Source organism: Myotis myotis, unplaced genomic scaffold (genome assembly GCF_014108235.1).
Source record: "Myotis myotis isolate mMyoMyo1 unplaced genomic scaffold, mMyoMyo1.p scaffold_m19_p_2, whole genome shotgun sequence".
Taxonomy (NCBI): Eukaryota; Metazoa; Chordata; class Mammalia; order Chiroptera; family Vespertilionidae; genus Myotis; species Myotis myotis.
In genome coordinates this window covers 33,568,463-34,119,073 of record NW_023416324.1, presented here as the reverse complement: position 1 = coordinate 34,119,073, position 550,611 = coordinate 33,568,463, and the positions used below count along the sequence as shown (strand labels likewise).

Genomic DNA, 550,611 nt, shown 5'->3' with positions numbered 1-550,611 from the left:
TTAATATATCTTTTTTGATGTAAGCTTTTTAAATAACCAAAACAAATTTATATAACAATAAAAATTTGTTCATTCTTACACAAATGATTCTGACTTGTGCATACTTTTCTTTATGCTAATTTATCAAACCCTGAGTGTTATTTCTCCATCTGTGGTTAAATACACATCACTCAAATAAAAAAATTTAAAATAAGGATCTTACATCTTGGTGTTTATTAATTTGAAATCAGGTGTTTTTTTTTTTCATTCTGAATAGTTTCAGTAAAATGTATGTTACGGTAGAATGTCTCTTTATGTGCTTTAACTTGGTCTTGTTAAATTGCTAAAATACAACCTTACTCCTGCTTAAGAGTACATCTTCATTATACAAGTTAGCAAATAGCTTATATCAATACAAATGTCCAACAATGTAATGAAATCATTGCTACTTGAAATACTTCCTGCACAAATAATTTAACTCTTTACCATGTTGAAGCCTTACTTTTCAGTATGTTCTATAACTTCTGTATCTTCACAAGCAGGCATTGAAGACACTTCAGCTGTTACAATACTTTTTAATTCCCAAGTTTGATAGGCCACCTCTGATTAAGCCACATGTAAATGTTAAATACTTAGATGTGTGTTCTAAGTTGTTTTCCTGCAGACATCTGAGTAAGCAGACAAATTTTGTTGTCCTGAAGTACATAGATGCCCTGATGATTTGTCCTTAGACTGTTGATTTGTTTCTTGAATGCTGTAGTCCAGAAATCTTTACAAATGAATTTCATATCTAACTCATCCTTGAACCTTGCTATATCTTTTGTAACCCCATCAATCCTTGTCCACTCCAAACCCTCTGTTTTCCAACTTAGCATCCATTTTTCACAGCCCCCTCTCCTTTCAGCCCCGTGGACAGTACACGCATGACACCACTTCCTTATGGAGAAGCAAAAACAAGACCTCCTTGGCCATTTCCTGCTTATTCTTAAAAGCTCTGGTTTTCCGCTTCCCATTGGGCCAGGCTCGTGGGTGCTGGCTAGCGCCAGAGCGCTTTGGACTGTGCAGCTGCTCCCTCAGTCCCCAGCCTGTCCCTGGTTGCTAGGAGACGGAGGAATTCACTTGGTTTCCTAAAGGCTGGTACTGGAGTGAGCCTGATATCAGGCGAGGCCACCCCAGGGAGGCCAAGTTCTCTGGCCGAATCCTAATATTATGTCTTTATAGCAAGGATATAATTTAAAAAATGATTGCATAAGGAATAATCATCTAAACATTCATTATATTATCCATCATATTATTCTAAGTGTCCCTGATATAAGGAGTCTGTGACAAACTTCTTTTAGAATTCAGTATCAAGAAACATTCTTTTCAGAGCAACTGGCAATGTGTTCATTTGTCAGATAATAAGGTTTAGATACCCAGTATTTCATTGCCTTGAATACTAGAAAGTTTAGACTAAAATTCATGCTTGATTATGGAAATTATGTTAGCTCAAACATTCAAATTTTAAATTTATGGCATTCCCATTTTTCCTTCTAGTTTATATTTTTTAATATCTTTATCAGTTCTATTTATGTGACTTTTACTGAAAACTACTTTAAATCCTTTCTGCAAATAAGAAAGATACACATTTAAAAAATTCTCTGGAGCTTAGTACTTTAAAGAAAAGGGCCATATATTATTCACCCTTGTATCCCTTGATACTTCTTTTAAATCTATACTTAGATATTGCTTGTAGCTTTTAAATTTATACTTAGATATTGCTTGTAGCACACAGTAGGAATTTAACTGTGAATGGTTCATACTACCTTTGAAGAACTTCCACACAATGGGAGTAGGATTCATTAATTCAACGATTATTTACTGAGCACTTACTATGTGCCAGACACTATTCTGAAGCCAGTCATACTGTGATGAACAAGAAGAGTGTCCTGGGCCCCGGACAGTGTTGCTGAATGGTAGAGTGTCAGCCCTCAGGCCAAAGAGTCTCAGGTTCAATTCCAGTCATAGGCACATACCTGGGTTGCAGGTTAGATCCCTGGTCCCAGTTGGGGCGCAACCAATCGATGTTTCTCTCTCACATCTATGTTTCTCTCTCTCTCTTTCTCTCTCTCTCTCTCTCTCTTTCCCTCCTCACCCTCTCCCTTCGACTCTCTCTAAAAATCAATGGGAAAAAAAATCCTTGGGTGAGGATTGACAAAAAAAAAAAAAAGAGCCTCCTGGGACTCATATTTTAGTGGGAGGGGACAAATGATAAACACATAAGTAAATAAGATGCACATAAGCAAATAAGAATGAGATAAGCAAATAATCTACACTAATAAAAGACAAACATGCAGCCCTGGCCGGTTTGGCTCAGTGGATGTAGCGTCGGCCTGCGAACTGAAGGGTCCCGGGTTCAGTTCCAGTCAGGGGCACATGCCCAGGTTGTGGGCTCCATCCCCAGTGGGGAACTTGCAGGGGGCAGCCATCCATGATTCTCTCTCATTGTGGACCTTTCTATCTCTCTCTCTCTCTTCCTTCCTCTCTGAAATCAATAAAAATATAAAAATATTAAAAAAAAATACAAACATGCAAATTGACCATATCTTCTCTATGCCTTAAGCCACGCCCACCAGCCAATCAGAGCGACTATATGCAAATTAACCCAACCAAGATGGCGGCTGGCAGCCACTGAGCTGGAGAAAGCAGGAGGCTTGGTTGCCCCAATGATGGAAGAAGCCAAGCTTCCCTGCTGCTGCAGTGGCTCTGAGCTCCACTCAAAGCAACAAAGTTTCAATTATAGAAGATAAATAAACCCCAGATACCTGCTTTCAGCTGGCTGTGGCCACGGAGCTGGAGCAAGCAGGAGGCTTCCCTCCCACCCACCCTGGCTCGCTCTGAGCTCCTCTCAAAGCTACAAAGTTTCAATTATAGAAGGTAAATAAATCCCAGAATAAAATTTAAAAAAAAGAAAAAAAGGAGAGGCAGGGAGCTTCCGTTGCAGGGCTTTGCCAGCCTGAAAACGGCCCTCAGCCTCTCACCCAGGCTGGCCAAACCTCCATGGGGTGAGGGTCCCCACTGGGGGGTGCTTGACCAGCCTGCAAACAGTCATCAGCCCCTCACCAAGGCTGTCCAGGCACCCCAGTGGGGATCCCCACCCTGAAGGGGGTGTGACCAGCTGCAAACAGCCATCAGTCCCTCACTCAGGCTGGCCAGGCACCCCAGTGGGGACCCCCACCCTGAAGGGGGTGTGACCAGCTGCAAACAGCCATCAGCCCCTCACCCAGGCTGGCCAAGCACCCCAGCAGGACTCCCACCCTGAGCTGGGACACCCTTCAGGGCAAACCATGCACCTGCCCCCACCATGCACCAGGCCTCTATCCTATATAATAAAAGGGTAATATGCAAACTGACCCTAACAGCAGAACAACTGGGAATGACTGGTCACTATGACACACACTGACCACCAGGGGACAGACGCTCAATGCAGGAGCTGCCCCCTGGTGGTCAGTGCACTCGCACAGGGGGAGCTCTGCTCAACCACAAGTCAGGCTGATGGCTGCCAGTACAGCGGTGGTGGTGGGAGCCTCCCCCGTCTCCTCAGCAGCGCTAAGGATGTCCGACTGCAGCTTAGGCCTGCTCCCCGCTCGCAAATGGACATCCCCCGAGAGCTGCCGGGCTGCCAGAGGGATGTCTGACTGCCAGCTTGGGCCTGATCCCCCAGGGAGCGGGCCTAAGCCAGCAGGTGGACATCCTCCGAGGGGTCCCAGACTGCAAGAGGGCATAGGCCAGGCTGAGGGACCACCCGAGTGCACAAATTTTTGTGCACTGGGCCTCTTGTCCTATCTAATAATAGACAAACATGGTAATTGACCATACCTTTGCTACACCTCCCATCGTCTAATCAGAGTGATATGCAAATTAACCGTCAACAAAGATGGCGGTTAATTTCCATACTGCAGGCAGGGCAGGACAGTGCAGCCACCAGTGCGAGAGCCACCATCCAGGCCCCTGGGTACGACCCCAGAAGCCGCCTGCCTGCTGTCCGTCGGGCTGCAGGCCAGCCCCAGAAGCCCCAGAAGCCTCCCAGAAGCCGGTGATGGGGGAGAGATGGGGATCCCCTGCCCAAGCCTGAAGCCTGGGCCAGAGGCGTCAGGCCTGGGTGGGGGGTAGAGCCGGCAATCAGAGGGGTCTGGGGGTCCCCTGCCCAGGCCTGACACCTGGGCCAGAGGCGTCAGGCCTGAATGGGGGGGGCGGAGCCATGATGGGTGGGAGATGGGGGTCCCCTGCCCAGGCCTGAAGCCTGGGCCAGTGGCGTCAGGCCTAGGCAGTGGGAGGAGAGGGGGAGGCAAGCCAGAGATTGGTGTGAACTATAGAGGAAACACCTTTTCTGACCGCTCATTGGCTAAGCTCCCTGTATGCCACTGGTAATATTCTTAGTAACTTGGGTAATAAGAATCCAAAAAGGTGATCTAGGGTTTTTCACCACACTCCTGGTGAAAAAAACGAAGGTCCACTGCTGGAAGGCTAAGAAATGTCATATCCTGCCCTAGCCAGTTTGGCTCAGTGGATAATGCCTTGGCCTGCCGATGGCAGGGTCTGGGTTCAATTCTGACCAAGGGCATGTACCTAGGTTGCAGGATCCTCCCTAGCCTGGGCCAGGTCAGGGCTCATGCAGGAGGCAACCAATCAAAGTGTTCTTCTCACTTTGATGTTTCTCTCTGTCCTTCCCTTTCTCTTCCACATTCTCTAAAAATCAATGGAAACATACCCTCAGGTGAGGATAAAAAAAGTAATAAAGAAATTATTATTATATGAATGACACATCTTGAAAATGCCTAAAGAAAGTTGTCATTTTTTCATGGTGAAGGGACTGGAGTCTGTGTTGATGAAAAAACCTTGCTGGCTACGGTGACTGGCAGTGGCTAGAGCAGTGGGGTGATGGGGCTGGTGCCTTCCCCTGATCAGCCCAGTTACCTCCCACAAAGGGAGGCCAGACTGTGGCTTAGGCCCGCTCCCCAAGGGGAGCAGGGAGCGGGCCTAAGCTGTCACTAGGCCATCCCTTAAGGGCTCCCAGTATGTGAGAGGGGGCAGGCTGGGCTGAGGGAGACTCCCCCCAGTGCATGAATTTCGTGCACTGGGCCCCTAGTCCTATATAATAAAAGGGTAAATGCAAATTGACCCTACTGGCGGAATGACCAGTCACTATGACATGCACTGATCACCAGGGGGCAGATGCTCAATGCAGGAGTGTTGGGAGCCATTAAAGATATTGGCTTAGACAAAGCCAATTTAAGAACTATAAGTTTCTGGTTCCTTCAGAAACTCCTAATTACCAGAAACCACCTGTGTCTTGCAATTTGGCCAGCAGTTAAAAGATAAACTACCCTCACACAGCCGCTAAATCACATATCTCCACTGATAAGCACACAGCCATCCAGAGCCTGCTAAATCACACATCTCCGCTAATAAGCACAGCCATCCTAAATCACTAGTAATAGGTTACTGCCCATAGACCCCTTTACCCACCCCCCTTCCCCAAAACAGTATATATCCTGCCGCTGTGAGAATAAAGTTTGAGGCTTGATCAGAACTTGTCTTGCCTCCATTCTTTCGTGTCCCTTGCTTGTTTCATTCTCCTAGGGTGTCTCCTCGTTTCCCCGTTGTTGTCCCGCGGGTCGGGACACAGGAGCTGCCCCCTGGTGGTCAGTATGCTTCCACAGGGAGAGCGCCACTCAGTTAGAAGCTGGCTCATGGCTGGCCAGCGCAGCAGCGATGGCAGGAGCCTCTCTTGCCTCCGTGGCAGTGCTAAGGATGTCCAACTGACGGCTTAGGCCCATTCTCTGGGGAGCCGGCCTAAGCAGTTAGTCAGACATCCCCCAAGGGGTCCTGGACTGTGAGAGGGCGCAGGCCAGGCTGAGAGATGCCCCCCCTCCGAGTGAATGAATTTTCATGCACCAGGCCTCTAGTAAAAATATAAGCAAACAAGAGTGATAAAGGTCTTGAGGAAATCACCTAATAACCAGGTGGAAGTTGAAAAGGCTACATCAAAATATTGTGTATTTTCCAGCTGGTATGGCTCAGTGGTTGAGTGTCGACCTATGAACCAAGAGGTTGCTGGTTCGATTCCCACTCAGGGCACATGCCTGGGTTTCAGACTCGATCCCCAGTAGGAGGCAGCTGATCTATGATGTTTCTCTCTTATCATTGATGTTTCTATCTCTCCCGTTCCCTTCCTCTCGCTAAAAAATCAATTAAAAATATTTTTTAAAAGAAAAAAATAATGTATATTTTCATACTATCATCCATAAAAAGATATGAATTGTCAACAAAATTATATTGTGTATATTTGTCACCAATTCAATCACTGGGGGCATTGTTGTTTTTATAGTACTAAGGGAGTCTTGCTTAACAATGTAGAAGCAGATGATGTTGAACATTATATTAGTAGAGCATCATAGTAACATAGGCAGTTATGTTATTAAATTCATTACACAAACAACAGAACAGTTTGTTGACTTGCACTAAGGTAGTCTTATAGTTCTATCCCTTAAGTTTCCTCTGCATTTTCTAAGATTCTTTTCACTGCAACCTTTCTTCCAAAAGGTAATTGGATCATAGGCCAAAAAAATATGTGCATACCAGCCAGGATAAGTAAGCATCAGTTTCCCTGGCTTGAATTTGACAGGTGTGATATCTTGAGACCACTGTTTGCTTTCTCATGCAGTGGCAGCATCCTCTGCTGGGCATTAATTTATTTAATAGCTTTTGAGAAAAACTTTTATAGTTTTTGAGAAATGGATTTTAAAGCGTGTAGCACAGGAATAAAATATGTAGTGCTTTCTTATTTACATTAAATTTTCAACTCCTCAAAGCATTATGTTAGTGCTTATCATCAAATTTAAATAAACATCTGAGAGATATGCAATTAAAAAAGTACAAGTAATACTGACACTACTACTAATAAATGGTAATACAGTGTTCTGGAAAGTCTTCAATTTGAATTTCAAGAGGAAAACAGAAATTTCTCATGCAATTTAAATTCTCTAATTGTGGCTATCCATTTGTATATTTTGACTTCTCTTCCACATACATTTATTATTCATTCAAAAAATTAAAAGGCCGACTGGAAAAAGTTAAATGAATTATTTAAGTATAATTTTTTTATCCAAAGAGAAAAAAAGTATTTGGTTCTAATGAGTAATACAAAATTGATAAAATACAATACTGTAATTTAGAAAACAAATAGAAAAGATCCTTAGTTATTACAGGACGCCTTAGAGCTCAAGCACATAAATAGGTATTGATAACGTATAATAGAATATATTAGAAAAAGCTGGCGATTTGCATTCTTTCTGAAATCTACTCCTTTCCAATTACAGATGTTTCTGCTTCCCAAGGACACCTGTACTAAGTGAAAGGGTCTCAAGAGAATAAAGACAAAGTTATGACAATGGGATTAATTGGAAAACTGAAAGCCATGAGATTCCAATATCAGAGATAGGGAATGTTTGTCAGGAGAGTAAATTACACATAGCTGTCACATTGAGAATGCTTATTACTAGTATATCAAAGAACTGAAGAGGAAGTGGGACTTAAGTCAGAACTTAATTACTAGTATATCAAAGAACTGACGAGGAAGTGGGACTTAAGTCAGAACTTAATTACTAGTATATCAAAGAACTGACGAGGAAGTGGGACTTAAGTCAGAACTTAATGGATTCATAACCTAAGAGTAACATATTATCTAAGAGTAAGTATAAAGAAGGACAAAATCATATGCTTATGAACCAAGAAGGGGACTCTGGAGTTACCAACTTCCTACCAGAGGAGCAATTACAACTGCTGTTTGGGCACAGAGAATAAAGCTTCAAGCATAAGATAAGTGCTTAGCCAGTCTAGAATAGAGTCACCAGGGCATTTTTACTCCACTTTAATCTTGAATAGCTACTATTACTTGGCAATTTCAAGTTTGTAAATCTCTCCTACCCTAAATTAACACTTTAAGATTGGTGTTCTGATTGCCACCTAAAATGTTACTTTCTACTTTCCTAAAGTTTCCACGGTAAACTGTTTACTTAATTGACTGAACTCTACTTTTACAACCCCATAAAATATTATCATTCTTTAACTACTGCTACCATTTTTCTACCATTACTTTCTTATCGTGATCAGAAACTCTGAAATGAAAGAGCAATTATACATTCTGAAGTGATCAAATATGACTATAAATTAACCTCTTAAAAATTGGCAAAAGAATAAAAGGGAAAAATAGACTAATCTGTTATACAACAATCTGAAACGTCTGTGCCTTAGAGAATCAGATCAATTAGCACACCTTATTATAAACTACTTTATAGGTACGTCTGTATACATTATGTTTTATATAATTCCATTCATGAAACTACATATGACTAAGATTTCCGTATATTCAGTATTGTGATATAGTTTTTATAAATCCTGTCTTGACTCACTTTTGAGGCCCTGGCTAGAGGCCAGTCTGGTTTTCCTTTCTTGACCAATTAAGTTCAACACCTCCCTTATAGGGTTCTCACACTACATTCACTCTGATTGCCCCAGTGCTAGGTACCAACTAAGAACAGTCTTATGTTACAAAGCCTGCTGAAATGATTCACACCAGCTCATTTGAAGCCTGTTTACCCTGACCCATCCCGTTCCTTCCCGCAGAAACCAAAATAAAGGCACTTGCCCATTGTTCCTCTGTCTGTCTCTGCCTTTTGTCCAACCCTGGTGCTTGGCCTGAGTGGGCCTGTGTGGTATGCTGTTTCTCTCTAGGGAGCTGTGAGTATAACAAACTGTAAAACCCTTTCTGGTTTCTCTCTTTTGATCTATATCTGGCCTCATTCAAGTTAATATGGTTAAAACAAGCATTAATAGACCCTGGCCAGGTAGCTCAGCTGGTTAGAGCATCATCCCAATACACCAAGGTTGCAGGTTCCATCCTCAGTCAGGGCACATACAAGAGTCAACCAATGAATGTATAAATAAGTCGAACAACAAATTGACTGTTCTCTCTCTAAAAATCAATAAATAACATTAAAAAAAACCCCAAGCATCAATAATAGTTGTCAATAGGTCTATAATTTTATCATGGACAACTATTTTCTGTTACTTTGGAGCTGCCACAAGTCAGCAAAAGCAACTGGTATGTTACCCCAAGTACATTTTTATTACTGCACAGTTCCAATGAGGCATTTATTCAGCTAATAATAATGCTGAACTTGAAACTTTTATTACCAACAAAATTCTATTTTAAGGTTGATTTTTTAAATGATAGCATTAATAAAGAAAAAACTTTAAAATAATGTAAGCTATCTTTTGAAGAAATTATTACAAAGGAGTAACCATGTTGGATAAGCAAGCAACGAGGTACAGGACTAACTGAAATAAAAAATAAAAGTATGCGCAAATGAAAAAACAAACAAACACTTTCCTTGCTTGCGACCATCCCTTGCAATGTACCACAAAACTTTTGGCATTGAGAGATGACTATATGGAGATTATGCAAAAATTGACCTATATGCAAGGAAACTTGACACATTATGTTTGTGTAATGCAAGCCAGGAAATGTTAAACAATTTAATAAATGGACTGCCAGCAGAGTTGTAATACTTTATTTTTATTTTTTTGATTATCCTGTGATTCCCATCAGGAAGTGTTATAGTTAATTAGCTGGGCTAGTGTTGGGGTTGCTTTTTAAATATACTATTTTCACAAGTATCCTATTATCCAATCTAGGGATAGAATAGAAAAAAAACAGTCTGAGAAACACTAAGTAGAGTTGGTGACATACTAACCTAATGCATTCCACTTTGCCTTCGTTGATGTTCCCCGTCTTATCCCCGCAAAAGAGCTCCAAAATAATTACAAATTGAAAGGGAAGAGGTTTTAGCCATTATCTTTTTAATGTTTATATTAATAATATTCCAATGCCATCCTACCTTATGTTAGAGATAAAAAATACAAGCTTGACAGTAAATTGGGGTTTTCTTCCTACTAAGAGTAGAAGTGTCTACAACTAGACTAAATTTTCATCATAAAAATAGTTTAGGCTAAGAAAAAGCTTCTGTTTGCTGCACATATTTCTTTTTTCCCTCCCTTCACCATTTTTTCAGTTGTAGGTTAATTTTTGTCTAATTTGAGCTATAAAGCCTTCAGTGTCAGTCCTTCCATTCTGCTAGTTTTTTGTCACCTACCACTTACTGTGAAATAGTACATTTGTGTTGTTTTAAGATGCTAAGTTTGTAGCAGTTAAAAACTCATATGAAATTGTTGCATATGAAACAAAATAATTTAAGAAAAATTTTCTTCAGAATTCTAATTTACTTTGAAGGTATATCACACTCAAACTACCCACCAGCTCATCTCATTTTAAACTTTAGAGAGTGAAGAGCTGAGGTGGACAGCTTATCTCTGCTTCAAGGTGTCAACTGATGGTCATTGGTGCTAATTCAGTGCCAACAGGAATCCCCAATGTGGGGTGTAGTGAAGAAGGAAACTATTCAGTACAAAACAGTTAGATTGTGTTGCAGCACTGGTTGTGAAAACAGCGCAGCTGTGAGGCAGCCCTGGGCCAGGCCCCTCTCCAGCTGCGCAGCTCTGTTCTGCTTCTCACTAGTCTGTGCTGCTGTGCTCCAAGCAGGTTGGCTTTGTGGCTCAGCTCTGCTGTATTCTGCTCCACTCTGGCGAGACACCGGCCAGAGAAAGGCATTCTTCAGTCCAAGTCAGAGGGAAGCTGGCTTATATAGGCAGAAGTCCCCAACTCTGGTTCAGGATTGCTCTGTCCTCATGCAAATTAGGACTCCAAATCTTAACAGTTTGATTAGTCCAAAAGGCACTCTCCTGATTGGTCAGAATATAGTCACTCTGGATGGTTGAAGCTGCTCAGCTCTGATTGGATGGGGAAAGCCACAGTCCTATTGGTTGAAATAGGAATCCAGGAACTCTGTTATAAGGAATGGCTCTGATGGCAGGGAAGCAGTGCATGCAGACGGTTCAGTACAAGAGGCAGGCAACTTGGTGCAGGGTTCTCCCTGAAGTGCAATTTGTGTAAGTGGTCCCCATGTAGAGATGGTTGCTAGGCTGTTTTTGTTTTTTTAATTTGAGCCCAGTTAGCCATCAGGAACTCTGCTTAGTAGGTACTTCTTTTTCAGGGTCCACAAAGGGAATAATGAAAATATCACATACGGAGAGAAAATAACCCACAATTGTTAAATTCATAGTAGAAAGAGATTGCTGAAGCAGACTGAGATACATGATGCCAGCAAGAAAGAAAAAAAAAAAGTCCTGCTCAAATAGTTTCAGTGTCTCCTTAGAGTTCAAATTTTAACATAGGATTCCAGACCTTTCTATGAATAAAGAAAGCACACAATGTGTCAAGATATTACCAATTCCTTATTTTCAGGCAGGCAACATTGTCTAAGGAATGAATGCAGGATTTGGAGAAACAGGATTTGGAGTCAAGTCTGTGCTTCAATAGTTAGCAGCATTGCTGCCTTAATTACTAAATTAGATTTCCCCTCAACTATCTCCCAATGCATCTGCTTGAGGTATATAAATGCTTTTAACACCAGAATACTTATCACTTCCTGAATATGACCAGGTTTTCCAACTTTGGTCATCATTTAACTAGTTCCACTCTTCTGGAATGCTTTTCACTCACTGTTTTGCCTGTTGAGAGCTTGCCTATTTTTAAAGATTTAGTAAAAATGCCACCTTCTTTATGAAACTATCACAGATTTAGCCAGTTGGAATTAATTCTGCTTCCCCTCTCCTACCTTGGTTGTTTTTAGTTTATCTATAGGATGAGGCCCAGAAATCAGGATTTTAAAAAGATCCCCAGGTGATTCTAATGTGCAGCCAAGGTTGAGAACCACTGATCCATAGCATCATCAGTCTACTCCTCGAGTATCAAGCTCATAAAATCACATACAGTCAACACTGGAACCTAAAAGATATTGTTAGCTTCAGAGGACATTTGGTCACTTTAATCCTCTCTTAATTTCAATTCCCCTCTACCCAAGCCATCACAAATAAACACACCATCTAAAACTTGCGGTTTTGCTATGTGGGCTCAACTTCAACACAAGTCCCCTAGGTGTCACTTCTAATCAGAATGCCTATTCGTGAGCTCCTTTTCTTTAAGGAAATACAGGAGCTCCCACTGCTGGAAGATGCTCTTTTCTATGCTTTATTCTTTTGTGAGGTTCAGCAAAGCTTAATTTTGTAATAAGTTAGCCATAGATGTCACTTCGTAACCCCAAAGTGTTTACACTTCATCGCCATTACAGCCCCTGCAAAAGTAAAGTAAGAGGAGAGGCTCCTGACCTGAATTAGCACGTAGTACGAAAATAGCTCCCTCCCCAGAAAGTGTTCAGATGTAAGGAAGTGGGGAAAAGGGTTGTCTCATTATTCCAAAGGCCATTCTGGCAGGACAGACTAGAGCAGCCGTGGGCAAACTACGGCCCGCGGGCTGAATCCGGCCCGTTTGAAATGAATAAAACTAAAAAAAAAAAAAAGACCCGTACCCTTTTATGTAATGATGCTTACTTTGAATTTATATTAGTTCACACAAACACTCCATCCATGCTTTTGTTCCGGCCCTCCGGTCCAGTTTAAGAACCCATTGTGGCCCTCGAGTCAAAACGTTTGCCCACCCCTGGACTAGAGCAACTTTTTCAATCTAGAGTTAGCACTTTCTTCATTCTTTAACAAAAAAGACAGAAGATCTGCCAAAGGCAAGTGAGTAGCAGGAGGACCAACAAGACCATCTGCCGCAGTGTCACTGCTCTCCTGACAGCTTGGATGGAGGTGAGGCCGCCCGCCGTGGTCGGCAAACTGCGGCTCGTGAGCCACATGCGGCTTTTTGGCCGCTTGAGTGCGGCTCTTCCACAAAATACCACGTGCGGGCACGCGTACAGTGCGATCGAAACTTCGTGGCCCATGCGCAGAAGTCGGTTTTCGGCCTGGGCGAGTCTATTTGGAAGAAGTACTGTTGCTATTTGGCTCTGTTGACTAATGAGTTTGCCCACCACTGCATGGCTCTCACAAGCCACCAGGAGCTGGAGCCTCACTTCCGGTTCCGGAAAGCCTTCCCCGCCCACCCCGCCTTGCAGGTGGTGCGAAGCCAGCCAGGAGGAGGGCGCTGGACTCGCCGAGGGGAGGTCTGAAGGTAGGTGGGTCCTCATTAGGAATGGTGGTTCCAGTTGGCACCAGCTGTGGGTTGACGTAATCTGAGGGAAGGACACTAAGTATGCACTGTGCTTCCAGCGGCTCCTGGGAGTCCTTTCCCGCAGTTCCTGTACTGGCCCCGGTTCCTCTGAGGTAACCCACTTCCGCAGGCCGGCAGCCCCACGGTGTGCCAAGCCCTCCAAATCCCTGTCCTGGGGAGCCTTGGCCTTTGTCCTCCACTCCCAGGTACACCCGCTTCCCCATGGCGAGAATGAAGAGCCATAAGCAGTCTCCCCCAGAGCACACAGTGTACTTTAGTCACTTACGATTAGCGTTTAATTCCGCAGCATATAGTACATTTATTATTTATGCATCCGAGTCCTGAAAGAAGGTAAAGGTCAAAAGTTTGATTTTGGGTTTTTTTTTTTGCCAACGTTGGCATACTAATTTCAATAATTTTGTTAAAGAGACACGTGGCAATGAGCATTTGTATGTCAAATCCCATGGAAAAGAAACATTTTTTTGCTCTCAAGGAGCATCCAAGATAAAAATACTCAACTCAAGCATATCAATACTGCACATATATTAAATTCAATGATTATTTATTAAATGTCTATTATGTATGAGACTCTGTACTAGGTATTGGGCATAGGAAGTTGGATCAATCTTTGTCTTAGAGATCTGAACTTACAGTCTTGGTAGAGGAAAGAGACAGTGCATACAACAATTACTAGTCTCTTTAAAGGTATAAGATGAACACTGGTAAGTGCTGCTACTCAGATTCAGAACAAGTGGGAGTACAGGAGACATAGAGAACTGAGTATATGTTTAAAGGAAATTGGAAAAGCTTGGTAGAAGAGGTAGTATGTGAAGCACCCCTTGGAAGAAAGGGGCTTATGTTTATAAGTGGAATTCTGGCTTAAGGCTTGTACTTTCCAACAGATCTCACTTGAGGGCTTTGTTCCATTTTCCCCTGGCTTTCCAGTCCCTTTGTCTTCAATCCACCCACCCAGCTCTTGTTCTGTTTTCTTGGAAGTAGCCTAGGTCAGGATATAACACAAAAATGATAATTACCTCTTATTAAAGTACTTGTTTATGCATGGACAGTACTTGTAAAGAAATAATTTTCATTTTTTTACAAATTTGTTTTAGTCAAGTCAACACAGCACAGTCCCTGTGGCCCATCTGCTAGGACACAAAAATAGCCTCACTATGTAGAAACAGATGTTTAAAATGGTATTAATTAAAATGAGATTCCACCTGTAATAGAAAACAGAAAGTGGATGCAGAAGGAATGCTGTAAGCTGGCAGTGCTTGCTATTGCCTTCCATTCCCGTAGGAATGTATATTTGTGGGTAAAATCTTGCTAATAGGAATATGCTTCTGGTTTTGGTCTCTAGTGATATGACTTATTATATCACTATTATATGACTTAATATATTGAAACACCATCACCCTAGACTGCCGGGGTCCAACCCCAGCGGGTCCAGGGGTCCCCAAAGGTGTGGACGGAGTCGGCGAAGAAGGAAGGGCACGGAGACAGTGTTCAGTTGATCATCATAGCGAGGTTCTCTAGCCAGGTTCTAGCCAGGTTCTCCAGGCAGGTTCTGTTACCAGGTTCTAGTCAGGTTCTCTTGCCAATTTCTGTAGTCAGGTTCAGTCCAGGATCTTTTGCCATATTCTCTCCAGCGAAGTTCTTCAGTCTGTAGGTTCTGTGTAGGTTCTGTCTTCTCTTGGTTCTGTCTTCTTCTGGTTCTGTATTCTAAGTTCTGTCTTTTGCTGTCTTATTGCATCTGTATTTATACCAGTTGATTCAATCCTATCAATCTCTATTACAAAGGTTAGGGCGTTTCTTATCTCCATTCCAGGGAGTAAAGATTATGTAGCTTAAGCATGATTGTTCGTAGTTAAAGTGATTAATTACCCACCTGGCACTAGTTAAGAGGTTTTATTCCCTCCCTAACTTCAGGGGAAAATCCCTACCTGGGAAAACAACCTTTCTCAGAGACCTTGGTTAAAACATATAGTGCCAAGAAGGTGAGCAAACATATTAAGAACAGTATGCTATATATGCCAGGTCCCTTGAAACAGCAAGCATGGACCGGCTCCCGGCACTAGACTTGTTAGGAAAATGGCAGTCATAAAAATAACCACTGTAGGATGGATACCTTCTTACCAATGAACAAAGTTATCTTGGGCAGAAAATTAATAACCATCCTATATTAGTAATAGAAATAAACATTTACTAGTTACCCTATTTATCGGGTGCTTTACTGTACATTTTTATAAGAATGCTATAAAGGAAGTATTTTCCTCACTTTATAGATGAAATTGAGACTGAGCAAAATATTAAACTAGAGGCCCGATGCATGAAATTCGTGCACGAGTAGGCCTTCGTAGCCCCTGCTGCCTTGGTCCTCGCAGTCCCAGCTTCGTCCTGAAGGTCATCCAGAAGGTCGTCCAGACTGTTCACTATTCTGCCGTTTGAACAATTTGCATATTACACTTTTATTATTATAGATAACTTGCCCAAAGTTGCAACTACATTGAAATCCAAGACTCTCATATTCCTAAGGTAGCATACTTTTCCCACTATTTAGCACTGTCTTTACAACAATGGATGCACATAGAGGTTAAAAACCTTACACTATCAAGTGGAGTATGTAAATCCAGGTCTGTCTGAATCTAAAGCCCATGTGCTGCTATATATTTTGGGCCTTTGCCTCTAACTTCAGTTAGCCTCATTTATGGTATGGAGGAGAAGAAAAGAACATCTAGTGAAGTAAGCAGAGTTCTCAGTTATAATTAGCAAGTCCAGGCTAGCATTTAAGAAACTGTAAACAGTTCAGAAAAACATTATACAGATTGGTGAAAACAGATGAATCATTTTTTAATATATGTAAAAATGTGGATTAACTAACTTCTTAAACCATATCCTTTTACTAATCCAACAAATATTCGTTTATTATTTTATGTGAATCATAAGATAAATCAGACAAAAGTCCCTGTCTTCATGGAATTTGCATTCTGTTTGGAGATGTAGTCAATAAAAAGATAAATATATATCAGCAAAATATGTTGCACAAAAGATTATAAATTTTAAGTAGAAAGGTAAAGTAGAAAATGGAGATAGGAAGTGTGTGGTAGAGGTTGTTGCAATTTTAGGTAGAGCGGCCAAGGATGACCTTACCTGAAGAAGATAAAAGAAAGGAGCCAATCCAATATCTGTGGGGAGTGCATTCCAATAGGTGGAATATCAAGTGCAGAGGCCTGAGGCCAATGAGGCAGGAACAGAAGGTGGAAAGGTAGATAGTAAGATGAAGTTGGAGTGATAAAGAGAGGAAGTTCAAATCATAAAGGGCCTTATGGGTCATAATAAGGACTTTGACTTTTATTCTGATGAGATGGAAACTATTGAAGGATATTGAACTGATGAGTAACCTAATCTGACTTAATGGTGTTTGTTGTTTTTAAAATTGTGGTAAAAGACACATAAAATTTACCATCTTAACCACTTCTAAGTGTACAGTTTAGTAGCATTAAATACATTCACATTGTTGTGCAGCTGTCACCACCCTCCACTCCCATAATGCTTTTCATCTTGTAAAACTGAAACTCTATACCTAACTCCCCAGTCTCAACCCCCTTAACCTCTGGCAACCACCACTATACTTTCGAAGTTTCTCATATAAGTGGAATCATGTAGTATTTTCTCTTTTTGTACCTGTTATTTCATTTAGCATAACACCGCCAATTGTAATCACATTTTGGCTATGCTTTTTCCTGTTTTATATTTTTTTCCTGTTGTTGTTTGAAGTGTTGGTAATTATACTAAACCAATGACACATTTGTGACAAGACTCTTATTATTTGTCACTCATATAGAAATGAGGTTATTATATTTGCCACATGATGTTTCATGGGAAGAATCTGATGAGAAGGTGAGGAGACTATAATGTTACTCTTTACTTACCTTGCGATTTAAAATTAGGAGACAATGGTTCTACTTCTCAGTGGAGCCTTTCTTAGTTTTACTTTGCTACTCTGATGAGTGTATCAGAAGGGGAAAAATTTACCACACATTTGTAACAAGTGACTACCTGGGATAACAAGTGATAAGCTTTCTGGACAGTCTTATAATAAGACTATTTTGAATATTAGTGGCCTGGTGCACGAAATTCATGCATGGGGAAGGGGGTATTCCCTCAGCCCAGCCTGCACCCTCTCCAATCAGGGACTCCTTGGGGGATGTCTGACTGCCAGTTTAGTCCCTCTCACAATCTGGGACTACTGGCTCCTAACTGCCTCTGCCTGCCTGCCTGATTGCCCCTAACTGACCTCCCCTGCCAGCCTGATCTCACCCCCAACAGCACTTCCCTGCAGGCCTGGTTGCCCCCAACTGTCCTCCCCTGCCAGCCTGATCTCGCCCCCAACTGCCCTCCCCTGCTGGCCTGATCTCATCCCCAACGGCCTCCCCTGCTGGCCTGATCAGCCCTAACTGCCTCTGCCTCGGCCCCCGCCACCATGGCTTTGTCTGGAAGGAAGTCAGACGTCCAGAAGATGGCTGGTTGACCTGGTCTAATTAGCATATTACCCTTTTATTAGTATAGATAGATTATAGAGAATAGGATTGCTTAAATGGGGAAGGGGAAGCCTTTTTCAGCAGGAGGAGATGCTCTTGGCAGACAAAAATACATAATCCCTATATCTGGACTGATAGCCAGCCATATGCACTATATTGCCAAATCAGTCATTAAAAAATTGAACTGCTTTCTTACATCTTACACTAAATAGCCATTGTCCTTAAAACACCTCTTCAGCCCCTACCTTAGGTTCTGCCTTCCCAGTTCATCCAGATTAGGTTCTGATTGGTCAGTTTCTATGCCAGTCAGCGTCAAAAGTCCACCTCCTAGGAAGCCATTGGCTCCTCACAACTTCACCCAGATTTGGTTCTGATTGGTCAGTTTCTATGCCAGTCGGCGTCAAAAGCTTTGCCTCCTAGGCAGTCATTGGCTCCTCACAGTTCACCCAGATTTGGTTCTGATTGGTCGGTTTCTATGCCAGTCAGCATCTCTAGGCCTATTTCCGGGCTTGATCAGAGAGGCGGGGCTGATCAGCAGCCCCCGCAGAGGCCTGGAGAGAAACAGAGGTGCGGCTGCTGGCCAAGCCTGGAGAGAAAGGGAGAGGCAACGGCTGATCAACAGCTGCCATGGAGCCTACGGATCAGACCCTGCTTCACTCTCCAGGCCTCTCTCTGGGCCTGATCCGCAGTCCCCTCAGCAGTCAGTGCTGACTTCCTGCCGGTCAAGCCTTTGGTCATATTAGACATTATGGGCCTTGGGTTTTTACATATTAGGATAATTAAAGATCCTATTATGATGTGAAACAAGTAGGTTTCAAAATTTTTAATTTCATAAAATACAAGGTCATATTATTATGAGACATGCGAAATGAAATGGAGGTAAGCTTGCCTAACTAGTAGCCCACAGATAGGTCTGCTTACACAATTCACATCCATCCAGATATAGGCTGTGGTGCTGGCAGTTGTTTATTCTGGCTGAAAGTCTGACAGAAATGATTCTGGGTTCTATGTTTGGGACTTCTGGGCAGCTGCAGTGATTCCAGGAATCTTCTCTTTTGTTGGCACCCAATTTGTTGGCTGATCTAGAGAGATAGGGTCAGGAGAATATAGGACTGTAGAGACCCCACTCTTTGCCCTATTGATCTTCTGGATGGTGTTAAATGTTGTTTCATTATATGGCCCCTGCCTTCTACCCATATTTGCTTCCTATCCCTCCCACCACCACTCCTCTCGCACATACACAAAAATAAGAACTTTAGCTTATCCACCCATTTTTTTAGAACCGAGACTGAGGGAAACAATGGCCAATTGTGTTAATTCAGATAATCCAATTGTAGGGCTCATTATCATTGGATTTTACTATTTGAAACTAGGTTTCTAAGAAAAGAACTGAAATTACAAAATAGAGACATCTTTGATATGTCAAGGAATAGCAAGGAGGGCATTGCGGCTGGAGCAAAGTGGGAAAAAGGTAAAATTGTTGAGTATAAGGTTAGAGGAGTAAGGGAGTGTGGGGGAAGGTCCAGATCATGACCAATTAACTACCATGCGTCTAAAATGGAAACCATCCCCACATGCCACGATATTTTGAATTTAATGAGAAAATTCAATTTGCAATGAATATTATAAAAATAAATATTACTCACAATTTGGGTGGTCTTGAATATTTTCAGCTGAAAATTCTCACAAAAAAAAAATGATTTTAAAGTTGGTCAGGGCTGCCACTTAGGGAAAACATTTTTTTTTTTTATAGACTCAAGTGGCATGGGGAAAGGTCTTCTGCTTGCATATACAGACACTTGCGGTGTACAATGGGTGAAAGCCATCTAGGTCATACTAGGGACTTAGATTTTACTCTGAGTGTGATGGAAATTCATTGGAGTGTTTTGAAAAGAGAAATGACATTATCTGTCTAAATGCAGGTAAACAGGATTACTCTGGATGGTGTATTGAGAACAGATTCTGGGAGGTTGGGGGTGAAGGTAACACAAGCAGGGGCAAAGCTATCACTTGAGGGAGGATATTAAAATAGTTAAGATGAGAGGTGATGGCAGTTTGGACCAGGGTGGTAACATTGGAGATTGTAAGGATGATAAAAGTCTGGATATATTTTAAAGATGGAGCCATCAGAATTTGCTATCTAATTGAATATGAGATATGCGATAAAGGAGTAGGAAGATGACACCAAGCTTTTGTCTGTTTAACTGAAAGTATGGTGTTGCCAGGGGGAATTGGTTTGAGGGTGTATATCAAGCCCCGTTTTTTTATTCTGACACCACATTTTTTTATTTCCACTGTAAATTCAGCCAGCCCCCTAGTACAGCCTGTGCTGCTCTTTCTGCTCCATTGCCAAGTTTACCAGAGCACAAAGTTGTCTTGAAAATAGATTTCCATTAAACACATTTTGAAATTTCAGAGATTCAGTTGCAAAGCCCCAATTTTTTTCATTGTACCAATGGTCATACTGTGTATACAGCTGGACGGTTTATGGTTCCACTTCATTTTGAACCAGCATGGGACTGGCTTATTTTTAATACCACTTATAAGAAGTGTCAGCAGGCACCAGGACTGTAGTGTTGCATCATTGCATGAACCTGTTTTTGCCCTTCTTGAAGGCAAAGGCTGCTCTGACACTTCACCCCATCAAACCAGGCACCAGTGCATTCCCTCTGCTCTCCAAACTCCTGGCTGCTTCCAGATCTGTAATGGAAATCCAGGCTTGTTCTTACCCTCACCCCCTACTGTTTCCACCCTCTTAAATTCCACTTTACAACACACAAAGCAAGATAGCCTTTGTTAAAAAGTCTAATGGTCTTAATTAATTGAATTAGTTAGGCTAATTATAATACCAATTAGAACCAACAGATTAAACCCAGTTTTTAACATTAATTTTGAGGTACTATTAAATATGTAAGTAAACATGCCAAGGAAGCAATTAGATAATTATGTCTAGAGTTCAAGGGAGAGGTCCAGGCTGGAGCTATAAAAAAACAAATACAAAAAAACCCCACAAATAAGTGGTCTAAGAACTGAGTCTTGTCATTCTTCAACATTTAGAGATTATTTTTTTTGTTCATTCCTTCATTCATTTATTCCCAAAGGGCAAAAGTACTTAATGGGGGTCGAAGAAAAAGACCACAGTCTGGGAGTCAGGTGACATTGTTCTGGGACTGTACTGGTTGTGTGACCTTGGGCAAGCAACTACTCCACTCTGAATCCATGAAAGACTTGAATCAGCATTTTCGAACTGCAGGCTACAAGTCTGAGCCCACAGAGTAACCAGTGCTTGGAGACTGATCTTACAAATAGCGGGGCAGATGGAGGTCAGGGACCGGGATGCCCCTATGCTGAAGAGATCATCCACACCATGTTGCTAGATCTCCAGAGTGAATATATGTCACCCGACATGTCCATCTCGGGCCTGAGGTCCTTGGGGAACCAGAGTATGCAGGTGCAATGTGCTCAGGGAGCAGTAGGTTAACTATGTTTATATATATACTAGAGGCCCAGTGCGCACAAAATTGTGCATAAGTAGCTAGCTTCCGCCTGCCTCAGCTGGCCACCCCACCCACCACCACTTGTAGCTTGCTGCCCCGCCCTTTGCTACTAGTAGCTTGCGCCCTGCCCCACATGCTGCGAGAGCTGCTCTGCTCCTTTGGTTGTGATGGCATTACAGTGTGATGGCTAATAAAACTCTGCTGCAATGAATTACCTTTCACGTATTTCATTTCATATATATGCAAATAGATCTGCAGAATAAATTCCTATAAGTGAAATTGTTAATTTAAAGGATATCTACATTTGTAACTTTGATAGACTTTGCCAAACTTTCCTCTATGGAAATACCACCATATACTTCCATTAACAGTGTGTCAGGATTTCTGGTTTCCAGTCACACATGTAGGGAGTTTGGAAGTCACCATTCCATCCTAACAAGTAGAAAGCTAAACAGACTGAAAAACAAATAACTCATTTTTGTTCCATAAGAGAGGGGAGGACACAGAGCAAACTACTGCTCCCAATATTGGAAAAACAGACAAGTGATACAGGGAGTTATGGCTCATGATAGGAAACCACAGCAGGACCCAGTGCCAGGTTAGGAAAACCTGAATTGTAATTGATTAATTGCTATAGACTCAATATAGACAAGTCTGAGAGTTGAAAACTCCAGGAAAACCAATCATAGGAGAGCCCCCACAATGTTGTGATATTTCTCTTCTGGAACTCATCCAGGTTCTCACTGTAAATGCTGGAGAAAACTCTCCTTATGTTTCCTTATGTTTGCAGCTGGAGGAGAGAAGAAGGAACCATTTTGATATATACCAAACCACTCTGTTCTTGACAGGGTCTACTCTCAGGAAAAAAATAATTAACTAGAGACTAATCTGTTGGGATATTATTATTAGAGTCTACCTCTCCTAGAAGAAGGAAAATACTCAACTTGGCCCCCTTTAGCCATCCTGCCTCACCTAAGGGTTGAGAAGAAAAGTGAGAAATCCTTGTGAAGTTCTCAGTCAAGTCATAGACTTACTAAAAGACTGAGATCTTACTATGGGACTATGGAACACTTCCCCTTTCATGACACCTTACCAGCATCCTAATATATAAAAACCCAGGGTCCGTAACAACTGACCGAAGGCTCAACTGAACACCGGAAGTCAGTCCTGCAGTCAGGGTGGGTTGCTGTGGTGACCCAGCACTGACAGCCCCGGTGTGGGCGTGGCGACCCAGCACTGAATGCTGAGGGGGGCTGCAGATCAGGTCCAGAGAGAGGCCTAAAGAAAGAGGAGGGTCTGATCCCCACCCTCCATGGCAGCTGTTGATCAGCCATTGCCTCTCTCTCTCTATCTCTCTCTCTCCAGGCTTCGCCAGCAGCTGCACCCCTGTTTCTCTCCGGGCCTCCGCAGGGGCTGCTGATCAGCCCGCCTCTCTGATCAGGCCCAGAGATAGGCCCGGAGACGCTGACTGGCATAGAAACCGACCAATCAGAACCAAATTGGCCAGCAGAGGAGGGCAGTTGGGAGCAAGATCAGGTCTGCAGGGAAGGGCACTTGGGGGTGAGATTAGGTCAGCAGGGGAGGGCAGTTGGGGGCAACCAGGCTGGCAGGGGAGGGCAGTTGGGGGTGAGATCAGGCCAACAGGGGAGGGCAGTTAGGGGCAATCAGGCAGGCAGGCAGAGGGGTTAGGGACAATCAGGCAGAGTCAGTTAGGGGTGATCAGGCAGGCAGGCAGGTGAGTGGTTAGGAGCCAGTGGTCCCAGATTGCAAGAGGGATGTCTGGCAGTCTCCAAATATCGTGCACTGGGGCACTAGTCTATATATATAAAAGTCTAAGTGACTGTTATGACTGGTCGACCAACAACTGGTCGACTGAAAGCTATGACACACACTGACCACCAGGGAGCAGACACTCAAAGCAGGAGCTACTCCCTGGTGGTCAGGGCGCTCCCACAGCCAACCTCCCGTGGTCCCTCTCCCAGGCCGGATGGGCCCAATCGGCCTGATTGTTGGCCAGGCTGAGGAACCCCACCTGTGCACGAATTCATGCATCAAGCCTCTAGTATTACAATAAAGACCTATTTATAGCAGTTTCTTTTGCACAGTACATCATGTCCAGCTACAAAAAAAAAAAAAAAAAAAAAAAAAAAAAAATTTACAAGGCATACCAAAAGGCAAAACACATTTTGAAGATACAGAGCAAGCTGGGAGATGACAAAAATGTTGGAATTATCAAGAATGAGAGATGATAAGAATGTTGGAATTATCATAAAGGGAATTTAAAACAACAATGATTAATATGGCAAGAGCCCTATTGGATAGAGAACAGTTGTGCAATATAAGCAGAGAGATGTAAATCCTAAGCAATAACTAAAAATAATGCTAAAGATAAAAAACACTATAACAGAAATGAAGAATTCCTTTGGTGGACTAATTATTAGCCTGGATATGGCTGAGCAGATAATCTCTGAGCTTGAGGATTTATCAATAGAAACCTCCAGAACTGAAAAGCAAAGAGAAAAAAATACTGAAGTAAACAACAACAGAATATCTCAGGACTGTGGGATAAGTACAAAAGGTGTTAACATGTGTAATTGGAATACCAGTAGAGGGAAAAAGGGAGAAAGGAACAGAAGAAATTCCTGAAATAATAATGATTAAGAACTTCCCCAAATTAATGTCAGACATTAAATCACAGATCAAGAAACTCAGATAACATCAAGCAGAATGAATTCCAGAAAACTATACCTAGGCATATTTTTTTTCAGATTATACAAAATCAAAGATAAAGAAAAAATTCTGAAGGAAACAAGAGGGAAAACACTTTACCTATAAGAAAACAAAGATAAATTACATCTGACTTCTCCTCAGAAACCATGCAAGCAAGAAGAGAGTGGAGAGAAATAAAGTGTTAAGTAAAACCCACCAACCCAGAATTCTGTATCCTGCAAAATTATCCTTCAAAAGTGAAGGAGAAATAAAAAACTTTTTCAGACAAACAAAAACTGAGAGAATTTGTTGCTAGTAAATCTGCCTTGCAAGCAATGTTTAAAGAAGGTGTTTAGAGAGAAGGAAAATAGGATAGGTCAGAAACTCAGATCTACACAAAGAAAGGGAAAGCATCAGAGAAGGAATAAGGAAGACTTTCAGTCAAGATAGCATGTAGGTAAATGTGTTACTCAAATCCTCCCACAACCACGTTAAAATTACAACTAGAACCATCATAACCAACTGAAATGTAGCTGAATGGAAGTCCTACAACTAGGGATTTAAATAAGAAGTCACATTAAAACTAATAGGAGGGACAGAGATATGGACCATCTGGACCCACACCCATGTGTGGCAGATAAAAATTGGGAGCGATATCTTGGCTATGGAAGCTCATCCTGAGGAGCAAGGGGTCCCAGCCTCACACTAGACCTCCCAGCCCAGAGATCCAATACCAAGAGGAGAAGCTCCTATAAGTTCTGGATGTAAAAACCAGCAGGGATTGCCCAGCCTGTGTGACTCAATGGTTGAGCATCAACCTGTGACCTGAAGGTCACAGTTTGATTTCTGGTCAAGTCACATGTCCTGGTTATAGACTTGATCCCCTGTAGAGGGCATGCAAGAGGCAGCCATTTAATGATTCTCTCTCATCTTCAATGTTTCTCTCTCTCTTTCCCTCTCCCTTCTTGTCTGAAATAAAATATATATTAAAATTATATGTGTGTGTGTGTGTGTGTGTGTGTGTGTGTGTGTGTGTGTGTTAAAAACCCAGCAGGGCTTGCAACTGAGTGAGATGGAAGGCTTGCTTGCTGGAGTTCGTCTTAAAGGGCTTGTGCATAAACTTAGTTTGACTCACTCCCTCTGAGCTCCAGCACTGGGGCAGCAGCTTGAAAGGAACCAGGGACTGGGAGGAACTGAATTGTCTGGCATCAGGATGAGAGCTGGGGGGCAGCTTTCTGCCAGACAAAAATGCTGGCAGAGATCATTTTTCCTTTTCTGATACCTGCCCACTCCCCCAGAGCCAGCAGGCAGGTGCTATATCTGAGTCTCTATCAACCTGACTATTACTATTTGCCCAGCTCTGTTGACCCCCTGAGACGTTGGCCCACCCAACTTGTGGGCCCAACCCAAGCTGTTTCCAGTGGCTTTTCCATACAAATGACCTCTCTTGCCTCATGCTTATAACTTTCCAAAAATATCTCAAAAAACAGCATCTGACCTCTGTGTGCCCAGTACCTCTTGGTAAGTGGCCCCAGGCATGACACTAACAGCAACTGGCTGTGGTTCCCAGCTTGGCCTCTCCTGGGTACCTCCAAGCCTAGCGCAAGTGATAGCCATCTGCAGATTGCTCTATAGCTCATGCCTGGTGGCCCCTGGAAGGGCACAGGTGCTGGCTGACTGGCACCTCCTGGGAGGCCCCAGAGCCAGTGCATTTTCTGGATAGCTATAGACTACATCAGATTACAACCTTGACCAGCATCACACTCAGGGGGGCGATTCAGTGAGCACCAAAGACCCACAGAAGTAAGTCCTGCTCCACAGTGTCAGCCCCTGCCAACAGCTCTTCCTCTGTAGTCAGAGTTGGTCCTCACAGCTGATTGGCCTAGGGGTCAATACCTCCCACTGATGCCAAGAGCAATCAAGGCTCAACTACAACAGGACAATGCACATAGCTCACACAGAGGCACACTTGGAGCATCCAGCTTGTATGACTGGGGAGGTTGTGCCATTGGGTCTGATAGGACACTTATTACTCAAGGCCACTCTACCAATTCCATAAGACATAGCAGCTCTACCTAGTACATAGAAACAAACATGGGAAGCCAGTCAAAATGTGGAGACAGCCCTAACCAGTTTGGCTCAGTGGATAGAGAGTCAGCCTGCGAACTCAAGGGTCCCAGGTTTGATTCCAGTCAAGGGCATTTACCTTGGTTGCGGGCACATCCCCAGTAGGGAGTGTGCAGGAAGCAGCTGATCGATGTTTCTCTCTCATCGATGTTTCTAACTCTCTATCCCTCTCCCTTCCTCTCTGTAAAAAATCAATAAAATATATTTTTTTAAAAATGTGGAGACAAAGAAGCATGTCCCAAATGAAAGGACAGGGGAAATCTCCAGAAAAAGAGCTAAGTGAAATGGAGGCAAGAAAACTACCAGATACAGAGTTCAAGTCAATGGTTATAAGGATGCTCAAATAACTTAGTGGGAACTTCAAGGAACTTGGTGAGAACTTCACAGCTTACAAGAGGACATATAGACCATAAAAAAGAGCCAGTCAGAAATGAAGGATACACTAACTTAAATGAAGAATACTTTACAGTAGAGTAAATGAATCAAATCAGTGATTTGGAATATAAAGAAGCAAGAAACACCCAATCAAATAAGCAAAAAGAAAAAATAATTTTAAAAATGAAGATGCTGTAGGAAGTCTCCAGGACAACTTCAAACATTCCAACATTTGCATCATGGATGGAGAATAGGGAGAGCAAGAAATTGAAAGCCTCTCTTAAAAAATAATGACAGAAATCTTTCCTAACCTGGTGAGGAAATAGACATACAAGTTCAGAAAGCACAGAGAATCCCAAACAAGAGGAACCCAAAGAGGCCCTCACCAAGACACATCATCATTAAAATGCAAAAGATTAAAGACAAAGAGAGAGTCTTAAAAGCAGCAAGAGAAAAGCAGTTGGTTATCTACAAGGGAACTCCATAAGACTGTTAGCTGAGTTCTCAACAGAAATTTTGCTGGCCAGAGGGATTGGCAAGAAATATTCAAATTTATGAAAAGCAAGGACCTACAACCAAAATTACTCTACCAGCAAAGCTGTCATTTAGAATCAAAAGAAATATAAAGAGCATCTCAGACAAGAAAGAGCTAAAGGAGTTCATCACCACCAAATCAGTATTACATGGAATGTTAAGAAGAAGAAAAAGAAAAAAGATCAAAATTATTAACAATAAAATGGCAATCTCTATATATAAAAGCCTAAGTGACCATTACGACTGAATGGCCGGAACAACGAGACGACTGGCCATAGCTATGACATGCACTGACCCAGACCTTGCTGCTGGGGCCCTGACAGCCTGAATGTGGTTCACCTGCACCCCAAACCCAGACAGGAGGGAGGAGGGAGCCCAATTTATCGTGGAATCAGCCACTGGTTAGCTTGCTGCTGGGGCCAACCTCCCGTGGTCCCTCCCTCCAGCTAGCCAATCTCCCAGTGTCCCTCACCCCGGCTGGCCAACTTCCTGCAGTTTCTCCCCCCAGGGTGCTGGCCCCCCCGATCAGCCTCGATTGCCGGCCAGGCCAAGAGACTCCATCTGTGTACAAATTAGTGCACTGGGCCTCTAGTAACTACATATCTATCAACAATTAAATCTAAAAAGCAAAATAAACCAGCAGAACAGACTCAGATATACAGAACGTTTTGACAATTGCCAGATGAGAGCAGTGTGTGTGTGTGTGTTGGGGGGGGGGGTGAAAAGATGAAGAGATTAAGAAGTATAAATAGGATGTTACAGAATACTTATGGGGATGTAAAGTACAACATAAGGCATATAGTCAATAATATTCTAAAAACTATGTATGGTGTCAGGTGGGTATGAGAGTAATCAGGATCATCACTTAGAAAGGTATATAATGTCTAATCACTGGGGTATACACATAAAATTAATATAAGATTGTATGTCAACTGTAATTAAAAAGTTAAAAAACACTTAAAAAGTAAGGAATAAAAACTTTTACCTTTCTTATTATCAATTGATCCAACATATAACAGTTTGTTTGAAATTATACAAATGTATTCAATTTTATTTATATGTGTGTGTATGCTTATATGTAAGTAAAATAAATGACAACAGTGATATAAGGAATGGGAGGGAGTGATTAGAATTATTTTGTTATATTATATGCACACTACCCATGAAGTGTTATAGTGTTATTTGAAAGTGGACTTGAATTAGTTGTAAATGTATATTCCAAGCTTTGGGGCATGAAATTTTTGTTTGAAGCTTGAAGATCTTATTTAAGTATGTCTTTGTTATATTGAAAACTGAGCATTTTTATGACAAAAGTTTCAAGAAGAAAGTTTTCTTTCCAGTTTCACCACTGTAGCTACCAGCCCAATCCTTATTTTAATGCAGAGATGCCATGATTGGAATAATTTATATGTACAAATTATATCATAGAAAAACAATTTCTTTTTTTTTTTAGATTAGGTTTTTCTTTATTGTCTAAAGTTTTACATATATCTCCTTTTTCCCCAATTGACCCTCCACCCCCAGCCATTCCCACACTGGGCAAGCCCCAACCGCCCCAGTTTCTGTGTCCATTGGTTTTGCTAGTATGCATGCATACAAGTCCTTTGGTTGTTCTCTAACCACCCCCTCCCCTATCATTTGTCTCTGGATCTATGCTTGTTCATCAAATTATGTTAATCATTATATCCCATATATGAGTAAGATCATGTGACATTTATCTTTCTCCAACTGACTTATTTTGCTTAGCATAATGCTCTCCAGTTCTATCCATGCTGTTGCAAATGGTAAAAGTTCCTTCTTTATAGCAGCATAGTATTCCATTGATATCTGGTAATGTGATCCCTTCAACTTTGTTCTTCTTTCTCAGGATTGCTGTGGCTATTCGGGGTCTTTTTTTGCCGGGGTCCAACCTCAGCAGGTCCAGGGGTCCCCAAAGGTGTGGATGGAGTCGGCTAAGAAGGAATGACATGGAGGCAGCATTCAGTTCATCAGCAGCCTAGCCAGGATCTCTAGCCAGGATCTCCAGCCAAGTTCTGGTCTGGATCTCCAGCGAATTTCTGGTTAGGATCTCCAGCCAGGTTCTGTGTCCATGTTCTCTTGCTAGGTTCTCCAGGTTCTCCAGCCAGGTTCAGTCACCAGGTTCTAGTCAGGTTCTCTTGCCAATTTCTGTAGTCAGGTTCAGTCCAGGATCTTTTGCCATGTTCTCTCCAGCGAAGTTCTTCTGTCTGTAGGTTCTGTGTAGGTTCTGTATTCTAAGTTCTGTGTGTAGGTTCTGTCTTCTAAGTTCTGTCTTCTCAGTTCTGTGTGTTGCTGTCTTGTTACATCTGTATTTATACCAGTTGATTCAATCCTATCAATCTCTATTACAAAGGTTAGGGCGTTTCTTATCTCCATTCCAGGGAGTAAAGATTATGTAGCTTAAGCATGATTGTTCATAGTTGAAGTGATTAATTACCCGCCTGGCACTTAGTTGAGGGGTTTTATTCCCTCCCTAACTTCAGGGGAAAATCCCTACCTGGGGAAACAACCTTTCTCAGAGAGGAGACCTTGGTTAAAACACATAGTGCCAAGGTGAGCAAACATATTAAGAACAGTATGCCATATATGCCAGGTCCCTTGAAACAGCAAGGATGGATCGGCTCCCGGCATTTTTTATTTCAGATGAATTTTTGGAGAGTTTGTTCTAGATCTTTGAAATATGCTGTTGGTATTTTAATGGGGATTGCATTGAATCTGTAGATTGCTTTGGGTAGTATGGACATTTTAATGATGTTGATTCTAGCAATCCATGAACATGGTATGTTCTTCCATTTGTTTATGTCTTCCTCTATCTCTTTTTTCAATATCCTGTAGTTTTCCGAGTACAGGTCTTTTACCTCCTTAGTTAAGTTTATTCCTAGGTATCTTTTTCTTTTTTTTGGTGCAATGGTAAATGGGATTATTTTCTTCGTTTCTCTTTCTGTAAGTTCATTATTGGTGTATAATTTACCACAGTTGTAGAATTGTGTAGATTTACCACAGTTATTTTGTGTGTTTTTTAAATTTTTTTTTTCTTTTTTTCTTTATTGATTGGTATTACATATATGTACTCATTGCCTCATTGCTCCCTCACCCCCCCCCCTCATGCCCTCACCCCCCTGTTGTCTGTGTCCATTGATTAGGCCTATATGCATGCATACAAGTCCTTTGGTTGATCTCTCCTCTTTATCCCCCACCCACCCCTACCTTCCCTCTGAGGTTTGATGGTCTGATCAATGATTCTCTGTCTCTGGATCTGTTTTTGTTCATCAGTTTATGTTGTTAATTATATTCCATATAAATGAGTGAGATCATGTGATATTTATCTTTCTCTGACTGGCTGCTTTCGCTTAGCATAATGCTCTCCAGGTCCATCCAAGCTGTTGCAAATGGTAATAATTCCTTCTTTTTTACAGCAGAATAGTATTCCATTGCGTAGATATACCACAGTTTTTTAATCCACTCATCTGCTGCTGGGCACTTAGGCTATTAGCTATGATGAATTGTGCCGCTATGAACATCGGGGTGCATATATCCTTTCTGATTGGTGTTTCTGGTTTCTTGGGATATATTCCTAGAAGTGGGATCACTGGGTTAAATGGGAGTTCCATTTTTAACTTTTTGAGGAAACGCCATACTGTTTTCCACAGTGGCTGCACCAGTCTGCATTCCCACCAGTAGTGCATGAGGGTTCCTTTTTCTCCACATCCTCGCCAGCAATTGTCGTTTGTTGAAGATAGCCATTCTGACAGATGTGAGATGGTATCTCAGTGTTGTTTTGATTTGCATCTCTCGGATGATTAGTGACTTTGAGAATGTTTTCATATGTCTCTGGGCCTTCTGTATGTCCTCTTTCAGAAAGTGTCTATTTAGATCCTTTGCCCATTTTTATCTTCGTTTTGTTAAGTTGTATGAGTTCTCTGTAAATTTTGGAGATTAAACCCTTATCGGAAGTATGATTGGAAAAAATGTTCTCCCATGCAGTGGGCTTTCTTGTTGTTTTGTTGATGGTTTCTTTTGCTATACAGAAGCTTTTTATTTTGATGTAGTCCCATTTGTTTATTTTATCCGTAGTCTCCATTGCCCTGGAAGCTGTGTCTGTAAAGCTATTGCTATGACATATGTCTGCTATTTTGCTACCTATGGAGTCTTGTAAGATTTTTATGGTTTCCTGTCTTACATTCAAGTTCTTTAGCCATTTTGAGTTTGTTTTTGTGTATGGTGTAAGTTGGTGATCTAGTTTCATTTTTTTTGGTATGTATCTGTCCAAATTTCCCAGCACCATTTATTAAAGAGACTGTTTTGACTCCATTATGCTCTTGCCTCCTTTGTCAAATATTAATTGAGCATAATGGCTTGGGTCATTTCTGGGTTCTCTGTTCTGTTCCATTTCGTCTGTATGTCTGTTCTATTGCCAGTATCAGGCAGTTTTGAGAAACGTGGCTTGGTAATAGAGCTTCATATCTCGTAATGTGATCCCTTCAACTTTGTTCTTCTTTTTCAGGATTGCTGTGGCTATTCGGGGTCTTTTTTATTCCAGATGAATTTTTGGAGAGTTTTTTCTAGATCTTTGAAATATGCTGTTGGTATTTTAATGGGGATTGCATTGAATCTGTAGATTGCTTTGGGTAGTATGGACATTTTAATGATGTTGATTCTAGCAATCCATGAACATGGTATGTTCTTCCATTTGTTTATGTCTTCCTCTATCTCTTTTTTCAATATCCTGTAGTTTTCCGAGTACAGGTCTTTTACCTCCTTAGTTAAGTTTATTCCTAGGTATCTTATTATTATTATTTTTTTTGGTGCAATGGTAAATGGGATTGTTTTCTTTGTTTCTCTTTCTGTGAGTTCATTTTGGTGTATAAAAAGGCCAAAGATTTCTGGGTGTTAATTTTGTATCCTGCTACATTGCCAAATTCATTTATTAGGTCTAGTAGTTTTTTGATGGAGTCTTTGGGGGTTTTCTATGTAAAGTATCATGTCTTATGCGAATAAGGACAGTTTTACTTCTTTTCCAATTTGAATGCCTTTTATTTCTTCTTCTTGTCTGATCACTATGGCTAGCACTTCCAGTACTATATCAAACAGGGGTGGTGAAAGTGGGCATACCTGTATTATTCCCATTCTTAGGGGAAATGAGTTTAGTTTTTGCCCATTGAGTATGATGTTGGCTGTAGGTTTGTCATATAAGGCTTTTATTACATTGTCAAATTCATTTACTAAGTCTAGAATTTTTTTGATGCAGTCTATGGCGTTTTCTATGTACAATATCATGCCATCTGTAAATAATGATAGTTTTACTTCTTCTTTTCCAATTTTGATGCTTTTTATTTCTTCTTCTTGTCTGATCTCTATGGCTAGCCTCACAGTACTATGTCAAACAGAAGTGGTGAAAGTGGGCATCCCTGTCTTGTTCCTGTTCTTAGGGGAAATGGTTTTAGTTTTTGCCCATTGAGTATGATGTTGGCTGTAGGTTTGTCATATAGGGCTTTTATTATGTTGAGGTATGATCCCTCTATTCCCACTTTGCTGAGAGTTTTTATCAAGAAAAGGTGTTGGATTTTGTTAAATGCTTTTTCTCCATTGATTGATATGGTTATATGATTTTTGTCTCTCAATTTTTTTATGTGATGTATCATATTTATTGATTTGCAGATATTGTACCATCTTTGCATCCCTGGAATAAATCTCACTTGGTCATGGTGTATGGTCTTTCTAATGTAATGCTGACTTCGTTTTGCTAGAATTTTATTGAGGATTTTAGCATCTATGTTCATTAAGGATTTTTGCCTGTAGTTCTCTTTTTTTGTTGTGTCTCTATCAGGTTTTGGGATTAGGGTAATGCTGCCTTCATAGAAAGAGCTTGTAGTGTGCCTTCCTCTTGAATTTTTTGAAAATAGTCTGAAAAGGATAGGTTTTAGTTCTTTGAATGCTTGGTAGAACTCCCCTGTAAAGCCATCCGGACCAGGGCTTTTGTTTGCTGGATTGATCACTGCTTCAATTTCTTCGGTAGTTATCGGCCTATTTGGGTTTTTTGATTCTTGGTTGATTTTTGGGAGCTTGTATTTTTCTAAGAATATGTCCATTTCATCTAGTTTGTTGGAATAGAGTTGTTCATAGTATTTTTCATAATCCTTTGTATTTCTGTGGGATCAGTTGTTATTTCACCTCTTTCATTTCTGATTTTGTTCATTTGGGTCCTCTCTCTTTGCTTCTTGGTGAGCCTGGCTAGAGGTTCATCAATCTTGTTTATACTTTCAAAGAATGAGCTCTTGGTTTTGTTGATCTTGTGTGTGTGTGTGTGTGTGTGTGTGTGTGTGTGTGTGTGTGTGTATAATTTATCTCCCCTCTGATCTTATTATTTCCTTCCCTCTGCTTACGCTAGGCTTTTCTTGTTGCTCTCTTTCTAACTCTTTGAGTTGTAGGGTTAGATAATTTATTACCATTTTTTCTTTTTGCTGTTGTTTTGTTTTGTTTTTTGAGATAGGCCTGTAGAGCTAAGAAGTTCCCTCACAAGACTGCTTTCACTGTGTCCCATAGATTTTGGATTGTTGTGTTTTCATTGTCATTTGTTGCCATGATGATTTTTATTTCTTCTTTGATCTCTTTGGTAACCCAATCATTGTTTAATAACATGCTATTTAGCCTTCAGGTGTTTGATTTTTTAATTGTCTTTATTGTAGTTGATTTCTAGTTTTATTCCATTGTGATCTGAGAAGATCCTTGATATGATTTCTATCTTCTTGAATTTGAAGAGACTTTGCCTATGTCCCAATATGTGGTCTATCTTTGAAAATGACCCATGTGCACTTGAGAAGAAACTATATTCTATGGCTTTGGGGTGAATATTTTGAAGATGTCAATTAATTCCATCTGATCTAGTGAGTCATTTATGATTGATGTTTCTTTGCTGATTTTTTGTTTAGAGGATTTGTCCATTGGTGTTAGTGGGGTATTAAAGTTCCCTACTATGATTGTATTGCTGTCAATCTCTCCTTTGATATCCTCCAGAAGTTTTTTTAATGTATTTGGGTGCTCCTATATTGGGTGTATATATGTTTACCAGAATTATATCTTCTTGTTGAATTGCTCCCTTTAGTATTATGAAGTGGCATTTCTTATCTCTTGTTATGGCCTTCATTTTGAGGTCTAATTTGTCAGATATAAATATTGCTACCCCAGCTTCTTTTTCATTTTCATTTGCCTGAAAAACCTTTTTCCATCCCCTCACCATCAGTCTGTGTAAAACCTTTGCTCTGATGTGGGTTTCCTGTAGACAGAAGATATATGGGTCATGTTTTATTATCCACTCAGCTACCCTATGTCTTTTGATTGGGGCACTTAATCCATTTACATTTAAAATTATTATTGATAGGTACTTGTTTGTTGCCATTTTTATTCTTTATGCCTGTGCTCCTTCTTCCATTCCTATTGATTCTTTTTACAGCAGACTCTTTAGCATTTTTTGCATTGCTGGTTTGGTGGTAATAAACTCCTTTAGTCCTTTTTTGTCTGTGAAGCTCCTGATTTCACCCTCAATTTTGATTGATAGCCTTGCTGGGTACAGTATTCTTGGATTCAGGCTCTTCCTTTGCATGACTTTGTATATTTCCTTCAATTCCCTTCTAGCCTGATGTGTTTCTATTGAGAAATCAGTTGCTAGTCTGATGGGGGATCCTTTGTAGTTAACTTTCTGTCTCTCTCTGGCAGCCTTTAAGATTCTTACTTTGTCGTTGGTGTTTGCCAATTTAATTATAATGTGTCTTGGTGTCAGTCTTTTGGGGTTCATTTTGTTTGGGACTCTGTGAGCTTCTTGGACTTGTGTGAGTTTTTTCTTCCCTATATCAGGGAAGTTTTCTGTCATTATTTCTTCAAACAGGTTTTCTATTCCTTGCTCAGTTTCCTCTAATTCTGGAACCCCTATTATGCAGGTGTTGTTTTGTTTCATGTCCCAAGGTTCCCTTAGGCTCTCCTGTTTTTTAAGTTGTTTTTTTTTTTTTTCTAGATACTGCTCTGCTTGGATATTTTTTTCCTACCTTGTATTCTAGCTCACTGATGCGGTCCTCCGCTTCTTCTGGTCTACTGTTGATGCTATCTATTGAGTTCTTTATTGCAGCGATGTCATCTTTCATTTCTTCTTGGTTCTTACACATATTGTTGAGTTTATCTTCCATCTTTTTCAGCGACCTTACCACCATTGCTCTGAATTTTTTTCTCTGACATATTGCTTGCCTCCATTTCATTTACTTCCTTTTCTGGTGATGCCTCCTTTCGTTGTGGGCTGTTTCTTTGTCTCCCCATAATCACTCCTCTCTGGGTGTCTGGTTATGTAGCTCTCTCTCTCCTGCATTGACTTAAAGGCAGAAAATACAACACAACAAGACACAATGCACAGGGCACCAAACACAAATGTATTCACAATACTAATAACCCCAAATAAGGGTGATCACCAAAGAAAAGAGAATTAGGGGATAGAAAAGAGTGCAAAAATGATATTGAGAAAAGGAAAAAATGTAAGAGAGAAAAGAAAGAGAAGAAAAAAGAAGGGGAAAAATATATGTATATGGGGAGAAAACTCCAATAAAACAACAACTAATCCAAAAAAAGCAAATGACAAACACTCAGAGATGAATGCAAACTACAAACAACAACTAATCCAAAATATGTAAACTACAAACACCCAAACAACAAACACCCAGATGAATCTGAGGAAGCAGAGCTTATTTCCAGAAGGTAAGGTCAAGGAATTGAATGAATGGGGAAATAGCCACATTTAAGTATAGAGGAGATAGAAAGAGACTGAGTATATAAGAAGAAAAGTAAAAAACAAAATACAAAAAAAGGAAAAATCCATCTATGTATTCATTTACTATTGGAAAAGGAGAAGAGAGAGAGTAGATAGGCCTGAGTTGGTGATTGGAATTAGTTAAGCTATTAGTAGAAGAAAACTAGCAAGGAGAGGAAGAACAGAAGCAAAAAAAGAAAAAACAAAACAAAACAAAACAAAAAGACAAGCGAAAAAACCAAACTAATCAACAATTGAACAACAGACAGCAAGATAGAAAAAGGCAAAAAAAAAGGAAGAAAAAGAAAATTTGGATAGTGAAGAAAGAGAAGAGAGAAGTATGTATGGACTTGGAGCAGGGGAGCGGAAATTGGATATATGTGTAAGATCAATTTTTAACAGGGAGTAAAAAGAAAGAATAGAGAAAAACTAAAGCAGAATTGGGGTAAGAGAAACAGGACAAAAAATGTGGAAAGTGAGGAAGAGAATATTGGTATAAAGGAAAAATTGAGATAGAGTAAAATAATGCTAAAGGAAAAATAAAAATATAGAACACTAGTCCCAAAATAAAATAAAATAAAGGAAAAATAAAATAAAACTTTTAAAAAGGTAAAATAATAGTAGTAATAAAAATAATATAATAAATAAGGTAAAATCAACTGAGAAAAAATTTAGTTTCTTAAGTAAAAGATAAAAAATAAAAATGTGAAGTAATGAAGGTCATTCACATCCTCTACTGTTCTGCTTGGCAGGTCTGTTTCCTGTCAGGCAGACAGCACAGTATTGAAGCTCCCTGTGATCCACCACTCCTCTGTGTCATAAGCCACAACCCTGTTCTCAGGCAGGCAGGATCTCTTTGTTTCTCAGCCTGCCTTTAGTTGTATTTACACAAGAGTGAATTTCTGATACAACCCCTGGGTGGCAGTGTTTCTGTATTAATATCCGGGGCTAAAAGGCCCCTCTACCCAGTGTTTAGATTGCTTTCCCTGCAGCACTTAATACTGGGTTGGAGGGACAGACTGCCCCAGAGCTGGTTTTCTGTTCGCCTCTCCCCACTCTGATCCCCAGGTTCCACAAAAACAACTTTCCCCTTCAGTCTTGGTGAGTGTTTTTAATTGGAAGATCCTGTGTACTGCACTTAGCAATTAAAAGCAAGGATTTAAAAAGAAAAAAGAAAGCCAGAGGACTCCTGTCTTTTTCCCCTGGCACAGTGCAGCCGATATATTGGTAGAACTTCAGGCTGCCTTTCTGGGCCCAGCCCTACTGTGGGTTAATTTCTAGAATCCCCGTCTGCCAGCAGCCCTGTGGACCCCCTTCCACAGTTGAGGGCTATGCGGACCCCAACAACCACGGATTTTGAGGGGCGCAGCCTTCCTCTGAGACTCTAGTTCCCACTGCACGCGTTTTGCGCGCGTTTCTCCCTCCAGCCTGGATCCCAGATGTCACCTTTCTCTAGGCGATAGCTGACCTTTCGGTCCCTGGATTGCCTCGCCGGAATTAATTCGCCAGTTCCGGGTGGATGTTATTCTGTTCAGCTGTTCCTTCTGTCTGCTCTGTGAGAAGGTGCAGGGCACGTCCACGTATTCGCGCCGCTTTGTCTCCCGCTTGACAGACTTTTTAGGCACCCGCGGTCGGAGAGGCTGGAGTCCCAGTGTTCCTGGGTTTGCAGCTGAGACAGTTGGTCCCTGGACCGTGTGCTTATAGGGCCCCGAGAAGTAAGTATCCCAGGTCTCCTCGGTTGAAGGTAAGGCTGGGCTTCAGATCACAGCTATTCTCCCCTTGAAGATGGCGCAGTCTCTGTGGCAGAGCTGGCCACTCCAGGGGAGATTTCAGCAGCAGTAGAGGCTGCCCGGCCAGGGGAGCCCGGTCCGGTCTGCCAGTCCCCAACCGTCCCTTGGAACATAGCTGTCCCTCACTCCCGCACATCCACATACTCTCCTTTTGCTCTCTCACTCGCACTATCTTGGCAGCCTGACATCCTGTCGGCCGCCATCTTGGATATTTTGGGCATGAAATTTTTTTTTAAAAGTATAATTGATTGCTAAGAAAGATAAAATGAAATAATATAAAATGCTCAATTAAAACAATTTATGAGAGTGCCTCTATTTTCCCATATCCTCAAAAATATGGTATTTATTTTTTATATATTTTTATTGATTTTAGAGAGAGAGAGAGAGAAACATTGATGAGTGAAAAACATCAATCAGCTGCCTCCTGCATGCCCCTACTAGATCTCGAGCCTGAAACCTGAGCATGTGTCCTGACCTGGAATTGAACCAGAAACCTCAGATGGTACTTAACCAACTGAGCCACACCGCCAGTTGGTATTCATTTTTTTTCTTTTTGCCAATGTAAGGAAACATGATTTATATATCACACAGTAGTTCTAATTTATTTTTCTTATTATAAGGAAGTTTCTTTTTTTACTAGTGTGTTTGAAGTATTTGTATTTTCTTTCTGTGAGCGGTCTGTTGGTTAAAGACTTTTAAGGGGGGAAAAATGAGTTTCAGAATACTTTTAAAAAACATTATAGACCAGAAAATACTTTTGTGATTTAACTTTAGATTATTCCAAAAAAGAGTTGGAGAAATTTGTAAGGAACAATGTACTTACATATGATAGCTACAGTGGCCTTAATGTATATGTAACACAGAATAAAACTGAACAATTTCTGTCAACCTTCTAGTACATTTATCTTCATAATACGTGAGTCAGAGAATTTGTATCTAAAATACTTGGAGTGACATCAGCAAGGTGGCAGAATAGGAAATTTTAGCCCTTGATTCCCTACAGATACACAGATTTAACAATGATCTAAGTAACAAAATACCTTTATGAGAAATACAGAATCCAGTTAAGAAGTTGCAGTAATCCACACAAACACAAAGCTGGTCAGTTGCTGAATGGGTAAAAAGAGCAATTTCACTTTATCTGTATCACAGCTTAGCACAAATAAATTGTGACTCCTACTTTGGGGTGAGGTAGAGAGAGTGGGGCAAACTTCCAACTCCCTGGCCTTTCAGTGCACTTGCACCAGCTTCTGTCTCCTGTCATGTGAGAGCACTGAAAGTACTGGTATATGCTTTGGATAGCTAAGGAAATGGATACGTTCCTGCAACTGGTGTGTAGTTCTGGAGAAGAAAGAGCGGAGCATGCCCCCAAAGGAGCCAGTCTTTTAGTGCATCACCCAAGGGCTGGTTTCTTTCTCACTTCACACAGAGCACTGGCATAGTCAGGGACCAGTGGGTACAAGAGATTGTGGACTCTAGGGAAAAAAAGAAAAGCCTGGATGCCTGAGGAAGCTAAGAATGAAGTCCCAAAATCTCTAGCCAGGTGGAGTGATGGAGATCTTTCCCAGTCAAAGCCAGTCTGTATAGTCTAGGAGAGGGGAGTGTTTCTTAAAATGTGCAGGTATCAATATGAATCTACAAGGGATATGAAGAACTAAGAAAATACATACAATTAAAAAACAAACTAAATCCCCAGTAACAAACACTTAAAAATGGAGATGTCTGAATTATTGACAAAGAATTCAAAATAATTGTTTTAAAGAAGCTCAATTACAGAGAACACAGGCAAAAATACAAATTTAGGAAAATTAAATGAAACCAGGAAATGGTACATAAACAAAATGCAAATATTAACAAAGGCATAGGAACAATAGAGGAGAATCAAACAAAAAATCTGAAGTTAAATAATACAATAATTGAACTAAAATAAAATCAGCAGAGGTATTCACCATTATACTTGACCAAACAGAAGAAAGAATCATCAAACTCAAAGATAGACCATTTGAAATTATTCAGTTAGGGGAGCAAAAAAGAAAAAAGAATGAAAAAGAGTAGAGAAAGCCTGAGGGAATTATGGAACATGACAATGTATATCATTATGGAAGTCCAAGAATGAGAAAAAAAAAAGAGAAATAAAGGAGCAGAAAGCTTATTTAAATATATAAGTGAACACTTTCCATCTGGAGAGGGAAATTTACATCCAGATGCATGAATCCCAAGTAGAAAGAACAGTGAGAAGTCTGTTTTGAGACACATTATAATCAAACTGTCAAATTTAAGGACAAAGAATTTTGAGAGCAGCAAGTAAAAAGTGACTCATTATGTAAAAGGAAGCCCCCCTAACACTAGCACCAGATTTTTCAGTAGAAACCTTTCAGGCCAGAAGAGAGTGGGATGATATATTCAGTGCTAAAAGAACAAAACCTGTAAACCAAGAATACAGTTCTTCAGAATGAAGGAAAAATACTTTCTCAAACAAACAAAAGCTGAGGGAGTTCATCACCACTAGATCTGCCTTATAAGAAATGCTAAAGGCAATTCTACAAGTTGAAATGAAAGGATGCTAAAAATAGCACCATGAAAGTGTAAAACTCACTGTTTCAGTAAATATATAGACAAGTACAGGATACTGTAATAATATAATGGTGATGTGTAAAACATTTCTGCTTTAGTATAAAAGTTAAAAGACAAAAATCACACAAATAACTATGAATACAAAAATTTATTAATGATACACAATACAAAAATGTAAAGAGTGACATCAATAACATATAAGGGGAGAAGTAAAAGTAAAAAGTAGAGTTTTGTATATGATTGAAGTTAAGTTGTTATCAGTTTAAAATAGACTTATAATTATATGATACTGGAGGTAAGCCTCACGGTAATCACAAAGAAAATACCTATAGTACATACACAAAAGAAAAAGGAGAAAGAATCAAATCATATCACTACAAAAATCAACAAATCACAGAGGAAGACAGCAAGAAAGAAAAAGAGAGATAAAAACACCTACAAAACAGAAAACAATTAAATAATTGGCAGTAGTAAGTCCTCACTCATCAATAATGACTTTAAACCTATGGAATTAGAACTCTGGCCAAGTAGCTCTTAGAGCTCATCTCCATACACCAAGGTTACAGGTTGAATCCCCGGTAAGGGAACATACTAGTACAAGAATCAACCAAAGAATGCATAAAGAAATGGAATACCAAATCTATGTTTCTCTCTCCATCGTTGTCCCTTCCTTTCTCTCTCTCAAATCAATCAATAAATAATAAAAAGGAATCTGGGCTTTGAAGTCTTGAGTTACATTTAGGACTACTTACTAGCTGGGTGAACTTGTTGAGTTATAGAACTATTCAGAGTTTCAATTTCCTTATCTGCAAAGTAGAAATAATAGTATCCCTGAGTGATTAAACTTAAAATTTCCAAAACAGTTTTTTCTTTTTAAAAACCTACTTTGTATCAATTCCCATGTTTTAACAGATTCCAAAATTAAATCAGTATATAATTACAGCAGCATACACACCTTTATATTTATATATGTCAGCATACATATACACTATACATACTAAAATATAATATACTTGGTGTATTCAGAATCAACTGGCTAGTTTGAAATTTTACATAAGCATTAATGCAGAAATACTTTAAAAAAGAAAAAAAATAATGCTGGAGCTGGTTCAAGAATTTACTTATATAGTTGAAACCCATTGAAAGAGATTGAGGAAGATTACTTGCCAACATTTTATTTTATTTTATTAAACTCCATTTTAAAATTTGTATTTGTTTTTCCATAAATACCTTCATTTTCCATATTTCCATGTAAATGTTTGCACAGTTCAGCTGTTTGATAAAATATCCACAAGATGGTGCCATGGTTAATATGTTAACATGAGAATTTGAGAACTAGAAGGGAGAAAGTGTTTGACACACGATTACATGTGATAAAATTGCCATCAAATTTTCAATTATTTGCTATAATACTCATTTATATATTTCAAATGTTCAAATTATTACATTTTATTATCAAAATTTTCATTGTTTGGAAACATTTCTTCAAAGGAAACATTAAACAATGAAATATTCAAAGTTGCTATTAGAGATATACATTACAAATTAAAGGATATGTTTTCAATCTTTTTCTCCATTTTTACGACCAAGATTAAGAATAATATGCATATGGCATCCCATTACCTAGCATATATTAAAATTATACACAGGCAAGGTCTTTGCTATGGACTGAATTATGTCTCTCCCTACCCCCAAATTCATATGTTGAAGACTTTACCTTCAATGTGATGGTATTTAGAGATGGGGCTAATATGGGGGGGGGGCATTATTAGGGTAGATGAGATACTAAGAGTGGTGCTCCTATTGGTGCTCCTATAAGATAAGACACCAGAGATCTTTCTCTCTCACCAGAAAGGAAGAGTTTTCACAAGAAACTAATTGTACTAGCATCTTGATTTTGGACTTTAGGACTGTGAGAAAATAAATGTCTATTGTTTAAGACACCCAGCCTATGGTACTTTGTTATGGTAGCCTGAGCAGACTAAAGAAGTCTTTAACAAAGAAAATTACCCAAGTTACAGAAAACAATTATTAAAAAATAAAAATTGTTTACATAGTAGATGGAAATTAGTATAGCTAATAATAATTAACTATTATTTATAATTAACCATATATAATTGTTAATATTTAAGGCTGTTGCAATTCACCATAGCTGTAATAATAATAGTTATGTTGATGAAATATCTAATATAATCATTTTAAGGACATGATCTGAAAGAAGAATTTAGAGGAGAACTTGATGAGTGGGTAGGGACAATTTCCAAAATAGCCAAAGGAGTACAGCAGGAATACATTGTAGTTTATGAAACAGCTGAATAGGAAAGCTAGAAAATGGATAAAAGTGAAGTAAAAAACCTGACTGTGGAAAAGAGGAAGTTGAAGATGTATTTTGAGAATAAATTCTTAGGTATGGAATTGCTGATCAAAGCATAAATATATAGGGTGTCCAAATCTGTATACACAAACTTTAAATAATTATAAAGGCAGTGTTTATTCAAATACATTTCATTTTCAAAATTGAGTTATCAGCTGTTAGAGCATGTCCCATTTTGGGGGACACCCTGTATTAGATATTGCTTATTAGATATTGCTGTATTTACCTCTATAGGGAATGTACTATATTTCATTCCCATCTGCAATGTATGCAAGCATTGTTTCCTGAAAGCCTCACCAGTGCAGTGTATTGAAAAACTTGTGAAGTTTGACTAATCTGATGGTGAGAAATGGTAGCAGTGTAGTTTTTACTCAGAAGGACTCCCCTTAGTATTTCTTTTAGTGCAGGTAATGAACTTTCTCAGTGTTTGTGTATCTGGGAATGTTCTATGTTTCCCTTCAGTTTTAAAGGATGGTTTGGCTTGTTTGACAGGTTTTGGTTTGTTTTGTTTTTTAGTACTTTGAATATGACACTCCACAACTTCCAACCTCCAGATTTCAAATTAGTAATCAGGTGTTAATCTTATTTAGGACATCTTTTTACCTGAAGAGTTGCATCTCCCTTATTTTCAATGTTCTCTTTTTTTCTTTCAGCAGTTTGATTATGAAGTGTCTAGGTGTGGATCTCTTTCAGTTTATTCTACTTGGAATCTAATCTGCTACTTGGGTAAGTAGGTTAATGTTTTTAAGCAAATTTGGGAAGATTTTTAAAAATACATATTTTATTTATTTCAGGGAGGAAGGGAGAGGGAGAGAGCGATAGAAACATCAATGATAAGAGAGACTCATTGATCTGCCTCCTGCATGCCCCATACAGGGGATCAAGCCCACAACCTGGGCATGTGCCCTGATTGGGAATAGAACTGTGATCTTCTAGTTCCTAGGTCGAGGCTCAACCACTGAGCCACGCTGGCCAGGGAGATTTTTACCATTACCATTCAATATGATTTGGGGAGATTTTGACCATATGTTTTCAAATATTCTTTCTACTCTTTCTCCCCTTTTCTTCTGGGACTCCCCATTATGCATATGTTTTGTTTATGATATCCCACAGGTCTCTGGGTCTCTGTTTATTCTTCTTTCTTTTCTTTAGACTGGATAATGTCAATTATGTGGTCTCATATGCATAATGGTATATGTGTATATGCATAATGGTAGTCCAGGAAGTATAGGAGAGAGAGAAAGGAGCAGGAAAAAATGAGGAAATTATAGCTAAGACCTTCCTAAATTTGATGTAAAATTTGATTAATCTATACATCAGGAAAGCTCAACAGACTCCAAATAGGATAAATAAAAATATCCATACCTAAACACAATCACAGACTTCTACAAGCCAGGCTTATGGTTTCTTTGGCAATACAATTTCCTAAAATGTTTAATAAGTTTCTTATTTACTTCCAGACAGTTCTGTGTGCTAATAATCACATTCCAACTTGTTTTCTCAAGGCTAATTTATCCATTTATCTATTTTTAAAATATGTTTTTATTGATTTCGGAGAGGAACAGAGAGAGATGATTAGAGAGAATAATCTACCGGCTGCTTCCTGCATGCCCCCAAATGGGGCTCCATCCCACAACCTGGGCATGTGCCCTGACCAGTAATCAAACCATGACCTCCTGGTTCATGAGTGGAGGTCATGAGCCACACTGGGTGGGCTATCCACTCATCTATTGATGGGCACTTGGGTTTCTTTCATATCTTGGCTATTGCAAATAATACTGCAATGAACATAGGGGTGCATATATTCTTTTAAATGAATGTTTTTTAGTTTCTTCAGATATATATGCAGAAGTAGAATCACTGGGTCATAAGGCAGTTCCATTTTTTTAAATATATTTTATTGATTTTTTTACAGAGAGGAAGGGAGAGGGATAGAGAGTTAGAAACATCAATGAGAGAGATACATCGATCAGCTGCCTCCTGCACATTCCCTACTGGGGATGTGCCTGCAACCAAGATACATGCCCTTGACCGGAATCGAACCTGGGACCCTTGAGTCTGCAGGCTGACGCTCTATCCACTGAGCCAAATCAGTTAGGGCAGGCAGTTCCATTTTTATTTTTATTTTTTGGAACCTCCATATAGAATGTAAATTGTAATTAAAACAAAAAAGACTATTTATATTTGTCTGTTTTTGTTTTTTTGGTTTTTTTAATCCTAATCCAAGGATATTTTTCCATTGATTTTTAGAGAGAGGGGGAGAGAGAGGGGAAGACAGAGAGAAATATTGATGTGAGAGAAGCACATTGATTGGTTGCTTCCTGCAGTGCTCCAGCCCCTGCTAGGGCAATTTTGTGTGACTTTAGATACAGTGGTTCTCAACCTTCTGGCCCTTTAAATACAGTTCCTCATGTTGTGACCCAACCATAAAATTATTTTCGTTGCTACTTCATAACTGTAATGTTGCTACTGTTATGAATCGTAATGTAAATATCTGATATGCAGGATGGCTTAGGCGACCCCTGTGAAAGGGTCGTTCGACTGCAAAAGGGGTCGCAACCCACAGGTTGAGAACCGCTGCTTTAGAAGATAGGGTAGAAACAGGATAAAAGCTTAAATGAGGAAGATTTTAGAAAAATACTTAATTTCAGAAAATACAACTGTCCACTTCAATATAAGTTCCCTGTCACTGGCGGTGTTCAAGTAAAATTTCTATGATCATTTGTTGAAAAACTTCATGAGGAATTTAAGTGTTTATAGGGAGTTTTAGTAGAATGTACATAATGCCTTTAGGCTTTATATTCTTTGATATTTTGTTCAACTAAAAAATTTCAAAATATCCCTAGGTGATTTGGCTCAGCGCATAGAACGTTGGCCTGTGGACTGAAGAGTCCCAGGTTCGATTCCCATCAAAGCACATACCTTGGTTGCAGGCTCCTCCCTGATCAGGGCAGGTGCAGGAGGCAACCAACCGATGTGTTTCTCTCACATCAATATTTCTCCCTGTCTGTCCTTCTCTCTTCCACATTCTCTAAAAAGCAATGGAAAAATATCTTTGGGTGAGGATTTTTTAAAAATTTCAAAATACATTATTATTTCATTTGTTAAAAAAAACCAAACTCCACATAATGAATAAAACAAAGCAGAAAGATGAGATTATTGCAAGGTTTTTGACTTACAAACTAGAAAACTAAAAACTCTGGGAGTAATAAGTTCCAAGTTGCTCACAGACTAAGGGATTTGTATGGAATTAATACAGAAATTTTTTTGCTTTTTCAGCTAATTGGCTGCTTAATGGTCTTCTTTCTTATTTGGATCAGGGTAGCCAAGTCAGGGGAACAAAGAAATCCAAAGATGAACAGACTTGGCATTTGGTTATTGGCTGGTATCCTCTGCTGATTTCTAAGAAGAGCTGTATTCTTGTAAAGTTAGGTTAAGTTTCCTTTATGTGCCTGCATTGACCATCTCCATTTGGTCCTTGACATAAGTGACTTCATTTTAGTTTGGTTCTAATGTTGTTAATTAATCTTCTGAAGACCTAATATTAGGCATTGGTGAAGCACCATAGCATATAGCAGATATGATCATAGTTTTTGGAGCAATTATCTGAGTTCAGGTCTGGTTCTGCCATTTACTAGCATTGTCACCTTGGACAAGTTAATTAACATCAATATTTTGGAGGTTTTACCTAGCCAAGAGCAATGTGTTTTCTCATTTGTAAAATGAGAATAATAGTACCTACTCCATGAGATTATTATAAAGATTTAATGTCTTCATATTTGTAAAGTGCTTAGAACAGTAACTGACACTTTGTAAGCATTATAAAAGTAGTGTTAAAAAATATTGAGTGTTTTGCCCAGCCAGTGTGGCTTAGTGGTTGAGCGTCAACCTGTGAACCAGGAGGTCGGTCACGGTTGGATTCCTGGACAGGGTACATGCCTGGGTTGTGGGCTTGATCCCCATTGGGGGGCGTGCAGGAGGCAGCCAATAGATGATTCTCTTCATCATTGATGTTTCTGTTTCTCTCTCCCTCTCTTTTCCTCTCTAAAATCAATAAAAATAATATTGAGGGTTTTTAGTAAAAGTTTTAAGAGGCTCTAAGGTTTAGACTGAACTCTGGCCAAACCGGTTTGGCTCAGTGGATAGGGCGTCGGCCTGCGGACTGAAGGGTCTCCGGTTCGATTCCGGTCAAGGGCATGTACCTTGGTTGTGGGCACATCCCCCGTGGGGGGCGTGCAGGAGGCAGCTGACCGATTTCTCTCATTGATGTTTCTAACTATCCCTCTCCCTTCTTCTCTGTAAAAAATCAATAAAATATAAAAAAAAGAGACTGAATTCTGTATTTTATATGGTGCATTTAAATGTTAAAATACAGTGTTTCTTCTAATATAGACTTTTTGGTGCTGTTTTTATTGTTGTTGTTAATCCTCACCCAAGGATATTTTTCCATTGATTTGTAGAAAGAGTGGAAGGGATGAGGAGAGAGAGAGAGAGAGAGAGAGAGAGAGAGAGAGAGAGAGAGAGAGAAACATCAATGTGAGAGAGACACATCGATTGGTTGCCTCCCTCACACAGTCTGACCAGGGCTCGGGATGGAGCCTGCAACCGAGGTACATGTCCTTAATCTGAATCAAATCAAACCCGGGACCCTTCAGTCCTTGGGCCAACAGTCCATCCACTAAGCCAAGTCAGTTAGGGCTTGTTATAATTTTTAATGAGGGAATCTTTGCATGTCACTGCTTAAAATAATAGCTCTATTAAGATAAGTAAATTAATGATTCTCTGCTATGTAGATATTTATACATTCAAATCTTAATTACTTTGTTATCCCCCCCCCCCCATTTACTCCACATCAAGTTTAAATTCCAAAGTGTTTCTCCCCTAAGTTATTTTAAGGCCTATCTTTCATCATTTTGTTTTTACTCACCCCAAATGCAACAATACCCTTGCTTAATCAGGTTAACTTATGCATCTGGAATTGCAACATAAAGGTCCCAAAACAGCACTTGAGAAATTATGATTTATATTTAATGTGTTACAGGTGGCTTCTTAGGACAAATGCTTATTTCTTGTGTCATTAAAATGATAAATTTCTAAATCCTCAAATTGCATTTCTGTTAAAAGTTTACTATAGTTCAGTTTCTTCTTAATATGGTTTTGCATACACATTCCAAAATAATACTTTGACCTTATGTTTACAAGAGCAAAATTACCGTTAAAATCCTAGAAGCAGATGAATATTAATAAATTTCCTGCTATTAAAACATCATAAGTTATTTAGACTAAACTGTACCAGATTTTATAACATGTTCTAGAGATTGTCTGGTAAGAAATTTGCATCAGATCACTATCAAAACCAAAAGGAATGTAATGGATGAGATAGTCTCAAATATAAATTACGACAAAATAAGCAACTACAATAGTTTTTAACATGTGATCTGTTACATTAATTTTTGAGAGGTTGACTAGCAGCCAATTTATATCTCTTGAGAATATTATAATTTATTTTTAATTTCAAAAAAGGTCTACAATGAAATAAATGCAATAATCATTTCTTAAAAATACATTTGACTATACCTTTGCTAAATTAATGTTTTACAATTTAAAAGTTACTTTAAAAATGAATTTAGGGCCCTAACTGGTTTAGCTCAGTAGATAGAGCATTGTCCTGTGGACTGAAGAGTCCCGGGTTCCATTCCGCTCTCCCTCATCATTGATGTTTCTATCGCTCTCTCCCTCTCCCTTCCTGTCTGAAATCAATAAAAAAATATTTTTAAAAAATTAATTAAGGTGCCAAACACAGTTTCCAATAAGCTTTTGTGTGACTCTGAAAACATCTTTCTTTACTTACAGATTAAGAGTGTATTATACTGCAATAATACAGCTAGATTGCATATTAGACACACCTGGACATATTGTCAGTCAAGTACGCATCATTTGGTTCAGAAATATTAATTCTGTATAACTCTGTATATGACATCTTAGGAAAATACTCTTTTGTTAATTATTAAATGAAGATGTTGTTTTCAAAATTTTAAATATGACAAAGTAACTTTAAAAGTGCTATGAAATAGTAATTTCTATACTTTATAATGTTTAATGCCATTGTATTCCTGATGAATGATTATATAAACAAGCTGTGCTAGCTTGATTTGCCCACTTGTATTTCTCTTAAGGTTACTCTTAAGATAAGATTGTATATCTACTTGGGTAATATCATCTATGCCCTATTTAAATCATTTGCCTGCTAAAATTTGTTTCTGGCCTGGCTGGTGTTGCTCAGTGGTTGAGCGTTGGCCTATGAACCAGGAGGTCAAGGTTCAATTCCTGGTCAGGGTACATGTGTGGGTTGTGGGCTCGATCCCCAATAGTGGCCTGCAGGAGGCAGCCAATAAATGATTCTCTCATCATTAATGTTTCTATCTCTCTCTCCCTCTCCCTTCCTCTCTGAAATCAATAAAAATATTTTTTTAAAAGTAAAATACAAGTGTTTCTGGGAATATAAATGACTTTCAATATTTGAATGTCTACCTGAAGGCAGTAAATTTAGTGTCATCCTTGTATTAAATCAGGATTTGTAGAGTTGTGTCTTTTGAGCCTATGGACCATAGAAAAACCCTAGATTCTACTATTAAACATGTAAAAGAAACTCAATGGAGTAGCCTACCAGGGTTTTCCCCAATTCTTCTAAGTCATTTACAAAATTTTAATTGTGCCAAATTTATGTCAGACTCTATGCATGTATTAATAATACTGTTTTAAAAACAAAATACTAGTAAACAGAAATGGTTTTCTCAAGGCTACAATGTAGTGAAAGAGTCAGACAAATAACAAAAACTTGTAAGACAGTTTGAAAATGCTATGGCAGGGTGCTAAAAGAATATAGCAGGAGGTTCCTAATTGTGCCTGAGGTGGCTTTGACAAGATGCTGATTGAATTAAGACTTAGATTTTAATGTAAATTTATAGGGATATTTTGGGGTAGGATAAGAGAATGCAAAGGATATTCCAGGCAGGAAACAGTATTTGCAAAAGCAAAGAGTATCAGTGTGTGGTATATTATTTTTTAAAACCCATTAAATATTTAGGTATAGTAAGTAAACAGGAGCCTTGTCTGAAAGGCAAGGTTCAGGTCAAAAGTATCTTCAATGAAATCCTATAATTAAAAATGTTATTCTGAATAAGACACATTTCAGACAGTTTAATAGTGGCCATAGTATAACTTTTCATTGAGCTATCATATACATAGAGCAAAATGAATTAAGTGTACAACTCTATGAATTTTTAATATATGAACACCTTTTAAACTATCACCAAGATTAAGATTTAGAACATTTCCACCACCCCAGGTTCTCTCATACCCTTTCCCTCTCTATAACCACCCCTCATCCATGGAAACACTATTCTAGTTTATATTACCATAGATTAGTTGTACCTATTCTCATATTCTTCTTTGACTCTCTTTTTTAACTCAACATAATATTTGCGAGATTCAGCTGTGTTAATGTGTGTAGTACTAGTTTATCTTATAGCTGTGTAATCTCTCCTCTAATTTTATTACAGATGTTTATCCACTTACATTGTTTTCACTTTTTTGCTACAATAAAACAAAAGTACTATAGACATTTTTTTACATAGTTGATATGTTGTTTTCATTCTTTGATAGATAAATCCATTTATTTCTGTTGGGTGCATTTTCTTGGGGTAAATTTGGACGTTTAGGTTTAGTAGATACTGCCAAAAAGTTTTCTAAAGTGATTATACCAATTTACATGCTCACCAGCAATGTATAAGAGTTCTGGTTGATCCACATCTTCATCAATCAATACCCAATGTTCTTATTTTTCATTACTTGCTGTTATTATAGATGCAAAGTGGGATTTCACTGTAGCTTTAAATTACATCTCCCTGATGAGAATGATGTTGATTCTTATTGGCCATTTGGATATCTTTTTTTAGTAGTATTTGGTCAATTCTTTTGTCAATTCTTTATATTTTTTTAAAAAATTTATCTTTATTGTTGAAAATACTACAGATGTCACCTTTTCCCCCCATTACCCCCATCACCTTAATCCCCTCTCCCAGGCCTACATCATACTATTATCTGTGTCCATGAATTGTGCATATCCTATATAATAAAAGGGTAATATGCAAATTGACCCTAACGGCAAAACAGCTAGAACGACTGCTTGACCAGTTACTATGAAGCATACTGACCACCTCTTGGTCCTTTTCCATAGCTGGCAGGCTCTGATGGCAAACTGAGAACCAGGGATAGGTGGTGGGTGATGCAGACAGTGCCAGCCCAAGGTCCCTGCCCCACTGGTCACCCCACACACAGAGGGCGACCTGCGGTGGGGGTGGGGCTGGTGAGCGGATGGGAATGGCCAACCTCTTGGTCCCTTCCCCTGGCCATCAGGCTCTGATTGCCCAATGGCAAACGGGGAACTGGGGGTCGGTGGCGGTGGGGGGCAGGATGACTGCAGGCAGCCGGGGAAGATGGCCATGATTGCAGGCCAGGCCTAGGGACCGTACCCACACACGAATTTCATGCGCCAGGCCTTTAGTCTATATATATAAAAGCCAAGCGACCGGAACGATGGAACAACCAGAACAACCAGAATGACCTGAATGATCAGTTGCTATGACGTGCACTGCGGCAGCCAACCAGTCCGATCAGGGTCCCGATCAGACCCCCAAACCTCCTGCGGCCCCTCTCCCTGGCCAGCCAACCTCCCACGTCCCCTCCCCCCTGCTGACCTGGCCCCAGTTGGCCCCCATAGGGGCAGGCCAGCTGGACCCCACCTGTGCATGAATTTGTGCACCGGGCCTCTAGTATGCATGTACATTCTTTCGTTAATCTCTTCCCACTCCCCCCACCCTTTCCTCTAAGATTATTCAGTGTGTTCCATGCTTCTGTGTCTCTGAATCTATTTTGTTCATCAGTTTATTTTGTTTATTGAATTTCACATATAAGTGAGATCATGATGTGATACTTGTCTTTCTCTGACTGACTTATTTCACTTAAGCATAATACTCTCCAGGCCCCTCCAACTCAAAGGGTAAGAAATGCTTCCATTTTTACAGCTGCATAGTATTATATTGTGTAAATGTACCATAGCTTTTTATTTACTCACTAGAGGTCCAGTGCACAAAAATTTGTGCACTCGGGTGGGTCCCTCAGCACAGCCTGTGCCCTCTCACAGTCTGGGACCCCTCGTGGATGTCCACCTGCTGGCTTAGGCCCACTTCCTGGGGGATCAGGCCTCTGGCAGTCAGACATCCCTCTGGCAGCCCGGGAGCCCTCAGAGGATGTCCATTTGCCAACGGGGAGCAGGCCTAAGCTGCAGTCAGTCATCCTTAGCGCTGCTGAGGAGGCGGGAGAGGCTCCCACCACCACCGCTGTGCTGGCAGCCATCAGCCTGACTGTGGCTGAGCAGAGCTCCCCCTGTGCGAGCACACTGACCACCAGGGAGCAGCTCCTGCATTGAGCGTCTGTCCCCTGGTGGTCAGTGTATGTCATAGTGACCAGTCATTCCCAGTCTTTCTGCTGTTTGGGTCAATTTGCATATTACCCTTTTACTATATAGGATAGAGGCCTGGTGCACAGGTGGGGGTCAGCTGGTTTGCCCTGAAGGGTGTCCCGGATCAGGGTGGGGGTCCCGCTGGGGTGCCTGGCCAGCCTGGGTGAAGGCTGATGGCTGTTTGCAGGCTGGCCAAGCCCCCCAGCAGGGACCCTCACCCCATGGGGGTGTGGCCAGCCTGGGTGAGCAGCTGAGGGCAATTTTCAGGCTGTCCACAGCCCCATCAGGGTAGGGGGGTCCCACTGGGGTGCCTGGAAAGCCTGGGTGAGGGGCTGATGGTCATTTTCAGGTGAAAGAAATAGACTTACAAGTCCAGGAAGTGCAGAGAACCCCAAACAAAAGGAATCCAAAGAGGACCACACCAAGACACATCATAATTAAAATGCCAAGGGCAAAACACAAAGAGAGACTCTTAAAAGCAGCAAGAGAAAAAAAGTTACCTACAAGGGAGTACCCATACGACTATCAGCTGATTTCTCAACAGAAACTATGCAGGCCAGAAGGGAGTGGCAAGAAATATTCAAAGTGATGAATAGCAAGAACCTACAACCAAGATTACTCTACCCAGCAAAACTATCATTCAGAATTGAAGGTCAGATAAAGAGCTTCACAGATAAGAAAAAGCTAAAGGAGTTCATCACCGCCAAACGAGTATTATATGAAATGCTGAAGGGTATTCTTTAAGAGGAAGAAGAAAAAGGTAAAGATAAAAATTATGAAGAACAAAGTGACAACAAATACATATCTATCAACAGTGAATATAAAAATCAAGTGAATAAAAAAATCTGTCGAACAGAATAAACCGGTGAATAGAATAGAATCAGGGGCATAGAAAGAGAGTAGACTGGCAATTCTCGGGGGGAAGGGGGTGTGGGGGTGCGGGAAGAGTCTGGACAAAAATTGTACACCTATGGACAAAGACAGTTGTGGGGGGGCGGTAAGGGAAAGGGGTGGGGTAGGAGCTGGGTGGAGGAGAGCTATGGGAGGAAAAAGAGGAACAACTGTAATAATCTGAATAATAAAGATTTATTTAAAAATGCAAAATAATAAAATAAAATAAAATATAACTTTCATTGATTTCAGAGAGAAAAGGATAGGGAGAGAGAGGTAGAAACATCAATAATGATAGAGAATCATTGATCTGCTGTCTCTTGCACATCCCCTACTGGGGATTGAGCCTGCAACCCAAGTATGTACCCTGACCGTGACTCGAACCATGACCTCCTGGTTCATAGGTTGATGCTCAAACACTGGCCAGGTATTAGGTATGTATTTATTGCCAATTTATTCTTTCAGTTCTATTCCTTTTTTGTTGTTTTCTGTTTGTCTCCTCCTCCTCCTCCTCCTCCTCCTCCTCCTCCTCCTCCTCCTCCTCCTCCTTCTCTTCCTCCTCCTCCTTGTTCTTCTTCTTCTTCTTGCAGGCCCTTTAACATTTTTTAATCATAGTTTGGTGATAACAAATTCTTCTGAATTTTTCTTGTCTGGGAAGCTCTTTATTTCTTCAATTTTAAATGATAACATTGCTGGGTAAAGTAGTCTTGCTTGTAGGTCCTTACTTTTCATCACTTTGAATATTTCCTGCCAATCCCTTCTGTCCTCAAATGTTACTGTTGAGAGATCATCTGACAGTCTTATGGGAAATTTCTTGTAGGTAATTAATTGCTTTTCTCTTATTGCTTTTAAGGTAATCTTTGTTTTTAACCTTAACCCTTTTAATTATGATGTGTCTTGGTGTGGGCCTTTTAGGTTCATCTTGTTTGAGATTCTCTGTGATTCCTGGACTTGTGGGTCTTTTTCTTTCACCAGGTTAGGGAAGTTTTCAGTCATTATTCCTTCAAATAGGTTCTTGATTCCTTGTTTTCTTCTCCTTTGGTATGCCTATGATGCAAATGTTGTTACACTTCATGTTGTCCCAAAGTTCCCTTAAGCTATCCTCATTTTTTAAATTCTTCTTTCTGTTTGCTGCTCTGATTGGATATTTTTTCCTACCTTGTCTTCCAAATCACTAATTCAATCCTCTGCTTCATCCAACATACTTTTTATTCCTCCAGTGTATTTCTTTAAATCCTTGCCCAAGGATATGTTTTTTTTCTAATCCTCACCTGAGTATATTTTTCCATTATACTTTTAGAGAGAGTTGAACATAGAAGGAAAGACAGAGAAAAATATGGATGTGATAGAAACACATTGATTGGTTGCCTCCTGCACAAACCCCGACCAGGGCTCAGGCCAGGGAGGATCCTGCAACTGAGGTATGTGTGTTTGACTGGAATCAAACCTGGGACCCTTTGGTCCACAGACCAACATTCTTTCCACTGAATAAACCAGCCAGGGCAAGGATATGTTTTTTTAATTAATTTTTTAGAGAGGTAGAAAGGGAGATATATATACAGAGAAACATCTATGTCAGAGAAAAACATTCATCAGTCGCCTCCTGTACATGCCCTAATCAGGGATCAAACCTACAACCTAGGTATATGCCCCGACTGGGAATTGTACCCACAATCTTTTTGATATACAGGATGACACTTCAACCAACTGAGCCACCCAGCCAGGGCCACTGTATTTTTTTATTTCAGATATGATATTCTTCATTTCTGACTGGTTCTTTTTCATGGGTTCTATGTTATTTTTCATGTGGTTGTAGTTTTCACTAAATTCCTTGAGCATCCTTATAACTATTACTTTGAATTCTATATCTGATAGATTGTGTCCCTCCATTTCATTTAGCTCCTTTACTGTAGACACCCCCTGTTCTTTCATTTGGGACCTGTTTTTTTTTTTTTCCCTCCTAATTTTGGTTGTCTCTCTCTTTTTTCATCTTTACCAAGGATATTTTTTCCATTGATTTTTAGAGTGGAAGGGAGGGGGGAGATAGAGAGAGAGAGATATTGATGTGAGAGAGATTCATCAATTGGTTGCCTCCCATATGTGCCCTGACCCTGGCCAGGATGAAGCCTGCAACCGAAGTATGTGCCCTTGACTGGGAATCGAACTCATGACCCCCAGTCCTTGGGCTGACCCTGTAACCAATGAGCCAAACCAGCCAAGGCTTAGCTGTCTCTTTGTGTTTGTTTCTATGTACTAGATAGATCTGCTATGACTCTAAATTTCTGTGGGGTGGTGTTATATTGTAGATGTCCAGTGGTTTGGTCTCCTTGATCTGCTGAGATGAGTGCTCTAGGAATGTTTCTTATGTGGGTTATGTGGGCTCTCCTTTTGTAATTGAGTCTTATTTAGTCTTAATTGCTGTTGGCTCATTTGTGGGTGGGATTGACCTTAGACTGACTGACTATGAGGATCAAACCCAACCACAATGTGTGAACTGCTGTGCAGGTGCAAGCTGGCTCCCCAGCCCACTCAGTCTTACAACTCCTGCTCCCACTCCCCCCCGCCCCCTGATGCTTTCTGCTCTGCCCTGGTGCTTTCTGCTCCATCACATTACATTCCAAGAGCCTAGCTGAATTGTGGTGATGACCGCCAGTGAGAGAGTGGGGGGCACTATGGTCCACAGTTGCACCTCTGGAGCCCTTGTGCTCACTCCCCATTTTGGCCTGTTTGTTTTATATCCTGATTATTGGTGTTATTTTTAATTATAAGTAGACATTGTATAAAATAGGACCATAGAAAATACTGGCTATGATATTTTATCCCAGATATAGTTCACTCTTTCTCTAAGTAAATGGAGTAAGGTGAAATCATGTTAGAACAATCTGGAATTGAGCTGTGGGGCAGAGGAGCAGTTTTAGTAAAGCCCTCTCCACCTCTGATTTGTCCTTGTTCTTTAGAGGTGGCTCTTCTGAGCTTTTCATTGAAAGCTTCGTAGGTCTGCAGTATTGACCTTCTCTGGGAGAAGTCTGAAACACCACTGGAGTTTTAGTCAAAGGTTTGAACACCATGAAACACAAATAAATTTTACTCTATCTTTTCAGCCCAGATCCCATCCTCAAGTGCAACCATCCCAGGGTTGTTGTTTTTTAAAAATATATTTTTATTGATTTCAGAGAAGAAGGGAGAGGGAGAGAGAGATTGAAACATCAATGAGAGAGAATTACTGATTGGCTGCCTCCTGCACCCTCCCTACCCCCGCCCCCCGCCCCTGAGTGGGGATTGAACCAGCAACCCAGGCATGTGCCCTGACAGGGAATCAAACCATGACTTCCTGGTTCATAGGTCAACGCTCAACCATTGAGCCATGCCAGCTGTGCCCAGGCTTTTGATTAAAAGTCTGATTAGTCTCCTCAGCTCTAAAATTTCTATGCAATCTTTGAAGTTTTGAACTTAATTCTTTTGTTTCTCTCCTCATGTAGGTTTAAAATCTGGCAGTTTTCTTTTTGTTTTTCTTTTTTTAAAATATATTTTATTGATTTTTTTACAGAGAGGAAGGGAGAGAGATAGAAAGTTAGAAACATCGATCAGCTGCCTCCTGCACACCCCCCCCCCCCCCCCCCGCACACACACACACACACACACACACTGGGGATGTGCCTGCAACCAAGGTACATGCCCTTGACTGGAATCGAACCTGGGACCGCAGGCCGACACTCTATCCACCGAGCCAAACTGGCCAGGGCTCTGGCAGTTTTCTTGAGAGGGAAACCTGCTGTGTGTTTATTGCAGGCCCATTCACTTTAGTGAGACTCTGTATCCTAAGTACCATGAAATTTTACTCAGCCTCCCCGGCCCAGGCTCACCAACCAGCTTTCTGATCTGTTCTGTCAGAAAACCCCCCATGTGATAAACTGGTTACACATTTGAGGTACTTCTAAATTCCAATTCATTATGCCAGCCACTGTGGCTATCAAATGGTTTTTTGTTTCTTTTTCTCCCAAGAAGTCTTCTGAATAGGCTAAGCCCAATTCCCCTGTCTGTGCCTAGAATCAGCTAGTATAATGAGAAAAGAAAACAATTGGCTATTGTCAGCTTACCTGGAAAGGGCTATTCCCGCTGAAATTTTAATTCATCTAAATAAATACTGATATCTTTTAAAATATGATTTTTACAATTTATACATTTTTTTCTAGTTGTTGCAAGAGAACATTGGTCTATCCTTTCCACTATATTCTATCCACAAGTGGAATTATTATTATAATTTATAGTGAATTTTCCTGATCACTAATTAAGTTGAGCTATTTTCATGTATTTATGGGCATTGGATTTTTCTTTTCTTTTTTCTTTTTTTAGTTAATTCTCACCAGAGGATATTTTTTTCCATTGACTTTTGTTTTGTTTTTTTTTCAGAGAGAGTAGAAAAGAGGGAGAGGGGGAGATAGAGAGAGGAAGGGAGGGAGAGAGAAAGAGAAAGAAAAAAACATCTATGTGAGAGGCACATCGATTGGTTGCCTTCCGCATGCGCCCCAATCGGGGCTGGGGATTGAACCTGGAACTCCAAGACCCCTTGACTGTGAATCAAACCCATGGCCCTTTGGTGCAAAGGCCAATGCTCTAACCACTTAGAAACACTGGCCTGGGCCGAATTTTTCTTTTTGTGAAATATGTTAGTCTTTTGCCTCTTTTTTTCATCTGGGTTACCATATTTTTCCGTGTATAAGACACTATTTTTTTCTAAAATCAGACTGAAAATCGAGGGGCATCTTATACATGGTAGTCAGCCAAGGAGGGAGCTGCACAGGTATGTAGCTGCTCATACCTTGTCGAACAGGCTTCCTCCAATCATGAGCATTATTGTTACTGACATCAGCTGATGCCGTAATTGGAGGTGGAGGTGGAGAGTGTGCAGATGCAACAGGGACCAGAACATATGAGCCCATAAAGATATCAAAAAATAAAAAAGATAAGTACCGGTAAGCGATTATCTTACTCTGCAAGATTCAAACTGAATATAATCAGCTATGCAAAAGAGCATGAACATAGAGCTGCAGAGAGAGAATTTGGACCTCCTCCCACTGAATGTATGAGCAGACAGTGGAGAAAACAGGAAGAACAACTCCTTAAGATGCCAGAAAAAATGAAGGCCTTAAGAGGAAAACCAGCAAAATGGGCAAACTTGGAGCAGAGGCTTAAGACTTGGATTATGGAGCAGAGCCAGAGTGGCTTGTGTGTGTCAACCAAGCTTATTCAATGTCAGACAAGAATATTTGCAAGTGAAATGAACATTGTTGATTTTACAGGAAAGGCAAAATGGTGCTTTAATTTCATGAGGAGAGAAGGGTTGGCCATGAGACCATGAACAAAGTTAGCTCAGAAAATGCCACCAGTTTATGAGGATAATCTCACATATATAGGCAGTGGCTCAGAAGAGAGTAGTGATACAATAGAAGTTGAAGAAATATGTCTGGAACTAATAGTGATGAAGAAGAGAGTAGTGATGCAACAGAGGTTGAATAAAGTGATATGCTGCATAATATCATAGTGCTAGTATGTAAACATTACCTTGAGGTAATTACTAAATAAAAATGTGTTCTGTTTTATGTTTAAAATATTTATTTCTTAATTTTGGGTTGGAAAAGTGGGGGGCATCTTATACATGGGGCATCTTATACACAAAAAATAAGATATCTACTTTTTAATGATTTGAAGCACCTTTTTATATATTTTTCTAGAATAGGTCCTTTGTAATTTTTATGTGTTGCAAATATATTCTCTCTCCCTGTAGCTTTTTAAAAAAGTTTTCTGTGGCCCTGGCTGGTATGGCTGAGTTGGTCGGAGTGTCTTCCCATGCACTAAGAGGCTGTGGGTTTGATTTCCAGTCAGGGCATGTACCTAGGTTGCGGGTTCCATCCCCACTCAGGGGCATGCAGGAGGCAACCAATCAATGTTTCACTCTCACATTGATGTTTCTCTTTCTCTCTTTCTTTCCCTCTCTCTCTTTCTCTCTTCCTTCCTGTCTTTCTAAAATCAATAAACATACCCTTGGGTGTGGATTAAAAAACGTTTCTATGGGTATGTAATACATTGTAAGAAAAATGTTTGAAAATATTTGTCATGTTGAGCTTGAGATGCCTGTAGACCATCTAAATGGAACTGTCAAGGCCACCATTATAGATTTAGGAGTGTATTTGACACTTTTTATGCATTGCCTATGATTTTCCACTAGTCTTACAGGCCCTCAGCTGCTTGCTCAGCCCCAGCTACTGCCCCGTGACCAATTCTACAGACTCCAATGGATCCAACTGGTTTCACAACTGAATCTTGAAGTATCTGACTCCTCCCATAAAGTCCAGACTCAGATGAAGGATAATACTACAGAGTATGAGATCTTGCTTGTCCAGGAAGTACAGGAGAGGCCAAATGACTGGAAAGCATAACTCTTTAGGGGCAAACTTTGACAATGGGAGACAGGACACAGGAGTAACTAGCCAGTAAATTCTCTTTTCATTCTTTTCTAGTTTCATTCTTTTGCATGTAGCTGTACAATTTTCTCAACACCATTTATTAAAGAGACTGTCCTTTCTCCATTGTATATTTTTGGCTCCTTTGACATAAATTAATTGACCACATATGCATTGGTTGCGAATCTTCTTTTGTTGAAAATAGAACAAAGAATAAATAAATAAATATCATAGTATGGAGAGATCATTTGAAGGGCCACAAGAAGTTGTTTGTTTCTTTGAAGTATTTTCCAACAGTATAGATCTCATGAATCAGATCTGCCATGCAGATGATGCCATATTTACCAAGAGATTGAGCAATCAATGTGTTATGTGTCAGGGCAATTGCTTTTTGTTAATTTCGCGGTACCATGCTTATAGTTCAGTTCATTTACTGACTTCAGGTTTCAGTATCTCCATGTAATATATGGTTACACAATTTTCAAAAAGTTAATTGAAGCCATGTCAAGCTTAACAAAGGTTCCTCAGATATGGGTTAAATTCTCCACTCATGCCCTAGCCAATTTGGCTCAGTGGGTAGAGTATCAGCCTGCAGACTGAAGGGTCCTGGGTTTTGATTCCGGCCCAGGGCACATGCCCGGCTTGCGGGCTCGATCCCCAGTGTGGGGCATGCAGGAGGCAGCCAAGCAATGATTCTCTCATCATTGATGTTTTTATCTTTCTCTCCCTCTCCCTTCCTCTCTGAAATCAATAAAAATATATTTTAAAAAAATTCTCTGCTCATATGAGCTGCGCTTGCCAAATGGGCTGATTAAGCTCCCATTATGTCTAAAGAAGACCTTAGGGCAGAATGCAGAAATATTTGAGTAGGAGACTGGCAGTGTGAAGTGAATTGGAATGACCTAACACAAATACAGCTTAAATCAGAGATGAATTCTGGATATGTGATATGGGTGGTACCAGAGACATGTCACAGAGGTAGAGAGTACAACTGTTATAATGATTATTATTTTTAAATAAGGATGGAGTTGCCTCAGAACATGATCAGCTAAATTTGGAATCATTACATTTCAGTGCTTAACCTTCCTTCTAAAATTCAAATTTAGTTTTTGGTCAAGTTAGGATGCAGTAAGAATAGAATGTTTATTACATTTATGTTCATTGATTTTCTATTACATGGAATTTGCAGTCTATGTAGGGGAGTTAAGGTATTTTATAAGATGTACAAATTGGTGAATGATTCAGAATAAAATATAAATAAGTAAAGTGCCATAAATTTAGAGACAGGGTGTGTTCAGGAAAGGAGAACATTCTTAAGCTCATTCTTAAAATATTAAAATTTTTTCCTATGGGCAGAGGTGTACTTAGTGTATTTGATACCAGAATTGGTTCATTTTGTAAACACATTTTTCCTCTAGGTGGAAAATTATTTTTAGTAAAGAGCAGAAAATGAAATGAATAGTCATAATGTCAGAAAATAAATGCAGACAGTGAGAATTTTTTTTATTGAGATACTAGAGGCCCAGTGCACGATTAAATCAGGCGTGTGTAGGGCCCCTAGGCCTAATCTGCCATCAGGGCCATGTCTGCCACCCATGAAGCCTCGCACACTCCGCAGACACTGCTGGTGGCCTGCAATGCTCCAGAAGTCCCACCCGCCACGGCTGCCATGGGACCCATCAATGCACCTCCTGGTGAGTCCAGTAGTTGGTTGTGGTGCCGTGATGGCATCATGACCACAGGCCTTTTATGATATAGATAATTGACATACAACATTATATTAGTTTCAGGTTTACAACATAATGATTCAATATTTGTGTATATTATAAAATGACTAGAGGCCCGGTGCACAAAAATTTGTGCACTTGGGAGGGTCCCTCAGCCCGGCCTGTGCCCTCTCGCAGTCTGGGACCCCTTGGGGGATGTCCACCTGCTGGCTTAGGCCCGCTCCCTGGGGGATTGGGCCTAAGCTGGCAGTCAGACATCCCTCTGGCAGCCCGGGATCCCTCGGGGGATGTTCACTTGCCAGAGGGGAGCAGGCCTAGCTGCAGTCAGACATCCTTAGTGCTGCTGAGGAGGCGGGAGAGGCTCCCACCACCACCGCTGTACTGGCAGCTGGCAGCCTGGCTTGTGGCTGAGCAGAGCTCCCTCTGTGGGAACACACTAACCACCAAGGGGCAGCTCCTGTATTGAGCGTCTGCCCCCTGGTGGTCAGTGTGTGTCATAGTGACCAGTGATTCCTGCTATTAGGGTCAGTGTGATATTACCCTTTTATTATATAGGACAGAGGCCTGATGCATGGGTGGGGGCCTGCTGGTTTGCTCTGAAGGGCGCCCCATATCAGGGTGGGGGTCCCACTGAGGTGCCTGGCCAGCCTGGGTGAGTGGCTGATGGCTGTTTGAAGGCTGGCCACAGCCCCTTCAAGGTGGGGGTCCCCGCTGGGGTGCCTGGCCAGCCTGGGCTGGGTAAGGGACTGATGGTTGTTTGCAGGCTGGTCAAGCCCCCCAGCGGGAACCCTCACCCCATGAGGGTGTGGCCATCCTGGGTGAGGGGCTGATGGCTGTTTGCAGGCTGACCACACCCCCCAGCCACCCAAGCTCCCAGTGGAGGCTGGCTGGAAGCAGGTATCTGGGATTTATTTAGCTTCTATAATTGAAATTTTGTTGCCTTTTGCAGAGGCCACAGCTGGCCAGAGCTGGCGGGAAGCTAGGCTGCCTCCGTCACTGCAGCAACGAAGCCTCCTGCTTGCTCCAGCTCCATGGCTGCTGGCCGCCATCTTGGTTGGGTTAATTTGCATATAGTCGCTCTGATTGGCTGGTGGGCATGGCTTGGCATAGCAAAGGTACGGTCAGTTAGCATCTTTGTCTTTTATTAGTGTAGATTACCACAATATGTCTAGTTAACATTCATCACCACATGTAGTTAGAAATATATTTTTGTGTGTGATGAGAACTTTTAATATCTAGTTTCTTTAAAACTTTCAAATATACAATACAATATTATTAACTATAGTTACCATACTGCACATTACATCCCCAGGACTTATTTCTTTTCTTTTAATTGATTTTAGAGAGGAAGAAAGAGAGGGAGGGTGTGAGGGAGAGAGAGAGAAAGAGAGAGAGAGAGAGAGAGAGAGAGAGAGAGAGAGAGATCCCTTGCCTCCTATGCACGCCCTGACTGGGGATCACACCCACAACCTAGGTATGTGCCATTGATGGGGAATCAATCCACAACCTTCCGGTGCATGGAACAATGCTCCAACCAACTAAATTACACTGGCCAGGGCGGAACTTATTTATTTTATAACTGAAAGTTTATACCTTTTGACCACCTTCACCCTTTTTGCCCACCTCTTACCCCCTGCTCCTGGCTATCATCAATATGTTCTCTATAGAGCAGACCAGTGGTTCTCAGAGAGGAGGAGTATTGGGAGACTGGGTAAACAAGGTGGAGGGATTAACAAGTACAAATTGGTCATTTCAAAATAATCATGGGGATGTAAAGGACAGCATAGGGAATATAATCAATAATATTGCAATAACTATGTATGGTGCCAAGTGGGTATAGGAAATATTGGGGGAATACTTTGTAAAATATATGATTGTCTAACCACTATGCTGTACACCTGAAACCAATACATAATAATATTGAAAGTAAACTGTAATTGAAAAAGAAATGTTTTTTGTACTTATGAGTTTGGTTTTTGTTTGTTTATTTAGATTTCATATATAAGAGAAATCACCTGGCATTTGTCTTTGTCTGTCTGATTTATTTCTGTTAGCGTAATACACTTACGTTCCACCCCTTGTGTCACAAATGGTAAGATTTCCTTCTTTTTATGGCCGAATAATATTCCATTGTATATGAATGCCACATTTTCTTTATCCAATCATCTATTGATGGACATTGGGGTTGTTTTCATATCATGGCTATGGTATATAATACTGCAGTGAACATAGGGATACATATATCCTTGTGAATTAGTGTTTCATTTTATTTGGATAAATACCCAGAAGCAGAATTTCTGGATCATATGATAGTACTATTTTTAATATTTTGAGGAACCTCCATATACTGTTTTCCATAGTGGCTGCATCAATTTTCATTCCTATCAACAGTGCACCAGGGTTCCTTTTTCTCCACATCCTTGCCAACACTTGTTGCTTGTTGTTTTTTTAATAATAGCTATTCAAACAGGTGTGAAGTGATATCTCATTGTGATTTTGATTTTCATTTCCCTGATAATTATCAGCACCTTTTCATGTACCTGTTTGCCATCTGTTTGTCTTCTTTGGGAAAATGTCTATCCAGGTCCTCTGCCCATTTTTTTATTATTATTATTATTATTATTATTATTATTATCTATTTCAGAGAAGAAGCGAGAGAGAGAGAGATATATAGAGAGAGAGAGAGAGAGAGAGAGAGAGAGAGAGAGAGAATAATGATATAATGATGAGAGAGAATCATTGATTGGTTGTTTCCTACATGCTCAACACTGGAGATCGAGGCCAGAACCTGGTCATAATCGAACCCAGGAATCAACCACTGTGCCATGCCGGCCGGGCTCCTCTGCCCATTTTTAAATAAGATTATTTGTTGTTTTGATATTGAGTTGTATGAGTTGTTTATATATCTTAATTATTAGACCATTATCATATACATGATTTGAAAATATTTTTTCCCAATTGGTAGGTTTGCCTTTTCATTTTGTTGATGATTTCCCTTGCTGTGCAGAAGCTTTTTAGTTTGACATAGTCCCATTTGTTTACTTTTGCTTTTGTTTTGTTGTCTTTGCTTTTGGTGTCAGATCAAAAAAATCATCACTAAGACCAATGTAAAAGAACTTACCATCTGTGTTTTCTTCTAGGAGTTTTATGGTTTCAGGTCTTATGTTCAAGCCTTTAATCCATTTTCAGTTCATTTTTGTATATGGTGTAAGATAATGGTCCAGTTTCATTCTTTTGTATGTGACTGTGCAATTTTCTCAACACCATTTATTAAAGAGACAACCCTTCCCCCATCATATGTTCTTGGCTTCTTTGTCATATATGCATGGGTTGAGAATCTTCTTTTGTTGAAAATAGAACAAAGAATAAATAAATAAATATCACAGTATGGAAAAATAAAAAATAAAGGATTAATACTTTTTAATGAGTTTATTTTTTAAAGGGGAAAGTAATGTATATTTACATATTGTTCTGTTGCAGTAATGTATAACATTTTATTTTTTATCCTTAATTTCTGCATATTTGTCAATGACTTCATCAAAATTGATCTTAATATACCCATATTTAATAGAGAATATAGCCAGATTTGTCAATTTATCTTTACTCGCTGCTGATTGGAGAGAGAGAGAAACAGAGTGAGAGAGGGAAAAATCAATGATGAGATGGATTCATCAACCTGCTGCCTCCTACATGCCCCACACTGGGGATTGAGCCTGAAACTCGGGCATGTGTCCTGACCGGGAATTGAACCATGACCTCCTGGTTCATAGGTTGACACTCAACCACTGAGCCATGATGGCCAGGCAAGAACTTTTCCTATTGACTTTAATTTTTATAAGTTTCTTTCAAATAAAAGCAACATATCTACAAATAGTTAGAAAAAGTCTAAAACAAAAAGATACACTTGGCAAAGATTCACAAAAGTCCCATTTAACGATAAATTTTAGACATTACATATCTGTTTCTTTAAAATTGATTTTAGTAGCTTTCAAATGTCCCTGAATTTAAAATTTTAAACACAGATAGGGACTCCATTTAATCATGTAAAATGACAGAATTGAAGAAACTCAATTCTTTTTTCATCTGTTATTATTTATTATTTATATCAAAAAATTCTGTTTAAATGCAAAAATATTTAGTAGCTCAGGGGTTGGAGACCCCTGTAGTAAACTCAAGCAATTCTGAACCATTATGAACTTACTTTAAAAACAAATGTGAGCCCTAGCTGGTTTGGCTTAGTGGATAGAGCAGTGGCCTGCGGACTGAAGGGTCCCGGGTTCCATTCCAGTTAAGGGCATGTACCTCAGTTGCAGGCTCAATCCCCAGCCCTGGTTGGGGCTCATGCAGGAGGCAACCAGTTGATGTATCTCTCTCACATCAATATTTCTCTCTCTGTCTCCCCCTCCCCCTTCCACTCTCTCTAAAAATCAATGGAAAACTATCCTTGAGTGAGAATTAACGGCAACAACAAAAAAGCATCTGAGTCTGAGTGTGTTGGAGGCTGATTCCAAATTAAATTTTGTATCCATGTAGAATACAAAAATGTGCTAATTGGAAGCTTATCATTAAAACTGACAGTGTAACCACAAAATTATTTAGAAAGAGACCAAGGGCAATTTGGATATTTATAACATCATTTGCGGGCCATATGAAATTATCAACTTAAAAATTAACCTTCTATATTTGGTCAAACATTTAATTAACTCACCCCTAATGCCTTGGCAGGGCCAGACCAAATGATTCCTCAGGCCTTATATGGCCCGCCCAGATGTTCCTCACCCCTGGTTTAGAACTGAGACTAACAAAAGATTTTGGGAAGAGGAATATTTGATCACTTGACATGATTTCAAAGTGCTGGTGCATGGTGAAAATAAAAAGCAGATGTACTTTGAATTAGTTTTGTTATTGTTTTTCATTCTCTAAACTTAGTTCCCTCTTATTGTCTTCATTCAGAGAAGACCCCTCCCACTACCCCATCCTTGGTACATTACTAACTCTAGATAGGTTTCAAACTTTAACCTAAACTATATCTCTATTCCTGGGATTTAGACTTAAAAGACCAGATTGCTAGACAAACCAGGAATTTGCATGAAGTTTGGGGAGTAGAAAGAAGTCATAAAAGCAGTAGAGTGAAAAGAAAAATGGGGGACTGCCCTAAGAAATGGGTCCAGTTAATGGTGGACCCACATCCTTGCCCAAATTTGGTATTGTTAGTGTTCTAGATTTTGGCTATTTTAATAAGTATGCAATGTTGTGAGTTTGGGACATTTTTGAGGGACATTACAAACGTAAAGTGTCCTTTTCATTATATCATTTTAAGGTTACATACCGCCAACATGACTTATGACTATTGATGTTGACCCTGATCACCTGATTAAAGTAGTGTTAGTCAGACTTCTTCACTATAAAGCTATTATTTTTTACCCTTTCTATATGGTACTGTTTGGAAGAAAGCCACTATGTGCAGCCCACATGGAAGAAGTGCGAACTTGTGCTCCTCTTTCTTTAGATTGGAATATGTCCAATATTTCTTTGGAATTCTTCTGCATGGGAGATCTGTCTACTTCCCTCTACTTATTAATTTATTCAGTCATTTATTTACATCAGTATGGAGTCATGGATATTTATTTTATACTTTGGGTTATAATTAATGTATATTTATTTTTTTGCTCAAATTGTTCCAGCTTTGGCCATTAGGAGTTCTTTCAGTTGGCTCCTATGCCCTTCTTACATATCCCATTAATGTGTGTGTGTGTGTGTGTGTGTGTAATAATTCCTACCTTCTAATACCATAAGATGAGATAGGCTTATCTTGTATATTTTTTACCACAGTCCTGGAATCATCTATCTCTCCAAGGAGGCCTAGTTCCTTTTTCATGAAAAATAGCGTTAGAAGCCAAGATCTAGGTGCTAAATGTGCTCATTGTGTTTAGGGTGTAATTTCTTCTAAGCCCTCTCAGCTGACAGAACAAAGAAGTATGTGTGCATACACTAACCCAACTTACATATATACACATTGTGATACATATTTCTATATTTAATCTTCTGTATCTATATGAATTAAACATGCATTCTTACTGATGTCTCCTACTCTAATCCATTACCACATCCATCATGCTAACCTGTTCCCCTAGCTTATCTGTAACCTCCCACTCATAAGAGGATTTATATATATATAATCTTTTATAATCTTTTGAGATAGCTATTATTATCTCATTTCATAGACTGAGACTCAGAGATCATACATTTTTTTCAAAGACACAGATTAAGAGGTGGAAGTAGGACTTCTGGGGAAAAAAGAACACATGGAAATGAAAAAGTATATGGTTTGTGCAGTAGTCTCTCCTGGTGAATCAGTAAGGTGGATTAAGGCTATTTTGGTATAAAACTAAATTAAATATGGATGGATTTGAAATCATGTTAATTTTTTCAATATTGCGTACAACCTTTGAGAAGCAAACTATTATACTGAAGATCTGCTTTAATTTCATATCATCTCATGAATCGACTGCAAAACTTTAAATTTGTGTTATATCTTCAAAAAGAGGCATAACCTGCTCTTAAATAATAATAATTTGTGTTGTATATTTAAATAAATTGATTAAAGGATAATAAGTAGGAGAGGAATAAGAGAGAGGGAAATTGTACCTCTAATAAAATTTTTCCTGACCCACTTAAAAATCTAAAACAACAGCCATGCCCCCTTCTAAATATGGCCTATTTTGAAATATTTACCTTTCCTCATTGAAAAGTGGGTTCTGAACAGTATGGTGACTACCAGAAGCGAAGGGAGTGGGGGAAGTAAAAGAGGATAAAGTCGGGATAAATGGTGATGGAAGGACACTTAACTTGCAGTGGTGAACACACACTGCAATATACAGATGATGTATTATAGAATTGTAGACCTGAAACCTATATATTTTTATTAATCAATGTCACCCTAATAAATTCAACTTAATAAAGATGGGTTCTGTGATAAAAGAACTTATGAAACACTGCATATATATCGATCTCCTCCTGTGAACTCACATTTGCTTATTAAAGTAACTGATGAGACCTTCAACAAAAAAGTCAATACAACTTTTGTGTAACCGCTTCCCAAATTTACTTGTCCATAGAATTCTTTCTTCATGTAAGGGCTGTGAATAGCTCTTAGATCCATATTTGGAATATAATTATTTATTCATTTCATAAGAGAAGGGACTTGGTTTATTTTTTCTGTTTTCAGAATCTTAAACAGAGCCTGGTACATAGTAGGTACGTGTTGAATATTTGTTGAATAAGTGGCTAAGCAAATGTTTATTAAGCATCTTTTATATGCTGGTCACAAGGAATACAATAGTAAAAAAATAAACATGGTTCTTGCCCTATGTAACTTATAGTCTACTGGAGAAGATTGTAAATAAGCAAGTAAAAAAATAAATTATAGGTAAAAGCTATTAAGGAAACAAAGACAAAGTTGAGGTTGACAGTAGAGGAGGTGATGGGAATGGTACTTTAGAAGATAAGCAGCTAGCTCTTTAAAGCATTTATCAAAACAAGTCAATAGTTAAGCAAAATCTGAATATTTCTAACATCAACCTTCATTCAGAATGCATTGCATGTTCAAGAGGATTTAAATTAAGATAGTTTTATAAAGGGACTATTTCAGAGATGTGGACAAGTTTAAGGGAAGAAGAGGATATCAAGAACCAAAGATAGCCAAAGTCATTAGCACCGTTAGAACTGAAAGACAAGGGAGTGAGCTATTGGGGGTTGGATGAAAAAAAAATCTATACTAATAATAGAGGAATATGCAAATTGTCTGGTACACTGTTATGTAACAACCAATCTGGATGGGGCAGGGCCACGGTAGAGAGCTCTCAGCACACCTGTGCCAGGGTCTGAAGGTCACGGAGAGGAAGGGAGAGCAGATAGGCAGTTAGGGGGCTCAGGCCAGGAGGGGGGAGCAGTTAGGGGCATCAGGCAGGCAAGCGGTTAGGAGCCAGTGGTTCCGGATTATGAGAGGGATCCCGAATTAGAGAGGGTGCAGGCTGGGCTGAGGGACCCCCCCTCCCATGCACGAATTTCATGCACCAGGCCTCTAGTGTTTAAGAATCTAGGTCAGTGGGGCTGGTGTGGCTCAGTGGATTGAGCCTCTTCCTAAGCACCAAGAGGTCCCTGGTTTGATTCTCAGCCAGGGCACAAATCTGGGTTGCAGACTGGATCCCCAGTAGGGAGCATGCAGGAAGCAGCTGATCAATGATTCTCTCTCATCAATGTTTATATTTCTCTCTCCCTCTCCCTTCTTCTCTCTCTAAAAATCAATAAAAACTATTTCTTAAAAAGAATCTAGGTCATATGTAGACAGTACAAAGAATATCTGCATAAATAGGCCAAAACTGTGATTTCAAGTAGCAAAAAACAAGTTTGTCTTCTTAACTGTTTCAGCACCCATCACAGTCCTCAGATGTAGTGGTACTCAAATGTGTATTGAATATATAAATTGCATCTAACAGACATTAGTTTCTTGAACATTAATAATCTTATGTGTTTAAATGGAGAGTGCTTATCTCTTTTAAAGAGTTATGATTTTTCTAAAATTTTGAATATAAAATAGTTACTGCAGTTAAAAAGTCGAGTAACTTTTATAAGACTCTGAAAGTTTCAAGTTTAGAACTATGTCCTATTTGGCAGTTATATATTTCAAATGAAGAAAACTATTCTCTCATGGGACTAGTGAAGAAACCAGAGAAATCAGCAATAAACTAAAAAAGGTTTGAAAGGATACTGGCACAAAGGTGTAAAACAGGTTTTCTTTTATATTTTCTTTTAAGTGTGTGAGCAGTGAATTAAAGAGTCTTAGAAAAAGAGTATTTTTTTCCATTTAGAGGAATTTGCCATGAATTTGCATATATTATCACATTATTCCATTCTATATGAAAAAGATAGATTAAGCATTGTCTTAGATCATTAAAAATACCTTTAAAAAAAAAAAAGATTTGGTTAGGTCACATAAATTTACTCACATTTGAAAGCCTGATATACATGAAAATATTTTATAGAGCATTATAAGCACTAAATGCTGGGTTTATTTTTCTTTCCTAGTTTCCTACTTAGTCTCCTATATTATATATGTATGAAATTATTTAATATTTATAAAGTAAGTAATTAACTGATTATGCTGAAACATTATAGCCAAAATCAATTTTTACCAGAATCAATTTATCTAGGTGCTTTGGGTAGGATCCCCAGAGATGGGTATAACTCAGTCTTGGCCAAAGTCGTAGTAATTACTTTACAGGTTGGTATATCAGCTAAGTAGGACCAATGAGGTTCAGTGATGAAGAAGGTAAGTCATCAGATTCATAATATATTTTGGTGATGCAGTAAGTAGGATTTGCTAATAGTACAGATGGTATAAGAGGAAGAGAGGAGTCAAGGCTGATTATTAATACCTGAGCATTTCGATGATGGTGGGTCATTTATTGAGATAGAAAACACAGGAGAAGAAGTAAGTTTTATGGAATAAAAGCTAGGGGTTTAGTTTTGGATATAATAAATTTGACATGCCTAGTAGACACATAATAAGAGATGTCAAGTAAACAGTTGTACAGATGAATTTAAGAGAAATTTAGAATTCCTTAGGGTAGATTCCTAGTGGTAGAGTTGCTGGATCAAAGGTCATTGCATTTTAACAGAGTTGTGCTGAAGCCAGCTCCTGCTGGCTCATGAAAACTGATTGTTAAATTTTCAAGAATTTTGTGAGCCAGTTATATGAAATAGACACTTTAAAAATTAAGTTATATAAATTTACATTTAAATACATTACATTTTTTAAAAATGTCAGAGGAGGCCTAGTAGAGAGTCAGGACTTTCACCACTGCCCAGCAGTAATGAGCCTACTTCCCTCCGCCCCAGTACTGTCAGTGCAGGTCACATGGGGAGCAGGAATGAGGCTCTCCTATCTTTCCTAAGCAGGAGGTAACAGTTGAAGCACTAGTGGACAGCCAGAACTCCCATACTTGCCCAGCAGTAATGAATAGCTCCCACTCTGCATGTCAGCAGAGTCCAAATCAGAAACTTGGACTTCTAATCCAATCTGGCAGTAATGAGGTGATGTGCCACTTTTCTCCTCTGCCATAGCAGCGTCAGAGAAACCTGGCTAAAAGAGATAAAATCCAGCGTCTCATACACACAATCCCCAATACCCAAGTGTCAGTCAAAAATCATGCTTCCTACCCAGAATGAGGAAAATATCAAACTGATTTATGAAAAAAAAGGACAATCAATAGCTGGTAACCATAAATTACAGAGATGTTAGACATATTAGACCAGTGGTTGACAAACTCATTAGTCAACAGAGCCAAATATCAACAGTACAACGACTGAAATTTCTTTTGAGAGCCAAATTTTTTAAACTTAAACTATACAGGTAGGTACATTGTTATTAACTTAATTAGGGTACTCCTAAGCTAGCCTTTGCTAAAAATGTCCTCAATCTGATTGAGGTACGTTCACTGAGGTTGACCCCTTCCAACTAACCCATCCACACTTGTCTTGTATACTTGTTTTGTCTATCTCCTTTCCGAAAACTGACTTCTGCACATGGGCCACGAAGTTTCCATCGCGCTGTACGTGCGCACCCTCATGTGGTATTTTGTGGAAGAGCCACACTCAAAGGGCCAAAGAGCCTCATGTGGCTCTCGAGCCGCGGTTTGCCGACCACTGTATTAGACCTTTTAAAGCAACCATCATACAAATACTTCATTGAGCAAAATATGCTTGAAACAAATGAAAAAACAGAAAGTCTTGGCAAAAATCAGAAAATGTAAAGATGAACCAAATGGAAATTTTCAAATTGAAAAATATAATAACCAAAAGAAAAATTCAATGGATGGACTCAACAGCAGAATAGAGGGATCACAAGGAAGAATCAGTAACCTACAAATAGAACAATAGAAATAACTCAATCTGAACAACAAAGAAGAAATAGACTAAAAAGAAAAAATGAACAGATCCTCAGGAATCTGTGGACTACAACAAAAAATCTAATATTTATGTGATCTACGTCCTAAAAGGGGAAGAGAAAGAGGGCATAGCTGAAAAAGTACTTGAAGAAACAATGGCTAAAAATTTCCAAAATATGGCAAAAGACATGAACCTACATATTCAAGAATCTGAATGAATCCCAGAAAGAATAAATCCAAGGAAATTCAAATCAAAACATTATAGTCAAACTTTTGAAAACTAAAGACAAGTTAAAAATTTTGAAATCATGGAGAGAAACAATGCCTCATCTATGAGAGAAAATTCAAATGACAATGGTTTTCTCATTAAAATTCTTGGAAGCCAGAAAGAAGTGGTGCAAAACTTTTTAAATGCTGAATGACAATAACTCTTAACCCAGAATCATTGCCAGAAAAAATATCCTCTAGGAATTAAGAGGAAACCAAGACATTCTCAGATAAAGGAAAATTAAATTTGTCACTGTAGATGTACACTAACAGAATGATTAAAAGAAGTACTCAAGGAGAACCAAGATGGCGACATAGGTAAACGCTGGTACTCGCTGCCTCCCACAACCACATCAAAATTACAACTAAAATATAGAACAAACATCATTCAGAAGCACCTGAAATCTAGCTGACTAGAAGTCCTACGACTAAAGAAATAAAGAAGAAAGTGCATTGAGACTGGTAGGAGGGGTGAAGGCGCAGAAGGGGCTGATCTGACACCCACGTGTGGCATTTCTTTAATTGGGAGGGAGATCATTTCTTTTTTTTCTTTTCTTTTTTTTCTTATTTATTTATTTATTTATTTATTTATTTATTTATTTTAGCTTTTATTTATTTACTTATATTTTTTTTAGTTTTATTGCTTAAAGTATTACAAAGGGTATTACATATGTCTCCTTTTTCCCCCCACCCTTGACAATCCCCTGGCCTCCCCTACCCCCCAGGGTCTTATGTCCATTGGTTATGCTTATATGCATGCATATAAGTCCTTCAGTTGATCTCTTACCACTCCCCCCCCCAACCCCCCGCCTTCTGCCCATGGGAGATCATTTCTGCAGAGATCACCTGTGAAGAGCACTGGGTCCAAGCCCCACACCAGCCTCCCAACTCAGGGTTCCAAAGCTGGGAAGAGAAGTCCCCATAACTTCCACCTGTAAAAACCAGCAGGGATTGTGACTGAGTGACATGGAGGCTGCTGGAGTCCCAGGTGTTTCTCTGAAAGGGCCTCCACACAAACTTACACAGTCCCGGTTCCTCTGAGCTCCAGCACTGGGCGGCAGCTTTGGGAGAATCCAGGGACATATGGGGAGGAACTAGACTGTCTGGCATCAGAGCAGGAACTTGGGGCAGCTTTGTCCCAGACAGGATCTTCACAGGGGTCATTGTTCCTGTGCTGGGACCTCCCTTGTTGCAGAGCTGACTGGCAGCCATATCTGAGTTTCCATCAGCATGGCCCACACTCTTTGCTCTGCCCTGGTGATTCCCTGAGATCTAGCCCCAATTTGCAGCCCCCTCCAAGCTGTTTGCAGCTGCTTTTCCGTATGAATGGCCTGTCCTGGCTCAGGCTTCAGACTTTGCCAAAATCTCTTAAACAATCAGCATGCCTCAAACCTATCAATAAAAGACCCAAGACCCGGTACTAGTACCAGCTAGCCTTGCCTCACAGTTGGGCCTCATCTGGGCACTGCCTAGCCCAATACAAATAGCAGCCATCTGCAGATCTCTCTGTAGCTCTTGCTGGGTGGCCCCAGGCAATGACTGACAGTGCACCTGGTGGACAGCTGTAAACCATACCAGATTACAACTCTACACATCCACAAGTGACACACACAAGGGGCAGATTCAGTGAGCACCAAAGCCCCACTGAAGCAAGTCCTGCTCCATAGGGTTATCTCCTGCACTGCAGCTCTTCCATTGTAGATACAGCTGGTCCTCAGAGTCAATTGGCATGGAGGTTAATTCCTCCCAGTGATGCCACAGCAATCAAATCTCAACTACAAGACTGTACCCAGCCCACACAGGGGTGCACCTAGAGTGCCCAGCTCAGGAGGCTGGAGAGGCTGAGCCACTGGGCCTTACAGGACACCTACACAAGGCCACTCTACCAATTCCAGGACACATAGCAGCTCTACCTAATACATAAAAACAAACACAGGGCACCCCCTGGCAATGAGCAAGGAGACACCTGATTGGTGGTGGTGCTCTTATATCAATCAGGGGCAGAGCAGACATGCAGTCCTTAGTTCATCCTAGCTTGATGCCTGTCTTGGTGGCCAGAGCTGTTTCATGCCTGAGGCACATTAAAATAACACAGGGAAGTAGCCAAATGTGGAAACAAAGAAACAGGTCCCAAATGAAAGAAGTGGTCAAATGGTTTTCAATGATGGTGCCAAGTTCATTCAATGGGGGAAAGAATAGTCTTTTCAACAAATGGTGCTGGAAAAACTATATCCATATGCAAAAGAATGAAGTTGAACCCTTACCACACCTCAGACAAAAATTAACTCAAAATGGATCAAATACCTAAATGTAAAAACAAAAACCATAAAATTCTTAGTATAAAGCATAGGGGGAAAGCTTCATAACATTGGATCTGGCAATGATTTATTAGATATAACATCAAAAACACCGGCAACAAGGAAATAAAAGGAACTTTGTAAATATTAAAAATCTTCATGCATCAAAGAATACTATCAAAAGAATGAAAAAGACAACCCACAGAATAGGTGAAAATATTTGCAAATCACATTAGATGAGGAGCCAACAAAATATTTAAAGAATGTCTACAATTAGCCCAGCTGGTGTAGCTTACTGTTGAGCATCGACCTATGAACCAGGAGGTCATGGTTTGATTCCCAGTCAAGGCACATGCCCGGGTTCTGGGCTCAATTCCCAGCGGGGGCGTGCAGGAGGCAGCCAATCAGTGATTCTCTCTCATCATTGATGTTTCTATGAAATCAATAAAGATATTTTTTTTAAAAAAAGAATGTCTACAGCTCTACAAAAAAACCCAAACAACTCAATTTTAAAATGGGCACAAGAATTGAATAGATATTACTTGTAAGAAGATATACAAATGGCCAATAAGCACATGAAATGATGCTTAACATCATTGGTCATTAGGGAAATGCAAATCAAAATCATGAAATGCCACTTCACACCCCTTTCTGTTGATTGCTTGCAATGAATCAGTACATCACTTTGGGTGGCACTGTCATCTTAACAATATTAAGTTTTTCAGTACATAAACATGGGATGTCTTTCCATTTATTTATGTCTTATTTTATTTTTTATTTTTAAATTCTTTTCGGCAATATTTTGTAATTTTTATTGTACAAAACTTTCATCTCTTTGGTTAAATTTTTTCCTAATTATTTTATTCCTTTTGATGCTATTGTAAATGGAATTATCTTAATTTCCTTTTTGTGTTGTTCATTGCTAGTGTATAGGAATGCAACTTTGTGTGTGTGTGTTGATTTTGTATACTGAAACTTTGCTGAGTTTATTTATTAGCTCTAAGTTTGTGGGGTGTGTGTGTGTGTGTGTGTGTGTGTGCGCACGCGCGCGTGTGCATGTATGTGTAGAACCTTTTGGGTTTCCTACGTATAAGATCATATTATTTGTAGACAGAGGTAATTTTACTTCTTTCTTTGTAATTTGGGTTTCTGTTATTAGTGAGAGGATTATAATATTTATTAGAATTAAGTAAAGTTAGTCCTCCACCTTTATTGTTCTCTTTAAAATTATTTTGACTCTGATAGGTACCTTGCATCATAATATAAATCAGCTTGTTACTTTCTACCAAAAAATAGCCTCTAGGCCAGTGATGGCGAACCTATGACACGCGTGTCAGAGGTGACACGTGAACTCATTTTTTTGGTTGATTTTTCTTTGTTAAATGGCATTTAAATATATAAAATAAATATCAAAAATATAAGTCTTTGTTTTACTGTGGTTGAAATATCAAAAAATTTCTATATGTGACACGGCACCAGAGTTAAGTTAGGGTTTTTCAAAATGCTGACATGCTGAGCTCAAAAGGTTCGCCATCACTGCCTAGGCATTTGAATGTGATTCTGTTAAATCCATTAATCAATTTGAGATTAGTGGTACTGGGCTTTCTAATCCACAAACCTAGTATATTTCTCCACTTATTCACAGATTTTATCAGCAATATTTGTGGCTTTCCATGGGCAGGTGTGTACATGTTTTTACTAAGTTTCTCATTAAGAAATTTGTGTTATTATGAAATAATTTCCTTTCTAATGTCTATGCCTTTTATTTCTTTCTCTTGCTTATTTCACTGCCTAAGAAAGTCAATAAACACTGAATAGAAGTAGTGTGTGTGCACCCTTGTCTTGTTCCTGATCTAAGTGGGAAAATAGTCTAACAATTAAGTATGAGGTTAGTTATCATTTTTACATAAATGCTCTCCAGAGGTTGAAGAAGTTCCATTTTATTACTATTTTTAAACTTTTTATCATGCAAGGGTATTGAGTTCTGAAAATGCTTTTCTACATCTATTGAGATAATCATATGACTTTTCTCCTGAATTTTGCTAATGTAGTGAATTAAAATGATTGACCTTTGAATATTAAACTAACCTTGCACTTCTGCTCTAAAGTTTACTTGCTCAAACTGTATCCATAGTGCTGAATTCTATTTGCTAATATTTCATTAAGAAGCACTGTATCTTGTAGCAGGATACAAAATTAATGCCCAGAAATCTATGGCATTTTTATACACCAATATTTAACTTATAGAAAGAGAGATTAAGAAACAATCCTATTTACCTTGCATCAAAAAAATTTTAAGATACCTAGGAATAAACTTAACTAAGGATGTAAAAGACCTGTACTCAGAAAACTACAGGACACTGAAAAAAGAGATAGAGGAAGACATAAACAGATGGAAGAACATACCATGTTTATGGATTGGTAGAATCAACATCATTAAAATGTCCATACTACCCAAAGCAATCTATAGATTCAATGAACTCCCCATTAAAATACCAACAGCATATTTCACAGACCTAGAACGAATACTCCAAAAAACCATCTGGAATAAAGAAAAGACTCCAAATAGCTGCAGCAATCCTGAGAAAGAAGTACAAAGTAGGAGGGATCACAATACCAGATACCAAGCTATATTGCAAAGCCACTGTTCTCAAAACTGCCTGGTACTGGCACAAGAATAGACATATAGACCAATGGAATAGAATAGAGAACCCAGAAATCGACCCAAACCACTATGCTCAATATTTGACAAAGGAGGCAAGAGCATACAATGGAATCAAGACAGTCTCTTCAATAAATGGTGTTGGGAAAATTGTACAGATACATGCAAAAAAAAATGAAACTAGACCATCAACTTACACCATACACAAAAATAACCTCAAAATGGATAAAAGACTTAAACGTAAGACGGGAAACCATAAAAATCTTAGAGGAATCCACAGGCAGCAATATCTCAGACATATGCCTAAGCAATTTCTTCACAGATACAGCTCCTAGGGCAATGGAAACTAAAGAGAAAATAAACAGCCCTAGCCAGTTTGGCTCACTGGCTAGAGCGTTGGCCTGGGGACCAAAGAGTCCCGGGTTCGATTCCGGTCAAGGGCATGTACCTTGGTTGCAGGCACATCCCCAGTAGGGGGTGTGCAGGAGGCAGCTGATCAATGCTTCTCTCTCATCGATGTTTCTAACTCTCTATCCCTCTCCCTTCCTCTCTGTAAAAAAATCAATAAAATATATATTTTTTAAAATAAAGAGAAAATAAACAAATGGGGCTACATCCAAAAAAAAGCCTCTGCACAGCAAAAGAAACCATCAACAAAACAACAAGAAAGACCACCACGTGGGAGAACATATTTGCCAATGTTATCACCGATAAGGGTTTAATCTCCAACATTTACAGGGAAGTCATACAACTTAACAAAAGGAAGATAAACAACCCAATCAAAAAATGGGCAATGGACCTAAATAGATACTTTTACAAAGAAGACATACAGAAGACCAAGAGATATATGAAAACATGCTCAAAGTCACTAATCATCCGAGAGATGCAAATCAAAATGACAATGAGGTACCATCTCACACCTGTCAGAATGGCTATTATCAACAAATCAACAAATGACAAGTGCTGGGGAGGATGAGGAGAAAAAGGAACCCTCATGCACTGCTGGTGGGAATGCAGACTGGTGCAGCCACTGTGGAGAACAATATGGAGTTTCTTCAAAAAACTAAAAATGGAACTCTCATTTGACCCAGTGATCCTAATTCTAGGAATACTAGTAACCCAGTGCACGAAATTCATGCACATTAAAATGGAATTAATTAGCAGAAATATTTCAATATTGCTATTTGCCCTTTCTCTATAATAGAAGTGTGAGAGATGAAAGGAAATTAGTAAAATGTATATGAAAATAATATATAAATTTATTAATAAATAAACAGTAACAATAGGATATAACAACAGAGGCATGATATAAAAACGACAAAAACATGATATGAAAACAACAAAACCATGATATAAAAACAACAAAAACATGATATAAAAACAACAGTGATGCAAACAATGACTGATAAAGTGATTAAACTTATTCTAATATCTCCCTTTACACCACATTAAGAATGAAAACACTTTCAGAGTGCTTGACTAATTTCCCTTGTGCTGAAGTATTGAGAACTTTAATTTTAACATCACATGCTCTTCGAACTCGAGAGAAAACGGCTGACCATGTGCGAAAACAGGTTCAGGAAGGAATATGCCTACTTTATCTAGAGTTTGTCCTTGTGATTTATTAATAGTCATCACAAATGCTGGCATCACAGGAAACTGTCATTGAATCAATTTAAATGGGAGGCCAGTGTCAGATGGGGACAAATCAATTCTTGGAATCAGAACAACCTCTCCCTCTGCAGATCCTGTTAATACTTCAGCTTTGATAATATTAGGTCGTAATCTTTTGATAATAAATCTGGTACCATTACAAAGACCCCATTTACTATTAAGATTTCTCAATAGCACGATGATTGCATCCACTTTCAATTTTAATTTATGACACGGCATTCCCAAACGAGTAATACTATTAAGAAATTTGATGGGAAAATTTTCCTTTTCAGCATCTTCTGTGGAATCAATGGAATCATCACTCAAATATGTGTGAAAATTTCCATTGAGTATATCCAAAATTTCTTCATTTAATTTTTGAACGTGCTCATTTTTTGGACAAAGAATTGCACATTTAGATATATTTTTAATATTATCTATAGATATAGTATTTCCAAAGATAGCTTCAATAATAGATCCACTACAAATCATTTCATAGGGGGTTTCAATAATATCCATTCCTAAATGAAAACTGCTATCAAGTTTGCCATCTCCAAGTTTTACTAACTATTCACTATAAGCAGAATCCTCTGATCTCATGTTTGTTGTAAGAGACAACTTTCTGAAACATCCCCAAACATTGCAGTACTTTAAACTCATTTATACTATGGCCAATCATATAGCATGCGGTACAATACTGAGACATTGTCGAAAATCCCCTCCAAGAAGAACTTTCCCACCAAATACAACATTCAAATTTCTCTTAGTAATCTGTCTATGGCGTTTATAGCATGACTGGATGCCATGGTGCATTCATCAATAATGAGAAGTTGGGCCTTTTTAATAGTTTTAGCAACTTCACTGTTTATATTGAGTCTAGAAATTGAAGTTTCATTTAGTGGAATAGGTAATTTATATTGGGAATGAAGGTGCTTCGACCGAGAAGTAAATTTGCAGCAATTCCTGTAGACACTAGGGGTAAAACACTACTACCACAACCTCTAATACAATGTATTAAAACTTTATAAAGGTATGCCTCCACACTCCGAGGGCTGGTTCCTGCCTCAAACCTCGCCCTCCCAGGAAACAGCTCAGGGAGGGCACAACTGTTGCTAAGAGGACCCAGGACTCAGTGCGTCCATGCTCCGAGGGCGGGTTCCTGCCTGAAACCTCGCCGCCCTCGCGGGAAACAGCTCAGGGAGGATGCAGCCATTTCCAAGACGACCCCTGCAGGACTGATTTCCTTCTGGTTGGTTGAGCCTTGGTCATGACGTTACACCCGGGGTTTTTATATAAATAGATATCCCAAGAAACCAGAAATACCAATCAGAAAGGATGTATGCACTTCTATGTTCATAGCAGCACAATTTACAGTAGTTAAGATTTGGAAACACCCTAAGTGCCCATCAGCAGATGAGTGGATTAAAAAACTGTGGTATATTTACACAATGGAATACTACGCTGCTGTAAAGAGGAAGGAACTTCTACCATTTGCAACAGCATGGATGGATCTGGAGAGCATTGTGCTAAGTGAAATAAGTCAGTTGGAGAAAGATAAATACCACATGATCTCACTCATTTGGGCAATATAATGAACAACATAAATTGATGAACAAAAACAGATCCAGAGACAGAGAATCATCGATCAGACCGTCAAACCTCAGAGGGAAGACAGGGGAGTAATGCTGATGTCATAAAATGAGTTGGAAAGTATTTATACTTCCTCTTTTTTCTGAAAGATTTTGTATAAGGTTAGCATTGGTTCTTCCTTAAAAATTTGATAAAATTAACCAGTGAAGTCATTGGTACCAGGAGTTTCCTTTTTAAGGAGTATTTTAATTAATTAAATCCTCACCTGAGGATATTTTTTCCATTGATTTCTAGAGAGAGTGGAGGTCGAGGAGTAGGGAGAGTGAGAGAGAGAGACATTGATGTGGTGAGAGAGACACATGAATTGGCTGCCCCCTGCACACACCCCTAGGCGCACCTACCGGGGTGGGGACCTACAACTGAGGTAGGTGCCCTTGACCAGGAATCAAACCTGAGACCCTTCTGTTCACAGGCCTATGCTCTAACCACAGAGAAAACTGGCCAGGGCTGCAGGAATATTTCAAACCAGCGATTTTCAACTGGTGTGCTCCAAGAATTTTTGAAACATTTAATACCTATTTAGTCAGGGGCACTGACCTCTTTTCCTTTACATCATCAAATAAAAAAATGACAACAGTCCTGACTGGTTTGGCTCGGTGGATAGAGTGTCGGCCTGCAAACTGAAGGGTCCCGGGTTCAATTCCGGTCAAGAGCATGTACCTTTGTTGCAGGCACATCCGCAGTGGGGGGGGGGGGGGGAGGTGTGGGAGACAGCTGACCAGTGTTTCTTTCTCATTGATGTTTCTAACTCTCTATCCCTCTCCCTTCCTCTCTGTAAAAAATTAATAAAATATATTTTTTTTAAATGACAACAGCCAACACAACAAGAGCTGTCTGATGTGAATGCCCTTCTTAAACCATAAATATACAGGTCATATAATAGAGTTACATCTTATTGGTCATCTCACATAATAAGGTTGCCTCTGATTGTTTAATTCTTGGTACCAGAAATCCTTATATACAAGCACTAGAGGCCCAGTGCATGAAATTTGTGCACGGGGTGGAGGGGGGTCCCTCGGTCTGGCCTGCACCCTTGCCAATCCGGAATTCCTCAGGGGATATCCGACTGCCTCTCACAATCCAGGACCGCTGGCTTCTAACTGCTTGCCTGCCTGCCTGACTGATTGCCCCTAACTGCTCCCCTGCTGCCTCATCCTACACCTGAGACCCAGGATTCCCTCCTCTGGCCGGTCACAGGCACCCGGGACCCGGGCTTCCCTCCCTCTGGCCAGCCACAGGCACCCAGGACCCGGGCTGGTTTCACCGGGGCCAGCCGCAGCCGCAGGTGCCCCGGGCCGTGGGGCAGGCGGCTTGTCCCTCTCCTGGGCCAGGCGGCAGGCGCAGCTACTGGCACCCTGGATGGTGGGGTGGGCGGCTTGTCCCTCTCCTGGACCACAGCCTGGCTGGTCTCCATTCCTCTCTCCCCAGTGTTGAGTGAGCCGTTACAGCGTGATGGCATGAGGGCATGATGACCATTTGCATATTATCTCTTTATTATATAGGATAGACACCTGATTTTTTAAAAAGTCGCTTTGGAGCAAAAAGGGTAGATAATTACTTTTTCTTTTTGGTAAATCAATCACAATTATACTTTTTTTTTTGCCAGGAGAACAAAAAATATATTCTTTGGTGTGCCTCAGAATCTTAGTAATTATTTTATGGGTGCCATGAAGTGAAAAGGGTTAAGAGTTGTTGACCTAAGCATCGTATTTATTTATTTATTTATTTATTTATTTATTTATTTATTTATTTATTATTGCTTTTTTTAGAGAGAGAGAAACATCGATGATGGGGAATCAAACCAGCAAACTTTTGGTGTATGGGACAACGCCCAGCCAGCTGAACTGTACTGGCCAGGGGTAAGCATTGTCTTTTATCCTCCCCTTAAATCTCTTTAAAACTAAAACTTTAGGTTAACAGGTGTTATGGATTGAATTATGTCCCTCTCTATTTGCTCCCCCCACACCCAAATGTTGCAGTCCTAGCCTCCAGTACCTGTGAATGTGATCTTATTTGGAAATACGAGTCTTTGCAGATAATCAAATTAAGATTTTTAGTGGGCCCCAAATCATTATAACTGGTGTCCTTATCAAAGTGGAAATGCGTATGCAGAGGCAGACATACATAGAGGGAAGATAATGTAAAGATGCAGGGAGAACACTCTCTGCAGCTAAGAAACACCTGAGGCTACGAGGGGAAAGGAATGGAAAAGATTCTCCTTCAGCCTCAGAAGGACCCAGCTCATCTCAGGCTTCTAGCACTTAGCAGTGTGAGGCAGTGCATTCCTGTTGTTTAAGCCGCCCAGTTGTGGTACTTTGCTATGGCAGCCCCAGGAAACTAATATAGTAGGGACCAGTGGATGCTCCCCAGAGCAGCACTCACTTTCCCTCATTTTTTATCTCTGTAGATTTCCCTTTACTTTCTCACCAGTGAAACTCTGCATTCCAAAGTATGTTTTTTTAAAAAAATACTTTATCCAGCAACCTATTTGTTTTGTTTTGGAAAGGTTTATTAGGAAATCTAGTCTTCAACTTGTTAATGAAAGTCTGCTTGACTCTTCCAGAGTAACTTTCTGAAAATGGCGTTTGGTTTATCTTGGTACTTATTAATTCCCAAGTCTAATTTATTATTTCTTTTGTTCCTTTATTATGCATCATATCCTATTATGCTCTGTACATGGTATTTTCTCGTTAGTTCCTTGAAGGTTGAGAGGGTGTCTTACTCACCTTCTAATACTCAGTATGTAGAAAAATACCATACATATAATAGGTAGTTAATAAGTGTGGTTATTAAGCTGAATGTACTTGTATATTGGTCACATGCATAGGTGTGTAAGTTGGTGAAGTGATGACTTTAAATCTTAATTCAAAGTTCTTATTCTTAATCCACAAATGTCTATTACTCAAGGTTATAGTCACTTAAGAGGGATTTTCTTTCCTTTCTATTAATATAAAAATCTCAAGTGTATGGCCTTCCAAGTCTCCTAAAGTATGAAATAACTAATAAATATAATTCCTAATTATTACAACCCTATAAAGTAAATTATTGTTCCCATTTTACAAATGAGGAAATGAGGATCAGAAAGGTTAAGTGCCTGTTTCAAGATGAGACACATCGTAAGTACAAGGGTTAGAAATAAAATTTATCTGGCTCTAAGCCATTCCTTCACTATCTTGCACTGAGTACTCACTTTGGGTCCCATCGTGCAATGATTATGAAACTTCTAGGTATTTTTCGATTCCCATTTGAATCAGAGCTATAACAGTCACTTACTCCAAAATAATGAAGGCTATCTTTCAAACTACCTGCTTATGTATGTTTTTTAGAATATACTTTATGTCCATGCGGTTACTTTCCATTGTTCACCTGATATATTGGTTAGATATAGACAACCTCAAAGAGTACATGCTAGAAAAACGGTCAATTATTTTAAGGTGGCTTTTCCTTTTTTTGCTCAGTAAGGGACAGTTTTCCACTGTAGTATATTTAAATCGTATCATAAGCCTCTTAATAAGATTTTGCCTAATGAGGCTGCTTTTTTGGTGCAGTCTGTGCACATACTACCATACACTTGCTCATACCTTGCTTGCATTCCAGTTATAAACTTTATGTACCCAAATAGTTTTAAGTTCCTTGAGGTCAAGAATGAATTTTGTTCCTTTGTATTCCCCATAATAATAGATGTCATTTATTAAAGAATTACTGAGTACCAGGAAATTTATACACATTTCATTTATTATTTACAATAACATGGCAAATTAGGTATTATTACCCCCATTTACAGATGTGGAAAGTCTTGGATATAATTAGTCCCAAGGTTGTAAACCTATTAAGTGGCTATAATGATGGGTCCTTAATGTGGGAGTGTTGAATTGACTGATTATGGTAATTTCCCTGAAAGAGTTTTCCATCTGGCAATAATGAAGAAAAAAAAAGGCATAAGTTTGTATTCTTATGTTATAAGTTACCAGCCTGTGACCAAGGGCAAGTAACAAAGCATCATTAACCTGTATTTTCCAGTTTGTAAAATGGGAGACTAAAGCTCAATCCATGAGATAACTATGAATATTAAATTAAGTAATAGAGAAGGAAATAATAAATGCTGACTTAGTAACTTACTTGGTTTTGTTTCTTTTCTTTCTCCTTTTACTGAAATGTAAGCTGAATTAATATATGTATAAATTAAGAAGTACCAAAAAGAAAGACATTTATTAAAGTATCTCCTATTTTTCTTTGAATACATACAATTTAATAGCTACTAGATATTGACAAAATTCAATATAATGCAGCATTTTTATATGCTAACATGTTCATAACTATATTAAAATATCGTTGGATAGCCCTCCCAGATCAATTACTGTCACATATTCTGAATAGAGACCCACTTGTTTTTTAGGATGTTCATAATCGCTTTCCTAAATATTTAGGACTTTATTTCCTACAATATTGGATAAGAAATCAGTAATCATTTTTGTATGTTTTTTAATTGATTTTTTTCTTTATTGAGTAAGGTATCACATTTGTGTCCTTATCCCCACATTACTACCCCCCCCACACACACACACTCATGCCCCAGTGTCTGTGTCCATTGGTTAGGCTTATATGTAATCTTTTAACTTAATGGAAATAAATTTAAATATTTTGTTCTTAGCATGCCTTTTACCCAAATTAATAGGTTATTGTGTAAGTCAGTTTTTCTGTTGGTTGATTTAATGTCATTGTTGTCCTGTAACTTGAATTTTATGTCTGAATTGTATGTTTTGATCTGACTTTTCTTCAAGCTATCCTGTTCATGAATAAAGAGAAACTTGCCAATAGCCATACACAGCATTCTATAATTTAAATCTATATGTTTAAACTCAAAACAATGATATATTGCTATATTGTAGAAATGTTAAATTAATCTTACATTGATCCTAAATATTATTATGTATTTGTTCAAAAATGTGCTATTAAAAATTTCCACAATTTTATCCTGGTCATTCCAGGCAGAACATTTTCCTTAGAAGGCACTGATCTTTAAAGTTCTTTTATGTTGGTAAGCCACAAACTTTATTTGCTGATATTGGTGCATGCTCTTTCAATAGAACCAGATGAACTAAAAGGTCCCTTTGAGTATTTGGGGGGGGGTGGGGGGTGGGGTTTAAAAATTAGAATGATAATAAGTTGGTGTTGTGTGTTTTATAGATACTAGTCATATTTTGAAAAATTGCATTTTAAATCTTTAAGACATGATACACAAACCATTTTAAAGAAATTGAAAGCAATCATATATTTTCAACTGATGTTCTTATGTACTGTTCTTTTATATTTCTATATTAATATTTCCTACATGACATCTGTGAAGTCCCTCTGGATGCAAAATATATGTATTCCTTCTTTTAACAGTCTTTGTGTAAAGTCATTTGCTTTTCCAGTAGGTACATGGTGTATTTAAAAAATTATAGGCAATTTACACCAGCTCAGAGTCATTTTGACTACTCTTAAGCAAATTAGCATTTGGTCAGTATTGTGTTCTCTCCCCTGTGGCCCTACTTGGGCTTCACATTAAACAGCCCCTCAGTCGAGTCCAAATGTCCAATTACACCCACTTACCATTTTAGAATGGTGCTGAACTTGCTATTTGGGGGCAGAATGTGTATGTGTTGTATTTAAATAAAACACATGTATGTAATTAAAAAATATGACCATAAATAATAAGTGGTTATTGTCTGTCTAGCTATGTGTTTTAAAAGCATTATCCATGTGAAATGGTAAAAAATAGACAAACAAACAAAAACTTCACTGGAAATTGTAAAATTATCCATACCAAAAAAATTAATTTGTTTATATTTCCCATGATGGTGTAATGAAAAAATATTTTTTGGTCTTATTTTCCCTGTTTTTGAGTTCTTGAGCAAATATCTTTTACTGGTCTTGTTTTGTCCTTGGTTTTGGATTATTTAGCAAATCGCCCATTATGTAATTAACATGAAATTAACCTACAGGTAGGCTATCTAAAACATTTAAAATATCCATTCTTCTTGCTGCTATCACAATTCTATTTCTAATAGTTCAAATTTGTTTACATTAATTGTGAATGTTACATGGCCTTCATATACATTTGCCTCATGACAAGAATTTGAAACAAAACTTAGGTAGAACTAGGGTCTGCATCAGTGTTTTCAGTTCTAAGATTTTATTTTCTTATCCTTCCTTGAATCATTAATGAAAATGATCTCACCTATACCTTAAAAATTATCAGCTTATATTTCTGTAGCAGATCATAATTTAACATCTTAAAGTGAACTGGTAGTATTTTTCAAAATATATATTTGCTCAGTACTGAACTTTGGTAAGAAATATCTAAACATACACACATATACAGAAAATACTCATATAGGACAGGTCCACAAAGTATTATTTTGATTATCTGTCTAATACCAATTATACGCTTATAGATAAACATAGAAAAGTTAAGTCCATGTGTCAAGTGCAAAAAAAAAAACAAAAAAAACCCCTACAATTAAAATAGACCATTTACCAGTAGTTGTAATTTATTTTTAGAAAATGCTTTTGATCTGATATCATATTTTTCTCCATATTTTTCTATAAGTATCTACATTTTAACTTTTTATTGGTGAAAACAATTAGCTTTATCTTAATATGGCAAATTAAAATGTATTAAATTATTTTCCAAAGACCAGAAATTAAATTTAAGATTTTCTAAATCTTGATTGTGTGCTGAAAATCATAGCATATGTCAAAATATTAAAACATTTTAAGATTCCAACTAATTTATATTCATAACCTAAATACAAACTTGCCATAACCTAATATCTACACTTGCTTCACTGAACTTTATTTTAAATAAAATACAGGCTGAATGCTTGCACTCATAGGCCTATCATCAGTTTAAATTAATAGGAATAATTACTTTCAACATCATGAAATATTTTTAAAGTTGAAGTAATATTTGTGAATAGAGAAATAGATGGCCGAGGAAGCAGGAATAAAGGAGAATTGGAAACCTCTTTGTACATGCTTTTTTGTTCATCACCTAAAATGTGGAAGCAAAAAAAAAAAAAAAAAGATAGGACAGTCTTTTAGGTGAGAATAGTGAAGCATTTTTTTTTTTTTTAAAGAAAAAGACTGTGCTTTAACTGTATTTTACTTAACATTGAAAAAGAGACCCTGGACTGATCAATTACCTTTATATGATGATGATTATATAATGTCTTTCACAATTAAAAATAATACTACAATGCACACTATTGCTTATTTAAATATTGAGGAAGGGAATATTGTACTATTCATTATCATCAAATGCTACTCAATTTAATAAATTGATCCCATTTATTCTTCTAATATATGAGGTTTTTAAATGTTCAACTTGTATCATCACCATATTATAACTGATTTACAAATTAATTATTTTAGGCCTTTCAAATGTTAACATTTACTTATATCTGTTCTAAACTTTGACAAAAGAAGAAATGCATGCTTCTTTTAAAATGGCCTGTATAAGTTCGGTCTGAAGTTCTTGAATTAGCAGAATGGCCATCATCAGAATGCTGCTGTATCATTGAGGAGAGTCTCTTCTTAATACAAACATCTGAAAGAGAAACTGTGGAACAAGAACTATTTAGGCCCATGTGGCTTTTACAATAGTTCTAAAATGTAGGAAATGGAGATATTGTTACATTAGCTGTATGCAGAATAGCCAAATTATAGAATAGTTAGTCCTAAAGACCAGCAAGTTTTATTTTACTTTAGGAAATCATGCTTCCAAGGCACAAATTTTAAACTCAGGGCAGACCGCTTTAAGCAGCAAGTTGTGCAAACTGTACAGTTAGAAGAAACAGAGGAGTGGGATTGGACTATAGTTTAATTTGGTTGTGACATTTTGGCTGCATTTCTAAATTAAAACTTTAACATTAAAAGATGTCAGTTCTATATATGAACTTACACTATTCACATAACTAATCTAAAAAACTAAGGCATAGAACTAAAAAAAAATGGCATAATAGTGCTTTATATGGTCAAGATAAAGTACCAATTTCCTCTAAATAACTACTGTACTGATGAAATGTAAGGAAAAGCAGAAACTTCTGTTTCCAAACATCTTAATGGATATTTTTGAGCTTTTCACCTATTAATCCCAGAACTAGTCCCATTATTTTAATGTTAAGAGACAATATCACTATTATACTAATTTGAGTGCGTTTGAGGTCTTGCTAAATTATTTCTTCTTTTATACTATTGATTATATGTAGGATTTCTTTTTAGTATTCAAAAATAAATGATGGGTAGTTTGGATAAGGTTTTTAAACTTCCTCCCAAAAAGAGCTGATATTTTTAGCTGACTAGCTTTTTAGGATGGGGGTAGTGAGAGAAGAGAAAAGGGCTGTATATAGAATTATTGAATAGGCCTGCATACTGACCAATGAGGATGGGGGCGGGGAGAAAGAGAGGTGAGGTGGAATAGCTGAAGTGTAATAATATCTGTACTTTTTAAAAAAAAAAAATGTACAAATTCTCCTCCCGCCCCATCCCCTCCCCTTCCTCGTATGTGCTGGTACCTCTGGATGGTTCAGAAGCCATTTTAGAACTCAGGAAACAAAATGTGAGTTACACTTGTGCTTTTGCAGGTGCTGTGGGTAGCAAGGATAACCTTTGCTCGCTTGCCTGGTGTGTTACCATGCTGTTGTTATTTGATGTCTTTGAGGATTAAAGAAGGCACAGAAAATTCCAAACCCACATCCTAACACCTGAAGCTCGCACAATATTTCTGTAGCAGATGGTAAAACATTTCATTGGCACCTTAATTTACAAAGTCAATACCCAGATTCGGGAAAGTTTATTCTTTTGTGGCATCTTTTGAAGATCCATATTCCATTTTCGGATCTATTCTGGGTTGAAAAACCGACTCCTTCTAGGTATTTTGCGCACCCCAGCTCCACACAAAGTCCCTGCAGGCCTGCAGTTCTCGGTGTTTCACTCTGAACGTGCATTTTCAATCCAGGACGTTTAGTAATTTAGGGGGGCGATGGTAACAGCAACACCATAACGAATCTTCATGAATAGTCTATGGCTGAGAAGCCTGAGAGGTATTTGCCGCCACGCATTTGGACGGGAGGCTCGGAGCCCGGCTGTCCTCAGCTGTCAGGGGTCGGGGGAGGAGGGAGAGGAGGGAAGGCAGTGCTGGCATTGGCACTGGCCAAGGAGTTGCTCCAGAGTTCGGCAGCCAGCTCACCTCTGCAGAGAGCTGGGCACTCACCGGCCCGCTAGCCCCTGCGCCCGTGTCGCCCTCCGGCCCCAGTCCTCAGGCGCAGGTTGCCGGAACTATCCCGTGGGATGGCTGCCGCCTCCTGGGGGACAGTCGCCGGAGGGCTCAGGCCCGGGGACCTGGCCGCCCCGGTGGCCCGCAGCGCCCGGGAGGAGCCGGGCACCCTCTCCTCCTCCCCGCCCCCAACTCCCGCCTACTGCCCGCCGCGCAGCGCGCCCGCTCGCCCCAGCTGGCTGGAGCGGCCGCGCACTCACTCACTCCGAGGGCGCCTCCAAGGTTACCCGGGTTGGGGGCTGGGGAGGCTCCCGCCACTGCCTCCTCCGCTGCGCTCCTCTTGCTGCGGCCCTCCCGCGCTCCTCGGCGACTGTGTTCCAAACCCCAAGGCAGAATAGGCTCCAAAGTCCGGGCGGGGAAGCCGAGCGGCGAGGCAGACAGGCGTCAGGGCGGGGGGCGGCCTTAGTTGGTCTGAGTGCCCCGAGAGCAGGGTCAGGCGAGGTCGCGGCCAGAGGGGGCTGTGGCTCCGGCTGGCGACCTGGGCTCCGCAGGCTGGTCCGCGGGTGGCGACCAGGGGCCGCGGGGCTGCGGGTTGCGGGCTGCAGGCAGCGCGGTGGCGCCCGAGGCGCCCCGGGCGCGCTGGAGGGCAGAGACAAGCGGGCGGACAAACCTGCCGAGGAAACCAACTAAATAAAAAGAGACTGTTATTTAAGGCGCGGAAATTTGAAATATTTGGACAGGAAGAGAAAAGAAAAGAAACCTTAGCGAGGGAGGGAAAAGAAGAAAAAAAAAAACGCGAGCTAACGGTTTTGAAACTCCCCCACCCCCACCCACCCCGGGCTTTTCTGCGCGCCCTGAGGGAGCTCTGGGCTCCAGCTTCCTCACTAGCGAGCCCGGAGCTGCAGTGGGAGGCTGGACAGTTTCGAAGGGACAGAAAGGATGTCTTCGCAGCCCCTCAAAGGGGGCTTGGGTTGGCTATGGACAGAATATTTGCTGCCTCGCTCTCGGTCCCTGCGTGGACCTGTTTGCGTGCGTGTGTGTGTGTGTGTGTGTGTGTGTGTGTGTGTGTGTTCGAACTGCAGTGTAAAATCAAAAGTCTCTAGAGACCAAGAGAGGGACTCTTCCCCCGCCCCCCCCCCCCCACTCCGTCCGCCCCCGTAGGCATTTGATGAAGGTCATTTAGGGCTCAGGGCAGTCAGGAAGGCTGTAAATACCACCCTTCTCGTTCCAGCGCTGTGATCTTGCAGCGCTTCTGGGCTATTGCTTCTACTCCAGGCAAAAGCACCTTTTTGGGAACTGAGATTTCGAAACCAGTCCGGAGCCACAGATCCCACGATAAGGGGAATTTATACTATTACCAATTGAATTGCTTGTCGGGACCGAATTCTTTTATCCATCACCCAGCATTCAGTGTGTGTGTGTGTACGAGCTCATCTCACACCGTTAAGAGATGCGAAATGTTCACCAGAAAAGTATTGGTTCACTACTGAAATATGTTAAAATGCAGTTGCCGTACTGTCCCAGGAAACAGAACGTGGACTGAGGTACAGTTAGTGCCCCCTTCCTCGAGGTGTAAGTCCGGATTCAGCTTATACTGGGCAAAGGCTGAGCCTGAGTTTCCCCGATAACTTGGGTACGGACACAGTGGAGAACTGAATTTAAGAGGGCAGAGCTGTTTAGCACCCTCCATCCTTTCTATAGCGTCCTCTCCGGGGGGCTGACCCCTCCATTAATTAGCACTTGCCTCTTCATTCTGCTTCCGAATAAGTTCAGACCCTTCCCCGCCTCAGCTCACTGCAAAGTTTAGACTCTATTAAACTCAGCAACACCCTTCTTTCATCCTATACGTGTCGGCATATTCAAGAGTCTTACCGAATATTATTGAGGTTTGTGAGAGAATGAATAATGGTTTTTCATATTTCCTAGAGGGGACCACATAACTCATTTCTAAAATACTTAGATTAGCAAAGCTATTTCCTGCCAGAGAAATGTGGCGATATTTAATGACTAGCAAATTTTAGGCTGAAAAGAGATGAGCTCCTCGTCCCCTTATGCGTTCCCACCACCTATGGACAAAGCCACCGCAGAAGTACCTCCTTCTCTTTAGCTTTCTGAGTCCTATAACTTTATATTTGGTCTCCAACGAGCAATTTTAATACTGAGACTTGGTGGAAACGTAAGAGGCCATTAAACTCGACTTTAAACTCAGAAACTTCCATCTTTGCAGTTAAAACTTCTAAGAAGGGTTGTTTTATGTTTTTAGTAATCTTATGTTTAGAAAAATAGTCATCTTACTTAAGCAATGTTTTGTACATTGATTCTAGTTTTAAAATCCAAATACAACACTTTTTCCTTCAAAATCATCTCAACTTCTACTTTTTCTAAGTTTTCAAATGTGTTTTAAATTTAATTTCATGTTGCTGTCAAAAATAAAATTGTTCAGTAACTTGTGGTTGGAGGTGGCAGAAGTTGAAATCCTGTTGCACTTAACTTAGGGAAGGTGAACGTTAGCGCCAAATTAAAAGGATTAAATCTTTTGTCCTATACTCTTTTTATATTATCATGAAAAACACATTATTGAAAAACCACTTGCCTTGCAATCATTCCAATCCTTGTTAGGGCAGGCATCAGAACCATATCCTTCAATAAACCTTGAAGTATTTTGTTCTTTTTGGAGCGAGGGCAGAGAGCTTGTGAAGCAGAAGGAGGAAACTTTCACATAAAACATCTTTGTTCATATGGGAGAATATGAATAAAGTATTTATAAATTTATAAGTGGTAACTGCATTGAAATATTCTGGTTACAATCTTAATTGAAACGACAGACTAATAGATGCTGGAAAATTCTCTCAGAAATATGATATTTTTATGTCATTCAAAAATTATTTTTAGCTTAACATATTCTTAAAAATATTTCCTATGACTTTACTAATAAGCTTTGTGGGAATCAAGTACTATATGTAGGAGTGACCTATGTACTTTTTGTAAATGTTTACATATTTATTATACTGCAGCCCCTAAAATACTTATGACTCTCATGTAATTTATATTTTTTTCTTGCTGGACATTTAACCCCCTAAAAATTTATGTTTGTATTATTTTTAATACATAGACATTTTATAATTTTACATTTCTGTCATTCAGGGAGAAAAAGCCAGTGTTGCACTTAGTATACTTATGGTATTATTTTGGGGAAATTTGTTAACGAATTATTTTATTTGTGATTTTTAAAAAAATCAACTAATGGGAGGCACTTTTAAGGTGGTACTTTCTTTTAAAAGTGGCTTTCAGAGCTAACATATAATTGTTTTTAGATTGCTATTCTGAAACCTGTTTTTCTAAAGTTTGAGAAAAAGGGAAGATTAAACAGTAGGATTAATTCACACTGAAATAATTTCAGGTTTGATGTTCAAAAAAGCTGTTCTTATCCTACTTTAAAGCGAAATACAAGGCACCAAGTAAACTCTTTTGGGAGAGACATCAGGAAAGGAAGAAAAAAATAATTGAACCCTCAAGAGAATATGCCTAGTTTTCCAGTTGGTCTATGTTTTCTAATGTCAAGATATAAAACATGATCTCCTAGGAGGTGGCAAATTATATGGGGGTTATTCTAGTAGAGGAGTGGAAGTCACAGAGAAACATTGTCCTGTTTTGGAAAAGTGTTTTAATTAGGCAAAAGAAGCATCAGGACAAATCATTTTAAAAATAAAGTCATCAAGTTGGGTATTGAGACTAGCAAAGGGAGAAATAAGCCAAGAAAAAGTAAAGGGAAGATAAAATAATAAGAAGAAAGCCAAAGCTATTTGCAATTATATGTTAGAACTCACGATTCTGTAGGTGAAAAAGATATTCATAAACCTGTAGTAAGATTTCCATTTAGCAGTTTCAGAAGATTTAACAAGCTGCTTAAGATATGACAAAACTGAGTTTTAACAAATGATATTAAAATCAGACAGCCAACCATTTAACTGACAGAATAGCAGGCGGTGTGGGAGAGCCCTCCCCACATTCATTGCAGATTTTCAGCTCCCTCCGCCCCGGTTCCCTCCATCAGGCTAACGACCTCGTTCCTCCGGTAGAGCCTGGCCAAGTCGCAGGCGGTATCCCCGTTGTGGTTCCGATGCCCCACGTTGCTGGTGGTGTGCTTCACAAGGAACTCCACCACCGGGAGGTGGCCTTCTTTGGCAGCCAAGTGCAAGGGCAGGTTCCCTTCATTATCCTCGATGTTAACGTCAGCTTGAAACTCCAGCAAAGTCTGTAAAGTGTCCAGGAAACCCGCTCTGGCTGCATCATGAATGACAGCGAAACCAGTTCCGTCTTTCAAATTGGGATCAGCACCTCTAAGCAGTAGTCTCCTGGCAATCTCGGGATTTCCAAGTTTCATAACCTGGAAAAGAAGAGAGTAGAGTGCTTCTACTACAAGAATATTTTAAAATATCCACCTCTCCTATTTATGTAATTATGTTTAGTGAAGAAGTACTTGGGGAAGACCCACGTGATGGAGTTTGAAGGACTCAGTTGCAAGAAGGAAAGTACTAGTAGGTATAACTAACTAGAAGGAAACTTATAAAAATTGAGCGTATATGATGAAATATCTTAAATGGGCCCCAAAGTAGGATAAATTGATCAGTAAAATAGAACTAGTTCAAATTGTATAAAATTCACTCACAACTCAGTTCTCTATCTCCTATAAAGGGGTGTGTAACTTCGTGAATTTATTAAGAGAAAAGAAATGGAAATTGGGACTTAAATAAGAGTCTTCTGTGCTTGTTCATACTCATAAAATATACCTCGAGTATTTATTCTGGAAAATCAAAGGTGGGCAACATTTATTTTCTAAATAGCCACTGAAAAGAAATAAGGGGAGTGAGTTTCTTTAAATCCCCAAAGAAGTGTTTCTACACATCAGTCTCCATCACCTAGTGTAAAAATGATCTATTAAAAATTCAGATCTGACATTTTCTTAAATGATTAATTTTCACAAGGTCTCCCCCAATAGCTATAGTGCCAAATTCCCAAGTTGTTTTTTTTAACTTTATTTGCAAATTATTACATATTGGCTACGAGGTATGAGGTGTATTTAGCACTTATAATTCTTCACTTGAAATTTTTAAATATTACTGATTATTAGGTGTTAAGTAAATAATAGCGTTCTCCATGTTTATGATATTGACTTACCTAAAACTAAATTCAAGACATGCCGTGTATCAGATAGGAGATGATTATATGGCAAATGCTCTTGAAAAGAATGGAACAGTCTAATCCTTCTATATTACTTACTGTTTTTAAAGTTCTAATTGGCCTTCTGATTTTAAAGTGAGCAAAAGAAAATAAGATATTTAATATGTACTTTGGGACACAGACAGCGTCTGTGGTTGAGCCCATTTAGTAATCAGCTGGTGATCCCACCTTATTTCCTTTTGCAGTTATTGTCAGGAATTTAGGAATAGCTATTTGTAAACTGCCAACACTTGAAAAGCCAGAATGTAGTATTAAAATTTGCTGTCAATATTCAAATAATTCACATGATAAAGACTTATCTACTTTTGTTTGAATATACATATTTCACTCTAATAAGAGATGTCTATTAGGCTCTCATACTTATAAAATATCTTGTGGAGCAGCACGCAGTTATTTATACTATATATAATTTAGTTGTGAAAAAATATAGTCTCATTAACATGCCAAAAATTTCAGCATTTTAACTTATTTCATTTATATTTAGGTATACTCATAATAATATAAATTTATAATACATAGATTGCATAATAGACACTCAAATATTTGTGAAATTAAATATAACCCATTGGAAAATACATACAAAGTTTATCCCTTTAGAATGTTTGTTTTTTAAAAATAATCACAAATTAAGTAATATTAGAATAAATAATATTTTATAAATGCAAACTATATAGTTGTCCAAGATACTAAGCCTCCCTGTCGATAAAACCTTCCTGGCTTATAGCCCTGCCTTTGGGGCAGTGGTAAGAAGGATACATAATTTGTTTTTCAAGAACTTCAATGAAGTATACTTTTTGGTTATTAAAAATCAACACAATCTAATTTTTTGCCACAACTGCCTCTAAAGATTTAGTCACATTTAAGAACCTGGACTAGGAAAAATAAGAAACAGACAACTTGGATCTCTGTAAAGGAAATGTATGATTAAGGCCTTTGATAGTATACTGATTGAAAAGCTTACAGTAGCAAAGGAAAAAAAACTCTTACAATTGAGTTAAGTAAATATAAATGTAGAAGGAAATTTACCATCTTTCATAGTAAATAACAGTAATATTGGAAATTGTTTTAAAGGAAAGTTCTTTCTTGAATTATGACACAACTTCAGAGTCCTGATTATACATACTGAAAATAAGCCTTGAGACTCCTGTTTGTGTGTATTTCATCATATGTACAAGGACTAATTCACAATAAGTGGGTGTTAGTATCTTGATAAATGTGTTTAATGTAAACAAGGTTGCAGATTTTATTTAAAATGTTTGTCAAAACTTGTTTTCAGTATTAATTTCCCAGTCTTCCTGTTCGTCAAAAGTCCTGCAAGGTTTTATTCTTAACATGGGTTAAGAGTCTCATTGTGAGGTTTATAAAATCTTTCAGTTTTCAATAGGAAACTTTTAAATATATTAAACTTGTGGCATTGCTATCACCACACCTGTTAAAACTACTAAGTAGAAAAAGAAAAAAATCCTTTCCCCACTTAATCTATCTGAAATAACAAGATAAATTATTTAATATATATGCAGAAGCTTCCATAATAGTGAAAATTTTGCAAGGTCAGTGTATTCTGATTAAAAATGTAAGACTGTATAGGCATTATCAGTTAATAGTATATATCCTTCCACTTAAATTTTCTAATTCTTGTAATTAAAATAAATAACTTTAAAAACCCTCTCTCCAATTTTCAATGTTTCGAGTGTAGCATTTCCGAATAAGACTAGCTCACAAGAATATCATTAGAACTCTGATAAAGCAACTATTTGAGACCAATTTTCCATTTTTCTGTTTTAAGCCTTTCAACTAAGTTACAGGATAATGTCCAGAGGAGGAAAAAAATTATCAGGTACAATACTTGGCAGCTGGACTTGTTTCATTTGTTGCTTGTAAATCTAATAACTAAAAATTAGAACATACCACGGCATGACCGCAGAGACAAAAACACAAGCTGAGCTCTGATTAGAAAATTCAATTTTTTATTCCTCCTCAATCCTGAATGGGTGGATGGTATTACATTAACTGTGAAATGTACATCCTGTCCCCGTGCCCAGTCCACCCATTCCAAATGAGGAAAGGTTGTTTGTTAAAACGTGAAGCATTTGAAGAAAAACATCCCTGCCAGTAGTCAAGAAAATTAACGTTAAAGTCAATTATAGGAGCAAAGTATGAAAACCACTAATAGCAGCGTATTTACTTCAAATAATAATCATAATAATGTGTTTACAGAGCTGTCTATCCCCCCCCCCCCCAACTCGGCGCTGCTACGATGGCTTTCAAATACCCACCATCATAAAAACATTCCGAAAATTAAGACCAAACCTGGAATCTACTTGATATCATGGATGTTATTGGATTTGACGAGTTTGTTCAAAGTACGTCATTTTGGGGAGTTGGATCCACTTAAAGATATAAAATATGGCAACCAACTAGGTTTAAAAACAGTGAAATTCTGTACCCCTCAAAGCTTAAAAGCTGCTATGCTAGAAACCCGGGTCACGTAGGCAACGCTGTTGACCTGTTTTCCCCACCTCTCTGGATACCAACCTGCAGCGCAGTCCTTCCAAATCCATTTTGTGCATTGACGTTTACATTATTTTGCAACAAACTAGTAAGTTGCTCTAGGTCCCCCCTGGCAGCTGCGGACGCCAACTCGTTCCCCCAAGGTTCGGCCATTCTTTAGGGTCCTGACGATCGGGAAAAGATGAATTAGTTGTTTTTCTTTTCTCTCTTTCCTTCGCTCCTAACCAGGCTGCATGATGGCATCGGAGGCTGACAGAAGGACTGGGATGGTTAATCTGGAGTAGAGCTTGGTAGTAAATACTAGTAAGATCTGCCTGCCAAAAGCCCGCCCCTCGATTCACACGTGATTATTCAGCAAAACTGAGCCATTGGAGAGGGGCTCGCTCCTCGCTTTTTAGCTTAACCCCTAGGAAGAATTCTGGTGATTCAACCGAGAGACAGACACATTCCTGGTAAATTACTCTGGATGGAAAATGCAGGCAGAGCTGTCACAACACTAAAGGTCTCTGCGAGGAATGTGCGCGGAGGGTTAGGGAACTCGACCCGGGGGAGAAAACACAGCGGAAGAAACGACATTTGCGGGGAAGAAGAGGCATTAACCCACCCTGGTTCACGGCGGTGGCTGGAGCCGCGCGAGCCACAACGGCAGGGGCAGGTCCTCCAGGAGGCTTGTCTCCATCCGTCACGCCCGAAGGGGTAGTCGCGTCCTCCGCGGCGGGGAGAGCGCCGCTGCAGCTGGATGCTGACGTCCTCCGGGGGGTTAAAGATGATCGCCAGCAGGCAAACGGGAGTGGTAGTTCCGCAGCCCTCAAGTCACAGGTCGCAGCGACTCCTCGGTGGCCTGGGCTCCTCGGGAGGGGCCTGGCTTCGCGTCCCGGCCGAGACGAGGGCTAACGCCGCGCGGGAAGGCTCCGGAGCCCGCCCGCCGGGCCACCGCCGCCCCGCCGAGCCTCCGAGGCCGTGGGAGCCAGGCTCGGCGCGCGTCCCCGGAGACCGCCGGGCGCGCGGCGGGCCTCGGCCAAGCGGGTCATGCCGGCCCCGCCGGGTGCCGGGACTCCCAGCAGCGCGAGGACAAGGGAGAGCGATGCGGGCAGCGTCTACCCGGCCCGGGCTGCTGGGGCAGCGCGTTGCAGCATCGCGGCTGCCCGGGGCAGCCCAGCCGTCACTTCCCGCCTACGACCGAGCCAGCGCAGGCTTCCTACGGGAGACGCTCCCGGAGCGGCCGCCGCCGTCCTCTCCTTCCTGCCCTGGCTTTCCGAGGGGCCGCCGGAGAGCGGGAGGGTCCGGGGGAGCTGGAGCCGGTCTCCGAGTTTGGGGAGTCACCGCGATCCCAGGTCGCGGCCAGTCCCGCCGCCCTGTCGACCAAGAGCCCAGCCGTTCCGGCCACCGGTGCCACTTGGCCAGCCTCTCGCGGTTCCCCGACCTCTGCCCGCGGCCGGTGCCGCCAACAGGGCAGCGGCCGCCAGCCAGCTGTGCCCCGCAGCCGACCTGGGCAGCGCCGCTTCCTCCCGAGCCGCCGCGCTCCCGGTGACAGTTTCTTTTGTAGCTGGTCTCCCCCAAAATCGCCGGTCCCTGCTCCCCTCACCCGACAGACACTGGAGCGTTAGCCCCCTTCCTACTCGCCTCCTTCCCTCCCTTCTTTGCTGCTCTTTTCGCTCCAACAGTTGCTACGTCTGTGGCCGCTGCAGAGACCGTGCCGGTTTCTTTCCCCTTTTTTCCGACCTCATCAGCTTTTTTTGAAAAGAAAAAAATTGAGCGCTTTTTGAGTTGAAAAACCCGCCCCCATTTTAACGGCAGAGTTTTAAGGAGGCTCGGCGGAGTTGCCGCGCCGCGGGAGCGGGAAGGCCGGGCCCCGCCCCCGCCCCGCCCCCCGCCCGGGCGGCGCTCGCCCGCCCCGCCTCGCGCCCCGCCCCCGCCCCGCGCCCTTCCTCCCGCCTCCTCGCTCCCCCCCTCGGTCTCCGGCTCCGGCTCCCTCCCGCCAGCCCCTCGGCCTTCTCCTGCTGGCCGGTGGGAGCGGGTCGGCGACGCGGAACCCGGGGCTGCGGCGAACCCGGCGGGCGGGCAAGAGGGGACGGGGCTTGCCCAGGAGTCCGGCCGCGGAGAGCCGCAGGCCTGGAGGCCGGGCGCCGCTGGCTGCGGCCGGCGGGGGCCCCGGCGCCCTCGGCGCTCCCCGGCTCGGCGCTCGGAGTTCCGGCGGCGAGGCCTGCGCTGCAAACCCGGCCTCCTCTCCGCCAGGGCTCGCGCGGTGCAAACCTGGCCTCCTCTGGGCCTCGCACCTGCCGGATCAGCCCGGGGCCGCGGCGGGCAGAGGTGGCGGTGGGGTGGAGGGAGAGACCCGACTGACAGCAGCGGCGGTGCTCAGCAAAAGCAAAAGCCTTTTGTAAAGTGAGGTCCAAGAGTCCCAAAGACGTGGTATGTAGGTGAGAAACCATGACGAGCTCCGAAACCCTCATGTTCCAGGGGATCGAGACGGAAACAATCCATTTCTTCAGGGAAAGGGAGAAAAGCAATTAACTTTAAAGCGAAACTTAAATCCCGGGGAAGGTTTTCTAACAAGGCCATTTTATTATTATTATTGCCAAAGTTCTCACTTAGACTACATAGATGGGGGCTTGTTTTGGGGGGGGGGGAAGAGTGTTTAAATGTAAATTGTTTATTTCAAACATCCGAGACACCAGTTCTCTCTGTGCTTTTAAACTTCCTCTTTTAGCCGTGTCAGGTTAATTAACTACAGCTTTCTATATTTTTTGTTCTTAAAAATACCCAACACGGTTACAAGATGCACCCAGTGGTCAAAATGAAACCAAGCAAAAAATGACAAGTGGTGTAATTGGCACCAGCCTCTAGCAAGTATATCTCCAAGTAACATCTGTACCCAGCTCCTTGAAGTATACTGGGAATATCAGCAACAAAAACACCAGAAACATCTGGATAATTATCTAGCAATAGACTGGCTGGTAGGTGGGGTGGGGGAGGGGGGGAGGTGCCATGTAAACTGGGAAGAATCTGGCAGTATTTTCTTTGAATTGTTGAGAGAGAAAAAAAAATAACCAGAGCTCTTTTCTTAGGTGACTCAACTCCAAATGTGAACCAAGCGTGAACTACACAAGAAATTAACTCTTTTCTTGCACATATTTAGACACTTCAAATAGAACATTTTGCATTCCATTTTTACCAGTAAATACCATAAATAATACAATTTACTTTTGATTACTCTCAGAACTTACTATGTAATATGTTAGTACAGCTGGAGGGTGTGATGATATAGTAGCACTGTTGGCTGATAAGAGAAAACTGGCATTAACCCAATTTATGAGAATTGCTTTCTAGCATTATTATGGGTTTTTGCTAAGAGAAGATACTGTAATGAGGAAGAATGTTAAACTGTACTTATGTAACTCATAACATAGGTACACATGTGTTATAATTTTCATGAAATAAAATACTTTTGCTGAATAACAGTAAATAAAATTTAAGACAGTTTAAGATGCATATAGTAGAGCTGGATTAAGATTTTTGGAGGGACTAAGCACTGAAAAGATTTTGACGTCTCATCACCTCACCTCATATGTAAATAAAATAAAAATAATACAAAACAAAAAATAAGTATAAAGAAGTCCAACAAAGTTCTGCTTTCCCCCTTGATGACTATTTCCATGCTTTTGCTGAAAGATTAAATCCTTTAAGAAGGTATTTTTGTCTTTTTACTCTGGCATTGCTGGTGACCTGAAGTATACGTGTAGTCTGCTTATTGTGTAAACCAGAAGTGGCAGCACAGAGGTGTTTAGTCTTGGTTTAGAGAGTATACTTTACACTACAAAGTACCTCCAATGAAAATCTAATATTTATTGAGTGTCACTTCACTGAGGTAGATTTGAAAGTGAGTATCTCTGCCCTTAGTAAGCTTATATTCTAACACGGTGTACAGGAAAGATTCACAATTAAGTATCTATTACAGCGGTTCTCAACCTCTGGGCCTCGGAACAATGAAAATACATCCTGCATATCAGATATTTGCATTATGATTCATAACAGTAGCAAAATTACAGTTATGAAGTAGCAATGAAAATAATTTTATGGTTGGGGGTCACCACAACATGAGGAACTGTATTAAAGGGTCGCGGCATTAGGAAGGTTGAGAACCACTGAATATTGAAAGTAGTGGTTTCTCTTTTAAGTTAGTAATGAAATATCTCTCAAAACAGTGTAAATATAGGTTTATAGTTGGATATGAAATACTTGGTGTTACAATTCAATCACATTATTTTGTGACTTTCCCTCTGACAAGTGTGCAGTTTCTGAATGATTAACTTATGGAAATATGTGTATGTATTTGTAATTTCTTTACCTAGTTTCAAAATCTTCCTCTTGTATGTATAGACCCAACAGAGGTGGAAAACAGACTAGTACTCTCAGGGGACCTTTTAATCATTTCGTAATTGTGGCTTTGGCATTTTATTTCTGAGATTCAGCAGGCTTTTTCATGTGGGTACTTACATTACTTAATGAAAGTTTTTACAAAAAAATTTTTTTAACATTGATTTTTTGAGAGAGGAAAGTAGAGAGAAACCTTGATTTGTTGTTCCACTTAATTATGCATTCACTGGAGGCCTGGTGCACGAAATTTCATGCACTGGCGGGAGGGTCCCTCAGTCCGGCCTGCACCCTCCCGCAGCCTGGGACCCCTCACTCCTTATTGCCCACCTGTAGCAGAGGTGGGAGAGGCTCCCACCAGCACTGCTGTGCTCGCCAGTGTGAGCCTAGCTTCTGGCTGAGCAGTGCTCCCCCTGTGGGAGTGCACTGATTGCCAGGGGGCAGCTCTGCATTGAGCGTCTGCCCCCTGGTGGTCAATGCACATCATAGCAACCAGTCATTCTGCCATTAGGTCGATTTGCATATTAGGGTTTTATTATATAAGAGGATTGGTTGCTTCTTGTATGTGCCCTGACTGGGATCGAACCTGAAACCTAACCAACTGACCTACAAGGCCAGGGCATAAAGTTTTTTTGTAAAGTAAAAAAAAAAAAAAAAATTGTCCAATAGGCACCTCAGAAGCTTAAACATAATAGCAATAATTAATATTTGTATAGTGTTTCATGGTTATAAAAATTGATGCATGCATTAATCTTTACAACAAATCTGAGATAAAATGATTATCCTGATTTTTCAAGTCAAGGAATTGAGGCTTATAGAGATTGTGACTTAAAGCCAAAAAATTGTCAATACAGAATTTGAACTCAGATCTTGAGGCCCCAAATCCTGGACTCTTTCATTACTTAAGAGTCCAGGATTAGGCACCAATGAAATATACTTTGATTATTTTTGTTGAGTAACAGTAAATAAAATTTAAGACAGTTTAAGATGTATATAAACCGTACCTGGTTTGGCTCAATGGATAGAGTGTCAGACCACGGACTGAAGGGTCCCAGGTTCGATTCCAGTAAAGGGCACATGCCCAGGTTGCAGGCTCAATCCCCAGGAGGAGGTGTGCAGGAAGCAGCCAATTAATGATTCTCATCATTGATGTTTCTATCTCTCCCTCCCCCTTCCTCTCTGAAATCAATAAAATACATTTTTAAAAAAGATGCATATAATAGAGCTGGATTAAGTGTGGTTCTAACACTGTAGTAGCATTAGTCTTCTCAAAAATTATATCATAATCTAATAGTATTGTTACAAAGCTTAATTAACTTAACCAAAGGAGCAAGGTTAACACCACAAGTAATAAGTCATGTTGATATCATGTGATGAGGATACATATTTGTGGTGTTATTCCCCCAAATCCATAAACTCAGTATAATTCAGAGAAAACATCAGACAAATGCAAACTGAGGGACATTCTATAAAGTTCTAACTATTACTCTTCAAGATTCAGGACTGAGAAAATATCACAGATTGGAAGAGGCTAATGAAACATGACTAAATATAATGTATGTTGTTCTGGATTGCACCTGGAACAGAAAAAGAATATTAAAACAAAAACCCAAATAAGGTTTCTAGAATATAATCAATGTTAATTTCTTAGGTTGATGGCTATATCGTGATTCTGTAAGATGATAACAGAGGAAGCTGGATAAAAGATAAATAGGAACATTTTGTACCATCTTTGCAACTATTCGATAAATGTAAGATTATTTCAAATAAAAAATTAGCCTAATGACTACAGATAAATCTTACTATATATTTGAGAAAAGATAAAATAAAAGTTCCTTTAAAAAAGGTAATGATAAGCCTTAACCGGTTTTGCTCAGTGGATAGAGCGTCAGCCTGCAGACTCAAGGGTCCCAGGTTCGATTCCGGTCAAGGGCATGTACCTTGGTTGCGGGCAAATCCCCAGTAGGGGGTGTGCAGGAGGCAGCTGATCGATGTTTCTCATTGATGTTTCTAACTCTCTATCCCTCTCCCTTCCTCTCTGTAAAAAAATCAATAAAATACATTTAAAAAATAAAAATCATCATTCTCCCCTTTTAAAAAAAAAAAAGGTAATGATAAGATCAAAGAGCATGGAAATTCTAAAACAAGATCTATATGGTATTTGAATTAGGCTGTGTTCCATGTGTTAATGTAGTTGACCAACTATGAGGATGGATAGATTAAAAATATATTCTTTTGCCCTAGCCCAGTGGTCGGCAAACTCATTAGTCAACAGAGCCAAATATCAACAGTAAGTACCATGATTGAAATTTCTTTTGAGAGCCAAATTTTTAAAACTTAAACTATATAGGTGGGTACATTGTTATTAACTTAATTAGGGTACTCCTAAGCTGGCCTTTGCTAAAAATATCCTCAATCTGATTGAGGTACGTCCACTGAGGTCAACCCCTTCCAACTCTCTCATCCACACTGGTCTTGTATACTTGTTTTGTCTATCTCCTTTCGTTCATCCTCTCTATATGTCCAAACCATCTCAACATACCTTTCTCAATCCTCGACACTACATCTTCTTTCACTCCACATGTTCCCTAAAATTAACTTAATAAACTTAAAGTTTTAAGTCAACTTCACACTGTACGTGCGCGCCCGCACGTGGTATTTTGTGGAAGAGCCACACTCAAGGGGCCAAAGAGCCACATGTGGCTTGCGAGCTGCGGTTTGCCGACCACTGCCGTAGCCGGTTTGGCTCAGTGGATGGAGTGTCGGCCTGGGGACTGAAGAGTCCCGGGGTCGATTCCGGCCAAGGGCGCATGCCTGCGTTGCGGGCTTGATTCCTAGTGGAGGGCGTGTAGGAGGCAACTGATGGATGATTCTCTCTCATCATTGATGTTTCTCTCTCTCCCTCTCCCTTCCTTTCTGAAATCAATAAAAATATATTCAAAAATATTTTCTTTTGTTCATTTTTCTTTATGGAGAATATATATTTTTATTCTTTCAGTTTGTGACACTGAAGTGAAATTGTTTCTCTTAAGGAAGGAATTCTGGAGAAATAAAAAGTGATTTTTTTCCCCTCCTTAATTCAGTATTTATTTTTCTTTCATTCTTTTTCCTGTGGTGGACAATAACTGTGGGTACTGGCTATCCAACCATGAAGAGTTAGGTCATAGGGAAGAAGCAGCTTAATCAGGAACTGTACAAACTTTGCAGCATGGAGGGTGAATTACAGGGAGGCAACCTGATAAGTGGAAAGAGCACTAGTTTTGACCAAGTCTTGAATACTAGGTCTGTCACTTTGTAGCATGACTTTGGGAAATTCTTAAATGCTCAGAGCAGTTTTTTATTCTGTAAAATGGTGGTTGGAAGAATTAAATGAGATAGGTACATTATCTGTACATTCTAGACATCCAATAAAAATTAATTCAAAAATATTAGTTATTATGTACTTAAAGCTATGTGTGAACTATGATGAATATAAAAATATTATGAGATGAAATGTCTTATAATCTCAAGTAACTTTAATTTATTGGGGTGACATTTGTTAATATATAGGTTTTAGGGGTATAATTCTATAATCAAGGAATTTTCAGCCTCTTGGGAGAGATTAAAACATGCATATGTGAAACAATTAGAGAAGAAATTACAGATTTTATCAGTATTAAATTGTGTTGTAAAGATAGTAAAAGCAGTGATTATAAAGGAGAAGAATCCTGTTGGCCTACGTTCTATGAAAGAGGTGACCCTGAGGAAAGCATTTAGGAATTGGTATACGGAGTAATAGCAACTAATATTTAAAGTTTCTGGAAAAAAAAAGTTTCTGAAGAGTTTCTCAAGCATTATATTACTAAAAATTCACAATTACTCTATAAGCTTTATAAACCCCATTTTAAAGACAAAAAATTTAGACTCAAGTTTTTTGTAAGGGGAAGAGTTAGAACTCAAGCCTAGTAAATGCTGACTGAAATATATGCTCATTTTGTAAAAATATTTTATGTTTGCCATGCATTCTCATAATTGTTTCTTCATCACCTAAAATTGAAGTCATGTCAGAGATTGAAGTCAGAGAGACCAAGAGACCCATCCAAGTTTCTCCAGCTAATTGGTTGGGAAAGCAGTACTAGGACCCATATGCCTGAATGTCTAGGACCTAGACATTAGGTTATAACCTACACCAGCCGTGGGCAAACTACGGCCCGCGGGCCGGATCTGGCCTGTTTGAAATGAATAAAACTAAAAAAAAAAAAAAGACCATACCCTTTTATGTAATGATGTTTACTTTGAATTTATATTAGTTCACACAAACACTCCATCCATGCATTTGTTCCGCCCTCCGGTCCAGTTTAAGAATCCATTGTGGCCCTCGAGTCAAAAAGTTTGCCCACCCCTGACCTAGACTCTAGGTTATTCTTACCATTACATTGTTTTAATTTCCAGATGGAGAGAGAGGATGGAGAAGGGGCACAGAACTGGATTTGAATGGGCTTTCCCTGCTCTGTGATCACAGAGAAAAACTTCAACTTTTCAGGGCTGCATTAATTCTAATCCTGTAACTAGAGACAGTTATTGATCTGCCTTGTGCTGAGAGTGACATATGAATGGGAGAAATGAATTGCCACACTTAAATTGTGGTACTGTGTTTCACCTCATTTTTCACATTTTAGCTATATTTCGAAATTACGTCCTTAGGGATGGCAATTAGACAAACACATCAATTCATGGTACTGTGGAGGGTTCTATTCCTTATCTAATTAATTCTGGTCTAAATACAGATTATCACATAGAGTTATAGGCCAACCTTTTTTCACTTAAAGAACACAGAGACTAAACCTAGGTCTTTAAAACACCCTGGTGCTCTTCTTTATGGTTCAAGGAATACAAAGACCCAGGCCTTGACTTTATATGGTGATTTCACTAGTGTTTTTAACTTTACATCACAAAATCAGCAATCTTACTTCACACTTTCAGGATTTTACATGCTTTTCAAGGCAAGTAAATGCTCTATTACAGTTCAGAAGGTGGTATTTTCCCAAGTCAACGTTGAACATATTCTAGTCACTCTTCCTCCAACCCGGATGACATTACATACAAATGGTCACACTTCACTGTACATACATAGTCTTTGGCTCTTCTTGACTCAAAGCCTGTCAGTCTCTGACCATCAAGTTAAAACTTTTAGTAATCGGTAATTTCTTCACTTCTGAAAGTAATTTAAATAGACCCACTGCATTTAAAGTTGGACTCAAGTTTTCCCTGTTTGTAAGATGTTTGTCTCTGATTTAAAAAAAATAAAAGGTTTTTATTTCTCATAACTGACAAGAAAATGCTCATCTTTTTCTTGGGGCCGGTATTCTCACATCACTCAGCTTCCATGTCTCCCCCCGCTGTCTACTGCCATGGCAGTCTGGTTACCTCCCTGCTACTGAGAGCTTCAGGATGCAGGCGTCAGGGGAATTGGGATTAAGTGTGACAGTGTGTGAACTGACTTGGATAGTGAGGTTGAGCGTAATAGACTGTATATGAAGTTGTATTTTGGTGAAACTTTGTGAGCGAAAATACCTTTAAGAAATGCAGATTGTGAGACGGGCTGTCAGAGGGCGCCGAGTTGGTTTATGAGGCTGGATGCATCTGTGTGTGACTATCTAACCACGTAAAGCACAGAATCGGATCCCCGCCCCAGCCACGGGGAGGGGGTACCGCGAGGCCTTTGCTGGATTCCAAACCGGAATAACCAGTTGCGGGACTCCCGCAATGGCAGGCTGGCGTCCCCGCCGGCCGGCTGCGGATCCTCGCCCGGTAGCGGCGCTCCCCGGGCTTGACAGAAGGGCAGTCACGTGGCAGCCGCAAAGCGGCGCTTTGCGACCTCGATGACAGGCAAAATGTGCGACAGCCGCGGTGCTGGCCAACCAGGGGCGGAGGCGGCGGCCGGGACGGAAGAGGCGGAGGCGGAGGCGGCCGTGGCCGGGGTGTTCGCCCGCCTGCTTGTTCGCTCGGTTTCCCCGCCCCCCCCGCCGGTCTCACCGCGACTGAAGGGAGCTGGGTGCGTGCTGTCGCCACCTGACCTCATCCTGGCCGGACACAGGAAGACCGGACGCGCATCCCGGCGAGCCTCCCTGTGCGGGCGTCTGCGGCGCGGGCTCCGCGGGGCGCAGGCGGGCGGCCCGCGCTCCTGAAGGTTACCGAGTGCATGAGCTCCTAGCCTCCCGCGCTGCCCCGCCCGCCAGCCCGCCGGCCCGCCCGCCGGCTCGTCCGCCCGCCCCTCGGCGCCCGGCGGCGGCGGCGGCGGCGGCGACGGCCACAGGAGGCGCCGTCTTCTTCCCAGGTGCGCGCTTTGCTCCCGGAGCCGCGGAACTCGGCGGCCGCCATGGCGTCCAACATGGACCGGGAGATGATCCTGGCGGATTTTCAGGTGAAGTGTCTGGCCCTGTCCCCCTGCCACCTCCAGCCTCGTGGGTTCCCGGTGTTAGCGGGTGGCCTCTTCCTCGTGTGTGTGTGTGTGTGTGTGTGTGTGTGTGTGTGCATTGCAGTGGTTTGGGGCTTTCTGTGGGACGTGGTGTGTGAGTGTGGGGAGCCATGGGAGAACGTGTCATTCAGATGATCTGTTGGCCGTGTGTGAGATGGTTCGTGGACAGCTGGCTTGAGTGGATTTGCAGGGTGAAAGGGTGTTAGGGTAGTTGGGTTATGTATGTGGGCTGTGCCGTGTTTCCTGTATTGATGTGTAGAACTGGGGAGCATGAAGCGTGGGGATTTAAGTGTGGGGTGGGTGTTCGGGGCCAGGGGTTTGGGTTGTTCCACGAGGAGCATGTTGTATGGAGTGTGGGTGTGGACCGTGCGGTGCTGTGGGTGTGTTGTATTTAGGAGAGAGTAAAAAAGTGGCGAGGAGCAGGTGGTGAGGGTATTGGGGCATCCCGGTCGGTTTCAAGAAGCAGCAAACATTTTAGACCTTGATGCCTTATTGGAATCTTTGGAGGGTAGGAAGACAAGGAGGAGGCAAGTAGACTCTGTTTACCACAGTGTCTTTGCAGTGAATGCACAAACTTAAATTACCAGTTCATATTTGCAGATTCCCCTTTCCTTCAGATTTGAATTGCTTGGTTGGTGTCCTTTCTCCAGGAATAATTTAAAGGATATGCGGGGTGGGGACCAGGGAGGGGGGCAAAAGGGGGCATATGTAATACTTTCAACAACAAAGAGTTATTAAAAGATAAAATAAAGAATATGCAAGGGCTATCCCCTTCCTGAGCTCAAATGTAGTGACACTGGTACATCTTAGGGAGGCCTTTTGAAAGTAGTGCTGTATGCATTATGAAAGACTTGTGGAACCAATACCACCATCTTTGCCTTTTGATGTTGGCAAAAATACCGTAGTGAGATCTTTTTAACCATTCATTTTGACATTAATTTAGAAGCTGTTGTTATATAAAGGCATGCTTTCCCCTCTTTCTTAAACACTGTCACCATTGCACATGGCCTAACATTGGCAATGCAGGGTATATTTTTCCTTACTGAGATTTTGTAGGGCTTTTCTTCTCCCTCTTTGATTTTTTTTCTAAGTTCCTTTTTTCTCTCTCTCTCTCACAACTTAATATTCTGAGGGCCATTTCCAGAGTTTGCTCTTTTGATTACCCACTGGTATCTGATTATATTAGAAATATGCATCTATCTGCATTTCATTATACTGTATCTTCCAAACGCAGAAATAAGTGTTTTGGAGTTAAAAGTTAACCACAAGATGTTGGTGTTTTGTAGGCTCGGGATTGGCCTGAGGTTTTTTTTTTTTGCCTGGGAAAATCTTTTCACCTTTTTTTAATTCTCCAATTAAGTCGTTTATCTAATGTGGAATGTGGTTGTTTGAAAAATAACTCTGTATTTTTCTAGGGTCATTTTTAAAAATATATATTTTATTTGTATTTTACAGAGAGGAAGGGAGAGGGATAGAGAGTTAGAAACATCGATGAGAGAGAAACATCGATCACCTGCCTCCTGCACACCCCCCACTGGGGGTGTGCCCACAACCAAGGTACATGCCCTTGACTGGAATGGAACCTGGGACCCTTCAGTCCACAGGCTGACGCTCTATCCACTGAGCCAAACCGGTTAGGGATCTAGGGGCATTTTTATCCTATTATAAAATTGTTTTATTCTGGTAGGAATGGCTTTAGACAGCAACAAAAAGTGTAGTTTACCTTATTAAAAGCTTTAAGGTAATTATAACTTTGTTTTGATTTCACCAAACTTTTTACTTCCTCTAATAACTTGTAACTACTTGCTTTCTCTTTATTTTTTTATCTTTTTAATTTCTTTTTTGTTTTGTTTGCTTGCTCTGTCCTTACTTGTGGCAATTATTATGCTTATTGTGAACCTTATATTGATGGGCCAAGGATAGGAAATTTAGGATTCTTGTACTTAGAGGTAAAGTAAGATTTTCTGACAAGCATTTGGGACAAGCATTTTTATCACATTAATACTATATTCTAATCAATCGCTCTTTTCAACCCAATGGCAATGTTGTGAACAATTATGTATTTACAAAATGGAATAAAGCTTAGGCATCTGCAGTGAACAATTGTTTGCTAAATGGTGAGAGCTAATTTCATATTATTAAATAGGTAAGAAAACATTATTGATAGTTTAATAAAAAGTTACTTAGAAAACTACACACATCGTACACACATTAGGCTTTTTTGTGTGTTTAGGAGCCTTGTATTCCTCTTCCAAATGATGATTCCAGATAAACCTGCTCTTGTGGATTTAGTTTTAAAATTGACTATTCTTTCTATACTTTAACTATTATTTAAGGTTTTTATAGGATTAACTTTTAAAAATTAGCATTTATCCAGTTATCCGAAATCAGGTACAATAATTTGTGTTAAAGATTGCAGTTCAGGACTTGGAATGTGGATACTTGGATGTTGATTTCTTCTATAACTGGGCAGATCAGTTTCCCGCTCAAAAGTGAACATAGTAAAATTATATTCTATTTACTTCGTATGATCATGAAAATTAAAATGTTTTGAGAGCTCAGTTTTGCCTCTGTTGATAAAGACATGAATTTTAAATGTGATTAGATTTTAAAAATAAGTTTTATATTTTGATTCTTGCTGGATAATAGTTCTAATAAATTCAGTGTCTAAGTATGGAAAAGCTTTTGAGGAGGATTTTTGTACTTTCTTTAACAACCTAAATAACCTAGGTAAATAGTGGATGGAAGATGAGAGCTGAGACTTAGTTTGGGACTTTGTAGATGAGCAAACTCATTACAAAGCAAATATATATTCTAAATTTTCCTTTCAAAGATTATTCCCCCAAATAAAAACAGCTCCCAATTAAAACAAAATTTAAATTGTGGTGAAATACACATAATATAAAATTTGCCTTCTTAACCATTTTTAAATGTTCTTTTCAGTGATATTAAATTAATTCACTTTGTGCAACCATTACCACCATCCATTTCTTTATCTTGCAAAACTGTAACTCTGTACCCATTAAACAATACCCATTCTTTCTTCTCTTCATCCCCTGGCAACCACCATGTTACTATTCTGTCTCTATAAATGTGAATACTTCAGGTAACTCATATAAGTGGAATCATGTAGTATTTGTCCTTTTGTGACTGGTTTATTTCAGTTAGCAAAATGTCTCTAATGTTCATCCATGTTGTAGCATGTGTCAGGATTTCTTTTTTAAGGCTGAATAATATTATACTGTATGTATATACCACATTTTGTTTATGCATTTACCTGCTAATTTCCCATGTTTTGGCTATTGTGAATCATTAATGCTGCTAGGAACATGGTGCCTATTCCAGTCCCTGCTTTAAATTCTTTTGGGTTATACCCAGAAGTGGAATTACTGGATCATATGGTATTTTTATTTTTATTTTTATTTTTATTTGAGGAACTGTTTTTCATAGTGTCTGCACCACCAGAATTTTGAATGGAGAGTGTGACAGCATTCTGTTAAATCAATTATTTGTAAATTCAACTCTGAGCAAGTGAGTTTAGAATTTGGAATAGTCTAACACAAATCAGCTTTAAATGTAAATATGTAGTGTTAGCATAGTATGTTGCTGGTAAAGGAATGAATAGAGTAGTACACCTACAGTTTTGGCTGGCTAGAGCCAGGAGGGGGGTGTAAAGGAATTTCCTGGGTTTAGGAAACAGGCAGGCATTGATGAATCATGAGGTTTTTTTCTTAATGTCTTTTATAACAAAGAGATACATTTAAGTGAAAGTTCCAAATCTTGTTCTTTTTGTAATTGAATTCTTTAACTTATTTTATTTTATTATTATCGTTGTTGGTGGTGGTGTGGTGGAGTGGTGGTGGTGGTGGTGGTAGATGGGGGTGGATGGTGGTCTAAGATAATACTTTTAAACATAATTTTTCCGTGTGAACAAAAAGCGGTGTAGCCATTTAGATTAGTCTCATATGTTGGTGTCATATATTTTTCTATTTATGTTTCTGTATTACTGATAATATAAAGATAGATCATAACACTACTGAAATGCAGAAAAAACACACAACTCTCATTAGTAGTATTTTCTTTCAGACTTTTTCAGGAATAAAAACTTATCTGTTTGCTAAAAAGTATTCTTTTTGAACCTCGTTCCAGTGGTCACAGATTAGGAGTCCCTTTATTTTCTAATATAGCATTGATTTTTATGTTACTTTCAGTTATGTTTTCTGGTCAACACAATTGTGCCTTTGTTTTCTCCTCCTGGTCTTTCCAGCTAGAAATACCTTTGCTGCCTAAATTGCTTTATACATTTTCATATATTGGATTATCAACATGGGACTTTTAAGTTTTCATGTGCCTATCAACTCCTCTTTGAAACATGGACTTCTCCATGACACTACTGGTAACTCACTTGTAAGTAGTTTCTGCCCTTCATAATATTTTGTCTTCTAAATGAAGCTGCAAATCCCTCTTTTTTTTTTTTAGCTTGACATAAAGAGATATGTTCTACAGAAGACAATGCCAGACTATGCGAGTAGAAATAGTATCTGTTTGGATCAATAGGTATCTTTTGTGATATTGTGGATTAGGGACCAAACTAGGTATTAATGGAACATCATATACAGTATATTTACTGGGCGGTTACCTTGTGCAGAATATTGAGTATTAATGGCCAAAAGTAGGCTTGTTTACCATGCTTTCTTTCTTTTCGTCACTATCCTCTTTATTTATTAGAGGGACAAATCATGTTGTTTTAGTGTTTGGGTTGTCAGTCATTGGGAAAATAAAGTTTTGGCATGTAGAATAAAATTTAGTAGTAAGTTGTTGAGAACATGGACTTTGAGGTTAGTTCACTTGGATTTCAATCACAGCTCTGGCACTCACTCATCCTGTGATCTTTGACCAATCACTTCACACCTCTTTGCCTCAGTTTCCCCATATGAAAATTGAGTTGATTCATGTAAAGTAATTAGAACAGGTGTCTGACATAGAAAGTATTCAGTATATTTTATTTTATTTATTTATCTATTTATTTTAAATATATTCTTATTGATTTCAGAGAGGAAGAGAGAGACCAAAAACCATGATGATAGAGAATCATTTATTGGCTGCCTCCTGTATTCCTCACGCTGGGGATCTAGCCCATAATGCAGGCATGTGCCCTGATTGGGAATCGAACTGTGACACCCTGGTTCATATAGGTCTACGCTCTAATACTGAGCCATGCCGGCCGGGCTCAGTACATTTAAGCTGTTATTTTCATTTTTGATAACTTTAAGGTACATACTTATTTTCTGCAGGTGACTCCAGAGATCATTTATTGCCAGCTTCTCATTTCCTTTTGTGGAAGTTGAGACCCAGCAAAAGGAAGTGACTTGTCCAAGGTCATGGGTTGGTTTGAAACAAGTATTTTTTCCCAGGTATACTATAGGAGTGTTATTTTCTAGCTTAATTTGTCAAGTAGCTTGGAGTTTTAGAGGAAAACAAGACCCACCATTTAGAAATTTCTCCAAATGATAAAACTTATATATAAGCCCTGGCTGGGTAGCTCAGTTGGCAAAGAGGTGAAACCAGTACTTTTCTTTCTAGGTTTTAGTAACTGCAAAGTACTAGAACATTTGGATTCCTCACAGGTTGTTAAATGGCTATATATAATACCATAAACATTATCTGGTCACACCTCCATAGGAAGCATTGTACTTAGGCAGATTGGAGCTCTAGTTTTTTTCTAGTTTTTTGTTTTGGTGTGGTTCTCTGAGAAAGTCATTTATTCTTTCTGGATTTCAGTTATTCAATCTGTAAATGAGGTCTGTCTAGAGTCGTATCTACCCCAAAACAGAAGACTGGACTAGATTACGTATTCAGATAGAGTCTGAACAATCACTTGGCAGCAGTGGGGTTGAGGACTTTATAATTTAGGTAATTGATCTAGAATCTATAATTTAGGTAATTGATCTAGGGGTCAGCAAACTACATCCTGAGGGCCAAACCACCACCTGTTTTTGTCAATAAAGCCTTTTTGGAAGATAGTTATGCATATTCGTTTACATATTGTCTTGTTTACATGTATCTTTTGCCTGCAATAGCAGAATTTAGTAGTTGATTGTATTGCCTACAAAGCTTAAAATGTTTACCCTTCTCCTAACAGGAAAGTTTGCTGATCCTTGAGATCAGTTGTTTTTTTCAAATGTGGATAATTTCTTCTTCTTTTTTAAATATATTTTATTGATTTTTTACAGAGAGGAAGGGACAGGGATAGAGAGTTAGAAACATTGATGAGAGAGAAACATCGATCAGCTGCCTCCTGCACACTCCCCACCGGGGATGTGGCCGCAACCAAGGTACATACCCTTGACCGGAATCGAACCTGGAACCCCTCAGTCCGCAGGCCGACGCTCTATCCACTGAGCCAAACCGGTTAGGGCTCAAATGTGGATAATTTCTGTTCTCAGGGGCTATTTAGGCACTATCTGGGGACATTTTTGGCCCTTACAACTGAGGGGTGCTACTGGCATGTAGTGGGTAGAGGCCAGGGATGCTGCTAAACATTCTATAATGCACAAGACACTCTTCCAAACTGAAGAATTATCTGCCCCCAAATGTCAATAGTGCTGAAAACCCTAGGTTTAAATCTGTGGTTCTCAAACTTTAGCTTGTATAAGAATAACCTGGACTTGTTAAACTCCTAGTTGCTGGACCCTCACCCCAGAGTTTCTGATTCAGTGGATCTTGGATGGAGCCTGCAAATTTGCATTTCTTCTAGGACTCAGGATTATGCTGCTGCTGATCCAAGGACTACACTTGAGAACAACTGATCTAGATGACTTTGAAGAAACATCCATTCCTATGATTCTTTGCTTTTGTGATCTTAAGTACTGTTCCATTTTTATGACTGGAAAATTAAATATTCAGTATATACCTGATGGTTACAATGGAATATGCTGTTTAATCATTCCATGTCTTTGAACCCTTTTTTATTCATGTGCCTTTGGAAAATTTCTAGTTATCTTTCAAAATCCATCTCCTAACTTTTACTTATAACATCTGTGCCTAGTAGGGTTAATCATTTCTTATGTATCTTGTGCAGTTTCTCTTTTGAGTCCTATGTCAGATTGTCAATAATCATTTTACATGTTTCTTTCCCCCGTTGTCAGCTCTTTGAATAAACAACTGCCTGGTCTTAACCACCTGTTCCTGTAGTATCTAGTAAGAGGTACTCAGAGAATATATATATATATATATATATATATATTTAGTGAATATTTTTTGAAGGAATATTCTGAATATTGGTTGGTATGGTACAATAAATACAATGGAATTATAAATTTTTATCTATTTTTAAGCATCTACCCTTTGCTAACTTTGAAAAATAAAATCTGTCATTGAAAGAATAAAAATTGGACTGTGTGACTTGGAAGTGACTCATTTATAGAAGGAGTCTGGCAAAATTAACAGAATAATTATACCTCCCTTTTTATATTTATTTGTGTTTATAGAGGAACTAGAGGTCGGATGCACAAAATTTGTGCAAGCGGCTCGACCCTCGCAGCCCTGGCTTCGTCTGAACAATCGTTTTGCTGTTCGGTCTAATTAGCATATTAGCTCTTTATTATGTAGGATAATTATGATATAAAGTATGAGATGTCAAGTTATATTAAAAAACAGAAAAGTTTGCAGGTTATGTGCACCTTAATGGCTTTAGAATTAGGTTTCAGCCTCCTCTTTTATTTTGTTGTTTTCCCTCTCTGTAATTCACCCTGGTTCCCTGAAATTTTTTTTCCTTCTTACTGATTTCAGAGAGGAAGGGAGAGGGAGAGAGAGATAGAAACATCAGTGATGAGAGAGAATCATTGATTGGCTGTCCCCTGCACACCTTCTACTGGGGGTTGGGCCTGCAACCCGGGCATGTGCCCAAACTGGAATCGAACCTGGGACCCTTCAATCTGCAGGCTGACACTCCATCTACACAGTGGTTCTCAACCTGTGGGTCGCGACACTTTCACAGGGGTCGCCTAAGATCATCGGAAAACACATATATAATTACATATTGTTTTTGTGGTTAATCACTATGCTTTAATTGTGTTCAATTTGTAACAATGAAATTGGGGGTCACCACAACATGAGGAACTGTATTAAAGGGTCGCGGCATTAGGAAGGTTGAGAACCACTGTAAGCCAAATGGGCTAGGGTTCCCTGGATTCTTCAATGATTGAGATGTAATAGTGTTAATGAGAAGAAAATATTGTCTCTTGTGCCTTTAGCCTCTCTACCTTCTTTTTCATAAGGGAAAAGTAGTGGTTCACCATTTTTTTTTTAAAGTCAGTTTTAGTTGTCATCTAGTTAAAGTGAGGCAGAGACACAGTTGAGCATTCTAATTTTAGGTTTAATGGGGGAGAAATAATAACATTAGCATGTAGCCTTTTTTTAAAAAAAAAAGTGCCCTGGCTTGAAATAGCTCTGGCCACTGACACAGGTATCAAACTAGGATAAACTAAGTACTGTATGTCTGCTTCACCCCTGACTCATGGTGAACGGGGGAAAGAGCAACACCACCAATCAGGTGTCTCCTTGCCCATTGCCAGTAGTAGCATCAAGCTGATTACCTTGTATGTGCCAGGTACTGTGCTAGGCTCCTAACGTCTAAATTCTACAGTGTCCCTTTGTTGGGATTCAGTGATACAGTTCTCCATGGTTTCTGTATGTCTTGTTAGCAGAGGCATTGACTGCTTTTGTTTCTGACTGCTTTTCAAGGATGTTTATATAGTGAGCAGCCTTGGAAGATAGAGGTAGTGTCTCCCTCTGGAGCAAAGAGCAGGTATGCATAGCATCCTTTTTATTTTTCAGAGTTTAAAGTGAAAATGAGTTTATTAGTGAAGAAGTGGGACAGAGAAAAGGCTGCTCCACAGGCAAATATCCCATTTTAAAGGATTTGACTTCCCCAGTCTCTGGGTTCCTCTTCTGTAATGCAGTCCACTGCATGTGCAGGTGTCAGTTAGCCTACTTTGTGTTGCCCTCTGGGAAATAGGACTGGGGAACTGCATAAGAAAATGCTGATATTTTAACTATAGTTATTGCTATGAGTCATAAAGTTCTTTTTCTCCAATCAAGGAGTCTTAGGTCTTTTGCCAGCACCCATGAGACTGGCAAGCTAACTTGTTAGCTTGCAAGTATGATAAAATCTGAGATTCTTCACCGCTCTTAATAGTTTTGGCAACAAGGATGGAATACTGACAGACACATGACTTTTTGAAAGGAAGGGTGAGGGTCCCATGGGCTGGTTAATAGAATTTGGACAAAGTCCATGGAATTGGTAGCAGACATGTTGACCAAATTGTTAAGCGGCTCTCTACTTTATTGCCTGTTAATGAGGAAGAATTAGAAAAGTGGTTGCAGACTGAGATGTGGTTTGAAAGCTGCCTGAACATTCCTCTAGGTCAGTGGTTCTCAACCTGTGGGTCGCCAACCTGTGGGTCGCGACCCCTTTGGGGGTCGAACGACTTTTTTATAGGGGTAGCCTAAGACCATCGGAAAACACATATATAATTACATATTGTTTTTGTGATTAATCACTATGCTTTAATTATGTTCAATGTGTAACAATGAAAATACATCCTGCATATTAGATATTTACATTACGATTCATAACATTAGCAAAATTACAGTTATGAAGTAGCAACGAAAATAATTTTATGCTTGGGGGTCACCACAACATGAACTGTATTAAAGGGTCGCGGAATTAGGAAGGTTGAGAACCACTGCTCTAGGTGTTGCTAACTCTCAAACATTCTGTCTGGTAGGGGCATTTTTTTTTCCTTCACTAATTTATCTGTCAGGCTCAGGTTCAGACTCCACCCATTGTAACAACGAGTACTAATATTTGTCCAGGCTGTGCAGAAGGTTCTGCCTCTGTTCAAACAACACTTACAGGCATTTGTACACCTACAGTTATGTGAAAGGAGGCAAATTTGCAACCTCTGTGGGCAAAAAGCAAACTTGTTAGAACTTTCACTGCTTTGTTTGAGATGAGAGGATGGGGTACATAATGTGTTATTGCTCAGCCTCTACTTTAGAGGAAGCTCTATTCCCTACTTCACTGTTTGTAGCAAAGCCACTGACTGAAAGGGGTCCTCAATGCAGAGATTTTCTTCAGTGGGGGCCTGGTGCTCCAGTAGTTTAGCCATGTGTAAACTGGTTGTATCTCCTTGTCTTCTGGGGCTGTTTAGCCTCTGTACCAGCTGTGCAGACTGATAATAGATGTAGTTGCTTTTTTCAATGGATGTCAAGGCTGTTCTTATAGCTCTGGCCAGTACTCTCCTTCATGAAACTTGTATTTCTGCTGACCATTGGCCTATTTCCAATAGCTTATTTGGTCTGGCACTTGGAAACTATAGACTGGAAGATTAAAGACAGCTCTCTTTATAACTGTGGAAACAAATTATAGTTGCTGATCAAACTTCCTGAATCACTACAGTAGATGTCCACAGTAAGGGCCTGTTTTCTCATGAAGACCATTGGAATCAGGCTTCTGATTGAGCCTGCACTGCCCAAGCGCCATCATTGTTGGCTGGACCTATCATTTTATCCAGTGCGACAGTACATCAACTATCATAAATTGCATGCAAAGTAAAGGATTTTAGATTTCTGATGCAGACGGTAGTATTGCATGCCAGACTTGTGACGTCTGCCAAAAGTTGACCTGCTTGTCACATAGTGAGAGAAGTCACCTTGCATGGGATTTGGTCCATGTCTGCTTTTAACAAATTGAATATGTTGGACCTCTGAGCCCCCTCCCAGAGGTATTAGTAGTACCTCACTGCTGTTCATACTTTTTCTGGTTATGGTGTTGCTCTTCTAGTCCAGTTAGGTGACTGGACACATCATTGTGGCCCTTGAAACTGATATGTGTTATGCTTTCAGGTTTTCTGGACCATTTTCAGTCTAATGATGGTGCACTTTTTATTGCAAAAGCTACTCAACAGTGAGCTGATAGTCAAGATATTTGAGGGACCGTGCATGCTCCCCACCAGCCACAGACATCTGGTTTGTGGATCAGTGTTGGAACAGCTTCCTCTGTAGTTAAGTCAGTTTGGTCACTGAATGTGGCTATACCCAGAAAGGGATCATCTCATCTTTGTCACTTCCTGAATAATGATCAGAACTGAAGATGTATGAGGCTATATAGCCTTATTTTTAAAATTTAGGATTCTATCCTGACCAATTCTGGGCATGATACTTTTTTTCTCTCCTAGAAGCAACCCAAGGCCAACCTGTTTATACACCTTCCATGTGGCAGCACGCCAAAAGGTGGCCTAGGACATTCAAACTTAATTTTGGTTCAGTCACCTGGATTCTCTTTTTGAGTTGACATGGTCCTGGATCATAAGGATAATGACTACATGGTTGAGTACACTGCTTGCTGCATCCCGCTGTAGTGCTCTTGTGGGTCAGTGAGGACCATAAATAGGTTTCTGTAGGCTCTATAAAATTTTCTTGACCCTCTTGTCCCTGACATTTCCCAGTGAAAGGCCTGAGAGAGTAGGAGTTAATGAGTGGAAAAAAGATGAAGTTACAGCTACTGGAAGGGGACATAATGATTTTATGGTAATGGAGGGAAAGTAACATTTTCAGCACCTGGGTAAAGGAATGAATACCTTAGAACCCAGAAAATTTGAGGAAGGGAAAGATAATAATGTTCTTTGTGTTTCAGAACCACACTTGAAGCCTAATCAGTATGTACTGTCTAATCTGTGATAGCCATTGTTATTCCTATTTTGAAGATGAAAAACTGGATGTGTAAAGAGGTTAAGTAATTACTTAATGACAGGTAGTCATAACAAGGCTTTGGCTTGGCACTCAGGTCTGCTCTACTCAAAAGTCAAGTCTACGATCTTATATATTCACATTTCTCAAATGGGAGTACTCAAAGGTACCCAAAAAATAGGCACGTCATCTTATAGCACCAGTTTAAAAGAAACATAATAATTATGTGGTTTTTAAAAATTAAAACAACTATCATGAAGTAAATTTAAGTTTTGCATGAATTTTAAAAAGAAAATGAAATTTCAAAGAAATTATAGGGATGTGGCTTACTTTTCTTTGATTCATTCCTACCTTCCTCCCATGGGGGAATATGCTTCCCTTTCTCTATCATTATGACTACAGTAGTTGAAAAAGTAGAAGTACTGCACTTTACAAGATTGGCTTTCAAATCGAAGTTGCACCCAGTTTTTTTAAAATTTTATTCCTTCATCCTGTTGTAGCTTTGTGAAACATGAAAGAACAATACGGTTTTTTCTGATGTCCTTGGATTTACCAACGCTAATAGAGGGAGCAAAAGAAGAAAAAACTGGGATTTATTAGTGTAACAAAACTGTATGTGGCAGTGATTGCTACTGGGATTATTTGGTAATTCAGCAAGAGATTGTTTTGTCACTGGTATTTTTTTTTTACTTTTATCTTTATCAGTATCAATAAAGTACTTTGTTATTATAAATCTATATGCAAAGTAATTTTTTATCATTTCTCTGGGAATACTGTCAGTTTTGGGTGTATTACTAATGTCCTACTAGTGGGACTTGAAACAAAAGTAATGGTGTTGTGGCAAAATATTAGAATTGATTCCACCTAAGGCAAGCTGGATGGCCCCAACTTTTGATGCACACGGACTTTGTTTTAAACTACATTGAATTTTAGAAGAAAACATTAGTGAATACTTTGGAATGAGATAGTAAGGATTATTTTGCCAAAGCTGACTGAATTTTTTTTTTTAATATATTTTTATTGATTTTTTACAGAGAGGAAGGGAGAGAGACAAAGAGCCAGAAACATCGATGGGAGAGAAACACCGATCAGCCGCCCCCCGCACATCCCCCACCGGGGATGTGCTCGCAACCCAGGCACATGCCCCCGACCGGAACCGAACCCGGGACCCCTCAGTCCGCAGGCCGACGCTCCATCCACTGAGCCAAACTGGTTCCGGCCTGACTGAATTTTTAATGAAATTAAGTAATCATGTTTTTTAAGTGTGATAACGTATTGCTTTATGTTTTTAAAAATGGAGTCCTTTTAGAGATATATACTGATATTTATGAATGAAATGATATGATGTCTGAAATTTACTTCAGAACAATCTGGGGAGGGATTTGGGGGTGGGGTTGATGGGGAGTGAAATAAGATTGGCTATAACTTGGTAATTAGGTATATTGTATTCTTGGTTGTTTATTTTACTATATATATATATTTATATATATACTAAAGGCCCAGTGCACAAAAATTTGTGCACTTGGCCGGGGGGGGGGGGGGGATCCCTCAGCCCGGCCTGTGCCCTCTCGCAGTCTGCGACCCCTTGGGGGATGACCACCTGCTGGCTTAGGCCCACTCCCTGGAGGATTGGGCCTAAGCTGGCAATCAGACATCCCTCTGGCAGCCATGCAGCCCTTGGGGGATGTCCACTTGCCAGTGGAGAGCAGGCCTAAGCTGCAGTCTGACATCCTTAGTGTTGCTGAGGAGGTGGGAGAGGCTCCCACCACCACCGCTGTGCTGGCAGCCATCAGCCTGGCTTGTGGCTGAGCAGAGCTCCCCCTGTGGGAGCGCACTGACCACCAGGGGGCAGCTACTGCATTGAGGATCTGCCCCCTGGTGGTCAATGTGTGTCATAGTGACCAGTCATTCCCAGTTGTTCTGCTGTTAGGGTCAGTTTGCATATTACCCTTTTATTATATAGGATAGAAGCCTGGTGCACGGGTGGGGGCCGGCTGGTTTGCCCTGAAGGGTGTCTTGGATCAGGGTGGGGGTCCCCACTGGGGTGCCTGGCCAGCCTGGGTGAGGGGATGATGGCTGTTTGCAGCTGGTCACACCCCCTTCAGGGTGGGGGTCCCCACTGGGGTGCCTGGCCAGTCTCGGTGAGGGGCTGAGGGCCGTTTTCAGGCTGGCCAAGCCCCCCTGGCTACGGAAGCTCCCAGCCTCTCCTTTTTTTCTTTTTTTTTAAATTCTGGGTTTTATTTACCTTCTATAATTGAAACTCTGTAGCCTTGAGAGGAGCTCAGAGCTGGCCAGGGTGGGCGGGAGGGAAGTTTGGCTTCCTCCATCGCCAGGGGCAACCCAGCCTCCTACTCGCTCCAGCTCCGTGGCCATGGCCGGCTGAAAGCAGGTATCTGGGGTTTATTGATCTTCTGTAATTGAAACTTTGTTGCTTTGAGTGGAGCTCAGAGCCAGGCTGCGGCAGGCGGGAAGCTTGGTTTCCTCCATCATTGGGGCAATCAAGCCTCCTGCTTGCTCCAGCTCTGTGGCTGCCGGCCGCCATCTTGGTTGGGTTAATTTGCATATAGTCACTCTGATTGGCTGGTGGGCGTGGCTTAAGGTGTAGCAAAGGTATGGTCAGTTTGCATGTTTACCTTTTATTAGTGTAGATTTTAAATTTAATTTTCATCTTTTTCCTCCCTCACATCTTTTGTTGATTTTACTATTATCTCTACTCTTGTATATGCTTGAAAATGTCCATAATAAGAAGTAAAAAAAAGGTTCTGCCAAAATAAAAATGACTTAGGGGAAATTGTAAACTTTAGTATAATATCTTCATATTCTAATGGACTATAGCAGCGGTTTTCAACCTGTGGGTCGCGAACAATGAAAATACATCTGCTTATCGGATATTTACATTACGATTCATAACCGTAGCAAAATTACAGTTATGAAGTAGCAACGAAAATAATTTTATGGTTGGGGGTCACCACAACATGAGGAACTGTATTAACCCTTTTCGGTCCAACCTTGAGGCTGACTCGACAGACCAGGCACTAGGAGCAGGTCCAACGTCGAGCAATAAGAACATTAAAAAGTTCAACATTCAATCCTGTCAATTAATTTGGACCAGAATCTTTGAATTCCAAAAATAACATTGGACCGTAAAGGGTTAAAGGGTCGGGGCATTAGGAAGGTTGAGAACCACTGGACTATAGGATTAGAAGAGTGATGAGACTATTACAAGGAAGTAATAACAGCAATTATAGTAATGTTATGTAATTACAGCTTTTTACCAAAATATTTGGTCATTTTTTGTCTTTATTTATTGTCACTGAAAAGTTTAAGGTAGCTTACTAGTTAAATTTTAGCATTTGTAAAAAAGCCTTAGTTGTAGTCTTAGATATTTTTCCTAAAATTAATCGATTTTGTAACTCAGCTGATAGGTAGGACTTTGTAAAGAATTAACTTCATGTACTAAATTTGAATAACTGAAGATGTATTATTTTGGCAAAGAGGTGTTAATACCTTTTTTAAAAACCAATATTGAAACAAAATCAGAAACCTAAAAAGGTACAAAATATGTATTAAGCAAAAAGAAAGTCCAGGTAGATGATGTGTCATTTTCTCTATGTATTGTTGTAGTCTGTTTTTACAATGACTTTTTACCTTTTCCTGGCTTTATTGTCCCAATAGAGCAGCATGTGTTGGTAATGTTTAAATATGACTTTGTTATAGGAACAGAGAAATACTGCCCAAGTTATTAGTATTTCCACTTAAATGTGCATGAAGAGTATGTAAAGTTAAAATGTGGATTATACCAAAATGAAGTATATTTAAGATTAAAGAATTTGTTAAATCATCAATTTTACCAATAATTCAGGAGTAACAATTTGCTAAGGTAAAAATATTACTGTGCAAAGAAACAGCCACATTCTCTCCTGCCATGTCTCCTAGAGGATTTTAATTTCTTACCCTTAAAAAAAAATCTATGTGCTCTGGAGCGTTATCCTGTACACCAAAAAGTGTGGGTTCGATTCCCAGTCAGGGCACATAGCTAGGTTGTGGGTTTGATCCCCAGTCAGCATGTTTCTCTCTTATATTGATGTTTCTCTCTTACATTGATGTTTTTCTCTCTCTCTTCCACCTTTCTCTCTCTCTCTCAAAATCAGTAAAAACATCCATGGGTGAGGATAAAGAAAAAGATTAAAGCATATCTATGCATCCTGAGTGTGTGTATGTGTGTGTGTATGATTGTGTGTGATTATATTCAGAGCTTTGGCATTTCTAGGGATGGATCCTGAAAGTATCCTGACTTAATATGGATACAGAGTCATCCTTTGATGAAAAGGGCAGTGGTGACATGTATAGCTTGCCCTAGAACTCAGTTCCATATGCAGTCCTGCTGAGTTTTTAGGAGACCTTCATGAAGATAGCTCTTCATTAAGGAGCTCCTTGCTGGCCAGGGCACATTTCACAGTAACAGCTATTTGTTACCCATGGGGAAAGTATGAAACTGTAGAATCACTGATCTAGATTGCTTTCCCACAATTGCTTTAGTAATCTTGGGTAGGATGCTCTGAGCTTGCCCAGCAAGACATTTATTCAGAAATACCTCTTTTCTGGCTGGTATTGTGGTTAGATAAGTGTGAAAACAGAGATGGGAATATCGTGGAGTTTGGGTGGTATTAATAATAATGCTTGATAAATGAACAGCGTCTTTAATTCTTACGGCTTGTATCTGTTAATATGTACTGAGAGTATACCAGCCCTTCATTTGTTCAACAGATAATTGAGTGACTTCACATGTATTGTGATGTGAAGATGTGAGGAATACAGGGAAATATATATTACCTGACACTGTCTCCATTCATATTTTCAGTTAACAGAAATTTATTGAATACCTGCTCTGTGACAGGCATTATACTAGGTAATAGGGAGATCACTACTTCATAAGGTAGCTAATATAGCTAATGAAAATTTACCTCTTTGTAACTTATTGATTTACTGTAGACCTATATAGAATTTTATTTCGTACCACACAATGACAACTACGTCTACCATGAACTCTTATCCAGCCCTAATTTTCCAGTTCTTTCCACCACTTTTTAAAAAAATATATTTTATTGATTTTTTACAGAGAGGAAGGGAGAGGGATAGAGAGTTAGAAACATTGATGAGAGAGAAACATCAGTTCAGCTGCCTCCTGCACACTCCCTACTGGGATGTGCCCGCAACCAAGTTATATGCCCTTGACCGGAATTGAACCTGGGACCCTTCCGTCCGCAGGCTGATACTCTGTCCAGTGAGCCAAACCAGTTAGGGCTCTTTCCACCACTTTTATTGCTTGCTTTCCTCTGGATGTGTTTACATCTTTTAAAAAATGGTTAAATAGTATTTAATTATTTTAAAAGTGTTTTTTATTGATTTTAGAGAAAGGAAGGGAGAGGGAAACTGGGAGAGAGAGAGAGAGAGAGAGAGAGAGAGAGAGAGAGAGAGACAGAGACAGAGACAGAGACAGACAGACACAGGCAGACATTGATGTGAGAGAGAAGCATTGATTGGTTGCCTCCCATACGCACTCTGACCAAGGACCGAACCTGCAACCTGGGCATGTTATGTGCCTGGACTGGATGTATTTATTTTTTAATGGTGCACTATAAAGGAGAAGTTGGGTAGTAAATACAATATTTCAAAAGAAGTTTAGAGTAGGGTAGAATAGCCTCTCCGCTATTTTTTTTGCATTCTATTGCCATTAATGCAGCCACCTTGCAATTTTGATACATGTTTAATGGGTAGAAACTTAAAATGCTATATGAGCAGGTAAGGCATGTCTCCCTCACCCTACATTTAATCATTTTAATTTCTCAAGCTAAGTGGAGTACTTTATATTTATCTTCATAACTTCCATACCCCTACCTGTTCTTAATCATCCGTCTAGGAATTTGCACCACATCAAATTTTCCTTACATTTTCTTGGCTTCTGCATTTATTTTCTAATAGCTCCCACTTTTCAACCCATTTCCAGTTTAAAACCTTACCAAGCTCCTCTCAATTTAAAATACCCTTTATTGATCCCTATGTCCTATTATGAGTGCTTCATTATTTCTCTCCTTTCTCCCCATATTTCTCCTAAGTGTTATCTGTACCCTAAGGGTTTGTCCTTGTTCCACCTTTTCTTTCCACCTTATCCCATTACGTATGTTCTCTTTGGATAATCACCTTTTAAAAAATTTTAGCTATCCATTATATACGTGCTATTGACTCCCAAATCAGCAGTCTTATTCCTAACTTCTCTTGAACCCCATATTGAATTGCTTACATAGGATGGTGGTCAAGTTCATTGGCATGGCTAACAAAAGTCTTTGTGTTTGGCCATATGTAGCCTTTACTTTTCCTTATATGGGCTTATGTAGCCTATACTTGACTTTTCTTGTTCTGTAGTGATACTTTCATGCTTCTTGAAGTTATATCATTTCATGTCTCTTTGTCTTTGCCAGTTCTTCCATTGCCTGCCTCTCAGTTTTCTTTTTATCCCCCAAGACTCAGCATAGGCATTATTTCTTGTGAAGGCTTCTATGACACTTCCTCCTTTGTATTTATAATTCTTACACATACATAAGTCATTGTACCTATCACATTGCTTTGTAAATATTTATTTACTTGTTTTTCTTACTAATTTGTGAGTTCCTTATAGTTAACTATGTGTCATTCATTTTAGTATTCCTAATGCCTAAGCTTGCTCCTGGCACATAGTGTTTTCTCATTGAATATTAAGATGAACTAAACTAGATAGTTTTGAGCTTGTTGAAATAAGGTGAAGATGAGAAGGACATGATTAATTTTTGAATCCTGATTTTTGTCATCAGAATATAAGCTAGATTAGTTGTGTCATTTCCATATATAAATAAACATCAGTTTGTTAATTATTGAGTATTTGGGATGATGTTGTAATTATTTCTGTATTGCTAGTGCCTAACGCAGTGCCTGGCAAATGTCAGGCTACCATTATTTATTGAACTGAAGCAGATTAAATTGAAATTAGATGAAGGTATTCATGCTCCAAAGATACAATATGGCTAGTAGCATTCATCTTTACTACTATGTCTTTAAGAATAAATCAGAGAAATTTTGTCATTCCTTATTAAAATCCAGATTTAAGAAATAGATGTTACGTTCCTGATATGTAAGTCAAATGATCAAAATTTGCTCTGGCATTACTTCTTCATAATCACACACTTCCCTTTCTAAGGATTAATAGGTCAATATCTCTAAGAATTTGTTCTAAAAATATGCAAAGTAATCCTATATAATAAAACCCTAAAATTCAAATCCACCAAACAGCAGAACGACTGGTTGCTATGATGCACACTGACCACCAGGGGGAGTGCCGCTCAGCCAGAAGCCAGGCTTACTGCTGGTGAGTGCAGCAGCCTCCACTGCAAGTGGGCGGTAAGGAGTGAGGGGTCCTGGACTGCAAGAGCCTTGGACTGACGGATGTCTGACTGCCGGCTTAGGCCTGATCCCCAGCCGGCAGGCGGACATCCCCTAAGGGGTCCTGGACTGCGAGAAGGTGCAGGCCGGGCTGAGGGACATCCCTCCTCCCCGCCCCCCAGTGTAGAATTTCGTGCACTAGGTCTCTAGTAGGTATATAATTACCTTAATTTTTCTGTTTTTATCCTCTTTTGGAGTGCTTCTAGCATTCTTCCTATTTATCTCCAGAGATGTCCAGTTGGGTGCAGATTTAATTGGCAAGATTTTTCAGTACCTTTGCTGGTTCTTGATACTAGAGATAAATTTATAGATTCAAGAAGTTCAGTGAACACCAAGTAGGATTAATACAAGAAAGCTGCAGATAGGTGCACATTTCAAAGTGCTGAAAACCAAAGATAAAAGTCTTAAAAATATCTAGAGGAAAAAAAGGTATTCCATGAGAAGAACAATGACAAGAATTTAGTTAACTTCTCATCATAAACAATGGAATATGGGGAACAATGGAATGATCTTTTAAGTGCAGAAAGAAAAAAATTATTTAACTAGAATTTTGTACCTAGCAAAATTATCCTTCAAAAGTGAAAGTGAAGGCATTTTGAGAAAATAGAACCCGAGAGAATTTGTTTCCAACAGATCTGAACACTATAAGAAATGCTGATGGGAAAAAGAAGGAAGTAATAAGAATAAACTAGTACAGATTTAGTTTTGACCTAAATCTTAAATGTAGAATGTGAAACTATAAAACTTTTAGAATATAATATAGATGAAAATAAAGAGAAAAAAGAAATGCTAGTGAGAGTTCTTTAGGCTGAAGAGAAACGATACCAGATGGAAATGTGGATCTTTGGAAGAAGTAAAGTGCACTGAAAACGGCATATATGTGGGTAAATATAAAAAATTATACTTCTTCATAATTAAGAAAAACAGTAATTGACTAACAAAAATAATAACAATTCATAGTAAGAGTTTTATATTTTATATAGAAGTAAAATATGTGACAATAGTAGCTGAAAGAAAAGACAAATGGGCTCTCTTTTAAGGCTCTTACATTATATGGGATCTAATATTAACTCAAGATAGACTAATAAGTTATAATACATGTCATAATTTATAGAGTAGTCGGTAATAAATAGAAGAACTATAGTTAAAAAGCCAATAGACGAGATAAAATGAAATGCTAAAAATAGACTCAACCTTAAAGACTGCAGATAAGGAAAAAAAACTGAGGGAAAACAATTGGGACAGACTATAAACACAAAAGATGATAGACTTAAACTCAGTCATATCAATAGTTATGTTAAATGTAAATAGACTAAACAGTAATCAAAAGAGTAGAGACTGTCAGATTAAATAAAAAAGAAAATCTGATTTATATTGTTTACAAGAGGAGCCCATCCCATCTAATAAAAGAGAAACATGGTAATTGGCGTACGACCGCTACCCTTCCCATTGGCTAATCAGGGCGATATGCAAATTAACTGCCAGCCAAGATGGCGGCCGGCACCCAGGCAGCTTGAAACTAACATGAGACTTGCTTGCTTCAGTGACGGAGGACTCGAACGTTCCCCGCCTGCCGCTGCAGGCCTCTGAGCTGCAACTCTAAGCAACTATGTAACAAATATAGAAGCTAAGCAAAAGCCCAGAAACCTGCTTTCAGCGAGCCCGGGATCTCAGAGCTGGAGTTATACATTGTTTCGATTATAGAACTGAAACAAACCAGATACCTTCTTTCAGCAGCGGAGGCCTAAGAGCTGGAGCCTCAGAGCTAAAGCTGGCCCAGAATAAAAAAGAAAAAGAAAAAAAGGAGCAGTTGGGAGCTTCAGTCAGCCTGAAAACAGCCCTCAGCCGCTCACCCAGACTGGCCAGGCACTCCAGTGGGGACCCCCACCCTGAAGGGTGTGTGACCAGCTGCAAACAGCCATCATCCCCTTACCCAGGCTGGCCAGGCACCCAGTGGGAACCCCCACCCTGATCCAGGACACCCTTCAGGGCAAACCAGCCAGCCCCACCCATGCACCAGGCCTCTATCCTATATAGTAAAAGGATAATATGCCTCCCAGCACCGGGATCAGCGGAGCCGAGAGGCCTCCCGGCACCGGGATCAGCGTGACAGGGGCAGTGCCCAAACCCCCTGATCGCCTTGCGGCTCTGTGTGTGACAGGGGGCGGGGTCACAACCTCCCTATCCTCCCTGCTCTGTTCATGACAGGGGAAGGCGCCCCAATCCCCTGATCAGCCCTGCTCTGTGCCTGATAGGGGGGAGCTCCCCAACCCCCTGATTGCCCTGCGGCTCTGTGAGTGACAGGGTGCGGTGCCTCAATACCCTGATCGGCCCTGCTCTGTGTGTGACAGGGTGCGGTGCCCCAAACAACCCCCCCCCCCCCACGGGCCCTGCTCTGTGTGTGACGGGGTAGAGCCATAACCTCCCCATCGGCCCTGCCCTGAGTGTGAGAGTGGCGGCGCCCCAACCACCTGATCGGTCCTGCTCTGTGGGTGATAGAGGGCGGCGCCCCCCCCCCACCCCCCCACGGGCCCTGCTCTGTGTGTGATGGGGTAGAGCCATAACCTCCCCATCGGCCCTGCCCTGAGTGTGACAGTGGCGGCACCCTAACCTCCTGATCGGCTCTGCTCTGTGGGTGATAGAGGGCGGCGCCCCAACCCCCTGATCCGCCCTGCCCTGAGTGTGACAGGGCGGTGCCCCAACTCCCCTATAGGCCCTACTCTGTGAGTTACAGGGGAGAGTTACTCAACCCCCTGACCGGCCCTGCTCTGTGCATGACAGCGGGGAGCTCCCCAACCCCCTGATTGGCCCTGCTCTGTGTGTGACAGGGTACGGAGCCCCAACCCCCCTGATGGGCTCTGCTCTGTGAGTGACAGGGGGCAGTGCCCCAACCCCCTGATTGTCCCTGCTCTGTGCGTGACAGGGTACGGAGCCCCAACTCCCCTGATGGGCCCTGCTCTGTGCATGACAGAGTACGGAGCCCCAAACCCCCTGATGGGCCCTGCTCTGTGCGTGACAGGGGGTGGCGCCGCAACCTCCCCATGGACCCTGCCTTGAGTGTGACAGGGGACGGTGCCCCAACCCCCCAATCGGCCCTACCCTGAGCGTGACTGAGGGTGGCATCACAACCTACCGATCTGCCCTGCTCTGTGCATGACAGGGGGCGGCGCCCCAACTCCCCAATCGGCCCTGCTCTGAGCCCGACCAGGGGCTGCACCTAGGGATTGGGCCTGCCCTCTGCCACCCGGGAGCAGGCCTAAGCCAGCAGGGCATTATCTCCTGAGGGGTCCCAGACTGCGAGAGGGCACAGGCCAGGCTGAGGGACTCCCCCTTCACCCCCGAGTGCACAAATTTTTGTGCACCGGGCCTCTAGTTTGAAGTATAAAGACCCAGTTAGGTTAGAAATGGAAGGAGGAAAAAAGATATACCATGTAGACACCAGTCATAACAAAGCTAGTCCAATTAATTAATATTAGACCAAGTAGGCTTTAAGATAAAGAGTACTACTAGAAATAAAAACATTCTGGCCCACTGTTTTTCTACTGTCTAAAGCTGGGTAAGTCATGTGGTCTTTTGTTTTTATATCTATAACTAGCAATTAATAATTGAGCTCATATGCTAGGCACTTTATTTGCATTATCCTCGATCTTTATAATGACCTTGCAGTATGTTATTCCCTTTGTATGGCTGAGAATACTCATAACAGTGAGATTAGTAACTTTCCTAAGGTCACTGGGCTGGTAAGTGGCCAAGCATGGATTTGAAGTCAGTTCTGCTTTGATTCAAACTTGATTTTTTTTCACTGTACATTGTTTCCTGCCAACAAACCTTCCTGAAAAGTACTGTATCTTATGCCTTGTATCAATGCACGTAATTGGAAGAGCTATCCTGAAGTCACCTACCTATCATCATGCCCTTTTGAAATTCATTCCTCTTTAAGTTATATAAGAACAGCTATATTCAAATGTTAATTAATAGACTGATTGAAAAATTTCAGTGTTGACATTATGATTTTGCCATTCATCAGTACATTTCAAAGATGCTTCTTTCCTGAAATACTTTAACTATAGCCTCTAAATTCCCCTAAGTCAACGTTAATTTCCTTACATTTTGATTAAGCTAAATGAAAGAGATGAAGTGGCTTAGATAATTAGCATCCAGTTGGAAAAAGATATTGGCATCTTAAAGCATACTGTGAATTCTTTATATAATTTGCATAATGCATATTTGCTTCTTAGAGTTATAGACTCTAAGTTACTGATATTTTAGTCTTTTTCTTCATATTTATAGTTTCTGATCAGACTGAATGCTTATAAATTACTAGTGGCCCAGTGCACGAAATTTGTGCACAGGAAGGGTCCCTCCCAGCTGCTAGCCGAGGCCTTCCTTTGTTCCGCGCCACCCCCTGGTGGTCAGCGCATGTCATAGCGAGCGATTGAATTCCCGGTCGGTGGAACTCCCAAGGGGACACTTTGCATATTAGGCTTTTATATATATAGACTAGAGGTCCGGTGCACAAAAATTTGTTCACTCCGGGGAGGGGGTCCCCCTCAGCCTGGCCTGTGCCCTCTCGCAATCTGGGACCCCTCAGGGGATGACCATCTACTGGCTTAGGCCTGCTCTCCGGGGGATTGGGCCTAAGCTGGCAATCAGACATCCATCTGGCAGCCATGCAGCCCTTGGGGGATGTCCACGTGCCAGCAGGGAGCAGACCTAAGCTGTAGTCGGACATCCTTAGCGCTGCTGAGGAGGCAGGAGAGGCTCCCACCACCACCACCACCACTGTACTGGCAGCCATCAGCCTGGCTTGTGGCTGAGCAGAGCTCCCCCATGTGGGAGCGCACTGACCACCAGAGGGCAGCTCCTGCATTGAGGATCTGCCCCCTGGTGGTCAATGTGTGTCATAGTGACCAGTCATTCCCAGTCTTTCTGCTATTATGGTCAGTTTGCATATTACCCTTTTACTATATAGGATAGAGGCCTGGTGCATGGGTGGGGGCCAGCTGGTTTGCCCTGAAGGGTGTCCCGGATCAGGGTGGGGGGTCCTGCTTGGGTGCCTGGCCAGTCTGGGTGAGGGACTGATGGCTGTTTGCAGCTGGTCACACCCCCTTCAGGGTGGGGGTCCCCACTGGGGTGCCTGGCCAGCCTGGTTGAGAGGCTGATGGCTGTTTTCAGGCTGGCCACACCCCCTTTATGGTTGGGGGTCCCCACTGGGATGCCTGGCCAGTCCGGGTGAGGGACTGAGGGCCATTTTCAGGCTGGCCGGCGACTGAATCTCCCAGCCTCTCCTTTTTTTCTTCTTCTTTTTTTTAAGTCTGGGATTTATTTACCTTCTATAATTGAAACATTGTTGCTGTTATTGGTGCTCCCAGCTCTGAGGCTGCAGCCTGCCGAAAGCAGGTATCTGGGGTTTGTTTAGCTTCTATAATTGAAACGTTGTTGCTTTTGGAGCTTAGAGCAGGCCGCGGCAGGCGGGGAACCTTGGCTTCCTCCAGCACTGGAGCAAGCAAGCCACCTGCTCGCTTCAGCTGCGTGGCTGCCGGCCGCCATCTTTGTTGGCGGTTAATTTGCATATCTCGCTGATTAGCCAATGGGAAGCATAGCGAAGGTATGGTCAATTACCCTTTTTGTCTTTTATTAGATAGGATAGTTTACAGTAATGCTATAAAAAAGCCAAGTATGATTTTTTGTGCTCATTAAAAAATTTTACAAATCTCTGGATATATAGTTGCCTTACGTATTGTGATGCTTAAGAGCAGGAGTTTTGTCTTTTACCCATAGTATTTCCAGGCATTGTCTGGCACATGATAGGCACTCAGTTAAATATTTTTTGGTAATTGTTGTATTATTATTTTTTCCAAATATTGTCACTTAAAAGTCTTCTGTAAAAAAGTATTTAATGACGTTCTCATAAAAATGTTTTAAATGTTTGCTCCCTCTTGTGGATATAAAGAAGATTGTAAGCTCTTATATTGAATCTGTTCTCTAATTTTGTTATTAAAAGATATACTAGTAAAATGTACCAAATTTTATTGCTATGCTTTTTTCTTTTGATAAATAGAAGTCCACTTATTTTGTTGTTTATAACTATAAAAATCTTATGTGAAATTCACATTCAGTGAAATGCAGTTATCTTAAGCGGACAGTTTGATGAGTTTTAATAACTGTATATACACCTGTAATTATCACTGTAATAAAGATATAGAATATTTCCATTGTTATAGGAAGATTTCCTCAGATTCTATTCCAGTCAGTCCCCATGCCTCATATGAAACCACCGTTCTGATTTCTAGGACAGTAAATTAGTTTTGCCTTTATTGGACTTCATATACATGAAGTCATACAGCATGCAATCTTTTGCATTTTGCTTCTTTCCTTCAACATAATGCTTTTGCACTTTACCCATATATGAGTACATGTGTAGTTTTTTATATTGCTGAGTAGTATTCCATTACTCCAATAAGAGTATAGAACATTTTCATTGTTCCAGAAAGGTTTCCTCAAAGGTCTCTTCCAATCAATCCCCATGCCTCATAGGAAACCTGATTTCTGCCACTTAGGTTAGTTTTGCCTGTTGTTGGATTTCATACAAATGAAGTAATAAATCATGCAATGTTTTAAGTTAGATTTATTTCAAGCAAATGCTTTTGAGGGTCATCAGATACATATATGTATTATGAATATATCTCCCATTGTGTGTCTTGCTTTTTTATTATACCTTAGAGCCTGGTATAGTAAATGAGATCTGACCCATTGCTGCTCCTGGAGTCTAATTTTTGTCTTGTAAGACTGCCAAAAGCTATACTGTTTTCTTTAGAGTCTTTCTACTAAGGGTTTTAGCATTCTAACCTGTAAATACCTAAATTTTATTAAATGTTACTTCGCAGAAAACTGGCTCCCAAAATTTCATGAATACTATTATGAGGCAAATAATAGTATAAGACAGAATAGAATTAAATGCAAAGTGATATTTCAGACAGAGAATCATAAGAGAACCAGAAAAGGAAGAACTGAGTTTTGCAAGGGCTTCATACATGAGGGATTTTAAGCCTTAAAGGTGGAAAATTGAAGTTATCTTTTGGCATTTTCTCTCACATCTCAAAGTGGAATGTGATGAAATGCTAAGTAAAGTCTCTCAGATTTATTGTTTTGATACTCTAATTATAGTAGTTTTGGAAAATCAGTTTGCCAGTGGACTAAGTGGGTAGAAGAATTGATTGTGGACAATTAGAGAGTAGCATTGATTCACTGTTTATCATATGCTTATTTAGGGGAAAACACCCTTATGTTAAAAATGCTTTTTATTGGCCTATAGTATATTTTAAACTTACTTATATGCCTATGTTATCATAAGCCAAATTACCTTTGATTTATTTGAAAGTGAATGGAGAAAAGATCTAACTTTAAAATTCTGCTAAGATTGAATTATAGTTATTTATACCAGATTTTGATATTTCTGAGAAATGTGGCTTAAATAATGAAAGAGGTGGGTTGACTTATCAGGAATCCATAGTCTGGCCTTTGGCTTTACAGACTTAAATATTTGATTTTTATCTATTATCCATCAGTGTTAATGTTCTGGGAAATTTATTCAGAATGACAGATTTACAGGAGACTGATTTATTAACTAGAGTGTAAATTTATAATGGGATAGACATTTTTTAGATTGACCACAACACTTGTAATTATTAAATACTAGAGGCCTGGTGCAAAAAAATTTGTGCACTCGGGGGGGAGGGGCGTCCCTCAGCCCGGCCTGTGCCCTCTCGCAGTCTGAGACCCCTTGGGAGATAACGACCTGCTGGCTTAGGCCTGCTCCCGGGTGGCAGAGGGCAGGCCCAATCCCTAGGTGCAGCCCCTGGTCGGGCTCAGAGCAGGGCCGATTGGGAAGTTGGGGCGCCGCCCCCTGTCATGCACAGAGCAGGGCGATCGGAAGGTTGTGATGCCACCCTCAGTCACGCTCAGGGTAGGGCCGATTGGGGGGTTGGGGCACCGTCCCATGTCACACTCAAGGCAGGGTCGATGGGGAGGTTGCGGCGCCACCCCCTGTCACGCACAGAGCAGGGCCAATCAGGGGGTTGGGGCACTGCCCCCTGTCACTCACAGAGCAGGGCCCATCAGGGGGTTGGGGCGCTGCCCCGTCACGCACAGAGCAGGGCCCATCAGGGGGTGGAGGCGCCGCCCTCTATCACCCACAGAGCAGGGCCGATCAGGGGGTTGGGGCGCTGCCACTCTCACACTCAGGGCAGGGCCGATGGGGAGGTTATGGCTGTACCCCGTCACACACAGAGCAGGGCCCGTGGGGGGGGGGGTTGGGGCGCCGCACCCTGTCACACACAGAGCAGGGCCGATGAGGGGGTTGGGGCGCCGCACCCTGTCACACACAGAGCCGCAGGGCGATCAGGGGGTTGGGTCGCCTTCCCCTGTCACGAACAGAGCAGGGTGGATAGGGAGTTTGTGGCCCCGCCCCCTGTCACAAACAGAGCCGCAGGGCGATCAGGGGGTTTGGGCGCTGCCCCCTGTCACGCTGATCCCGGTGCCGGGAGGCCTCGTGGCTCCGCTGATCCCAGTGCTGGGAGGCATATTGCCCTTTTACTATTTAGGGTAAAGGCCTGGTGCATGGGTGGGTGCCGGCTGGTTTGCCCTGAAGGGTGTCCTGGATCAGGGTGGGGGTCCCCACTAGGGCGCCTGGCCAGCCTGGGTGAGGGGCTGAGGGCTGTTTGCAGCTGGTCACACACCCTTCAGGGTGGGGGTACCCACTGGGGTGCCTGGCCAGCCTGGGTGAGGGGATGATGGCTGTTTGCAGCTGGTCACACACCCTTCAGGGTGAGGGTCCCCACTGGGGTGCCTGGCCAGTCTGGGTGAGGGGCTGAGGGCTGTTTTCAGGCTGGGGGTGACTGAAGCTCCCAACCGCTCCTTTTTTTCTTTTTCTTTTTTTTTTATTCTGGGCCAGCTTTAGCTTTGAGGCTTGGCTCCAGCTCTTAGGCCTCCGCTGCTGAAAGTAGGTTTCTGGCCTTTGCTTACAATGTTGCGATCCTGCTGGCTGAAGCCCGGCGGACTAAAGGAAGTTTCTGGGGTTTTGTTTAGCTTCTATATTTGTTACATAGTTGCTTAGAGTTGCAGCTCAGAGGCCTGCAGTGGCAGGTGGGGAATGTTGGAGTCCTCCGTCACTGAAGCAAGCAAGCCTCATGTTAGTTTCAAGCTGCCTGGGTGCCGGCCGCCATCTTGGCTGGCATTTAATTTGCATATCTCGCTGATTAGCCAGTGGGAAGGGTAGCGGTCGTATGCCAATTACCATGTTTCTCTTTTATTAGATAGGATATGTATTTTTATTGATTTCAGAGGGGAAGGGAGAGGGAGAGAGAAAAACATCAATGATGAGAGAATCATCGATCGGCTGCCTCCTGTATACTCCCTACTGGGAATCAAACCGTGCCTCCTGGTTCATAGGTTGATGTTTAACCACTGAGCCATACCGGTCATGCAGTACTCGTAATTATTATTCAGAACATCCTCTTCCTGATTTAGGATACCTGAGAAACCAATTTACTCCTCAGAACACGGATTGATAAGCATGGAAGCAGAACAAAATAACTGCGTAGGTTTGGGGAATAGTTTACTCAAGCTGCAGTAAGTCTAAGGAATTATTTCTGCGTTTGGATATTCATGACATCAGTTTGAGTACTACTTTTTAGCATAAGATATCTTTAATATATTTTTTTATTGATTTTTTTTCAGAGAGGAAGGAAGAGGGATAGTGAGTTAGAAACATCAATGAGAGAGAAACATCGATCAGCTGCCTCCTTCACACCCCCTACTGGGGATGCCCCCGCAACCAAGGTACATGCCCTTGACTGGAATTGAACCCGGGACCCTTCAGTCCACAGGCCGACGCTCTATCCACTGAGCCAAACCAGTTAGGGCGATAATATATATTTATACTAAGTCTTTTGGGTGTTAATGAACAAATTTTTTTTTCCTATATTATGTGTACACATCTGTTAGAAATTTATTTAAGCCACATATTAATATGATTAGTTTGATTGATATTTATCTCTTATTGCTCACAGTTTACTCTTGAAGAAATTAGGGGACAACTTAAGCTTCCCTAAAGCTGTGCTACACTAATTCTTCCTTTTTTGATGTTAACACCTTGATGGTTGCAGGGTAACAGTAGAATGATTGAGCACTTTGGTATTCTGGCTCTAGATTAAAATTCTGGTTCTGCCACCTATTAGCTGAGCAACTTGGACATGCTGCTTAATCTCTAAGCTTAAGTTTTCTTAAAAGTGATACTTTATCTTGTAAGGATGATAAGAGGATTATGAATTAATATGTCTAAAACATCTGAACAGTGTTGTAAGAACTGTCTACACTAATAAAAGAGAAAGGTGCAAATTGACTGTACCTCCTCCGCAACACCCACCGGCCAATCAGGAGTATGCAAATTAACCCAACAAAGATGGCAGATTAATTTGCATACGCAGGCACTGAGCGGCTGGGGGTGGGGCGGGGCAGGACGCTTGCGTCATTGCCATGGCGACAACATAGGTGTTCCAGACCTCTCCAGCTGCTCCAGGCCTCTGGGCAGCATGGGAAGGCAGAAAGGTGTCTCCGGCCAGAGCGAAGGCACTGCCGGCAGCCAGGGGATGGAAGGCCCATTCTTGCATGAATCTTTGTGCATCGGGCCTCTAGTATTTGTATAAAACTCATCTAGTCATTCATCCTTTCAACAAGTATCCATTGAGTTATCTACTATGTGTCAAGCAGTCTGCTGTGCACCATGATTATATCTGACTGTAGTATTGAGTAATCTCTTCATTTATGATATTTAGAGTCTAGTGAGGAAATAGAGGCACATATAAGCAGATAAATATAATATAATAATGCTTCTATAGTTGATAAGAGCATAGTTATAAGTATTTTTAGAGGTGCCTGAAAAATGCATTGTCAAAATATGTAAGGCTTCTCAGGCTTGAGTCCCTCAACTGACTAACAGTGCCTGGTTAATTTCTGTGAATTGACTATTTCTGGTGTGGCTTCTACATTTCAAGTCTTATGTGTTTTTTTTTTTTTTTTTTTAAGGACAACCTTAATGTTTTAAGAAAAACTTTAAAAAATTAAGAAACAAACTGGGTTAGAGACTGATATCTCCTAATATCTATCTAAATGCTGTTTGACAAAATGTGTATGCACTTGCCCCGTGGCACTGTTTGGCATTTATAATAAGCAGTAGGGGCCCAGTGCACGAATTCATGCACCCTGGAAAGAACTGTGGGCTGTGAGGCTGCGATAGACACAGGGGTGGGTCTCGGCCCATCCTCTGCGCCTCTGCCTGGCTACTCCCACTGCGCCGCTACCCCCCCGCCCATTCCCTGTCTGCTGGCAGCCCCGCTCCCGCTGCTCCCATGTGCTGATGGCGCTGGTCCTGCTCTCACCCGCTGACGGCATGGAGTGATTGGGGCCAGTGCCAGCAGCAGCTGTGAGTGGGTCCAAACGCCATCAGCAGGTGCGAGGGGCGATTGGGGTTGGCAGTGGCCGCTCACAACTGCTGACGGCACCGAGCAGTTGGGGCGGGTGCTGGGTCCTGGCAGCAGGTGCAAGTAGTGGCTCCAGCGCCAGCAGCGGGTGTGAGTGCTGGGTGGGACTACGGCACGCGGGAGCAAAGAATTTTCAGCAACCACCAGAGGCTTGCCCCAATGACAGCGACTGGTGCCCCGCCTTGGTCTGGTGCCCCTGCTCACCTGCTCCACCATCTCTCCGCGGCTGACACCTGCTATGTTCTGCGCTCTGCCGCCTGCTGTCTTCGCCCACCATGTTCCACGCTCACCCCCTGGTGGTCAGTGCAAATCATAGCAACTGGTTGTTTGGGTGTTACACCATTTGGTCTATTTGCATATTAGCCTTTTATTATATAGGATTTACAAACATGAGTAGATTGCTTCAGTGTAGAATCGTATGTTAGCTTATTTTGGGAATTGGTGGAGACATGATTTATTTTTCTTAGTACATATTGCCAATGGAAGCATTTATATAGATTGTCATAACCAGACTAAGATGTTAAAAAGAACAATAACAGCACAACCATGCTTGGTAAAATTTAAAACAGTGTAATTCAGTAGTCCTTTTTAATAGCAACAAGACTTTTGCACTGAGTTAAAGTGATTTACCTGAAAATATCTAGTTGGAGGTCAAGAGGTGGGCAGGAATCTCTTTCCACTATACTGGTGGCTCTCAAATTTTAATCAGTGTAAGAATCACCTGGGATTAGTAAAATGTATATTCTAGAGACCTAATTCCAGAAATTCTGATTCAGTAGTCTCAGGCAGGATCAAAAAGCCTGTAGTTTTAATAAGCATTTCAGGCAAACCTGATTTAGGAGGGGTGAGGACAGGAACTGTAAATAACACTTAAGTCCACCAATGCTTTTTCCTGTACTCTCTGTGATAGTGACTTGTCATGTTGCTGCTCAAGCCCTTCTGTCTCCTCATCTTTCTGGAGTTAGTGATCTTGAAGTCATATTGTCCTTATCGATGCAGCAGTGACAATAATAGTCTGCTGTGTTGTCAATAGGTCCTCTCAGTGCTCTGCTTTTTTTTTTTTTTTAAATATATTTCTTTATTGATTTCAGAGAGGAAGGGAGAAGGAGAGAAACATCAGTGATGAGAATCATTGATCAGCTGCCTCCTGCATGCCCCCTACTGGGGATCAAGCTGCAACCCAGGCATGTGCCCTTGGCTGGAATTGAACCTGGGACCCTTCAGTCCGCAGGCTGATACTCTATCCACTGGGCCTAGCAGGCCAGGGCTCAGTGCTCTGCTTTTAAGTATTGCTTATATATAGCTGAATCTATAATAATAAAAGCATAATATGCTAATTAGACTGGATGTCCTCCCGGACGAAGCCAGGGCTGCGAGGGAAGTCTGGGTCCTGCGTGATTGCCAGGTGCCTGCCAGCGGCTGCAGGGAAGCCTGGGTCCCGGGTGCCAGAGGGAAGCCCGTGCCAGCAGCCAGAGGAAGGAGGGCCTACTCTTGCACGAATTTCATGCTTCGGGCCTCTAGTTTTCTCATAATGTTGAGATATTTATTTTTTTTAAAATATATTTTATTGATTTTTTACAGAGAGGAAGGGAGAGGGATAGAGAGTTAGAAACATCGATGAGAGAGAGCATTGATCAGCTGCCTCCTGCACACTCCCCACTGGGGATGAGCCTGCAACCAAGGTACATGCCCTTGACCGGAATCGAACCTGGGACCTTTGAGTCCGCAGGCTGACGCTCTATCCACTGAGCCAAACAGGTTAGGGCAATGTTGAGATATTTTATCTATCATTCTTTTCCTTCATTTTTTCCAAAAATTCATAATTTAAAATTTTTCTGTGACATAAATTTATGCTTTAGTAAAAGTGAATTAATTTTAGTTTCTTAACATGAATGCTCTTTCCCTATCTTGTCTCCTCTTTCCACTTCCCATCTTAGTCTCCACCTCTTCCTTCCTTCTATCACTCCTATGTGCTTCTTAAGTCTGGAATAGAATAGGTACTTAATAAATACAATGAATAAGTTAATAAGTCTAGGTATTCTAAATGTTAGTCAAATATAATATAGGTTTCATGACTGTTTTAACCATTCATGGGAAGACAATAAGGAAGACAAAATTTAGGGTAATAGTTAACTTAATGGAGAAAGGAAGGTAATTAGAAAGTAGCTCTCAGAAGGCTTCAGAGATACTGATAATGATGTCATTTTTCAGTTGGGTGGTGAGTATATTAGTATCAACAGGTATTTGGAAATTGGCTGTTCATCTTTGCTCAAAATAGGGAGAAGTGACATATGAAACAACTGTTACTAGGACCATTTACTATACAAATGGGAAGATCCTCAGTACTTGGGATGTACAAAATGAAATCTACTAGGAGATATTTGGAAACTTGGCTTTGGTGAGCTTGGTAGGAAATTCACAGCACAACCAAGTGTTACTAAGGACTTACATTAATTAAACAGGATTTTTTGGTAGTAAAATTATATACTAGTACATAAAATAAAATCTATCGTTTTAATACCGTTTTCTGGCATTGTTATTCACACTGCTGTGTAACTTACCACCATCCATTTCCAAAACGGAAACTCTACCGTTCCCTCTAGCCCTTGGCAACAACCATTCTACTCTTTGTCTCTATGAATTTGAATACTCTAAGTACCTCATATAAATGGAATCATACAATTTTTGTCCTTTTGTGTCTGCCTTTTTAAAAAACTTAGTATCTTCAGAGTTCATCCATATTGTGGCATGTGTTAGAATTTCCTTTTTAAGTCTAACATTTCATTGCATGGATATACCCCATTTTGTTTATCCATTCATCTGTTAATGGACACTTAGGTTGTTCATGTTTTGGCTAGTTAGTGAATTTTATTTAGTTTTAATTTTTTTATTGCTATCAGAGAGGAAGGAAGAGGGAGAGAGAGAAACATCAATGATGAGAGATGATCAGTGATAAGAGATGATCATTGATTGGCTGCCTCCTGCACGCCCCCTACTGGGGATTGAACCTGCAATCTGGGCATATGCCCTGACGGGGAATTGAACCAGACCTCCTGGTTGATGGGTCCATGCTCAACCGCTGAGTCACACCGACCAGGCATGTTTTAGTTATTTTGAATAATGCTGGTATGGACATGAGTGTACAGAGATCTGTACAAGTCCCTGCTTTCAATTCTTTGGGTATATACCCAGAATTAAAGTTGCTGGATCATATGTTAATTCTATTTAATCTATTGGTTGCCTCCTGCACCTGTGGATGTGTCTTGACCGGGAATTGAAGTCGCCACTTTTTGGTGTATGGGACAACGCTCCAACCAACTGTGCCACACTGCCCAGGGCCCTGTGTTTAATTTTTTTGAGGACTTCCATACTTCAACAGAGTTTTTATACAGTATTCATTTCATTTTGAGGTTCCAGAGAAGGAACTTGTTGGAAGTAACTTTTACCTACATCTTTTGAGAGAGCAAGCTGGAAACCAAGCCAAGTAAGAGCTTATAAAGAATGGAGTGGAGACTACCCCTTAGTCCCTAGTTCTAGGAAGCAAGGGAAAATTAAACTTTGTGGTAGTTAGTATTTGTTGGTGCTATTGGATTTGTCACCAGAGGTATATTGACACTTAACTAATATTGTTGGTTAGCAAATGGAGCCCCCTCCTCCCTTTAAATCACCCGTCACACTTATTGTTCTCTATTCATTGCAACTTCTATTAGATGTCCTAATGTTCCAATATGTTTTTTGTTATGAAACTAGATTTTTTGCTAGTGCTGCGCCATGATTTAATTTATACATCTTTAGTATTAAATAGAATTATTTAATTCCTCTGAAAAGCATTTATTACCACCAGTTATACTAGACATAGTTACAGGTGATGAGCTTCAAAAATAAGCAAGACACCATTCATATCTTTGAAGAGACAACATTAAGCAGATGATTAGGATATAGTATACTAATTATTACATTACATATGTGTTTATGTTTATCTCAGGAACTTTGAGATATATACACACACACAATATCCTAAGAAAACAGAGGTAAGTAATTTTTTTCAGGGCTTAGAGCAGGGGTGGGCAAACTTTTTGACTCGAGGGCCACAATGGGTTCTTAAACTGGACCGGAGGGCCGGAACAAAAGCATGGATGGAGTGTTTGTGTGAACTAATATAAATTCAAAGTAAACATCATTACATAAAAGGGTACACTCTTTTTTTTTTTTAGTTTTATTCATTTCAGACGGGCCGGATCCGGCCCGCGGGCCGTAGTTTGCCCACGGCTGGCTTAGAGTCTAGTGATGGCTATAGAATGAGATATCTTGAGTAGTAGAAATGTTACTAAAGGCTCTTTAAATACAGCAAATAATTTGAGCAAAGGTGAGGGTAGTTTGAAAATATATAGATACTAGTGGCCCGGTGCATGAAATTTGTGCATGGGGTGTGGGGAGGTGTTCCTCAGCCTAGCCTGCACCCTCTCTAGTTTGGGACCCCTTGGGGGATGTCCGATTGCTGGTTTAGGCCCTCTTGCAATCTGGAACCACTGGCTCCTAACCGCTCGCCTGCCTGCCTGATCGCCCCCAACTTCTCCCCACTGCCAGCCTGATCCTGCTCGCCCCCAACTGCCACCCCCTGCCAGTCTGATCGCCCCCAACTGCTCCCCCCTGGTGGTCTGCTTGCCCCCAACTGCCCCCTCCCCCCCAGCAGTCTGTTCGCCCCTAACTGCCTCTGCCTCGGACCCACCATCATGGCTTTGTTCCGGAAGTTCTCCCGGAAGGTCTCCTAGTCTAATTAGCATATTACCCTTTTGTTAGTATAGATTAGCAAACATTATTTAGTTGTGCAGTTGGGATAAAAGATGACTAACATGGTTCCTACATTTCAAGATATCAGAATTAAATAGAGATAGAAGAGAGATTTGTAAACAAATAATTATAATAAGGTCTGATAAATGCTCAGGTTTCGTTGGAGAGTAGTAGGGAGAAGGACCTAGATTACCAGAAATTACTGCTAAGGCTTAATTTAGTTGGATAACTAAATCTGGTTATTGTTACTCTGCCTTTGAGAAGCTTAAAAAATTTGTTGTTGTTGAGTAATATGAAAATATTTACATGGTTATAAAGTAAAATCTATAAGTCAAAGTATATTCAAAGCAGTCTAGCTTTTCCCTTTGCCTATTCCTTTCTTTTTTTAATATTAAAAAATTATTTCTTTTCCCATTGTAAAAAAAGTAGAAGTGAATATTTTTATGTTTTCATATTCTTTTAAAAAAGTCTTTACTATTAAAAGTATTACATATATACCCTTTCCCCCCCATTGATCCTTTCTAGCCCACCCCTGCCTTGCCCCTTCCCATTCCCCAGGCCTTCAGCACATTATTGTCTGTACCCATAGATTATGCAAATCCATACAAGTTCCTTGGTTGATCTCTTCCCACCCACCCACCCAACCCCAACTTCCCTCTGAGATTCAACAGTCTCTTCCATGCTTCTATGTCATTTTCATATTCTTATCAGTCTTAAATAAATAATAGCACCCTGCACAAACTTTTCTACAACTTTTATTATTTGCTCAAAGATATATCCTAGAGATTTCTCTATTGTAATACTAGAGGCCCAGCGCACTGAATCATGTGTGGGTAGGGTCCCTAGACCTAGCCTGCAATCAGGCCCATCTTCCGCTCACTCGCCACTTCCCGGTCCGGCCCCACTGCCCCTGCCAGCCACCTGGTTCCCCTTGCCTGCCACCTGGTTCCCCTTGCCCGCCCTGCTGCCAGCCACCCAGTACCCTTCACCGTCCTGCCCCGCTGCTGCCACCAGCCAGCCGCTTCCCCTCGCCAGCCCTGGGTCCCACCCTGCTGCCACTGCCAGCCACCTGGTTCCCCTTGCTGGCCCCAGGTCCCACCCCACCACCAGCCACCCGGTTCCCCTCGCTGGCCCTCGTCCTGTCCCGCTGCTGCCACCAGCCACCCGGTTCTCCTTGCCGGCCCCCTACCTCATAGCAACTGGTAGAGTGGTTGTTCTGGTCATTCTGCTTATGGTCGCTGCCCTTTTATTATATAAGATACAGACACTTGGTCATTCCTTTTTATAATTGCGTAGTACTGCTAAGAATATTTTTAAAAAAAGTATATACCAAACATAGTATTTAACTCCAAGCTAATGCTATTACTGAGCGGTAAACCACCCTGTAACTCAGTGTCTTAAAACAATAATTTCCTCTCATTCAGCTGTTTGCTGTGAGTTGATTGATCCAGCTATTTGTCTAGGTGGCTGTGCTTCAAGTTACAGGTCTTGTTGTACTTGGCTCCAGAGCAGGTTGAGCTCAGCTATGTTCCATGCATTTTCATTCTAAGATCCTTTTAAGGGATTGCAGGTAACTCAGTAATTACCTGGTTTCACATGTGTAATGATAACATAGAAATGTAAGAGGGCAAGCAGAAACTCATAATACTTCTAAAGGCCTAGGTTTAGAATTGTCATAATAACATAACCAATCATATTCCATAGATATAGTCAAGTTATAGATGCTACAAAGTTATCTTAGTGGTCTTCCCTGGCCTACCTATCAAAAAATTTAACCTCTTCTTAATGTTTCATATCTCCCTTCCCTGCTTTAAATCTCTATTTATTACTCTCTTAAGTCCATATGTATATTTAAACCATTTATCTTGTTTATTGCCTGTGTATTCCTTTTCCAATGCATGTATAACTAGAGCAGGGTTTTCTATATTTTTATGTATTGTATCCCCAGCACCTAGAACATAGTTGATACTCAGTTAATATTTGTTGAATGAATAAATGAGGGCATGAAGTGAAGTGGGGTTAGGGAGACCTATCACTCATAAGTCTTTTCCCCTCAGTACCCTTTTTTGTTATTGTCAAGGTTTACTTTTATAAAATAAAATCCACAGATCTTAAGAGTACAGTTAGATAAATTTCAACAAAACTATACTCATAAACCACAACTCCATTTAAGGTGTAGATCTTCCTATGAAGTTTCCTCATGTCTGTTTCATGTCAGTTCTCTTTTTTGTCACCATAGATTAGTTTTTCCCAGATTTGAATATCATTTATATAGAATCATATAGCATATACTTTTTTTGTATTTCCTACTTGCACTCAACATAATGTTTTTGAGATTTAGCCGACTGATTGCATGTATTAGAAATTAATTCCTTAAGAAAACGTAATAAAGGATGTGAAGGACCTATACACTAAAAACTAAGACATTATTAAAATAAATTGAAAAAGACACAAAGAAATGGAAAGATTTTTTTTGTTCATGGATTGGAAGAATCAACATTGTTAAAATGGCCACTTTACCCAAAGCAATATACAGACTTAATGCAATCCCCATCAACATTTCAATGACATTTAAAAAAGAAATAGAACAAGAAATCATCAGATTTATATGGAATGACAAAAGACCCCAAATAGCCAAAGAAATCCTGAGAAAAAAGAACAAAGCCAGAGGTATCACACTACCTGACTTCAAATTATACTACAAAGTGACAATTATCAAAACAGCAAGATATTGGCAGAAAAACAGACAGACCAATGAGACCGAATTGAGAGCTCAGAAGTAAACCCACATGTACGTGGCAAATAATTTTCCACAGAGGCTCCAAAAACCTACATACAATGGAGGAAAGAAAGCCTCGTTAATAAATGGTGCTGGGAAAATTGGAAAGCCATGTGCAAAAGAATGAAATCAGACTATTTGTCAGTGAACATAAAAATTAACTCAAAATGGATCAAAGACCTAAATACAAGATCTAAAACAATCCTCCTATATAATAAAAGCCTAATATGCTAAGTGTCTGGTAGTCTGTTCAACCAATTAAAGCGTAATATCTATTGATATGCTACTCAACTGCTTGTTATGATGTGCACTGACCACGAGGGGGCAGATAGTCGACTGGTCGACCAGTTGCTTTGATATGCGCTGACCACCAAGGGGCAGATGCTCTGACCGGTAGGTTAGTTTGCTGCTGGGGTCCTGCCGACTGGGACTGAGCGAGATGGGACGGACACACCCTGGAGTCCTCCTGTGGTCCCTCTCCGGCTGGCCAACCTCCTGCATCCCCCTCCTTTGGCCCTGAATGTGCACTGGTGGGGTCCCTTGGCCTGGCCTATGCCCTTTCACAATCTGGGACCCCTTGGGGGATGTCGGAGAGCCACTTTTGGCCCGATTCTGCAGGCCAGGCCAAGGAACCCTACTGGTGCACAAATTTGTGCACTGAGCCTCTAATAAATCACATAAAAGAAAACATAAGGCCCTAGCCAGTTTGGCTCAGTGATGGGAGCATTGCCCATGGACTGAAGGATCTCCGAGTTTGATTCCGGTCAAGGGCGAGTACCTTGGTTGCAGGCTTCATCCTGGCTCCCCCCTCCACCCTTTGGGGCATGTGCAGAGGCAACCAATCATGGATTTAAAAGAACCTAAATTAGCTCTACATATAAACAGAAGAATTTTCTCGTACATTCATAACGAACCAACAGCAACTATTCTTAGAGCTCAAAATTAATTACAGCTTCCCACAGCCATTTTTGTAGAAATGAAAAAGCTGATCTTCAAATTCAAATTCATTCAGAATTAAAAGGGACCCAGAATAGTGAAAACAAGTCTTTTATTCCTTGGTTAAATTTATTCCTAGATATTTTATTCTTCTATTCCAAATTCAGTGTGTTTTATTTATTTTTTGCCTAATTGATCTGGCTAGAATTTCTAATATGATGTTTTAGAAGTGGCAAAAAAAAAAAAAAAGTGGGCATTCTTGTTCCTGCTCTTAGAGCAAGCATGTCAAACTTGCGGTCCATGAGCTGCATGTGGCCCACAACGAATATCTTTTCGGTCAGCCAGTATAAGGGTATGGAAGAAGTGTTTTAATAAAAATTTTGAAACTTAATTTTTACTATATCCTGTTATACATAATTATTAATAACGAACTACAACCTTTGCTAATGACTCATTACATAATCGTGTTGCATTCATTTCCCTTAGTGCAGGCGCACCATTTCTCTCTACTAATACTACTAATGAATATTTTAGCCGATTGCCATGCCATTAGCCTTGCACTGACTTGTTTGGTGTGCGCACCAGGAAATATTTCGCTTTCGGAGAACATGAAAAATAGGTTTATTTGCATTATGCTTATTAATTTGTGCAGTTATTCAGTGTCTGGTAAGTTAATGTTCAAGAAAAACGATTAATTTTTATTAAAATATTCTATTATTTTATGGTAATGATTACTCATTTACTTCAGCCCTTTGTATTCAGCATGTCTCTATCTAAATAAACCCACGTTTCTATGAAAATTGAAGCTTTTGTTTTTTTGCAGCCCACATAAACTTAAACTGCTTATTTGGCCGAGTTAGCCTTTGAGTTTGACATGCTTGTCTTAGAGCAAAGGCTTTTAGCCTTTCTTCCTTGAATATAATTTTAGTTTTAGGATTTTCATAAATGTTTTTTATCATGTTAAAGAAGTTTCCTTTTATTGATAGGGTAAGCATTTTTATCATGAAAAGCTGTTGGGTTTTTCAAATACTTTTTTTGTTGTCATTTGAACTGATCATGGTTTTTTTCTTCTTTCCTTCAGTCTGTAAATGTGGTGTAATGACTTCTCTGTACTGAATCACCTTTGCAATCCTGGAATAAATCTTATTTGACCATGGGGTATATACCCTTTTTATTTGTAGCTGGTTCTAGTTAGTCTTTTGAGAATATTTGCATCTATATCCATATTGGATATAGATCTTTAGTTTTCTTGAGATTTCTTTATCTGACTTTGTTTGTAGGGTGATGCTGGCCTCACAATGACTTAGGAAATGTTTCCTCTTAAGTATTTTGGAAGAGTTATAAAGGATTGGTATTCTTTAAATGACTGATAGAATTCAACAGTGAAGCCCTCTTGTCCTAGACTTTTCTTTTTGGGAGGCTTTTGAATTCTGATGTAATATCTTGTTACAAGTCAATTTGTTCTTGAGTCTTTCTAGGTGGTTTGTGTATTTCCAGGAATTTTTCCATTAATCTAGGTTATTTAAGTGGTTTTCATATAATTGTTTATGGTATTATTATTATATTTTTAAATATAATTGTTTATGGTATTATTATTATATTTTTAATATTTAAGGTCAGCAGTAACGTCCCCACTTTCACTTCTGATTTTAGTAATTTCAGTTTTATTTTTTAAGTCAATCTAACTAAAGATTTGTCAATATAGTTAATGTATTTGAAGAACCAACCTTTCATTTCACTGTAATGTAAATTTATTGTATAATTACCAATTTTTTAACCTTATGTGTAAAATGCTCAGAAATGCTAGGTATTTGGCTTTATTAATATACCTATTCAGACTTAAATTATTCATTATGCTATTTACTTTTTAAGATTAATTAACCTCCCCAGACCCAAAATTATATATAAACTTCTTATTTACTTTATTTTCAGGCATGTACTGGCATTGAAAACATTGATGAAGCTATTACGTTGCTTGAACAAAATAATTGGGACTTAGTGGTAAGTACTTTAATTTTTCCAGCTTTATTGAGCTATAATTGACATGTAATATATAAGTTTAAGATGTACAATGTGATGATTTGATATATGGATATGCTGTGAAATGATTCTGTTAGTTAACACATCCATTACCTCACATAATTACTTTTTTGTGTTGTGAGAACTTTTAAGATTTACTCTCTTAGCAACTTTCACTATAGTTACCATACTGTACATTATATCCCCAGAACTTATAACTGGAAGTTTGTGCCCTTTGACTACCTTCACTCATTCCCCCCTACTCTGGCAACCACCAATCTACTATGTTTATATGAGTTTATTTTTCTTTTTAGATTCAACATATAAGCGAGATCATATATGTCTTTCTCTGACTTATTTCAAGTACTTTTTTTTTTATCTGACCACTATTCAAATTTTATGCAATTTGAATGTCTTAATATTCTTTTTTTAAGAAAATATATTTTTATTGATTTCAGAGAGGAAGGAGAGGGAAAGAGAGAGATAGAAATATCAATGATGAGAGAGAATCATTGGTCTCCTGCACGCCCCCTACTGGGGATTGGGCCCACAACCCTGGCATGTGCCCTTGACTGGAATTGAACCTGGAACCCTTTAGTCCGCAGGCTGACACCCTATCCACTGAGCCAAACCAGCTAGGGCATGTCTTAATATTCTTATAGTTGGTTTGGTATACCATAGCCATCTGTAACTCTAATCTGAATGGATAAAACCGAAATATTATAACTTCAATATGAAGTTCAGTATTAAATTACTAAATTATGAATCCTTATGTAATTTAAATAATTTTAAAACTTCTCTTATCTTACTGTGTATTCAGGTTCGTCTTTCTTGTAATACTGTGGTGGAGATACTTGAAAGAAGAGATAGCCAAACTTGTCTGAATAACTCCATGTGATGTTTTCCCCTCACTTCCTGGGGCCTTCACTGATAATTATTCCTTTCTGCAGATGTTAAAGAGGTGTCATTCTGCTATGGTTTTCCTTATGAACTTCAGGCAGTTTATTATAAAAGTAGTTCAGTATTTTTGGGGGTGGGGAAGGTGGCAGGAACTCAAAAGGCAAGGCCCATTACAGCACTACACATTCACAAAATTGTAATTTAGTTACAATTGCAAAACAAAGTAAAAAATGTACAATCTTGGAGCAATATTGGTTTAATTGGGATGGCACAGATACCCTCATTGCTTTTGAAATCCCAAAAAAGTCCAAATTGCATAGAAGACGTGCTAATTTTTCAAAGTCAAAACTTAAGGTGTGTACTTATAGAGCTGAGATTAGATATGTAGGTATATTCAAATCCATACATGGACTTACATAATCAACTATCAGTTATCTGTGTGCTTTGTGTAGATTTACTACTATTAATTTTTTTTTACTCAAAATATAAAAAACATTTATTTTCAGCTTGTAAAAGTAATAATGCTCATTGTAATGAACTGAGAAGATAAATTTACAAAGAAGAAATGAATAATCACCTTTAATCCCATCACTTAGAGGTAGTAATTGTTTAACATTTTTGGGTATATTATTTCAGGGTGTTTTCTCTTAATTATGTGATTAAAATTTTTAAAAATGCAAATGTGATTGTTCTCTTTCTACTGTTTTGGTGATCTGCATTTTTACATAATAACCTGTCATGAATGTTTTTCTACCCAAGTAAATGTGACTGTTTATCATTTTAAAAAATGTTTGTTTAATGTTTACATGTTATTTCATGGCATGATTGTAGCATACTAATTTTACTAATCAGTAAACATTTAGGAATTTTGCAATATTTTGCTTTTATATATGTTGCTATAGGAAACGTTCATGTACATACATCTTTTCATACTGAAGCTGTTATTTTCCTAGAATATATTAAGTAAATTCAATTCATAATTAAATTTCTTGGTCAAATTGTATACACACTTTTAAGTTTTCAGATCTTCTAGTTAAATTGCCTTCCAGGATGGTTGAACTAATTTAAATTGCTATCAACTATATACATTTTGAGATTGCCTATTTCATTAAACCAATGCTTCCTTATTATTATTTTTTTAATATTCTGTCACTTGTCAAAATTTACAAATATGTGTATAGGCTGCCTCCACATCCATACCTCTACCACTGTACTGTACTCTTAACAAAGCACTGAGTAGGGGGAAGGGGCAGCAACTTATTTGGAATGATGTCCTCAGGCTTCTTGACTTGAAGCTTCTTTTGCAATAAAGGGCTTTGCTTTGTTTAGTTTGTTCATTTTTAGGGGCTGATGTAAATTATTAGTTGAGGTTAAAAATGCCACCGAGCCACTGTTGCTTGCATGATATGGTTCAGAGGGATATGGGATGGAGTTAAAGAGAGGCTGTGGACTGGAAGTAATGAAGTACAAATCTTCCATGTGTGAATTACCACTTAGGGGGATGGACGTAAGTTTTTTCCTTATCTGATTCTTGTTGGTTTATGTTGATTAGTTTTGAAGGTTAAAACATTTGTTGGTTCTGGATATTTTCTCAATCCAATCTGTCTAGATTATTGCAGAAGGAGAATGTCCTCAGATGGTGTTAAATATTTCAATGGTACAAGTGCTTTCCAACTATTTCTAAGTTAATTGATTTTGGAAAATGTTGTAATGGCACTTGGTTGAAAAACACTGGTACTATATTTGTGCAGAAATGCGATCTCTTACACAGTATTGGGCCCAAGCAAAAGCATCAGGCTATCTTTCACAACCTTAAAACTTTGGCTTTCTTTTGAAATATATGTCCTAGCTGGCTTTTCTCTACAAACAATCAACTTTTATCCATAGTAAAGATTTGTTGTGTTGTGTAATTATCTTGCTCTATAAATGTTCTCATTTCTCCTGTTTTTATACCATATTTACATTGTCATTTAAAGAAAATGAAATTTAAATATTTTAAATAACCCATTCAAATTTCATTAGGATCATGGAACTTTTTATAAGGTGTTTCCTGTATTTTTCCTCTGCTTCTGTATTGTGATGATCACTGCTCTGTGTTTTATGAACCTTATGGAACAGTTCATGTAATTATAGAATTTTTAACCTAAGATATATCTGATTTTAAATTTCCTGTACATATTAGGTAGATCTCTCCTCCATTGTTTTTGTGCACATTTTACTACAGAAGTGTAGAGGAATGTGAGTTAGGTACCACAATCTGGAATTGTAATGAATCTAAGAAAATCTAATAATAGAAAACTCATTCTGTCACTTCTGAGGGCTTATAGTGTAATTTATTCTAGATACAATGGGTACATAAACAAATGTAACAATATATGATGTCTGACTTTGAGAACTATACTGAAAAATTGATGAAACATATGGTCTCTCATACATATATATTATAATCATAAATGGGAATAACATCCTGAAAAAATTATTACAAATATTTTAGTACAGATCTAGATACACAAATAAAAAGTATTCTATATGAAAATATAGCCCACTTTCAGGAATTTTAGTCATTAGTCACTTTCCATGATTATGCACCGTATTTTCTTTATATAGTTATCCACAAAGCAGTGCTTCCAAGCCCTATGTTTTATTACCCCACAAGTAGACTCTACTTGTTTTGAGGCACTTACAGGTTGGGTTTTGTATGTTAAAATTTTGAAGACAAAATAACAAACTTTAATACTATTGGAAAGCATCTCTCAGTATGGTTTTATTTTACATAAAGCCCCACTGCCTCCATCTACCACAGATGTTCATTTTTCACATTTTCCTGCACTTCTAGTTAATTCCTTCCTTGCAGATGAATATTTTCAGTTTATATCCTAAAAAGGTAAACATGTAAGAAAGAATTATTAGTAATGAATTAGAATTTTTACCAGAGGACTGCTTTCTTACATGGAACATACTACATAATTACTATAAATTATAATCTGGGCTCCAGAATTGACCCACTGCTCATTTTCTGTTTTTAGAAGAATTTTGGTCAGTGCAATATAAAAGTCTATACTGTTTGTGTTAATTTTGAGTAATTAAAATGTGAGACAGTTAGCTATAGTGGTAAACCCATTGCATTAATCTTGAATCAGGAGCCTTTGCTTTTCAAAGCTCTTATTATTTTATTGAGTATGCCCTAGACCAGTGATGGCGAACCTATGACACGCGTGTCAGAGGTGACACGCGAACTCATTTTTTTGGTTGATTTTTCTTTGTTAAATGGCATTTATTTATTTTTTATTTTTTATTTTTTTTAAATACATTTTATTGATTTTTTACAGAGAGGAAGGGAGAGAGATAGAGAGTCAGAAACATCGATGAGAGAGAAACATCGACCAGCCGCCTCCTGCACATCCCCCACTGGGGATGTGCCCTCAACCCAGGTACATGCCCTTGACCGCAATCGAACCTGGGACCTTTCAGTCTGCAGGCCGACGCTCTATCCACTGAGCCAAACTGGTTTCGGCTGTTAAATGGCATTTAAATATATAAAATAAATATCAAAAATATAAGTCTTTGTTTTACTATGGTTGCAAATATCAAAAAATTTCTGTATGTGACATGGCACCAGAGTTAAGTTAGGGTTTTTCAAAATGCTGACACGCCGAGCTCAAAAGGTTCGCCATCACTGCCCTAGACCCAGTTACTTTTCCCTGAACTTCTGAACTATGTCTTCTATATATATAAAAGCCTAAGCAATTGACCTGCCAACCGGCCAGTAGCTATGATGCGCATTGACCACCAGGGGGCAGATGCTCAACACAGGAGCAGAAACCACAGGCATGGAAACATGGAACAGACTGATGAATCTCAGAGGGAAGGATGACAGGGGAAGGGCAGGAAGAGATTAACCAAAGATCTTATATGCATACTAGAGGCCCAGTGCACAGATTTGTGCACCAGTGGGGTCCCTTGGTCTGGCCTGCAGGGATCAGGCTGAAACCGGCTCTCTGACATCCCCTGAGGGGTCCCGTATTGCGAGAGGGTGCAGGCCAGACCGAGGGACCCCACCAGTGCAGGAATCCGTGCACCAGGCCTCTAGGATAAAATAAAGTGTTTGGACTGGATTATACTCAAGATTCCTTGATACATGAAATGTTTATGAAGAAGCTGTTTATGTCCTAATTTCTGTTAAGATTCTACAAAGAGCAGTAAATTATGAATTCTAGTAGTAATATAAGCAAACATTTTAATAGAATGTCATGAGTTTGAAACACTTGTACATGTACCATTTTGTTTAACCCTTTTAAAAAAAAACAACTTTATGATGTTGGTAATCGCAGGACAAGACGCTAGCCAGTTGTTTCACAGAGGTCTATACATATGAAATTCCTTCAATTAATTCAAATTTCTAATAAATTATAGGAGATCCAGGGAAAGGCATCTGATATATACTTGGTAACCCAATGCTAAGAGAAAGTAAAAGTAAACATTAACCTAGCCATACTACATTTTAAGTACTCTGTGTTCTTAGGAAATGATTTTTGAACTTTGTACTCAATTTCTGCTGTAGTTTGCTGCCACTGCTGACATAGCTGTTTTTTTGAAGAAAGACTCTTTTCAGAGGACTTGTATTTATCTTTGACTACATGTTCCAACTTAAGTCAAACATAAAACAAATCAGCTTATTTTTGGATCATTACTGAATTTCTAGTCTTCAAAGATAATATTGTATTAATAGAAGCTTATAATGAAGTCATAAAGAAGGAAGAGTCAAACCCAAGGAAAATTATCATGCACATAATGTCTCAGTTTAAGATTTATTTAGGTTCTGTAAGACATTTCCATTTCACTAATTTTCACTTTTGAAGAAATGTGTCTTAATGATTATCCTAAAATTCCTTAGAACAGTTTCTTCTACTCTACTCAGGATGTGGTTATAGAGTTCCTTGAATGTGCGCTGCTTTTCTACTTTATACAGTGTTATGAACACCTGCAGTTTTGTGAATGAACTAGTTTCACCAGTGACATAATGAGTCTCTGTCATCCTCAGAAAGCAGCCAAGCATTGAGCACTGCCCTTCATAAATGGCCATCAGATACTGGCTTATGTTTGCACAGATCCTTGCTATGACAAAAGAGAAGTTATTGTGAAGGAATATCTCATATCCATTTCTCTTCCTTTGATATAGCCTTCTTTGTATTCCTTGTTTTTAAGGGACCCAATATTTTACAGAATTTTTTTGTAATTTGACAATCATCACACTTCTACTGTCTTTCCTTTTATTGAGGGTCTACCTTGTGCTAGGTATTATGTCAAGTGATTTAGCTACATTATTTCATTTAATCTTTACATCAGCCCCAGAAAGTGGATAGGTAGGCATTATCTTTATTTTATAGATGACAAACTGAGGTTCAATGATGTTAAGCAAACTATTTGTGCTCATACCACTGATAAGGGGTACAACTGATTTTTTTTAAAAAAATATTTTTATTGATTTCAAAGAGGAAGGGAGAGGGAGAGAGAGATAAAAACATCAATGATGAGAGAGAGAATCATTGATTGGCTGCCTCGTGCACGCCCCCTAGTGGGGATCAAGCCTGCAACCCAGCATATGCCCTTGACCGGAATCAAACCTGCGACCCTTCAGTTTGCAGGCCGACACTCTATCCAGTGAGCCAAGCCGGCTAGGGCGGGTACAACTGATTTTGAACCCAAACCTCAGTCCATAAAATTTTTCATAGCTTTAAAATAATAGTTTATTAGATTTTCTGTATTCAGTGTGTTATTCTCTGAACTTCTATATTTTTCTTTAAAATTTATTTTCGGGTTACAGTTTACACTTATTATTAGTTTTAGATGCATAGCATAGTGGTTAAACAATCATATACTTTACAAAGTTATGCCCCCAATATTTTCAGTTATTCACCTGACACCATACATAGCTATTACAATGTTATTGACTATATTCCTTATGTTGCACTTTACATCCCCTTTTGTAACCAGCAATTTGTACCTCTTAATTCCTTCACCTTCTGCACCCAGCCCCCCAAACCTCCTCCGCTCTCACAGCCATTAGTCTGTTCTCAACTTCTATGTTTTTTTTTCTACCACTCACAACTAATTTCCCATTGTCAAGTGAAAGGGCCTTTGATAGTTAAGTATGTGTATGCTTTGTTGTTAAATATACTGTAAGATTCTAGAATAAGGGAATTGTGTTTCTTACTAATTTTGTCTTGGCACATGGTAGTTGCTTAATAAATGCTTATTTGATGGATTGATTTTATTCGTACACTTGTTTCATCTCTATCATTTGGATATTTGAAAAGTCTTTGCTGTTAAGACTTGGGACCCTTACCACCATTACTGTTCCTTATCTGGCAAATATAAGGTCTGAGGAAGGAGGGAAGATAACCCAGATAACTAAGGAATAGGATTGGGCTGATTTCTTATCTCACTAATAAAATTTAGATGTCTCTACCTATTGTAGCTTTTGGAGAAATATTTTTCTGCCCTAGTCAGTTTGGCTCATTGGTTATTGCATCACCCTGGGGACTAAAGGGTTCAGTTACAGTCAAGGGCACATACCTTGGTTGCAGGTTTCATTCCCGGCCCTAATTGGGGTAGTGATGGAGGCAACCAATTGATATGTCTCTCTCACATTGATGTTTCTCTCTCCCCCCCCCCCCTCCCTTCCACACTCTAAAAATCAATGGGGAAAAAAATCCTCAGATGAGGATTAATAAAAAAAGAGAAATATTTTTCACAAATTCTTTTCTTTGCAAATTTTTTCTAAGCATCTCATAAAAATTTCCCCCTCTTGTGTTTATTTCTGGTTGTGCCATTTTACTAAAAAGAAAGTGCATCATATAACTTAATCTCTAAATTTTTCATCAGTTCTACCTCTCAAGAGAAAATTTAGTGTGATAAAAGACTCCTGCTATTTAAAATATAATTAAGTGGGTATAAAAGAATTACTTTCTATATTTCAGAGGAAAACTTAAGTTTTTACAAGCATGAAATTCTCAGTTTACTAAACTCACAGTTGTTTACATTATCTAATCAGAACTTTCTGAGGTCTACTCAAGTTCCCCCCTGACTATAACTTGAGTTTCTGCTTAGTTTTTTATTGGATTTTGCTTCATATGCTATTATTTTTCCTTGAAATATAATATAATTCTAGAATTTTTATGAACTAAAAATCTCTTTTATAAAAGTTCAGAAGCTTTAAGATTTGATGAAAATGTGGGTGTTAATCACTTAGCAGAAAATGATGTGCCCATTAGTAAATGAAATTTGGAAATGTGGCTAATATTTATTGTTTTTGATTTCTAGTACTAACCAGCCTGTTTCATAGCACATTAAACTATTTAGATTAAATTGTAAGGAGTCAGCTCACTGTTAATTCTGAAAGTAGTAGTAATATATGCTACTCATGACTTGAACACTTAAAAGAAAATAAAAATTTAAATGGTTTTGTTTTTAAAATTGTTCAGTTCAATCAGGTACAGTTTGATCTAAAAGCATGATAACCTACAATTGGCTTAATTTAAAAAATGGAATTATTTTCAACAAGTTGCCTTGCTATACTATTTCATTTATTTCTATTGCAGGAAGCGGTTTAAACAAAATATTGTAGCAAAGTTAGTGGTTTAGCACACCTGTAAATGTGATGGCTTGCAGTTCCTCCTGCTGGTTTCAAGGACCAGCTGACATAAATCAGTGTGCGCTTGGAAAATAAAAAATAATATGGCAGTTTAAATTCCTGTTTTTATAATTCTTTATATTTGCACTGACAGTTAAAAATTTAGCTACTTAATATGATTTATTAAAAATGTTAGGTATACTTCTATCTTTAAGTTAAATGGAAATTAAAATGTTCACATATAAAATTTTATATTTCCTACTTATTTCATTTTCATTCTCTTTTATTACAAAAATTTATTTGTGAGGTGAGAATGCTTAAGATCTACTCTCAGCAATTGAATATTCTTTAAATCTATTTTTGGATTTTGTTATTTGGCTTATATTTTATTTAATTTGATGTTTTAGTAATGTTTTATATTTTTTCTTGTACTCATCTAGTACTTTTTTCTCTCTTGAGCATGGGTTCTGAGTGGGGACACATATCTCTGGAGCTATGTATCCCTTACTGTGGTACTATTCTTTTAACACTTAGCCTTTGCTATATTGATCCTCTTCCCTTCACTCCAACACATGGGCGCATGCGCGCAAGCACACAGACACACACATTCTCTCTCTTTCTCTCAAAGAAAATGTGTAAAATTGTTGAAAGAATTAAAATGACTTCCAGCTAGAGTGTGTAAGGAAACGCTTTATGGATCTGCATATACTTTCATTCAACAATGCAGCTAGGAAAATGCATTATATGATACCTTTAATAAATTCATTGCTAGCAGCTGTGTAGAAAATTTCTTTGAAGCTATTTGAGTAGTTCTAATGTATTGCTACATTATTACCAACATGTTGGCATTTTGATTTTTTTTAAACTAAGAAATGTATTATCTTCTTAATTTTAAAATTGAGGTAAAGTTCTAGAGGTCGGTCAGTAGGGTACTAGTATTGTCAGAGGTCTGTATTGTAGTTGACATGGCAAGTCTAATAGAACCCTCACAAATTCTAGGCTTGAAATTTTGCAGTTTTAGTAGAATATGTCTCAGAGTTGAGCAGTCAGGATTAATTTTCCCTAGGCATCCAGTGAGCTATTCAATATATAGATTTATGTTTCTTTGCATTTCTGGAAAGCTTTCTTAGAATATAGTTTTAAATTTTATTTCTGTTCCATGGCTTGTTTTTTTGTTTTCAAGGACTCCATAGTATATTATTTTGTCTCTTTTCCACTTCTACTACTACTTCTATGGTACTTTTTACTTCTTTCAATATGTTAGTTTCATTCTCTTGGTGTTTTCCTGCCTTTCGTCAATGCCCTTCAATTAAATTTTGTTAGGTACCTTGTAGTTTATTTTTCATTTTAAAGAAAATCTTTTCTTTTTTTCCTTAGTATCAACTTCTTTCTGCCTTTTGTGTTATTGTTATTCATATTTTTTGAATTCTCTAATTTAAAGTGGGTTTTTAAAAAATAATCCTGAAATGTTTATTTAAGTATATTTTAGTATACAGATTGTAGTATTTATTTACAGTATTTTTTTCTGCTTCATGGTTATTTTTGGGAGGGAATTTTCCTCTCTCGATATGTATGAAATTTCATTTCCTGATTTTTTTTTTAAAGCAATAGCTCTTATACATTTGTTGGTATTTCATTTTTATCGTAATGCTGTGATTTACAAGATTTTTATTTGATGGCACCTTCTTTTAGTTAGGCTGAGTTCAGATGCTTTAGCTAGTTTTTTTTTTTTTGGTTTGTTTTTTAACTAAGTGTGTGGGTTTGGAGGTGAAAGGATAGTGAAGGAGTAATGAGTGCTTTAACTTTATGGTTCTTGTGTGTCTTTTATTTAAAAAAATGTTTGTATTGATTTGAGGGAGGAAGGGAGAAGAGAGAGAGAGAGAGAGAGAGAGAGAGAGAGAGAGAGAGAGAGAGAGAGAGAGAGAGAAATATCAATGATGAGAGAGAATCATTGATCAGCTGCTTCTTGCACATGCCCTGCTGGGGATCAAGCCCTCAAACCAGGCATGTCCCCTGACCAGGAATTAAACCGTGACCTTCTGATTCATAGATCAATACTCAACCACTGAGCCACACTGGCAGTTTTTGTTTGTCTTATAAGACCCTAAAATTTCCTGGTTTGCTTCTTCTCCCCTTTACTGCTCCATTGCTAACAGGAGTTTTCCACTTTCTTTTCTCTCTATGTGTTTCTTATGTGAAGGCAGCCTGAGTGCCCCCAACCTGCATCCTGATCATATGCTTTCTAGCCCCAACCCCCTTTCTGCTTGTGTCCTACCTAGCCTTGCAGAACCTGTTTATCTGCAGGGGCCATAAAAAGCCCCCACAGAAGGTTAACTGCTGGCGCCAGCTAGCCTGGGCGGTTGGTCGTAATCTCACTTCCCCACCTTCCAACCCATGGGGGCTGCAAAGCTTGTGAAAAGTCCGGAAGCCTGGTCCATATTTGGGAGACAAAGAAACTAAGGGTATAAAAGGGAAAGCCCTCCCTTCCCCCCTGCATTCGGTGCTCAGGCTTTGGATACGACTTCCCTGAGTTGCTGTACTAATGCCTCTGCAAATAAAGAGTTTTTCCTGAATCTTCCGAGTGCCGTTGTTTTCCGGTTACCTGGTAATTTCGGCAACACTTAGACTGCCCCGTTAAATTCATGCCCATTCTTTTACATGGTGCTTTTTAAAGTTCTTTTCCTGTGATTTTTGCTCTGACCTATTTATACACTTTTTAGTGTTTTCAGATAAATAGGACTTAGGCTCTCAGGCAATAGTTTTAGAGCAATTTAATTCTCTGGTTTTCCTCGTCTATCTTTTCAATATTTCTGGGTCTGTCTGTATGGTATAGGGATGGTGCCAGGAGAGATCATGTGATGAGAGTTGGTAATTTCTTTTATTTCTAGTCAAAGACCTAGAATTCTTACACTTATCTTCCTTTTTATTAAAGCCTTAAAGGCAAAGAAACAAATGTAAAATGTAGCTAGGTTTTGTCCATTTCTTCTGAGTATACTATTATTAATTATATTTTAAAAATATGATTGTTTAATTTTGGTATATTTCCTTTTAGTTTTTATTTTTCTAGCATGCTTATGTGTTAACATGCTTACATGTATATCACTTTTTCTTACACGATTTTGGGTGACATATATTTTAAAATTTTTGAAACCTATGGATGAGAAAAAAATATATAAAAGTTAGATAATTTATATGTATTTCCAGGAGGCGGGTGTCAGGATTTAGCCTATCAGCATGGATCTTTTTCATTTATTATCATGTGTTGTTGTTGAACCTTCTTATTTTATTATTTTTTTTTAAATGTATTTTATTGATTTTTTACAGAGAGGAAGGGAGAGAGATAGAGAGTCAGAAACATCGATGAGAGAGAAACATCAATCAGCTGCCTCCTGCACATCTCCCACTGGGGATATGCCCGCAACCCAGGTACATGCCCTTGACCGGAATCGAACCTGGGACCCTTCAGTCCGCAGGCCGACGCTCTATCCACTGAGCCAAACCGGTTTTGGCGAACCTTCTTATTTTAGATCTTGTTCTAGTCAGATTGCTTCTTTTCATTGATAGGATGAAAATAATAAAGTACCTCATATGATCTAGTTTCTGCCTACTTCTTGTCCCTCACTTTACATGCTTCCTCACATCTACCCTATTTTCCAGCCACACTGAAAAACGGAATTGCAGCTGCTATAGTTTGCCATAACTGCATGGCCTCATATTTGTTATTACCCTAGCTGTTTTACTCTTTGCCACATTGTCTGATATACTATTTATTAAACTTCTAAGGTGTAAGTTCCTACTGGAAGTCTCTGCACAACATCTTCATTGGCTGAATTAGGTGCTTTTTCTTTGCTCTACACATATTGCTGTTACGTAACTGTGTTTGGTATTTCTTTTTAACCCTCACCTGAGGATATGTCCATTGATTTCAGAGATGGGGAGAGAGGGAAGGTGGGAGAGAGAAACATGGATTAGTTGCCTCCTGTATACATCCTGACTGGGAATTGATTCTGTAACCTTTCAGTATATGGGATGGTGCTCCTACCAATTGAGCCACCCGACCAGAGCTGGAACTATGTTTTAAGTATTTGTTTTCATGCCTTTTTGCTATAAAACTATGAACTTCTTCAGAATCATAGCTCACATATATTAGGTGTTCAGTAAATGTTAATGGATCTCCATTTAATCCTAACACTATGAAAATAATTTTTCTTAAGGAAGCGGGCATATATTGGTTTTTCATGGAGTTGTGACTTTTTTTTCAATTTTATCACTTTATTAAAATTTATTTAAAAAGCAAGGAATTATTAACACCAATTTCAAATTAGTAGTTACTGAAGATGAGAATTGATTGTACTTGAAAATAAATACCTGAGAAACTTTAATGATAATATAATTCTTTTCCTTAAATTATACTCTATTATATATAGTGGGTTGTTATTTTTCTATCACATTATGTAATAGTATGTGTTTTTGTTATTTGTTCTATTATATCATGTAGTAATATAGGGATTAATGTATATAAAATATTACTTATTTTTTTTTATTGTTTAAAGTATTACATATGTCTCCTTTTCCCCCCGATTGACAACCCCCCTCCCCCGCAAGCCCCCACCACCCCAGAGTCTGTGTCCATTGGTTATGTTAATATGCATGCATATAAGTCCTTTGGTTTATCTCTAACTACCCTCCCCCCCGCCCCCCCGTGTTCTCTTTGAGGTTGGATGATTTGTTCAGTGCTACCTTGTCACTGGATCTATTTTTGTTCATCAGTTTATGTTGATCATTATATCCCACATATGAGTGAGATGTTGTGATATTTATCTTTCTCCGACTGGCTTATTTCGCTTAGCATAATGCTCTCCAGGTCCATCCATGCTGTTGCAAATGATAAAAGTTCCTTTTTATAGCAGCATAGTATTCCATTGTGTAGATGTACCATTGTTTTTTTAATACATTCATCTTCTGATAGACACTTAGGCTGTTTCCAAATCTTAGCTATTGTAAATTGTGCTGCTATGAACATAGGGGTGCATATATCCTTTTTATTGGTGCTTCAGGATTCTTAGGATATATTCACAAGAGTTGGAACACTGGGTCAAAAGGCACTTCCATTTTTAACTTTTTGAGGAAATGCTGTACTGTTCTCCACAGTGGCTGCCCCAGTCTGCATTCCCACCAACAGTGCACTACGGCTCCTTTTTCTCCACATCCTCGCCAGCACTTGTCATTTGTTGATTTGTTGATGATAGCCACTCTGACAGATGTGAGATGGTATCTCATTGTTGTTTTGATTTGCATCTCTTGGATGATTAGTGACTTTGAGCATGTTTTCATATGTCTCTGGGCCTTCTGTATGTCCACTTTCAAAAAGTGTCTATTTAGGTCCATTGCCCATTTTTGATTGGATTGTTTATCTTTCTTTTGTTAAGTTATATGAGTTCCCTGTAAATTTTGGAGATTAAACCCTTATCTAAAATAGCATTGGCAAATATGTTCTCCCATGCTTTCTTGTATTGTTGATGGTTTCTTTTGTCATTATTTCTTCAAACAGGTTTCCTCTCCTTACTCAGTTTCCTATCCTTCTGGCACCCTTATTATGCAGATGTTGTTTTGTTTCATGTTGTCCGGAAGCTCCCTTAGGTTCTCTTCCTGTTTTTAAAGTTCTTTTTCCAGTTGCTGCTCTGCTTGGGTGTTTTTTTTCCTACCTTGTCTTCTAGCTCACTGATGCGGCCCTCAGCTTTTCTAGTCTACTGTTGATGCTTTCTGTTGTGTTCTTTATTGCAGCTATGTCATTCTTCATTTCTTCTTGGTTCTTCTTCATTTTCTCCTGGTTCTTACACATATTGTTGAATTTGTCTTCCATCCTTTTCAGTGTCCTTATGACCATTGCTTTGAATTCTTTCTCTGACAAATTGCTTACCTCCATTTCATTTACTCCCTTTTCTGGTGATTCTGCCTTTTCTTTCGTATGGGAGCTCTTTCTGTCTCCCCATTTTTGCTCTTCTTAGTGTGTCTGGTTATGTGGCTCTCTCTCTACCACATTGACTAAAAAGCACAAAATTGAACTTGACAAGACACAACATAGAGGGAACACAATATGAATGTGTTCATGACACCGATAACCCCAAATAAAGGTGACTACCAGAGAAAAGAGAATTAGGGGAGAGAGAAGACTGCAACAATGATATTGAGAAAAGGAAAAAGGTAAGAGAGAAAAGAAAAAGAAGAAAAAAGAAGGGGAAAAATATATGTATATGGGGAGAAAACTTCACAAAATCAACAACTAGAACAAAAAATGCAAATAACAAACATCTAGTAAAATAAGGAGGGGAGCTGAATCTGAAGAGGCAGAGCGTATTTCCAGAAGGTAAGGTAAAGGAATTGAATGAATGGGGAATGGCCATGATTCAGTATAGAGGAGGTAGAAAGAGAATGAGTATATAAAAACAAAAGTAGAAAACAAAATACTCAATAAAAAAATAACAATTAAAAATAATAATTAAAAATACAAAAAGTTTATAAATATAAAAATAAAAAATCCCCCCCCCCTTTAAATCTATCTATATATTCATCTAGTTTTGGAAAAGGAGAATTAGAGAGCAGATAGGCCTGAGTTTGGTGAGTGAAACTAATTAAGCTATTAGTAGAAGAAGAGGACAAGCAAGAGAGGATAAACAAAAGCATAAAATAAAAACAAAAAAAATCAAACAAACAAAGAACAACAACTAGAAAAAAATTGGCTAGCTAAGAAAGAGAAAAGAGAAGGGTGCAAGGACTTGGAGCAAGGGAGAGGAAATTAGATACATGAATAAAGCATCAGAGACTACTATAATAATGCATCAATAAAGCAAATAAAGAAGATCAATTTTTGACAAGGAGTAAAAAGAAAGGAGAGAGAAAAACTAAAGCAGGAACAGGAGAAGAGAAACAGGATGAAAAAAGGGGAGGTGAGGAAGAAAGGGTTGGCATAAAGGAAAAAATTAGAGTAGAATAATGATAAAAATAATAAAAGTAAAAATATAATGTAGAACGCCAATTCAAAAAATATAATAATTAAAAATAAAAATAAGAAATAAAGGGAAAAAATGTTTAGTTTCTTAAGTAAAAGATAAATAAGTTAAGTAGTGAAGTTTGATTGCTTCAGTTGAGTTTTAATGTCTCATAAGGGCTGGTTTAAGACCCCTTTCTACTGTTCCCTCTGCCGCGTCTCAGTTTCCTGTTAGCTAGTCAGCAGTGTTTGAAGTTCCCAGCTATCCACTGCTCCTTGGTTTCAGCCAGGCAGGATCTGCCTCCTTTCAGTCATATTTACACAAGCTTCTGTTTCTGACAGGGCCTCTAGGTGGCAGTGTTTCTGTACTAGTTTCTGGACCAAATGGCTCCTCAACCCAGTCCCCAAGGGCTCCCTGGAAGTATTTTGAATCTCTGTTTCCCTGTGGAGCTTAAGACTGGGTGCGGCTGCGCTGCTAGGAGGAGCCTGGTGTTCAGGAGAAAAATGTCTGTTCAGGGTCGGAGGGATGGGACTGTCTCAGAGCTGGCTTCCTGGTTGCCTCTCCGTATTTTGCTCCCCAGCTTCCACAAAACCACCTTCCCCTGCATTGCAGCCTGGGTGAGTGTTTGTAATTGAAAGATCCTATGCACTGGGTTTAGTGAGTAAAAGCAAGGAAATTATAAAGACAGAGCAACTGTGCCGCTGTGCGTCTCTCTCCCCCCAGCACTGTGTGGCGGGTACAGAACTTAAGCCTGCCTTTCTGGTGCAGCCGCCAATGGCTGTGGGCTTAGATCTAGAGTCCCCTGCTGCCAGCAGCCCTGTGGACCCCCTTCCACAGTCGAGTGCTACACTCGTCCCCAAGGAACGTGGCGTTGGTGCAGCGCGGGTCTACCTCTGACACTCTTGTCTCACCTGCATGCATTTCTCCCTCCAGCCCCACTCCCTGATCCCACTGCTCTCCAGGCGACCTCTGACATTTCCGTCCACAGATTGTCTCACCGGCTGTGTTTAATTCACCAATTCCAGGTGAATGTTATTTGATTCAGCTGTTTCTTCTATCTGTTCTGTGGGAAGGTGCTAGAGCCGTCCGCCTGTTGGGCTGCATTTTGTCTCCCCCTGGACAAACTTTATAGGAGTCCGTGGTCTGGGAGGCTGGAGTCTCGGTGTTCGTGGGTTTGGAGCCGAGAAAGCTGGTCTCTGGCCAGTGTGGCTGTCGGGTCCTGGGTGGTGTCCGAGGTCTCCCCAGGTGGAGGTGAGGCTGGGCTCAGTCACAGCGGCTCTCCCCTTCAAGGTGGCGCGGTCTCTGCGGCAGAGCCGGCTGCCCCAGGAGAGATTGCAGCGGTAGTAGAGGCTGCCCGGCCAGGGGAGCATGGTCCGCCGGTCCCCAACAGTCCCGTGGAATATAGTCCCTCACTCACACATACACACAGGCCCCACAGGTCCACACGCTCCCCTTTCACTCTCTCTCTCACTCACACTATTTCTCACTGCATCCCCCTGGATTCTAGAGTTGTGCCTTTTGCATTTTTTTTTTTTTATTCATCCTCCAGTATTGGAATAGTAATTGGGGAACCTGATTTCTAGTTTTGGCTTTGTTCCTTATATGGTGTACTCTCTTAGGCAAGTCACTGTAACTTTCTAGTTCAGATATCTTATCCACTTAATGACAGGTTGAATGAAATGTTTTCCAACCTCCTCTCACCCCACCCCCAACCCATTTTTCCCAGTAACTCTGATTTTATCCAGGTGGTTTTTGGTTAGAGATGGGACACATTGACTGTGGTGTCTTAAAGAGTTTCACTTTGACAGAATATGTAGCCTGGGTTGGGAGGGGATAGACCGGATCAATGGCAGAGAGAGCAGTTAAGAGCATCTGGGACAGGATCAGTATTTGGGAAAGGGAAAATAATTATGTGAGAAGCTTTACAATTTGCACTGGTAAGAGAGAGTAGAGAGAGTTGTTTTTGCTCAGCCTCCTGCCCCACAAGTGGATTCCAAGATGTAAAGTCTGTGGATTAATAGATTTTCCATTTTGAGAGATATGAAACCAGGGGAATAACAAGTGCAAATTATGAATTTCTGCCTTTGCTTCAAAAGAGAATAAGAAATGGTACTTCATAATCAGAGACTTAGTTATTTCTAGGTTTACACAGAAAATATATTTTCCTACTTGTGGAAACAGCTGCCTAGAAACTTAGAGGGTTTCCAATTAGAACAGCATAAAGACAGGAAAAGAAGTTGGAAAATTTTAATTAAAAACAAACAAACATTCAACTGTTTGAACATGCTCATTGAGTTCAAAGGCTGTGAAGTTTTGGTTTTGAGAGTTTCCTTACTGGGACATATATTGTGGAGAAGGTCTTGTTAATATTATTGCAACTGCACACTTAAATTATAATATTTGTTGAGCTCTCATACTTGTTCAGAGGGAGCTTTAGGAAATATCCCTACTGTAAGGATGATACTGGTACTGATTACCCTAGCGAGTCAAGAAATCCAGAAAGTTCTCTGCTATCAAAATTGATACTACTAGTAAGTCTGAGAAGTGCCATGGGCAATTCCTTTTTTACTGTCACTACTGCTATACTCTGTGCCAGTACCAGACAATGATAACAACTGTTTAGGCAGCTGTTGCTAATGTCGCTACCACTCTGAAAGCTTTAAATAATGGTTCCACTGTATTTGCAAATATGTTGAGAGGAAATGTATTGGTTTTTCATTTCACCCTTTACTAGTATATATTTTCTGCCATACTGCACATTCATGTTTCGGATAGTAAGTGTATTAGTTTCCTGGGGCTATTGTAACAAATTACCAAAATATTGGTGCCTTAAAACAAGAGAAATTTACTCTCTTACAGTTCTGGAGGCCATAAATCTAAAAACAAAGTGTTGGCAAGGTTTCACTCCCTTAGATTGAGTCATCACTCCCTCTTTTCTCCTCTCCTTCCCTCCCTCCTTCTCTCCTTTCTCCTTTCTTCCTAAGCTGTGGCCACTGATGAAAGCTGTGTTCATATGATAGAGCTATTCTATTGGATCAACCTGAATCACTACATGGAAGACAGCTATTTTGGAGAGTTGCCTATACTTTCAACAGGTTTTGCATAAGTGAGAAATAAACTTTTTGATTTGGTAATCCACCAAAATTGGGGTATTAATTTGTTACTATAGCATAGGTTATGCTATCCTGATTTAAAAAAAAAAATCTTCCTTTAAATATTCCCCACATAAAAAAAAAAAAAAAAAAGGCAAGGAAAGATAGTTGCTAGTTTTACAGATTAAAAATATATTTAAAATATAATTATTTCAAACCTCTCTCTTTATGAATTATAAAAATTATACGTGGGAATGCAGACTGGTGTAGCCATTATGGAAAATAGTATGGCGTTTCCTAAAAAAATTAAATATGGAATTGCAATTTGAACCAGTGATCCTACTTCTAAATAATATATAGCAAGAAACCCAAAACACCAATCAGAAAGAATGTATGCACCTCTATGTTCAGAGCAGCACAACTTACAATAGCTAAGATCTGGAAACAACCCGAGTGCCCATCAGTAGATGAGTAGATAAAAAAGGTGTGATACATTTATACCATGGACTACTATGCAGCAGTGAAAAAGAAGGATCTCTTTCCCTTTGAGACAGCATAGAGGGACCTGGAGAGTAGTATGCTAAGCGAAATAAGTTGGGCAGAGAAAGACAAGTATCACATGATCTCGCGTATATATGGAATCTAATGAACAAAATAAACCGATGAACAAAATAGATCCAGAGACATAGATGCATAGAACAGACTTCGGAATCTCAGAGGGAAGGTGGGGGAGGGTGGGTGGGTGTGTGGGAAAGGATCAACCAAAGAACTTTCATGCACATGTATATGCATAACGCCTGGACACAGACAATAGGTTGGTGAAGGTCTGGGGTGAGGGGGCTGGGATAGGGTGAAGAAGGGGGTCAATGGAGGGGTGGGGGAAGACTTCCAACAATAAAGATTAAAAAAAGTCATATACATTCATCTTCTAAAACTTAGAAGAAATAGAGTAGCAACTCTCCACTTAATTGTAAGTAAATACTGTTTACTTACAGTATTTTGACTTTTGGCTTAAATATGTCTCTCCCTCCCCCCGAAATGATTCTTTTATAAATTATTTTTAAGTATCATAAAATATTTCTATAAAGCATATTTTTAATGGCTCCACCATATCCTATCATGGAATGTAGTATTTAACTAGCCTCCAATTATTATTCATTTGATTTGTTCTATTTTCTACAGTATAAGCACCACAGAGAATATCCTTGTAGAAAAATCAGGTGAAAATCCCTAATTATTTCCTTAAGCCTGAAACTTACAGATAAAGTTGCTGGTTTAAAGGGATCCTCATCGCTGGCCCCTTTTTAATGCTTTTGATACTATATCAAATTTACTTCCAGAAAGGTTGTGTCTATAATTGCAATCCAACCAACAGTATATAAGAAAGCCTTTTCATTGTATCCTTAGCAATAGATACTTTCATATATGTATGTATGTATGTCTATATGTATGTCTGTATACTTGCCAGCCTAAGTAAGCATGTTATTGTGTTTTGACTTTTATTTCTTTGAGATTTTGTCCTCCCATATGTTGTATTGGTCATTTATATTTATTCCCTGTGAGGTTTGTATATTTTGTCCATTTTTCAGTTATTTAAAAAATTTTAGTGAATTTCTATAACTGTCTATTAAATGTACTTAAAATCATGTATGTACACCTATTTTTGCCCATTTTGTTATTTAAATTTCTGGGGCTTGTGGATGTTACAGTTTTATTTTTGTGTGGTCAAATCTGTCCATTTCTTTTTTATTTTTTCCTTTGTTAGTATGCTTAGATAGGGCTTCTTTACTACAAGATCAAATTAAATTTCTTCTAGCATGGCTGTGTTTTCTTTTTTTTTTTTTCCACATTGAACTCTAATCCACATAGGATCTGTTATTGTGTAAATAATAATCTAACTTAATTTTTCTCAGTTAATTTGTTGTTAGTTTCAATTAACTAGGAACCTTTTTTACAACCCCTCTTTTCTCTTTGACTTCAAATGTCACTTTTAGCATATGTTGAATTTTTCCATATGCTAGGATTTCTTTTGGTCTCTCTGATTTTTAAAATTGTTCTTGCCCTGGCCCGTTGGCTTATTTGGCTGGAGTGTCTTCCCAAACACCAAAAGGTTGCAGGTTTGATTTCTGGTTAGGGCACATATCTGGGTTTCAGGTTCCATCCCCAGTTGGGATGCGTACAGGAGGCAAACGATTGCTCTCTCTCGCTCCCCTTCCCCCCAAATCAATAAACATATCCTCCAGTGAGGATTAAAAAAAATTGTTCTTGAACTAGCTTCAAGTGGTTTTCCTTAAGGTAACTTACTGGTATGTACTTACATATGAAGGATGCATATATTTTCATTACACTTCTTCCACAAAAATGTTTTGCTTGTTTTCAACTGGACTTTCTTCCAGATAGGTTTTATGATTATTTTGTTCAGCTTACAACAAAATGTTGGTATTTACTATTGGAATTTCTTCATTCTTATAAGGTAACTTGGGAGGAATTGGCCTCATTTTAATGGTGTTTCCATTCAGGGATAGATTCCCATTTTTTCAAATTTTCGTTTTATGTTTTCAGTACAATTTTAAATGCATTTATTTTTTATTTTAAAGTGAGGCAAGAAGCCATTGGAGTTGATAAATAAGACTTTGAGCTCTGGGGGATGACATAATATAGAATAGCTTATCCATGTGATAAACTAGTAACATATTCTATTCAGATTATAAAATGTAGGTTGGTAAAACTTGGAAGTGTTTTTTATAAAAGATTAGGGGCCTGGTGCACGAAATTCGTGCACTGGGGGGGGGGGTGTTACCTCAGCCCAGCCTGCCTCCTCTCACCAACTGGGAGCCCTCAGGGGATGTCCTCCTGACGGCTTAGGGAGCGGGCCTAAGCCGCAGTCTGGCCTCCCTCAGCGGGAGGCAACTGGGCTGATCAGGGGAAGGCGCCAGCCCCATCACCCCGCTGCTGCAGCCACTGCCAGCCACCATAGCCACCAAGGTGTTTTCATCAACACGGACTCCAGTCCCTTCACCATGAAAAAATGACAGCTTTCTTAGGCATTTTCAAGATGGGTCTTTCATAGGATATGACATTTCTTTCTTTCTTTTTTATTTTTTATCCTCACCTGAGGATATGTTTCCATTGATTTTTTTAGAGAGTGTGGAAGAGAGAGGAGAGACAGAGAGAAACATCAGTGTGAGAGAGAGACACTTTGATTGGTTGCCTCCTGCATGAGCTCTGACCTGGGCCCTGGCCAGAGAGGAGCCTGCAACCTAGGTACATGCCCTTGATCATAATTGAACCCAGACCCTGTGGTCGGCAGGCCGAGGCTTTATCCACTGAGCCAAACCAGCTAGGGCAGGATATGACGTTTCTTAGCCCCTCCAGCTGCGGACCTTCGTTTTTTTCCTCCAGGAGTGTGGTGGAAAAACCCTAGATTACCTTCTTGGATTCTTATAACCCAAGTTACCAAGAACACTGCAAGTGGCAGCGTATAGGGAGCTTCGCCAATGAGCGGTCAATAAAGGTGTTTACACTCGAACTGGTTTGGCTCAGTGGATAGAGCGTCGGCCTGCAGACTGAAGGGTCCCAGGTTTGATTCCTGTTAAGGGCATGTACCTTGGTTGAGGGCACATCCCCAGTGGGGAGTGTGCAGGAGGCAGCTTATCGATGTTTCTCTCTCATCGATGTTTCCGACTGTCTATCCCTCTCCCCACTTTTCTATAAAAAAAATCAATAAAATATATTTAAAAAAAGAAAAGAAAAGGTGTTTCCTCTGCAGCTCATGAGCAGAGGACCCCCTGCATTGTGTCCACTGTGCTAGGGGTGTGTCCCTGCCGCCGGGGGCAGGTAGGGGGGCTCATGCCCCCAAGGCTGGCAGCCAGCCTTGCGTTGTGGGCGCTGGGCTTGGGGGCGTGCGGAAACCCTGGACCGCGTGCGCGGCGGCCGCCGGGTCTCTGCATGCCCCCGAAGCCGGCAGCCAGCTCCACACGTTGTGGGCGCCAGGCTGGGGGGCAGGCGGACCTGGGCCACGTGGCGGCCACCGTTGCTGGGAGCACACCTCCCAGACCAGCAGCCCTGCATTGTGGGTGCCAGGCTGGGGGGTGTGGACCCAGGCTGCTGCTTGACGCCCATGCGAGCGGCCATGGGGCGGGAACATCGACTTGGTGTCTGTGCCCGTAGGCCCGGAGTGGCCAGGGGCATGCCAGGGTCCTACGCGCGGGCCTACAGGCTAGGAGTGGTCTGGGTCCTGAGGATGTTCCTGGGACCCAGGTTGCTCGGTGCCTGTGTATGCAAATTAGCTCGCCATCTTTGGGTTAATTTGCATATTCACTCCTGATTGGCTGGTGAACATGGCTGATGGACAGTCAATTTACATGTTTCTCTTTTATTATATAGGATGTACTGTTTGTTGAAGTGGTCAATCTGAATTTATCTAATGTTGTCACAGAAAATTTATAAGAACAACCTTTTTAAAAAATGTGTGTCTTAAATGACACCTTAGGGATGATGAGATGGCTAAACAGTGTTTAATCTAGATCTCTCTGATGTGGATGCACATATCTTCCACCAGCCTGACTAAAAAGGATATAGCAAGGCACCAAGGTTTGATGGTGTGTGCGTGCCAGAATCTAATGACCAGACTACTATTAACCTCACAATTCCTTTCACGCCACTAATAATGCTTTCTTAAAATTTGGAACAATATTTTTCTTATTTTACTCACTTGCAAAAGCAGTTTGGCTCATGACATTTAAACAACTGAAATGTTGGCCCTTGGTTTGTCAATAATTGGCAGCTCAGTTACAGGATGCAGTATAGCTGCCCAGATTTAGAAGAAACAAGTGGAATAGGAAAAAAGAGAAGGGTGAGTGGGTAGAGTCTTGGTTTCCTGATGTTTCCACTAAGTAGTACAAAATGCTGTGAAAGAGGAATGGACTTTTGGGAAGGCGTGTTGCCTTTGACTGCCTTTAATCCTGTGCAGCAGTCTCAGTTTCCTACTTACCCTGGCATACATGCCTGTTTTCTATTGTGGAATGTGTTGAGGAAGGCAGCAGATGGGTGTTAGCACTTTGAGGTTAGGCTCTAATGAGAGGCCGCTTAGTTGAGGGTGAATCAATTTATGGTTTATAACACACGATGTTAGTATCTCACAGTTGGTAATACTGTGAAAGCCAAATTGTGAGACTTATTGAACAGATAGTTTAAGAATAGTGTCTTTTTTATGTATTCTGTTCCACCAAACAACAGATTTTCTGACTAGCCTGGTTCCATTTTTCACCTTTATGTTAGAGTATAGCTTCTTGCAGTAGTATACCTCCCTGCCCCACTTTTCTCCACATGAGTGTACCACACTACATCTTTCATAAAAGTTGTTGCACCAGTTACATTACTGTTGGCACATTATGAGAGTTCCAGATATTCTATGTCTTTGCCAGTACTTGATATTGTCAAACTTTTTATTTTTATCCATTCCCTTGGGCATATAGATCGATCAGCTGCCTGTATTTCATTGTGGTTTTAATTTATACTGCCCTGATTTGTAATGGCCATTTGGTTATGTTCTTTTCTAAGTACCCACTCAAATCTCTTGCTTAGTTTTCTACTGGATTATATGTCTTTTTGCTGTTGATTTGCAAGAGTTCTATATATTTTCTGTTTAGGAGTTCTTTGTTTGCTCTATGTGTTGTGAAGATCTTCTTCCATTCTGTGGCTTGCCTTTTTGCTTTTAAATGGGGTTCTTAATGAGCAGGAATGACTAATTTTAATATAGTTCTGCTTATTAATCTTTTCCTTAATTGAATTTGCTTTTTGAGTCCTGTTTTTTTAAATAAAGAAACCTGTCTATCCTAAGCTAATGAAGATGTTCTTCTAGATTTTTTTTTTTAAAAGCTTTGTTTTTTACATTTAGATTATAATTCATTTGGAGTTGATTTTTGTGTGTGGTATGAGATAGGCTCACATTTTTTTCTTCTTCTCATGGATATCCATTTGATTTATTATTATTTATTGAAAAGACCATTCTTTGTCATAAATCAAGTATTCCTATATGTGTGGATCTGCTTATGAATTCTTTATTCTGTTCCATTGCTCTACCTGCTTATTCTTTTTTTTTTTTTTTTTTGGATCTTCAAAACTTGACTTTATTAGGAAAATTATTGACATGAAATCATCTTAGTGCATGATCAATGGGTTTACCTCGCCTTTCCAATGTCATCTCCACAACCTGCTGGGAATCCCTCGTCTCCGTCCTCCCTCCACACAGAGAAGGGACTCCCCAGCCTGGACTGGGACCAGAATACGAAGGAATTGCTGACTTCAGCAAAGCTGAGACGCACCTTTGCAGGGGCAGCTCTCAGAGTCTCTGGTCTCCATGATGCGTGCAGAGATGCAGCCTGTCCCAGCTGATGGGGGGACCATCGTCTTCCTTTCAGAGGAGAATTTCCCAGGGCTAGTGGGCCACAGTGCACACTCCGGGGTCATCAGAAGTTACATCTTGTGCTTGAAAGCCCTCTGCTAGCTGCAAGGAGCCAGTCACAAAAGACCGCATATTGTATGAGTCCATAAAAATGTCCAGAACTGGCCAATCTGTAGAGATGGACAGCAAATGAGTGTTTGCCAAGGGATAGGTGTGCAGGTGTGGGGAGTGAGGTGTGACAGCCAATGGTTTCTCTTGAGGTGAGTATGGTGATGATTGCATGGTCCTCTAAATATATTTCAAAACCATGGAATGCTACACTTTAAATAGTATGGAATTTTATGGCATGTAAATTAGATGTCAACCAAGCTGTTAAAAAATGTGTTTTTTTTTTAAATTAAATCTTTATTGTTCAGATTATTACATTTGTTCCTCTTTTTTTCCCCCCCGTAACTCCCCTCCTCCCAGTTCCCGCCCCACCCTCTGCCCCCATTCCCCACCCACTGTCCTCATCCATAGGTGCACGATTTTTGTCCAGTCTCTCCCCGCATCTCCCACACCCCTTTCCCCCCCAGGAATAGTCAGTCCATTCCCTTTCTATGTCCCTGATTCTATTATAATCACCAGTTCATTCTGTTCATCAGATTATTTATTCACTTGATTCTTAGATTCACTTGTTGATAGATGCATATTTGTTGTTCATAAGTTGTATCTTTACCTTTTTCTTCCTCTTCCTCTTCTTAAAGGATACCTTTCAGCATTTCATATAATCCTGGTTTGGTGGTGATGAACTCCTTTAGCTTTTCCTTATCTGTGAAGCTCTTTATCTGACCTTCAATTCTGAATGATAGCTTTGCTGGATAAAGTAATCTTGGTTGTAGGTTCTTGGTATTCATCACTTTGAATATTTCTTGCCACTCCCTTCTGGCCTGCAAAGTTTCTGTTGAGAAATCAGCTGACAGTCGTATGGGTATTCCCTTGTAGGTAACTGAGTTTCTTTCTCTTGCTGTTTTTAAGATTCTCTCTTTATCTTTTGCTCTTGGCATTTTAATTATGATGTGTCTTGGTGTGGTCCTCTTTGGATTCCTTTTGTTTGGGGTTCTCCGCGCTTCTTGGACCTGTAAGTCCATTTCTTTCACCAGGTGGGGGAAGTTTTCTGTCATTATTTCTTCAAATAGGTTTTCAATATCTTGCTCTCTCTCATCTTCTGGCACCCCTATAATTCTGATGTTGGTACGCTTGAAGCTGTCCCAGAGGCTCCTTACACTATCCTCGCATTTTTGGATTCTTTTTTCATTTTGCTTTTCCGGTTGGGTGTTTTTTGCTTGCTCGCATTTCAAATCATTGACTTGATTCTTGCGCTCCTCTGGTCTGCTGTCGGGAGTCTGTATAATATTCGTTATTTCAGTCCGTGTATGCTTAATTTCTAGTTGGTTCCCCAATATAAGATCGAGGGTCTTATTAGTTTTCTTATAGATCTCATTAAGTTTATCGGCGGCTTCTAAACAGTTCTTGAGAGACCTTAAAAGTGTGGTTCTGAACTCTATATCTTCCATTGACAATTTTGTCCTGTTTCTTTGTCTCCGCATTTTGTTATGCTTCCTTGGTGCACCCCCTAGTGGTCTTTGTTCGCAGTCTTATAGTTAAATCTTGATTGTTGTAGCTAATTCCAGGGAGGGTTTGACCTCCAGGCCAAGTGGCTATGAGAATCAGCTGTGTCAGCAGTGAGAGAACTTCTGTCCTCTAGGGAGGTGCTAATCTGGCGTTTGCCTGAGGCTATCCGGCAAATGCCTGTGTGCAGGGCTTGGGCGGGGCGGGTCGCACAGGATCAACAGGGTGGGCCGGAGAGAGCAGTTATGGCGGCTCTCAGTCCTGTCCCCAGGGGCTCTGCCTCTCTGAGTCCCAGCACCTGCTGCAAACCTCGGAGAGAAAGCTGCACTCGCTCTGACCGAAGCCAGACAGTCCTGCTTCTCCCGTTTGAGTCTGGGTCCCTAAAGACTCGCCTGTATCTGGAGCTCAGAGTCTGCGGCTCCCTCCTGATTGAAAACGCCAACCGCGCCCTCCGCCGCCAGCCCGCTCCGCGCACTCCGCACCTCAGAATTTGACTTCAGCACTGCGCCTCCTCTGAGTGTCCGTATGCGTTTCTCTTTCCTCCTAGTTGTAGGACTTCCACTCAGCCAGCGTTCCTGTGGTTCTGGGTGATGTCCCTTCCGTTTTTTGGTTTCACTTTTGAAGTAGTTGTTCAAAGCAGCAAACTCCGGCGTTAACCTATGCCGCCATCTTGGTTCTCTATTCTTTTTTTTTTTTATTTTTTATTCTTTTTTAAAAAATATATATTTTATTGATTTTCTACAGAGAGGAAGGGAGAGGGACAGAGAGTTAGAAACATCGATGAGAGAGAAACATCAATCAGCTGCCTCCTGCATACTCCCTACTGGGGATGTGCCCGCAACCAAGGTACATGCCCTTGACCTGAATCGAACCTGGGACCCTTCAGTCTGCAGGCCGATGCTCTATCCACTGAGCCAAACCGGTTAGGGCTACCTGTTTATTCTTGCTTCAATACTACCTTGTTTTATGTAATGTAAATTTTAAAAAGTCTTGATAATCTATTGGGGTAAATCTTTAAACTTTGTCCTTTCAAGATTATCTTGGTTATTCTTGAATCTTTCATATTCATATTCATATTCATATTCATATTCATATTCATATGACAATCAGATTATCAATTTCCACAAAAAAACATGCCAGGATTATAATTGAAATTATATTGAAAATGAAAATGAATCGGGAGAGAACATCTTTATAGCAAAAAGTCTTCAAATCCAGAATATCACAGAATTTATTGAACTAGTCTTTAATGCCTAGAAAATATTAATTTGATCTCTAGTTAAAGAAGTCAGATTAAGGGTTACTTGGGGTTGGTGGGGAATGATAGGGAAGGTACTACAGGGGAATGTAGGAATGAGTGCATGCATCTATTAAAACTTACAAAATTCTACACTTAAATGGAATCAATTTATCATCAATAAAGTCAATATTTAAAAAGAGAACCACTCAAACACACTAAAATAGCTGAAATTAAAAAGACTAACAACACCAAATGATGGTGAGGATTTAGGAGCACTGGAACTCTCATACATTGCTGATATGAATGTAACATAATACAACTACTTTGGAAACAGTTTGACAGTTTTATATAAAGTTAAACACACACTTACCATACAATCCCACAGTTCCACTCTCAGGAATTTGCCCAATAGAAATAAAAACATATGTCTACCAAACACTAGTACTGCTTTCCACTTATCCTTTAGTTTTAGTTGAGACATTTAGTTGTTTCATCCAGGAAGCTTTCTGAGCCTTCCTCAACTCTTGATTGTGTGGCTCTTCTTTGGACACTTAGCATCATTCATTTAACAAATAAACATTGAATGTCTTTTATGTGCTGGAACTGTGTTAGGCAATGGGATTAAGAGGTGAACAAAGTTGATATCATTTCTTCCATCATGGAGCCTACAGTCTAGTGAGAAAAGCAGACCTAAAACAAATAATCACCAAATAAGTAATTAGCAGTTATATGAAGGAATAGTATATGGTTTTATGTGAGAGTAAACCTGCCTGGATGGAGGTTGATCAAAGGAAAAAAAAATTAAAAAGTATATTTAACAGAAGCCCTTATGATTATTAAGATATAGGCATACAAAGAATGGGGAAACCGCATTGCAAATGATAAAGTATTTTCAAAGGCTCTAAGTAAGAAATAGAAGAACTTGATGTCTCTGAGGAATGAAGAGGCAGGCCCATTTTGGTTGTAGTATTAGCTCATTATACAGATGAGGAACCCGAGGCTCCGCGGTTCAGTGAATTAGATAGAATATACTAAGGTCATCAATGTAGTAAATGGGTGATAAATGGGTGAGTCTAGATTCAAACTTTGAATTTTATAAATCCTTAGTGTTCTTTCCATTATACCTTGGCATTCCCTAGTGAAATTTGTTCAAAATCTTTCCAACTGTGGTACTTTGTTTCTTTTCCAATACCATAGAACATTCTCTTACCATTTTGTATTTTTTTAGCAAAGTAGATATTGTATGTGGAACTATTGCTGTCAACAGAAAAGGGATAATTGACCTGGCACTAATCAGAGATGCTTCCATTGAATTTGTGGCTTTGAAAACTGATTTTAGCATTTGACTCAAAGGAGTAATTGAGCCTCTAGAGTTGTCAGGGCTATAGCATCTGCTGTGTACATTAATCTGTGGATCTCTTTGTGTGTGTGTGTGTGTGTGTGTGTGTGTGTGTGTGTGTGTGTGTCTGTGTGTGTGTGTGTTGGCCAGTAGAGCATTACAACTCTCAAACTTTGTAGCAAGCCTCTTATACTCTACTAGAGGCCCAGTGCACGAAATTCATGCACTTGCGGGGGGGGGGGGCGGGGGGGGGTTGTTCCTCAGCCCAGCCTGCACCCTCTCCAATCTGGGATCCCTCAGATTGCCGGCAGTCGGACATCCCTGTCACAATCTGGGACTGCTGGCTCCCAACCGCTCGCCTGCCTGCCTGCCTGATTGCCCCTAACCACTCCCCTGCCAGCCTAATCGATGCCTAACTGCTTCCCTGCCGGCCCGATTGCCCTCAACTGCCCTCCCCTGCTGGCCCGGTCACCCCCAGCTGCCCTCCCCTGTTTGCCCAGTCTCCCCCAACTGCCCTCCCCTGCTGGCCTGGTTGCCCCTAACTGCCCTCCCCTGCCGGCCATCTTGTGGTAGCCATCTTGTGACCACATGGGGGCACCATCTTGTGCAAGGGCGTGATGGTCAATTTGCATATAACCTCTTTACTATATAGGATTTTATTTCCATTCAACAGTATAACATTGTAAACTTGACCCACCTCTAGCAAAGATTCAAGTTAATATTTTACAAAATACTTAAACTCCTTTTGATGATTGCTTTCCAGATAGCTGATAAAACATTGAAATGTTAGCTTTATTTCTTTTCCATTTTGATGTGTACATAGATGGGGAAAGGGAGGGAAAAAGTTGTTATGATGCAAAGATGAAGTTGGATAGGACATTATTTTCCTCCAGACAATCTTCTCTATTACCCTGCAGTGAATTGCCCACAATCTAGGAGGTAACAGCCTGCTTGCTTAGAAGTCTTCAAAACTTATATGTCATGTCACTTTTGTGCAATGTTTAAGTAATTTGTGTCTTGTTAGCTTAAGACCAATTTTAGGAATCTATAATAATAAAAGCATAATATGCTAATTAGACTGGACAGCTGAACGACCTTCCGGACGTCACTCCAGACCTCCTTCCGTACAAAGCCACGGTGGCGGGGGCCGAGGCAGAGGCAGTTAGGGGCGATCAGGAAGGCAGGCAGAATGGTTGGGGGCGATCAGGCAGGCAGGCAGAGGCAGTTAGGGGAGATCAGGCAGGCAGGCAGGCAAGTGGTTAGGGGTAGTGAGGCAGGCAGGCAATCAGACATCCCCCAAGGGGTCCCGGATTGTGAGAGGGTGCAGGCTGGGTTGAGGGACACCTAGGCCCCCTCCCCCCTTTCCCCCCCTGCCTCCTTTTGTGATCTGATAAAATTGTGGTGTTGTGTTTATCAAAGAACTTTTGCCCCTATGCTTTTCCCTTTTACATGTTCTTTTGGAAAAAAAAATATTTTTATTGATTTCAGAGAGGAAGGGAGAGGGAGGGAGAAATTGAAACATCAATGATGAGAGAGAATCATTGATTGGCTGCCTCCTACACCCCCCCACCCCCCCACCAGGGATCGAGCCCACACCCAGGCATGTGCCCTGACAGGTAATCAAACTGTGACCTCCTGGTTCATGGGTTGACGCTCAAACCCTGAGCCCACAAGTTAGGCCCCTTTTAAATGTTCTTTAAAAAAAACCAGTGATTATAACATGAAAGAATGAATTTAGTTCCTGAGCTAATTTAAAAAATTCTTATTGGAGCTTTTCATTTGTGATTTTATATCTTGTTTTTTTCAACCTGAGGAAGAAAGTAATATTTAAAAGATTACATAAAGGTACTGAGTTTATTTATTTTGATATCCTTAAGCACTGGTTTTGTGGGTGTTTTGCTTGAATGAGGACTGTGGAATTAGCTTTTTTTTAACTCAAAATTTGGGAGTATTATGCCAAACACATGTTTTAAAATTTTTCTAAAATAAGATTTTATTATAGAGAAATAGAGGAAAATTTCATAGATAATATTTTGTATCATTAAGGAAACATTTAGTATTTTGTTTAGACTTCTCAAAACATATTTTTTTCTCTTACAATGTTCACCGCCCACTGTGATCTACCCCTGAACAATTGTTTGTTTCTGTTTGCAGGCAGCTATCAATGGTGTAATACCCCAGGAAAATGGCATTCTACAAAGGTATGTTATAAGGTGTTTAAAGGTAAGATGGGAATTTAGCAAAGCAAAAAAGAGACATTTGTTAATTTTTTGGTTTCACTTTTTGGTAGAGCATTTGACCTTTGGTATATAAGTTCATTTTAATATAGTTACTATTCTTTCAGATATTTTTTATTAGTTATATTTGCTAAAGTCTCAACTTTTAACTATATAATGTTATTTCAGATTGTGTGATATTTTTAAAGGTGGTTTTATTTTATTTTTAAGAAAGCTTTTCTTTCTTTTTTTTTTTTTAAAAAAATATATTTTATTGCTTTTTTACAGAGAGGAAGGGAGAGAGATAGAGAGTTAGAAACATCTGAGAGAGAAACATCGATCAGCTGCCTCCCGCACACCTCCCACTGGGGATATGCCCGAAACCCAGGCACATGCCCTTGACCGGAATCGAACCTGGGACCCTTCAGTCCGCAGGCCGACGCTCTATCCACTGAGCCAAACCGGTTTCGGCAAGAAAGCTTTTCTAGATCATCGTCTAATTTGTAAGATGAAGGAACCGAATCCTTTCAACCATTGGTAGTGAGAAAACAATACATGGTTGAATAGTGTCAGAGCATGGTTATCATCTACCTACACAGGCTTTATCTCCAATTTAACTACTTTCTTTTTTTTCCTTTTTTTTTTGTTTCTAAATTAAGCACATGATAACTTGCCATAATTTTAGTAAGTCCTAAAAATGAAACTTCCCGGAGCACTGAACTTCTTTACCTGAAGAATCCAGCATTGACATGTGGAATGGTCTTCGTGGTTTTGTGTCGTTGCCAGAAGATAAAATTGGAAGATGATGCCAAGAGATCTATAATTGTTACAAAATAATTTCTTTAATTACAAATACACTCATAACTTTTCTCCTTAAAATTGGAGACTTTCTAGTTTTGAATTAAAAGAGCACTCTATAAAGTCATAGGAGGTAAAACCATTCTCCCTTCCAAATGTAGTTTAATTGCTTGACATCCCCTCCTCCCTTTTCTCAATTCAAACTTTGGCTTGAATTTTAGTGGCTGGGATTTCTAAGTCACTGAAGCGTGATCCGCTAAGTGCAGATGAGGCAAACAGAAACAGCAGACTAGAAATGAGGTTGTTTTGGAGAGGAAGAAAAGTGCTATTGCAAAAACATAAAAAATTTCACAAGGAACAGCAAAATGTGCTGTACTTATAGGAAACTGTGTATATTTAGAAAGGAAGCAAAATTCTGTTTGATACCTGTATCACCCTTTGATTAATGGTTTTTAGGTGAAAGCAATGATAAATGGACCTATCCTTTCCCCCTTTTAAAAAACTGTCAGAGTTTCATCCAGAGTAAATATAGCTCATTTCCAAAGCTTGTGCTTAATTTTTTGTTTAATCTTTTTTTTTTTTTTTGGCTTCTAAAACATTTAATGCTAACCTTGTCTAGAAAGCAAACCAGATGATTATAGGAGCCTCCTTCATGATATTTTTTCTTCTTGGTTTAGAAAGTTTTAGACTGCAAAATATGTTCCAGTTTTATTCTTGAGTAAATGTTATTTTGTTTTTTGTGCCAAAATTTTTGCTTGCTAAACCCTTGTGGATTCAGCTGCTGGGTTCTGAGTACATACTGGATATATCTTGCATTTAATGGTATTTGCTATGGATGAAAGAACTGTAGAAATTCCCTTATCCCTGGAAACATCCCATCTCTCTTGTTGCCGGTGATACTTTTTGCTTAATATATTTTATAACTAGAGATTTATGAGTGAATTGATTACTATGTAATTGGTTACTGTGATATTTGGGGTATAACTTTCATCAGAGTGGGGTGTTTTTGTTTGCTTGTAAAATGAAAGGAATTAATGATGTCCACAGGAGAAAATCAGTTGTGTCTAGTTACAGTCTTCAATTATTTTCCTTCCTACTAACTTTTCTTCTTCAGCTTTGAAATCACTGTGGATTCGATATAACTGAAAATTATTCTGTATGGCTAATGGAAAATGAAAGAGGGCTTTTTGCACTTACTCATAGGCTTAACACTGAAAGTGGAAGACACAGTGCTAGGAATGGTATATGTTGGCAGTTAAAAGGATATTTGTATTGTATGTTTGATATTTATAATAAAGTTGAGTATAGTCTGTGAATACAAGTGACTCTTAATTTGTCAGTTTATACATTAACAGAGAAAAGAGTTACTAACAAGAGTTTAAACAAACAAACAAAAGAATTATTTTTGGAGGGAGAAGAGCCCAATCCCTCTGCTTTATAAAATTTTTTGAAATCAGATTTTTGTGTGAATTTAAAAGTGGGAATATGGTTTTTAATGTATCCGTAAAGTTGATGGGCAAAAAAACTTTTTTTAAAAAATAATTTTTTATTGATTTCAGAGAGGAAGGGGGGTGGGGGAGGAGAGAGAGAGAGAGAGAGAGAGAGAGAGAGAGAGAGAGAGATAGAGAGAGAGAGAGAGAGAGAGAGAAAGAAACAGAAACATCAATGATGAGAGAGAATCATTGATCAGCTGCCTCCTGTACGCCCCACACTAGGGATCTAGCCCACAACCCCAGTATGTGCCCTGACTGGGAATCGAACCGAGATCTCCTGGTTCATAGGTTGACGCTCAACCACTAAGCCAAGCCGGCTGGGCAACAACATTTTTTTTTATGTTTAACTTACTGTGCTAGGTAATTGACATATTTTTCCTTATTTAATACCCATTACAAATGTTAGGAGGTAAATGTGTTTGTGTAGCATAGATGAGGAAACTCAATGTTAGAGGGTTTACATAGACTCATTCAAGGTCACAGGTGTAGTAGGTAGTGAAATCTGGATTGTTGTCTTTTAAAACCCATTCTCTTTTATATCACTCTGTCCTTTTCAAGGTCAGGAAGCCAATCATGTCACAACTTCTGTGTTAAGATTATTTTACCTTGGGTAAAAAAGTTGAAATTTAATACATGTATATAACACCTTTCTCCCACAGCTTTGTTTTTACAGTTATTATTTTAGTTGTAAGCAAGTAAAGGCAGATTATTATCCCTCATTTTACAGGTAGAAAGAATAAGGCATGAAGTGACCTGGTCCAGATGATACAGCCTGATGTTGATGGAGTCAGGAATATATAAGCAAGTCTTCTGTCTCACCCTCCAAGGCTTATTTCACTAGACAATATGTTGCTAATAAAACATATTTATAAAGTGTGTAACTTATGCAGTCACACATGTAAATCATTCATTTAGTCAGTCTTAAACACCTAGTGAGTACATATATAGCTATTACATCTTGGTATAATATTTTATATATTTAGCATATTGTCCAGAGTCTGTTTAAAAATTATTTTTGGAGATAGTTTATTGTTAGAAAGAAGTGCTGATGAATAAAAAGTAATTTCTAAAAGAGAGACGATTACATGTTTTCTCAAATTTTATGAGTTAATAGTTTAATTTTACTCATTAATTAAATGGGTGGTACTTATCAGTTCATATTTATTTTATTACCCAGACAGGTGTACTGTATATTTTTTTGTCCATTGTTTAATTCATTGAGAAAACCTAGAGAAGACAGGACTTGTTTTCAAACCTTGACCATTATGCTTTCAGAATATATAAATGTCAGTGTTTTCTGATTTAGAAAACATCCTTTTTGGCTGATTAGTTCCTATTTACTGTTTTCTCTGGTGCCCATTTAAAATATTTGATTCTTTTCTGAAGACAAGTTTATCTTTTAAACATGTATTTTTTGTACCTAGAGATTTTACCATGAGATAGACTTTTAAAAATTGAAATAAACAAGTGCAGAGTTCCTGTTTACTTTGCTGTTGTTCACTGCCTTCCAAGGACCTGTGTGGGTTGTAGAGGAAAGTTGAGTAAGGATAAAAATACTCCTGATTTTCCCTTACCAATCAGTGTCCTTTTAAAAATTATTTAAAACATTTTAAAATTTATTTTAAATTACAGTTTACATTTTAAATTCTTGATTAATTAGAAGAGAATATTGAGAAGGTCAAATTAAAGGATGGTAGTCTTCATCCTATAATGAAAATCTTAAAAATACTTTTTTTGAGTGAACAATTTTGGATGCCCTTGCACTATTTGGATGTCAGTGAACATTAGTCAAAACTGATAGGTTCATTCATTAACTAATAGTCTCTCTCTTTTCCTCTCAGTTTTTTTGATTGCTAGTGAAAACTCTAGTTAAATTCATTATCTTTCCTTGATTCTGAAATGGAGTAATTATAGCCAGTAAGCAAATTTCTCACGTGATAACTTAAAAAACACCTCTTTGTGGCTGACAACCACACCCAATAGCCTGCTCTGATTAGAAATGTTAAGTTATTTCCTAAAGTTAGGGTTTGGAAAAGAGGAAAAAAGCACACTAGGAATTTCAGAGGGAATTTCTTATAGGGAATCAATTACACAGATATGGAGCAGGTTGAAAGAACAAAAGGGGATACCAGTACAATCCCAATATAATGACTGCAGGAAATACCTGGACCACCAGGGCCAGATGGAGATGGGTTCTGCTGGTCAACAAGGAAGGGAGCCTAGGGCTAGAGTAGACTTGCAGTTACAGCATCCTCTGAGAAGGGTGATAGAGCCAGGACTGTGTGGGTGGGGTCCAAGGCACCCACTCCAGGAGGCCTGCTCCAGGACAGGTCTGCCTGGGAGAGACCCCTGCTGAGTACTAACGGTCACTCCTAGTACTGGTGGGAAAAAGAAAACAGATTGGGAGAAGTTGAGGTTAACAGAACTTTGAATTTCAGAGGAAGGGCCCTAGGAATTTGGCCCCAGACATATGAGAAAGAATTCCTCCTTAGCTGATACTTATACATCTGACAGAATGCAAAAGGGCCACCCCCCCTTTTTTTTAAAGTATTGAACGAAGTTAGAAGCTAACACCAGTGGCTGATGCTGGAACAAAATCAGATGCCATTGTTATGGTGCTGTCACTTCTAGTGTGATGCAAACTGTAAGAAGAGAAGTGTGTGTGTGTGTGTGTGTGCGCGCGCGCACGCTCTATAGCCCTTGTTTCTGTTACTGGTCATAAGGCCATGGTTGATATTTACCAGTTTCTTCTTCCACTATTTATTCTATATTTCCTCTGCCAGCACCTCAAATACTCAAGATTCTTTACCTGGTGGGACATCTCAAACATTCATTCTTGAAGAATTAGAATCCTTAGTGCTCCTGTCTTTAAAAAATAAAAAGGTTGTAGTTTTTCATAACTCTTATTATTGGACATAACACAGAATATAGTCCATTGTGTAGCAGCAACCTATTTTTTTTCTTGGTAATCAGGACCAGTCATTCCAGCTGTACTTCCTCCTTTGCTAGTTGAATCAGTAGCATGAGGCCAAGGGACATTCTTAAATTCTAATTCAGTGGGAGAACTGTGAAAACATTACATACCTGGGAACTATGAGCTCTGAACGACCTAAGCAAAAGTTTGGTAAGTTATTAGGCATAATAGGAGGAACCATCACCACTTAATTCTCATACCCATGTTTTCTGGCAGCATGAGAAATACCACTGTTTGGTCAATGATGAAAGCATATACCTCATCCTTTTAGGTGGAACACCAAGCTTTGAGGGTGTTGTCTCCCAACTTGTGCCATAACTCTTTAGCAGGTCATTCCACTGTTCTATTAAGCTAGTTACTTCTGGTATATGCAAGTGATACCAGTGCTACACTTCTTTTGCCGAAATGAATTCCGGTTAGAGCCAGTGTTGTGTTGGAAGCCAGAGAGCAATAAGGCATTTTCTAAATGCATGATTGGTGGTGCTGGCAGAAGCATTGCTGCCAAGGAAGTTAATTTTATATCCAGAAACTCTTTTTAAGTGAGAACATATTGCCTCCTCCACGCTAGAAATGATCCATTACCAGATTCCCTAGAAATGGTTCCATATTGGTCTTTTTGCTTGCATTTTGGGCAGTAGTTTCCCTAGCCAGATTCAGACTTAGTGATGGGGAGGTGATGTTATATCTATGCCTAACCTCCATTTCTCTTAGCGTGGCACATTGTATATAAATGTGCTGAGCAGACCTGGGATAGTAAGGGGGAAAAGCTGACTGACATCAACAGAACAATGTCATCTTATCCGTATTGAGAGCCCCTTTTTCAATGGATAGCTTATAAACATTCACCTTCAAAACATAGATTAACCTTTTGTGTCCATTCTAAAAGATCCATTTTCATATTTCTTTTCTAGACTTCCTTTTATTCTATTCAAGTCCTGATCAGCTGGCCAAATCATTACCTATCAATGTGGATATGTGCCTCAGGATCTTTTTCCTTCTAAATGAAATGGTCAACCTGTGGCACTTGGAGGCTTTTCTTTCATTACTCTCTTTGATTGGTGCTGTAATGCTCTAGCAGCCTATTTTTTCCAACCATTTTTCCCTTTCTCCTTCCAAATATTTTTTTCTCCGTTAACTTAGTTATTATTCGATGGGAAGTGCAGGGTACAACAACCAGTCTTTTACCCTGACATGCTTTTGACCATTGAACCTCTGAGACTTCACCAGGTGGCAGGTCCCTACATTTTTGTACTTTATACTTTTGTTCTTCAGGACTAATCTACAGGTGATCAAGATCTCTCCAGACTAGATTATTATGACAAAGAGCAGGAGAGTTAGCATAATCTTCAAGAAAAGTCAATGAAGATATATTGATTTTTATCCTGCTAGGTGAAGCAAAATGCTTGTCATGATGCTTGCAAGTTTTATGGAGAAAAACAAAGTATATGCAAGATCATTTACTTCCTGTTGTCCCTCTCTGTGTAATAACCCTATCTCCATGGATTTTTGGAAGCCAATATGGGATGTCTGTCAGTTACTGAGTGTATCTTTTTCAATTATACATTCAGGCTCTAAGGGAAAAACTACAGGGTAGGTTGACAGATTGAACCCATTGTGGGTGGATTTGGGCCCAAATTTCATTTAGCACCATAAACTTCAATTTATATCCCCAGGAATTAGAATCAACTTAGAGTTAGCATCTTGTAATTCCCTAAAGATCTAGATATTTTTCTTTTATCTGGACACAGACACCCTAGTAAATGGCTGTAGATCTCTGAGGGAAAGTCTTAGAGGAAAATTATAATACATACATGTGGCTCTGTTGTATTGTCTTTGGGGGCACCTGGGACTTTATGTCTGAACTAACTTGCATTTGGAAACTGCGAGTGACTATAACTTTCCATTGTGGTTAGGGAAGTTAGGATTTAGAAAGTCAGATCTAGGGTTTCTGTATATAGATCAAGTAATAATTTAGTAGACTGATTTTTAATTTTGTTCCTTAGAAATGCTATTTCATTTGAGCACTACTAAAGATCTCTGCAGGTTAAACTCTATGATTGCCTCTTTTTGTCCATGCTGTCCATTAACTAATTGCTTCCACCTCTTTCTTTTTTTTTATTTTTTAAATATGTTTTTATTGATTTTTTACAGAGAGGAAGGGAGGGACAGAGAGTTAGAAACATCGATGAGAGAGAAACATCTATCAGCTGCCTCCTGCACACCTCCCACTGGGGATGTGCCTGCAACCAAGGTACATGCCCTTGACTGGAATCGAACCTGGGACCTTTCAGTCCACAGGCTGACGCTCTATCCACTGAGCCAAATCGGTTAGGGCTTCCACCTCTTTCTTACTAAATTCTGCCATTTGATTTCTGCACTCTGAGATCACGCTCACTAGGGAGTCTTTTTCAGTGGTGCCATGTCATTCCCAACCCAGAGAAGATAGCCACTACAGAGTTTTTCAAGACTGCAGATTCCCTTACTAATGTATTTCTCAATACGTTACTGCAGTGTCCTCTGGGATCTCATGGACAGTGTGGTAGAGAATGTGTCTATAATCAGGTTGTACATGATAATGAGCATTTGCATTTTTCTAAGCATCTGGATTTCTTCTACATTTTGCCAGGCAAGTTTGGGCATTCATCCTTATTCAATAGAGACTCCTTTGGGACTTAAGTTTTACTCAGTGAACAAGCAAACTATTAGAGGTACTTGAAGTTGCTTAAGCAAACATGTTATTTGGCCCTATCCAAACCTTATGATCAGACTCACTTCAAATTCATTTTCATACCTAATCCCTAGGTTTTTGTGGATGTAATTTATGAAAAATCTTATAATTATTTTTGGATATAAGCTTTCTTCTCTCAGTTAAGACATTGTACTTGTTTTCTTGGAGCATGCCTAGATCTGATTTTGGAGGCAATAAGGAATGGTGAGGGTGGGTTTTGAGAGTAGGTATCCATTTCAAGGCAAGTGTTGCAGGTAAGGGTATTGACAGTTTTCAGTCAAGAGGTGGGCTAACCTTTTCAGTAATGGGAGGAGGAGCTGTTTCTTCTTACAAAAGAAATTCAGAGAGACTCCAGGGATTCAATATTCTAACCATTCGAGTGTACTCAGGTATCCCCATTTCACATCTTAGGGTCCCACTCCTTCCAAAACAGTGCCTTAACTTTTACAAAAGAGACTTACAAATTGTATATTCAACTTTCATTGTAATTATGCAAGCTGCAAAATTAAAATTTGGGTCTAGTTCTCAGCAGGATCATACATGTGATTACAGAAATAAGAAACTTTTTTGTTTGTTTTGTTTGTTTTGTTAATCCTCACCTGGTGATATTTTTCCATTGATTTTAGATGATGGAAGAGGCAGGGAGAGACACTGAGAGAGAAATATCAATGTGAGAGAGACACATTGATTGGTTGCCCTCCCACATGGGCCCCAACCCTGATTGGGGTGGGACTGACCCTGCCACCAGAATCAAACCTGGGACCCTTCCACTGAGCCAAACTGGCTAGGGCAGAAACTTTTTAAAGGGCCACTTCAGAAGCTCTGTAACTTTCCTATCATGACTTGAAGTGAAAGTTAAAACCCCTAAATATGCCATTTTCTTCTGTAGGCTCTCCATTAGAGTCAGAAGCAGCCAGCCCACAATCCTTGTTGTCATTATTAACACCATAATGGTCAAGTCAAATCATTATTTGTTCCCCTTAGGCACTTGTTTCGAAGGCATGTGACCATAATTAACTATAAGTGAGAGTTTAATTAATTATTGTGCCTGTTATGGTATCCCATTGTCCATTGGTAAGGTGCTCAGCAGTGCATTGAAGGTCAAGGACCTGAATCCTATGTTTCCTGGGACATCTCCATTAGCAAGAAAATGAAACCACACTAGGGTATTTCAACAGAAGGATTTTAATGAAGTATTGGTGAAATAGGCAGAGAAGACTAAAAGAGCAATAAAAGTAAAACTGAAGTAACATGGATATAATAAGTGCTTCAGAAGTTACCAGCTTAGATCTGGGGACGAAGGGATTAACAGAATTTTGAAGCTCAGAGGAAGTCCTTGGCGCTGAGGATTTGACCTCTGCAGTGCATACTGCCCAGCTACTGTTGGTATCTCTGAGGAGATGTCAAGAAGTTGGTTATAAGCGTGCTGAAGAAAAGCAGGAGACGAAGCTGAGGGTTAAACAGATTGAAATGCATGCAACAGGAAGAAGGAAGTTGTTCCCCCCCTCTTCCTAATTGCTAATCTTTATTTAGAGTTCCCTATTGGCAGAATCAGTCAGGAAACAAGTTGCCAAAGGGAAATATAGGGTGGGGCAAAAGTAGGTTTATAGTTATTTATATGGAAAAGAATACAATCCTATGTAATAAAAGGCTAATATGCAAATGGACTGAACGGTGGAACGACTGGTTACTATGACGTGCACTGACCACCAGGGGGCAGATGCTCAACGCAGAAGCTGCTCCCTGTTGGTCAGTGTGCTCCCACAGGGGGAGCACCGCTCAGCCAGAAGCCGGGCTCACGGCTGGCCAGTGCAGCTGCGGTGGTGGGAGTCTCTCCCGCCTCTGCTGCAGTCAGGCATCCCCCGAGGGCTCCTGGACTGCAAGAGGGCCCAGGACGGACTGAGGGACCCTCTCCTCCCACTCCAGTGCACAAATTTTGGCACCGGGCCTCTAGTAGTTAATAAATAATAGTACAAGAATAAACTGTGTTTTGCGTACTCACAACTGTAAACCTACTTTTGCTCCACCCTGTATATAATTTTGCAGAATCCTATCTCCAGCATCACAGAATAGACTATAGAATGGTGAATTTGGAGTTAAGAAACAAGTCAATGACAGCCTACTAACTTTAGCTGTTTTTTTGATTTCTGAGAAGTTGTGACAAAGTTTAGAGATGTGAAGTATCATCATTGCACAGATTTTAGTTAGGTATTTAGGAGCTCATTTTGGATTCCAACAGTGACATTCTTTCTTGCTTTGGACATTTTCTCTATTCCCATATCTTTCTTCCAAGGTTACTTTCCTTGAATCTAACCACTGGGAGAAAGGGTAGATTTTTGTCCGTGGATCAATGATTGCTGTAGTATCTGAATCTGGTGAGATCTAAGCTAGTCACTTTCAGACTTTTTCGACTGTGACCTACAGTGAGGAATACTTGGAATCTAAAATACACATGTGCAAATATGTACCAGAATAAAAGGTTTGATGAACAATATTTGGTCCTAAGTATTAAGTGACACATCCTTATAATTTCTATTGTATTGTATTGTATTGTATTGTATTGTATTGTATTGTATTGTATTGTATTGTATTCTATTCTATTCTATTCTATTCTATAGAGACATATCACCATTCACTAAATCAGTTATGTAATATATAATTTGATAAACACTGATTAAAGCAATATTGTGAAGTAAATGTAAATATTTTCTCCTGCTCAATTGTATGAACAGTGCTTAACTTGGCATGTTTTGGTCATTCTTTTTGTTGTTTCTATTCTGGTTTTCAGCTTATTGCTTTTCCTTAAATTCTGGGTGAGAAGAAAAATGTTTTAGACTGAGCTTGTAGTTCTGGTTGTGATAATGATGTTTCAGTGGAAACGATACATATGTTCCCTTCATTTCTACTTTTCCCAGTGAGAACAAAAAAGTGACAGTATATGATAAATTAACTCAGAGAAAAACCAAATTCTTTGATTGTTATTCCTCATTAGTTTGTCAAATATTTGAGTACCTTCTATATATAAAATCTTGAGCACAGGGCAAAGGATACAATACCAATGTCAGCTTCACCCTTGTGGAGCTTACATTCTAGTGGGGATTTAAATGTCAAATGATTAATTATACAACTAAATACATAGTTATTGATAGTGGTGAGGAATTTGAACTAGCCTGAGATAGTAAAATATGTTTCGAATTGATAAACATTCAGTCTGAGATATGAAGGATAAATACAATTAGCTAGAAAAAACATGGAATTTGGGGATGGGATGGGATGGGATGGGATGGGATGGGATGGGATGGGAAGGAAAGAAAGAATAGTCTGTATTTGCCAATGAAACACAATCAAGGTGAGACAGAAGAAATGAAAGGCTGTTGTAGCTAGTAGCGTAGAGAGATGGAGGTAGTATAGCAGAAGATAAGACTGGGAAGGTAGATAGGTTCAGATCATACAGGACCTTGTATGCCACTTCAATTATTTAAGTGAAGCACAGAGGGAGTATGAAAGGACTAGTTAGATGTGGGAGTTGAGAGAGAAGAAAGGGTCAAAGTAATGTCAGAGGTTTCTGGCTTGGGAAGCTGATATGAGTAATATTGGAGAAGGATCAATTAATGAGTTACAACTTTGGATAATACTGAGTTTGAGATCTTACTAGGTACCAGGCATTGTGCTAAGCTCTCACGCACATTATCTGATTTAATCCTTACAAATATAATATTTTAGGACCAGGATTTTATTTTTATTTTTTAAGAAGGGAAATATTGGAACATATTTAAATGTTTTTGAGAAGAATCCAAGATAAGGAGATGTTGAAGATACTGGAAAGGAAGGGATAATAATCCATAATGTTAAGCTAATGAGAAGATGGTTTCAGATTTTGCATAGATAGAACAATGTCTTCTCTATTTTATAAGAAGAGAGAAAGAGTGTGCATATGTGGGTTAGTTTATAGATTTGATTTTAAAAAGTTTAAGGGAATTTTTTCTTGATGGCATTTGTTTGTTTTCTCTGCAAAGTAGGAAAAAATATCTTTTATGACCTAGGAGTGAGATGGGGAGAATGGAGGGTTAAGGAAGGTGAAGTTTTGAAATAGTTTTTGTGAAAAGTAGAGTTAATCAAATAATGATTATTTGAGAGTGAGTAAAGATACTGTTCTTAATTCAGAGTTTAAAATAATGTTTTACCAACGCCATAACAACATAAGGCAAAAATCTAATTGCAAATGCTATGTATGATACTGCTGATAGACAGAAAAATGAGGATGGGACAGAGAATAATGTAGTCTTCAGTCATTTAGGAAGTAGAACTTAAGATTAGGTGTGGATGTATAGGTAGGTAAATTTGATAGGAAGAACAGTAAACAAGTATGGAGCAGGTTCTTAGTGGTAATTTGTAATGATTTGGTTGATGATAATCCTTTTTTTAATGTTAATATTTCAGTGACTATGGAAGTGAAACTATATCAGGACCTGCATTTGACCCAGCAAGTCACCCAGCTCCAGCTCCTGCTCCCTCTTCCTCCTCGGCATTTCGACCTGTAATGCCATCTAGGCAAATTGTAGAAAGACAACCTCGGATGCTGGACTTCAGGGTTGAATACAGAGACAGAAATGTTGATGTGGTACTTGAAGACAGCTGTACTGTTGGTAAGGTTTTCCCTATCACAAAGCCTTCATAAGTTAATAGTACAGTAGGTAAACATTCAGTTTATATATTTTTTCTTTTGGGTTGACTGCCAACAGGGAGAACAAAAAATGAATGGGATGGAATGGGAAGGGAAGAATAGTCTGTGTTTGCCAATGAAACACAATCATTTTCTCATACACATTATTTATTGTGCTCTGTTTTTAAATACTGTGTTGAGGTTGAGGTAAATTTGAGAATAATTTTTTGTTCCACATATATGATGCTGTTTTAGCACAGGTGGAAATCAAACATCTAGGACAGGGGTGGGCAAACTTTTTGACTTGAGGGCCACAATGGGTTCTTAAACTGGACCGGAGGGCCGGAACAAAAGCATGGATGGAGTGTTTGTGTGAACTAATATTAATTCAAAGTAAACATCATTACATAAAAGGGTACAGTCTTTTTTTTCAATAGTTTTATTCATTTCAGACATGGGCCGTAGTTTGCCCACGGCTGATCTAGGAGCTTAAGAAATGCCATAATTATTAGGTACATTGAATATAGGACTTTATAGCTGAAGTTCACTTACTGTTCATACTATGAGAGAAGAAATAAGACATATTTTTATCACTCCTTCTCTCTGCCAGCTGGATAAATACTTCAGTACTATTCTTTCAAAGGAAACTCAGAGTGTATGCCTGCCATCTGTAGAGAAGCTATGTTGAACTCATGTTTAGTTTAGACTATTTGAAACATATTCATTGTAGAACCAGAAGTTATATTAATTTCTATTTTAATATAGTTTTGCCTTAAATCTAAATACCAGCTATTTCTGAAATTTTGTATTTGTTCCTTTTTGAAGAGATTGTTTCCTAATTTTATTAATTTATTACAGAGAAAAGCAAGGCTTTTAAAAGTATGATCATTCCCAAACATGAATCAGATTGTTATCCTTTACTTAAAGCCATTTAGAAACTTTCCATTGTTTTTAAAAATTCAAATCTTTCAACAGGGCTGTAAGTCCCTGCTACATTACTAGTTTTCATCTGTTATCATTCTCTTTATAGCTTACTATGTCTAAGTTGTAATGGACTTACTCAGTTTTTTTAATAGGTTCAGGACCTATGTACTTGTTCCTTCTTCTGCCTAGATTCCTCTCCTAGTCCAGCCATTTCTCCCCATGCCCATCCCTGTGCCCTCAATTATTCTCTTATACATTCCGTTAAAAAATTGTGGTTAAAGCCCTAACCGTTTTGGCCCAGTGGATACAGCATTGCCCTGCGGACTGAAGGGTCCCAGGTTCGATTCCGGTTGAGGGCATGTACCTTGGTTGCAGGCACATCCCTAGTGGGGAGTGTGCAGGAGGCAGCTGATCGCTGTTTCTCTCTCATTGATGTTTCTAACTCTCTATCCCTCTCCCTTCCTTTCTGTAAAAAATCAATAAAATATATTTAAAAAAAATTGTGGTTAAAAAAAACCCCACATAACATGAGATTTAAGTTCTTAACAAAATTTTAAGTGTGCAGGATAGTTTTGTGAACTATATACACATTGTTGTACAGCAGATCTGTAGAACTTTGTATAACTGAAACATTGTATACACTGAACAACAACTTTCCATTTTCCTCTTTGGCCAGCCTTTGGCAATGATCATTCTACATTCTGTTTCTATAAGTTTGATCACTTTGCCTCATATAAATGAAATCATACAGTATTTGTCCTTCTATGCCTGGCTTATTTCACTTAGTATGATATCCTCAAGGTTTATTTGTATTGTAGTATATTATGGGATTTCCTCCTTTTTTAAAGGCTGAATGATAGTCCATTGTATGTATATGTCACATTTTCTTCATTCATTCATCTGTTGATGGACAGGTTGTTTCCACCTCTTGGCTATTGTGAATAATTCTGTAGTGAACATGTAATTGCATATCTCTTTTAAGACCCCTCTTTCCATTATTTTGGATAAATTCCCAGAATTGGAATTGCTGGATCATGTTAGTTCTATTTTTAATTTTTTAAAGAACTTCTGTACTCTTTTTCCATAGTAGCTGCTTCATTTTTCATTCCACCAATAGCGCCCAGGGATTCCAACTTTTCATCCTTGCAAACACTGCTGTTTTTCAGTTTTTAGTTTTTAATTGTTGTTGTTTTGTTTCTAAATATAATGGCCATCTTATGAGGTAGAAGATGATATCTCATTTTGGTTTTGGTTTGGATTTTCATGATAATTGGTAATGTTGAGCATTTTTTCACATACCTGTTGGTCATTTGTATGTCTTCTTTGGAGAAATGTCTGTTCAGGTCCCTTGCCCATTTTTAAATTGGGCTGTTTACTTTTTTGCTATTGAACTGTAGGACTTCTTTATGTATTTTGGATATTAACTTCTGTCACATATATGGTTTACAAATTTTTTCTCCTGTTCTGAATGTTGCCTTTTCACTCTGTTGATTATTTCCTTTGCTTTAGAGAAGATTTTTGGTAATCTCACTTAGTATGATACCTTTGTTGTCTTTGCTTCTGATGTCATATCCAATAAATCATTCCCAAGACCAGTGCTGTGGTCTGGGAATTGTACAGTTTCAGAGCATACATTTAAGTATTTAATTTGAGTTAATTTTTGTGTATAGTATAAGGTAAAGGTCCAACCTTATTCTTTTGCGTGTAGATACCCAGTTTTCCCTGCACGATTTATTAAAAGAGACTGTCTTTTCCCCATTGTGTAGACTTGTCTGTATTTTACATAATTTCCCTATAATGATCTTTCTAGAATATAAATCTTCCTATATATCTTTCAGTGATTTCCCTGTTTCCTATATTCTCTTTTATTTGTCCTTTCCTGTTTTAGTTTTTTTAGAAAACTAATAGTCATCTTTGATTATCTCATGTAAATTTTTCCTCTTATGGAGCCTTTCTTGACTTCCATGGACATAGTTTAGTTGGTTTGTCTCCTATGATTCCATAAAAAGTAATAGAGACTTTTAAAATGGATTTTAAAATATCTTACTCTTTCTTTATGATTCAGGTTTCTCTTTTTAAAGACCAGGTCTTATTCTTCTACAAATTCTCTCTCTAAGCACAGTGTTTGGCACCAAGCAGTACCTGTTGAGAAATTAAATGGCTCAATAAATGAGTATATATATATATATTTATATGTACATTAATTCATCTGCCATTGGAAATTTAAAACATATTATAGTTTTTGTGACGTGTAATATAATTGTTAGTTCTTAGATATAGTTCATCTTACTGTTATTTAAAGAACTGGATAAATACTAATTTTTCTGTATATGTGTCAATGTAAAAATGCAAAAAGATGCTATAAAGAAAATGCAGTTTTCTATGTTATTGGAAAGACTAGGAAAAGACCAAGTATAAAAGCAAGCCTAAAGACAGCCAAGAACTTTATATCAGAGTGACACCTAGTGGCAATTGTATTGGCCTGTTAATGTTTTTAGTGTTCTGTTGTTGCTGCAGCTTCATTTTATTATAATATCCTTCTATTTAAAAAAAAAATCTTGAATAAATTAAAAACATTTTTTTAAATTATTGGTTTTTCTATGAAATTACTATCTTGTGTGAAGTAGTGTGATATTGAGGGTAGGAATTATTGTGTATTGCAACTATAAGATCTAGCAGTGAATTGGATTTAACCTAACAAACAAGTATTTGTCCAATAAAGTTAGTTGAATCAGTGCTGTCAGCAAACTTTGGCTGGGCTCACTCAGCATAGCCTCAGTTTCATTTCTGGAATACAGCAGAAAAATAGGTCTGTTATTAGTTGAACCATTTGCCTTATTTTTTTTGTCCTTTCTGTTTTTAATCTAATTTCTGAAAACTACCTTTATTATATTGGATACATTTTAGTTTAAAACAGTGGTTCTCAACCTTCCTAATGCCCGCGACCCTTTAATACAGTTCCTCATGTTGTGGTGACCCCCAATTTCATTGTTACAAATTGAACATAATTAAAGCATAGTGATTAATCACAAAACAATATGTGCTTATATATGTGTTTTCCGATGGTCTTAGGCGATCCCTGTGAAAGGGTCATTTGACCCCCAAAGGGGTCGCGACCCACAGGTTGAGAACCGCTGGTTTAAAAGAATCATATTGAGTGTGGAAATAGTTAAGACATTTAATTTAGCAAGTGCATTTTGAGCTTGAAAAAATAGTTCAGGATATTTCAAACGAATTTTTGTCTTGAATCTGTAAACAGAGTTTCTATTTTTGTTTTTAAAAGGGGAGAATGATGATTGTTATTTTTATTTTAATATATTTTATTGATTTTTTACAGAGAGGAAGGGAGAGGGATAGAGAGTTAGAAACATCAATGAGAGAGAAACATTGATCAGCTGTCTCCTGTACACTCCCTACTGGGGATGTGCCCGCAACCAAGGTACGTGCCCTTGACCTGAATCGAACCTGGGACCCTTGAGTCCACAGGCTGACGCTCTATCCACTGTACCAAACTGGTTAGGGCTAGACTCTGTAACTTAGATTAACTGTAATTTTTAGCACATGCCTTACACCTTCTGTGCCTTAGCAACTCTTTATGAGTCGTAAGCAAAATATAAGAGGTTGGTTTTTGCTATCAGTACATGTGAAAAGAAGGAAAGAGCAAAAATCTTATTCTGCCTTGTACAGATGTTGGGAGTATGAAAAGACAATCATAGCTTGTATTTTTGGGGAGGAAAGACAGCAAATGTGCATTAGTAACATTGTTCTTTGGTTCATTTATAAGTGTCTATTGACTCTATGCCAACAATTATGTACTCCCCAGATTATATTTAAAATCATTAAAAAATCTAAATAAGCATTATCTCAAACTGTGGTCTTAATGGGTATAGTTTATTTTTATTTATATATTAGAAATGTTTCTTTACTCTAGCTTTACATTTTAAAATATGTACTTTGAGTAAAACTTTTTTAAAATAGAGAAGTATAGAAAGAGCAATGAGTATTTTGCCCTTTTCTCATTCTTAATTCCCTATTATCAGTTTTATTTATAGTTTAATATTGCTGTTTTATAGAAGGCCTTTAAAGTTAATGTTCTTTCAACTACTTTTATCCCCCATGTCACCTTTGTTGTCTTATATTTAAAGCAAGGCAGTGAAGATCAGAACCTTGATTTATGTTTTTTGACATCTTTACTTCCTGCCATTCATCTTTAGACTCTTATTTCTTTGATACTTCCCTATAATTTTTGATTCTTTCTTTGAAATGTTCTAAAATAGTTTTTTTAAAAGAACCTATATGGTAAGGGCTATAATAGTAAATAACACAAGATCTTATATTTAGCAGCACTGCTGAAAATAAGGAAGTAAATTCTAAAGACTTTTGAAAAAATCAGATAGGTCATTTTATTATAAATATTTGTTTATTATTTTGGCGTTAAAATTATGCTAAGTTCTTGGAGTATACATAAATAAGATAGTCCTTATCTCAGAGGAATCCATGGTCTATATTTGGATAGGAGGTGGGAAGAATACATGGAAATAAAGGGCATTTATCTGTTCATTCACTCATTCATTCACACATACATACTCATATTACCCCTATACAGCAATCACTATGCTCACTGTTCCTATTCAGCTCTCAGTTTCTATACAATGCATACAACAACTGTGAGACAGACAGTATTATCCCTGTTTCAAAGATGAATAAACAGAATTTCTGAACCACAAAATCAGCCTTAAACTGAGTCTAGAACTCATAATCTTTCCAATGAAACAATTTCTATTATGGAAGTACACACAAGGTGCTGTGAGGATATTGAAAAAGAAGTAATTCAATTTTAGCTGGTGTTTTGAGGGTATGGGAAGGGAATAATTAGAGTTGTGGGGGTGCTCTGGAAAAATTTCAGAAAAAGGACTAAGCTATGAAAGAAATAAAAGTTAAAATATGTCATGCAGACAAAGTGAGGGGAAGTTTATTCTAGGCAAGGAAAAGCACAGAGAAAGGAATGATAAGGGTGTGTCTGGAGGATTGATGGGGAATACGCAGCATTGAGCATATATTTGGGGTTATACTTTTGATTTAATTCAAAGTTAGCTTAAATAGAATCTCTCCTTTTTCGCTAGAGACAGATTCATGCCTCCCTTCCCTCCTCTTACTCTGCCTCAGTCCCTGCCTCTGCCCTTTTATACTCATTGACATACTTATTTTCACATTGCCTTGAGATAGCCAGAACCTTTATCCCCATTTTCTAGATGTGAAAACTGACACAAGAGAATCAATGACTTCTTGGTTCATGGAGATTAATGGGTTTGGAGGGATTTGTAAAACCTACTAGTCTAGGAGGAAGGTCAAGATGGCAATATAGGTAAATGCGACACTTGCTTCCTCCCACAACCACATCAAAATTACAGTGAAAATACAGAACAACCATCATCAGAACCTCCTGAAATCTATCTGAATGGAAGCCCTACAACTAGTGAATTAAGGAAGAAGCCACATTGAAACTGTAGGAGGGGCGAAGGCATGGAATGGGTTAGTCTGAAATCTCTGGTGTGTTTTTCATCAACAGGGATACCTTGGTAGTCCCCTGACCTGGTGACTTCCTGAAACCCTGTCTGACCCAATTTGCAGTCCTACCCAAACTGTTTGCTGTGGCTTTTCCATATGAATGCCCTGTCCTGGCTCAGGCTTTAGACTTTGCTAAAATCTCCCAAACAAGTAGCAACTGGCTCCATACCTCTCCATAAGTGGCCCCAGGCCTGACACTAGCAGCAGCTTCACAAGATTCACAACTTGGCTTCTCCTAGGCACCTCCAAGCCCATCACAAGTAGGAGCCATCTGCAAATTGGCCTGTAGCTCATGCCTGATGGCCCCAGGCAGGGCACAGGCAGTAGCTGACTTTACACCTCCCAGAAGGCTCCAGAGCCAGTGCACCTGGAGGTTAGCTTCAGACCATGTCAATTTACAACCCTAGCACATCCATGAGTAACACACTCAAGGGGCGAACCCAGTGAGCACCAAAGCCCCATTGAAGCAAGTCCTACTCCATAGGGGTATCTCCTGCACAACAGCTTTTCTGCTGTAGTTGCAGCTGGTACACACAGCCAATAGGCCTGGTGGTCAATCCCTCCGAGTAACACCAACAGCAATCAAGGCTCAACTACAACAGGATAGTGCATACAGTTCACAAAGGGGTGCACCTGTAGTGCTCAGCTCAGGTGACTGGGGAAGCTGAGCCACTGGGCCCTACTTGACACCTACTACACAAAGCCACTCTACCAATTCCAGGAGACATAGCAGCTCTACCTAATAAATAGAACCAAACACAGAGAAGCAACCACAATGTGAGACAAAGAAACATGTCACAAATGAAAGAACAAGTAAGGGGGAGAGATCAAACAAAGGACTTATATGCAAGCATATAAGCCTAACCAATGGACACGGACAACAGGGGGGTGAGGGCATGAGTTGGGGGATAGGGGGTAACGTGGGGATAAGGACACCTATGTAATAACTTAATAAAAAAAAGAAATCTCTAGAAAAAGAACTAAATGAATAGGAGCAAGCTACATGCCAGATAAAGAGTATAAGGATACTTAAGGAACTTTGTGAGAACTTCAAGGAACTTTGCTCATCAACGACATAAAAAAGGACTAGTCATAAATGAAGGATAATTTATAGGGAATCAAGAGTAGTGCAGAGGATGCCGAAAATCAAATTAGTGTTGTGGAATCAAAAAACACCCAATCAGCACAGGAAGAACAAAAATGAACCCAAAAATATGAAGATAGTGTAAGGAGCCTCTGGGACAGCTTCAAGAATATCAGTATTCGCATTGTGGGGCGCCCGAAGGAGAAAGAACTGAAAGCATATGTGAAAAAATGATAGAAAACTTCCCCTACCTGGTGAAAGAGATACACTAACAAATCCAAGAAGCACAAAGAATCCCAAACAACATGAACCTAATGAGGCACACACCAAGTTACATCATAATTAAAATGCCAAAGATTAAAGACAAAGAGAGAATCTTAAAAGCATCAAGAGAAAGAAAGTCAGTTACCTACAAGGGAGTGTCCATACGGTTGTCAGCTGATTTCTCAACAGAAACTTCGCAGGCCTGAGGGAGTGGCAAGAAATATTCAAAGTGATGAAAAGCAAGGACCTACAACCAAGATTACCCAGCAAAGCTATCATTTAGAATTGAAGGTCTGATAAAGAGTTTCACAGATAAGAAAAAGCTAATGGAGTACACCACCAAACCAGTACTACGTGAAATGTTGAAGGGTCTTTTTTAAGAAGAAAAATAAATCAGATCAAACATATGAACAATAAAATGGCAATAAATATATATGTCAACAATAGAAACTCAAAAGCAAAATAAATAAAGAATCTAATGAACATAATTACTGATGAATAAAATAGAATCAGAGACTTGGAAACATGGAACAGACTGACGAATTTCAGAGGGAAGGTGGAGGGAGGGCAGGAAGAGATTAACCAAAGAACTTATATGCATACTAGAGGCCCGGTGCATGAAATCTGTGCATGTGTAGGGTCCCTAGGCCTGGCCGGCATTCAGGGCCAATCAGGTTCCCCGCCTCCTCCTTCCCTTGCTGCCCGCACACTGTCATTGCGTGGTTCCCCCTACCTCTCTGCCTCCTCCTCTCACTCCTTCAGCACCCTGCTGCACCGCTAGTTGCCCGCCACATCACCCACCACCTCCCCGCCTCCTTCCCTTGCTGCCTGCGCACCACCACTGCATGCCCCCCCCCCCCCCCAGTCTCTCTGCCTTCCCGCCTCCTCCTTCCCTTCCTCCCTCAGCACCCTGCTGCTGCTGCTGGTTCCCCACCATATTCTGCGCTGCCCCATGGTCAGCGCACGTCATAGAGAGTGATCGAACTCTGGTCTCCTTGTCGAACTCCTGAGGGGACATGTTGCATATTAACCTTTTATATATATAGATGTGCATTACCCATGGACACAGACAGTAGGGTGGTGAGGGCCTGGGGTGGATGGGAGCCAGGTGGAGGGTGCAATGGGGGGATATAAAGAGGGACATCTGTAATACGCTCAACAATAAAGATAAAAAAACACCTATCTAGTTTAACTCGGCAAGAATTAAGCAGTCTTTTCCATATTTTTGTCTTAAGGTCACTTAGTGGGTGCTTAAATACTTTTAGCAATGGTAAACTTATTAATTTAAGGCAGTGATTTTATTTATCAACTCTGACTATAATTTTTTTTTTGATAAGGACAATGGTGGCATTTATTGAGTAACTGTTATATCCAAGGAATTATGCTAATTACATGCATGATCCGATTTAACTTAATTTTGAATATGAAGGCACTGAGGTTCAGAAAGCTTAAGTAACTTCCATAGTTGCATATTCAATAATTGGTAGAGCTGGAATTCAAACCCAGAGCCTGTGTTTAAGTCAGTTTTTTTTGTTTTTAATTAAATTTATTGGGGTGACATTGGTTAATAAGATTATAGAGGTTTCAAGTGTACATTTTGATGATACATGATCTGTATATTGCATTGTGAGCCCACTACCCAAAATCAAATCATCTTCCATCACCATATATTTGGCCCACTTTACCTTGTACTGTCCCCACCCCCCTTCTTTCTGGTAATCACCATACTATTGTTTGTGTCTATGAATTGCAGTTTTACATCCCACATATGAGTAAAATCTTACAGTTCTTAGCTTTTCCTGACTGACTTATTTCACTTAGCATAATATTCTCAAAGTACATCCATGTTGCTGCAAATGGCAATATTTCATTTTTTTTATGGCTGAATAGTATTTCATAGTGTATATGTACCATATCTTCTTTGTCTTTGATCTTTATAATCTATCAAAGGACACTTTGATTATCTCCATTACTTGGACACCATGAATAGTGCTGCAATGAACATAGGGGTGCATATATCTTTGTGAATAAATGTTTTCAAGGTAGATACCCAGAAGAGAGATTGCTGGGTCATATGGTAACTCTTCTCTTAATTTTTAAAAGAAGTCTCTGTTGTTTAAATATTACATAGTATTACATTTGTCTCCTTTTTTCCTCATTGACCTCTGCCCGGCCACCCCTACCCCCCAGCATATGCCCTCACCCCCCTAATGTCTGTGTCCATTGGTTATGCTTACATGCATGCATACAAGTCCTTTGATTGATCTCTTACCCCCTTCCCGCCACCCTTTCCTGCCTTTCCTCTGAAGTTCAACTGTCTGGTTGCTGCTTCTATGTCTTTGGCTCTATTTTTGTTCATCAATTTATGTTGTTCATTAAATTCCACAAATGAGGGAGATCATGTGATATTTATCTTTCTCCGACTGGCTTGTTTCACTTAGCATGATGCTCTCCATGTCCATCCATGCTGTTGGGAATGGTAAGAGTTCTTTCTCTTTTATAGCATCTCTTAGATGATTAGTGACTTTGAGCATGTTTTCATGTCTCGTGGCCTTCTGTATGTCCACTTTCGAAAAGTGTCTATGTAAGTTCATTGCCCATTTTTGATTGGATTGTTTATCTTCGTTTTGTTAAGATGTATGAGTTCCCTATAAATTTTGGAGATTAGGCCCTTATCGGATATAACATTGGCAAATATGTTCTCCCATCCAATGGCTTTTCTTGTTTTGTTGATGGTTTCTTTTGCTGTGCAGAAGCTTTTTATTTTGATGTAGTCCCATTTGTTTATTTTCTTATTTTCCATTGCCCTAGGAGCTGTGTCGGTAAAGATATTGCTACAACACATGCCTGATATTTTGCTGCCTATGGAGTCTTCTAAGATTTTTATGGTTTCCTGTCTTAAATTTAAGTCCTTTAACCATTTTGAGTTTATTTTTGTGTATGGTGTAAGTTGGTGAACTAGTTTCATTTTTTTGCATCTATCTGCCCAATTTTCCCAACACCGTTTATTGAAGAGACTGTCTTGAGAAATCTATGGCTTTTTGATACACCAATAATGAACTCACAGAAAGAGAAGCAACAAAAATAATCCCATTTACCATTGCACCAAAAAAATTGAGATACCTAGGAATAAATTTAACTAAGGAGGTAAAAGAGCTCTACTTGGAAAACTATAGGACATTGAAAAAAGAGATAAAGGAAGACATAAACAAATGGAAGAGTATATACCGTGTTCATGGATCGGTAGAATCAACATCATTAAAACGTCCATACTACCCAAAGCAATCTACAGATTCAATGCAATCCCCATTAAAATACCAACTCATATTCACAGACTAGAAAAATTTATATGGAATAAAAAAAAACACAACCTGAATAGTCACAGCAATCTTGAGAAAGAAGAACAACGGATGGATCACAACACCAGTCATCAAGCTATATTACAAAGCCACGGTTCTCAAAACTGCCTGGTCCTGGCACAAGAACAGACATATAGACCAATGGAACAGAACAGAGAACCCAGAAATTGACCCAAGCCATTATGCTCAATTAATATTTGACAAAGGAGGCAAGAGCATACAGTGGAGCCAAAACTTTGACTGACTATCTATCTATCTATCTATCTATCTATCTATCTATCTATCTATCTATCTATCTATCATCTATCTAAATTTGCAAAGTGTCCCCTCAGGAGTTCCACCAGGAGACCTGGAGATCGATCGCTCATTATGACGCATGGTGACCATCAGGGGGCGGTGCGGAACGAAGGAAAGTCCCGGCTGGTCGCCAGAAGCCAGGGAAGGGAGCCAGAAGGCTCTGATTGGCCCTGATCGCCAGCCAGGCCTAGGGACCCTATCCATGCATGAATTTCATGCACTGGGCCTCTTGTAATTTTATAAATAGATACATTTCATACACCAACCACATGCAAAAAAATTTGTATAATTGTATGTGCTAGTTTTTTCTTATTTTGTGTTGCCATCAGTAAGCTCCATTTTTCTTTTTACCTCACTCTGTTTTTAGAGACAGACTACACAAGGTAACTATATTTTCCTTTTGACAATTCTTCAGATATTATTTCCCATTTCTCCAGGGTAAATATCTTTAGTAGTTCATTTAACTATTTCACAGTTATGTTGAAATTAAAATGCATAGTATATGGGGATATATTCTATAGCAGTGATGGCGAACCTTTTGAGCTCGGCATGTCAGCATTTTGAAAAACCCTAACTTAACTCTGTGCCGTGTCACATATAGAAATTTTTTGATATTTGCAACCATAGTAAAACAAAGACTTATGTTTTTGATATTTATTTTATATATTTAAATGACATTTAACAAAGAAATATCAACCAAAAAAACAAGTTTGCGTGTCACCTCTGACATGCGTGTCATACGTTTGCCATCACTGTCATGGTGACTGTAGTTTTCAACAGTGTATGGTATATTTGGAATTTGCTAAAAGAGTAGATCTTCTCATCACAAGAAAAAATTATAACTGTGAGGTGATTAATGATAACTAAGCTTATGGTAATTATTTCACAGAATATACATAAATCATTATGCTGTACTAATACAACATTATACAGGATGGGGCAAAAGTAGATTTACAGATGTGAGTACATGAAACAGAGTTTATGCTTGTTGATATTAGTTAATCATATTATTTACGAGAGGCCAGTGCACGAAATTCTTGTGTGGGTATGGTCCCTAGGCCTGCCCTTTGATCAGGGTCAACTTCCCCGGCTGCCCTAGCTGGCCCCACCCACCGCCGCCACCCACCCCCGGTTCCCCGTTTGCCATTGGGTGATCGGAGCATGATGGCCGGGGGAAGGGACCGAGAGGTTGGCCATTCTCACCCACTTGCCAACCCTGCCCCACTGTGGGTTGCCCTCTGTGTGTGGGGCAACCAGCAGGGCGGGGGCCTGGCCTGGTGCGGCCTGCGTCCCCTGTCACCCACCCCCGGTTCCCCGTTTGCCATTGGGCGATTGGAGCCTGACAGGCGGGGGAAGGGACCGAGAGGTCTGCTGTTCCTGCCCACTCACTGATACTTCCCCTGCTGCGGGTTGCCCTCTGTGTGTGGGGCGACTAGCGGGGTGGGTGCCTTCGCTTTGTACCACCTGCGTCTCCTGCCACCCACCCCTCATTCTCCGTTTGCCATTGGGCATTGGAGCCTGCGGCTGGGGAAAGGGACCAAGAGGTGGTCAGTGCGCCTCATAGTGACTGGTCGAGTGGTTGTTCTGGTTATTTCTCCATTTGGATCAATTTGCATATTATCCTTTTATTATATAGGATAGAGGCCTGGTGCATGGGTGGGGGCTGGCCGGTCTGCCCTGATGGGGGCCCCGGATCAGGGTGGGGGTCCCTGATGGGGGGTGGGGCCACCTGGGGTGAGGGGCCATGGGCGGTTTGCAGGCCGGCCACACCCCCGATTGGTGTGGGGGTCCCTGATGGGGGTGGGCTGGCCGGGGCGAGGGGGCTGCGGGGGTTTGCAGGGCAGCCACGCCCCCGATCCTGGTGGAGGGGGGTCCCTGCTGGGGGGCGGGGCTGGCTGGGGCAAGGGGCCACAGTCATTCTGGTCTCTTGTCATTCTGGTTGTTCCACCGTTTTAGTCACTGGGCTTTTATTATACAGGCAGTCCTTGGGTTACGTCGGACTCGATGAACGTCGTTTCGTGGTTATGTCACCATCTCCGATTTATTTATAAAAAGAAAAATTCTGTCATTTCGACGTATGTACATATGTGCTTTATGTTTTTTATTATTTACTTACCACAAATAAAGGTCAGGAATTGTTATCTTTTCAATTTTTTTTTTTTTTACTGTTTTGCTTCATTACTGCTGTGTATTTGCTCTGTGTGAGTGATGTTGGTGCTTATGTAGGTGGGTTCCGACTTACGGCGAAAATCGCCTTACGTCATGTCATAGGAACGGATCTCAGACGTAACCTGAGGACCTACTGTATAGGATTTGTATTACAACTGTAAACCTACTTTTGCTCACCCTGTATACCAATTACATTTTAATAAAACTGGCAAAGAATGCATACTATAGATGCTAGTTGTTGATACACTTATTTTTTTTCTGAGGCATCACTTTTAGCTACTTTTTCATGTTAGAACCATGATTCATTTTAGGATGCTGGAGCTGTATATACTAGTACAATATGACAGATATTAGTGCCCACTATGGGTTGAGAGAACACAGTTGGTCTAGCCTTTTGGTTTTCTATTAGTGTAACCTAAATTAGTTTTTGAAACTACTTTTTCATGTTTCTGAGTCTCATAGTGAGATAGTGATTGGAGTTACTTCTTGCCCTGTGCTATCTTTCTATACTTTATATATCTTTGTGTAGCAGTAGTTTCATGGTTTCTTAAAAAGCCTGTCTTTCTCTGAGACTGTAATTCCCTTAAAGATGGACATCATTTCTTCTTATCTGTATGTTGTGCTTGTTGCATGGCAATAGTAGATATTAATTAAATATTTGATGAATACACTTATTGAATAATGAGATGAGCACTGGTCCAGTACTAAAAACTTTGAAGCAGTGGTTACCAACTGGTGGTCTGTGAGGTCCAAAAGGTTGACAACTGCTGGTTTAAGGAAACATTTGGAGCAGCAGTCGCCAACCGGTAATCCGTGGACCACTGGTGGTCCATGAGGTCCGAAAGGTTGGCAACCACTGCTTTAGAGTTAAAATGTTTGTTTTCCCTTTCCTCTCTTTTAGTTTGCAGTGTTTTCTTGCTGAGACTTGCTTACCAGCTAGTTTTTTTTATAAATTGAATTTCATTAGTCCAACCTGATAGAGAGCCTGGGTGAGGGGCTGAGGGCCGTTTGCAGGCTGGCCACACCCCCTTCAGGGTGGGGGTCCCCACTGGGCTGCCTGGCCAGCCTGGGTGAGGGGCTGATGGCTGTTTGCAGGCTGGCCAAGCCCCCCAGCGGGGACCCTCACCCCATGGGGGTGTGACCAGCCTGGATGAGGGGCTGAGGGCCGTTTTCAGGCTGCCTACAGCCCCTTCAGGGTGGGGGAGTCCCACTGGGGTGCCTGGCCAGCCTGGGTGAGGGGCTGATGGCCGTTTTCAGGCTGGCCACGGCCCCTGGCGACCCAAGCTCCCAGCCTCTCCTTTTTTTGTTTCTTTTTTTTCCTGGGATTTATTTATCTTCTATAATTGAAACTTTGTAGCCTTGAGTGGAGCCCAGGTCCGGCTGGAAGCCTGGGTTGCACTGGCAACCCAGGCTCCCAGCCCCTCCTTGGGCAGAGGCCAGGGCCAGCTGGAAGCAGGTATCTGGGATTTATTTATCTTCTATAATAGAAACTTTGTAGCCTTGAGCGTAGCCCAGGGCTGGCCAGGGCAGGCGGGAAGCTTGGCTTCCTCCATCGCCAGGGGCAACCCAAGCCTCCTGCTCGCTCCAGCTCCATGGCTACCGCCATCTTAGTTGGGTTAATTTGCATAGTTGCTCCTGATTGGCCGGTGGGCATGGCTGGTGGGTGTGGCTTGAACATAGCAGAGGGATGGTTAATTTGCATGTTTCTCTTTTAATATATATATATATATATATATATATATATATATATATATACACACACACACACACACACACACACACACACACACACACTAGAGGCCCGGTGCACAAAAATTTAGGGGGGGTCCCTCAGCCCGGCCTGTGCCCTCTCGCAGTCTGGGACCCCTCGGGAGATAACGACCTGCTGGCTTAGGCCTGCTCCCGGGTGGCAGAGGGCAGGCCCAATCCCTAGGTGCAGCCCCTGGTCGGGCTCAGAGCAGGGCCGATTGGGGAGTTGGGGCGCCACCTCCTGTCATGCACAGAGCAGGGCGGATTGGGAGGTTGTGATGCCACCCTCAGTCACAATCAGGGTAGGGCCGTTTGGGCGGTTGGGGCACCGTCCCTTGTCACACTCAAGGCAGGGTCGATGGGGAGGTTGCGGCGCCACCCCCTGTCACCCACAGAGCAGGGCCGATCAGGGGGTTGGGGCACTGCCCCCTGTCACTCACAGAGCAGGGCCCATCAGGGGGGTTGGGGCTCTGTACCCTGTCACACACAGAGCAGGGCCCATCAGGGGGGTTGGGGCTCTGTACCCTGTCATGCACAGAGCAGGGCCAATCAGGGGGTGGGGCACTGCCCTCTATCACCCACAGAGCAGGGCCGATCAGGGGGTTGGGGCACCGCCACTCTCACACTCAGGGCAGGGCCTATGGGGAGGTTATGGCTGTACCCCGTCACACACAGAGCAGGGCCCGTGGGGGGGGGGGGTTGGGGAGCTCTCCCCTATCACGCACAGCGCAGGGCTGATCAGGGGGTTGGGGCGCCTTCCCCTGTCACGAACAGAGCAGGATGGATAGGGAGGTTATGGCCCCGCCCCCTGTCACACACAGAGCCACAGGGCAATCAGGGGGTTTGGGCGCTGCCCCCTGTCACGCTGATCCCAGTGCCGGGAGGCCTCTTGGCTCCGCTGATCCCGGTGCTGGGAGGCATATTACCCTTTTACTATATAGGGTAGAGGCCTGGTGCGTGGGTGGAGGCCGGCTGGTTTGCCCTGAAGGGTGTCCTGGATCAGGGTGGGGGTCCCCACTGGGGTGCCTGGCCAGCCTGCATGAGGGGATGATGGCTGTTTGCAGCTGGTCACACACCCTTCAGGGTGGGGGTCCCCACTGGGGTGCCTGGCCAGTCTGGGTGAGGGGCTGAGGGCTGTTTTCAGGCTGGGGGTGACTGAAGCTCCCAACCTCTCCTTTTTTTCTTTTTTTATTCTGGGCCAGCTTTAGCTTTGAGGCTTGGCTGCAGCTCTTAGGCCTCCGCGGCTGAAAGTAGGTTTCTGGCCTTTGCTTACAATGTTGCCATCCTGCTTGCTGAAGCCCGGTGGTATTTGTTACAGAGTTTCTTAAACTGCCGGCTCAGAGGCCTGCAGCCGCAGGGGGGGAATGTTGGTTTCCTCCGTCACTGAGGCAAGCAAGCCTCATGTTAGTTTCAAGCTGCCTGGCTACCGGCCGCCATCTTGGCTGACAGTTAATTTGCATATCTAGCTGATTAGCCAATGAAAAGGGTAGCGGTCGTACGCCAGTTACCATGTTTCTCTTTTATTAGTGTAGATATATATATCCGTCATAGTATCTGTGGTTCATCGTTGACCGCCATGTCGTTATGTGGAGCGTGACTGTATTTACGACTTAAATAATTATAGGTGTTATCTTACTGATATTTTTGATTAAATTTGTGTATCTGAACAGCAAGATATGCAAAGGCTGCATCTTTGAATCTATGAAATTAGAATGTTACAGAGGGAAAAGCACTGGAGCTTTGCCTTGTAGACTTTGCCATTAAATCACTACTTGTTCTTGCGTTAATCAAACTACTTGTTATTGAGTTAACCATATCCCAAACGAGTTTTCAATAGCTTCTGAAATGGGTCCTTTCTAAACCCGGAACATCTAATATGCATCCTCTGATACAAAATCTTAATCTGCTTTTTTTTCTCAAAAGAATAGCTTTTACAGTTGAAACAAGTATTTGTAGGGGCTACTGGCTTATAATTCTTAAAATGAGGAAATGGATAAAGGCAGTAAAAGATTTCTGACACATATGCCGAAGCAATTTCTTCACTGATACAGCTCCTAGGGCACTTGAAACTAAATAGAAAATGAACAAATGGGACTACATCAAAATAACAAGCTTCTGCACAGCAAAAGAAACCATCAACAAAACAACGAGAAAACCCACTGTGTGGGAAAACATATTTGCCAATGTCATATCTGATAAGGGCCTAATCTCCAAAATTTATAGGGAACTCATACAACTCAACAAAAGGAAGATAAACAATCCAATCAAAAAATGGGCAAAGGACCTAAATAGATACCTTTCAAAAGAGGACATTCAGAAAGCCAACAGACATATGAAAACATGCTCAAAGTCACTAATCATCCGACAGATGCAAATCAAAACAACAATGAGGTACCATCTCACATCTGTCAGACTGGCTATCATCAACAAATGTACAAACGACAAGTGCTGGAGAGGATGTGGAGAAAAAGGAACACTTGTGCACTGCTGGTGGGAATGCAGACTGGTGCAGCCACTATGGAAGACAGTATGGAGCTTCCTCAAAAAACTGAAAATGGAACTCCCATTTGACCCTGTGATTCCACTTCTAGGAATATATCCCAAGAAACCAGAAACACCAATCAGAAAGGATATATGCAACCCTATGTTCATAGCAGCACAATTCACCATAGCTAAGATCTGGAAACAGCCTAAGTGCCCATCAGTAGATGAATGGATTAGAAAACTGTGGTACATCTACACGATGGAATACTATGCTGCTGTAAAAAGGAAGGAACTCTTACCATTTGCAACGGCATGGATGAAAGTGGAGAGCATTATGCTAATTGAAATAAGCCAGTCAATGAAGGAAAAATACCACATGATCTCACTCATTCATGGATAATAGAGACCATTATAAACTTTTGAACAATAATAGATACAGAGGCAGAGCTGCCTCAAACAGATTGTCAAATTGCAGCAGGAAGGCCGGGGAGGGTTGGGGGGCAGGAGGGAGGGGGGTAAGAGATCAACCAAAGGACTTGTATGCATGCATATAAGCATAACCAATGGACATAAGACACTGGGGGATAGGGGAGGCTAGGGGACTGTCAAGGGCTGGGGGAAAAAAAGGACACATATATAATACCCTTTGTAATACTTTAAGCAATAAAAAAAATAAAATAAAATAAATAAATAAATTCTCATAATAACTAAATGAGATTTTTTTTTTTTGTAAATATATTTTATTGATATTTTACAGAGAGGAAGGGAGAGAGATAAAGAGTTAGAAACATCGAAGAGAGAGAAACATCGATCAGGTGCCTCCTGCACATCTCCTACTGGGGATATGCCCGCAACCCAGGTACATGCCCTTGACCGGAATCGAACCTGGGACCTTTCAGTCCGCAGGCCGACGCTCTATCCACTGAGCCAAACCGGTTTCGGCATAAATGAGATATTTTAAAGATGAGGAAAACCAAACTGAATTATGTCCTAGAGTTTTTATAACTGCCAAACCAATAAAGCACATTATTATGTGAAGAAAAAAAAAAGGATTTCTGACATGACAAAAATGTTAATGGAATTAAAAGGGAGGAAATTTGTTTTTGAGAATTATGCTTGAGAAAAATCCATGTGACAGTTTTTTGTACTTTTGTTTCTTATAAGTGGCAGGTTTGATTTCCTTATTGTGTCTACTGAGGTAGGCTATCTCATTTTCTTTGGGGGCAGTTTTAACTTTTTAGTGTCACCTTGTTTTTTAAATTTAAAAAAAAATGGTCATAGGTTGCATTGATATGAAATGTATTCTTAGTTAAAAAAAAAAGTTAATGTGGAATTTGAGGCCCAGAGAGAGCCTATAATTTGACTTCAAGTAGGCGTCGTATAGTGATGGAACTGACATGACACGTTCATCCTAGTGATCATAACATTGCAGCAGTGTGACGTGTTCTGCTTGGAAAGTATTAGTATACCTCCAGTATAGAATCTTTTACAACCCCCCATCTTCAGTGTTCTACAAGTGATAAAGGTTTATTACTATAAATTTAAATCACAAATTTCTTCAAAATGATTTTAAAAGAAGGTAATAAATTCTATAGACTGTGTTTTTATTAAAACCATTTGTTAAATCTGACGGAAAATAAAATTATAAAAAATTATTTTTCTCAGTCACTTAAATGACAGATAAAGTATAGATAAATCTGTTTTCAATTTATTGGAGTATATCAGACTAAACAGAATGACCTTTTGCCACTTATTTCTCTGTTGGGCAGACCAAAATCTGTTTAGAGTAATTGCTTTATAAGATTTGAGGTAGGCTTTATTCTTTCTTTCTTCCTTTCTTTTTAAAAGCTTTCTCTTCTCTAAAAACTGGAAAGTTCTTGAGAAAGGTTGCTGTTAAAAACAGAACAAGCAAAAGACATGTATTATACTCAATAACACTTGAAATATCCATGTTAATCTATAAAAGAAATGGTTATATGTAATAATTTAGGAATCATGTGAATATAAAACTGTGTGAATGTAAAAATATTGTAATTTCCAATGTAAAGGTAAGCAAAATACAGTTAATGTGCCTAATAATGGTCTAATATGCTTTTATGAGCTACATCTTTTTATTTTTTTAAAATTTTATTTTCTTGTTTAAAGTATTACAAATAGTAGTATATATGCCTCCTTTTTTCCCCCATTGACCTTCCCCCAGCCTCCCCTACCCCCGGCACATGCCCTTAGCCCCTCCCCCCCCGCCCCCAGTGTCTTGTGTCCTTTGGTTATGCTTATTTGCATGCATGTAAGTCCTTAGATTGATCTCTTACCGCCCCCCCCCAACACTCCCCAGCCTTCCCGCTATAATTTGACAGTCTGTTCGATGCTTCTCTGCCTCCATATCTATTTTTTTTTTGTTCATTAAGTTATAGTGTTCTTTATTATCCATAAATGAGTGAGGTCATGTGGTATTTTTCTTTCACTGCCTGGCTTATTTCACTTAGCATAATGCTCTCCAGTTCCATCCATGCTGCTGCAAATGGTAAGAATTCCTTCTTTTTTATAGCAGCGTATTATTCCATTGTGTGGAGGAGGGGTCCTCAAACTACGGCCCGTAGGCCACATGCAAATACAAATATTGTATTTGTTCCCGTTTTGGTTTTTTACTTCAAAATAAGATATGTGCAGTGTGCATAGGAATTTGTTCATAGTGTTTTTTTTAAACTATAGTCCGGCCCTCCAACGGTCTGAGGGACAATGAACTGGCCCCCTGGTTAAAAAGTTTGAAGACCCCTGGTGTAGAGGTACCAAAGTTTTTCTAATCCACTCATCTGCTGATGAGCATTTAGGCTGTTTCCAAATCTTAGCTATTGTAAATTGTGCTGCTATGAATATAGGGGTGCATATATCTTTTCTGATTGGTGTTTCTGTTTTCTTGGGATATATTCCTAGAAATGGTATTACTGGGTCAAATGGCAGTTTCATTTTTAAATTTTTGAGGAAACACCATACTGTTTTCCACAATGTCTGCACCCACCAGCAGTGAAGGAGGGTTCCTTTTTCTCTGCATCCTCTCCAGCACTTGTCGTTTGTTGATTTGTTGATGGTAGCCATTCTGACAGGTGTGAGGTGGTACCTCATTGTTGTTTTGATTTGCATCTGTCGGATGATTAGTGACTTTGAGCATGTTTTCATATGTCTCTTGGCTTTCTGAGTGTCTTCTTTCGAAAAGTGTCTATTTAGGTCCTTTGCCCATTTTTTCGTTGGGTTGTTTATCTTCCTTTTGTTAAGTTGTATGAATTTCTTGTAAATGTTGGAGATTAAACTCTTATCGGAGATAACATTGGCAAATATGTTCTCCCATGCAGTGGGTTTTCATGTTGCTTTGTTGATGGTTTCTTTTGCTGTGCAGAAGCTTTTTATTTTGATGTAGTCCCATTTGTTTATTTTCTCCTTAGTCTCTCTTGCCCTAGGATCTGTGTCTTTAAAGATATTGCTACGACATATGTCTGCAATTTTGATGCCTGTGGAGTCTTGTAGGGTTTTTATGGTTTCCCGTCTTATATTCAAGTCCTTTAGCCATTTTGAGTTTGTTTTTGTGTATGGTGTAAGTTGGTGATCTAGTTTCATTTTTTTTGCATGTATATGACCAAATTTCCTAGCACCATTTATTAAAGAGACTGTTTTGACTCCATTGTATGCTCTTGCCTCCTTTGTCAAATATTAATTGAGTATAATGGCTTGGGTCAATTTCTGGATCTACTATTCTGTTCCATTAGTCTGTATGTCTGTTCTTGTGCCAGTACCAGACAGTTTTGAGAACCATGGCTTGGTAATATAGTTTGATGTCTGGTATCGTAATCCCTCCAACTTTGTTCTTCTTTCACAGGACAGCTGTGGCTATTCAGGGTTATTTTTTTTTTTCCAGATGAATTTTTGGAGAGTTTGTTATAGATCTTTGAAATATGCCATTGGTATTTTAATAGGTATTGCATTGAATCTATAGATTGCTTTAGGTAGTATGGACATTTTAATGATGTTGATTCTACCGATCCATGAACATGGGATGTTCTTCCATTTGTTTATGTCTTCCTCTATCTCTTTTTTCAATCTCCTGTAGTTTTCCAAGTACAGGTCTTTTACGTCCTTGGTTAAGTTTATCCCTAGGTATCTTAGTTTTTTTGGTGCAATGGTAAATGGGATTGTTTTTTTCATTTCTCTTTCTTTGAGTTCATTATTGGTGTATAAAAAGGCTATAGATTTCTGGGCATTAATTTTGTATCATGCTACATTGTCTAATTCATTTATTAAGTCTAGTAGTTTTTTGATGGAGTCTTTGGGGTTTTCTATGTATAGTATCATCATCTGGAAATAAGGATAGTTTTACTTCTTCTTTTCCAATTTGGATGCCTTTTATTTCTTCTTCTTGTCTGATTGCTATGGCTAGTACCTCTAGTACTATATCAAACAGGAGTGGCGAAAGTGGGCATCCTTGTCTTGTTCCAGTTCTTAGGGGAAATGGTTTTAGTTTTTGCCCATTGAGTATGATATTGGCTGTAGGTTTGTCAAATAGGGCTTTTACTATGTTGAGGTATGATCCCTCTATTCCCACTTTGCTGAGAGTTTTTATCAAGAAAGGGTGTTGAATTTTGTCAAATGCTTTTTCTGAATCAATTGATACGATTATGTGATTTTTGTCTTTTAGTTTGTTTATGTGATGTATCACATTTATTGATTTGCTGATATTGAACCATCCTTGCATTCCTGGAATAAATCCCACTTGGTCATGGTGTATGATCTTTCTAATGTATTGCTGAATCCGATTTGCTAGGATTTTGTTGAGGATTTTTGCAGCTATGTTCATCAAGGATATTGGCCTATAGTTCTCTTTTTTTGTGGTATCTTTATCTGGTTTTGGGATTAGGGTAATGATGGCTTCATAGAAATAGCTTGGAAGTGTGCCTTCCTCTTGAATTTTTTGGAATAGTCTGAGTAGGATAGGTTTTAGTTCTTCCTTGAATGCTTGGTAGAACTCTCCTGTAAAGCCATCCGGACCAGGCTTTTGTTTGCTGGAAGATTTTTGATTGCTGTTTCAATTTCTTCAGTAGTTATCGGCCTATTCAGGTTTTTTGATTCTTCTTGGTTGGGTTTTGGAAGATTGTATTTTTCTAAGAATATGTCCATTTCATCTAGGTTGTCCTTTTTTTTGAATGAGATTCTTAGTGAAAGATAATTAGTTTTCAAAAACAAAAAACGAAACAGTACTGAGCAAAAGGACATTGCTTTACATTTTTGCAAACTCTTCAAATGCTATGTAGAAGATCGCTGGATTGTTATCTGCTTCTCCATTCTTTCTGTTGCAGTGTGTTACTTCTGTTGAAATATTTTAAGAAAACTGGTATATAATTGGAGAGGGGAGGAGTATTTGAATAGCTCTTTTAGATAATAGTCTTATAGTCTTATTTAATATCCTTATTTGATGCTGTACCAAAACTTAGCAAGTGGTAATTTGTTAAAGGTTAATTGTAATGTATCATCTGGAACCACTTCAATGAAAATATAGCATTCTGTTACTTTAAAATTCAGTCGAATACCTTTACTTTAAGTGCATGATTTTGTAATATCATAAAATGGTCACTTGGAAAATATTGGTTCACTTTGTCATAAAGGTCTACCAAATGTTGACACATTTTATAATATCAATAAATCACATTTGTTAATATCACTAATCTACCAGAAAAATATTTCAAGTTTTGAGAAGCTATCAGGCTCACAGTGGCATATGCACATTTTGTAAAAATTTGGATTTTAGTTTGAAGACTCAAATTCTGTTCTTGAAAAAAAATGTCAGTTGTTTTCCTTGGATTAACAGGCTTTGTTTATTTTTGAGAAAATACCAAATCTAAATAATACAGTGTGCAGTCATTTTCCAAGTAAAAATGGTGGTCTGTGAAAAAAACCAGTTCATTTCACAATGCAAACAAATGCTTTTTCTCAAACTACCATTGTACTTTAGTACGAAGCAGAAATTCTTTATGAGTGTTTCCCATTTTATCACATATAATATTAAAAGCATCAAGATTTGATTAATAATTTTTGTTACTGCATGTTTGTTTGTTTTTTTAAAGCAAGTATTTGGTAATGAACAATAAAATACAATTTACTAGTTCAGCTTAGCACTGATACTTTGATTGATAAAGTACCAACAATTTTATTTACCATTACTTTTGTACAGTTTCAAGGAATCCCAGGAATTTGTAAACTATACTTTTGAGAATCACTGCTCTAATTCCACAGCCCCACCCCCAAAATGTTGTAAAGAAGTCTCAAAAGACCTGATAGGCATGACACTTAAGGGCCATTTAAAGGCAAACCACTAAATGCAAACGCTCATTAATGTACTTTTCATAAAGTCTGGGATTCAGACAAAAACTGGTAGACATGAGAAATAACATCATGTGCCTCATAAACTGAAGAAAAATTAGAAATTAAAATTACATCTATAAATGGCAAAAATAATGAAATTAGTGGAGGAATATTTAAAAAGCCAGCTTTTCTAAATATGCTTATACATTGAAAGAAATCAGGAAATTAATGAGGAAAGAAATGAAAAATTTTAAAAAATAGCCAAATGAAAATATTAGAGCTAAAATATAAGATCTACAATCAAAAATATGCCCAATAGCCCTAGCCGGTTTGGCTCAGTGGATAGAGCGTTGGCTTGTGGACTGAAGGGTCCCAGGTTCGATTCCGGCCAAGGGCACATGCCCGGGTTGCAGGCTCGATCGATCCCCAGTACGGGGCTTGCAAGAGGCAGCCACTCAATGATTCTCTCTTATCAGTGATGTTTCTATCTCTCTCTTACTCTTCTTTCCTCTCTGAAATCAATAAAGAAATATATTTTTAAAAAAATTGCCCAATAGATTTAACAAATTATATGTTGTTGAAGAAAAGATCAGTAAATTTTAAGACATAGCACTAAAAACAATGCAGAGTAAAGTACATGTAGCAGAAATGTAGGGGAGGGTGAGAACAGAGCCGGAGTGACTTGTGGGGAAATATAAAGTGGTCTAATGTATGTGTGATTAGAGTCCTGGAAACAGAGGGGCTTTTTGAAGGGGGAAATTTAAAAGAAATCATAGCGCAAAATTACCCAAATTTGATGAAAACTCACAGATTTAAGATGCTTATTAGTAACAACAAGCAGGAGTAACTCAGAGGAAACCACTTCATAATAAAATTATGAAAATCAGTAGTAGAAAATAATTTTAAAGGAGTACCAGGTGAGGAAACAAAAATACATCCCATATAGGGAAAGAAACATTTAAAAATAATGACTACTGCCTTCTTCTCTGAAGCAATGGAAGCCAGGAGATAATAAGGTGACATTTTTAAATACTGAAGGAATAAAATGTCAACCTGGAATGCTGTATCTGACAAAAATGTCTTTCAGAAATGAAGACTAATTAAAATTTTTTTTTAGCACAATTAGAAGCTGTAAGAAGTGTTAAAGGAAGTTTCTCAGGTTGGAAGAAATTGATACCAGCTGGAAAATTAGATGAACACAAATAAATGAAGAGCACCACAATTTCCATTCATCCATGGATGGACTCTTGGGTTGTTTTAGGTATTATAGCTGATGCTGCTGTGAACGTGGCGGTACTTCAACCTAGTGTTTTTGTTTTCTTCAGATATATTCCCGGAAGTGGAATTGCTAGACCATATGGTAGTTCTGTTTTTAATCTTTTGAGAAAACTCCATCGTGTTTTTCATAGTTAATATACCAATATACAATTCCACTTGCAGTGCATAAAGGTTCCCTTTTTCCCACGTCCTCCTCTCTTTATCTCTTGTCTTATTGATGGTAGCCATTTTAGCAAGCATGAGGGGATATCTCATTGTGGTTTTGATTTGCATTTCTCTAATGATTAGTGATGTTGACACCTTTTTGTGTAGTTGTTGGCCATTTGTATATCTTTTGTAGGAAAATGTCTGTGCAGGTCCTTTGTCCATTTTAAAATTAAATTATTTTGTGTTTTTGCTATTGAGTTGTTATGAGTTATTTATATATTTTGCATATTAATCCCATGCCAGATAAATAGTTTGCAAATTCAGTGGACTGTTCTTGATGACATCAGCATATCTTCATAATTTACAAAGTAATGTATGGGGCTACCATAGTGGCCATGCCATCTTGTGTTAAGAACTTTGGAGCCAGGCAGATCCAGATATGAATACTTTTTCTGAAACTTGCTGCAGTCTAGCATTTACCTGCCCAAAATTATTTTGGTATCTTTGAAACAATTACTACTGTTTATTAAGAACCTGGTCAAGTACTGTGTTATTACCTTAATAAAACTAAAAATAATGAACATTTTTTGAGTCCCTTGTATATATTGGATATATTCTAATATAAAATATTTTCCATGCCTTATGTCATTTAATACAGCAACCCAGTGAATTGTTAGTACTATAGTTATCATCCCACTGTACAGAAGAAGGAATTGAGACCAATAGAGAATAATTTTTAAAACGAGGAACTCAGGTTGCTATCATGATTCTGGTTTTGTTTTCTATTTCTCTCTACTTGTGGTGCAAAATATTATGTGTTTTATGGTATCTCCACCAACTGTCTGCAAAGAGTAACTGGAACTTTAACTGAAAATCTCTTTTTGTTTGTCCTTTAACAAACTTCTTATAGGTTATGGATGATAAGAGTGTCTCCAAGAATCTAAATGGGTGATGTCAAGTGAAGATAGGTATCTAAGAGGAAAGCACTGGGAAAACTTGCAAGAGCATAAGCCCAGCTCTAGACAAGTATAGCTCTAGAAATACAACCTTAGCCACATGCAAAAAGGCAATATTTATATGTGTTTGATATAAAAAAGTATGGCTCACCTTTCTACCATTTCTGTAAACAGAACAATCTTTTGTCAGCAGTGACATTTTTGAAGGCCAAAGTTCATAAAAATTTATGCTTCTAAAATATTGAACCAGAATTCTTTTTATGATATTTAATAACTATTCCAAAGTGCCTATATGGGAATTTTCTTTAAGAAAGTACAAAAATGTCGCTAAGTCCATGAAGGGTTTGTTTGTAGCATTCCTTACGTAGCCAGCTGTGTTTCCATAGAGCTTATGTAACATAAGCTTTTCTCCCTCTTCTATTACTTTATCCTCTTTTAATATATGGAATGGAATTATTTTTCTTCTTTAAATACACAACAGTTTTTTCAGTATTCAATCACTTATAACTGGAATTGAATTATCTGTTAATCAAAAATTATAGACCAGTACCAACTTAATAGAAGCAGATGTATGAAATATTTGTACATTTTGATTCAGTAATCTGTTTAATAAACTTTAGTGCCAGAAATTAACTGATTGATTTATAAGTAGACTTGATTCCTGATAAAAATTTATGGAGCACAGGGGAAATTGTGATTTCTCACTGTTTCTCTTTAGAATCATTTTTATTATTGCCTTTATACCTTTCAGTCTTTGTCTTTACAAAACTGAATATCTTTGCCTTTGGTTTGGCTCTCTTTCACAATCCAGTTATACTTCAAGCTTGGTTGGTTTAAACTCAGTTTTTCTTCAAGCTGGGTTTAAGTCTCTTCTCTCTCATAAACCTTTCTCTGTTTGACCCACCATGTTTTTGCTTTTGTTTCCTTTTCTGAAATTTTGTTGCTTTTGTCTCTAAAACAATTTAAATTGTGTTCTAGATTATTGGCTTTATTTTTTTCAGCTACTTTTTTTTTTTCTAAAATATGTTTTTATTGATTTTAGAGAGAGGAGGGGAGGGGGATAGAGAAATAGAAACATTGATCTGCCTCTGCACACCTCACACTAGGGGTGGAGCCTGCAATCCAGGTATGTGCCATGACTGGTAATTGAACTGGGGACCTCTTAGTTCATGGGTCGATGTTCAACCAGTGAGCCACACCAGCCAGTTCTCCTATAATGACTCGGGTTTTATACTCTACCTGCTACTCCTACCATATGCTGAACACAAATAGGTATTGTCAATTGATTGGTTTAAAATAGATTGTTTCTCTTCAAACCTCCAGTCACTGATATCAATATCTTTATAAAAGCTATGCAATTAATTAACTACCTAATTGATTACTTGTGGAGTCTTTTCTCTTAACTGATATTGAAGCCTGAGTTCTTCAAAAGGCTATGTGTTGTTTGATCAAGATTTGAAGCTTGGATTATTGAAATTTTTGTTGTTCACTCATCAGATATGTCTAACATGAATGCTAGCCCTGGATATGAACAAGCGTTAATTGCATTATTTTGTTAGTAATACTCAGTATCTTCTTCTTTATACAGGAGAGATTAAACAGATTCTAGAAAATGAACTCCAGATACCTGTGTCTAAAATGTTGTTAAAAGGCTGGAAGACTGGAGATGTGGAAGACAGTGTGAGTTTCTTATTTATTTATTTGTTATTTTTACATTACAGTTCACATTCAGTATCATTCTGTAATAGTTTCAAATATACAGCATTATGGTTATCATATCCTTTATTAAGTGGTCCCTCTATATTTCAAGTATCCACCTGGCCCCATTCAGTGTGAGTTTCTTAAATTGCCAGTTATATAGTTGACTAAATAATGTATAAAAAATGGTTTTTATTAATATTGTTACATAAGTAGATTTGGTAATAACTTAGTTTAAGAAATTAGCAATCAATGTTTTTCAAGCTAAAACTTCTAACTATTTTATAGCAGTTTGATACTTTTTTTGAGAATCTTTACCTTTTTCTCAGATCTCATAGGGTGTCAGTAAGTGCTCTGAAATAATAATTTACTAAACAATTATGTATTGGTCTGAAAGAAGTCATACATGGTGTATATATGTATGCCAAGTATTGATTATAAAACAAAGATAATAGGAAAAATTTTAATTGTGAAAATTTTAAATGGAATTATTTCTTTTTTGTTGTTTATTTGGATAGTGGCAGGGGAAAGGAATGAATGATATTTAAAGATTTCTAAAAAATGTTGCAATTGCCCTAGCCGGTGTGGGTCAGTTGGTTGGGCATTGTCCCTTGCACTGAATGATTGCTGATTTGATTCCAAGTCAGGGCACATGTCCAGATTGCAGGCTTGATTCCTGGTAGGGGACATGCCAGAAACAGCTGATAATCAATGTTTCTCTCTCTCCCTCTATCTTCCCCTCTCTCTAAAAGTCAATAAAATAATATATATATTTAAAATGTGTTATAATTTTAATGTAGTAGTTGCTATTCTTAAAGATCCAGTAGCAGCCTTAGGTATAAAATATTTCACACACTTCTTTTTCTGACAGAGAGAGAAGAGGGATTGAAAGAAATGAGTTAACTCTGAAGTTTTAGATGTTTAAAGTGGAAATAATTGTCTATTTTTTCAAATTATTTACTGAGCTGATATTTCAGTATCCAGGCACAAACTTAGAATCTTCAACTTTTGATTCATTTCTTCTTTGTCAATGGCTTTTGATAGACATTGTGGTTATAAATATATATGAGTTCACTCAATATATGGAGATGTTGAATATTTCAAGTTATTTACAGGAATTTCGTGTTGTCAATCCTATCTAATAAAAGACAAATAGGGTAATTGACTGTACCTTCGCTATGCTTCCCATTGGCTAATCAGGGTGATATGCAAATTAACTGCCAAGAAAGATGGCGGTTAACCGCCAACAAAGATAGCGGTTAATTTGCATACGTAGGCGCAATGATTGGGGGCGAAAGGAGAAGGATAGAAGAACAGTGATCGGAAACCCAGGCGGCAGGCAAGAGCCGGGTGGCAGGGCACCCGGCTTTGCCTAGGGCCGCCTTTGCCCTGCCCCCCGGCCCTGGATCAGAGAACCGGGGCGCCTTTGCCCGTCCCCAGCCGGTGCTCGGGATTGGAAAGTTGGGCCGCAGGCAAGGCGGCACCCCCGGGACCCAGGAGCCGCCTTGCCTGTGACCCGTGATCCTGATCGCGAAGGCTTGGAGGCTGCTCCTGCCCGGGGCCTGCGAAGGCTTGGAGGCGGCTCCGGCCAGAACAGACACGGACAGGGACAGAGGGCTGGCCTGTAGCCTCCGCAGCTGAGCGCAGGCCCGGAGAGGAGACGGTGGGCCTGCCTCCCGCAGAAGCAGCGTGGGTCCCTTCCGCCTCCCACGGAATCTGCACGAGTCCCTCCATGCTCCAGCGGAAGTGGCGTGACTCCCTCCCACCTCCCACGGAATCAGCGCGGCTCCCTCCTGCCTCTGGTGGAAGCAGCGCAGCTCCGGGCGGTGCACTGCGGTTCCTGCCAGCTCCCGCGGAAGCAGTGGGCAGCCTGCTGCGCAATATTGTGCAATGGGCTACTAGTATATTTATACATTTAGGTACAAAGTTAGTGACATACTATATTAGGGGTCAGCAAACTTTTTCTGTACTGTCAAGTCATAAATATTTTAGGCTTTGTGGGCCATACAGTCTCTGTTGCAACTACTCATTTCTGCTGTCATAGTATGAAGGCAGCCATAGGCTGCATGTAAGCATGACTGTGTTCTAATAAATCTTTATTTATGGACACAGAAATTTGAAATTTATGTAACATCACAGGTCATGAAATACTCTTCTTTTGAATTTTCTTCAGCCATTTAAAAATGTAAAAACCATTCTTAACTCACTGGCCATACAAAAACAAGCAGTGGGCCAGATTTGTCTCAGAGGCCATTCTTTAACTCTGGTGCTGTATGATTATTCTAATTGAAATGTATATTTAAAAAATAAAGTGCTGACTGAGAATTGGAAACAATTAGGCAAAAATAAAACGACAGATGCATTAGTTTGCACAGCTATATCGTTTATTCATTCATTTACTAAGAAACCTATGGATATGATCAGTCTTGCATGGTATTTTTAGTAGTTTGTGAAGAGAAAGGTAATCATTTTGCAGATGTCCTTAAAACTATATGTTCTCATATTTGAACATAGTCTTTGTTACCAATAAAATTTTCATTTACTTAGGTCTATGTACACTTTTCTGTAGGTGATTTCTGCTATTCCTATGACATTAATTTTCTAATTGCTCCCAAATTTTTATTTCCAGGTTATACTTCTATGAATTTCCATATCCAAATTGGTAATTCACTCTTTTAATTACATATTTTATTGACATCTTTAACTTACCGTGTGTAAAATGGTGCTCTTGATTTTCCTTTCCTGCCATTTCTTCAACAGTCTTCTCCAATAAATGGCAGCACCACACAGCCACTGTTAAATAAAACAAGTTTGAGCATCAGTCTTTTTCCATTTAAAACAATGCCTAATCCTTTGGTAAGTCCTGTAGAGTCTATCTCCAAAATATATCTTTTTTTTTTTTTTTTTAAAGAGATATATATATATTTTTTTATTGATTTCAGAGAGGAAGGGAGAAGGAGAGAGAGAGATAGAAACAACAATGATGAGAATCACTGATTGGCTGCCTCCTGCACACCCCCCTCCCCACTGGGGATGGAACCCACAACCCGGGCATGTGCCCTTGACCAGAATCGAACCCAGGACCCTTCAGTCCACAGGCCGACACTCTATCCACTGAGCCAAACCGGCAAGGGCCAAAATATATCTTAATCATGGCACTTTCCAGTATTTTTATTGCACTTCCTCATCCAGGCCGTTACCACCTCTTGCCAAGACCAATGTAGTAGCTTCATTGTCTTCCCAGTTTCCTTTCTTTGATTCTTCCCGTGTATTCTTCACACAGTAGCCAGAATGGTCTTTTAAAAACATAGATCGAATTACATAACTCTCCTGTTATAACATAGCTTTTTATTTCTCTTTGAATAAAATTTCGGCTACTAACCCTAGTTTAAAAGGCATTATATTGTACTAGAGGCCTGATGCATGAAAATTCATGCACTGGAGGGGTGGTCCCTCAGCCTGGCCTGCCCCCTCTCACAGTCTGGGAGCCCTTGGGCTAGAGGCAACCCGGTGATCAGGGCAAGGTGATGCCCCATCACACCTCTGCTGCTGCCACTGCCAGCAGCGCAAGTCTTGACCAGCCCTGGTTACCTGATCCTTGGGCAGCCCTGGGCAGCTGGGCAGCCAACATCTGAGGCTTGCCAGTGCCTTGGGCTGGCCCTGGGCGGGGGTGGGGAGGAGGGACTGAGGGGATTGGGGAACTCTGGAGGCAGGCGCGTGGAGCGGTCTGGCCTGCTTGGGGGTGGGCCTGGCCTTGTCACGTGCCTGCCGCCCCAGCGGGGCTGAGGGGACTGGGCGCTGCCATCTTGTGGCTGTGGGCGCCACTATCTTCGAGGGTGTGACAGTCAATTAGCATATTCCCTCCTTATTGGCTGTGGGCGCCGCCATCTTTAAGGGCAGTCAATTAGCATATTCATTCCTTATTGGCTGTAGGCCCTGCCACCTTTGAGGGCGGTGCAGTCAATGAGCATATTCCCTCCTTATTGGCTGTGGGTGCTGCCATCTTTGCGACGACATGGGGGTCAATTAGCACATTCCCTCTTTATTAGATAGGATTGCCCTAGCCGGTGTGACTCATCCTGTGAACTGAAAGGTCACCCTGGTCAGGGTGCAAACAGGAGTCAACCTGTTGATGTTTCTGTCTCGCACTGATATTTCTCTCTCCCTCCCCCTTCTTCTCTCTCTAAAATCAATAAAAAGATATTTGTTTTAAAAAGACACGGTGTTATTTACCTTCTCTTCACCACTACAACTTCATCTTTAGCCTTTTCTACCTTCACTTTTCATCCTGTAGTCATGTAAACTTCCTTTTAATTCTTCTAATAGGTTTAAACTCTTTACATCTTTACCTGACAGATGCTATTCAGCTGCCTGGAATGCTTTACCCTTAATTCTTCACATGATGGTTCTCTTTCACACTTCAAGTCTCAGCCTAAATATTACTTTATTTAACAGAGTTTTGTATAAAATGTGGCTCTTATCTCAGCATTCTTCATCACAACCCCATGAGTAGAAAGGCCATGTCTCTTTCTTTCATATTGTATATCCAGTGCCTGGTATAATAAATATCAAGCAAATGTTCATGGAATAAATGAACAAATAACTTAAAGAGAGTATCCATTTACTTAATCATACCATATGTGGTTTGAGGGGTAAGATTTAGTGGAAAATTTTTGGATGATGGCATGGTAAGAGGATAATAATAACTTGGTCAAGTGTTAAATCTAAGTATTTATCAATAATCACAAAATAAAATAATGAAGGTTAAGGTAAAAATAACTTTCCTATGTTTATATGTGTGTTTTTGGTTTGTTTGCATGTTAACTATTAGCAATAACAGATCAGTTTCAAAAGGACTTACACATGTTTGACATAAAGATCAGAACTTAAGGCTACTACAGTGTTATTTTTTCAATCCATGGTGGGATGTAAAGTTAATTGAGTGGCTTATAGCCAGACTGGGGTAAAAAGGATAGAAGTTGTCAGAGTGTATTGCAAATAATCAGATTATTTCTTTTTGTTTAACACATAATTATTATGAGTCAAGAGTAAATCTCAATGCCTTTGGAGTAAGTCTGTGCACTTAGTAAGAAGGGCCCACTTGTGGAGAGGTCAAGATATACTTCTTCAATGAAGGCATCGATGAGCCTTAACTGTGTTCTTATCTATTTATGTCACTTCATGAGCTAAGGAATTTGTATTTTGTTTTAACATTCATATTCATGCTAATTTATGATATTCATGGGAGAAACAAGGTTATTTGGGTTCAGTAGTTCTTCTGCATTATCGTATTAGGAAATTTTCAAAAGAAGAAAAGTCAAACTACAATATTGACAGTTTTTCAAGAACTGTAGGAAAAAGTTAACAATGCACAATTAACAGACATTTTTGTTTTTTCCTTTTTCAGACGGTCTTAAAATCACTACATTTGCCAAAAAACAACAGTCTCTATGTTCTTACACCAGACTTACCACCACCTTCATCATCTAGTCATGCTAGGTAAGGTATTTACTTTTTTTGTTAATCTGAAATGAAAAATTTGATTGTTAATAACATTGCTTTAAGCCAGGGGTCCTCAAACTTTTTAAACAGTGGGCCAGTTCACTGTCCCTCAGACCATTGGAGGGCCGGACTAGAGTTTAAAAAAAAACTATGAACAAATTCCTATGCACACTGCACATATCTTATTTTGAAGTAAAAAAACAAAACGGGAACAAATACAGTATTTGTATTTGCATGTGGCCCGCGAGCCGTAGTTTGAGAAAATAAAAGGTAATTTTGATTTTTAGTGTTATATTTGAGAATAGACAAATGAATGGAAGAGCTCTGAAATTGGTAGAGGAAAATAGGAAAGTTTATGCACATATTATCCCATCCATTTTTTAATATCAGATTTGGGATTAAAAAAGAAAATACCTCACCCAAGGATATGCTTTTTTTTGTTTTGTTTTTTCTTATCTTAGAGAGAGTGGTAGGGGGAGAGAGAGAAAAAGAAAGAGAAAGAAACGATGTGAGAGTGAAACATCAGTTAGTTGTCTCCCATATATGCCCCACCCTGGGATGGGTGCAATCTAGATATGTACCCTATTGAGTTTTATATATATACTAGAGGCCCAGTGCACAAAAATTTGTGCACTCGGGGGGGGGGGGTAAGAGGGGGGTCCCTCAGCCAGGCCTCTGCCCTCTCGCAGTCTGGGACCCCTCAGGGGATGACCACCTGCTGGCTTAGGCTCGCTCCCTGGGGGATTGGGCCTAAGATGGCAATCAGACATCCCTTTGGCAGCCCGGCAGCCCTCGGAGGATGTCCACTTGCCAGCGGGGAGCAGGCCTAAACTCCAGTCGGACATCCTTAGCGCTGCTGAGGAGGCAGGAGAGGCTCCCACCACCACCGCTGTACTGGTAGCCATCAGCCTGGCTTGTGGCTGAGCAGAGCTCCTCCCATGTGAGAGTGACCTGACCACCAGAGAGCAGCTCCTGCATTGAGCGTCTGCTCCCTGGTGGTCAGTGTGTGTCATAGTGACCAGTCATTCCCAGTCCTTCTGCTGTTGGGGTCAATTTGCATATTACCCTTTTACTATATAGGATAGAGGCCTGGTGCACGGGTGGGGACCGTCTGGTTTGCCCTGAAGCGTGTCCCGGATCAGGGTAGGGGTCCCCACTGGGGTGCCTGGCCAGCCTGGATGAGGGGCTGATGGCTGTTTTCAGGCTGCCTGCACCCCCTTCAGGGTGGGGGTCCCCACTGGGGTGCCTGGCCAGTCTGGATGAGGGGCTGAGGGCTGTTTTCAGGCAGGCCAAGCCTGCAACCGAAGCTCCCAGTCTCTCCTTTTTTTCTTTCCTTTTTTTTATTCTGGGATTTATTTACCTTCTGTAATTGAAACTTTGTTGTGGCTCCAGCTCCAAGGCTGGCTGGCTGAAAGCAGGTATCTGGGGTTTGTTTAGCTTCTATAATTGCAACATTGTTGCATCTGGAGCTCAGAGCTGGGCCGTGGCAGGCGGGGAACCTAGGCTTCCTCCATCACTGGAGCAAGCAAGCCTCATGTTCACTTCAGCTGCGTGGCTGCCGGCCGCCATCTTGGTTGGCAGTTAGTTTGCATATCCTGCTGATTAGCCAATGGGAAGCATAGTGGAGGTGTGGTTAATTACCATGTTTGTCTATTATTAGATAGGATAGCCCATCATGTTAGCAACTGGAAATCGAATCTGCAACCTTTTGGTATACGGAACTACACTCCAACCAATTGAGCCACTTGGGCAGGGCCAGATTTGGAATTTTTTAAAAAAACGGTATATTTTATTTAATTGTTTGGTTTGATATTTAATTGGTTTTATTGTTTTATTTCTCTGAGATGAGTCAGTGGATGTTGGAACATGAAGGGAAGTTGGATAATAAACTGCCTATCAATTGCAATGCAGAACTGTGATGAAGTCTTGCTGTTATATTCTAGCATTCCAGTTCCACTGCAATGACAAACATTAGGTTCTTTCTTTATAAAATACCAGTTTCTCTAAACAGACTAGATGGCATTGGTATTATAGTGTCACTCTTAAAATTTATTATAACAAAATCACTAAAGTAATCCTATCCTATCTAATAAAAGAGAAACATGGTAATTAGCTGTACGACCGCTACCCTTCCCATTGGCTAATCAGCAAGATATGCAAATTAACTGCCAGCCAAGATGGTGACCAATTTGCATACTGCAGGCAGGGCGGGACAGTGCCAACTGCCAGCTCGCCTCCATCCGGGGCTAGTGGCAGAGGTCCTCGCCCTCATCTGGCCCTCCCACGGGGGACCCGGGACTGGCGGGTGGGACTGTGGGGTGATCAGGCACCTGCCCCGCCCTCATCCGGCCCTCCCGTGGGGGACCCACGGCTGGCGGGTGGGACTGCAATGTTCTGCACCCACCCTGCCCTCATCCGGCCTTCCCGCGGAGAACTGGGGTTGGCGGGTGGGACCCTGCCAATCAGGCACCTCCCCCCCCTCACCCAGCCCTCCCGGGGGACCTGGGGTTGGCGGGTGGGACCGCGGTGATCGGGTATCCGCCCCGGTATACCCTGTGTGAAGGGACCCCGGGGGGGGGGGGCAGCAGCGATCGACCGGCCAGTGCCACCCAACCCGGGGTGGGTAGGTCATGGGCATGCCTGGCAGCCTCCGTCAGTGCCTCAAGCCCCAGCAGCAGCAGCAGCAGCAGCAGCGGCAATGGCAGTAGCGGTGGCGCAACCTGCCCGCCCAGGTGTGAGCTGCCCCAAGCAGGCAGTGCGTTCCATCAGCCGCTGCCCGGCGCACATGCATGCAGGTAAAGTCACCAGCGCCTGCTTTCCCACAGGCCTGAGAGCCTCAGGCCTGTGGGAAAGCAGGTGCTGTGAGCTGGTGATCCCAAAGGCCTGATAGCCCAGCAGTGGAAGGAGTGTTGGGACTGGGGAGTGGTGAGCGGGCAGAACATGGCCCTGATTGGGCCAGTCGCTATGACACCCACTGTAGCCAGCACACCGCCTGATCAGGGGATGGGGCCAGCAGCCAACCTCGCAGCCCCTCCCCCTGCAGCCTTCCCCTGATCAGACTCTCCCATCCATATCAAGAGCAGGGCTCACAGAGCCGGGACCCTTCCTGGCAGCCCCGAGTCCCTGGGGTTGATAATTCTGATGGCCCTGCCCAGAGAGTAGAGGTGTCTGAGGGGCAGGGACAGGGACCACAGGCCTCCAGGGAGCACTGCAGAGTTGGCAATGAGAGGAGAGGGCCTGTGAAGGGGGAGAAGGTGAAGCCAGTGGACATCAGCCCAGAATCTAGCACTTCCCCTCCAGAGGCAGCAGGACCTAAACCCAGAACCCCAGCCCGAATTGGAAGAGCCTGAGAGAGCTTCAGGAAGCTCTATGCAAAGCTGCACATTGAGAACGAGAGACTTAGTGAGGCCCTGACCCAGACCACGCTGCGGCTGGCGCAGCTCAAGGTGAAGCTGGAGCGCACCATGCAGAGGCAAGAGCGCTTTGCAGAGAGGCCGGCCATCCTGGAGTTGGCGAGATTTGAGTGCAGGGCCCTGGAGTGCAAGGCCACTGAACTGGAAGAGGAGCTGAAGGGCCTGTCCAATCTCCGAGCTGACAGCCAGCACCTCAAGGATGAGAATGTGGCCCTGATCTGCGTCATCAGCAAACTGTCCAAGTGACCCAAGAGGACTTGCCCCTGCACCCGCATTTATACAGCTGCTTTTGCCACATGCACCCCTTCCCTGTGTGAACACCAGTGACAGGGCTGTCGAGGAGTCTCTGAGAAGCCATAACCTTCCTTGAGATCTCCAGGTTAGGAGGGGAGGACAGAGCCCCCAGGAGCCAAGGGGGCCATCTGAGTCCAGGATGGAGACAGGAGGCTGAGCCAGGTAGGGGGACCAGGGCTGCAGGCAGGACCAGAAAGGAACTGGGGACCAGGAAGTGCCAAGACCAGTAGCCAGGACCAGAGTGGTCACCCAGAAGTCCCCTCTCACGTGTGCTGCCACCAGTCACCCCTCCAGCCCCTGAGCAGGGATCCTAGAATGTGCCAAGCATCCTGCCGGCCTGGGCCAGGTGAGCCTGTATATAGGGTCCATGTGCAATAGGAAGGGATGTCTTCTATTTTTTGCTGCCCCCTTCCCATTGTTGTCCCGGGCATGGGGAGAAGGTGTTTTTCAGACATAGCACAGGCACCACAAGTAAAAGTTGTGAAGTTGCCAAAAAAAAAACAACAGGCTGGCTGGCCAAATACCCCCTCTCTTCCCACCACCCCCACCCCCCGCCAGCCCCGCCCTTGATCAACCTGCCCCACCACAATAGGCCCACAGCCCCTCCCCGTGGCTGTCTGCCCCTGATTGCACCCCCCCCCCACCCCAAGAGGGGGCAGGACTGGGCGGCCAACTTCCTGCAGCCCCTCCCCAGGCCGGCCCCACCCCTGCTCCCCCACCGCAATCAGGGGCAGGGCTGGCTGGCCAACCACCCATGGCTCCTCCCCCAGGTCACTGGCCCCAGTTGCCACCCCCAACCCATTTGTGGGGTGGCTGCCCAGCCCACCAACCACAGCCCCTCCCCAAGGCCAGCCCCTCCCCCAATCGGCCCCCCAACCCCAATCAGGCTGGCGAGGGGGGGGCAGTTGGGAGCAATCAGGCCAGTGGCAGGGGGGAGTTGGGGGCAAACAGGCTGGCAGGGGAGGCAGTTGGGGGGATTCAGGGTGGCAGTTGGGGGTGATCAGGCTGGCAGAGTGGTTAGGGCCAATCAGGCAGGCAGGCAGGCAGGTGAGTGGTTAAGAGCCAGTGGTCCTGAATTGCGAGAGGGATGTCAGACTACTGGTGCAGGATCGGGCCTAAACCAGCAGTCTGACATCCCCCAAGGAGTCCCAGATTGGAGAGGGTGCAGGCCAGGCTGAGGGACCCCCTCCCCCCAGTGCACGAATTTCATGCACCGGGCCTCTAGTCTATATAATAAAGAGCCAGGATTGTAACAACTGAAGGCTCGACCAGACGGGGTGCCCCGACCCAGCACTGACTGTCTAGGGGGCTATGGATCAGGGCCAGAGAGAGGCCTGTAGAGAGAGAGGCAGGGTCTGATCTGTAGCCTCTGTGGCAGCCATTGATCATAACTTGCCTCTCTTTCTCTCCCAGCCTGGCCAACAGCCACACCTCCATTTCTCTCCAGGCCCCCACTGGGCTGCTGATCAGCCCCGCCTTTCTGATCAGGCCCCATTAATAGGCCCAGAGATGCTGACTGGCGTAGAAACTGACCAATCAGAACCAAATCTGGGTCAACTGTGAGGAGCCAATGGCTGCCTAGGAGGCAGAGCTTTTGACACTGACTGGCATAGAAACTGACCAATCAGAACCAAATTGGCTGGCAGAGGATGACAGTTGGGGGCGAGATCAGGCGTGCAGGGGAGGGCAGTTGGGAGCGAGATCAGGCCAGCAGGGGAGGGCAGTTGGGGGCAACCAGGCTGGCAGGGGAGGGAAGTTGGGGGCGAGATCAGGATAGCTGAGGAGGGCAGTTGGGGGCGAGATCAGGACGGCAAGGAAGGGCAATTAGGGGTGATCAGGCAGGCAGAGGCAGTTGGGGGTGAGATCAGGCCTGCAGGGGAGGGCAGTTAGGGGCGATCAGGCAGGCAGGCAGAGAAGTTAGGGGTGACCAGGCAGGCAGGCCGAGGCAGTTATGGGCAATCAGGCAGGCAGGCGGGCAGAGAGGTTAGGGGCAATCAGGCAGGCAGGCAGAGGGGTTGGGGCAATTAGGCAGTTTAGTGGTTAGGAGTCAGCAGTCCCAGATTGTGAAAGGGGTGTCCAACCAGTGGTTGGACATCACCTGAGGAGTCCCCGATTGGAGTGGGTTCAGGCTGGGCTGAGGGAATCCCCTGCCTCCGCGCATGAATTTTGTGCATTGGGCCTCTAGTATAATAGACTAATATGCAAATTAGCCGGGACACCGTAACGTCATGACCGAAAAGCAGGGACCTGAGACTGCATGGCGCTGGCTGGGGCGAGGTACCTCAGACCGTGCCCCCTTCCCCATGGGGATTGATGGTGGACTTCAGGCCATGCCCCCCACCCGGGAGGGCTTGATGGGAGACCTCAGGCTGCGCCCCCACCTGGCGGGGCTTGACAGGGGACCTGAGACTGTGCCCCCTACCTGGCACCAGGCTGGGAGACCTGAGGCTGTGCCCCTGCCCGAGGGGCTTGATGGGTGGGGCCGGCCGGGTCTGGGTCTCACCCAATGGGGGTGGGGCCAGCCGGGTCCGGGTCTCCTGTGTTTTCGAAGCGCATGCAGGTGGTGGGCAAGGACTTGACTCTAGGTCCCACGGCGCGCCTCAGACTCTGACAGGAGGGAGATTTTCATATACATTTTACTAGTTTTCTTTCATCTCTGACACTTCTATTAAAGAGAAAGGGCAAATAGCAATATTAAAATATTTCCTCTAATTAATTCCTTTTTAATGTGCATGAATTTCGTGCACCGGGCCACTAGTATGATTATAACTTATTTCTCTAGACAAAAAACATCACACTATAATGAGAATTTTGGATTGCAGCCCAGCTTGGCTAAGGATTTTTTTGGTTTTGTTTATAAAATGGGAAGCATTGTTTTTAGTTGGGTGGTTGTAAAAACTTGGTAGGAGTGGTACATGAAATGCGAAAGCAGAAATTACAAAGAAATATAATTCAAATGACTTATTTATGCTAGTAAATACCAATAGTAATCCTTTTTATTCAACTCTTACTTGATTTGTATAACAACCCTGCAAGGATGCAGGCCGATTATGATACTTCTATTTTATAGATGAGGACATTGAAGTGTTTAAACAAAGAGTTTTGTAGATTGTTCAAAATCAACAGTAAATACTGACTCTGAAGTGTCCATCTGACTCTCCATCTTCTATAGCTTTCAAATTCTTGACAGAAATATGCAAATCTTTATTCCAAAGATTCCTACTTTTCTGGAGGCTCAACTTTAGAATGCGATTTTTTTTAAGTCTTATAATTTATCTTTATATACTATTTGAAAGGCATTTACATTATTTCACTTATTTTAATTATTTTAAGAATATTCATGAAATTTTAGTATGTTAATTAACTTTTAGTTATTGTACATTATTAATCATTTAGTAAAATGTAGATATAAATAACAGGCTTTTAAACTACTGACAAATCATTTTATTCTCAAGGTTTGGTGAGAACTACTGATATAGAGAACTGTATCTTAAACCATGTACTATAAAAAAAATTTTAACTTGATTTTACTGCCACTAGGGGGTGCCTGGTAATTGAGTCTTATTTTGAACTTACAACATCTTTCTGGAAAACAAAAAAGCCAAGAGCAACAAAATTATGATATGAACACGCTATAATGGAATTATACTTAGAATTATTTTAAAGTAAATTATGTTTGCAGAAACAATTTCAAGTTTTCTGAGAATTGAAGAGCAAATTCTTTTTTTAAAAAAATATATTTTATTGATTTTTTACAGAGAGGGAGGTAGAGGGATAGAGAGTTAGAAACATTGATGAGAGAGAAACATCGATCAGCTGCCTCCTGCACACTCCCTACTGGGGATGTGCCCGCAACCAAGGTACATGCCCTTGACCAGAATCGAACCTGGGACCCTTGAATCCGCAGGCTGATGCTCTATCCACTGAGCCAAACCGGTCAGGGCAAGAGCAAATTCTTAAATCATAATCTTTATAACATCTGAAAAGCATTAAAAATACTTTTAATAAATCAGATTTCACAAATTAATTGAAAGGTGAAGCAATACCCCTATGGTACAGCTTTAAATTGTACTATAAATCATAGTAAAATTAGAAAGGGAAAAAACTGTTAATTATGTATGTTTCATATTATTTTAGGAAAGATTCAGTCCATCAAAGATTTATTACCTACTAGATAAAAACAAGTTCTGTCCTCAAAGGGCTTATAACCTATTCATTAAAGGCATTAGGCTTTAATTCATCTCATTGCAGAAATTTTCTTTAGACATCACTCATTTTTTTATTATGATCTGTCTGCCACTCAGATTGATTTCTCAGTAAGATCCTCTTTTCTTCATCTGCTCTAAAGGTTGGTGTTCTTGAAAGTTCTGTTTGTAGTAGTCCCTGTTACTGTACCTTCTCCCTGACATCTAGTGTCAATGCTTCAATTTCCAAACGTGTAAGGTCACTCACAAATCTCTATTTATAAATGCACTAGAGGCCCGATGCACGAAATTCGTGCAAGAGTAGGCCTTCCTTCCCCTGGCTGCTGGCGCTGGCTTCCCTCTGGCACCTGGGACCTGGGCTTCCCTCGCAGCCCCAGCTTCATCTGGAAGGTTGTCTGGACTAATTAGCATATTACCCTCTTTATTATTATAGATATGTCCTAGTTGTCAATGGAACTTTTCACTGGTGTGTGTCCCATAATTTAAAGTCATGTCTACAACTTACACACCCCTGAGAAGTCTGTACTACTTACCTTGTGTTTTGTTCTCAAATGTATAAGGTGCAAAAACTGCTTTGTGTGTTCCAAGCAGGAAGATGATTATTTTTAAAGCCATTGAGTTTGGCATGTAAGTAATTAATGACTCTATTGAGGTCATTTTTGGCACAAAGAGAGGATGGGAATAAGATTGTAGCAAATTTTAAAGGATAAGTGAGAAATGAGGAATTGGAGTTACTCTCATTTTTAGAAAGCTTTACTATGAGGGTTAAGAATGATTAGAAGTATGAGGAGAAAGAGACAGCAAGTAGGAAAAATTTTAAAAAGTAATACTGAAAAAGGGCTGGTGGCCAAAAAGGGTATAGAGAATGTCAACTTGAACTGTTATAACAAAATACCATAGACTGGACAGCTTAAAATACAGTCATGTATTTCTCGCAATTCTTGAGTATGGAAAGTCCTGCAAGGTTTTATTTCTGGTGAGAGCTCCCTTCCTGGCTCTCTTTCTCACATGGCAGAGAGAGGGCTCTGGCCTCTCTTTTTATCATAAAGACAGAGGTCCCACCCCACTGTCCTCATTTCACCTTTATTTCCTACTAAAAACTGTCTCAAAATACACTTGGGATTTCAATGTAAAATGTCTGTTCAGTATGCATTTCAGTTCACAGCAGGGAGATAGTGTCCAGGATTAAGTGTTGAAGTTATCTAGCAGATTTAGAGACAGTAGGAAAGGTAGAAGAATAGAAGATTGGAGCAAATGGAGAACATTTCTGGGTTCTGGATTTTGAGCTGTTAATAGTAATAGTTGATGACAAAGTGCAAATTATAGACAATTTGGAAATTGAAGATAGTAATAGTTATAAGAATAAGGATGCTGCCGAAACCGGTTTGGCTCAGTGGATAGAGCGTTGGCCTGCGGACTGAAAGGTCCCGGGTTCGATTCCGGTCAAGGGCATGTACCTGGGTTGCGGGCACATCCCCAGTGGGAGATGTGCAGGAGGCAGCTGATCGATGTTTCTCTCTCATCGATGTTTCTAACAATCTCTCTCCCTTCCTCTCTGTAAAAAATCAATAAAAAATATTTAAAAAAAAAAAAAAAGAATAAGGATGTTAAGGAAGTGTGAAGTTATAAGTATATGGTAAGTGGCAGTGATATAACAATTACCATTTATGAAGACAGGCTTTTTGCCAAGCCCTTTATTTATTACTTAACATGATGATTTAATAACATAAATCCTCATGATAAGTAATAAATAGATATTATAGATATTACTATAGGCCCAGTGCACAAAAATTTGTGCACTCGGGGGGGGTCCTCCCTCAGCCTGGCCTATGCCCTCTTGCAGTCTGGGACCCCTCGGAGGATGTCCACCTGCTGGCTTAGGCTGGCTCCCTGGGGGAATTGGGCCCAAGCTGGCAGTCTGACATCCCTCTGGCAGCCCTCGGGGGATGTCCACATACCAGCAGGGAGCAGACCTAAGCTGCAGTCAGACATCCTTAGTGGTGCTGAGGAGGCGGGAGAGGCTCCTGCCACCACCGCTGTGCTGGCAGCCATCAGCCTGACTTGTGGCTGAGCAGAGCTCCCCCTGTGGGAGCGCACTGACCACCAGGGGCCAGCTCCTGCATTGAGCATCTGCCCCCTGGTGGCCAGTGTGTGTCATAGTGACCAGTCATTCCCAGTCGTTCTGCTGTTAGGGTCAATTTGCATATTACCCTTTTATTATATGGGATAGAGGCCTGGTGCACCGGTGGGGGCCAGCTGGTTTACCCTGAATGGTGTCCTGGATCAGGGTGGGGGTCCCGCTGGGGTGCCTGGCCAGCCTCGGTGAGGGGCTGATGGCTGTTTGCAGCTGGTCACACCCCCTTCAGGGTGGGGGTCCCCACTGGGGTGCCTGGCCAGCCTGGGTGAGGGGCTGATAGCTGTTTGCAGGCTGGTCAAGTCCCCCAACCCCCCAGTGGGGACCCTCACCTCATGGAGGTTTGGCCAGCCTGGGTGAGGGGCTGATGGCTGTTTGCAAGCTGGCCACACCCACTTTAGGGTGGGGGTCGCCACTGGGGTGCCTGGCCAGTCTGGGTGAGGGGCTGAGGGCCGTTTTCAGGCTAGCCAAGCCCCTCCAGCGACAGAAGCTCCCAGCCTCTTCTTTTTTTCTTTTCTTTTTTTTAATCTGGGATTTATTTACCTTCTATAATTGAAACTTTGTTGCTTTGTGTGGAGCTCAGAGCCGCCGCGGCGGCTTGGCTTCCTCCATCATTGGGGCAACCAAGCCTCCTGCTCGCCCAGCTCCGTGGCTGCCGGGCACCATCTTGGTTGGATTAATTTGCATATAGTCGCTCTGATTGGCTGGCGGGCGTGGCTTAAGGCTTAGCGAAGGTATGGTCAATTTGCATGTTTGTCTTTTATTAGTGTAGATTACCCACATTTTGCAGATAGGGAAACTTACTTAGGGACAGTGGTGAGTTGATAAAGAGAGAAAGTGGTTATTGAGAGTTCGTTTAGGTTCATGTTTGAAGAAGGCTACAGATACTTTAGTCTGTACAGTATGTTCACAAATAACCATCTTTTTGTTCAATGTTGTGTTATTATAAAGTTTTTGAGTTGCTATAGAAACCTAACTCATGTTTATATCAATTGGCCTAGGGCAAATGTCATTTTATTTAAATTTACAGAACAATTTTAAGTGAGGACTTATTGTATTAGGAAAACATAAACCTAGGTATAAATATTTTGGCCTGTAAGTACTATAGCCTATAAAGGACTTACATAATCTTGCCCCTGACTTTCTTATTTCATCTTTTATCATTCTCCCTCTAACTCATAGCTTGCCAGCCACACTGGCCTCCTTGCTCTTCTTTAAACATTCTAAGCTTACTTCCACATCAGGGAATTTGCACTTTGTGCTTTCCCCGCCTAGAATGATCTTCCACCAATTATCAACTTGGCTTATTCCTTTACTCTATTTAGGCCTCTACTCAAATGTCACATCCTCAGAGAGGCTTTTCTTGATCCCCCTGTCTAATCAGTCCATCTGTCATATCCTCTCTTTATCTTGCTTTATCACTACAATACATTATATTAGTAATATATTCATTTTCATATTTGTTCTTTGTCTTCCTCATTACAGTGTAAAGCTACAAGAAACCAGGGATTGTTTTTTGTCTACTGTTGTATCCTCAGCAACTAAAAGAGTACCCAAAACATAGTAGGTACTTAGAAATATTTGTACAATGAGTACTGTAAAGTGACACACATTCCTAAGGATTTTGCCTGTTACAACAGACCAAAGCTAAAGAGTAAAGTTCTAATGGTGGGATTTCAGGCATCATACAGAACAGAGATTAGGTATTTGGGGACCGGAAGACCCTATAAGTATTCCATAAATGTAGTGAGCTAGATAATCTTTACTCCTTGAAATGAGCTTAGCTTTTATTTTTGTCCATTGTTCCTTATGGTTTTGCCCATCATAATATGGATAATGGAAGGAGCTGTGGCTTTGTAGTCACACACTGTTCAGTCCTGCACTGGTTTTGTGGTCTCAGGCAACACCTTTCCTTTGAGATTTAGTTTCCCTAGTATTATTTTGTGTATGGCTCTTTCAAACCAGATCCTGAGTGTGAAGAGCAAGAGTATTCTTATTGACCATCTCCCTCAGCTCATGAAAAGGTCATCTATGAAAGAGGCCCTTAATAAACAAACATTTGTTGTAATGAATATGAAACATTTCATGACTAAATGAGGAATGTGATTTTTGGTCCATGCATTTGTATTCCTTCATTGGCTGTTTTGCTAATTTTCAAACTCATTATAAAATGTTATCCAGATAAATGGAGAGTCCGTTTATCATGTTATTCACACAGGATGCCAGTTATTCACTCATTTACCAGATACAGATTGAGTACCACTATACAATATGTTAAGTCCTTGTTCTAGGTGCTGGGGATACCATGAGGAACAAAATGACAAGGTGGCAGTTTTCATGGAGTTTAAAATATAATATGTGTAGAGGTGGGTGTGTGGTGGTAGGACAGGCAACAAATTATAAACAAGAAAAAAAAATCAGATGATAATAAGTGCTTTTCAGAAAACCAAAATAGAGTGGCAGTTGGGTGACTACTCTAGGTTGTCAGGTCTGGAAAGGCCTTTCTGGATATGTACTCTTCAAGCTGAGACATGAATGACTGAGGAGTCATTCAAATGAAAAGTATTTAGGCAAGGGAAAGGGCTAGTGCCAAAGCCCTCAGGTCATGTATAAATATACTAGTTGGAGAAGGTTTAATATTTTGAAATTTAGTATTGCTAATGACCAACTTGCTAGAAAAGGACTGAGTGGAGTGCTTGGTAATAAAAGACAGTCTTTTCAACTTCGCTTTGGTTGCATTCTCCTAAGTGATGAAAATGTCCAGCTCTACTTTAATTATATACATTTTCTTAATTTTTATAGCAAGGTGGTAGAAAATAAAGTTTGCCTTGTGTGTAGTGATCTCTTTTACAAGTAGTAATTGAGTCTTGTTGTTGAACTTTGACTTTTTTTTATACTGGGAGGATGATTCCAGTTACTATTTTAATGGCTTCTATAGGGGTAATGTTGAGCTCTGGTCAGGCAGTCAGTCAGAGGTTATGTGTGGCCTCTGAGTTGCAAAATTGCTTTTAACTATGGCTTTGAACTAGTTGCTATTTGTGATAGGAGGAGTAAATTCAGGGTGCTAATTGGTACTCCAGTAATAGTTGAGTAAACCACTGGTGTTAAAATATATGCCTCTTTTTTGTCCTTGAAAACCATTGGTAGAAACCAGGTGACAGTAGCCTTGCATTAAGGGTAGGACATTGTATTTTCCTGTGGGTGCTGTGGAAGGAACTGCCACGGAATCATTGTATGGGAGGGCACCTCTCTGCTCTGGATCTCAGATGCTACTAGAAAGTAAAGATGCTTTTCTACATTCTTAGGCTTCCATGGTGCCACTAATTCTTTTGTTTCCTCTACAGTTCTTATTAGTGGTTTATACACAAAAAATTAGTATCAGATTGGAAAACAAAATAGCTTTAAAATCAGACTAGCATCCAAAGGAACATATGGCTTAGACTTGAGTCCTAAGTAGGGTCCTTTACTTTTCACTCCAGATTTAAATCTTAAGACATGGAAAGAATTATGACTGGATCTTTAGAGCCTGATGGGCTGATACAATAGACCTGCCACTAAACCTAGGAAAGACAGCTTAGAGAGTTCATGGCATAAAGAATGAAAGAGGAAGCTGCTTGTCTCATCCCTGTTTTGTGTGAAACCTAACCTAGTATAATGTGACCTTGTGGATAATTGTAATACTTTTCTCTTTCTGTGGGAGAATCAACTCTAGAATGGGGAAAACATACTGCAAGTGTTTTCATTAAAAAACTTCCTTGGTGGGGAGAAGCAGCATGGGCAGAAATAGTATTCTCCGTATGAGCAGAGGCAGAGTTTGAAGGAAAGCAAACAACATTCTTTTCATGATCCTTTAGGTCCCTTCTAACTCTCTATAGTTGATATGCACTTCACTACATTTATTAAGCATGGCATAATAAGGGAAATACTGAAGTATTCCTCCTCTATCTCGGCTTTTTGTAACCATCCATCTGCTTTGGTACTGAGTATCCATCTGTACTCCTAGTTTTGGTTCTAGCTAAGAAGTGCCACCCTCTGGATGGTATGTGTATTGATACTCATGTAAACTTATTTACCTTTTCCCCCCTCATTTTCATCTCTCCCACTCTATTCTGAGGACATTCTAAATGCTTATCTGCCTCTATGACCCCTATGAAGAAAGATAACAGAAGTATCATGGAACTGTTGTGGGATTCAGTTAATAGAACTGAGAATGCTTTCAAATAGCTTTCATCCTACTTCTGTTTCCCCAACACCTCATAATCTTTGCATAAACATTAATCCTTGTGATATTTTCCCCTTTTGTCTGTATCCTGCTATTTCAGTGTTTGGTCTACTCCCTTAATGCAAGAAGAGTCATGTTCACGACACCTCTGAGTTAGAATGAGAGGAAAGCTGTAGGATATCTTCTTTGGAAGGAGGTAAAGCAATCATTTACTGTAGTCTCATTTTATGAGTGGGAGAACTGAGGTGTGGTTCCTGATAGTCTATTAGGCCTTAGTTTCTTCATCCGGAATGGTCAGGATGATAATTTCTACCTCAGAGGGCTTTTGGAGAGGAGCAGTATGGTTAAATAAAATAGCACATGTGAGGATTGGACCTGGCATAGTACAGGTACTCAGAGGTTTCTCTTTCCCAGATCACAAAGCTAGTTAATAGATGAGTCAGGACTTGACTCTCATATGGTTCTTAGCTCCAAACAACTCATCATAGTGCATTTTGAACATTGCTCTAAATGTCAAAGTCAATAATGGTCCTCAACATAATGTCTCATTTCAACTTATTTCATGTGTAAATTAAACTGTGAGCAGTACCAAGTGGGCTTATAGTAGATGCTCAATAAATACTTTAAATGAATGGATGAAGTATTGCAGTTTCTTCAGGAAGAGATGAACAACTTCCAGTGGGGGACTTCTTTGGCTAAGTATTTTTATTTTTGAACTAGAAAAAAGCAATTGGTTTTAATCTCCAAATAACTTCCTGAAATGTCACTTGAAATGGTTGTTCTCTGAGTGTGTCTTCTTCATGGTGGCTTTTTATTGATTAACTAGAGGCCCGGTGCATGAATTAGTGCACCAGTGGGGTCTCTTGGCCGGGCCTGTGGAATCGGGCCAAAACTGGCTCTCTGACATCCCCCGAGGGGTTCCGGATTGTGAGAGGGTGCAGGCCAGGTAGAGGGACCCCCCAGTGCACGATCGGGGCCGGGGAGGGACTTGGGAGGTTGGCCAGCCAGGGAGGGACCACAGGAGGGCTCCAGGGCGTGTCCGTCCCATCTTGCTCAGTCCCGATCAGCCGGACCCCAGCAGCAAGCTAACCTACCAGTTGGAGCATCTGCCCCCTGGTGGTCAGTGCACGTCATAGTGAGTGGTCGAGCATCCTTAGCATATCATTAGCATATTACGCTTTGATTGGTTGAACGGACGACCAGACACTTAGCATATTAGGCTTTTATTTATAGGATATTTGTGAGATTATAGCAGTGTGTCAGAGAAACTTTAGCCTTTAAATGACAGGTTTTTTTTTTAAAAAAAGGTAAGTATATGCAAATAAATGTTCTAAATGGATCAATTAATTTTTCCCCCCAAATGCTCTACAAAACAACTTTCTCCCCCCACAAAGGATATTTATCTATGAAAATGCTTTACCAGTGTTGTAATCACTACAATATTTGATAACAATTAGATATGTTATTCTTAAAGTAACTCAAGAATAAATTAATTTATTTATAAGTTTATGTTATATTTTATTGATTTGTCTATTACATATTTCTCAAGAATAAATTAATATAACCAATGTTCCAAGTGCATTCTTGCTTGCACACTGTTCAACTTAAATTTAATTCTAGTGAGTGTTACTAGATTTTATAAAAGTGAAATTTAAGAATATTGGATTGGTAAGTGTTTCAGTGGCTACTGAAAAGTGGCTCATTTTACTTTGCCTAAAGTTATGCATTCTGGATGAAAGATGAAACTTGTCCCCAATTAAAGCATTACTGGAGATCACAACACATCTAATTGGATTGATGTACCAAACCCATTTACAGTATATAGTTTACTGCCTATTGGTAGGTCAGTCACTACTGAGATTAGCTTGTTAACCTCACACTTTGAAAAAGAACTGCAGGTATTCTCTATGGTTGATTTAATGGACACTCAGAAACTTGGTCCGTAATTCATGAAACAACAATCAGTGTATCTATAAATGTAATTTTTTGGGCGTTCTTTGTATTTTGTCTGGATGGATAGAATTATGTTTTGACAGTTTTGCTATAAACTACTTGATGAATCACAATATATCACTATCACCACTAATTACCACATTTTGATTAATCTTATATACTTTGGTTAATACATTTTGCTGAATCCAATATATCACTGTATTGATAAACAGTAATTACAGACATAAGGACACCTGAACTTTGAAATCATCATGAAAAATGTTATTAAGAATTATGTGAAACCTAATGTTTGTTTATCTGGACATATTTAATTGCCAGCAAAGAAAGCAATTAAAAGTTACTTCGTTAAACCTGATTTTAAGATTGTTACAGAACTTGTGATGATAACATGGTGTCTTGGAGGAAGGATGTTAACAACTGTAGCAGAGTGTTAATTAAGAATGATGTAATCTTCACCTCAGAATTATTAGTATCATATGTTAGTTTAGCTGGACAGTAGCAAAACCTAGTTTCAGTTATGATGAGGGCTCAAGTTGTATTTATAGTGGAAAGATTAACATTTTCTATACTGTTCCTGAGATGACTTAAAAATCCTGAATGAAATACAGTCAAATGTAAACATCAAGTCCTGAGCTCATTTACATATGTGCCAGATTTTCAAACTAATTGCTATTTGAACCTAATCTGTCATTGCTGGCTGCATTAGCTACAACAAACATTACATTTACATATTGATTTCTTATTTTGTTTTAGTGTAAATAATCCATAATTATAGTAAATTTGGTCTTTTGTTGACATGACTCCAAGTTTAGAATGGAAATTTAAATTGTTGCGTGTCATGCTTTTTAATGTAAAATATTGATGTATCTGAAAGAATAAAAACGATCATTACAGATCATAAAATATTCCCAATGAAACAAAAGAGAGCATTCTATAAGACCTTTTGGAATGATATAAATGTAAAGTATTAGTGAAAAATTCAATAGCACATTTCAAATTTATTTACATTTTTATTATAAAAAGTCACAGTAATTTGAAAGAACTTAATTTGTTTTGCTTCAGTATAGTCATATTTAAAAAATAAAATCTATTGGAAATTAGCATTTTATTTTACATTGATATTTTTGTTTAAAATATCCAGTGCAAGAAAAAAATATATAGTACATACACAGCAGGAATGAAACAGGAGATTTTGGATTTCTATATTGATTTAACATTTTACTCATCTTAACTACATATATAGCATTGATTTGAAAAATTTAATTTCACTGACAACAACCCATATTGTATCAGTGGACATATGGTCTTACTAAGTTGCAATGGCAACAAATTCATGGTTTTCATATACATTAATTAAAAGTGTATTGTCTTTTTAAAGTTCAAATATGGGACCCACTTAATTGCAAAATGGTAATTATATGAATATGATTGTTTCCCTTTTTTTGGTTTACAATTTTTTTATGGAGATGTAATTTACATACAATAAATGAACAGTTTTCAACCATCCCACATTTATATGAGTTTTAACAAAAGCGTATTATTTTCTAACAAGGGTTTTAATGAGAAGGGTTTTAATTTGCATGTGTATATACAGATGTTTGCAGACAGACAGCCATTTAGAAACCTGTCCTGAACTGATGGCAGTTGTTTACTTGAGTGTTGTGAATACAGAAGCCCTAAAAACCCTCATGTTAGTCAATTCAGGCTGCTATAACAAAATACCATTGACTGGTTGGTTTAACAACAGACATTTATTTTTCACAATCCTGGAGGCTGGGAAATACAAGACCAAGGTACCCATAGGTTTGCTCCCTAGTGAGAGAACCCTAGGCTGTGTTCCCACTTGGCAGACAGTGAGAAAAAGCTCTATTCTTTTTCTTTTTTTCTTTTTTTAAATATATTTTATTGACTTTTTACAGAGAGGGATAGAGAGTTAAAAACATCGATCAGCTGCCTCTTGCACACTCCCTAGTGGGGATGTGCCCGCAACCAAGATACATGCCCTTGACCGGAATTGAACCTGCACAGGCTGATGCTCTATCCACTGAGCCAAACAGGTTAGGGCAAAAGCTCTATTCTTTTCTCTTATAAGAACACTAATTCATCATGGTGGGCCCCACCCTCATGATTCCATCTATCTAAACTTAATCACCTTCCAAAGGCCCTAACCCTAAATACCATCGCATTGGGGATTACACTTTCAGCATGAATTTGAGGTGGGGCACAAATATTCAGTTCATAATAGCCCTGAAGCCCAAGACTGAATTTGTTGTTTTTCTAGTCTAGTTGTTTGCATTTGTATTTTATACAGTGAGTGCTTTCCCTAGAACTGTTACAGTTTTAATAGGAAGGCTATGGTTTAGCCTGGTCAAATCTTCTGCCCACTGAAGACTTTAAGAGGATTCTGGATTCAAGGAATTGTTAGCAAGGAAATCCTTAAATTACTGTTATTATTTTTGATGCAAGACCTACTACTGTTCTACTCTATGAAATGGGCTTGCTTCTCTTTGGCAGTAAAGAAGCCATTTCTCTTCTTAGTCAGAAAAAATGACAGGTATATGCTACATGATGATCAAATGATTGTTTCACTACTGTAATGCAGCTTTAAGTTAACCTTGAAAAATTAGTACATCCTATGTATTAAAATAGCCATGTGCTTTGGTCACTAAAGTACTCTCTCAATGTGAAATAAACTCAATAAGACAGTATAGACTGTTACATTTATTTTCTTAATGTTGCTTTTATCAGTACTGGACATATGGAGGCTAAAAATGTATGGCTTTTTATGTTTGCATGTATAGAAATGTAGCTTCATTTATTTATTGTGGCTTTTGTGTTAAAATTTGTCATACGTTATTTTCCTCTTATTAAAAAAAAAACTGAAAGGAAATATAAAATGTATTAAATTAAGCCAGTAAATTAAAATGAATTTGGTATGTATTAGAAGACAGATATTTTACAGATGCCTTCTCTGTCCCTGATAAATGTTCACAGTTAAATGGGAATGAGATCTCCCCAGGCAGAAGTGGACATTCTGCTAATGAAAGAACACTAGAAGCCCAAGACTTGTGAACAGAAAGGGAAACTGAAAGGATGTTCTACTGAAGCTATTTCTAGAATTGTGTTGGTGGCTTAGATATTAATGTTTAGTTATAATATTGAAAATTTTAAGGGCGTGGATATCTATCTAATCTCCATCTGTTTATCTTTTTAATAATTCTCTCTCATATATCCTACCTATCCTCTCCCCTCCATTTTTAAAATTAAGGAACTGGCTAGCAGAATTATGAGAAGGTATATATGATAATGTCTAGCACTTTGCCTACTAATTATTAAAAATGTCCACTTTTATTGTATTATATGGGGGGTTATGTTTATTTTTGTGGTGTTTTTTTTGTTTGTTTGTTTGTTTTTTTGCAAATAGCCACTAACTCAAAGGTTGGGGACAATGTAATGGTCCACATTACATTTTAAGCATTAATTTCAGTCTGATTTGAGAGTAGGACAATGATTAAATTTGAATGACAAGGTTTGAATGGTAAGTTTGAATGTTTTTGTAGAAACAGAACCATCTCCTTGTTGGTAAATACAAATATTTGAACTGAAAGGAAAATCATAATAGAGAATGAAAAATTAAAAACCAGTGCGAACAGATTTTCTATCAAAACATTTACTCCATTGAATTAAAATTCAGACTGCTTTAAAAAAGTTTCTACGTTTACTTACACATTTTTTCTCCTCTCTCTAATTGAAGAGAAAACATGCCACTAAAAACCAAACCCATCTCATATTATTTCTCACCTACCTACTTTGGTTGGCATTCATCTTCAGAGCTATTTTAAGGGTAAAAGTTAAAGTGCCATGAATGACTTTGCAATTTGAAGGTTAAAGAGAACATGCTTGAAGGTGGGTTAGGGTTAGGGCAAACTATCCTAACCAACCATTAGAAGATACTGTTAAGGAGAAAATTGCTCCTAGATGCAGCAACTGAGGACTCAATTCATTCTGCTAAGCAGCAGCTAGAATCAATTTGCCTAGGTAATATTTTAGCAATAAAGTCTGAAAATTATGCAGATCACCACAATAAATTTCTTTTTAAAATATTAAATTTATTGGGGTGACATTGGTTAATAGGATCATACAGGTTTCAGGTGTGGATTTCTATCTTACAAGATCTGTGTATTGCACTGTACCACTCAAAGTCAAACCATCTTCTGTCACCATATATTAGGTCCTTTTCACTTCCTTCCCCTTCCCTCTGGCAACCACCACACTGCTGTTTGTGTCCACAAATTTCAATTTTGTATCCCACATATGAGTGAAATCATATGGTTCTTAGCTTTTTCTCCCTGACTCATTTCACTTAGCATAATATTCCATGTTGTCTCCAATGGCAGTATTTTGTCTTTTCTTATGTATGGCTGAGTAGTATTCCATTGTGTATATGTACCACATCTTCTTTATCCAGTCCTCTATTGAAAGACATCTTGGTTGTCTCCAGGTCTTGGCCACCATGAGTAATGCTGCCATGAACATAGGAGTGCATATATCTTTGTGGTTACATGTTTTTTAGTTTTTCGGGCCTATACCCAGAGGAGGGATTGCTGGGGCATATGGTAGCTCTAGTCTTAATTTTCTGAGGAATTAACTCAATATAGATCAAATGCCTAAATATAAGATCTGAAACAATAAATTATATAAAAGAAAGCATCAGAACTAAACTTATGGACCTTAGTCATAGAGAACATTTTATGGACTTGATTCCAAAGGCAAGGGAAATAAAGGCAAAAATAAATGGATAAATTCTTATAGCCTTCTCCTTTCCCCTTCCCACTCTTCCACCCCCTGGACATCAGGGATTTGGGGTAGGGGACAGGACTCACGAAACAAAATTTACTCAGTTTACATGCCAGATTCTGTGGGTTTCTTTGTATTTCCATAGCATCTTAGAAAAAGTGGTATTAGAGTTTTTAACAAACTAACATATATGAATTGTGCAAACTAACATATATGAATTGTAAGTTTGCTTGTTTGCCATCCTATCTAATAAAAGAGAAACATGGTAATTGGTGTACGACCGCAACCCTTCCCATTGGCTAATCAGTGACATATGCAAATTAACTGCCAGCCAAGATGGCGGCTGGCAGCCAGGCAGCTTGAAACTAACATGAGGCTTGCTTGCTTCAGTGACGGAGGACTCCAACGTTCCCCGCCTGCCTTGCCGGCCTCTGAGCTTGCAGTTTAAGAAACATTGTAATGAATATAGAAGCTAAACAAAACCCCAGAAACCTGCTTTCAGCTAGCTGGGATCTCAGAGCTGGAGTTGATACAGAGTTTCGATTATAGAACCGAAACAAATCAGATACCTTCTTTCAGGAGCAGAGGCCTAAGAGCTGGAGCCTCAGAGCTAAAGCTGGCCCAGAATAAAAAAAGAAAAAGAAAAAAAGGAGAGGTTGGGAGCTTCAGTCCCAGCCTGAAAACAGCCCTCAGCCCCTCACCCAGACTGGCCAGGCACCCCAGTGGGGACCCCCACCCTGAAGGGTGTGTGACCAGCTGCAAACAGCCATCATCCCCTCATGCAGGCTGGCCAGGCACCCCAGTGGGGACCCCCACCCTGATCCAGGACACCCTTCAGGGCAAACCGGCCAGCCCCACCCCTGTACCAAGCCTCTATCCTATATAGTCAAAGGGTAATATGCCTCCCAGCACCGGGATCAGCGGAGCCGAGAGGCCTCCCGGCACCGGGATCAGCATGACAGGGGGCAGCGCCCAAACCCCCTGATCGCCCTGCGGCTCTGTGTGTGACAGGGTGCGGCGCCTCAACCCCCTGATCAGCCCTGCTCTGTGTGTGACAGGGTGCGGCGCCCCACCCCCCCCCCCCCCCCCACGGGCCCTGCTCTGTGTGTGATGGGGTACAGCTATAACCTCCCCATCGGGCCTGCCCTGAGTGTGACAGTGGCGGGGCCCCAACCCCCGATCGACCCTGCTCTGTGGGTGATAGAGGGCAGTGCCCCAACCCCCTGATCTGCCCTGCCCTGAGTGTGACAGGGGGCAGTGCCCCAACTCCCCTAACGGCCCTACTCTGTGAGTGACAGGGGGGAGCTCCTCAACCCCCTGATTGGCCCTGCTCTGTGCATGACAGGGGGGAGCTCCCTAACCCCTTGATTGACCCTGCTCTGTGCGTGACAGGGTACGGAGCCCCAACCCCCTGATTGGCCCTGCTCCGTGCATGACAGGGTACGGAGCCCCAACCCCCCTGATGGGCCCTGCTCTGTGTGTGACAGGGGGCAGTGCCCCAACCCCCTGATTGTCCCTGCTCCGTGCATGACAGGGTACGGAACCCAACCCCCCTGATGGGCCCTGCTCTGTGCGTGACAGGGGGTGGCGCCGCAACCATGCCTTGAGTGTGACGGAGCAGTGCCCCAACCCCCAAATCGACCCTACCCTGAGCATGTCTGAGGGTGGCATCACAACCTCCCAATCTGCCCTGCTCTGTGCATGACGGGAAGGCGCCCCCAACTCCCCAATCGGCCCTGCTCTGAGCCCGACCAGAGGCTGCACCTAGGGATTGGGCCTGCCCTCTGCCACCCGGGAGCAGGCCTAAGCCAGCAGGTCGTTATCTCCCAAGGGGTCCCAGACTGCGAGAGGGCACAGGCCGGGCTGAGGGACCTCCCCTTCCCCCCCAAGTGCACAAATTTTTGTGCACCAGGCCTCTAGTCTCTCAATAAACTCAATGGAGACAGAAGTATGATTTTACTGGGTTCCCTCCTCCTGTACCTGGAGGACAGATTATAAGTTAGACATGGGTCACAGCTACTTATTTTGTGTGCTGTATTAAGTATGTTAACAGAGTGAATTAATATGTGATGTTCTTCCATTTGTTTGTCTAAAAAGTGCTACCCATCTCTTTTCCCCAAACAAAAGTTTTATCCCTTCCAAGTGATAAACTTGAAGGTTCTACTTATCCTTCATATTTTAACATATCTTTCTTCTCTGAAGCTTTCCCCTAACCCAGTGTTTCTCAACCTTCCTAATGCTGTGAACTTTTAATACAGTTCCTCATGTTGTGGTGACCCCCAACCATAAAACTATTTCGTTGCTACTTCATAACTGTAATTTTGCTACTGTTATGAATCGTAATGTAAATATCTGATATGTAGGATGTATTTTCATTGTTACAAATTGAACATAATTAAAGCATTGTGATTAATCACAAAAAACAATTTGTAATTATATATGTGTTTTCCGATGGTTTTAGACGACCCCTGCGAAAGGGTCATTCGACCCCCCAAAGGGGTCGCGACCCACAGGTTGAGAACTGCAGCGTCTAACCTCTTTTCCCCTCTCACTGGGACAGTGTAGCACTTCCTTCTCAGTTTTCACTGTACTTTTTTTTTTTTTTCCAATTTCTCAGTTGTAGCTATTACATTATGGCTGTTTATGTATTTGTCTATCTTTATAAAATTGTGAAGTTTTTTGTGAATCGGCACTATGTATTATTTGGGTTGGTTTTCTTAGCAATTGGAATAATTAATGCAAAGCATTGATTTAATATTTATAAATAAATGAATCAAAATTTTAATTTCCATGGTAGTTTTTTGGAAGGCAAGCTTGCTGTTTGAGACACAAAATTGAGTAAGACTCTTGCCTTCTGGAAACTCACAGTTTATTCATTGTTCAATCAGTATTTATATGTAGTGTGCAAGGCATTATGCTTAGGTGCTAAGGAGACAGTCACAACGATCCTTGCATAAAGAAACTAGTGGGGTATCATGACCTTTGATTCATAGTATTTCATGCTATGTATTGGTGTTTCTTAGGTAATTTTAGTCTGTAATCAAACTGTAAATTCTATGGAAGACAATAGGATGTTCAGATTAACTGCCTAATTCTAACCTTATGTTGCATGTATGTTTATCACATAGTTACAGATTGGCAAAGGAGGAGTGATGAAGACCAGAATGATATAGCACACCCAAATATTTTCCTGATTCCATAAGCCTGGTTTAATTATACTTGAGGCTGGCATTACTGATTATTCATAAATAATGGTGGTAGATTTTTATCTTCAGTGCTGATAGTGCTTCTTAGTAGTATTGTTATAAACAAAACCATGACTTATGCTTTTTAATATATGACTAATTCATTAATTCTTCCTGGTTCTAACACATTTCTAATATTTACAACTTTGACATGGAGTTTAATGTTGCCCTGAATTCTCCAGTTTCTGAATTCTATATATTTCTTAGTTCTAAGTGAAAGCACTTAATTTGAAGGAATTTTGACATAGCCACTAAAGTTCTATAGATTTCATTATCTTCTGAATTTGGACTTAAACCATAGTTCCATTCTTATATAACATCCATGAATATAAACAGTAGCTTCATATTTCTCTTCTTCCAGAGCGAGTATACATTTTGGTAACATATTTGGAATTTGATTTAATTGACAAATTTGGTTCTTTTGGAGAAAATACATATGCATACAATAGCATATGATTTGCAAAAAATTCTTATGGATGCAAAATATTTAGAATTGAAGTTTCAAAACACCTTAGTACAGAAGGAGTTAACAGGTTAGCTCCCCTTGGTTGTTCTCAGTATGCTCTTTTGCTTTTAGGAGCTGAAAAGATGATAACATTGGGTCTGGACATGCCTGTGTGGAGGTTATGGTACTCCTGGGGTTTTTTGCAGCTAGCTGTAAAGCAAGCTAGAACTTGTTCATCTCAGAGTTCCTTGTTTTTCTTTCAACCCTTTCAGTGCCCTGCAGGAGTCATTAAATCAAAACTTCATGCTGATCATCACCCACCGAGAAGTCCAGCGGGAATATAACCTGAACTTCTCAGGAAGCAGTACCATTCAAGAGGTGAGTTATGTCTCACAGCTAAGGAATAAAGGTAGCTCATTATAACTAATGTTGACCCTGTTAAAGAGGACTTATCTATTCTGGTTGGAAACTTTCTTTATGTTTCATTATTGGGTTCTTAAATTTAATTAACTGGAGCATCATGATTACTGTAGACATATTAAGTGATTTGACCTAGAAAGACAGTATTGTAAATGGGAGCTCTTGATAATTCTTAAAATAGTCACCTTAAAACTCTGCTTAAAATATTCATTATTATGTAATATATTTCATAGTTTTATAGTAATTATTCAAAATATTAATTTGGAAATTGTTGCCAGCATGCATTTTCGAACATGCGTGCATTGTATTTGAAATATGTTCATTAAAATGTGTGCCTTGCCTGTTTCCAAAAAGAATTTGAGGAGGCTTTTTTAAAGCAGCTCAGTGCCAGTGTTGGGCAGCATTTGAGGAATGCTGATGGAAACTTTCAGTCATTTAACTCAGAATATCTGAGAAGAGTCTTATAGTCAGAATTTTTTTTTCTTCTATGTAGCCAACCAGGGCCACTGTTTTAAAAAAGAACCTCCCCCGAGAAAGAAGAAGTATCTTCTTGCCTGTGACCCCACCTACCTAAAAGCCAGTAATTTATCTCCATGGGGGGGAAAGTGTGTTAGGCTATGACAGGACTTATGTTTAGAAACACTGAAATGATGATTACGTCACATTTCCCCTTGTTAAGTTGTGAAGACATCAACCATTTTGTCTGCTAATGTTTTTATAAAGAGAATTAATCATATATATTGAATTATATATTGAATTAACTAAATAAGAAAATTTAGTTTCAAAATAACTCCAGTTTAATCAAGGAAAACAAAGATAATAAGAGGTAAATTTTATTCTGTTGGTTATTTTTTTTTAATTGAAGACTAGTATAATGCATTATGGATAAATATAAATTGCTTTATTTGTTTTTCTGAATGAAACTTTTATTGCTAAAATGTTACCCTTTTTTGCATTTCCAGTTTCTGTAGTTTGAGTGTATTTCTGCTTTTTCCCACAAGAGGGCAGAAAGGACTATTAAACTGATAATCTAAAAATGCCATCCAGTGTTTTCAAATTAGCTTTTCTTATATTAACAAAAAGGAGCATAATGGCCAAATTATTGTTTGATTTATAGATAATTGGCATATTGCAGGGAGGAGACTTAATTTCACCCTTTTAAATTAAACAGGGAGATTTAAAAAGACATAAAATATTCATTAATGTTCGGTGATTATAAAGTAGTGGCATATATTTATTTTGCCTTTATTACTGTTTCGATGGGAAAATACTGCAAATATTTCCGAAATCGAGTTGGCCATACTGACAAGTTGAAATGTTTAAGCAGCATTAATGCAATCTGCTCACACCTGATATCCTATGCAGAATGATTCAAAATGACTACATCAATTATTAAAAGAAATATTTAAAATTCTGTAAATGTACCATTATACGCCACAGTTGGCTGAAACTGTTCTTCATGGCCTGCTGTCTAGGTTACCAAATACAAGGACTTGAAAACAGTAAATCTTTTTCATATCATTTTCTAAATGAAAAATGTCCCAGAAATATTTTTGCAAAGACCAATATTCTTACGTATTTCTTGGTAAGAATTTGGTTTCTTCTGTTTCATTTTTCTTTTTCTTCTTTTTTTAAAAAATTTAAAGTAATGCTTTGAAATGCTTCTTGCCAAGAAGAAATAAATCCAGTTGTTTCTAATATCAGTTGCTTTTCTGTGTGTAAACCAGGTACACATAGGCTCTTTATTCTTGTACAGTTTAAAAAGGACATGGATTATTCTCTTTAAGCCTAGGATCGCACCCCTTAGGTCTAATCCTAAAACTCCCTCTTTTAACTTGTGGAATGCCTGGTGAGGTGGAGTTTCAGAAGGACAAGATGCTATTATGCTACAGCCATGTAACCTACAGTAACACCTAAGTTTTTGTTTTTGTGCATGATTGAAAGTCGGTTTGCTATAATCTTAAAAAGCTTTTCCAGTGTTATTTTATAAATGCTAGAATTTTTGCTGTTAATTGGGAAGCTTAATGATGCCATATATCCTAAATTGTAAGTTAATTTCTGTCACCAGTTTCAGATCTCTTTTCAGTGTTTTTAAATAGACTCAAGCATGAATTCTGATCAATATATAAAGAAAAGTTAATTTTAAAAATGATACAGATTTATTTTCCAGTGTTGTAGTATATTATCCTTGTTATAGGAGAAAATAGTATGCCATTTTTTAGTAATTTTAATTTTTGAAAGCCTTGCATTTTTAAAAGAAAGCGTTTGTAATATTTTTCCCTCAAAGGGAAATTCCTATTAAATGAAATAGAGTTGAAAAAGGCACTATGATTTCAACTTTTAGTGAAACAAAATACATTTTAAAAAAGATTGAATTAGAAAAAAGAACTTAAAAGCAGTTAGAATTTCAAACAAACTCTTCAGTGACCATATGTTCATGCAAGTTAATAGTGATAAACTGAGTTGTACAAGTGTTTGTTCATTCTGGTCTGTGGTTTCTTACATGTCTACGTCTTTTGAAAACCCTAGATTTTAATTTAAGCTAGTTAGATATTGAGGTGTGTTTTTTGTTTGTTTGTTTTTAAAGCTCTTTACAAATCCTTCCACTTACATTACCCTCCTACTTGAGGAAAAGGCAGAGATAATATAAAAAGGTCACAATGGAGAGTTACAAGTAGTTATAAAAATAAATATCCTTTCTCTTTTCCATTATGTGAAATAGTTTGTAAAATATCTAATAATAGAATAATGACTTTGTGATAATGTCTTTTTACCTTTTTGGTTTCTACATTACTTATTTGTCACACTTTAAAATAGCGAATTTCCTTGAAAATTTAAACAAGCTTACCTTATCTTAATGGATATTCTACACAGAGAATTTAGCTTTTTAAACAGTTGATTGTACAGACTCTAGTAATTCTGTATAATGCTATTAAAGATCTGTGGTTACAAATGCACTTGGGATTGGTTAAATTAAGGAGGGGGGGAGATTGATTTGCCTACTGCAAATCCTAAACCCAGGTGTAAAGTCTCTGAAATCAAGCCAACTTTTCTTGAAAAAGAATTCTTTGTTGTCCATCTTACTACTGCAAAGCTTCTAATGGGCAGAATATACACTTTTCTTTGTACATGTTATACACGTTTAAGAAATACAAACATGACCCAGAATAACAGTGATAAGAAACCTAAGTATTTTGGGTGTGGAATCATGAAGTATTTCCTATCTGTTACAGCAAGAAGCATGATGAATAGCTATTAGAATTATTTATATCCTCTTCCAAGTTTCACTTTACCCTAGAATTCCTCACTGTTTTATTAATGTTGATTTAGTTCTTAATAGGAATAAAGGAAAAATTGACAAACTACAAAGATATATCTTGCATGGAATAGTAAAACATTTCACTACTAATACTAGTGATTGTCATATGGGAAGCCAACAATTTGAATTAGCAATAAGAAGATAACTAAGTTCATAAATCATACCAGTTCTTAAAAATAATTTTGGCTAAATAATTGTGAAATCATGAAGCTAATTCTGATTCAAAACTTGTGTTGGGTTTTGTGTCTTTTTTTTCTGCATGCTAGTTTCTCAACTTGCTTGGCTAACATGTATTTCTAACTATTCTTTATTGTTGAAGGTCATTAACAGTAATTAAATATGTAGTTTTTTTATAGATTGTACTAATGGGCAATTTTCTAGTTGTGAGTTGACTATAACTTCTTAACTAGCATGCCCTTTCTGTAAATGTTTTAGGTATAGTGGTTTTTGTTTGTTTGTTTTCCAGTTTGGGGGTAGGGTGGGGGATGCTGGCACAGAACTCAAGACCAGGGTAGCTTAGAATGTGCATATGCAAGAGGCTAAATTAAATTGTGTGCTTATTTAATTAAAAGTTTAAGTAGTTTAATTTTATTGCAAGATAAGTGGCATAAATAAGCTCAATTTGAATGAACCAATTTTAATTACTACATATCATAGTTTGATTTTTTAAAACTTGAAATCACAAATGACATTTTAGCAAGAATGAAAGAAATGTAATTTCTTAAGCAACTGAGCAATGAATTAAGCCTTTATTCAGCTTTCGGAAAAGGAGATTATGAGTTTCTTTCAAATATGCACGTACATTATTAGTTTCAAGTTATATTTTATAACAGATTTGTTGAAATTATACCGTTTCAACTGAACAAATCAGTAATGACCATTTTATAAATGTTGAGGTTTTCTGTGATTCTTAATAAATTATTCTCTTGGGAAATAAATTTAAGTAATATTTACAATGCAGTCATTTGGAACTGACAAGTCTTTTTCTGCCTCTGAAAGTATTTTAGAGTAATCTCTATTGGAAATTATTTTTAGCCCCTGTAAGTGTTTCTTCACCTTCATTTCAAGAAGATAGAAACAATGAATTTTTATTAGGAATTAAGGACAATGTTTTAGTCCTTTGTTACTTAACATATGTGTATTCTGACATCTACTTGGCTGACCACATTTCATAATCTGTGATTTGTGGGTTGGTAGTTTTAAAATGCCTGGGTTAGGAGAAATTATGTTCAGTTATCAAAAACTAATAAACATAAGACATTTTTATATACAAGAAAAGGCAGAGAGTAAATAATTGCACTGGTGACCAATACTGTAATAATCCTGTTTTACAATATGCACTTGACAGGTTGTAATAGTGCTAATTGAAGAGACTAATTCACACTTGCTTCATTCTATTCAAAGGCAAAATCAGCAGCTTGTTTTGCTTTTGACCAGATGGTCCTCATGAACACCTACTGTGCACTTTAAGTGCTTTACTAGAATTACAAAGGCTGGGGGCTGCGTTCGACTCCAAATGATTTTGAGAAGAGAGAGAAGGAGGGGAAAAAAAAACCTTCTGTGCTCAATGGATTTGGTGCAAGTAAATTAATTCTAGTGGGCCCATTACACACTGAGCCCCCTTTTCAAAGCTCTGAGCCTCCTCGCTTGCTCTGTAGCAATGAGAAAGAGAAAGAGAAAGGCAGATTACTGCAAACAGAAATAAAAAAAGGGGGTATGAAAGGGAGAAAAGAGGCCTTGAAGCCTTTCATATCATTTGAGTTTTTCAAGTGCGTTATTTTTGGGGAGGGTGGATATATGAAAAGCCAATTGGAGTTTTTTTTGTTTTAAAGTGCGCTATTTAAGCACCATGAATATAGGCGCAAGAGCAACAGTTGACTGAGTTTACTGTGGTGAAGCTTTGTGTCCGAGGATGAATCAAATTCATTATATTCAACTCTTTGTGTTTTAACATGAATGTAGGGTTAGTTTCACAAGACTGTGTCTGTTTAGGATAATTATAATTTAATATTTTCCTTTCATAAAGTTATCACTGTAGATGTCTAAAATTTTAATCAAAGCAGATTTTGTACATTGACTTTGAAGCACCCTGACAGTTTAAAATTCAAAGGAAAGCTTTTTTAGTTTTCAAAAGAAAAGAAAGACTCATTCTAATGTCATTGAAGCAGAGATTATTATAACTAATTAGAAGTCACATCTGTTAGCTTTTCGTTTGTGACTTACTTATGTATTTTTTGAGTAAAATATATACTTTTAAAATATATTGATGTTATTGAGTGAACCCAAAGGGATAAAAATGAACTTAAAAGAGAACCATTTATTTTGAGCTAACCATTTTTGCAAATCTCTAGATGATCCCATAAAAATATGTAATATGTTAAATTTCATTAAATGTGAATTAGAATTATGTAATTAATAACCTTAAGTTGGAATACACTTTTAAACAATATTTTTACATTTCTTGTTAGCATAATTCTGATTATTAAAGTTATTATGAAATAGCAATATAAGCAGACCCAGTTTGTGCAAATTTATAGTTATTTCTTATCCTTAAAGCTGTTCATGTACAATATTGTAATTTAGAATACTGACATTGTGAAATAATTAATTTTTATTTTAATCTATGTGGGTTAAGATATAAGGGATCACATCTAGGAATACATGTCAGTTATTTTATGTGTTTTTATACTTTAAGTTTAATTCTCTTGTCATATATATTTGTTGCATGGTTTACTTTTGTTTGATGGTATATACTACTGACATTATAACTCAGGTTCATTTTAATTATAGCTATTATCAAAGAATACAACAAAATCATACCAATAGTATATAACTTAATGATAATTATAAATATTTCACACAAAAAGATTATTTCTAGGTTTGGCTCATCTTTTTAAATGAATGCCTAGAATTTATAGCTTAAAAGGTATAATGCACTAAAATGTTTTATATGTCAATATATTTTATTTACCTTCTTAGAAAATAAAATATAGAAATGCAAAAATAACCATAAAATTATTTTAGATTTTATTTCTCATACTTTTAATGAAGAAAATAGCATGCCTTCTTTGATATTTAACATGAAATTATATTAATTTCCTATTCGTGTGGGCATTACTTTGGGACTTATTCATTGAAATATAAGTTATGGGGTGGGGAGGAATATAAGAGGAATCCCCAAACCTTCAACCAACAAAACATTCAATGAAATTTATAAGCCATGAGATGTTAATGAATTGATATCTTTGGGGGGAAAAGGATTTCAAGGAAAAATTTTGAATGATGAAAAAAAAAACTTTCTGAAATTTCTTTTTGCAGCAGACTATTTAAAATAAAGATAATATTCTCTTCCTTGTAGGTATTATAAAAATATATCTTTAAAGCCAGAACCTCAATTATCAGAGGCTGATTGGTCATGACCAGACAATCACTTACTTAGGTAGGGCTGATTCTCTGTTTTCACAGACACAGTAGTTGGAGCCTTTCTCCTCATGAAGAAGAGTTTATTTCAGTGTTAAAATATTAACTCCTGCATTCCTGAATGCCAGAGACAAGATTCTTTCTTGTAGGCTAAAGGTTAGAAAAGGCTACGATTTCTTCATAGACCTTGTTACTTAAGCTGAAATACCATATTATTTAAGCTGAGAAATATTTTAACATTTAAGTATCCTCTAGCCATATAGTAAAAGTAATAACCTCCATAATTTTCTCCCCACCCCAGCAAAAGCAGAAAAAAAAACCCACAAAAAAAATAAAGAATCGAGTAAATCAAGGATGAGAAAGTGGAAGGGAAAGTGCTATGTATATTAAGATAAGGCCTGCATGTAGGAAATTATTTACATGCTTGTCCTTATATACCAAATATTTTTTTTAACCATAACCTCTTTTAAATATCTATTTATGTTAATTTTTCTTTTGTACGATGCATTTTGTGAATAACTTAACACTGTCTTGTCAAGGAGTTATTCTTTTTCAAATATATTTAGTGTGTCAAATATAGTTTTAAAAATCCTATTGTACAATTTAGGGCTTTATTATCATATTATTGCCCTCAATACATTCCTATTATTTTTCTAAACCTTTTTTTTTTTTTTTTAAGGAAGAAATACTTTAAAAGCTTATAGCAAACATTTTCTATAAATGACAAAATGTATTCCTTGCTTTGTGGTCATTGCGTGACCAGACAGTAGAGTACTGGATTGTTTTAAGGTTTTTACAGCTGCAAGGCAAAAGCATCTGCTCATTGCAAAGCCGGCATTGTTTAATTTTGACACTGACTTTTCCATGCGGCTTGTACCGAGCACTGGATTAGATGCCACTAAGATGAAATTTGTTTTAAGTTGCTCCCAAAGTGCAGCTGTCCCTATATATGGCCTTGTAGCTTAACCAGAGCAGACAGACATAGGATCAATCAGAATCTTTGTACAGGGTCACCTCACTGGACTAGAGAGGCTCAGAGGAAGAATATTAATGGTATTATTTATTGTGAATAACTGCAAAATTAATTTCCAGGCTGATTTAGTATATGTAGAAGTACACCTGCCCACATACCTTTTTTGGGCAGTAGAACCATTATTAAATACTTAACTTTTAAACTGGAATGTAATGGTCAAATATTAAGGTGTGTGCACTAGGCACTATTGCTTTGCAATCAATTGCAAGAGAAATGATTAGTTTATTGGTCACTAAAGTAGATAGAAAATAAAATTAATCTAAATGGCTCTACTAAAATCTTGAAAAGTGAACATTTTTATAGAATGATAATTTTTCTTTAATGTTTCAAGTGAATGAAAAATGAAAGAGCACCTCACTTCCCGGGTTTCCTGGGATTGTGTGAATTTCTACCCAGCTGGTCCAAATTGATTGATACAGGGCCAAATATTTGTCTGCCTATATTTCAAAGTCTATAATTTGCTAATGAATTGTGGTAATAATCTTTCATCATACATGAAAGATTTAGCCAAACAATTTGCTAAGTATGTATTTTGATCATAAAATTTTTGGACATGCACCAAGCTTTACATCTATTTTACAGCTAATACATGGGGGTGGAGGGAGAGCAGGGGGAGAAATAATACTGAACATGGACACTGGATGGAAAGGGATCAAGGAAACAAGAGGGGAGAAGGTAAAAGAGTAATGTTGGGAAAGTCCTATGAGTGGCAGTGGAAAACAAATTAGATTTGCACTTAGAATGCAAAATAGAATTTTAAAAATCCTGGCAGAGTTTTAAGTCTGTGGCACCCAAAGGTATGTATGGTATCCAAGTAGATAAAGGCAAGGAAGGAGTCTTTTTCTTTTTTGGCTACAGCTATTTCACACATTAATTATGGAATAATATTTTAGAAACTTTATGCTAGAACAGTCAAATGCCCACAAATTGGAAGTAATTGAAGGAATAAGAATAAAAGCCAGATGTTTGCTAGGATTGATTTAGAGCCGGGGAAAAACAGTGAAGGAATAAATGTGATTTGACCAATTCCCAAGAAGATGAGAAAGGAATCTTCTAGTTAAGCTTTTGAAATGACTGTAAGCATCTAAAAGAATATTTTCTTCTCTAAATACTGACTGTACAAAGGGAAACGAGGTGTTATATTTGGGGGGGCGGGATTGGGGTTAAATAACCTCTGTTTGGGAAAGTGCAAACCTTAATTTATGTATTTTGGAGAGCAGCATAAAGTATGTTGTAGAGAAAGTCGTCTTTTTTTAGACTGAACCTTCCATCTTATAGATTTTAATTATAAGCAGCTCTAGAATTTTTATATACCTGTTGGACCTCTTAAATATGCCACATTTCCAGATCATTAATATGTGTCCACTTATATAATTCTCTTTTTGTTCTCTGATAGAGCTAAGCCTATTGTAAATGTTAGTACAGTGAACTATCTAAAAGTATTTAGGAAAGTGAAAGATCTATATGTTAAACTATAGCTCTGTTTCAGATGAATTGAAATCTTGTTTTACACATTGACTTTCTCAACCTTTTCTATTTTACTATCATAATTTCTTTGTAGTTTTATAGTTATCACATTGTGATAGTTACTGCAGTAAATATAAGAGGTCCTATAATCATTATGAAGGAAAAATCAAAATTATATTTAAATGAAATCAATTATGAGATAATTAGTGACATTCCTGATTCTCTTGCTAGCAATTATATAAAAGTTTCATTTCAGAATCAAATATTACAATTATAGATTATGTATGTTAATTTAAAACATGCTGTTGCCATTTGTTTCTGATTCCTTTGGTGTCTGTTATCAAAAGCATTTTACATTTACATGCCTGCCTTTGCCTGTTTAAAATGTGAAATATTTCTGAGAACTATGTTTGTAATGTCTAATCTATATATATATAAGCCTAAGTGACTGTCAGACCATTTGACTGTCCAACCAGTAGCTATGATGTGCACTGATCACCAGGGCGCAGACGCTCAATGTAGGAGCTGCCGAGCTGTGGTGACTTGGCAGCTGCGGTTCTCAGGACGCACCTGGAACCAGAGAGGAAGAAGCTTGATTCTGGGGTGTGTCACCCAAGAACCATCCTCTCGCAATCCAGGACCCCTCGGGGGATATCAGAGAGCCAGTTTTGGCCTGATCCCCGAAAGCCAGGCCCGGGGACCTGACCGGTGCACAAATACATGCACTGGGCCTCTAGTAACATAATAATAAAATATTAAACATCAGTTCATTTCTGTTGAATTGGAAGATGTTCCCCTTTCACATTGCACACAAGGCAATTTTTTAAATCTTTATTGTTGAAAGTGTTACATATGTTCCCTTTTTACCCCCCATTTGCCCCTTCTAGCCTGCCCCCAGCCTTCACCTCCATAAGGGTATTTTTAAAGGCTGCTGTTCTCTTGCAGGTGAAAATTTTTATTGATGATAACAGACATGCACATGGATCACTTTATTTAGGATTTGAAGTTTCAGAAATATAGTAAAATGTCTTATGAATCCTGGTACCTATTGGTAATTATTGTTTCAAATATTGTAATAGATTTTTGTATATGATGAATGGAGCCATATGTGAAGCATGACCCCGCAGTAAATGTGATTGACATATTAACATGCAGACATGTCATAAATTTAAGTGAATGTTGACACCTTCAAAGTAGTCATCTTTGTTGTTGATACACATGTCTTCTATTGCTTAGAAGTTATTTTAGATTCTAGGAATTGGCTCTCTGGAGACTATATGCATTTTTGTTTTGTTTTGAATGACCTCACTTATGACCAAACTTTATTCTGTGAAGGAAAATTGAGTTTCTGAAACTACCAAAAGTAATTTGAAGCCAAATGTTGTGAGCTAGGTAGTTAGTCAATCGGGATAGTTAAATTTGTGGTTATTCAGGTTAGGTGTCTTTTTCCAGAGCTCTCCTCTCTCTGTGAACATAATGTCTGTCAAAGCATTACCACACTCATTTGCAATTATCTGTTTACTTACCCCCACCTTAACCCCACCTCCATCAGACTAAGATCACCTTAAGACAAGGAAAAGTATCAGATTCATCTTTTTTACTTTTGAGTCGACTGCTGAATTTGTCACAGAGTAGGTGTGCTTAAAGAATGACTGAATTTTGGAAGAATCTATAAATCAGTAAGATCTTTTGTAACTGAAGGCACTTTCAAAAGTGCAGTTATCCAAGAAATTCTGAGAATTTCAAGCATTTCAAGTATTAATGTTGACATAAATATGTATTTTCTTTTTTAATTTTAATTTATTTTTACTTTTTTCTTTATTGATTAAGGTATTACATATGTGTCTTTATCCCCCTATTGCCCTCTAGCCTCCCCCCTCCCCCATGCCCTCACCCCCTGGTGTCCGTGTCCATTCGTTAGGCTTATATGCATGCATACAAGTCCTTTTTTCAGGGGGGGTTATTATGAGAGGATCTCTCTGATTTGGCTATTTAAATTCTCATTTATTTGTTAAAAGTGAGGCTGAGAAGAGTTTGCACAAAATGTACAAAATAAAATTCTTACTTTAAAATAGATTTAGGCCATCCTTAATTTGTAATGTCTGCCAGGTAATTTACTTAGTGGTTTCCTCCTAAATAAAGTTATAACTGCTTAAAAAAAACTTTTTTTTTTAAATCTAGGGACACATTCTTACAGATTTTACTCAATAAACAGCACCTCTCAATTGGCAATTAGTTACCTTGTAATAGTGGAAAGGTTATTGCACTGTAGTGTAGGGAATCTGAGTTCTAATCCCCCTGGCATTAACATGTTGCATGATCATCTAGCCCTGATTAGCCTGATGTGTATGTATATCTTTTCATTTGTATTTTTATAATGAAGAACTGAAGAAACTCAAAGCTTTTGCTAGTGAAAATATAAACTGTCTTGGAACCTTGAAATATGCATAAAATCCCTGTGTTCCATTGAATGAGGTATATATATTTCTATTGCAGCATTTTATCATTTTATTAGAGGCCCAGTGCAGGAAATTCATGCTCTGGGGGAGGGTCCTTCAGCCTGGCCTGCACATCCCCCAAGTCTGGAGCCCTTGGGGGCTGTCCAGCTGATGGTTTAGTCCCCGCTCCCCAGGGGAGTGGGACTAAGCCGTCAGCTGGACATCCTTAGTGCTGCCACAGAGGCCCACCACCCCCACTGTCCTCGTCCATAGGTGTACGATTTTTGTCCAGTATCTTTCCACACCCCCCACACCCCATTCCCCCCGAGAATTGTCAGTCTGCTCCCTTTCTATGCCCCTGATTCTATTCTATTCGCCAGTTTATTCTGTTCATCAGATTTTTTATTCACTTGATTTTTAGATTCACTTGTTGATAGATATGTATTTGTTGTCACTTTGTTGTTCATAATTTTTATGTTTACCTTATTCTTCTTCTTCCTCTTCTTAAAGAATATCTTTCAGCATTTCATATATTACTGGTTTGGCGGTGGTGAACTCCTTTAGCATTTTTTTATCTGTGAAGCTCTTTATCTGACCTTCAATTCTAAATGATAGCTTTGCTGGGTAGAGTAATCTTGGTTGTAGGTTCTTGCTATTCTTCACTTTGAATATTTCTTGCCACTCCCTTCTGGCCTGCATAGTTTCTGTTGAGAAATCAGCTGACAGTCATATGGGTACTCCCTTGTAGGTAACTAACTGTCTTTCTCTTGCTGCTTTTAAGAGTCTTTCTTTGTGTTTTGCCCTTGGCATTTTAATTATGATGTGTCTTGGTGTGGTCCTCTTTGGATTCCTTTTGTTTGGGGTTCTCTGCGCATCCTGGCCTTGTAAGTCTATTTCTTTTACCAGGTAGGGGAAGTTTTCTGTCATTATTTCTTCAAATAGGTTTTCAATATCTTGCTCTCTCTCTTCTTCTGGCACCCCTATAATTTGGATGTTGGTACGCTTGAAGTTGCACTATCTTCATATTTTTGTATTCTTTTTTCCTTTTGCTTTTCCGGTTGGGTGTTTTTTGCTTCTTTATATTTCAAATCTTTGACTTGATTTTTGGGATCCTCTAGTCTGCTGTTGGATCTCTGTATGTTACTCTTTATTTCAGTCAGTGTGTGCTTAATTTCTAATGGGTCCTTTTTCATATCTTTGAGGGTCTCAGTATATTTCTCGGAGGTTTCTAGAAGATTCTTGAGTAACCTTGTAACTGTGGTTTTGAACTCTATATCCAGTAGTTTGCTTTCCTCCATTTCTGTCATTTGTGATCTGTTTCTTTGTCTCTGCATTTTTTATGCTCCCCTGTGTTGGTAGAGTGGTTTTGTGTGCTAGGTGTCCTGTAGGGCCCAGTGGCTCAGCCTCCCCAGTTACTTGAGGTGGACACTCTTGGTGCACTGCTTTGTGGGCTGTGTGCACAGTCTTGTTGTAGTTAAGCCTTAATTGCTGTTGGTATCACTGTAAGGAATTGACCTCTAGGTCAATTGGCTGTGAGGACCAGCTGTGTCTACAATGTAAGAGCTGCTGTGCAAGAGACACCCTTATGGGGCAGGACTTGCCTCAGTGGGGCTTTGGTGCTCACTGAGTCTGCCCCCTGAGTGTGTCTCTTATGGATGTGAAGAATTGTAATCTGGATGGTCTCACTCTCACCACTGGGTAGACTGGCTTTTGGATCTCCAAGGATCTCCTGAGGCCACCCAGCAGGTACTACAGAGAGATCTGCAGATTCCTCCTCTTTGTTTGGGTTTTGGAGGTGCCCAGATGAGGCACAGCTGTGAAGTAATGCAGGCTACTGATGGGCCTTAGGCCTTCTTTTGGAAGCTCTGGGATTCTCTGACCCAGCTACAGTTTGACAGGTTTTTAGGCGGAGAATGGCCAGGCCATTAGTATGCAAAGCCTTTGCATACAGCTTGGGTGGGTTTGTAAATTGGGTGGGGCGGGGTCTCAGGGAATCACCAGAGCGGAGCAAACAGCAATGGCTGCCGGTCTGCTCTGCCTCGGAGAGGTCCCGGGGTCTCTGTCCCTCGGCCCCATACAGGAACAATGAATGCAAGCAGTTCTGCGAGAAAGCTGCCCTCGTGTTCCAGCCCAATCCTAGACGTAGTTTCTCTCTCTGTGAGTCTAGGTCCCCAAATTCTCTCCCAGAACTGGGGTTCAGAGCAGTGGGGAGCTTGTATCTCCCTCCCGATTTAAAAAGACAACAGTGTACCCAGTTGCCAGCCCCTTTTGCACGCGCCTCTGTACCTCTGCACTTCTGCACCTCTGCACCTCCTACTGGACTCAATGCACTTTTCTCTTTCCTTGTAGTTATAGAATTTCCACTCAGCCAGCCTTCCCGTGGTTTTGGATGATATTTGTTTTGTCTTTTAGTTGTAGTTTTAATGTGGCTGTGTGTGGCAGCAAGTACAGGTGTTTACCTATGCCTCCATCTTGGTTCTTCCTCGCCATATTTTTTCATGTTTTTTTATTGTAGTAAAATTTAGGTAACATAAAGTTTACTGTTTTAACCATTTTTTAGTGTATAGTTCAGTAGAATCAAGTACATTCACCTTGTTGTCAGCTATCACTACTATCCATCTACCCATTAAACAGTAACTCCTCATGTCTTTCTCCTTCCCAGCCCTTGACAACCACCATTTTACTTTGTCTCTATGATTTTGACTATGTACCTCATATAAATGAATTCATGTTTGTCTTTTGAAACTGGCTTATTTTGCTTAGCACAATGTCTTTAAGGTTTATGTCATAGCAAATGTCAGAATTTCCTTTTTATGGCTGAATAATAGTCCATTTTATGTATATACCACAGTTTGTCTATTCATCTGCTGATAGGACATTTGAGTGGCTTTCACCTTTTGGCTATTGTGAATAGTGCTACTATAAACATGGGTATACAAATACTTATTTAAGCTTTGCTTTCAATTCTTTTGCGTATATAACTATAAGTAAAGTGCTGGATCATATGGTAATTCTATGTTTAACGTTTTCAGGAACTATCATACAGTTTTTACCAGCAATGTGGAAAGGTTCCAGTTTCTTCATATTCTTACCAACACTTATTATTTTCTGTCTTTTTAATGATAGCCATCTTAGTGGATACAAAATGATAGTCATATATTTGAACATGGGATGACTATTTTGTATAGAGGATAAAATATGAATTAGTCTGTTAGAGAAACATATTTTCTGTGGGGATATTATCATCATGGGTTTTATTTTATAGTGATTTGAATGAATGTTTATGTAGACTCTTCTAGTAAATGATATTCTAGTTGTTGACCATAAGTTGTTGAGGGGAAGGAGGAGGAAGCTTCACATTGGCTTAGTGTTTTATACTTTTCAACTTCCTTTCTGCTGCTTTTCATAGCATCTCCTAGTATTAGGCCTGTTGCATATAGCTGTGCAGGTTGAAAATGGCACTTCCTGATGATGTGCAACAGAATGGTCTTAAAGAGCATGTGAATGCAGGATTTGATGTTCACTCTCCCTGCTATGTTGGTAGCTTGAAATCGGCCAACTCTTTATATCATAACTTTTTGTTTTGGGAGAGCCAGTTTTTCAGTTCATCACTAATCCCTAGTAGATTGTGAGCTCCTTTACATTATTTCTGCCACAGTGCCTGGGCTGATTCTTTACTGAGTTAATGAATAAATAAGTGATGGAATATATCAGGCGCCTTATTATTCTACTGCCTGACTCCTCCTGGCAGAGTGAATTGCAGAATCTCATGTATTTTTTTAGAAGTTTAGAAATGGCACATTGTCATGGACTGCAGTTTTCGTTCTCCTTCAGCGTTTGAACCAAAAAAAAAGTGTCTATTGGAAATCAAGGCTATTAAACACATATGTTTCAATAGCACAGTAAGGATGGCATTTCTGTCCATTATCACCTTGTTAAGCTACTCCTGCTATGACTTTGCTGCCTACTAAGTTTTTGGCATCCATTGCTTAACTGCCTGACTCGCCTTTCAGTTTCCAAGTTGGAAGCCAGTAGTGTGAACCATCTCAAATTAGCTGAAAGATTTTCTTTTACATTATAAGAGATAACTGACTGATTAAATCTCTCTATTCATAGATGGTGTAATTTCCAGCAAATGAAAATATAATGTCTTAGGATCTTAAAATATTACTTTAAAAACTACTATATTAAAACAACTTGTACTGTTTTTTCTATTAATGCTCCTGTCAATTTTATCAAAAGTAACAGCTATGTAAAATGAAATTTAAAGATGTTAGGAGTCATTTGGACCTTTAACTTAAAAAACATCCTCTATAATTATGATGCATGTAAGCTTAAAAAACAATAATACTTTGTTTTCTAACCATTCCATATGCCATCTATTGTGATCTAAATGCAAAACCATTTTAATATCTTTTTAATTGTGAAGAAGATAAATACTATGTTTCGATCTCAACACTTAAAAAACTGGAAATAGCAACTTTCAGAAGTTCTAAGTTTTATATACCATATCTACATGACGTATAGTTCCTTAAATTTATTTAAAAAATGAGGTGTACTGGTATGTATTAAATACATAGCAGATTCACTCTTGTAACCAAGGAGGTAAGTAGGCAGATCTCTTACTAACAAAAATTTTTTTTTAAGCTCTCTCACTTTACACACAGGTTAAATATTTTGTTGGTAAAATTGTGACAGATAGAAAATGACATTAGACAACATGCATGTTTGTTGGATTTATTTAAAGTGCGAAAATTTCAAATAGTTCTAATTAGGTGTAAGCGCACTCTATCTCTAGAGGCACATCTCAGTGTCAGCTACTTAATTGCACATTGAAATACTGTACTGTATGCAATTAATATACCACAGATACTGAAGATGGTTGACTCAAGAATAATAATAAGAATGGGGGCATTTTAAAAAAATACATTTTTATTGATTTTTGGAGAGAGGGAAAGGGGGAGAGAGAGAGAGAGAGAGAGAGAGAGAGAGAGAGAGAGAGAGAGAGAGAGAGAGAGAGAGATGGACCTAAATATCAGTTGGCTGCCTCCTGCACACCCCTCACTGGGGATTGAGCCTGCAACCCTGGCATGTGCCCTGACCGGGAATTGAGCCGGCAACCTTTCGTTGTACGGAACAACACCCAGCCAACTGAGTCACACCAACCAGGGCGAGTGGTAGCATTTTAATAAAACTTTGCCTATTCTATAGAAAATTTAAGAGATAGAAGCTATTCAGAAAAATGGGAGATTCTTGTTTGGGTTAATAATTTATAGTGTGCTAGTATTTGTTTGCAAGTGTGTGCACATAAGAATACTATTAATCATTTGAAATTTACAATAAATCAAAATAAAAAATTTACTACTTTTTGTTTTTCTGGCAAAGTCAAAGTCATCACAAATTTTGGTAGGAAAGAAACATATAACTAAAAGTTTTCCTTTTTAAGGTATTTTATTAAAAACTAGAGGCCCGGTGCACAAAATTTGTGCATGGGGGGGTGTGTCCCCTCAGCCCAGCCTGCACCCTCTCCAATCTGGGACCCCATGGGGGATGTCCAACTGCCAGTTTAGGCCTGATCCCCAAACCAGCAGTCAAACATCCCTCTCACAATCCTGGACCACTGGCTCCTAATTGCTCACCTGCTTGCCTGCCTGCCTGCCTGGTTGTCCCTAACTGTCCCCACACCCCCGCTGGCCTGATCGCCCCTAACTGCCCTCCCCCCTGCCGGCTTGGTCGCCCCTAACTGCCCCCCGCTGCTGGCCAGGTCATCCCCAACTGCCCCCCTGCCAGCCTAGTCACCCCTCACTGCCCCCCCACCCCCCACCCCCCTCCCCCCCGCCAGCCTAATCACCTCCAACTGTCTCCCCTGCCAGCCTGGTTGCCCCACGCAGCCTGCTGTTCAGTCATTTGGTTGTCCCTCACTGACCCCCCTGCTGGCGGCCTGGTCGCACCACGCAGTCTGCTTGTTCAGTTGTTTGGTCGTTCCTCACTAAACCCCCTTGCTGGCCTGGTTGCCCCATGCAGCCTGTATGTTCAGTCATTTGGTTGTCCCTCACTTAACGCCCCTGCTGGCCTGGTCATAGGCAGCCATCTTGTGAGGGTGTGTAGGTCAATTTGCATCTTACCTCTTAATTATATAGGATAACTAGAGGCCCGGTGCACAAATTCATGCACAAGTGGGGTTCCTTGGCCTGGCCTGAAGAATCAGACCGATATTGGCTCTCTGACATCCCCCGAGGGGTCCAGGATTGCACGAGGGTGCAGGCCAGGCCACGGGACCCCTGGTGGTCAGTGCATGTTGTGGTGAGTGGTTGAGCAGTCTTAGCATATCATTAGCATACTGCACTTTTATTGGTTGAATGGACAACCCGACACTTAGCATATTAGGTTTTTATTATATAGGATTAGGACCTAGCTGGTTGGGCTCAGTGGATAGAGCATCAGCCTGCGGACTGAAGGGTCTCGGGTTCGGTTCTGGTCAGGGGCACATGCTTGGGTTGTGGGCTCGATCCCCAGTGGGGGGCATTCAGGAGGCAGCCGATTGGGGATTCCCTCTCATCATTGATGTTTCTATTTCTCTCTCCCTTCCTATCTGAAATCAAAAGTATATTTAAAAAATAATCATAATTAGAATTTTGAATAATAGTGTTTATGATCTATAATACATGGTCAGTTTGTATCTGTAGAAGCATTTGTTTAGGTTACCATACATAATGGCTTTCTGTATACTCCACATATAATTTGTTAACTTAAATTCTGTGCTTAAGTGTTCTACATATAAAAATGGGAAAATCAGAAGTACTTTAAGTTGATCTGAGCATCAGAGAGAGGGATAAAGAGTTTCTCAAAATTCTGATTACTTGTGATAGTTTTTTGTTATGGAGACCATTGCATTGAGTAGTTATTTTTATCAGATAATCCCATAGGTCACTTCCCAGAATTTGTGATAGATTTTTGGTGTTTATTAAATAATATTGATAGAGCATTATAACTTCTTTTAAAGGTATCCTTTTTACAAAATGCATTTTATGTAAATAACGTATAACAGTAAATAAACTAAAAAGCATAGTTAATATTAAGTGATAAAGCTTATTGTCAATAACATGAGCATTAGTTTTATAAAACATTAGATTTCCCCGTTACACAATCAGAGCTTAACATTTCTTCAACTTGGAAAATATTATTTTAAGTTTTTAAGATCTCCTAATTCTGTATGATAATTCTATATGAAATGAAACCAAAATGATTTTGTGAGAACTTATTATGTATAGTAGATATATCACAGTGAAAGTTACTCTTTTTAGCTAGATTTTATCTCAAGGCAACATAATACTTATTTTGAAATAAAGGTGTAAGTTCCAGGCCAGGGGTGGGCAAACTTTTTGACTCGAGAGCCACAATGGGTTCTTAAACTGGACCGGAGGGCCGGAACAAAAGCATGGATGGAGTGTTTGTGTGAACTAATATAAAATCAAAGTAAACATCATTACATAAAAGGGTACGGTCTTTTTTTTTTGTTAGTTTTATTCATTTCAAACGGGCCGGACCCGGCCCGCGGGCCGTAGTTTGCCCACGGCTGTTCCAGGCTCTAGAACTTATTCCTGGTTAGGTCACTTACAAAAAATGGAATATATTGTCAGTCTGTGTGGTGGTGTTATTAGATAATAGAGGCCTGGTGCACGAAATTCGTGCACGGGGTGGGGGGGGGGGAGTCCCCTCAGCCCAGCCTGCACCCTCTCCAATCCAGGATCCCTCTCACAACCCTGGACCGCTGGCTCCTAACTGCTCACCTGCTTGTCTGCCTGATCACCACTAACTGCCCCCTTGCCAGCCTGATCACCCCTAACCGCCTCTGCCTGCCGGCCTGATTACCCCCACTGCCCCACCCCCCGTCAGCCTGGTTGCCCCCAACAACCTCCCCTGCCGGCCTGGTTGCCCCATGCAGCCTGCTGCTCAGTCGTTTGGTCGTCCTTCACTAACCCCCCTGCCAGCCTTGTCGCCCCAAACGTTGGGTCGTTTGTTTGGTTGTTTCAGTTGTGATGGTCACTGAGGCTTTTATATAGATAGATATTAACTGCCAAGATGTGTTTTTAGACCAGTGATTTCTAACCTTTTTCATCTCATGGCACACACAAACCAATTACTAAAGTTTTTCAGCACACAACAAAATATATTTTTTGCTGATCTGACCAAAAAATAGGTATAATTTGATTCATTCACACAGATGGCTATTGTTGTATTGGATATTGTCATTTTTTTATTTGACAATTTAAGGGAAATGAGGTGAGAATTAACAAAACAAAATTAACTTTTCCAGTTAAACTCATTCTCTGCCTCTCTTATACTTAAAAAGCACTTTGTACTAGATCAACCACTTATTAACTGTCTGACCTTGGGAAGTTGTTTAGTCTCTCCATACCTCAGTTTCCTCATCTCTGAGATGGTGACCTTTCTCAAGGATTTGTTATTAAGATGAGCTTTATAAGGGAGGAAGGAAGAGGGATAGAGAGATAGAACCTTTGATCAGAGAGAAACATCATGTATTGGCTGCCTCCTACACACTCCCACCAGGAATTGAACTGTGACCACTTAGTTCTAGGTCGACATTCAACGCTAAACCACAGCAACCCAGCGCATTTAAAGCTCTTAAAACAATTCCTAAAACATGATAAGTACTCCGTACATATTTTAAACATTATTTTAAGACATGTTATTGCCTGGATTGTATGAAAATTGTTTACCATTGTGCCCATTGCTCTCTTTTTTCTTTAAGCTTCAGGAGGGGAGTGGGTGTGTCTTACTTGTCTATACCACTGTATCTAGTTCAGTGTTTTGTAGCAAGTTCAGGTCTAATTCAACATCCATTTGATGCTTGATTCTATCCCCTAAATATCTACAGAGTAAATAATAATTGCTGTTATAATATCTGCATGTTGTTATGAACTAAAAACAAACGACATCACCTTTATCCCACCTTGTTCAACAGAAACTCTAACCACTCGGAACTGCTCTGCATTCTTTAGACACATACCCCTGCAATTTCTTGTACCTTTGCTTGTTCATGCTCTTCTCTGCTCTGGCTGTTTTTATATTCCATGTCCATATATAGAAAGTTTTTAAGGTTCGTGTTCAAAGGAACACCTCTGTAAACCTTTATCTAATCTTTCATAGAAATAGAATACCTTTTTCCTCTTGGTTCTTTGTGACTTTTTTTGTTGCTTAATAATGTAATATCTTAAATTTGGGCATTTGTATAAGATTTGCCTATGTAAAAGAAACACAGATACCTACATTTATCAATATTCATGGTGCTCCTACCATGTACTTACTAAAAGCACCATGCCAGCAGCTTATCGCAAGGATAGTTTACATGTAGACCCCCTAAGGGATAAACCCATACATATTAAAGATGATTTAGTAAGTGAAAGTCTGTTGGAAGACTGCAGGGACTGGAATTAGCTTTACCTATAGGGTGGAAGAAGGTCTTCTTAGGAGGCAGTATTTGAGGTGGACCTTTAAAATGAGTAAGACTTTTCCAAGTGGATAAAAGGGAAAAGGAAGGACGTGTGAAAGTAACTGCATTTTCAGGAAGCATCATTTGATATACCTAGAAAAGTGGTTTCTTTTATCTTTTAAGTTATCTCAGGGTCTACCCAGCATAGTGATTTACATAGGGGAAGTTTTAATGTTAGAATAATAAATAAACACAAGTGCTGTAAGTCTAGTATAAACCAATATAAACTGCTATGTCCATCTCTTGCTTCTACTTTCTTCTGAACTATCTTCATTCCTAGTAAGTATCTACCAAGTGGTGGTGATACAGCAGCTACTACATAAAGCTCTGAGTTTATTTTGTTAGTTTGGTAACTTTTGTGAAATTTACCTCTCTCATAGTTAAAATAGAATTCTTGCTGCTGATTTAACTGGCTCAGCTTGGGTCACATATTTTCTTTAAATAAATAACTTAGTGAGAGGATAACAAGTTATTAATTTGGAGAAGTGGGGGCTAAATCATTCTGAGTGCTTTTAAAGGTTTTAAATAGAGAAATTGCATAATCTAGTTTGTTTCTTTATTTTTGCTGCCATGTGGGGAATCGATTGCAGAAGGTAAAAGTGAAAGCGCCTAGACTGGCGAGGTGGTTATTGTAATAGTTTAGCTGAGAGATGATGGTAGTCCTGTTTTGGCTATTAAAATGAATGGATGATGAGATTAAGGGGAAAGTGAAAGATGACTCCTACATTTTGACTTACATAACTGAGTGAAGGGTAGTGCCATTTATTGAAATAGGGAGGACTGGATGTGAGGATAGTTTAGTTTTGACCATGATACCTCTTTGTTGTCTGTTAAATGTCTGCATAAAGAAGCAGATACATCAACTGGACAAGTCCTTAGTGCCATTTTTTTCATCTATAAAGTGGAAATAATGCCATATATTTAATAGGAATACTGGGGCATGTGTTAATGTACAAAGCATATGGCATTTAATAGTTAAATGAATCAATGAAGTTTATATTCAGAGTCTAATAACACGCTTTAAAAAGTTAGAACTGGCTTTTTTTCTCTCGGTAGTTTTATTGCCTCATATAGAATTACAAAAGAATGTACTATGTATTTATTATCATATTTGGCAGATAAAGAATGTATTGTGTATTGGTTATAATATTTGGTAAAGAATCTTGTATAAGAAAGTTTATGTTTTAAAAAGCAAATAATTTTACTTTGTCAGATTGTCCAGTTCTTGCTTTTTTCCTTATGTTTTATTCATAAAATGTGTACATTTTGCAAAATCTGTAGGCTAGAGGAAAAAAGGATTCCCGGTAGTACCCTGCTCAAACACTAATGAACTTGCCCTTAGATATATGTTTGACATTGCCTGGCCTGTGAGTTAAATAAAAATGACACTGTGGCCCTAGCCCAGCCATGGGCAAACTACAGCCCGCGGGCCGGATCCGGCCCGTTTGAAATGAATAAAACTATTGAAAAAAAAGACCGTACCCTTTTATGTAATGATGTTTACTTTGAATTTATATTAGTTCACACAAACACTCCATCCATGCTTTTGTTCCGGCCCTCCGGTCCAGTTTAAGAACCCATTGTGGCCCTCGAGTCAAAAAGTTTGCCCACCCCTGCCCTAGCCGGTTTGGCTCAGTGGATAGAGAGAGTATCGGCCTGCGAACTGAAAGGTTCCAGGTTTGATTCCGGTCAGGGGCACATGCCTGGGTTATGGGCTCGATCTCCAGTGGGGGGCTTGCAGGAGGCAGCCAATCAATGATTCTCTCTCATCATTGGTATTTCTATCTCTCCCTTTTCCTTCCTCTCTGAAATCGATAAAAATACAATTAAAAATTTTTTTAAAAAGATGACACTGTGGTTTCAGTAATGTACAGTTGCTTGTTATTCAGTCCCTGTATACTTGCCTATGAGGCTAATGCTATTTGGACTTAAGAGATTTTGGAGAAATGCCTAATGCAGTTTTTAGATTTTGTATTGTGAGGTATCTTAAAGAGTGAAGGGGAGGGGGTGCGTTAAAGCTGCATGGAGCAGGGGAAGGGCCTGAGATCAAGTGTTAATTTTGAATAGGTAGTGGCTATATCAAATAGTCTTAGATTACCCAAAATATAGAAATTACTTATTTTCCTTTTGTAGTTTACGTGGGTGGTCTAGAGTTGTTCACAATTTATACTTTTCTAAACTTAGTAATATGAAATAAAATGAAGAAATTATCTTATACATTCAGATTGACATTGAAAAATATAATTATTTTCCCATTATATTGTTAGTAATTTTTTTTTAATTACTAAAAAGTACATGAACCTGGCCAGAGTGGCTCAGTTGGTTGAGCGTTGTCCTATGCACCAAAGGGTTGCTGCTTTAATTCTGGGTCAAGGAACATGCATAGGTTGCAGGTTTGAATCTCAGTTGGGGCACGTATGGAAAACAATCTCTCTTTCTCTAAGCATCTCCTTTGGTGAGGATTTTTTTTAAAAGTACATGAATAATTTTTCTATTGTAAATGACTGAGGAACTCAGAAGTCTAAAAGATAACGTATGACAGTTCTTCTTTGTGAATTGTGTGGATTTCTCTGGGATAGCTACTTAGAAATAGAATGACTGAGTTGCTCAGACACTAATGAACCTGCCCTTTGATATATATTCTAAGGGTTGAAGGTTATGTTAATTGTATTTTGATAGGTATTTGGCAAATTGCCCCCCTCAAAAAGCTTTACCTCCTTCTTCACCCACCAGCAATATGTGAGCATGCATGTTACATGGTATTATTACCAACAATGGATTATGTCAATATTTTTTGTTTCCCATTTGAATGGTGTGAATGTTATTTTGTTAGTGAAGTTAAAGATTTTTCTCTGTATATCTTAATAATATTATCCAAATATTAATATTTCCAAACCAGTTTATGTGCATATAGTAATGATTGAACTATAACAACACTGAAATACTTGATTCACATTGTTATTTTTTCAAAGGTCCAGTGTATGCTGTAGTGTGCAATTTATTGCTATATATATCTCACAACTGGACTAAAACTCTTGAGCCAGACTGCCTAGATCAGAATACAGCTTCAGCGCTTATTATTGTGACCTTTGTTAAGGTATATATACTCTCTATGCCTCAGATACCTCATTTACAGATGAATGAAGAAAAATGTGACTTAGACATACAATGTACCAGGTGTACCGGTTAATAATAAGGATTTTTTTTTCTTTAATAGATGTAGTTACACATATGTTGATACATATGCGATTTGATATGTTTGCTATTTTGTTGTATTGACAGCAAGCTTCAAAACTTCATATATCAAATTTTCTGAAGGTGTTAACATCATAGATATTTTTACACTTAAAAATGTCGAATTTCATGCCAAAAAAAGCATTTGCGGGAAGTTTTAATTCATTACTTTATTTTGAAGAAAAGTGTTGCTGAAAGTTATTGTATACTTCGGGAAGCTTATGGTGAACATGCTCCATCTCAAGATACTTGTGAACAGTGGTTTAAACACTTTAAAGGTGATGATTTCGATGCGAAAGACAAAGATTGTCCAGGTCAACTGAAAAAGTTTGAAGACCAACAATTAAAAGCACTATTGGATAAAGACGCATGTCAAACTCAAAAACTACTTGCAGAAAGATTAAACGTTGCTCAGCAAACAATTCCCGATTGTTTACAAGCAATAGGAAAGATTTTAAAGGAAGGAAAATGGGTGCCACATCAACTGAACGAAAGACAAATGGAAAACCGAAAAGTCATCAGTAAAATGTTGCTTCAACAGCACGAAAGAAAGTCTTTTTTGCATTGAATTGTGACTGGCGATGAAAAGTGGATTTATTTTGAGAATCCCAAATGCACAAAATCATGGGTTGATCCAGGTCAACCATCAACATCGACTGCAAGTCCAGATGGCTTTGGAAAGAAGACACTGCTCAGCATTTGGTGGGATCAGGAAGGTGTGGTGTATTATGAGCTTCTAAAACCAGGTGAAACCATTACTACTGATCACTACCGACAACAAATAAACAATTTGAACCACACCTTAATCGTAAAACTACCAGAATGTTCCAGAAGACACAGCAAAGTAATTTTGCTTCATGATAACGCACCATCACACACTTCAAAACCAGTTAAAGACACATTAAAACATCTTGCCTGGGAAGTATTAACCCACCCACTGTATTCACCAGACCTTACTCCTTCAGATTACCAGTTGTTACGATCGATGCCACACGCACTTTCTGAGCAGCACTTCAGTATGTATAAAGAAGTGGAAAATTGGGTCTCTGGTTTGCCTCAAAACAAGAAAAGTTCTATTGGGACGGTATCACAAATTACCTGAAAGATGGGGGAAATGTGTAGCTAGCGATGGACATTACTTTGAATAAAACACTTTTAATGTTTCTCTTGAAATTATTGTGTTTTCTTTGATTACAAAATCCACATTATTAACTGGTACACCTAGTAATATTATTCAGCCTTAAAAAGGAAATAATTCCCTCCAATTGTAACAAAATGGATCAACCTGTAAGACATTATGCTAAATGAAATAGACAGACAAATACTATATATTACCACTTAAATAAGAAATTTGAAATAGTCAAATTCATAGAAGCAGAAAGGAGAATGGTTGTTGCCAGATATTGGAAGAAGGAGGAAATGGGAAGGTATTAGTTTAAGGGTATAGAATTTTAGAGTTATACAAGATGAATAAGTCCTATTGTGAAGATAGTGTATATAGTTAACAACTCTATATTGTATACTTAAAATTTTGCTAAGAGGGTAGATCTTATGTTAAATGCTCTTACATAAAATGATAGTAATAATAAAGATCTATAAAGAGGGTGGGCAGAGGAAACTTTTGGAAGTGATAGGTATATTTGTGGCATAGATTATAAGGATGGTTTCACAGACTTTTGCTTATCTCCAAATTATCAAGTTGTATACAATAAATATGTAGTTTTTTTTTTAATTTCAATCATACCTGAATAAAATGGCTAAAAAAGGAAAATTTATGAAAATAGTTAATATCTATAAAGTGCTTAGAATAATGTATGGTTATTTGAATGTCTGCTAAATAAGTTAGTTAAATTAATTATTTTATTGCATATTGAGTACATGTAATCTTTAATTCACTAGGATATTAGCAGGTATTTTTTTTTTTTTATTCTTAGAGGGAGAGAAGAAAAAGGGGATGGAAGGGGGGAGAGAGTGCTTAAGAGTTTTAATAAAACTTCATGATGCAAAGATGTACTACAGCTCAAGTGTTAATTTCTAAAAATCACATCTAGAACATGTGCCTTATAAGTATCTTCCAGGGTGTTAAGTGACATAGAGACTGAAAAAAAGAAGAAAAAAGATCAATGAGTCCAAGAGCTGGTTCTTCGAAAAGATAAGCAAGATTGATGAACCATTAGCCAGATTCATCAAGAAACAAAGAGAAAGGACCCAAATAAATAAAATTAGAAAGAAAAGAGGTGAGATAACAACTAACATCACAGAAATGCAAAGGATTGTAAGAAAATACTATGAACAACTATATACCAATAAGCTGGACAACCTGGATAAAATGGGCAAATTCCTAGAAAAATACAATCTTCCAAAACTAAATCAGGAAGAATCAGAAAACCTGAATAGGACAATAACACCTGATGAAATTGAAGCAGTAATAAAAAAAAAACAGCCAGCAAACAAAAGCCCTGGTCCTGATGGCTTCACAGGGGAGTATACCAAACATTCAAAGAAGAACTAATACCTATCATCCTAAACTATTCTAAGAAATCCAAGAGAAAACCATCCAAGAAATCCAAGCTCTTTTTATGAGGCCAGCATTATCCTACTCCCAAAACCATATAAAGACACTATAAAGAAAGAGAATTGCAGGCCAGTATCTCAGTTGAATATAAATGCTAAAATTATTAGCAAATTGGATCCAACAACATATTAAAGAGATCATACACCATGACCAGGTGGGATTTAGTCTTGGTATGCAAGGCTGGTACAACATTTGCAAATCAATAAATGTGATACATCACATAAACAAATTGAAAGACAAAAACTGCATGATTATATCAATAAATGAAAAAAAAAAAGCAATTGGCAAAACCCAACACCAATTTTTGATAAAAACTCTCAGCAAAGTGGAAATAGAAGGATCATACTTCAACATGATAAAGACTGTATATGATAAACCTATAGCAAACATCATACTCAATGGGCAAAAACTGAAATAATTCCCTCTAAGAACAGGAACAAGACAGGGATGTCTGCTCTCACCACTCTTATACAACACTAGAGGCCCAGTGCATGAAATTCGTGCACTGGGGAGGTGGGGTGGCCCTCAGCCCAGCCTGCAACCTCTCCAATCTGGGACCCCTTGGGGGATGTCCAACTGCCGGTTTAGCAGTCACACAATCTGGGACTGCTTGCTCCCAACGGCTCGCCTGCCTGCCTGCCTGATTGCCCCTAACCGCTTCTGCCTGCCACCCTGATCACCCCCTAACCACTCCCCTGCCAGCCTGATCGACACCTAACTGCTCCTCTGCCAGCCCAATTGCCCCCAACTGCCCTCTCCTGCCAGCCTGTTCTCACTCCCAACTGCCCTCCCCTGTCGGCCTGATCTTGCCCCCAAGTGCCCTCCTCTGCTGGCCTGGTCGCCCCCAACTGCCCTCCCCTGCTGGCCTGATCTCACCCCCAACTGTCCTCCCTTGCTGGCCTGATCTCTCCCCCACTGGCCCTCCCCTGCTAGCCTGGTTGCTCCCAACTGCCCTCCACTGCCGGCCTGATCGCCCCTAACAGCCTCTTCCTCGGCCCCCCACCACCATGGCTTTGTCTGAAGGAAGTCGGATGTCTGGAAGATGGCCGGTCGACCCGGCCTAATTAGTATATTACCCTTTTATTAGTATAGATAGATTATATAGGATAGGATTGCTTAAATGGGGGGAGGGGGCTTTTTTAGCAGGAGGAGATGCTCTTGGCAGACAAAAACACATAATCCCTATATCTGGACTGATAGCCAGCCATATGCACTATACTGCCAAGGCAGTCATTAAAAACTTGAACCGCTTTCTTACACCTTACACCAAACAATGTTGGCCTAAAACCCCTCCTCAGCCCCACCTTAGGTTCTGCCTTCGCAGTTCACCCAGATTAGGTTCTGATTGGTCGGCTCTGATGCCAGTCAGCATCAAAAGCTCCGGCTCCTAGGCAGCCATTGGCTCTTGGTACTACTTCACTCACATTACATTCTGATTGGTCAGTTTCTATGCCAGTCAGCGTCTCCAGGCCTATCTCTGGGCCTGGTCAAAGAGGCAGGGCTGATTAGCAGCCCAAGTGGAGGCCCGGAGAGAAACAGAGGCAGGACTGCTGGGGAAGACTGGAGAGAAAGAGGCAACAGCTGATCAACAGCTGCCACAGAGGCTGTGGATCAGACCCTGCCTCCCTCTCTCTCTGCAGGCCTCTCTCTGGGCCTGATTCGCAGCCCCCTCAGCAGTCATTGCTAGCTCGCTGCATTGGCACTGGCTGCAGTCAGTGCTGGGTCACCCTGGCAACCTAGCACTGACTTCTGGTGTTTGGTTGCGCCTTTGGTCGTTAGGGACCCTGGCTCTTTATATATATATACTAGTAGCCCGGTGCACGAAATTGGGGTGGGGGGGAAGGAAAGGGGCCCCTCAGTCTGGCCTTCACCCTCTCCAATCTGAGACCCCTCAGGGAATGTCCAACTACCTGTTTGTGCCCACACTTTTAACAAATAACAGCTCCATTGTTGTTTCTTTCTTATGCTTAAAACCATTGGAATTAGTAGGTATTCAAAGTGTGTATACATTTTGGGGGGACACCCTCTATATCTCTAGTCAGCGGTGAAAGAAACCAACAGCAGATTTGGAACCCCCAGACAGGGAACCTCGCTCACTCCCCACATGTCTCCACACTTCACTTTCCACCTTCGAGGGCAGCAGGAGAATCAACGTTTTCTCTCATCAATTCAGAAAAGCACGTCCTGTCACCCGCTGCCTGGCAAGAGTGTGCTAGGCCCCAAGCAAGCGAGGCTCAGTCAGGGCAGCCTTCACTCATGGGTGCTGGCACCCAAAGTGCACATTCCTTCTCTACAGTCGCCCCGACTATCCCACTGTTTCACTGAGAGGACGGAATTCCTCTCCACCTCTGGGTTCTTGATCTTGAACACTGACTGAAGGCACCTCAGCGAGGACCGCCCGCACCCACCAGGTGTGTCTGTCTGCACCTGCTCCTGCCTCAGCACCTGCATTAACCACCCAGAGGTGATCTCATAGCTGCACTGGCCTCCGTGGGAACAGGGCATCACCACTCCGCCCTCTCACTGTCATCTCACAGGCGCCCACTCTCAGCACCCAGAACACCCAGACACTCTCCAAAGGATGTAAGCGCATCAGAGGGGATGTGTGCACATCCTGTGGGGGTGTTAGGCATGCCGGGTTGATGGAAGTGCAGTGGAGAGGCGGGAGGAACTTGTGCACGCCTTGGTTTGCAACTGTTGCAGGCGTGGGAGGGTGACAGTGTGCTGGGGGATGTTCACATGCCAGGGGGGATGTGCACACCAGAGGCCTCTGGGTTTGCAAATCCGCAAACCCCCATGGTGTGGCCAGGAGGACGTCAGTCTGGCCCGCGATGGTGGCTGTCCCTGCGATCCTGCACCTTCTGGGCCAGGAGGCAGATCTTGCGCAGCCACTCCTGGGCGCTGATGGCCTGCAGGCGCTACTTCAGCTCAGCCTGCAGGCTCCGCTTGGCGCGCTCACAGCTGTCACCACTGCCATGTGGGGAGTACAGGCCGCCCTCCGCCGGCCTGCCTCCCCTGTCCAGAGGCTCTCTGCACTGCTCACCTGCCCAGAGTGACTGGGGCTTGGCGGAATCCAGGCGTCCTGCCCTGCCCAACCCCGGCCGATCCACCCCTGTGCGAGCTGCCGCCCCGCCGGGAAGGGTCACAGATCCGGGTCCCAGGACCGCGGACAGTCTCAAGCGCTACCCCCCGCCCGGCTGGGTCACAGAACCGGGTCCCGGACAGCGGACAGCCTTTCCCGCTGCTGCCTGCCTTCAGTATGCAAATTAGCCGCCATCTTGTTGCTTCAGGGTGGGGGTCCCCACTGGGGTGCCTGGCCAGTCTGGGTGAGGGGATGATGGCTGTTTTCAGGTTGGCGGGCAACTGAGGCTCCCAACCTCTCCTTTTTTTCTTTTTTCTTTTTTTATTCTGGGATTTATTTACCTTCTATGGCTGTCACTGGAGCTGAGAGCCGGTTTTAGCTCTGAGGCTCGGCTCCAGCTATGAGACCTCCGCTGCAGACCTCCGCTGCTGAAAGCAGGGATCTGGGTTTGTTTGGGTTCTATAATTGTAACACTGTTGCGATCCTGCTGGCTGAAGCCCGGCTGGCTGAAAGCAGGTTTCTGGGGAACGTTTACCTTCTATATTTGCAACAATGTTTCTTAGAGTTGCAGCTCAGAGGCCGGCAGCAGCGGGCGGCGAACCTTGGTTTCCTCCGTCACTGGAGCAAGCAAGCCTCCTGTTTGCTTCAGGTGCCTGGCTGCTGGCCGCCATCTTGGTTGACAGTTAATTTGCATATCTCCCTGATTAGCCAATGGGAAGCGTTCAGGGCCACGGTCAATTTGCATCTTTCTCTTTTATTAGATAGGCTAGATAGTACTGGAAGTCTTAGCCATAGCGATCAGACTAGAAGAAAACATAAAAGGCACCCAAATTTGAAAGGAGGAAGTAAGACTCATTATTTGCAGATGACATGATATTGTATGTAGAAAACACTAAAGACCAACAGAAAACTACTAGATTTAATAAACCAATTCAGCAATGTAGCAGGATACAAAATGAACACCCAGAAGTCAATGGCATTTTTATACACCAATAATGAACTCTCAGAAAGAGAAACTAAAAGAACAGTCCCATTTACCTTTGCAACAAAAATAATTATGACACTTGGGAATAAACTTAACCAAGGAGATAAAAGACCTGTACTCAGAAAACTACAGGATGTTGAAAAAAGAGAAGAAGATATAAACAGTGGAAGAATAAACTATTCTATGTTTATGGATTGGTAGAATTCACATTGTTAAAATGTCCATATTACCCAAAGCAATCTGTAGATTCGATGCAATCCCTGTTAAAATACCAATGGTATATTTCACAGGTTTAGAACAAGTACTCCAAAAATTCATATGGAACTAAAAGAGACCCTGAATAGTTGCAGCAATTTTGAGAACAAAGAACAAAGTTGGAGGGATCACAATAGTGGATATTAGGTTATACTATAAAGCCTCTGCAGTCAAAATAGCCTGGTACTGGCACAAGAACAGGCCTATAGATCAATGGATCAGAGCAGAGAACTTAGAAATCAACCCAAGGTATCATGTTCAATTAATATTTGAGAATGGAAGCAAGAGCATACAATGGAGTAAAGACGTCTCTTCAATAAATGGTGTTGGGGAAAATTGGACAGATACATGCAAAAAAATGAAACTAAATTACCAACTAACAACATACACAAAAATAAACTCAAAATAGATAAAAGACTTAAATATAAGTCATAAAACCATAAAAGTTGTAGAAGACAATATAGGCTGCAAAATATCAGTGTAGCAGATTTTTCAGAGATACATTGCCTAGGGCAGGAGATCAAAGGAAAAAAATAAACAAATGTGACTACATCAAACTAAAAAGCTTATGCACAACAAAAGAAACGAGCATCAAATAAAAGGGAACCCATTTCATGGAAGAACGTATTTACCAATGATACATCTGATAAGGAGTTAATTTCCAAAGTACATAAAGTACTCATACAGCTCAACAAAAGGAAGACAAACAGCCCAATTAAAAAATGGGCAGAGGACCTAAATGGCCAAGTCTCCAAAAAGGACATACAAAAGGCCAAGAGACATGAAAAATGCTTGAAGTCAGTAATTATCTGAGAGATGCAAATTAAAACCACAATGAGGTATCACCTCATACCTGCCAGAATGGCTACCATCAATAAATCAACAAACAGCAAATGTTGGCAAGGAAGTGGGAAAAAGGAACCCTAGTACACTGCTGGTGGGAATGCAGACTGGTGCAACCACTATGGAAAACTGTGGAATTTTCTTAAAAAGTTAAAAATGGAACTACCATTTGACCCAGTGATCCCACTTCTATGAATATATCCTAAGAAGTCTGAAACACCAATCAGAAAGAATGTATGTACCAATATATTCATAGCAGCAGAATTTACAACAGCTAAGATCTGGAAACAGCTCAAGTGCCATCAGAAGATGATTGAATATAAAAACTGTTGTACATTTACACATGGAATACTATGCAGCTGTAAAAAGGAAGGATCTCTTACCTTTTGAGACAGCATGGAGGGACCTGGAGAGCATTATACTAAGCAAAATAAGCCAGTCATAGAAAGGCAAGTATCACATGATCTAACTTATGTGTGTAATCAAATGAACAAAATAAACATAAACAAAACAGATCCAGAAGCATTGAAAAATGCAAGGGACTGGTGTATCTCAGAAGGAAGCGGGGGCACGGGAAGAGATTAACCAAAAAACTTATATGCATAACCCACGGGCACAGACTATAGCGCTGGGAAGGCTGGGGAGTGGGCAGGAGCACGGTGGAGGTGCTCATGGGGGAGGGGGCATGACATCTGTAATACTTTCAACAATAAAGATTTTTTTAAAATTTCATGATGCAAAAATATACTACTACAGCTCAACTGTTAATGTCTAAAGATTACATCTTAAACATGTGCCTTATAAATATCTCTGGAAGATAATTAATGAGTGATTAATGACATTAAAAGACTATCTAAAATATTCTCTTTTTTTCTTAAATAAGTTGAACGCAAAAGGAATTCGTTTCATGCTTAAATGTTCATAGATTCACCTTCAGAAACTAAGACTTTTATTTGGAGCAATGAGTAATAGTATGATATGGTAGGGGGCGGAAACCATAGATTTGTGAATTTATTTTTTAATCCTCACCCAAGGATATTTTTTCCATTGCTTTTTAGAGAGAGGGAAAGACAGAGAGAAACATTGATGTGAGAGAAACACATCAATTGGTTGCTTCCTACACGAGCCCTGAACAGGGCCAGGCCAGGGAGAAACCTGCCACTGAGATATGTGCCCTTGATTGGAATCGAACCCAGGGCCCTTCGGTCTGCAAGCCGACTCTATCCACAGAGCCAAACCGGCTAGGGCAAGATCTGTGAATTTGGAAAAAAGAAAAGTAGGGTTGAAAACCAGTTCTACCACATAATAAAGCCATTTTTGTACCTACAGTCTTAGTATGTGCATGAAATGTAGTCACATATTCAAAGTACTTAGGTCAGTGCCCTGGCATTCAATAAACGGTAGTTGCAGCTGTTATATTTGTCTCTTCTCTGTGCCTTCCTAAAACTTTACTGATAACTTTATCATAATAATAATCACATCATACCATGAATATTTGTTTCTGGTTGCAACCTTCACAGGGCTGTGACTACCCTGAAGACAAGGATATTGTGTCTATCTTTGTATGTCTCTTGCAGAGGTTGCAACTGGCAACTGTAAGGCTTTTGTTTGGCTACCCGTTTTGGTCCTACAATGTCTTAAATTTGAACTGGCTGTCAATATTTAAAAGTTAGGAGGCTTCCCATTTAAAATACAAACCAAGGCTCCTGGTGCTGCTTGTGTGCTCGTTTGCTGTGGACCTGGTACCTCTTTTGTGAAGTGGCAGCTGAGGAGACTCCGGCGCTCGCCATGGCCAACGAAAAGCCCAAGGAAGGAGTCATGACTGAGAGCAACGATCATATTAATTTGAAGGTGGCAGGGCAGGATGGTTATGTGGTGCAGTTTAAGATTAAGAGGCATACACCACTTAGTAAACTAATGAAAGCCTATTGGGAACGACAGGGTTTGTCAATGAGGCAGATCAGATTCCGATTTGACGGGCAGCCAATCAATGAAACAGACACACCTGCACAGTTGGAAATGGAGGATGAAGATACAATTGATGTGTTCCAGCAGCAGACAGGAGGGGTCTACTAAAAAGTGAACCTGCTACTTTACTCCAGAACTCTGTTCCTCCAGACCAAGAAGACATTCTCAATTAGAAAACTGCAATTTGGTTTCAACACATCTGACTACTACAGTATAGTTTTCTCTATTCTTTGATTTTCCCCTTCCTCATTCTTTTATTGTATATAAAGTAACCGATGTATGTGCACAAGCATTTGCAATTTTTTTTTAACTAAATGGCCAATGGTATGTTTTGATCTACATCAAATGGAGATGGGATGGGGAAAAAATACTGGTTCTGTGAAAACACCCCCTTTCTCCATTCGTGGCATGCTCATCCAGCCCTTATCTTTATATTCCAGTAAGTTATTTTGCTCTCACTGTTTAACAAAAAAAGAATAACATAAAAATTCTTGCATACCTTGTTTGATTGGAGAATTTTAATGTTTTTCATTTATCATTGTAAAACCAAGGACAATTTTATAACTTTTTTGTACGTAGCTGTTACGTGTAGGGCAATCTGTCTTTAAGTAGGGATAAATTACTCTAAAAAAATGAATCCTAGATAGTTTTCCCTTCAACTCAAGTGTCTTGTTGTTTAAATAAACTTCTTGTTTAAAAAAAAAATACAAACCAAAACAGGATTCCTGGTTTCTGGCTTCTCTTAAAGAATCAGAAAATTCTGGCAACACCAAACCCCAGATTTTTCATAGCAACAATCAGCTTTTCTGGAGTAGCAGCTGCCTTCTTGGATGAGGCATGCTCTCCGGTTTGCCATTGTCTCTCTCTCTTCTTTATTTTTTTATTTTTATTTATTGTCTAAAGTTTTACATATGTTTCCTTTTTCCCCAATTGACACCGCCCCCCCAGTTATTCCCACCCCAGGCAAGCCCCCACCACCCCAGTGTCTGTGTCCCTTGGTTATGCTAATATGCATGCATACAAGTCCTTTGGTTGCTCTCTAACCTCTCCCCACTCCCTGACCATTTGTCTCTGGATCTATTCTTGTTCATCAAATTATGTTGATCATTGTATCCCACATATGAGTGAGATCATATGATATTTATCTTTCTCCTACTGGCTTATTTCACTTAGCATAATGCTCTCCAGTTCCATCCATGCTGTTGCAAGTGGTAAAAGTTCCTTCTTTTTTGTAGCAGCATAGTATTCCATTTTGTAGATGTACCACAGGTTTTTAATCCACTCATCTGCTGATGGGCACTTATGTTGTTTCCAAATCTCAGCTGTTGTAAATTGTGCTGCTCTGGACATAGGGGTGCATATATCCTTTCTGATTGCTGTTTCTGGTTTCTTGGGATATAGTACTAGAAGTGGTATTACTGGGTCAAATGGGAGTTCCATTCCCAGCTTCCTGAGGAAACTCCATACTGTCTTCCACAGTGGCTACACCAGTCTGCATTCCCACCAGCAGTGTAGGACAGTGGTCGGCAAACTCATTAGTCAACAGAGCCAAATATCAACAGTACGATTGAAATTTCTTTTGAGAGCCAAATTTTTTAAATTTAAACTATATAGGTAGGTACATTGTTATTAACTTAATTAGGGTACTCCTAAGCTGGCCTTTGCTAAAAACGGACGCGACTAGCACTAACCAATGCACAATGAGACTGCTGAATGACTGGCTCACTCAACTTGTGCATGAATCGCGCACGCCTCCCCCCCACCCTGCGTATCCCGCGGCCCGCTTGTGCCTCCTCTCCTGTCGCCCAACCGACTGACACCCCCCATTTCTTCTAACGCCACTTCTTCAAAATAGACTCGCCCAGGCCGATAACCGACTTCTACGCATGGGCCACGAAGTTTCAGTCGCACTGTACATGCGCGCCCAGACGTGGTATTTTGTGGAAGAGCCACACTCAAGGGGCCAAAGAGCCACATGTGGCTCACGAGCCATGGTTTGCCGACGACTGGTGTAGGAGGGTTCCTTTTTCTCCACATCCTCGCCAGCACCAGTCTGCATTCCCACCAGCAGTGCAAGAGGGTTCCTTTTTCTCCACATACTTTCCAGCACTTGTTTATTGATTTGTTGATGATAGCCATTCTGACAGGTGTGAGATGGTACCTCATTGTTGTTTTGATTTGCATCTCTTGGATGGTTAGTGACTTTGAGCATGTTTTCATATGTCTCTGGGCTTTCTGTTAAGTCCTCTTTCAAAAAGTGTATATTGCCATAGTCTCTTATACCCAAATATTGCTTCCTTAAAAACTAAGATGGAATGCCATTTACCCATCATATTCACTCATGTGTGCTTACCTATCTGGCTGCCCTAGACATTTGGATTCGAGAAAGCTGCTCTCAGTGACTTATCAGAGAGTCTCGAACTTAGGATATCCTCACCAAATATATGTTGAATGGATAAATGAAAGAACCACAAACATACACAAGTACAGAAGGTTTCAAGGTTAACTTTAACATGTACAAGGTGATTAAGGTCTAGCTCTACTTTAGCAACAGCTATTCCCATCATTTTTTTCAGTATACATCGTGAAGGAGTGGTAATGTTTGGATGTCAGAGACTGATCTCTGAAACAACTGGCTTTCATAGGATGCGATTGCCAGCTGTCACAATTTTCAAAAAATAGGCACCCTCAAATTTATTTAGTGCTGGCAAAATGCAGTGAAACATAACAAAAACTATGATCAAATGCATTTGCCATTTATTTTGGAATGCATGACAATGTCTATTCATTTGAGCAAAAACATACAACACCCAACTTGTTTGAAGATAGGATATCTTTGATCAGAACCTCTGAAATATCCCTTTGAGTTAGCTATTAGTATAAACTATATTAATTTGTACCTGACAGTAATTTGAGATTTATGATTATTTAGTGTATTTGAACTAATACATGTTCCAAATCTATGGAGGAAGACTTAGCCACTTAAGTGAACAGTGAGTAGCATTTCTTTGGCAACGATTGGGATGGGGGTTAATGATCTACTGGAAAAGAGATGATCTGCTTTTTGTAAGAAGGCAGAAGTGTTTTTTATTTCATTAACTCTCTGAGATGAAGCATGTAAGTATTTAGTTTTAGCAGTGGTATGTTTTTATGTTGCTTTGTATTCTCCACTTTAAGTAATCTTAATTCACTGTCCACTAGGGTAGTTACTAGCCACATGTAGCAATTTAATTAAAATTAAATAGTTAAAAATTATGTTCCTTAGTCATACTTGCTATGTTTTAGGTGCTCAGTAGCCACATAGGGCTAATGGCTACCCTGTTGGAGAGCACAAATATAGAACATTTCTGTCATCACAGAGAGTTCTATATACACAATTCTGTACTCTTTATTTGCCACATTGTACATTAGATTTTTTTGTTTGTAATTTGAAAATGATGTTAATATAGCCTAGAAATAGGATCTTACTAACTTCTTGAAATCTCTTTTTCCCATAATGGTTGTTTTATCCACTACATATTTAAATCATGTTGGGGTTGTTTTTTGTGTTGTTTTTTTCAATTTATTAACATAGTCAACACCTGAAATTTCCCCATTATTTAAAATTCTAAACTCTGTGATGAATGCAGTTGGAGTAATCCCTCTAGGTATTAGTCACCTTTAAGACAACACAGTAGATGACAATGTCTCCATGAGCCTTTTACCATTTACAATGGAAAAAAAAATACTTATTAAATGGTGATTTTTCCCCCCTTTATCTTATTAAGTAAATTATATGGTCCTTTTTTATGGAAGCCTCCATAGTTAGAGATGTAAAACTGCAATTTCTTGGTTCTATAGCATGACATAGTTCAGAGCTGAGATTAGAGAAACCCCGTAGAGTTGTTAATACTTGAGGGCATCCCCAACTAGAAAAGTATGTGAATTTAGGCATGGGAGGAAGGAAGGATCTGCTTTAAATTTAGTGTAGGGTCACTGAATCTTAATGATAGATTAAACAAGGGAGGTAGAATAATGAATAGGGGTATGCAGTGTGTAGCACTAATACCAGAAGTCTATGGTTTGTGGCGGTTTTTTAATGTCCTTTCCCATATGGTTTTGAATAGAGTAGGTTATGGCAGGGATGAGCTAAGGAATAGCTTTGTTAATGAATAAATAGGAGTAATTTTTTTTTTTAACCAGAGACTAAGACAGTTTATTTAGAAAGCCTGCTTATTTAATGCATGATGTGATTAAAAAACCATTTTTGATGTTAATAATACAGTAAGTGGAGATGCTAAGGTGTTCTTGTTGTTTTCTTTATAAAACAGCTGAGTTTGTATTTCAGAGCCGCCGGAATGGGTGAGATCCTTGGGGTGGGGCTTTAACTGCCATAGTTAAAAGCCAGCTCTAGGTAGTTCCTGAGCGTTGGCAGCATCAGTCTTTAGATAGGGGTTGGTGTGCAGTATTGGACTTTCATTCATACTGTCAGTCACTTTGATAAGCTTTAATATTATCATTTGGAATCAGTTTCCAACTCTACCTCCTTCACCTAAAATTAACTAGATAAGTAACTTTGGTGTCTATCCTCTTTTTATAACTTAGCTGTTAGTCCAGGCGGGTACTTTCCTTAAGATATCCTCCCTATTCTCCCACCCCCATCTCTTTCAGACACAGTAATTCTGAAAGATCATCTTGCAAAGTAGCAAGTTTGAATCAGAAAACCTGACCAGACACATTTTTAAATATCCCTTAGGGCTGTTCATTAGAGATGACTTAATAGCTCTTAAAGTAGATATTAAGTAGGTTGTCTCTGCTGCCTTGGTTAAGTAGCGTGAAGGGAAATGCAACTCTCCTGACTCCAGGGCCCCAAATGCAAACACTGGCCTAGTTGTTCCCAAACTTTCTTCTTGATGTGAGTAACTTGAATGGTTTATTTTCCCTTGAGGAGCCCCCATCCCCCGCCACTTTAGTATTCATGGCAGACCCCAACACTAAGTCCCTTTGTTGTCTTTCTTTTTTTGCATTTTTTGTTAACAAGCAAAGATAAAATTATGAGACCTCATTATAGACTGGAGTTCCATTGCTAATGGTTCCCACCACCTTTTTTTTTTTTTTTTTCACATCTCAAAAAGGCAAAGGACTGGATAGGTAACAGAAAGCAGCACAGCAGACATAAACATCATGTCTAAGCATCAATGTGGTGCTACCAGAGTGGGAAAGGATACAGTCTTCATCAAAATATAAAGATGGGTCTTTGCTCAAAACAGTAAAATTGTCAGCATTTTAAAAAATTTGAACTTTGTTACAGTCTTTAAGAAAAAAAGACACATTTTTTATGAAGAAAGAAGAAATTGATTAAGAATTTTTAAAACCTACATTATTATCCTGACTTAGATATTAATTAACTGAATGACATTTGGGCAAGTAGTTTAATTTGTGCATGCACATGTGTATATGCGTATATGTAAACCTTCAAAGAAAATGCAATTCTATTTAAAAAATTGGCAGAATAAGGCATCACCTCGCATCTTTCTTATAGATGCAATTTTATTTTAGAACTTACAGAGGTTGCAAATCATACAAATATTTGATTCAGAGTTTCCTTTTTCCAAATGAAAAGCATAGAGCAAGGGTTAGCAAGAGTGCACAGCTGTTGAGAGAAGGAAAACTAGAATAACAAGATAGGGCTTAATTGATTTACTGTATATTGGCAAAGTAGCAGAAGCAGGTTCATAGTGCCAATGTTTTTGTATTATTCTATATAAAACTCTTACATCAGTAAGGAGTGGAGACACAGAAGGCATTGGGCAAAAATTAATAGGAGGAAGAACTTTTGCTAACCCTCATATCATAAAGTTTGTTTACTGTTCTAATTGTTCTCCTTTTACCATGATGCATTTTCCTTGAATTATTTTTTAATCTTGCTATTTCTTTTCCTGCTGTGTGTGACACCAGGAACTGCCCTCTTACTGTGAAGGCAGCATTCAGTTGTTGAAACAATAACAAGTTGCTGTTTGATCTGACCTTGTCCTTCCTTTGTAGCACTTAAAAGTACAAAATCGACAGCCTGTAAGGGTTGCAGCACAATAGGTGTGAAAAGACTCACTTGATCTCATGGCAGAGGTTTTGCTCATAGTTGGTCACTCTTATATGTTACCACTTAATGTCCACTATTCAGAGTAAGTACAAATGGTCTCAGAAAATTCTTACACCTTGCAATTATAAGAGGGTCAGGCAGAAAAGAATTTTAAAGATAATTATTGCATCTCTTTATAGAAGAGGAAATCCAGTGTAAGAGAAGATATGTCATAGTCGTGGAAGAATCTAGACTCGCAGAACTAAATTAAATCTAATCTCACCATTTACAAACATGAGTAACCTAAGGCAAATTATTTGTCTCTGAGCCTCAGTTTCCTTATTTGTAAAATGAAGATGATAATATATGTGAAAGGTATTGTGAGGATGATATTAACATAAAACCTAGTTGTTTTTTTATCTTCACCAGAGGGTATATTTATTGATTTGAGAGAGAGAGAGAGAGACATCTGTTGATTGCCACCTTTGTGTGCCCCAACCAGGGATCAATCCCACAACTTAGGTATGTGCCTTGATGGAATTGAACCCACAATCTTTCTGTATACAGGACAACACTCCAATAACTGAGCCATCTGGCCAGGTCTAAACTAAAATTTAAATATTTTTCTTATTACAGAAATAATAGAAACAGAAAAGATAGACATACCGAAAATAAAAATGAGTCAGAATTCCATGATAGAGGGGGAACAAATTTTAACATTTGTTATGTATCTTTTTCTGTGCATACATATAATATACATACGTACATACATATAGTATACATACATATATGTATGTACATAATAATTTATATGTAACTTAGTAAGCAGAAAGGTACATAATTTTGTAACCTGGTTTTCTTTAATTATTAACAACTTTAAATGTTATTAAATATTCTTCTACATCAGAGAGTTAGCAAACTTTTTCTGTAAAGGCTAGTTAATATACATTTTAGGCTTTGCAAGCCATACAGTTTCTACTGCATCTACTCAACTATACCATCATGATAGTGCAGAAGCAGTCACAGACAGTATATAAACAAATGGAACACAATTTTATTTACAGACGCAGACAGCATACTGGATTTGGTCTCTGGGCTGTATTTGACTGACCCTGGTTCTACATCATTTTAATGACTGCATGGTATTTCATTTATTTAGCTATTATATTATTGGATATTAAGATTGTGCCAACTTTGCATGTGCAATGAATATCCTTGTAACTAAATATTTGGTTTACATGTATGATTATGTCTTTAAGATTAACTTGCATGCTGCTTCTGAGATTGTATCAAATTGTTTGGCTACTAAAATTCAGACTTCAAAATAAAAACATTTCTTGGTTTATGTGACCAATCTTTGAAGTAGTACATAAAATTGAACTTTATAAAATGATTTTTGGTTAAATTAACACTCCTAGAAATGTTCTTTTATTGTAGTTATTTCTAGGGTTGACCTTTGACTTACTTAGTGTTTTTCTTTGTGCAAGGGATTATAAATTGGTGAACTTACATGATTTTAAAATGGGAAAATTTAAGAGCACTTATTGGGTAATATATGTTTTATTCATTGCAGGTAATAAAAAACATTAAGTAGTTGGAAAAACTTTGCCTCTCATGTTTATAAAAAGTATAGAGAGGAAATATTTCCCTCTAGGACAAGGTCTTGACTAACTGATACGAAGTTAAACCTCTTAACTGTTTTTCCTTTGGGTCTTGTGTCAGCTAGTCTCTGAGAGAGAAGAAAAAAAAGTCAAACATAAAGGGTGTCCCAAAATTCACGCAAGAAGTAATTTTGGTAGAAAACACAGGTTTATAATTAAAAATTGTAAATTTTTTATTGATTCATAAAGTATACAGTATAGGGTTATGTATGGAATAGTATATCGGATAAATGGCCTCCACAGCATTGCTGGCACATACGCGCTCTTGTTGAAATTTTCCATGACTGTTTTGCATAAATGTGGCTGAATTTCGATGAGGCTCATTTTCATCTTGATGGCTTGGTTAATCTACAAAATTGTCGCATTTGGGGTTCAGAAAATCCATGAGTGATTGTTGAGAAACAAATGCATCCACAACGTGTCACTGTTTGGTGCAGATTTGGGGCTGGAGGCATCATTGGACCATTCTTCTTCGAAAATGCGGCTGCTCAGGCAATAACAAAAGAGTGTGTATGTGCCAGCAAAGCTGTGGAGACCATTTACCCGATATGCTATTCCATACATAACCCTATACTGTATACTTTATGAATCAATAAAAAATTTACAATTTTTAATTATAAACCTGTGTTTTCTATCACAATTACTTCTTACGTGAATTTTGGGACACCCTATAGTTTCTCTGGTGTTCAGGACATTCCTTCAATTCAGCAGTCAGTACAGGTGTTGTCCAAGTTTATTTAGTATGCCCAATAGGTCATTTATTGTGACTGCAGTTTTACTGCAGTGTCCAAATATATATTATAGCCAGAGAGTAATCACACTTAAGCTTAAGGAAGAAAAACTAAAGATTAACACAGAGTTTTAATGATGAAGATTATTATTTATCAACTAGAGGTCCAGTGCACGAAATTCATGTATGGGGGGAAGGGAAATCCCTCATCCTGGCCTGCACCCTTCTCCAACAGGACCCCTTGGGGGATGTCCGACTGCCTCTCGCAATCTGGGACCACTGGCTCCTAACCACTCACCTGCCTGACTGCCTGCCTGATTGCCCCTAACTGCTCCCCTACTGGCCTGATCGCCCCTAACTGCTCCCCTGCTGGCCTGATCACCCCAACCGCCTCTGCCTCACCCCACACCTGGGACCCAGGATTCCCTCCCTCTGGCCAGCTGTAGGCACTCAGGATCCAGGCCAGCTTTGCCCGGGCCGGCCGCAGCCTCAGGGGACCATGGGAGGATGGTTTCGCCTGGGCCGTAGCTGCAGGCACTCAGGACTGTGGGGCAGGTGGCTTGTTCCTCTCCCGGGCCGCAGGCACAGACGCTGGCTCTTGAAACCACAGGGTGCGAGGCTTGTTCCTCTCCCGGGCCACAGGCACAGATGCTGGCGCTTGAAACCGCAGGGTGGGTGGCTTGTTCCTCTCCTGGGCTGCAGCCTGACTGGTCCCTATTCCTCTCTCCCCAGTGTTGAGTGTCTGAGCCCTTACAGTGTGACGCTGTGAGGGCGTGATGAACATTTGCATATTAGCTCTTTATTATATAGGATTATCAATTTTTTTCAGTGATATGTAATATACAGTAAAGATGTAGTACCTGCTCTCATTAATTTCCTAGACTGAAAGTGATCCCTATGTCATCCAGCAAATTATAGCATTTCTAGAAAGTTTATAACAAAACATTATTAGTCATAATTATTCTCAAAGACTTGCCATGTTAGGTCAGAGTTCAAAGAACTTTAGAATCAGTAACTGTCCTGGGAGAGCCTATAATTCATACACCTTAAAACAGTGCTTCTTAAACGTTGGCTTGTTGAGAATTATCTCAAGGGCTTGTTAAAACAGATTGCTGGCTCCCTGAGTTTCTAATAACACCAGGTCTGGAGTGGGTCCCTCCCAATTTTCATATCTAGTGGTTTCTAGGCAATACTAGTATTGCTTATCCAGGCACTACATTTTGAGAACCACTGTTGTATAAAAATAATTGTTCCACCTTTTTTTTTTTTTAGCATTTCAACTTCTGCAACTTTACAATTTTTCTTTTTCACCCCCTAAAATTTAGTATCTTTTTTATTTGTGAAATATACTCAGTCTTACTCATCTATAAACATTTTCTTAGCACTTTAGGAATTCTTTTTTTTTTTTCAATCCAGGCTCACTCTTTAAAGATATGAGTTGATTTTAATACATTTATGATCGTTAGTTCACTTTAACATTATCTAACTTTGCAATTTTTATATCATTTTCACCCACAGCAGACTTTTAGGAGAGGCAATTATGAATATTTCTAATGAAAGAAATCTTATTCTTGGTAGTTTTTCAGGATGACTAAAATCTATTTTCAACTAGTTTCCATATTTGATTGGCTTTATTTTCATAATTTTGAGTAATACCTTATGATGCTAATTGTCAAGTTTCTTTACAGACAGGTAAGAGATATAATAATTTTTTTAAGTATAGTATACAAAGCAAAATTTACAGTTGTTGGAATGAAGAATTCAGTTAGAGCCAGGGATGTTTTAAAAGAGTAGAATACACTAAGCTCAAAGCCTGAATGAAAGCAACTTCAATTTTATACTTTTTTTCAAACAATATCTTTACTGTTTTCTGGAAAAATGGTATTTGAGAAAAAGAAATGTCTCAAGTTACTGTTTTTATGAGGAGAGAATTGCTGAGTCTTTTAAATGGTTAATGAGAAGAAGTAATAGTTAAACACTTAGAGCATTGATTTCTGATTTGAATTCTCCAGCACTGGCCAGCCCTGAGGGAAGGGGGAAATAAGCTTGCTAATTAACATTTGATTACTGATGCCACCTTCTCACTCCCTTTGCGCCATCCGGTTTCAAGTGTTTTTGTTCTGGAAGGATTTTTAGGAGGTTTTAATTTGCATCTTATGTGTAACTGCAATGAGCATACAACTTGTTAAAGAAGAAGAAGAAAAAGAAAAGGACTTTGATATGAAATATGTGTTCAAAACCCAATCTGGATCAGAAGTTATTGGTTTCTTAACTATAAGCCTTTCAGAGCACCAGTGATTGCTAGGAAACTGGAACTAAGCCTACTCTGTATGCCTTATTTTGATTTAAATTCTCATATTCATTCTCATTCATTCTCTCTCTCTCTCTCTCATTTGTTTAGTGCAGTTATTACTTAGCAAATTCTTGCCCAGACCATCATTTGATGGTGTGAAGTATTTGGAGTCTAAAGTTTGATATATTTAAAATTTGGGTAAGTTCAGATTCTAATATGACCAAAAGTCTTTTTCTTCTAAGATTGGTAAGAATTTTTTACAGAGAGGAAGGGAGAGGGATAGAGAGTCAGAAACATCGATGAGCAGAGAAACATCGGGATCAGCTGCCTCCTGCACAACCCCCATTGGGGATGTGCCCGCAGCCAAGGTACATGCCCTTGACCAGAATCGAACCTGGGACCCTTGAGTCCGCAGGCTGACGCTCTAGCCACTGAGCCAAACTGGTTACGGCTGCCATAGGATTCTTAATTCAGAAAATCTAGAAACTAGGATGCTAACTAAATGATAGCTGTTTTAAGCCCATGGCAATGAAATATTTTCTATTTTTTGCTATATTAAAATGTTTGGTATGTGAAGGATCAGGACCAGATTTCAAAAATGCAAAGATATTGAAATAAATTAATAGAATTTTACAACCTGATCACTGAGCTAGTAGTGTTCTTTCAAACCATAGTTTACTGGTAATATTTGGTTGATGGAATAATTATTTGGGAAACTAGTGTGACAGGCTTTAGTTTTAAATAAGATCTCATAAGAGGAAAATATTAGACTTTTTAAAAATCTAGACTTTTTAGTACAAAAAGTGAAAACTAAGATTTTTTTTTGTCCAAGAAAAAATTCATCTTAAGTGCTTATTATATCAAATTATTTGTAATATTCCTTTTTGATGTGTTGTAATGAACTTTTTACTATTTTTCTTTTATTTTCTAGCCTTAATGGTTTAAACTTTTCCTCATTATTTGCTTGTCATAGATATATTTAGCTCTTCTTTTCCTCTACCTAGGATTAACTCCAATATTTTCATTAAATCATAGGAGTTTAGAGCTGTGAAAACCAGAAGTGGTCTTGTTTTATTCTCTTTTAACTTTGAGTAAAGTAAATCTCAGCGAGGTTCTGCCAACTTGCCCACAGTAACAACTGGACAATGAGAAATTTTTCTCTTTGCCTCTCATTATGCATCAATACCTCAAACTTTGTGACTTTTCTTTCTATTGTCAGAAATTGTTTTCATTTGGATAAATGTTTGAACAACATTTAGCTCACAAGCAATGATTTTATTATAGCTGACGGTGTTACCTACAAGTCTTATATTTTTCTTTTTCAATAACTACTGGTACAAACAGCTCATAAGATGCTAATTCTGAGCCTCAAAACTTAGGTTAGTAGAGTAACATCCTAAGACTTCTTTCTAAGAAATTCTGATAACATTTAAAAAATAAAAATTGTTTGAAAATTTATGGAACTCAAAACTTTATGGGAGAAGAATATTTCATATGATTTTATATTGAGCAGATCATAATACAATGATCTTTTTCCCAGTGCTGTGTTCATCAATGAAATTTCCATCAGGAAATATGAAGTTTGACATGGAGATCATTGCTTAATTTCTTACAGTAATTATAGTGTATATATAGATTTTTGTTAACAATGGAAAGCAAATAGTAAATCAGTCCCATATTAATACTTTCAAGTTAATCTGATTTAAATTTTTCCTTAGTCACAACTGTCTTATCTGAAGCAATAGGTAAAAAATGAAATTCTCTTTTTAACAAATGTAGAAAACAAACTGGAAAAATCTATTGTCGATCTAGAACACTTGATCCAAATACAGTATAGTTTATAGCATAAATTTGATGTTCAGCTGGTAATCAAAGCATTTGTTAAATTTCTTCAGAACTAATTGAAACATTTGCATAGTTTAGCATGCTGAAATCTCAGATTTAGAGCTTAATACACAACAAAAACTGAAAAGATTATGAAGGTTCAGCATTATCTGAGTCAGTGCTGATCAAAGAAACTGTGTAAGACAAAAAGGCCCTTAGGAAATGTTACCCTGTGAAGTGCCCCTTGTACTTAACTGGAATTTAACACAAATCTCTAAAGATGAAATTCCATCAGAAGTAGAACAATAATGGCAGCTGGGCATGCCAGCTACAACACCCACAGTCTGTGTGTATTTTCTGCCTCTCTCAAGTGCTCTCGAATCTCTCAAATCAGTCAATGATCTCTCGATCTCTCTCTTTCCTTCCCCCTCCTCTCTCTCTCCCTCCTCAGGTCCTTTATTCTTCTTTCCCTCTGTGAGAGAATTCTGTCCTTCATTTGATTCATGACGACCTTAAATTACTTTGCATCGTTTTTATATATAGCTGTAATTTGTCTCTCAGGTTTTCTAGGATACTAATATTTTTTAAAAGCATCATTTTTACTTTTGTTTTGTATACTTTTTGGATTTTTTCCTTCCCTGCAGAATTGTGAGTTAAAATTTTAATTACAGAAAACCATCAATAAAGATTATATCTTTATTAATAAAACCTTTGCCCACTTTGCACTTTTGTTACCTTATCACATGTATTTCTTCAGTATAATGTTAAAATCTGCCTATGGTTACAGCATTGATAAACATGGAATTATTTTTGAAAGACTAATTTGTATTTAAGTTGTTATTTAGTGATTGTTGTTTAACACAAAATTCTTTTGGCATAATCTCAGAATCTCCGTGAATTTATCTTTTCCATTGGGGCAGACATTAGCCTAATATGCTTTACTCTGTACCGTCTCAGCCAAGTTCTGTCTGCATTAGCCAGTTTATTCTATGACAAGTTGCTTAACAAATGTCATTCTGGAGAGAACAATGAAGCCAAATACTTGTGCAATGGCTAACATTACTCTAACTTTGATCACTTTTGTTCAGCACATCAGTCTGGCGTTGCGCTTTATACCAACATAACACTATAGCCAGAACATGCTTTTCGGGCTTACAATAGCAAAGGAATGCTATTCAATTCAGTGCAGTTACAAATGAGTTAATGAAAGAAGAAAAATACTGTTTATTTCATAATACCATATTGTTGTGTTTTGGAATTAAGGTGGAATTTAAAGAATCCCCTTATAGAGTTATTTGTTTGTATACTCAACTCATAGTATTTGTGTATACTATCCAATACAGGGTAGCCTTGCTGCAACCTTTCCAACAAATACAAATATTTGTCCTGCTTTTTTTTTTTTTTCCAAAATAGTTGATGAAGCTTGGTGTATCTAGACAGCATAATTGAAAAATAACTCTAAGAAAGGGTTTTCTTGGGCCTTGAGCCCTAGACCCATCTCATACTCCTCTCTTCTTTCCCTTTCTTTCATTAATATAATACTTTAGGTTTGTGGACCACCCTTCTCTTTAAAAACACTATTGTTTAAGCAAGACAAAAATAGTCTTAGCTAGTGGAAGTGGTCAGAGGTTGAATTTGGCTAAATTGTTGTGTTGATAATGACTAATGAAAATTTCCAAACTTAATGTGACTGGCCATAAACAAAATACTGCATGGCAGACTGGCCATTGCTAAGAACCTTTGAAGAAAAGCTGTTTGTTTGAACTGAGTAGGGATCAAGCCGTTCCTCCAAGCTCTTCAGTTCTCATTTACTAAGTCTTTTTTCACAGGTGTACATTAGAGATAAAAAGTAGATTGAGTTGCACATTGTGTTTTTGTTTTTTCCTTTCCCAGTGAATATATATCTCTATTTCACTGGAAAGGTAACTTAGATGTGTTTATGTATAACAAACAGAAATGTGAGACAAAATGCTGTAATTGGACATTTAAAAACATGAATGAATACTGCTTGTTTTCTATAGTGAAGTCTTATTGTACGAGATACAGAGTAGGGCAAAAGGAGGTTTGCAGTTGGAACCTCCTTTTGCCCCACCCTGTATTATGTGCAATATTCAATACTAGCTTCATTTGTTATAGTAGTTTAATCCCATAACTAACCTGAAGAGTTAAGGTAATCTCTCCATTCTTAATAATTTGATAATTTATCTTATTTGTAGATATGTAACGAAATAGAATTTTCATAACCTGTTTAAAACTGAAAAAAAATGATACTTCTTAATTAGTGGATAACATAGAGTTTAATCTCCCAACACTTTATTCTGATAAATTACCTCTTCTAAAATGAAAGGTATAATATTGCATGTTGAAAATTGTTTTTCATCTTTAACAATATTAAAAATATAAAGTATCATTACCGTATCGTCTTTTCAGGAAAGGCCTAAATAGTGTATTTGTAGGTACCATTTAGTTAATAAATAGTCTATTGAAATAGTTTTTAATTTGGATGATTTCAGTGTAATAATCTGTGCTGTTTTATTAGTTTTTACATCTTTGAAGCTTACATCAAATAATAAAGAAAACTTCAGGTTTTTCCTTCTACCTGCTCCTCCCCTGCAAAAAAAAACACAAAAAACACCCTTCTCTCTCCCACATAGAAACTTGAACCATATCTTTTGTTTGAATTATTTTACATCTTGAACCATTTAAAAATTATGTAGTTTATTAAAATTTATAATTATAGTTTGTCCTAGGTGTACTATGTAGCTGAAGTTTCTTAACTGAAAAGAAACTTGAAACTATCCAGGAATATATAAAAACAATCGGCAGCAGGGGGTGGTTTTCTTTTTTTATTTTTAAGTTACAGTTTACATTCAATATTATTTTGTACTAGAAGCCCAGTGCACGAATTCGTGCACCAGTAGGGTCTCTCGGCTTGGCTTGTGGGATCCTGGCGAAAGCGGCTCTCCAGCATCCCTTGAGGGTCCCGGATTGTGAAAGGGCACAGGCCAGGCCCAGGGACCCCACCAGTGCACTATCGGGGCCAGTGAGGGATGTGGGAGATTTACCTGCCGGGGAGGGACTGTGGGAGGGCTCTAGGGTGTGTCCGGCCTGTCTTGCTCAGTCCCGATATGCCAGACCTCAGCAGCAAGCTAACCTACCAGTCGGAGCATCTGCCCCCTGGTGGTCAGTGCACATTATAGTGACTGGTCGAACAGTCGACGGTCTGCCCCCTGGTGGTCATTGCACGTCATAGTGAGTGGTTGAACAGCCTTAGCATATCATTAGCATATTACCCTTTGATTGGTTGAATGGCCGACTGGTTGACCAGACACTTAGCATATTAGGCTTTTATTATATAGGATTAGTTTCAGGTATGAAGCATAGTGGTTAGACATTTTCTTTACAAAGTGATCACCCCAATAAGTCTAATATTCATCTGACACCATAGATAGTTATTAGAATACTAGTGGCCTGAGCTCAGTGCATGAATTTATGCACATTGAAAGGAAATTAATTACAAGAAATTTTATAATATTGCTATTCGCTGTTTCTCTATAAAAGAAGTGTCAACCAAATTCACAACGACAATGACAGATCGAAACACACACATGTTATTGGCACCAGTGAGAGCTTTATATGTATCGCGCATGGGCGAGTCAGCTTAGCCTTTTACATATATATAAGAACATACTTGCTTAATTAGACCTGCTTTCTGATTTAGCAAACTTTTTCCAGCCCTGTGAAGCACTCCAACTTCTCTTTCAGGTAATTGTCAGCAACCCAGCAGTAGATATAAACACGAAGCAGATTATTATTGTAGATCAGGGAGGGAGAACAAAGGGTAAAATATTTAACTGCAGCAGTGTTTGACTATATTCTGCACAGTGAGAAAACCTGAAGTAATTTTCAAGGTCCACCATTTTTTACTTCTTTTCAGTCGGGTCAAGTTTCTGAGCTTTCTAAATCTTCGTTTTCCGGCTAATGAAAAGAAAATAGGATTCCATTGAGTCTCCTTTCTACCTACTCCAGGACTTCTGTGAGGATCAAATGAGATGAGGCACGGGAAAATGCTTCACAGACATTTGGTCACAGTGTAAAGTGTTTCCAACTGGCTACAAAGCAAGTCGTGTTCCTGGGCTGAAGAAACTGCAATGAGGCTAGTCATTGCTAGGGAGAGGAAGCTGGGCATTGCTACATGACATCACTACCCGGACAGAGCGAAGGACACTTAGCAAATGAGCCTTTTATATATATATACACATACTAGAGGCCTGGTGAACAAAAATTTGTGCACTCAGGGGGGAGGCAGCGTCCCTCAGCCCGGCCAGTGCCCTCTCGCAGTCTGGGACCCCTCAGGAGATAACAACCTGGCTTAGGCCTGTTCCCGGGTGGCAGAGGGCAGGCCCAATCCCTAGGTGCAGCCCCTGGTCGGGCTCAGAGCAGGGCCGATTGGTGAGTTGGGGTGCCGCCACCTGTCATGCACAGAGCAGGGCGGATCGGGAGGTTGCGATGCCACCCTCAGTCATGCTCAGGGTAGGGCCAATTGGGGGGTTGGGGCACCGCCCCCTGTCACACTCAAGGCAGGGTCGATGGGGAGGTTGCGGTGCCACCCCCTATCACGCACAGAGCAGGGCCCATCAGGGGGTTTGGGAGCTCCCCCCTGTCACGCACAGAGCAGGGCCGATCAGGGGGTTGAGGAGCTCCCCCCATCACAGAGTAGGGCCGATAGGGGAGTTGGGGCACTGCCCCCTGTCACCCACAGAGCAGGGCGGATCAGGGGGTTGGGGAGCCACACCCTGTCACACTCAGGGCAGGGCCGATGGGGAGGTTATGGATCTACCCCGTCACACACAGAGCAGGGCCCGTGGGGCGGGGGGGGGGGGTTGGGGTGCCCCACCCTGTCACACACACAGCCGCAGGGCAATCGGGGTTGGGGAGCTCCCCCCTATCAGGCACAGAGCAGGGCTGATCAGGGGGTTGGGTGCCTTCCCCTGTCACGAACAGAGCAGGGCGGATAGGGAGGTTGTGGCCCCGCCCCCTGTCACACACAGAGCCACAGGGCGTTCAGGGGGTTTGGGCACTGTCCCCTGTCATGCTGATCCCGGTGCCGGGAGGCCTCGCGGCTCCACTGATCCCGGTGCTGGGAGGCATATTACCCTTTTACTATATAGGATAGAGGCCTGGTGCACAGGTGGGGGCCGGCTGGTTTGCCCTGAGGGGTGTCCTGGATCAGGGTTTGGGTCCCGCTTGGGTGCCTGGCCAGCTTGGATGAAGGGATGATGGCTGTTTGCAGCTGGTCACACACCCTTCATGGTGGGGATCCCCACTGGGGTGCCTGGCCAGTCTGGGTGAGGGGCTGAGGGTTTTCAGGCTGGTGGGTGACTGAAGCTCCCAACCGCTCCTTTTTTCTTTTTTTTTATACTGGGCCAGCTTTAGCTCTGAGGCTTGGCTCCAGCTCTTAGGCCTCCGCTGCTGAAAGCAGGTATCTGGTTTGTTTGGGTTCTATAATCGAGACACTGTTTCAACTCTAGCTCTGAGATCCCGGCTAGCTGAAAGCAGGTTTCTGGGGTTTTGTTTAGCTTCTATATTTGTAACAATGTTTCAAACTGCAAGCTCAGAGTCCGGCAGCGGCAGGCCGGGAACATTGGAGTCCTCCGTCACTGAAGCAAGCAAGCCTCATGTTCGCTTCAAGCTGCCTGGCTGCCGGCCGCCATCTTGGCTGGCAGTTAATTTGCATATTGCCCTGATTAGCCAATGGGAAGGGTAGCGGAGGTACGGCTAATTACCATGTTTCTCTTTTATTAGATAGGAGATATATATATTATTGACTATATTCCCTATGCAGTAGTTTACATCCCCATTACTATTTTATAACTGCCAAGTTGTATTTCTTAATCCCTTCACCTTTTTCACCCATTCTCCCAACCCTCCTTCTCTGGCAACCATCAATCTGTTCTTTGCAATTTTCTTTTAACCTTTATTGAGAATCTGTTTTTAAATTTGGTTTAGATATTTTTTACAAACTTTTTCTGACTGGTGTTATCCTAGTTTCAAATGCTTGTTTTGAATCTAGAAGAAAACAGAGGAAATACAATGTTATCACATAAATTGGCAATTGTCCTAAGTCATATGGAAACCCTATTTTTAATTGCAGTGTCTCTTTTTTTTTTTTTTTTTTTGCAGGTAAAAAGAAATGTGTATGACCTTACGAGTATCCCTGTACGCCATCAGTTATGGGAGGGTTGGCCAACTTCTGCCACAGATGATTCAGTAAGTGACGTTGACTTACCAGTTTTATATCCTCGTTTCTCTTTTGCCACTTTCAGTCTAATTGACTGTAATAATAAGCAGAATCAAACTTTGAATATCCCACTGAAAAAATTTATAAATCAAATAATGTGAAAATAAGAGTTGTAATAATTTGAGTTCACTTGCAGAGCAGATATCGTAAGTGAAGTATACCAACTTTCTGTTGATAATATTACAATATCACTATCAGGAACTAATGCTGCTTGATTTGACTTAAATTTTTCCTTGATCAAAAGAATACATTCAGCTATTACTGATGAAATGTCCCAAGCACAAAATTATTTCCCTTAAATTACAGATATCTTAAAGTCATTTGAACAGTTACATATTTAATTTTCAAACTACATTTTCTGTAGTAGACTGGTACTTTAAAAAATAGCTAAGTTTTACAGTTAATATTAATAACACTCCATTCTTAAATGTACCCATAATTTCCACTAATATAAAAACTGGAAGAAAATATTTAGTCTGTCATTTTTATCTGTTGTTATATCTACTTATAATGATTTTCCTATTTTCATTTTGAAACCTTTTCTATCTCTGCCCTATTTCTAAGTGATTATTCTTTTTCAAGAGAGTAAGTTTTATCATCTAAGGAGGCCAACGAAAATTACATTTTGACCACTTTTATTCATAATCTTGGTTGTTTTAATCAGATACCACCCTCCACCTTTTTAAAAAAGTACAAAATGAGAATGTTTCAAGAATTCTGAAGTTAAATCTGATTTTTAAAATAAATAAAGCCAAAAAAATTAGTTTTTATATTTTCTAGTAAATATTGTGTTTCTGTTTGGATAATAATTACTCCTCCACTCTCAGCACTGCCATTATACATTGTAATATGTGTGAATTCTTTGTGGAAGTCAGAAACATTTTTAAAACAAATGCTTATGTAGATGCTACTTGAATAATTATTCCATAGTCTAAACACTGTACCTTTCGAAAATGCTTTGTGTATCATAAAACTTTAAAATTGGAAAATAGCAAAACTTTTTAAAAAGTGTATCTTTCCAGGAAAAAGGAAATGTTTATGTGTAGGTATTTACATTTATTTCTAAACACTGATTTTAACATTGCAATTATAGTATCTCAGAATTATTGGCTGGTTGTCCATGGCTAAAGGTAGCAATGTGGTTGATGGTTTTAGTTTGTTTTTCTTTTTCCCGTTAGAATGAGAAATTTGACAGGAAATGTGTTACATTTAACTTTACAAAAATAAGAGAATATTTTCATAAGTAATAACCTTCTTCTTACCCAACAAGACATAAATAAACCAGAGATGTTCTTAGTATTGTCTAGTAACTACTATAAGAAATAACATTAATAGAAGAAAATAATTAAGATCTAAGTATGTCACTTACATTCACTGAGCTTCAGTAACCTAATTTACAGCATTATTAATGAGGGTTAGTGATAATATGTGTAAGTACCTGACTCATAGTAGACACTCAATAAATGAAAGTCAGTGTTATAGTTCGTATTAACATAATGTAGAAAAGGATCACAGGCAAGAATTGACTGGTTTAAGTAAATGAAATGCTATCTGAGATTTGCTTCAAAATAACCTATAGGGGTTGAGAATGATGTGGGATATATAAACAAATTCAGGTTAGCTGTCTGTTGATCATTGTTAAAGCTGAGTGATGTGTATATTGAGTTTATTATATTATTCTCTAAACTTTTTCTATGTATTTGAAAATTTCTATAATAAAAAGTTTACAGCAAAAATAATTGTCTGGCTCTGGCCAGTGTGGATCAGTTCGTTGGAGCATCTTCCCATATAGCAAAAGGTGGTGGGTTTGATTCCTGATCAGGGCACATACCCAGGTTGCTGGTTCAATCCCAGGTCAGGGTACATATGGGAAGTGGGCGATCAATGTTTCTCTCTCTCTCTCCTCTTCCTCTAAATGAATGAATGAATGAATGAAGAAGCAAACAAACAAACAAAATTGTCTGGTTTAAGAGCAAGAACATGAGGTAATAAAGTCTGGAAATGTCAGACTACATAGAGTTAGAAAAGCCAAAACTGCTCTTTGATCCCACAGTTGTAGAAACCAGATTGAAACAAGCTTATCAGATGCAAGTTCCAACAGTGATAGACATATTTAGTGAAATGTAATAAACTAGAGGCCCAGTGCATGAAAACTCATGCACTGGGGGTGGAGGTCCCTTAGCCTGGCCTGCGCCCTCTCACAATCTGGGAGTCCTCAGGGGATGTCCTACTGACTGCTTAGGCCTGCTCCCCATGGGAGGCAACCATATGGGCGATCAGGGTATGGTGCCGCCCCCATCACCCTGCCGCTGCTGCTGCCCGCCTCTCTCTGCAGGAGGCGACCAGACGGGCCAATCAAGGGACGGTGCTGGCCACCCCAATCGCCCCTCCACCGCTGCTGGTCACTGGAACTCTCTCCCCTGCCCCCCATCACCTTCCCCTCCCTCTGCCTGCTGGTACGTACCTTGGTGGCCTGGCTGCCTACTCACAGGCCCCACCCACTACCCACTGGTCATTCCACCGTTCAGTCAATTTGCATGTTATGCTTTTATTATATAGGACTAGAGGCCCGGTGCACAAAAATTTGTGCACTCGGGGGGAAGGGGAGGTGTCCCTCAGCCCGGCCTGTGCCCTCTCCCAGTCTGGGTCCCCTCGGGAGATAACGACCTGCTGGCTTAGGCCTGCTCCCGGGTGGCAGAGGGCAGGCCCAATCCCTAGGTGCAGCCCCTGGTCGGGCTCAGAGCAGGGCTGATTAGGGAGTTGGGGCGCCGCCCCCTGTCATGCACAGAGCAGGGCGGATCGGGAGGTTGCGATGCCACCCTCAGTCACACTCAGGGTAGGGCTGACTGGGGTGTTGGGGCACCGCCCCTGTCACACTCAAGGCAGGGTCGATGGGGAGGTTGCGGTGCCACCCCCTATCACGCACAGAGCAGGGCCAATCGGAGTTGGGGCGCTGCCCCCTGCCACGCACAGAGCAGGGCCGATCAGGGGGTTGGGGAGCTCCCCCCTGTCACTCACAGAGTAGGGCCGATAGGGGAGTTGGGGCGCCGCCCCCTGTCACCCACAGAGCAGGGCGGATCAGGGGGTTGGGGCGCCGCACCCTGTCACACTCAGGGCAGGGCCGATGGGGAGGTTATGGATCTACCCCGTCACACACAGAGCAGGGCCCGTGGGGAGGGGTTGGGGGGTTGGGGCGCCGCACCCTGTCACACACAGAGCAGGGCTGATCAGGGGGTTGGGGCACCGCAGCCTGTCACACACAGAGCCGCAGGGCAATCAGGGGGTTGGGGAGCTCCCCCCTATCAGGCACAGAGCAGGGCTGATCAGGGGGTTGGGGTGCCTTCCCCTGTCACAAACAGAGCAGGGCGGATAGGGAGGTTGTGGCCCCGCCCCCTGTCACACACAGAGCCGCAGGGTGATCAGGGAGTTTGGGCGCTGTCCCCTGTCATGCTGATCCCGGTGCTGGGAGGCATATTACCCTTTTACTATATAGCATAGAGGCCTGGTGCACGGGTGGGGGCTGGCTGGTTTGCCCTGAGGGGTGTCCTGGATCAGGGTGGGGGTCCCCACTGGGGTTCCTGGCCAGCCTGGATGAGGGCATGATGGCTGTTTGCAGCTGTTCACACACCCTTCATGGTGGGGATCCCCACTGGGGTGCCTGGCCAGTCTGGGTGAGGGGCTGAGGGCTGTTTTCAGGCTGGGGGTGACTGAAGCTCCCAACTGCTCCTTTTTTTCTTTTTTTATTCTGGGCCAGCTTTAGCTCTGAGGCTCCAGCTCTTAGGCCTCCGCTGCTGAAAGCAGGTTTCTGGCCTTTGTTTACCTTCTGTATTTGAAACAATGTTGCGATCCTGCTGGCTGAAGCCCGGGACTAAAGCAGGTTTCTGGGATTTTGTTTAGCTTCTATATTTGTAACATAGTTGCTTAGAGTTGCAGCTCAGAGGCCTGCAGTGGCAGGCAGGCAGGGAACGTTGGAGTTCTCCGTCACTGAAGCAAGTAAGCCTCCTGTTCACTTCAGGTGTCTGGCTGCCAGCCGCCATCTTGGCTGGCAGTTAATTTGCATATTGCCCTGATTAGCCAATGGGAAGTTTAGCAGTCGTACACTAATTACCATGTTTCTCTTTTATTAGATAGGATTCCTCTGTTGGCATAGTGCCTTATACATTTTAGGTGTTTAATCATTGAATTGAGTTGACACTGTATTTTATGATGCTCACGTTTTAATGATTTCCCCAAGAGTTCTAATGCAATTTCATTACTACAGGAAAATAGGAAAGCGGCTAAAATTCACCATATCCAAGACTATAATGTTACCTAGTGCTGTATCTAAGTCACAGCAAACACAAGAGGGAATCTCCATTAAGAGGCTTGATTCTTTTTGCCTCATTATTCCTATTTGCACCTTCTCCCAGAACCTGTGAAATGATGCCTGCCCTCGCCTCCCAAGAGCAAATGTTGCCATATTGGCAGGATGTTGCCTTGAGCTGCATGATTTGCTACAACAAAGATGTTTAGGGCCAGACTGCTTTAACTGGTGCCATAGCAGATTCACTAACTCCAGTGCTTGAGTTTTCACAAAAAATGGTTTACAACTGTAGTCTCTTAAGGAGATCCTAGCCAAAGAAATGTCATGAAACCTTTCTTTCATTAGGACTGTTAAAACTCATAAAGCTGGTGCTTGTAATCTAAATTGTTGCAGGCTATGGTGTTTTATACTTATTTAAATCACTGAAGTGGAGGCATCTGCTACAAAACAAGATCATCCTCACAGCTTGGGGCATGAATTGGGTACAGCTGAGAAATGTCAGCTGTGTAAACAGCCTGAAATGTGTTACCAACAAAAATATAATTAATTTCTTTCCAAGACAGTGTGCCATAACTTAATACTTGGAATGGTTTAACTTTCAGAGAAAACACCTGAACATTTTCTTCCCAGTGCCAGAGTAGAGGATTGGTTATAAAGGTCATTAAAAGTGAGGTTAGTTTGCACTTTTCCTGCTCAGTTGCAGAGATTTGTGTGCCTAGGAATAAAGTATATTAACTTTAGGTACCAGTGGCTTTCTTAAATTTATGAAAATATCTTAGATCAAGAAGTTATGGATTTGGGATGATAGAAATGTTCTAAAATTAGATTATGGCAATGGTAGCACAATTGTAAATTTACTAAAAAATCATTGAACACGTTAAAAATGAGTAAGCTTTATAGCATGTAAAAATACAAAGCTATTTTTTAAAGATGTTAAAGAACTAGATTAAAATACTTCTTAAATTTGTTTTTATGAGAAATACTTGGTCAAAACACAGGAGATGTTTTCTTCAGTGTACTCATTAACCTTTTACTAAGCAAAAAAGACAAAGAAAAAAATTTCTTATTACTAGGTTCCTGTAACATCTTGAATCACTTCTCAACCTGATAGGCTATAGTCTTTTGACATTTTCTGCACTTTTCATTGAAGTCAACAATTATTTAAACATTGTTACGCCATCTGCCCTCAGAGTTAAAATATTTTCTTTGCCTATAGTTATAGTACTCTAATGCAGTGGTTCTCAACCTTGGCTGCACATTAGAATCACCTGGGAATCTTTTTAAAATCCTGATTCCTGGACCTCATCCTCCAGAAATTCTGTTTCTTTGTTACTAATATTGTAGCCCCAGCCCATAACAAAGAAACAGAATTTCTGGAGGATGAGGCCCAGAAATCAGGATTTTAAAAAGATCCCCAGGTGATTCTAATGTGCAGACAAGGTTGAGAACCACTGCTCTAATGGGATATGGGATACTGTATGAATTGTCAGTAACTCTTTCTGTTCCCTTTGCTTTCTTTCAGCAGGGAAGTAGATATCTAAAGCTTCACCAGTAGGGGAATGTTTTCATGCTGTGACAGACAGTTCAGGTGTGAGAACAAGGAGTTGCAAGTAGGCAAAATCTCATTTTTATACTTTAACAAGGATGCTCTTGGTTTCCAGAGAGTAGAAATAATTTTAACACTGTGAATTATGTCTAGACACCATGTTATAACACAGATAGTATGAATGTATGCAGTTTATAAAAGTGCTGCTTTTAATAATGCTTACACTAGGAGGAAAAATCCTTCCGTTTTAAATACTTTTGTTTTGTCATGTGCCCCCCCCTCCTTGAGATTATTAATGGTCTGTAGTTCTATCATTAACTGAGGAATGTTAAATCAGAATTTGAGAAATTAGAATTTTAGAACCAGAGGTCTTCAAGCATGTGTTAAGAGTCAAAAAGCTACTTATTAAATATTTTCACATTAAAAAAGAGATCATTTCGCCCTAACCAGTTTGGCTCAGTGGATAGAGCGTCGGCCTGCGGACGGAAGGGTCCCAGGTTCGATTCCGGTCAAGGGCATGTACCTTGGTTGTGGGCACATCCCCAGAAGGGGGTGTGCAGGAGGCAGCTGATCGGTGTTTCTCTCTCATCGATGTTTCTAACTCTCTCTCTCCCTTCTTCTCTGTAAAAAACCAATAAAAAATATATATATATATATATATATATTATATATATATATATATGTTTCTCTCTCATCGATGTTTCTAACTCTCTCTCTCTCCCTTCTCTGTAAAAAATCTATAATATATATTTTTTTAATATATTTTATTGATTTTTTACAGAGAGGAAGGGAGAGAGATAGAGAGTTAGAAACATCGATGAGAGAGAAACACCGATCAGCTGCCTCCTGCACACCCTCTGCTGGGGATGTGCCCACAACCAAGGTACATGCCCTTGACCGAAATCGAACCTGGGACCCTTCCGTCCGAAGGCCGACGCTCTATCCACCGAACCAAACTGGTCAGGGCAATAAAATATATTTTTTTAAAAAAGAGAGATCATTTCTAAACAGAATCATTACATAGTAGCTTTTTTATAAAACAAAACTAAAACCACACATACCCACCTTCCTTTTTTTTTTTTTTTTTAATAATAAAGAATTTGTGAATGAGATATTGTCATCAGATTTGATCCTTCTGATGGGGGTCATTTTCTTCTGTAACTTCTCCCCAATACATTGTGTTTGGCAGGTGTCAAATTATGGACGTTACCTGATCCTGGACCCCTGTCCTCCACTTTATAGTAACTGCTGTCCAGATACAGACTCTCACAATTACAACATACTTATCATGCTCTAGTTACCTATTAAGTAAACTCATAATCCTCCACTATAATCATTTCATCTGTTACTGCAAGGTAAATACTTCTGAAGTGCAGAATAAATCACAGTCAGCCTTGCTTGCTTATCTTCAATGGCAGCCTAGTACTTGCTGATTGATTATGTACAGATTTTTATGCTGGCATTTAAAATTCTTCATTCATTGGTCTGAAATGTCTCTTCCAGGTTTATTTTCTCATACAAGCCTAACCTGAATGCTCAATAAATATTTCTTGAATAATTGATTGAATGTGATTCTGTATATCTCAACCTTAGCTAAATACATATTTTTTTGTTTTTCAAATATACTTGATGCTCTCTCCCACTCTATGTCATTTAACCATACAATTTTTTCCACCTAGAATACCTATAGCAATTAATCTCCTTTCTTTAAGACCTTTCTTTAAGAAGTTTTATCTATATTCCTCATACCAAGCTGCCTTCTTCAACTCAGCTAAAAATTAGTTTATATTTTAATTCTATTTGTGTTTTAATTCTTATTTTGCTTTTACCTTCCTTCATTCTGATTTTGTCAACAGATGGGAATGGTAAAAAAAAAAAAAAAAAAAAAAATGGCTTCCCAGAGAAAGGGATATCTAATTACATCTTAATTTGTGTACAGATATGTTCTAAGACCCCCCAGTGGATGCCTAAATCTTCAGATGGTACCAAACCTTGCATATACTACTTTTTCCCCTATATAATACACTAGAGGCTCGGTGCACGAATTCGTGTACCAGTGGGGTCCCTCAGCCTGGCCTGTGGGATCGGGCTGAAACTGGCTCTCCGACATCTCCTGAGGGATCCTGGATTGCGAGAGGGCACAGGCCAGGCCAAGGGACCCCACCAGTGAATGATTGGGGCTGGGGAGGGACAGCGGAAGAGCTCCAGGGTGTGTCTGGCCCATCTCGCTCAGTCCCAATCAGCTGGACCCCAGCAGCAAGCTAACCTACCAGTTGGAGCATCTACCCCCCTCGTGGTCAGTGCATGTCATAGCGAATGGTTGAGCGGCCTTAACATATCATTAGCATATTTTGCTTTGATTGGTTGAACAGACGTCTGGACACTTGGCATATTAGGCTTTTATTATATAGGATACCTTTCACTCAAAGGAAGCGCTTTATGGCTTCTCTTTGGCATATTTGAATTGCCAACATCACTACTCTTGTGCTTTGGAACCACACCGTCAATCTGATAACTGAGACAGCTAAGTGACTAACAGGTGGGCAACATGTATAGTGTGGCTACTCTGGACAAAGGGGTGTGATTCATATCCCCAGTGGGACAGAGCGGGACAGTGCAGGATTTCATCATGCTACTCAGAACAGCATGCAATTTAAAACTTATGAATTGTTTACTTCTGGAATTTTCCATTTAATATTTTTGAACCGTGGTTGACCATGGGTAACTGAAACCGCAGATAGCAAAACTGTGAATGGGGGGGAGGGAGGTGTTGTGGGGGGGGATACTATACTTGTGTTTTTCCCTTTTGTAAATTCTAAAAATTGGGAGCAAGAACTATTTTCCTCATCTTTGTATGCTATGCAAGATAAAACATAGTGTTTTATTCATTCACTCATTTGAATTGTTCAGAGCTCTACTAAATTGGCATCTATAAGAATAAATAACTTAATGAATTTGTATGATCAGAAACTTGATTATCTGTTTGAGAACTAGGTTTATTTTTTTCTAATAATAATTAAATTACCAAAATTCTGTAATGGCAAATATAATAACAGTCGGAGGGAGAAGCTACACTTAGCTGTTTTGTACCATTGTGTGTTTGTGTGTGTGTGTGTGTGTGTGTGTGTGTGTGTGTGTGTGTGAGAGAGAGAGAGAGAGAAAGTTAAGTGAGCAGACCAATTCAAATTTGTTGAATCCCAATATTGCTATTATTTAGATAAGTTAATGTATGAATTTCAGTTTCCTCATCTGCAAAATGAGGATGATGTTAAGACCCTTGAAATGCTATTGTGAAGATTAAATTGATTACATAATAGGTTGAACCATATGAAATTGCCATTTATTAAAGACAAAATTATTGAATATTCGCAATTTCTATTTACATTATATTAATGAAAAGTACATATAATTCAGGGGTTGGCAATTATGATTGTCAGCCTAAATCCCACGCATCATCTGTTTTTGTAAATAATGTTTTATTGGAATATAATCACATCCATTTGTTTGTTTATTGTATACAGTTGCTTTTATACTATAACAAACAGCAGGTATATTTAGTTGTCACAAAACCACATGACCCACAAAGCCTCAAATAGCTGCTATTTGGTCCTTTACAGAAAAAGTTTGCCAACCTCTGGTGTAATGTCTGGCATTTAGTAGGCATTCAACAAACATTAACTCCTTTTTCCCTTGAGTAAGCCCCTTCTTTATATTGCATGCATACACATGCAGAATCAGAAGCATTCTTTGAGTAGCTTTAGGGTCATCTTATGATATTTAAATTACAATGCTAGCCTGTCCTAGGTCAGACAGATTCAGGTAATCTTTGGACATTTTTACTGGCTTTCTCTTTATTTGGCAAGGTCATGGATAATGTTGCTTCTGATGGTGCTGAGACTCAGTAGCTTCAGAGGGTTCACTGCCCTTGTCAACATATAGAGTCTTCTACAAATAACACAGGAAAAGTCTAAACAGACGGAAAGAACAGCATTGAAAGCAGTAAAAGAAAGTTTAAGTTTAAAAAGAATGAAAACTTACGAAATGGACTATGTCCTTAACGGAGAAAGTGAAAAATTCAGGAGGGTGGATGAAGCATTCAAGGGACATATTGACTCAGTCAGTATGAGGAAGAATAAATGGAAGTGAGACAGCTTCCAGGAGGAAATATATAAGCACTAAAATCTGATGCTGTAAATCTTGATTTTGGTTTATTAAAATCATAAGCCTGTAGACTGCTGCTTCTGTCCATGATGGGGTGACTGCAATTGGAATTTTATTCCCTCTATAAACAACCAGAAAACTGAATAAAATATGTGAAACAATTGTTTTCAGATATTAGACAATAGGTAGTATAGGATTCTGAAGAAGGAAACAAATGAGCCCTGTGGTAGTCTTACATTCTGTCTGGGGGCAATTTCTGGCTCCCAGAGCAAGGAAAGGAAACTGAAATGGAACCTGGTGATTTTATTGAGTTTGAAGAGACTGAGAGTGGAGTTCATGGAGGTCACGGCAACTAGACTCTGCAAGGTAGAGTACTAGCAGAGAAAAAGCTTCAGAAAACTACGTAGGTTTTCCCCAGTCTTTAGTTGAATACCAGTCTGTGCGTGCATAAGATGACGTTCTAAGGACTGGGTAAAAAAACTGACCAATACAAGAACAATTAACTGGGAGCTGTAAGGCACACAATTCTTAGAGCTCACACAGAACTGGGAATAGTTTGAGTTTACACCAGCCATAGTAGACATTTCTAAACATAACAACAATTTTCAAAAGGAACAAGCTCATTAACAGGTAACTTACCTTTAAAAACAGAGTTCAGCATCCAATCAAAAGTTACTATGCATATGAAGAAGTATGAAAATCTAACCCATAATCAGAAGAAATATAAGTTAAAAAAAACAATCACAACAGACATAGAAGTTACTTAGATAATGAAATTAGCAGATAGAAATTTTAGCTATTATAAATTTTATGAATATGCTCAAGAATTTAAAGGAAAATTGTTAATGACCCACATCCTGCGTGGTTCGGGGTTCAGGCTCTGGAAGAGGGGCTGCATGCAAATGAAAGAGACGAGACAAGAAATAATAATTTGGAAATTGGGGGGCCAGGCGAGAGCCCATCCCAAGAGGATGGACTCCGCTTTGGCTCAGGCCTTGCCATCCTTTTATTCAGTTTGGGATACACCTGTAGCCCTTAGGCAGGCAAGTTCCAGTAACAGACAGACTCTCTTATCAGTAAGGATTTACATGACTATCTGGTGGGGACGTTGCTTCAGCGACCATTGTCTCGACTGAACAGTGGGTGCATAGCCCTGACCTTTGCCAGGGCTCAAGGGTCACCAGCATTCCAGGCTCCTTGTCCACACCTCTCTGCTAGAGAAGACAATAGGCGGCTTCCCACAGAAAATATGAATTTAATGAGGAAAGAATAAATATACAAAAGAGAATAACTTTTTATTCTAAATATAACAATGTAATATCTGAAATAAAATGTTTTCTGGATGGGCTTAATCGCACGTTAGAAACTGCCAAAGAAAAGACCAGTGCCCGGCCAGTATGGGTCAGTGGTTGAACATTGACCTATGAGCAAGGAGGTTGCAGTTTGATTCCCGGTCAGGGCACATGTCCTGGTTGCAGGCTCGATTCCTAGCATGGGGCATTCAGGAGGCTGCTGATCAGTGATTCTCTCTCATCATTGATGTATCTATCTCTCGTCCTTCCTTCCTCTCTGAAATCAATTTTAAAAATTTTATATATATTTAAAGAAACAGGTATAATGTATCTGCCTAGAATCCTTCCCACGAAGGAGAAGGGAATAAGAAAAGAAGAAGAAAAGACCAGTGAACCTGAAGATGTAGCAATAGAAACAGGGGAAAAATCAAGAATCAATGATGTGTGGGACAAAATTCAAGCAGTCTAACATACATGCAATGGGAATCTTAAAGAAAGAGAAAAGCTAGGGTGTTGGAAGAGGAGATCAAAACTAAAACAATTTTGAGGAAATAATTTCTGAAAATTTTTCATATGTGATGAAAACTATAAAACTTATAGATTCAAAAAGCATAATGAGTCCCATGGAAGGTAAATACAAAGAATTTTTCACTAAGAAGTTCATAATCAAATTGCTAAAAACAAGTGACTAAGAAAACAATTTCAAATCAGTCAATAGAAAAATACACATTACACAGGAAAACAGTTACAGACTTCAGATTTCTTGTCAGAAACAATGTAAGCCAAAAAAACGGTGAAATAACATAAAGAACTGAAAGGTTAAAAAGTGACAACTTAGAATTCTGTATCAGGTAAAAATAATCCTTTGAAACTGAAGCCAAAATAAAAGCTTTTTCATACAAACAAAAACAGAGAAATTTGGAGCCAGCAAACCTGCACCACAAGATGTATTAAGGGAAGTTCTTTAGGCAAAAGGAAAATGATAGCAAAATAAATGGGTCTATACAGAAGAATGTAGAGAGTTAGTAATAGTAAAACAAGGGTAAAACTGGTTAAATATGAAAGACTTTTCCTTCTGTTTTTAATTTTTTTAAAGATTCCTTCCTTCCTTCATTCCTTCCTTCCTTCCTTCCTCTCTCTCTATTTTTAGCGGGAAAGAGAGAGAAACATGGATATGACAGAGAAACCCATCAGCTGCCTCCTGCATGCCCCCTTCCAGGCTCGAGCCCGAAACCTGGGTATATGCCCAGACCAGGAATTGAACCAGCAACCTTTCAGTGCCTGGGACAGTCAACTGCGCCACACCGGCCAAGGCTAAAAGATAACTTTAAATTTAAAAAAAATGTGAAACTTTGAACATATGTAGAAGTAATATACATGACAGTGACAAAAATCACAGAGTGAAATTGTACTGTTCCAGGTTTCCTATGTTATGCATGAAGTGGTATAATATGCATTGAAGATAGTCTAATAGGACTGAAGAGCATCATTTCATCATGATTAAAAGAAAACTTGTCAAGAAAATATAACAATCTTTTTTGTTGTTGTTAATCCTCACTCAAGGATTAATTTTTGGAGAGGTTAATTGAATTTTAGAGAGTTAGAAGGGGGGAGGGCAGGAGGAGGAGAGAAAGAGGGGAAGAGAGAATGAAGGGAAGAGAGAGAAACATTGATGTGAGAGAGACACATCAATTGGTTGCCTCCCCCACTTACCCTTCCTGGACCAGGAAATGAACGTGCAACCCAGGTATGTGCCCTTGACTGAGATTCAAACCAGTGATCCTTCCATGTGCGGACTGATGCTCTAACCACTGAACCATCAGCCAGGGTGACATCACAATCTTAGACGTGTATGCACCTAATAACAGTTTCTAAATATGTGAAGTAAAAACTAGTAGAATCAAAAGAATAGACAAGCTCACAATTAGAGTTTGAGATTTCACATTACTGTCAGCAATTTACAGGAAAATGGCAGATAAGGATAGAGAAGATTTGAGCAAAACTTAACCAATTTGACCAGATACTTTATAGATACTTGAGCAGAATACAAGTTCTATTCAAGTGTGCATGGTATATTCAAGAGAGACCTGAACCATAACTAAAGTCTCAGTAAATTTTATTTATTTTTTTGTTAATCCTTACCAGAGGATATTTTTCCATTGAGTTTTTATTTAGAAAGAGTGGAAGGGAGAGGGAGAGACTGAAAGAGAAACATTGATGTGAGAGAGACACATCTATTGGTTGCCTCCTGCATGTGCCCCAACCAGAGCCAGGGATTGAGCCTGCAGTGGAAGTATATGTCCTGACTGGAATTGAACCCAGGACCCTTCAGTCCAAAGGCTGACGCTCTAGCTACTGAACCAAACCAGCTAGGGCTCAGTAAATTTTAAAGGTTTGAAATGAAGAATGTTACCTCTGACCAATACAGAATTAAATTACATACTTTGTCATTTATGTAATTTGTAATTTTTTTAATATATATTTTTATTTATTTCAGAGAGGAAAGGAGAGAGAGAGAGAGAAAGAGAGAGAGAGGGAGAGAGAGAAAGAGAAACATCAATTATGCAAGAGAATCATTGATCACAACTGCCTCCTGCACACCCCCTACTGGGGATGGAGCCCGCAATCTGGGCATGTGCCTTGACTGGGATCGAACCTGGGACCCTTCAGTCCGCAGACTGACGCTCTATCTACTGAGCCAAACCAGCTAGGGCTATAGTTTGCAATTCACATAAATTGTCTTTATTCTTACACAAAATTTTAGTAGTTTGTTTTGTTGCATATTAACTACAATTTTAGTAGTTTGTTTTGTTGCATATTAACTACAAGCAATAAAAAAAACCAAACGTGACCAGTGAAATTCATAAGGTCACAGACTACAAGATTTAATATATAAAAAAGCATGTTACTATATAGCACCAAAGAACATTTTGGAATTGGAACTTTAAAAAAAATTGTACCGTTCATTATTCCATCCAAAAACCATGAACTATTTAAGGATAAATTTAAATACGTATAATATCTCGACATGGAAAATTACAGATTATTGCTGAAAGAAATAAAGTCCTTAAAAACAGATATATCATGGTCATGGATTGGAAAACTCGATATTTTAAGGTGGTAGTTCTTCCCATACTCACCTGTGGATTCACTGCAATCCCAATTTAAAAAATCTGGACTATTTTTTATAGAAATTGACAAGTTAATTCTAAAATTTATATGGGAATGTGCAGGACCTAGAATTCCCAAAATGATTTTGAAAAAGTTGGAAAATATATACTGCCTGATTTAAAAAAATAATATTTAAGACAATGTGGTATTTGTGTAAAAATAGACAAATAGGTTGGATAAAATAGAGCATTCAGAAATAGATCTGTGTATATGTTGGCAAGTGATTTTGTGCAGTGATACCAATGTAATGAAGTGGAGAAAGGGTGGTCTTTTTTTTTTTTTTTTTTTTTTAACAAATGATGATAGCACAACTGGATATCAATAAAGGCAACTTCAACCTTTACCTTATGCCGTACACAAAAATTATCTCAAAATGTATCATAGGCCTAAATTTAAAAGCTACAACTGTAAAACGGTTAAAAGAAAATATAGGGGGAAATCTTCTAAGACCCTGGGGTAGGAAAAAATTTCTTAGAGAGATCACTAAAAGCCCTCACCATAACAGGGGAAAAAATTGATAACTTGCAATTTTTGCTCTTCAAAAGATAGCATTTAGAAAAAGGGAGGGGAATTGCCACAGACTAGAAGAAAATATTTGCAAAACATATTTGGTAAAGGGCCTATATCCAGGTTATAAGAAGAAGTCTTACAACTAAATAATAACAAGACAATTTTGGGAGTGATAGAAATTTTTGATATTTTGATTGGGAGAGGGGGCTCAGTGGTTAGAATAGTGTATATGTAGGTAAAAAATCCTTGAACAAGTACACTTAAAATAGGTATATTTTAACTAGTGTGATTTAGAATAAATATGTTGATCTGAAGCCATACTGGTAAATGAGAAAGTGAAATGCAGAAACAGTATTCAACTCCAAATTCGCTTCCTGCCTGGTGCCAGTATTTTTTCTCTTATACCATGCTATTTCTTATGTGTTCTATATTTCTCAAAATAGTACCAGTTTTTAAATATCCAGTCTAATTTTTTTCCAGATTGCAGTTATACTGGTTTGAAGCTTTACAATTATTTCAAATAAGGCAGAAAGAGAGAAACAAATTCTGCCTTTGTTTTCCTGTATTAGGTTAGCACTTATGTGTCTTGAATATAAATGAATTTAAAACTTTCACTCTAGCAATTTGGTTTGTATGTATGTTCTTGAATAGTAGCTATATTATTAATGAGGTGGAAATGAGCAGCAATACTCACTGTTTTGGTACCCACAGTTACTTAGCACAGTGCTAGATGAGTATATTGAGACACATTTATATAATGATTTGTAGTTTACAATGTATATTTTATATATATGATCTCATTTGAGCCAGGGAGTAGATTGTAAGTAAATAATTTTTGATAGGAACAGTATGCAGTAAAATACAGTTACTATCTATTGTAAATTTTCCTGAGGGTTACTTCAAACCATCTTTTCCTTCTAGCTGGCTCTTAGAGAAGAGAATTTGTAATGACATATTTATTTACATATACTTCTCTTTATGAGTATGAGCTCCATGAGGGCAAGAAGCAGGTTTTACCCATTTTTGTGTCTCAAGTGCCTACCATAGCCCCTGGCACAAAATAAACACTCACTAAATGTTTCTTGTGTTTATATTAAACTAGAGGCCCGAGACACGAAATTTGTGCACTGAAGTGGGGGAGGGGGAACGAGAGAGGGGGGACCCTCAGCCCAGCCTGTGCCCTCTCATAGTCCGGGAGCCCTGCAATCCATCGCTCTAAAAAAATAGGCCCTGCCCACCTGGCCGGAGCTTCGCTATGGATCGCCCCCGCAGAGGGATGCCCAGGCTACCTGCCCCAGCACCGCTGGCTGGGTAGCCTGGGCCTCCCTCTTTGGGGCAATCGATCGTGGGGCTTCATGATGAATCCCCCCAAAGGGGGAGGCCCTGCCCACCCGGGCAGGGCTCTACAATGGATCGCCCACCCACCGCAGCCTGCTGGTCGGTGGCTTGGGCCTCCCAATTTGGGGTGATCGTGGAGCCCCCCGATTGATCAATTGATCACCCCGCTGTCTGGTGGCTTTGGCCTCCCTCTGCAGGGCGATCATGGGGCGATGGCTGGGCCCCCAACCAATCACATCGCACCCACCTTGGCTGACCTGGCGCCAGTGGGTGTCATAGCGTGGTCATCCAGAAGGTCATCTGGACAGTCATTCTGCTGTTTGGTCGTTCAGTCAATTTGTATATTAGGTCTTTATTAATTATAGATCTAGATGTAACACTGAAAAGGTCAAGTGATTGGCTTTAAATTGCAGTAAGTAACTGCTAGCCCAATACTCCAAAACGTATTACTGCTTTCTTCAAAGGCATCCCTACTCTTTTTCAAAACACCAAGCTCTTTTCTGCTGTTATTAAAAAAGGTCTTATTGGAACCCTTGTACCTGACCCTATTTTATAACTGAGAAATGAAATGTTTATAATACATATGTGTACTAGTTAATCTCTGGCATTTGTGTCTGCAAGTTAACATGCTGTCTATTGCATTTGAACAGCTGTAACATGTGTGATAAGATTTCTTAATAAGTCACTTTCAAGCAATGGAAATATGAATATGAAGCATGTTAAGTTGTACTTTTAGACCTTTGGGTTTTAGATATAATCAGTTGTTTATAATTCTCTGAGAAAGGTAGTGAAAATAGTATTATAGCCTGTTTTGGAGCTAACAAAGATTCCAGCCATCGTTTGATCTTTGCAACTGTGTCTAATTTGCTAAATTCTTTCATATTTTCTAATCCAAAGAGAAGGCTCGAAGTGAATATTTATGCAATATAAGTGGCCTTTTGAGCTCAAGGTGACTTTATCATAGTCAAATCATTTCTCCACATCATGACATTAATATTCTACATGTAGGATATATAAGGTTGTTTTGAAAAACATAAGAGATTGTTGGTACTGATTGCTCTCACAGCCAGTGAAAGTCTTTTTGTTCTTTTATTGTATATTTGTTGGCAGTTGTGATCAACACAGAATAAACTGCTTTACAGTTTATTACTTTCAAAGTACAAATTTGAATGCTGTGGATTCAGATGTATAAAAGAGATAAAATTACAGACAGCTTTGAGTGGCAGTTACACATCAAACCTCACGGGGGTTTGACAGGCAACGAATATCGTTATTAGACGCTTTTTCCATAATTGCTGACATTTATCCAGTGTTTCACAGTATTTGCTAATGTATTAATGCAGTCAATCTCTGAGAGGCTGCACATGCCTTTTTAGCCCTGGCTTTTATGGGATTCTGAAATTCATAGACCCACAGATACTTATTCCCTGCTGGTTGCCGTAGTGACAGAGCTCAGAGATAAGCCAAGACAGAGCCCTTTTGTGATTGCTTTTCAGGTGACATTCAGCGGCAGCTTGAGTAGAGTGTCCTTTTATAGTTCCTGTAATTCAGAAAATGATAACAGCTTTTTGCTGCTTAGAAGAGAAGTCTGTGGACTGCTCCCGGTGGGATTTCGGTTTGCTGTGCTACTTCATACCAAAACCAGCCTGATAAAGTTCTTATTATTGTGGAGATTTCAAAGTGCAAGAGGACTGAATGAATTATGACAGGTTAGGAAATACAGGACTGATACTACAAATAAAACTTTAAAGAACCAATAGATGTTCTCCAACTATATGTAACAAATTAACTGGGACATTTTAAGCTATTAGTGATGATATACTTAGGTAGTTGCTTAATGAGTAAATGCACCTGACTTGTAAATTGCTTGTAAACCATGCTAGCTGTTCTATCTCAAAGTTTAGAAGTTATCTTTCATTTCTGTGTATCATTTTCTCATTTGAAAATATTGCTTCAACATTTTATTGTTTTGATGCAGATAGCTTTATTTGCATACTTTCTTACTCAGGGTTATTATATTTTTTTCAATATTCTCAGTAGTGGAATAATAAAAGAATGTTTTATCAGTAGCAGCTTATTCAAATTCAGAAGAAAACACTTGTGATGATAGAGAATGGTTGGAGGTGGGGCAAAGGTAGTTCAAGAGATAACTGGACAAAATAGAATCTTACCTGGAAAAAACATTGATGTTCTAAGAAGCCATGTTTTCCCCCTAGCCTGTTAAAGCTTGGAGAGTTAATAGTTTTAATTCTGGAAGAAGAGCTCCAGGGACAATGGGTAAGTTTGGGAAACACTGAAAGTCAGAAACCACTATCTGTGTAATTGATGATTATTGAAAAGAGGCAAGAAGAAGGGGGAACACTAACCCAAATTAAACATGCAAATCTGAAGGGAGGTATAAAGCACTTAAATATCTTACCCCTAAAATTTAAATGTAATTCACAGTTAAACAAGAAGCAGGTAGAATGAGCTGAATAGAGAAGTAACTTGAGAACCTGAAGAGATGGAAAATTTCAAAATTGCTGCTGAACCGTGCTAGATGAACAGGCATATAGTTAGCACATGAATGAAGGCTCAGAAGAAAAATCTGGCCTAAAAAATAGAATTGGTTATCTTGGATTAGGTATGCAATTGAAAAGCTGGCGATCTGATTTGTGTTACTTATTTCTAACCTTTCATTCTCATTTAGAGCAGTTGTAAACTCAACTCTCATAAAATTCAAATATTTGTAATTCAGACAAAAAAGGGTAACCTTCAAACTAGTAACAAACAAGTATGACATTTTCAAATGATATTTAATAGACCTTTATTAATACTGTGTTACCCCATGGTGTTCATTGCCTTTTTTACTCTTGCGATTAACTTAATAATTAATCATCAGCTTTGATATACTAAATAAGAGAAAAAACAAGAGAGAAAAGAAATTTGTAAGAATTGTATTATTATATGATGTGCTTTTCTGTGCTGCGGCTATCCACTTAGGAGTCTTTCTCGAAATTTAGTCATCCACTGAGAAGGTCTTAAGACCATATCGCCCTGGCCTGTGTGCTAAGTGGTTAGAGTGTCGGCCCATGTACCAAAGGGTCATGGTTTCGATCTCTGGTCAAGGGCACATGCATGGGTAGCAGGTTAGATTTCCATGCCTGAGGCAATGGTAGGCAACCAATCAATGTTTCTCTTTCTCCACTCCTTCCTTCCTTCCCTTCCCTCCCTCTTAAATCAATAAATATATCCTCCAGTGAGGATTTCAAAAATGCCATAGTTAAAATGAATGAATATAAACTAGCAGTCTGCAAGTGCTCTTTACTTGGTATGAGCTGGTTCAAACTTGGTGCATCTATTGAGCTAGTTGACACTTGAGGCTCTGAGGAGATAAAATTTGATATAGATAAGGTTCAATATAGTTGGGAGATGGTGAGAGCAGCAGGGTCATGGTGTAGGACAGTGATGGCGAACCTTTTGAGCTCGGCGTGTCAGCATTTTGAAAAACCCTAACTTAATTCCGGTGTCGTGTCACATATAGAAATTTTTTGATATTTGCAACCATAGTAAAACAAAGACATATTTTTGATATTTATTTTATATATTTAAATGCCATTTAACAAAGAAAAATCAACCAAAAAAAATGAGTTCGCGTGTCACCTCTGACACGCGTGTCATAGGTTCGCCATCACTGGTGTAGGAGATGATATTAATGAGCCTAGGGAGTGGAGACTAGGGTACAATATGGAGTTCCCAAGTAAGTCTAGGATGATGAGGGAAAGAACCAGGTTCTAGAGGAGGATTGGAAGAATAATGATAGAGTCTAGAAGAAACTCTAGGATACCTCCCCGTTGTGCCCAGTTATGACCACCATTGTACTGGATAGACATAGCTATATTGTCAAAGATTCCTCAGGGAAGCCAGATTTTCTTTTCCTCACAGTATCCCCAAGGACATCCCACTCTAATAGGGCATTGATCACTGCCATTTGCCCCTTAGCTGCCTATATATGTTTAAAATGGCAGCCTACTGGTTCTTTTTTTTTGTTTTTCCTGAGAAGGGAGGAGACTCCCGTTTAATTTTTTTTTTTTTTTCCTACTGGTTCTTAAGCCCCAAGAAACCAACCTTGGTCAATGCCTCCTGAGTCGGCAAAGCAAGGGGATGCTTTCATTGTCCTCATTTCCCAGAAGACTTCACCCAAGACTGGCTATAGCATAGTATTTTTCCTCCCAGACCATAATAGTAGTTTTAGAAAATTGGAGAAGGCCAAGGTTAGGTAATGTTAAGTTGGTCCTGTCAAATCAGCTTGAATGTCATTTTAGTGGGGGAAGAGTTTATATGACATCATTTAGGAGGCTCTTGGATTAAGTGGTGGTGATATATGTGAGTCTCTTGAATGACAAATATTGAAAAAGAATGTGGTACATTGAAGCCTATAGGCCAAGCTCAGAGTCTCCCCTCTAACTTGTCACCTCTTTGACCTTGTGTAAGTCACATAAGTCCTCTGGACTTTGGTTTCCTTAAGCAGACAAATGAGTTATATTAGAAAATAGGCATCTGACCGTGTAATAAAAGATCTTAAAGTAGCTACAGACAGATTTACTAATTTTTTAAGCCTGTTTCCTTATCTGTTGTATGGGAATGTTAGCAGCTTTAGGATTAAATAGGTTAATGACTATGGATTGCCTATCATATGGGTGAGCAGATAGATTCTGGAATCATAACAACATGAATTAGTATTAAATTTCAACTCCACTGGGAGCAAATAGTTTCTTAAGACTTTCCTGAAACAGGGGTAATAATACCTACCTTATAGGGCCCTTGTATTAATAAGAAGTGGAGATGAATTTAAAGTGTCTGGTGCATTGTAGGTTCTCAATAAATATGGGAGTCCTCTGCCTTTTATTCTACTATCTTCCCTACCCTCCCATCTTCAAAGTTTCCTCTAACTCTAAAATTCTCTAATTCTATACAATCTATAATAATAAAAGCTTAATATGCAAATCGACCGAATGCCCAAACTGTGGAATGACTGTCCAGACGACCTTCCGGACGAAGCCGGGGCCACGAGGGCCAAGGCAGCCGCGGCTGCGAAGGCCTACTCTTGCATGAATTCTGTGCATTGGGCCTCTAATTCTAATATATAAGTCTTTAGCAAAAGAAATAGATAAACTAAAAATAAGTAATTCCATTTCCTATATGCAATTCCAAGGACAACCTTACTAATATTCTTTAAAAAAACTTTTCTTAATTTTCAAATTATTTCTTGCACTCATTATACTGACAGAGCTCCAGAGATTTTTATGTTTGTTTTTGATGGAATGTTTTTAACATTATTACTATACGTTGATCAAAATAATGATCAAAAATTTAAAATGATTTATTCTATGAAAATTTTTCACTTTTTAGTTTTGTTATATTCACATTAAAGATTCTATATTTTTAACTATGGTACTTTTTAATAAATTTTTTCAGATCAAATTACAGGTTGATTCATTTTTTGAAAAATAGAATTTATAATTAGCACATAACAATGATTACTGCCTGTTTTGAAGAGTTAACACTTTAGCACAGCTTTCATTTTACACTAAATTTTTTGGCATTGGTAAGTGCTACAGGTATGAATCTGCCCACAGAAGACATGCTTGATTCAGAAATGCAGCATTATTTTATCATGTGTCAAAATTTTTAAAATATTATTGGATTTGAGAATTTTCCTATTTTTAATACAAAAAAAAATTATTCTTATGGGTGTGTACATGTACCTATAAGAACCAGTGACTAGTAAGTAAAAACATACACATGTATTATAGAGGGATTACTTACTAATTCTTATATTTACCTGAGTGTGAATCCTAAGAAAATATAATAGTAAAATAATGCTGGTGTATAATTATTCTTATGTGAGTCATTATTTAAAATGTATTAGAGTATTTTTATTTATTGTATACATTACTGGCTAGTTTCTGTACCACTGTATAAATGTTGTGTGTGTTTTTAATATGTTTTTATTGATTTCAGAGAGGAAGAGAGCAGGAGAAAGAGATAGAAAATAGAAACATCAGTGATTAGAGAGAGTCACTGATTGGCTGCCTCCTGCAGGGCCCCCCACCCCCCCTTTCTGGAGATTGAGCCCACAACCCGGGCATGTGCCTTTGGCCAGAATCAAACCCAGGACCCTTCAGTCTGCAGGCCAACATTCCATCTACTAAGTCAAACCAGCTATGGCTCTATAAATGTTTTTGTTTAACTAGAGACCCAGTGCATGAAATTCAGGGAGCAGGCCTAAGTCATCAGTCGGACATCCTTAGCGCTGCCGCAGAGGCGGGAGAGGCTCCCACCACCGCCGTTGTGCTCTCTAGCTGTGAGCCCAACTTCTGGCTGAGTGGCGCTCCCCCTGTGAAAGCGCACTGACCACCAGGGGGCAGCTCCCGCATTGAGTGGGATCAGGCCGAAACTGACTCTTCGACCTCCCCCGAGGTGTCCGGGATTGCAAGAGGGTGCAGGCCAGGTTAAGGGCCCCACAGGTGCACGATTGGGGCCAGGGAGGGACGCGGGGGTTGGCCAGCCAGAAGGGACCATGGGAGGGCTCCAGGGCATGTCCGGCCCGTCTCAGTCGCAATCAGCCAGACCCCACAGCAGCAAGCCAACCTACTGGTTGGGGCGTCTGACCCCTGGTGGTCAGTGCATGTCATAGCGACTGGTTAACAGATGATTGTCTGCCCCCTGATGGTCAGTGCACATCATAGTGAGTGGTTGAGCGGCCTTAGCATATCATTAGCATATTATGCTTTGATTGGTTGAACAGACAATTGGACGACCTGACACTTAGCCAATTAGGCTTTTATTATATAGGATGTTATGTGCTAATTATAAATCTTATTTTTCAATAATTCATTAAAAATGAAAATATATAAGTTTAAATTATGTTGAATTTGGGTGGTCTGTATTTTGCTTATTTTGACTGTTGGTCTCAAGTCATCAGTGACTACCAAATTAAACAACCTTATCCTTTTGAGCCTTATACTTTTCACTCAGACAGAAGGTCAGTTAGACAGTACTTTAGTGATCATTGTTAGTACTTCTTATTTGACTTTGGAGTGATATCCAGGTTTTTTTCCTAGGTAGATTTTTATTTAGAAAATTACAAGTACTATCTTAAAAGATATCTTGGCAAGGAAAGTACCGATTTAATTTCAAGCAATAGACATTTATTATGTGGCTGGACTATCAAAGCAACCTACTAAGTTCTAAGGGGGCTAAAATATTTGAGAATATAAGATCCAGGCTGTGTCCTCAGGGACCTTAGGGTCCAATACGTAAATACAGGCACAGGCAAAGTTAAAAGAACCACATACCAAGAATTCTAGAGATTCACAGTAAGGGTATGGGAGTTGAGCAGAAGAAGCAAAAGCACTTGGCTGGGATGGGCCAGGCATGGATTAACCAGCAAGATGAGGTTCTTTTTTCTCGTTTCTAGATTACACCCATTTAAGCTGCTGTGCCTAACTTGGTATCGTTGATTCAGTCTCTGTTTTCCCCAGGAGCAAAAGCCATGACAAGATGCCTAGAAGCACTGTGCCCATGTGCTGAGTCCAAAGCTGTTAGCATAACTGCCTCAGTTTTGCATAACTGCCTCAGTTTTGCCAAGAAATTAGATGCTGCTGGAAAAATATCCAGAGCGCTTATGTTTGTTGTCCAAAGAGTTCCACAGTGTTGTGGGGTAAATGGCATCCCACTATTGACTAGACATGTGCCAAATGGCTGGTTGGTACTCTCTATGCATACAGAGCAGGCTTGAGATGGATCCTTGTGTACCTGAAGGTTCTGTGGTTATGGTGAGCTGAAGTCACCACTGATTAATACAGTAGTTCTAAAATAATTATTTTTTTTTCACTAACAGAATCTCTTTATCAAACTTAAATTGAGGAACCAGCTTGAGGTAAACACACCTTTCTAACCTAAGATTTTGTCTTGATTCTCTGTGACTATGCTTTGATTGTAGAATAAGGTAAAGAGTTTGTTTTGATAAGGTCCTGGATTCTTATAATCAGTATTTCATGTGTTGACTTTATATGTTTTTGTTAATAATGACTTTCTAAATGTTAGAAAAATAACTTGAGGAGTGTTTTTTTATTTTTGCATAAAATGCCCCTTCTGTATTTTGCCTTGAAACAATTCTGCCTTTCTATTACACTGTTCATGTATATGATGGTTTTAAAATTTGTGGAACTTTTAAGGTACTGAAATTGTTGTCGTGCCAAAATTACCACGGATTTGCCAATGAATATGATTTCCTGCAAATAAGCAATTCATTTTTTCTGTTGAATTTCTGCTCAGCATAATTATTTTGTCCTTTGCTTTTCATAAGTGTTTAACGCTAGGTGCTGTTTCAGAGTTAGTCTCTGCAGTCTCTGGCTTGCATCCTCAAGTCAGGTTGCTGTGTGTGTCTGTGCGCACGTGTGGTGTGAATCAACATTGAATTCCTCTTAACCCTGACCAGGTAATGGACATTGGCATTTGTGAATCAGATTGTGCATGCTGTGGCAAATACAGATCCATTCACCGTTGTTTTGTTAGTGTACATTAGCACTGATTTATGAAGTGGGCATATTTATTTCCCAGGCTTTCAGGATTGGCATCTAAATAACAGCAGCAAATAGCGAAGTTTCCAGAGTTTAGCCATCATCATTTGGTGTTTCCCTGAGTCCAAATGGAACTAGAAATGGTGGAAAAGACCATTTAATTTATTTTTTATGTTCCCTATCTGGAGAGATTAATTAACTCAAGATTCACAATTAGCCTCACAGCAGTCCATATTAACCACCCCCAACCATCTCAGGTCTTTCAGAGGTGGCATAATTCTGAGATTATTTTGCATTTGAAGCAGAGAGGCTTACAATATGTAGCCTGAAACACATTTAAGAATATAAGGTTTTTCCTTTTTCTCTTTTTGTGTCAATGTATGCTTTCTCTAATGATAATTTTCTGGTTTGCAAGTGGACTAAAAACAAATATTAGTAGAGAATGCTTCCTTCCTACCTAGTTATAAAGCTGCCTTTATAACTGCTTTGCTCAGCTGGAAATTTTGTTACTGAATTAGCTACCTAACACAAAAGAATTAAAATGAGTCAAATATTCAAGCTTTAGAGACAATCATGAAGAAAACTTAGGCCCACTCATCACCATTGACTCCTAGTAAAATCCAATTACCGGCTCTTCCTTATTTGTCTTTTTGTTTTGTTTTGTTTAAAGGAAATGTTCAGTTGCAGAGCATTCCTGCTTAATTCAGATATGACAAAGCTCAATCCTGGGAACCTACTCTGTGGTTCTCTGAATATCTTTTATGCAACCTGCTTTTACAGGTTTAAATTACATTCTGTGACACTGTTTTTGTGGTTGAATTAGAAACTTTTTTTTTTTTTTTTAGTTAAACCTGTGATAAGTAATTGTCACAGTTAGCGCCCTGGTGCAATGCTAATTTGAAGTGACATGTCCATACTGGCCCTTCGTAACATGAAGAAGCCTAACAGGTGTGAGGGGTGTGGCTTCCCATGGGCTCTGTTGAACTTCTAACCAGAGAAAAATAGCAGAAAAAGTGAAATGAACCTTGAATAAAGCTGTCAGCAGTAATTATCTCAGCAACACTTTGTGGAGAGATAAAATAAGCACTGGTGCTTTTATAACCTGAACACACTGCACCCAGGATAGATTTTTCACCCATTTAACATAAACTGCTGAGTACCTTTCAAGAGATATTTTCATTGAGCCTAATTAAACAATAACAGTTATCATTAAATATGAATTGTTGGAAGACATGCATTTGTTTTTATTTTAACACATGGTTTCTTTTGTGTGTTTGTTTAAGTAGTTTTGGTAGCAGAATTATCTCCCCACCTCCATGTTTCTGGTTTTGATAAGCATTATGGTGTGAAATCTCAATATAGAAAATTACATTATCTTTTGGGAAAGGATACTTTCACAGTTAGAAAAATGCTTCAAAGTTTGGCTTTCAGTTACTTTGAGACGTGTTCAGTGTATTGGCCTGGCCTATATGAAACAGGATAATATATGTTAATGAGATGAATGAACTTAAAGTCATCATACCACCACTGCTGCCTGTACTTCCTTGGAGCGGTATACATGCACTATACTTCTTGAGTGGAGTAGGAAGAACCCAGGGAAGATTTAAGATTTGATAAATCTTTTTCAGTCTGTTCTCCAAACACCATTATTGTTGTTTTCTTTGAAAGCATTATTTTTAAAGTATACTTTAGTACACTTACAGAATAATTCAAATGACATAATGACTATGTTTGCCTGACTTGAATGGAAATATAAAAAAGTTAAAGTGTGATTTTTTTCCCCCCTAACATATATCCAAGCTATAGAAGCTCTCTGGGCAAAAAGACAGATGAGATTTTGCAACATAAATAACTCTATTTCTTTCACCACCTTTAAATAGAGTATGGTTTCAGATAATCTAATGACATCTAGAGACCAAATTTTTTTTTAATAGTTTAACTTTACAGTGTTTCTGCACCCAACAAATAAGAGGCTTAGCAAGCTCACATTTAAAGTGGAGGTGATGTCATTTTAAAAAAACACAAAAACAACAACTAGGAGTCTACATATGTTTCTCCTGACTCTGCTATATTTATTAGCTCTGTGATCTGGGGTGAAAATAAGAATCTCATTTTTCTTTTCTGTGGAATGGGACTGTGCAAACTATACCAGGTGCATTCTTACTAAGGGGTAACAAGGATTAGATGTAACATAATAAAATAGAGCTAACATGGTCTATACTATATTCATAAACCTATAGCTTAGAAAGCTGTTAACTTCATCCAAGCAGAAACTACTTACCATTGGCTGTATCCCTGGCACTCAGCTGAGTTCTTGGCACATAATGGATGCTCAGTGACTCTTTAGTTAAATGAATGAACAATAGTACTTTGCACTCTACTTAAAATAAATTTAGTACTACCTGTCTGTTCCCCAGATTTATGTAGCTGAATTTTTACCATCAATCATATATAATTATAATTGATGATAGAAATTTAGCTATATATAAAATTTATATGTGTGTGTGTGTGTGTGTGTGTGTGTATATATATGGGTCCGTCATATCCGCAATGACCAGGAGGCTCGACCAACCAGAAGTCAGTCCTGCAGTCAGTGCTGGGTTGCTGTGGTGACCCAGTGCTGACTCCTATGGCTGCAGGCATGGTGACCCAGCACTGACTGCTGAGGGGACTGCAAATCAGGGCCAGAGAGAGGCCTGAAGAGAGAAGCAGGGTCTGATCCGTAGCCTCTGTGGCAGCTGTTGATCAGCACTTGCCTCTCTCTTTAGCTCTGGGCCTGGTCAGTGAACACCTCCATTTCTCTCCAGCCTCCACCGGAGCTGCTGATCAGCCCCGCCTTTCTGATCAGGCCCCGTTGATAGGCCCAGAGATGCTGACTGGCATAGAAACCGACCAATCAGAACCATATCTGGGTCAAGTGTGAGGAGCCAGTGGCTGCCTAGGAAGTGGAGCTTTTGACGCTGACTGGCATAGAAACCGACCAATCAGAACCAAATTGGCCGGCAGAGGAGGGCAGTTGAGGGCGAGATCAGGCCTGCGGGGGAGGGGGGGCTGTTGTGGGGGACCGGGCCTGCAGGGGAGGGCAGTTAGGAGTGATCAGGCCAGCAGGGGAGCAGTTAGGTGTTAATCAAGCCGGCAGGGGAGTGGTTAGGGGTGATCAGGCTGGCAGGCAGATGCGCGGTTAGGAGCCAGCAGTCCTGGATTGTGAGAGGGATGTCCCAGATTGGAGAGGGTGCAGGCTGGGCAAGGGACACCCCCAACCAGTGCACAAATTTCATGCACCGGGCCTCTAGTGTGTGTGTGTGTGTGTGTGTGTGTGTGTGTGTGTGTATGTGTGTGTGTATATATATACACCCACCCCTTAATTCTCACAACAATCTTATGACTTAGAAACTTTACAGAGGAGGGGATTGAGGCACTGAGAAGACAGGGAACAAAGTTATTAGGCTATTAGAATTTTAACCCAGGTCCTTTTTGTTAAAGTACGGTGTTTTTGTATTAGCCCACCAATGTTTTTATACATATGGAATCATATCACAGGCAGCATTGATGGGATAAAGTCAGAAAATGGCACCTTGCAGCCTTAAGACAGAGAAGAATAATAGTTAGTTTGCTTTAATAGTGGTGACAGAAGAGAAGTAAGCTTCCAGGCTGAATAAATGTGTTTAAACTGAAAGTTCTCAGTAGTAGGCTTAACTATTCTCCCCACTCATTACAGCAGATAGGAACACTCTTTCCCTCTTCCCCCAGTAACCTGTGTTCCTATCTCTCTTTCTTGCTTAAGATAGGAGTTAAATGTAACTTGTAGCAAGCTCCACGTTTGGACATCACTTGTAACATATCCTTTTAAAAGTTTCAGTTATAAGCAGGTAGTGAAGGTCAGAGATGGGCTCTTAGGAACACTCAGAGCCAAAATATATCTAAACATACTCTCTGGTTGGCACTTAGAGGAATGTCATACAAGCTCTTGAGAAGAGATAAGAAATCCCTAAGTAAGCTTACTTAATACATGTTTATTGAATGATTAGTTATAGGCTCTGAGTAACTATATGGTTAATATTACTTATTCAGCAGCTAGCTCTAAATTATAAAGTAATTACAGAGAAGAAAGGCAAGGTCAAGAGAATTCTACATGTTTCAACTTACTTTCCCCCCCTCACCAGCCTTGTGAGTTAGAAGCAATACATTTAATGTTCTTTTTCCTCTTTTGCCCTCCACCAGAGGGTGCTCATAAGCAATTAAATGACAGAAGTAGAGAAAGGCACTGAGAAACAAGTGCCATTTTAATTCAAAGCATAGATTATTGGCCTCTGTGTAAAATAGTGTACTTTAAAACAGAACTCTTGATTCAACTGATAATAACTTATTTCATTTAAAGTTGCCTTACAAATAACAACTTGTCTGCTTGTCTGAGCTAGTATGTTTATGTAGATGAACCTAACCATTCTTGCTAAATGATTGTGAGAGAGACTATGCCACTGAGCAGTGTTAAGGACTCTAATAGAACTATATTTCTTATATAATTTAATGCTCTTCTGATGTACCTGATATTGTGAAGTACTTCAGAAGCTCTTCTAGTGTACACACTAGAATAATAAAATCCAAGATTGTTGTTATTTTCTATATAGGGTGTCCCAAAATGTGTACATATACATTTAGATAACTCAATTGATGTTTCTTTTCAGATTTAACCTATTGGAATCAATAATTATTCAAAGTGTATTCATTATTTTGGGACATCCTATATATTCAGTTTATAAAAGTACATCTGCTTAGAAATTTTGCTAATTATGTTACAATAGGCAACTTTTTATCTCCCTATGGTGTAATCTGACTTAGAGGCTGGGATGCAATGGAAGATTGAAAAAGAAAGCTTTGTGTTGAGCAACCTCTTTTTGATAGAAAAACTCAAGGTAATGTTGGATCACTGCAAGAAAATGGGCAATTATAATGTGGAAAAGTATCATCCGGTGATTCTCCTTGTTTTCAAGAATCCCAGCAGATTAAAAGAAACAGCAACAGAAACAAGTCAGGAGAATTTTAAAAAATTATTTTAGAAATTTGAGATTATTAAACCAAGAGAGTAATTTAGTATTTTGCAACAATTTATAGCATCTTTAAAGGACATAGTTAAGGTTATTTAGTAGAAAGACCTAGATTCGGAGTTAAGAGAACATGTTTGTGCTATCATTAAGCAGATGTGTGACTTTGGGCAAACAGCTTTACCTCTCTACATCTTAGGTTCTAGGTCTTCTTGTGAGGAGAAACTGCCTTTTATTTGGAATCTGTTGGGGGTAGTAGGGCTACTGACAGAAGTTTATCAGTAAGCTGCTGATAAACTTCTCTCTGGGGGTTCTCATTTACCAGCCCGGATTGGAGTAGGACATGTTTGAGAGGGAGGATAAGGCAGTAGTACTTAGCTCAGCTATGGCTTCCAGATATGGGGTCCCCTGGTTGGCATAGCAGCAATTGATGAATTCTAAGGACCTTTCCAACTCTGATGTTTTATGAGTCTAAACTGAAACCATCTAGAGCAGACATCTTGTTTCTTCCAACTCTACTTGCTTGTATGATAGCATTCATATTTATGAACATAGCAAAAGGCCCCAGAATTTGTTACTTATGATGTTTATTTTATTAAATCTTAACAACTTGCCAAATCAAGTGAGAACTATAATACAGCAATACCAAGCAGAGGGCACAGTTTTTGAGCTATTTACACAGGAGTTTTGGAGATAATTGATCTTGACCTGCACATTTCTTACACTATTTCATTGGTTCCAGATTATTATTAGTCACTTCCTTTTTTTAACAGTGTGCATTTTTTTATGAAGTGACTAAACTGCTCTTTAACCTTGCTATAAGAATGTGACAGTGGGCTAGTCCGGACAAGTGGATGGTGCACTTGGTAACTAACATTCTTAATAAGCTTGCTTCAACCTGCCACAGATTACTTTTCTAGCATATACATGACTTTTGTTTTAAAGCTTGGATTGTGGATAAATAGCTTTTTTGATTTGCACTCTGCTTAGCAGTAAATGAAACTTCAGCTCATGATTCAGTTTGTCTTTTTTTTTTTTTTAATATATTTTATTGATTTTTTACAGAGAGGAAGGGAGAGAGAGATAGAGAGTTAGAAACATCGATGGGAGAGAAACATCGATCAGCCGCCTCCTGCACATCTCCTACTGGGGATGTGCCCACAACCCAGGTACATGCCCTTGACCGGAATCGAACCTGGGACCTTTCAATCCGCAGGCCGATGCTCTATTCACTGAGCCAAACCGGTTTCGGCGATTCAGTTTGTCTTAAAACAACCTTAATAATCTGTCTAGCTGAGCAGTGAGCATCTGAAAATATTTAAAGAGGTGATCTACAGTCATCTTAAGGGCTCCTTGCTCATAAAGGATTTTGTGTCAGTCAGACATGTGATGTAGTTGAGAACTCCATGGCCTTTGGAGTCAAATCTGGTTTGCCACTTAGTAGTTGATTGATCTTGGACATATTGTTCTATCTCTCTAAGACTGTTTTGTGATAGATGCAATCATGATTATCTTTAATTGGCAGGATTGTCATGTATGGTAGACATATGTTAAGCACTGCAATTTGCAGTTCCTGGTAAATGCAGTAGCTATTTTAATTAATCCAAAGAAAGTAATTATTGTTTATCGGATCATAGGACAATATATACTAGTAGTAGGGCCTTAATAGCTGTTTGATTGAATGCTTTTTAAATGGCTCTGAGCCAAAACTGCCTGAGTTTGAATTTTGGCCAATTACTCAGTACCTGTGTGACTTTAGACAAGCTTCTTTAAATATATATATATATTTATATTGATTTCAGAGAGGGAGAGAGAGATAGAAACATTAGTGATGAGAGAGAATCATTGATCAGCTACCTCCCGCACGCCCACATTGAGAACCAAGCCCGAACCCAGGCATGTGCCTTGACTGGGGAATTGAACTGTGACCTAGTTCATAGGTTGATGCTCAGCCACTGAGCCACACTGGCTGGGCTTAGGGAGGCTTCTTAATTTGTGTAAGGCTTAGTATCCTCATCTTTAAAATGGAGATTAATAATATCTATCTGGCAAAGTTATTGTATTACATGGCATAATGCATATAAATCACTTTGCATAATACCAGTACATATCATCCTATATAATAAAAGGGTAATATGCAAATTGACCCTAACAGCAGAATGACTGGGAATGACTGGTCACTATGACACACACTGACCACCAGGGGACAGACGTTCAATGCAGGAGATGCACCCTGGTGGTCAATGCGCTCCCACAGGGGGAGCTCTGCTCAGCCACAAGCCAGGCTGACGGCTGCCATCACAGTAGTGGTGGCAGGAGCTTCTCCTGCCTCCTCAGCAGCGCTAAAGATGTTGGACTCCAGCTGAGGCCTGCTCCCTGCTGTCAAGTGAACATCCCCTGAGGGCTCCTGGGCTGCCAGAGGGATGTCTGACTGCCAGCTTAGGCCCGCTCCCTGGGGGAGTGGGCCTAAGCCAGCAGGTGGTCATCCCCCAAGGGGTCCCAGACTGTGAGAGGGCACAGGCCGGGCTGAGGGACCCCCCCGAGTGCACAAATTTTTGTGCACCGGGCCTCTAGTTTTCAATAATAGGAATTACTAAAATATTTTTTAAACTACTGAAAGGTTTCATGGGTATTTGTATAATTAGTTCAAAACTTACAAATTATACACTTTAAAATATGTCTATTATAGGTCAATTATGCCTCATTAAAGCAACATTCAGTGGTGTGTGTGTGTATGTAGTGTACTGTAGGTGTGTCTATCCATCTATCTTTTTTGTACTGCAATAATTGTGTTTAATGCTGGTGTCTAGTAACATTCCCAAGTCTGGATAGAATTAATTAGCTAGTATCTTGTCATCATGACATGCTTGAAATACAGTTTTTTATTTTTATTTTTTAAAATATATTTTTATTGATTTCAGAGAGAAAGGGAGAAGGAGAGAGAGATAGAAACATCAGTAATGAAAGAGAATCATTGATTGGCTTCCTCCTCCACGCCCCACACTGGGGATCAAGCCTGCAACTTGGGCATGTGTCCTGGCCAGGAATACAACTGTGATCCCCTGGTTCATAGGTTGACTCAACCATCGAGCCACGCCAGCCAGGCTGAAACATTTAAAAACAGTTCTTATATTAGTGGATTTTTTTTTTTAAACACGAGGGAATTGTATTTTACAAACTGAATTTTCAAAGATACAAATAATAAAGCTGTAGTTGTGTTACCAAGTATGTTACATGCAGGGCAAGGATTCTGCAGGTAAATGAACTGAATCTTCTTAATGATGTATTAAGATCACTGTCCAGAGGAGGGGAAGATGGCTGCCGACGGGAAGGCAGACTGCAAGATAGTGTGAGAGGGAGAGAACCAAAGGAGAGCGTGTGGACATACGGGGAGTGTATATTTGTGGGTGAGGGACAGCTATACTCCAAGGGACTGTCGGGGACTGCCGGACCGGGCTCCCCTAACCGGGCAGCCTCCACTGCTGCTGAAATTTCTCCCGCAGCGACCAGCTCTGCCATGAAGACCATGCCATCTTGAAGGGGAGAGTAGCTGTTATCAGAAACGTATACATCCCGGGGAATCTACAACAACAACACCCAGGGAACATCTGCGAACCCAGGAACACCGGATCTCTAGCAGCACGAATACGCAGACTCAGAGGAGCTATGCACCTTCTCACAGACAGGTCAGATTTCGCCTACAAAAGGAGAGAGAGAGCTACAAAACCAGACACCCAGAGAAGAGAGAGATCATGGGGAGACAAAGAAACAGCTCACATGTGAAAGAAAAGGAGGCATCACCAGAAAAGGAAGTAAATGAAATCAAGGCAAGCAGTATGTCAGAGAAACAACTCAGAGAAATGGTCATAACGTTTCTGAAAAGAATGGAAGACAAATTCAACAATATGTGTAAAAATCATGAGGAAATGAGGACGAACCAAGAAATGAAAAATGACATTTCTATAAGTAACTCAATAGAAAGCATCAACAGTAGACTAGAAGAAGCAGAGGACCGCATCAGTGAGCTAGAAGACAAGGTAGGAAAAAATACCCAAGCAGAGCAGCATCAAAAAAAAAAAAACTTTAAAAAAAAAACAGGAGGTTAGCCTAAGGGAACTTTGGAACAACACAAAACGAAACAACATCCGCATAATAGGGGTGCCAGAAGGAGAGGAAACGGAGTAAGGAATAGAAAACCTGTTTGAAGAAATAATGACAGAAAACTTCCCTGATATAGGGAAGAAAAAAACTCACACAAATCCAAGAAGCTCATAGAGTCCCCCAAAAAATGAAGCCCAAAAGACTAACGCCAAGGCACATTATAATCAAATTGGCAAGCACCAACAACAAAGTAAGAATCTTAAAAGCAACCAGAGAGAGGCAGAAAGTTACCTACAAAGGATCCCCCATCAGACTGGAGACTGATTTCTCAACAGAAACACATCAGGCAAGAAGGGAATGGAATGAAATATACCAAGTCATGCAAAGGAAGCGTCTGAATCCAAGAATACTGTACCCAGCAAGGCTATCAATCAAAATTGAGGGTGAAAGCAGGAGCTTCACAGACAAAAAAGGACTAAGGGAGTTTATTATCACCAAACCAACAATGCAAAAAATGCTAAAGGGTCTGCTATAAAAAGAAGAAATAGGAAGCGAAAAAGGAACACAGGCGTAAAGAATAAAAATTGTGACAAGTACCTATCAATAATAACTTTAAATTAAATAGATTAAATGCCCCAATCAAAAGACATAGGGTAACTAAGTGGATAAGAAAACATGACCCATATATCTGCTGTCTGCAGGAAACCTACCTCAGAAAAAAGTACTCACACAGACTGATGGTGAAGGGATAGAAAAAGGCTTTTCAGGCAAATGGAAATGAAAAAAAAGCTGGGGAGCAATACTTATATCTGACAAATTAGATCTCAAAGTGAAGGACATAACAAGAGATAAGGAAGGCCACTTCATAATAATAAAGGGAGCAATCCAACAAGAAGAAATGACTCTGGTAAACATATATTCACCCAATACAGGAGCATGTAAATACATAAACTTCTGGAGGATATCAAGGGAGAGATTGACAGCAATACAGTCATAATAGGGGACTTTAATACCCCACTATCACCATTGGACAAATCCTCTAAACAAAAACTCAGCAAAGAAACATCAATCCTAAATGACTCACTAGATCAGATGGAATTAATTGACATCTTCAGAATATTTCACTCCAAAGCCACAGAATATACACTCTTCTCAAGTGCACATGGGTCATTTTCAAAGATAGAACATATACTGGGTCACAGGCAAAGTCTCTTCAAATTCAGGAAGATAGAAATCATATCAAGCATCTTCTCAGATCACAATGGCATAAAACTAGAAATCAACTACAATAAAAACAATAAAAAAAATCAAACACCTGGAGGCTAAATAGCATGCTATAAAACAATGACTGGGTTACCAGAGAGATCAAAGAAGAAATAAAAAGCATCACGGCAACAAACGACAATGAAAACACAAGAATCCAAAATCTATGGGACACAGTGAAAGCAGTCTTGTGAGGGAAGTTCATAGCTCTACAAGCCTACCACAAAAAAACAAGAAACAATGGTAATAAATTACCTAACACTACAACTCAAAGAGTTAGAGAGCAACAAGGAAAGCCCAGCATAAGCAGAAGGAAGGAAATAATAAAGATTAGAGCAGAGATAAACGAAATAGACACCCAAAGAAACAATACAAAAGATCAACAAAACCAAGAGCTGGTTCTTTGAAAGGATAAACAAGATTGATGAACCTCTAGCCAGACTCATCAAGAAGCAAAGAGAGAGGACCCAAATAAACAAAATCAGAAATTAAGGAGGTGAAATAACAACCGATCCCACAGAAATACAAGCAATTGTGAAAAAAATACTATGAACAACTCTATTCCAACAAAAAGGACAACCTAGACGAAATGGACATATTCTTAGAAAAATACAAGCTTCCAAAACTCAACCAAAAAGAATCAAAAACCTGAATAGGCCAATAACCACCGAAGAAATTGAAACAGCAATCAAAAATCTTCCAGCAAACAAATGCCCTGGTTCGGACAGCTTTACAGGGGAGTTCTACCAACCATTCAAAGAAGAATTAAAACCTATCCTACTCAGACTATTCCAAAGAATTCAAGAGGAAGGCACACTTCCAAGTTCTTTCTATGAAGCCAGCATTACCCTAATTCCAAAACCAGATCAAGACACCACAAAAAAAAGAGAACTACAGGCCATATCCTTAATGAACATAAAAACCTCAACAAAATTCTAGCAAATCGGATTCAGCAATACTTTAGAAAGATCATACGCCGTGACCAAGTGGGATTTATTTCAGGAATGTAAGGATGGTACAGTATCCGCAAATCAATAAATGTGATACATCACATAAACAAACTGAGAGACAAAAATCACATAATCATATCAATTGATGCAGTGAAAGCATTTGACAAAACCCAAAACCCTTTCTTGATAAAAACTCTCAGCAAAGTAGTAATAGAGGGATCATACCTCAACATAATAAAAGCCCTATATGACAAACCTACAGCCAACATCATATTCAATGGGCAAAAACTAAAACTATTTCCCCTAAGAACTGGAATAAGACAAGTATGCCCACTTTCACCACTCCTGTTTGACATAGTACTGGAAGTTCCAGCCATAGCGATCAGACAAGGAAAAGAAATAAAAGGCAAGCAAATTGGAAAAGAAGTAAAACTATCCTTATTTGCAGATGACATGATACTATACATAGAAAACCCCAAAGACTCCATCAAAAAACTACTAGCCGGTTTGACTCAGTGGATAGAGCGTCGGCCTGCAGACTCAAGGGACCCAAGTTTGATTCCGGTTAAGGGCATGTACCTTTGTTGCAGGCACATACCCAGTGGGGAGTGTGCAGAAGGCAGCTAACTGATCGATGTTTCTTTCTCATCAATGTTTCTGACTCTCTATCCCTCTTCCTTCCTCTCTGTAAAAAATCAATAAAATACATTTTACAAAACAAAACACTACTAGACCTAATAAATGAATTTGGTAATGTAGCAGGATACAAAATTAACGCCCAGAAATCTATGGCCTTTTTATACACCAATAATGAACTCACAGAAAGAGAAATGAAAAAAAACAATCCCATTTACCATTATACCAAAAAAACTAAGATACCTAGGAATAAACTTAACCAAGGACGTAAAAGACCTGCACTCGGAAAACTACAGGATATTGAAAAAAGATAAATATTTTAAATATAATATTACCAAAACTGTACTAACATATTATAATATCACAAAAGTTGTAGGAAATATTAAAAATCTGCAAATAACAGGATTACTTATATTATATTCTAAAATATTTTTTCCCCCGGCTCTATTTTTGTTTATCAGTTTATGTTGTTCATTATATTCCACAGATGAGTGAGATCATGTGATATTTATATTTCTCTGACTGGCTTATTTCGCTTAGCATAATGCTCTCCAGCTTTGTCCATGCTGTTGCAAATGGTAAGAGTTCCTTATTTTTTACAGCAGCATAGTATTCCATTGTGTAGATGTACCACAGGTTTTTAATCCATTCATTTGCTGATGGGCACTTAGGCTGTTTCCAAATCTTAGCTATGGTAAATTGTGCTGCTGTGAACATAAAAGTGAATATCTTTTCTGATTGGTGTTTCTTATTTCTTGGGTTATATTCCTAGAAGTGGGAGTACTGGGTCAAATAGAAGTTCCATTTTTAATTTTTTGAGGAATGAGATGGTTAATGTATATAACTTAGAGACAAGCCCTTTTAGGAGCCACCATTTGTAGAACCATGTACTTTCAATGAGCGTTTCCTCCTGTGACTGGGCCGAATGCAAAGGTAGGCTAGTCACAGTGGGAAGTTAATCACCATTTCCTTCTCCAGGTTCTAAAAATAATGACCATTGGAATGATAACAACTCTTCTGCCTATGTCACTATAGTTTCAAAGCCAACTTTTGCTTACCTTATTACATTTAACACTTTCAAGAGTCCTTTGAGATAGTTAGGTCAGGGATTACTCACCTGAATTCGTAAATAAGGAAACTCTGGCTTAAAATAGAGAAGTGACTTTCCCAAGATCAGGAGTCTAAGTGGTACTTGAATAGAGGTTTTTCTGATAACTGGTCCAAGTCTCTTACCATTACACTACACTGGTTCTGATTGTCAGTGATGTTTACCATCATTATTATTTGATTACCAGAGGATTTCATGGTAGGGGTGGAGGACGTTTTTCAAATGAAAAATATTGTGAAGGTAATGTGGCTTGAAATTTAACCTATGCTTCTTGTCCATCTTAGCTTTGATTTTATTTGTTCTGAAATGAAATAAATTGAGCTAATTATGACAATTATGTTGATGAATATGAGTTATGCAAAGGAAGCGTCTGAATCCAAGAATACTGTACCCAGCGAGGCTATCAATCAAAATTGAGGGTCAAATCAGGAGCTTCACAGACAAAAACGGTCTACGGGAGTTTATTACAACCAAGCCAGCAATGCAAGAAATGCTAAAGGGTCTGCTGTAAATAGAAAAAATAGGAAACAAAGAAGGAACGCAGCGGTAAAGAACAAAAATGGCGACTAACAAGTTTCTATCAATAATAACTTTAAATGTAAGTGGATTAAATTCCCCAGTCAAAAGGCATAGGGTAAATGAGTGGATAAGAAAACATGACCCATATATCTGCTGTCTACAGGAAACCCACCTCAGAAAAAAAGACACACACAGACTGATGGTGAAGGGATGGAAAAAGGTTTTTCAGGCCAATGGAAGTGAAAAAAAAGCTGGGATAGCAATACTTATATCTGACAAATTAGATCTCAAAGTGAAGGACATAAAAAGAGATAAAGAAGGCCACTTCATAATACTAAAGGGAACAGTCCAACAAGAAGAAATAACTCTGGTAAATATATATGCACCCAATATAGGAGCATCCAAATATGTAAGAAATCTTCTGGAGGCGATCAAGGGAGAGATTGACAGCAATACAATCATAGTAGGGGACCTTAACACCCCATTATCACCACGGGACAAATCCTCTAAACAGAAACTCAGCAAAGAAACATCAATCCTAAATGACTCACTAGATCAGATGGAATTAATTGACATCTTCAGAACATTTCACCCCAAAGCCACAGAATATACATTCTCCTCAAGTGCACATTTGTCATCTTCAAAGATAGACCATATATTGGGTCACAGACAAAGTCTCTTCAAATTCAAGAAAATTGAAATCATATCAAGCATCTTCTCAGACCACAAAGGCATAAAACTGGAAATCAACTACAACAAAAGCAATCCAGAAAAATCAAACACATGGAGACTAAATAGCATGCTATTAAACAACGACTGGGTTACCAGTGAGATCAAAGAAGAAATAAAAAGCATCATGGCAACAAATGACAATGAAAACACAACAGTCCAAAACCTATGGGACACAGCAAAAGCAGTCTTGAGAGGGAAGTTCGTAGCTCTACAAGCCTACTGCAAGAAACAAGAAACAATGAGAATAAATGACCTAACTCTACAACTCGAAGAGTTAGAAAGAGAGCAACAAAAAAAGCCCACTGTTAGCAGAAGGAAGGAAATAACAAAGATCAGAGCGGAGATAAACGACATAGAGACCAAAAAACAATACAAAAGATCAACAAAACCAAGAGCTGGTTCTTTGAAAGGATAAACAAGATTGATACACCTCTAGCCAGGCTCACCAAGAAACAAAGAGAGAGGACCCAAATAAATAAAATCAGAAATGAAAGAGGAGAAATAACAACAGACCCCATAGAAATACAAAGGATTGTTAGAAAATACTATGAACAACTCTACTCCAACACACGAGACAACCTGGAGGAAATGGACATATTCCTAGAAAAATACAACCTTCCAAAACTTAACCAGGAAGAATCTAAAAATCTCAATAGGCCAATAACTATGGAGGAAATCGAAGCAGTAATCAAAAAGCTTCCAGCAAACAAAAGCCCGGGGCCAGATGGCTTCACAGGGGAGTTTTACCAAACATTCAAGGAAGACCTAAAACCTATCCTCCTCAGACTGTCAAAAGATCCAAGAGGAAGGAACACTTCAAAGCTCATTCTATGAAGCCAACATCACCCTAATCCCAAAACCAGATAAAGACAATACAATGAAAGAGAATTATAGGCCAGTATCCCTCATGAACATAGATGCCAAAATCCTCAACAAAATCCTAGCAAATCGGATCCAGCAGTACATCAAAAAGATCATACACCATGACCAAGTAGGATTTATCCCAGGGATGCAAGGATGGTACAATATCCGCAAATCAATAAATGTGATACATCACATAAACAAATTGAGAGAAAAAAACCACATAGTCATATCAATTGATGCGGAAAAAGCATTTGACAAAATCCAACACCCTTTCTTGATAAAAACTCTCAGCAAGATAGGAATTGAGGGATCATACCTCAACATAATAAAAGCCATATATGACAAACCCACAGCCAACATCATACTCAATGGGCAAAAACTAAAACCATTCCCCCTAAAAACAGGAACAAGACAGGGATGCCCCTCTCACCACTCCTGTTCAACATAGCACTGGAAGTACTAGCCGTTGCGATCAGACAAGAAGAAGAAATAAAAGGCATCCAGATTGGAAAAGAAGAAGTAAAACTGTCCTTATTTGCAGATGACATGATACTGTACATACAGAACCCTAAAGACTCCATCAAAAAATTATTAGACTTCATAAATGAATTCAGCAATGTAGCAGGATACAAAATTAATGCTAAGAAATCCATGTCATTTCTTTACACCAATAGTGAACTTACAGAAAGTGAAACTACAGAAGCAATCCCATTTACCATTGCACCAAAAAAATTAAAATACCTAGGAATAAACTTAACTAAGGAGGTAAAAGACTTATATGCCAAAACTACAGGATGCTGAAAAAAGAGATAGAGGAAGACATAAACAGATGGAAGAATATACCGTGTTCATGGATTGGTAGAATCAACATCATCAAAATGTCCATACTACCCAAAGCAATTTATAGATTCAATGCAATCCCCATTAAATTACCAAGGGCATATTTCACAAATCTAGAATGAACGTTCCAAAAATTCATCTGGAATAAAAAAAGACCCCGAATAGCTGCAGCAATCCTGAGAAAGAACAAAGTAGGTGGGCTCTCAATACCAGATATCAAACTTTATTACAAAGCCACTGTTTTTAAAACAGCTTGGTACTGGCACAAGAACAGACATATAGATCAATGGAATAGAATAGAGACCCCAGAAATCGACCCAAACCACTATGCCCAATTAATATTCGACAAAGGAGGCAAAAGCATACAATGGAGTCAAGACAGTCTCTTCAATAAATGGTGCTGGGAAAATTGGACAGATACATGCAAAAAGATGAAACTAGACCACCAACTCACACCATACACAAAAATAAACTCAAAATGGATAAAAGACTTAAACGTAAGACGGGAAACATAAAAATACTAGAGGAATCCACAGGCAGCGAAATCGCAAACATATGCCGAAGGAATTTCTTCTCTGATAATGCTCCTAGGGCAATGGAAACTAAAGAGAAAATAAACAAATGGGACTACATCAAAATAAAAAGCTTTTTCACAGCAAAGGAAACCATCAACAAAACAACAAGAAGACCCACTACATGGGAGAACATATTTGCCAATGATACCACCGATAAGGGTTTAATTTCCAACATTTACAGGGATCTCATGAAACTTTACAAAGGGAAGATAAACAATCCAATAAAAAAATGGGCAATGGACCTAGATAGACACTTTTCGAAAGAGGACATACAGAAGGCCGAAAGACATATGAAAACATGCTCAAAGTCACTAATTATACGAGAGATGCAAATTAAAACGACAATGTGTTATCATCTCACACCTGTCAGAATGGCTATCATCAACAAATCAACAAACAACTAGTGTTGGAGAGGATGTGGGGAAAAAGGAACCCTTCTGCACTGCTGGTGGGAATGCAGACTGGTGCAGCCACTGTGGAGAACAGTATGGAGCTACCTCAAAAAACTAAAAATGGAACTCCCATTTGACCCAGTGATCCCACTACTAGGAATATATCCCAAGAAACCAGAAACGCCAATCAGAAAGGATATATGCATCCCTATGTTCATAGCAGCACAATTCACCATAGCTAAGATTTGGAAACAGCCTAAGTGCCCATCAGCAGATGAATGGATTAGAAAACTGTGGTACATATACACAATGGAATACTATGCTGCGGTAAAAAAAAAAAAGGAACTCTTGCCTTTTGCAACAGCATGGATGGAACTGGAGAGCATTATGCTAAGTGAAATAAGCCAGTCAGAGAAAGATAAATACCACATGATCTCACTCATTTGTGGATTATAGGGAACAACATAGACTGATGAAAAGGGACAGACCCAAAGACTGAGAAACAGCAATCAGGCTATCAATCCCCAGAAGGAAATTAGGGGAGAGCGGGGGTAAGGGGAAGAGATCAACCGAAGGACTTGTATACATGTATATAAGCCAAACCAATGGACATGGACAACAGGGGGATGGGAGCATGAGTGTGCGGGGCGGGGGGGGGGGGGGTGGTTAATGGGGGGAAAAAAAAGAAAAAAAAATGACAAAATCAATGCATTTTTGCTTTTAAGAAAAATCAATCAGCCTGGCCAGTGTGGCTCAGTGGTTGAGCATTGACCTATGACCTATGAACCAGGAGGTCATGGTTTGGTTCCCGGTCAGGGCACATGCCTGGGTTGTGGGCTTCATCACCAGTAGGGGGCGTGTGGGAGACAGCTGATTAATGATTCTTTCTCACCATTGATATTTCTATCTCTCCCTTCCTCTCTGAAGTCAATTTTAAAATATTGTTTTAAAAAATCAATCAGGTCTTCTAGAATTTTTAAAGTATAATTCCAAAACATCTAGATGCAAAAACAAACAAGACCTCTAACCAGATGAATTTACAGATATTTGGGTTTCCTCAGTTTAATCCACACCTCCTCAAAAGTTACTAATGGATGTTTTTAGTATGCTATTGGATATTCTAATAATAATAAAAGAAACTTCATCTTACATAATTGCTACATTAAATACACATGGTTTTTTTCATGAAAAACACTTCTTTTGGCTATTTAATATTGTTTTAATTCTTCTATGTAGACAACAGTAACATGCACTCATATTTCCTCATATTTGCCTAAATTTAATTTAAACTTCAAAATATTTAATATGTGACCCACTGTAAACTTTAATAGAAGTAAATATATATTGCTTTAGGCTAAACTAGGCAAATTCTCTGGGTAGTGTTTTAAATCACAATGGTAACAAGGACAGTAAACTGAACATGTGCTAGGTTCTTTACATACATTATAGATCCATAAGCTATAATAATCTGAAATTTTGGATTAATAATAATTAAAGCACAAACAACATAGTTATGATGTGTGGAAACCTTTTTTAAAAATCCATCACTAACCTCCAAAAAAGATTTATAGAGTACCTCTCTCAGAATTAGGAAACTGAGGTATTATGCTGCTAATTAGAAAGGTAGCAGACATGTGAAGGGGGAGGGATATGTATATGATAGGTTTATTTTAGGCTTGTCACAGTTTCCTGGAGCCCAAGTCTATTGTCTAATGAATAATAAATAGCCTCAACTATTGTAACATTAGTATATGGAAAAATTTTCAAATTTTAAGAGACTTCCTGGTAATGTAATACATGGGCTAATAGAGTGATCTTTCTAATGTAGCTTCAGAAATAATAAAAAATGCCCCAGAAGTAAAAAACCTTTTGTAAAACATGGCCTCATTTTGTTTACAAATGATGGATTCTACTTTTTGCAGATGTGTCTTGCTGAATCAGGGCTCTCTTACCCATGCCATCGGCTGACAGTGGGAAGGAGATCACCTGCACAGACCCGGGAGCAGTCTGAGGAGGTAAGCCTGTTAGCCAGCTTTTCAGTGAACAGAAGGCCTATCCTCCACACACCTGCCCACTTCCTATTCTTTTTTATTGGCCACAGCAATGAATAGATAAAGTTAATGTAGCGTGAATAAAGTCTCAGTAAATTCTTTTTTTTTTTTCCCCCAGTAAATTCTTTAAGGCAGAAACTTTCCATGCAAGGTTATGGCTAATGTGGCCTTTCTTGTTCTGTAAGTTTTATGTTTCAGCAGACAGAATTCCGGTGGATTGGTTAAAATGATTTTTACGTAGAACTGTCAGTTTAACAAAGGCATTTTCTTTGCTGCTGACTATTAATTAGGATTGAGTACATTTATTAGGATTGATTCTGAAGGTTCTTCAACTCAGTGAGTGAGTACACCTTCTGTGAACCAGGCATTGTGCAAAGATGAATAACAATGTACCTATACCAAGATGCTCAGAGTCAAAGGTAATAGATTAGTAAACTAATAATAATGACATATTGCAATAAATGCAGTGATAGCAATCAGTGTACATAGGGTGCTATCGAAACAAAGACGAGGGCCAGATCAGATTGAACATGTTTGTGTGTGTGATATCTCTGTGTATGTGTCTTTGTGGGGCTGAGTGTTATTATAGTTCACCTCTAGCCCTAACACCTAGTGTAGTACCTGGTACATACCAGCCACAAAAGAGTATTTGTGAATGAATGTTTTTGTTTTTTTTAAAGGAAGATTAGAGGAGTTGACATCCAAATCTATATATATAAAAGCCTAAGAAACCATTATGACTGGTCGACCAGTCGCTATGACACACACTAACCACCAGGGGGCAGACGCTCAATGCAGGACCTGCTACCTGGTGGTCAGTGTGCTCCCATAGCCAACCTCCCACAGCCAGCCAACCTCCCACGGTCCCTTCCCCCGGCTGGCCCCGATTTGCCCGATCAGGACTAGGCGAGTCAGGCCTCGATTGGCCGCTATTGCCAGCTAGGCCAAGGGACCCCACTCATGCATGAATTTGTGCACCGGGCCTCTAGTAGAATTATAAAGAATGAGTCACAGTCAACCAAATGAAGAAATATGGAAAGAGTATTCCATTAAGAGGAAACAGCACAATCTGATTAGTAAATGGGAAGAAATGAGTACAGTTTGGTGTTTGTGCAAAATAAAATGGGACACAGAAAGATAAGAGATGAGACTAAGGTGAGTTGGGCTTGTATGTCTAGTGAGGGATTTGAACTCTGGGAAGCCATAGTAGGGTGTTAGGTGAGGAATGGTTTTTGTTTTGTTTTTCTGCTGTACAGAGATTAGATGTAAGGGAAGCAAGACTACAGACAGAGAAATCAGATATGAACCTATTTTACTAGTACTGCAAAAGATAATAAGAACTAGAACATACTTAGTAAAAAGAGAGAAGGATATGAATTCAGGAAATATTTGGAAGGGGATATCAGTAGGACTGGTAACTGATAGGATGGATCTGTATGAGAAAAGAGAGAGGGAAGAAATAAGAATAATACATAGCTTTTGGCTTAAGTGACAAAAAATTCATTCAATAAATTCTGATTACCTACCTACTCCATGCCTGGTACTGGTCTAACTGGCAAAGTCTTCCATAAAGGAGTTAGCTTCTGCTGACCCCCTGCCGAGAGAGAGAGAGAGAGAGAGAGAGAGAGAGAGAGAGAGAGAGAGAGAGAGAGAGAGAGAGAGAGAAAAGAAGAAGAAGAAGGAGGAGGAGGGAGGAGGGAGGAGGGAGGAGGGAGGAGGGAGGAGGGAGGAGGAGAGAAGAAAGAAATTGAATGCAGATAATTGCCAAAAATCTGCATTTCAATTTTTAAAACATGGTTAGACAAATGCTTAGCTTGTCTGCTTGTGGTGCAGTGCCACATACTGTTGCTTCCTGAACTATAGGCAGACAAGCTGCATAGTATCCAGTTCCTCTTGAACATCTCTGAATGCACACTGCAGGTTCATTCTCTACAAAAGTGAACTTTCCACATCTCCAAAATCTATCTCCTCACCCATGTTAATGCTCATTGTCACCCCAAGCCCAAAACTGTGTAGTCCTGTCACCGAGGGATTTGCTATTCTTTCACATACATCAGGATTTTTATTACCCTTTCCTTTGTTCTGCTCAGATAGTGTATTTTTTATATCAGTATCAAATTTGTTACCCTGATTTGTTAGTTGAGAAGTTTCTTGCTATTAGAGTTTTTGTTCTGACCATTATCTTGATTCTACCCCCACTATAACCTCTCCAACAGGTGGGAGGGGTAAGGGATCTTTCTTGCATTTTTATCCTCCCCCTCTCCCTTGGTTCTTTTTCTTCATCCTAAAAACATATCCAAATCTCCAAATAGATAGATAGACAGATAGATAGATAGAGATAGAGATATTCCTTCAAACCCAGTTTCCCCCTTTAGCTTCATCTTTCCTTTGTTCACAGCCAGGCTTCTTGAGGTAATCTACACCAGATAACTCTATTTCTTCATTTTCTTTCTTTCTTTCTTTTTTTTTTTTAAATATATTTTATTGATTTTTACAGAGAGGAAGGGAGAGGGATAGAGAGTTAGAAACATCGATGAGAGAGAAACATCGACCAGCTGCCTCCTGCACACTCCCCACCGGGGATGTGCCCGCAACCAAGGTACATGCCCTTGACCGGAATCGAACCTGGGACCCTTCAGTCTGCAGGCCGACGCTCCATCCACTGAGCCAAACCGGTTTGGCAATTTCTTCATTTTCTATTCACTTAACTCATTACAACTTGGCTTCTTTCTACCATGTGACTGTAATTGAATTTAACCATTAAAGTCAGATAATAGTTGTTGTTAATGTTAACAGGTACCATGCTATGCTGTCTCTTTTTTTTCACGGCCACCTTTGTGGGTCAGTATTAGTCACATTCTACAGTGGGGAGCAAAGACACTTGCTGAAAGTCATATAAAGGAAAATGGTATTCAATACCAGGTGTTTTGGTTAAAAATTCAGATATTTTTGTGGTGGTTTTCTTGTCGTAATACAATAGTTACCTCTTTCTTAATTACAATCCTATTGAATCTATTTACAGTTATTGTCCATTGAAATTTTCTCAGACCTTGCTTCTAAGATTTTCTTTTAATTGACTTTCTAATCTTTGACAGCTTATCTCTCTATTCTGTTTACTGTTTCTCTTCCTTCGCCAATTGAAATATTTATATATTCTATAAACTCTTATCTTTATCACTCTTATTTCTTTATTTTTTAACTTATTGATCTTATTCATTTTCATTATTATTTATATACTGATGACTTCCAAATTTAAATGTTTTCTGGGCCTCTCTCCTGAGCTGGTAAGATTTTTTTCTTCAGCTACCTACTGGGTGTTTTTACCTAGACATCCTCCAGCTTCCTCAAATTCTGAGAACTGGTCTCAGCCTCCTCCCTCCCCGGACCTAACCGTCTCTACTCACTCAGTTACCCAAATCTTGGTGTCATATTCACCTCTTTCTTTTCTTTTAATCTTTCTTTTTTTCTTGATCCTTAAGTCTAACTGGTCAACAGTTCCCATCAGTTCTGCTGAAGTATATTATTTTAAGTCTGTCCCCTTCATTCAATTCCTACTGCTACGGCTCAAATATAGGTTCTTGAGTTCTCTCACTTGCAACTTTGAAATTAAGTCTCCTTTCTCATGTCCTCAAGTCTAATCTGCCATTATGCCACCATACCACCCCAAACACACACACAGCCATCAGTTATTCCCTTGAACAAACAGTTCCTGCCTAAAAACCTTTAGTGCTTTCCCTATTGACATCCGAGTACAGTCCAAATACCTTAGTGTGCTGATTTTAGGACTGCCACATCTAGTCCCATCAAACCTTTTGCCCTTCCTGCCAGTCCACATTCCTCTTTCATGCGTAGAGCTAATGATTCCATTTGCTTTGCTGGATTCTTTATTGATTTTTAAAAATATCCAATTGCTTGCTTGAGTTTTTTGTCTGCTTAGAGTACAACTCCCCCCCTATCAAATTTCCATTACACATGCTCCACAACATTTGTATCTTTTTTTAAGGTATGGGTTAAATAGTAGCACTTATGTGAAGCCTTACACAGTCTTCTTCACTGGCCCTAGAGTAACCAATCACTCTCTCCTTTATTTTCCAATAGCCTTTGCTTAATCTTTTGTTGTACCTCTGATCACATTGAAAAAGACATATTTGCAACTAAATATGCCTTCCTTTAGATAGGAATTTCTTGAAGGCTGGGACAATGTTTTATCTTTAAAATCCCTTAAAGCTTTAAAATCTGATTCTTAACGGGCTGAACTCTAATATCCCATCTAGCTAAGTTTTATGAGTCTTTGAATCTAAGTTTCCCTAACTTTTAACCTGGTGTTTTGATATAATAAGTAGTTGGTGAAAAGAATATCTGCTTCAGTTTTAAGCTTGCCTTAGTGCCAAGTATATCTGAGTCCTAAATTTTTATCTCATGCAGTTTGGTTATTATCTCCTCTAGGAAGTCTGCCCTGATCCCTCCAGTGCATTAAATGCTGCCCTCTGAACTTATCTATCATAATACTTATCACTAGGTATTATAATTATCTTTATATTTTATATGGTGTTCCTTGAGAGACCATAATCTATATCTTTCACATGGGTCCAATCAGTGTAGCACTTAGTAGGGGTTTATAAATATTTGTTAAATGATAAAAGGAATAAATTAATTTAATAAGTAGCTAAAATAGAATCAAAATTTTTAGATGTTTTTAAAATTCTGAATAAATAGGTTATTTGTATTTAAAGAATTTTAGGACAGCCATCACTGAACCAAGAGATTATTATTAGCATCAGCAAACATTAATGATAAAAAGGTTGTTTATCTCATTTTTTAGAAAAAGCTTTTCCTAACCTGTTTGATGGCTGATAAGAAAATGTAAGGAGATTGGGAGTTCCTTATACATAATTAAGTAGCTCATTCTTGCAGATACTTCAATAATTCATATTTGAAATATACTTTTTCAACAAAATTGACTTTTTAGATACCTCCCTTGAAGATGTTATCGTCGTAGGATTTCACTTTTCTTGGGCTCTTCAGAGATTTTGGAACGCTATACTTTGTGAAGACAAGATGAATAATGGGTTACATAGGCACAAAATTAAAATCACCATCCTAATATGAGGTTAAGTACTGTTGTTATGGAAAGGGACTGCTATTTGATTGAAAACTGAAATCAGAGAAAGAGGATCGATATGGGGACTAAAGTAAAGGGGGTGAGAAATAAAGATGATACATAGAATAATCCCTTTCTTTTCGTCTGTGTTCTCCAACCCTCCTATTTAACCTGATGCCTCTTAAAGTAAGGGGTGAGTACGAGGCAAGACTTAATCGAAGGCTAAGATGATAGCTTAGCTAATAGAGGATGTGAGGAAGTTTGTCATATTGGCCTTTTGTTTATTTCCTCTTGCCTGTGAGCCTGGATGAGCATCCTAAAGGAACACGTAATGTATCTTTAAGGTTTTGAGCCTTTACCTGTTTAAGACTGAGCCTCGAAGTTCAAGTGAACTTCATACTGCAGATATTTGCCTGCCTCAAATACAGAGGGAATTCAAGCACAGTTGTGGTCTTAGTAAAAGTATTGTTTTATGGAGGAGGCTCCCTCACTGCCTTGAAATGAAAAGGGTTTTTTAAATATTTAAGCTGTTGAACTGTTAAAATCAGGAAGAGGTCTTGGCTCTATAAAGCAAAACACTAAAGTAGGATTAGGATCATAAATATAACCAAGGCTTCTGTAAGAAATAATGGTATAGTCAAGATAGCAGATAGACTGCTTAGGGCCAGGACCGTTCATTTTTATTCATCCAATAAGTACATGTTCATTGCCTTCTCTATTCAAACCGTTGAGAAAACTGTCTTTAAAATAAGAGGGAAAATCTTAACAATTCTGGGCATTAATGCTTGGTTATGCCCAAGGAAGAAATGCTAAACCTACTGAGTCAAATGGAGTAAATATTTTGGCTACCTTATTTGGAGCTGTTAGACTCACTAGGCCAGTGGTTCTCAAAATTGTTTCATAGTGTCCTGAGAGCCACCAGAGGTACCCCAGCTGTCAAAGGGATATGAGAAAGAAAAGGCCAAATGCATGAGCATTAGGCTCCCAATTGCCCTCTCCCTGCATCCGTCAGAGTGGCCTTACTTTTCATATATTGTATGCATTGTAATTTTGCAGAATGTTTTGCTTGGGGCTGGGTAACCCTGTGAAAAGAAATTTGGAAATCATTGATGAGAGATCTTTAAAATCCCTTCTAGCTTTAAAATCTGATTCTTAACGGGCTGAACTCTAATATCCCATCTAGCTAAGTTTTATGAGTCTTTGATTCTAAGTTTCTCTTAATTGCTTTTCTGGCAAATATTTATCTCTAAGTTAGGCTCCTCTGCATTGACTAAAGGATCAAATAGTTTCCCCATTTTTATAACTTAAGTACACAGCACACCATATTTTAAAAGATAGAAATTTCACAGTGTATTTTATGTTATCTTTCAATAATACTGTGAGGATAGTGTGCCATATTTTACTAATGAAAATTTTGAGAACCATTGCAGTAAGGAAGTGCCAAGTTTGAAAATGCTACCCTTGCTTTTCAAACATACCCCTGGCAAACATAGATTAGTGCGAACTTTATAAAATCTCATAGAGCCTACTTTGTCTCTGACCTCACCAATAGTACCTGTCCCCTCATTTTTTGAGCAATTATTTATTGAGCACTTAATTGTGTTACTATAGGCTAGGGATGAAATAGACAAAAGTTCCTGTCTTCATTAAGTTTGTAAGCACTTTTTATTTTCCCTCCACCTGCAGTCTTTATCTAGGGGTATCACAGCAAGTTTAGAAATATATATAAGCCTTAAACTGAAAAATATTAAGCTTTGCTCTAACAAATGGCTCCTTATTTAGTAAAGCTTTTATAATGTTAAATGTGATTGCATAACTTATATTTTGAAATTTGATTTCCTTAAATAGCAAAGCACCGATGTTCATATGGTTAGTGATAGTGATGGAGATGACTTTGAAGATGCTCCTGAATTTGGGGTGGATGATGGAGAGGTATTCGGCATGGCGTCAACTGCCCTGAGAAAATCTCCAATGAGTGAGTATTAATAGCTCTTTGGGTCCGGCATTATAATTCTCCCTTTTATTGCAAAAACTTATTAAGGGTAGTGAACTTAAAAGTTTCTTACTGACTTTCGGGTTTGGAAAGAGAAAATATAACAAATAGGCATTATTCATTAGAACTAGTGCCTCTTGAGTTTTAATTTTATTAAGCCTACTGATTTTCAGTGCCTTCGTAAAATTCATTAAAATGCAAGGAAATGTAACTTGTTTCACATGTGTAATTAGCTATGAATCTGTCCCTTTACTTTAAACCTAGAGTTTGAAAAACAAATAGCTGGACTTTCTGTGACTGCAATTGTTTCCCCACATGTTACTAGAGATATCAAAATTTTTACTATTTAAATATTTTAATGAATTAAGCATTAAGTTGTACTTTTTTAAATCTTGTAATTAAATTGACCAAATCTCCAAAAACAAAAACAATAGTAGTATTACTTTTCCATTCACTGGTACTCATCTTTGGAAGAAAAAATAAATAAATGTGCTATCTCCCTCACTTACACCTTACAAGATACATACTGTAGAATCATAAGTGGTTGCTATATGCAAAATGATCCTTAAAATAAGTCCTTAAATGGCTCATTTACTCTGAAATTAGGGAATTCCTGGGGGCAGAAATAGGTATATTTGCATTAAATTGACGATTTTCTTGATTAATAGGTCTTTAAAATAAATTGAGATTCTTTTTATATAATTTAATCACAAGATGTCATTTCAAGGAAACATTGAAATTCTGAGTGATGCCTGGCACATGTTTTAATTGCCTATTAGCAAGATTGTGTCAGTTGTTTTTCCAAAATTTATGAGTTTGGGATTTTTTTAAGTTTCTTTCTCAAGATTTGATGAAATCTGCTAATGTATATCAAGTTAAAATGTCTCCCCAGATATATCACAGAAACTAAAACTTAATCTTATTTTCTCTTTATTGATTAAATATATTTCTTATATGTGGGATTAGATGTTATGTGGTTTGTTTTTTGTGTCTATTTGTTTTTTTTGTTTTTGTTTTTGTTTTTTCTTTTGTTTGTTTTTTAGTGCCAGAAAACGCAGAAAATGAAGGAGATGCCTTATTACAATTTACAGCAGAGTTTTCTTCAAGGTAGGGTTAGGATATTAACTATATGAAATTGATGTTTTTTTAATGACATTGTATTTTTCTGGAGCAGTTTTAATCATAAATTGATTATTTTTTTATTTCTCCTTAAAGTATTCAATGGTTCTGTTTGTCAACTTATTTAGTCCTGATAGTGAAACATGTAGTATTCACTATCAAATAACTAGTTAACCATTCATGCCACTTCATAGATGTAGTCATCTTATCTCTGTAGCTCTTTTTTCTTCTTCTTTTTAAATTTCAGAGAGGAAGGGAGAGGGAGAGAGAGATAGGAACATCAATGATCAGAAAGAATCATTGATCCGCTGCATCCTGCACGCTCCCTACTGGGGATCTATCCAGCAACCCGAGCATGTGCCTGACTGGGAAATGAACCGTTACTTTCTGGTTCATGGGTCATTGCTCAACCACTGAGCCACACTGGCCAGGCTTTGTATCTTTCTTTATTGAAGCACAATTAATGAATCACTAATTTAACATTTTGACTATATTCCCAAAGGACTAGGTTACAAAATACTACTTTTTAGTGTATCCTAGGGCAAACAAAATATGCTTCAAAATAACATTACATAGAAAATTAATTTTATTTTTTTATTATTTATTTTTTTAAATATATTTTTATTGATTTCAGAGAGGGAAATAGAAACATCAGTGATGAGAATCATTGATCAGCTGCCTCCTGCACGCCCCCCACTGGGAATTGAGCCCACAATCCAGGCATGTGCCCTTGACCGGAATTGAACCCTGGACCCTTCAGTCCACAGGCTGACGCCCTATCCATTGAGCCAAACTGGCTAGGGCTAAAAAGATAATTTTAAATGAAAGTGAATTTTTAAATGTTTGTTTGGAGTCATTTAGCATTTCTTTTTTTAAGAGTCTAATATAGCATGTTTTATGTGCATTTGAGATTCTCCAAAAGTGGTTAAGTAGAGAGGATTTAAATATTCAACCATAAATTTTCATGTAAATGATATTTCTCTTCTATTTTCTGATGTAATAGTATAATTTGAAAACTTTGCAGGATACCATTTTTCCCTTTCTGTTTGACTTCCAGAATAAATGAACTAAAATGCAAAGTTAAGGCCACAGTAGCTAGCGAAATCTTATGACAGTGGATAACCCAAAACTGCTTATTTATAAATGGCATGGTTTTGTGGCACTTATTAAATACATTTGCTAGATGTACTTAAAATTCTATTGTTCTAATATATCAGTATAGGTCAAGAAGAACTCTAAGAACTAATGAAGCTCATTCCCATGCCTTTAAAGAAATGTTTTAGAGTCTACTTTGAGAGGTGCCGGGGGCAAGGGGGAGGATAATTGGGGGAGAAAAAATAAAAAAATAAATGTTTTAATGTTTGATCTGTACATAAGAGATATTAGCCTTGAATTAACTTAAGTCATTGTTTAGACTTGTGTAACTTTAAAGTTCATTTGAAATGTATTTTAATTAATAGGCGCACTTTTTCCTATAGATATGGAGACTGCCATCCTGTATTTTTTATTGGATCATTAGAAGCTGCTTTTCAAGAGGCCTTCTATGTGAAAGCCCGAGATGTAAGTGCAGTCTTACTTTTTCTGGTTAAAAAGTACATCCCATAGGTTTACCACCAAGCCTGGGGCAATGCTTAATGTTTTCTGTTTTTTTCAGGTTGAAGACTTGATTTTGGTTCTGGTTCATCTGCCAACATAATCATTACCAAAATGCCCATTTCAGAGGGGTAGTAGTGTGATAGGGTACTGCTGGCTCTTGCAGAAGGCCTTGATACAGGGTTGTTGTTGTTGTTGTTTTTTAAATATATTTTATTGATTTTTTACAGAGAGAAAGAGAGAGGGATAGAGAGTTAGAAACATCGATGAGAGAGAAACATCGATGAGCTGCCTCCTGCACATCTCCCCCTGGGGATGTGCCCACAACCAAGGTACATGCCCTTGACTGGAATCAAACCTGGGACCTTTCAGTCCGCAGGCTGATGCTCTATCCACTGAGCCAAACCGGTCAGGGCAAGGGTTGTTTTTTTGTAGGAAAATAAAAAAGAGTGGACATGCTTAGAAGGGACCAGGCTACTTGTTTGTATTCTTTTCAGTTATGTGATTGACAGGTTCTTTCTAAAGGATTTTTCCTTCAGTCTTTTCCCAAAATGATTATTCCATCTAGTGGTATATATCTAATAGCTGCAATATATTTTTCCCAAAAGTCACTTTAGACAACAGAAAGATTCTTCCTTAACCTCAGAAATGGGCTTTGTGATCTTGAAATCAAGTAGATTGACATTTATAACAAGAATCAAAGGGTACATTTGAAGCAAGAAGGTGCTATACCATCACTCTGTTGGCAGCAGTCAAGACATGGCAGAAATCAGTAATCTGGTTTCTGCCTATTTGTACAGCTTCAGCTTTTCCCATTCCCTGCCTTACACTTAGTAAATCTAGCAACAGTGTACCATTTGTATTTTACCATAATTTTACTCTTTTTTTCATGTTTCCCTACTGTCAGGAATGGCTTTCTCCTGCTTTTTACCTGATTGACTCTACACTTTCTCTGAGACTTAACCTTTCCTGACTTTTCCACTCCTCCCTCTGACATTGACCGCAGCCACTCCTTTAATACTTTGCAATAATACTCTCTGCTCTTATTGTTACACTTAACATGTTGCTTATAATTATTCTTTCTCTCTCTCCATATATATATATATCTTCTTGAGGTTTTTTTTCTTTTTAGCTGCGACTGTGTAACCCTTACATTCTTATACATAGGAAATACTCTATATGTTTAATGAATGAAGGAAAAAAGAGAGGAAGGAATAGTGTGTAGATGGAGTAGAAGGTAAGTTATTGGAATTAAAGAGGGCACAGAATTTTGAGAATAGAGTTCAAGGATGCCTCTGAAATTTCTAGTTTCTAGTATATGTTAAACTCTGACCTAAAGAAAAATTGGTTATAAACAGATTTTAAAAATTGAATTGCAAGACATAAGAAATATAAACATCAGATGTTTTTTACCCTAAAAATGGTGGAATACTTCATCATACGGGCTGCTTTAAGCATCTATTTCTAACTCTTAAATCTATATTAAATTGATATTATTTTTAAAGAATTTCATTTTTTTAATACATGTTATAGTTTCTATAAATATAGGTTTATGGGAAATACTGAAAAGCAAAAAGAAAATATTCTAACAGATTTATGGTTAACTTTATGATATATGTTTTTTCATAATTTTTATTATATATTTCAATGAGTATATTTGTGAATATATTGAGTCATGTTATAATTTTGTTAAAATTTTTTTTTGCCTTTTAATATTATGATTATTTCTTAATTATATTTTAACTTTTTATAAAGATCATTTTAATATAGAAAAAGTAAAGCAGAATAGTATAATAAACACCCAAAATTCTCTATAGATTTAATAATTACTAAAATTTTGCCATATTTGCTTCTTCTATATGCAGGGAAATTAAAAGTTTTAATGGAGTTTTAAGGTTTAAAGCTTCAAAAGTTGAACTACTTACTTATAAAAGAGCAGCATTTGAAATTTAATTCTTTACATTTTTGTACTTATTTAAGGATTTTAGTGAATAATTTTTATAAGTTGTTTCATTCTCTGAAAATTGCAAACATTGACTAGAACAGAAAATAAATTTAAAATTTATTGAAAAATTCACAAAACAAATATAAAACAACTATAAAGTTTCAAATGATTTTTTTTAGTTTGCAGTAGTTAAATGATTGAAATAATTAAAACTTAAAACTGTTCAAAAACATTTTATATACCCTTATATATTCATTATTTTTTACTAAGCCATTTTAAAGTATATTACAGACATCATATTTTACCCCTAAAATCTTCTGCATGTATTTTTCAAATATAATGATATTTTTCTTCATCACCACAGTACCATGTAACAAAATTAACAGTAGTTCCCTAATATCATCTATCTTTTTAACTGGTTTTTTTTTGGGGGGGGGGGGGCACCACAATCCACTCAAGAATCATGAATTATATTTGGTTGTTAGATATCTTAAATCTCTTTTAAACAAGCACTGCCTCCACTTTTTTTTTTTTTTTTTCATGACATGTGCTTTGTGAAGAAATCATGCTAGATAACTTATACATTGTCCCAAATTCTGGATTTGTATGATTGTTTCTTTGTGGTATTATTTAACTTGTTCTTCTATCTCTGTATTTCCTGAAAAATGGATATTAGGTCTAAAAACTTTGTTTGATTCAGGTTGAACTTTTTTTGCAAGAATGCTTTGTAAGCAATGCTGAATACTTTTTTAACAGGATTTTTAATAGTTATAGAGTCATTGTATGACCATGTTATTATATTTAAAAAATTATTTATTGTTGGACGTAAACATGTTTGAAAGAATATCTAACTATAGCTTTGAAATAATATACTTTTTAATTCACTTTTTAATAAGAATGTATTTGTGATATATCTGTCTCTGCTTTCCAGCAAGATTACTAAGCAGTTGAAGTAAACAGAAGATGTCAGGGCTCTTTGTAACTTAAACTGTAGCTCCAAAAATAGGATAGACATCTTTTAAATCCCATTTTAAAAAGCTACTGTAAGATATACTATGAATACCTTAAACATTATAACTTTAAATGAAGATACTTATTTAAATATACAGTACTTATTAAAGAAGTTTTAATAAGCAACTTATACAATAAATTGGTATTTGGATTTATTTAGACTGATGATCCCCAGAGGAACATAAACTCATTAATTTCTGGGTATTTCTAATGAGCCAATTGATTGTTTTTTATTAGTACCTTGGTATTTCCAAAAGGTGAAAATCATTGGTTCATGTAATTAAATGTTTTGTGTCATATTAGATTTCTACCAAAATCAGCTGACCTCTTTGGACTCTTAAGCTGTCCATATCTTTCTTCCCTTGTCCAGGGCTTTTTTCTTTTCTTATTTTTCTTTTTCAAATTAAAGTTCAACAGTTTATGCATTGGTTACTATGTTACTCTAAAATTGAGTATTTTATCCACATGATAGATAAATTTTTCAAAATTAAATCTAAGCAGTTACATTTATTATGCTCATCAACCAAATTATACACATATTATATCAACATTAATATTGTAGTGATGAGGAAGCTCAGAAAAGCTAAATGACTGGCCCAAGACACATAAATAGTAAGTTGTAGAGACCCAAAAAGATCTCAGGTGTGGGAAATAGTGGTTAATACTGTTCTACCAAACTTGTTTTCAGTGGTAACTGCTGTACTACAGAATTCAGTTATCATACTTTTTATCTCCTTTTCAGAGTTCACATTTGAGAATTAAAAACAAATCTTTTTTGCCATTATTTTTTAAACTTCTGAATGAATCATTAAAAAAAAACAATTTGCTGATGTTCAAATATTTTAAGGCAAGTGTGACTGATACTGTGGCATTCTTACTAAATTTCTTTCATCTTAAATATCACATGCTTAATTTAAGCTGAGGGAGGCACATTAATTTTACCAGGGCAACAGATGAACTTCAAGCACCAGCATTCTTCACTTGAAGTGAGAAATTGAGTTCCCAGAGTAAATAAAAACAAGATTGAAGGTTTAAATCCTCTGCTAGGCTTTTTGAACTTATATACTCATTAAATGTTTATTGGAGTGGTGGGATTACAAAGGATTTAGGGAGCTTCATCAACTCATATATAGCTAATCACTAAGTAAAACACTACATTTGATAAAGTGTTTCTCACAATGCCACATTCAGTCCATCTTAATGAAAACTGCTTCAAACTGATTTTATTTGAGAGCACTTCTTGGTGAGAGTGCTCATAGTGCTTTCTGCCTTTTTCATGAGGAATTTACATGGGAGATAAATCAAAGCAGAGCTCCAACTTAGTAAAACAGGTATTCTAAGTTCTTGTGTTTAAGTTTATTGTGACAAAGTTTGACTTTTGACAATGGGTTGTTAAGTTTTATGACCCCCCCCCTCCCTTTCTCTTAACTATTAGGATATTCTTTCAGTTGATGGCCATAAATATTGATCACATGCCAAATGTGGTATAGAGGTTACCTGCCCTTAAGATGCTCACAGTCTAGTGGGAAGATAAGACAATATAAACAGATCTATATAGTATAACATGGTATAGAAGCAAAGAGGAGAGGTACTTCATCTACCCTAGAAATTCAGGGAGATTTCTTGAGCTACGTCTGATGACTAATACTTAGGCAGATACCAGAATTATTAAAAATAAATAAAAGAAAAACGGTCTATAGCAAAGGCAAGAAAATTAAAATGAGAGAAATACAAACCGAAAATCAAGACGGGTAGTTGGATTGCAAGGTACGAGGCTGGGAAGATCAGCAAGGACCATGGCATGGGGGGGCATTGTGATTCCCAGTATTACCTAGCATTTTAAAGATATTTGTTGTATGAGGCTTATATTTTATCTTCAGATAAGTGAGCAATGGTCATCTTCCTTAATTGAGGTTGTAGAAGAGTCACCATTGGCCACATTGTCCCTGGGAGTTCCTCAAAAGAAGGTTCTTTTCCTTTTTAAAGCCTTTCCACCTCTCATTCTGCTACCCCCAAATTCTCTTCACAACAAAAAGTACCCTAGAGAAAGTCAACAGCAATAAAAATCCCAGTGCTAGGATTTATCTCTCATGTGAAGGATTGTTCCTTTTCCAGCATCCCCTTGGGAGACTGCACTTTGATATATCAATAATCCTGTTACATCTCCTTAGATCTTCACTTCAGACCAGTGCCGGTTCCAAATATTACACATAAATTAAGGAAACCAGTGCTCAATTTTGTATTTCCCCCTTATTGACTCTATGGCCCCAAATAAGCAATAAGCCGGTTTCTAATCTGGGAAGAAAAAAAGGGGGATGAAGATAATAATATCTATATGGTGTGATAAAAATTAAATGGGATGCTACCCATAAATGCTCCCAGCACTGTGGCTATGGTGCTGTTAAGCATTTTTGGACAAATTTGAGGAATTTTTGTACAATGACAAAACAGATTTTCTCATGTAATTCATGAACTAGTTCTAAGAATAGTTCCAGAAAGGAATTTTGAGAATCCCTGTGAGCATTTGCAGTACTAAAATGAGTATTATGCATTAACTGTGCCTGTTACCAAGTTTTATTACCTTTTTTTTAAAAAAAAATCAGACCATTTTAAAGTAGTTGCTATTCTACTTCCTCATGTTAAATCTAAATATCATTACTGATCAGTGTTGTTTAAGAAAAATAAGTCCTACACAGCTATAGTTGATGAGTTTCCAGCGCTCTAGCATCCAGAAAAACTAGGCAAACAAACTTATTTGTACTTTCGGAAATATACACAGTCTGTTCATCTTATCTTTTGTTTTCTTTTCAATTTAAATTTCTTAAAGGTAAACAGTGTTCTTAGAGTAATTTTATATGATAGCTAGGACAGCATCCTACACATCTATGAGATAAGACCTAGATTCTAATAGAATTTTTAAAGTATATTTCATTATGCAAATAAAGTGTGTGTTGTAAAATAGTAATATGGGTACATATAAAGTAGAAAATGAGTTACCACATAATCCCAATCTGAAAATAACCACTATTAAATCTGTTTACTTTGAAATGTGATTTTTTTAAAAAAAAACTGCAAGCATATATATAAACAAGAAGTTTATTTTATATAAATGCAACTGTATCAAATCTGCTGTTCTATAATTAGATGTGAACACTAAACAGTACATTGTTAGCAACATATTTAGAATTTGCCTCTAATTCTCCAGCTGAGTTATCATATTTACTGGCACACATTATAGGCACACATTCACACACATTCTCCTATTTAGCAGGCCTGTGGTTAACTAGGGGTAGTTATTCCTCTCAGAAGAGAAGAGGATCAGAAAAATCCTGCCTGCTCTTTTATGTGGCTGCTTTTCTGGCCATTGTTACTGCTCCTATGTGTTCACCTGGAAAACCAATGAGATGAGATCTTTGGTCTGGCCGGAAACTGCCTGCATATTTTCTTGTCTCTATACTCTGTCTCCCAACGTCTCCAAAGAGCCTGGCTGCCTCTCTACAGTTTGCCATAGGAGCCAATCACTTGAGCTTCTAATTTCCTTAGTCATAAGAACTTCAGTCACCTATTGTCCTTCCTCAAAGATATTTCATGATTTGAGTATTACAGTCTAAGCAGTGAAAACTGATAAAGCTTTATATCCAGTGAACATTTGTCAGCTTATTTTGTGAAGAGAATTTGATTTTGCTTTAGGCTTTTTGTTTGTTTTTTCTTAACCTATGACTTCCATGTGAGAGTTCTTCGTATGTGAGACTCAAATACATCTGCATCCTCAAGATTTCAGAGTGCTATCCTAACACCTGCTTCAGCAAGTGAGAGGGAAAGACACCATCTAGGCGTCTCCGCACCTTCAGTAGCTCCAGTCCATTGCTGCCCATTGGTCCCCAAACTCAGCTTTGGGAGCCAAAAAAGGCAAAGTGTCATGATTTTCCCCTCAAATCAGTCTGCACTCTGGGTCTTCTCTCTTCAAAAATTACTAACTTTGAATTCTGTGAGCACATCAGGCCATTGACATCACCGGGCTTTCCCCAAACTTTTCTCTTTGGTTTTTCTCTTTTTTTTCCTCACAACAACCTAAATTTAAAATTCAGCTCAAGTCACTGAGAAGTTAGTAACTATAACCTGCTTTTAAAATTTAGCTCAAGTATAACCTTCATGAAGAAACAGGCAGTCTGAGTTCATGCTTAGCCTTGGGACTTCCTCTGTTACAGTACTCATATCACCACTCTCATCTAAATAAAGTGTTGGACTTTTCACCTCCAGAGCTATATGGCACCCAAAGCACAGAATAGTGAAGTCCCTTTCCCGAGGTCACACAGCTGGGAGGGGGCAAAGCAGGAATTTCATCCCAAACAGTATGGTTTCATGTTGCCCTGCCTTTATTTACTTGAGTCACCATTGCATGCTGGTCTAGACCTACAAACATCCATATACAGGAACAGGATTATGGAAGTAGGCAGTGTACTGGAATGATCCTAATTAGAGCCTAGATTTAAAACAATAAATAAAACAGCTACAGAGGACATGTTGAGGTACTTGGTGTTATATAAAGGAATGTCTTCTTTTCTTAGGAAGCAGAACTTAAAATATTTAGGGTTGAGATGTCATGATGTTCATGATATATGCAACTTTAAATGTTTCAAGAAGAAGCATAATAAGAATGATAGAGCAAATATAGCAAAATATTAATAATTAATCTAGGGAAAGGATAAATGGGTGTTTATTGTTGTATCAGTATATCAGTTGTTTGTATCTACAGATAATCCCCAAACTTAAAACAAGCAAATAATAGTGATGATGATTCGGATTATTATGGTAATGATGATAGAAAAGAAGGGAAATGGAAGAGAAGAAGCAAGTCAGGCCCCAGTTTACACAAAGGAAAATATTTTTATTTTAAATTTATTTTCATTCTTAGACTGAAAAAACTGACCTAGCATTTCTAGAAATTATTTCTCATTTCAACTTTTAAATCATTGAACATTCAGGTTATGAATGTTCTGGTACTCAAAAGAAACTAGACAACATCCTTTTCAGTTCAGCAGCAAATATTTTCTGAGTGTCTGCTCTGTGCCTGGCTGATTTTGAGACATAGCCAGCTCATTTCTCCCAGCTCCAATATTCTTTGGTTCTGTGATGCTAAGTGCCTAAATACAATAGCTACTGTAGCTCAAGGACAGGCCATATTGGTTGTCCTCAGCGTGGCATTTCCTAAGCATCAACTTAGACCTTTGTTCCTCAATTTGAATGTGAAGATTGGTGAGGTCCTAATGGCAAGAGCACAGTTAAGCATCCCACACACTATTGCCAGTATGAGAAATGAAGGAGCTGCATTATCTTTAATACATTTTTATGGCTATTATTTCTCTTGGAATTGCGTTCAAATCCTTTATTTTGCATTGATAGTTCTGCACTCTTCATCCTAACAGCTACATTTTATTCAGTACCTACTATGGGGTCAAGCATTTTAAATAGGCATTATACCTACTTTATCCATAATCCTTACTACACCCATTTTGCCCCAAATTCACACAGCTAGTAAGTGGCAAAACTGGGTTTAGCACAGAGCTTTTTGTTACTTTAAAACTAGGAGACTTTCCTCTACACTGTGTTACCTAAACCTCAATCATAGAGGGAGTCTGAGGGGAGTGTAGCTGGGCAGCTCGCCTTTGTCATCTACCAGACTTACGCCCTCTCTGCCAAATTAGGAAGCACAAATAAAATATAGGTTTTTTTAATTCCCCAATTTTATCACTTATCATATGGTACTGTAATGAAATCTTCCTTCCTCCTATACCACCTTCTCTCCAACTGTTTGAGGGCAAGGGAACTTTGTTTTGTTCATCTTTATATTTTTAATACCTAATACATCGGTACTCCACAAATGTTAGTGAACTAATTATTAATGGGCCAAAGGAAAAATGTTATAGTAATGGAAAACAAAACATTTTCTTATGCTTTTTCTATGTGCCAGATGCCCTTTCTTCACAAAAGCAGTTTTCTGATATGCTCAGTTTTCACTGTTTTAGCCTGTGTTTAATTGAGCTCAAGAAAAAAAAATCTGAAATCTGAGTCTGGGGTTCATTTAACTGTGCCTATAATTTAATGAAATTTATGTAGCCCAAGTTTACTAGCATTTGCATATTAGTAAGAATCTTTATATTTTGCTTATTATTACTATCATAACAGAAGAAAAATTTTGTTGAAAGCTTATTATGTTAGAAAAGATTATTTTAAAACTATTCCATCTCCCTTTCTGAAAGCTACAATAGGAGTACCTCCAGCCTGAAGATCCTCTTCGGATACTCTTTTTATTGTGTCCTTTTTCTCACAGTTTAGAGCTTAAAGTGAGATTTTTTTTTTTTTAAGTGTGTTTTCCTGGCATCTCATGTTTAACAGTGTCAGGGTTTGTGTCCCTGGACGAAAACTGTTTCTCCAGAGCCTTTTTTCTCTCAGCTTCCAGTGAAAAGAGGGGCGAGGCGAGCCAGTAGCTTACCACAAAGCAATGCCACCACAAAGGAAAGATTAAGGGTTTAGAGAGAGGTCAATGTGGGTTTTTCTCTAACTAAACACTTTCCTAAAGTTTCCTTGTGGAAAAATAATGAAGTCATCTCAGAGTTTTTAAAGAATTTTTATTTCTTTTTCACCGTCTGCATTCGCTTGTCTTCTCAGCATGGATGTTTAATCTTCCAAGGCTTTGTGAATTGGCCCAAATGAATAAGTGGTGATCTGTCTCTCTAGGAGCTAGAGGCTTATTCTAAGGGCCTAATCACTGAGTAAACACATCTTTGCCCTCCCTCTCACAACTGCGATATAATAGTCGAGATTCTAGCACAGTAACCTGGATATTGCAGGGACCAATGCTTTGAAATGCAGAATGGTTGATCCTCCAAAACAGACAGTGCCTGATCTTTGCCTGCCTCTTTCTTCTTTTGTAAATTAAATATTGCCAAAGAGATGCTGTTTTATTGCTTGATATTGTGCGTTAGTGCCCTGGATTTCCAAGTTTAGTTTCAGTCAGCACTGTCGGTTGCACTTATAGGGAACTCTGCATGTTGGGTTTCTTGGTAGCCTCTTCGGCACATGTGTGTTTTGATTTGGAAGAGCATTTAAATTAAATCATTGAGATAGCAATGTAAATCGCTAATCTCTTTCCCAAAGTTTAAATGTTCTATTGCAGTGTTCTTGAGAGAAATAGGCATTTCAATGATTTAAGTATTGCCATTGTTTGGTTAGAAATATGCTGATTTAAAAGTGGACTGCTCTTGTTCCCACTGTCTCATTAAATATAGTTGCTGAGAAACGATTGAGCAGAATTAGAGGTTGACATCCCTCTGTCTATTCAGCTGGAGAGCTCCTAAGAAAAGGAACTCAGTTTGTTAGTGCTGCCAGGTTCAGTTCCTTTCCCTAAAGCAGCAGATTTCTAGATTCATTTACTAAAAGTGATTAGGCATTGCTGCTGCCATTTGTTGTCTTTTTTTTTTTTTTTTTTTTTTTTTTTTTTGCCAGGAGGGGCTGTTTGAAATCAACATTCAAGTTTCTTTCATCAAACATGCTGAGACCTATGCTAGCTTAGGGATGCAAAGAAGACTGAAAGAGACCCAGTCCTCACACTGGAGAGACTTGGGGGGCGGGGGATATACTGGTAAACAATTAGAATACTAATGGGAAGAGATAGAGGTCCAGAAGAGGAAGCTCTTAACTCTGCCTAAGGGAATCAGGGGAGGTTTCACAGAGGAATTTGCTTTGAGCCTTAAAAGATGAGTAGGAATTGATCAGATAAGTATCTCTTCAACAATGTATCTGATTACAAACTTCGTAGAAGCCTCTACGGTTTTCTGCAGACTCAACATAGATGAACCCTGAGTCTTTTTTATTCATCATTTTATCACCACTGCTCCCTGCTGTGCCTAACACAAAGTATTTCATCAAATGCTTGTTGAATGAATGAATAAATGACTTGAAACATGGAAGCATCTATTGTTGGAGTAGCTGAGCTACTTATCTTAGGAATCCTGCTCTTATTCTCATCACATGCTGTCTGTGAGGCTCCAGAAACCCTGCTGTATGAGCAGTGGCCAGTCTGGCATCTTCATATTGTATAAGCACTTTAAGCCTTACCTATAATGTTGGCAATTTCCCTGCTATTATCAAAGAAAGAACAGTAGGCTTAGAGTCAGTCAATCCGGGTTTTATTCTCAGATGTACTGCTTATTTAACTGGTTATGGAATTTAGGACAAGTCAGCTTTTAAATTTCCTCATATACTAATAAAGTTAACACTATTTTACAGGTTTATTCTGGGGACTAAAATAGATAATGGGTATGTAACTGCCTCCTCTTCATAGTAGATGCTTTTGGAATCTTAATCTACCTTCATCTATTATAAAGTTTAACTTTGAAAAAGATATTTTAATGATTTTTTATTATAATTTGGTTTATTTATCAGGATAATTCCATCAGATAAGTTGATCAGACTTCATTAACTTTCATCAACATGAGCCTTATATTTTTCTGTAAATGTTCTTTGATTTAGTATCTCACACAAGTTTTTCTTTATTATCATCACATCTTTATTTAATATGAAGGGAAAGCCTGAGCTTCCTTGAAATTTTCCTTTGCTAGAATTTCAAATGTTTGTACATTGTCTTTACCATAAAATTTTCTTTCCATTTCCTAGTAATTGACTGTTCTTTAAAGTCAACTCTTTTACAAGATAGCACCAAGAAGTCAGTTAATGACAATTTAGGCTCTTTAATTGTCGTTGTTGTTGTTAAAGCTGTTAGGTTGCAATTTATGTTGCTCAGTTTTAATTTTTAGTTTCTATGATCTTACTGAATGTTCAACTACGATAGAACACTTTTAAGAGACCAAATGTCATTTCTTGAAAGCAAGTTTTAACAGGTAGAAGGGAAAGAATAATATTCCATATAAGAAACTACATTATTGGGCATTTTCTGAAATATAAACCAGAAAGAATTTATGTGAAGTGAACATTTTTCTATCCTTTCAAGTGGCAATTAGAAGTTACCTGCTCTTGAATTAGAACTTTAATATGGGGACACATTAAGGGCTTTACAATTACCTGTAGAATTAAAACAAAACTTCATTTTAGACTTTTTCCTTTTAAGTAGAAGAGACTACTCAGTGTTTAGATTAAAAACAATAAAAATATATAAAGAGAATTTAACAGTCACTCTTAATCAGTATTTTTTTCTTTGTATAGTTGTAGAGTTCAAAAGAAAATGCAATTCTTTTGCAATTTCTGCTTGAGATAGGCTTGCAAACATTAACAGGAGTCTATGATAGCAGTCTGTAAAATGGAATATAATCATCCCAGCCTCTTTAGAGTATAAGGAAGCAAATCTCTTCATATCAGTAAATGCTTTAGGAACTCCCAAGTATTGGGTACTCTTTTAGAGAATAGCATTTAATTTTTGTCTTTGCTGCTTATATTGACTGAATCTGATGCCCTTCTAAAATTTAAGAAATCTTACATTAGTAAATATTTTAACTCATCAGTTTTTTCTTCTCTTTTCAGAGAAAGCTTCTTGCTATCTACCTCCACCATGATGAAAGTGTATTAACCAACGTGTTCTGCTCACAAATGCTATGTGCTGAGTCTATTGTCTCTTATCTGAGTCAAAATTTTATAACCTGGGCTTGGGATCTGACAAAGGACGCCAATAGAGCAAGGTAATATTGTTCACAACTTATAGCTGGGCTATTCTTTTTTTTAAGGCCATCACTGTATTTGGTTTTTATCATCATAAACATTTTCATCCTGAGCATTAAATTCTCTATATTTAATTAGATATTAGCCATTTGTTGTAGCTAATATATGCAGTTACTCACAATTATGAATTCCTTAACTTTTAAAGATTTCTTAAATTCAAAAATAACTACAAAACTAAAACACATTGTTCTCATCTTTTTTGCAATCAAAGAGATATTGTACATTTCTGTTTATTATATGTTCTAATATTGTAATATGTTGTTGAACATTTAGAGAAAAATCTGTTTTTAAATAATGTTTAGAAAAGGCAAGGCAAGTCTAACATATAATCCTAGTAGCAAGTTTATTTTTTTAATAATTCCAGTGAAGAAGACAAGACATTCTGGGTCAGTCCAGTGGAATTGGTAATAGCTTAACTTGAGCATATGCTAATTGATGTAATCGCTTTATTGCACATATTCTTTTGCACACATCCATAATCTCAATAGGAAAAAAAATCCCTTTTCTAGTTGCCAGGGTAAATTTTAGTTTGTTAATCATAACTGTAAGTGATAAATAATTCTTCATATTTTGCCTATTTGCATTTCCCATCTGAAATATATTTCATTGTGTTTAATTACACATGTGGCCACAGCATCCCGTGATGTTACTTTGGGTGTGTTAACACAATCATAATCACAGGCTATTGGTTTATGAACAAGGAGATTAGATTAATTCATTTTAAGGCAAGTCTATTGTAGCTACCTATTTTAAGTGATTATAGCACAATTAGAAATTAACTCATCTGATTTGTCTATATTATTTTGCGGCATACTGAATTTTTGCTCATCATTCAGACTTTGTTTTATGTAAGCTGAATCTGAAAAGAAAAATGATCTTCCTTTAAATGTGAAGCAAAAGAATGTAGAAGCAATTCCTTCATCTAATACTTCATTTCTTTAAGCAAATGGTTAGGAAATTTCTTAGGATGACTTCGTTCTGCCTTGGAAATCTCCCATGTTATACATAAATAAAGAACCTTTAGTACCTGTATTTGTTTAAATTAAATCAGACTATTATGCACACTCAGTTAAAGGTGATGAAAAGCAGTGCCAAAAACAGATAAAAATGCAGCATCGAAGGTCTTTCATGAGGCAAAATACATAGACTGGAGACTTGGCTAAATCTTTTACTATTCACTGGCAGTAAGGAATCTCCTCCTTTCCTTTTATCCACAACTTGATGGAGAAGGAAACACTATTTCTAAACCATCTGTAGTGGCTAAGTTCAGCGGGCTACCTGCTGTTATTTTGTTCTATCCTCCATTTAATTCCTTAGTTCCTTTTATTTTACAATGACAAAAAATTGCAGTGTAGTTTCTTTTGAAAAACAGTGTTTGAGGGGGTTTTTTATGACTGGCAATCAACAGCCATGTAATTGCTTTGTTATGTTTTACTAAAGAAGTCTGTTAAGTAGTACAACTTTGATACACTAGTAATAAGAGTTTGCAGGTTACAGAGACACCTGTGGTGACCAAAGCGACAGAAGCTGCTTAGTAGAAAGAGCCAGTACAGCTGTGTCCTATTAACTCCTTATGACACTTTTTTAAAACACAAAATAAAGGCCTTGTTTAAGGCTTTAGAGCTATTTCTCAATGAATTGAGGATGGGCTATGAAGTATGATAGGATATTTCAATCTATATTTTTTTAAATGTGGCATCTTGTTAGTAAGTTTCTGTCATCAAAATAAAAAGAAATGATATTAAATACTGAAAATAGAAATATCTAGGAATTCAATTTAATAAAGAATGTAACGATTTCTGGAATTTAAAATACTTGGCATCCTTATTTAAAATCAAATTCCATCTGTATTACAAATTTAAAACTATTTTAACTTAAGTTATTACACTTCTCTCTAAAAAGCAATGCAGTTATGTAGCTACTTTTCATGTGCAGTCCTCATTATTACTGTTAAGGCAAATAGGAAAATATACATTTTACAAACAAGATGAAAATTCAATGGACTGACATATTCCTAAAAGAGAATAAAAGTGGATTTCCTTTTGACATATGAAACTGTAAGAGAATTAGTTATTTAGGCTGATATTAGTACCCCCAAAAAGGGTTTACTTTAGCTGCAAGTTTCTTACCACCTATCATAGATTCATCTAAATAAAATTGTCTAATTGAGTTTTGTCTCTGTGGTCTCTCTTGTATTTTATCACCACATTTATCCAAAGGTGTTTGTCATGAAAATTAATTGCACCATCCATTTGATGCTATTGCCATTGAGTAACAACACTTCAAACTTTTAAATCAGTAGAAGATTGCTGCATTAATAATTAGTGGGCTACATATGGAAAGTTGTTATGCCATCATTTGTCTATTACTAGGGAGTTAAAATGGGACAGATTTACATGTGGAAATGTAGAGGAGATTTCCAGGCATCAGAAATAAGATTGTTGCTGTAGGTGCCCTTTTACCTGGGGATGGGGGTGGGGGGTTGCTTGTTTGTTTGTTTTATGACAAAATGTAAAAGTTCAGAAATGAATTTATGGTGGATGGCTTGTCTGGTCCCATACCTGGCTATTGTAGTTGAGGCTAGTCATAAATTTAGAAAAACCTGAACCTGTAAGCTATTTAGTCTGGATGCTTCCTTAGTGGTTTTCTGGAACTATCCCTAATAGCCAGGGGAAATTGATGCCCAAGATGGGTAAAGACTTGCCAAGCAAATTTATGTTTGCTTATGAAATACTCTGATTAAGCCTACAGAAGCATTAATCCTTAATTTACTGTGAATCTCTCATGTCTGTAGAATATAAGTGAAGGATATGGAACTAAGTGAATGCTTTGGTAGGGTTACTAGAATGTCAATTGCTATTATGTTAAATTTCCTCATTTCCCTAATAAACTAGAGTAAAAAATAAACAGATTTCTATAGAATGTCACTGTCTTACATCCCTGTGATGTTGATGATTTTGAATTTCTCACCTCCAAAATAATTCTAATAACTTTCTTTATAAGTTGAATACTCAAGTTAACCAACCTATCTATATAATAAAAACCTATGCGACCGTTAAGGCAGAACGACTGGTCACGATGATGCGCAATGACCACCAGAGGGCAGACACTCAATGCAGGAGCTGCCCCTGGTGGTCAGTGTGCTCAGCCAGAAGCCAGGCTCACGGCTGGCAAGTGCAGGGGCAGTGGCGGGAGCCTCTCCTGCCTCCGTGGCAGTGCTAAGGAGCAGTGAGCAGGTGGGCGGTAAGAAGTGAGGAGTCCCTGCGGGGAGTGGACCTAAGCCAGCAGGTGGACATCCCCCGAGGGGCCCCGGACTACAAGAGGGTGCAGGCCAGGCTGAGGGACCCTGCCCAGTGCACGAATTTTGTGCACTGGGCCTCTAGTATCTGTATAAAGTAGATTAGAATAATTCCTAGATTGATCTTAGAATATTCCACATATGAACTGAGACATCAGACTTTAGCTGTAATGATTATTACAGTGTACATGCTCACTAAATAATCATATAGAACAGTAGTCGTCAACCTTTCGGACCTCATGGACCTCCAGTGGTCCGTGGACCACCAGTTGACAACCGCTGGTATATAATAAGGCTTATTCATTTTATTTGTTTCATTAAAAAAGGAACTATACAAACTTTTAGGGGAAAGAAACTCAATAAGCATTTGGCAGATTAATGTATTGTATCCAATTCCACCTGAGACTATTGCTTATAATTTCAGTATTGTATATTGAAGTGGAGGTTTCTTTCTTAGAAAACTCTGAACAGCCTTGTTGGCTGCCATGTCTATTTAGATTTCAGGGCCACTGTTTCTTAAAGCAGTAGGCAGAAAGCCCTGTCAGTCTTGAGAGGTGCTAGAAGATATAATTTTCTAAATATCCATTTAAACAATAACACTAATAGAAGCAGTGAGCTATACCTATAAATGAAAGATATAAAAGAGCTAAAAACAGAAGTAAATAAGGAGATCCTGCAAATCACTTCTGGAAGTGGCTAAAATATATTTCAAGAAAGTTATATTTCCTTTATGTTTATTCATTGAATAAACACTTAGTGTAATAAGAACCAGGGGTGGTGCTATTCAGTGAGGACAAAAAGTTGAAAAAGATATAATGCTAATGTTCAAATACTCGTAGTCTGGTAGGCAAGACAGACCTAGAGCTAATATGTAATATGAAGTATGTACAAGGGGCTTTGAGAGAATAAATGAACTTCCTAGTGAGTTATTCTATCTGAGGGGGCCAGGACCTGGAAGAGAAGACACACAGAAAGATGAAATTAGAATTTTACTTTTTCTGTTCAGAGATTTTTATATTAACAGCATTCCTAGTTTATTGGGTTGCAGATATTTGTTATTCTTACAAAAGGATATTGGTATTTTAAACTTCATCATTAGGTGTCTGAAATGAAGAGTCAGTGGTTTACAAACACGATTGAAAGAGAGGAAAAAATAGAAGGATATGGCCAGCTAATATAGTCCTATTATGGTCTGAACCAGATTGAGGATTAGGGTCACCCAACCAGGATGGACAGATCTCAAGAAGTTGTTTTCTTAATGATTGATCCAGTTGTGGCATTTCTTACAGACAAATAATGGAGCAGAGATCAGATACTCTTTTGGATTCTAACATGTAGACACCATCATAGATTTAACTAATACAATAAAAGTAATTTTAGCACACTATATTCATAGTAAATAAGTTCTTGGACTATAAAATAATAATTTCTTAAAATTCAGACTGATACTACCTCTAGGAAACTTCATCTCTCTCCATCCTTCTCTTGCCTCATTTCAGATTAAAATGTACATTTATATGTTCCCATATATCCCTATACTAATTGTATCGATGGTACTCATTACATTATGTGATTGTTCACTAGCTCCCTGCCAGGTTGTCAGCTCCCCAAGGGAGCTATGTCTATAATATCAATGTGTTACACAGAACCTTTTTAAAATAAGTGTTGCCCTAATTGGTTTGGCTCAGTGGATAGAGCATCGGCCTGCAGACTGAAAGGTCCCAGGTTCGATTCCAGTCAAGGGCATGTACCTTGGTTGCGGGCACATCCCCAGTAGGGGGTGTGCAGGAGGCAGCTCATCGATGTTTCTCTCTCATCGATGTTTCTAACTCACTATCCCTCTCCTTTCCTCTTTGTAAAAAATCAATAAAATATATTTAAAAAATTTTAAAAAAGTAAGTGTTATAGTGATTTAAAAAAACACATACATAATCTCTAAGAGGCTTATTGAAAAATAAGAGGCCAGCTTGGGTAGTGGAAAGAGCTTTAGAAATGCTGCTGTATTCCTCTAGTTGTGTGATTTCCCCCCAGAGTCCTTAATAGGACTAATAAAGCAAAAACTTATTCTCCTTGCAGAATGAACTAAAATGTGCACACTGAGTACCATGTCTTCTGCTGGCCCTGTAGCACCTAAGAATATTGCTCATGTGTTCTCAGTACCATGGGCCATCTAGAAAGAAGCTTGATATCCACCCTGGATGAGTTCATCTAGTAGTGCCAGAGTTTCTTCCACAGATCCACCAAGTCTTTGTGATACCCCTGAAGCAACTGTACTCTTAGATTGGATCATTCTGGATAGTACTCTGAGCCTTCTGCAATGGTGGTGACATTGGTTACGTAACCATGTCCATAGGACCAGAATGCTAGGCTGGCTATATGGTGAGATATGCCCAGCAGCCAGAAAAGTTCCATTTGGGCACCCTCAGATTTAAATATAAATAGCACTGTATATAAAACACTAGCACAATAAAAAGCATTAATTTTCTTTTCTGTATTACACACTTGTTGGGTACCTGGGAACATTGGCACATGAGTGCCGTCAGTGTTAAGCTATAGGTTCTCTGCTGAAGTTGCTTCGTCAGAAAAAGTCACATGATACTGTGGCACAGTAAACCTCCAGTAATAAGTGAGTTAATAGGTATCTCTTGTTCTGACAAGGAGGTCCCACAAGACAAATGTCTCCATTAGTCCATCCAGTATAGGTACTTGTGTAGATTATCTAATTCTAAAAAACTTTGAATTGACTAGGATAGTGACAACTGGGTAAGCAACCAGCTATGAATGCTGAGGAATGAGCTGCTTATATCTGAAGAAGTTCTTGATGTGAAAATGTTTTGCACATCAGTGTACACGCTACATAGTGTTAAATCAGGCATTGCACACCATTTCTAAGCAATGTTCAGAGTTGCTGCAAACTGTTCCTGAGGAATTGCTGACAATGCTGAGTTACGCAATTTGCTTGTAACATGTGTATAGCATTGTATTAAGTTTTGCATACACAGTACCAATGTTCACAGACAGATTTCTATAGCCTGTCAGTGTTAGCTTTTGAACTTAATGCCTTTGGGTGCAGTATTTCAGGTAACTTTAAACTTCTGCTGCTGTGCTGACAGGCACTTGTTAGCCTTAATATTCAATGATTGTTTTCTGCATTACTTAATCTCTGGCAAGAGTTAATTGACTTAAAGTTCTTATTATTAGCAGCTATCTTCACCTGCACTTACCATCCCAGTAATTAGCCATGTTCACAGTGGCGTACCCTTAATTCCAAACTAGTCAATGGTTCATGCCTGGCTGAAGCCTAGCCTACACACTCCCATTTGATCTAAAAAACAAAGCCCGGGTGTGGGTCTGCATGGGAGACACAAGGTGTGTTAATTTACAACTGCTACCCTAGGAGCAGATATGGGTTCTACAGAAGTAGCTGAGAAAACAGATAAACATGTTGTGGTCAGGGAACTAAGACTTCCACGGGGCCTTCAGTGCCAGGCTTCGATATGATTTTCCCCAAACTTCTTTATTCTCTTTGTGCTCCATTTTCCATCCAGTATTTTTAAAGGAAATGTATTGCCATCCTAAACATCCCAGGTCAAGGGCTTAATTAATGCTTTAAAGTAAAAATTCCAAAACACCAGGAGAGTTTGTCATTTTCTCCCTGGTTTGTTTTGTGAAGAGGGAGGAGAGAAGGTGAGGAGGAACCCCTCCTGTTCCATGATTACATCCTACCCACTCATTTTCTCCTTTTCTCCTCTGCTTTTGATTTTTAGTGGCAGTCTTAGCAGAATGTCAAGATCAATTTGCAGCATGGTTTAACTCAAGGTTTGCATTCTGCCAGCAGCAATTGTCCCTGCAAACAATGCTGTGTGTTCGTGTAACTTCAGAAGCTTTCAGAAGGATCATGACAAGGGCAGCATCTAATGACTTTATTAGTGTAGGATTTCAAATGGGCTCCGTAATTGTTCATATCTCTTTGTCAGCATGTCATAATTACTGCTCAGCATTGTCCAAGGGTACACTTATGAATAGTTTCCTGATAGTACTGAAAGGAAGGAAAAGAGGGAAATGATAAAAGGTGATGGCCTCATGATTGAGAACAAGTCAGTCTGTATACAGATGATGGCTAAACTGTTTATGATACATTCTTTACTCTTTTTAAAATAGAAGATCGTCCTTTTAAAAATGTTCTTTGAAGTAACTTTAAATGACCAGTTAATAAGCCTTTTTTATTCTGATTTAGATACTTCCCATACTTCTCCCTAGTAATACACCCATAACTGTCCGATGGTATATGCATTGTGTTAGAATCAATCATTTGTGTAAAAGTATATATATTTTCTCAATATTAATTACTGCTATTCAGGAAATATGCACTTAACTGAGATACAATAGTTGATGTGTTTTCAGTGAAAACTATTGTTAGAAAAGAATAGTACAAAGGTGATACTGTTGACAAGATAGTTCAAAAGAACAGCATTGTAAATTTTTATAAAATCTTATTTTTATCATGAACTATATCTTTCTTAGTACTTCATTGATATCAGTTTGTAATGATCTAGTCAGAGTGACCTTAATGGGGTGTAGCTAAGGAATCATTTTCTTCCACTTTCACCAATAATGGCCGCTTCTTTACCCTTAGAACTGTATTTCAAGCTCATGCCACTTGTGACAGAAGTTTCTCTGAGAATATCATTAGCTAAAAGCAAGACTCATTGTTGCTTTTTTAAAAACCTAACACATAATAACAACTGAGCCATTAATTAAGCACCTACTGTGTGCCAGACACTATATGTATGAGCTCATTCAACCCTCACTCTATACGTTACCTCATTTAACCATAATTCTGAAAAGTAAGTTGCAAAGGTACAGTTTCACATATGAAGAAACTATTTTTGGCTCAGAGAGGTTCTGTAACTTACCCAAGGTCATGCAACGGCTGTACCAGATGTAAACCCCAATCTACCTATGCTTTTCGGCTACATAATGCTTTATTTCCCATGACCTTGCCAGGCTGAAAAACTGTGTGCAAAGCCCTGTGGGGGGTATAAGGCATGTGCTTTTTACTCAGGTAACAAATAAACCTGGGATTCACCAAATGTTTGAATTAGGGATTAGAGTCATTCTTAGTTAGTGTCCAATTTGTATCCATGCAGACATTTTCCCTATGCAGGCAGGCATACCTTGTTTTATTTCTCTTCGCTTTATTACATGGCACAGATGTGCTTTCTTACAAACTGAAGGCCAGGCCCTTCACCAACAAAAAGATTACAACTTGCTTTATTGCAATATTCACTTTATTGCAGTGGTCTGGAATCAAACCGGCAATATCTCTGATGTTACTACTATCTCTAACTGAATACTGCTAGGGAGAGCAAAATTGAAAGCTTCAAAATATAGTATGTCTTTGATCTGCTGTAAAAGCTAAAAAAAGGTTTTTGCTAAAGTTCTTCTTCCTAGAGAGAGCTTCTGCAACCTTTTCCCTTTGGTTCTAGTTTTGGCCTTGGAATTACCTGGAATAAGCCTAACTTCTCTTCTGCATTATCAGTTTAACCATAGCTATCAAGTTTGCCCTAATTTTCTTGCCTTTTCTTACCAAGTATGTTTATTCTTTTTGTTGTTCCCCACATGGTAGGTGTTCTAGGCTCAGTCCATTCTAAAGGTGCCCACAATCTAGCATAGTGCTCCAGAGGATGCTCTTCAGGTGCTGTGCTCACTTCTATTCTGTAATTTTATTATTGGCTCCTCTTGAACTGGGGGTCAGTTAAAACCCCCTACCAGTTTTTCAGGTTTGGGGATGCCCAGAATGAGCTGGGTCTGAGTTGTTATTAAATTAGATCTCTGCCTTTTTCTACTAATATGATTAACACTGGAGGCCCAGTGCATGAATTCGTGCACGGGTGAGGTCCCGGCCGGCTGAGGGGAGGGGCTGTGGGTGGTTGGCAGGCTGGCCCCGTCCCTGATTGGGGGGGGGGGGTGATCAGGGGCAGGGTTGGCCAGGGGAGGGGCCAGCAGGCCCCAACCCCTGGTCAAACTTCCGGTTGAACTCCCAGTCGAACTCCCAGTTGAGGGGATAATTTGCATATTAGCCTTTTATTATATAGGATGATCTTTTGAAATTCAGATTCTATGAACTCTCCCAAGTTTTATCACTCATAAATTATACCTTAATTCCTTATCTCATCATTGTTTTTTTAAAAAATATATTTTATTGATTTTTTACGGAGAGGAAGGGAGAGGGATACAGAGTTAGAAACATCAATGAGAGAGAAACATCGACCAGCTGCCTCCTGCACACCTCCTACTGGGGACGTGCCCGCAACCAAGGTACATGCCCTTGACCTGAATTGAACCTAGGACCTTTCAGTCTGCAGGCTGACACTCTATATCCACTGAGCCAAACCGGTTTGGCTTCTCATCATTCTTGATAATCCTCTTCGTTCCTAAATATGTCCAACTCCAGAAAACTTTTATTTTTCTCTTTATTTACCACACTTAAATGTGGTTTTCAACAGAAAATAAATCACCTTATATATTTTGATTTCAAACATCTGTCTCTGACCAACACTTCCTATAGTACATACTTACTCACGTATCCGCAGTGCTAGAGTTTTTTATCTCATAATGCCATATAATCTATTGACCCCCACCACTTGACTTCATTCATGTCTCCAATCTTCATTTCTCATCCTATTTAGATTTCAAGGTTCACCATTATCACTTCCTTGTATACTTTAAATTTCCTCATTGCTGTCTCCCTCCATTATACTCATTTTGTTGAACCAAATTATTCAGCTTCTCTATGCCTATGCACTTGCAGTTAAACTTGGTGGAGAAAATTGCACTGACTGATTTTTTTTTTTTTTAATAAACACAAACTTTAAACGAATACACAATAATGCTGAGCAAGCCTACATGTGATTTTCTAGCTAATTCTTTTTTCCCTGGACGAGAGGTTTTATTTCATATCACCTCTCATTCATGAAAGAAATATCTCATGTCCCCCTCTATTCCCCTTCCCAGCTGCCCTCACTAGTTGATTGAGAAAATGGACGTCATCAGACAAAAATGACCTTAATATTCTGTTCTTCAGGTCTCCATTTAAATGTCTCCTCTTCAAAAAGGCCTGATGAACCTTTCTAGAGGAAGCTTCTCCACCATTATTCTCTTTCATAGTACTCGCCTAGAACTTTTCATAATAAACTATTACTTTTGCTTATTTAAAAACATTTTTTTGTAATTCTTCCACTGGGATATAAGTTCATAACAGCAAGAATTGCATTGGTCTTTTCCACTTTTATTTCTTTCTACAATCTCAATAATTATTTGTGAATGCATGAGAGCATAATGGTTAAAAGTATGAATGATTTTTGGATTTAGTCAGACGAGGATTGGAATTCTAGCCATGCCACTAGGCCACCATAGTGACATTGGGCAAGTTGCCTAAGCCTTCTAAGTTGCAATTTGTGTATTGGAAATGGTGATTTAAAAAACCACATCCCTCAGAGTTGTTATTAGATTTGAATGGGATAATTAAGTTTTAAAAGTCTAGCACTATGTATATATTTGATTTCTTTGACATTTATGAACATGTTGACAGGACAAAGACGCTCTTTTATTTTCAAGAATCAGTGGTAGCACTCTGCACGTTCAATTTTCTGGTGACAAAGAATTTATCTTATTTTAGCTCACATATCTGAATCTTATTCTGAGGGAGACTTTTACTGTAGATGCCTTGTCATATGCCTTACTGAATTCCAGGTAGTTGAAGCTTATGAAATGCTCTGGAGTTACCTCATGGTTTCTTGGGCTGGTTGTTTTCTTAATAATCCATGCTGCCTTCTAGTCATCACTACTATATTCTAAGTGTTCATGCTCCATTGTTTAAGTGACTTTTCTAGACTGTTTAGGAGACTGAGATCAAGTTTACTGGTCTGTATTTTTTGAAAATCAAGGTATTTACTTGTTTTTAAGGATGCAGATTCCTCAGATGGTAGTAATTTCTATTATCATTCATTCTAGCTTTTTGCTGTCCCATTTGTTCAACTACCTATCCATTTCTTTATCTAGTAAAGTATCCATTAAGCATTTACTGTACCATATCACTCCTTATTTTCTCTCCTACATACTTTGTCTGTTTTTCCATTTAGCATTTATTATTTTTCTGCTTTAAAAATGGACATAATAGCTACACAAAAATAAATGTAATATAAAACAGGAAAATAACATCAGATAAAAACCAAATAAAAGTGTCAAATAATACTATATAATAAATAGGCAATATGCAAATTGACCATCACACCCTTGCACAAGATGGCCGGCAAGGGAGGGCAGTTGGGAACGATTGGGCTGGCAGGGGAAGGCATTTGGTGGCCATCGGGCCAGCAGGAGAGGGCAGTTGGGGGCGATTGGGCCAGCAGGGGAGCAGTTAGGCATCGATTCGGCTGGCAGGGGAGTGGTTAGAGGGCGATCAGGCTGGCAGGCAGATGAGCTGTTGGGAACCAGCAGTCCTGGATTGTGAGAGGGGTCCCAGATTGGAGAGGGTGCAGGCTGGGCTGAGGGACACACCACCCCCTGCACAGATTTCATGCACCGGGCCTCTAGTGAGTATTTATAAACACTTGAGTTGACTCAAGTTTTGTGCATGAACACTAAATATAGCTCTGTAGTTCTGTCAGCTAAAGGGGAAAAATGGAAATGTAATAGGCATATCTTCATTTAATCATTTATACATCTAATATATATTTATTGAGTTTCTGTTTTTTGCCAGGTACTATAGCCTAGCCCTAGAGTTTATAATTTATCATTTGCAATTTTCATTGTCTGATTAAAGGAAGTGTAGTAGTTATCTCAAGATTTTTGGCACGAGACTTAGTGTAATCACTTTGTAAGTTATATAAATGTCTAATTACTCTGTTGTATACCTGAAACTCATATAACATTGTATGTAAACTGTAATTGAAAATTGAAAATAATTAAAAAAATATTTTTAAATTTTCCTAGCACTGAGTTCAAGGAAGAATTTTATTATATGCTTTTCTAATGGAGTGTCATTAGGTAACATGATAAACCATTATTTTTCTACTGTTATTTTGCATAAGACCAATTATTTTAAACAGATGTTTCTTATATCAATCTCCTATAAAAAGCAGAGGGCTTTGTATTAAATCTTTTTTTTGTATTAAATCTTTTATCGTAATCATAATTCTTTAGGGAGCTTATGTAATATGGTCCTTAAATACTCCTTTTTTTTCATAAACACAGATAACAGTATGGTGATTACAAGAGGGAGTGTGGGGGCAGTAGAAGAGGGTAAAGAGGGGATATATGGTGATGGAAAGAGACTTGACTTTGGATGGTGAACACAATACAATATATAGATGATGTATTTAGAATTGTATACCTGAAACCTGAATAATTTTATTAACCAACGTCACCCAAATAAATTCAATAAAAAATCACTTTGGGCACACATACACACACACAAGTGTTCATTTTTTTATTATCTAACTTGTAACAGGTATAGATCTCCCAGGAAAAGCCTCCATAGTCACCTACTCATTCAGTTCTCTGTCAAATGTCAATTATCTCAAGTGGGCCTTTGTCAAGTGCTGGGCTGTACTTTTTGCTTGGAAGCTTTTATAAATTACTAAAGTGCTAATTTTCTGTGCTTTTGGTCATTTATCTTTAAATATTTTCCTTCTGTGTATAAGATTTATCTAATGCTCTCACACATTTTTTTTTTAATCCACTAGAATGATAATTCTTTTCAAATACATAAGGAAATGAATGTCAAGGTTCTAAGAGAAACTGACCAACTCTGAAATATATTATGCTGAACATTTTTTTATGTAATAATCACAAAGTCTCAGAATTTTGCAGCTGGGAAAAAGTCAGAGAACGTGATGGCATGAAAATTATATATATGCTAGAGGCCTGGTGCATGAATTCGTGCATGGGTGGGGTCTCTCTGGGTGGCCTGCAGGGATCGGGCCAAAACTCGCAGCCCAATGCCTCCTGCAGCTCCTACCTGCTGCTGCCGCTCATCCTGGCCTGCCACGGGCTTGGACCCAGTCAGTCCCGATCGATTAGGAGAGGTGAGTGCTGCCACAGCGGCGCTTGCCAGCCATGAGCCCTGCATCTGGCTGCCTCCCAAGGGGAGTGGCCTGCAGAATCGTGGCCTGCAGCTCTCCGATAAACCCCTGAAGGATCCTGGATTGTGAGAGGGCGCAAGCCAGGCTGAGGGACCCCACCGGTGCACGATCGGGTTGGGGAGGGACCGTGGAAGGACTCCAGGGTGTTTCTGGCCCATCTCGCTCAGTCCTGATCAGCTGGACCCCAGCAGCAAGCTAACATACAGGTCGGAACATCTGCCCCTGGTGGTCAGTGCTTGTTATAGTGATTGGTCGACCAGTTGACTGTCTGCCCCCTGGTGGTCAGTGCACATGTTGAGCAACCTTAGCATATCATTAGCATATTACACTTTGGTTGGTTGTTCAGTTCTGCTGTTTGGGCTATTTGCATATTACCCTTTTATTATATAGGATTCAAATATCTATCCTAGAATAGGACATGATCTTATCATATGGTGATGCTGATACAGACTATAGAAATTATATAACACTGTAATACAGTACCAAGCATGGCACTGTATTACAGTGTAACTAGAGGCCTGATGCACGAAATTCGTGCAAGAGTAGGCCTTCCTTCCCCCAACTGCCGGCACCAGCTTCCCTCTGGCACCCGGGACCCAGGCTTCCCTTGCAGCCCCAGCTTCAGACATCTGGTCTAATTAGCATATTATACTTTTATTATTATAGATTCCTTGTTTAGTGATAAGAGTATGGTATTGTTATTATAACATATTTTAGGAACCATTTTTCCATATTCTTAAGTTTGGGAGGGAAACCAATTTGACTCTGAAGCACATAAAGAGGTTTAAAATATCCAAATGTTAACATATTAGAGAAAGTAGGAATTACTGCAAACAGCGTTAATACTGTAGGAAGAACAAAGACTTTGGAGTCAAACAAACCTGATTTTCTATTTGCTAGTTGTTTCTTTGGATAACAATCTTTCATAGCCTTAGCTTTCTCATATATAAAATGAAGATAATGATACCTACTTTAAGAATTAGTCTGTAGGTTAATAAACATTACCTATTTTCCCTCTCTTTTATGTGCTTCAGAGTCAAATTGGTGCTAGGAATGCAATGATGATTCATCTCCTCCTAAGAGCTTCCCAGGAGCACCATCTTGGAACACAAAGTTCTCCTTGACTTCTAAGCACCCATTGCCTTCTCTGATTTCCCCCAACATTATTCTGAACCTCTACACCTAGGCACCAGTTATACCATATATGTTTTCTTTTGGGGGTCCTTGATTTATCAAACCCAAAATATCCTTAGTATATTAAGAACAGAAGCCATGTCTTGTCATATATTTAGAACAGGGGTCCTCAAACTTTTTAAACAGGGGGCCAGTTCACTGTCCCTCAGACCGTTGGAGGGCCGGACTATAGTTTAAAAAAAAAACTATGAACAAATTCCTATGCATACTGCACATATCTTATTTTCAAGTAAAAAAACAAAACGGGAACAAATACAATATTTGTATTTGCATGTGGCCCGCAGGCAGTAGTTTGAGGACCCCTGATTTAGAGGGTCCTCATAAATATTGATGTTTGGTTAAAGAACACAGAAGAAGTATCTGGCATTTAGTATATATTTGCTTTTTTTAAATTTTATTGATTTCAGAGAGGGAGAGAGATAGAAATATCGATGATGAGAGAGAATCATTGATGGGCTGCCTCCTGCACACCCCCTACTGGGGATCAGTTCCCAACCCTGGGCATGTGCCCTGATGGGAATCGAACCATAACCTACTGATCCATATGTCACTGTTCAACCACTGAACCACACCAGCTGTGCTAAATTTGCTTTCTTATACAGCCCTGGGAAAATGAATCATCTTACATTTCTAAAGAAGGAATTTCTGCATTTGATAAGAGATTGGATTAGATGTTTTCTCTTATTCTCCCAACTAAGATTAATATGGGTTGTTTCAAGTAAATGTTTATGTTCTTATTAGTGGTGAGAAAAAGAGCCAATTATCTATTACTAGAAGCCCGATGCCTGAAATTCGTGCAAGAGTAGGCGTTCTTTCCCCCCCGCTGCTGGCACCGGCTTCCCTCTGGCACCCGGTACCCGGGCGACCTGGGCTTCCCTCGCAGCCCCTGCTTCGTCCAGAAGAACGTCCAACCTAATTAGCATATTACACTTTTATTATTATAGATTATGGTTTCTCCAAAAATTAGTATAAATTAGTCCCTATAGGTTAGATATAGCCCCGTCATTAAACAGTGCCTCAAAGCCTTTCCATTTGTATGATTTATAGATGACAATAAGGAGCTAGATTAAAGTTATTTAGTGCTTGTGTTTGTTTTTAATCCTCACCCAAGGGTATGTTTATTGATTTTTAGACAGAGCACAAGGGAGAGAGAGAGAGAGAAACATCGATATGAAAGAAACATTGATCAGTTGCCTCCTCTACACACCCTGAGTGGGATCAAACCTACAGCCCAGGTATGTGCCCTGACCAGGAGTCCAACCCATAACCTTTTGGTGTATGGGATGACACACCAACCCACTGAGCCACCCTGCCAGGCTAGGTTTTTGTTTGTTGGTTGGTTGGTCTTAGAGACAAAGAGAGACATTGATTTGTTCCACTTTTTTATGCATTCGTTGGTTGATTCCAGTATGTGCCCTACTGGAAATGAAGCCCTCAACCTTGGTGTATCAAGAGGATGCTCTGATCAACTGAGCTACCTGACCAGGGCAGAAGTTACTTAGTTTTTAAAAACTCTGTCCACTGGCCCGTGCCGCTCATATAAAGACCGACGCTGAGCCACACTGTAGATATGCCTTCAATTAAGTTGCAGAGTCCTAGTGGAGAGATATTTGAAGTTGATGCTGAAATTGCCAAACAATCTGTGACTATCAAGACCATATTAGAAGATTTGGGAATGGATGATGAAGGCAATGATGACCCAATTCCTCTACCAAATGTTAATACAGCAGTATTAAAAAAAAAAAAAAAAAAAAAAAAGGTCATTCAGTGATGCACCCACCACAAGGATGACTCTCCTCCTCCTGAAGATGATGAGAACAAAGAAAGGTGAACAGATGATTTCCTTGTTTGGGACCAAGAATTCCTCAAATTTGACCAAGGAAGACTTTTTGAACTTATTCTCTCTGCGAACTATTTAGACATCAAAGGTATGCTTGATGTTACATACAAAACTATTGCCAATATGGTCAAGGGGAAAACTCCTGAAGAGATTTGCAGGACCTTCAATATCAAAAATGACTTTACTGAAGAAGAAGAAGAAGAAGAGGAAGAGGAAGAGGAAGAGGAAGAGGAAGAGGAAGAGGAAGAGGAAGAAGGGGGAGGGGGAGGGGGAGGGGAGGGGAGGGGCAGCAGCTCAGGTACGCAAAGAGAACCAGTGGTGTAAAGAGAAGTGAAAAGTTGTGCCTGACAATGTAACACTATAAGGATTGTTCCAAATACTAGTTGCACTGCTCTGTTTATAATTGTTACTATTAGGCAAACCAGTAGACAAATGCAGCAGCAAATAAATTGTGTTAGCAGAATATTGTCATTGCATGTGTAGTTTGGGTAGATTCCAAACCTATGGTTGAGTTTCTTCCAGTATGATCAAAAGTATCTTTTTCCTTTGCTCTAAATAAAACTGAATTGTGGGTTATCTATTAAAAAACAACAACAACAAACCAAAAACTCTGTCCACTAATATATTGAAACAATTTAGCAGTTTACTGTTACTGGAAAGTCTTAAGTCTCAGACAGTTAAGAGATGCTTTTGAAATTAAATCTACCCAAATTCTCATTCTGTGTTTTCTTAAAATTGTCTTTAGTTTTGCTGTGTTCTCTAGCATGCATACACTATTTGCATTTGCATGGAGAGGCATTATGCTGTCCTTTTAGAATTTGATAATATGTATCATTAGCCATTAAATGATTCTACCTTTTTACCCTATAATTCCACTTCACAGACTTTTTTTCCCCTAAGGATATAATTAAGGAAATTTATTCCAGTATTCTTTCTAATGGGAAAAAAAAAAGAAAAATCTCGTTCTAATAAGTGAAAAGTTATAAATATGGATACACACACACACACACACACACACACACGCACTGAGTGGCCAGATTATTATGATCATCTGACGTTTGTAGGCAAATTAGCTATAATTTCGCGCTGAAGTTGCTAGGGGGCCAGACCATTATAAATAGGGAAGCAGGTTATTTACCACGACAGTACAAGTGATATGGGTAAACAACGCGATTTAACAGCCTTTGAACGTGGGATATATTTGAACGTGAGTGGCCAGATTATTATGACCACCCCATCAGTACTTCATTGGGCCACCATTTGCCTTCAATACTGCAGCGATTCTTCTTGGCATTGATTCCATGAGATATTGAAAGGTGATGCGAGGAATCTGACACCATGCCTGATGAATAGCACTGTCTAGTTCTGTGAAATTTGATGGTTGTGGAGCCAGCTGCCTGATGGCTCTTTTAACTTCGTCCTACAAATGCTCAGTTGGATTGAGATCTGGTGATTGTGGGGGCCACCTAAGCAAGGTAAAGTCTCCCTCATGTTCTTAAAACCACTCCTGTACAATATGAGCACCGTGGCATGGCGCATTGTCTTGTTGGAAGAAGCCACCTCCATTGGGATACACCATTAACATGATAGGATGAACTTGATCAGCAATGATACTTAGATATGTTGTTCTATTCAGATGTTGTTCCACACGAATTAAAGGGCCCAAATCATGCCAGGAAAACATGCCCCAAATCAGGGGTGGGCAACCCCTGGCACACGTACCAAACATGGCAAGCCAGTAACTTTTTCTGGCACGTGAAACCCTCGCTTATAATCTTCCATTTACAATTTTTTTCTTAATATCGACTTTTTTATTTTTCAGATAAATTCAGTGTAGGTGCATCTTAGATAAATAAATAATTTTACATAACAAGTTATCTTAAAGACCATAGACATGGATTGACGAGAGAGGGGAAGAGCAATTTCTATGCCTCTGCCTTAACTCTCCCTGCCTTCCTAGATCCGACCAGTGTTTTGGTTTCATCCACATATGCTTGTGAATCTTTGTTCTCCGTGATGAATTTTGTTAAGTCTCGTAATAAGAGTAGCCTGACGGATGAAAGTAGTAGCTCGTGCATATCTCTGAAGGTCACGAAATATAAACCTGATATAAAATCTCTGTCATCAGTGATGCAGCAGCAAAAGTCCCACTGATAATATCAAACGGAGTCATAAAGTTTTCTGTCGGACTATCAGTGTACATGTATACATTAAAAAATAAATGTATTTTTCATCATCATATACTGTGTTTTTGTCGCTTGAATGAATTTTATTTCTTCAAGGTTCTTCACATACGTACACCTTAAGAGATATCAAGTAGGCGTAACATGTTCTCAAAAAATTAGGGTTGGCACACAGGAGAATTTTGAGTCAGAGATTTTGCTAGTTTTGGCACGCACTCACAAAAAGGTTGCCCACCCCTGCCCCAAACCATAACACTGCCTCCGCCAGTTTGAAGGGTTGTACTCATGCATGTGGGGTGCATGCTTTCATGCTGTTTCCGCCAAATTCTCACTCTGCCTTCTGCATGATGCAACTGGAAACGTGATTCATCAGACCACATGACTTTTTTCCAATGCTCCACTGTCCAATCCTTGTGTTCCTGTGCAAATTGGAGATGTTTTATCTTGGTAACTGCAGACAACCAAGGTGTTCAAACAGGGCTTCGGCTTCCATATCCCATACGATGCAGTGTACGGCTAATTTGCCTACAAACGTCAGGTGGTCATAATAATCTGGCCACTCAGTGTATATATTCTCAATGGAATATTATTCAACCAATTAAAATGCTGTTCTCCCTAGCTGGTTTGGCTCAGTGGATAGAGTGTCAGCTGCGGACCAAAGGGTCCTGGGTTCAGATCCAGTCAAGGGCCACGTACCTTGGTTGCAGGCTCCTCCCCGGTCCGGGCCCTTGTCGGGACTTGTGCAGGAAGCAACCAGTTGATGTGTTTCTCTCACATCGATATTTCTTTCTGTCTTTCCATCTCTCTTCCACTCTCTCTAAACATCAATGGAAAAATATCCTTGAGTGAGGATTATAAAAATAAAATGCTGGTTCATTACTATTGTGTAGAAGGTTAAAAAGGTGTATTCACCCAGACAGTGACGATATACTTGAACAAAAGACTGATTTAAAAAGGCACATGTGATTAACGTTGTGTTTAAAGTTTATGGAATTGATATTACATGTTTTTTTTTAATTTTGTAAAGGAATTGCTATCTTTCAAATTTCATATTTATTGCATGATTGGCTAGTACATTCTCATTAGTCAAGACTCAAAAGGCATTAAAAAGGTATATAACAAAGTCTCCTACTTACCTCTGTCTCTCACTTACCTTCCACAGAGACAATGTTAGAAGTTTACTTATCCATCCAGAGATTATTTTACATATAAACAAGCTAATTACTATATCTATTTTCTCCCAGTTTTACACAAATGGTAAACACTATTTAACATCCTATTTTTTTCCATTGATACTACATATTGAATACATTCCATATCAGTTCATTTTATGGCTACATAATATTCCCTCCAATTCTAAAAGATACTATAATTTAATCAGATCCTGTTGTGGGAATTTGAATTATGTCCAATATTCTGCTATTACACGCTTACACTAATTAACTGTGCACTTGGGTGATTTCCACATGGAAATATATTTATAGACTAGGTTCCCAGATGTAGAAGTACTGATTTAAGAATATAGGTGCATTTTAAATTTTTTAACTATATTTCTATTGATTTCAGAGAGGAAGGGAGAAGAAGAGAGAGATAGAAACATCAGTGATGAGAGAGAATCATTGATCGGCTGCCCCCTGCACGCCCCCAACTGGGAATCAAGCCTGCAACCCGGGCATGTGCCCTTGACTGGAATTGAACTGGGACCCTTTCCGCAGGCCCACGATCTATTATCCACTGAGCCAAACCAGTTAGGACTGCGTTTTTTTTGTTGTTGTTGTTGTTTTTATTTTTTAAAAAATATGTTTTATTGATTTTCTACAGAGAGGAAGGGAGAGAGATAGAGAGTTAGAAACATCGATGAGAGAGAAACATTGATCAGCTGCCTCCTGCACATCCCCCACTGGGGATGTGCCCGCAACCCAGGTACATGCCCTTGACCGGAATCGAACCTACGACCCTTCAGTCCACAGGCCAATGCTCTATCCACTGAGCCAAACCGGTTTCGGCTAGGACTGCGTTTTTTGGGTTTTTTTTGTTTTTTATTGATTAAGATATTACATATGTGTCCTTATCCCCACGTTACCCTCTGCCCCCCCCCCCACTCATGCCCTCACTCCCCCCTCCCCCCCCGTTGTCCGTGTCCATTGGTTAGGCCTATATGCTTGCATATAAGTCCTTTGGTTGGTCTTTCCCCCTTACCCCCACCCTCCCCTACCTCCCCTCCAAGGCCCGACAGTCCAATCAATGCCTCTCCATCTCTGGATCAGTCCTTGTTCATCAGTTTATGTTGTTACTTATATTCCACAAATGAGTGAGATCCTGTGGTATTTATCCGCTCTCCAGTTCCATCCATGCTGTGACAAATGATAAGAGTTCCTTTTTCTTCTTCCTCTTAGTAAAGAATACCTTTCAGCATTTCATATAATGCTGGTTTGGTGGTGATGAACTCCTTTAGCGTTTTCTTATCTGTGAAGCTCTTTATCTGACCTTCTATTCTGAATGATAGCTTTGCTGGATAAAGTAATCTTGGTTGTAAGTTCTTGGCATTCATCACTTTGAATATTTCTTGCCACTCTCTTCTGGCTTGCATGGTTTCTGTTGAGAAATCAGCTGACAGTCGTATGGGTACTCCCTTGTAGGTAACTGACTGTCTTTCTCTTGCTGCTTTTAAGATTCCCTCTTTGTCTTTTGCTCTTGGCATTTTAATTATGATGTGTCTTGGTGTGGTCCTCTTTGGGTTCCTTTTGTTTGGGGTTCTCTGCGCTTCCTGGACTTGTAAGTCTATTTCTTTGACCAGGTAGGGGAAGTTTTCTGTCATTATTTCTTCAAATAGGTTTTCAATATCTTGCCCTCTCTCTTCTTCTGGTACCCCTATAATTCTGATGTTGGTACGCTTAAAGTTGTCCCAGAGGCTCCTTACACTATCTTCATATTTTTGGAATCTTTTTTCTTTTTTCTTTTTCGGTTGGGTCTTTTTTGTTTCTTTGTATTTCAAATCTTTGACTTGATTCTTGGGATCCTCTTGTCTGCTGTTGGATCTCTGTATATTATTCTTTATTTCAGTCAGTGTATGCTTAATTTCTAGTTGGTCCTTTTTCATATCCTCGAGAGTCTCACTAGATTTATTGAGGATCTCACTAAATTTATCAGTGGTTTCCATAAAATTCTTGAAAAACCTTATAAATGTGGCCTTGAACTCTATATCCAGTCGTTTGCTTTCCTCCATTTCTGTCATTTGTGACCTGTTTCTTTGTCTCCGCATTTTTTATGCTTCCCTGTGTTGGTAGAGTGGTTTTGTGTGCTAGGTGTCCTATAGGGCCCAGTGGCTCAGCCTCCCCAGTTACCTGAGGTGGACACTCTTGGTGTACCCCCTTGTGGGCTTTTTGCACAGTCTTATTGTAGTTATGCCTTGATTGTTGTAGGATCACTGGGAGGAATTGACCTCCAGGCCAATTGGCAGTGAGAATCAGCTGTGTCTGCAGTGGGAGAACTTCTGTGCTGAAGACACCCTTCTGGGGCAAGACTTGCTTCAGTGGGGCTTTGGTGCTCACTGAGTCTGCCCCCTGAGTGTGTCCCTTATGGGTCTGAGGAGTTGTAATCCGGATGGTCCCCCTCTGACCACTGGGTACACTGGCTCTTGGATCTAAGGAGGTGCTAATTTAGCCTCTGCCTGAGGTTACACAGCAGGAGCTACGAAGAGAACTGCAGATTCCCCTTCCTTTTTTGGAGTTTGGAGGTACCCTGATGAGGCCCAGCTGTGAAGCAATGCAAGCCGCTGTGGGGCCTTGCGCCTTCTCTTGGAAGTTCTGGGTCTGTCTGGCCCAGCTGCAGTTAGGTAATTTTCAGGTTGCAAAGGGCCGGGTCATTCATATGCAAAAGCCTCTGCTGCAGCCTGGGTGGGGCGGGGTCTCAGGGACTCAAAGGGCGGAGCAAGCCGCTATGGCGGATTCTCAGCCCTGCCCTAAGGGGCCCTGCGTCTCAGTGTCTGGGTAATTGCTGCAAGCACCTCTGAGGGAAAGCCGACCTCAAGTTCCGAGTTCTGCCCGCTGCCAGACAGTCCAGTTTCTCCCCGTATGAGTAGGACTGCGTTTTTAATTTTAATAGATATTGGCAAATTGCCCACAAGGGAATTGGCACCAATTTTACTCTTACTAACGGTGTACACAAGTGCCTATTTCCCTATAACTTTGCCAATGCAAGGTATTACCAAGTTGTTTTACCTTTACTAATCTGACAGGTAAAAAGGGTTTCTTGCTCAGCCAGAGTAGCTCAGTTGATTGAGCATCGTTGGTCCTATACACCAAAAGGTTGCTGATTCGATTCCCTGTCAGGGCACATACCTGGGTTACTGGTTTGATCCCTGGATGGGGCATATAGGAAGGCAACCAATTGGTGTGTGTGTCTCTCTCTTCTCCCCCCCTCCCCCCTTTCCTTTTTTCCTCTCTCTAAGTATGTCCTCAGGTGAGAATTTTTTTAAAAAATCGTTTCTTGGTGTATAATTAGGAGTTAATTCATTTTGAGTTATTTTCATTATTTTTTCAATGTTTCTGAGCCATTACTGTTTCCATTTCTAGAAGTTGTCTTTATATATTGTTTGTTAAAATTTTTCCTCATTGTTTTGTTAGAGTTCTTTATATACAGGGGTAGGCAAAAGTAGGTTTATATTTGTGCATATGCGAAACAGTTTATTCTTGCATTATTATTTATTAATTATTGTATTATTTTCCATACAAACATCTGTAAACCTACTTAGGCCCACCCCTGTATTATGGATATTGAAGTATGGTAGCAATCATCTCAGGTAGAAACTGTAGTTTAACTTCTTTCTCAGAAGGCCCGGAAGTCTCATTCCAAATTTAGGAGACAAAGGATTGGAAAAAGTATGTAACTCCCTTTCTCTAAGCGTGGCTTGGTTTTTCTCCAGTCTTCTGAAACATTAAAATGTGCTGGGCAGCATATCTGGCACTTCGGCCAGGCGGGACACGCTGTGCTCTCTGTTCCTAGAACACATAGATGGGAAGGTGGTCACTGTAATGATGCTGTACTGTGTGGGGAACAAATTGTGTAAAGGCTTTGTAACTAACTTTGTGGTTTTTGCAAATAAAAATGCTGTAACTCCTGTAGTCAGCACTGCAGTTCAGCCTTTGCTTCGGCAGGATGCTGTAACTGTAGTCGCTGGCCAGCTTAATAAAGGCTCCTAAATCTTGATCTGAGTCCCTGGTGGTCGTCTCAGCGGGTCACCCCATTACAGATATTAGTCTTTTTTCTGTGGTTTAAAATTCATAACTTTCCCCTCTATTATTTATCTTTTGATCTTGTTATGTTTTTTACCATATAGAAAATAGTCGAAATTACCAATTTTGACTTTTATACTTAACTCTGCTCCAGCTTTACTAACCTTTTTATTTTTTTAATCCTTACCTGAGGATATGTTTTTATTGATGAGGGAGGGAGGGAGGGAGGGAGAGAGAGAGAGAGAGAGAGAGAGAGAGAGAGAGAGAGAGAGAGAAAGAAAGAGAGAGAAACATGGATCAGTTTCCTCCCGTACATGCCCTAACCCAGGGATCAAACCCGCAACCCAACTATGTGTCCTGAACAGTAGTCGAACCCACCATCTTTTGGTGTATGGGACAACACTCCAACTAGGGCCTTCTTGTTACCTTTTAAATATGCTAGATTCTTTTCCATTTGCTGTTCTCTCTGCCTGGAATTCTCTTCCTAGAGACATGTGTGGTGTTTCCCTTCCTCCTTCACCACTTTGAGTCTCTCTGATCAAATAACAACTTTGCAGTGAGACTTGCCCTAACTATGTATTTTACCCTCCCGGTCCCTGCTTTCTTTTTCGTCTATCACCTGAAGCTCACACTCTTTAGAGCAGCGATTCTCAACCTGTGGGTCACGACCCCTTTGGGGGTCGAACGACCCTTTCACAGGGGTCGCCTAAGACCATCAGAAAACACATATATAATTACATATTGTTTTTGTGATTAATCACTATGCTTTAATTATGTTCAATTTGTAGCAATGAAAATACATCCTGCATATCAGATATTTACATTACGATTCATAACAGTAGCAAAATTACAGCTATGAAGTAGCAACAAAAATAATTTTATGGTTGGGGGTCACCACAACATGAGGAACTGTATTAAAGGGTCGCAGCATTAGGAAGGTTGAGAACCACTGCTTTTAGAGGTATCTGTTTATTTGTCTCATATCAGATTGCAGATCATCTATATAAATGAAGCAAGTGAGAATTAACATCTTCAACATGGTAATCACCTCATAGGCTGGACACTTAGTCTAGTGAAGCTCCCATTTTCCAAAACATTGAGAGGATAACTTCTGTAAAAACTGGTTTCAGACACAGCGTAAAGCCTTACAAAGAAAGCAGTCCTGTGTCCTGAAAGCAGTGTTTTTTAAAGTGTAGTCCATTACCCGGGGGTGGGTTAGCAGCTTATTAAAAAAGCCGTTTCCTGGGCCTTACCCCAGATTTATTGATTCAGAATCTTTGAGGGAATGGGACTGAGGAACTTGCCTTATAAATAAACTTGCCAGGTGATTCCTAGACCATTAAAGCTTGATGATCACTTCACTGCTTGCATAGTCAGTGCCCCCAGCTTAGTCATGTACCTTGTTTACCTAACTCAGTTTGAACCAAGATTTAGGATTATTTCTAAAAATCAAAGCCACTGTCAAAAGACAAAAGGGTATGACCCTGGTTGGTGTTCTCAGTGGTTAGACTGTCGGTTCTGAGCACCAAAGGGTCGCAAGTTTGAATCCCAATCGGGCGCGTACCTGGGTTGCAAGTTCAATCCCTGTCCAGGTTGAGACTTACGCAGGAGGCAACCAGTCAGTTGATGTCTCTCTCTCTCTCACACATCAATGTTTCTCCCTCTCCCTCTCTCTCTCTCTCTCTCTCTCTCTCCTCTACTCCCTCTCTCCCTTCTCTTTCTAATAATCACTGGAAAAAAAATACCCTCTGGTGAAGATTAACAACAAAAATACACACAAAGGAGTATGTACCCAGGGTGCTGAAGATCAATCCTAATGGAGGAACTTCAGAAATGAGCTAAACAGTGAGATGGGCTTACAGACTTGTGAAAATGATAATGTAGAAAACAAAACTCTTTGGCTAGCCTCGTTTGCAGATGCCTAAAATCTCACTTTACACATTAAAGGACCCTGGCTTTAATTTTCCCATTAAAGGGAAAAGGGGAAGAAAGGAGAGTTGTGTGTTGGCAAATAAGTATATGATCTCTAAGATACCTTATCTTATGTTCTGGTTTTTCTACCAAAGTACATAAATATGGTTGAACAAACACATGAATGATTATGTGTAAGTAGTACTATATTAACACATAAAGATTATGTGTAAGTTATTACTATAGTAAAAACACTAGTTTGGTTTGTTACCAAAGCGGCTTCAAAAGAAATAGTATAAGGTTAGCAGCTGCAGCTAAGGAAGTACACCAGTATATAAAGATTTACCTCAAACTGTGAGAAATCCTATAGCAGTGTTGAACATGAATTGCTTCTGCTCGGTAAACTCATTTTGGAGAAATGGTTCACACATTATCAGAAAGACATTTAATGTGTTTAATGGCTCAAGAGTAAACAGCCAGAAATTTTGATATTGACTCTTGGTTTTAAAGTAATTAACATTATACATATAGATGTATTAAAAAGAAAATAGTGATTTAGTTTCATATCCACTTTTCAATATGTGACTTTTTGTAGTATTGCACAGCTACAGCATCTAGAATTGTATTTTCTCACTTTCCAATATCTATAACAGCTCTTTCATTCTTTGAATTAAAGTAAAACCAGTGACTTTTTATTTGGTCAGCAGTTCTTTGATGCTGTATCTTATACAAAAAATCTTTTCGTGTTGGCCTATCAGTATAAACTATCATTTTAATCCTAAAAGTTATTATGATAAAAATATTAACTATCATTATACAACTGATAATAAAAGAGGTACCGATTTTAAGGGACTACTATATTCTAAGAACAAATCTGAGCGTTTTTTTTTTTATTTTTACAAGAATGTAAGTATTTTAAAGATGGGTTATTCCCACCTTACATCTCAGGCACCTTTAAACTTATGGGAGCCACACTGAAATGTAATATTCAGGAAGCCTCACCCAGTTTTGCAGCCTCCATTTTTTATCAAATGTGCCTTTTTTTACAGTTTCTAGTACAGAGTAACTAAGTAGTAAATGTTTGTGGAATTTCATCGCCCTCCCCCTAAATTGCTGTTTCTTTTAGTATATATTTTATGTTGAAGTACAACTTGGTAAAAATTAGTAACTTATGTAATTATGACTTTGATTGAAAGAAACTAAGCTATATCCTGTTTTGAATTAAAATGAGATTACTTTTTTTCATATCTGATTTATTAGTAATCCTGATTTCCATTAGCAAGTTAGAAAATATCTAGTATCTGTGCTTCAAAGACTGAAAATTTTACTAATGATTAATATATGCTAGCCATTAGATGTTCTATTTATTTTTCTCTCCAAACTTGTGATTAAAAGGTGAGATTTTATCTTAGATTTCTAATAGCAAGAACTGGTGAATATGAGCTATGGATTAGATTTTGTTTCTTCACCAAGGTCACAGTTTGAGACTTCCCACTCCCTAATCCAACCCCCAGAGACAAATGAGTTGCATTATTATACCTGATTTGTGATTAACTGTTTTCTTTATTTTATTTCCTTAACCCTTTTTCTTCTTCTACCTCCCTTTTTCTCTCCCTCATTTTACCCCCTTAGTGAGGGTATTTGTTCTTTGTCTTTACATATTTGTCACGTTAGCTTTTTGTTTGAGAGGTTGATTAATCAACTTGTTTTTCCCCAGATAGGTCTGTGATAAGTAGGTTGTTTGATTTATTAAAATATTTTATAATGAAAAACACAAAGCCATTTTCCTTCCCACAGAACAGTTGCCTTTGCGCCCCCCTTTGAGTTTGATATTACAGGAGTCTAGTTACTGTAGACACCATATATCCCTTCATGGCTCCTCACCCTGATGAACACCATATGCAGTTAGTTAGGTTGACAGCTTTGGTGTTGCCACTAAATGCACGGGCATTACTTACCTCTTCTCAAGGAAGAAAATACCACAACAAAAGAACCACATTATTTTCTCTTAAAACAACTGTGTCTTCCGAGTGTGTGTTTGTTCTGGTGTTTTGAGCTGGATTTTTGCTGCTGGTAGTGTGCTGTAAATGCTGACTTTGTGGCATGAATGATCTTTACAACAAGCAGAACCTCCCAGCCATGAGAAAGATTTGATATCTGTGTTATGAAGTGCTTGTAAATTGTAGTGGAAGGAATTGACAAGTAAGAATTTTATAATTTGTGGCTGTCCATTGTCCCTATGGGCTGTCAATGATTACAATTTGAAAATCTCAAAGTATACATGATTCATATCTTAGGAAGATTAATTGCATTAATTAAAATTTTAACAAAGTCACCCTTTGATTAGAACAAATTGTTAGTTAAGACCACTAGAAAGCATCAACTGGCTGTATGATCCCTGTATTCCTTAACTGCTTTCAAAAAATTAGAATGATTTGCCAATACCTGGTAGAACTGATCACTTTGTTGTTTTATGGTTAATTGAACAATTGTGTCTTTGAAGTCTGCACCTCTCTCGAATGTTTTGTGTAGCTTTGAAATTTGTGTTACATATTATTTTAAACCCAATAAAATAACTATATTTTCATAATTATTTTTTCTTTTAGATCATTTTCACAAAAAGAGAATTTGGCAACTACACAGTTTTCAGGCAAAATTGTTTTAAAATTGAATTCATAAAACTACTAAGCCTTCCTCCCTTCCTTCTTTCTGTTTTGAGGAGTATCCCAATTTAGCTAGTATTTGGTGTCATTTGTGAGCTAGTTCTGTGATGGCATTTACTGCGTGATATCCATTTAATCCATCAGTGTGAAAGCAACAAGACCTTATTTTCTCCCTTTTGTAGGAAATGACACTCTACGTTTTTGTTTTTGACATCTTTAATTTCAGAGGTTGCCAATGATCAGATCAGGATCAAGATTGACTTCAAATATTTTAGTAAGAAATGGAAAGAAAAATGAGATCTTAACTTTCTAGTCTCCTAAACTACACATCATTGAGAAACAAGCTATATGGATGTGAAATTTGGGATAGAGGCTTAAGCTGCTTGAGCACCTTTTATCCCATAATAGTTGTAGAATATGAAGATCTGAATTTCCATAGGGGCACTGATATTTCATGGCCAACAATGTTTTTATTGTTGTTTTTTAAAATATATTTTTATTGATTTCAGAGAGGAAGGGAGAGGGAGAGAGAGAAACATCAATGATGAGAGAGAATCATTGATTGGTTGCCTTCTACATGCCCCCTATTGGGGATCAAGCCGGCAACCCCGGGCATGTGCCCTGACTGAGAATCAAACTATGGCCTCCTGGTTCATAGGTTGATGCTCAACCACTGAACCACACTGGTCAGGTAACAATGGGTTTCTTAAGGCCGTGTCATTTTAAATTGGTGTGAGGTCTGGTTATTGCGTCTCTAAATATGTATATGCGCCTGCCTTCAAATGAACTTATTTGCAGTAGTGCTAACTTGCTTTAACATTCTTGCCGACAATTCTAATGGACCTTAACACGGTCTACTTTATATAGTCACATCACAGGTTTTGGGAAGGATTCAGTCCAAATTTTGGGGGTGAATTTCTATACACAAGAAATATATGAGCTTTAAAAATTAAGAGGTTTGATTCTATTTTGAATTTGGATATCAAATGAATCTAAGCACATGACATTTTAATGCTGTTTATCTTTTCAAATAGATTTACCTTCTAATGCACGTGACAATAGGACTTTGCTCATCAGCTGGAACATACATTTCAGAGGAGTTGTTACCTAAAATATTATCATAAGGCATAAGAAAACACATGATTTAAGTTGCCTTTCATGAACATAATTAAGAATTAATAAGCTAGTACTGATGGCTAGTCCCCAGAATTTCCAGTTTTGCCTTTTGTGACCTGTGTTATTAAAAGTCCATTATTTTTACAGACTTTATTAAATTGGATCTTATTAAAGCATTCTATATTTGCATTTGGTCTTTCATAATTCATTATTATTATGACATTTACTTTTTACCATCAGATCTGAAAACATATCATAAGCTACCCTTTTCTCTTGAAAGAAATGCTAATTTCAAACAGTCCTCTAATAGAAGAGAAAAGCTTTATCAGTTTTTTCATTTATTCCAGATCGTGTTAAGAATACTAATGCTAGACTTCGGTATGCTAATATCTGAGCTTTTTTTGGTCAAAAGCTTAGAATTATTATTTTTATCCCTTACTACGTATGAAACTAAAAGATCTGCTACTATTGGAGAAAACACGATTCTAAAGTACAATTCTTGTTTCTAAAAACTTGTGGAAATGTTGCTAAATGCTCTTTATATTAGGATAATGGTAGTCAATTTAACTTTGTACCTTGAAATATTTGTCCTATTTAAGAAATTGTTTTCTGTTAAAATTCATTTTGTTTGTTTTCTCATAGTTTAGGGTAGTACAGCTTACAGTGTTTAAGACTAAGAATCCTATGCTGTCAGCCTCATGTGGCATTTAGGGTGTGTTGCCTGCTTTTCCAAATGATCATCATTTCTATATCATTTATTAGGTAGTGGAAAATTCAATATAGCAAGACTTTACATATTGATATCAAACAAGCTGTCTAATTTTAACAAATTCAGCAAGTTTTATGTTGGGATACTAGTAAATTTATTAAACTCTGAAATGAAGCTTACTTTGCATTTTATCTCATTTTAGATTTCTGACCATGTGCAATAGACACTTTGGCAGTGTTATTGCACAAACTATTCGGACTCAAAAAACAGACCAGTTTCCACTTTTTCTGATTATTATGGGAAAGCGATCATCTAATGAAGTATTAAATGTGATACAAGGTAAAGTACATGTCACAAGGGGAATACAGTGCCTTGTGTATATGATAACCTACAATATTTACTGTCAAAGCTGACAGCCATCTTTTATATTGATGAATATTTTTGCATTTGAAAATATAGAACTTCTTGAGGAAGAAAAACTTCAAAAAGTATAGGTACTATGAAAAATGAAATACTCTGTATGAAAATCCAACAGAAATGCCTTAATAAAGTTACACAGCCCTTGAGACATAGGATAATCATGTTAAATCTTCAGTATTGCTTAATTCCCTAAACTAGCAATTAAGTCATAACCAGTTGTCAAATATGACATTTCATGTATGTATATATACCTAGAGATTTGCTGAATGTATGATTAGTTGAAAGAAATGCTTATCTTTAGTTATCTAGAAAGTTCAATGACTTGATACTACGAATAGAATTGTTTACAAGGTGAATCCATCTCTAAGATGCAACTCCGATGCATGAAGTTATTAGGTTACCTATGAATTTAAACTTCCAAAAAAAATTAATCTTTAAATTCTTTACTAAAAAAATAAGTGAATGATTTTTTATTGATTAGCATAAAATATTGCCTTATTCATGGCAAAGCTTAAATTGAAAATAATATCTCTTTCCTATGCCACAGGTAAAAAGATGTTTCAGGTGCACACACTAAATAAAACCTAAGTTTTTATGTTTTCTCTATAATTAGAACATTCCGTTTCATATGCTCATCTGCCCTGGCTAGTTTGCTCAGTAGTTAGAGTGTTGGCCCATGGACAGAAGTGTTTGGGTTCAATTTTTGGTCAGGGCACATACCCAGGTTTAGGGCTCGATCCCCAGTAGGGGGCTCTTAGGAGGCAGCCAATCCATGTTTCTCTCTCTCCCTTTCCCTTTCTCTAAAATCAATAAAAACATACTTTAAAAAATACTCACTTTCTTGTCTACATAGCTATGTGAGGTCAAATAGCTTCATAAATTTCAACTAAGACAATATATTATAATTGATTTACTATAGAAGTAGATATGAGAATCCAATTTACTCTGTTAAGCCACACATTAAAGAGATTTTTTTTAAAAGTTAGACAATCCTATTCTTTTCACTAAACTTTTTCTATTGGAACATAGAGTCATTTTTCATAAAAAATGTGACATTTATATTAACACGTAATAACTTTATTATTGTCACTTCTAAAAGATTTGATAAGTATGTTTTAAATATTTCAGTTTTAATTTCTATCACAGTAAATGTTGATAACTATAACCCACATACAATTCTTTAGGGATCTCAAGAATATAAAGGGATTCTGAAGCCAAAAATTTTGAAAACCACTACAGTAAGCTATAAAGAAGAAATTTGCCCTGAACTTCATTAACTGGTATCTTTTCTCCATCTTGGATCATTAAGGGCTTAAGTATAAAGTACCCATAAGACCAGTTTGGCAGTGAGTCCTTACACTTAGGGTTGAAGCATCCTATATAATAAAAGCCTAATATGCTAAGTGTCCGGTCGTCCAGTCAGCCATTCAACCAATCAAAGCGGCCTTAGCATATCATATGCTAATAATATACTAAGGTCGCCCAACTGCTCACGATGATGTGCACTGACCACAAGGGGGCAGGTGCTCCGACCGATAGGTTAGCTTGTTGCTGGGGTCCAGCCAATCGGGACTGAGCTAGACAAGCCGGACATGCCCTGGAGCCCACCCGCAATCCCTCCCCAGCTGGCCAACCTCCCATGTCCCTCCCCGGCCCCAGTCGTGCACCGGTGGGATCCCTCGGCCTGGCCTGCACCCTCTTACAATCCGGGACCCCTTGGGGGATGTCAGAGAGCCGGTTTTGGCCCTATCCCGCAGGCCAGGCCGCGGGAATCCACTGGTGCATGAATTCGTGCACTGGGCCTCTAGTAGTTTATAAGCATTGGCTTAAGCCTGAAAATTAATGGTCAGTATTTAGTCAATTTTACCACTATGAATGGTATTTTCCCATTGATGATTCCAGTACCCTCCATAAAGTATTCATGCCTTGAACTCTGAGTCATATGCACTACAGTTTACAAATAAGAAATGAAAACCCAAGGATTTGCACAGGAACAAAATCTGCATTAAACTTGATCCTAAACTTTTTGCCATTTATCATGTCTGTTAATAATAACTACCAGTGATTATGCGTGTATTATGTACTAGGCACTTTATATTATCTCTAATCCTTCTACGAACCCTACAGAGATAGTGTTACCTTTATTTTGCAGATAAGAATATTGATCCTTAGAGAGCTACAGTCAATCACTCATTCACTTATTTATTTGTTTATTAAGTGAATATTTGTTAAACTCTCATCATGTGCTAGATAATTTCTAAGTACTAGATCATAGTGGTGAAACTAGGGTTATAACTATGACTACAAAACCAGTTTTAACTAGATAAGAGCATATTAGTTCGTATATTTTTTAGATTATAGTTATTATGATTAATTCTAGAATGACTTCCCATTTTATTATAATTAAGTTTGACAATCGCCATGTGTTGCTAGGTAACACAACAGTGGATGAGTTAATGATGAGACTCATGGCAGCAATGGAGATCTTCACAGCCCAACAACAGGAAGATATAAAGGATGAGGTAAGGTGAAAGTTTAAGTAGACATTTACTGGAATTTTGATGAGTGATTTGTCAAATGGTGATGCTTGCCTATGTCATGATTGATAAGTAAGAATGATAAAGATGCATTTCCAGATTAAGCAAGACTTTTATGTCATTGAGTTTACCTTGCAGTCCACTCTTTTCATGACCCCATGACCCAACAATTTTTTTAACTTTATGGACATTTATGCTTTGCTAGATTTGGTGTGATGGCAGGAGGTGAATTTGTAGGAAATGAATTCCAAAGCATACTAGTATTTACAGAAGAAACTACAGTCCAGGAAATCTTGTCTACTATATGGGTTTTTTACTCACTTTTAAGGTCCTTTTTACTCTTTTTAAATATGAGATTGACTAGCAATAAACATAGTTTGCATTTGAACATATTTTTTAAGCACTGTGAGCATTAGCAAAAGATCTCCAAAATTCTGAATTCCTCTGTTTCTTGAATATATTCATGTGGTATAGAGAACATGAGTATAGAACCTCAAATAAAATACTGATAACAGCAATGTTGATAATGACAAAGGTTGTCAACACTTAATGAATATTTATCATGTGCTCCTCAAAACTTATGATCCTCAAAACAACCCCATGCGGTTCTGTATGAATCAGACAGTCTGGCAGGATCAGGTGGCACTTTCAAACTGGGTGAATTGAAAAGAGTTTAATAAGGGAACTGTATAAAGATATGGACAGGGTTAATGGAAGTCAGCAATGGATAATACAGAGCCTAGGGCTTAAGGGAGCCATTACCATCCTTATGGTTAAAGTCCTAGGAATGGTGTGTGGAGAGGACTGCTTCTGATAGAGGGATATAACCAGCCCGTGGTGACCTGGTAGGGAATAAACTGCTAGTACCTCCTATTTATCTAACCCAACTAGAACTTCCATGGGCAAAAAGCTAGGTAGAGCATGGATACTGAGGGGTAATGGAAGATAATCTAGCACAGATAGGTACTGTTTTCTCCATTTTTCAGATGAGAAAACTAAGGATCAGAAAGTTAATTTACCCAAGGTCATACAGCTGGTTGAACCTATAATAATCTTAAGTGATCATTAGTGTTTTATCAGTCAAGAAATTTCTAGATTTGGAAAATAGCTTTAAGACAAAATAAGAAACAAATATTAACATTTGTTTATTTGAGATGCTAAGTTCACAGCTATTAATAAAATCATTTTTAATTTTGTTTCTTTTTAATTAAATTATGAAAATATTTCTGTAGAACAGATGAGGGAGAGTTTGATTTCTGAGCAAAGATGAAAAGTTTCTAGGTATAGTGAATGTTTTCAATAGAATACCCTTTATCCATTGCAAACGGGACATGTAGACAATTTTAATATAATCTTGTATATTGTATTTTATTTACTTGTGTGTCTTTCATAAACCTGAGTTTGTTAAAAGAGCAAGATTGTATCATATTCACATTTGAAACTCTATATTTCCTGACATTATACCTAGCAGTAGGCACTCAAATGTTTGTCTCCCTTGTTGTTTTTGCTTAGTGGTTAGAATATTGGCCTGCAGACCGAAGGATCTTGGATTTGATTCCTGGTCAAGTGCTTGTACCTCAGTTGCAAGTTCAATCCCCAGCCCCAGTCAGGGGGCACATGTGGTAGGAAACTAGTCAATGTGTCTCCCTCACATGTGGTAGGAAACTAGTCATTGTGTCTCCCTCCCTCACAATGTGTCTCTCTCTCTCCCCCTTCCTTCCTCCCTTTCACTCTCTCTAAGAATCAATGGAGCCGAAACCGGTTTGGCTCAGTGGATAGAGCGTCGGCCTGCAGACTGAAAGGTCCCAGGTTCGATTCCGGTCAAGGGCATGTACCTGGGTTGCGGGCACATTCCCAGTGGGAGATGTACAGGAGGCAGCTGATTGATGTTTCTCTCTCATCGATGTTTCTAACTTTCTATCTCTCTCCCTTCCTCTCTGTGAAAAATCAATAAAATATATTTAAAAAAAAAAAAAAAGAATCAATGGAAAAAATATCCTCAGGTGAGGATTATAAATAAATAAATAAATAAATAAATAAATAAATAAATAAATAAATAAATAAAATGCCAAATGATTGGATAAATGAATAATTGGAAGAATTTACATGAAATAATATTATTTCAAAAATAATACTTCAGTGATTCTAACAGAATCATTCATGAATATAATTTTAACTGGAAGCTTAAGATATCTTATTTGAAATGTTTAAAAAGTAAAGGCAAGCCCGGCCAGTGTGGGTCAGTGGTTTGACATCAATCCAGGAACCTGGAGATCAGGGTTGGATTCCTGGTCAGGGTACATGCTTGGGTTGTGGACTTGATTCCCCAGAATGGGGTCTGCAGGAGGCAGGTGATTGATGATGTTTCTCTCTCATTGATGTTTCTCTCTAACCCTTTCCCTTCCTCTCTCTCTAAAAATCAAGAAAAACATACTAAGAAGAAAGTGAAGGTAAATTCACAATTACAAGGAACAGTGTTTTTTATCACATAGACTCAGCAGATAGGAAATTATTATGATCTATGCATAGTCCTTCCAAAAGAAGTCTTTAAACTTAGAAAAGCTTTTCTTAGGAACACTCTACTTACCACCCAAATAATAATTTTCATGAAGGCACTCTAAAAACAGAGAAGTCCTTACCTCTTGCAGTTAAATTTCAATAAAAATTTCATTAATATGGAGCCTTGGATTTTTCCTGTAACCCTCATATTCAATTTTGTGCTAAGTATTAAAGGAATTAAAGTCAATTTATTTACCAGTGAATTATGAGGAACACAAAATAAGATAAAAGAATGAACTGGGAATATGCATGCAGATATTGTGCTTTCCTATTATACAGCATAATCTGTAAATCTGGTACTAATGAGACATAAGATTTAAATGTCTGAAGAATGTATTTAGTAAATTATTGTCAATCAATGCCTCTATTCTAGGATAAACATAATCTTGAAAGGCAACACACCTATTATTACAAATTCCTAACTAAGTACAGTAGTTCATTATTTTGAAATGTCATTGTCATTTTATAGAGTAACAGATAAACATCTTTCTACCATATACCTGATTACCTTTCCCTCAAAGTAAATGAAACACTGACTATTAAGAAAAATTACAAACAACAGTTTTACAACAATAAAAGTAACCTAGTGAGCATTAAAACTGTAAACTAGTTATAACATTGTAAACTAGCTAGAACAAGGCTAAAAGCAAAAATAGACTGTGGCTATTGTCATAGAGTAATAATTGCTTTCCTCCTTTTTGTTGCCAATAGCCCCTCCTTAGAGCAAAGCACCTCTCTGTCCCCAGGATCTAGCCCAGTACTATATATTTAATAAATGCTCAGTAAGCACTTACAAAACCAAACTGATAATCATTAATGAAAATGTCTATGAAAAAGCTTTAGGCAGTTCTGTCAAAAAGAGGCTCATTTAATGTATTCTTCTTCCTCCTCCTCTTCTTACTTCTCCTCCTCTTCCTCTTCTTCCTCTTCTTACTCCTCCTCTTACTCCTCCTCCCCCCGTCCTCCTCCTTGGTTGTAGGTCCTTGCCTGCAAACTTTCTGTTGATAAATCAGCTGACAGTTGTATGTGCACTCTCTTGTAGGTAACTAACTGCTTTTCTCTTGCTGCTTTTAAGATTCTCTCTTTGTCTTCAACCTGTGGCATTTTAATTAAGATGTGTCTTGGTGTGGGCCTCTTTGGGTTCATCTTGTTTGGAACTCTCTGTGCTTCCTGGACTTACAAGTCAATTTCTTTTACCAGGTAGGGCAAGTTTTCTGTCATTATTTCTTCAAATACGTTTTCAATATCTTGCTCTCTCTCTTCTCCTTCTGGCACCTCCATAATGTGAATGTTGGTACTCTTGACATTGTTCCAGAGGGTCATTATACTATCTTCATATTTTTGGATTCTTTTTTCTTTTGGCTCTTCTGATTGGATGCTTCTTGCTTCTTCATATTCCAAATTGTTGGTTTGATTTTTGGAATCCTCTACTGTTGAAACCCTATAAATTATTCTTTATTTCAGTTAGTGTATGTTTATTTTCTGACTGGACTTTTTTTACGTCATTGTTTTTTTGTTTTGTTTTTTAAATATATTTTATTGATTGTCTATAGAGAGGAAGGGAGAGGGATAGAGAGTTAGAAACATCGATAAGAGAGAAATATCGATCAGCTGCCTCCTGCACACCCCCTACTGGGGAAGTGCCTGCAACCAAGGTCCATGCCCTTGACTGGAGTTGAACCTGGGACCCTTCAGTCCGCAGGCCAACGCTCTATCCACTGAGCCAAACCAGTTAGGGCTTTTTTTACATTTTTGACATTCTCACTAAGATCCATGAAAGTCTCACTAAGTTCCTTGAAGCTCTCATTAAAACCCTTGAGTGATTTTATAACCATTGTTTTGAATTCTGTACCCAGTAGCTTGCTTCCTTTCATTTCTTTTATTTGTAACATGTTTCTTTGTCTCCACATTTTGGCTGCTTCCCTGTGTTTGCTTCTATGCATTAGCTAGAGCTATTATGTTTCCTGGAATTGGTAGAGTGGCCTTGTGTATTAGGTGTCCTATAAGGCCCAGTGGCTCAGCTTCCCCAGTCACCTGAGCTGGGCACTCTAGATTCTCCCCTGTGTGGGCTGTGTACACACTCTTCTTGTAATTGAGCCTTTATTGCTGTTGGCATCACTGGAAAGAATTGACTTTCAGGCCAATTGGCTGTGAGGACCAACTGTGTCTACAATGGAAGAGTTGCTATGCAGGAGATACCCTTATGGAGTAGCACTTGCTTCATTGGGGCTTTGGTGCTCACTGAGCCTGCCCCTTGAGTGTGTCACTTCTGGATGCATAATCCAATAAGGTCTGAAGCTGTCCACTGGATGCATAATCCAATAAGGTCTGAAGCTGTCCACTGGAGGCTCTGGGGCCTCCCAGGAAGTGCAAAGTCAGCCATTGCCTGGAGCCACCCAGCAGGAGCTACAGAGAGAACTGAAGATGGCTGCTACTTGTATTGCACTAGGAAGTGCCCAGACGAGGTTCACAGCAAGGCAGGTTGGTGCTAATGCCAGGTCTTGGGCCTTTTATTGGTAGGTTTGGGGCACACTGGCTCCAGCTGCTGCTTGTTCAAGAGATTTTAGCAAAGTTTGAAGCCTGAGCCAGGACAGGCTATTCATATGGAAAAGCTGCTGCAAACAGCTTGGGTGGGGCTACAGATTGGATGAGGTGGGGTTTCAGGGAATCACCAGGGTGGAGCAAACAATGTGGGCCACACTGATGGAAACTCAGATATGGCTGCCAGTCAGCTCTACAACAAGAGAGGTCCCAGCATAGGAACAATGACCCCTGCGAGCACCCCTGTCTGGAAGAAAGCCACCCCCTAGTTCCTGCCCGGATAGTCAAGTTCTTCCCTGTATGTCCCTGGATTCCCCCAAAGCTGCTGCCCAGTGCTGGAGCTCAGAGGAAGCAGGACCATGTAAATTTGTGCATGGGCCCTTTATGAGGAACACCCATGACTCCAGCAGTCTCCATGTCACTCAGCCACAATCCTTGCTGATTTTCACAGCCTGAAGTTACAGGGACTTCTCTTCCCAGCTCTAAACCCTGGGCTGGGTGTCTGGTGTGCAGCTGGGACCCCCCTGCTTCTCACAGGAGGCCTTGGAGATATCCCTCCCAACTAAAAATACTCCACATATGGGTGTCAGACTAGCTCGTTCCATGACTCCACCCCTCCTACCAGTGCTTTCTTCTTTACTTCTCTAGTTGTAGGGCTTCCATTCTGCCAGGTTTCAGGTGGTTCTGAATGATGGTTTTTCAGTTTTCAGTTGTAGTTTTGATGTGGTTGTGGGAGGCAGGGAGTACAGGCATTTACCTCCACCACCATCTTGGTTTCCCTAATTTTATTTTCTTGAAGGATCCTTGTCTAGTTTTGGTATCAGGGTAATACTGGCCTTGTATCATTAGTTTGGAAGAGTTTGCTCCTCTTATTAATTCTTCTTTAAATGTTGGTAGAATTCACCAGTGAAACCATCTGGGCCTGGACTATTCATATTTTCTATTTCATCCTGATTCATTCATGTTAGGTTTTATGTTTCTTGGAATTTATCCATTTCTTCTAGGTGATCTCATTTGTTGATTGTATAATTGTCCATAGCCGTCTCTTATGATCCTTTGTATTTCTGTGGTATCAGTTGTAACAGCTCCTCTTTCATTTCTGATTTTATGTGTTTCAATTCTCTTTTTTCTCAGTGAAATGGTTTGTCAATTTTTTTATCTTAAAAAAAACAGCTGTTAGTTTCATTGATCTTTTTATTGTCTTTTTAGACTCAATATATTTAATTTATTTCTGCTCTGATCTTTGTTTTTTCTCTCCTTCTTCTAAATTTGGGCTTTGTTTGATTTTTTTTTATTCCCTTTAGATGTAAAGTTATTTACGATCCCTCTTGTTTCTTGATACATGCATTTATCTCTATGAACTATTCTCTTAGGATTTCTCTTGCCCATATGTTTTAATATGTTGTATTTCCATTTCCACTTGTCTTTAGTCATTTTTTATTAATCTTTTGATTTCTTCTTTGACTCATTGTTTGTTCGGTAGCATGTTGTTTAATCTCCACATATTTGTGAATTTTTCAGTTTTCTTCTTGTACTGATTTCTAGTTTTATGCCATTGGGTGAGGAAATATGCTTGATATGACTTCAGTTTTCTTAAATGTATTAAGGTTTGTTTTGTGGCCTAACATATGTGATCTGTTCTGAAGAATGTTCCATATGTGCACTTGAGAAGAATGTGTATTCTGTTGCTTTTTCATGAAATGTTCTGTATATGTCTGTAAATGTCTAAAATGTTTCCTTATTGATTTTATATCTGGATGAAAATGGGTATTAATATCTCCTGCTATTATTTTATTGCTGTCTATTTCTCTCTTTAGGTCTATTAATATTTGCTTTATAGTTTTAGAGCTCCTATATTGGGTACATAAGTATTTTAAGAGGATTTTTTAACCAGTGTGATATCTGTGAAGTGATCAGGTGGATGAAGCTCTGGGAGCACCTAACCTGGGTGAGCTGGACATGCTGTGTAAGCAGGGAGCTCACTTGACATGGAGCACACAAAAGGGTTCTTGCATTCTCTGAATGCAAGCTATAAGGCAGATGGAGTAGGTGAGAATGAAGATAATAATAGCTACTCTTCAGGATCCGGCTACATGCCATGCATACTTCTGGTCTCTAGGGCAGTATTTCTCAGTGTAATTCCTGGACTACTGGAGTACTCAGCTACCTACCAAGAATTCCAAGCAGCTAGGTATGAAAAAGCATCCCCTTCCCCTGGAGATTTGTCAGACCATTCCCTTTCTATGCCCCTGATTCAATTCTATTCACCAGTTTATTCTGTTCATCAGATTTTTTATTCACTTGATTTTTAAATTCACTTGTTGATAGGTATGTATTTATTGTCACTTTGTTGTTCATAATTTTTATCTTTACCTTTTTCTTCTTCTTCCTCTTCTTAAAGAATACCCTTCAGCATTTCTTATAATACTGGTTTGGTGGTGATGAACTCCTTTAGCTTTTTCTTGTCTGTGAAGCTGTTTATCTGACGTTCAGTTCTAAATTATAGCTTTGCTGGGTAGACTAATCTTGGTTGTAGGTTCTTGCTATTCATCACTTTGAATATTTCTTGCCACTCCCTTCTGGACTGCATAGTTTCTGTTGAGAAATCCGCTGACAGTCGTATGGGTACTCCCTTGTAGGTAACTAACTGTTTTTTCTCTTGCTGCTTTTAAGATTCTTTGTCTTTTGCTCTTGGCATTTTAATTATGATGTGTCTTGGTGTGGTCCTCTTTGGGTTCCTTTTGTTTGGGGTTCTCTGCGCTTCCTGGATTTGTAAGTCTATTTCTTTGACCAGGTAGGGGAAGTTTTCTGTCATTATTTCTTCAAATATGTTTTCAATATCTTGTTCTGTCTCCTCTTCTGGCACCCGTATAATTTGGATGTTGGTACACTTGAAGTTGTCCCAGAGGCTCCTTACACTATCTTCATACTTTGGGATTTTTTCTTTTCTTTTTTTCTTTTTCTTTTTTTTTTTTTTTTTTTTTGCTTTTCTAGTTGAGTGTTTTTTGCTTCATCGTATTTCAAATCTTTGACTTGCTTCTTGGGATCCTCTGTATTGCTGTTGGATCACTGTATATTATTCTTTATTTCAGTCAGTGTATGCTTAATTTCTAATTGGTCCTTTTTCATATCCTTGAGGGTCTCACTAAATTTCTCAGAGGTTTCTAGAAGATTCTTGAGTAACCTTATAACTGTGATTTTGAACTCTATATCCAGTAGTTTGCTTTCCTCCATTTCTGTCATTTGTGACCTATTTCTTTGTCTCCGCATTTTGGCTGCTTTCCTTTGTTGATAGAGTGGCTTTGTGTGCTAGGTGTCCTATAGGGCCCAGTGGCTCAGCCTCCCTAATTACCTGAGGTGGACACTCTTGTTGCACCCCTTTGTGGGCTGTGTGCACAGTCTTGTAGTTAAGCCTTGATTGCTGTTGGTATCACTGGGAGGAATTGACCACCAGGCCAATTGGCTGTGAGGACCAGCTATGTCTACAATGGGAGAACTACTGTGCTGGATACACCCTTATGGGGCAGGACTTGCTTCAGTGAGGCTTTGGTGCTCACTGAATCTGCCCCTTGAGTGTGTCGCTTATGGATGTGAAGAGTTGTACTCTGTTATGGTCTCACACTGACCACTGGGTACACTGGTTCTTGGATCTCCAAGGAGGTGCAAAGTCAGCCACTGCCTGAGGCCACCCAGCAGGAGCTACAGAGAGATCTGTAGGTTCCTCCTCTTTGTTTGGGATTTGGAAGTGCCCAGATGAGCCCAGCTGTGTAGCAACACAGGCTCCTGTCAAGCCTTAGGTCTTCTTTTGGAAGCTTTGGCACTCTCTGACCCAGCTGCAGTTTGTTAGGTTTTAGGTTGCAAGAGGGACAGGCCATTCATATGCAAAAGCTGCTGCACACAGCTTGGGTGGGGTTGTAAATTGGGTGGGGCAGGGTCTCAGGGAATCACCAGGGTGGAGCAACCAGCCATGGCTACCAGTCAGCCCCACCTCAGAGAGGTTCCGGGTCTGTTTCACGCGGCCCCGTGCAGGAATAATGAACGCTGCAAGCACCTCTGCCAGAAAGCTGCCCTCGCGTTCAAGCCCGATGCCAGACAGTGCAGTTTCTCCCCGTATGAGTCTGGGTCCCCAGAGTCTCGCCTGGAACTGGACTTCAGAGCAATCGGGAGCTTCTATCTCCTTCCCGATTGAAAAAGAACACAGCGTACCCAGTTGCCAGCCCATTTCTGCGCGCACCTCTGTACCTCTGGACTTCCACACCTCTGCACTTCCTACCAGCCTCAATGCACTTTTCTCTTTTTTTCTACTTGTAGAACTTCCACTCAGCCAGCCTTCCCGTGCTTCTGGGTGATATCCGTTTTGTCTTTTAGGTGTAGTTTTGATGTGGTTGTGCTAGGCAGCAAGTACATGTGTGTAGCTATGCTGCCATCCTGGTTCCTCTATTTGTATTGATTTTAGGGAGAGGAAGGGCAGGGATAGAGAGATAGAAACATCGATAAGAGAGAAACATCCATTGGCTGTCTTCAGTATGCCCCCTACTGGAGACTGAGCCCAAAAACCGAAAATTGGCATGTTCGTGACCTCCTGGTTCATGGGTCGATGCTCACCCACTGAGCCACACCAGATGGGCTAAAGTCCACTTCTTTACCAATAAATTATGGGGAACACAAATTAAGATGGAAGAGTAAACTGGGGATATGCATGTAAATACTGTGCATTCATACTGTTATAAAACATAATCTATTCATCTGGTATTAATAAGATTCATTGATGAAAAAAAGTAATAAAATCCAATACCATTTTATAATGAAACCATATAACACACTAGGAATGTAAGGGAACTTCCTCTACATAATAAAGGTGATGTATGAGAAACCCACAGCTAACATTTATACTCAATGATAAAACACTGGAAAGTTTACCCCCTGAGACAAGGATGCCTATTACCTCTGGTATTCAACATAGTAGTGGAAGTTCTATACAGAGCAGTTAGGCATGAAAATAAATAAGAGGCAGCCAGATTGGAAAGGAAGAAGTAAAGTTTTCTGTCTTCACAGATGACATGATCCTTTATGTGAGAAACTTAAAGATTATGAACACACACACACACACACACACACACACACACACACAGCCTGTTAGAACTAATAAACAAATTTGGCAAAGTTGCAAGATCTAAAATAAAAAATGGTTGTATATACATACATACACACACACGCACACACACACACGCACACACACACACACACACATATATATATATATACACACACACTAGCAACAAAAAATCTGAAAATTAAATTTAGAAAACAATTCCATTTACAATAGCATCAAGAATCATAAAAATTTAGAAATAAATTTAGTCAAGGAGGCTGAAACTTTGTACACTGAAACTATAAAATATTGCTGAAAGAAATTAAAAATACCTAAATGGGAATACTTCCCATGTTTTGGGGATTCAAATACTTAATGTTTAGATGACAACACTATTCAAATCAATCTGCAGATGCAGTGTAATCCTTATCAAAATCCCAAGAATATTTTTTGCAAAAAATCTATTCTAAAATTCACATGGAATTTTAAGGAATCCAAAATAATCAAGACAGTCTTGGGGGGAAAAAAACCCACAAATAGGAGGGTTTACACTTCTTGGTTTTAAAACTTACTTTGACCTTGCCCTGGCCGTTTCCTCAGTGGTTAGAGCATCGTCCTGCACACCAGAGTGTCTCAGGTTTTATTTCAAGTCAAGGGCATGTACCTGGATTGCAGGTCCTCTTCCCACCTCTGCACCCCTGGGCAGGGGGAAGCAGCAATTGATGTATCTCTGTCACAGGGATGTTTCTCTCCCACCACCCACACACTCCCTCATCCTTTCCGCTCTAAAAAAAAATTAATGGAAAAAATATTCTCACTCTTTGGGTGAGAATTTAAAAAAAAAACAACAACTTACTATTGCCCTAGCCCAGTGGTCGGCAAACTCATTATTCAACAGAGCCAAATATCAACAGTACAATGATTGAAATTTCTTTTGAGAGCCACATTTTTTAAACTTAAACTATATAGGTAGGTACATTGTTATTAACTTAATTAGGGTACTCCTAAGCTGGCTTTTGCTAAAAACGTCCACAATCTGATTGAGGTACGTTCGCTGAAGTCGACCCCTTCCAACTCTCCCATCCTCAACTCGTGCATGAATCATGCGCCTCCCCCTCACTGCATATCCCACGGCCCACCTGTGCTACATCTCCCGTTGCCCGACCGACCGACACCCCCCACTTCTTCTAACACCACTTCTTCAAAATAGACTTGCCCAGGCCGAAAACCGACTTCTGTGCATGGGCCACAAAGTTTTCAATTGCACTGTATGTGCATGCCCGCACATGGTATTTTGTGGAAGAGCCACACTCAAGGGGCCAAAGAGCCGCGTGTGGCTCGCGAGCAGTGGTTTGCCGACACTGCCCTAGCCAGTTTGGCTCAGTGGATAGAGCGTCAGTCTGTGGACTGAAGGATCCCGGGTTGGATTCCAGTCAAGGTCACATGCCCAGATTGCGGGCTCCATCCCCAGTAGGGAGTGTGCAAGAGGCAGCCAATCAATGATTACCTCTCTCCCTCTCCCTTCCTCTCTGAAATCAATAAAAATATATTTAAAAAAAATACTATAAGCCTGTAATATCAAAACAGTACTACTACCATAAAAAATAGATATGTAGTCCAATGGAATAGAAAAGAGCTCAGAAATATTCCCTCATAATGTAAGACCAATTGGTTTTCAACAAGGGCGTGAAGACCATTCAATGGGTAAAGAATAGTCTCTTCAACCAATGGTACTGAAAAGACTGGATACCCAGATGCAAAAGAGTGAAGTTGAACCCTTTTGAATACCATACACAAAAACTAGAGGCCCGGTGCATGAAATTTGTGCATGGGGGGTGTCCCTCAGCCCAGCCTGCACCCTGTCCAATCTGGGACCCCTTGAGGGATGTCTGACTGATCCCCCCCCAACTGCCCTCCCCAGTGGGATCGGGCCTAATTGGGAAATCGGACATCCCTCTCACAATCCAGGACTGCTGGCTCCCAACCACTCACCTGCCTGCCTGCCTGATCACCCCTAACTGCCCCCCCCCCCGCCAGCCTGATCACCTCCTAACCACTCCCCTGATCACCCCCTGACTTCTCCCCTGCTGGCCCAATTGCCACTAACTGTCCTCCCCTGCCAGCCTGGTCGCCCCCAAATGCCCTCCCCTGCAGGCCTGATTGCCCACAACTGCCCTCCCCTGCCAGCCATCTTGTGTCCACATGGGGGCGGCCATCTTGTGTGTTGGAGTAATGGTCAATTTGCATATTACCTCTTTATTATATAGGGTGAACTCAAAATGGATCAAAGACCTAAGTTTAAGAGCCAAAACTATAAAACTCTTAGAATAAAATAAGGAGAAAGTCTTCATGATCTTGGATTTGGCAATAGTTTCTTAAATATGATATCAAAAGCACAAACAACCAAAAAAAAAAAATAAGTTGGACTTTATAAAAATTAAAAACTTTTGTTCATCTAAGAACACTATCAAGAGAGTGAAAAGACAACCCACAGAATACCTGCAAATCATATGACATGAGTTTAATACTCAGAATATATAAAGAACTCCCACAGCTCAACAACCAAAGTCAAACAGCAGAATTTAAAAATGGGCAAAGGACTCAATCAGTGATTCTCTCTCATTATTGATGTTTGTATCTCACCCTCCCTTCCTCTCTGAAATAAGTAAAAATATATTTTTTAAATCTGCAAAGGACTGAATAAACATTTTCCTGAAGAAGATATACAAATGGCCAAGAAGCACAGAAAAAGGTGCTCAGCATCATTAGTTATTAGGAAATGCCAATCAAAACCTCAATGAGATTCCACTTCACATCCATGAGGATGCCTATGATCCAAAAGAATGTAAAATAATACATGTTGACAAGTATGTAGAGAAATTAGAACCCTTGTACATTGCTGATGGGAATGTAAAATGATGCAGACACAGTGGAAAACAGGCAGTTTCTCAAAAAGTTAAACATAGAATTATCACATTATCCAGCAATCCACCTCTAGGCATATACCTAAACAAATTAAAAATGGACTCAGATACTTATACATGAATGTTCACTGCATCATTATTCAAAATAGCCAAAGGTGGAAATATCCAGATCCATTAGCAGGTGAATGGATGAACAAAATGTGATATATCCACACTAGGAATATTATCCAGTCATAATAAAGATTGAAATACTTATAATTGCTGCAATATGGATGAACCTTGATGACCTGAAAATGAAAGGTGCCAGACACAAAAGGACAAATATTGTATGGCTCCACTTATATGATATATCTTGAATAGGCAAATTTGTGAAAACAGAGTCATTTGGCATTTACTGGGGTCTGGAGATAAGGAGTGAGTGGCTTGGGGTTTTATTGCTTAACTAGAATTTTTATTGCTTAACACGAATTCATGCACGGTGGAGTCCGGCTGACCTGGCCCCAATTGGGGCAGATTGGGGCCGGGCCTGGCTGGCCGGCCCCGCCCACTATTGGGGTTGGGGGGGCGATCAGGGGTGGGGCCGGCCAGGGGGAGGGGGTGTGGGCTGATCAGGGTGGTGGGTGTCCATAGGGGGTGGGGCCAGCTGGGGGAGGGGCTGCAGGCGATTGGCCGGCCAGCTCTGTCCCTGATTGGGGTGGGGGAGCCGATCTGGTGTGGGGCCAGGTGGGGGGAGGGGCTGCAGGAGGTTGGCCAGCCAGCCCCATCCCCAGATCAGGCTGGTTCACTAGCCACAGTGGGCATCATAGTGACCCATCGTTCTGGTCGTTGCAGCATTCTGGTCGCTTGCTTTTTATATATATAGACTAGAGGCCTGTTGCATGAAGAGATTTGTGCAATAGGCCTTCCCTTCTCCTGGCTGCCAGCACAGGTTTTCCTCCAGCACCTGGGACCCAGGCCTTCGCTCCAGCCAAAACCGCCTTCCATCCTCCGTCTTTGTGGCTCCGGCTCACCTTCAGTCTTTGCTCCGCCGCTTGGAGCCTACGTATGCAAATTAACTGCCATCTTTGTTGGTGGTTAATTTGCATATCGTGCTGATTAGCCAATGGGAGGCGTAGCGAAGGTATGGTCAATTACCCTGTTTGTCTATTATTAGATAGGATAGGTATATAGTTTCTTTTTGGGGTGATGAAAAAGTTACAGAAATAGATAGTGATGCCCAGCCAGTGTGGCTCAGTGGTTGACCGTCGACCTGTGAACCAGGAGGTCACGGTTTGATTCCAGGTCAGGGCACATGCCACGGTTGCAGGCTCAACCCCCAGTTGGGGGCATGCAGGAGGCAGCCAATCAATGTTTCTCTCTCATCATTGGTGTTTCTATCTCTCTCCCCCTTGCTTCCTCTCTGAAATCAATCAAAAAATATTTTTTAAGAAAAAGGGATGATGGTTTGCATAACATTATAAATGTGCTTAATATCACTAAATGGTATATTATGTATATTTTACCATAATTTAACAAAAGAAAGCACAACAATACACATAGATATTCAGTACTTTTGAATGCAGAGAAGTGAGAGATTGCTATGCACAGGGCTGGCAATATCAGTAGTTGATTCTTGGGCTCAGTACTTGCTTAGACACTACTGGGTACTGACATAGAGTGGAAAAGATTCACACTCTGCTCTTATGAGCTTTAAACCCGAGCATTTTATTACTCTGTATTTAAGAGTATTTCAAACTTTTACCTCTGGAATTAAGGATGTTAGTTCAAATACATTAAAGAAGGGAATAAGCATAGCCAAATATCTGCTAGTGCCAAGCACTATGTTAGATGCTTTCTGTAACTAATCTCTTTTAATTTTCATGATAAACTTAGGGGATAGTTGTTGTCCCATTTTATTGAGGAGGAAACCAAGGCTTTTAAGAAGTTAAATAAATTGCCCCAAGTCATACAATTGTGTCAAAGCCAGAATACACACTTATGTGCTTTGCATGTATCAGAATCCCTTATAAAGCTGTAATGTTACATTTACATTAAAAATTCATGGGATAAACTGAAGCAGTGCTCTTACCAAGATTAGGTAGAATCAGAGTGGGATGACCTGAAGAGTAGGCCAGACATTCCAGATTCCCAAATATCATATTCACTTGAGTAGAATAAGAAAGTTTGTCATAACTGTCTACTCTTGTGCATAGAATAAATATTCAGTGTTGAAAAGATATATCCACGCCCTGTTTATTTACATTTGTTACTCTTAAAGTGCCTGCTGATGGATCTGTTCATCCATGCTTGACACCTCAGAGTAGAAGTTAATAACTTATCATGTATGAAACTAATGTAAAGAGATTTATAACTCAATTTTGTCATTACAATTTGACACACCTGTTCAGGGCCAGCCCTTCACATTTTTTTCTTCCTTTACCTGAGGTGGGAATTTCTTCATGGATTATAATAACACTTTTTGACAAGTTTAGGCTGGGTGCAGCTGCCTTGTAATGACAGAACACAATTGATAATATCTCAATAATGCATTATTTTTTTACTTGGACTGTCAGTGTTTATGACTGTACTAGTAAAGGCACTCATTGTTAAATAGCTGGTCCAGTCTGTCCACTTTTTGTTTTTAGTAACAGTAGAGTATAACAAAGTAAGTTTACTTTCTAGTTATGCAATATTTGCTAGCTTTGGGAAAAATATACCTAATTATTGTATTTTCTTTTATGTACCATTGTTTTAAAAGTAGCTATCTTAGTGTTCTCCAAATAAAAATTAAAACCTCTGCCCTAGTCGGTTTGGCTCAGTAAATAGAGCGTCAGCCCTTGGACTGAAGGGTCCCAGGTTCGATTCCCGTCAAGGGCACGTACCTCAGTTACAGGCTCAATCCCCAGCCTTGGGGGCCCATGCGGCAGGCAATCAATTAATGTGTCTCTCTCACATCCATGTTTCTCTTTCTGTGTCTCTTCTCCTCCCTTCCACTCTCTAAAATTCAATGGAAAAATATCCTTGGGTGAGGATTGACAAAAAAACAAAACCTTCTACTTCTTCTTCTAAAGCAGCCGTCGGCAAACTACGGCCTGCGGGCCGGATCCGGCCCATTTGAAATGAATAAAACTAAAAAAAAAAAAAGACCATACCCTTTTATGTAATGATGTTTATTTTGAATTTATATTAGTTCACACAAACACTCCATCCATGCTTTTGTTCCGGCCCTCCGGTCCAGTTTAAGAACCCATTGTGGCCCTCGAGTCAAAAAGTTTGCCCACCCCTGTTCTAAAGTATTCTCAAGTGGCAGTTGAGACCTTCCCAATGTCATAAACCTCACAGGCACCTAAGGAAGATGTTAACTGAAACTTTCTTAAGGCAAATTCTTTAAAAAGAATCTGAAGACACTGTTCATGTCTAAATATTACACTACATAAATCTGTATCTTTGGAGACAGTCATACCCTACGTGAAAATTTTTTCCCCTACTAGGCAATATATGACTGTAAGAAGGAATTTGGTTGCTGAAATTACATGTGTATTCCACCTTTACCTTGAATTTGTTTGCTACTAGATTGAGAGCCTTCCATTGGTTGTTTATGGAGAGGTTAAAAAAAAAAGTCTGAAGGACAGTATTTTTCTATAAGGAACTTACTTTCTACAGTGGAAAAGCTAAAGTATATTCTTACAAAAATAGTTTGTTATGCTCTAGCCAGTTTGGCTTAGTGAAAAGAGCGTCAGCCTGTGAACTGAAAGGTCCCAGGTTCGATTCCTGTCAAGGGCACATGCCCAGGTGTGGGCTCAATCCCCAGTGGGGGACTTGCAGGAGGCAGCCAATCCATGATTCTCTCTCATCATGGATGTTTCTATCTGTCTCTCTCCCTCTTCCTTCCTCTCTGAAATCAATAAAAATATATTTTAAAAAAATAGTTTGTTATATGACCTAGAAGACTTCAGAAAGAGTAATCCTTATAATCGGGAGACACTTCTCTGAAGAGATAAGATCTGACCTAGTACTGGAAAGGACAGAACAATCATACATGCAGAGATAAGAGGAAAGAGCATTCACATGTGCAGAAAGTATGAGCAAAAGAATGAAGAAGTTGAAGTTATGTTGGTCCAGTGTATAGAAAGCAGAGGATTTATATAGAAAAAATAGCAGGAGAAGAAATTCAATTGCCTACCATTAGTATTTCTACCAAGTTTCCTTTGCCTTTCCAAATTACTTTTCTCTGATTTTTTATGCTTCTCCTGAGGGGATCCTGAGAAATTTTGGGCACTTTTCTTCCAGTTACAAATTTGCCTTAACTCCAGTTACCCTATCCCATTACCTATCATGCCATCAAACAGGTAATTACAATATAGTAAGAGAATACAGCAATGGCAACAAGTACAAAGTACAGAGATGGCACAAAGAAGACTTCTTAGAGGAGGAAACATTGAGTCTTGAAGGATGATATATAGCTGTGCCACACCAGCATGGCCAAGGGTGAACCTGAGGAGGGGCAGTGAAGGATTGAAGAAAAGACACAAGAGAATACAGCTGGGGCTCGGTGGATCTCCCCTGCCTGGATGAGGACACAAAAGACCCAGCCTGCAAGTTGATGCTTTATTTTATAGTCTGATTAAAACAAGGGTAGATTAACATGTATACAAATGTTCTTATTTTGGCAACACTTCCTGCATCTCCCACAGCCCATTAGCTACTTAGGAAAGAATTAGGGAGGGCTACAAGGTCAGGCTTAATTATGTTAGGAGAACTCTGCCCTCCAGGCTAGGACTTGTTTGTGGCCCTGCCACAGGTCAGCCCGAGGCTTAACCCTAGAGCCACTCCCTACATATAGCCATTCACCAGGTAAACCATCATTGATTCATTTCTTTGCCCCTAAAACCAACACATTTGTAGTGTTTTCATTATCTTCAGATAAATACCCAGAAATGGATTTGCTGGATGATATGTTCTGGTTTTTTAATTTTTTTAGTATCCTCAATACTGTACCAATTTACACATTTTCCTTTAAAAAAGTTATCCTATGAATTATTGCTAGAAAAAAATGCTTCCTTAAATTCTGTTTTTCATAATACTCTTATATGCATGTGTCTATAATTGATTTATTAGCAGTTTTAAGAGTTTACCCTGAGGAAAAGATGGATTAGAATAACTATGTAAAATGCAAACAATATAGCCTGTGAAATCTATTCACTGGGAATATTCCATGGGTAACTGTGACAAAGAACATATACTTTGCAGTCCTGAACTAGTTTATTCATGCAAACAATAGAACTACTCAGCGTTGCAACCAACCCAAAGTGTTTGTAAACATCTCTTACCTGGGAAGGGTGTTAAACCTATGCAGCTTTTTAATCCAAATAATAATTTAATGGATAGCTATAGCTATCTATTTATTAGGAGACTGAACTACAAAATTTCACTTTGACAGGACCAGCCAGCCCTGGAGAACAAGCCTCCATATACTTAACAGCCCTTTCATATTTGCTTCTCAGAATGACAGCCTTCTACCAAAGAAGGAACTGTCTAACAAATACCTGCCTACTCACTCCTTCATTCCATGTTGGAAGAACTACCCATTCCCCATCTATGTGCTTTCTCTTTAACCACTGAACACAGTTTAGGTGGTAAAATGCTTGCTTTGAATTTCAGGCCAACAAAAATTCTTTCAGTGCCTTCCATGTGCCATGCTACACTGGGTGACACAGTTTCTACCATCAGAGAGCTTGCCACTTATTTCTAACAATGAAACCTCCTTACATGAAGCAATACACGCGCGTGCGCGCACACACACACACACACACACATATAAAAGGCTAATATGCTAAGTGTCTGACCGTCCAACCGGTTGCTATGATGTGCACTGACCACCAGGGGGCAGATGCTCAATGCAGGAGCTGCTGTGATGTGCACTGGCCACTTACAGAGAAACGGCACCACGGACCTGGCACCCACAAAGCAACACTTGGCTTCCCCCCAGTGGGACACAGACCCTGCCACCTCCCCAGAGTGACAGCCCACCAAATCACAACCTAAACCCCATGGTGCAAAATACAGCTCACAGCCCAGCTCGGCCCGGAAACGGTGGCTGTGGGCACTGGGTGATGACGTCATGTAGCAAGGCCCACCTTCCTCTCCCTAGAGACGACTAGCCTCCTTGGAGTTTCTTCAGCCCAGGAACACAACTTGCTTTATAGCCAGGTGCAAACATTTTATATTTTAACCAAATGTTTGTGAAGCATTTTCCCGTGCCTCATCTCATTTGATCCTTACAAAAGTGAGGTAGGTAGTTAGGAGTAGGTAGATAGGAGACTCGGTGGAATCCTATTTTCTTTTTATTAGCCGGAAAATGGAGATTTAGAAAGCTTAGAAACTTGACCCAACTGAAAAAAAGTAATAAATGGTGGACCTTGAAAATGACTCCAGGTTTTCTCACTAAGAATATAGTCAAACACAGCTGCAGTTAAATATTTTACCCTTAGTTTTCCCTGCGTGATCCACAATAATAATCTGCTTCATGTTGATATTTACTAGTACTGCTGTGTTGCTGACAGTTACTTTAAAGAGAAGTTGGGGTGCTTCACTGGGCTGGAAAAAGTTTAGCTAAATCAGAAAGCAGGTCTAATTAAGCAAGTTTATCTATATATATAAAGCTCTCACTGGTGCCAGTTGCACGTGTATGTTTTGATCTGTCATTATGGATCGTGAATTTGGTTGACACCTATTATAGAGAAATGGCAAATAGTGATATTAAAATATTTCTTCTAATTAATTTCCTTTCAATGTGCACAAATTCGTGCACCAGGCTACTAGTTATTGAATAATTAGGTTCAAAGCAGGGAGATGTAGTCCATGTACAAATGGAATAGAAGGAAATTAGTTCAGAAGACTAAGAGATGAGAGTAGGATGGAGCAATCTGAAGGGAGCTATGATTTGGAGTAGGCCCTCATCACTGGAAGAGTCCTTGCTTAAGAGTATCTCATTGTCTCATGAGAGCCAACTAAAAGTTAATGGTTAAGAGCTTATGATGTCATATTGCCTGAATTCAAATTCTAGCACTTCTACTTACCAGCTGTATAACTTTCATCTCTTTGTGCCTCACTTTCTTCAATTATAGTTATTCAATAGGATTCAGTTACAGTTGATAAATGTAAGTGCTTACATTGGTGCTTAGCATCTAGTACGTACTTACAAAATATTTTCAATAATAATAATGTAAACTGAGTTTGGGAGAATGAATAGGAAGTAATCATTTGGATTAAAGAGGAAGTGCATTGAAAAAGTATGGAAATGTGATAGGCATATAGATGTAAAAGACTTGGGACATGTGGGCAATGAGAAGTAATTCAATAAGGCAAGAAGGAGGTGTTGGTAGAGGGATGGGAGGAGAGAAGAGGTTGAAAATATGCATTAGAGCCACATCTTGAAGGTACTTCTATGCTCTGATACAGAGTTTAAACCTTAACCTACCTGAGTACCTCTCACTTCTTTTAAGCAGAAAATGACATGATTAGATTTGTAATTTAGGAATTAATTCTGTTGACTATACTACTTGCCAATCACTTTGTTCTTATCCTATCTAATAAAAGAGAAACATGGTAATTAGCCATACCTCCGCTACCCTTCCCATTGGCTAATCAGGGCGATATGCAAATTAACTGCCGCCAAGATGGCGGCCGGCAGCCAGGCAGCTTGAAGCGAACAGGAGGCTTGCTTGCTTGCTTCAGTGACAGAGGAATCCAACGTTCCCCACCTGCCTTGCCGGCCTCTGAGCTTGCAGTTTGAAACATTGTTACAAATATAGAAGCTAAACAAAACCCCAGAAACCTGCTTTCAGCTCGCCGGGATCTCAGAGCTGGAGTTGAAACAGTGTTTCAATTATAGAACCCAAACAAACCAGATACCTGCTTTCTGCAGCAGAGGCCTCAGAGCTGGAAGCAAGCCTCAGAGCTAAAGCTGGCCCAGAATTTTAAAAAAAAAGAAAAAAAGGACAGGTTGGGAGCTTCAGTCACCCGCCAGCCTGAAAACAGCCCTCAGCCCCTCACCCAGACTGGCCAGGCACCCCAGTGGGGACCCCCACCCTGATCCAGGACACCCTTCAGGGCAAACCAGCCGGCCCCCACCCATGCACCAGGCCTCTATCCTATATAGTAAAAGGGTAATATGCCTCCCAGCACTGGGATCAGCGGAGCCGCGAGACCTCCCGGCACCGGGATCAGCGTGATGGGGTAGCACCCAAACCCCCTGATCGCCCTGCGGCTCTGTGTGTGACAGGGGGCGGGGCCACAACCTCCCTATCCGCCCTGCTCTGTTCGTGACAGGGGAAGGCACCCCAACCCCCTGATCAGCCCTGCTCTGTGCCTGATAGGGGGGAGCTCCCCAAGCCCCTGATCGCCCTGTGGCTCTGTGTGTGACAGGGTGTGGTGCCCCAACCCCCCCACCCCCACGGGCCCTGCTCTGTGTGTGACAGGGTAGAGCCATAACCTCCCCATTGGCTCTGCCCTGAGTGTGACAGTGGCGGCACCCCAACCCCCTGATTGGCCCTGCCCTGAGTGTGACAGGGTGCGGCGCCCCAACCCCCTGATCCGCCCTGCTCTGTGTGTGACGGGGCGGTGCCCCAACTCCCCTATCGGCCCTACTCTGTGAGTGACAGGGGGGAGCTCCCCAACCCCCTGATGGGCCCTCCTCTGTGCGTGACAGGGGGGAGCTCCCCAACCCCCTGATCGACCCTGCTCTGTGTGTGACAGGGTACAGAGCCCCAACCCCCCTGATGGGCCCTGCTCTGTGAGTGACAGGGGGCAGCGCCCCAACCCCCTGATCTGCCCTTCTCTGTGTGTGACGGGGTGGCGCCGCAACCTCCACATCGACCCTGCCTTGAGTGTGACAGGGGGCAGTGCCCCAACCCCCCAATCGGCCCTACCCTGAGCGTGACTGAGGGTGGCATCGCAACCTCCCGATCCGCCCTGCTCTGTGCATGACAGGGGCGGCGCCCCAACTCCCCAATCAGCCCTGCTCTGAGCCCTACCAGGAGCAGGCCTAAGCCAGCAGGTCATTATCTCCCGAGGGGTCCCAGACTGCAAGAGGGCACAGGCCAGGCTGAGGGACCCCCCCTTCCCCCCAACTGCACAAATTTCTGTGCACCTGGCCTCTAGTCTTTATGATAGTTGCTGTAATTTATTTCTTATTTTGTTTTCTGTTTGAGTGCTTTTTGAAGTGTGGTCCATTTACCACACATTTACAAAATACAGATTTTGAGCTTCCATGCTAGAATTATTGAATTTGAACCTGCAGATGGCCTAGATAATCTGTTTTCACAAATTTCCTATATAACAAGTGTTTCCTATGTATCTTAAAATGTGAGAACCGTTGGTTTAGTGCAAAAGACATAGGCTTTAGAAATAGACCTAAATATAAAACCTGATCCAGTTCCTGACAAGCTATACACCACAGGCAAATTATGTAGCCTCAAGTTCAAGTCTCAGTTTTCCCTTGTGTCAAATGGAAATAATAATATCCTATTGCAGTATTGTAGAAATGAAAAGAAACAGCATATGTAAAATGACTAATCCATAACAGAGCCTCATACATATTGCCTTCCTTTCCAAGCTTATACATTTATCGCCTACATCTAGTGAGAAAAGGAAACTATGTCATACTTATCTTATTGTTTCCAGTTCTAACACAAAACCTAACATAGAGTAGGTATGCATAAATGTTTTGTAAATGTGTAAATGAATGAATTTATGGGGAGGGACCAGAATTTGTGAGACTTATTATGAGACTAATGCTATATAGTCTTAAGCAGGAGTTGGCAAGGGTCTGAACCAGAGGCATCATGCTTGGGGGGGGAAAAATGTGGAGGTTTTATCCTAGGTTACCAGGCAATAAGATTTTCTCTGGACTGGTATAGCCATAATATAAACTCTCACAAGCTAGCGTACTTCCTCTAAAGCAGACACTGAGACATTAGTCCATCGTGTGAAATTGCCACTAAAGAAGTTATCAAACCAGTCTTAAATCCAGCTTTTCAACTCGCTCCACATACCATTTCTATCCAGATGAAAAAGAATCTTTTCTAAACATCTCCACCGGAAATTCCAGAGACTTACATTCTAGCAAAGCAAGACAGTCTCAGGACTTGGAAATTACTTGCTACTTGTGAATTCATCTGTCTGTTTTTATAGTCCTACAGTGGACCAACTTGAAATTTATCTGTTTAAAACCTTTGATAGACTTTAAAATATAACCAGTTAGTCTAACACTTAGGCTCAATCTTTAATATAGCAGGTGTCAAATCTGTTTTTTTCAGGTATGTAACCTGAAAGAATGTTCAGTGTTAGGTTTGCCATAATCCTTATTTCACTGTTTTTGAATAGTTCGTTAATGATTTCACAGGCAAATCAGTTTAATAGATAAAAACTTATCATGCAAATATCTGGAGCCAAATATTCACCCACTGTTCAATTGTAAGGATCTACAAAGTATCAAGCACTGCTTGGGACTCAGGATACAGAGTTAACAAGGAAAAGTTTCTTCATTTTTGCTTAGGATCTAAAAAAAGAAGTAACCATGTGAATAGATACTAGTAATGACAACTCTACAGGATAATACAAGGCTAGAGGTACAGATCCATTCCTTACCATCTTGCTCTTCTCTTTGGAGAGTCCATTGGTAATGAAATAACCTAAACCTATATTTGTTTTTCCTATTCAGTTCTTGCAACAAGTGAAAATAGTATGTTCCTTGCAGCAAACGGAAACAGTTTTATTGAGTAAAATCATTCCATGACTATCTCTTACACTGATTCAAGGACTATATAGTGTTGGGAAGGAAGAAAATTTAGAAGGGGAAAAACACAATGAGCATGCTTGTTGAAGAGAAGTGAAATGGTAGAAAGCTCTAGATGAGGTCCCAGGTGGCCTGCCTTCTCACAAGCTGTGTGACCATGGGAAAATCATTTTAACATTCTGAGTCTCAGTTTCCTCATCTCTAAGTGGGGATAAAAGGCCTTTTCTGCCCAACTTAATTATTGTATCACATGTGAAAGGGCTTTGTAAACTTTGAAATGTAATACCTTTAAGGATTAAAAGTCTTAGATAAAAATATAGGTAGGGGGCTATTCATTAATATTATATTTTCCTTTGCAAATACTTAGTTAATGGTAGCTTTGAGTAACAAGAAAACAAGCTTTTTACAGAATGCCATAGTTATAAATTAGGCCTAGGACCAAGGAATTCATTGTTTCATTGTTACCATAGAGTGGGTGAGCCTTCTAAGTCATTCCTGATTTCATTAACAAAGTAATTATTTCAGTCTGGAACCTTGGTACATTTTAAAGCACAGTTCCACCATGTGTTCCTCTATTTAATTCTCACAGCCTGAGTCCCCCAAAAGTATAGCAAACGTAGGGGCTTGCCCTAGCCTCTCATACTAAAGAGCCTTCCTCCAATTAGCCCCCACAACCTGCAACTTAGAATTTGATTATCTAAAGGCAGATGAATTACTTTGGAATAAGCAGAGTAGGTTCACCAAATAAACAGAAAGAGAGAGAAAAAGAGATACCTTTTTGAAATTGGATACTTCAGAAAAATTGAAGTAGTCAGGAGAAAAATCAGAATTTTGCCAGACTTCTGAGACTTATTTTACAGTGCAGCATTACTTTTCTTCTAAGTTAAATATGGTGCATAGTATGTGCTTAAGACCTCTAATGTTCTTACTTTTGGCCCTGGGACACCTCTCAGAGCTCTGGTACATAAACAGTGATTTGGGTGGAGTGCAGCAGTCAATCAGGAAACAATGGGAAGATGTTTCCTATAATTGTTCATACCTTCCTCTGCTTTCCCTCCTCTAACAATTCCAATTTACCTCCAGAAAAGTTCTGCTATTGAGTGGTGATTTTCCCCAGACGCTCCCAGGCAGATTTTAGGAGAAATCCAGAGAAATTCAACTCTTTGGCCTGAGGCTATACATCTAGTTATTAGAAGGAAGAGGATTAATATTATTAGGATGATGATGGTGGTGATGATTAGGATAAAATTTATCAAATACCTACTGCAGCCCCATATGCTGTGCTAGGTGATATGTATTCATCATTTCATTTCATCCTTCCAATAATCCAGCAAGAAAGCATTTTTCCTATTTTAGAGATAAAATTGATCAGTGATGAAAGAGGTGAAGAAACTTCAAGGACACAAAAAGTAACTGGCAGACCTAGAATTCAAACCAGGTCTGTCTGTGTTTGAAGCTCATGCATGACCTTTCCCTGTAGAGTTCTGCTATCAGGTTGGAATGAAGACTAGAATCCAAGTTGTTTGGCTAGAACATGAATGTCCTGGCTGCAGTACACCACGGAGCTAATGCTATCAGGCAGCACTTCTTTTGAATGCCAATTTTAACACATCTTTTCAGGCTTTTCATTTATACTTCAAGTACAGAAAAATACAAATATTCATCTTTTTTCCTTCTAAAGAGAACTTTGTTGTTACTTAATGTTTGCTCTGTAGTTGTCAAGATAGTGACTCACATGACTTCCTTCTGTAATTTGATACTTGGGGGGGGGGGTTTAGGAGAAATTTACATAACCTAAAATTAATCATTTTTAAGTGTCCAATTCAATGGCATTTTATACATTCCTAATGTTGTGCAACTGTTACCTCTGTCTAGTCAGTGGTTCTCAACCTTCTGGCCCTTTAAATACAGTTCCTCATGTTGTGACCCAACCATAAAATTATTTTCGTTGCTACTTCATAACTGTAATGTTGCTACTGTTATGAATCATAATGTAAATATCTGATATGCAGGATGGTCTTAGGCGACCCCTGTGAAAGGGTCCTTCGACTGCCAAAGGGGTCTCAACCAACAGGTTGAGAACCGCTGGTATAGGTGCTATGTATTCATCACCTGCATACCCATTAAGCAGTCAACCCACTGCTCCCTGCCAGACCCTGGCAACCACTATTCTATTTTCTGTCTCTATGGATTTGCCTATTCTACATATTTCATACAATATGTGACTTTGTGCCTTGCCTCTTTCGCTTAGATTCCTCCCCATTGTAGCATATATCAATACTTCCTTATTTTTTATGGTGGAAAAAATTCCATTGTATGGTTATACCACATGTTGTTTATCCATTCATCTGTTGATGGACATTTGGATTGTTTTCGCCTTTCAGATATTTTGAATATGATGCAGTGAACATTCATATATAAATATCTGTTTGAGTCTCTGTTTTCATTTCTTTTGAGTATATACCTAGAAGTGGATTTCTAGGTCCTGTGGTAACTCTGTGTAACTTTTTGAGGAACCACCAACTGTTTTTACATCACTTACATTCTATATTATTTACATTTCAACCAGCAATGTACAAGGTTTCTAATTTCTCTACATCCTCACCAGCACTAATCCTCTCTCTCTCTCTCTTTCTCTCTCTCTCTCTCACTCTCACTCTCACTCTCTCAGTAATAATAGCTATCAACTGCCGGGAGCCGGCCCAAAGGACCTGGCATATATGGCATACTGTTCTTAAAATGTTTGCTCACCTTCTTGGCACTATGTGTTTTAACCAAGGTCTCCTCTCTGAGAAAGATTGTTTTCCCAGGTAGGGATTTTCCCCTGAAGTTAGGGAGGGAATAAAACCCCTCAACTAAGTGCCAGGTGGGTAATTAATCACTTTAACTACGAACAATCATGCTTAAGCTACATAATCTTTACTCCCTGGAATGGAGATAAGAAACGCCCTAACCTTTGTAATAGAGATTGATAGGATTGAATCAACTGGTATAAATACAGATGTAACAAAACAGCGAGAGACAGAACTTAGAAGACAGAACTTAGAACACAGAACCTACTCAGAACCTAGAGACAGAAGAACTTCGCTGGAGAGAACGTGGCAAAAGATCCTGGACAGAAACTGGCCACAGAACCTAGAGACAGAACCTAGCGAGGGAACATGGCTACAGAACCTGGCTGGAGAACCTGGAGAACCTAGCAAGAGAACATGGACACAGAACCTGGCTGGAGATCCTAAGCAGAACCTCTCTGGAGATCCAGACCAGAACTTGGCTAGAGATCCTGGCTAGGCTGCTGATCAACTGAACGCTGTCTCCGTGTCATTCCTTCTTCGCCGACTCCGTCCACACCTTTGGGGACCCCTGGACCTGCTGGGGTTGGACCCCGGCAATCAACAAATAGCTATTATTTGGATATGAGATGGCATCTCATTGTGGTTTTGGATTGCATTTCACTAATGATTTCCTTAATGACTGCTGAGCATCTGTTGATGTGTTTGTTGGCCATTGGTATATCTTTTTTTGGAGAATTGTCTTCTTCTGATACTTCAAAAAAATTAAAGTAGAAAGGTTATCAGAATATCCTATAGCCTGAGAAATTTTTAGAAATAAAATCTTAAATATCTGAACTCCAATTCTATTCCAGTTAGATCATCAAGTGGAGATTTTCCTCCAAGAATTTTGTAGTTTTAATTCTTAATTTTTAGGTCTTTGATCCATTTTGAGTTGACTTATTAAATATGGTATAAAGTGAGTATAAAAGAACTTCATTATTTTGCCTCTGGATACCCAGCTTTCCCAACACCATTTGTTGAAAACACTATCCTTTCTTCATCCTTGTCAAAAATCAATTTACCATATATGTGAGAGTTTATTTATAGGCTCTCTGTTTTATTGCATTGGTCTAGATATCTGTCCTTGTGTTAGTACCTTAATGTTTTGATTACTATAGCTTCATAGTACATTTGGGAATCAGGATATGTGAATCCTCCAACTTTGTTCTTCTTTTTCAAGATTTTTTTTTTTTTTGGCTATTTGGGGTCCCTTGAGTTTTCATATGAATTTTAGAGTGAGTTTTTCTGTTTCTTAAACATCAGTGGGGTAGACTCAGTTGTTTCTTAGAGAGATTTAAATAGTAACAAAATAAATGTCTATGAATTTACCTAAACTCCCATTTACAGTTCTCTTTATTCCTTTGTGTAGATCCAGATTTCCATCTGATATTATTTTCTTTATATATCAGAAGGACTTCCTTTAATTCTTTTATTTTTTTTATTTTATATATATTTTTCTTGATTTCAGAGAGAAAGGGAGAGGAAGAGAGAGATTGAGACATCAATGATGAGAGAGAATCATTGATTGACTGACTCCTTCATGCCCCCCACTGGCAACCCAGTCCCCAACCCAGGCATGTGCTCTGACTGAGAATCAAACTGTGACCTCCTGGTTCATAGGTTGACGATCAGCCACTGAGCCACGTCATTTGAGCCCTTTAACTTTTACTATAGTACACATGCTTGCAATTAATTCTTTTCACTTTTGTATATCTGAGAAAGTCTTGATTTCACCTTCAATTTTCAAAGATATTTTACTGCCCTGACCGGTTTGGCTCAGTGGATAGAGCAGTGATGGCGAACCTTTTGAGCTTGGCGTTTCAGCATTTTGAAAAACCCTATCTTAACTCTGGTGCCGTGTCACATATAGAAATTTTTTGATATTTGCAACCATAGTAAAGCAAAGACTTATATTTTTGATATTTATTTTATATATTTAAATGCCATTTAACAAAGAAAAATCAACCAAAAAAATGAGTTCGCGTGTCACCTCTGACACGCATGTCATAGGTTCGCCATCACTGGGATAGAGCGTCAGCCTGTGGACTCAAGGGTCCCAGGTTCGATTCTGGTCAAGGGCATGTACCTTGGTTGCAGGCACATCCCCAGTAGGGGGTGTGCAGGAGGCAGCTGATCAATGTTTCTCATCGATGTTTCTAACTCTCTATCCCTCTCCCTTCCTCTCTGTAAAAAATCAATAAAATATATTTTAAAAAAGATGTTTTACTAAGTATAGAATTCTAAGTTGACAAGTTTTTTTTTCAGTGCTTTGAAGATATTGCTCCACTGTCTTTTGATATTTCAATTTTATATCCTGCAACCTTTATATGCTGCAACAGTTTCTGATGAGAAATCTGCACTCATTCTTATTTTATTCTCCTGTACATATTATGTCTTGTCTTTTCTCTGATGGCTTTTAAGATTTTTCTTTTTGTTATTAATTTTATGTAATTTTGTTATGATGTGCCTTAGTTGTAGCTTTACATGTTTCTTTTGCCTGTTATTCATTTAGATTCTTGGAACTGTGGCTTTATAGTTATAATCAAATTTGAAAAACTTTGGCCATTATTTTTAAAAATAAGCTTTCTCCCTTATACCCTATTTCCAGATTCCAATTACACTGATATTAGATTGCTGAAAGTTATCTCACAGATAACATTTCCACCTCCCTACCTTGCTTGGGACCAAAATAAAATTTTCTCGTTCTAATTGGGCCTCTAGGTTACCAAGATGTATAATCTACCTTAACAGGTTCCATATTACCTCATCATTTACAGCTCAAATTTTCAGTTTCCTCCTTATTTCTAGTACCTAGAAGTTTCTCTTTGTTTCTTTCTTTCTCACATACTGAGTAATGCTTTTTAAATAATTTTGCTGTGTTTTATCTACTCTTTCTATTTCTGTTGAAAGAATTTCAGGTTATCTTGATCTATATCTCTTTAGGGATATATACCAGGGCCATTTTTCTGTTACAAGGGCAAAGAGCCCTTAATAAATAATGTATATTCTAACCTGGGTATTCAGAAGAACATATAAATGCCATATGTATATATGTATGTGTATATTTGTGTATGCATTTGGTAAGAATTTGAAACAAGCCTAACCACCATAGCCTACTTCAATTTGATAATCCAGAACCTTCGCATTAATCTTTTGGGAATTAACTGATGATTACTAATTTTATTTTTCTTATGATTACTAATTTTAAACACTACTGAGGAGTAACAAGTTACACCTAAATTTCATTTCTGGTTAAGTTCCTCATTTAGGAATCATTTGAAAACTTACAAAATGTCACTTTTTTTAATGAGTTGTAGTAAAATCTGATTCAGTGGCTACTTTTTCAGAGATACAGAACTATACTGAACCACGTAGTGTGGCACCATGGGGAGAGAGAGAAAACATAGGCTTTTAGGGGAAGAAAGACTAGGTTTGAGTTCTAATTCCAGCACTCTTAACAAGTCATATAATGCTCAGAATAAGAAATATACTCACATAGACTGGCCGGTGTGGCTCAGTGGTTGAGCATCAACCTATGAACCAGGAGGTCACAGTTTGATTCCCGGTTAGGGAACATCCCCAGGTTTTGGGCTTGATCTCCATTAAGGAGGCATGCAGGAGGCAGCCCTTCAATGATTCTTGTCATTGATGTTTCTCTCTCTCCCTCTCCCTACCTCTCTGAAATAAATAAAAATATGTTTTTTTAAAAAAGAAATATACTCACATAAAAATTGCTAGTCTGCAGAATACTCGGAACTTCAGATGTGTAACTGTTGAACACTGATAATACCACTATTTCATCTACCAAATATCTAATGAATGCCTGTCATATGTAATATAGTATCCTAGATGTTATAGGAGAATACAGAGTTCTTCCCTATGAGATCTTACAGGTCAGGGAGGGAGCAGTAAGTTAAATATACAAACTAGTGAGTACAAAGCTGTGTAAGAGCAGTGACAGTTATGCTACAGATGAAAGGCTCCAGTGGAGGCTATTAGTTCCAAGCAGTCCAGCTTCTCACTTTAGTGTGACAAAGGGTGTTTTCATATCAGGCAGCCAAGCCAGAGCCCAGGCAGCACCCGAGGGAGACCCATTCCTGAACCTGATTATCCAGCTGTTCTACCTCTACATAATCAATGTGTGTTTCTAGTCAGTTTGTCTGATGTGTCCTCTCAGATTTAGCAAGGGGATCCTTCATAAGGACATTCTTTGTAGGACACAGGAGAAGTTCCAGGAGGCACATTTACAAGTTATGGGAACACAGTTAGACATGAAATGTTAATCACAATACCTGGGGTTTTCTTAAAAATCTAATCATATAGGATAATGCAGGGATAGCATTCAAGCAGTGTTCTCTAAATCCAGAAGTTAGAGATGACTGTGAACAGGACAGTTGGAGGGACAAGACAGAAAAGAAGAGCCCCGGCTGGTTGGCTCAGTGGATAGAATGTCAGCCCAAGGACTGAAGGGTCCTGGGTTCAATTCCAGTTAAGGGTATGTACCTCCATTGCAGGCTGGATCCCAGCCCTGGTCGGGGAGCATGCAAGAGGCAACCAATCGATGTGTCTCTCTCACATCGATGTGTCTCTCTCAAAACAAAAGACGGAAAAGAAAAAAATAATAGCCATTCACAAGCAACATCCAACACATAAAAAACTATAAATATGATAAGTTTAGGAAAATTCATCCGGAGCCAGCCCTTCTGTCTGGGATGATCAGAGGCAAGGGTAAAAACATTGGATTGTAGGGAAGGAGGAAGGCGGTGGGGGCAGGAAACTGTCAGAAGACTTGGATTCAGGTATAAACCCTGCCACTGACTAACAGGTGGTCTTGTGTAAATCACTTACCCTCATATGGTTTCATTTTCTTCATCTATACCAGCCGTGGGCAAACTACGGCCCGCGGGCCGGATCCGGCCCGTCTGAAATGAATAAAACTAAAAAAAAAAAGAGACCATACCCTTTTATGTAATGATGTTTACTTTGAATTTATATTAGTTCACACAAATACTCCATCCATGCTTTTGTTCCGGCCCTCCGGTCCAGTTTAAGAACCCATTGTGGCCCTCGAGTCAAAAAGTTTGCCCACCCCTGACAGTGGCTCTTTGGACATGTTGGTCTCTTGTATTTCTAAAGGTAAATGAAAAGTTGGTAGGATTTTGAGTGTAAAGCTGATGGAGCAGGAAGTCTTTCAGGTGGAGAGAGCCACATTATTTAAGAAACAAAAGGGAAATAATGTAAAACTTGAACACTGGGCTCTTCACAATAAATCATTTGATTCCATAAAATAATGATGAAGGTGGTCCAAGCATTATTAACCATGTCTTCTCCTATTAAACTATGGCCTGCTTATACAGCCCCAGTGCTAGTGTGATGCCTAGTATATAATTGGTGCTTAATGAATATTTGTCAGAGGGAAGGGAGGGAAGATAAATGGAAGGGAATTAGGGGAGAAGGGAAGGAAGCACGTTAGCCAGTTCAGGAAGTCCTTTCCCAGTAGGTGCCACATTTTGTGGCAGGGATCCCTGTATTTAATGTTCTTTCATATCTGCAAGTCTGTTTTAAAACAGAGCTGTTTACTTAGAATGCTTTTATTATAAACTGTATTTGCGCTCACAGGGCTCCAACTATGGTGACTTTGGGAAGCTTCCTTTGTTGTGTACATAGTGTCATAACAGGTCATCTCTGCCCGGCCAGTCAATGTCATGGACTCAGATGGGGCTGCTTTATGGATGAGCTATATCTTTTTCCTCCTTAATTTTTACTGCAGACAATAAATATTTTATGCCTCGAAAGACAACGCATTTATTCAACAGGTGCTTATTAAACACCTCCAAAAATCTAGGCACTGTGTGAAATACTTGGAATACAGAGATGTAAAATATAGACACGGTCCCTGCCTTTATGATGCTTTCAGTGTCATCGGAGAATCTCACATTAAATAAAAAATTATATTATAATGAATGCAATTGTAACAAATGTTTTAAAGGGAATGTACAGAATGAGAAAAACCTGCATTAATTTGGAGGAGTAGGATCAGGAAAGGAAATTAAAATTTTTAAAGACAGTAAATATTTTATCATCTGAAATATAAAAGGATAAGATTACCCCATAAGTTGTTGATTATATTAGTTATATCTAAATTTGGAAAAATAGACTTGTCCACAGAAGTATAGAATCATTAGAAATTCAATCCTTTAATAAATGACTGAAAAGGGAGACATTATTTACCCAAGAACACACAGCTTGCTTCTGGCAGGACTAGAACTTGAACAGGGGTCTGCTATTCCTCCCATTACCTGTCCTCAGTGACTTAAAAAAAGAAGACATTATATATCAAATATAGATCAGCCATAGCCATTCTGTACAAACTTGTATATTGAGTGAGGGGATGGAGTTCAGAGAGTAATAAGTTAGGCAAATGCAAATATAAAAATATATATAAAATATGTCCTATCAGGCTTATTGTACCTGGTCATAGTAAAGCTGTAGCGTATAGACCAAAGTGGGAACTACCCAGTTGAATTAGTGAAGATACATTTAAAGGAATATGTTTCTGTTTCTTTAAAATATAAATACTAATGAATAAGTACCAGCTTCCAAGTAGAAGTTTTTAAAACCCATTTTATTCATGTGTAATATTATATGACATGTAAATTATTTTGACTGCTTTACAGCCTGTGTGGTCTCAGTTAGGTTAATCATTATTCCTTATATTTTGTTCCAACATATATTTTCCCTAGGATACTTTTTCATTTTAGATAGTATAGCAATTAGCTTCAACATCTAAATCTTCCTATTTTTTTACTTGAAAGATTTGGAATTAATGAAATATTACTGTTCATACAAGTGATTGTGAAATTAATTGAATCATTGAAGCTATAAGGTGTATGAGACTTTAGGGAGAAGTTCAGGCTTGAATTAGAGCACCTAAGACAGTGCTGAGCATATACTAAACCTTGAGTGAGCATATAATGAATAGGGGAGACAAAAAGTTACAAAGTATTAATTTAAACCATATGAAATTCCATTTTTAACATCAAAATAGCTAAACATTTGTGACTTTGTGATTCAGCCTATTAAACAAAATGACCAAAAAGGGCATCTATAGTCTAATGCCAACAGATGTGAGTATTTATTAAATTTAAGTGCATGTATATTGACTATACTCTAGAATTTAATAAATGAGAAGTTCTGACAGTTGAATTAACTTTTAATTTTGTATGAAATTGCAATTTAAATGTAGGCAGGTGGCATAATTATTTCAGAAGCTAAAAATATTCTAAAAGATCTAGAGAACTTCTCAGTTATTCACACTTCATGAGTGTGAAGGTATTGAGGAAATACTTATTTTATAACCAAGTTTTAGTGGTGTGGTATGGACTGAAGTTAAGTAGGGTATTTTGCTTTCAGACTCTCCTTATGCTGACCAGGATATTACTCCCAAGTCCTTTATTCTCTCCCAGTTCTTAGTCCCAATGCTGACATTCTCCAAGTTTATCTTAGAAAAATCAGGTGGAAAACAAAGGGAACTAATCATTATAAAAATGAACTGTCAGGTGCTTTGCTAGACAGTTTATATATTATTGCATTTAATTTTCACAACAACCCTATGGGACAAATATTATTTTTATTTTATAGGTGAAGAAACTGAGACCTAGAAAGGTTAAATGACTTGTCCAAGGTCACACAGTTTGTTAGTGGTAGAGAGCTAGTCTTCAAACATTCTTATTTTCACTATATACCATGCTACTCATCTTATTGTTTGTTTGCTTATTTATATTTTATGCATCTTAAAAGTATCTTGTTTACTTATAATAAATTCACACATGAGTAAAACAAGGAGATTGCCACTTTTTCCTTTTAAAAATGTAATATGGTAAAACACATTTGAATCTTTTCCTTTCTTTTAAGGATGAACGTGAAGCGAGAGAAAATGTGAAGAGAGAACAAGATGAGGCCTATCGCCTTTCACTTGAGGCTGACAGAGCAAAAGTAGGTTTGGTCAAGGGACTTCTGGGATAAAGAACTCAAACCAGAATGTTTTTTCATTACTTAAGTGCCAGCCCTTTTATCACTTTGATCCCCAAAAATGTTGGGTTTGCAATGGAGAAAGCTAGATTCAATTAACAGAAAAACATAATTTTGCCCCTGGGTCCTTAAAGTATGGTATGGTTCATTTTGACAAGATGAAGTTTGTTGAGAATCATAAAAATGAAAACAAAATGGGCATATTATCTGTTTTATTTTCTTTTTAGTGAGTCTAGGGTACAACCTAACAATTTTTAAAACACTTTTAGGTGATTCTAATGTGCAGTCAGGGTCGAGAACCACTGATTTATTTAATGCTTTTTGAGCACCTGGGCATTGAAAGAGTGTAAAATGAATGAGCCACAGTTTCTGCCTTCAGAAATGTGGTAAAGAGTAGATTAAGTCAAGAGCACAGATAGCTGTAACACTTAGGCAAGGATTCTAAATGTCATAAGTGAAGCACTTAGTTCTGTGAGAATTCAGTGAACAGGAGTTCAGTAGAAAGTTTTTGGTGTTTGTTTGTTTGTTTGTTTGTTTGTTTGTTTGTTTAGCTTTTCTGAAAAGCCAAGAGGTGAGAATGGACTGGGGAGGGATCCATATAAGAGACTGTATATGTGAACTGGATGAAGAGGGGTGGAAGGGAAAACGTAATATTTGCTAACAGCAAGGGGTGCATGGTAGAGGCTGACATGAATAAAGCTTGATATTTGAGTAAAGGAAACATAGACAAAAAGACTAGAAAGGAAGATGAGACAACGGTTCTAATGAATGCAACACTACTCAGAGCTACCTAGGTATTTGAATAGGAACCCAACATGAACAGAGAGCTTTGCTTTGTTGTTGCTTTCATTTTTATTCTTATTCCAGGGAAAATACTTTATTACCACAGTGCACCTCTGGGTCATGCTGGAACTTAGCTCTCTCTCTTTTTTTTTTTTCTCCTCCTCTTCCTCCTCCTCCTCCCCATCCTCATCCTCCTCCTCCTCCTCCTCCTCCTCCTCCTCCTCCTTTCTTTTTTTTAAGTGTTTATTGAATGCTGGCTCCCTTTCTCTTTTGTCAACAGAGGGAAGCTCATGAGAGAGAGATGGCAGAACAGTCTCGTTTGGAGCAGATTCGAAAAGAACAAGAAGAGGAACGTGAGGTATGGCACAATTTAAAAATGTAATTCAAAGGCTAGGTTTGTGTCCTCTGCATTTGATACTGAGGCTGTTAATAGTTCTTAGAACTTCTTTCCACATTTCCCAGACTCATTTTAGTATGGAAGATCTTATCCTTTCCTAATCTGTTGTATAGAACTCTTAGAAAACTTGATCTTAGACTAGATTCATAGGTTTCTATTCCTTTCCCTTCTTCTTGCTTGACAAATACTCCCATTCTTCCTGGATATTGTCTCACCCCAAAAATACAAAGATTCTATTGTCAACGTTTTTTTAGCTTTTTTTAAAAAATCTTTATTGTTGGAGAAACTAAGATGGCGGCATAGATAAACACCGGGAAATTGCTGCCTCCCACAACAACTTCAAAAAAAAACAACATAAAGACAAAACGGACATCATCCAGAACTACAGGAAGGCTGGCTGAGTGGAAATTCTACAACTAGAAGGAAAGAAAAGCATGCTGAGAGCCAGAGGAATTGCGGAAGTAAAGTGCAGAGGTACGGAGGCTCGCGTGTGCAGAAAGAGGCTGGCACCTGAGGATGCGCTGTCTTTTTGAATCGGGAGGGAGTCACAAGCTCCCGACTGCTCTGAACTCCGGTTCCGGGAAGCCTCTGGGGACCCAGGACTCATACGGGGAGAAACTGGACTGTCTGGCAGCGGGCAGAACTCAGAACTTGAGGTCGGCTTTCCCTCAGAGGTGCTTGCAGCAATTACCCGGACACTGAGATGCAGGGCCCCTTAGGGCAGGGCTGAGAATCCGCCATAGCGGCTTGCTCCGCCCTTTGAGTCCCTGAGACCCCGCCCCACCCAGGCTGCAGCAGAGGCTTTTGCATATGAATGACCCGGCTCTTTGCAACCTGAAAATTACCTAACTGCAGATGGGCCAGACAGACCCAGAACTTCCAAGAGAAGGCGCAAGGCCCCACAGCGGCTTGCATTGCTTCACAGCTGGGCCTCATCAGGGTACCTCCAAACTCCAAAAAAGGAAGGGGAATCTGCAGTTCTCTTCGTAGCTCCTGCTGTGTAACCTCAGGCAGAGGCTAAATTAGCACCTCCTTAGATCCAAGAGCCAGTGTACCCAGTGGTCAGAGGGGGACCATCCAGATTACAACTCCTCAGATCCATAAGGGACACACTCAGGGGGCAGACTCAGTGAGCACCAAAACCCCACTGAAGCAAGTCTTGCCCCAGAAGGGTGTCTTCAGCACAGAAGTTCTCCCACTGCAGACACAGCTGATTCTCACTGCCAATTGGCCTGGAGGTCAATTCCTCCCAGTGATCCTACAACAATCAAGGCTTAACTACAACAAGACTGTGCAAAAAGCCCACAATGGGGTACACCAAGAGTGTCCACCTCAGGTAACTGGGGAAGCTGAGCCACTGGGCCCTATAGGACACCTAGCACACAAAACCACTCTACCAACACAGGGAAGCATAAAAAATGCGGAGACAAAGAAACAGGTCACAAATGACAGAAATGGAGGAAATCAAACGACTGGATATAGAGTTCAAGGCCACATTTATAAGGTTTTTCAAGAATTTTATGGAAACCGCCGATAAATTTAGTGAGATCCTCGATAAATCTAGTGAGACTCTCGAGGATATGAAAAAGGATCAACTAGAAATTAAGCATACACTGACTGAAATAAAGAATAATATACAGAGATCCAACAGCAGACAAGAGGATCCCAAGAATCAAGTCAAAGATTTGAAATACAAAGAAACAAAAAAGACCCAACTGAAAAAGAAAAAAGATTCCAAAAATATGAAGATAGTGTAAGGAGCCTCTGGAACAACTTCAAGCGTACCAACATCAGAATTATAGGGGTACCAGAAGAAGAGAGAGGGCAAGATATTGAAAACCTATTTGAAGAAATAATGACAGAAAACTTCCCCTACCTGGTCAAAGAAATAGACTTACAAGTCCAGGAAGCGCAGAGAACCCCAAACAAAAGGAACCCAAAGAGGACCACACCAAGACACATCATAATTAAAATGCCAAGAGCAAAAGACAAAGAGAGAATCTTAAAAGCAGCAAGAGAAAGACAGTCAGTTACCTACAAGGGAGTACCCATACAACTGTCAGCTGATTTCTCAACAGAAACCATGCAAGCCAGAAGAGAGTGGCAAGAAATATTCAAAGTGATGAATGCCAAGAACCTACAACCAAGATTACTTTATCCAGCAAAGCTATCATTCAGAATAGAAGGTCAGATAAAGAGCTTCACAGATAAGAAAACGCTAAAGGAGTTCATCACCACCAAACCAGCATTATATGAAATGCTGAAAGGTATTCTTTACTAAGAGGAAGAAGAAAAAGGAACTCTTATCATTTGTCACAGCATGGATGGAACTGGAGAGCGGATAAATACCACAGGATCTCACTCATTTGTGGAATATAAGTAACAACATAAACTGATGAACAAGGACTGATCCAGAGATGGAGAGGCATTGATTGGACTGTCGGGCCTTGGAGGGGAGGTAGGGGAGGGTGGGGGTAAGGGGGAAAGACCAACCAAAGGACTTATATGCAAGCATATAGGCCTAACCAATGGACATGGACAACGGGGGGGGGGGGGAGGTAGAGGCTAACGTGGGGATAAGGACACATATGTAATATCTTAATCAATAAAAAATATATATAAAAAAATCTTTATTGTTGAGAGTATTACAGATGTTCCCTTTTTATTCCCCCTTTGCTCCCCTCCACCCTGTTCCCACCCTGCCCCAGACCTTCATCGCTCTATTGTTGTCTGTGTCCATAGATAATGCATATATGCATGTAAGATCTTTTGGTTAATCCCTTCCGCCCCCCCACCACTCCCACCCCTTCCCTCTGAGATATATCCCACTCCCCCACCCCCTTTCCTTTGAGATATTTTATTCATCAGTTTACTTTGTTCATTAGATTTCTTGTTCGTTTATTTTCATTTTTAGATTCACTTGTTGATAGATATGTATTTATTGCCATTTTATTGTTCATATTTTTTCCTCTTCCTCCTCCTCTTCCTCCTCTTCCTCCTCCTCCTCCTCCTCCTCCTCCTCCACCTCCTCCACCTCCTCCATCTTCATCTTAAAGAATACCCTTCAACATTTCATCTAATACTGGTTTGGTATTATTTGAACTCCTTTAGCTTTTTCTTGTCTGTGAAGCTCTTTATCTGACCTTCAATTCTAAATTATAGCTTTGCTGGGTAGAGTAATCTGTAGATTCTTGCTATTCATCACTTTGAGTATTTCTTGCCACTCCCTTCTGGCCTGCAAAGTTTCTGTCGAGAAATCAGCTGACAGTTGTATGGGTGCTCCCTTGTAGGTAACTAACTGCTTTTCTCTTGCTGAATTTTTAAGATTCTCTCCTTGTCTTTAACCTTTAGTATTTTAATTATGTGTCTTGATGTGGGCCTTTTTAGGTGGGTCTTGTTTGGGACTCTCTGCACTTCCATTTGTAAGTCAATTTCTTTCACTAGGTAGGGGAAGTTTTCTGTCATTATTTCTTCAAATAATTTTTCAATATCTTGCTCTCTCTCTCTTCTCCTTCTGGCATCTCCATAATGTGAATGTTGGTACACTTGAAATTGTCCCAAAGGCTCCTTACATTATCTTCATATTTTTAGATTCTTTTTTCTTTTTGCTCTTCTGATTGGATGTTTTTTGCTTCCTCATATACCAAATTGTTGATTTGATTCTCGGAATCCTCTACTCTACTGTTGAATCCCTGTAAATTATTCTTTATTTCAATTAGTGTATGCTTATTTTCTGACTGGTCCTTTTTCATGTTTTTTTACATTCTCACTAAGATCCTTGGAAGTCTCACTAAGTCCCTTGACATTCTCATTAAGATCTTTGAGTAACTTATAACCGTTGGTTTAAACTCTGTATCTAGTAGTTTGCTTGCTTCCATTTCTTTTATTTGTAACATGTTTCTTTGCACATTTTAGCTGTTTCCCAGTGTTTATTTCTATGTATTAGGTAGAACTGTTATATTTCCTGGAATTGGTAGAGTGGCCTTGTGTAATAGGTGTCCTGTAGTGGTTCAGCCTCCCCAGTCACCTGAGCTGAGCACTCTAGGTGCGCCCCTATGTGGGCTGTGTCACAGTCTTTTTGTAGTTGAGTCTTGATTGACATCATGGGAGGAATTGGTCTCCAGGCCAATTGGCTGTGAGGACCAGCTGTGTCTACAATGGAAGAGTTGCTGTTCAGGAGACACCTCTATGGAGCAGGACTTACTGAGTCTGCTTCTTGAGTGTGTCACTTGTGGATACATAAAGTTGTAATCTAGTATGGTCTGAAGCTGTCCACCAGGTGCATTGGCTCTGGGACCTCCCAGGAGGTGCAAAGTCAGGCATTGCCTGGAGCCACTCAGCAGGAGCTACAGAGAGATCTGCAGATGGCTGCTACTTGGATTGGGCTAGGAAGTGCCCAGGCAAGGCCCAGCTGTGAAGCAAGGCAAGTTGATGCTAGTGCCAGGTCTTGGGCCTTTTATTGATAGGTTTGGGGCATGCTGAGTCCCGCTGCTGCTTGTTTGAGAGAGTTTAGCAAAGTCTTAAGCCTGAGCCAGGACAGGCCATTCGTATGGAAAAGCTGCTGCAAACAGCTTGAGTGGGGCTTCAAATTGGATGGGGTGGGGTATCAGGGAATCACCAGGGATGAGTGAACAGTGTAGGCCATGGTGATGGGAACTCAGGTATAGCTGCCAGTCAGCTCTGCAACAAGGGAGGTCCCAGCACAGGAACAATGACCCTGTGAGCACCCCTGTTCCGTATTTTAGTTGTAATTTTGGGGGAAGCAGAGAGTATAGGAGTTTACCTATGCCACCATCATGGTTCTCTCTCTATTTTCAGCCTTTTCACTAGGCTTCACTTTACCCACCAAAAGACAGTGAGTTACTTCTGCAACCTCTTGTACTGGGCCCCTAAATATGGGAAATCCATTTAGTTTGACTGATTTTTTTCACCCTTATGTCCATGTCTTCTCCATAATGATATAGATAATTTTTCATTCACCCATTTTACAATTATTTTAATACTTAGTATGTGCCCAAAATCTCTTAGGAGGTAGGGATACGGACATGTGTCCTCCCATCCAGGAGTTCATAGTCTTGTAAAAATAGAATTACAATACCAAATGTAACATTATTATAGAGGTCTGCGTTAGTGCCGTGAAAACAAAGAGAAGGGGTGTTAAATGACTTCCTAGGGTGGCTTCACAGAAAATAACTTTTTTTCTAGATGTGAGATTAATAGCAAGGTTCGCTTATGAAAAGAGGAAGCCATCTAACAAGTGATGGAAAGCCTGGAGAGCCCTACCTGGAACGGAGGAAAACTCACTAGTCATCATTCTCAGTCAGAGAATGTCACCTCATACTTACTCAACTAATGTTTTTTGAACAAGAACTGTGCTGAGCACTGAAGGATAAACAAAGGGATATAAAACATTTTCTACCTGCCAGAAGAGATTACATCTTGTAGAGAAGATGCAAAATATCTACAAGTAATAGCAAGTCAAGAAAAAATGTGCAAAATAACATGAAAAGTAAAAGCAAAATACTTAAGGAGTTTAAGGGCAAAGTAAAAGTCACTTACAGCTTTGAGAATCAGACAGCATTATAGAAGAAGTGATAATTGAGCCCAGTGTTTAAATATGTGTAATATTTTACTGTTTGGAAATCAAAGTTTACTCGTGTTTAAACACTTATTGAGTGCCTGTCATATATGTACAGGACACTATGCCTGACAAACCCAGTCTCTGTACGCTGAGGGCTCTCAGTTATGGAGGGTAGAAAATACTTTGTTGAGTATCATCTGTATCTCAAGTGTTCTCATTGACCGTTAAAACAAGCTACAAGGTTAGAGATTTCTCTACAAGTGAAAAAAACTGAAGCTCATTGAGAAGTCACACATAGCCAGCACACAATAAGTGCCTAGCATCAAAACTCAAATCATTGTTCCCTACTTTAAATCAGAACTTAATGTGATATTTCCTGTTTTTTTCCTCCTGTTCTCCCCTTAATCCACCTGTCTGCTTGCTTTCTGTTTTGACATTTCCATGCACAATATAACAACAGATGCTACATTCTTACCTGAACCCAACCAATTATACTTCAGAAGAATAAACAACAGTAGCTCATTACCCCATTCATTGTACAATGTCTGCTCCTCAGTGTACCCACTCTCCAAGGCTTTTCCCCAGAATGAAAACTGGCCTCAGATATCCCACACCATGGATTCAGTGTGGGAAACAACGAAGAGATATTAGATGAAAGTCAGCAATCTTGGGACCTAAATACCCAAGTTTTACTGGCAAGAAAGAACAAAAAACTAGATTAGTAGCTCAGTTTGAAATCTACTGACTAAAAGCAAAGGCCTCATATAAGTAAACATTGTTGAAAAACAGTGATGTAAAGGACACTGCCCTAGCCAGTTTGGTTCAATGGTTGAGCATTGACCCATGGACTGAAAGGTCATGGGCTCAATTCTGGTCAAGGGTACATACCTTGATTGTAGGCTCAATCCCCAGCCCTGGTATGGGCTCATGCAGAAGGCAACACATCAGTGTGTCTCTCTTACATCAATGTGTCTCTCTGTCTCTATTCTCACTTTCACTTTCTCTCTCAAAAACAAAAGAAAGAAATCAATGGAAAAAATAGCCTTGGCTAAGGATTAACAAAAACAAGAAAGACACCTATACTCGAATAGCAGCCTTAGTAAACATCATTGTTCAACTTCAACTTGGTTTTCTCAACAAGTTAAGTGTTTATCTGCATTTTAGGTCTGTAAGAAAACAAGGAAACCTGGTATAAGTTGAAAATATGAATCGATCTTATACTTCAGTTAATGGTTGCTTGGGGTTGCACTATTTAAAAAGTCCTACTCTACTCTCTGTTTTTATATCGAGAAGCTGATACTTAGAAATGAAGACATAAGAAATATAATTTAGCCCTCGCCGGTGTGGCTCAGTTAGTTGGGCATCATTCCGTGCACCAGGAGGTTCCCAATTCAATTCCTAGTCAGAGTGCATGTCCGGGTTGTGGAACATGCAGGAGGCAGCTGATCAATGTATGGATCTCACATCAATGTTTCTCTCTCTCCCTCTCCCTTTTCCCCTCTCTCTCTTTAAAACTCAATAAAAAAATCTCTTTTTTAAAAAAAAGACAGTATAACTAGAATTTAATTTTGATATACATAGCATCAAATATTCACTGAGTTATTAATATATGACAACATTACTAGAATAGTTTAATACTTGAAACTATTCAGCTGAAACTCATTGCTGACTCAGGACACCAATCCTATATAATAAAACCTAATATGCAAATTGACCGAATGGCGGAACAACCAGTGGAATGACTGGTCGCTGTGATGTGCACTGACCACCAGGGGGTCAGTTGCCTCCCATATATGCCCTGACTGGGAATGGAACCTGCAATCTAGGTATGTGCCCTGAGTAGAATTGAACTTGCAATCTTTTGGTGTATGGGACAACGCTCAACTAACTGATCCACCTGGCCAGGGCCCATTCCATTTTAATGTTAATATATCCAGTATTCTACAAACTTTTAAGTCATTTCTACATAGGAAATGTATATTTTTCAAATGTGAATAGTTATGTGAAGGTGTGTTTTGTAAATGCTTTTAATAGCCTTAATTTTCATCCTAGAAAGGAAGCAACTGGGTATGTAATACGTCTTTCCTCAATCTCAAATACCCTAACCCTTTAGTAAAAAAAAGAAATTAAATTACCTTTCCTTTTCTAAGGAGTTACTTACCACTTTAATAATTTGTGTCACCCTGGCCGGTGTGGTTCAGTGGTTGGAGTGTCGGCACATGTACTCAAGGGTCACGGGTTTGATTCCCGTTCTCAGGTTTGATTCCCGGTCAAGAGCATGTACCTGGGTTGTAGGTTCTCTACAGCCACGTCAGGGTGCATACAGAAGGCAATGTGTCTCTCTCACACTGATGTTTCTCTCTCTCTCTCTCTCTCTCTCTCTCTCTCTCTCTCTCTTCCCCCTCTTATTCTCCCTCACTCTCTCCCTTCCACTCCCTCTTAAAATTAATGGAAAAAATATCCTTGGGTGAGGAGTAATAAAAAACAAAATAAAAAATAATAAAACAACTGGGGGATGAGGGAACAATGAGGGGATAAAGACACATTTGTAATACCTTAATCAATAAAACATTTTAAAAAAATAATAATAAAACAGGTTGGAATTTATTTTAGTTAATTGCCCCTTAGGCTAATACAGTGATTTTTAACCAGTGTGCTGCAAGAATTTTTAAAACATGCATTACCTGACTATTTAGTCTAGGGCACTGACCACTTTTCCCTTAGATTGTCAAATAGATTGTCACAGCCAACACAACAATAGCCATCCAGTGTGAATGCCCTGGCTTGAACCATAAATATATTATTCATATGAGTTGCATCTTATTGATCACATCTCATGGTAATGTTGCATCTGATTGGTTAATTCTTTTTTTTTTAATTAAATCTTTATTGTTCAGATTATTAGTTGTTCCCCTTTTTCCCCCCATAGCTCTCCACTCAGCTCCCACCCCACCCTCTGCCCTTACCCCTCCCACTGTCCTCATCTATAGGTGTACGATTTTTGTCCAGTCTCTTCCTGAGCCCCCACACCCCTTTCCCCCCAAGAATTGTCAGTCCACTCCCTATCTATGCCCCTGGTTCTATTATATTTCCCTGTTTACTCTGTTCATCAGATTATTTATTCACTTGGTTTTTAGATTCACTTGTTGATAGATATGTATTTGCTGTTCATAATTTTTATCTTTACCTTTTTCTCCTTCCTCTTAAAGAATACCTTTCAGCATTTCATATAATACTGGTTTGGTGGTGATGAACTCCTTTAGCTTTTTCTTATCTGTGAAGCTCTTTATCTGACCTTCAATTCTAAATTATAGCTTTGCTGGGTAAAGTAATCTTGGTTGTAGGTTCTTGGCATTCATCACTTTGAATATTTCTTGCCACTCCCTTCTGGCCTGCAAAGTTTCTGTTGAGAAATCAGCTGACAGTCGTATGGGTACTCCCTTGTAGGTAACTGACTGTCTTTCTCTTGCTGCTCTTAAGATTCTCTCTTTGTCTTTTGCCCGTGGCATTTTAATTATGATGTGTCTTGGTGTGGTCCTCTTTGGATTCCTTTTGTTTGGGGTTCTCTGCACATCCTGGACTTGTAAGTCTATTTCTTTGACCAGGTAGGGGAAGTTTTCTGTCATGATTTCTTCAAATAGGTTTTCAATATCTTGCTCTCTCTCTTCTTCTGGCACCCCTATAATTTGGATATTGGTGCACTTGAAGTTGTCCCAGAGACTCCTTACACTATCTTCATATTTTTGGGTTCTTTTTTCTTTTTGCTTTTCTGGTTGGGTATTTTTTGCTTCTTTGTATTCAAATCTTTGACTTGATTCTTGGGAACCTCTTGTCTGCTGTTGGATCTCTGTATATTATTCTTTATTTCAGTCAGTGTATGCTTAATTTCTAGTTGGTCTTTTTTCATATCCTCCAGGGTCTCACTAAATTTATCGGCGGTTTCTAGAAAATTCTTGAAAAACCTTAAAAGTATGGTTTTGAACTCTATATCCAGTTGTTTGCTTTCCTCTGTTTCTGTCATTTGTGACCTATTTCTTTGTCTCTGTATTTTTTATGCTTCCCTGTGTTGGTAGAGTGGTTTTGTGTGCTAGGTGTTGTATAGGGTCCAGTGGCTCAGCCTCCCCAATTACCTAACGTGGACACTCTTGGTGTACTCCTTTGTGGGCTTTGTGCACAGTCTTGTTGTAGTTAAGCCTTGATTGTTGTAGGTATCACTGGGAGGAATTGACCTCCAGGCCAATTGTCTGTGAGAATCAGCTGTGTCTACAGTGGGAGAACTTCTGTGCTGAAGACACCCTTATGGGGCAAGACTTGCTTCAGTGGGGCTTTGGTGCTCACTGAGTCTGCCCCCTGAGTGTGTCCCTTATGGATCTGAGGAGTTATAGTTGGATGGTCCCACTCTGACCACTGGGTACACTGGCTCTTGGATCTAAGGAGGTGCTAATTTACCCTCTGCCTGAGGCTACTCAGCAGGAGCTATGGAGAGATCTGCAGATTCCTCCTCCTTGTTTTGGGGTTTGGAGGTGCCCAAATGAGGCCCAGCTGTGAGGCAATGAAAGCTGCTATGGGGCCTTGGACCTTTTTTTGGAAGTTCTGGGTTTCTCTGATTCAGCTGCAGTTTGTTAGGTAATTGTCAGATTGCAAAGGGCCAGGGCATTCATATGCAAAAGCCTCTGCGCACAGCTTGGGTGATGCGGGGTCTCAGGGGATCAGCAGGGCGGAGCAAGCAGCTATGGCTGATCCTCAGCCCTGCCCTAAGGGGCCCCGGGTCTCAGTGTCCCGGTAATCGCTGCAAGCACCTCTGAGAGAAAGCTGCCCTCGAGTTCCGAGTTCTGCCTGCTGCCAGACAGTCCAGTTTCTCCCCAAATGAGTCTGGGTCCCCAGAGACTCAACCGGAACTGGAGTTCAGAGCAGTTGGGGGCTTATGATTCCCTCCCGATTGAAAAAGACAACCGTGTCCTCAGCTGCCAGCCCTTGCCGCGAGCGCCTCCATACCTCTGTACCTCCGCAGCTCCTCTGAGTCTCAGTGTGCTTTTCTCTTTCCTTCAATTTGTAGAATTTCCACTCAGCCAGCCTTCCTGTGGTTCTGGATGATATCCGTTTTGTCTTTTAGTTGTATTTTTCTGTTTGTTGTGGGAGGCAGCAATTTCCAGTGTTTACCTATGCCGCCATCTTGGTTTTAGTCACTTTGGCCCTAGCTGGTTTGGCTCAGTGGATAGAGCACCAACCTGCAAACTGAAGGGTTCCAGGTTCAATTCCGGTCGAGGGCATGTGCCTGGGTTGTGGGCTCAATCTTCAGTAGGGGGCATGCAGGAGACAGCTGATCAATGATTCTCTCTCATCATTGATGTTTCTATCTCGCTCTCCCTCTCCCTCTCTCTGAAATCAATAAAAATATATTTTTTGAAAAATCACTTTGGAGCAAAAAGTTAGGTCATTATTATATATATGTAAAAAATATATATTTTGGTGTGCCACCGATTTTATTAGTTTATGTATGCCGTGAGATGAAAAAGTTTGAAACTCGCTGGGCTGATATTAAGAAAATGAAAAACACATGAGTTTGTTGTTCAAGTGTTAGGTTTGGTTAATAAATGGGAAATAACTTTCTGATGAGTTTCTAGAAAGCAGCAGCTTTTTTCTAATCTCTCCCCCATTCCCCACAGTCTCACCCATTACATAGTTTAACACCTGGTTCTTGCTCTCCTTAGGCCATTCGGCTCTCCTTAGAGCAGGCCCTGCCTCCAGAGCCAAAAGAAGATGCTGAACCCGTGAGCAAACTGCGGATCCGTACCCCCAGTGGAGAGTTCCTCGAGAGGCGTTTTCTGGCCAGCAATAAGCTCCAGATTGTCTTTGATTTTGTAACTTCCAAAGGATTTCCATGGAATGAGTTCAAGTTACTGAGCACCTTTCCTAGGAGAGACGTAAGTTCCTATGCCTTTCTTGGGACGTGTGTCCAGATGGGAAATGTCCCATCGTTAGGGCTGGATAAAGTAGTCCAAGGAAAGTCCAATGGTACAGCCTTTGGGGACGGTATGGCCTCTCAGCACAGCAGACATATGCTCAATAGCCTATGCTAGAATTCAGGTACTAGGTGTGGGGTTTTTTCCTAGCTACTTCCCCTGTTCCAGCATTCATACAGGCTTTCCCAAGATCTCATCTCTCTAAACCTCAGAATAGATCTGAAAATTGTGTGCTTAACAGCCTAACAGAGTTAGATCAAGGTCAAATGATTATAGGTTTACTAAGAACGAGTCATGTTAAAACAAGAGTATTTTGTGATTTAATAGTTCTTATTAGCCTGGAAGTCAAGGAGGGTAACCTATATTCACTGTGTATCTGCATTTCAGCAAGATTCTTAATAGTCTCTGATAGTATTCTGAGGCAAAGTAGAGAGATAAATCTACAGTTAGGTGGATTCATTGCTGATTAAACAGTGGTGACCACAAGGTTTTGACTAAGAGACTGCCCTCTTCCTGGAGGGAACCAAGAGGTTTTATATTTAACCCTGTATTACTCACTGTGCTCACTAGCAACTTAAATGAAGACTTTCTCAGATTTTTGGATTATGGAAAATAAGATTCAAGAAAACCTTGAAATATTAAAACAATAGGCAAAAATGAACCTGGAGAAATATTGCAGAAATGTAGAGATTTATGCATTAAGTTTAGAATATCAATTGCTCAAGTTTGCAATGGAAAGATCATGCTTTAGCAGAGATTATGGTTGAATTAAGCTGACTATCTATATAAAAGGCTAAGTGTCCATCCATCCGACCGGTAGCTATGACACGCACTGACCACCAGGGGGCAGACGCTCAATGCAGGAGCTGTCATGGCACTCACTGGCCATTTAAAAATAAATGGCACCACGGACCTGGCACCAACAAACCAACACTCAGCTTCCCCCAAGTAGGACACAGGCCCCTCCACCACCCCAGAGCAACACCCCACCAAATCGCAGCCAACAGTGTCAAGACCCAATGGCGCAAAATGCTGCCCACAGCCCAGCCCAGCCCGGAAACAGTCGCTGTGGGCACCAGGTAATGACATCACATAGCAATGCCTGGCTTCCTCTCCCTAGCGACTAGCCTCCTTGGAGTTTCTTCAGCCCAGGAACCGACTTGCTTTATAGCCAGGTGCAAACATTTTACAGTTTAACCAAATGTCTGTGAAGCGTTTTCCCGTGCCTCATCTCATTTGATCCTCGCAGAAGTCCTGGAGTAGGTGGATAGGAGACTCGGTAGAATACTATTTTTTTTCATTAGCAAGATGCAAATAGTGATATTAAAATATTTCTTCTAATTAATTTCCTTCCAGTGTGCATGAATCCATGCACTGGGACATAAATAATGTGTTTTGGCCGCCAACAAAAAGCTAGCTATAATTTTAGAGATATAATCTTATAATTCCAACAAGAGGATCACTTAATGGTCCTATTCAGCTCTATACTAAGGTAAACAACCTCTGAAAGAGTCCTTATACCAGGCTGAAGTGTGAAAAACAGGAGCATGTCTACAGCAGGGCTGATAGGAAGGTGAGGGACTAGAAATTATATCGTTTGAGTAACATTTCCTCTAGGGAAGGAAAAGGCATGGGAGACATGGTTTGGTCTTCAGTCATTGAAGGCCTTCCATGAAAAAAAGGGATTTGACTTCGAGGCTCCAAAGACAGAAGTGGGACCAATCAGTTGAAAGTTACAGGAGGCAAGAAAGTGCCCTATAAGAAAGTATTTTCTAAGGGAGGACTATCTTGTGTTGTAAGGTAGTGATTTTTCTGTCATTGGATATAACTCAGCACTAGTGAATGATCCCTTCTCAGCAATAATGAATATATATTGGAGCAGGATTCATTCTTGGTGTTCCTACTTTATATGGACTAGCTTACCTTTAAGATGCATAGTAAATTTTAATATTCTTTGATTCTATTATCATCAAGTAATATGAGGTTTAGTAACCTGGACTTTATCTAACACACAAAACAAAGAAGTTGATTAACATTCATCTTAGTCCTTCACATTGGCTATCAGATTTGCAGGATAGAGACAGAAGCCAGTGGTTGTTTAGCTCCACCATTCATTCTCAAATGCCCTAGGTAGGATGAGGATCCTGCCACTTATATCTAAATCAAAGAGACTAGATGGACCCCAGGTGCTGGCCTCTCTTTCACTAGTTCTACCTATTGCTCCAAACTCTTCCTCCTTATTCATATATTGTACATGCACAAACATGCCCAAGGGAACACATGTGTGCACATGCTGTGTGAGCCACACATCCAGATACCTTCAATTCTGTCAATGCAGTTGAACTCTAAATGTGTGAAGCTTGGAAAAGAACCACTGTTAAGGGGTTCAAGATTAGCCTTAAGTTTTATGTCTCACCTTGGAGAACTTACAAAACTTAGGAGCTAAATTAGTTCTTCCCAACCCTTGTTTTGTTTTGTTTTTTAGTTGAGATACAGTTGACATATAACTTTGTATTAGTTACAGGTGTACAATATAATGATTCAATATTTGTGTACACTGCAAAATGATCACCACAACACATCTAGTTAACATCCATCACCATGGAACTTTAAGATCCCAGTCCTTAGTTATTTTCACTCCCCTTCTGGGTCTCATCTGTAAAAAGAAAGGAAGTGCTAGAAAAGATGGAGTCCAATGACCTTCTGACTCCTAAAGTTAAAGTTTCTTTCAAGTTAATATTTAAAACTGACTATTGAGGATAGGGTAAGGGAAGCAGTCTCTTAAAAGGATCTGGGTTTATGATCCGTGTTATTGACTCTTCCCACAAGACAAAAATGTGGACTGTGGGAAGTAGGGGAACTGTAAAATGAAATGTAGAGGATTGTTGGGCTTGCTACCTGCTTGCCTTGAACTCTACAGACCAAGAATGAGGCCTCTTCAGTGAGACTGTTAAGTGTCAATAGAGGATCAGTCACATAGTTTTAGAGAAACTTTACTCTTGATTTAGATCTCAGTCATGCATGTGTTGTTTTACACTGTTTTTAACAGTCATCTCCCATTATTCCTTTCCCACCAACCACATTTCTATCTCCATCCCAAGGGTAACCTCCATCCTCATCCCAAGGGCAGTGTAGATTAAGTTTGCCCCAGTTGCCCAGAGAAAAAGTCTAAGCAAAGTTTTCCTCCTATAGGAGAAATCAAGAGCTTCCCAGTATGCAGCACGGGTCCATTTTATGGTTTTTGGTCAACCTGAAATTACCCACTACCCAGTGGGTTTTTTTTAATCCCACTCTGATCATTCCCTTTCTTACTTAAAAAATTTGGTAGCTCCCTACTGCCCTAGATAAGTACAGACACCTTAGAATGTTTTCAAAAACTCTTCACAATCTGGTTTCATACCTACCTCTCCCACCTTAAACCCTGCCTCTCATTACTTATTTCCATTACCAGGAGATATGAGATTGCTCACTATTCACTAAAGACACAAGAGACTCTCATGCCTCTGTTCTTTCGTCCTTGATATCCACTCTTCCCGCTTTTGCTGCCCTGTTGGAACTCATTTTTTTAATGTGCAACTGAAATATCATCCTCTCTGGGAAGCCCTCCCCTTCTCCCAAGCTCCTCACTATGTACCCATTGCTGTTTGTACATTCCCTCTAGCAGCACTTGTCCTATTTTTCTGTAATTGTTTACAGAGACTGTCCATATCATCTTCATGTCTATCCCCCCTGGTTCTGCATGGTGCCTCACCCATAAACATTCAGTTACTGTTGTTGAATGTTAATGACCTCAGGTCTGATCCTAAAGCTCTGATTCCAGGGTGCACTAGAGAGGTTGTTTCAAATAAGAAGAGATGCCCTACGCCCACCCAGATTCCAGACCCAGACCTAAACCCAGAAAGCCCACCCAGGACTCATTAGACCGCCTAGAGCCAAGGGTGGGGTGAGAGTTAATGACCCTTCATCCTTCTCTGAATGCTTTTTCAAGTCAAATGACTAGTGTTTTTGCAAGGCTATTCTGTAACAGCCATCTGTGTCTGCAAGGATTAGGATCTAATTTGTAAAAGTCATCTTAAATTACCACCAAACTAAAGACTGTTAAAAAGCACATCTTAAGACCTCACCTCTTTAATAACAAATAACATAAGACTTAGCTCTAGGAGTCTTATTGTGTCTTCAGCCTTTTCTCCATAAAGCAGAGCCTGGTTTCTCACCAAAGGACTTGCTAAATGCTCTTCTGTGCCTCCACCCCCAACCAGAACAACATTTCATGCTAAGATTTGCCTGCTGTCCAACTATTTACTGAACTGAGCACTGGGGAATAACCAACATAGCTATGGCAGACACAGGTCTTTCCCAGAAAAACTAATTGTCAGGATGCTGGGAACATTGAGCTATTTGTTTGTTTTTGTTATTTTGTTGTCCATGTTGCTAATAACAGTTACCAAGAGAAGTGTAGCATTCACTTCCAGAGTTTGGTCATTCGCTCTACCTCTTGCATATGTTAGAGCCATGTGAACATCAGTGGCCTGTTTCCTTCCTCAGGCATTGTAAGGGAGTCGGTAGTGAAGCAGCTGAGTCCTAAATGCTCAGAAATGGCACTGACCACACTACTCACCATGCCTAGGAGCCAGAGTAAGAGGCCCCGGCCGGCCCCCCAGTTGTCCTCTAGACCTACAGTGGTCCAGGGCCATTCAGTGTGGGGTTGTCAGTATCCCCCAACCATCTCCTTCTTTCCCACCCCTCCCCTTCTTCTGTCCAATCCTGTTTTACCCTTATTATACTCTTCTTCATTCCACTCTTTCCTCCTCCTCATTTTTCTGTCCCACAATTCTTTCCCTCCCTGCCTCCTCTGGTTTTGGGTGGGGTTTTTTTCCTCTATTCATATCTGTATCACTCAGAGACACCCCACCTGCATGGAAAGTGAGGTCTTTGTGTATAAAATGTAGATACATGGGAAAGGAGCATGGTGACGGCAGGTTGCTTCAGGACTGTGGCCTGTGCATCTTGTGACCCATGTAATTACACAGCCCCTGTTCTTGTCTCAAAAACATTTCTTCCTCCAGATCTATAGCTATGAACCCAAGTAGAAAAACATACACTCAGAAATGCAGTACCAGACATTTTAGGTGTACTCTAAAACAAAGAACTGAATGTACCGGTATTTATTTTCCCCCCACCTTTCTAAGGAAACTATAACTCATAAATGTTTTCTTTCTCCCTCTCAGGAGAGTAAGTATAAATAAGCTTCTAGCAGGGTTTTTCACAGAGAAGACCTTCAGTAAGGATTGTTTAAATGAAGTGGGGGAAAGCCTTACAAACTTTGGTATACAGATTACTTCCTCTCTCATCCATCTGCCTTTATTATGCTAAGCACTAACCTCAACAGGGCGAACACGGTGCTGAAAATAGTGACATGGTTCTTACCCTTGTAGAACTTATAGTCTGTATCCAGAAGCTACTGCGGATGACATCTGACTTCACCAGTAATACAAGGATATTTTATTTGCCACCATAAGGATATATAAGTAGTTTAATTTCCATTTCACTCATGTATTTGTTCTTTCATATATAGCAGGGCATTTGCTGAGTAACCACTCTGCCAGCCTCCATACCAGACACTAATGATAAAGAGATAAAAGAAATTGTTACTGACCTTGAAGAGTTCACATTCTGGTTAAAACACACATCTAAAATAAACGCATTACAAATTGTACTCAGAAGAATAGGTAATTTCAGCCTGCAGTGATAAGGGGAGGCATTATAAAGGAAATGAAGCCTTGCATAGGGAGATGTGGATTAGGTGGAAACACAAAGGCATAGTTAAAAGTTTGGGTCATGCTCTGGCCAATGTGGCTTGGTTGGTTGAGCAATGTCCCAAGCACCGAAAGGTTGCCAGTTAGGTTTGGTGATTCCCTAGCAAAACTTACAGTATTCAACGTATAGTAATACTCATGGCTCTGATTTATTACAGCAAAAGGATACAACACAAAATTAGCACAGAGAAAAAGCACATGAGGTAAAGACCATGGGAAACCAGACACAAGCTCCCAAGAGTCCTCTCCCAGTGGAATCACACAGGATGAGCTTAATTCCCCCAGCAATGATTTGAGACAATACATGTGAAATAATTGCCAAGCAAGGAAGCTTATTAGGGACTCTGTACCCAAGATTTTTATTGGAAGCTGATCATGTAGGTACCCTTTGCCTGGCACATACCAACATTCCAGAATCCCAGAAGGAAAGCAGATGTTAAGCATAAACTATAAGTAATACTTTAAAAACAAAAAGGACATTAAATGTAAATGAAAATCAGTTTAGGCTTAGTGAGCCACTCTTATCAGTTCTGGGAATGGTGGGACCCCTCCCCCAAACCCAAGTTCACAAATGCCAGCCAAGGACCAACAAGCAAGCCTTTTAAAAGAATAGCTGTTAGGCATACATATAGTTTTATTTTTTAAGATATTCATATCTCGGGTTCACTTCTGGGATTTACTACTGGATATGTAAGTGGAACTCTGTAAACTGGGAAACTTGTAAGCATTTGATTTTTCCTCTCACCTTGGCTTGTAACAGAACTTAGTCCTGTAATGAAAGGTAGATGTAGCTTCAGAAAAATATTAATAAGCACCCGTTATTCCTGTATTCTCAAAGGAGACTTTCAAGAGATCCTGAGGGAAACACAATCCCTGGATATGGCCATCTCTTAGTTTCTAGAGTGCCAGTATCCTTTATGTAAATGTGCCCAAATCTGCTTTGGTCTGCTCAGATTTCCTGCAGTTGTCCTTGAGACTACAGCCACTTTTCCTCACAGAGGGAGAATACTTTCTTAGCCTGGCTACTTAAAATAAAGGGGAAGTTGTTGGTATTTATTTTTCCTTGCTTGTCTTAAGCAAATATAAATCAACACTGTAAGAATGATTTATTTAACACTACCTGCTCTTTTCGGCATTGTAGCCTGAAACAAGAGCATACGTAGGCTGTGGAATCCAATGGACCTGGCTTTGAATTCTGCATCACCTCTTCGTAGAGTGATCTTAGAGAAATTACTTAATCTCTTGGTGAAATGAAAGTAACAATACCTATTTCAAAGGCTTGTGAACATTAAATGAAAGAATGAATGTGAAATGTTTAATACATACAGCATTTAACACAGTAAGAATTTAATAATGGTAACTGATATGATGGTAATGGTGATTATTTCTCTCTCCATCCCCACTTCCTCTTTCCTATCCTGTTTTGTTTTGTTGTTGTTGTTTTTGTTTCAAGAGGACAAAAATGTCAAATATTAACTGTTTAAAAACTACCAGCTTCAAGTAAGGATATCAAACGGTGTGCCTTACATGCCTGAAAATAAAAAGGTTCAGAGTGGTTTTCAACTAGAAATATTTAAAGTTTTAGCAACTTGGAAGACAGTAAAGCTTCACAGAAGAAACAGAGTTTAAACTATTTTTTTAAAGGAGTAGTGAAAAACTACTCAGCAATAAAAAGGAATGAACTCAACACATGAAACAACTTGGGATCTCAAGGGCATTATGCTGAGTGAGAAAAGGCAAGCTCAAAAGGTTACTCACTGTATGATTACATGTATATAACATTCTTTAATTGGCATAATTATAAAGATGGTGTAGGTGTAAGGGGTGGATGTGACTACATTTTATGGTTATTCTGTGTCTTGATTGTGGTAGTGGTTACACAAATCTGCACAAGATAAAATAGCAAAGAAATATTCACAGACATATACTCAACTGAATATACATAAAAACTGATGAAATGTGAATTAAGGCCTATAATCTATTAACAGTATCATACCAGTGTCATTTTCCTGGTTTGATATTATACTACTAGAGGCCCAGTGCAGGGATTCATGCACCAGTGGGGTCCCTCAACCTGGCCTTCGGGGATCGGGCTCCCTCCTCTCTAGTTCTGGGTGTGTCACCCAAGAACTATAGCTGCCAAGTCACCACAGCTCAGCAGCTCCTGTGTTGAGCATCTTCCCCCTGGTGGTCAGTGCGTGTCATAGCTACCGGTCTGAGCATCTGCCCTCTGGTGGTCATTACGCGTCATAGCCATCAGCCAGTCCGCCAGTTGGTTGATCACTTAGGCTTTTATATATAGAGGTAGTCATATTTAAAGGAATGGCCATTTGTCAAGCAGAAGTATAAATAAAACCATAGGAATATAAGCCAGTGTGTTTTTGGGGAATTGCAAACAGTTTGCTATGCTGGAATTTAGGATGTAAAGTCAGGCATGGAGGGAAATGAGATAGGAATTGAAAAAATAACTAAAGGACTTTCTGTGCATTAATACAACAATTTTCAACCTTTTTCATCTCATGGCACACATAAACTAATTACTAAAATTCTGCAGCACACACAAAAATACATTTTTGCTGATCTGACAAAAAATAGGTATTATTTTGATTCATTCACACTAAATGGCTATTGTTGTATTGGATGTTATCATTTTTTTATTTTTCAATCTAAAGGAAAAGAAATTCTTTTACAGCACACCAATTGAAAAAAATCATTGCATTAAATCCAGCAAATACTCTTTGATCACCTGTTGTGCTCAAGACGTTGGGGATATAGTAGTAAATAGGCTAGACAAAGTTCTTGCCCTCACAAAACCAATTCTGGTAGAAATTTGAACTAGTTAAGGTAGGTATTAACCCTTGTAGTAAGAGAAATTTATGCTTAGAATTGCCAAATAGCTAATGCAAATTGACATAGCTAATAAGTTGCAGAGCAGTGACTCCACCTAGGTCTTTTGATTCCACATTTCTGCCTTTTCCCTACTGCCTCAAACTTATTGATTGTTGTCATTAGGAAGGATTAGAGTAGGGAGAACCTAGGAAAGGGTGACCAAATAGGACAGCGGTTCTCAACCTGTGGGTCGAGACCCCTTTGGCAGTCGAACAACGCTTTCACAGGGGTCACCTAAGACCATCCTGCATATCCCATATTTACATTATGATTCATAACAGTAGCAACATTACAATTATGAAGTAGCAATGAAAATAATTTTATGGTTGGGTCACAACATGAGGAACTGTATTTAAAGGGCCAGAAGGTTGAGAACCACTGAAATAGGACTATTGCAGTAGACAAGACAGTAGATTGTGAGCATCTAAACTAAGATGGCAATGATGGGAGTAAAAAGAAGGCAGCAGAATCAGGAGGAAGGAAGAATCCATGGGGTTTGGTGATTTTTAGCCATGTCAGGAACAAGGAGTTGTTAGGGGTGACTTAGAGGTCCCAACCTGAATGACTAGAGAGATCATAGTTCATGTGCAGAAATTAAGGAAGACAGATGAGGAGGTAGATTCGCTTGGGGATTTGTTGAGACTGAGATACCAGGAGGAAGTCTAGGTCAGTGATGGCGAACCTTTTGAGCTCAGCGTGTCAGCATTTTGAAAAACCCTAACTTAACTCTGGTGCCTTGTCACATATAGAATTTTCTTCATATTTGCAACCATAGTAAAACAAAGACTTATATTTTTGATATTTATTTTATATATTTAAATGCCATTTAACAAAGAAAAATCAACCAAAAAAAATGAGTTTGCGTGTCACCTCTGACACGTGTGTCATAGGTTCGCCATCACTGGTCTAGGTGGTGCTTTCTAACAGAGGATAAGGAGATTTAAACTGTGAGAGTGGCCACCACCTGGAAGTGAGTGGGGCAGATTTGAAGGAGATAAGTAGTGGAGTGACAGTATAGGCTAGTGGTTGAATGAATGGGTTCTAGAGTCCAGACTGAATCTCAATTCTGCCATTTCCTAGCTCTTGCTACAAGAGGTATTGAGAAAGGTGGTATTATGTAAGAAAACCCATTATTGTATGCTCCTGACCAGATCAAAGGAATACATAAAGGAGTTTTAAATTGTATTTGTAAAAGTACAACCATTTCATGAAAGCTGCGTGGAATTCAGAGTCTTAATAAAATTGTCTTCTGCCCCTTCCTACCTTATTTACAAAGAACTTGGTGTGTTGTGGTAGGGATTGATGACAATGAATACAGCCATTTATTTTTGTGCCTGTTATATGCATAATCAAATATATTAGTTCTCTGAAAGTAGATATTATCCCCACTTTACAGATGAGGACCCAGAAGCTTAGGAGAGCTTACATTTCTCAGATTTGCACAATAAATATCAATACCAGTATTTGATTCCCAAAACCTAGGTGCTTTCCTCATACCATGCTAAATATAAGATGTAACTGATTATGTATAAGTTTGTTGATGTGTTTAAGTCTTTATAAACTTACTAATTTTGCCTCAGAACTTAATTTTATAAGGGGTTTATAAAGTACTACCATTCAAAATGCTATATCAGAAATCAAATAAACTTTTGAAGGCTGCATGTACAATCCCATCTTACTCCATTCAGCCATAAATAAAAAATCATTAGTTCTGTGCTCAGTATGCCAGGTGCTTCTGCAGACAAGCTTTGCTCACTTAAACTTAAAATCTTTATAATAACCCCACTATAAATACAAACAACTATATATGTGCAGATTAACCTTTTCTCCACACCCCTTGTAATTTTCAAAGCCAGTGCTGGAGTTCCAGAGTGTATTAGCACATGCAACAGCATGCCGCAGCCCCAGCCCACTTCACCCGCACCACACCTGCTCTTCCCCCACAACCAGGACCTCAAGGCCTTAGGTTTAATGTCTACTCCTGAATCCCAAAAGTGAAGATTCTTTTGACATTTCCAAATTTATTTCACTTTCCTTCCTCTAATTGGCTATATGTGACAGCCTTGTGTGAACAGGCCTTCCTCATACATGGATATTAGACTGTGAGAACTAGAAAAGACCCCTGTTTTATAGATTTAAAAACCCAAGATGCAGAGAAGGAAAGTAACCTGATCAAGGAAAATCAAAAGATGCCAGAACTAGAAATGATTGGCCCAGATTTACAATAATCACAAAATGAAGGTAAGATATACCTTTTGTAAACAAACAAAAAGAATTGTAACATCAAATCTGAAGTTATTTGGGATCATATCTAATTCATCTGAATACAGAGCCTGCCACATAGTAAGCAACTAATATTGGTTTATTGTTTATGAAAGTGTAAGTCAGTAAAATAGTTAGATGTAGGAAAGACTTGTGCATATTAGAATGAGACACAGAGGAAAAGAGGAACATAGAGCTATGGAGACCATATGACTGAGTTAGGTGTTTCCCTTCCTCATGCTCTCTATTGTAGCCCTTTACTATTTTGAATTGCAGTGGGTCAATTTCCTGTCTGCATCCAGCCCTAGAATCTACACTCCTTGAGGGCAGAGATAGTGCCTGTTCTGATATCATAGTAAATATTAAGGAAATACTTGTTTAGTAAATAAATGAGAGAAAAACATATTCCTACCTATTCATGCATTCACTGTTTTTGTTTTTGTATTTTTCATCTCACCAGGCAGAAACTCATGATATCCTCATGACTTGAGGATAGGCAAGAGAGGGACCACATTATATAGTAACATTCACCCTCACTTATTCCTGGTTTTTTTCCCTTCCCCACCTATCTCCCCCCCCACACACACACACTCCCCCAGCCCCATGTCATGAGAAGAAAACTTATAAAGTCCAGAGGGTGGGGGCCATGGAGTCTGGAATCTGAGCTCTAGAAGTCTCCTGGCTGGCTAAAATTTTCAAGTGATTTTTAACAACCAGTTAGTTGTCAGTCTCTCATGTTGATGTCTCCAGTGGACATTCTCAGAGGGATGTGTCATGGTGGGAAGGGGACTAAGGTGAGAGCCAGGCACCCTGGGGAAGAATTTTTATTCTTCCATCCATTTGTTGTGTGATTTCATGCAGGGTACATACTTTCCTGGGTCTTATTTTCCTCTTCTGAAATATGAAGAGATTAAAGTGAGTGCTTTCTAAATCCTCCCTCAGCTCCGATACTATGTGATTCTATGATTAAATGACCTGAATAGAGAAAATCCTTGCCCTACTGACAACTCTCTTCTGAACACTGGAACAAAACCATTGGCTTCCTGGTCCTTCTGGCTTTATTTAATATTGTCTTCTCCTACTCCTTTTATATGAAAATGTCTCTGCCCCAGGCAGTTTATGGAGACTTAAGCTTTATTTACTGTAGCTGGAGGCTGCTATAAGCCGGGGCTTTGACAATATTTCACATTTATTTATCTGAGCCAGAGCTTAGGATCAGGTGGCAGCTAAGTCACTTAAGGTTATTCAAATGCATTGAAAATGTTGCTTAATAATTCAGGACCAGTTTTCTCTGTTTAGAGTATTAAGATTTTTTAAAGCCTTCTAATTAGCCAATTCCAACAGCAGTTTAGGGAAAAATCTGTCCCTTCTGAAAGGGCTACTGATGCAAACTTATTGTCACTCCTTATGCCTGTGCAGCAGGACTGACTAAGGCAAGGGCCAGAGAGAGTTGAGAGCTGGGTGACCTGCTGGGTGAACTGATAATAGTGACAGGTTCTGCCTGTATTAGGGGTGAGGCTAGGGAAAGAGGCCTAAGGATACAGCTCCTCTTCACTCCCTTTCTTTGGCTTGGTGGTGGGTCTGGCAAGGAGTGGGGAGCCTCCACTCAGTCATTCAGTAGGTCGTCTTCCAGCAAACATCTGTTGAATTCACACTCTTTCCAGCAGTGGACTGGTCTCTGGGGATAGATAGCCAGTGAGACCTCATTATATGCCCTCAGAATTCAACCTGAGAGACAGACTCAGACAAGTTGCACAATAACCTGAGAGGCATAACAGATAGATAGCTCCATGTGAAACTGTAGCTGACCTTTGAGTTAGATCCTCCAGAAATGGGTTGCCTTGCCTAGTCAAAATACAGGAGTGCTGGTTAAGCAGAGGACAATGCCAGTGCCTACATTTCAGTTTAAACACTGACCTTGAATCTGCCAGCAGACCTTGGCAGCCACCTTGTCGGAGGATCCTAAGGTTAAACAAAGGCATTAGTGCAGCAAACATGAATTGACCACATTCAGGGCAGTGAAATAGGCACGTGAGGCAGAGGCCACAATGAATGTACATAGCACCTGTGTTCCAGGAGCCCATGGCCCAGTGAAAGGAAGAAGTTACCACTTAGGATTACTTCTCTTACACAGGGAACAGGAGAAAGAGTTTAATTTAGGCTCTGTCACTTCGGCTTGGTTTTGTGGATGAAGTAGTATCTGAGCTGAGCCTTGAGAATATATTAATTTTCAACAGAGGATGAAGGACAGTCTAGTAGGGGAAACAGCAAAAGCAAAGTTTGGGTGAGAAAAGCATCAGGCATATTTAGGGAATAGCAAATGGCTCTAATTGGCTGGAGCATAAGGTCTGTGAGGGGATAGTATTTAGAGAAAGAATATAGGGGCCAAGCCATGACCACCCTTTCAAAAAGTTTAGGTATAACTAAACTTAGGCCCAGGTATAACTTATAGGACATGTATTTTTCAATATAAAATAGAATAAACACCTATCTTGCCACTTAACTCCTAAAATGTTGTTAATAAAGGCTTGCTCTCTATTTTTCAATGTTCAATAATGACCAAACATTCTCTGGTCTGATTTATTCAGCAAACATTAATTGAGAGTACATAATGCACCGGGTTCTTTGCTAGAAGCTGGAAATATAGAAGCAGGAAACAGTTTTTGTCTTTAAGTTGCTCAAAAGTGACTTGTCCGAGATCACACAGGTAGTCCAAAGAAGAATGGAAAGTTTAGGGCCAGGTTTGCAGTCTCCCAGAGCTTGTGTGTTCCCTTCTCTCTTCCTCTACTCTGAGCCCTGACCCTGTGTGGACACAGGGACCAAACTGATAGAAAATGAACACACAGAAAAGTCTGGCCAGATAAAATACGTATCTCCAGCCACCTCAAGTACCACTTCCTTAACAACTTCTCTCCTAAATACTTTTCTTTCTCATCATGGTACTTTTCCTTAAATCCAAGGGAAAGTTTGGGAGTTTCTGGTATGAGTTTGGTATTGTATAGGTGCCTGCTGGACAAGCCTTCAAAGAAAACACCTGCTCTGTTCATGATTCTTGCCTTCCACTTTCATAAGCTTTTGGGCAGATGAAATGTAATATGAAAATAGCTCAGAGAGAGCCTTGGTAACACTTAAGATATTGAACATGCTGCATCTGGTAACTAGAAAATTTAATGATCTCCTGCTGTTTTGGTAATTGGATAAGTAAATACATCAGAATAAATCACACCGTCAAGTCTTTTGTGTGCCGTTAGGGACTCAACTCTTTTAACTCCTGTTCAAAGCTCCAGCTCCTGAGTGGTGTTTGTGTGCAGAGCTGTGCATGCACCAGCTCGGTGGCCCTGCGTGGATATTAAAATGCATTCAGAATGCCCGCTTCCTCCATAGCCGCTCTGCCTGACGAGCACCACGAACATGCCGCTCCAGATCTCCCTGAAGCCTGGGAGTTTACATTTCATAAGACATTCAAGCCCTTCATTATCTATCTCCAAACTGTCTTTTCAGCCTTGTCCATTACGGGTGTGCTGTGAGCCTTGCCAGAAACACCACCCATTCACAAATTGGGAAAACGAGGCCAAAGCAAAAGGGCCCTATCCTGTTGCCCTAAGGAACCATTCAAGAATTTTAAGTAGGAGAGAGACAGGATCAGATATTTTGTTCAACTCTCATGGCAGTGTGGAAGAGAGACCCAGAGAGAAATGGTCTATTAGACCATTAGACCCTATTAGTTGTTGGGTAATGTCCTTCGCAGCTTACAGATGAGAAATTTGGGTCTTCTGGAGGTTAAATGACCTGCTCAAGAGCATACATGCAGCACTGGGATTCAGAATCCATCAGTTCTCTTTTTTTTTCTTTTTTCCAGTTTCTTTCTCACTGCCTCCTACTCAGGATGTAACCCTTGCCGAGTGATGAAGCTCTGGGCAGACAATGACCAGGCTTCTCAGATTTTTAAGCTGAGGTAGCGGTTCCAAACCTAACCAGCCAGCAGGTTTCTCTCTAAACACAGTGGCTACTGTTGTGGACCAATCTTTTATCAGAGGCACCCTAGGAACCTTCTATACAGAGCCTGGCAGCCTTCCATGATATCCGCCTCTGAAGTGAGGCGTGTCCCCTAGATCAGTGCTTCCCGGCCTTTTTCAAATCACTGCACACATTGAAAATGTTTATGTGCCTCACTGGGGTACCCGTACTAGGTTGCTCAGGGTGGGAACCACCCCAGCCCTGAGGTTCTGGCTGCCCTGAGGGGTGGAGAGCCAGCATGTTGCCACACTGCGGAATCCTCATTCACAAAGTTGCCTATACCCTATTTATTGGGCATTCAGGGACAGTGAGCTCTAAAGCAGGACTTTGTTTTAGTTATTTGAAATAGTTTCTTCCAGAGCCCAGGAGGGACTAATCTTGGGAACTAGCTTCCCAGGATGAGGAGACATGCCTGTCTTCATTCTTTTTATTTTCACTCTACAGCAGGCATGTCAAACTCAAAGGTTAACATGGGCCAGATAAGCAAGGTTTAAGTTTATGTGGGCTGCAAAAAAACAAAAGCTTCAATTTTCATAGAAACGTAGATTTATTTCGATAGAGACATGATGAATACAAAGGGCTGAAATAAATGAGTAATCGTTAACATAAAATAATAGAACATTCTTGAACATTAACTTACCAGACACTGAATCACTGCACAGATTAATAAGCGTAACACAAATAAACCTATTTTTCTTGTTCTCCGAAAGCAAAATATTTCCTGTTGTGCACACCAAACAAGTCAGTACAAGACTAATGACGTGGCACTCGGCTACTAAAATATTCGCTGCTACCTGGCAGTATTAGTGGAGAGAAATGGTGTGCCGCATAAGGCGCATAAGGGAAATGAATGCAACACAATTATAGTAATCAGTCATTAGGGAGCATTGTAGTTATTAATAATTATGTATAACAGGATATTGTAAAATTAAGTTACAAAACTTTTATTAAAATATTTCTTACATACCATTATAATGGCTGGGCTGCAAAAATATTCATTGTGGGCCGGCCGCGAGTTTGACATGCTTGCTCTACAGACTTGGATCTTTTCCTGTTTCTAGACTAAAGAGGCTTTCCCTTCCCACCCCCACCCTACCCTCTTGTTAGAAGCCCCTCTATTCCCTTTGGACCTTCCCCATTAACATTGCTGTTTAATAGTAGAGTGACCATAGTCCCCATCAGGGATACCAGTGCAAGAAGAGGGTCACGTTTTTTATTTGGTGTTTAGGCTCTTCCTAATAAATGTGCCAAATGTGAGGCCATTTGGCATTAGTAACACTTTAGAATTGGTATCTTCATTAAACAGTCCATCTGAAGTCACAGCTGAGAATGAAGACTCCAGATTTGGTCCCAGATCTGCCATGAATGCTCAGTAACCTTGGGTAAATTTTATCCACTGATAGCTTTTCTGTCCCCTTCTATTGCAGAGATGACCTCTAAAGACCCCTCCAGCTCTAACACTCACTACTTGAGTGAAATATGCCCAAATGCCTACGGTAGTCATATATTCTATTATGGGGAGATTTGTGCTTCAGTAAATGAAGGAGATCATCCTTTCAATCAGGAAACTTAGAATAAATAGGCCAGTGTATGACTACAATACTAAAATTATCTAGTGTGTTGATTAAGAACACTTTGGAGCCCTGGTTGGGTAGCTCCATTGGTTAGAGCGTCATCCTGACATGCCAAGTTTGCAGATTCGATCCCCAGTCAGGGTGTATATAAGAAACAACCAATAAATGCATAAATATGTAGAACAACAAATTGATATCTCTCTCTCCCCCCCCCATTCCTTCCCTCCCTCTTTCCTTCCCTTTCTTCCTCCCTCTCTTCCTCTCTCTCACTCCCTACATTCCTCTCTCTCTCTCTCTCTCTCTCTCTCTCTCTCTCTCTCTCTCTCTCTCTCTCTCTCTCTTTCTCAAATCAATAAAGAAAAAAGAACACTTCGGAGCCAGACCTAATTTTAAATCCTTGCTTTGTCACTTCCTGCCTGTGCAACCTGAGACAGGTTATATAAACTGTCTGATCCAGAAACTACACAGGAAGCTGGGATGGGAATAGCCATAGAGTAGTCCCAATAGTGGACCCTTCCAAACTGGAAGTTCCTTTGGGGGTTGCATTACTGCCTTCAGCAAATGTAGAGGAGAATTTGCTAGGAGCTACAGCTGGCATTGTGGGTGATGACCATGATGATGATGATGGGGATTAGTAATCCCTTGTGTTTACAAAGGACTTTACAGTTACAAAAGCCTTTCACACCCTGATCAGCACATGACTAGCAGTTCAACTCTGAAATTCTCCCTCTGATACTTTGTGGTTGTAACTTCCCTCTTCAGGGATTCCCACTTCATCAAAAGGCGTTTACAGAAAATGGGCAATTAGCAATTAGGACCAAGGTGACAGTAGCAAAAGATAACCTATGGGGAACAACAAAGTCCATATCACAACAGAACCATGAGCCACAACACAGCAACAGAGTGCCTGCTTTCCTTATGCCCAAGGGGAGGCCAGCCAGTCATTAACTGCCCCCTGTTTAGAAGTAGAGTTAGAGGTGAAGGGAAATGCTAGAATGCAGGCTGGAAGCTCACAAACCTGGGTGCAAATCCCGGCCTCATCTTTCCTAGCTATGTAATCTTGAGCAGATCTCTTAATCATTTTTGATCTCAGAGAATTCATCTATAAAATGGGAATAATAGGAGCAATTACCTCATAGAAGTGTTGTGACCATTTAATTAGACACTATTTATAGAACAGGAAGTATAGTGCTTGGCACTTATAAAATGTCAAATGGTAACTTTTTTGGTAGTATGACATTAACAGTTATTTTTTTAAAACTTATGATATTTAATATGCATGTTTTTCTAATGGAGTACTAACAGAATAGTTTACTATAGCGTACCAAAAAGATTAGTTCCCTCAAGTTCAGGTTAAGTGCTAATTTTGAACAAAACCAAAAGGAGATAAGCTTTACTTCCCTGTAGTCTGGGAATTTACCCATGTAGCCTCTGTGCTGCCTCATAAAGTAGACAGAGCTCAGGACTTGAAGTGAAAAGACATGAGTTCAAATGGGAGATCCACCAGTTTCCACTTGACCATATGTAAGTAATGTTTTGATTTGGGCTTTGTTGTTCTCATTGTAAAAATGATGATAAATCAGCCCAATCTCCTCGGATAGCTCTGAAATTTAGGTGCTATACGGGTAAGTGCTTTGAAGGCTGTAAAATAAGTCATTATTATGTACACATTCTTCAGAAAGATTATTAGCACATTCATTTTGTGTTCAAGTAGCTTGGGTTTAAAGAAGCATCTCTTTAAGAATAAGCTTTGTTGTAGCTTTATGTTACATGGGAAATGTATTTTTGAATTTATTTTTGTCCTTACTGGGGGACTCTCTCATCTTCTAATCAGGACCAAACAGACTTTGAGAAAAATAGAGCTGTAGCCCTTGTATCAGATTACATCAAATTATAATTCTTCAGTACTTGCTTAATACTATGTGGGACTTGGGGGGGTTTTTTTGTTTTGTTTTTTTAATATATTTTATTGATTTTTTACAGAGAGGAAGGGAGAGACATAGAGAGTTAGAAACATCGATGAGAGAGAAACATTGATCAGCTGCCTCCTGCACATCTCCTACTGGGGATGTGCCCGCAACCCAGGTACATGCCCTTGACCGGAATCGAACCTGGGACCTTTCAGTCCGCAGGCCGAAGCTCTATCCACTGAGCCCAACCGGTTTTGGCGGGACTTGGGGTTTTAAGGGTCATTAAATAATATCTTTTAACTTAACTAGTTCAAGACTAATTGAAGCTAAACATAGGACTCAGGTAGGGATAAAAACAATGTCTCTGTTACTGAAAAGGTTGATCATAGATTGTGGCTTGGGATCTGAGCCAAAGGGCTTGCTACTATATTCTTTGCCCCTAAATTAGAGACTTGCCCACACAGTCCTTAGCACAGCTGACACTGCAGGCCTTATATACTTTAGGAGGGCAGCTTGGCTCCAGAAAGGGTTTGGACAAATGTGAAATGACATATATCTATCATTATAGTATCACTAGAGGCCCGGTGCATGAAAATTCATGCGCTAGAGGGGGGTTCCCTCAGCCTGGCCTGCCCCCTCTCACAGTCCGGGAGCCCTCAGGGGCAGGAGGCAACCCGGCAATCAGGGGAAGGTGATGCCCTATCACACCTCTGCTGCTGCCACTGCCGGCAACGCAAGCCTCGGCCGGCCCTGGTTACCTGAGCCTCAGGTGGTCCTGGGCGGCTGGGCAGCCGACATCTGAGGCTTGCCTGCACCTTGGGCCGGCTCTGGGGGGCTGGAGGGCTGAGGGAACTGGGAGGCACTGGAGGCAGGCGCCCTGGCAGGGCTGAGCGGACTGGGCACCACCATCTTGTGGCTGTGGGCACCACCATCTTTGAGGGCATGGCAGTCAATTAGCATATTCCCCCCCTAATTGGCTGTGGGCACCGCCATCTTTGCGACTGCATGAGGGTCAATTAGCATATTCCCTCTTTATTAGATAGGATAGAGAGTGTTTTCACTGCCCTAAAAATCCTCTGTGCTCTGCCTATTCATCTCCCCCCCCCTCAAAAAAATCCCTAACAACTAGTGATGTTTTCTTTGCTATTTCCCTAGTTTTACCTATTCCAGAATGTCAAATAGTTGGAATCATATAGTATGTAACCCTTTTAGATTGGTTTTCTTCACTTAGTAATATGCATTTAAGATTTCTCCATGGCTTTTCATGGCTTGATAGCTTATTTCTTATTAGCTCATCTTGGTTGCTTTCATTCTGGTAGTTATGAATAAAAGTGTTATAAACATCTGTGTGCAGGTTTTTTTTGCGAACATACATTTTCAGCTCTTTTGGGTAAATAACAAGGAGTATGGTGACTGGATTGTCTAATAAAAATATGGTTCTTTTTTTAAAAACCACCAAACTCTCTCCCAAAGTAGCCATGTCATTTTGCATTCCCAGCAGCAATGAATGAAAGTCCACATTGCTCCGTATCCTTGCCAGCATTTGTCTGTGTTCTGGTTTTCAGCCATTCTTATAGGTGTGTAGTGGTATCTCAGTTTTAATTTGCGTTTCCCAGTGGTAGATGATGTGGTGCATCTTTCCATATGCTTATTTTCCATTTGTGTATCTTCTTTGATGAAGTGTCTTTCAGGTCTTTGGCCCACTTTGTAATTGAGTTGTTTTCTTATTGTGTTTTAAGAGCTCTTTATATATTTTGGATAATAGTTCTTTATCAGATGTGCCTTTTGCAAATATTTTACCATAATCCATTGACGATGTCTCCTTCTCTTGATGGTGTCTTCTCAGAGCAGAAATTTTTAATTTTAATGAAGTTTAGTTTATCAGTTATTTTATGAATTGTGTCTTTGGTATGTCAAAAGTCACTTAGATTTTTTTTTCTATGTTCTAGGAATTTTATAATTTTGTATTTTACATTTTGAGGTAATTTTTGTAACCGGTATAAGATCTGCATATAGATACACTTATTTGCATGTGGATATTCAGTCGTTTCAGCATCATTTGATGAATCTAGCATTTTTTCTAAATGTGAAAATATTAGATCCAGACTTTCCTTTATTCAACTTCAAGCTAAAAGCATTTCCTAACCCTGGCAGGTGTGATTCAGTTAATTGGAGCATCCTCCCATGCATCAGAAGGTCTCAGGTTCAATTCCTGGTCGTGGCACGTACAGAAGACAACCCAATTGATGTTCTCTCTCACATATCTATCTATCTATCTATCTATCTATCTATCTATCTATCTATCTCTTCCTCCTTCCTTCCTTCCCTTCCTCCCGCCCCCCCATCCATTCTCCCTTCTCTAAAATCAATTTTAAAAAATTAAAAAATAAATAAAAGCATTTCCTTAGCAAAATTAAATAAAAAGGATTAATAATAATAACACCTACCCTACATGATTGTGAATTAATGGTTGTGTAGGTATCTTGCAAACTATACGGTATTATGCATATATTGCTGCTACTATTATTTTTAGTATTACTCAGCTCCTGGCCTCAAGTCACTTCCAGTCTACTAGTGGTGTGATGTTTATGCTCAGGTATTTAAAAAAGAGAGAGAGAAGCAAAATGATGTGGCCAGAAAGAATCCTGAAACAGAAATCAGACACTCTGGGGCAGACTACTATATCTGCACCTTATCAGCTGTGCCACCTGGGCCAAGTCACTTGACCTCTCTGAGCCTCAGGTTTGCCGACCTGTGAAATGAAGGGTTGAACTGTTTGACATTATTAATTTAGTGAGAAAATATATCAATTTTTTTCCTAAGTGTAATGAATAAAATGTCAAAATGGTTGAATTTTCTCTTCTAACATAGACAAAGTCAGGCCATACCTCTTGCTTGAAAATTCCCCTCCTCCCCCAAGAAGTCCCAATTGTGGGTTTCTGTGTTGATTTAGAGTCAATATAGTCAGTAAAGTCCCAAGGAAATGGCAAAACACATGCTCAGATTGGGTTTTTGTATTCGTATTTTATAAACATTTCAGGATTTTTTTCTTACCTTAAACCTTTTGTCATTCTTTTTTTTTTTTTTTAATATATTTTATTGATTTTTTACAGAGAGGAAGGGAGAGGGATAGAGAGTTAGAAACATCGATGAGAGAGAAACATCCATCAGCTGCCTCCTGCACACTCCCTACTGGGTGTGTGCCCGCAACCAAGGTACATGCCCTTGACTGGAATCAAACCTGGGACCCTTGAGTCCACAGGCCGACACTCTAGTCAATGAGCCAAACCGGTTAGGGCCCTTTTGTCATTCTTAAAGTGATCTTATATCCTGGAAACTTAGTTAGAAACAGCCGCGGGGTCATCTCATCCAACTTCTTTCTGTGTGGCTCCTGTTCTTAGCAACATCTCTGGCAGAATAGTCTGATAGTTAAACATGGATTTCAAAGCTAGGTTGCCTTGGTTCACATCTGGCTCTGCTCTTAATAACTTTCAGACCTTGGGCGAGTTACTTAGTCTGTTCCTTGGCTCAGTTTCTTCATCTGTAAAATGAGAATAATAATAGTACTGATCTCAGATAACCTACCCCAGAGGGTTATTATGAAAAACAAATTATTTTTAAAATGTAAAGTGCTTGGAATATGCAGGGAACAAAGTAAATGCTCAGTAAATGTTAGCCGTTATTATCACCATCATCATCATCATCATCATCATCATCATCATCATCATCATGTTCTTCAAATAAGCCTCTATTTGAATGCTTCTAGGGACACTAGAGAGTACACTCACTCTACCCTCCCAACCCCTCCGTCACCCCAAGGCAGCCTGTTGGCAGTGTTGGCCAGGTGCTTTTGGTTATTGTGCTTATTGGAGTCAGATAGACTTGAGTTTGAAACTTTATTCTATTTACAGCCTTGGTCGAGATAAGCCATGGTATCTTCTGTTAAATGGCAATAACCTACTTCACTGGGTGTTCTGAGGACTGCTTACGGTACTATATACAAAGTAGTTAGCATGGTTCCAGCTACATGGTAGGCATTCAATAACTGATAGTTGCTGCAATGATGATGATGAAGAAGAAGAACAAGAAGAAAATAAAGGACAGAAGGAAGAAAAAAAGGTAAAAGAAAGAGAAGCAGAAGTAGCCACACCAGCAGCTACAGCTCTGCTAAGCTCTTTCTGACCAGCTGAGTTCTGTTTCTTTGCTGTTTTACCTCACTGATCCCAGCTCTACCCACTGGAGCTGCACAGAACTTTCTGATAAGTAGTTCTACTTATCTGTCTGATAAGTAGACAGAGCAGACATCTCTGTCTGCTCTCTCTACTTATCAGTCCTCAGATATTCAAAGGGCTGACAGGGCCCCTGCCTACCCTGGGGCACACAGGCAGCACTTCCCAGTGCCCCTCCAGGGAGACATCTCCCGCTCTGCAGCTGTTTCTCGGAGAACGAACGTGGTGTTTAGACTCTGTCCTGCTAGGCTCTGTCCCTCCTGGCGTGCTCCACCTCTTGAATGGGCCCAGAGCACGGCAGCGTGGTTTCACAGCATGGCCGCTGTTGTGCTGGAATGAAGCATGGGGACCTACATCCCCTAGGTCTACACCAGTCAAATGAGAGTGAAAACAGACTATCCTGTTCACTTTGAAACTCCTGTCTGAAATGACCTTCAGAAAAAAAAAATTGCTTATGATCTGGGGCACTAGATCACGCAGCCCCAGCACAACCATGTTTGCTGTGAAGCAGTCCATTGTGGCCCAGCCCCACCGCAGCTATAAAAGGCGGTCTCCAGATATTGAGGCATTGCCCTATCAAGGAAAAGGGAGCACTTCTGCTGGGCACTGGGTAGAAATAAGAATGGCAGCCAGGTGCAGACTGAGCTCCAGGAAGTTTTGGAGGAAAAGCTCCAACATTGAGGTCAGACAGACCAGGTCCTTTACCCAAGGCAGCACTCCAGCTAGTGATGGCTGCCACCCTCTGAGAACTTCCTGGCTCGGGCACTGTGCCATCGGCCTCACCAGCATTATTCCAGTTAGCTGTCACAACAGCCTCTAAAGGAGAAACCGATTATTCCCATCCTACAGGTGAGAAAACTGAGACTCTCTGGTTGTGTAACTTCTTCAAAGTCATAGAGGTAGTAAGTGACAGCTGGGATTTGAATCTAAGTCTGCCTCACTCTTTTTAACCATTGTGCAATATGCACGTACCCTTACTGGCCTTAAATAAGTGCCAACCCTTCTGAGCCTTAATTTTGTCATTTTCACCTACCCTGCATAGTTGGTCTAGGGACTAAATGGGATGACATATTTATAGTGTCTGGTATGTAGTAGATGTTCAAGAAATTTTAGTTTCCCCTCCTTATGTCCCAGCTTTCCCACTTAAAGTGACAGGGAAAATCACTTAACGTTTTCTGGACACAGTTTTCTCATGTAAAAACTGGGTGTGTTTTCTGAACCTCTGACCTTGCATGTTGACAAGCCAGGCAGGGTTCCGCTTGGGCCTGAGGCTCCAGACTCCCAGCCTCTTTTGCTTTGCAGCGGATCTTTCTGGCAGCATGCACAGCTCTGGCACGGTTATGATTATGGTTTCTCCCAGCAAACATTATATTTACAAACCACAAATAACAAAGTAGAAGGTGCCGGAAGAGCTCTGGCATGTTAATTAAGAACAATAGCGGAAGCAGCTGGGCAGAAAATGCCAGTGAGTCGGAAGCAGCAGCAGCAGCACAGCTCTGCTTGTTGACAGGAGCCAGCACGGTGTTGTACATTAATTGGGGAAGTGGGTAAACATTTGTCAGCAGCTTGCCCCCAGTGCATTGGAAGATGGACAGCAGGCTGGGCCCTCCCCACCACCTTGCCTGCCCATGTGCCCAGAGCCCCAGAGATACCAATAGAGCAGCTTTGCTCTAGGTTCCTTATAAGCAGAGAGGATTCTAGAGGCAATGTGTCTCCTTAATGACCCTCCTGGGCATACCAGGTTTCTGCTGGATACAGTTGAAGATAGTGTTCCTCCTTCAGCTCACCAGCCTGCCTATGACACTCGGCCTCCAGGACCCCCATCCCCCAACCCCCAGTGGGCTAGGAGAAGCCATCTTATTGGATGTGGCTCGAACTGAGCAGAGAACATGATTGCCTGGGGTGCTGCAGTCTCTGCCCACAGGCCCAGAGCTCCTGTGTCTGACAGCACGCTGCCCAGCCTCTCATCACGCACAAGATGGACGTGGTAAAGCTGCCCAGCTACCTGTATCCATCCTCACAGTTGCTCACACACACCGCAGCCATCACTGAGACCGGCTCTGGGCCAGACACTCTGCTAATTATATATTTTTTCTCATTTAATCCTCACATCAGTCCTGCATGATTGATACTAACTCCAAAGCCACAAAGCTAATAGCCAAAACCGCTGTGTTTTAAACCAGAATCTTTCTGGTTCCAAAACCCATTGTCCTTTCCACTAAACCAGTATTTCTCAGCATTTTAAAATTTATGATCTCTTTGGTTAAACAGGAAATTTTTGTTTTTCTCTCCCATTCAGAAAACAACCATGTCCCATCCCTGCCCCCAGCCTAGGAGGTTAGGAGCCTAACTTAGGATCCCTGTATGATTAGCATATCCCAGCTGAGCCAAGAGGATTTTGTCCAGCTCTATTCTCTATGGTTCACATTATAAAATAATGTTTTTTTATGTTGTGTAACATAGTCACATTATGACATTGACTTATTTTTTCACACACACACACACACACCCCCAACAGGGAGATGGTGTTATGCCTTCCTAGGGAGCCTCTCCTCGAAGGGGAGATACTCCTCTGTGGGCGTGGTGGGGTGGGTGTCTGCAGTTTATCACAGGAGGTTTAGCAGCCAGATGAGCCGCAGAGGCTTAGCTTCTTCCCAGCGCGCAGAAAAGGCCTCCCTGCTGTCAGGAGTTAACCAGGGAGAGGGCCCAGAAATGCCATCAGTCGTTTCACCAGCATCCTTCCCTCAGGGCCTCCTGTTCTGTTGGCCACGCTGAGCTGTGGCAAGGACCCTCCACCTGCCCAGGAAGAGGTCCAGTCTCCTGAGCCTCTGCCTTGAGGTCAGGTGCTAGTTCGTCCACTGAACTGTGAGACTTGACCTCTCGAAGCCCTAGTCTCCTCGATTATAAACTGGGAATAACTCCTACCTCACAGGGCTGTTTTGAGGATCAAGTAAGAGAACAGTTATACAAACGCTCGTGTCAGGACGTAGCAGGCTCACAATCAGTGTGCGTTCAGACCTGAGTGCCATGTGGAGAAAACCGTGCTTGTCCAGTGTTTTGAATATATGCTTTTTTTCTTTTTAGATAACCCAGCTGGACCCAAATAAATCGTTGTTGGAGGTAAAGTTGTTCCCTCAAGAAACCCTTTTTCTTGAAGCAAAAGAGTAAACACGCCCAGCGGTGGAACCAGCCATTCCTTGACTTGCCTGAGGCCTGCGTCAAGAGAAGGGCTCTTTGCCAACCCACCTACACGCTCGTCTCATTGAATTCAGTGTCACACTCTGCCTCTTGCAAGATTGCTGGAAAAAAGTAATAATAAACATAGCTACTTAACACGTCCCATCCACGAGTATATGTTCCCAACTCAGAGTTACAGCTCTGCTGCCCCCCCCCCCCCCCTTCACTTGGCCCGGTCAGTGACAATGCACTGTCCCCGTGTGCGTGACCACAGAACAGGACCGATGCCTCTCCAGGGCCCTCTGCCCCCAGTGTCCAGACAGCTCTGTCTGTCCAGGGACACCAGGGCACTGTGTGTCGGATATGTCTCCTTGAGCCGGATATGTCTCGAGGCTCACACACCTGCCTTGTTATTGTCATAACTGGATTTCTACTTTGTTGCCTAATTTTAAGAGGCAAGGGGAGGAAGTCAAGTGGAACTTCTTGGCCTGGAGATAGAACAGTATTGTAGGGGAAACGCATATCGTTTCTGATGGTACTTTCTGACCTCCTTTACTAAGACGTAAGGTTGTGTTTGAGGACTGCATTTGAGGAATACGTAAGGTATTTATTTACTGCTGCTGCCGTGGGCCCCCAGGTTCCATTTGGAGGTGTTTGCTGTTCCACTGCAGCACGGGAAGCTGTCCGAGCGCAGTGTGGGTGTTGAGGTATGTGAAGAGGACCGGTTCCAGGACTTGGGTCCTGGCCCAGCCGCAGGAAGCTGCTGTTAGGTTTGCATTTGGAGCCTGACGGATCCCAGCTCCCAGGCTGCCCCTTTAGTGTACGGTGAACGCAGTTCCCTCCTGCTTTTCTCTCCCTCTTTCCTTCTCTAGTTTGGACTTGTCACTTGGTGTGTTAAGCCCCTTGTCTGTCACCAAAATCTGATCAGCTGCCCCTTGGACTCAGCCCAGAAGTAATAAGAAATTTGTTCCACTTTTTATTATTTGAATGTTTCAATATTAGATATTGGGCTCCCGTCTCAAATGAAAAGGATCTCATCTGGTGGCTGAGAATTCTGATGTCATATATTTAAGGAGCAGACTTGGGGGCTCAGCTCAGAAGATGTGTGTTGCCTGAATCCACGTGTGGTAATTTTGGGATGATTTAGTATATGTGGACTTTTGTTAATCTATGGATTTGGAGTTTAGAGTCCAGTTCACTGTTTATACCTTCACCAACAGTGATTTCTTTTCCATCTTGGAATGTTTCTATCCATTTATGTGCCCCCTGTGGTCTCTATCCTAGGGGTTGGTATCCTCACTTGACATTTTGTACGTGTCCAAAAGAGAGTCTAAGTGCTGGGTTTTTCTCCCTGACCCAAGCCAAGGGGTTATCAGGAGACTAACCAAAGCCTGATAAATGCCTGGTCATTCCCCCTCTGCCCAGAAGTGGGCATTGGCCAGGAAAATTCCATCTCTGTCTTTTCTCTGATGCTCCAACCAGGGACCTCTCCTGATCACTCTCTTAAAAAGAGATGTGTTCCTAACAGACCAGTGCTGCGTCTGCCGAGGGCAGGCCTCCTCTGGCCCCAGAGGTCTCTCGGGGAAGCTGAAGGGAAGAGACCCACAGGGGATTCAGCCTGAGCACGTCCTCTCCGGCTCCACTCCACCCTCTTAGCCTCGTGGCCCCAGCTACAGGTGCACTAGGGCGCCAACTCTTTTCCATGTAGACCTTGCTCTGTAGCGACCATGGAGAAGCTACAGCCCTGAACTCGGGCCAAACTCAGGAACAGCAGCAAGGGTAGGGGTGGGGGGTGGAGTACAGGACTCTGAATTCACTTTCATGTTTAACCTGTTCCGTCTGATTGGGTTTGACAACATCATATTGTTCCCCACTATCATCTTCACTTCTGTATTCCAATAATTATAGACTTTACTCTGAAACTGATTTTGTGAAAGTTATTAAATGCTACTTGAATGTGTATGGAGTTTACACACCCTTTTTCAACCCTGTCTTGGAAGGTGTTCCTTGCTCAGTCCCACGGAATCCTTTCCTCTGGGCCCCACTGCAGGGAAGGCCTCCGCTGATTCTCACTGTTCACTCATGTCATTCTGGTCTACTGAGCTCCAGAACAGAGGCCGAAGCAGTTTTATGTCTTTTCTTGCAAACACAGCATTACAATGACTACAGAAACATGAAGTAACCTGCTGTCACCACAGAAATGGCACTGTCCTTGGCAGCTCTTCCTCCTACCCTTAAACTTCCCTGGGCTTCCCCTCCCGGCCTCCAGACACAAAGTCGGCCAACATCTGTGCTTGGTGTTCTTTTCTTTCTTTCTTTTTTTTTTTTTTTTCAAAACAATTGGAAAACATTTATTATACTGAAATGTGTACATCCTACTATTAAAAAACAAAGTAGCAAATTTGCTGGTGCCATAATTTAACTTGTCTCACTGGGACTAATGCTCAATACTACTTGGTATGATTTTAAGTTTGATGAGCTTTTAGCTTTTCTACTCCACTTCTAAAACCCTCTGAGAAATTCAGAATATCACACAGCACTGAGTGGCATTTATCGTTCCATACATCTTGAGACTCAAAAATGTGCTTGGTGTTCTTAAGCCCAGCTGTTTACAGTGATGGTCCAGGGTTTCTCGCCATCCCCACGCCATTCTAGTTCACTCCTCTGGGTTTCTTGGAGTGTCAGCTATACATCTAGAGCATTAGTTTGAAGGTTTAAGGAGGTAATGCCAATTTCCCACCTCCTCTCTGGAGGTGCATTCTGGGGGAGGTTTCTGGCCTGTGATGTTACCTGCTCTGGCACTGCTGGTTTTATTGATCACACAGGTGTTCTTCTCTGAAGTATAAGCATCCAAAGTCTGAATTGGAGGAGAGCATTTTTTATACTATAGGACAGTGGTTCTCAACCTTGGCTGCACATTAGAATCACCTGGGAATCTTTTTAAAATCCTGATTTCTGGCCTCATCCTCCGGAAATTCTGTTTCTTTGTTACTAATGTTGTGGCCCCACCCCATAACAAAGAAACAGAATTTCCAGAGGATGAGGCCCAGAAATCAGGATTTTATATATATATATATATATATATATATATATATATATATATATATATATATATATATATATATGTTTTGATTGATTTCCGAGAGAAAGGGAGAAGGGGAGAGAGAGAGAAACAACAATGATGAGAATCATTGATTGGCTGTCTCCAGCAGGTCCCCTACTGAAGATTGAGCCTGCAACCCAGGCATGTGCCCTTGGCCGGAATCGAACCTGGGACCCTTCAGTCCGCAGGCCAGCACTCTATCCACTGAGCCAAGCCAGCTAGGGCCAGAAATCGGGATTTTAAAAAGATTCCCAGGTGATTCTAATGTGCAGCCAAGGTTGAGAACCTCTGCTACAGAAGAACAGAACTTGGGCTTTTACAGATTTTGCTTGGTGATATTAGAAACACAAGTTTGCAGTTTCTTTAAAATTGCTACTCCCAAAGCCAGACTTACCAGCCTGAGTGCTGGTCCATGGGATGGATCTTAAAAGATGTTGCAGAATTCTGGCAGGTTTCCCAAAAGCAGGGGAGATGTTCATTTGGACACGGGAGAGGGTCTTAAATGTCTCCAGGAGCAGCATCACCCATTGGCACTCTTCTACCAGCTCCTTACTACCCAGTCCTGGGTCCCACGGGGAATGGGATATGGAATCATAAGTCCAGCCCAGGCATAACTCACATGAGCCTGTCACGTGCCTTGTCTCATTTGATTCTTTATAACATTCTGGCTGGAGACCACACACACTCCAGAGACTTCAGTGTCTTCCAGTTTGAGCCTTGGTTCTGCCATTTAATAGCTATGTCACCTTATGGTGAATAACCTCTCTAAACCTCAGCGTCCTGGTAACATCCAGATAGCACTCTGCAGCTCCCCACTCCTTCCACCCGGCACAGTCCCCCACACTGAGGAAGCAGGGCAGATGATCGCCCCATTTCTGCACGTGGCTGCCTAATGGCACACAGAATGTCAGCAGAAGAGTCAGGACTCAGGCCCTGGGCTCTGGTGCTCAGGTCCACAGCTCTTCCATGAAGAACTAATGAATTTCACGTCCAAGAAATTGTAGGACTCCCCTGCGATTGTGTACAAAAAGTTGTGTGCACTTGTCCGGAAGAGGAATCTGTAGTCATCAGGTCCTCAGTGGGCTCCATCCATGCCAGAAACATAAGAACCACCATTTACATCATGCAAACACCGGGCCATTTGCAAAGTTGAATCTGTCCATTCTTCTCACCAGCCATATTTTTATCTAAAGCAGAGCCACAACCCAGAGAAGGTGAGATGCGGCAAGTAGGCTTTCGTGCCCGGACTTCCCTCTGCATTTAGTGCTTCTCCCTTGTCTCAAATAATCTGCTTTGGTCAGACAGCTCCTCCTTGCTGTGTTTTGAAAGGTTGGTCTGAAAGAAAATACCAATAAAAGATGTGCTCTCTAGTCTCCAGTCTGTTCACTCTTAATTTGTACGCTGTTTGTTGTGGTTCTCGGTGTGGTTCAGAGAACAGCCTCTGGAGCCACGTTGCCTGGGTCCAAGCTACTCCACTTACTAGCAGTGTGCCTGTGGAAGTCACATCACCTTCCTGTGCCTCAGCTGTTTATAAAATTGAGATAACAAGATTAAACAAACCAACAGATAACATGTAAAATAGAACAGCTATTACCTGGTCTGCTAACTCATCCTATATAATAAAAGGCTAATATGCAAATTGACCAAAAAGCAGAACGACCAGTCGCTATGACACGCACTGACCACCAGGAGGTAGATGCTCAATGCAGGAGCTGCCACCTGGTGGTCAGTGTGCTCCCACAGTGGGAGTGCTGCTCTGCCAGAAGCCCTGAGCCAGGCTCACGGCTGGCGAGAGCAGTGGAGGTGGCGGGAGCCTCTCCCACCTCTGAGGAGCTAAGGATGTCTGACTGCCAGCTTAGGCCCACTCCGAGCTGGCCTAAGCTGGCAGTCAGACATTCCCCAAGGGCTCCTGGACTGCGAGAGGGTGCAGGCCAGGCTGAGGTACCTCCCACCCCTGAGTGCATGAGTCTTTTGCACCAGGCCTCTAGTAGGATTATAAAAGGAAAGTGATGACAGCAATGAGAAGTAGCAGCTTATGGGCAGAGACAGAAAAGGTGAAAAGCAGACCTGTGATGCCCAGGAGCACTGCTCCAGAGCCCTTCGGGGGAGGTCCAAGTCCTGCCCCCAGTGCCACTGTTACTGGTGTCCACACGGACAAGCCCAGTGTCATGGTAGGGAGGGAGGAGGAGGACTAACTTGCTGAGCACTTAGGCTGTGCCCAGGACTGTGCTGGGAACATTACATACATTATCTCCTATAACACTGGTTCTCAACCTTGGCTGCACGTTAGAATCACCTGGGAATCTTTTTAAAAATCCTGATTTCTGGGCCTCATCCTCCAGAAATTCTGTTTCTTTGTTATGGGGTGGGGCCACAACATTAGTAACAATGAAACAGAATTTCCGGAGGATGGGGCCCAGGAATCAGGATTTTAAAAAGATTCCCAGGTGATTCTAATGTGCAGCCAAGGCTGAGAACCACTGGCCTATAACCCACAACAGCCCTGCCGGTGGGTGATCTTGACCCCGTTTTGAAGAAACTTGGAGAGGGGAAGGGGCCTGCGGAACCCCACTGCTAATGAAGAGCAGAGCAGAGCGGGCCAGGCCTGACTCCAGAGCTGCTGTGTTTGTGATGATGCAGTGCCACCTTCGAGGCAAGTGTGCCTATTACCAAGGCATTTCAAGTAACAATTACAATAATACAACGTCTTAAGAATGCTGGTGGGTGCAAAAAAAGGGAAAGCCACATCTTTTTGTAGAAAACTCGGCTCTCCAAAGTGACTCATCCCCAGTGTGTCCGGAGCTGGAATTTCAGCAGTACCTTTTTTAAGCACATGCCGTGGTTGAAGAAGGATCCCGTAGCCTCTAGCTGTGACATCTGCAAAATCTGTTGTCCTACTGACATGCCTTTCCTTCAACCCTTATTGTCTCTCACCTAGGTCAGTGGTCGGCAAACTCATTAGTTAACAGAGCCAAATATCAACAGTACAACGACTGAAATTTCTTTTGAGAGCCAAATTTTTTAAACTTAAACTATATAGGTAGGTACATTGTTATTAACTTAATTAGGGTACTCCTAAGCTGGCCTTTGCTAAAAACGTCCTCAACCTAAGGGGTCGACCTCAGCGAACGTACCCCCACTTCTTCTAACGCCACTTCTTCAAAATAGACTCGCCCAGACTGAAAACCGACTTCTGCACATGAGCCACGAAGTTTCCATCGCACTGTACATGTGTGCGCCCGCATGTGGTATCTTGTGGAAGAGCCACACTCAAGGGGCCAAAGAGCCGCAAAGCACTGCCTCACCACGCCATAGCCCTGCTCCAGCCCTTCAAGGCTCCCCATTGCCCTTCGGATAAAACCCAAACTCTTGGCTTAGATTTAAAACTCCTGTCACGTGGTCCCTCCCTCCCTCCCCATCTGTATCACTAACCATGTCCTCGACACCACACATCCATACTATCTGAGATTTCCCACAAGCATTCACTTCTGTCACCTCTGTGTCACCTTGCACACTACTCCCTTTGCCCCGAGGACTCTTCCATCACAACTAGACGTTCTTCATGTTCCTTTCCTCTTTGCTTCCTCCAGGATGGCGTCCCCCACCATTGCCACACCCTCCAAGGTGGGTGGCTGTGCTGTGACTCTCAGCCCTGGGCTGCCCTTCTCATAGCACTGCTCCCTCTGAACTCTGCAAGCCTTGTCCCCCCTCACATTGCACCCCCAGATTATGAGCCGCCCAAAGGGTCTAAGTCACTTCATATCAAGGCCTACTGAAATGACTAGTACGTGGTAAGCACACAGTAAGTTGGGGTTACTAACTGAATTTAAACAGAGAAAATGGTGTCCATGTGTTTATAAGCTGGTCACTTCCTTCTTTAACATACAGCTCATCTGGGAGCATCGTGAGGGCAGAGACCAGATCGGCAATTATCTGTTTATTTCCCGAGTCAGCCCAGGGTTTGGCGCACAACGGTCGTGCACCCAGTGGTTACTGAAGCAGTTAGTTAATGGGCGCTGGAGCAAAACCAACTGGAGCTTCTAAGAAGAGACAGTAAAGGAATTGGTCGAGTACTAACGGAGCCCTGCGCAATGCTAGGGGCTCTAGGCTCTCTGCCCTCCCACCCCATCCTCTGAATTACTCTGTGGTCACTACTGTTAGCATCCTTATTTCACAAACTGAGGTTCAGAGAAATGTCACTGTCCCAGAGACACGGCTTGTAGGGAGAGAAGCTGAGCTCCCACTCCGGATCTGAGCCCACAGCGCTCACCTGCTCCCGTGCACCAGGCGCCCCTCTGATCCGCTTCGATGGCTTCGAACCCACACACCTTCCCCTAGCCTTCCAGGGACTGCACTTCAGTGTTCCACCTTCCTCTCTGGAAGGTCACCCTCAGAGTTTTCCTGCTTTGCTTGCCTGTGAAATATCAACAGCCCTGAGTTTCTTGCGCTGCCCTCTGCTCTTCTCAAAATCTCCTTAGATACGAAAAAATTTGTATTTCTTTTTTTATAAAACATTGACTTTTTTTTTTTTTTACACAGAGGAAGGGAGAGGGAGAGAAACATTGATGAGAGAGAAACATCGATCAGCTGTCTCCTGCACACCTCCTACTGGGGATGTGCCCACAACCAAGGTACATGCCCTTAACCAGAATCAAACCTGGGACCTTTCAGTCCACAGGCTGACGCTCTATCCACTGAGCCAAACCGGTTAGGGCGAAAATTTGTATTTCTAAGGCTCAGTTCAGATTTTGCCTCATATAAACTTCATGAGGGTGGGGTCCATATCAATCTGATTGTTTTATCCCTCAGCACTAGTCTGGCACTGTGTAGGGACTTGATAAATAGCTGTTGGTAATATAATGAACATTTACATCACATCTATCATATGCCAGGCACCAAGTGCTTTACTGGTATCAATTCATTTACTCCTCACAACAACCCTATGAAGCAGGAGCTGTTACTAACCCCACTTTATGGGCAAGCAAATTGAGGCACAGGAGATTATTTGCCCAAGCTCACACAGCTGCTGGTAAACCAATGAGCCAGATTCAAATGCAGGCAGCTGGGCTCCAGAGTTCAGGCTGTTACCACTCCATGCCTCCTCCTCCAGGAAGCCCCATGGAATCCACAGGACAAGTTAGGGGCCTCTTTCTAATCCCTGTGTTTGCCCCTAGCAGAGCACTTATCACATTATTGTGATTATTTACACAAATATCTCCCCCTACGGACCATGACAAGTCTGTCGCCACTGGGCCTGGTACAGGTCACAGACAATAATCTATAATACTGAAAGCATAATATGCAAATTGACAGAACAGCTGAACAGCAGAACGACTGTCTGGAAGACTGTCCAGAAAACCTTCCAGATGACCATGCTATGACACACACTGGCGCCAGGCTGGGCCGCCATCGCCCCACAATTGCCCCACAGAGGGAGGCCCAAGACACCCTCTGCAGGATGATCAATGGGGGGCTCCATGATCACCCCAAAGAGGGAGGCCCAGGCCACCTTCTGCGCAGCGATCGATTGTGGAGTCCTGGCCAGGTTGGCGGGGCCTCCCAGTTGGTGGCCACAGAGGGAAGCCCAGGCCATCCGGCTGGCGGTACTGTGGCGGGTGGGTGGGAACTCCCTCTGTGTGGCAATCCATCTGGGGGCCCTGCAATTGATTGCCCACAGAGGGAGGCCCAGGCCAACCAAGTGATCGCATCCCATGCCTGTCGCCCACAGAGAGAGGCGACCAGTGGTGGGGGGAGGGGGGCAGAGCCGCACAGATAGCAAGCAGTGGCAGTGGCAGGGGCAGGCATAGGGGCCCTACCTAGGGGTCCTGGACTGCAAGAGGGCGCAGGCCGGTCTGAGGGACAAACTGCCGCCCCCCCCCCCCCCCCCGCCCCCGCATGAATTTCGTGCACCAGGCCTCTAGTTGTTATATGAATGAATGAACTAACAAAACTATCCTATGAGGTGGAACATATTATCCCTGTTACATACATTAATGTACGGAGGCTTGGAGAGGCGAAATCATTTGCCCAGTGTCTCATAGTTACTATGTAACACACTCTATCTCCACTGAAAATGTTTTTTTTTTCAGACATGCGTTTTCATCAGGCCAGCATTTAACTTAAGTACAATTTAAGTGTCCTTTGCCTGATAACGATCAGGCCAGTTTTGACTCATCTGTTCATCACGGAGATTTTTTGCTAAACATTCAATGCTCAGCCTCCACCCAAGGCTCAGATCTCCCAGCCTGGGATGGAGCCACCTATGTCAGGGCAGTGTGGTCAATGCCAGAGGAGTTCCAGTCCAGTCAGTCAGAAAGGCTTCTAGGGAAGAGATGAATCCCATCTAGGAGCTCTGTCCAGAGCCTGCGGGTCTGAGATGCCAGGGTTAGAAAATGCAGGCATCCTACCAGATCAGAACGGAGCCTGCCCCTCTGGGCCCAGGTCCCCAGGCCCCTGGGAATGTGATCTGCCTTACTTGGGCACACACTGGTAACATTTGCATAGCACTTTTCTGAGGAGTTAGCCACAAGGAGAGAGTCTTAGTGAAACTCTTCTCTGTGCTTTTGGAGGGTTGGGTGGAAGCACATGTAAGGAGAACCAGGTGTGGAGGCCAGGAACTTGCTGAGGTGGGTGCCAAGGCCTCAGCTGGATGGAGCACCCCATACAGGAATCATGATCTTCCTACTTGAGCCTGCATAGTCCTTGTCACACTTCAGAGCACTTCCAGGTACAGTAGGTCTACAGTTTCTCATTCTATAGATGGAGAAACTGAGGCCCAGAGCAGTGAAGGGACTTGACCAAGGCCCCCATTTCTGGCATGCCTTCAGCCACACCAAGCATCAGTGAGGAACCGGTTTGCACAGATATTGCCAAATGTCTTAGTTCCTTCATGTAAGAAATGAGACGAACTTTATGAGTTTTGTACACCACGGAGGCTATGGACGCAGAGGGAAGAACGTGTTCTCTGGAATAAAAGTGGTGCAGAACCCAGCCCCTGCTTTTGGGGAGCCCCACTGGGAACCAGCAGTGCCACAGTGTGGCCCAGATAGCAGAAGTCCTGAGAGGACAGGTCAGGGTGCCTCCAGAGGCCAAGGTGGGTGCAGTACCACTTAGTGTTTCATGGCAGAGGCCTGGTTAGTGGATCCCCTAGGGAGGGTGGTGGGGGAGTGCCTAGGGAAGGAGACGGCCTAGAGTCCCACCTTGGGCCTGGCAGAAGGCCTCTGAGCCATGAATCCTGATTCTGGAGGGTGTTCAGATGATGGTTCAAAAGCAGAGGCACCTCCCGTTGCCGGCTCCCAGCTTTATTTTCACTCCCACCTGACACACGAGGAAATATGACAAACGCAGGACTCCAGCCTAGGCTAGCCAGGTTATGTGAGCAAAGGTGCTGAGGAACTAATTTTATCTGCAAAGAACAGTTTTGTCCCTTTCTGACCCCGCTGTCTGGCCCTGGGGAAGTTGTGTCCTCTCTGTGCCTCAGTTTCCTCTGATGTGATTTGGAGATGAAGATGGATAGCTGTGTGGCTTCAGAGGGTGGAATGCAGAGGCACTTGGGGAGCTTGCAGAGTCAGCATTTGTCTATTGTACCTCTGACAAGAGACAGTGGGGCATCCTGGGCATTGGGTCTTAAAGGGTGAGTAGAAGTTTTCCAGGTAACTGGCTGGCCTGGAGCTGGGGGCCTGGAGGAGGCATCTTTAATAAGGGCCAGCTCAAGCCTGGAGTCTAAACCACCAATGGGGACACAGAAGCCAACTTGTGAGCCAGCTTCCCTACCCCTCCCCAGACCCAAACTGCCAGGAAAGAGATTTAACATGTTGGACTCCAGGCCAATCAGTAAGGGACATTCCCCCCACTACCTCCCCACCCCTCACAGCACCCCCTCCCCCTCCCCCGCCCTCCCCCACCCCGCCCCAGCCAGCCAGCCAGCCAGCCAGCCATGCAACTTCGAATTTGCCCACCATACACGGCCTGGAAGGAGACTTCGAAGTCCCAGCCGGAAATGAGGTGGAGGGAGTGGGAGGTGGGTGGTGGGAGTGGTGTTGGAAATAAAAGTAGGAGAACTCCCTGAGGGAAAGAGGCCAAGGGTGAGCCTGTGAGTGTAGCCTGAGGGGGGCAGAGGAGGGTGGATTGGGTCTCTACCTCCTAGCCCCATTCCTCCCTCATATTTTCATTTTGGTCCTGACCTGGGGGTGACAGGACTTCGGAGGAGGGGTGTGGCTTCAAACCCAGGTTGATCCTGCCGGAGAACCTAGCCCTAAGGTCCTTCCTCTTCATATCTCCACCCCCACATGCTGTGGCCTGGCTGCTAAGGCAATCCATTCCAGGCTGGTGGGGAGGCAAGCCCAGAAAGGGCTGGCAGCTCGCCTGCCTGCGCTCACAGGGCCAGGGGCTGAATCCGGAATCCCCGTTTCCAAAGCCCCTCTTGGGAGATGGAGGCCAGGAAGACGGAGGTCCAAAGAAGACCACCCTGGGGTGCACACCGTTCCCAAAACCCCAGGAGGGCCTGCAGACCACTGGGCCTTCGAATGGCTTCTCTGAGCAGAATCGCCTCTCTCCAACACTTCCTCCGCTTGGCCAATCCTGGGTCCTTCCAAACTCAGCTTTGAACTCATTTTAAGTGTGTGTGTGTGGGGGGGGGGGGGGGGTGTCAGAAAAGAGGCGGGTTTAGAGATGAATAGACTATAATCAGTAACTTAGGTTCCTGTCCTAACCAGTTAGACGTTGTCACGGGTGAAAATATGCTGTGCATATGGCTACATAACACACCAAGGAATGTGCTTAAGAAAGAGAACTCAGGAACAAATGACCAAGGGACACATGTCATGAAAAACAAGGCACACCTGGCCCTGGTTGGAAATATCACATATTGTGAAGATGCAAAATCTCCTTCAAATTAACTTATAAAGGCTTTAAAGTCAAATTTTCAAAGGGTTCATTTTTTAATTTTCTTTTTGAAACCAGCTTTGAAATTCCAAAATATTTATTCAGAACACTATCTTTCCAAAATACCCATGAGAATTTTGAAGAAGAAAAAAAAAAGAATCAGGAATTAGAGGATAACTTGCCCTCACAAGTATTACAGAACTACAATAATTAAAAGAGTGAGGCTGGTGCAAAAGTAAACAGCTCCTTGGAAGAGAAAGTGCTGAAGTCACCTAAGGCCACCTGAGAATTTAGGAAATAGTATATGGTCAGTGGGGGAAAGGGAGGATCATTAAGCAGTGGTGTGATAACTGGCTAATCGTGTGGGAAAAATTCAGTGACAACCTTACTTCACACCTTCCACCAAAATTAATTTCAAATGAATTAAAGATGTAAATGTAAATAATGAAAACGTGCTAATACAAAATTATAAGGGAATGTTTTTAGAAAGTTGTATTTGGAAAACCCTTAGTATGATGCCGTAAATAGAATCTGTAAAAAAAAAAATGACAGATTTGGTTACAGTAAAATGTTAACTTTAGTATAACAATAACAAAACAGGATGAAGAAAAAAATGGAGAAATGCAATATGTTATAGATAAGAGAATACTAATATCTTTAATATATGAGTAGCTATTACAAATTCAGTAAAAGGAAAATCTCTATGGTAAGAAAAAATAAGTGAAAGACATAAACAGAATTTTTTAGAAACAGTAGTGACTAACACATATAGAAAAAAAACGAAGAAATAACTAAGTATATGTAAGCTACAACGACAAAATATTGGTGTTTACTTTTCTTGCTCTAATTGTGAATGGTTCAAAAGATCAGCAAGATTCACTCCTGTTGGGTGTGTTTGTTGACACAACCTTGCCTGAGGGCTATTTGGTAGGTAGCTAACAGTAAAAAAATAAAAATTAAAAAAAAGCCAAGCTTCTGAACAATAAAGTCTAGGAATTTATCCTAAGGAAATAATAAGGCAAATTCACAAAGAATGTTCATTGTAGCAATGTTTATTACAGCAAAATTGGAAACAAACTAAATATCTACTAATAGGAAAATGGTTAAATAAATTAAGGTACATCCATAAAATGAAATATTAAGCAACTCCTTTAAGAGATTGTGTAGACATATTATTAGGAAAAATGTTTATCATTTTATAAGTAAAAAACAAGTTACAAAAAGTATATTTTTGTAAATATAGGTACACAGAAAAAATAAATTCCAAATGTACTTCGCTGAATTGTCCAAAATGTTTTATATTTTACTTTATCGGAACGAGCAATAATAATGTTTCCATTTGGGAAACCTGAGGCCCCAGGTCAGGGGTCCCTTTCCTCACTGTGTCTTCCTTGACCCTCCTCACCCCACTCCCACCCCAGCTCTGTTCTGTGAGGTGGGGGACTGTGTCCCCAGCAGCCAGTTCTTTGAGGCCCTGGGCTCGGTTGATTTCTCTCCCTCGGGTCCCCAGGGGCTGGCACTTACTAGTGCTCCGCGCACGCGAACGAGTGAAGGAATGAATGCACGGCCCGGTTTTCTCAGGTTTCCCTGAAAGATCTGTGAATTGGAAGGAATCGAGCCGCCCGAAAGGCACTAGGTCTGAGCCTATGGGCCAGAACTGAAGGCGAGAAGGAGAACACCTACGAGACGGAGTCGGATCTGGGTTCCCAACTCCCTCGAGGCTCAGCGGCATTGTGACCCCCGGGAAACGGCGTGGCGCCGAGCCTTAGCCGACAGGACCGCCACGCTCCCCAAGGACTGCGAACGAAGCAAGACTGCACACCCCGAGCTCCTGGCAGAGCGGCGGTACACAGTAGGCGCTCTAAGTTAGAAGCTTGCAGTTGGGCGATGGACAACACTCCCGCGCTTCGTCTCAGGCTCAGACGCGCCCTGCGAGGAGCGTGTGCGGACGGAAAGCCCGGCCACACCGGCCGGAGGCCTCGCGCGCGCGCAACGCAGGCGCCGGGTGGCACCCAAAGCGGGGCCGGAGCCGCTGGAGGCTGCGCCGGGGGTTCGGGCCGCGCTCTCGGAGCCTGAGCCTTCGCTCTCTCGCCTCTGGAGGCTGCCTGGCCCACACCTCTGGTGGGAGTGGGGGGTGGGGAGGCCCCAGGGCCCGGGAAGAGGCTGAGCACAGAGGGTCCCGCGGTCCCCGAGGGTGAGCGTGCGGAGCGGAGCCGCAGCCCGCGCCTGGAACCGGGCAGAACGGGGGCCTCGGGAAGGGGTCTCCCCTGGGTTCGAATTCTGCTCGCTCCCTACTGGTTGTAAGGTGTGGGACAAATCACCGCACCGTCCTGTCAAGGGAGACAGTGGGACTTGCCTCCAGAGAGCCGGGCGACTTAAGACCTTTAGAGGAAGCGCGAGGCGCAGGGCCCCTCGCAGGGCGGCGCCCAAGAAGTCACCCGCCGCGCGGGACAGGTTCTTCTGGCTGCGGAACAGTGTCCGGTCCTTAGCCCTGGCCCTGGCCGCGTCCGTGGCTTTGACCACGCAAAGGGGCCGTTGTTTGGTTTTGTTTTGTTTTGTGGGCTCGGGGCGGGGGCTGCGCTTCTGTCAGCCCAGGGTGCCTGAGGCTGAGTCTTAGTTAACGTTGCTGGGAAGTTGATCCGGAGGAAAATGTGTGGCGTGTCTGTGTCTGTGTCTGTGTCTTTGTCTGTGTGTACAGGTGTGCACGCGTCCACACGCGTGTTCGTACGTGTAAGGGCGTCTGTGGTTGTCAAGAGGCTGAGTGCGCGGCGGCCCCTGGCCCCCTTCCCGGTTCAGAGTTTCAGCCAAACTGACGGAATCTGGCGCGGCCCAGGGAGGGGTGGGGGCGGGAGGGGCGGTTCCGTCCCGGAGCCACTGGTTTGGGGATAATTACTTTTAATGTCAGAAAGATTTAGTTTAATATCATCTCTATTAGGGCTGCCGGGAGGGTAATTAAACGGGACGCGCTGCAGCCGGCAAACAGATGGCGTCTGCTTGCTCCGAGGCCGCGGACAAACAGCGCAAAAGTCAAAGCCTCGCGGGTGCCCATCAGTGAGCGCTCCTTCTCAGGGCCACGGCGCCGCGCCGCCAGCCTCCTCCGCGGCCCTCACCCCGCAGGCTCACCTCGGGTCTCCACCGAGAGCTTCCCTTTCATCCCACCACTGCCTGGGGGAGGGGGCGTGGGGGTTGGGGCCAGCAATGAACGTGGGTGGAGGTGGATATTCGCGGCTGGGAGCCCTCACGGGGCCCCAGCCCCTGGCACAGCAAGGGCCTCAGCAAATGATCCTGAGCTAAGAGGACGTGCGAGGGAGCTTGTGCTTGTGCCCCCGCAGCTCCCTCGTTTGTCTGGGGAGGTCTGACTTCTCTCCCAGGGTCCAGCCGCCTGCAGAGCCCTGGAGTAAGGTTAGGGCAGTGGAGGAGGAGGGCACAGTGTGTGAGCATGTGCTCCTGGCTGGGTGGGAGTCTGTGGAGTCTGGGTGAGAGGTCACACGCCAGGTGGATGTCCCGAGGTGGGCACGCTTACGAAAGTGCTGTGAATTCGATGGAACTCGCTCAAGTGTCCTCTTGAGTGGGAGGGCAGCCTGCCAGGTGAGTGCACCCTGCCGGTAGGTAATTGCATGCAGGTATGGGGGTGTGTGCAGGGCTTTGCAGAATGAGGTCACAGGCGCAGGTGGTATGTTCAGATGGGAAGCCACCCTCTGCTGTAAGTAGAGGGGGAGCCTCCCACCGCTGGTGGCTCAGCCGGACTACACCTTCCAGTCTGCTCCCCTCTTCCTGACTGGAGTCCAAACCCGCACCAGCCCCAGAGTGGCACATGGAGGACCGAATGCAGTGACCTCGTTCCAGGGCATTACTCTATCTCTCTCCAGGACACATTCACTCACATGAGCACCCCAACCTCGGGGGCACCAGAAGAAAGGCTGTGGGTCTCGGACCTGGGGGCCTGTGAACAGGGGAAAGAGGAGGGAGAGGCACCTGCTGTAGGGGTGGGCAGATTCCCTCAGGTTGGGCTGGTTTCCAGGATGTGTCCTCCCACGCCCCTCCCTAAGAAAATGAGGCTCCTTAACACTAGTGAGAGAGCTTGAGGTTCCCAAGTCTGAATCCTCGGCTGGATCCTGGGCTCCCACAGGTTTATTCATTGAACTGGAGTGGAGGATCTCACCGTGGCTTGGTGGTCTCAAATGTGGACATGGGATGTCTGGGCCACCGACCCCTGAAAGCCAGGCTGGTTTCTATAGTTCATCTGGTTTGAGGCTTAAAATAATTTCTGGCCCTGGCTGGTGTGACTCAGCTGATTGGAGGCAGCACCCCTGACCTTGCCCTGGAAGGTCGCAGGTTCCATTCCAGTCACGGCACTTACCAAGGTTGGGGTTGGATCCTTGGTTGGGGCACCTACAGGAGGCAACCAAGTGTGTATCTCTCTCACATCCATGTTTCTCTCTCTCTCCCTTCCTCTCTAAAATAAATTTTAAAAAATTAAAATAATGATTTCTGGAAAACAGTCCAAGGAAGCTCTGAAAGGAGGAGCCTGGCTACCCCTTCCCAGGATCTGGCTTCCGTCTTCTCTTTCCACCCACTCCCCACCCCGCAACTCCAGGACGCAGTTAACGCAAAGATTTCCTTGACTTGGAAGGAAAGCTGTTGAAAGGTGGGGCCTGGGTCCTATGCTCCTGAAGAAGGTATTATCCCAGACTCACTCCCTTACCCTCACTTCATGCGGGAGGAGGGGGGGGGGGTGTTTGACCCCTTTCTCTCAAACGAATTCTCAGCCTCCAGCGCGTGGAATTTGTCAGAAGTGAATGGTCTGGTTTCTACCCCTGTCATAGAATCTGTCCGGGTCAGAATACACCCATGCGCAGGCCTACTCAACTTTCTGGAAGCTCTGTGCCCCACCCCTGCACACACCACCCTTCCCCCCCCCCCCTCCTGAGGTTTGGCTTCCTGGAGGAACTCGCCAGCAGCTCCTGGGTCTGCAGTGGGGCCAGGCTCCTCGCGCCCGCGCTTTTCTCTGAGATCCCTAGACCTCAGACCTCAGAGGCGGCTGGGCAGGTAGGGCGCCACCCAGTAGTCGTGCTAAGTGGAAGCGGCAGCGTCCTGAGGTGCCTGGGCCGAGTGTGCACGCCCAGTCGGTCCACGCCCCGGTGGCTTCGGCCAGAACCCCGTGGCCCTGTGAGTTCGAAAGCACAGCGGGAAACGCGTGGTCTGGAGCGGAGGGAGAACAATAGGAAAACGCACTTGTCTGGCTAATTAAGCGAATTTTCATTACTCTGAACGAAAGAGAAAAGTAGATAATAAACGTGAGAGTGGGGGACCATTAGAACAAGGAAAAGGGGGGTTTTTCCACAGAGAACCACAGATAGAGAAACCCCAGGCGACCTCGCCCGAGGAGCGCAGCGTTAACCCCAGATGTTGCCTTACAAAAGGGAAACAAAATGCGAAACCTGTTACCTCTGCAGATTGAGCTGCAACGCAGGGCCCTGAGGTGAGGACGGGAGAGTGAGGCGGAAGTTAAAACTACTCCTGGGGGCTGCGGCGACCTTGTCTCTGGGCCGAAGGATGGACACATGGGTGCGCATCGGGCTTCCAAGAGGATCTGAGGAGACAGGGAGACCCCTTTTTACTTTCGTTTAAAAAACAAAATCAAACTGTTTATTAATTTAAAACAACAAAAATAATCCCGCCACCATGGAAAAGAAATCTGTATGCTGCAAAGCGAGGGAAGGAAAGAGCAGGAGGGGAGAGGGCTGGGGTTCGGGAGGGGCGGAGCGGGGAGAAGCGCAAAGGAGAGGGAAAGGCGCAGTCGGCTCGGACGGGAGGCGCAATCTCATTTCTTCTCAGGCTCCACTTTAAAAACAAAAACCCTATTAACCACACTTACCTTTGTGAGGCCTTATCGTATCAGAACATTTTAAACAATTTGCGCTTTAAAGGCTGCAACAGAAAAAATCAAAACAGGCTCCTGACTACCTCAAATGCATTGCACGGGGGACGCGGAAACAGCCGGAAGGAAGCTGGAAAAGAGTCTTGGCACCTTCTCCGCGCGCGTTGCAACCCCGCCCCGATCGCGGTAATTGAAATGTCACCTGCCCCCATCTCGCCCCGGGCCGCCAGGGCCACTTGGGAAAGTGGGTCTTGCCTCGCGCCCCGTCCAGGGAGAGCGGCGCGGCAGAGCCCGCACCCCAGAAGCTGAGGGGTTACACAGGTCTACGTAGAGGCGCCACCCGACACGGTAATTAAGCGCAATTCACACGCTCTCCAGCGCGCGGAAACTACTTGTCACGATATGTTCAACGCTCCTTCTGGCCCACTTTTCTCCACTCCTCCCCGGCGCCCCCCTCCCTCCCGGAGGCGCTCGGTGAAGCCTTTGGAGTTTCGAATCTTCCGGACACTGTAGAACGCGGGGCTCCCCGGGCGCGGGGCCGGCCAATCAGAGTGCCGTCTGCCTCCCCTGACCAATGGCAGGCGCCACATTGTTGTCCAATTCTGTCTAATGGAGCCCTAAGGAGCAACAATAGAGCGGGCGAGCGGCTCAGTGAGAGTCTGGCAGCGCCGGGCAACTGCGGCCCGGCTGTGCGCAGTGTCCGGGGCGCTCCGCGAGGGGACGCGGCGCGGCCAGGGCAGGGTCGTGGGTTCCTGCCAACCGGTCCCCAGACGGTCCCCGGGCTCCAATTCCCGACGGAAGGGCTGGACTCCGCAGCGTCCAGAGGGGTCCGGAAGTTGGGACATGGTGACTGAAAGAGGGTGACGTGGTCAGATAAGGAGCCAGGGGGCCAAGAGAAGAGGCCCGGGGCGCCAGCGTCGGAGCGGAGCTGGGAGGCGCGCGCGGCGCCAGCGGAGGAGGGAGAGGAGCCCGGAGCCCGGAGGCAAGTAGTTGAGGGCCGCCGGGAGGGCAGAGGACGCGGCCGGGTCTGCGCCCCGGTGGACTAGGCCCGGGCCGTGCTGGCCTCAGGGCATGTGCTGCTCGAGGGGCCCGAAGGTAGAGGCCGCGCGTGTTGCAGAGGGGAGGGGTCTAGGACTGTGGGACGGTGACACCAGTATTCGGTCCCGGGCTCTGGCGGGGACCCAGGGTCCCAGAAGAAGCCGCGGAGGAAACTCGGAGCGGGCCTGCTTGGGCCTTCAGGGGCCTTGGCGCGGGTGGAGTCCTGTGTTCTCTCTGAGTCAGTTCCAGAGGCCATTCCCCTGCCTCGGTGCCGCCCGCGAAACCATCCTCATCCCAGGAACCCATCTCTGAGAGCAGAACGCAGCGATCTGCGCCCGAGCGGGGTCCCGAGAGGCCCCAGGACGGGGAGGGCTGTCTGATTTGGTGCCTAAGCCCGGAGGGGAGCAGAAGGCCCAGTGAGGTGGTCAGAACCTCCGCCCTGCGATACCTAACTTTTGCAGGATACTTTTTCCTCCCTGACAACTCCTCCAGATTCTAATTGTGTCACAGGTTTTACTCATTCCCACCCCGGCCTATCACTGCGGGTTTTTTCTCTCTCTAACACGCCCCTCTCGCCAGGGCCACTTGGGAAGGTCGGTCTTGCCAAGCCCCAGGGCAGTGAGAGCGGCGCAGCAGAACCCGGGGACCCAGACACTCAGGTCCGCTGTTTTTGGCGATCCTCAGGCTGGCTAATCTTTGGGCTGGGTTTGCCTATCCAGAGTTCCTTCAGCTGAGTTTTCTCTTTAACTCCCCTCTCCAGGCCTCCTACACTCAGCTCCACACCCATTTTTTCCTCCCACTCTATGAAGGTCCGCACCACGGAATTTGTAGCTCCCACCTTTCCAAGGTTCTCTGGGCCCCTGGGCCTAACTTTGTCCCTGAGCTGTTTCCTACCCCTCACCCCACTTCCTAGAGCTATTCTTCCTATTCCTGATTTCCCCCTTGAACTCTCCTTCTCCCACCAGCAAGACAAGACAAAACAAAACAAAAACAAAAAAACCTCCAGCTCAACTAGCTGCACTCTCCTTTTCTCTCCTCTTCACTCTTCCACAAAACTGGCATTTCCCCTCAGATGTTCCTGTTTTGTCTTAGCATCAATCTGTTGGGTCAAAATCGTCCCTCTAAAACAAATCCCATCAAACATTTCTGTCGTCTTACCCCCAATGAAGCTAAACTTTGGGGGATATTGTTGTTGTTGTTTTTCCAAATTCTCCTTATATCCATCTGAACCAGTGACCTTTCAAACTTTTTTATTTTTCCAGCAGAACCACTGATTCAGATGAAATCTAACACCCAGCCCACGAATCAGATATAAGAAGAGCTCTGGAAGGAGTGGGGTGGGGGGAGCTCGGCCTTACAAGGGGGCTCCAAAGGCACCTCCTCCCAGCAAGTTGACAACCAAGAGCCAAACTTCTGGCTCCGAAATTTCCCTCCCTCAGCCTGGGTTTCTCGAGGGTGCGCTTTAGCTTCGCGCACCGTGCCCTCCTCACCCCAAGTCTCTCCCCTCTCCCCACTGTCTTCCATGCCAGGTCCTGACATGGAGCTTCGCTCGGAGTTGCCCAGCGTGCCCGGCGCGGCGACGGCGGCCACGACAGCGACGGGGCCGCCCGTGGCATCTGTGGCCTCGGTGGCGGCGGCGGCGGCGGCGGCCGCTTCGCTGCCGGTGAGCGTGGCTGGCGGCTTGCTCCGGGCGCCCCCACTGTTGTTGCGGGCGGCGGAAAAGTACCCGCGGACCCCCAAGTGCGCGCGCTGCCGCAACCACGGCGTGGTGTCGGCGCTCAAGGGCCACAAGCGCTACTGCCGCTGGAAGGACTGCCTGTGCGCCAAGTGCACGCTCATCGCCGAGCGCCAGCGCGTCATGGCGGCGCAGGTGGCGCTGCGCAGGCAGCAGGCGCAGGAAGAGAACGAGGCGCGCGAGCTCCAGCTGCTCTACGGCACCGCCGAGGGCCTGGCGCTGGCCGCGGCCAACGGCATCATCCCGCCGCGACCCGCCTACGAGGTCTTCGGTTCGGTGTGCGCCGCCGACGGCGCGGGGCCGGGAGCCGGAGCGCCCGCGGGGACTGGAGGAGGCGCGGCGGGCGCCGGGAGCTCAGGTGAGAGCGCGGCCCTGCCGGGAGGAGAGGGGAGCAGTAACGGGGTCCAGGGACTTGATTGGGTACCGACAGAGCAGAATCCCCTTCTCCAAACGTCCCTTCTGCTAGAGTTCCCCGCGCACCCAGCCCTGATGTGGGACATAAGTACATAAACTCTCTGTCCTCCCCTTTCTGAAGCATTTGCCTTTTACTTTTCTTTCACCGCGGGCCCAGTTGTGAACGCTTTAGTCTTATCTCCTCTAAACAGGTTCCAGCTTCCCTGCTCACTGTGCCGGGCCTTCTCCCCAGCGCGGAAGCCTGCGCGCGTCTCTTCTCCTCCATTCTGTGCTTTTCCACCCGTCGCAGTTGCCTCCTCTCCTGCCCACTCTCTTCGGAAACCCGACCCTCTCCAAGCCCCCTCCTCCGCCCCGCCCCTCTCTCTCTAGGTGTCGAAGACAACTCGTTCTCTTTCCACTTGTGATTCCTGTAATCGCGTTCCCATTGCTCCTCGGACAACCGCAGGTCGTGCCCTGCTCCTTTCCCCACTCGTCCCCGGTTTCTCAGAGTCCGCGCTCTCACCTCCCCGAGGCTTTTCCTTTACTCCTCTACTGCCTGCCTGGCCCCACCCTCTTCTTCAAAACTCTTTGGACTTTTTCTGGGGAGGGAGGAGACCTGGCGGGCGCCTTTGGGGCCCTCTCAGCTCTCAGCGGGGGAGACAAGAACTTCTTAGGTCTTAATTTCGGAAAGGGTGGCTGAGAAACAGGGGCTTTGTTTTTTGCCTGTCGAGAAGTTTGGGACCTTGTAGATGTCCAAGGCGCTTTCCTATACAGGCTCTGCTGCCTGGGGCCAGAGGGCACCCCGGCCTGGGTTGGCTTTTCTATAAGGGGTGGTGCAGCTGGAAGTTATGTTGGCTCCTGTTTGAACCCAGGGCCAGGTCCCTCTTCCAGGGCAGGGCAGAGCAGGGCTAGGAAGGGGGATAACGGTGGAGGTTCAGTCTCCACGCTTCAGGAAGACGACTTATTCGGTGCAGGTGGTTGGGGTTCTGGGTACAGAACGGAGACGGCTGCCTGGGGGCAGGGGAGGAGAGACAGGGCTGTAGGGACCCAGAGGAAGGAATGGTGGGGCAAAAGGAAAGGGGCATTGGAGCCCAATGAATGGAGGTCGGGGGCTCCCTGGGAAAGGAAACTGCGGTGCCAAGGGCTGGGGTGCTGTGGGTGTGGTCGCCTCCCCACTGCTAACTGCTCTTTACATCCTCATTTCTCCCCTCCCAGAGGCCAAGTTACAGAAGTTTGACCTGTTCCCCAAAGCCCTGCTTCAAGCAGGCCGGCCGGGCAGCCCGCCCCCGCCACCAGGGAAGCCCCTATCGCCCGACGGTGCGGACTCGGGTCCCGGGACCTCATCCCCGGAGGTGCGGCCAGGCTCGGGCTCTGAGAACGGCGACGGCGAGTCTTTTTCGGGGTCGCCCCTGACCCAGGCCTCCAAGGAGGCAGGTGGCAGCTGCCCGGGCAGCGCTGGGCCTGGAGGCGGTGGCGAGGAGGACAGCCCAGGCTCCGCCAGCCCACTGGGCTCTGAATCCGGTTCGGAGGCCGACAGGGAAGAGGCAGAGGCTCCTCCAGCCCCAGGGCTGGGCGGGGCCCCGGGTCCAAGGCAGCGGACGCCGCTGGACATTTTGACGCGCGTCTTCCCGGGCCACCGGCGGGGCGTCCTGGAGCTGGTGTTGCAGGGCTGCGGCGGCGACGTGGTGCAGGCCATCGAGCAGGTGCTGAACCACCACCGCGGGGGCCTGGCGGCCGGCCTCGGCCCCACCGCGCCCTCGGATAAGGCTGCAGTGGGTGCAGCAGCAGCCGCGGAAGATGGGTGGCTGAGCCGTGTTGACGCCGCCGGGGGCCCCGGGCTGCCAGCGCCGCTGCAGGCCGGCCCCGCCGCACCCCCGCACCACAGACCTTTGCTAGCCGGCGCCATGGCTCCCGGGACGCTGGGTTCGCTGAGCAGCCGCTCGGCTTTCTCGCCTTTGCAGCCCAACGCCAGTCACTTCGGCGCCGCCGACGCAGGTGCCTACCCGCTGGGCGCGCCGCTCGGCCTTAGTCCCCTGCGCCTGGCCTACTCGGCGGCGGCGGCGCACAGCCGCGGCCTGGCCTTCATGGCCCCTTACTCCACCGCGGGCCTGGTGCCCACGCTCGGCTTCCGCCCGCCCATGGACTACGCCTTCAGCGATCTCATGCGCGACCGCTCCGCCGCCGCCGCGGCTGCAGTGCACAAGGAGCCGTCCTACGGCGGCGGCCTGTACGGGCCTATGGTCAATGGCGCCCCTGAGAAGCAGTAGGGGAGGGTCCTGGCAGCTGGGCGCCGGGCGGCCCCCAAACAGGGACCCCAGCCTTGTCCCCGTGGGCGGCCGGTCCCCCTTCGCCCAGTGCGCGCTCTGCTTCCCGGCGGGGGTCCTCTCGCTCCGAGGTGGTTCCCAGTTTTGTTTTGAAGGGTGGGTGGGAAGAGCTGAGAAAAGTGGAGCAGCTACAAATGCAGATGTCCTCGGAGGAGGTGCGAGGCCCTGATCCTCACTCCCCCACCCCCTCCCTAAGGTTCCCCAGCCCTTGCAAAAGCGACAATGCTTGCGAATTCGAAGTCTGCCTCCGTAGCAGCGCACGCCCATCCCGCCCGTGCGCTCCAAAGGATGGCAGGATGGTCCGAGAGTCTGTCTTCTGTGTCTCCCCTCCCTTTAAAGAATCTTAAATATTTGCTCTAACAAATACAAATTTAGGATGTATAAATCTCTTGGCACTGAGTCGAGTCTTTGGGACACACATATATATCGATATCATTGTTTTAAAAACGGAAAAGTTCTGCGGTGCACTTTCCTCATTGCGGTATTTGTCGCTCTTTGTCGCTTATGCCGGTAAGCATGGGTTCCCGTGGTGCAGTGTGTTTTTATATATGTATAAATCTATATATAACCTATACACATATATACAAGCCAGTGTATCATGTTATACAATGGAATTCTAAGTTATTAATTGTAATCTGTAGGTGACCTCGGTATTAACGTGAAAAAAGCCAAAAAAAAGGACAACATGGAAAAAATTAGACTCTACACGCATTGTACTTATCAGGTTTTATAAACTAAATCTATTGTAAACTCCCGGACGGATCTTGCTCACCTGCCTGGGCCGGCCTCTCCCTCAGGAGCGGTCAAGGTGAGCGCCGAGGCGGGAACAGAGCGACTTGGGACTGAGCCGGACCGGTCCTCCCGCGGGCCCGCCCCTCCTGCGGGGACTCGCCACACGCTCCGGCCCAGGGCGGCCGGCGGGACACGCAGCTGCAGAGAATGGCTCACTTCGTGCTTTCCTTTGCAGAGACATGAGCTAGAAATAAATGTTATTTTCTAAGAAAACCACTCCGAGTCCCGTCGGGCTCCTCGGGCAGCGGGATTGGAAAGGTCTTGATTTCCTGCTCAGGCCGTGGTTCCAGGGAGAAGCTGGACCGAAGTCTGGGCTGGTGCCCTGACCCTCAGGGGTGCGGGGAGGACGCTTCCCGAGGCACCTGGGAGGGCCCGCGGCGGGGAGCTCCGGGCGGAGCGGCGCCTCTGGAAGCCCTGTCCCCACTTGGCCGGGGCGCGGTTCAGCCGGGGTCGCCTGGCCAGTGCTCTGGGTGCCGGATCGCGAGCCTTTCCCCCCCGAGTCCTGCGAGGCTGGCAACCAGGTTCTGGTTCTCCCCGGGGCGCAGATTTGGGCTCAGGCGGGTTGCACACTGCACGCCTCCCTTCTCGGAGAGATTTGGGACCAGGGGCTGCCGGGGCGGCGGCTGGGGAGGGAGGGCCGCAAGGGAAGACGACCTTCCAGAGTTATTTGGGGGCAGTGGGTGCCGCTCCCGCCAGAGGTGAGGACCCCACTCTGCACCCCTTTTACTTCCCTCCTGGAGCGGAGCTGAGCAATTAGCGGCTCCAGGGCCCACCCCTCCTCCCGCGGTCCATCCCGCTCCGGACGGGGTGACTCCCCCTCTTCGGGAAGCAGGGCGCCCCCTCCCCTAGGCTGGCCCCGGCGACATCCCAAGATAAACTTCTGGGGCCGGCTCGAGTTCCGCCAGGCGGTGAAACTTAATAGCAGGACAAGAAAAACGGTTTAATAAAGAAGGGCTTTAATAGGGAACTAATTTGATTGAGTTGCCTAATTCCACTTTAATTGGAAAGGGGTTTGGCTGTTTGGTTATAAAGTGCGAGGGTGACGGTGAGATGGAAGTGGCGGGGGGAGAAGGAGCGAGAGAAGAAAGATGGGACAAGAGATGGACGCGAGGGAGAAAGTAGCAAGAAAGGAGCAGGGACGTTGCCGAGAAGCAGGGAGCGGGCGGCGAGAGCGCGGGGCGCCTGGAAGTGAGAACCTCCGCGCCCTTCACGCTGCGCCTCCCCAGCCTCCTCGCCCTCCTCCCGCCTCCAGCGGCTGCTCCCAGCCGCTGCCCTCGTCCCACCCGCGGGGAGCTAAGAAGGGTCTGGATTTCTTGATTTCAGGAGGGACCTGCACTGGGCGAGGGGGGCGCCCCTGGGCCCGGCCTCCCCACTCCCAAGAATATCTGGAGCTTCTTATTTGTCGTATTTTCGTTCATTCCCACAGCAAGCCGGAGAGAATCCAGTGAGCTGTTTATTATCGGCTCCACTTCACGGCGGAAAACTGAGGTCCAGGGCAGTTTAGGGACTTGTCCGACCATTCGGGTATTCCGGATCCTTCTCCCCACCGTTCCAGCGGCGGAGCCCTTCTCCTCTCGCAAGAGCTTTCTGCTGGCCCCAAGTGGGACCTCTGCGACCCCCTGCCGGTGCCCAGGCAGCCGAGCGGGGAGCGGCTGGCCCTGGAGCCCAGAGAGGCTGCGGTCTCTGACGGAGCGTCTAGGGTGGAGGTCAGAATGGTTCTAGTGGAAGTTGCGGGGGGGGGGGGGGGGGGCAGAGTAGTGGGGTTTCCAGGTGCGTCCCTTCCCTGCCCAGCGCATCTCTGCGGCCCAGGCCCTGTGATGGAAACCCATGGCGGCCAGTCACAGCCTTGACGCCTGGGAAGTCCCGCGTCCACGCACGCCCCTGACCCCACTGCCCACTGCGCTGCCAGGAATAGTGAGGCTCAGAGAATGCCGGGGACCAGCCCAGGATCACACATTCATGCTCCCAGGAGCCAGAATCAGAACCCAGAATCAGAACCTGGCTCAAGCCAAGTTGCTAAGTAGCAGTGTGTAGTCACTGTAGTGTGTGTGTGTGTGGGGGGGGGGGGGGGTAGGAAGCTGGGTGGGTGGGTGAGTAGGTGCCTCTCGTTGGGGAGTTCCTGGGGATGGGAGGGGCTGGGGCCTGAACTGGTTCCCCTGTGGAGGTTGCGGGCTGTGCTCACACCCCTGATGGTGAGGACAGAGGCAGGAGCATCTACTCTTCTCCGCTGGGAGGGGAAGGTGGGGTGGGGCCTCTACCATCCCTGTTGATTCCCTAACTCCCCTGCTTGCTGGTCCCGACCTAGTCTGGGCACTGGGAGGACCTGGGCCTGAATGGAGTGGGGGAGCTCTGACTGTTGAGGTGGTACTTATTTTAAAATTATTTTTCTCCTCCTCTTCCTCCTCTTTCTTCATAACAACAGCAGCAGCTGAGCACCGTTGAGTGCCTACTGTGTGCCAGGTCCAGTACTAAGCAGTTCTACACAGGATCCTGCTCAGCTGGCGAGAAAGAGCCAAGCGCTGGGATCCAGGCTCTGTCGCTGGCTGGGTCTGTTCATTCAGCAAATATTTACTAAGTACTTACTCTGTGCCAAACTCAGTTCTAGGAGCTTGGGATACACAAGTGTGTAAAACAGGCATCATTTCTGCCCTCTCAACATTCGCAGGGTGGTGGGGCTGCAGAGGTGATTTCACAGGCAAGGAGGATGCACTGATGTGGGCCCCAAGGGTCAGGGAGGTCTGCCCATGGAAAGGCAAGCTAGGCAGGGCGCTTCACCTCAGTTTAAGGGGCTCATAGTAGTGTCTGCCTCTCTGGGTGCTGTGAGGATTAAATCGGATAACATGCAAAAGCCTCTTAGCTCACTGCTTACTAACCAGGGGTTCATTCTCATGATCAGATCCTTTGGGTGGCTATTGTCCCATTTCACAGAAGAGAAGACTGAGTGGCTGGAGCAATTCTGCTTATAAATCCTCTAAAGCAGCAGTTCTCAACCTGTGGGTCACGATCCCTTTGGGGGTCGAACGACCCTTTCACAGGGGTTGCCTAAGACCATCGGAAAACACATATATAATTACATATTGTTTTTCTTTTTTTTAAAAAAAAAAAATTTTAGCTGAGAAGGAAGTGAGCCAAGTGGAAGTGAGGAAGGTAGTGAGCTGAGAAAGTAGTGAGCCAGGCAGAAGTGAGGGAGGTAGTGAGCTGAGAAGGAAGTGAGGGAGGTAGTCTGTTTTTGTGATTAATCACTATGCTTTAATTATGTTCAATTTGTAACAATGAAATTGGGTGTAATCACAACATGAGGAACTGTATTAAAGGGTCACGGCAATAGGAAGGTTGAGAACCACTGCTCTAAAGTGTCACAGATTATGGGAGATGCCCTGCCCAGAGCAAGGGGCCACACAGAAGGGTCATCAGACGGCAGAGTGTGGGTTCTGGAGATGCTTCTGAGAGAAGGCGAGTCCTGGGGGCAGTGGTGAGGGGCAGCATTGTGACCCACTGCAGGAAGTTGGTGAGGAGTCTTTGTGGAAGAACAGATGGAGAGGGACAGGCTATGATATTGGGCATGAATCAGAGGTCAGATCATGGAGAGCCTGGGAGGACCAGGGTAAGGGCCTGGGTTTCAGAGTGAGGGAGCCACTGACAGCATGGCCGGTGACATGTGCATTTGGATTGCATAGATTACTAGGGGGAAGGCTGAACCCCTCAGAAGAGGAGCCATGAGAAATGGTAGCACCAAAAAGCGATCAGGGAGAGAAGAGGTTGGCTTCAAAAACTGCCGGGAGCCAGACTCTCCACTATTGATCCAATGTGGGGTGTAAGCCAGGAGGAGGATTCACCCCTGAATCTTAGAAATGTCTGGGCTGGGTGACTCATTGCTGGAGACACTCAGAGTCGTGAGCCACTGGAGCAGAGACAAGATTCAAGGGTAAAGAAAAACGTTTGGTGTTCAATATCTAGAGTTTGAGGGGCTTATGGGGTCTCTAAGTGTGGGTACCAAATAGTTGAGTCAGCATGGGGTGGCCACAGGGCCTTGGGAGTGATGAAGTGGCCCAGTGCTTGCCTTCCTGTCCATAGGATAGACACAAGACACCCTGAGTGGAGGCTACAGTGTGTGTGTGTGTGTGTGTGTGTGTGTGTGAGAGAGAGAGAGAGAGAGAGAGAGAGAGAGAGAGAGAGAGAGAGAGAGAGAGAGAGAAACCCCAGACACTGGAGTTCTGCCTCTCCATTTCTCCATTTCTGTTCATGCCAAGAAGGCTAGTCTCTTAAAATCATTCTCTTAAAATTTTACACCTTGTAAAGGTCTCTGTCCTGGGGCAGGACCCTGAGCAGCCTGTCAGCAATGAAGTGTGACAACAATGAAGCGTAAACTTCAGGGTTCCCCACCAGTACAAGTAGGTCCCTATCAACCTGTCCATGCCTTCTACTTCCTGAAGCTTTAGATTCAGCGGCTCGTCGTTTTCCCACTTGTCCATCCCCACTCCCCATGCTTCTGCACTCTGGCCACGCTGAGCTCCTTAGAGTCACCTAAAAGACAATGCACTTTCCTGCTTCTTTACGCAGGTCCCTCTGCCTGCAAAGCCCTTTCCTTTTCCTCTACTTTGAGGATCATGCTCACCTCTCCTAAGGCCCAGTGATGCCAATGGAGCTTAAAGTCCAAGACTCATCATCTGTACAGGTCCCTTTCAAGGTCTTGCACTTTGTGCACATGGTCAAATGACATCTTTTTCTTAAAGTTTCAGGCCCCCATAAAAGCTGCATCTGCTACAGCCTAGCTTAGGCTATACCTTCTGGCTTCCTGATACTGTTAACTATTGCTGCATAACAAATAACTCCAAAATTTAGTGACTTAAAAAAACATTTTATTATCTCATGATTTTGTGGGTCAAAAATTTGGCATGGCTGGGTCATCCTTTTGTTCCAGATGGTGGCAATGGAGATCTCTCGGTGGTACTCAGCAGGTAGATTTGTTGGTCTGGAGGGTGATAACTTCAGACATATGTCTGGTGCCTTTGCATAGATGCCTGCACAGCTGGGGTCAACTGAACCATTGATTGGAGTACTACATGTAGCCCTTCCGTTATGGTGGCCTCAGGGCTTGAGACCTCTAACATGTTGACTTAGGCTTCCGAGAGTAGATGTTCCAGTGAGTACTTGAAAGCTACATGGCCCTTTATGACCTTGCCTTACAGTGACAAGACTCTGCACTTTGCAAGTGACTGACACCCATGTTATACTGACTTAAAAAGAGAGTTGACATCCTCCCTGCAGCCTGTCCTCAGGCTTCTGCAGTGAGTAGGGCCTGCCTGCTGGACAATCAAGCTCTCAGGACAGCTGAATGCTTGCTCATTTCAGCCCTACATGATCTTTGTTTTACAATTTTAGGGTGGAAAAGCATGTTATTTGCATTTCTCTTTTCTTTCCCAAGGGACAAGAAATTTGGGATCCTCTAAGCTTTGATTCAAATTCATCTTGGGATGTACCATGATATTTGGGATCCTCTAAGAATTTGGGATCCTCTAAGCTTTGATTCAAATTCATCTTGGGATGTACCATGATAGGGCTATGGGATTTTATTGGAGTGAGGGTTCACTGGTTCTGGCACTAAGAGACTCAATATTTCTGATTCTTTTTTAATTTTTGAAAACCTTTTATTATGAAAACTTTCAAGCATATAAGAAAGTAGAGAGAAGAATATAATAAATCTTTATAGACTCATCATATAACCAGTAATTATTAACCTTGGCCATATTTGCTTCACTTAAATTTTTCTTTGAAGAATTAAAAGTCAGTTATAGGTATTGTGAAATTCCACTGTGAAATAATTCAGAATGCATCTCCAAAGCAGGAGACATTTTCTAACAAAACCACAATATCATTAATACACTATCAATATTATTGTCAGAGGGGAGGGGGTGGAGGGACTGGATGAAAGAAAGTGAAAGGAATTAGCTAAAGAACATATATGCACGAGCCATAGACACAGACAACAGTGTGGTGTTGGCCAGAGAAGAGGTGGGCGTAGGGAGAGGGTGAAGGCAAGGAAATGGAGATATCTGTAATAGTGTAAACAATAAATATAAAGAAAAGTAATTCCTTTATATTACCGGATATCCAAAACATATTAAGATTTACCCAATTGGCCCATTGAGGTCTTGTTTATTTATTTATTCATTAGAGGCCTGGTGCATGAATTTGTGCAGCAGTGGGGGTTCCTTGGCCTGGCCTGAGGGATCGGGCTGAAACCGCTCTCCGACATCCCCTGAGGGGTCCCAGGTTGTGAGAGGGTGCAGGCTAAGCCAAGGGATCCCACTGGTGCATGATCAGGGCTGGGGAGGGATGTGGGAGGTTGGCCAGTTGGGGAGGGACCTCAGGAGGGCTCTGGGGCATGTCCACCCATCTCACTCAGTTCCAATTGGTCGGACCCCAGCATGAAGCTAACCTACCGGTCAGAGCGTCTACCCCCTGGTGGTCAGTGCATGTCATCGTGAAGGGTTGAGCAGCCTTAGCATATCATTAGCATATTACGCTTTGATTGGTTGAATGGATGACTGGATGACCAGATACTTAGCATATTAGGTTTTTATTACATAAGACTAGAGGCCTGGCACAGAAATTCATGCATGGGTACAGTTCCTAGGCCTGGCCTGTGATGAGGGCCATCTTCCCCAGCTGCCCGCAGCCGGCCCCCCACCCCCACCCCCAGTTCCCTGATCGCCATTGGGTGATCGGAGCCTGCCGGCCAGGAAAAGGGACCAAGAGGTGGTCAGTGCGCCTCCTACCATGTAGTGACTGGTCCGATGGTTGTTCTGGTCATCTTGCCATTAGGGTCAATTTGCATATTACCCTTTTATTATATAGGATAGAGACCTGGTGCACAGGTGGGGGCTGGCTGGCCTGCCATGAAGAGGGCCCTGGATTGGGTTGGGGGGGTCCCTACTGGGGGGCAGGGCTAGCCGGGGTGAGGGGCCACCAGGGGTTTGTAGGCCAGCCACACCCCTGGCTTTGTCAGGAAGGACATCTGGAATGACATCCAGAAGACATCTGGTCTATTCGGTCTAATTAGCATATTACCCTTTTATTAGTATAGATACATGCATACATACAAACCAGGGTTTGGTGGTCCATAGCAGACACTGTCAAAGTCCCACTCACATCCCTTGGACCTTACAGTCCAGTGATTTTAAGCTTCTAGAGTCGGTTTCTCTATGCCTAATGGATTTTATTCCAGAACCACAGGAGAGAATGGCATTCCAGAGTTGGGGCCACATGAGCCATCCTTCTCAGAGTAGATAATGAGAGGGTGCATTGTTTGTAGAGAATTTAAAACAATATACTGACTACAAGTTGGTCTGCTTTTGAAGTTATCACCATAGCTCAGCAATCTCAGAGATAAAATGTTACTCTCTTAAAAAAACTTCTGTTGGTGGTCAAAGTTGGAAACAATCTTGATTGATGAATTTAAATTATGTGCTCATGTGTGTGTGTATGCCTGCATTTACATATATATATACACATATAAAATCTACGTATATATTTATTTATATGTTATCTGAAATGATTATTTTTTATGTTTACATACATCAAAATTGACTTTTTTCATAGCACATTTCTAAAAGTTTGAACACATGTATAGGATTTGTGTAACCACAATCAGAAAACTTCCATCACCCCAGAAAACTTCCTTGTGCTACTCCTTTATAATCAAAACTTCTCCCCAACTCCTAATCCCTGGCAACCACTGACTTGTTCTGTCTTTACAGTTTCTTCTTTTCAAGAATCCTGTATAATAAAGTGCTAATATGCTAGTTAGACCGAATGGCAGAACGACCATCCAGACGACCTTCCAGATGAAGCCAGGGTTGTGAGGGCCGAGGCAGCTGGGGCTGTGAGGGCTGAGCCCCTTGCATGAATTTCGTGCATCAGGCCTCTAGTGTTATATAAATAGAATCATACAGCGTGTAGCCATTTGAGACTGGCTTCTTTCACTTAGCATAATGCCTTTGAGGTTCACTGAATTTACTGCATGTGTCAATAGTTCATTCCTACTTATTGTTTGCGTAGTATTCAGTTGTCTAGTTGTTCCACCATTTGTTACTCCATTCACTGTTGAAAGACATTTGGGTTGTGTTTCATTTTTGGTGATTATGAATGAAGCTGCTATAAACATTCATGAACAGGTTTTTGTGTCATAAGTTTTCATTTGTCCAGGGTAAACACTTGAGCATGCATGATTGCTAGGTCATGTGGTAAATAAGTATTAAACTTTAGAAGATATTTTAAACTGTTTTCCAGAGGGTTTATATTGCTTTGCATTCTCACCAGCAACATATGAGAGTTGCCACCTTAGTGCACTTGGTTTGAATCACTCTTTTATTTTTTTCCAAGCCATTCTAAAAGTAGTGCCATGGTACCTTACTGTGGTTTTGATTCACATTTCCCTAATGGCTAATCATCTTAAGCACCTTTTTGTGTATTTATTTTTCATCCAAAGATCTTCTTTGCTGAACTGTATGTTCAAATATCTTGCCCATTTAAAAATACTGTTTTTTATCGCTGATTATTTAAAAATAATAGCTTTATTGATATATACTTTATATGCCATACAATTTACCTACTTAAAGTGTACAATTCAGTGACTTCTAGTATATTCCCAAAGTTGTGAAACCAGTATCATAATCATTTTTAGAAAAATTTTACCACCCTCAAAATAAATTCTGTACCCATTAGCAGACACTACCCATTTGCCTCAAACTCTATAACCCCATATAGCCATTAATTTACTTTCTGTCTCTATAAATTTGTCTGTTCTGAAAAATTCATATAAATATAATCAGACAAGATGTGGTCTTTTTTTTCTGGCTTCTTTCACTTAGCATGTTTTTAAGGTTCATCCATGTTGTAGCATGGATCAGTACGTTATTCCTTTTTATTGCTGAATAATACCCATGGCATAGATATACCACATTTTGTTTATCCATTTATCTATTGATGAACATTTGAGTTGTTTCCACTTTGTAGCTATTATGAATTATACTGTTATGAACATATGTGTATGAGTTTTTGTGTGAACATGTTTTCATTTTTCTTGGATATATACCTAGGAGTGACATTGCTGGATCATTTTATAATTCTACTGGGGCCCGGTGCACGAAATTCGTGCACTGGGTGTGTGTGTGGGGGGGAGTGTCGCTCAGCCCAGCCTGCCCCCTCTCACATACTGGGAGCCATCAGGCGTTGACCCCCATCACCCTCCAATCGCAGGATCGGCCCCTTGCCCAGGCCTGACGCCTCTGACAGAGGTGTTAGGCCTGGGCAGGGGACCCTCATTTCCCCCCATCACTGGTTCTGCCCCCAGCCCAGGCCTGATGCCTCTGGCCCAGGCCTCAGGCCTGGGCAGGGGACCCCCAGACCCCTCCGATTGCTGGCTCTGCCCCTTGCCCAGGTCTGATGCCTCGGCCAGAGGCGTAGACGCCCATCACCCTCCGATCGCCTGATTGGCCTCTTGCCCAGGCCTGACGCCTCCGCCAGAGGTGTCAGGCTTGGACAGGGGACCCCCATCTCCCCCCGATCACTGGCTCTGACCCCCGCCCAGGCCTGAGGCCTCTGGCCCAGGCTTCAGGCCTGGGCAAGGGGACCATCATATCCCTCCAATCCCCAGCTCGACCCCCCACCCAGGCCTGATGCCTCTGGCCAAGGCATCAGGCCTGGGCAGGGGACCCCCAGCCCCCCGCCCAGGCCTGATGCCTCGGCCAGAGGAGTTGACCCTCATCACCCTCCAATCACCAATCCCCGGATCGGCCCCTTGACCAGGCCTGAGGCCTCTGGCTGAGGCGTTAGGCCTGGGCAGGGGACCCCCAGCTCCCCGCGGTTGCAGGCTCTGCCCCTGCCCAGGCCTAACGCCTCTGGCCAAGGCATTAGGCCTGCGCAGGGGACTCCCAGCTCCCTGCGATCTCCTGCTCTGCCCCTGCCCAGGCCTAACACCTCTGGCCGAAGCATTAGGCCTGGGCAGGGGACCCCCAGCTCCCCGCGGTTGCAGGCTCCGCCCCTGCCCAGGCTTAACGCCTCTGGCCTCTGGCTGAGGCATCCAGCTCGGGCAGCGGGGACCCGCAGCTACAGCGGCCCCGCGATCGTGGGCTTCGCTTTAGGCCCAGGCAAGGGACCCCTAGCTCCCAGGACTGCCAGCTACGACCTGCCCAGCTCCCATCGCTGGCTCCACCCCTACTTCCTGCTATCACTGGCCAGGGCGGCAAAGGTGCCTGATTCTCCGATCATGGCTGGGGGGCAGGGCAAAGGCGGCCCCAGGGCCGCCTTTGCCCTGCCCCCCACCTCTTAGCTCCCCCCTGGGATTCTGATCACTGTCAGTGGCAGGGGGCTTCTTCCTGCTTTCCCTTTCGCCTCCCTGCATTGTGCCTACATATGCAAATTAGCCACCATCTTTGTTGGCAGTTAACTGCCATCTTAGCTGGCAGTTAATTTGCATATAGCCCTGATTAGCCAATGAAAAGGGTAGCGCCGTACGCCAATTACCATTTTTCTCTTTTATTAGTGTAGATGTTTAACATTTTGGGGAATGCCAAACTGTTTTCAACTGCAGCTGCAACCATTTTACAGTCCTCCCAGCAGTAAAATAGGGTTCTAATTTCTCCACATCATTGTTATTATCTGTCTTTTGGAAGTGATGTCTCCTTGTGGTTTTGATTTGCTTATTCCTGATGGCTAATGAAATTGAGCATATTGTCATGTGCTTTTGGACCACTTGTGTATCTTCTTTGTAGAAAAATGTCTCTTCAAGTCCTTGGCCCATTTTAAATTAGGTTATCTGTCTTTTTGTTATTGAGTCATAAAAATTCTTTATATATAAGCTCCTTATAAGATAATTTACAGGTATTTTCTTCCATTCTAGGGTTGTCTTTTCACTATCTTGGTAGTGTCTTTTGCAGAACGAGTTTTTTAAGTTTGCTAAAGTACAATTATCTGTTTTTTCCTCTTTATTGTTAGTATTTTTAAAAATAATTCTTATTGTTGAAAGTATTACATATGTCCCCCTCCCCCTCCCTCCATTGACCCACTCCAGCCTGCCCCCTTCCATTGTTCATATTTTTGATGCTATATCTAAGAAACCACTGCCTAAGCTAAGGTCAGAAAAATTTACACCTGTATTTTTTCACGCGTTTTATAGTTTTAGCTCTTACATTGAATCTTTGACCCATTTTGAGTTGATTTTTGTATATTGTAAGATAATGGTCCTAATTCATTCTTTTGCATGTGGATACCTAATTGTCCCAGTACCATATGTCAAAAAGACTATTCTTTCCCCCATGGAACTGTCTTGGCAATTGTCAAAACTCAACCATAAATGTGGGGGCTTAATTTTGGACTCTCAGTTCTATCTATTGATCTATGTCTATTTTTTTTTTTTTTTTTGCCAGTACTACACTCTCTTGATTGCTATAGCTTTAATGTAAGTTTTGAAATTGCATAGTGTGAGTCCTTCAACTTTGTCTTTTCCAAGATTGTTTTGGCTATTTTGTGTCTCTTGAATTTCCATATAAATTTTAAGATTAGATTGTCAATTTCTATGAAGAAGTCAGAAAGTTGATGTAGATTAATTTGAGAAAGATTCCCATAATAACATAGAGTCTTCTGATCAATGAACATGGATACCTTTCTATTTATTTGGGTCTTTTAAAATTTCAACAAAGATTTGTAGTTTCCAGAGTAGAAGTCTTTTACTTCTTCTTTTTTAAATTGTTTTTTAGAAAGGAAGGAAGGAAGAGGGAGAGAGAGAGAAACATCTATGAGAGAGTAAAATGTGAAAGCAAAACATAATTGGCTGCCTCCTGCAAGCTCCCTACGGGGCTCAAATCCGAAACCCCTGCTTATGCCCTGACCAGAATTGAACCAGCAACCTTTGGGTGCATGGGATGATGCCCAACCAACTGAGCCACATGGACTAGGGCTGTACTTTTTTTAAAAAAAAGTCATTCTTAAGTATTTTATTCTTTTTGATGCTATTGTTATTGTAAAAGGAATTGTTTTCTTTTCTTTTTTAAAATAATTTTTATATCTTGAAGTATTACAAAGAGTATTACATATGTCTCCTTCCCCCCCCCCCCCCTTGACATTCTCCCGGCCCCTACCCCCTAGTGTCTTGTGTCCATTGGTTATTCTTATATGCATGCATATAAGTCCTTAGGTTGATCTCTTAACCCCCCTCCCCCCACCCAAACCCTCCCCAGGCTTCCCACTGTAGTTTGACAGTCTGTTCAATGCTGCTCTGTCTCTGCATCTACCCCTGTTCATCAGTCTATACTGGTCCCCATTATCTGTCCTAACCTCACTGGAGCTGTCCCAACCTCACCGGAGCCGTTTCAACCTCACCAGAGCTGTCCCGACCTCACCGGGGCTGTTTTGGCCTCACCGGGGCTGTCTCGACCTCCTCGGAGTTGTCCTGACCTCACCAGGGCTGTTCCGACCTCACCAGTGCCCTTTCAACCTCACCGGGGCCGTCCTGACCTCACCGGGGCCGTCCGACCTCACCAGGGCCGTTTCAACCTCACCGGGGCCGTCCCTACCTCACCAGGGCCGTTTCAACCTCACGGGCTGTCCCGACCTCACTGGGGCCGTCCCGACCTCACCGGGGCAGTTTCAACCTCACCAGGGCCGTCCCGACCTCATCGGGGCCATTTCAACCTCACCAGGGCTGTCCCGACCTCACCCAGGCCATTTCGGCCTCACCGGTGCCGTCTCAACCTCACCAGGGCCGTTTCAACCTCACCGGGGCTGTCCCAAACTCATTGGGGCCATCCCGACCTCACCAGGGCAGTCTCGCCCTCACCGGGGCCGTCTCGACCTCACCGGGGCCATCCCGACCTCACCGGGGCAGTCTCGACCTCACCGGGGCCGTCTTGACCTTTCCGGGGGCATCCCGACCTCACCGGGGCCATCTCGACCTTTCCGGGGGCATCCCGACCTCACCGGGGCCGTCCCGGCCTCACTAGGGCCATCCCAACATCACCGGGGCTGTATCAGCCTCACTGGGGCTGTCCCGACCTACCGGGGCCGTCCCAGCCTCACCGGGGAAAAACGAAGTTTGGCACTCTGTCCCCTGCTGGGCGGCTCCCCACCAGACAAAATCTCCAGGCGTTCCTGGTGGCTGAACATCCAGCACGCCTGCTCGGACTTCGCCCTTCACCAAGTGCACAGACTGCCCGTCTGCTGTCCCCCAGCGTCCCACGCAAGACTGGACCCGGTGGGTGTGCTTGTGCGTCTGCTGGTACAGCAGTTCCACATCACCGGCCCAGCCGGGCTGGCCCTGGCCTGCCCTGAACCTGACTCCGCCCCGAGTGCGTCCCTCCCCGATGCGAGGAGCCGCAATCTGCAGCCTGCTGGGTTGGGCTCTGTACTTGGTGCCTCTGCCCATACTACTCAGTCTCAATGCTCTTCTTTCTATGCGAGGAGTTGAAATCTGCAGTTTGTTGGGTTGGGCTCTGCACATGGTTCCGTATGATAGCTGTTTGTCCTATAGTTGGTAGTTTCGATGATGTTGTGGGAGGCAGCATGCACAGGTCTCTTCCTTATGCTGCCATCTTGGTTCTCCTGGGTCTGCTTCTTGAGTGTGTCTCCCATGGGTGTGAGGAGTTGAAGACTGCAATTTGTTGGGTTAGGCTGCAAAAGCGCAGGTGGGTCTTTTTGTGCACCTGGCACAGCTTGGATGGGGATGTAAATTGATTAGGCCTGGGTCTCAGGGAGTCGCCATGGTGGAGCAAATAGCAATGGCGGCATCTCCGCGGCCCCTCGCCTCTCCAGGGCACTGGGGCTTCACGTCCCCCAGTGCCGGTGAGCAGCCGCGTGCCAGAGCCTCCCCCACTCTCTGACCGCTGCAGGGCTATGCCGCCTCTCCCCGTGGGATCTGGGGCCTCAGTGACCCGCCCCGAGCAAGCCCAGAGGATTTGAGGGTTTGTAACCGCTTCCAATTGAAAAAAACCGCGCATCCAGTTGCAGCCCGCCTAGCGAGGGACTGTGTACCTCTGTCTTTGGCGCCTCTTTCTTTCCTTCCAGTTGTAGAACTCCCACTGGGCCAACTTCCCCATAGTTCTGAATGGTGGTTCTTTGTCTTATAGTTGGTAGTTTCAATGATGTTGTGGGAGGCAGCACGCACAGGTCTACTCCCTATGCTGCCATCTTGGTTCTCCAGGAATTGTTTTCTTAATTTAATTTTTGGATTGTTCATTGTAAATGTATAGAAATACAATTGACTTTTGTATATTGATCTTGTATCCTGTGCTCTTGCTAAACTCATTTTATTAGCTTCAGTAGTTTTTTTCAGTGGACTCCTTAGGTTATTCTATAAAGATTATGTCATCTATAAACATATATTTTATTTCTTCATTTCTAGTCTGGATGTTTTTTATTTCACTTTTTTTAAAAAAATATATTTTATTGATTTTTTACAAAGAGGAAGGGAGAGAGATAGTTAGAAACATCGATGAGAGAGAAACATCGATCAACTGCCTCTTGCACGCCCTCTACTGGGGATGTGCCCGCAACCAAGGTACATGCCCTTGACCGGAATCGAACCCCAGACCTTTCAGTCCGCAGGCCGACGCTCTATCCACTGAGCCAAACCGGCTTCGGCTTTTATTTCACTTTATCGCCTAAATTTCCTGGCTAGAATTGCCACTAAAATGTTGACTAGAGAGAGAAGACTGAACGCCCTTGTTTTGTTCCTGATCTTAGGGTGAAATCATTCAATCTCTTGCGATTAAATATGTTAGCTGTGCATTTTTTGTAGATACCCTTTATTTGGCTGAGAAAGTTTCCTTCTATTACTAGTTTGTTGGATGTTTTTATCTTGAAGTGATATTAAATTTTGTCAGATGTGTTTCCTGCATCAATTGAGGTGATCGTATGGTTTTATTCTTTTGATATGGTGTATTATATTAATTAATTTTTGGATTTTATACCAACATATTCTTGGAGCAAATCTCACTTGGTCATGATGTATCATACTTTTTGTATGTTGATGGATTCGGTTTGCAAATATTTTGATGAGAATTTTTGTGTGTATATTCATAAGGGATATTGGTCTGTAGTTTTCTTGTGATGTCTTTGTCTGCTTCTGGTAACAGGGTAAGACTTCTTTTGTAGAATGAGTTGGGAAATAGTCTCCCCTCTTCTATGTTTTGAAAGAGTTTATAAAGAACTGGTATTGATTCTTCCTTACATTCTTGGTAGAATTCACCAGTGAAAACTTTTGGGCCTGGATTTTTCTTTGGGAGTAGTTTCTTGATTACTAATTCAATCTCTTAACTTGTAATAGATCTAGTCAGATTTTCTGTTGCTTCTTGAGTCAGTTCCTGTAGTTTGCACCTTTATAAGAATTTTTCTATTTCATCTAAATTATCTATTTTTTTGGCATATAGTTGTTTATAGTATTCTTTCATAATCCTTAAAAAAATATTCTGTAAGGCCAGTCATAATGTCCCCTCTTTCATACCTGGTTTTAGTAATTTGAGTCTTCAGTATTTTTTCTTGATCAGTTTAACTAAAGGTTTGTCAATTTTGCTAATCTTTTTTATATTTTTAATTTTTATTATATTTTAGAATCCTCACCTGAGGATATTTTTGCATTGATTTTTAGGGAGAGTGAAAGAGAGGGGGAAAGAGAGAAATATCAATGTAAGAGAAACACATCTGATTGGTTGCCTCCTGCACATGCCTCGACCAAGGCCCTGAAGGAGCCTGCAACCCCCAGTACATGCCCTTGACAGGAATCTAACCTGGACTCATCCACAAGATCCACAGGTCCACAGGTCCACAAGATCCACAGGTCCACAGGTCAACGCTCTATCCACTGAGCCAAACCTGCCAGGGCTGTTAATCTTTACAAGAAACCATTCCTTCTTGTTTTCTCCATTGTTTTTCTATGTTCTATTCCATTATTTTATACTCTATACTTTATTATTTCATTCTTTCTATTTGCCTTGAGTTTAGTTTGTTCTTCTTTTTATTGTTGAGTGTTGAGCATTCTTTATATATTCTGGATATAAGTTCTTTGTGATTTGCAGACATTTTCTTCCACTCTTTAGCTTGTCTTTTCATTCTCTTAATGGTATTTTTCACAGACTAAAAGTTTTAAATTTTCATAAAGTCCAATTTATCAATTTTTAATGGATTGTGCTTTGGCATCATATCTGAAAACAAAGATTTTCTCCCATCTTTTCTTTTAAAATTTTAATAGCTTTACATTTTACCTTTAGATCTATGATTCGTGTTGAGTTAATATTTGTATAAGGCATGAACTTTAAATTGAAATTTATTCTTTTGCATATGGATGACCAAATGTTCCAATACTATTTGTTGAAAAGACTATCCTTTCTCTATTGAATTGTATTTGCATTTTTGCCAAAGGATTAATTGCCACGTTTGCATGCATCTATTTCTGGACTCTGTTTTCTTCCAACGATTTACGTATTTATCCCTTTGCTAATACCACACTGTCTTCAATACTATAGATTTATAGTAAATATTAAAACTGGGTACCATGCCAGAGGACCTGAATAGGCACATATACAGATGGCCAATAGACATATAAAAAGATGCTCAATGTTGCTAATCATCAGAAAGATGCAAATTAAAACCACAATGTGATATCACCTCACACCTGTCAGAATGGCTATCATCAATAAGTCAATAAACAGCAAGTGTTGGCAAGAATGTGGAGAAAACGGAAGCCTCGTGCACTATTGACGGGAATGCAGATTGGTGCAGCCACTATGGAAAACAGTATGGAGGTTCCCCCCCCAAAAACTAAAAATGCAACTGCCTTGTGATCCAGCAATTCCCATTATGGGGATTTATCTGAAGAAAACCAAAACACTAATTTGAAAGAATACATGCACCCCTATGTTCATTGCAGTATTATTTACAATAGCCAAGATATGGGCGCAACCCAAATGCCCATAAGTAGGCAAGTGGATAAAAAGCTGTGGTACATGTACATAATGGAATATTACTCAGCTGCATAAAAAAGAATGCAATCTTGCCCTAGCTGATTTGGCTCAGTGGCTAGAGTGTTGACCTGTGGACCAAAGGGTCCTGGGTTCGATTCCGGTCAAGGGCATGTACCTGGGTTGCAAGCTCTTTCCCAGACCAGGCCTCAGTTGGAATGCATGCGGGAGGCAACCAATCAATGTGTTTCTCCCACATCGATGTTTCTCTCTGTCTTTCCCTCTCTCTTCCACTCTCTCTAAAAATCAATGGAAAAATATCCTCAGGTGAGAATTAAAAAAAAAAAAAGAATGAAATCTTACATTTGTGATAGCATGTATGGACCTAGAAGGTATTATGCTCAGTAAAATATGTCAGTCAGAGAAAGACAAATACTATATGATCTCATTTATATGTGGAATCTAAAGAACAAAATAAATGAACAAGCAAAATGGAAACAGATTCATAGACACAGAGAGCAGACTGGTGATTGTCAGAGAAGAGGGGATCCGGGTGAAAGAGGTGAAGGGATTTAGAAGTACAAATCTGTAGCTACAAAATAGTCACCTAAAGTATAGCATATACTTTATAGTCAATATAGTTAATAATATTGTAATGACTATGTTTGGTGCCAGGTGGGTATTGGAAATGTCAGGGGGAACACTTTGTAAAGTATATGATTGTCTAGCCACTATGCTGTACACCTGAACCCAATACAAAATAATATTGAAAGTAAACTGTAATAAAAAAATAAAATAAAATTGGTGCCATGAATCCTCCAACTTTATACTTTTTTCCCCCCAAAATTGTTTTAACTATTCTAGTTCCTTTGACTCATCATATAAATTTTAAAATGGGTTTGTCTATATCTGCAAAAACTCCTGCTGCGATTTTGATTGGAAATGTGTTAAACCTATAGAACAGTTTCAATTTCAAGGGAGAATTGAAATTTTAGCTATATTGAGTATTGCAACCCCTGAACGTGATATGTCTCTCCTCCCATTTAGATCTCCTTTCCTTTCTTTCATTAGCACGTCATAGTTTACAGCATACAGATTCTGAACATGTGCTAAATTTATACCTAAGTACAGTATTTCATTTTTTGAGGGGGGGCACAATTGTAAGTGCTATTTTTAAAATTTGCTATTACTAGTATATAGATATACATTTGATATTTGTGTGCAGACATTGTATCTTGCAACTTTGCTAAACTGACTTATTAAAACTGTCTTATTAGTTACAGGAGCCTTTTTTGGTAAATTGGGGTTTTTTGTATAAATAATTGTGTCATTTATAAGCAAGGATAGTTTTGCTTCTACTACAATGTTGAATGGGAGTGGTGAGAGTAGACATTCTTGCCTTGTCTCTGTCTTAGGGGGGAAAGATTCAGTCTTTCGCCATTAAAATGATGTAGCTCTGGGTTTGCTGTTCTGGGCTTCAGGCTGCCTTTAGGTTTGGGGTGGGACATATTGGAGGAATTACAAACAAGAAAACTCACCCCTGGATTAGTAGTTCTTCAATTTCTGGTTTCCTTCCCCAACCCTCCTGCTATTATTTACTTTTTAGTGTCCTCAGGTAACTGTTCCAGGCGTTCTTTCTGGAACTTTCTGTTGCATACAGTGGGAGACTGGTGGAATGTGCTTACTCCATCTGAACTGGAACCAGAACCCCATGATCACTGTTTAATTAACCTTTTTAATAAGCCTTGCATTCTACATGGATGTTGGATTCTGAGGAAACCATACAGCCAGCCCCCCAACATATGCAGACTCAGCTACATGCATCTCTTTCAAGGGTACATTTACAAAGGTTTAGAATCATTGGAGCTTGCTTAAGACACAGCTCATTATCACTCCAACCTATGTGGAACTACATACGCCTGTGTTTAAACAGCGGGTTTGAAATCAATGATAACAGAGCAGTGAATGCAAAGATAAAGAATCAGGACTTGAGTTAATTCTGTTACTGTCTGTGATCTCCTGGAGATTTTATTTGTTTAAAGTTTAAAACAGTAAAACAAAGTGCGAAATTTGACTCAGTACTTTTGTTTGGGTAGCATGGTGCATTTTATGTAAAAAAAACAAAGATATTAATACCAAATCCTTATTTGTGCCTTGTACATTTTTTCCTAAACTTTTATGAAGTTCACACTTTTGGAAGTGTCTATTAATATGTGATTTTTTTAAACCTTGGAGAAATTATTCATTCTTTTCAATATCACCTTATCTGTTTAAAATGCTACAGAAGATAGGTATATCAGTGAAACAGTCTGAGGCAAATGAAGCTGTGTGCACAGTATAAACAAATTTTGAAAGTTAATGATAATGTTGCAATTTAAAAACAAGCATGGACATAATAAGATCAACTCATCATTTGTTCTTTGTGCCACATGATTTATTTTTCATTATTTAGTATAAAATTTTTTTATGCTTATATGCATGCATACAAGTCCTTTGGTTGATCTCTTACCCGCCCCCCCCCCCCCGCCCCTTTGGTATAAAATTTTAGGTGAAGTTAAAAAGACACAAAATATTTGCAGAGAGCCAGAATAAGCCTTGAACAATGTACAGTAAAGCTCATGCTAGAAAATTGGTGCATAAAAATTGGGAAAAGGCTATTGACTATATAACACGAAATGAAAGGAATGGAAATTTACAAGAAAAATAAAGAATTACATCTTGAAGAACGCCAGTAAAAGATGCCAGAAGAGATAAAAAGACAATGTCTGAGTGCTTTGATCATTTCTACCAAGAACTTGACACTCATTCTAAAGCCATGACTCAAATAATGTCAGTAGTTGCTACCATTCAGCTACTTTATCTCATTTTGCAGAGTAGAATCGGAGGTCTTGACCAAGCATAATGAATGGTAAAGATACTCTAGTGGAAATTTTCAACTCTGGAGACAATTGAATTCATCCCCCAAAACAAAGTAATATACAGTAGCATCATTTCTGAAATTTATTGTGAAATGGGTTTTCAAGAATCTCTGCCAATCACGTATGGGTTGCTTCATGAAAATGAGACTATTAAAAATCAAAATAGAAAGGAGTAATGATGGATTTATAAATTATGCTCTATTAGTATTTCGTCTATTTAACATGAATGTGAAGAAGATAATTTTGATGAAGTCACTGGCAAAATATTGTTATTATTCATTATCACAATAGATCAACAGAGGGGGCATGTTTTCCTCCTTTTTTTCAAAAATTATATTAATGTGTTTAGAAAGCTTTTGTCTCTCCCTTTTCCTCCTTGGTATTGTAATACTTCTTTATTTTAATGGCATGATTATACATAGAAAGTTAACAAAAATAAACTTTTAGCTGTCTGCATTTCTTTTTTATCTATGATTACTTTTCATTTTATTTCATATAAACTACTGGAAATAATCTATACTAATAAAACCCTAGGTGGTCCTCGCGTCCTTGCGTGTGATGTTTTCACAAGATGGCCACCACAAGATGGCTGCACGCACAGTGAAGGCAGGGCCTGCTGGCCACTCCATGTGGTGAGGCCTGGGGGTCCCGTGGCTCTGTGTGACATGGAAGAGGCCAGTCCTGATGTCTCCACTGCCTCGCGTGCAGAGGCAGGTCCCGGCAGAGGAGGTGGGTCATGGCAGGGGAGGGCAGTTGTGGGCGATCAGACTGGCAGGGGAGCAGTTAGGCATCAATTGGCAGTTGGGGGTGATCTGGCCTGCAGGGGAGGGCAGTTGTGGGCAATTGGGTCAGCAGGGAAGAGCAGTTGGGGGCGATTAGGCTGGCAGGCGAGCGGTTAGGAGCCAGTGGTCCAGGATTGTGAAAGGGATGTCCGACTGTCGGGTTAGGCCCGAGATCGGTCTAAACCGGCAGTCAGACATCCCCCGAGAGGTCCCAGATTGGAGAGGGTGCAGGCCGGGCTGAGGGACACCCCTCCCACTGTGCACGAATTTTGTGCACTGGGCCTCTAGTTTCTTTATATAAAGCAGCTGTTAAAATGTGACCAATTGCAGGTTTTTCATCTTCCCATCAGCTGATTGTTGTAAACCTCCTAAAAAGCTACAGGGGAGGTTGATGGAGGGGAGGCTGATGGAGAGGCCGCAATGCAACAGAGATGGGAGACACGGGATTTGGATCACCAATTTGTACCTTCTGGACCTTCTCAAGCCCAATACTAAATGTACCATTTATATGATAGAATTGTTGTTGGATCTAATAATACCTAGCTCTTGATAAACATCTCTGATTTCATAGTCATCTGATGTTCTAGGTTAGGCGCTCAGGCCCAGTAGCAGGACAAGAGCTTGTCTTTTTTTTTTTTTTTTTTTTTTTTATTGCTTAAAGTATTACAAAGGGTATTACATATGTGTCCATTTTATCCCCCCGCCCTAGACAGTCCCCTAGCCTCCCATACCCCCCAATGTCTTATGTCCACTGGTTATGCTTCTATGCATGCATACAAGTCCTTTAGTTGATCTCTTACCCCCCTACCTCCTGCCCCGCAACCCTCCCCGGCCTTCCTGCTGCAGTTTGACAATCTGTTTGAGGCAGCTCTGCCTCTGTATCTATTATTGTTCAAAAGTTTATAATGGTCTCTATTATCCATGAATGAGTGAGATCATGTGGTATTTTTCCTTCATTGACTGGCTTATTTCACTTAGCATAATACTCTCCAGTTCCATCCATGACGTTGCAAATGGTAAGAGTTCCTTCCTTTTTAGAGCAGCATAGTATTCCATCGTGTAGATGTACCACAGTTTTCTAATCCATTCATCTACTGATGGGCACTTAGGCTGTTTCCAGATCTTAGCTATGGTGAATTGTGCTGCTATGAACATAGGGGTGCATATATCCTTTCTGATTGGTGTTTCTGGTTTCTTGGGATATATTCCTAGAAGTGGGATCACAGGGTCAAATGGGAGTTCCATTTTCAGTTTTTTAAGGAAACTCCATACTGTCTTCCATAGTGGCTGCACCAGTCTGCATTCCCACCAGCAGTGCACAAGTGTTCCTTTTTCTCCACATCCTCTCCAGCACTTGTCGTTTGTTGATTTGTTGATGATAGCCAGTCTGACAGGTGTGAGATGGTACCTCATTGTTGTTTTGATTTGCATCTCTCGGATGATTAGTGACTTTGAGCATGTTTTCATATGTCTCTTGGCTTTCTGAATGTCCTCTTTTGAAAGGTGTCTATTTAGGTCCTTTGCCCATTTTTTGATTGGATTGTTTATCTTCCTTTTGTTAAGTTGTATGAGTTCCCTATAAATTTTGGAGATTAGGCCCTTATCAGATATGACATTGGCAAATATGTTTTCCCACACAGTGGGTTTTCTCGTTGTTTTGTTGATGGTTTCTTTTGCTGTGCAGAAGCTTTTTATTTTGATGTAGTCCCATTTGTTCATTTTCTCTTTCGTTTCAAGTGCCCTAGGAGCTGTATCAGTGAAGAAATTGCTTCGGCATATGTCTGAGATTTTGTTGCCTTTGGATTCTTCTAGAATTTTTATGGTTTCCTGTCGTACATTTAAGTCCTTTATCCATTTTGAGTTTATTTTTGTGTATGGTGTAAGTTGGTGGTCTAGTTTCATTTTCTTGCATATATCTGTCCAATTTTCCCAGCACCATTTATTGAAGAGACTATCTTGGCTCCATTGTATGTTCTTGCCTCCTTTGTCAAATATTAATTGAGCATATTGGTTCGGGCCGATTTCTGGGAAGAGCTTGTCTTTGAATAATGAATTCTTCTCTGTGGCAGAAATATGAATAGCATTCCTCCAGAATCCCAGAAGTCTATACCAAAACCCTATTTTGGGGCTTATCACAGGTTCCACATTGGTCTCCTATGTACTACGGACAACTCTAACACCATTGGGTCTACTGGGTTATATGATCTAAGGCAGCTTTTAGATAGTAACCTGAACCAGCCCTTTCAAAATAGGGAAACTTCTAAGTCATCCAATAAATGGATTAGAACATGTATATACTTAAATATTCATATACGTGTACTTAAGTGTAGGCTGTCTCCAAAATGCAAGGGGTCTCCCAAGGGCTGTGCCGCTTTCTTAGTTGTAGGAGATGAAAGGTACAGTAAGTTAGCCTTTACTTTGGGGTGATGGGGTATCTTAGAATGCCTATGCCATTGTACTACTGAAAGTGTTCTTGATGTGGCAGGACCCTCAATCTTTGTGGGGTTAATCTCCTATTCTGGCACACTTGCTTCTTTCAAGGCATCCAGAGTACTTCTCCTCATGAGCTCTGATTAACACGATGAAATCAGTATCGTGGACATGATGATGTCCTGTGGAAATGTCAACATGATTAATTCCTTTGACTTACATTGAGACAGAAAGGAGGATTATGCTAGCCCTTGGGCAAGAAGGCAATGGTATTGCTGTTCATTGTAGGTGAATGGGAAATGAGAACTTGGAACTGCTTTTGGTTTTTCCTTTTTTTGATGGGGGTTGAAAAGAATAATTTGCTCCATACCAAGTGCTGAATGATTCCAGTAGAGATATCTGGCACAATGACTGTGGATGAATCTACTAGTTGGTTAAGTTTCTGGTATTCCACTGTTTTTCACCATGATCTATTTTTTGCAGTGCATATAATGGAATATTAGAGAAGGTTATGGTAAAAATCACCACCTCTGCACTAATTTCTTCTATTCTACCCATAATGCAGCACTGCTTCTATTCCTTCTCTGGGCCAAAGCTGGGGACAATTCAGGTGCTTTCACTTGACCTTTTCTCCCAGTAAGGGTTCCACTATAGGGCCGACTCGGGCCAGGACTTCATGTGTCATCTGGCCTTCATATCACCAATCCAACAAAGGAGCCAGGACAGCATATTGGGTTTCCTAGACGCCCAGGAAAATGCCAATTCAGGCATTTTATTTAATAGCTCTCTTCAGGCCTGGGTGTTCCCCTTCCTCCAGCACATAATTCATGTTGGGGAAAGGAGATAATATGTATTGTACATGCTTTTTATGGCAATGCTAGGTCCTTCTTCAAGGGGACCTGACCGCTCCTTCAATTAACAGACTCTGGATCTGAGAACTGGTTCAAGTTTACAAACTGGGCAAGAATCATAATTTTCCATTGTGGCAACTAATTATTGGTCTTCTGTTTCTATGCTCTTAATAATTTTGGTTTATAAGTCAACACTCTAAATCATTGTCCAACTGTCTCATCTTTGGAAACACTATGGTCTATTAGCCATCACCATATTTCCCTGTGGGTCAGGGCCTCTGGTCACCATTCTAGTTTTGTTTCTCATAACTCCCACCTTGCTTCTGATGTTTAAGAGCCAGTAGCTGGCCTCTGATAGTTCAGAATTCTATCTTCCTATTGACACTAGGAAGCCCAATTCTGTAGATGAATCTTTACCATCAGCTTGGTTTACACAGGGAAGTCACCGCTGAGTATCTTATAGTAGCAACTTATTATTCCATAGTGCACTCCAATTAGTAAAGTCAGTGTCTTCTTGAGCTCTTACAGAACTTAGTCATTTGGTGGCTGTCTGGTCTTGCATCATAAATCCATTCTAGCATGCTCACTTCTCTGGGCCTTCTGACCTCTTCCATAATATTCTGCCAAGGCAGTTATGGTATTTATACCTCATTTACTGTAGCTTATTGTCATCTCCAAGCTTCAAGGAACCATTCTAGTAATGTGTTAAGAGTTGCTTTGACTTTGAACATCCTTTTCAGGATGTGAACAGTAGCACCCACTTTAACAAATGACCTCCTATCCAGCCTCATATTCTTCCTCCGCCATAGCCCAACACCTCAAGATATCCTGTCAGATATACTCTTCCGGTTCCTTCTGGTATATAGTAGTTCCTGTAGCTCTGATGAATGATCTGTTACCAACTGCTTAGTTTGGGTTTCTCCAAAAGTTGATCTTGAGTCAAGATTTTGGATATAAGTAGGTTATTTGGGAGGTGACCCTAAAGAAACATAGTGAAGGAGTGTGGAAGTAAGACAGGAAGTGAAGAAAAGCTAATAAAAGGCTAATGAGTGGGTTACCTCTGACCTCACTTGGAGCTCAGTTTAATTGGGAACCGTTTGAGAGGCTGAGTGGAACACTCCCTGGAATTGTCTCACTGAGGGTTGGGAAGCAGGAGGTCTTATCCACCAACTCCCAACCCTTCCTGGGTGAGGGTTGCTCTTGGGCACTAATTCCTCAGCATTCTGGGCCGGCCCTGCATGTGGCTGGGAAGACTCCAGCACTACAGAAAGTTCTCATGCAGAGAGACAGAAGTTGCTGGCATGCTTGGAAACTATGCAGGTGACCTCCCGGGTAGGCTGAGAGGGTGCGGACTCCAGGCAGCCACCCTCTCCCTTCTGATCACAGCGACCTCCTCCCTGGCATCTCCCAAGGCTCTAAGCTGGCCTTGCCACTGTGAGGCTTTAAATACTGAAGTGACTGCTTATGGTTCTCAGGATAAACTAGCTTCTGTTCCCTGAGGGCCGGTTTAATGCCAGATGTTATATAAGTACATTAGTACATTTTCTCTTTACAAGAGACTCATCACAGTCATTCCACTGAGGAGAAAACTGAGTTGCAAGGTGTGAATGCCTCAGATTGGCATGGAGCTCCTTCATGATCCCGCCCCCCTGCCCTTCCTCATTTCTGAGCCTTCTCCTTTGTCCCAGCCACACCAAGCCACTTGCAGTTCCCTGACAGACCTATCTTCACACCTCCCTACCTTTCTATGCACGATTTCCTTCGTCTAGTATGCTTTTCCCTTTCTAGGTCCTGCAAATGCCCTCCTGCAAGTCAAGACTCAGCTTGGTAACACCTCCTCCAGGGAGTCCTTTGGGCCCTAACGGGTTGAGTTAGCCTCTCCTTGGTGCTGCCACATTCTGTGTGCTTCCAGAACACTGACCTCTTGGTGTCCTGTTTGCCTGTTGGCACGAATGGTGAAAGATGCTGGCAACTGGTGAAGGGCGAAGCTGGGGCATCATCTGATTGGGGGCCACAGCTGATTCTGAGGCAGGGTCTGCAGTCATCAGCCAAGAATGAGGCAAGGGGGTGATGGTGGTGTATAAGCAGAGAAGACCATTTGGCCACCCTTGGGCAAACAAGGGCTGATCAGGAGGTCTCAAAGCTCCCTTTTCTACGAGGGCCTTGCATTCTTCTTAAGGTGCATAGCTGTGTGTGTGTGTGTGTGTGTGTGTGTGTGTGTGTGTGTGTCTGTGTGTGAGGGGCTTTGTCCCCAAGTTATCATTGGCTGAAAAGACCTACCTGTTTGGGGTGTGTCATTCCCAGGGGACCTTCAACATACAAGGCCTGGCAGCAGATCTAGTGTAAGGCTTGTTTGTTGAGTACCTGCTGTCTGAGACACTGGAACACCCACCACCTCTATTACTCTTTTTTTTTTTCTATTTTCTTTCTTTTTTTTTAATATATTTTTTATTGATTAAGATATTACATATGTGTCCTTGTCCCCACGTTACCCTCTACCCCCCCCCCCCCGCTCATGCCCTCACCCCCCCGTTGTCCATGTCCATTGATTAGGCCTATATGCTTGCATATAAGTCCTTTGGTTGATCTTTCCCCCTTACCCCCACCCTCCCCTACCTTCCCTCCAAGGCCCGACAGTCCAATCAATGCCTCTCCGTCTCTGGATCAGTCCTTGTTCATCAGTTTATGTTGTTCATTATATTCCACAAATGAGTGAGATCATGTGGTATTTATCCGCTCTCCAGTTCCATCCATGCTGTGGCAAATGGTAAGAGTTCCTTTTTCTTCTTCCTCTTCTTAAAGAATACCTTTCAGCATTTCATATAATGCTGGTTTGGTGGTGATGAACTCCTTTAGCTTTTTCTTATCTGTGAAGCTCTTTATCTGACCTTCTATTCTGAATGATAGCTTTGCTGGATAAAGTAATCTTGGTTGCAGGTTCTTGCTATTCATCACTTTGAATATTTCTTGCCACTCTCTTCTGGCCTGCATGGTTTCTGTTGAGAAATCAGCTAACAGTCGTATGGGTACTCCCTTGAAGGTAACTGACTGTCTTTCTCTTGCTGCTTTTAAGATTCTCTCTTTATCTTTTGCTCTTGGCATTTTAATTATGATGTGTCTTGGTGTGGTCCTCTTTGGATTCCTTTTGTTTGGGGTTCTCTGCACATCCTGGACTTGTAAGTCTATTTCTTTGACCAGGTAGGGGAAGTTTTCTGTCATTATTTCTTCAAAAAGGTTTTCAATATCTTGCCCTCTCTCTCCTTCAGGTACCCCTATAATTCTGATGTTGGTAAGCTTGAAGTTGTCCCAGAGGTTCCTTACACTATCTTTATATTTTTGGAATCTCTTTTCTTTTTTCTTTTTTGGTTGGGTATTTTTTGTTTCTTTGTATTTCAAATCTTTGACTTGATTCTTGGGATCCTCTTGTCTGCTGCTGGATCTCTGTAAATTATTCTTTATTTCAGTCAGTGTATGCTTAATTTCTAGTTGGTCCTTTTTCATGTCCTCCATGGTCTCACTATACTTATTGAGGGATTCATTAAATTTATTGGCGGTTTCCATAAAATTCTTGAAAAACCTTATAAACGTGGCCTTGAACTCTATATCCAGTCGTTTGCTTTCCTCCATTTCTGCCATTTGTGACCTGTTTCTTTGTCTCCGCATTTTGGCAGCTTCCCTGTGTTGATAGAGTGGCCCTGTGCGCCAGGTGTCCTGTAGGGCCCAGTAGCTCAGCCTCCCCAGTTACCTGGGGTGGACACTCTTGGTGCACTCTTGGTGCCTTGGTTGTTGTAGGATCACTGGGAGGAATTGACCTCCAGGCCAATTGGCTGTGAGAATCAGCTGTGTCTAAAGTGGGAGAACTTCTGTGCTGAAGACACCCTTCTGGGGCAAGACTTGCTTCAGTGGGGCTTTGGTGCTCACTGAGTCTGCTCCCTGAGTGTGTCCCTTATGGATCTGAGGAGTTGCAATCTAGATGGTCCCCCTCTGACCACTGGGTACAGTGGCTCCTGGATCTAAGGAGGTGCTAATTCAGCCTCTGCCTGAGGCCACACAGCAGGAGCCACGAAGAGGCTCAGCTGTGAAGCAATGCAAGCCGCTGCGGGGCCTTGGGCCTTCTCTTGGAAGTTCCGGGTCTGCCTGGCTCGGCTGCAGTTAGGTACACTCACATGCAAAAGCCTCTGCCGCAGCCTGGGTGGGGCGGGGTCTCAGGGAATCAAAGGGCGGATCAAGGAGCTATGGCTGATTCTCCGCCCGGAGTCGCGGGTCTCAGTGACCCGCTAATTGCTGCAAGCACCTCTGAGGGAAAGCCGCCTTCAAGTTCGCCCGCTGCCGGACAGACCAGCTTCTCCCCGTATGAGTCCTGGGTCCCCAGAGACTTCCCGGAACCGGAGTTCAGAGCAGTCGGGAGCTTGTGATTCAAAAAGACAGCTGCGTCCTCAGGTGCCACCCCCTTTACTCGCGCGCGCCGCCGTACCTCTGCACTTCACCTCTGCAGCTCCTCTGGCTCTCAGTGTGCTTTTCTTTCCTTCTAGTTGTAGAATTTACACTCAGCCAGCCTTCCTGTTGTTCTGGATGATGTTTGTTCTGTCCTTTGTGGTAATTTTCAATTGTTGTGTGAGGCGGCAATTTCCCGGTGTTTACCTATGCCGCCATCTTAGTTTCCACCTCTATTACTCTTTAAAAGAAGCCAGTGAGAGCATTGTTATACCTCTTTTGGAAATAATAACACGACTCTTTGTTTGCAGCATCCTGTGCACCAGGCTGGCCCTTTGCATTGCTCACCTCTTTCCATCCTCCCACCCGCCCTGTTGAGGAAGAAAAGATCCCTGTTATGTCCATTTTGCAAAGGAAGAGGGTGGAGCAGGAGAGGGAGGTTAAGTACTTGACTGAGGGGCGCCCACAGCAACGGGAGGTCAGGTTTTGGGACCAGGTGCAGGCCTCCTCCCGTGCCAGTGTGTGCCTCTTCGGTGCCAGCTGTTTGGTGTGCTCACTGTCCAGATGTCCCCGACAGGCTGGAAATCGGCGTGTGGGGAGCAAGCAGGACCAAAACCTCCTCTCCTTGTCCCTAACGGGCAGCGAGCACGTCCCGCAGGCCTCCCACCGCTGTCCAGCTCTGTCCTTTGATTCTTGTCAGTAAAGTGCTTGAGCGCAAAAAACGGTGCCGACCCGCCACTGAGCCCCAGCCCGGGGCCTGGCACCAGGCTTGGCATGGGGGATGGTGGAAGAAAGGGTCCAAAGACCTGATTTTGAATCCTGGCTCTGGTATTCCCTGACTCTAGATGCATGTGCTATGCCATGCCATCTTCCTGAGCCTCAGTTTCCCCAATTATTAGGTTGGGGAATATTTTCAGCAGTACCCCACAAACTTGGAAACCAAAGGTCCCTCTCCAGGATTCAAAGACAAAAACACCAATAATAGTAGTTGGTGTTTATTGAGTGTTTACTATGTGCTGAGTGCTATTGAGGGGGGGGGGGGCGCGGGGCTTTACATAAATTATTTAACCCTCTCCTCAACCGTGTGAGGTAGGTAAAGAAATCAAGGCACAGAGAAGTTAAATAACCCAGCTAGTAAACGATCTAGTGCCAATGTTATGACGTAACCGCTGACCTCGTCATCTCTCATCCTCAGTTTCTTCATCTTTGAAATAGGCTCATAATAGTATACCACAGCGTGAGCCAGCAGCACCTGGCGCGTGTGAAGAATCTATTACCATGAGTAGGGCTTCCTCCTTTTATCGCTCGCAGTGATGGCGAACCTTTTGAGCTCGGCGTGTCAGCATTTTGAAAAACCCTAACTTAACTCTGGTGCCGTGTCACATATAGAAATTTTTTGATATTTGCAACCATAGTAAAACAAAGACTTACATTTTTGATATTTATATATTTAAATGCCATTTAACAAAGAAAAATCAACCAAAAAAATGAGTTCGCGTGTCACCTCTGACATAGGTATCATAGGTTCGCCATCACTGCTAGAGTAGGGCTTCCAGGCTCGTCCTTACTGAGTGTCTGTCTGTCAGTCCCCTCCAACCACCTTCATTTTCCCGCCATTTCTTTTTTGTGTATTATCTATTCCTAGGGTCTTTCTCCCAGTCCGCTGCCTGCTCCCACTCCATCCTCAAGACCCTCTCTGCTCTCTCCACCTGTCCTCTGCTGCCCCCGTGTGGCCCGAGACGGAAAGGCCGCTCCTCACGGACCGTCCCTCCGTGGGCTGCGGGGAGCTTGAGGACGCAGCTGTGGGAGGCGCAGGTGCTTCCAGATGTGCTGCCCGCGCTGGAGGCTCTCTTTTTGCGTCCATCCGGCCCAGGGTGTGGGTTTGGCACTGAGCCTTCCTCTTGACTAAGCCCCGGGTCTATTCTGACCTCTTCTAGGTGCGGGTGCCTGGCTCTAACTTTGGTTTGCATGACACCACCCCCCTACCTCCCCCCGCCCCCCCTTCTTCCAGAGCCTCAGCCCCAAGCAGGATTTTGGCCTGAGTGCTCGAGCCTCAAGAATTCGGTGACATTTCGTCTTTTGCTAGCCTCCTATACCCTGCAGACCCTCTCCCACCCATCCCGCTGTTTCCCCTTTTTCAGTTGTAATCAAAGGTAACACGCGTCCGTAGAGGAATTTATCCGCCTTCGCGGCACAGTGCCGATGAGTGGCAGCGCAGACTCGAACCCGCGGGCCTCCAAATACTTTTCTTATGCTACTCAGCCCCTTCTCAGAACTTAGTTATCCCCTCGTCAGAAACGTGATGAACAACATCCTAGTCTTAAAGCCTTTGATGCGACTTCACAATATTTAACTCTTTCATGTGTTAAATATATCTTAACATTGCACAAGAAATGTGTGGTCATTGTAGAAAGATTAAAAAACTCAGCGAAGGACTCCCGGTAGAAGATGGCAGGTTGACACACACGCGCTTTCCTGAACCTCCACTGAAACAACAGCAAACAGATTTTATTAAAATATAAGCCACAGGGACCAAGAGCACAGGCGAGGCGATGGCGGCTGCAGCGCCTGGGAAGCGGGAGCAGAGAGCAGACATTGCCTCAGTGAGGTGGGAAAGCTGCAGCTGACACCGCACTGGTCCATGCCAGCAACCGGATTTCAGGGGAGACCCCAAAAGGCTCAGCCCCAAAAGTAAGTGGGGCTGAGCAGAGAGAGCAGTTAGACACCCTGACCCCCTCCCCCTGAGACTGAATGAACACCCCCTTCCCCCAACTTGCGTAGAAGACTAGAGGTCTATTCCTTGGGGAAGGTCTCTGGCCTGGGGGGAGCGGGCTTGAGGGTGGGAAAACAGAAACATACCTGAATGCTTGCATCCTGAATGTTGAGCCCCCAGCACCCATTTCCCTGCCCCACTCAGCTCCTGCACCTGGCGACCAGGCGCACACCTCTAGGGGGGAGATTGGAAGATGATGCTGAGGAAGGGGGCAGCACCTGGTGAAACAACCCGGTCAGACCCCACCCCTCCCCCAGGCTCACTGTCAACCGGCAGGACCCCTGTGCACACAGCTTCCTATCAGCTTTAAAATTTTTTCTCTTAGACTTTATTTTTCCACCTAATTTCAGACAAAGAAAAATCCCAAGAATTTTTGTCTGCTCTTCACCAAATCCACCTAATATGTACATATTTTTTACTGAACATGATGTCACTTTATCCCTGAATAATTCAGTGTGTGTTTCTCAAAACTAAAGACATTCTTTTTAACATTGAAATTAACATTGATTCAGGGCTATTATATCTACAGACCTTATTCAGATTTCGCCAACTGTGCCAATAATGTGCTTTAGAGCAGAAAATCCAGATCATGTGCTGCATTTAGTTGTCATGTGTCTTTAGTCCCCTTTAATCTGAAGCAGTTTCTCAGTCTTTCTTTGCCTTCATGACATTGACATTTTTTCAAGAGTGCAGGACAGGCTCTTTGCAGAATGGCCCTCCGTTTGGGCGTCTCTGATGCTTCCTCCTGATTTATGCACTGTTGGCAGTAGCATCACAGAGGTGATGCTGCCTTGCAGGGCATCGTATCAGGAGGCATACGGTGTCTGCTTATCCCGCGGCCTGTGATGTTAACTTTAATCACCTGTTTAAGGAGGTGTCGGCCAGACTTCTCCAGTGTGAGGTTATTGTTTTCCGCTTTATAATTAACGAGAGGCCCAGTGCATGAAAATTCATGCACTGGAGGAGGGGTCCCTCAGCCCGGCCTGCCCACTCTCACAGTCTGGGAGCCTTCAGGGGCGGGGGGCAGGGCTGAGGGGATTGGGCGCCACCATCTTGTGGCTGTGGGTGCCACCATCTTTGAGGGCAGGACAGTCAATTAGCATATTCCCTCCTTATTGGCTGTGGGCACCACCATCTTTGTGATGGCATGAGGGTCAATTAGCATATTTCCTCTTTATTAGCTAGGATAAATGTCTATCACTCACCAGTTTTAGCATCATTGATGATTCTTGCCTGAATCAATTGGTTTTAAAAATGTTTTAATGAGCCCTAACCGGTTTGGCTCAGCGGATAGAGCATCGGCCTGCGGACTGAAGGGTCCCAGGTTCGATTCTGGTCAAGGGCATGTACCTTGGTTGCGGGCATATCCTCAGTAGGGAGTGTGCAGGAGGCAGCTGTTTGATGTTTCTCACTCATTGATGTTTCTAACTCTCTATCCCTCTCCCTTCCTCTCTGTAAAAAATCAATAAAATATATATTTTTTAAAAAATGTTTTAATGAACCAGTTGTTATCATGATGTTACCTGGTGGTAATTTTCTAATTTCGCCATTCCTTTTATATTTGTTAGTTTTTTACTGCCATAAGGAAGAGCTTTCTCTTCTTCCCGTACATCTACACTAATAGAAGATAAAGATGCTAATTGACCATACCTTCACTATGCCCTAAGCCACACCCACCAGCCAATCAGAGTGACCATATGCAAATTAACCCAACCAAGATGGCGGCCAGCAGCCACGGAGCTGGAGCAAGCAGGAGGCTTGGTTGCCTGGGCGATGGAGGAAGCCAAGCTTTCCGCCTGCTCTGAGCTGGCTGCGGCCTCCGTAAAAGGCAACAAAGTTTCAATTATAGAAGACAAATAAATCGCAGATACCTGCTTCCAACCAGCCTCCACTGGGAGCTTGGGTGGCTGGGGGTTGTGGCCAGCCTGCAAACAGCCATCAGCCCCTCACCTAGGCTGGCCAGGCACCCCAGCAGGGACCCTCACCCCATGAGGGTGTGGCCAGCCTGCAAACTGCCATCAGCCACTCACCCAGACTGGCCAGGCACCCAAGTAGGACCCCCCAACCCTGAAGGGAGTGTGGCCAGCCTGAAAACGGCCCTCAGCCCCTCACCCAGGCTGGCCAGGCACCCCAGTAGGGGCCCCCACACTGAAGGGGCTGTGGACAGCCTGAAAACAGCCACAGCCCCTCACCCAGGCTGGCCAGGCACCCCAGGAGCGACCCCTACCCTGAAGGGGCTGTGGCCAGCCTGCAAACAGCCATAAGCCCCTCACTCAGGTTGGCCAGGCACTCCTATCTAATAAAAGGGTAATATGCAAATTGACCCTAACATCAGAATGACTGGTCACTATGACACACACTGACCACCAGGGGGGCAGACGCTCAATGCAGGAGATGCCCCCTGATGGTAGTGAAGCTCTGCTCAGCCACAAGCCAGGCTGCCGGCTGCCAGTACAGCAGTGGTGGTGGGAGCCTCTCCCGCCTCCTCAGCAGCGCTAAGGATGTCTGACTGCAACTTAGGCCTGCTCCCTGCTGGCAAGTGGACATCCCCCAAGGGCTCCTGGGCTGCCAGAGGGATGTCTGACTGCCAGCTTAGGCCCAATCCCCCAGGGAGCGGGCCTAACCCAGCAGGTGGTCATCCCCTGAGGGATCCCAGACTGCAAGAGGGCACAGGCCTGGCTGAGCCCCCCCCCCCCCCGAGTGCACAAATTTTTGTGCACCAGGCCTCTAGTTTATTTATAAAGTCATATCAATGTGAACTCATGGATTTTATTTCAGTCAATGAGTTATAGTCTGTTACCATCGAGTGTCTATCTACCTATATCTATATTTACTCAATTTGTCCTGCATTTATTCAGTGGGCACGCTTTCAAGATGGTCCTTGTGTCCATCGTTATGTCATGTCTTGGAGCTCTTTCTGCCACAAAGTTATCTGGGCTCATCTACTACTTTCTCTGCCCTAGTCCAGGAATCAGCCATTTCTTCAAGAAGCATTGGTCCTTTCAATAATGCCTCACATAGAGATAAGAAAGGGTCACCAGAGAGCCAAGGAAAGTATCTAGTAGAAAAGACAGAGACTAGATTTAAAAAAAAAGGGAATACACAAACAAACAAAAATACAAGCTACTTGGCAGAAACAGAAACTCTGTAGGGAGAGAAAAACTAAAAATCCAATACACTGTCATGACAATTTTCAGCCAAGAGAAGCTATTACATCTGTTAAAGAAGAATAGGATGCTACAAAAAGAACAATCAGGGAAGAAAAACTCTTGGATGCTAAATATTTGAAAGCATAAATGAAAAACTCAGTTGAGAGGTTATGAGATAAAGCTGAGGAGACATCCTGAAAGGTGAGGCAAAAAGACAGAGATGGAAAATGTAAGGGCAAAAGTAAACAGAGCTATGAATTCTGAAGGGTAGATGTTCTAGAAAAAGGGAAGAAAAAAGACAGACACAAGGTTTGTGGTAAGGGGGGCCTGGGTGTTGGTAGACATGGGCAAACCAGCTTTTTATAGAAAGAGGGATAGAGCTGCTGTTTCAGGGTATTTGAAGGCTGCTAGGTGTGCTGTCAAATTTTTAACAACCAGCTCTCGAAAAAATATATGCATATTCAGGGCAGGCAAAAGTAGGTTTACAGTTGTGAGTACCTGTGACACAGTTGATTATTGTACTAGAGACCCAGTGCATGAAATTCGTGCATGGGGTTGGGGGAAGGGGGGGTCCCCTCAGCCCAGCCTGCACCCTCTTCAATCTGGGACCTCTGGCTCCTAATCGCTCACCTTCCTGCCTGCCTGGTCACCCTGAACTGCCCCCCACCCTCCCGCTGGCCTGGTCACCCCTAACTGCCCACCACTGCTGGCCAGGTTGCCCCAAACTTCCCCCTCCCTGCTGGTCTGGTAGCTCCTAACTGCCCCCCCCCCCCAGCCTGGTTGCCCCCAACTGTCCCCCTGCCAGCCTAGTCACCCCTCACTGCCCCTTCTGCCAGCCTAATCACCCCCAACTTCCCCCCCTGCTGACCTGGTTGCCTCTTACTGCCCCCCTACTGGCCTGATCACCCCCAACTGCCCTCCTCTGCCACCCTTGTCACCGCTAACTGCCTCCCCCTGCTGGCCTGGTTGCCCCCAACTGCCCCCCCTGCTGGCCTGGTCACCCCTCATGGCGCCCCCTCTGGCCTGGCTGCCCCATGCAGCCTGCTGTTCAGTCCTTTGGTTGTCCCTCACTAACCCCTCTGCTGGCCTGGTTGCCCCACTCAGCCTTCTTGTTCAGTCATTTGGTTGTCCCTCACTAACACCCCTGCCTGCCTGGTTGCCCCACTCAGCCTTCTTGTTCAGTCATTTGGTTGTCCCTCACTAACACCCCTGCCTGCCTGGTTGCCCCATGCAGCCTGCTTGTTCAGTCGTTTGGTTGTCCCTCACTAACACCCCTGCCAGCCTGGTTGTAGGCAACCATCTTGTGAGGGTGTGATGGTCAATTTGCATATCACATCTTTATTATATAGGATTATTAATCTTGTATTATTTATTTGTATTACAATAGTAAACCTACTTTTGCCCACCCATGTATATGCATCCATAAGTTTACTATACATTTTATTGATGTGAATATCACAAAATTTACAATAATAAAATATAAAATATTCTTTATTGTAAATTCTATTTAGCCAATTGATTCTCACAGAATACTTCCACTGATTTTTGCCAAACGCTTATGTTTGTAGTTAACAATGGTTTGCCATTCAACCATAATTTGACAATGGGGTTCAATTCCAATTTGATTTTTTTCATAAAAATTTATTGCCATTAAATCTGATAGATGTTCTTCTGTAAAACCATTTCCCAAACCTCACACAAATTATAGTTGTAAAATTGAAACCTCTTTTAGCTTTAGCACTACATATTTTGGAATTTCACGTTTTTGTCAATGATGTGAAGGACTTTTTTTCTGCATTAGATAAAATGCATTAGTTTTCAAATGTTGGAGAAAGAGTTCCTCAATATTTTATGTGATTTACGATGTAACAGCTGCAGACCTTACATGTTAACAATCTTCATTATTAACATTTTCTACATCACTTTCACATGTCTAGAGGAGAGGTCAGCAAACTTGTAAAAGGTGAGATAGTAAACATTTTAGGCATTATGATTTCTGTTACATATTCTTTGTCATTTTTTTCTGCATTTAAAAATGCGAAAATCATTCTTAGATCACCATACAAAAATAACATGTTGTCTAAACTGATTCCTGGTCTAGACAATCAACAAAACAGTAACTCAAGCCTGATTTGTCATGCTTGCCCATTTCTGTGGTGTAAATACTCTCACCATGGCTGATTTCAAATTACTAATGTGATGTCCCTGAATACAGAGTTGGGGAGAGAGGTGCAGTAGCACGCCGTTATTTAGTATTTATGTCATAGAGTGACGGTAGATTAAATAACCTCAAGAACGTAGAGAGTAGTGAAATGTAAGACAATAATCAGCAAGTAATACATTTTGAGTATGCATCACCTTTGTTTTTCTACACAGCTTTATCTAATTGTAAATGCATTGAATTTAATTTTCAATAGTGGTGGAATTATTTCAATGCAAGGGGAACAGGTGGGGGGAATGGAAGAAGACTGGGGAGGGGTTTAGGGGTGAGTTCAGTCTCTAATCAAGGTCAGAACTCAATCTATGGGTAAGGCCAGGCTCAGGCTATGACCTTCATCATGGCTCAGTCTTTATAGGGCTCCGTCTAGGGTTAATTTTGGGGCTCGATATATGACCTGGTGAAGCAGAATGACCCCTGCACAACTGGCACCTCAATCCCAAGCCTCTCTATTTACAGTCCTGGGAATCAATTCATGGGCCTCAGGCTAAGCAGAGGCTGAGTTATTGTGGATTTCCCCGTCTTCTGAGCGAAGCATCTCCTCCTGTCATCTCTGTATTTGCCACTAGAGGGCAGAAGAGACTTGACTAAAAAGGAAAATGTCAGTGGAACCTTCATCCAGGACACAGGCTGAAACCTGAGCCAGGCTTGGGGGAGGGGGGGGGGCGGGGGAGGGAGGGGAGGCGGCGGATCGGGGGGGGGGGGGGGGGGCGGAATTTCACTCTCTACTTGCAGGACCACCATAGCTCCAGGATAGCCTTCTGGCTGAGGCTCAGCTCAGAGCTTCAGAGGCCAGACTCTGGACGTCTAACTGACCCTAACCCCCACCCCTCACCCCACCTGAGCCTTGGCTCTGCCTCTCTGAACAAATGATACATTCCCGAAGGTTGAGAGCGGGGTGGATTGCCTTTGTATTCCCAGTGCCTGGCACAGAGACCAGCATTGAGTGGGTGCTTAGGAAATATTTCCTGAATCAGTACTTGGAGGGTGGGCAGTGCAGTATGTGGGAAAGAGCCTGGCTTTAGAATGAGACATGATTTAAAGTCTAGCTCTAGCTGTGTGACCTTAAGTAAGTCACTTAGCCTCTCTGAGCCTCTGATTGTCCATCTGTAAGAGAAAACCCAATATCTAACTTGAAGGGCTGTTGTGAGGATTAAATGACAAGGGAATGGATCCGGTATACACTAATTGCTTAATAAAAAGGGAGCAAATATTATGATAAAGTTTTGAGGATGGTGAGCAATCAGGTATGGATTAAGGAATAGATGGGAGATGAAAGATGTGATTGTCAGAGAAGGAGGCTAAAGGCCATGAAGGAGCCCGAAGGCCACGTTAAGGAAACTGGTTTTCTTCTGTCGACAATGGGGAGCCCCTGAGGAACTCTTGGTCTATTTGGTGAGATGGACCCAAGTACACAGGAAGCATCTTATCTCAGCTCGTTGGCAATCCCACTGACTGAGAATCTAGTACACACACACTTAATTTGGGAATTATTTCAAATTTGCAGAAAAGTTGCAAGTATAGGAGGAAGAATACCATCTCCCTTTGATCCAGAGTCACCTATTGTAAATTGTCACATTGCTTTATCATTTCCCCCTCCCTTTCTCTCTGTATATTATTTTTTATTCTTGAACCACTTGAGAGTAAGTTGCATATGTCGTGACCCTTTGCCTATAAATACTTCAGTATGTACTTTGGAAGGATAAGAAATTTTCTCACGTAAACACAAGGCAGTTATCAACTTCAGTAAATTTATCATTGATGAACTTTAATCAATTATGAACTGGATAGCCGGAATAATGCCCTCCAAAGATGTTCATGTCCTAAATAAATCTGTGTTTTAAGCCACTAAATTTGTGATCATTTGTTATAGCAGCAATAGAAAACCAATACTAATATTTTCATTAATTCTGACCATAGTCCAATTTTGTCAATTGATGTAGCAATGTTCTTTTTAAAAATATATTTTAATATGTTTATTACATATTTTTAAAATATATTTTTAATATTTTTAAATTGATTTCAGAGAGGAAGAGAGAGAAAGAGAAAGATAGAAACATCAGTGATGAGAGAGAATCATTGATTGGCTGTCTCCCGCATGCTCCCCACTGGGGGTTGAGCCTGCAACCCAGGCATGTGCCCTTGACCAGAATCAAACCTGGGACCCTTTAGTCCACAGGCCGACACTCTATCCACTGAGCCAAACCAGCTAGGGCTCTAGCAATGTTCTTTATAGCATTTTCTCCCTCTAGTACACGACCACACATTGTATTTAGTTGTTGTATCTCTTTCATTTTCTATAACTTGGACTAGTTCCTAAGCATTTCCTCGTATCTTATGACAAGGACAGTTTTGAAGATACAGCCTGCCCCCTCCCCGGCCCTTTTTCACTTTGAGTTTGTCTGCTGTGTTGCGATTAGATTCAGGTGCTGCACCAGTGGCTGGGACACTGCATACGTGATGTGTCCTTTTAGGTGACATTGGGAGACACTCAGTGTCCCTCTACCTCTCATTGGTGATGTTAATTTCGGTCCCATGGTGGAGGTATGTTTAATGCTCGGTGCCTCGAAAAGCACCCCACGTGGGGGGTACAATTTCCATCAAGGTTGTCACTGATCTGCTGGGAACTGGGCACCAGGAGATAAGTGACACCCAATGCCTGCCTTTGAGGACTACATAGCCTCCCAAGAAGCTCCCAGCCAAGTGGACGTTCATTCACTCATGCATCACTCTACACCTACTTACAGAGCACCTACAGGGGCCTGGGCTAGGATACGAAGGTGAGCAGCAGAGCTGGTGCTTACCTTCATGATGCCTACCGTGCAGTGAAGGGGATGATTGAATGAGATTGCTGTGTCCCCAGCACCTAGATTGTGCCTGTCACACAATGGCTGCTCAGTAAATAGGGGTCGACTAAATGAATTGCTAAACATGAGAGCAGCATCAATTGAAGGCAATGTTTTGCTCCTCCTCCCTTAACAAGTGGGAAACAGGCTGAGAGAGGGGAAAACAGCTCTCTGTGGCCCAACCCGAGGTGGTAAGTCCTGGTCCTCACAAGCAGAATAGGCCAGTAGGTTGGAGTTTCCTGTCTGTGGGCGGCTGGAGGTTGGCTCATCCCAGAAGGAGCTGTCTCGCCTGCCTTCCTGCTGGGCTGCCTCCCGATCCTGCTCTGGGGCCTGGGTCCCCTGATTGGGCCTGTGATTATTTAGTCAGCGATAATATTGGATTTACTTTCAACTCTGAATTGCATCAAACGTCGGCAGTGACATTTAGCTGACACACAGGAGGAGGCTGGCATTTTTAGATTGTTAGCGTGTTACAGATGTAGTAGTGGATTGTGTTGGGGCATCTGGTTTATTGTTAATTGGATGGAGCCGGTGAGGCCTCCTCAGTGAGTGGGTGGGTAAGCCCTTCCATAGCTCCCTCTTCAGACCGACTTCAAACCCCCTCCCAGAAATTAATGAGGCCCTGCCAATTTTCCCATTGTGGTGGGAATTCATTTCAGAGGTTTGGGGAGCAAACGACAAAGTGAATTGTTCTCCATCTGTGGTTCTCTTTTATATTTCAATTATGCCCTGACAACTTACTGTCTTTCTTCTTTGCAACTGAGAGATAAGTGAAAGGAAGACAGTCAGATTTAGAGAACAATTCACTTTAGTTCAACATTTACACTTCAACAAATATTTGTTGAATGTTTATTAGCTGAATCCAGGTGAATTCCTTATCCTCTCTGCCTCAGTTATCTCATCTGTTAATTGGGGGGGTGATAATAGTCCTACCTCATAGGGTTGGTTGTTGTAAGAAGTAAATAAATTTAAATATTCAAAGTGCTCAGGGGAGTGCTTGGCACATAGTAGGCACTACATCCCATTCTGTACCCCCTACTAACGTTACTATGCTTATGATCAGTGTGGTGGGTACTGAGGAGATAGAAAGTTGTGGATGATTCTCCTCACCCCTCAGGTAACTTACAATCTCATGGAGGAGATGAACGTATCCATAACCAACTCTTCAGAGTCTATGATTGCATTTTTTCAAGACTCTATGATTATAGGACCTGAAAGTTCTATGATTTAATCTTTTTAGGATTCTCTGAATTCAGGGCCCTAATGTTTTATGGGTCTATGAGTCTGTGACTTTTAGTGATAAGAGATTCTCTGAAGTGACAAACACTGACTTGTTGGTCATCAAACCCATTCCCTCCTCCTTCTGGGCACACGGACTGTTTTGCTAGCCTCCTTGTAGTTAGATGTGGCCATGGAGCTGAGTTCTGGCCAAGGAAAATGGGTAGAAGTTATGTAGGCCACTACCCCTGGCCCTCCTCTCATCTGACAAGCCCTGTCTGGCAGCCAAAAGGCCCTGGCTGGCCTGGTCCCGATTGGGTCTGGGGAAGACAGCCCCAATAGTCCCTGATCGCCAGCCAGGCCTAGGGACCCCACCCATGCATGGATTTTGTGCAACAGGCCTCTAGGAAATTATAAATGGTTTCCTTTGGCAAGGAATAGACTGTTCTCTTATTTCTGTTGAAGCAACCTCTGCCCTCTCCTGAGGGGTGCCCCAGGTTCTGGCTGAGCCAGGAGCTGCTTTATCAGAGAGGGAGAAGCAGCCTGTCAGAGGAGTGGCCCAGGGAGAGGGGAGGGCTGTGTAGGTGCAGGCAATAGCAAAGAGAGGCCTGCTTCCTGCCCATCCAGGGAAAGAGCTTCGCCCAGCTTATTACAACAGAGAAATGGAAGGGGGCTCTCATGAGAGATTTGGGCCTGCCCACAGAATGAGGTTGGCCATGGGAGGCTGGCTGTGGGAGTGCACTGACCACCAGGGGGCAGCTCCTGTGTTGAGCATCTGCCCCCTGGTGGTCAGTGTGCATCATAGTGACTGGTCGACCAGTTGTTTTGGTCCTTCTGGTTGTTAGGTCATAACAGTTGCTTAGGCTTTTATATATATAGATGGTTCACCTTCACTGGGAGAGATTGTGTTTTCAACTTGCACTAGCTCAATAAGTGAATGGGCACACAGATAAGAACCTTTGCTTCTGCCAGCGCCTGGCTCACAACCTGGGATTTGAACTTTAGGAACAATCTTATTAACCTCTAGCTACAAAGGTAGTGAGGGTCAGCAGGGAGGGGCACGTGGAACCCTGTCCTCTCTGCATAGAAGACCCTCCCCTTCTGTTTTATTTGACAAGCCAGAGCTCCCAAGACACTTCGTCCAGAATGCCTTCCTTCATTCCTCCAGAGTTAGCTGCTACTTCCTCTATGCCTGTTTCCTCATCTGGAAAAGGCACATGCCTATTCACAGGGCCACACTGAGGATTAAATGAGGTGCTTCTTATACATACCATACTCAGACCGGAGCCCAGCCCTGGTGAGCACCCAGTTCTATGAGCTGTGCTCTTGGGTGTGTGTTGGTGTTGGGTTGGGACGGCTTGCTAGGATTCCAGTCTTCATGGTGATGCACTGACCTTCTGGGGAAAAGACCATGAAAGAAAACTTTATGTAACTTCAGGAACCCATATTAAGGACTGGACCAAAGGGGGGCCTCGACTGTCCCTGGACTCCGGGAAGGGTGTCCAGAAGCAGCAGGAGGCGGGCTCAGTCACCTGTCCTCAGTGGAGGGAAGCACTTTAAAAAGTATAATATCCATTTTATTTTTTCCAGAGAACGTTCCTCAGTCCTTAAGGACTTAGCTCTTTACATGGGGTTTGGTGGCTGTTGTGGGGCAGCACCCACAGGTCTAAATCGGGGAGGGGGTGTTGGGCCCTCCTGGGTGTCACCGGAACGATTCCTGACTCCTTGCTGTGAGTGGCACAGCTCACACAGTAAGTGGGTTCACATATAGCTTGGGAAGCACATAGGCGTCAAAGACACTTTGGAAATGTTTCTAATGGCTGAGGTCTCTACTAGGTTTCGAATGACAAACTTCTTAATGGCCTTGTCCTTGGGCACACATTGGGTGCGGTTGGTGCAGCGAGTAGGCTGCAAAGGCCGCGGACTTTTTTGGTACATGGTTCCTTCTTTTCTTCGTCATCTTGGAAGCGAGGAACCGAGAGGGAAACACTTCTGAACATGAACCCTGAAAAATCTTCCAACCCAGCCTTCCAGCAAACATCTGTCCCCGGGTCCTAAAGAGAACAGCACAGGTGCTCAGTGGAAACCTGTAAATGAGAACTGGGGCAACCTGTGCCCAGATAGTTCACACCTAAAGAAGCTGACCTTGAGAGAGGGTTAGTTCCCTCCCCACGGCCACACAGCCATTAACTGTCAGAGCTGAGGTGGGATTGGCAGTCTCCTGGTCTTTCCCTTAGTCTGGCCCAGGGCCCACATGGATGAGGGCAGCAGCTACAGAGGCAGAGAATTTGAGTGGTCTCCTCGCTGGCAGGGTTGGTGAGGGCAGCTGGACAGCTCTGGATGCCCCTGAGCAGAAATCATAGCCTCCCCAGGGACCACGAGAAGGAGGCTGGGGTCTCACGGACTCACCATTGCCCTGTTCCCTGATGGCCGTCCCTCTAGCTGGTTGGCAGGGAAGTCAGCAACATCACATGTGATGCCTGCTCCCTGCAGATTAGCGCTTGTTTGCAAGGGCCCTGTGCACTGTGCATTCGCTCCATGTAAATAACACAACAAAAAGGCAGGCTCTGTCACCGTGCAAATCTGAAGTCCCTGTGCGACTCCTCTGAACCTTGGAGCAGGAGGCTTCCAATGGCAAGGTATTTAGATACTAGTGGATTCCACCTAAGTTGCCATCTAAATAGCAAACACCTTTGCAGCTGCATAAAATCCTTCCCCTGTCGGGTGGGTAGCCCGGGAGAGAAGGCAAGCTGGGCGGAGGTGGGCCTGACGTGCTGTTATTATTAGAATGTGGGGAAGGCTTCAGGAACCGGAGAGAGGTTTCTCAGGTTGGATAGAATCTCAAAGAATAGAAAGGGGCTGAAAGAGGTGATGATTCTTTAATGGCAGAGCCTGAGGTAGAAGGCTAAATGGTTTGTCACCTTTTAAACCTGAGTTTTATAGGGATGACATTTAGTATCCCTCTTGATGTCACCCTTATGGCGGCCTCCAGGAATGGAGCTCACAAGAGTCCTCCCTGGAGTCTCACCGAATCCCTGGCCAGCGAGTCTGTGGTAATTCGCTCGAACACCTGTGTATTAGAGGAGGCCTAAGTGTCACAGAGCTGAGAATATATGGGAATTCTTTCCTTGTGGCTGCTGCAAAGTTAGAAGATCTTTGATTAATGGTGAGCTCATAAATAACCCTAGGGTATGAATGTGTCCTGGGACAGGGAAAGAGTGTCAGGAGGAAGCCTAGTCAAGAGGGGGGGAGGAGTTTATGGGGTGGTTCCCTGTCACAAGATTGGAGGCAGCCATGCAGCGAGAAAGGCACCTGTTTCCCCCTGAGACACAACTAGGCTGGTCTCACATATGCCACTTTTGACTGTGAGGCTGGGAGAATCCTTTCACCTCTCTGAGCTTTGGTTTTCTTATCAGGGAGCAGGTAGAAACCCCTGCCTTATAGGCCTGCCATGAAATAAGGAAAGGAAAGTTCCAGCAACCAATCGATGCCCAATAAATGCTGTTCTTATCCCCTCTGGTGACATCTGGGTTTAACCTAGCTTTGGTTGGCTGTATTTCTGTGTTTCCTTTCTGTGTGTGTGTGTGTGTGTGTGTGTGTGTGTGTGTGTGTCTAAGAAGTCAGGCTGAGCAGAACAAAGATATTCTAGGGGTGAGAATATGGTGAGTCTGTTTTCTACCAAACATCTGGCATTTCTGAAGTCTGGAATGTTGTGTTACAGACGTTCTCTTGACACAAGTAATTCTTCAGCTATAGATTAAAACTTGAAGGGCTCGGTCCCTGCTCCTTGATCCTCGGCTCACAGTGGGTCCTTTGTAGCTACGTGTGGTGGAATGCTGGCCAAGGAAGAGACAATCCGTGCCCATCCTCCTCCAGGGACTTCATATCTGAGCTCCATGCAGGCAACATGTATTGGCCTCCAACCCTTGCAGGTGCTGAGCAGATACTGAAACACTTAGATGTCGGTTGGAGTGCCCTTTGGTTTCTTCAAGTAAAGGTTCTACTCAACATAGTAGGCCCAAAGGTCGGCAAACTCATTAGTCAACAGAGCCAAGTATCAACAGTACAACGATTAAAATTTTTTTTGAGAGCCAAATTTTTTAAACTTAAACTATATAGGTAGGTACATTGTTATGAACTTAATTAGGATACTCCTAAGGCGTGGGAAAAGCCACACTCAAGGGGCCAAAGAGCCGCACGTGGCTTGCGAGCCACAGTTTGCCGACCACGGTGCTAGGGGAACACCTAGCAGAGAGGAACTAATGGTCTGGGAGTTGGGAAGGCTTCACAGAGGAGGTGACATTTGAGCTGGGTCTTGAAGACACACAGGAGTTCTCCAAAAGGAGAAAGAGAAAAACAGTGCTCCTGGCAAACTGCATGCAAAGCCCAAAGGCATCCAAGGTGAGCTTCAGTCACCACCTAAGTGACACCTGAGAGTGTTGGACAGCAGCTCTGTGGCCGGCCCCGTGGGGCAGCTGGTGCTTCCCATGGACAGAGTCCTGCCGCGGAGCTGCAGCTGGGGATGCTGCACCTCATCTTTATATTCATTAGCATTTATTTAGCCCTGAGTGTGTGCCTGTCACTAGAGAGGCTTTACACATATTCACTCCTGTCGTCTCCATCAAGCTTATGAGGGAGCTGCTATTTATCCCCACGTTAGAGATGGGGATGCCCACAGAGGCTAAATAACGTATCGAAGGTCCCGTAGCTAAAGGTGACAAGCACCCCTCATCCCTGTCCTCTGTTTCGGTGCACTGTCATTTGGTGTCTCCATGGGAGAGGTGTGCTGCCCACAGATTTATTATATGATAAGGTCAGGATGAGACAGTATTTTAAAAACCATTGTTCAGCTGGAGATAGGGAGGGGAAGGAAGAAGAAACTGCAGGCGATGACAAGATGGAAAATTAGAGGTGGCTAAAATTAAGTGATATTACTCACACACCACAGACCTCCTCCCACACCTGCTTTTCATCCCGTCTCCTTCCTTTCCCCTCCCCTCTGCGGTTTAGGGCTGGAACAGGTCGCTGGTGATAAGAAACGGAGAGAATTACAGTGTCCAGAGTGGTGCCCCTGCTGGCACTGATCTGGGAGACAACTCCCTGGCGCAGGAGCCACTTTAATTTCCGCCCTTCTCCTCTGTCATTCTCTGCTGAGGCTTGACTTTAAATTAAAAATGTCCCCTCACTTGTTGAAGGCCCAGGAAGTTTGTCAATAGTGGGGGTGGCTGTAGAATGGAGGGGAGAAAAGGAGGAGAAAGTGGGAAGGAGAGGGACGGGGAGGGACTAAGGGGACGAGGGGGAAAGAGAAGGGAATGTGGGGCCAGAGAAGGGAAAGGAGGCTGGGGAAGGGGAGGAAGGGTAAATAGAAAGGAAGAGAGGGAGAGTGGAGAGGGAAGGAGATGTCAGATGGTGCCCTGGGACCCTCTTCTCCCTGCCTCTCTGCCTACCTCTGCGGTTAAGAAGGCGGGGATTGTCCTTCTGGTCCACAAACCTCATGCCCAGGGGAAGGCCTGGTATGGGGCCCTGGGAATCCACTCATGTGGTCTGAGCAGAGCAGGCGCTCAGCCACGGTGCTGGAGTGGACTGAATGGGCATGCTCACGGGAAGGGGCTGGGGTAGCCATCGATGACCGTGTGTGAGGCTCACTCTCAGACTCGAGAGGAGGGGTGGCTCCAGGGTGGGGTGGGGGGTGCTGGGTGGTGGACTCCAGTAGACCTGTGTTCAGATCCCAGCTTCTGCCACTCACCAGCTGTGTGACCTGGGTAAGTCACCAAACCATTCTGGGCCTCAGTTTCCTTGAGGATTGCTTTGGAGTTGACATGACATAAATTATACAAAGTACTTGGCTCATACAAGTTCCATCCGTTGTCTCTACTGACTATTAACTAGTTGTGTGACTCTGGACATATCATGCCACTTCTTCAAACCTCAGTTTCTTGATCTGTAAAATGGGAGAAATGATGAACTGCCTCTTGTGCCTACTTCACAAGGTCAAGGATGAGAGGCCACAGGAGTACTTTAAAATCTATAAAAACTAGGAAGAACTGAACTGATGGGAGAAATCATTGGGGTACTGGTTGTGCTGCTTTTATCTGAGTGCTGGGGTTGCAGAGCCGCAGGGCTGGCCTGAATCTCGCATGACTGTCTTTGAAGAACAGTGCGATTACTCTGTGGCAAGGGAGGCTTATGGGGTGCTGTCATAGTCTGTATTTTGATATGGGAGCTGGTAACATAGACGGTGAGCCTTGTAACAATTCATACATATTTTTGATTAGTGCACTTTCTATATATATTTTTGAATTTAAATCTTTATTGTTGAAAGTATTACAGATGTAATTGCCCACCTCCACTCAGTTCCCACCCCGCCTCAGGCCTTCACCACCCTATTGTCTGTGTCCATAGATAATGCATATAAATTCTTTGGTTAATAGCTTCCCACCCTCACCCCCAACTCCCAACCCCCTTCCCTCTGAGATTCCCTCAGTCTGTTCCATGTTTCCATGCCTCTGGTTTTATTTAACTCATTTGTTTATTTTGTTCATAGATTCCTTATTCATTTATTTTGATTTTTAGATTCAAGTGTTGATAGATATATGTATTTATTGCTATTCTATTGTTCATATAGTTTTAATCTTTTTTCCTCTTCTTCTTCTTTCTTCTTCTTCTTCTTTCTTCTGTCATCTTCTTCTTTTAAAAAATCCCTTCAACATTTCAGTAATCACTGACTTGGTGGTGATTAAATCCTTCTTCATGTTTTTTATACAGTAATAAAAAGATACTTGTGTGCTGATTGCATTTTTTAAAAAAATATATTTTATTGATTTTTCACAGAAAGGAAGGGAGAGGGACAGAAAGCTAGAAACATGGATGAGAGAGAAACATCGATCAGCCGCCTCCTGCACACCCCCCACTGGAGATGTGCCCGCAACCAAGGCACATGCCCTTGACCGGGATCGAACCTGGGACCCTTCAGTCCGCAGGCCGACGCTCCATCCACTGAGCCAAACCGGTCAGGGCGCTGATTGCATTTTAATACCAATAAATTGTTAAAATTTTA

General features: G+C 40.7%; 4 protein-coding genes, 1 long non-coding RNA gene and 3 pseudogenes across 13 annotated transcripts; 6 read left to right on the top strand and 2 right to left on the bottom strand.

The window, feature by feature from the left end:
* Nucleotides 1–477: 477 nt before the first annotated feature.
* On the bottom strand, nt 478–951 carry LOC118675154 (annotated as a pseudogene).
* Nucleotides 952–74,273: 73,322 nt separating this feature from the next.
* On the top strand, nt 74,274–74,418 carry LOC118678028 (annotated as a pseudogene).
* Nucleotides 74,419–93,502: 19,084 nt separating this feature from the next.
* CDKN2C (cyclin dependent kinase inhibitor 2C) lies at nt 93,503–98,628 on the bottom strand. 2 transcript variants are annotated; one of them, XM_036351041.1, is made up of 3 exons: nt 98,215–98,628; nt 97,635–97,774; nt 93,503–94,245 (listed from the first exon to the last, which is right to left on the bottom strand). In XM_036351041.1, exons 2-3 carry the CDS (start codon nt 97,761–97,763, stop codon nt 93,868–93,870), a joined length of 507 nt encoding a protein of 168 aa, XP_036206934.1. In that variant the 5' UTR covers nt 97,764–97,774; nt 98,215–98,628; the 3' UTR covers nt 93,503–93,867. The 2 variants fall into 2 exon arrangements, with proteins under 2 accessions (XP_036206934.1, XP_036206933.1); XM_036351040.1 differs by lacking the exon at nt 98,215–98,628 and having other exon boundaries at nt 97,635–98,096.
* A 1,268-nt stretch (nt 98,629–99,896) lies between these two features.
* On the top strand, nt 99,897–102,220 carry LOC118676119. The gene is made up of 3 exons (XR_004974041.1): nt 99,897–100,030; nt 100,390–100,567; nt 100,679–102,220. It is a non-coding gene; the product is annotated as an uncharacterized LOC118676119 (long non-coding RNA).
* A 5,752-nt stretch (nt 102,221–107,972) lies between these two features.
* Nucleotides 107,973–480,756, top strand: FAF1 (Fas associated factor 1). Of its 8 annotated transcripts, XM_036349479.1 has the most exons (22): nt 149,641–149,715; nt 150,554–150,694; nt 151,140–151,231; nt 181,098–181,144; nt 181,819–182,090; nt 193,593–193,798; nt 222,031–222,122; nt 227,548–227,639; nt 252,623–252,728; nt 305,653–305,739; nt 329,977–330,015; nt 349,603–349,695; nt 356,681–356,807; nt 357,869–357,932; nt 359,423–359,504; nt 372,031–372,185; nt 402,724–402,860; nt 405,375–405,463; nt 440,120–440,200; nt 441,300–441,377; nt 452,709–452,921; nt 478,742–480,756. In XM_036349479.1, exons 6-22 carry the CDS (start codon nt 193,693–193,695, stop codon nt 478,823–478,825), a joined length of 1,725 nt encoding a protein of 574 aa, XP_036205372.1. In that variant the 5' UTR covers nt 149,641–149,715; nt 150,554–150,694; nt 151,140–151,231; nt 181,098–181,144; nt 181,819–182,090; nt 193,593–193,692; the 3' UTR covers nt 478,826–480,756. The 8 variants fall into 8 exon arrangements, with proteins under 8 accessions (XP_036205368.1, XP_036205374.1, XP_036205367.1 ...); XM_036349478.1 differs by lacking the exon at nt 181,819–182,090; XM_036349475.1 differs by lacking the exons at nt 150,554–150,694; nt 151,140–151,231; nt 181,819–182,090 and adding an exon at nt 107,973–108,387 and having other exon boundaries at nt 149,647–149,715.
* On the top strand, nt 286,709–287,562 carry LOC118676118 (small ubiquitin-related modifier 2-like). Its single transcript, XM_036349483.1, has one exon. It carries the CDS (start codon nt 286,724–286,726, stop codon nt 287,009–287,011), a length of 288 nt encoding a protein of 95 aa, XP_036205376.1. The 5' UTR covers nt 286,709–286,723; the 3' UTR covers nt 287,012–287,562.
* Nucleotides 387,111–388,930, top strand: LOC118676117 (annotated as a pseudogene).
* An 18,254-nt stretch (nt 480,757–499,010) lies between the features above and the next one.
* Nucleotides 499,011–503,165, top strand: DMRTA2 (DMRT like family A2). Its single transcript, XM_036352557.1, has 2 exons — nt 499,011–499,832; nt 501,083–503,165. Exons 1-2 carry the CDS (start codon nt 499,262–499,264, stop codon nt 502,132–502,134), a joined length of 1,623 nt encoding a protein of 540 aa, XP_036208450.1. The 5' UTR covers nt 499,011–499,261; the 3' UTR covers nt 502,135–503,165.
* The last annotated feature ends 47,446 nt before the right edge of the window (nt 503,166–550,611 follow it).

Bases quoted from the DNA above. Each gene is read 5' to 3' on its own strand.
- DMRTA2 (XM_036352557.1), top strand. From the start codon at position 499,262: ATGCCAGGTCCTGACATGGAGCTTCGCTCGGAGTTGCCCAGCGTGCCC. The intron at 499,833-501,082 runs GTGAGAGCGCGG...CTCCCCTCCCAG, and splicing joins GGCGGGCGCCGGGAGCTCAG to AGGCCAAGTTACAGAAGTTT.
- FAF1 (XM_036349474.1), top strand. From the start codon at position 112,768: ATGGGACTTTTAAGTTTTCATGTGCCTATCAACTCCTCTTTGAAACAT. The intron at 252,729-305,652 runs GTGAGTTATGTC...TTTTTTTTGCAG, and splicing joins GAAGCAGTACCATTCAAGAG to GTAAAAAGAAATGTGTATGA. The intron at 356,808-357,868 runs GTGAGTATTAAT...TTTGTTTTTTAG, and splicing joins CCTGAGAAAATCTCCAATGA to TGCCAGAAAACGCAGAAAAT.
- LOC118676118 (XM_036349483.1), top strand. From the start codon at position 286,724: ATGGCCAACGAAAAGCCCAAGGAAGGAGTCATGACTGAGAGCAACGAT.
- CDKN2C (XM_036351041.1), bottom strand. From the start codon at position 97,763: ATGGCCGAACCTTGGGGGAACGAGTTGGCGTCCGCAGCTGCCAGGGGG. The intron at 94,246-97,634 runs GTTGGTATCCAG...CTTCTTTTCCAG, and splicing joins TTGGAAGGACTGCGCTGCAG to GTTATGAAACTTGGAAATCC.